The 529,948-nt window shown below is 37.5% G+C and overlaps 1 protein-coding gene across 1 annotated transcript; it reads right to left on the bottom strand.

Moving 5' to 3' along the window:
- Window positions 1-92,551: 92,551 nt before the first annotated feature.
- CTNND2 (catenin delta 2) lies at window positions 92,552-504,892 on the bottom strand. Its single transcript, XM_070942595.1, has 21 exons — window positions 504,764-504,892; window positions 444,944-445,056; window positions 367,315-367,349; window positions 365,538-365,654; window positions 355,809-355,981; window positions 342,290-342,878; window positions 311,473-311,667; window positions 286,081-286,333; window positions 237,406-237,538; window positions 206,127-206,340; window positions 196,389-196,572; window positions 184,127-184,244; window positions 179,678-179,863; window positions 166,407-166,580; window positions 159,230-159,380; window positions 140,613-140,823; window positions 139,184-139,268; window positions 117,800-117,926; window positions 107,434-107,565; window positions 95,283-95,356; window positions 92,552-93,423 (listed from the first exon to the last, which is right to left on the bottom strand). Exons 1-21 carry the CDS (start codon window positions 504,890-504,892, stop codon window positions 93,163-93,165), a joined length of 3,654 nt encoding a protein of 1,217 aa, XP_070798696.1. The 3' UTR covers window positions 92,552-93,162.
- Window positions 504,893-529,948: the final 25,056 nt, after the last annotated feature.

Genomic DNA, 529,948 nt, shown 5'->3' with positions numbered 1-529,948 from the left:
ACCCAGTTTTGGGTTTAAAAAAACCACCACCACCGGCAACTGCAAATATATATGAGGTTTGGGAGATTGCGCGTAAACTGGCTGAATTATGAGAGAGAGTAGGTAAAAAATAAGGAGTGGGCAATCTCGGGCAATTAAAATCAACAGCTGTTAGCAGTAGGTGTAAGAGCCTCCTATTTCGACGAAAGTATATCATGCTGAGAAGAAGGCTGCTGAGTTTATATCGGAGTACTGACCCCTTCCTTGAAGTATTTTCCGGAATAGAAAGGTGGACTGAATAGGCTATTTCTTTAAGGGAGTTTTTCTTCGTATTTTATGCATTTCCCACCCCCAAAAGCAGAAAATAACTTTCCAGCTTAGGTTGGAAGTTCCACCGATTTATGGAAAGCCTTCAATTCTGAAGAGCCTTGGGACATTTAAATTGTATTAAGACTTCCTGCACCTTGCTTTGAAAGTACAGGTAATCCTCAATTTACAAAAGTTTGTTTAGTGACTGTTCAAAGTTACAATGGCACTGAAAAAGGTGACTTAGCCCCATGGTCACATGATCAAAATTCAGATGCTTGGCTGATATTTATGACTGTTGCAGTGTCCTGGGGTCATGTGATCAGTGTTTGTCACCTTCTGACAAAGTCAGTAGGGAAGCCAGATTCACTTAACAGTCATGTTGCTAATAACTGCAATCAGTGGTGGGTTGCTTCCGGTTCTGTCTGGTTCTATAGAACCGGTAATAAAACCAGTGGGAGGCTTCGCCCACCTGCCACAACACAATGAATCATCTAAACATGCGCAGAAGCGCATGCACACGAGTGCTCTCACTGCGAATTGGTAGTAAAGGTAAGTAGAACCCACCCCTGACTGCAATGATTCACTCAACAACTGTGGCAAGAAAGATCATCAAATAGGGCAAAACTCACTTAAAAATGTCTCGTTTAACAACATAAATTTTGGCCTCAATTATGGTCATAGGTCAAGGACTATCTGTATATACCATTTTGATAATAAAACAGCTTGGTAGGGCTTGGTAGGGCTTATGAGCCACAATGAATTTCTCTCAATATCCCCAGCAAATATTAACAAGGCAGCATGGTGCAAAAGCCACCCTCAAAACATTTATTTTTACTGCCCAAACTCTGAATGGTACAGATACCTGGAAGGTAGTAGCTGGGATTTTTTAGACTTGCACAACAATTAAAACCTAAATTTCATAAAGACAATATGCCTACCTATCAGAAATGTAGAAGACTTTTTTCCTTATTAATAACATCCATCTTTACTGGTCAGCTGCTTTCTTTCTCCAATTTTCTTTCTATTGGCATAAAGAGGATCTCTAGGAAGAACAAACTGGACCTGTTTAATTGTTATAATTTCTAATGCCTTTCTTTATAATATCTGCTTTGATAAACTTGTTTGAAAAATAGGATTTATTGAAGAAAAACAATTTAAAGTTAGATTTTTAAAGTTTTTATAAAACGCACATAAGGACAAGAAGCTTCTTTCTAGTCTTATATACTAGTAAACTAAAATATTATGTTTTTTTATTAAGCTATTTAAAAAATGGAAGAAACCACAAAAAGAAAATTCAGAAACACTTTTAAATTTGTAAGTATAAGTCCATACATCTTTAAGAAAAGGAATTGGGCAAGAAAAGACGAATTGTTTTGTTTACCCAGCACTTTTAACAGTGATAAATGCAAGAATACTTAGTTGCTCCTGTTCTCATTTGTAGAATATATATAATAGATAAGAATAAAGGTACTGTGCTTAATCATTTCAGAAGCCTAAAATTGAAGGTCATGATCTTGATAAATACTTTGATATCTTTAAACACACATTAAAAGGCTGCTGAAGAATATGTACTTTAACAAGAATATGAATATTAGTTTTACTAGCCACCAACTTTTGGTAAAGTTGGACTGGCATATAAATTCTTTAAAATAAAAATTCTTTAAAATAAAAAATGAAATAAAAGATTGGAATTGAAATAAAAGATTGGGGAACTATTTGCTCATTTTTGCTTGTTTGTAGTCTGTAAATAATTACTGCAGAAGGCAGTATAGTTGGTAACTGTTTAACCTACTGTTGCATCTTAACTTGCTAATGTGATAGGAGCTATAAAATTGTATTGGGCTAAAAAAAATGAAGCCAAGATGTCATAGTAACCTGGACGTCTATATTAATTGTGCAAGGCTTTTACACTGAAGTTGTCCTCTTTACATTTCTAAATCAGATATGCCATGATGCTATATAGTTCTGTAATAAAGTATTCCACCCTTTGGGATTTTCTGAATTTCTATATATCTTAGCCACTGAATGAATCGTGCTTTATATCAAAGTATTGTGAAGAGGCCATTTGTCAATCAGCTAAAGCATGAGAGAGTAATAGAACAACATAAGGATTGCAGACATGTTAGCAAGTTTAGAAAAGGTTATGTAAACATATAAAGCATGGATTTCAAAACTTGGCTTGCCTAGGCCTCATTGAGTGAAGAGGAATTTTCTTGAGCTGTGTATAAAATATATAATATAGTTAATGTATATAAATAACCAACCTTTTAAAATATTTTTATTATGATCATGTGGAGCCTCATTACTAACTGTCCAGGGCTGCATGCAGCCTGTGGCACATGGATTGGACATGTCTGCTGCAAAGGTTTTAAAATGGCCAAGTCAAAATCTAGACCCAAACTCTGCCAAAATATTGTGGCAGGATCTGAAACAATCAGTTCATGCTTGAAAACTCTTGGAATGTTACCGAGTGGAAGCAATTTGCCACAAAGAAATCAGCTGAAATTCCTACATAATGATATGAAAGTCTGATAAACTACGGAAGCATTTAGTGATAGTTATTGCAGCTAATGATGGTGCTATGTTATTGACTTTAAGGGAACATTTTTTCATATTTGCATGCTGCATCTTGAATGACTTTGTTTATAAAATGAAACTACCATCTAATTTTGATCTTAAATGTTTATTCCAAGTCTCACATATAAGTTTCAGTAGCAAAGGTAATCAGAAATCCAGAAAGAAGAGATTAATCTTTTTGGACAGATATTATGCTGCTATACAATAAAGTATAGAAGTTACTTTCTAAAATCTTAGTTTGCAGAATTAAAGTATAGATGAAAGGAGAGTGCATCATCAGATGAAAGAGGATAGACTTGATTTGTGATCCCACATGGTTAATGATTATAGAAGTGGATTTTTTTTTTGTTTCCCCAGTGTGCTAGCAGTTCTATATTTGGTCTTCTATTTTTATTATATTTAATTCTGTATACTGCCTTGAATCTCTCTGATTTGGCATCCTTAACAACATTGATTTTAGTGGCTTTGAAAATATTTAAACGTACAAGGAATGAGATCGTTCCTAACAAATATTCTGTTAAAACCTCAAAAGATCTTCAAATGTGCATAAAATAGGTAAAAATCATTTCTAAAATACAGATTTGAGGTTAAAAAGCCCTAAATATCTTGAAGGAAGCTGAGTGTCATGGTTGGGTGGGATTAAGACCAAGTTCATGTACACATTCAACAGTGAAAGATCTCTGACATTTTGGAACAATCAGCCTAACCTATTTCTCAGATCAAAGGAGGGTTGTGCCAACTTGAGCTTCTAGAGGAAATGTGGTCTACAAATTATCAAATACATTTTCTTTGTAGATTTATAAAGGCAATAAAGATAATGTTATCCCAATTCTATTTTTGCCTTTATACACGGCTGAGGAGAACTTGGTAAGGCAGTGATTCACCTTGGTAATATTAGATACTGATCTTTTATCTCTTCCATATGACTATGTGTATTTCCTCAGTTTCATGAAAGTACAGTAAGATTGATTTAATCTATTATTTATATGTTTAAATATAGACTTTATTGCATAGAAATTTAAGATTACCTTTAAGATTATTCTGACTAACTTAATTAGTGAGTATATGTCATTTTAGAATATATAAAATATAAGAATAGAAGAGATAAGAAAATATAAGGCATAAGTTAATAGATACCAGCCTCTATTGATTAAAATACTGGAAGATCATTAGTCGGACATTATAGACTAACATAAATAAAGATAAGAAAAACAAGAATAAGACAAACAGGTAATAACAGTGGATGATAGTTTGGAAAAATATAGATAGGATTGTGGGAGATCAGAGAAGGATACTGAAAGAAAAGTCTTTCCACAACAATGTTAAAGACTGGAAAGAAAACTACATCAAACGCAACAATTACCACGGCGGCCCCCTCAACTCAACAGTCAACAGAAGAACAGATGAAGATGGAAAAATCTATTGTAATTCCAACGATGCAGGCCATGCAAACCACCTTAAAATTAATACAGGAGATGATGGTGAAGATTCAGGAGAAACTGTCCAGTAATCATAATGAACTGAAAACAGATATCCAGATTTTGGACAGCAAAGTGAATGACATCCAAGATTCAATCCACAAAAATGAACAAAAAATAAAGAATGTAGAAACCAAATTGGAACAAAATGAAAGGAAACTGGTAGACCAAAAACTGATGGCACAGAACAGAGAACTTGAAAATTCCATCATACAATTGGAAATGGACTGGGTGGCGTTTTACCTGAGATTTCAGAACGTAACCGAAGGGAAAGGGAAGATCTGGGATAGATAATGGCGGAAATAATTGCAGAGGCCCTACAGAGGGACAAGCAAGAAATAATAACAGAATTGGACGAGGTATACCGAGTCCAGACAAATTATGCCAGAAGGCATAAGTTACCAAGAGAGGTCCACATTAGATTTACCAGGAAAAAAAGTCCGTGATATCCTATACAATATCACCAGAGAAGGACCCGTGATGTACAAGGGGAAAGAGGTCATACTATTGAAACAAGTCCCCAGGAGAGTAAGGGAGCTACGAAGAGACTACCGCTTCCTTGCTATGCAACTAAATAAAAGAAATATCCTATTTAGATGGCACTGCCAGAAGGAATGCTAATCACGTGGCAAGGGAAAAAAATAAGATAGACAGTCTAGTGACAATGCAAGACTTCCTAGACCGGCTGATAGGAATGGAAAAAGAACAAAGTAGCAAGAAAGAAGCAGAGAGGATAACCCAGGAAGAAGATACCTCTTACCAACGAGACCCTAAAGAAGGACCTTTGGAGAAGAAAGACACAGAAGAAAGAAAGAATAGAGACACAAAAGGGAAAAAACCAAGAACACAAAGGGCCACAAGGACGAATAAATATTAACCCTTGTTAGGAAACCCCCCAAAAATGGAAGATTGGAAATTATTATCGATTAATGTAAACGGATTGAACGAGATTAAAAAGAGGAGACAGATATTCACAAAACTAGTCAAACAAAACATTGATATAATATGCCATATGGAAACAAGATGAAAGATACCTGGAATATGGTAAATTAGGGAAAGTTTACACAGCACTAGAGGGGGGAAAAAGGGGGGGGGGTTGCAATATACATTAAGGGAGAGATTGTCGCTGAACAAAAATACGTAGATCCCAAAGGAAAAACATTAATGATGGAAATAAAGAGAGGAAATTTACCAATATTATTAGTAGTCATTTATGCACCCAACAAAAATCAGGGAGAATATTATAAAAAATTACATGAACAGATAATTAAAATGGAATACAGAAATATTTGGATAGTGGGGGACTTTAATGGAATAATAGACACAGAAAAAGACTATAAATGTGGCAAAGACAATAGAAAAAAAAGGGACAGATTACCTAAAACTTTTTTCAATATGACAGAAGAACTAAATTTAACAGATATCTGGAGGACCTTACACCCAAATGAGAGAAATTACACTTTCTATTCTAACCCCCAAACATCATGGTCCAAAATAGATATGTTCATGGCAAACAAAGAATTGGGATTGGAAATGGAAACAGTAGAAATTAATCCTAACATATGGGCAGATCATAATCCCCTGGAAGTAAAATGGAGGGTCCCAAAAAGAAAGAAGACCAGGAGATGGAGACTAAATCTACAAGTTTTAAGAGAGAAGGAATATATAGAAAAGATAACGGGAGAACTGAGATTATTTTTTAAAGAAAACAAAAAACAACATACCTCCCTAACTAATCTATGGGATACGATTAAAGCTTACTTAAGGGGGATAACAATAACATACAATGCACATAAAAACAAAGAAAAATGGAAGGCACATAACACTCTCCAGGAAGAAATTGGAAACACGGAAAAGAAACTAAGCCCAGGAGACAAAATGGTTAAAGAGAAATTGACAGTACTGAAGCATAAAATGAATATATTAGACCAGGAGGAAACAGCAAATAAACTTAGACAATCTAAACAATATTATTTTGAGAACGCAAACAAGACGGGCAGACGGTTGGCCTATGAATTAAAGAAAGAACAAAAAATGTGGATCATTCAACAATTGGAAGACACAAAGGGAAACCTACAGAACAAAGAAGAGGATAAAATGAAAATAGCCCAAGAATATTACACAGAGCTCTATAATAAGGAGGATGTATTAATAGAAAAGATTGAAGAATATTTAAAGGAGGAAAAGATCCCAACAATAGGAGAGGAGGAGAGAGAAATGTTAAACAAAGAAATTACAATTGAAGAATTAAGAGAACACCAGGCCCGGATGGTCTCCCAGGAGAAATCTACAAAAAATTAGATGAAATTATAACACCAAAACTATTGGAGATATGTAATGAGGCCCTATTGGAAGCAAAAATACCAGAATCATGGAGGGAAGCATACATCACATTATTTCCAAAAGAAGATACAGACCAAAAACAAATTAAAAATTATAGACCGATTTCCCTCTTAAACACAGACTATAAAATTTTCATGAACATAATTGCAGAAAGACTGAAAAGGATACTAAATTCCATTATACACCCGGATCAGAATGGCTTCCTACCAGATAGACAAATAAGGAATAACATAAGAATAGTTGTGGATATCACTGAATATTATGAAGCCCATCCAGAAAAACAAATGGCCCTTGTATTCCTAGACGTGCAAAAAGCTTTTGACAATCTTAATTGGCAATTTATGATTGAGCAAATTAAAATAATGAAATTCAGAACTAATTTTAAGAAAATGATAGAAACAATTTACAAAATACAAAGGGCAAAAATAATAATAAATGGGGATATGACGAATACATTTCAAATTAAGAAAGGTGTAAGACAAGGGTGCCCACTGTCACCATTGTTATTCATTTTGACGTTAGAAACCTTATTAAATAGAATTAGAAAAAACAATGAAATAAAAGGCTTAAAGATTAGGAGAGAGGAATACAAGGCACAGGCTTTTGCGGATGATGTAGTACTCATTATAGAGGAACCCTTAGAAACAGGCCCGAGATTATTGGAGGAAATAGGAAGGTATGGGGAGGTAGCTGGATTTAAATTGAATAAAGGGAAAACCAAAATGCTGGTGGAAAATTTAACAGAAACTCAGAAGAATGAATTAGAAAAGGAATTAGACTTACAAATAGTAAAAAAAATTAAATATTTAGGGATATGGATATCAGCAAGATGCTCAGCTTTAAAATAAGACAACTATATACCTCTGGTTCAAAAAATAAAACACGACATGGAAAAATGGGGGAAACTGCAATTATCACTTTTGGGCAGGATAGCATCAATAAAGATGAATATCGTGCCCAAAATATTATATCTATTCCAAACGATACCCGTTATCTTGGACAAATTCTTTTTACAGAAATTAATAAAATTATTAGGAAATTTATTTGGGACGGAAAAAAAGCAAGAATTAAATTGTGATCATTGCAAGATAATAGAAGCAGGGGAGGCTTTGGACTCCCAGCATGGGAAATATATTACAAAGCGGCAATCCTAGTATGGATAAGGGAATGGGTTAATTTAAGAAATAAAAGAATCTTAATTCTGGAAGGACATGACCTACAAAAAGGGTGGCATGCCTTCCTGTGGAATAAAAAGAAAAAGACTAAAACATATTTCCGTAGACATAAGAGAAACACTAATACAAGTATGGGAGGAAATTAGAAGAAAACAATATATGAAAATCCCGAACTGGCTATTGACGATGGAAGCCATTATATACCCAGATACATTAGAGATCAATAAAATTATTAGATATAAAGAGCTTTTAGACAACCAAGGAAACCTCAAAAGTAACCAATCCCTAGGCAAGCAGGGAATACATATTGACTGGTGGCCATATTTGCAGATCCAATCTAGATACAAAAAAGATACAGAAGAATTTGGTATTGAGGTGGAAACAAATATATTAGACAAATTATTGATAGGCCCGGAAAAAAAATACTATCCAGACTATATAATTATTTATTAGAGTTTGACAAGGCGGAAGAGGTAGTAAAAGAGCCAATGATAGCATGGGCCAAAAATATTGGACATAATATAAATTTGGATGAATGGAAAACGATCTGGAATAGAAACTATAAATTAACAAAAGCGGCAACATACAAAGAAAACCAATATAAAATGTTATACAGATGGTACCTAGCGCCCGCGAGATTAGCAAAAATTTATCCAAATATAAGCCCCAAATGTTGGAAGTGTGGATATCACCAAGGTACCTTCTTTCATATGTGGTGGTCCTGTCCCAAAGCGAAGAGGTATTGGAGAAAAATACAAAATTGGCTACAAGAATCAACTAATGAAAAAATTGAATTGATACCTGAAACATTTCTCCTGGGAATACTAAAGACTAAATATGGAAAAAAAAGAAGATATTTAATTATATATATATTCACTGCAGCAAGAATAGCATATGCCCAATATTGGAAAGGAAAGGATACATCACCAGAGGAACTCATTATTCAGAAAGTTTTAGAATGTGCCGAAATGAACAAATTAACGTTAGAACTAAATGAAAAAGAGGATACAGAATACTATACGGTGTGGGATGATTGGTACAGGTGGATTGATAATCGAATAAAAAATAGATGAAAATTAATACAAATTTTAAGATACATATATGAATTTGGAACTATGAAACATAAAGGAAGAATTGATCTAATCTGTGTAGAAAAGTAACACTGTCTGACTGATTGTATTGTATTGTATTATAATAAATTTCAATAAAAAAAAAGAAAGTACAGTAAGATATCCCCACCACCTTTGGCCACTCATTTTTTGAAATGAAATCCAAGCTGAAAATTTTCTAAAGCAGGGCCAGACTTAACTGATGCTCTAAGCACACCCAACAATTGTGCCACTTGGCCCTTCCCTTGCTTAACTGACAAGACCTTAAGACTTTTAAACTTTAGTCACTCACCATGCCAAGAAAAAATTTAAATAATGCAGATTAAAGTTGAATGTAGCATATAAAGACAAGTACAAAAAGGTTGACTAAAGTAAAGTATGGCAATGAAAAAATTAAGAGCAAGATGAGTAGGGGAAAATCTGGTCTCCCTCCATTTTCCTCAATGCTATAAGCAGGTGCTTATTTTACTTAATGGTGAATCTAGGGCTGCCCTGATGATAAAAGCTGCATATTTATTTTTTCTTCTCTGTGTGTTTAATGGAATTAATTTGGAAAGGCTGATTTTGACCTCTAAATGCTTGAAAGGGAACAGTTTTTCTTGCCAGATCCAAAATATGATACTCTGTAATACTTTGACATAATGAACAAATGCATTAATCTTTTACAGCCAAAGGCCAGAGATAAAAGATATAACTGAAAACATTTAATAAAAGTAGAATAATATAGGCAACTCTAGTAGCTGAAATAAAAGTATGTTACAACTGTGGGAGACTCTTCACTGATGCCTGATTTTCATGGTTGCTATACAGAATTTTGTTATGATCTGAGGTATAAATGGTTTGGAGTCTGAGAAAAGGATAAATATGTAAGTATTGTCAGATGGCTCTGGGTACTGATAAAAAAAGGAAAGATATAAGCATTAAAAATATACTCAATCCTTGTTACATAGAGGGATTACGGTCTTGAAAACTCTGCTGAAAATGGAAACTGCAGTTATTTAAGCATTAATCCTATAGGAAAAATGGGGTTACGTTCTTAAAGATCCTTTTCAGTATATCCATTACTGTAAACCTATTGTGTTTCCAATAATAAGGAACATTCAATACAACATTTACAGTATTTTGTTTTAAATAATGAACTTTAATAGGCAATAAGACCATAACTTTTATTGAAAGAACAAACCCTTTTTGCCACAATGGGCTGAATGATGGAGATAGTGAAGGTAGCTTGGTATCTCCAACATCAGCTACTTCCTCCTCTGCTGGCCATCCCTCAGCTTGTTGAAGGTTGTGCTGCTGGAGATTACCTTTCAATGGGTTTAAAGAATTGCACTACCATTGGTGGTATAATTTCCATCACAGTTCTTTTGAAAGCTCCATGTATTGACAAAAAGAATCCTAAAATTGGCTTTTAAACTTGAGGCTGCATTTCACTAAGGGATCCAACACCTGAATTTCCTTAGAAAGGTGGTTAAGCAATGTAATCCACTTCTCAAGTTTTGCTATGTTGGTTAAGACTACTTTAGGAGCAGCAGCATTGCTAGTATCATCTTCGTTATCTTTTTGGCCATCCTTAGCCATACCATTCTAATCCTCAATGCTAAACTCAGTGTGTCTTCTGTTAAAATCTTAACATCCTCCTCCTGCTGCATGTCATCAAAGCTGTTGCCACAATCCTTCACAGCAAACTCATAATAGCTTGCACATTTTTAAAAAAGTGTTCTTTAACACCTTCAATGTCTTAAGTATTGGTCACACACTGTGGCCTTGCTTTTGTCCAGCAATTGTTTATTGTAATATGAGAAACTTTATCCTAGCCTACTTTATTTAGTCTTCAGTCCATTGTAGAGTCAGGGTTTGCATTTAGATGTTGGCACACATTGCTCCTGGGTATAATGGCTTTTGAAAGTGTTTACAATTTCCTGATCAAGTCTTGGAGGACAGAAGTAGTGTTTTATGGCACGAAAAGGACTTTTGGTGAGCATTTTCAAACTCCACAAAAATGTGATATCTAATAGTAGTAGAATCTTGAATGCAAAGGTCTTTTTTCTGAGGTAATGTTCTAGTGCAGGATTAAGTAGTTGAATTAGTCCCCAAAAATGTCAGAAGTCATCCAGGCTTTGATGTTCCATTTCCAAATGACTGGCAGGTGGTTCAGATTTTTTTCCCTTAAGGGTGCCTGGTTTTTGGGTCCTGTACCCATGAGAATTTTACATTTATTTTATCAAAATAAAATAACTGTCTACTTTAGTGTTTTGAGCTTGTCCCATAGACTCTAAAGAGCTTAGAATTAAAAAGCAGATTTGAAGTCCAGAAACATTGTAAATAAGATATTTTAAAATTGTGCACATATTTGTGAATACAAATTTTAGAACAATACTAAAATATAGTCTATAGTTGATCGGCCTTCTCTGAGTTCTGTTCATTCATCCCTTATTATTCCTTCCAATTTACTCATGTCTGAAGTTTGTTGTTTAGATGTTTTAGATAATTAAGGACTACAAAATAAAAATATCAACAAGAGGACCCACCAATCACTTTGGGTAAGACGTTTCTCAGGGCCTTCCCAGCCTTAAGTGACATTATTAGTTAGGGTGACCAGGGATCGGCTGTCCAAAGTGTTGATGTCAAATCATTATCAATATGTAGGGCCCTATAATGTGCCTCCCAAAATAAATGAGGATGTTTAGCAGACTTCTCGATTTGTCTGCTGAGCCTGTCCTGGCGATATGCCAAAAGAGGGAGGTGTGCTTTTGTCTAATAGGATAAGTTGGTGCATTCATCTTTTGTAGCTTTCTGTTTCTTCTTCCTTAGAGTTAATTTATACTGTAATTTAAGGCTAGACAAAGTTTTACAATGGGACTTAGAGAGGTAATATTTACAGACTAAGCAGTTCTAAAATTCTCTTTAAGCTGATTAACAACTTTAGTCAAACTATTGTTCATTTTTGTTATTAGGGTGAAAAGAAAAGTTCTTCTCTGTTGCAAAAATGGAGTTAAATTTGCTAATCAGAAGTTATACAATTCTGACATTCCTGGGAGTAGTTTGCAATTAAACCTAAGCAATTTTCCAAAGCCTTGTGAGATTTTAGCCATTGAATTACAGCATCCTTTTCTTTCCATGTAGGTTGTATACTAGTGCTAATACCTCCAATTCCAGGGTGATCTTTGACATAATAAAATATAGCACAGAAAAAATTGCAAAATGCAAAAATCAGTAAACTTCTATTTGACTTCATCAGCCAGATGAAGCTCATCCTCTTCTGAACCAAAATATAGATGAGATGAAAGCCCAAATGTTAAAGCTGGTGGTATATAAAGCTGTTCAGATTATTCCCTGTCTGCAGCTTCAGTCATCTGTTTGTTTTAAATGTAGTCCACCAGGTAGTTACTATTGTATTTCCGTTCAAGTATTTGATAGTTGATTTAAAATTTATGTTACCTTTGTTTCATGTTTTATCAAACAGAGATCCAGAACTTTGCTCCTTTCATTTTTGTCTCAAAGAACATGAACTGAAATAGTTGGTTATAAATTATGCCTTGTGGAGGCTTTGAGTTCTCTCTCATCTGAAGCTGTAATATCAACTCATTTTTCTTCATGTAGAAAACATGATGGACAATAGATGGCAAGGTTGTAGATTCTTAGCAACCAGGTTATTTTTGTTCTGAGCAGAGAGCAGAAAATGTATTTTCAGGCAAACTTTAAGTACCAGATAATGTCTTAATTATAATTACTCATAAGGAATAAAGAATCCGATGATTCAAACTGATAACCATTTTTCTTGGAAAGTACATGCATGCCTAAGAACAATTAATGCTACTGAACAGATAGTTCATCATAGTTAGGCACCTAGTAGATAGTGTGTTATTTTTCCAAATTAATGCTTTCAGGATTCTTTCCCCACAGAATTGAAATCCTCTGTGATTTCATGTAAGCTGGAAGGAAAACAAATTAAAATCAGTGTTGCATTTTCTAAGGAAAATAGAGTTATATATTGCTTGAGAAAGTTACTTCAGTAAAACCATACATAATCTGAAGTTCATGTAAAACAAGGTGAGAACTTTATAATAGTATTATTTATGTAATGCATATTTAGTTATGTGATTTAAAAGCAGACAGAATGTTTGAATTATAACTCCAAGATTGAAAAAAATACATTCTCAGCAGTTTATGGAATATGATTAATTAAAATAAAAGAAAGCAACATATTGTCAAAAATGGTATAGAGATGTCTAAAGTGAAATTCTTGAAGTAGTTGAATATTTTCATTCACAAAAGAACTGTTTGAAGCTACCATATGTAGGCCTTTATTGGCTTGGAATCATAATAGATGATGAGATAGAAAAGATTTGACTATGTGTAGAATAAAAATATTTCCCCAGATAATAGAAGTATGGGAAGATAAATACTGGAGGATAGTGGTTAGTTTTGTAAATAAAAGATTGCAGATCCTTTGATATGTTCATTTAATTATATTACTTTGTTCAGGTATAAAGCAACATTATTTTCATATGGGTGTAGTCCTTGATTTATCACTATTCATTTAATAATGGTTCAAAGATATGACAGTCTTGGGCAAAATAATTTATAACTGTACTTGCAGTTATAACCATCACACTGTTCATGTAGTCACATGAGCACAATTCAGGCACTTGGCAACTGGCTCAATTTATGAATGGTTGCAATATCCTGTGGTCACATGATAGTGTGGGATTTGTTGTCTAGTTTTGAAATAAACAAACACCAGCCAAAACTCCCAAGAGAAAACAATGATGATTTTGTTTACTACTTTGCAAAGAGGGTACACCACGCAAACACAGGTACAGTGGACACACCTTAAATCATCAATGTGTTTTCTTTATATTCCCTATTGCCTTTGTAAATTTACCTCCCACCTTTTCCTCATTAGCTTAGTACTCAGGCCGTCACAGCCTATCTGAAGCATCTAAAGCAGTGGTTCTCAACCTGTGGGTCACAACCCCTTTGGGGGGTCGAACGACCCTTTCACAGGGGTTGCCTAAGACCACCGGAAAACACATATTTTCAATGGTTTTAGGAATAATTTATGGTTTGGGGTCACCACAACATGAGGAACTGTATTAAAGGGTTGCGGCATTAGGAAGGTTGAGAACCACTGGTCTAAAGTAAATACATTATCTCCGCCCCAATTACATATCGCATTAATTCTATCACCCCCTGCCCTTATTTACAAATTACCTTTTATGGTACTGGTTCCTAGGGTTTGTCTCTAGAGTAACTATTATATCAGCAAATTTTGCTTAAGATCAGTTTTTAGCATTCTGATCCTAGCTTCTACAAACAGTTTCCAAGTTTCAGCCTAGCTCATGAGATTAGAAATATATACAATATAGTTTCTTCACAGACTAGCATGTCTTTTCTAGTTTCTGTAAAAACAATAGGTTCTGTTTCCCACCCCATAATGCTTTACAGCATACTCTGGGTAGTTTACAATGTCAGAATATTGCCTCCAATAATCTGGGTCATGATCATGATTTGTGATCTTTATTGCCAATTTCCAACAAAAAAACAAACAACCCCCCCCCATCACCAATTGGGAAGCTGGATTTACTGAATGATCATGTTTACTTAATAACTGCAGTAAAAATTGTAAAATTGGGTTTTACTTGATTTACAACAACGATTTATGTACATATTCTGGATGTAAATTAAGGATTATCTGTAATTTCTCCCAAAGGAATAGATGGGGTCAGGGTAGTCATTTTATAAATTAATAAATTGGAATGTTTTTAACATGGATGAAAATAATATATCATGTTTATAAAATATATAGTCTACAAATAATAAATTTGAAAAATAGTAATCAGATATTTTGAAAATAGCAATTGTATGTAATGAAAATACTTTTGCTAGTGTTTTTAACTGAGCATACAGATAGGAACCTATGAGGTATTTGTGCATGCAAAGTGACCATGGAGTAACATTTCCCTCACATTTTGTTTCTCCATCTATCTACCTGTCCTGCCTTTATGCAATAAGGGTAGAGATTTATGAATTGGTCAGCATCTAGTCTGCATTAGTGTAGTCTGTATTTACTTTCTACTCTAGGAATTTTTTTGCAAGCAGTTTTTTAAGGAAAAAAAAAATCAGCATTTGCTGTCCTATGTGATTTTTCCTGATACATTTAGTTTTGTTTTCAGCTGAACACTTTTAAAATGTGACATCTTCACTCACTAAATGCTATTTTTTAAGTTCATAACTTTTCCAAAGTCATAATTCTTCGGTTTGCATCCTTTATAGATAGCCACACGTTTTATGTGAATTTTGGTTGAAGTATGACAAACACTAGTGGATCTTATGTATCTCTGTTTTCTTTGTTGATAAGGAATTTGTGTGGCTCTTGAGGCATTTCACTGCAATCAAATTCCATGGATTTTCTTTCATCCCTAGATAAGGATGCTCAACCAGTAATTGATTTCATGTAGAACATAATATAATTTGTTGTGTTTAGCTTAGAATGTGTGAACCTAGTCATTATGATTTACTAATAAACTAGGCCACTTTGCTTTATGAAAAGCACAATTACAAAATTATAGGCAAAGCAGTCTTTGAGGGTTTATCATTACTACAATATGTCTTAGGGCATTAGACTTTGACCATACAGATTTTTACTAGCTATGGGAGATTAGAGTTGAGCCAAATGAGAGTTGGCGACTTAGTATTGGGCTAATCACACTTCATAGTAGCAGTTTGTATTTGCTTTTTAATGTGTTCCTAGCTGCTGTAGACCCTGGAGGAAAAGGGCACCTTCTGAATATAATCCACATCTTGTCAAATCAATCACCCCTTCTATATCTGATTTTCCTCCAATAGGGCTCATAGGATTTCTCTGGCAGGTGGTAAGGTATGAAAAAAATGGTATTTCTTATACTCATTGGAATATCCTATATCAAGAAATGAAATATTTTGACAGGACTGAGCTGGGCCAAGAGTCTCAAATGGGATAACATATGCTAACTGACTGAAAAGACCTATAAAATAACAGCCTTTGTTGTTTTGTTGCTATTTCTCCCCCCCAAGATAGCTGCCAAATGTAGCTTGTTGCAGGGTACCTACCCTTCTCTAAGAATTATTTTTCTCCCTTGGGCCAATTGAGATTAACACTAAATATGTTTTAGCACTGATGCAGTGGGATCTGCCTGGATGTGGCCTGTTTCCCAACACTCAAAATTGTTTACATGGCACTAAAAAGAGTGGCAGCCACAAAATGCAATCTGGTCTGTAAATTCTGAAGTGAGAGGCCAAAAGGATTAAAGGGATGTGAGAAAAGCTTTCAGCAAACAGGTTATGCCTATAATTTGTATCATTTTTTTTGGTAGTTGATTTAGTATTAGTATTTAGTATTTATTAAATTTTTATACCGCCCTTCTCCCGAAGGACTCAGGGCGGTGAACAGCCAGGATTAAAATACATACAATATGAAAATTAAAATAATTGGAAGAATAATCGGAATAATAGTTGAGAGCAATTTATAGGTGCTATATTCAGTTAGGGAAGGATATCTTTATCATTGATGTTTGCAGATCTGTTGCTTGATTGTCAGATCTCATTTATCAGATTAACAGAGTTGGAAGGGACCTTGTACGTCTTCTAGTCCAACCTCCCCCACCCAAGCAGGAGACCCTACACCATTTCTGACAAATGGCAGTCCAGTCTCGAAAGCTTCCAGTGATGAAATCCCACAATTTCTGAAAGCAAGCTGTTCCATTGGTTGATTGTTCTCACTGTCAGAAAATTTTTCCTTATTTCTAGGTTGAATCTCTCCTTGATCAGTTTCCATCCATTATTCCTTGTCTGGCCTTCAGGTGCTTTGGAAAATAGCTTGGACCCTCCTCCTCTCTGTGGCAGTCCATTTTTCAGGATCTTCCCAGGTATTGATATCAGGCTGATTGGTCCGTAGTCTATAGAGTCTTCGACTACAGACCAATCAGATTGATATCAATATCAATCTGCAAACATTTGGAAACAAGCAATGCTTGTTACAGGTAGTCCATACAGGTAGTCCTCGACTTACAACAGTTCATTTAGTGAGCATTCCCAGAGTCATTCCTTTTTGCGACCTTTTGACTAGGAAAGTCAATGGAGAAGCCAGATTCATTTAATAATCTTGTTAATAACAAGTGTTTGAAAGCCAAAATTTTCACTGCCCCTCTTTTAAGGATAAGCTCAAGATGGGGTTTTGAGTCTCTTAAACTTTTTATTTTCCCAGGACTGAACAATCATTTTGTTTCTCCCTCAACCCCCCTTTACACTTCCGTCTCAAGGCCACAATTACACAATCATGTATTCCTCCTACTTAAAGCATTAGGGAATATTCATGATATTTGATTTATTAATTAATCAAATTCACATCCCAACTTTTCTCCAAAGGTAATGAGGACACATTAAGATCTTCCCTTCATATTATTATAATCCGTAAATTCTACTATTTGCTTTAAAATTAGCACATTTGATGTATGGGTTAGATATATCACTAAGCTGATTACTTATTTACAGGCTTATAACCTGCTATAATTTATAACCTAAGTCTTCAGATATGTTGTTAGGGATGAAAAGCAAATAATTAAATAACTAAATGTAAACACAAACCCTACATTGCAATTGCATGTACACAAATGGAAATCAGACTCAGTACAGAAAAAAAGCCAATTCATTTCCCATTGGAGAGTCATATCGACCTCCGGGGTCGAAGGATATGCACCTCCTTGGCCATTGTCGTGAGAGGACAATGGGCTTGATGGCCTAACCATGGACTAGAATTTTCCCCTATGTTTGTAACATCAGCGGTACTCCCTTCCCTTGGACTCTGTCTCCCCTGATGATTATATGTATTCGGTGTCGGAACTCCTCGCCCTGCGAGATTCTCCCCACTCGCAGGTTTGGCCCTCCACATTATCGAGGGCCTATCTCGATGACGGACTTTGGAGTCCAGAGAGATGGCATGGAGCAAGGAAGAATTTGTGGGGTTTTTTAGGGAAATTTTTTAAGATTTTAAGGGGTTCTGGGAGGGGGGTTTGTAATGATCTTTCTAGAGAAATTGGGAAGAAGACTCTGGGGGATGGGGGGGGGAAATCCACCAGGGTCAGAGCCGAGCCCGGCACAGGGTAACGATTTGGGAGGTGTTGGTCGAGGGACTGGGAAAGGGATGGGGGACGATACCTATGAGGTCTGTACCATCAGCACGGTAGATGGGAGGGGCAGATATGGCGGGAGCAGGGGACCATATCATGTGTTGGGGGCTCGCACTCGCTGTTTGAGAGCAATTGCTTGCCCCGGTCCCCATGGCTCCTCTTGGAGACTAGGTGGCTTAGATACTCAGGATCTGGGCCTTCGGCTGATGTTATGCAATGCCAGGTCCGTGGTTAATAAGGCCCCCCTCATTCACGATCTTATACAAGAGGGAGGAGCGGACCTGGCGGGTATTACGGAGACCTGGTTGGGCCCAGAGGGTGGCGTCCCTCTGGTTGAAATGTGCCCACCAGGCTTCAGAGCATTCCATCAGCCGAGGGCCCAGGGGAGGGGCGGTTATTATTAACGAGGATCTGGATCCGAGGGAGACCACTGTGCCTCAGATAGCCGGATGTGAGTCCCTCCTTGTGAGGTGGGGCCGTGGGGTTCAGATGGGCTTGTTGCTTACGTACCTGGCTCCCTGCCGCGTGGCAACAGCCCTTCCTGAGCTACTCGACGTGATAGCCACGGTGGCAGTAGATACACCCAGGCTTTTAGTCATGGGTGATTTCAACTTGCCATCTGTCGGTGAAACGTCTGAGGTGGCTCGGGAGTTCATGGCTTCCATGACGGCCATGGACCTGACCCAGTTAGTTCATGGCCCTACTCACAGGGGAGGTCACACTCTGGATCTGATTTTTGTCTCTGGCCAGTGGTTGAGTGGTCTTGTTATAGGGGATATAGACATGGAACCCTTGTCATGGACTGACCACTCACTCCTTCGCCTAGATCTTCGAACCGCAACCCCTCGCCGCAGGGAGGCGGACCCAATTAGATGGATCCGCCCCAGGCGCCTGATGGATCCTGATAGGTTCCAGACGGAGCTTGGGCCATTTCCTGAGGATCTAGCACATGACTCGGCCGAGGACCTGGTAGCCGCCTGGGATCGGGCGGCTGGTGGGGCCTTGGACCGAGTTGTGCCTTTGCGGCCTCTGACCCGATGCCGATCCCGTGCGGCTCCTTGGTTTACTGAGGAGCTGAGGGAAATGAAGCGCCGGAAAAGACGCCTGGAGAGCGGTTGGAGGGCCAGTCTCGCTGAATCTGATCGAACACTGGTAAGGTCGCATATTAAGGCCTACCTAGTGGCGATAAAGACGGCAAAGTCTAACTACTTTTCCGCCTCTATTGCGTCATCAGGGAATCGTCCGGCCGCCCTGTTTAGGGTGACCCGCGCCCTGCTCCATCTGGGAGTGCGGGAGGATCCCTTAGAAGGCAGGGCGGAGGATTTCGGACAATACCTGTATGACAAAATCGCTCAGATCCGGGGGGATTTGGACTCTGACTGGGTAGATCAGGGCAGGGTGACGAGGAACAGTCTTGAGAATGTTATCTGGGAGGAGTTTGATGCTGTAACTCCCGATGATGTGGACAGGATTTTGGGGAGACTTAGTGCGGCCACATGTTTACTGGACCCGTGTCCCTCCTGGTTGGTACTGGCTTCCCGGGAGGTTACACGAGGCTGGCTCCAGGGCGTCATTAATGCTTCCTTGAGTGAGGGTCACTTCCCCACTGCCCTGAAAGAGGCGGTGGTGAGGCCTCTCCTCAAGAAGCCGTCCCTGGATCCAGCAATATTGGCTAACTATCGTCCTGTCTCCAACCTTCGCTTCATTGCGAAGGTTGTTGAGAGTGTGGTCGCGCAACAGTTTCCACAATTCCTGGAGGAAACATCCTATCTGGATCCGTTCCAGTCGGGTTTCAGGTCTGGGCACAGCACGGAAACGGCATTGGTCGCGTTGGTTGATGATCTCTGGAGGGTTCGGGACAGGGGTTATTCCTCTGTTCTGGTCCTATTAGATCTCTCAGCGGCTTTTGATACCATCGACCATGGTATCATGCTGCACCGGCTGGAAGAGTTGGGGGTGGGAGGCACCGTGTTACGGTGGTTCTCCTCCTTTCTCTCCGACCGGTCGCAGTTTGTGTTGGCAGGGGGGCAGAGGTCGACTTCGAGGCCTCTCATTTGTGGAGTGCCGCAGGGATCGGTCCTCTCGCCCCTTCTGTTCAACATTTATGTGAAGCCACTGGGCGAGATCATCCGTGGCTTTGGGGTGAGATACCACCAGTACGCTGATGATACTCAGCTGTACATCTCCACCCCAGGCCACCCCAATGATGCCCTTGAAGTGATGTCCCAGTGCCTGGAGGCTGTGCGGATCTGGATGGGGAGGAACAGGTTCAGGCTCAACCCTTCCAAGACTGAGTGGCTGTGGCTCCCGGCATCCCGATATAGTCAGTTGACTCCATCACTGACTATTGGGGGCGAGTCTTTGGCCCCCACTGAAAGGGCTCGCAATCTGGGAGTCCTCCTGGATAGGCAGCTGTCTTTGGAGGAACATCTGACGGCTGTTACCAGGGGGACCTTTTATCAGGTTCGCCTGATTCGCCAGTTGCGGCCCTTTCTTGATCGGGATTCCCTGTGCACAGTCACTCACGCCCTCGTCACCTCTCGCCTTGACTACTGTAACGCTCTCTACATGGGGCTCCCCTTGAAGAGCACCCGGAGGCTCCAGCTGGTCCAGAATGCAGCAGCGCGGGTAGTGATGGGCGCAACATGGCGCTCCCATGTAACACCACTCCTGCGCGAGCTGCACTGGCTCCCGGTGGTCTTCCGGGTGCGCTTCAAGGTGTTGGTTATCACCTTTAAAGCGCTCCATGGCATAGGGCCTAGCTATCTCCGAGACCGCCTGCTGCTACCGATGACCTCCCATCGACCCGTGCGCTCCCACAGAGAGGGCCTCCTCAGGGTGCCATCAGCCAAACAATGTAGGCTGGTGGCCCCCAGGGGGAGGGCTTTCTCTGTGGGGGCTCCCACCCTCTGGAATCAGTTGCCCCCGGAGATAAGAAGAATCCAGGACCTCAATGCCTTCCGTCGTTCCCTGAAAACCTATCTTTTTCAGCAAGCCGGGTTGGCTTAAGAAGAAATTTTTAAAATTTTTAAATTCTTTTAATTAGTCTGCGATTTTTAATTTTTTGGGCCAAATTTTATATATATTTTTAAATGTTTTAATATTTGTATTCTATGTTTTTTATCTTGGCTGTACACCGCCCTGAGTCCTCAGGGAGAAGGGCGGTATATAAATTCGAAATTAAATTAAATTAAATTAAATTAAATTAAAATAACAACCAACCCACATTACTTGGTGAAATAATCAGGTTTGGTGTTACTTCAATAGTGGGAGTGTCTCATTTTGTTCATTGGCTTATCTTTCCAATGAATGCCTGGGGATTGTGATGATCAAGGTGATGCTTCTGAGCATTCACAATATTGTACCATATTTTATCTGTTCTAAGATAAAATATATAGACTGTTCTAATTGCATTGTGAGGTGGACAGGCATAAGCAAACCTAGAAGGAAATGTTCTCAATGGAAAAATCATTTATGGTTTGTACCAGTCCATCTTCACCCATATGTTTATTGTTTAAAGTCAGATTTAAAATTTAGCAATACTTCCCACTCTGAAAAGTCATGTTTTCTTGGTGCCTTAGAATTAGAAATTTGGTGGTTTCATTAATATCCAGAATCCTGGATTTTATATTTGAGCCCAAGTCATTTCTCAGTAATGAGGCCAAATTAGATAGGAAATGAAGTTGCTCTTGCAGCCAGCATATTTCATATCTTCAAATGATCCTTGCCATCTTTTTCTTCCATCATTTTCTCTCAGAATTTGCAGCTGCTTTTAGAACAAATAACTTTAAAAAAATTATTCCCTAAGATGCTATTTACAAAGCAGGATTGTGTGTACAAAATTTTTCTATGCTTTTGGCAAAGAACCCTGACTTTTAAAATCTCAGCACTTGCAATGTGAGAAAGTTTGGTTAGAGATATTGCTAGCAAATGCCAACTCATGACTATAAAATACACACAAGTGACCAAACCATGACCTTGGAAAAATCTTCTCTGTTGTTAAGTGCTCCTTATAAATTTCTCAATCTCTTCCTCAGTTTAGCAATTGCTGTCATCAGGAGTCAAAATTGTTTATAACTTGTAATGAATGCCCAATACTAGACAGAGAGAAATCAGCTAGACAGATTTGTTCATTTATTTCTGATGCTTTTGTGCTGCTTTAATCATCCAGGGTCAAAAATGATTCACAACAAATATAATGCAGTATAAATATAAACAGTGATCAACAAATATGATGCTTCTGATAATGATGTTTTAAAACACAGTCGTCATATGCTAGATCCAATAATTACAGAATAGCCAATGTCCAGAGGCTTACACACATGATCCATTTCCCAAATGCTCTGTGAAATAGCCAGATTTTTACAGTGTTTCTAAATATCAAGTGGAAGGGCACACATCTTATTTCTGATAAAAAGATATTTCATAGGACAGGAGGTCCTGTAGAAAATGTGTGGCTCTGAGTCTCTTCCTTTTTTAAACTCTACTCTCTACAAACAAGCCTTGGATAGGCAGATTCTATATGGACTAAGCAGACTCCAAGATATTCAGGCCCCAAGACTTTAAAGGGACAACAAGTCCCTTAAATTGGGGCCCCAAGCAAGCTACGATCAATGCAGCTTCCACAGTAAATATTAAATGGGAATATCATGTTGTCCCAATTAGCCTTCAAATCAAAGCATTATGGACTTATTGCAGATGCCAAATGGTCTTCAAGTGCAGTCCCATGTAGAGCATATTATAGAAGTTGATGTGAGGCAAGGAGGGCATGAATCATTATTGGCAGGGTTTACTCTTTCAGGAACAGCTGCAAGCATTGAAGCTGGACAAGGACCCTCCAATCCACAATCCCAGATTGTGCACTAACTTTTTTGGGGGAACCAGAACCCCAGTGAGAGCTAAAGGTAATATTGTCCCCAAAATGGTTAGTATTTGAATCAACAGGCACACCATCCTGCTTGAGTAGAGTCTCAGCTTGTTTCTTCCCATTCAGACCTTCACAGCCTCCAGGCATCACATCAAGACTTCCACTGAGTGTTTTATTCAGTCTGAAGTAGAAATATATAGTTGAATATAATTTGCATATTCATTATATTACATTCCACAAATGATTCTTCCTGCCCAGCTTGCTTGTAAATACTATTTGCCTGCAGATAATCTCTTGACATTCATTTTCTCCCTATCCCATATAATTGGGAATTTTAGATATCTTGATTTAATTAATAAATGGGAAATGGGCATGCCATAAAGAAAAATACCAGCTTCTAGGTAACATCAACAATTACACCTGACTACAGAAAAAACAATAGTAAGTTAGGGGAAAAGATCAGTCAAGGATCAGAATGCAAATTAACCAGTTTGCCTTTTAGTAAATGGATGTTTTGTCAATGATTGTGCCAACTATTAAAGCCACTCTGTGAAACTACCAGGACCATGCTGTAACAATGCCAAATATGTATATTAACTCAGCAAATCATTCCCGGTATTTTTGAGGAGAACATGCTTTGAGAAATTATTGGAAATAGGAGATGCTATCTCAGTTTGGAATCAATTCTTAGGCATCTTTCTTTTTTGGAAACAACTAAATGTCCAAATTACTACAGCAGGAGAGACACCTTGTTTCCAGAGCCAACCATGACTGACAATGTAGTAGACTGACAGCCATTTTCTCCCCCAAGCCCCTAAAGCAGAGATCCCCAAATTGTGGGTTGTGGCCCACTACTGGGTCGTGGCTTATTGGCCATCAGGCTGCTTGAGTGGCTTGCCAGTGCATGTGTGTGCATGCACCCCCCTCACACTAGCATCACAGAGCGTCGTGCAGGCATTAGCGTTGCCTTATGGCCCTGTTGGCATCACGCACATGCTTGCAGCCCCATTCGCATGTGCCCATGTATGTGTAAAAACACCTGCCCCCTCCCCCCTCCGGGTTGCCAACCATGAAATGTTGGGGAACTCTGCTGTAAAGGATCTAGATCAAGTAGAATGATTGAGGAATTGAGAATATCTTCATTGACTAAGAATGAAATAGATGTTTATGAGAGATTTTAGAACCGTGTTCAGAAAGGAGGTTATGTGATCATGGATTTTTTCTAGAAAGGATAGATGCCTTCTCACATAGATGTAACAAGTAATAGGATTGCTATAGCCAAGAATTGTCAGCATGATTGCTGCAAATAAGTGGCCCACTGCTTGCGAAGGCAAATAGCAACATCTGTTGCGTGGACATTGGCTAAGGCTTCCTCCATGCCAACACCATCAGAGGCTATTACTGTATGCTTGTTCTGAGTATACAGCCCACTGTGATGTTTCCAATGCCTTCCTGTAAGCCAGCATTTTCAGAGTTTAGTTTTTCTGCATAGGATGTGCTTTTCTCAACAAGAAGTAATCCCTACTTAGTACTTCTAGGGACTACTTACCATATACCAGATCAAGGTTGTGTAAGGTTATGTCAAGGTTCCTGAGACCATCATATGCGACCTTTCCCTAAACACCACAATTCACTTCATACTTTGTTACAGAGCCCCTGTTCTGTCCCCGTCCCACACGCACACACACCAACAGACGTCCAAGAGTTAAAAACCAAACCAGCCGACAAAAACCTTTTCCTTATAATAACGGAACTTGGCAGCAATCTAGTGGCTGCCTGCCAAGAGTTTATTACTCACGAAGAGATAACGTCTCTTCGCTTCTGGTACATCAAAGTAAAATGTTCAATAATTACAGAGTAAATCAAGTCCAAATATAATCCAGCAAAGTCTATAGCAAAAGTCCGGCAATGCAGAATGGCGTGGAAGCTTTCAGCTTTGTTCGTCACAAGGCTTGACTGGCCACCACGCTCCCTTTTATACCCTGTGGGGTGTGGTCCAGTGACTCAGCCTAATCTCTGGCACACCTCCTCTTCTGTTGTGCGCACTTATCTCTGCAACGCTGGCGTGGATCCAGCCAAGACTCATTACTCTCATCACTGTCCACCTGTGGCTGTGTGGATGTGCTTGGCCCCGGCCCTATCTCTTGCCCTTCGGTGGACACTGAAGGCATTGCCAAAGAGGAGGGTCCTGGAGAGGAAGGCCTTGCCAACTCCTCTCCTTCACTCTCAGAGTCCTCTCCTGCCGATGACACAGGCTCAGGTAATGGAGCCACAACAGCCCCTGATTACGACCTTGTACATGCGAACAAACTAACATCACTACTAACATGGGCAGCCTTCTGCCCACACCCTCTTATCTTTCTTAGTGACCTAAATCTACCTCTTATTAATTGGACCCTAAACGAATGTACAACTGAACCCATACATGCAATCCTGTACAATGCTGTAACTAATCTGGGACTAGATCAACTAGTAACTAATAACACTAGACTCAACAACTGCCTTGATCTCATTTTCTGCAACAGTTTAAATTCAATTTATGGACTACAAATAAAAGAACTCTTTTCCAACAGTGACCATAGCATGATAGACTTTTATCTCAACCTACATCCTCACATAGACAATCATAATGATGGAATCCCAAAATATAACTTTAGAAAAGCCAACTTGATCTCATAAATTGATGACCTTTCATCTCTTGATTGGCAAACTCTATTCACTGGCTACATCACTGCCGAAGACCATTATAACAATTTTTTTTGCAAGAAATCAAAAGAATCATCAAACTATACGTATGACTAAGAACCCCCAAAACCAGGAAAAATAAATTACCCATAACAATAAAGAAACTTCAGACCAAAAAAACCCCCCTCTTTGGCACAAAAACAAAACTGGCTACGTAGCTAACTTCAAAAGTCACTACAAAACCGTATGTTGACAGATAAAGTCAGAATGCATCAGTTATCACAGCAAATGAGGAAAATATAATATGCACTAAATCCACCCGGGCCTTCTACACTTTTGTAAACAACAAACTTAAAGACTCAAGATCCATTCCACCACTAAAAGAACCAAATGGGAAAGACTGTAATGATGAAACCGTTAAGGCCAACCTCTTCAACACATTCTTCAGTTCAGTCTTTGTAAACAGCAATGGTTCATGCCCCTCATTTCCCAATCGTACTACAACTACTCACAATGATCTACTACATGTTGATTTCACAGAAGATGCCGTTGAAAAGGTACTATGCAACCTAAAACCATCTCTATCGATTGGCCCTGATGGATTATGTGCCTACTTCATAAAGAAGCTCTCAACCACCATAGCAGAACCACTTAGCATAATCTACGAAATATCTTTCAGAACCAGCTAGCCAAGGCCATCCCTATCTTCAAAAAGGGTGACCCCAGCCTAGTTGATAATTACAGACCAATCTCATTATGTTGTGTCACCTGCAAAGTCATGGAATAAATCATAAACCGATCCATTACCCTCTACTTAGACTAACAACCTACTCTCTAACAAGCAATTTGGCTTTAGAAAAAAATTGTCCTGCAATCTGGAACTATTACACTGCAAAAAAGTATGGACTTCAAAACTCGACCAGGGTAAATCAATAGATGCAATTTATATAGACTTCTGTAAAGCCTTCGATTCAGTGGTACACAACAAACTACTTCTAAAACTAAAATCTTATGGCATTTCTGGATTCTTGCATAAGTGGATAGCTGCGTTCCTATCAAACAGGCAGCAAGTAATCAAAATAGGGAACACCTTATCTAACCCTGCACCTGTTAACAATGGTGTTCCCCAAGGCAAAACAATACAAGAGCACACAATAGATACAAACTCATGATAAACTGATCCTAACTAGACCGCAGAAAATACGATTTCAGTAACAGAGTTGTCAACTCCTGGAATGCAGTACCTGACTTTGTGGTTTCTTCCCCAAATCCCCAAAACTTTAACCTTAGACTGTCTACTGTAGACCTTACCCAATTCCTAAGAGGTCTGTAAGGGGTGTGCATAAGCGCACCAGCGTGCCTACCGTCCCTGTCCTAATGTTTTCTTTTATTCGTATCCTTTTTATGTATTTATAATTATGTTTACACTTGTATCTGTCATAAAATACATCTTGGCAAAAAATAAATAAATAAATAAATAAATAAATAAATAAATAAATAAATAAATAAAGTAACCAAAGACACAATATTAAGCCATTCATGCTACTGACTGCACTTTACTGAGGGTGCAAAAGAAGCTAGAGGACAATACTGTGACAGTCATGTCTGGGAGACTTGCTAAGGGAAATAATCTCATTAACTCTGATAGAAATGTAGCTTCTCAGGCAGGAAGAGAAAAGCAGGTGCAGACAAAACAATTTACACTGAACAAAATGCAATCTGCTTTCAGAGAGAAACATTTACTAGTAGCAGGCTTAAAAGTCAATTAGATCAATCATTTGTTATGCTAATCACTAATAAAAGCTGCAAAAATGGTTGCAAGAGTCAACATAATTTTAGGCCAGGTGGATTTAGATATTGAGAAGTAATTATTACAAAGGATTGATGCTAATTATGAAAATATAATTATGTAATTATATCATGCATATGTACCAGTTAGAAAATCATTGTGGAATTCTCAGAAATTCTGAGAGAAGGGAAGGGCACTGATATATACTGTATGAATATGTTAGCATATGGATGAATGTGGTGCTTACTAAGTAAATACCCAGAAAAGCTGAGGGAGAAGGCAAGCGTTTGAAGATTAAAAATGAGTGATATTTAAGTGTCCCCGGGGAGGATGCCCCGGATGCGGCCCTGACGATGAGGGCTTGATCCCAGATCAATCTCCATTTATTGGGCTCTTTAACCCACAAATGTTCCAGTCCTTGCTGTTTAAGGCCATTGCCACCACCCGTCTGGGTGAGATTCCTCCTACTGCCTCCACTCCTGCACCACCGGATCCCGCTTCTGCTCTCTTCGCGGAAACTACTGTGGCGCCCGAAACTGTTCCTGCTCCGAAATGTTTCCTTGATGTACTCCACCGACAATGGTCCCTTCCTGGCGCGGGTCCCATCCCCAACAACTTAGACAAACATCTTTATAATTCGGCTCAGGCTTTGGCCGACCTTCTACAACCTCCCCCAGTGGACCCCTCCATCATCGCCTTGACTAACCCGGTCCATCCCACTGGCCCACCCGAGGACTCCCTCCGTCCGGAGGACAAGAGAGCAGAGAAGAAGCTCGTCAAGGGACACCTTGCGGCTGCTTGGTCCATCCGTGCCTCGTCATCGGCCTCCTTCTTCAACCGGGCGGCTCTTCTCTGGCTGAAGCAACTGCAAGGCCGCTTGCCCTGCTCAGAACTCAGGGCTCATCAAGATCTCAATAAGATAGCCGCCGCTCTGGAGTACTCAGCGGATGCCACGCTCAATGCTACGAGATTCGCAGCCAGGGCCCTTGGCTCTTCCATCACGTCCCGCTGCCTTCTCTGGCTCTGGAGCTGGCAGGCAGACATTCGCAGTAAGTGGCAGCTTGCTTCAGCCCCGTACTCTGTTGGCTCCCTCTTTGGACCCCCGCTGGAACCTCTACTGGTCGAAACCCGGGACAAGCGCAAGATCCTCCCCTCTCAACTTCGACAGTCGGCTTCATGCTACACTCCATATCCACGGCCCCAGTCCTTTCGTGCTCCTGACTCCAGCTCGTTCCAGCCACGCTTCCATCGTCCTGCCCCACCTCGAAGCCAACATCTTGACTCCCAGGTTAGATCGGGGGGTGGTATCCCACCACGCCGGTCCTTTCGGGGAGGGCGGGGAAGCTTCGCCAGGAGAGGCAGATAGGTCCCAGAATGATATTCCTATAGGGGGTCGTTTGTCCTATTTCTATCCTCAATGGGTTTCCTCTGTGTCTGACGCCTGGGTCCTCTCCACTATTCGTTCGGGCCTTCTTTTAGAATTCCTCAGCCCACCCCCTCCGGTTTTTATTTCCTGCCCTATCTCTCGGGACCCGCAGAGGCAGGCCCTGGTTTCCTCAGCCATTGACCATCTCTTGGCTATTCGAGCTATTCAGAGGGTGCCCCCCGCTCAACAGGGCAGAGGTTTCTACTCCTGGCTTTTTGTAGTCCCTAAGTCCTCGGGGGGATGGAGGGCCATCTTGGACCTGAAAGCTCTGAACTGGTACATAATTTATCGCCGGTTCAAGATGCACAACCTGTTCTCCATTTTGGAGTGCCTCCGCCCGGGAGATTTTCTTTCTTCAATCGATTTAACGGAGGCCTACCTCCATATCTCGATTCACCCTTTCCACCATCAGTTTCTCCGATTTCATTTCATGGGGTCCCATTTTCAGTATAGAGCCTTGCCCTTTGGTCTCTCTTCGGCCCTGAAGGTTTTCACCAAGGTCATGGCCGCCCTCATAGGTCATATCAGATCCCTTCCCATTAGGCTCCAATTTTATTTGGACGATATCCTCATTATGTCTACTTCCCTTCCCTCGGCCACCAAGGACCTTGACACCGTTCTTTCTCTTCTCCAATCCCATGGGTTCTCTGTCAATTGGGCCAAAAGCCACCTCTCACCTTCCACCAGTATCGTTCACCTTGGAACCACCATTGACACAGTCACTTCCAGGATGTTCCTTTCCCCAGACCGTCAGCTTGCTCTTCGTGACCTAATTAGCCAATGCAGGACTGCGGATGCTGTCTCCCTCCTGAAAGTCTCTTGCCTTCTGGGTAAAATGGTTTCCACTTTCGGAATTGTTCCCTGGTCTAGATTGCACTGCAGGGAGCTGCAGTGGCTCCTCCCATACCAGCGCTCTGGCAGGAGCACCTCTCTGGCCCGCATCCGTCTCCCTTCGTCGGTACTGTCCTCCCTCCAATGGTGGTCCTCGGAGGCAATTTCGAAGGAGAGCAATTACACAGAACCATCTCGACTGGTCCTCACGACGGACACCAGATTGACTGGCTGGGGGGCTCACCTGCTCCATCACATGGCCCAGGGCCAGTGGACTGCCCGGGATCGACAGCACATCATCAACTACCTGGAATTGCGGGCCGTGCGCTTAGCCCTTCTCACCTTTCGATCTCTGGTGGAGGGCCAGGACATTCTAGTCCTTACAGACAACATGGCAACCAAAGCGCACATAAACAAAATGGGGGGCGCTCATTCCAAGGCTCTGCTTACGGAGACCATTCTGCTGGGCCGCTGGGCCGAATCCCATCTGTCATCCATCCGGGCGGACCACATTTCCGGGACGGCAAATCTACAAGCGGACGCCCTCAGCCGCTCTCCCTTGGATCACGGGGAGTGGAGCCTCTCTCCATCCCTCTTCCGGGAGATTGTCCGTCGATACGGGACCCCGGTTGTCGACCTGTTCGCCTCGGCGATGAATCACCTCCTTCCTCACGGTTCCCGGACCCTCAGGCGGAGGATTCCAATGCCCTCCGCTGCCCGCGGCCTCCCGGTCTTCTATACGCATTCCCTCCCCTTCCCCTCATCCCTCGTGTACTCAGGAAGATGTTGGCGGAGAAGACGGATCTAATTCTCGTCGCCCTGCACTGGCCACGTTGCCCTTGGTACGCGGACCTGCTGTCCCTTTCTGTAGCACCTCACTAGCGCATACCGGACTCCTTAGTGACGCTGACCCAGGGCCGTCTCACTTATCCGGATCCCAATTGGCTTCACTTGACCGTTTGGAGGTTGAGCGGCGTCTCCTAACAGCTCACCACGTCCCTCCTCCGGTGGTTACCATGATGCAAGCCGCTCGCCGCCCATCTACAACCAGAATCTATGGAGCTACTTGGCGCTCCTTCGTTTCCTGGTGTAACTGTTCGGCGGTCGATCCTCTCTCGGCTTCTGTCCTCCAAGTCCTTTCCTTCCTCCAAGCTGGCTTCAAAGCAGGATTAGCTCCTAACACCCTCCGTTGTCAGGTGGCAGCTCTGGCTTCAGTCCTTTCCTGCGGTTCTCCGGACTCCTTGTCCCATCACCCCTTCATCCGCAATTTTCTCTGAGGAGCTACCAATCTCCGCCCTCCTACTGTGCATCGTTTCCCTACTTGGGATCTGAACAAAGTTCTCACAGCACTCGTCTCGTCTCCCTTCGAACCGCTTCATCAGGTTTCTCTCTGTTTCCTATCATTTAAAGTTTCGTTCCTCATTGCTATTACTTCGGCACGCAGGATCTCGGAGATTGCTGCCCTGTCCACCCGCAGTGACCTTTGTATCTTTCACAGGGACAGGGTGGTCCTGCGCCTCGACCCGGCCTTTTTGCCTAAAGTTAACACGTTATTCCATAGGGCACAAGAGATTGTGCTCCCGAATTTTTGCCCTCACCCTACGCATCGTTTGGAGTGCTCGTGGCATCGACTGGATGTCTGCAGGGCTCTGCGGATCTACCTGGCCCGGACTGCTCCACTTCGCAAAACAGAAGCGTTGTTCGTTTCCTTTCAACCAGATACTGTGGAGGCCCACATCTCTAGTACTACCTTAGGACGATGGATCAGGGCTACTATCGCCACTGCCTACCAGCAATTGAAGCAGCCCGTCCTGCGAAACATCATGGCTCATTCAACCAGGAGCGCAGCGACTTCCACCGTTTGGTCCACTCAAGCGCCTCTGGAAGAGGTCTGCAGGGCTGCCACGTGGACTTCTATTTCTCTGTTCATTCACCACTACCGCATGGATCCCTTCGCATCTGCGGATGCTGTCTTTGGTTGCCGGGTCCTGCAGTCCGTTCTTCCCTCCTGAAGTCTTCAGGCCGGTGGTTCCCGCCCTGGTGGACATGCAGCTTTGGTATGTCCCCAGTCTGACTGCCTTCCCTTCCTTCGGAGAATGGACGTTGGTCTTACCTGATACATCCGTTCTCATTCAGGAAGGGAAGTCAGTCAGCCCCACCCCTGGGTTCCGGCCCTCACAGTCGGTTGGGGAAGGGTGCTTTTAATTCTTTCTCGTTTCAGGAAGACACGTCAGTCTACGCCTACGCCCTCGCCGAAACACTGGGCCATGAGGGTGGAGTTTCTGATTGGCAAGACTCTATCAATGCTGCATAGAGGAAGTCCTTCCCCAGTCTGACTGACTTCCCTTCCTGAACGAGAACGGATGTATCAGGTAAGACCAACGTCCATTCACTATTGCTCTTGGTGCAATATCAATGCAGGGAAGACATCCAGGAGGGCAGGTGGCTCTGAGCTTTCTTCTTGGATACAACAAATTCTGCAGATTAGAGAAGGGAAGTGTCCAGAATCAGTCCAGCTGATTTGGATCATTTGAAGGTCAATCTCTCAGGGCAATCTACTATTATTGCTCAGACTTCCTGAAAGAAAGAAAGAAAGAAATACTATTTGCAATAATAATCCCAGCTAGGAAACTTTCCTTGCTTTACTGCCATTTGGTGCAGTAAAAGGTCAGCATATATAACTGCATTGTTCTGAATATTTCAGAATCCAAAATAAAAGAAAAACTGGGCCTCCCAAACTTCAACTTTTCTAATTTTTCCCATCAGATATTTGCATCCTAGAGCTTTCAGCAGATTAACCAATCAGATGCTGCCTGTTGAGACCCACAACCAATGAGGATCCTTTGAGACTCTTCCATATTGAAGCCTGGAATTCTAGCCTGTTGGAAAACACCATGTATTTCAATAGAGCAATGAGCCTGGTCACTTTTTATTAAACCCTTGCCATTCATGGCTAATACAAGGTAACCAAAGGAAATTGGTTGTGTCCTAGAGCTGAGTGCTGTCTTTCTCTAAAGAGATGAGTTCCTGCTGCCTTGAAAGAAACAATTATAATACTGCTGCTGCTGCATTTGTATTTATCCTTTTTCTGGGTACAATTGAACAAATAATCAGCATCCATATGATTCCAAGCATTCTAGATCAGGACTGGATTGTATCTCACAAAAGCTTTTCTCATTGTACTTTCTAAATCAGTGGTCCCCAACTTTTTGGGCACCAGGAACCGGTTCCGTGGAGAGAGGTTTTTCTAGGGACCGGAGGAGGCATGGTTTCTGGTGCTGCCTGTATCTTATATATGGGACTTTGCTTGTTTATGCAGACCAGTTTCTGGCATGTTGCAGATCAGTGCCTGGTGATCCCTGTTCTACATTATACTTCAAGATAGAGATTTACCCTTTAACATAAATAATATGTGAAAGGGTTACAGAACTACACAGGATAATTTTAGGCAAGTTACAGTACAGTTGCAAGAAAAAGTATGTGAACCCCTTGGGATTATGTGGAGTTTTGCATGAATTGGTCATAAAATATGCTCTGAACTTCATCTAAGTCACAACAATAGAAAAACACAGTCTGCTTAAAATAATACTACACAAAAATTAGATGTTGCCATGGTTTAATTGAACATAACATGTAAACATTCACAGTGCAGGGAGGAAAAAGTATGTGAGCCCCTAGCCTAATGACTTCTCCAAGAGCTAATTGGAGCCAGGAGTGAGCCAACCTTGACTCCAATCAGTGTGATGATATTGGATGTGTTGCTGACAGCAGTTCTGCCCTTTAAAAACACACACCTGTTTTGGGTTTACTGGTTTCAAGAAGCACTGTCTGATGTGAACCATGCCTTGCAGAAAAAAGCTCTCAGAAGACCTACGATCAAGAATTGTTGACTTGCATGAAGCTGGAAAGGGTTACAAAAGTATCTCCAAAAGCCTTGATGTTCATGTGTCCACGGTAAGACAGACTGTCTACAAATAGAGAAAGTTTAGCACTGTTGCTACTCTCCCTAGGCGTGGTCGTCCTGTAAAAATGACTGCAAGAGCACAGCGCAGAATGCTTCATGAGGTAAAGAAGAATCCTAGAGTATCAGCTAAAGACCTACAGAAATCTCAGGCACATGCTAACATTTTTGTTGACACATCTACAATAAGGAAAACATTAAACAAGAATGGAGTACATGGAAGGACACCACGGAGGAAGCCATTGCTGTCCAAAAAATATATTGCAGCACGTTTGAAGTTTGCAAAAGAGCACCTGGATGTTCCACAGCACTACTGGCAAAATATACTGTGGACACATGAAACCAAAATTGAGTTGTTTGGGAAGAACACACAACACTATGTGTGGAGAAAAAAAGGCACAGCACACCAACATCAAAACCTCATTCCCACTGTAAAACATGGCGGAGGGAACATCATGGTTTGGGGCTGCTTTGCTGCCTCAGGGCCTGGACGGATTGTTGTCATTGATGGGAAAATGAATTCCAGAGTTTATCAAGACATTTTGCAGGAAAACGTACGACCATCTGTCCGCCAACTGAAGCTCCGCAGAGGATGGGTGATGCAACAGGACAATGACCCAAAGCATACAAGTAATTCAACAAAAAAATGGCTTCAACAGCACAGAATACACCTTCTGGAGTGGCCCAGTCAGAGTCCTGACCTCAACCCGATTGAAATGCTGTGGCATGACCTTAAGAGAGCGATTCACACCAGACATCCCAAGAATATTGCTACACTGAAACAGTTTTGTGAAGAGGAGTGGTCCAAAATTATTCCAGATCGTTGTGCAGGTCTGATCTGCAACTACAGGAAACATTTGGTTGAGGTTATTGCTGCCAAAGGAGGGTCAACCAGTTATTAAGTCCAAAGGTTCACATACTTTTTCCTCCCTGCACTGTGAATGTTTACATGTTATGTTCAATTAAACCATGGCAACATCTAATGTTTGTGTAGTATTATTTTAAGCAGACTGTGTTTTTCTATTGTTGTGACTTAGATGAAGTTCAGAGCACATTTTATGACCAATTCATGCAAAACTCCACGTAATCCCAAGGGGTTCACATACTTTTTCTTGCAACTGTATGTACCATTAACATAACATAGCAACAGTATTGTGGCAGAGGAAGTAGGGCAGACTGCAAAACCAATTGGCACTGGGGAGAAAACAATTTTTCCAGCTTCGCTGCTCCGTCAATCCACATGGGTATTCACTTGTTCTTAACTTGATAGACTGGGTGTTCAAATCTATTTCCGTTGGTCTGGCCACGCCCCTTGCTTCAGTCTTTCACTCAGTCTTACTGAACAGACTGGTGTGAGATTTCTCTGATTTAATCAGATATTTTTTTGGAGTAATTTCTGTTGGTCTATAATTTTTTCTTTACTTTTAAACTGATTTGTGGACTGTTTTAAGGTTCCAGTAGGGCTGCGCAACGTTTTGTGGATTGGGGATTGTTAAAAAGCTTCTCCTCAGCTGCTGGCGGTGTTCTTAGCATGTCTGGGGCTCCAGACCACTTCCATCGCCATCAATTTCTCTTTGCAGCTTGCTGGAGATTGCTTCCTGAGGCACCTCCGTGTGTTTGTTTGCCGCTGGTGTGAGGCTGGTTACCGGCTTGCCGAATCAATCAGCTCCGCCCCGCAGCCCTATCATTCTGAGCGGCTTTGGAGTCACTGCCTGAATAATCAGGTCACACTCCACTTCAGGAACTGGCTTCGCGGCACTGAGAGGGCAATTGAAGCCTTCACGCCAAATTTCTAGCCTCCTTGTTGAGCCGCAGTGGCGCTGAGGAGCGGTTTCAGCTCGCACCCGCTATTTTTGAATCTGACAGCTCAACTGTCAGTCGCGGCAGCTGCATTGTAAAAGCACTAATTGACAAGCCTTATTTGCTGTCCACAGGCTCAGGTACTGAACTAAAGCCGAGTCTGGCGAAGCAAAGTGCTGTGAGGGCTCTGTCCCCACTGTGCTGGGTTCCTGTACCTGTCATTCCTCTTGCTATCAATTCTGACTGGTGTGGTTGAGTTCTTGAAAGAAACAACCCTTTAGTAAGGCCGATGACGTCCACCATCGGAGAGACCGACGGACTTGAGATGGTATCTGCACTTTTGAGAGGGAAGTGCTGGTTCCCCGTCTCTGGAATGGTAACAGGAACCATTGTAAGGGACGAGAATGGTGACGGGCCCATGGCACAATCGATAGAGTAGAGATCATATTCCCCAACAACTGGGAGAGGATCAGTAGCAGGAGTAATCTTTGTGATAAGATCGATGACACCATCTCCTTTATACTGTGTTGTTGCTCTGGCGAAAGAAATACTTGGCCCCTGACCGAATCTATCACCACTCCAAGGTGGACTATTCGAGTGGTTGGCTGCAGGTGGCTCTTCTTTAGATTGATTGTGAAACCATGTTGGAAGGTATGAATCACCATGTTGGCATCCTTCACTGCCTGCGATGGACTGGACGACAGAATCAAAATGTCATCCAGATAGCAAAGAATTCGGATTGGGACAAGGTGGACAGATGCTGCTACTGCTGCAATCAATTTCGTGAATGTCCTTGGTGCCGACGATAGACCGAACGGCATGGCCCTGTATTGGTAGTGGTGGTTTGCATACGCAAAGTGCAGAAACTTCCGATGTCCTGGGTGAATTGGGACATGTAAATACGCCTCCTTTAAATCCACCGACTGTAGCAGATCGCCCTGTCGAACTGATGCCAGAATTGATTTGAGTGATTGCATCCTGAATTGCCTGTACAATATAAATTGATTTAATGGTTTGAGATTTAATATCCCTCTCCAATCCCCCGAGCTTTTCGGAACCAGAAAGAGGATGGATAAAACCCCCTCCCCTCCTTGGTCCTTGGCACTGGCTCAATAGCTTTGATGTGTAAAAGATGCCGAATCTCGTCCTCCATGAGTTGTTTCTTTACTTGGAGACGAGGAACCGGGCATTGAATATATCTGTTTGGGGGCTTGGAGAGGAATTCCAGAGTTAGTCCGAACTGTACTGTTCGTCGAATCCAAGCATCCACTGATTCAGAGTCCCATTGGCGGTAGAAGTGTTGTAGACGGCCACTAATTGGGGGGGGTGGCTGGGGGTCATTTTCCACGACGGAATGCCCTTTGTCCAGTACCACGAAAGAATCTCTTGGACTGGGCCTGGCATCTGCCCCGATCCTTGAATGTTGCACGGTCAGAGTGCTGGTAAAATCCCTGGGGATAAGATCTTTGGTAATAGGACCCAGTGGGTCTAGAATCATAACACCGATAGCCTCCCACTGGCCAGTACGCTCCCACAGAGAGGGAGTCCTCAGGGTGCCGTCGGCCAGACAATGTCGGCTGGCAACCCCCAGGGGGAGGGCCTTCTCTGTGGCAGCACCTGTCCTCTGGAACGACCTGCCCCCGGAGATACGTAGGATCCCAGATCTCCGTGCTTTTCGCCATGTCCTTAAAACTTTTTTATTTCATCAAGTCGGGCTGGCTTAACCCCCTCCCCCCCTTAGATATTTTTAATTGTTAATTGATTTTAGTTGGGGTGTTTAAATTTATTGGGCCAAAATTTGTTTAATTCTTTTTTTAAAAAAAATTAAATTTTGTAAGTGATGTTTTTATTCTTGGCTGTTCACCACCCTGAGTCCAGTGGGAGAAGGGCGGTATAAAAATATAATATAATAAAATAAAATAAATAATAACAAAAGGGCTGACGGTAAGAGTAGGGTGCTGACCTGTGATCTGGTCTCCGCTGAGAGGAAGAAAGTACTTTTTGTTTATCACGTCCTTCCACTAAAGCTGGATCTAAAGCTTCTCCAAAAAGGTGTGACCCCTTATACGGAGCAGACGCAAGTTTCCATTTTGACTTGTTATCAGCTTTTCAGTGACAAAGCCACAAAAGTCTACGCATGGTTAGAGCTGAAGTTAATGCCCTGGAAGCAAACTTCACTGCATCCAATGATGCGTCTGCCGAATATTCAGTGGCAGCCACCACCTTATTAATATCTTGATGTAAACGTGCTGCCTCTGGTGGTATGCGGCTGTGCAATTGTCTGAGCCAAATAAGTGATGCTCTATTAAAAAACGAGGCAGAAGAGGCTGCCCGAATGACCCAAGCAGCCGCCTGGTGGGCTTTTCTGAGAGACAACTCTGACTTCTGATCCTCCATCCTAAGACCCTCCAATGATGTCGTTAGACAAAATAGCAGAGGAGGTAACTGTCATTGGCCAGTTGGTCTGCCTGGAGCTCCTTAAAAAGGCGAGCTCTGGCAGCCCAGCCGGCAGATCGCAGATGTCAGTCTCTGCTTTTGCTGCTTTGGCTGCCGGGAACCGGGAGGGGGGAGAGCTAGGGAGCTTGGGGGGGAAGCGTGCTGGAGGAAGGGCGTGGCTTCGGAAGAAACAAAACTGAATCCTTGGAGTGGCTTTCGGGTAACCGTCGTGGCATTCCTGATTGATGACGCTGCCAGATGTGCTTCCACCTGACCCTGGAAGACCTTTGGATTGGATGATTTACGATGGACAGTGGGAGGGGATGCTTTCTATATGCACTTTTCGCGCCTATTGCTTTAATTTCAGCTTAGCCATGGTTGCGTTCACTTCATTTCTAGTAAAAGTACCTGTCTCTATAAATGATGGAGTCTGGGTCATTCTTTCCTGGATTTTGAAGGAAGCACACCTGACATTAAGCTGAAATGCATCTCCAGCCATCCCGGATAACCACCGAGGGGGCTGACAACAAATTATGTCGGACCAGGAGAGTGAAGAAGACCAGATGAGAGCATCTGGTTCTATGATAACTACACTTCAAGCAGAGAAAGAGGCTGCAGAATGGATGGAAAAACTCCGACTGAGAGAGGAGCCTGAGGAAGCTAGATGGTCGAGAGGAGTAGGAAGATTGCCGGACCTGGGAAGGACCCCCCCAGGGAGTAACCAGCTCCAGACCCCGCAAGAGAGAGGCAGTGTGGCTGCAAGAGCAAAAGGAAAGCCTCATGATGACGCAGGCTTTACAACTCCTCCATGATGTTGAAGAAAGCCGAAAAAGCCGTGACTCTTATGGGTTCCCTGTGGAGAAGGGAGGAGACTGCCCTGGGGGGGATCCAGAAGAGTCAGCCTGTGGGGTAGAAGAAGAGGAAGCTGGGGAAGGAACATCTCAGGCTTTGGGAGCTCAAGTGGTCACATGTTGCTGGAAATAAAAAGGTGCTAAATTCACTAATGACTCTCGCCTGTTGCCTTGCACTGATCTAACACTGGCGATGAAGGACAAAAGGGACCTGAGAACCTCCTCGTGAACCATGCAGCTGTCTTGAAACAAGGACCTCTGACCACCTGCATGAATGGCATTGCAAGTATCGCCAGCCCCAGCGATCTTTGACCTGCAGACAGAAGACTGGCACACATACATGGGCCATTTCAGAATGTTCCTGGGGGCCAACGATAACCAGGACAAGCCAGACAACAGGAAGTGAGCGTTATTCCTGACCTACTGCAGCACCAAGATCTACAAAATGGCACAGACGCTGATCGCCCCAGCAGATGTGGTGACTGTCGCCTGGGCTACCCTGCAATGTGCCCTGGAAGACCACTATGCACCATCCGCTGCCCCCATGGTCAGCCAAAATGAGTTTTCCCACCGGCGCCAACAAGAGGGAGAAACCATCAATGATTTTGTGGCCAGCCTCCGGGAGATCACTACCAGATGCGAGTTCATAAATCCCAAAGAAATGATGAAGGACCGGATCATCCTGGGGATGAGGGACCTCATTCATGGACGTTGTTGAGGAGGCCTGGGCTGCAGAATCATCAGACAACTCAGCGGCAAACATAAGGAAGACCAGTGGGGTACACCACACATACCGGGAGCCCGACTGGTCAACCGAAGTCCCTAAATGGCTTAGGGCCCGGCTATTTGCGAGACCACCTTCTGCCACTGATAACCTCCCACCGGCCAATTCGGTCCCACAGAGAGGGCCTCCTTAGGGTGCCGTCGGTCAAGCAATGCCGACTGACGACCCCCAGGGGGAGGGCCTTCTCTGTGGGGGCACCCGCCCTCTGGAACAAGCTATCCCCAGGAATACGACTAATCCCGGACCTCCGTACCTTCCGTCGAGCTTTGAAGACCTTCCTATTCCAGCAAGCTGGGCTGGCTTAAAATTTTTAAAGGGTTTTTTAAGGGTAATGGGTTTTTAAATATTTCGGGAAGCCAATTGGATTTAATTCTGTTTTAAATTATTTTAAATTTTGTATTGTATGTATTTTAATTTGGCTGTGCACCGCCCTGAGTCCTTCGGGAGAAGGGCGGTATACAAATTTAAATAATAAATAATAATAATAAATAAATACGATGATGACTGGGATGACACAGACGACACCATCCATCGTGTGTATCCAGAAAAGTGGCAGAACCCCAGGGACGTGGAGAGCAGGCAGCCACGTTGCCTGGGCTGCATGAGTTTCCACACAAGGGCGGCTTGCTGTTTCCGGGATGCAATATGCCACCAAAGTCAAAGAAAGGGCCACATTGCCAAAGCCTGCAAAGCAACCCAACCCATTCTCTTTCAGCCAAAGCCTATAGCCCCATCAGGAAGACCAGAGAACCCTAGTGCCGGCCAACAACGGAACAGACGAAGAGAGGACCAATACCAAGCTCCCTGAGAAATCCATCACACAACCGTGGGACACACAGATGCATATGAGCAGGAGAAATACCACGCAGTCATGACCATTGAAGGGGAACCATGCAAAATGGAGCTGGACACAGGGTCGTATTTTACAATAGTATCCTGGCAAACAATCAAGAAGTTGAACCCAGCCGCAAGCAGGAAGTTCCTGAAGCTGCCAAATGTCCGTCTGAATGACTATCAAGGGAACTGGATGGAGGTACTAGGCAGAATGGAGGTCAAAGTAACGTTCCACGAGTTCCAGGGCCGGCTGCCGCTCACAGTCGTTGGCAGCCACTGGCCATCATTGCTCGGAGTAGAATGGTTTAAACCCCTGGGCCTGGACATCACCGGACTGCACAGCGTAACCACCCACGAACTGGACCAGCTGTTGGCAGAGTTCACGGACGTCTTCGACGAGGGCCTAGGTAAATATACGGGGAAACCCATTTCATTTAACCTAGACCCCCATGTAACCCCCATCAGGCTCAAACCCCGTTGGGTACCATTTGCTTTGCGGCCCAAGGTCGAGGAACAATTAGACAAGCTCATTGCCCAGGGAATCCTCGTGCCAACCGACCACACGGTGTGGGAGACTCCCATAGTCACCTCCGTGAAGCCAGATGGGCCCGTCCGCATCTGCACGGATTACAAGTGTACACTGAACAAGGCCCTCCAGCAGAGTGCATACCCAGTGCCCATGGGGCAAAATCTATTGCCTTCCCTAGGAAGCAGGAAGATATTCGCCAAGCTGGACCTTGCCCAGGCCTATCAGCAGCTGCCCGTAGACGAAGCCACCGCTAAAGCACAAACCATAGAGACTCACAGGGGGGCATTTAAATGTACCAGGTTGCAGTTTGGGGTCAGCGTAGCCCCAGGACTTTTCCAGTGCCTAATGGAGCGGCTACTGCACAGGATCCCAGGGGTGGTGCCATACTTTGATGACGTTTTTATATCGGGGGAGTCAATAGGCCAGTTGATGGAACACATGTGCGAAACCTTGGGGAGGTTCCAGAAAAAAGGACTCAAAGTGAACCCTAATAAATGCAAAATTGGCTTAAGACAGGTAGAGTTCCGTGGCTACCTAAAAGATGAATCGGGCATTCACCTGACCGACAGCAAGATGAAAGCCATTAAGAATGCCCCCACCCCGAAGAATAAGGCAGAACGGCAAGCCTTCTTGGGACTGTTAAACTTGTACAGCACATTTTTACAACAGAAGGCCACCATTGCTGAACCGCTCCACAAACTCCTGGGGACGATGACACCGTGGACCTGGGGACGGAGGGAAGACCAAGCTTTTGCAGCAGTGAAAGATCTCTTCTCATCCGACAGCGTCCTGTTCCAATATAACCACACGTTGCCGGTTCGAATCACCTGTGACGCCTCCCTTTTCGGAGTTGGGGCGGTCCTCAGCCATCGCCTACCAGACGGAACGGAAGTACCGATAGCATACTACCCCAAGATCCTGTCATCGGCTGAGCACAACTACAGTCAAATTGATAAGGAGAACTTGGCTGTGGTGGCAGGGATCAAGCGGTTCCACGAGTATGTATACAGTAGGCATTTCGAGATTGTAACCAACCATAAGCCCCTATTAGGACCCCTCACCGGTAACCAACAAACCCCGCCATACATGTCCCCGAGGATGACCAGATGGACTATTTTCCTCATGGCGTATGACTATGAACTGATCCACCGCCCCGGTAAAGACATCAGCTATGCCGACGCTCTCAGCCGCTGCCCGCTGCCAGAATTGGTGGAAGACCCCGCACCCACCGCCCAAGTGCTGTTGATCAACATCGACCCAGCCAGCCCAGTGACCGCCAGAGACATCACTGAACACACCCAAAAAGACAAAACGTTAAGAAAGGTTCTGAACTGGGTGTTGAGGGGGTGGCCACAAGAGAACCTGGGGGAGGAGTTCAAGAGTTACCACAGCAAGCAAACTGAACTGTCAACCATTAAGGGCTGTTTGCTGTGGGGAGAAAGGGTCGTCGTTCCCCAAAAGCTTCAGAGGGGTGCCATGGACGCCCTGCACATGGGCCACTCTGGGATTGTGAGGATGAAGGTGTTAGTCTGGAGCTACATCTGGTGGCCTCAGATGGACAAGGACATTACCGAGTGGGTGGCCACCTGCAAACCCTGCCAGGGGATGCGACCAGCGCCACCATGGGCACCTACTCATGAATGGGAAGCAGCCAAGTAGAAGGACAGATGTTCCTGATTGTTGTGGGCGCATACTTCAAGTGGCTATAAGTGATCATCATACAGACAACCACGACAGAAGCCACCATCCGAGCACTCCAACAGCTGTTCGCCACCCATGGTCTACCCAACGTCCTGGTTTCCAATAATGGCCCACAACTGACAGCCAAGACCATGGAGGCATTCCTCACAGAGCAAGGGATCCGGCATGTACTCATCTCTCCTTTCCACCCAGCAAGTAAAGGGCAGGTCGAGCGAATGGTGAGACTAACCAAGGAAACCCTCACCCGAATGGGCCCAGGGAATTGGCAGGAAAAAGTCGACCAGTTCCTCCTCACTCAACACATCACCCCCCATGTGACCACCAACAAGAGCCCAGTGGAGTTGCTGATGGGAAGAAGACTGAGGTTGCAACTTGACCGATACCACCCGGACTACCTTCCTGAGGCCCCCCCTGGACTCCGCATGGCCCACATGGGCATTCAACGTACAGGACCGGGTATTGGCACACAACTATGCGGGGTACCCGACCTGGCTGGCAGACCGAGTCGTGGCTGTCATTGGCCCCAAGTCATACCGCATTGAGCTGGAGGACGGGCGGATCTGGAGGAGGCATATCAACCAACTCAGACACTGCCTGGGGGACACCGAGCTGCGGAACCAGGGTGATTGGACCGCGACCGGAGGGCCAGAGCAACAATCGCAGAACCTCAGGTCTCCGCCCCGAGGAGCACGCTCAACCGCCGGCCGGGAAGCAGACGAGCAGGAACCAGGCCCAACAGGGGGACTACTTGCCAACCAGAGCCGCAACCATTCTTCGGGGATAGAGGGTGTCCAGCGGGAAGCGACGGTCTTGGAAGCCGAAGGAACCAGGCTGGAACTTGACTTGTGGGCTGAGGAACTCCAGAAGGTTCCTTCCCAGGCAGCCGGAAGAACACCTGACTCGACCGCTGCAGCCAGGATCCTGGGGACAAGTGAACTGCAGAGGTCCAGTAGGAAGCCGGCGCTCCCCGCCTACCTAGAGGACTACGTCACATACGTAGGCAGGGGATTGGACACTGTTCATTTTAGGAGGGAAGGGGTGTTATGTACTGATTGGCTAGAATCTACATAAGTTTTCATGCTCGCCACGGATTGGCTAGAATCTGCATAAGGTTTCATGCTCACTGCTGATTGGCTGTCTGGACTGTGGGAGATTTAACCTGCTGTCATTGGCCGGCTGGTCTGCATGGAGCTCCTTAAAAAGGCGAGCTCCGGCAGCCCAGCCAGCAGAATGCAGTCACATGTTGCTGGAAATAAAAAGGTGCTGAATTCACTAACGACTCTCGCCTGTTGCCTTGCACCGATCTAACAGTGTGCATGTTGATTGCCAGTGGAAGGGAAATGGCTTAAAGCCAGGAATCCCATGAGGTTTGGCTAAGCTATTCCACCCTGATTTAGCTGTTAGAAGACAGGGTTAATTCTGTAAGAACACAGAAGCTTTGCAAGTAAATTTCCAACAAATAATTACAATTCTATAATATATGATTAGCTTAGTCTGGTGTACAGCCAGGATCTTTTTGACAACATGCCCAAGAGCCTACTATGCATAGGAAGAAATCCAGGAAAAATATAAGCAGATTAACTCTTTCATCTCCATTTTCTCTTGTTGCTAGATGACAATGCCCGGGACAAAGCTAAGATATTTTTGCTGATTTTTTTTGTTCAGAATTGGCAGCATCAACATCTCTCTCACACACACAAACACCCCCCCCCCCAATGTATTGATTTAAGTTTGCTTGGTATGTGAGAAGTGGGAATAAGGAGTAGCATTGTTATGCCAAAGGACAGCCATTCTTTTGCATTTCTGAGAAGCTAAGAGTAATCATATTGTGCCCAAGGATCTTTTTTATAAGCTGTCTGCCCAAAACATTGGTGAAGCAGTTTGTGGGGAGAGTCTCAAGGAAAAAGTTGCAATGTGTTGGAGGCATTTATGTGTAGGGGGATAAAAGAGTCCAAAATGACAAAATGACATCCACACCCATGTAATCAAAGCCTCCCTTTTTATGGGTATGTAAAACATGCCCCTACTGATGGCATCCTTTTGACATTTTTGATCCACCCATCCTGCTATAGATATACTTATTTTGTGCTTTTGATTGAGTGTCGAATACGGCATGGCCTAATTTTTTCACTGCCATGACAAGTGGGACACTGCTATTACAGTTATGTCTGATAATTGCAACAATTCAGAGCAGTTAAATGTAAGTATCTCCTAAGGTGGCAATCAGGAATGGAATGGAAGGTAATCCCCCCTTGTCTATAAATCAAAGCCATTCAGTCTTGCCAGGATTCAGCTAAAATTTTGTGGCTCCCCATCCAGACTCTCAGCCTCCAGGCACTGGGATAAGATAGCCATGACATCTCTTAATTTGCCAGGGGTAGAGAAATACAATTGGGTATCATCAGCATACTAATAATACTTCATCCTATGATGACAGATGAGTTCACCCAATGGCCTCGTGTACAGTAGATGTTAAAAAGGAGAGGAGAAAACATGGAATTCTAGCATCCTATCATGGAAGCCATGAAGTTCTAAGCCACCTCAGGCCCCATTCCCAGGAAAAGTAGATTAAAGCCCCCCACCCCACCCCAAATCTGAGCACTGACAGTCTGGAGATGATGTCAAGGAGCTGAGAAAAGGCATTTGCAATGCAACAGAGAGGTTGGTACAACAGCAGCAATTCCAGTTGATCCATAGAAACAATTCTCTTAACCAGAGATCTGTGGAACAGGAGCCCTGATTAAGATATTCTCTTATAAGAATCTCCACCCCTGCCCTAGAGTTTTAGTTGACACTACACTTGAAACCCAGCTGGGTAGATTTCAGAAAGGGCAACTTCAGGACCCAGCTACAATAGGTCTTGGTGATACAAGCCAGATTACAGATGACAGGAGCCTTACTACAGGCTGACCTGGCATTTAATAACAGCAACTGGAAGCTGTAGTCACTGAAAGTCCATTGACGGGCATCGGGGCTGAGATCAAGAAACTGGAACATGGATCATTACAAGACAATAATTCCATGGTCCACGAGAGTACTCTGCTCTTTATCTCCTGCCATATTTCCCCATACCTGTCACCATTGTAATGCTTGCGGTATGTAGCACATTGGAAGTGTTACTTCTGACAACATACAAACACAAACCCAGGGATAAACAGTGTCAGATTAAAGCATCTTATTTCAATATTATCTGCATCCATGCAATATTAAATGCATCTCCCATCTTCATGATTTCCATCTTCCTAAATTAACTTTCAGCTTCAGATTTTGCTCTGGCTATACTGAGCCTTCTTCAATTACAAGAATTAGTCTCTGAATTATTTAGAGAAGACTTCCTTCCATTTGCAATATACAATTAAAACTAATGGTTAGGTTGCTGGCAGTCTTGGTGCTTTTGCTTATTTGCATGTAGAGATTTTGTGTTTTTTTATTAATTGGAGGCGAAACATTTCTCAAGTGGTGAAATATAAAATAAAAAACTTGGCAACAGTGTTAAGAGTTCTGAATGAAACAAAGTGGAAACTTAAACTGATCATCTTTTTATTTAAGACCTGAAAGAGCCAGGTTTTAACACCCACCTGGAAACAGAGATACCAATTGGGAGTTGGGTATTTGCCAAATATACAGCCGTTACCAAAATGGCTGTTTTTCTTACTCTCAAAGAGATGAAGCTTACAATGTTGTGAATTAGCAATATCATAGCTTAAATAACAATGTCATAGCTTTTTGAAGGTCTCAACCCAGTTCTTGTGAGGGCAGGTAGGGTTTGTTTTGCAGAAATAATAATAATAATAATAATAATAATAATAATAATAATAATAATAATAATAATAATAATAATAATTTTTATTAAAAAAAATCAAATTGTGGTTGATTTTGTAGCAGGGTGAAAGAAGTGAATGAGCAGAAAACAGCTTGCAGAAAACCTAGAGCCTGTTTCCTTAAAAAAGAACAGATGCTCAGAATCACAAGAATCTCCTTTTCTGAATTGTTTGTGAAAAACCCTGCTGTGTGTAGAAGCAAACCCATTAGCTCGTATCATACAACACAGCAGAACTTAGTATTCTTTTCGTTTATGCCTCCAGTGGCTTGTGCAAGTGAGTCATCTCCAATCACACTGCATTGTACCTTTGAGCTTTCAAGTGACTGGAGGCCAAAGACCTGAGGTGTTCCACTCATTTCATCAAACTTTTATGGGTGCATCATAACAGACCTGTTGTTCAGAAAAGCAAGTGCTGTATCAAAGGCAAATGCCACCAAGCTAGCCTCTCTGCCTTTTCTTTCTCTTCTCTTGTGTTTGAAATTCAAAGCAAAATCATATAAAATCGATGTTTTGAATACTTCTATGAGGCTCAGCCAATATGAGTTTGCTGCCTTGTCTCAAAGTATAATCAATTTCATTTTCTTTTTTGATTGTCCCATAGAACAACTTGTGTTTTTAAAAATACCGGTAAGCAATTAATTATTACAATAAAACATGCAAATACACACAAGACTGAAATGTAAAATTTAAAACAAAGGCAAGTATTTAGCTATTTATAGAACAGATCAGATCTGCCAAATATCATAGTAGTTCTATTTATTTATTAAGTGTTTTTTCTCTTGTTCTCCTCTTCCACAATCTCTTAGTCCACAATAACTTCCCAGAGAATTTCCTATTGAAGTAGTACAACGAGTTACTGTACATTTACTTATTAAATTTGTATGCTGCCTATCTCTGAATGATTCTGGCAGCTCACATGTAAATCATTTTAAAAATGCAATAAGAAACAAAAATAAAAGCAAAGATGACCGAGACTGGATCAAACCAGAAAAAGGAAACAGACACATACAACCCAAGAGGATTTAATTCATCCTAGTTAAAGGCTTAGAAGAAGAGTCAAGTCTTAACAACTCTTCTAAACAGCAGATTGAGGGTCATGTGAATCTCTGGGTGGGGGGGATTTCATTCCAAATGGGTGGGGGGGTATTGGTATAAAAAAAGGCACATTTCTAGAGTCTTGATAGTTTCCATTGTTCAGTCGAAGGAACCTGGGTTGCCACCCCTGCAAGATCAAATCAGTCAGGAAGATACTATTGGAAACAGGTGGTCCTTCAAGTGTGCCACACAGGGTTTTATATATAACAAACAGCACCTTGAATCACATCTGAAAGCAAATGAGCAACCAGTGGAGCTCACAAAGGCAAGATGTTACACGGGGATACTGAGGTACTGAGAGAAGTTCCCTGAGGATGGGCTCCAGCATGAGTCCAAAAACCTGGAAGACTGAACCTCCCAGTGACCAACTCAGATTGGATCTTGCATACTGAGGTATGCCCATCTCTAGCTGTGCATGGCATTCTAGAACAGTTGAAGCTTCTGAATGACTTTAAAGGGCAACTTTACCAGATGTCACTTCCACCTGGTAAAGGGTACCAGATGTGAGTGACTGTCTGAAGGTCCTCCCAAAGAAGGAAAGAGTGTGCCTGGTGAACCAGATGAAGCTGTGCAAGGCCTTCCTGGCCACAGTTGCTACCTGTTCCTTTGGCAGGAGCTGTGAGTTCAGAAAAAACCGCAGATTGCACACCACTCTTCTTAATAATATAACCTTATTAAATTTATTAAAGTATAAAATGAAAATAAAAATAGTAGGGTAAGGAGAAAGGGGAAAAGAGAGAAGTATAGGGTGAAGGGGAAAATGCATTAACTTCTGATTCTTCAGCACAGTAGAATGAATGTAACGTTACAGCCTCAATTTTTTACATTGCATACTCAGTATATTCTACTCATTTCTATAATTACTTGTCTAATCAGTAAATTCCAAAGTCAGTTTCATTTTCTTTTCCTATTCCAAGCACAAAACCCAGAAATGGTTTCCAGATAGAAACAAAGTTACATGTACTCTTCTCTTTGATTAAATCAGTTAATTTGGCCATCTCATGATGACGTAGTGACGACGCGAGTTTGACACCCCTGATGTACATTATTCTCTGGCGCGCTGCTTGGAAGAATCCAAGAGCGTGGGTAATATCCCTCAGGTAGCCTGAAAACACTGAGTGCATATCACTTTAAATTAACTGTTGACTCCTCCCCTAGGGACTGGCTGAGGCTCAGTTCCTTTCACTCAGTGCAGCCTGAACCAGTGCTTTTTGACATCTCTCCCTACATTGCAATCCTTATGTACATTTTATTATTTTAATTTATTGTTTTTTTCCTGTCTTCATTACTGTAAGTTTTTGAATTATTGCTTCAAGCCTCCTAGATCGAAGGGCAACGGCGTTCTGAAGGTGCGAACCTTCAGACGCCCCTCCTGGGCCTATATCTGCCGCAGGGCTCTGCATCCCACCTTGCCATCCCTGCGAGCCCACTGTGTGCCCTTTATTCTGCCCTCGCCGCTGAGCTCTGCCTCCATACGGCATCTTTGCGTGCTATAGTCACTGGGCGATCGGGAGGCCCTCTTTATCTTGCCGCGGCCCTTTTCTCCTGCCGCCCACGCACCCCAGCTTCGCCGAATTACAAGCGGCTTGGACGGCAACAAAGAGGCGTTGGGAGCGCTCGTTAGCGCTCGCATGCTGCTGGGGTCGGTTTCGCGGCCTGATCCATCGGCCGCCATCGCACGCCCACCATAAAGAGCCGTTGGGTGTGCTCGTCAGCGCAGGCTCACAGCAGACTGTCCTGCGGCCCGATCCTTCGGCCGCCATAGCGCTCCGGCTCTGCCTGCTCCCGAACACCTTGCAGGCCCATTTGGAGGCGTTTGGAGCGCTCCTTAGCGCTCGCGCGCAGCTGGCCATCTCCTTCGACTGCGGGGGCACTTCAGCAGCCCGGCGGCCCTTCATCATCATTTCGGAGAGGCCTCCTTGCTGCGAATCAGGAGGCGACGCCCGTAGGATGCTATTTCCCGCGCAGCCGCCATTTTGTGTTTGCCGCCATTTTGACAGCATCAGAGCCAGGCCTCAGGGACATTCCTGAACCTTTGGAACATTACTGCCCCGCCCGGGTGGTTCTCTGCCCTTAAAGGTTCTTCCCTGCTGGGGTGTGTGTGCTCCATCTAACCCCCCCCCCCAAAAAAAAAAAAAAGAGAGAGAGACGAGAGGCCAAATTTCAATTCCCATGGCGGATCCAGACCTTTCTTCCGACATGGAACAAGACCAATCTCCACCTCGTCCCAAGGAATCTAACCGCTCGTCGGGGAAGGCTTCAAAGAAGACTTCAAAGAAGTCATCACGCCCGTCCAAGTCTGCCTCCTCAAAAGGCCACAAATCATCCTCGGCTGAGGATAAGGCCGCTAAGCGTCGCCATGATGCTCTTGAGCGTCAATTTCAAATGGCTCAACGCAAGGCCCCCACTCCCGTACTACCTGCCAGCTGTCCGGGGGGAGAATCTACTTCCTCTTCTCTCGTTGGCCCCTTGCCTCATCCAGACCTTTCTCAGGGACTACCACCAGGGGCCGAACCTGCTACTCAAGGATTCGTCTATCCCCATCAGGTTGAACCGCCTGTGCTCCCTTCGACTTCCACGGCAGTTTACCAGCCTTCACATCCTGGACGGGCACCTGAGGCTACGTTCACCCCCACCCCGGCAGGCCTCCGCCCGCCAGAGGGTCCCTCTCCTTCTTATTACGACATTCAAGCGATGATTACAGCCACTGTGTCTCGAATGATGGTGGGTGGCCTACCTCAGGCCCCTTACCCTCAAGGGGTTTCACAATCATACCTTCTGGAACCTCCCAGACCAGCAGCTCATTGCCCTGATGTTCAACTAGGGGACTACTCACTACAGGAGTCCGACCACAGTGACGACTCTCAATTTGACGGTGATGAGGCGGGTACCATGGAACTTTTGGAAGATGAGGAGGAGCCACCTGAGAAGCCCTCGTCTACGGGTCTCTTTCGGCCCTCCCTCTTCAAGGCACTTCTCCGCAAGGCCATTGCTACTACGCAGCTGGCATCTTCCAAGTCCTTGCCTGACCCGGAGAAGACTTCTAATCCTCATGACGCTCTTTTCGCCATTCCTCAACCTGACCAGGAATTCATTCCCTGCCCACAACTGTTTTCTGAAACCGTCCAACGGCCCTGGGCCCAGCCGGGAGCGCTTGCAGCACCCAACGGCATTGACAAAAAGCTGTTCTGTTCAGCGCCCAGCTTGCAAGATTTACTTGAGCTACCATCCATAGACCCCCCCATCGCAGCCTTGACTTCCTCTGCAGTCTTATCCAACGACATCGCGGACGGCCTGCGTTCTGAGGACAGGAGAGCCAAACTGGTCTTCCGCAAGGCCCATCAAACTGCGGCTTGGGCCATACGCGCTGCCACCTCGGCCTCCTTCAATCGAGCCTCCCTGATCTGGCTCCGCCAGCTTCAGGAACGTCTCCCGCCTGATGATCGCTGCCTCCACCAGGACGTAAATAAGTTGGTGGCAGCCACAGAATATTCCGCGGATGCGGCTCTTGCAGCGACCAGGTTTGCCTCGCGATCTCTGGCATCGACTGTTACCTCCCGCCGCCTCCTGTGGCTCCGACATTGGCGTGCGGATGTAAAATCCAAATGGAAGCTTGCCTCAGCTCCATACAAGGGATCCCGGTTATTCGGGGAGGCACTCGATCCTATCCTCATAGAGGATAAGGACAAAAGGAAAATCATGCCCTCTTCCTATCGCAGAGCTGATCGACGCTACTTACCATACAATCAGCGTCCTTCCTTTCGGGCTGATCCTGGCCCCAGCACCGCTTCCACCTATCGTCCCTCCTCCTTCTCCTATGATCGTCCGTCTGACAGACAATCCTTTCGGGACCGCTCCGGACGGCAACAGCCTTCCAGACGTCCCTTTCGCGGAGGTGCCTCCCGACCTTTCCGGAGAGGAAAATGACTGCTCCGCTCCATACCCTATCGGCGGCCGCCTGCATCATTTCTTCCAACAATGGTCTCGAACTACAACGGACGAATGGGTCCTGCAAACCATTCGTCTAGGACTCACCCTGGAATTCTCCTCCTGCCCTCCTCATCGCTTTATTCGATGCCCGGTCTCCAGGAACCCCGAAAAGAGGCGTCTGATGTCCTTGGAAATACGTCACCTCTTGGACATTCACGCTATAGAGCCCGTTCCCATAGAACATCGTGGGACAGGTTTCTATTCAATATTTTTCCTGGTCCCAAAGAGCTCCGGGGGCTGGAGGGGGATCCTGGACTTAAAAGAATTGAACAAATTGATTACCTATCACAAATTCAAAATGCAGTCCCTTCATTCAATCTTAGCCGCCATCAGACAAGCTGACTACATGACTTCCATCGATCTCAAGGAGGCCTACCTCCACGTGCCGGTCAGGCCCTCACATCGCCGATTCCTGCGTTTCTCCTATGACAACCAGGACTTCCAATACAGGGCCATGCCGTTCGGTCTCTCGTCCGCCCCCAGGATATTCACGAAGATCCTTGCAGTAGTGGCAGCTTCGCTTCGTCTCATTCCCATCAGAGTTCTCTGCTACTTGGACGATATTCTCATCCTGTCCGAGTCTCACCACAGGGCCCTCAGAGACCTGGAGGCAGTTCGAGATTCTCTCCAACGGCATGGTTTTTCCCTGAATGTGGAGAAAAGCCACCTTCAGCCCACCGATCGTATTCAGCACCTGGGAGCCATCATAGATTCAGCATCCTGCCACGTTTTTCTGGCCCCGGATCGTTCTCACAGCATTGCCAAGGCAATTTCTCAGATCCAGTCTTCCCGGACAGTGTCCATTCTCCAATTGTCACAGCTCCTCGGGAAGTTTATTTCATGCATCAACATCGTGCCGTGGGCTCGCCTCCATTCTCGCCCCCTCCAATGGTTCCTTCTGCCCCTTCAAAAGTCCCAAGGCAGCAATTCCACTTCGAAGGTCAGGCTCCCTGTTCCCATTCTCTGATCCCTACGTTGGTGGATTTCCCCAGCAATCTCCAAGGGGTGTTTCTTTCAGGACCCAGAAAGAGTAACGGTGACAACAGATGCCAGTCTACTGGGGTGGGGAGCACATCTGCACGCCAAGGTAGCCCAAGGTCTTTGGTCAACCTCGGACATACAGCACGATATCAATTGGCTGGAGCTGAGAGCCATCCACTTAGCCCTCCGGCATTTCGAACTCGACATCCAAGGTCAGCACGTGCTGGTCTTGACCGACAACACCACGGCCAAGGCACACCTAAATCGAGAGGGCGGCACGCATTCCAAACCACTGCTGGATGAGGCGATCTCCCTTCTTTCCTGGGCGGAGGGGATCGTACTCTCCATCTCAGCTCAACACATTTCCGGGAGGGACAATACTCGGGCGGATTGGTTGAGCCGCACTCAGCTCGACCATTCAGAGTGGCGACTGGACCCAGCTCTCTTCCGGATGCTTTCGACCAGATTCGGCTGTCCCGTCCTAGACCTGTTTGCGAGCCCCCGCAACACACAGCTTCCTCGATATTTCTCCAGGTTCCCCAGCCCGGGGTCCGAAGGGACGGACGCCCTGAGATGCCCATGGCCCCGGGGCCTGTTGTACGCCTTCCCTCCTATCCCTCTCATTCCGAGGGTAGTGCGCAAAATCCTGTCGGAGGCCGCGGAAGTCCTCCTGGTCGCTCCGCACTGGCCACGACAACCATGGTATGCGGATCTACTAGAACTGTCCATATCCCGGCCATGGAGAATTCCCCAGGACAGGGTCTCTCTCAGCCAGGGGGCCATCCTACACCCGGAACCGGAGTGGCTCCAACTGGCCGTCTGGCATTTGAGAGGGCCCTCCTGAAAAAGGACAACCTGTCGGAGCGCGTCATTACCACCATGCAAGCCTCGCGCTGGGCTTCCACTGTACGGATCTATGAGGCTACCTGGCAAGCCTTTCGCCGCTGGTGTCGCAGGAACAACGTAGACCCGGCCAAAGCCTCGGTCCCTGCCCTCCTCGAATTCCTCCAGGACGGATTGGACGACGGTCTAGCCCCGAATACCCTGAGACGACAGGTAGCTGCCTTGAACTCGGTTTTGTCTAAGTCAGCGAATCGCCCACTGTCCTTGGATCGGAGAATCCGAACCTTCCTTCGAGGGGCCACCAACCCGCGTCCGCCAGTAGTTCATAGATATCCATCCTGGGACCTGTCGCTGGTGCTCCAGGTCCTCATGTCTCCACCGTTTGAGCCCTTGTCCTCTATTTCTCTGCGATTTCTGACACTTAAAGTTGTTTTTCTAGTGGCAATCACGTCAGCGAGGAGGGTCTCTGAACTCGCAGCTCTGTCTGTTCGATCAGACCTTTGCGTCTTCCATCCAGACAGGGTGATCCTCCGGCTCGACCCCGCCTTCGTCCCCAAAATTAATTCGCTCTTCCATCGAGCTCAAGAGTTAGTTCTGCCGGATTTTTGCCCGCAACCTCGGCATCACAAAGAAGTCCAATGGCATAACCTCGATGTCCGGCACGCTCTCCGGTACTACATTAAGCGGACTTCCCAGTTTCGGAAATCGGAAGCGCTATTCGTGTCCTTCCTGCCAGCTTCGATAGGGCACAAGGTCTCTTCGGCCACCATTGGACGCTGGCTCAAGGCTTGCATCTCTACGGCATACACCCTTCGCAGCAAGTCCCCGCCTGGACGAATCTTGCCGCACTCAACCAGAAGCGCCTCGACTTCGGCGGCATGGGCTACACAGGCATCCATCCTGGACATTTGTCCTGCAGCCACCTGGACATCTCTCACTCCCTTTGTGCGACATTATAAAGTTGACTCCTTTGCCTCGGCTGAGGCGTCCTTTGGACGGCGAGTTTTGCAATCAGTCATCTCTGCACCGGCCAACCGGGAGCACTCAGCCTTCCCTCCCATCTAGTACTTGCTTGGGTACATCCCACGCTCTTGGATTCTTCCAAGCAGCGCGCCAGAGAATGGATGTTGCTTACCTGAACATCCTTTCTGGGCGCGCTGCTGAAGAATCCAACCCGCCCGTTACGGCTTCTGCTTCCTGATCCCGGAGGGACGTGACTCTTGGTTAGGACATCCTTCGTGAAAGAAACTGAGCCTCAGCCAGTCCCTAGGGGAGGAGTCAACAGTTAATTTAAAGTGATATGCACTCAGTGTTTTCAGGCTACCTGAGGGATATTACCCACGCTCTTGGATTCTTCAGCAGCGCGCCCAGAAAGGATGTTCAGGTAAGCAACATCCATTTTATGCAGGTTTGAATTATGGGAGCCAGAAGGGAGCTTCATTAACCCATAACTTACTTTCAGACACACAAGGCTCATTGTAAACTACTAAAACAGCTGCTGATAGCCACCAGGAGAGGCCACAGTGGCTTATGTGGTTAGGACGCTGAGTTAGAAGAACATTGAGTGGTTGACAACTCAGCTGTTCGAAACCCATGAGCGCAAGCTGCATCACAGAATGAGCTCCCATCAATTTGTCCGTTTCTGCTAACCTAGCAGTTTGAAAACATGGAAATACAAGTAGATAAATATGTACCACTTCGGTGGAAAGGTAACAAGGACATGAAAGGAGACCTCTCGGGCATCTCCTGGGTAATGGTGATGTCACCAGCTAATCCTTTCAACTTGGAAATGCCTTGGTAGGTGCTTCCAACACAAATGCAGCAGCAGCATAGCCATCAGGAAAGATAATTCACATTTCTGGGCTTGAATACATGCTGTCAGTAGATACTTTAGTAATACTAAATAGTACTGCTAACTGCCATCCATGGAATGAGGATGATGCTTCATAGATAGAAGAGCACCTACCGGCAACTTGCCTTCATTCATCTTGAAATCCATGTTACATTTGCAAAGATGTTTTTGCAGATGGTGTAATCTGAAACAAGACACTTAAAGGGGAGGATTGAAACAAATTGACATATCTCTAGATCCTTGAGCCTTCAAAGCTCAATTGTCATTAGAGAGCCGTTAGCAATTTTACCTACTCTGCACGCTTTCACCCACAATTTTTTGCAGGCCCAGTATCAGTGCCCAGTGGCACTGTGGCACCATTCTCTCTTTCAAATTGCACTTCAAGTTCTTTCCTTTGTGTTTTGTAAATTTTGGGGTGGGCTAGTTTCCCATTAGCAGAAACACTCATGTCATTCCAATTCCTGGCTCTTGGCTCAAGGTGGCATCTTTCCCTCTGTCTAAAGGTTCAACCAACTTAATGTCTTTTGGGTTCTGTAAAATGCAGTGAAAAGATAATACCTGGATAGATTTGCATAGCTCACCACATCAATTTAGCTCCATTAGGCACCTGGGCTGGACTCTGCACAGGTTCTGTACACTGATGATAATGAGGTTGAACATGGAAGTACTTTACTGCAGCAAATGACAGCTGGCAATGTCTTTCATATTCAGAATGTTTGGTCCAGAGGAGTTCATATCTTCCAGTCTTATTTACATAGTCTCATTCTATTATCTATTTCCTGTTCGCATTTAGCAAATAAATGGCTGGGACTTTCCGTTGGACCAAAAAGTGTAAAATAGTTTTGTAAAATAAGTGATAAGTTGTCATGAAACACTGCATAGCCCTACTTCCTGTAAGTACGGTATTGGTCAGTTTTGTGTGGGGAGCCATATACAGTATGTACAATATATGTACACTGTGGCCATGCAAAAGGCATTCCTGAGCTAATCAAGATAATTGCTCAATGAAGGAACTGCCAGGTATACAATTTCTGACATTGTGGACATGGAGCTATTGTGCAGTGGCTGTGGAATTCTGGGAGTTGAAGTTCACACATCTTAAAGTTGCTAAGGCTGAGAAAAACTGATTTAGACTATATCAAAGATTGGCAGAGTGACATAATGTTTGGCTCTGCCCGAGAATTTGCATTCAGAATTTCTTCAACAACATAATTTTGCTTGATTGAGTAATAAATTTTCATGGTTGGAGTGCTATGTTCTTGTAGTTACTCAGTTATTAGGTGTCTAAGGCAAATGAGCCAATTATGACTTTGAAAATAAGAAAAATTTGCTTCAGAATGTGCATAGCACACTACCTTGCTGCTAATCATTAAAGCAGCTGTCTTTTTTCCTTATTTATTTATTATTTATTTATTTATGAAAGTTATTTATGAAATGTATTGGCCACCTATCTTACCAGAGAAATTCTGGGCAAATATGAGCTTAAAAAACATGTCTCCTTTAAGAGTCACATTATGTGCATTAAAGCCACCTTTAAAGGCTCAAACCAGTGACTTCCAAGGTGTAAAAAAAAATAAATGAAGATAATAGGTGTGGCATCATAATTAAAATCTTACCTTTTTGTATATGCTGTATTTGTGATGTTGACTTTTTCAAGTTCTCCAATGCACCCCCACCTGCCCCCTAGTTGGCTCATGTAGACCCATAAAAAATTGTAAGGCAGATTTCAGTGTAGTAATCTTCTTCTCTTCTTGCTTTCTCTTCACTCCCTGCTTTCCCCCACTTCTGACATTTCTGTTTTTATATGAGGTGAGAAACCCAATCATAATAAACAAAAAAGAAAACTTGCCTATAAATATCTTCCTAGCTTAAATCTTCAAATCCCACAAAGTGATTTCTATAAGTCTGACAGCTTTCTTTGGTTTTTGGCACAAAGTAATATTTTCAAATGTTGCATCAAAGTAAAGCAATTTTGTAGAATTCCAATGTGCAACCAATGCTCTGTGCAGTAGGGATCAACAGTTCAAAAAGAGAACATAATGATATCAAAATAAAATGACCATTTTGGCAGACCTTGTTCTTTCAAGCACTCTGCAGCAAAATAAGAAATACAGTAGATGGCAGTAGTTTGAGTTTCTTAATACATGCTGGTCTGTCAAAGAATTCTGAGCTTTTTGGCCAAAGATTTTTCCTTTTAGTTGCGGTATCTAAAGTCCAGAAATACAGAGCTTAGAAACTGTGTGAAAGCCATGAACTGTAAGAGCAGTAGCTGACAGTCAAGCAGTTATACACAGAAAGACATATTGAAAAATCTCTTTGCTTTGAATATATTTTAGTATTGGAATAAAAGAACCAATTTAAATCTATTTCTTTAATTGCTTTTTAATGCTCATTTTAATTTGTTAATCAGTTTGTTAATTTTTATGTTTTATTATTCACCAGTACGAGCAGTTCCTTTAGGGAGAGTATAGCTTTTAATAAATAAAATGACATCATACACATGCACTTTGAGGAAAAGGAAATAGATATGTGTGAATGAAAGCATTTTGTAGTTGACAAGATAGCATTTGTTTTTCTTAACGGGGTTGAAACTCAACATATCTGGAATGCAACAAGCTGAGAACTTCCATGAATAACAGTTCTGGTCATACTCAGATTGATTTGAACAATTCTTAATTTACCTCACGAACTGTGCTTGAGATAAAATTAGGGGAGATTCACCCCCACTTTAGGCTACCTTGACCTATTAGAGAAAGACAAACTAGAAAAAATTAACAAACAAATACCACATTTAACACAATTTATCATCTTTCCTTATCAGAATTTGTGTGTGTGTGTGGGCACACATGCGTGTGCCTGCGGATGGAGGAGGCAAAATTGTTTATTTAGTGTGAGTATGGTATTTCCTTTGTACCAAAGGTTCTTTTTCAAGAGGCAACTGGACTTTCTGGCATTTCCTTTGTAATGCTGTACATTCAGACATAAGATTTCTTTCCATCAGAAATCATGGAGAAAAGTCGGATAGTTGAGCTTTGCATTGCTTCTTCCATACTTCAGGAGGTGCCATCTCTTTAAAAAGATTAGCACAAGAATAGTAAAGCCTATAGGGAGATATGGGTAAAGCAAAGTGGCATAACTCAGCACAATTTGTTGGTCTGGGCCACAGTTTAGTGGTTGCAGAGAGGATGGTGGGATTGTAAAATCTTTCATTCATTTAATATGGCATTAGCTGAGTCAAACCTGACTTTATTGCATGTTATATGGAAGTAGTTGAAAACAAGCTTCAACAGATTGGCTACTTTATTTTTTAATGGTTGATTGGCCATTCTGCTTCCAATGTTTATAGAAAGCATGAACCACTATTTTTTATTAAACAAATATAAAAGCTATCAGTATGAAATGAATGCAGATGTTAGGTTGCTGTCATGTAGAGATAAGCTGGAAGGCGCTTCAAAGGTATTTTGTCATTGGACTGATCTTTGGTGAAGACAGGGGTGTCAAACTCACGCCATCACGGCAGTGTCACATGACATATCGGGACTTTCCCCACCTTCACTAAACTGGGTGTGGGCATGGGCAGCACATGACTCATCTGGCCCGCGGCCAGGAGTTTGATACTGTTATTTTCTTGCCATCATCTCTCTTTAGTGGACTGTTTCCTTGACTGTTTCCTTGTTATTTATATGTTGAAAGAAACGTTTTAAATTATCTTTGCCTTTTGTTGCAAGTCTTTGTTCATTTTAAGCCTTTGCTTTCCTGACTTCATCTTTGCAGATTTGGGCTATCTGCTGATATTCTGCCTTAGTTATGTGTCCCTCTTTCCATTTTTTGTACTTATCCTTTTTGTCTTTAAGTTCATCAGAGAAATCTTTGTGCAACCATGATGGTTCCATCTTGGATTTCTTTTTGTTTGTTTTTTCAGTGGTATTGTGTTGGACTGGACTTTTATTATATTTGTCAGTGTTTCCCATGCTTCTTAAGTTGTTTTCCCCTTTAGGATTTTTATCCATGGAATGTTTTTTAGGCTCTCTCTGAGTTTGTTACAATTAGCTCTTTTAAAGAGATTCTAAAAGTAGTGAAGATTGGTCCCCTCACCCCTAAATTTTAATTTAAAGCCCTTTTGATAAGATGAGCCAGTCATTTCCCGAATATATTCTTTCCAATTCTTGTGAAGTGCAGTCCATCCCTTGTCGGTAGCCCTTCATAAAGATGAAGAGCCAGTCATCTCTTCTTCCTATTTAAATCTTTTCCTTGAACTACAAAACTGCCAGTTCTATTAATCTCCGATGACCTTGTTGTATACATGGCTACAGAATGGCACTATAGATATCTGCTTTCTTAAATGCTTATTTTCTAGGCCATTTGTGCATTCTATTTCAATCCTTGTCAGAAATTATTGCTTATAGATTGACTGATGACATTCACATTTCTATTTATCTCACATATTTTTCACTGCTGAAAATTGGGTGATGTTAATTTAAATTAAGGAGGAAAACCTCCAATTTGAAGGTCTATCCAGTGAAGTTGGGAAAAATGCAAAGTTTCATTAGATAGACTGGATAGACCTTTAAAGTGGAGGTTTTCCACTTTGAATGTCGGTTCACTATTGTGTTGGTTAATGACTGATGTGGTTTGTATTGTTACTGGAGAGCTTTGGACCGTGTATATGCTGTTATTTTTGTAGATTTACTAGAATAGTTCTAAAACTACTAGTAAAGCAAGAGTAGTTAAAGTATCAGGCTAGAAATAGAATTCTAGACCCACCTTACATACAAAGTCAGTTGGGGACCTTGGGCTAGTTATTCTCTTTCAGCCCTAGGAAGGAGGCAATTGCAGACCACTTCCAAAATCTTGCCAAGAAAACTGCAGGGTCTTGTCCAGGTAATTACCAGGAGTCAAGACTGATATGAAGGTAGCAGGAAAGCAGCATACCTATAGGAAAACCTACAGTAGTCCTGCCTCTCTAGCATCTTTTATTTGATCAGGAAAAAACCCCACAATATTAGAGATGAAATGTGTCATTAAAAAAAAAAAAGCTTCTCAAACTTTAACCAATCTAGGAGTGGGAAGGTACTGTAGGAATACAAACAGAGGAAGTATAACACCAAACTAGTTGCAGTAGTAAAGAGAAAGAGAAAAAGAGCACAGCTGGATGGCTAATTTCATTGGGAAGATAAATGTGTTTAATATGCCATACGTGACAAGATATTATGCATAAAAAGATTTGAAGAATTTTATTTTTGGGAGGGGGGTGAAGGCAAATAGGTTTATTCTGGAAAAAAGGCATTTTACTGTTATAATAGGCAAAGCATACAGCTTATTAAGGCAAAGCATACAGTTTATTAAGACTACTCCTTATTAAGATTATTAAGCTACTTCTTCCAAAGATACAGTTCAGCTTTACAGAACTGGGGAACATAATGCAAGTATATTTGCCATCCAGACCATTATTGATTACACAGCATTTCATTTTGTAGGCACAAGCAAACAGGAAGAGTGTCCAGTGCAGCATACTGTATGTAACTTAAAAAGATATTAAAAGGCTATTTTATGGAAGTTTGAAAGAAGTACTGGTAATTCTTCACCTATGACCATAATGGACCCTGTCCGTTACTGTTACAAGTGGTGGCAGCTGTTAAGAGGGATGATCACGCTTAACCCCCCTTGCTTTCCCTGATGCAGCTGTTAAACGAATGTGAGTTGTTAAGCAGAGCAGGGGTGCCTCAAGGTTGGGGAGACCTTGGGATGCTTAACCGAGGCCCAGACCTACCTGTCTCAGGCCTTCTGAGGCCTCCTCTACCTCCTCAGGTATTCCATTCTCCTACTCGTCAGAAACGGCAGTCAGGAGTGGGAAGAGACTCATAGGCTCAGCATAGGACCGAGTCTGCATCTTATTATTTATTTATTATTTATTATTAAATTTATATACCGCCCTTCTCCCTGAGGACTCAGGGCGGTGTACAGCCAAAATTAAAAAACATGCAGTACAAATATTAAAAAAACAATTAAAAGATATATAAATTTGGCCCAATTAAAACTCACTACCAATTAAAACATTTAAAAATTTCTTCCTTAAGCCAGCCCGGCTTACTTGAAAAAATGGGTTTTAAGGGCACAACGGAAGGCACTGAGGTCTTGGATTCTCCTTATCTCTGGGGGCAGCTGATTCCAGAGGGTAGGTGACCCCACAGAGAAGGCCCTCCCCCTGGGGGTCACCAGCCTGCACTGTTTGGATAGCTGCATCAACTTGAATAGCTCCGCCCTCTGCCTTCATTACCCAGTGTTTCGACTCGGTCTCAAGCTGGACCGTCGTGTCTTCCTGCACTCCTGACTGCGGTTTGATATTTGGATTATTATCTGTTTTTTGGATACTTCTAACTTTAAATTGTTTTTTTCTTTATTTATTTCGTTAACTGTTGCCGGCGTGAAGGTCCTTACTCGATACCGCTGAAGGCCGCGTGGCGGCATTGGACTGCCGGCCGGCAGCTCCTGGAAGGGTTGAATTTCATCAAGCCCTGCTGTCTTCCAGGATGTTTTGGCTGCGTTTTAACGGCTAGCAGCCCGACACAGCGCTAATTGACGGCTAGTCGTCTCCCAGCTTCTGCGCTTATTAACCGCTTTTGTGGCCATTGCGGCTAGCGGTTCTTTGGCAATTTAGTGACGGACTCCTGCCGCACTTTGCAATCTGTCTCTGGTTTTTAGCGCCGATTGAGTTAATTAAGGCATCACTTAGCCGCCGGCGGGAGTTTCCTCATTTGGCTATTTCTCCGGCAGCCATTTTGTAATGGCAGACACCATGCGGCGATCGCGCCCAGCAGTGAAGTCAGCTGCCAAGCACTGCAGACATCCCTCTGATCCAGGGGAGAGTCCCTCGATGATTCCCCCCCCCCGTGAAGCATTCTAAATCTGTCAAAGTGCCACGCCAGTCTCGGGAGGAATTCCGTCGCCACAAGGCGCTGGAGAAAGTAATTACCAAGGCGCAAAGTCAGCAACGGGCAGCCATTTTATCACCTCAGGCTGAGGTTTCACCTCCCATCCAGCCTGGTAGAGATTTATCTCCAGATTGCCCGGCCTCATGCGGTCCTGTCATTCCACCTGGCAGTGAATCTTTATTTCAGACTTTACCTGAATCAGAGATGGCATCGTCCTCGACCTCAGGGCCTCAAGCCCAAGGGGAGCCGGCCCCTCTGCAAGTCCTTCCTCAGGCTGAACCTTCCGCTCTGGGCGCTTCTCCTCAGGTTTCCTTAGAAACCACTATAGCCAGGGCTATTCAGCAAGGGCTGGCTCAGGGTTTTCGGCAGTATCTCCTTCCACTGGCTGCTCAGTTGGCTCCGGCCCGGCATGCCTACTCTGGCCATACGGATCTTGTCTTGGAGGGTGAGAATTATGTCACTGACCAAGCAGAGGAAGGCTCTGGTTCTGATGAGGAGGAGTTAAGAGATGTAGACTTTTCAGATGATGAGGGCTTAGCCCCGGACCAGCCAGCCTTTATTGGCCTCTTTCGGCCTCAACTATTCTGCTCTCTCCTCTTTAAAGCTCTTTCTACCACCTGCTTGGGTGCTCTATCTTCTTCGGGGTCTCAGGCTGTTCCAGGTTCGGATCCTGTGTCGTCCTTGTTTGTGGAGCCAGCAGTACAACAGGAGGCAATTCCAGCCCCAAAACTCTTTACCGATGTTATTCTTCGACAGTGGTCTCTGCCTGGGGCTGGGCCAGCACCCAACAGTCTAGACAAATGCATCTACCCATCGTCTTCTGCGTTTTCCACTCTTCTCCAGGTTCCTACCGTGGATGCTCCGATCGCAGCCTTGGTTTCCTCTTCACGGGTTACAGGCCCTCCAGAGGACCTCCTTCGACCTGAGGATAAGCGGGCAGAGAAAACCTTGATTAAAGCCCATCAGGCTGCGGCCTAGGCTGTCCATACAGCCAGGTCTGCTTCTTTTTTCAATCGAGCGATTCTCCTGTGGATTAAACAGCTGCAAGATAGACTGCCTCCATCGGATTCACGTTCCCATCAGGATCTCAATAAAATTGCAGCATCCTTGGAATATTTGGTAGACGCCACTTTAATCTCCGCTCATTTTGTGGCTAAGACCATCGGATCCACTATAACATCTCGCCGCTTGCTGTGGCTCCGCCACTGGCAGGCGGATGCCCAGAGTAAATGGCAACTGACTTCGTCTGCCTACTCGCCGGACTCTTTGTTTGGTCCCCCACTAGAACCTCTTCTCATCGAGACCAGGGATCGGCGGAAGATCCTTCCTTCGGTCTCTCGCAGGAGTGAGGCCCGTTATGCCCCTTATCCAAGGCCTCAGCCCTTTCAGACCTCGGACACCACTTATCAATCCCGATTTCATTGATCATTCCAGCCCAGAACCCAGACGCAAGATTCTCAGGTCAGGCAGCCTAACCGTTTCTCCTCCAAGCGTCCCTTTCAGGGGGGGCAGGGGCAGGTCCTTCCGCAGGTCCAAATGAGTCAGCTGACTCCGCCCCCATTGGGCTGGCCCTGTATGCTACCCAGTGGGCTCTTACTACAACGGACCTATAGGTTAGGGACACCATCTGTCACAGGCTCTCTATTGAGTTTTGATCTCCCCCCCTCTGTTTTTCTCTCTTGTCCAGTTTCTCGGGATCCCATTCGTAGAACTCTTATGGCTGAAGCCATCAGTCACTTGGTCACTATTAATGCTATTCAGCTGGTTCCGGTTGAACAGCACGGCCAAGGATTTTATTCCCGGTTATTTCTTGTTTGTAAATCATCAGGGGGGTGGCGCCCCATTCTTGATTTGAAATTCTTGAACTGGTACGTAATTTACCGCCGGTTCAAGATGCACACCTTCTCGTTTATTCTTGATTCTGTTCACCCGGGGGATTTTCTCTCTTCCATTGATTTGCAGAAGCCTATTTGCATGTCCCTATCCATCCCTCCTTCCGTCAGTTCCTTCGTTTTCATTACCGCGGGGCACATTATCAGTATTTGGCCCTGCCCTTTGGCCTTTCCTCGCCCCCCCGGGTTTTCTCCAAGATTATGGCGGCTCTGGCCGCCCATGTCCGCTCCCTTCCTATTAGACTTCAGTTTTATTTAGATGACATTTTAATTCAGTCTACATCCCTGGGTTCTGCACACCAAGATGTATCTGCCACTATCCGTTTACTTTAGGATCATGGGTTTTCGGTTAACTGGGCTAAAAACCACCTTGCTCCCGCAACTTGTCTTCAGCACTTGGGGGCAGTCATTGACACGGTCGCTATGACAGTCTCCCTGTCCCCGGATCATCAATCTAGCCTCCATTCCCTCGTGCAATGGTGTATTACGGATCGAGCTTCTTCGGTCCTCTCTCTCTCATGCCTGCTAGGCAAGATGGTCTCGACCTTCGGCATTGTTCCCTGGTCTCATCTCCACAGCAAGGAGTTACAATGGTTCCTGCTGCCTTACCAGAAGATTGGTTCCAATACAGACCGGACTGTGGTGGCTCTTCCCCCTGTCTTGATTGACTCCCTCCATTGGTGGATATTGCTGGCCTTATCTCGGGCCTCTCCCTTCCGGGAGCCGAAGAGGATCCTCCAGTCTCTCCAGCTGGGGAGCTCACTTGGGTCCACTCCTAGCTCAAGGTCAGTGGTCCCCGTCCAAGAGGACTCTCAACATTAACCTTTGGGAGTTATGGGCCGTTCGTTTAGCCATACTTCACTTTCAAAGTTCCCTTGTTAATCACGATGTGCATGTTCTTCGGACAATGTGACGGCTAAAGCTCACATTAATAAGATGGGTGGCACCCATTCTTGCAGACTGATGGGGGAGGCTAAGTTATTGGGACAATGGGCTGAATCTCACCTCACCTCAATTCGTGCAGACCACATCTCAGGGGCGGCAAACTCAAAAGCGGACGCCCTCAGCTGCCATCAACTGGACAATGCGGAGTGGAGTCTCCCGCCCAGCATCTTCCGGGAGATTGTCGCACGTTTCAGCCAGCCATTGGTCGACCTCTTTGCTTCGGCCACGAATCATCTCGTACCAAGGTATTTTTCTAGGTACTTAGACCCAAATGCAGAGGCCACAGACGCGCTCCGCTCCCCCTGGCCGCCCAAACTTTTATACGCTTTCCCTCTTTTTCCTTTACTTCCTAGAGTTCTACGGAAACTACTAGAGGAATGGGCGGAATTGATTCTAGTGGCTCCCCGATGGCCTCGGAGGCATTGGTATGTGGACTTGATGTCCCTCTCTGTCGCCTCCTTCTGGTCTATTCCCAACGATCGGATCAGCCTCATGCAGGGTCATTTCCACTATTCAGGCTACCCGTCGCCAGTCTACTATTAGAATCTATAATGCTACCTGGGCTTCCTTTGTGGCTTGGTGTCGTCGATCTTCTGTTTCACCTCTTTCGGCTTTGGTTATTCACATATTAGGTTTTCTTCAAGAAGATTTCGAACTGGGTTTGGCTCCCAACACCCTACGCCGACAGGTGGCGGCCATTTCTTCGGTACTAGGGTACGGTTCTACTGTCTCAGTCTCCAAGCACCCTGTTGTACAACAATTTTTACGCGGAGCTTCCAATTTGCGTCCGCCTACCGTACATTGCTTTCCCTCCTGGGACTTGAACAAGGTGCTCACAGCTCTTACGGCATCTCCCTTTGAACCCCTTCATCTTGTTTCACTTCGTTTTCTTTCGTTTAAAGTTGCCTTTCTTGTGGCGATCACGTCGGCGTGTCGCATTTCGGAGCTCGCGGCCCTTTCCATCTGTGCGGACCTCTGTGTTTTCCACCAGGACCAGGTGGTCCTCCGGCTTGACCCTCCATTTGTCCTGAAGGTAAACTCCCTTTTTCATCGAGCACAGGAGCTCGTCCTCCCAAACTTTTCCCGGTCCCCGGGGCACCGTTTGGAATGATCCTGGCATACCTTGGACATCCGTCGCGCATTGAGGATTTATATAAAGCACATGGTGTCCCTACGAAAGACGGAGTCCCTTTTTATTTCGTTTCAACCTACATCAAAGCCACGGGTCCTATGTTGGGCCGATGGATTCGTGCTACAATTTCTATGGCCTACCAGTGTTAAGCCTTACTGGTTCCTCGGGGCATTACTGCCCATTTGACAAGGAGCACTGCAACCTCGGCAGCCTGGTCTACTCAGGCTTCATTGGAGGAAGTCTTCAGGGCGGCCACTTGGACCAGTATTACACCCTTCATCCGACACTACAGGGTGGATTCCTTCGCCTCGTCGGCTGCGGCCTTCGGTCGACGGGTCCTGCAGGCTGTTTTTCTGGTCTGATGGTTACGGCCTCTCTTCTTCCCACCTGAGGGACAAGCAGCTGTGGTATTTTCCACTCCTGACTGTTGTTTCTGAAGAGTAGGAGAATGGACGTTGGTCTTACCTGATAAGTCCGTTCTCTACAAGGAAGAAACGGCAGTCAGCCCCGCCCTGGAGAGGCCTGGTTGTTGGGGTGGGTCGTTTGCTAACTCTCTCTCGTTGCAGGAAGACACTTTGGTCTGCATCCTCGTCCTCACCGAAACACTGGGTAATGAAGGCAGAGGGCGGAGCTATTCAAATTGATGCAGACTCGGTCCTATGCTGAGCCTACAAGTCTCTTCCCACTCCTGACTGCCATTTCTTCCTTGTAGAGAACGGACGTATCAGGTAAGACCAACGTCCATTCTCCATTTCCTGCCTCTTGGGGTCTCCACAGCCCCAAGAGGCAGGAAATGAGCTTGCTCCCCCCCCATTGGGTCCCCATAGGTCTTTTCTTCTCGCCAGTTTTCCACAGGGCAGGACTTCAGCCTCCTCTCTGTTGCCCATCACCCATTGTGCATTTACCTTTTTAAGATCTCCAGAGTTCTGGAGCTTTCCTTAGCACTGCTCAGACTACATTAGAGAAGCAGAATGGAGTGGTTCGCCCCTGTACTGCATGGCAACCATTTCAGCACAACTACAAAGAATTGGGAGTGCACTGAAAATGGTAGCCACTTCTAGGGGGCAGCCACATAGGCCAGGGACTAGTGGTCTTCTGTCCTTCCCCAACATGAGGTGTGGAGATCTTCAAAAGGTAAGTGTGCAATCGGTGATGTTGGGAGTGGGGAGCACATTCAAGACTTGTAGGGACCTGGTGAGTGGATGGAGGGAGATAGGTGGTAGAGATTGCACTGGTTGTAACTTAAAAGAGGCTCATAGGTAGCTTTTGGGGCGGTGTCTGTCATAACTTTGATGACAGTTAAGTGACTGTTCATTAAGCGAGGACCACCTGTATTAAACAGGAATGTCATTAAAGGTAATTTTAACTTTTAAGACAAAATTTGAAGTTGCTTCCTCCATGGAAACTTGTTGTTAATTATACTCTAAACTGCAGCCAGGAGTTAAAGCAAATGAGAATAAGCTTGCAATAGTATTCAGAGAGTAACAGTTTAAAATGAATTACATTGTTATGACAAAGGTTCACACACTCCATCTGAATGTAGCTTAAAGATGAAACCTACAGAGAATGTAATAAAAAAGGACATATTTAAAGAGCCTAGGAAAAAGCAAACCATATATTAAGGATGTACCGGACCGTTACTTTAAAATTAGCCAGATCAAATTTTATTAATATCAAATATATTAATGTATATTAAACATATATATCAGCATTTTTTAAGCCTTTCCTGTAACATTGTTTATGAAATGGAATCAAATGCAGTCTTAAAGTTAAGACAGGTCGCAAAGAGAAGAGTTTCTAATTTGTGCAAATGCTTACATGTAGGGAGATGCCATACAAATATGTGATCTACACTGGTTCTATCCACTCAAGAAATTTCTGATTCACATATTTAGCAAACAATTTACTTACTACAGTCAATAACTGATGGGCATATAATTAGTGCTCCTTCTTGTATATTCAGATTATTATGGCAGACTCTATACTTTAATACAATTTACCATGCTGTTGATGAAGAATTTGATAACGAATATAAAACAGGGAGACTAATTTGGAAATCCATTATAATGCATACTTCGCAATGAAGTTCATTTGACATGCCTCACCAGATGGTATTGGTGTGATTATGTCACATGTCATGAAAGAGCACATTACACAGCTAGTTTTCATGCATGATATTCAGACAAAGCTACAGGGAAAGCACAAAAAGGGAAGCCCTAAATGTGATATGGAGAATTATACATTTCAACCAGTACAATATTAGCAATTGTCAGAGGCTAATGTCAACCTTCAATCCACAAAAAGGGGGCTCTACTTACAGAGGCTGCATTGGGAATAGTTCCTTGGAGGGCACAGATATAAAATAGAAGTTGAAAGGACATGCAATCATGCAAATTTCCCCTCTATAAATTATACAGTATAAACATCTCCATCGGATGGGAATTTTTTTTCATGTGTTTTCTTTTGTGGAGATTATTCTTGTCATGGTTCATGAAGCATAAAGCATAACTTTATCCCTCTCCAAATCACAGAAAACAAAGTTAACCCTCCAGAAACAGTGTCATTCAGCTACAGTATTTCACTTTCTGCTTTTTCATTTCTTTTTTTAGAGAAGTAAATACTGTAAGCTAAGCATCAATATTTTTCTGAAACTGAACAAGTTCTTCACTCATGATTAAATATCTGCCCATTCAGTCTTTTATAGTTTGAATATACTTAAATATTGTATATAGCTCAGGTAGATGCCCAGTCATCCAAAATAGGCCTTGCACCCAATAGAATTCAATTGCAAGAAAATAAGTTAGGGTGCCCTCAGGGATGACAGTGCCCAGCACATCCAGTGAAACAAGATACAGTTCTGGAACCTATGCCATGGATTCATTATGGGATGGAAGTTTTGCTGTTTCCACATCCAAGATCTCTTTAAGATAGATTGAGGGTACCCTAACTTATTTTCTTACAATTAAATTCTATTGGGTGCAAGGCCTATTTTGGACAACTGGGCATCTGTGATGCTGTAATTGACCTCATTTATTTGTTTTCTTACTTCCTTAGGCGGCTTAAAGGCTGCTACTGTTGCAAGGAAATGGCTAATAAAAGAGGCACAAAAACTATCCAAAACTGTTTCCACCAAATCTAGAGAGATATGGCAAAGGTAAGCAAAAGGAATAGAGATACGAGTGTTCTGCATTTGCTTTTGGAGAGTTAAGATCTCTTTTTGTTATGGATGGCCTTCTGTGCTGCAAGCGCAGGGACATAGCAGTAAAAAAACAGGAAGAAAAATAGCCAGGGACTGAGAAGAAGATAAGGAAATTACTCCATCTTGCAGGAAGGAAGGTCTTCCATTCTACAGGGCCTACTACAGCAAGCAGAGGCATTCAGTGGAGAAAGGCAGGGCTTCTGGACCAGGAATTTATTGACTTTAATTTATATCCTACTTTTCATTAGCCAAAATCAGTATCAAAGCACGTCACTGTTATATCCCCAGTAATCTGCTCTAAAATCCGTAGCAAGAAAAGCAACCATCAGTTTGTGAAATAACAAAATGCCATTCCATAGCAGAAAGGAAGTATGCGATTCAGTCCAAAGTGAGGGAAAATGAGGGTACATATTCTGCAATATATTTTAAATTTCTGTCCCAAAACATTGGAACTACTGACAAAGTTGGCTGGTTAAACATTTGAACATTTCTAATCATATAAATAACAAAATCCTTCAACTCCCTCCTCCTCCTATCCCTAGACCTGGTTTCAAAGGGCTTTCCCTCCTGAAGCTATACTGATCTACTAAAAGCTAAGTTCCATTAAGTTCTGGGGACTTACTCCCAAGATACTGATCCAGGGCTGCAGATGTATCCCTTCTGTTGGAGATACAGGGGACAAAATACAAGAAAATGCAGCTCCAACTCTTCCCTATTAACAGTTTCCCAGAAGAATCTTAACATGTCTCTCAAATAGGGAAGCCCTGTTCTGTTCACTTTCTTGCTTTCTTCTATGAAAGCAAAACACATTCTACCTTTATTCAAAGGGGAAGCTGTATACAGGGGGTCTCCACTCACACAACTGGGATATTATAAAAAATAATGTTTATTGACTTGGCAGTGCATTTGCAGGGGTTGCTAAAAAGGGATGCCTTCAGTAAATTGCAAAACGTCTACAAAATTGTATCTCTAAATGTGTCGCTTTTTCTGAAAAACGTTGTGAAAATTATATATATTTGAAAAGAAAACAGTTGGAGGCACACACATTAACATTCTTGTTCTCCCACCTTCTCCTTTGGATCAAATGGACAGTTGATTGTTTCCTGAAATACTTCCATAAAAACATGCATTGAAGGTCAGCCAGCATTGAGAATCTCAAAATTTGGTCAAGAAAGCTAATGTAGCAAATGTGTAGAAATGCATAGCAACCTGACATGGTGGTTTTTTTTTTTTTTTGGTTTTTTTTTTTACAATGAGAGCCTCCTCTTGGGCTTTGAAGTTGCTGTGTTACTTCACACTTGAATATGGAACATCCAATATGTGGACTTTATATAGCTATTTATGACTACTTTTCCTATCATTTCTGGAGAGATTGGCTTCTTAGCCTGTCCATTTGAACAACTTAGGTCAGTGTTTTTCAAACATGACAACTTTAAAATATATGACTTTTAAATTCCAGAATTATGGGAGTTTAAATCCACATATCCTAAAGTTTCCAAGTTTGAAAAACAGTGACTTACATCATTGTCAAAGGTGTGCTTTGAAACTATCATCTTTCTCTAAGCCAGAGACATTCAACTTTTTAAATTTATTCAATCTTTGAATGGGGATTTCAGAATCTACACTTCAAAGAGGATAGGAAGGTCTCAGGACAAAAACTAAATTTAGCTTCATTTACATGTAAATAATAATAAACATAATTAAGAATGGTTACTCTTAAATTCTCCCCTTAAAAATTTCAATTTGTTAAGAACCGTTGAATTTTTTTTTTCATGGATTCTGTATAGTTCTGGGTCCCTGATTATATATCTCAGTATATTACCCAATCATCATTCATTAGCATTGAAACCCCAAGAGTCCAGATTCTTAACTACATAAAGCATCAAGCTTTTTATATTCACGAAGCTTCAAATATGAAAAAAATACCCACCATAGCTTGAACTGGAGAGAACACAGGTTGATAGGATAGGTTCCTTATCCTTCACCAAGAGGAGAGAAAGGAGCTCAGTCAACTATAAAACATGAAATTAATTCTGCAGAAATGAAAGAGCATTTTCTGTTGCAAGCTTCTATGCTGGATTAAAGATTGCCAGAGAAATGCAAATTTGAAAATGAAAATTTAACTTGGATAAGATATAACTTTGTGCATGGAAAAAAAAAGACATTAATCCTCAAGATAGATTTAATATTGAAAAAGCAAGGAAGGCTAGAAAGAATTGTTTGCTTGCATGATCCGGAGGGGAAAAAAGTGTCCACATACACCACAATGTCGACCTATGCGGAAATATGCATATTGGCCTTTCAAATCAGAAGTATGCTAGGGTAGTAAAAGCATCCTAGGAAGTACCAGAGGAATGAGAAATAAATAGCCATAGCAGCCATTTTGTGAAAGCACCCACAACTAATTTCAAAACTGGCAATGTGCTGTCACCTGCAAAATGTTAATGCTAGCATGAACTATTTAAAACCCCAGAACTCCATGCAAGTTTTGACACATATTTTCTTTAATGAAGAATTATAATATTGCACTACAAATTAAAGTTTTCTTTTCTCAGCAGCTTTCCTTCATCAAAAGTGTATTGCTGCCAAGAGTTGAGCTGCCGATGATAACAGTTGCCCTTCCCTGGATTGTTAACTTCAGCATGTAAAGCAGCTCAGAGGCAGGTTGAGCTTGACTGTAGTCAGAGTGAAGCAATTTAATTAAGGCTGATTTAGAGATGCCCACATCTGCCGATAGCCCTCACTGCAATCCTATGCTGCAAAAGGATTGATGGCCAATCGTAGGTTGCAGATCGCTGCAGATGGACCAATACAAACTCCTCCCAAATCCTAACTATGGTAAGGTATGTGTCCTGCATGCTGATTGGTTTATCCGACTTCCTGTTCTGTCCTTTGCTGTTTGAGTGCCCCCTAGCCAGAATGTTATATTTGCAGAAATATAAATGGAATACCTATGCAAACATTCCCAATTGGCAGACGCATACATTTCCTGACATGTAGAGCCAGAGAAGTCTGCTTGACCCTTTAGGCTCTGTCTGCTACACTGTTACTCACCTTTAAGCCAGGCCAAGATCAATCAGAATGTCTATCAAATCCTGTGATCCTTTAGCTCTAGGACAAACTGGGGAATTAGTGACTGGGGAATTCTAGCTGGCTAGGGAATTTTGGGAATTGAAGTTAAAGGCATCCTGCTTCATTTTTTCTTGATAGAATTTCACCCCCTTCCATAACAGATTTGATAGAGGCACTGGCAAGGTGGAGAATCAGACTATGAACGGGTGATAATAGTTCGCAAAGCCCAGAAGCTGTTGCACGTCCTTCACCATGTCGGCAGCACCTCCAGCTTTGTGAGGTCCATTGCTAAACCCTTGAAGGAGATATGGTGGCCAAGGAATTGGAGCTGCACATGTGTGCTTGCTGGCCACTCATGCGGAATATCTCCTCTTCCTCCCCCACCAGTCCACAAAGCCGGAAAGGTTGGGGAACTCTATTCTATAGTGAGTTGCTTAAGGTGTTTTAGGGACTTTATCTTGGAATTCTTTCTGCATTGTTTCTTACACATGCTACGTTATTATTTTTCTTTTATTGTTTCTTGATTAGTTGGATATCCTTTTTCTTCCTGTTAGTCTTTTCTGGCATCAGCAGATGGGTTGTCAGTACAGTAGACTAGGAATTTTATTGTTGTTTAGCCACTTGGTCATACCAAAATACAGAATATAAAACATGTAAAAATGTAGGTAAAAATAAAATAAAAGAAGCAAATTAAATAAAAAAAAATGTGAGTCATATTTCTGTGTCACTTCTACAGTGTACCGTGATCAGACACAGATCTCAAGTAAACTGTTATATTAAAATAAAGGGCAATGTTAAATGTAACTTTTGAATTCTGACTACTTATGAAACATGTTGTTTTAATATAAGGGTCCCAATAGGTCACTTATCTAATGTCTGTGATCCAAGATACTGATTTCTCTCTTTCGTATACAATTGACATTCAAATTATATATATCTGCAAATACAAATGTGTTCATTATGAGGGACTTGGCTAAGGAACTGGATAACTGGATTTAAAGCAGGGTGAAATCTAAAAAAATTTGCTACTGGTTCTGTGGGCGTGGCTTAATTAATGGGCGGGGCTTGGTGGTAAGGTGACTGGGTGGGCGTGGCCAAGTCAATTGGTCACTTCTTTGCCCTTTTTTAACCTACAAAACACAACACAACACAACTGGCTCACCCACAATGTAAAAGCAGTTGTGCTAGACTCAAAATGGCCCCACAACAAGCAGGAACCTCACACAGCCCCAAAAAGCCCCAAAAAACAACTTTCACACTTTACACACATACAACACAACACAACACAACTGGCTCACCCACAATGTAAAAGCAGCTGTGCTAGACCCAAAATGGCCCCTGCAACAAGCAGGAACCTCACACAGCCACAAAAAGCCACAAAAACCAACTTTCACACTTTACACGCACAAAATTCCACGTACAGCTTTGTGAGATTTTGTGTGTTTGTGTAGTTAGAGTGAAACACTCAACTCAATCTCAGAAAGCTGCACAAATATTATTTTATTTTATTTTATTTTTATTTTTATATAAAAGCAGATAAATTTAAAACTTCCTAAACTTTAAATGGCTAGGTCTAAAAAAAGAACAACTAAAAAAACCCCAATTAACTTTTTTTTTTAAAGCTCCCAAAGGGAAAAAAACTTATCCAATAGAACAGGGATCTCCAACCTTGGCAACTTCAAGACTTGCGGACTTCAACTCCCAGAATTCCTCAGCCAGCTTTGCTGGGAGTTGAAGTCCACAAGTCAAGGCAGGCAGGCAGAAAGAGCTGCTCACCGATGAGCTTGATTGCAGGCAGGGAGATTCAGTTGCTTGCTGATGCATGGATTGCGATGTCATTTGATCAGCAGCTAAGTAAGCAAGCTGGAGGCTGGGGGGGGGAAGAAAAAAAGAACCTTTTTTTCTTTTACATGGCTCTGGTGATTCAAGCTGAGTTGCCTGATTAGCAGGCAACTCAGCTGGGATGTCAGAGTTTGGCTGCTCAGAGCCATTTACAAGGAAAAACAGGCTCTGATGATCGTGGGGCTCAGCTGGGCATGGGGTGTGGGGGCAGGGATTTTTGCTAGCAGTTCTCCCAACTGCCCGCCGCCATCGCTACCTACTCGCCCGAGCCGGTCCAAACCGGGAGCATTTCACCCCTGATTTAAGGAGTAGATTCACTTGTGCCCTTGCTCTGAGTGAGATCCTTTGATGATGTGGGAGTCAAGATCCAGTCTCAAATAGATAGAGACAGAAGCCATTCTTCTACTTGCTTTGCATAGTGGTTAAAATATTCACAATGAAATGAAAAATGAGATTTATGTAACCTATCCAGCTGTCTTAAATTGGAGGGATTGAAAAATGAAGTAATATACTTTGAAAGTATAAACTAAAACAAAACAAAGATAGTAAAATGAAGTAAAAATTTAAAAACTAGAAGCACTTGGGAAGCCCATGTATATCTGACTATTTACTCCCCTCCCGCTTTTAGGTCTATCTGTTAGAACTCTGTAAACAGCCCAGGAGTCATTGAATCTATGACTGTTTTGCAGCCATCTGATTCAATTTGCTGCTTTGAAATTGGCTCCTGCTTAGATTTGCAAATTTGCTTTGATGGGGTGATTTGATTGAAGTTTTGTCAAATTGAAGTACCCCTTTGAAACTTTGCAGAGTCGTACCCTCTGATCCCCAGTCTTAATAAATTTTGGAGAAGTTGCAAAAATTACAGAGACATGTTCAAAAAAGCAGGCTATAACTGCAAGTATTATGAGATAGGAACTGTCCTTGGCTTGATCTCTTTGTACTTTCTTGATTGTCCATCTTGTCTGGTTCAGCAGGGACACTGCCAGGCTCATCAAGAAAATAATTTCGATCAATTCTCCATGCAGAGGTGAAAGCAGTAGGAAGACAAGGATCAAAGAGCACTTTACTGCTTTGCAAATTAGTTGCCTCCAGGTCTTGCTTCCTGCTCAGTATTCAGTGTGTAATTCTTCTAGGATGCAGAGGTGCACCACAGTTCTGCTGGTATTAGTTACATATACTGTCTGGCAAGCTAGGATTAAAAATGTTCCTATTTTTTTCTCCTTCAAAATAATAAGCAAATGGCTATAGGGCATTTGAAATTATTGTGGTTTTTTCTTGTGATTCTGTGGATATAGGACTAGTCACCAAATACATCAGTGGCTATTGTGTGCTATCAAATCAATCAAAATGTTGCAAATAGTATTTAAATGACATAAGAACATAAGATGACATAAAAATGACATAAGAACATAAACAGTCCAGTAGTTAATTTCATAGTGAACAAACAACTGCAAAAGTAAGCTCACTGGGCCTTCAGAAGCAGTTACATTACCATCAAGGCTATTTATCCCCATGAGTGTCATGAATTGATCCAAACCCCCCCCCTTTTTTTTTTTTTAGCCAGCCAAGCTGATAGCAGAACCTCATTCTGTGGTATCAAATTCCACAGCTGAATTAGATGCTATACAGAAAAATATTTTTTTTTTGGCATGATTCTTCCAGGATTTAATTTAATCAGGCAATCTGTGGTTCTATTATTTTGGAAAAGAAAAATAGCTTCTGCTTGTCCACTTCACCCACACCATGCATAATTTTGTACACCTCAATCATATCTCCTCTCATTTATCTTCTTTCTAGATTGAAACTCTCTAAATTTTGCAATCTTTCTTCACAGGGAAGCTGCTTTAGCCTCTTAGCTGCCTTCCTCTGAACCTTCTCCAGTTCCACTATATCCGTTTTTGAGATGTGGCAACAGAACTATACACAATACTCTAGATTAGGGGTGTCAAACTCAAGGCCCAGGGGCCGGATCCGGCCTGCAGAGTGCTTAGATCTGGCCCACAGAGTCACCCTGGAAACAGTGAAGGACTGGCCTGCAGTGCCTCTGCCAGTGAAAAGGGAACTCAGGCGGGCCGCACACAGCCCTCCCAAACTCCATTTTTGCTGGCAGAAGGTTGCAGGAGGCCGTCGCAGCTGAAAACAGAGCTCGGAAGCCCAGTTCTATGAAAAATAAGTCTATGATAATAAAAATGAAACCCCCAAATTCCCCTGAAAACAGACTTCAGTTACATGTATGACAAAGCCCAAAGTTAACAGTTCTTACATTCTCATACTTTGTTATGAGTTTCAGTTAAAACTGACTTTTGGCTAGCTTCGGTATTGACAAGTGAAGAAGTTTAACATCAGCATTTGCTCTAAAACATAAGGTATAAGATATCTTTTGAGATTATTTCTGATTCAGGAAGACATAGTTCAGAATACATCATACTCTAAATACTCAGTAAGCCTGAATATATCATCACATCTCCATGATTGTAAACAGTAACAATTTTCTTCCCCTCCCAATCAATTTAAATTGTACAATGCATTTTGCTGTTTTTCTGGATTCTGCTGGAGGGCTGTCACTTTCTCCAAGCAGTGAGGAGTGTCACATTTCAAATATTGGAGAGACATCTGCAGGTATCTGAAGACTCACCTGTCACCTCTCTCAGTGATGAAACACTGCATCAGCTTTCTTAGGCTACTAGCTAGCAGTCAGCCAGTGGCAAAACAATAACATAAACAATATATCTTTCAAACTAAGCATTTAGGTTAATACCAGGCTGCTTGCAGACAACTTCTGTCCTGCTGCTCCAATGTTTGAATAGCAAAATAATGGGACTACTAGTGAGGGATGCCTTTGTTATTTATTTAAAGTACTTGAAACACACTCTTCAACTTTGAGAGAATAGTTTGAGTGTAATTCTTATTTTGTAAATACAAAGATTTTTGACAAATCATTTGTTTCATTTCAATTTATCTCTTCAAGATTATTAATAATGTACAGCCAGCAGGGCGCTTACTCTGATGATCTTCTTGCAAATCTATAAGCATATTAAACTTTAAAGGGCACAATAATGAACTTCAATATAGTATGGGAGAATCACAAGTTGATATTCATAAAGTTAGACTGAACATGCTATCAGTAAATACGTTTATGGAAGGTGCTCAAGCAATCTCATTTTCAAGGTGAAAGTAATGGAATCTGATTTGAAAGAAAGTCTGAATCAGATTCTGGACCTGCAGACTTCATCAAGTAGCTTTCTGGAAGACTACTCTCCTGAGGTGTTTGATTTCTTAGGCTAGCAACTGTAAATCCCTGGGATTAATTTTTTTGCTCGATCATCATGCCTTTGTTTGATGATTTTGCAGACAAATGTCTATTAAATGTTCACATAGTCTCTGCAAACTATGGTCCCCATTCTTATTTGTAGAAAAACCTTTCATCATTTTAGACATTGTCTATCCACTGCAGGATGAAGGATTCTTCTGCATGTTTTCCACCAATATGGTCCTGAGCTTTCTTTTGCCAATTTGCAATACTCGGTCCATCTTGTTTTAAGTTTCTTTTGTGGATGCTTTTTATTTAACCAGATTTCCTTCATGGATACCAGCTACCAGTTTTGCTGGAGTTGTAAACTGACTTTATTTCATTTCAGGGACAATCAGAGAAGATATAATAGTGCCAATACAGGACTGTCTTGTTTCAGCAAGCAAGTCTCAGTCTCTCTCTTTCCCTCCCTCCCTCCCTCCCTCTCTCTTTCTTTCTCTTTCTTTGTGTTCTCACAGGCCAAAGTGCTGCTAGATGCAACTGGAATAACAAAAAGTTATTCTAGTGCTCTCCACATGCATTGAGGCTAGAATTCTTGAATTTCTCATTCAATATGAACAGTAGTAATTGAGAACCCTGAAAATTCAGCTTCACTATATCAGGAGCTACTACAATTCAAGACTTCGCCTAACTAAGAATTGTGTTGGCCAAAAAGTAACCACCTATTTTTATTTATGTATTTATTTATTTATTTTTAAATTTGTATACCGCCCTTCTCCCTGAGGACTCAGGGCGGTGAACAGCCAAGTAAAAGCATAAACTACAAACATTAAAATACAATTAAAAAGATATATATAAATTTGGCCCCATGATTAAAAACAAACCTATGATGTGTCACCCTAATAAGAGTTTGTCATACAATTTGTACCTCAGGAATACTGTTGCTACTTTAAGCTCAACGATGATATAAAAATAACAATCTAATTTCTTATCGTTTAAATCTCTGAGAACTTGAATATAATTGTTGATTTACAGAAAATTTACTGGATTAATTTCTACTGAATAATTCTTCCATCAGATCAAAACCTTTCACCTTTCAGGTAGGATTGACATTTGAGAATCAAGGACTAATGTCCTGATAATAAAAGAATATAAAGGGAAATTGGTGAGATTCTAAAATGTGACCGTTGAAATCTTAAAAGGAAAAGTAACAATAGATAACAGAACCATAGTAAAATAATCATAACTAAATTATTGGAAGAAGGCCCATTTTTCCTAATATGGATCCTTCAGTTCAAAGATTTTCCCAAATTTTTGGTGAAAATTGATTGCAGCAGAAATATATTTTCAATGTCTATACAATATTAGGGGTTGTCTCAGCAAAGAATTACTTGGTTGGCCTGGACCTTCAGGAACTCCTAGAGAATTGATTATGACCCATCTTTCAATTAAAGTTAAGGTGGCTTTTAAGAAACCTCTGGCTGTGAAAACAAAGGACATTGTTTCCTTCAATTGGATTTTATGAGTATTGTCAACCCTGTGACAATTTATGGCTTTTTCAGTGCTCACACAAAGCAGGACTTAAAATGTGAAGTGTTTTATAGCAACATTGAGAGCCTAAAGGATATTATAAGATGAAATAAATATATGAATGGAGGCAAAAGTGGAAACAAGTATATGTATTAAGCCTGCATCAATCATTCAAAGGGGAGTACACCAAAGCATTTGAAACCTCTGCTCCAAATAAAACAATACTACCTTCCTGAAAGTGTAAGGATGTGGTCAAGATGTGCCAAGAAGACACTTTTGTTGTTTGGACATCTTCAGATTTCTTCATGAAGCACTGCAGACAGTGTTGATGGAAATAATGTTGGTTCCAGGATAATGGAAGAAAGAACATTGCACCATCATGTTAACTTTTTTATTCAGGCAGAGCTATGGTGCAATGTGTCACTTTGTGAAATGAGTTTGAGAAAAGCTATTGCTATTTTGTAAAATGCTATCATGTATTATTGTTGAAGGCAATTACTAGGATCAGCTGCAGTGAACTTGCCAGATTTCTGCTCTCTAAACACTGGGCACCTTGGATGGCTAATGTCCAGGGATATGACCTGCAGAAATAGGAGGATGATTTGGGGCAATTTTCTTTTTACTATTTCAATGAAAAGACATTCTAATCCTTAGAAGCAGTGCAGATCTTCCTAGGACTATTTTGGTCTAGATTGGCAAATGAATACTAACACTTCTGTTAGTATCACTAATACTGATCATCACTTTTTGGCAATTTTAATCAGAACCACAAGCATATTTTCCAAAGTTGTCTGGCTCTCTTTCTCCACAAAGATATGGCCTTCATCTCCTTTTTAACTTTTTCAGGCATTATAAGGAGAACTTCTGAGTAGTTGTCCTTGAGTCTACCCTCTCCCAAGCATGACTTGATGACAGAATGATTGACTGCAGAGAGGTGTCTTAGTACATATCACAAGATGTAAGCTAGAATAGGGAGGTGTTCTGGCCTGTGTCAAAGACATTGCTCAGACCACTAAACTCTCAAAGTCTCTTTCATCATGTATTGGATGGGCTGGTCCATGGGGAGAAAGCAGCCTCATGGCAGAGACAGCAAGATTACAAGTTTCTGTACAAGAGACAGCAAGATTACAGGATTACATTAAGGTTTCTTGCCTGGGCATATATTTTATAATATATGAAGAGGTTTTATGATTCAGGTTTGTGTTTTCTATGCTACCTGAGATAGTCATGTGCCAATGATGCAGCTTTGCTAAGGCATAGCCAGTGAGATACAAATTAGGAAGGAAATCACTGGATTTACTGATGCAGGATGTAATGGTGTTACTGAATTTAAGTGGAGAAAATTGAAATAAAGTTTCCTGTAGCAAACTGGATGTCATGAATGATTAACTTGGCACAAACAATTTCAAGATCCTGCAGAAGAGAATCTTTAATTGGAACTTAAATTTGAAAATAATAATTAAAAAAAAAATGGTTGCCCTATTAGAAAGACCTATTAAAATTGATTGGCAGATATTTCAGGATGGAAAGTTTTTGGAAAATGTGCATAATATTGGCTCTACTTAAAATCCCGGAACTATGATCTCTACTATGCAGAGAATACATTACAGTAGATATAGAAAGTCTACACACCCCTGTTAAAATGCCAGGTTTTTAAGATGTAAAAAAAATCAGATCAAGATAAATCACTTCAGAATTCTTTCCACCTGTAATATAACGTACTATATAACCGTGATGGTGAACCTACGGCATGCGTGCCGGAAATGGCATACAGAGCCATCTCTCCGGGCACACGAGCGGTCACCCGTTGCTCTTCCGGGTTCTAGAGCCCTGGCCAGCTGGTCTTCACGCGTGCAGGAGTGCTGGAAACCGGAAGAGCAGCCGCCCGGTGCACATGCGTGCACCGGGCGGCTGCTCTTCCGGTTTCCAGCATGGGCATGTGCACTGGCCACCTGGTCTTCTAGTTTCTGGTGTGCATGCATGTGCAAAGACCAGCTGATTGGTGTGCATGCCCACACCAGAAACTGGAAGATCGTCTTCCTGGCAGGCATATGTGCATCGGGTTGCTGCTCTTCCAGTTTCTGGCACATGGGCTCTCGGTGCCGAAACTCGGTGCCGGCACTTGGTGCTGGAAAGGTTTGCCAACACTGCTATATAAGCTGTACCATTCAACTTGAACAACTGAAATTTTTGAGGAGGTAAGACAATAAAAAACTTTTGAGGGGGGAAAAACAATAAAAACTAATATAGTTGCATAAAGATGCAATCCAAGTTAACAGTTAACATCATTTTTATTCTTGTTTCTTCATCAATTTTGCAGGGACATCCAATTCATAATAATGTCACTTTTGTGTCATATTTTCTCCACTTGATTGTTTTCACTGTGTTCCATGGTATAACCAATGACTTGAAAATTGTTTTGTACCCTTCTCCTGACTGATACCTTCCAACAACGAGATCCCTTTAATGCTTTGTAAGCTCTTTGCAGACCCTGGCTTTTTCTGTAACAGGGAACTGAGTGTCAAACTCAGTGTAAAGTGTAAACTGCAAACTGAGTGTAAGAGGGAACTGAGTGTCAAACTCCCAAAACTTTAACCTTAGACTGTCTACTGTAGACCTCACCCCATTCCTAAGAGGTCTTTAAGGGGGGGTGCCTAAGCGCACCAGCATGCCTACTGTCCCTGTCTTAATGTTCCCTTTTATTCATATCCATTTCATGTATTCATAATCATGTTTATACTTGTATCTGTTATCTAATACATGTTTGATGAAATAAATAAATTAAATAAATAAATTAAAAAATTAAAAAATCCTGTTAGAACAGCTGAACTTTATATGGCTTGATCAGAGGCACTTTAATTGATGGGAAGTGTGTACTATTTGCCATCAGTTTGAATGTGATTGGTTAATTTTGAACACAGCCAAATCCTGAGTTATAAGAGGGTGTGCACACTTATGCACACACATTATTGTACATTTTTACTATTATGTTTCCCCTTAAAAGATTTCAGTTTACTTTTCAAGTGAATTGTACAGCTTAAATGTTATATTAAAGGTGAAAAGAATTCTGAAGTGATTTATCCTGGACTGATTTTGTACATCTCAGAACCTGGCATTTTAACAGGTGTCTAGACTTTTTATATCAACTGTATATACAAAGTTCGAGGATGTATGGGTAGTCCTTGAGAAACAAATGGTCATGACTGGAAAAGGGACATTTTAAGATTCTGCAGCTGAGAGCTTTAGCATCCTTGTTTTCCAGGGCCAGGTTAGGTGACCTCAAGAAAGAAAATGATGCTCAGTTGGCATGGGGCAGGGCAAGGCAGGGCATGGTGGCTGGGCTGAAGGCAGGCTTGAAGCTTCCCAGGCATTTGGGGCTTTGTTGTGTTGGGAGGGGGATGGATGCTTTGTACTTTGCTTGGAGTTTCTGGGGTATTTGGAGTTTCCCTTTGGAACTTCCCATGAGGCAGCTGCTTTGTGCTCTGTTGTGAAGTCTTCCTAGATGTTCGGCCGGAGGACAGCTGGCTGATTTATGCCCCACTTCATGCTTCCCAGGCATTTTGTGCTTCCTGATTGGAGTGCCTTTTCACTGCGCTGCTGGGCCAAGCTAAGGCTGGTCGAGCTTCTATCCTTGGCTTCCCAGTGCTCGCATAATGCTGCAACACTCCCATAACTTGCTCATGGTTTACACCGGGCCTCCTAAGGATTCCCTAATCCCATAAGACACCTAGTATTCTGTTTAATGACCTACACATTTGTTTAACAGCTACATCAGAGAGAGGAGTTGTTAAGTGAACCATTTTGCTTAACAACAGTTGCAAGATGTGATCTTAAAGGCTCTTTTATGGTCGTATCTCAAGGACTACCTGTATATGTACATTTTCCAGACTTGCTGCTCCGACAATCCATGCATGGGTATTCACTTCTTGTTTTGCTAGAGACTGAATGTAAACAATTTTTTCCGTTGGTGTAACCATGCCCCCTGCTCCTGCTCTTCAGTCTTTTCACTCAGTCTAGCTCAAAGACTACCTGTATATGTACATTTTCAGCTTTCCACTTACAAAATAGAAAGTTTCTTTTATTGGCCATCTTGTGAAGATAAAGATGTCCACATAGTTTTTTTAGTAAGAACATGAAAGCATTGCAATATATAGCCAGATGTCAAGTGATCTGCACACTTGCTTCTTGCTTCTCTACATGTAAAATGTAGCATTTCCACATATTGCCATGAGACGGTCTCTTTTTGGACTATAAAGACAGAACAACTATTCTGTCTTTCCCCCTTAACAGATTTTATTTTATAAAGAAAAAAAGAAATGTAATTACTAAAGGGAAAATCATAGGTTAAACAAGGATTTATCTAAAATTTGATTGAGGGGTCAGGACAAATACATAGTAAAAGCCTTATGTGTAAGCACTCCAAATTTAAATAGAAGAAATTATTCTTCTATCACAGTTCAAGAAGACTGAGTGGGAGGATTTCCCTATCCAAGGATCAGAAATGGTTCTTTCAGTAACTGTTGCTGGTTCTTCAGATGGTTTATATTTTCTCAAGATACGAAGGTGGGGAGGAAATATATTTTGATAATAGGCTGTTTGGTAATTCTCAGAAGAACATAAGAAGGATTTCTCCTCATGCTAATTCCCACTTACACAAAATGTAACCCTTACTTAGTTGTTTTATTTATTCCTCTCCCTCCTTCCCCTCACCCCAACTTTCTTTTATGCCTTTGAATGAAACACCCTTTTACTGCAAGTCATGACTTTTTGCAGCACAGAAAAGCTTCCTTTTAATATGCAGATTGAGAAGGCAGAGTTGGATCTTTCTTAGCATTTCCTTATAAATCAAAGGCATTCATAAAAAAATTCAAGATCACAGCTTTATTTTCAAATAAGATTATTAAAACTCTGGCTACTCTTAAGTGAGAGATAGCAGGGAGTATTGTTTCTCTATGTAGAACAACTTTATTTCCATATCATCTAGGAAACTCTGCCAAAACTAATTCTGCTATATGAATGCTGCAGCAGTTTGCAGAATGTTTCATGACATTGTAGTAGTTTCCTCCAAGCCTACAAAAAAGCAATTGATGGAACAAGAGATCCCTTGTATCATTGACTAGCCAACAGTATCTTGCATTCTTAATATAGGAAAAGCTATTCATAGCTGTTTATTTGACAGAAACTTTGAATCAACTGCAGCTGTTTGAGCAATTACTCTGGGCTTGCTATAGTAATTTGCTATTCATATGAATCAACTACTCCCAGTGGGACAGGAAAAAAAGGTTGATTCTGAAAGAGTGGAGTCCTGCTTATTTTCTAGGTTGCAGGATGAACATTAATGATTCCACAACTCAGAATATGCTCTTCAGCAATGTATATTATATCTGAGCTGGAGAAAGATTTTTAATTTTTTGTATCTAAAATTTGCCCTTTTCTCACCCATGTCACCTTTTGTTTTCAATGATTGAAAATACACTATCCTTGATGAGGTTATAAATATACCATCAGCCAAGGTACAAAAATATTTGGGACCAAAGGAGGAAGAAAGAACTTACCTTTGGCTTCTACAGTAAGGCATATATAGAAGTGGTGAATTACTGTTGATTATGCTGATGTTAAGGAACTTGGAGGCAGACTCTGCAAAGGCTTTGGGTGACAATATCATCACACAAATGCAAGAGATCTGTAGCTGGAAAATAATCAAGGTCTTTGTGGATTTTTAGAGAACTCAGGTTTCTATAACTTGGCGACTAACTAAAATAGGTATGAATTGAGGGAGGCTACTTCACATTTGTGTATCCAAATAGTTTGGGTGGACTTAGTTCTATGATTCAATTTTTTTACAAGGCTCTTTCTCAGACAGTGAGATTTTTTTTTGGGTGAAAGACCTTATAACACAGAAAGCAGTAAAGTGCTATGTAGAATTCATGATATCCAGGAGCTCCCTCACTGTATTGTCATTCATAGAGAATAACTTACATCATCCGTAGCAAGGATATATACATAGCAATGGTATAGTGGTCACAATAGATGCACCTTCCATCATTTTAGCATATGACGAGACAATCCATGAGAGTTTGGTCTAGTGATTAAGGTCTAGCCTGTTGCTAGAAAGCTGGAGACTGTGAGTTCTAATCATGACTTTAGCCACAAAAGCTACCTGGGTAACCTTGGGCTGGGCTAGTCTCTCTCATTCTCTCTCTCTCTCTCCCTCCCTCCCTCCCTCTCACAGGGTTGTTATTGTGGGGAAAATAGAAGGAAAGTGTGTTTGACATGTTTGCCATCTTGAATTATTTGTAAAAGTAATAAAACTGGGATAAAAATATAATAATAAAATAATAAAATATTTTGTTTCCTAAGCAGAGAAACAGAACCATTAAGGTGGGCAAAAAAACAGTGAGAGCAGGAGCTATTTTCAACTTCCTGCCAGCTTTCTCAATGAGTTTCCTTGTGCGAATCCGACAGGGAGTATCAGAAATCTCTTTTCTTTCCTTTGCTTCCCTTCTTAGCAGGTGGCTAGGTGTCCGTTGCCAGGTGGAGGAGAGAGCAAGGGATTACAAAACTGGCTGGGAAACTGCCACAGAGTGTTGAAAGTAAAGAACTCATGACTGCAACAGCCACTAGCAGCACTGAAGCAGCCACAACCTTCTCAAATTTAAATTCCTCAGAAGTCATGGGTCCTGGATTTTGAATATATTCTGTAAATTAGCCCATTTGAAGTAATTTGGTTCAAAAATTGTCCTAGGATGCACTATTTTGCCCAGTTAAAGGTCATGGCAATGAGAATTTTAGTAGTATTATAAATAACAGTAGATGTGCAAAAAGTATTTTCATTCCCATTAAGAGCATTCCCATTAAGAGCATGGTCTTTCCATGCTTTTTTTCCAGACTGAAAAGTAGCCTAGAACATGCTTCTTAGCATCATCATAGAAATAGCATCTATACCCAAATTATAACTGAGATTGATAAATTCTCAGAATTTCTAAAGAATTTGAGTGGAAATCAAGATACCTGTGTTAGTAGTTAGAAACAATGGGAGTTTTTTTGCACTCTACAAAGTTAAAATGTATATTCATGGCACTATTACAATCCCTGATATGTTTCAGATCCCATAAAAATAGTTAGCTATTCTAAATTACCAGAATTCACAGTCCTTAAAACCTTTGCTAATTATAATGCTCTTAATCTAAGAATTTAGGTAGTTTGTAACTGTATCAGCCCATTGTATTTTTATTGGGAGAGGGAAGGCCAAATTCTGGTGACATGGGAGGGAAGGATGTTCCAGATGAAAATAAGTGTCTGTCCCTCTTAAGGTGAATGCGATTAGTTACAATTGGTGTTGATATTCCATTTCTTATACACAGAGATGTCATTCCATTTCTTATACATGCACTCACTTTGAAAACATTATTACCAAAATATTATTTTGTACGGCTTTCTGTGCCAATATTTTCTTGGTACCTATGAATATAGTATCTTTCATTTGATAGATACCGTGACATAAAATTCTTCTTTCAGCCAATTTTTGGAGTATGGGAAGGTAACAAGAGTTATAACAAAATCTACAAGTTAAACCCCTTATTATGACCTCAAAACTTATTTTCTGAGTTTTTTTAATGGTGGTTCTTTGAGAGAGATAAAAGGGAAAGAAACTGGGCCTGCTGGCTCTCATCCTTGGTTGCAACAATACTCTGACACACACACACACACACACACACACACACACACACACACACACAGAGTACCTTTTCAAGTTTTCATCCAACATATTGTGAAAAAAAATAGCATCTTCGAAAGCCTTAGTCCCTTCATTTTTTTTCTGACAGTTGGATCTTACCCATTTTGCTTGCTTACTTGTCCAATTTTTCCAAAAAACTCATTCTGGTCCTCCACAAGACTTTTGCTCACCATTGCCTTTAGGCAAGTTATGTCTGCTGATGAATAATATTTCCTGTTGCAGGAACACCTACTGGTAATTCAACTCTAAATAATGGTGGGGCTTATACTGGATTAGGTGAAAAGTCCAGTCAGGTGTGCATTTAATACCATATTCTGCAAAGTTTTGCAAGGCCCAGCTCATTACTTTAGGTAGATTACAAGCAGTAGGTCTTGACCAATATCAGCCTTCAACAGATTTACCTCCAGGAGCATACAGGTCTTTGTGAGGAAGAAGCTGCAGAGTCTTCTGTGTGATATGAGTAAAAAAAAATATCCCTCAAACACTGTCTTCAGATAAGATTTAGTCAATAAACTAAGAAAGAGTGAGTTGTCCCAAGAGGCAAAAAGCTAGGTACTATTTTAAAAAAAGAGAAAAAAAAGAAAGATATTTTTCTAAGGTAGCTACTTGGGATATGCATGACATAAGATAAAAGAGAAGCTTTCTATTACTCATAAATATTCAGGTTTTGTCACATTCTTTTAACGATGGCAGCAAGAGAGGAATTCATGCTTGATTACTAAGTAAGGCCTTTGGGTAAAGGATCAAATGAAGCGCTTGTAAGAGTTTTTGTGTGTTTTTTAATTGAGCTACCTTGAGTTTACAAGACTGGGTTGAAAAGATGAGGTAGAAGAATAATGTTTTCTGTGCTTTTAGAGAAACTTTGTTATGTGCTTTGAACTAAACGAAATTACCAAAATATTGAATATTATTGAAGGGAGAGTCTAATGTACTTAATCCCACATAAACTCTTTTGTTCAATTAGGCCATAAATTGTGTTTTAAGCAACTACCATGCTTTCCTTTTTCCATGGAAAATAAACCTCATATGAATCACGCTTTCCATGGATTGTTCTGGGTGGTCTTGGGCAGATGTTGCAAGTCAGTTGGCACATCAGTCACCCCTGACCTAAATTAATCATTTAAATACCCTAGGCTGCCCATTAGGATGGAATAGTTTGGATGGAAGGTGATAGAAAAGTACCGAAAAATTGTGTTTTGTCTCTGATGAAATTGATAATTACTAATCTTTTAAGATATCACAGGTATCATGGATGAAGTCTTTCCTTCATCCTAGGGCATTGTTGCATATCCATGCCCTTGATTTTATCTTTTTTACACCCTGCACTACAGCGCCCCAGTGGGGCAATGGTTAGCCTACAGTAATGAAGGATAACTCTGCCCATAGCCTGGAGTTTGAACCTGACAGGGCCAAAGGTTGACTCAGCCTTCCATCCTTTTGAGGTTGATAAAATGAGGACCCAGATTGTTGAGGACAATATGCTAACATTATAAACTGCCCAGAGAGTGTTGCAAAGCACTATGGGACGGTATATAAGTCTAAGTGCTATTACTATTGCTATGAAGGGTTGTTCTCCGCAGTACAGCAGGATTTATTAATAGAAAATCTCAGTACATGCTAGAAACACATACATTGAAACAGTGTTTTTTGTTGATTCTTATTGTATTATTTTTAATCCTTTTGCCATTTTACCTGGCAACATTTATTTAACTTTTGGGAATTTGTACATCACCAAAACATAGTTTCAATGTTAATATGGTTTAAGTAATATTTTATTCTTGAAATGTCCACTTTTTAAACTTAATATTGCTTCTGATAGTGCAGTTTTGATAGTATTATAATAGTGAAGCCATTTCTTTTCGATCATAAATAGCATCTTAGTAAAACAATGAATTTTTATATTGAGATCTACACAAGTGATCAAGAGTCTAATATGGTTTGCTTTAAAAACCGAACATTTTTACAGTACAGCAAATACATTTTATACATTTTTAAATCCCTCTTTTTTAGGAGCTACTACTTGACTGAAGAATGAAGGTGTTTAGTAACATTTCTTCCTTTTGGAAAAAAAAAAAAGCACAAAGCAAAACCAAAATTGGCTAGGTGACGGGTAGGAGGGAAGGACTGGCTTTGCCCACCTAGAACATGGTTTTGGCAATTCATTGGAATCCTAAAATTCCCTGCTGAAAGTCCTTCTGTACATATGTTTGCTACTGCAGGACAAAAATAAGGTGGCATGGGAAATGAAATGCAATAAAGTTTTAAAAATGTTTAGACAGAAAAATCAGAAAATACAAATCTATCTCAAATGTTAGTGGTTCAAGTGCCAGTCTAATTTGTGCCTTTTGAAAAACTTACCTTTTATATACATTTACAATTTTCTCTTGAGTAATCCTGACTCATACATGTATGAGGATTTGCCCGTAACAATAAGCTTAGCTAGAATTTGTTTTGCTTATTTTTAAATTATTTGAACATTTGAACTCACCCCCAGCAACAACCCATGGCTTATATGGCAACTAAGCACAATGTGAAATACCATGGTTCATTTTAATCAAGGCTTATTGTGATATTTAAACCCAGAATTCTGGCTTATTTGTAAATTGCTGCTTTTACTTTATCTGTCCAATGAATAAAAGGGCAAGGCAAGAACACCTATCTGACTCCTAAAACCCTTTCAAATACATATCCATAAATGCTCACACATACCACACAGACAAAATCACACCACAAAAATCCCCCAAACATACACCCTACACCAAAATACCTCACAAAAATGAAACAAACTAATAAAAATGCACAAGACTTCTAAACTATTAAAGAATCTCTCACACATAAAACCCAACAAAAATGACCCATACATAGGAAATCCCCCCACAACCTCACACAAAAACATGGTGAGCCCTGTAGCATTAAAAACAATTCAACAAACCATGTTAAGAGACCTGCTGGTTTAGTGTTATTCATGATTTAGCCATTACTTTTTATTAACAATTTGCTTAATGATCCACTGTATATGGTTTGTTATACACCCTTATGAGATGTTTTATCCAGTCTGCACTTGGGGCTAGCTCACTTTGTATTTAGGTCTTAATATTTTTTGGTTTTTCACTAAGCTTGATGATTATTATTCCTATCTTTGAATCTCTGTCCCTACACCAAGCCTTTAGTTATAGGGAAAAGCCTTATCAAGCCTTCTCCTTCAATTATTATATCCTTTCAAATAGAGACACAATGTAGTGGAGTAGCTACATTGTGGGATTAAGACTGTGAGGATTGAGCTTGGATCTGCTTCTAACATCTTATCCATTCTTAATGATGGCAACTCACTGGGATGACCTATGACCAGTTATTTTCTCTCTTATCCCAATCTACCTCACACACCTGTTGTTCTAGCAATAAGACTGGAGAAGACAGAGAAATACATAAATAAAATACTACCTTCTCAACTGTTCACAGATTTCACTGCAAAGATTTTTGAGCATCAACAATTGGACAAAATCCCAGGATACCACAGGTGGTTTCTACAATGACCTGCACTTATTCATGAGAGGTGATGGATGAACTATTTTGGTCTAGTTCTGACCCTTTGCAAATTGAGGGCAGAGTCTTGGTTACTCGTCCCTAGCCCAAACAAGTATTCAGAAAAACATTTCATCTTTCAAATTGTTTGTGGGACAATATTCTCACAGGAGGGAAAAAAATCAGTCAAGTTTCCAAAACCATTCCTGTCACATTGGTGACTTTTGATTATACAGTATATTAGTAATGGGACAGACACAATAGACTGGAAAAGGATCAATAGTCAAGGGTTCAACTAACACAGTTGCTTGTGCTACATTTGCGATAATTTCTGAAGTTCTAGAGGACTTCAGGGTGAGAAGTTGCTTAGCAGAAATGGAGGGTGCTGTGGATTTAGGGAGCTCATATCACTTGCTGTGAGTGTAATATTTGCTACCCAGTTCTTGCAAGATTTTAAACGAGCAAAAATACAGTGTCTGGGCTCCAACCACCCCTTCATTTAAAACAAATATCTGCATGACTGTTACACAAAATACTACCAAATGTAGGGATGTACTATATGCTAAGACTCAAATTCTCAGTAACTTGTTACTTTTTTTAAAAAGACCAGTAAATCCTGTTTATTGATATGCCTTTGTTTCTGTTGTATCTGCTCTGAGTTAACAACTCAGAAATATTTAGTCACTTGAAGGTAAAAAATTGCAAAAGCTGAAACTATGACCATAGATTTAAAAATGCCTTTGTTTCTTAAAACAAAATTTAGCCTGAAGCCTAGATAAATGACATCCTCAAGAGTTTTGTCCTGCAGGTCTTCTCAACTGATCATCAATTACCAGATATATTAAAATAATTCATATTAATTTTGCAGTATGTGTTAATTGAATTCTACTCTAACTGAACAACAGTTGGATAGCCGAACATCTGATTCTCCTACCAATTTCTGGTCTGCCTCAAATGATTTGGCTAACCAGAGATTATTGTTCTTTCTCATGGGCAATACTGCATCTAAGTTATTGCCGTTGTCAGATGGCCTTCACACATGAAGGTGATGTGTTGTACCACTACAGGTTGGAAGAGAATGACTACAAAACCCTCTGAAGTGCTACAGGGGATTGCTTATACTTACCAATCTTTCTCACATGTAGACCAGGCTTCTCCCATCTGTTAAATTTGTTTAGATATGTGTTGGAAACTGATAGAGTGTTTGGTATTTTCTATACTATTTGGGAATGAGTAGATTAGGATATAAATTAGAACCCACCATGTTTTGAGCTTTCAATGAAATTTGTGTACTCTTCTGCTGGACTGGTTTATTTTGGAGCCAGCAGAGCATCTCAAGCAATGCCCCAGATGCCATTTTCCATTTAGGGGGCTGCTGTAATAATGAAAGTTACATAGCTTCTCCTGCCTTTCTTCCCACTATCCTTTCCTTTCCTATACTTTGCTTTCCTTACCTTACTAGAAGTGTCAGCAGAACATAGATCTCTTCCCTATCAGATTGGGGAAACAACAACCTCTCCCATTGAACATTTTGGCTTGAAATATTAGAAAGGTCTACAATACTGTCTTCCACCCAAAGCAGAAACACAACAAAAACAACACCCAAATGTATTGCTACACAAGCCTCTACACCTGTTTCTTCTTGTGTATGAGCGTGAAAAATGAATTTCATCTGAAGGCCACCAGATTCTTATACACAAAACATAATTCTATTATGTCTGGCAACACCATGATGGAACACAAGTTTATGCTGCACAAAAGTACACACAAAATAGTATGCACATATTTTGAGGACAGACACACACGTACATACATGAGCAAGAATGTATATTTTGATTAAGGATCTTGGAAATAGACATTCTTAGCAAATATGGATGACAGATCAATTGTAATTTATTTTCTTTTAACACTGTATCATCATAAAGAAAACTGGTATAAATGAAAAAAATCTATTTCAAATATCTACATCTAAAATTTTAGGCAGTGAAAAAGCACTTTGTTGACAAGGAGTGTGGAATGATGAATGTTAATTGTCAGAAACTGCTGAATGCCTTTTTTTTTTTAGTTGCCACAAACAAATTCACATATCAGAACGAACAATACTGCTAAATATCAGTTTTTGTTTTCTCCTGTTAAAACATACTGGGGAAAAGAAAAAAGGAAAAGAAAAAGAAAAAAGAAAAAAACCCACCCTTACCCTTGGAAATTCATACATATTTCAAAGTTGTGTAATTGAAGCAATATTTAGAACCATAGATGAAGAAACACTGTGGCATTGATGTAATATACACAATGCACTTTGCTCTCTCTTTCTCTCTGGTTTTTAAATCTGTAATGTACATCAAATACTTTACAACAATGCATTAACAAAAGGCAAGAAACATCTTGCTGTACAGAGGAAATCCCAAATGCAACTTGAAGCCTAAATTCACAATGGATGAAGAGAGGAAACAAAGGGTGAGAAGCTGTCCCCCATAAGGTTTGTAAACTGTTCATTTTCTTGTGCTTAACTCTGGACTCACTTCAGTGGTTGTAACTTCCCTAACTTCCTTCAGCCACATTCAGTGTACAGTACTATTTGTTTTAAACTCTACATTACAAGGTCAACTGCAAAGCTGCCCTCCCCCCAGTATATTTCTATATCTATATTTAAGAGATAGGATTCTATAGATACAGAAATAGATACACATCCCACTCTTTCTAATAACACTCCCACGCTTAGTTTCCCATTCTTTTAGCCATCTAAAGATACCTTAATTGTTCCAGACTGAATATTAGGGCCTTCCTACGGAACAGGCTTTAACAAACTAAATTTGCAGGAAAAGAATGTCTTGTGATATGCATGCACATGCACAGTTCCTGGCCCTCTTCTTTTTTTCTTGCCCAAATCTCAAACCCAGGAATCTGGAGAGGCTGGATAGTGGCTTGTTTCATAATTGAGTTCACTATAGGGCCGAGCAGCAGAATAGAAATCAACGTAGTTGCCAGTGGACTTGAGTCCCAGGTGCATATTGTACTCGCTGGCAGGTGGGCGATGATGCACTTGGTCTTCAAAGAAGGACTCATCATAGTTTCTTGATGAATTTTGAAATGGCTGATATGGTTCGTATTCCTTTCTTGTGGGCTCCTGTGGGACCGGCTGTGTTGAAACCTGTCAACAGAATAAGAAGTCTTGGCTTATTAGGGAAGACTATAATGATGGGAAACAAACTGCCATGTCACTTATAGTGCAGAACAAGGTTCCACTTCAGTGGGACTTATTAGACAGACAATGAACATTACCGACATTTCAGCTGCTACGGAAAACATCTTAGTCTTCCTGGATGAATGTCACTGTTTTGCTTGATCTTTCTCCAAAGATTGCTCTATATTTGCATTTGCAACCACTTTTAACAGAGATTTGCATCAGAAAAGGGGTAAAATAGACTACACATTGAACTTTTACACATATGATTTGTGGGTGGAGGATCTCAGATTGCAGAATGTGAACAATATTAGGAATGCTTGTCCATTGGTAAATTCATATATTTAGAGACATATTTATTTAAATTATTTAAATCTTTAAATTCATATTTAAAGAGACATCTAGACTCTTTCAGGATAAGTCTCCTCACTTTAGACCATCTGTACACTTCCCAACCTCACATCCCTTTGTAGGCCCTGATCTATATTATTGCTACTACTTATTTCATCCTCGTATGTCACATAACTCTAAAGCTGATAATAAGAGAAGTTCATAAGGTATCGTATAAAAATGCAAATATGGTAACTTAACCCATTCATTTTTGTTCCTGTTTCTTGTTTCCTGCTTATCAGTTTGCTTGCTTGTTTTATAATTTGTGATTTTAGGAAATAATTATTCTTTTAGAAGAAAAATCTATTTTTTTCTAATTAAAAAAATTACAATCATATGGAATTTGAAATTTAAGAAAGTGGAAACTGAGGTTTTTGAAACATTAAAAAAAATATCCTGGCTGCATGCTAGCAATAATGGTTTCAGACCAGAAAGCTACTTACAGAAATGTTTAGTCCACAGTCACATGGAATACTCATCCCAAAGGTCATACCCTGGACAAGGTAACATGACTGTCTTTTAAGTAGGAGGTGAGAGCTAGTTTGGTATAGTGGTTAAAGGCTCTTGAGCTAGAAACCAGGAGACCATGAGTTCTAGTCTTGATCTAGGCATGAAGCCATCTGGATGTCTTTCTGTTAGCCCTAGAAACAGGCAGTGGCAAGCCACTTCTGAAAATGTTCCCAAGAAAACTGCAGGGACAGGTTTTAGCAGCTACCTAGAATCAAGACTGACTTAGAAAAGTAGGAGATTAAATACATAATCCACTATGTGTCTTCATTTACATAATTATAGCCATTTTTTTTAATTGTGAAGGAATTTACTCATTGAAAGCTAGTAAACTGAGTCTTTAAACTACCACAAAACAATCTGTCACTGAAAGCTGTTTTCACAAATATGTCATTACTGTTTACCATTTTCATAAAAATATATTTCTAATACTGATTTCTATCTTTCACTTACTCACATTCTTTTCAACAGAATCCCATCAGCAACTTTCTGAGTAATGGAGCTCCCCTAGCCTCATTTTTCTTTTATATACATATATGCCACAGAAAATGTAAAAAACATATATTAGAGATGTTTAATTATATTGCCAGGAGACTACTTCATATGATTTCAAAACTACTTTTTGAAAATGCCCAGCTTTCACTCTCTTTTATTTGCAAATAAAGACATATTTTCATTATTATGTTTGTAAGCATGTTTCTGCCATGTACTGATACATCTGAATAATAAAGCTGCTTGGTAAATAGTTGAATATAAGTTGCATTTCCATAATTTACTGATAAATATAACATTTACCAGGATAGACTGGCAGAAGTTCGTATCTGTGAAACGTTGAATAGTTTTTCAACTATGAGTCTTTAAAATTATTGCAGCTATATTAATTGATTTTTTTTTTAGTTCAAAAGGGAATAAGTTGATTTACCACTTACTTGGTTGTGTTTGATATCTTCAGCAGGTGCACCGTAAGAATTTCTATACAAAGTAGAGATTCCAGAGTTCTGACCTAGAATTGGGAGAAATAGGGATTATATTACTAGACAAAATGGCAAATACGTGTGTGAACTAGTAGCAGTGGTAGGGCAAATTCAATAAGCCTTTATTAGCAATGATTTACTGATTCCCACATGAATCATCTATAAGAAAGAACATGTGAGGCTTCCGGGTGGCTCTGCAGGACTTCGCTGATGTCCCTCCTTGGGCGTCTGATCCCCGGTCTCGTAAAAGCCCCAGAACAACCGAAAAACAGCTGTCTGGGGCTTGAAAACCCTCTCCCTGGGTAAAGGGGAGGGAGAAGAGCCGGCAGGCGGAGGTAGAGCCCCCCAAGTGCCTTAGGAGAAATCCTGGGGTGCGAAGAGCAAGGGCTCCCTAGAAGCCTGCCAATCTGCTCTGGACCTGGGAAGACTCCGCTAATTAGCGGGCTAGAAGCCGCAACCATTTCTGCTGACAACAGATGAGGGATTTTTAACATCTTTAATTGCTGCAGGCAGAACAAGCCAGGAGAAGTCAGACTGCAAGTATTTACACTTAACTCCAAAGCTTATTGCTTCCTTCGGAAGTAACAAGTTAGCAATTTGCATCAAAATGGCGATTGAAACCTGAAAGGGAGGGGCGGAGAAAGGGAAAGTTACAGAAAGTTTCATTTCCCTGGCAGCCTCTTGCCTGGAAAGAATTGCTGTGCTGAGAGAAGGAGGATTTTAAACGTTAATTTACGATTGGGAAAATTCTTAGACTTTGATGATCTTTTCTTTTTGGCTTCTGAATAAAATATAACAATTAATTTAAACTGAAAATGGCCTCAAAATCTGTAAAGACTGTTCCTATTAAAGGAACGGGAAGTGCTGGCAGCTCCCCAGCTCACATTCCTAGATTGCAAGCTTCTGCCCCTCCAGCAGATCCACAGACTTTAACGTTGGAGATGTTACAACAAGCCCTCCCAAGTTACACAAGAGAAACTTACTATTATGATTAATGAAAAAATTAAGGAAATCAATGAAAAAATACAGGTTGTGTCAGATGAGATTGCAACTCAGAATCAGCAAATTAGGGATGATATTATAAAGACATTTAAATGTTTGGCAGGCAATATTGAAATGGTGGATGATAAAGTTGAAGAAGTTAAACAATCTACGGTAATTTTGGATAATAAATTAGCAGAAGCTCAGAATAGAATTCAGAGGGCTGAAGATGATGTAGCTATGATACAATACAGAGATATGGAATTTGCTTTAAGATTTAGAGGGGTGAAGGAGAACAAACAAGAGAACTTGAGAGAAATGATGTCTGAGGTATTGTTACCATTGGTGGGGGAGTCAAAAAATGATCTGGGCTGGCAGATTGACAAGCTGTATCGCGTTAATTCTTGGGTTGCTAGACAGAAACATTTACCAAGAGACATTGTGATATATTTTACTACAAGGAGAGTACGTAATGAAATTCTACAGGCCACTTTTCAAAACAAACTTCGGGTTGAAGGCCAGGAAGTGATGACAATGAAAGAAATCCCCCCTAAGATCTTGAGGGCCAGAAGGGAGTATGCTTTTCTGGTGGATGAACTGAAAAAACGCCAGATACAGTATAGATGGGAGGTGCCAGCTGGATTAATAGTGACTTACTCAGGAGAGAGGTATTGGCTTAATACAATATGGAAAGCAAGAGATTTTTATATTAATGTATTAAAGGCTGGCACACCCAAATCACCCAAATCACCAGAAGGCAAAAGAAAGAAGGATGTGATGGAAGGTGAAAAAGAAGAGCTCCTGACAGTAGTTCAGGGGGGAGTTTTGATAGGCCAAGGAGAAGAACCATTACAAATTCAGATGGCTATTCAAGAGTTGGAGTTAATTGATTTAGAGCAACCCAAGGATCAAAGATAGACCAGATCAGTGACAGCTAGGCTTAAAGAAGTATCAAGACAGCAACAATTCCAGATGGCAACTCAAGGAACAATTCAAGAATCTACCAAAATAGAAGCAGTGGGAGGAGCAAGACCTAAAGGTCAATTGAGACAAGACCACCAGAATCTGCTCCAGTTGCTTCAAGGGCCCAGAGATGGGAACTAGATTTTTGACGTGGAATGTTAATGGTTTGAATTCTCCACAGAAAAGAAGAAAAATATTTCATTATCTCAAACAATTTAAAAATGATGTGATTTGTCTACAAGAGACTCATATAAGAGTACAAGATCAAAAATACCTGATAAATGCAAGACTTGGTACACACTATGTAGCAGCAGCACCAGAAAAGAAAAATGGTATAGTTATATATCTGAAAAGAGACTTAGTTGCTAAATTAATTGAAGCAGATGACCAAGGAAGATTCTTAGCGATAGAACTTTTAATTAAAGGAGAAAAAATACTTGTAATTGGAATCTATGCCCCGAATCAACAAGAAAATTTCTACAATTTACTACACTCGAAGTTGACACAATGGGCATATAAAACTTGTATCCTGTTGGGGGATTGGAATGGGGTCTTGGATATTAAAAAAGATAAGAAGGGACCTAAACAAAATGTTTTAACAAGAGCAAAACTGCCCAAAGCGTTTTGGGAGATGATGGATGATTGGGAGCTGAGGGATATTTGGCGTGAAAGAAATCCGGAAGAAAAAGATTTTACTTTTTTCTCAGACAGACATCAATCCTTTTCAAGGATTGATTTTATACTAATTACTAATGATCTTTTATCTAGGGTGAAGAACATGAAGATTTGCTCAAGAATATTGACAGACCATAGTCCAGTTTGGTTGGAATTGGAGCATGGGAAAGGGTCTAGGAGGTCCTGGAGGTTAAATGATAACTTGTTTAGGTATGAAGAAAATGTCAAAGAGTGTAAAAAATTTATGAAAGAATTTTTTGTTATGAATATACAAAAAGGTACATCTATGGAAATGGTATGGGATGCAAGTAAAGCATATATGCGAGGAATTTTGATATATTTCAATAATAAGCATAGAAAGAAACGGGGCAAAAAGAAAAGAATTAGAAGATGAGATTAGTAAACAGGAACAGGCTTTAATAGTCAATCCAACAGATAAGAAAATTAAAGAGGCAATCAATTTATTGAAAGGTCAATTTAACATGTTGATAGCAGATCAAGTGGCAACTAATTTACGATATGCAAAACATAATACTTTTTATAATGCCAATAAACCAGGCAGGTGGTTAGCATACCTGTTAAGGAAAAAGTAAAAATCAAGGACAATAGAGAAAATAAGATATAAAGGTAAGGAGGTTTATGAGCAACAATTGATTAAAAAATCTTTCTTAGAGTTTTATTCGAGGCTGTATACTGGTGATAAAATTAAAGATATAGATATAGATAGATATTTGCAGAAAGAGAATATTTATACAATCTCAAATGAGCAGAGGGATAGCTTAAACCAAATGATAACTTCCGAGGAAATTGTGTTAGCAATTAAGCAGTTGAAAGTGGGTAAAGCCCCTGAAATGGACGGTCTGACAGCTATTTATTATAAAACTTTACAGGAGGAAATGGTGGAACTTTACAGGAGGAAATTCTTCCATTGAAAGAATTATTTAACAATATACAACAGGGAGGAGAGGTGCCTCCAACTTGGAAGACAGCATTTATCTCGTTGATCCCAAAAGAAGGGCATGACGATACAGATCCTAAAAATTATAGGCCGATTTCATTACTGAACACAGAAATTTTAGCAAATAGATTAATGACAGTTATGCAGCAAATGATTCACCATGATCAAACTGGTTTTATAAATGATAGACAAATGAAGAGTAATGTAAGGCAAATTGTTAACTTATTAGAGTATCTGGGAAGGAACAACCAGGTCCCCGCAGTGCAAGTGTTTTTGGATGCTGAAAAAGCCTTTGACAACTGAATTGGCAATTTTTATTAAAATTAATAGAAAGGATGCAATTTGGAGAACAATTTGTACAATCTATTAAGGCAATATATCAAAAACAAACAGCGCAAATAATAGTTAATGGTGGCTTAACAGATCCTTTTAATATAGAAAAAGGAACAAGGCAAGGTTGTCCCTTGTCTCCGTTATTGTTTGTGTTGACGCTGGAAGTTTTACTAAGTAAAATACGTGAGATGGACACAATAAAGGGAATTAAAATTAGACAGCATGAGTATAAGTTACGAGCATTTGCGGATGACCTGGTTGTTACCTTAACCCAACCGGTACAATCGATTACAGCCTTGATGGATATAACCTGCTTATATGGACAAGTATCTGGTTTTAAAATAAATGCAGCCAAAACGAAAATAATAGCTAAAAATATGGTCAGAAGCCAGAAAGAAGAGATAGAAAGGTTAACAGGATTTGAAGTAGTTAAGAAGGTTAAATACTTAGGGGTTTATATTATGACTGCAAATATGAAATTATATCAGCACAATTATGAACCACTATGGCACAAAATACAAAAGGAGATGGAAAATTGGAAAAAAACTACAATTGTCTTTGCTGGGAAGGATAGCCGCTGTAAAAATGAATATTTTACCAAAATTTTTATTTCTTTTTCAAATGATACCTATACTTAAAAAAGATGAAAATTTGAAGGAATGGCAGAAGGGCATAAACAAGTTTGTGTGGGCAGGGAAGAAACCTCGAGTTAAACAAAAGATAATGCAAGATATCCGAGAAAGAGGTGGTCTTAAAATGCCCAATTTAAGATTGTACTATGAAGCCGCTGCCCTCTCAGCAATTACAGACTGGATAAATTTAACGGAGGAAAAGATATTGAATATTGAAGGATATGGTTTGGTCTACGGCTGGCATGCTTATTTAGTCTATGACAAGAAAGTAGATAAGGCTTTTAAAAGTCATATATTAAGAAATTCTCTATTGCGGGTCTGGAAAAAGTATAAATATAAACTAAGTGATAAGTTACCAATATGGACAGTACCCAGAACGCGATAGAGAATATAAACTTAGAGCAAAAGCAAGATAAGATTACATATAAGGAACTTCTTTATAAGGAAGGAGTCAGATTACAATTAAAACCAATGGAGCAATTAAGAGAAGAAGGAATTATTAGAACATGGTTTCAGTATGGACAGCTGCAGGCCAGATGGAAAGAAGATCAAAAAATTGGTATTTTGCAGCAGGATGAGAATTTGATAAAGCAAACAAGAGATAAAGGTCAAATGCATATAAAAAGGTTGTATAATGCACTAGTGGAAATAGATTCAGAAACTAGAGTTAGTCAAGGACTGTATGATAAAATGGGCACAAAACGTAGGTGAACCAATAACGATGGAAACATGGGAAAAGATATGGGTCAGAAATGTAAGATTTACACAAGCACAAAATCTAAGGGAGAATTTTTATAAAATGTTTTATAGATGACATTTAGACCCCAAAAAATTAGCCTGTATGTATCCAAATTTACAACCTAAGTGTTGGCGATGTGAGTGGAAAGATGCTACATATTTTCATATATGGTGGACATGTAAAAAAATTAAGGCTTTTTGGATAAAAATATGGATTATTCAAAACATTTTAAAGAAAAAAATTAAATTTACACCACAGTTCTTTTTGTTGGGAATAGTCATGGATTGTACTGTAATAGAGACTAAATTGGTTTTGAACTTAATAACGGCTGCCAGGTTACTGGTGGCACAGTACTGGAAGAAGGAAGATCCACCCACCATTGAGGAATGGACATTAAAAGTTGTGCATTTGGCAGAAATGGCGAAAATTTCATCATAACTTAAAGACCATTCAAATGAAAGATATATATTGGAATGGAGAAGATGGATCGATTACATACAGAAGAAGTATCCGAATAAGAAGATTCATATAGCATATGAATGAAGTAACTTTAAGTAGTTTATGTTTGTTTTTTGAATTATAAGGAGTTAAGGATCTAGGGAGAATATGAAATGTAACAATTTGTTAGCATATTCTGGCTTTTGATTTGTGAATGCTATACCCTGTGCTTGTTCTGGGAAGTCTAGGGGGGGGTGAGGGGGAAGGAAGGGTGGGGGGGTGAAAATGTTTGTATTTTCTACAAAACTTTTTAATTAAAAAAAAGAAAGAAAGAAAGAACATGTGACTGACATGTTTGTACTTCATCCCTTCCATATACAGTATTAGGAAACTAGAAATCTTTATGCTGCACCGAAGTCAGTCATAAATACTTACTACATACAGATTTCCTGAAAACATTTTAACAGTGAGAAGTAGCTGTGAAATCAATCTCACATCAATGAACAATTGACTGTCTGTCCAAGATGTATTGGCAAACAAGAGATTAAGGGATGACAGCACACCAGAAAGAGAGCAGTTGTGTGTAGGAATGCTTTGCTAAATCATTCTGTGCTTACAGAGCCATAAATAAATGTATGAATGTTCGGTTTAAAGCTGTATCTAAAAGATTGCACTGTCACAAAAAATTACTTTTTCAGAAGCCAATGCAGTATACAAACTCCTGGATCACTAAGAATAGTTCAAGAGAGATTTGATTCCTCTTGAACTTTTCTGGGAAAATGTGCTTTGTTAATTTAAGGTAGTATATACTCCGATGCTCAGCCAAAAAATCTGACTTTCTTTGCTATTTAGTGGGGGGAAACCACAGAAAGGGGAGATATAATAGAACTATAGACATACACAATATATCTGATGATAGTTTTTATAAATGAGTGGTGCCAGATGTTATAGTTGATATAAATGGAACATTACATAATTACCCTAAATGTATATATTTTATATACATAGTAATCTTGTGGTCTTAGAATGTCTGGCTACATATTACTTTTGAAAGCTAGTTATTCTAGCGGGTTTCATCAGGGAATCTATTTTCTTAGTATTCAACCAATGGTTATTAGAACGAAAATTGAATGACTTCCTTTCCAAATGATGAGAGAATAATCTCCAGTTTTCTGTGAGGTAATCTATTTTATAACTTGTATGGGTTGTTTCTGAAGCCTACAAGCCAAATATAGCACTCTATTATGTGAGTGTTCAGTTACTATTAAGAATCTAACATGTGGGCTGCCAGCAATCAACTGTACTCCTTTATGTTCCCCAGATTTTATTGTTCACCAGCGACAAATGTCTATCAAGATGCAAACTGTAGGCATATATATATGTATTACAGAAATATATTTATGTATAACAAATCATGAGACAGCATGTATATGAGAAACTGTTTACTCACATAGACTTTATACCTGGAAATCAGCTAAGAATATGTGATGGGATCATTGTAAATGTATGTTGGGCAAATATAAAAATTCAATAGTAAATAACTATTTTAATTAAAATATTTATTTAATCAGTCATCATTTTAAAATACAAAATTAAATTAAAAATTTACCTGCTTCTTGGAGGGAAAAAAAAATCAGTCCTCAAAGAATGAATATATATTTAGCTAATAACATAAAAATTAGCTCTCCTTTTCCAGTGCTAAGATTCTAAAACTATCAGCATTAAACAGATAACAAGCAGAACAAGCATCCTTAATATCTTTAAGTATTAACAACCTGAACCTCCACATATAGTAGGTGTATCCAGAATTATGAAAACATATTTTTTTTATGTTTATGTTTAAGTTATGTTTTATGTTCTTCTCAATGAATAAAAAGAAATTCAGGAGGCCTGAATATTAGTGGATTTCAAAATGCTCCTGAAAATGCAAGTGTTACCAGTAAACTGATCATAATTAAAATATGTCTCGACACATCTCCTGTATTCTTTTATTGGGAAGGTCTTATAAAAAGATTACAAGAGGTTGAATCAGAAGCCTGTGAGTTGCATGATCTGGAGAGATTGTGCAACCCACATCACTCACTGACCACATCAGGTATTTTTACAATTGGACTGCAATTTCAGATTCAAGGGACTTAACTCAGAGAACTGCAACCATCAGACTGGACAAGAATGGATGGACCTGGAAGTTCTTGCCACAGCTCTACTATTTCCCTCCATTGTCTCACCAAAGCTGGTTCAAAGGTAGGAGTGGCTCCATATTCCTAATAGTCTCCTATGCTGAGTACAGTGCAGCTGTGATCAAGACTTTTACAGTTGCATACTATCTCTGATTCTGCAACTTCAATTCAGTCTAAAAAAATCTGACTACAAATCATCTGTCAGAGTTTAAAAAGAAAGGCTCACAATGTTGAGATTTCATATCATGCTTTATTGAACTGTTTAATGTTTGGTTGATTCTGGTTTTCTTTCATGTCAGAGCTTTCCTCTTTTTAAAGGTGGTAATTCAGTTCATACATAATCAAACAGAATAATTGTTCATTTAGTCTTCGTCTACTCTTCAGATTTGATGTGGTAACCATGTGTCACAAGCTCTGCTCTGGTAGCCTGTAAAAGCAAAATAAAATTTGTAATCTGTTTGTAACCAGACAACACAAGCTATTATAGATGACATTTGTTTTGGCTTGAAAGTCTAAGTCTCATAAGACACTTGACTATCTGGCAGGGCAAAAATGAGACTCCTATCTTTGCATATGCATTAGTACTATAGCTAGCTAAAATGCAAGATAGAGGGAGCAAGGGGAAAGAGAGAAACATCACAAGAACTGGAATAACAAAATCCTGTAAAAAGTCACTGGTTAGAAAGTGAGAAAATAAAATGATAGACTAGCTAACTTTGCATGGAACAGGTTAATAAACATGCTCCCACTGTAGCATATATCAGTCTGGCCTTTTATACTGCTCAATTAGATTCAAACAAGCAAGGTTGTACTTATACAGTAGCTATGTAAGGAGTAGTCAATCATATACATGCCCCACACAACTCAGACATGGCATTGAGGGATAGTGAGTAATGTTATAAAAGCAGCAGATCCTACTGTAGATTTGCTTCAATAAGGCCTTAAATCTACCCCCATAACATCAAAAATATGCACAACACAACAAATTACACTAGGGAAGAAGCTAAAATGGGCTCTTAAACATAAAATCCAATTCTAAACAGTACCTTATCTGTTGCTGTTTTGCCGTTCTTCAAAAGTTCTTGATGAATCAATTATCTAATGAAGGATTCATGGGCTTCAGATGATCAGAATGATTGTTCTTGTAGAGTTCATTTAATCTTTTGGCTCCACTGGATGACATTTGGACTATGCTATAGAACATGGTGTCATGGTATGATGGAACAGCATTGCTGTTTAACAAGAAGCTTAGAATGATAGCTCTTGAGAGACTGGTCTCCTATTATCAAACAAAATTGCTGAAAAGAACAGCTGTCAAATATCATAATCTACAGCAGTGAATCCATTTGATTTTACTACAGTTAACACTCAATAATGTAATGTTTTAAAATAGTTTTCCTCCAGCTTGTCCTTTTACTCCCTCAACATACATATTTAGGTAAGGTATTTCAACTGTGTTCCAAGAATTTGAGGGGGTTCTGTGAGAAAATAAGGACCAAAAACCCCCACCTCTTTATATTCAAAGATAATCAAGAGTATATACAACATTTTTAAAGGTATGTAGAAAAGGCAAGGTTTGTCAGCTTATCTTGGAACCTCGGTTTTTCCAGAAGGATGTTTCTGCTCATTATGGCTTTGCCTCTGATTAATTAATTTTTTTTAATTAACAGGTTTTGTATGCCAGTGGAGTTTGAAAATCCCTGGTTTAGATGGTACCACCTACAGATGTTCTTATTATTAGGAAATGTCCTGTTATTCCTATTATAATAACTTTAAAACATTGAGAAATTATTAGTTTCAGATTAAATTTAGTTCTGTGCCATGCTGGTCTATGGCTTGTCAATAAAATTGATAAATGTTACGCTTTTCCCTAAGTGAATTGCTTTAATCTCCTTAAAATATTCCCTGTAGAGACAGATGAGTGGAAAACTAAACTCCCTTTGCTCTGTATATGGTGACCATGCTCTCATTTTCATTCCAGAAAGCCATCAGTGTAACTTTATTCTGCTGAAAAAAAGAGGCTAATAGAGGATGTGTAATAAAGATAAAATTGTCCCTGTGGTGAGGAAGAGGTGATAAGTTGGTACAGAACTTCACAACTGGGATATCATTGGTGATGGGATATCATTTAGCTCAGGAGTCCCCAACTCCGGGTCCGTGGACTGACACCAGTCCGCTGCCCACCAGGAATCAGGCTGCACAAGCGAGCAAATCCCCATCCACACACGTGGGATCCAGGCAGAGCATGAAACCATGCCTCCCTCGTCTGTGGAAAAAACACCCTTTAGAGAACTGGTCCTTGGCGCTGAACAGATTGGGAGCCACTGATTTAGCTGACTACCCATGACTAAAAATATCCTAAAAACTAGTAACATTAGTTACTAAGTTAGCATTTTTTATTATTAGCATAATAGCCAGACAAACCTAAAACTGATAAATGGTGGAATTTTAGAGAAATGAATGGACATAGAACAATGCAGATGTCCTTTTTTCCCCTTAAGATCCTTTGAATCATTAAAGAAAAGGGCTCTCTTCCCACCAGGGCAATGGTGAGCTTTTTCTCTGTCTTCATGGTAACATAAGGAGAAAAAATGATGTGCATATGCAAAATCCACCTGTTTGAACAATAGAGACATTTGCATTGATATACATAATAGTATGAGAGTTCTTCTAGATGATGTCAAAGATATAACATCGGGAAAGGCAAAGAAGCTCATACTGTATAATGAATTTAAACACTTGAGTGAGGTTATAATCACCAATCAAGGTATGGCATTAAACCAGCTTTTCCCAACTTGATGTGTTCCGCTCTTGGCTCCTCAAATGTCCAACTCCCATCAACCACAGCCAATGACAGTGGATTATGGAATTTGTAGACTGAAATATCTGGATAGTAATAGAATGCTTACATGCAGCTGAAATTAAATGTAGCTTTATGCTATTTTTGTAACAAAATGTTTCTAAATAGATGATATTCATGCCATCTTTCCAAATGTATTGGTTACTTTATCTGAGATTGGATGGCATTCAGTATGCTCTTCTGCCCTACCATGTTAAAGACTTCTATTTTGAAATGAAAGAACTACCTCAAAGAACTCTTTTATACCCCTTTTCAGAAAACAGCATAAACATTACAATTTTAAATAGCAATAAATATAACTGTAAAATTAAGCCAAAAATTTTGTGGAAAGAAGCTAATTAGCATTTGTTAGAGAAAATTATATTCCCTACATAATGCAGAGCTGTAAAACAAAAAAAAAAAGGAATTTGGGCTGTCACAAGCGGTGATTTACTCCATATGGGATGAATTACAGTATTATAATCACTGCCAAAGCACAACAATAGCTAAAGATGATTGTGTGTACTCTCCAATATTGTTATTAAGCCACAATAAGTGGTTCATACATACATCCTTCAGTTTAAAATAGTGTTTTACATCATTCAGTTTAAAGCAGGAGTGAAATGCTCCCTGTTTGGACCAGATCGCCTGGTCCGATAGCGATGGCTGTGGGTGGTTCGGAGAACCGGTAGCAGAAATCCCTGCCCCCCACATGCCAGTTGAGCCGCATGATCATCAGCCTAGATCGTCAGAGCCTTTTAAAAGCATTTTTTCTACAACCTCTTCAGCTGAAGAGGTTGTAGAAAAAATGTTTTTAAAAGTAAAAAAAAAAAAAAAAAAGTTGGCCACGCCCACCCAGTCATATTACCCCCCCTACCAAGCCATGCCCACAGAACTGGTAGTAACAAATTTTACATTTCACCACTGGTTTAAAGCATGCTGGGGAAAAAATTCTGTGAGTTGAAGTTCACATATCTTAAAAGCTGCTAAAGTGGAGAAATAGTTGCTTTAAAGGAAGGAGGAGGAGGAGAAAGAGGAAATGAAATCAGATAAATCACTTTTCCTTTTATAGGGGAAATACTATTAAGATGCCAGATTCCTATAGTAAACATTATGATGCAGAGATTGAAGGCTTGGAGTTTTGAAATAAAAGTTTAAATCTGACATTCAATAAATATACAAACTGAATTCAGTCAAGGTGTTAGCTCAAAATGATTAGCAATATTTGAGTTGAAGACTTTAATGTAGTTTACAAAGTAAAGCTTAAAACATGCTTACTAAGTATGTCTGTATTACCATCAGAATCAATTCCAGCCCAGAAGGTTTTCTTCCACAATGTTTATATATCACATACAATTCCTGGCTCACCTGTCATGGTGTCTTTTCTAGAAGTATGCTCTCCTTTATTCCCATGGTAAGTAGCATTTGTTCCAGTTGACTCATAATCTGTTTTTCTTTCTTTTAAACTGATCATTTCCCGAGGGGAGGCTGGGGCACTTGCTACAAACAAAAACAAATGCAGATCTTAGAACTCTTGACTGAATGAGTTGCATAGTAAAGTATATGAACACATGTTCTAAGCAATGCAGCAATGCAGTTAGTTTGAAAATAATCTCTTAAATGGAAATAATCTTGATCATATATCTTAGAAATTAAATTTAACGCACTGCCTTTGAACATCAGCTGTTTAAAATCTTTGTCTTATAGAAGAGGGAAAGGTAAAGCTATTGAGATAAACCATGACAGCTCTGCATCTGCTGAACTCCATTGATACAGATCAGATCAAACAAAGTATCACACAAAAAAGGAATAGAATAATAATAGCAATAGCACATTAACTTATTTACTGCTTCACAGTGCTTTACAGCCCAATCTAAGCAGTTTACAGAGTCAGCATATTGCCCCCAACAATCTGGCTCCTCATTTTACTGACCTCGGAAAGATGGAAGGCACTCAGAGCCAACCTTGAGCCGGTGAGAATCGAACTGCCAAACTGCTGTCAGCCAGCAGTCAGCAGAAGTAGCCTGCAGTACTGCATTCTAACCACTGCACCACCACAGCTCTTATAATAATGATGATTATGTCACCACAGGCCAAAAGTGGCACTCCTGAACCTTTCTAGAATTATTCAAAGGTACCCTCCATGAATTCCATAAAATTTGTCATAATAGGAGGATGTGCATATAGCCATTTCATTTGATTTCACTTATCTTTTATGATTAACCACTATGTGGCCTAGAATCACACTGGTATTCTATTCACATCAGTTCCACAAAGGCCCAGATCTAAAATAGCAGATTATGAAATTTAATATACCCAGGACTGATTTAAAATTCTCATATACTTTCAGCGTTGGCTTTTTGTTAAGATGCACAGCAGCAAGGGCACGTTTTTGCTCAAAGCAAGGGATAAATGGAACATCATTTGACTAATAATTAAAGACAGCATTCTGCTCCCTTTTCACCAATTATTAAAGACTTTACTTGTTCCCTTTCTTTTAGGCAAAAAAGGGAGGTTTGGAAACTTAAACTTTCTGCTGTAATTTCCTGAGTCTTTTCATCCTTTATGTAGCCCAATATCTTTTTTTTTTTTAATTGAGAAGTAGTGCTCATTCTGCTCCTTCAGGATCAAAGAACCCAATCTAGTCATACATGATTGATTCCTAAACTAAATTTAGCTACCAGCTAACAAGTATGACATACATGCTTTTCAATGCCATGGGATCATCAAATCAGGTGGTGGTATGGAAGGTGTGCACAATACACGTTGAGATATATCCTTTCAAGAGGCATGCTCATAATCTACCAGATTTGTATTTCAGATACCAGTATACCTTGTACATAAACTCCAAAAATAAATGTTTTTCTTTCAAGTGAAACTATTATCAACATTACTATTAATCAAACATAGTAATCAAATTCTCTAGGCCCAGATAAAATTATCATCCAGCTTGCCATCCTTGCCTTTTTATATTGCAAATTAGCTGGATTTGTAATGTTTGGTGAAGTTTTTGATCCATCTTTTACAAAAGGGGTAATCTGCTAGCTATCTGGAGCACTTTGATCGCAGCAAGAACCTCTTCCAATTCAAAATAAATGCATGCTCCTTCTTTGCTTGTTCACAGTGAAGATGCAATCGGTTTCTTCAGAGAAAGCATACAGGGAGTCTGATGAATGCTTTCCCCTTACCTGATATTTGAAAATCTTACTTGCTTATTCTACTAGGCCTAAAAAAAAAACTACCTACATTTTCTTTTTCCAGCCTTCTCTATTCCTTCTCAGCAAAAATTAGCAGATCTTGCCATTAGTTTTGTAGGTTTCTGAGTAGGGCTCCAATTTTTTTCTTGATGAAGAATCTTCGGCTGCTTGGAATTATTCAAGAATCAAAGAAACATGACAATGGCTGTGCTTGGATAAAGGATTTTTTGCAGCCACACATCCTTGAAATCTTCACAGTCACCAGCTCTTTTGAACAAACAGTGTAGAAAACTTGAATGTTACTGTTTTTCATGCTTTTTGCCACCTCATTGTTCTCTTATAAAGTTGAATTTGATTTTCTTCAATTCCATTTTGCACGGATTTTGGTATTTTGGCCCCATCCCATTTGCTATCTATTCAGTCACGCTGAGGCCATACATTATCAGTTTGCTCCCAGTTATTTTAAAAAATATTTTAAAATTATGCCAAAACCCAGTGAAAATGGATAGTAATGATAGTTTACCCAAAGGCTTTAGAAACATTAAGGAAAAAAATGTGTGGCGAAATCCATTATACAATCTCTTCATAACTTGAGAGAGAACATTTTCAAAATAAAAATGAACACAACAATATGCAATCTTACATGAATTAGGCAGTGACAATTATTTATTGGCATAGGTAATATATCCAGAATGTATTCAAATCAACAAGGAAGGGGAGAAACCAGAAAAATAAGTAACCAAAATTTACATACCCCTGTAAATTCTACAACTACCCACCAATCTGTGTAATGTCACTCATGGTAAAATTGGGTAAGGATGCAGTTTCCTATGTGAGTAACCCCAATAGTATAAAGCAGAACCTTGCTGTAATGGGAGGTTGGCATCCATGGGTGGCTGTTTATAAAAGTACTGTAGAGGAAAAAACTATCTCTGTAACTCTCTGCTCGTAAAGCCTCCTTGATACAAGATTCAAGGCTCATCCAAGCAAGAAATGGGAACCTGAATCCCAAGAGAAGAAAATGCTTACACTTTCCATTTCAACAGCTTTAAAACAAAAATGCTCAGCTATAATGACAGAAATCAGAAACTACAGGTAAAAGCTGCTGAATAACTCAGATGTTATATACCTGAATTGCTTGGTTGAATGTAAAGCACTGCTTCAGGCCCTGTTGGTCTATTGGCCTCCTGTAAGATCTTAGTTTTTCCTCTAGGCAGTGGGTCAGAATGCTGGATAAATCCATCTAGAAATGAAATGATTTGAATGGGAATATGTTGTTTTTAATCTCAGTTGTTCTATACTGAGTATCTTGAGTTCTGTTGCTGTTGTGAATTTAACAGCCATATGCAATATGTACATAAAACAATAAGGTTAATGTGAGGCAAATAACACTTAGAAACACTAAAACCAATACTGCTGCAAAATCATGTGGCCACTCCCCCCCCCCATCTGCCTAAAAGCAGTGCTTCCAGCTCCTTTGTAAAACCCCATAATCCAGGGAACAAGAATGAGTAATAAAGGGGAAGAAGCCACTGATTCTGGGTTTGTATTTTGCCCCATTCAACTCCATGGATATAGTATGGTGCCAATTAAAAAATGAGCAAGAGTAGGGGAAAGAGATGTCCAGTTTTGGACTGTTAGTAACAAATCTATCCATCCAACCAACCAGCCAGCCAGCCAGCCAAACAAAAACTCACACAAGCAACAATGGTAAATACTTTATTGACCAGCATTTGAGAGGAAGTGGAACCCGAAAGATTAAGAAAAATGAGAAGTTGTTCATCAGCAGCTGGGGAGCAAGCATAGGATCTGGTACATTTATTGCATAACTGCTAGTCATAGTATGTAGGCTGTCATGCAGATTCTCAATTCTATGCATCCTTCTCGGCATTTGTAAGGAAATCTTTCTCCTCTCCTGTTTTTAACAGGTTGTGAGATAGTTCTTGTATCTGAAGGACAGTCTGTAGGAAATAATTGGAAATGGAAAGAATGAACCTCAGGCAGTGAGTGGAAGACATCATTTTAAAAATCTGAATACATAGATATTTGTTGGTAGAAGGAGAGAAGAGTGAGTGATACCATCTGATTCTTTGTCAGTGTTCGTACCTTAGTCTCCAACCCCCACTGGGGAAAGAGACTTTGGTATCTGTGAATATAGCCATGTTTAAGGCCAAAGCAGCTATCCCTTTGAGGCCAAAGGAATGCATATAGCATTTTTGGGAAGCCCAATGGGTGCGATGAGTGGGGCAATGATTGAAAGTGGTGAACTAAATTATTTTTCTTGCTTGAGTGAGGAAGTCTGTGCAATACCACTAGTTTTCCACAATAGTAGTAAAAGAAGAATCTGAGGTTTAAAAAAAAAAAAGAAAAACTTCATGTGAGTGCTGTAATGGTTTATTCTGTTGTGTTGCTCTCTCAGGCAGAATTGTGTGTGAGTGAAATGGCTGGCTGGTGTTAACAGCTGCAGTGTTTCATCTGAGCAGGGATAAGTGCTTTCTCTCTGAGTGCGAAAACATTTCCTTTTCTCATTACAGTGTAGGCAAGTCACTTTATTTACAAAGGGAAGGGGGAGGTAGTCATAGCAATGAACACTTTGTTGTGATTGTTCTTTTAACTTGCTTACCTGTGTGAGTTGCTCTATTCAGGTGTACTCCACTTCTTGGAATGCAATTTGATGTGGGATATTTACATTCAGATTCCTTAGCACACTCTCTGTGACTACTAAGCACAGAGGTTAGCAACATATTCAAGTTTCTGTAAGGGTTTCAGGTATGGTTTTTCCCACTGGTAAAATTTCTTCTTGTGAAATTTAAGCAATAGAGTAATAATATTAAACAAGAAATTTAAAAAGATGAGGAAGAGAATGTTTAATAAAGGTAACTTGGGTCTACTATTTAAATATTTAATATGGTTAAGAAGCAAACTATATCATGAAGCAGATTAATTAAAATAAACATTAAACACATTTGTTCTCTGTGAGATACTGGTAATGAAATGAAAATGCAATGTAATTTTCCTGGACAAGCATTGTTATGTTTTCCCTCTTGCTAAATCTGGTCAACTGTTGTAGGTCACACGATGGGAACACTTAAATCGATACAAGTAGTACTTTTGTATATTATGATTCAAAGCCTCATCTAACAACAAAATTATTTCATATTTTGTATATCCCCAATGAAAATAATCAGAACTTGTTCATTTTTGCTTTTCCTGAAAGAAATTCCTTAAACACCAATTCTGTGTATTTGTCAATGAAAGACTGGAGATTACATATATGGAATTATTGAATTCATTAATAAAAAAACACTTTTAATATTCTTTTATGATCCTATAGAGAATATAAGGAAATATTCATGAATCTAAAATGTGCTTGGGCATACCTGGTAACACCATTCAAAGTTATATATGATACAAAATACCAGTCATAATACACTACTCATTTCTATGGAAGTTCAACTAATTGCCTATTGATCCAATTCATAGTCAACATAAAAAAAAAAAAGGAAGCTTTGTTATTACATTTTCCAATTTGTCTTATTTTATTATTGTTTGCTGCCCAGAATCATTTGTTAAGATGGGTGGCCATACAAATCAAGTGAACAAACAAATAAATTGCATATTTAAAGGCAGAAAGACTTCGAGTAAAAATATAGGAAACTTAATTTGTTGCCTTATTATGCAAACTACAATTGAAAGAAGTCATACAAGATTGGAAAAGGTGGAGTTAGCTGGTCTGTAGTCTCCCTGAATTAATCACAATTGTATTGATAGCATCATTATCATTGTAATGCAAACTAATAGGCTAAATTTGTAAAAGTATGTGCTATAATGTATAAAAGTAAAGGTTTCCCCTGTCCATCCATGCAGTGGTAGGATTCAGCTGGTTTGGACTGGTTCGGGCTAATCCCACCATTGGCTGGCCCCGCCCCCACCCATTTTTTGGCCCGTTTTGAAGTCCACAAGTTTTAAGGTAAAAATATGGTTGTGTAATAATCCAAATTCAGAAGGGTTAGGGTTAGGGTTATATGCTTTGCGGTGAAGACTCATTTTGTGTTTGCCAACAAATGTGCAGCGAGGCAGGAAAAAGAACAATGGATGTGAGGTATTGAGAGGTCTGAAGTGTGTGTGCGCCCACACAAGCTATGAATTCCTCCTCCCCTTTCAAATCTAGATTGTTGTGCAGCTTCAAGAGAGGTAATTGAAGATTTGAAATCTTCATTTTTTGGACTGTTTTTCAGCTATTTTCAGGCTATTTTGGATGTTCGGTAGTAGTAAATAAATAGAGAGGAAAATTGTACCTTGTTGAAGCCTTTCACTCAATTTCCCTCTCTATTTACTTACTACTACTGAACATCCAAAACGGCCCAGAAAATGGCTGAAAAATGGCCAAAAATTGCCTGAAAACAGCTGGGCCGGCCAGTGGTGGGATTAGCTGGTTCACCAAACTGGGCAGAATTTTAACAACCGGTTCGCCCGAACCAGTCCGAACTGACTGAATCTCACCTCTGCATCCATGTCCACCTCTAGGGAGTGGTGCTTATCTTTGGTTTTTTAGTTGAGGGAGCCAGCATTGTCCAGAGACATTTCCATGGTCATATGATCAGCATGCCGAGTTACCTAAAATATTGTTACCTTCCCACTGAAATGGTACCTATTTATCTATTTGCTTGCTTTAGAACTGCTAGGTGGGCAGGAGCTGGGGCAAGTAACGCAAGTTCACCCCATCTTGTGGCGCTTGGGTCTTGAACCCAGACTGTCATCTTTCTAGCTGGCAACATCAGCATCTTTAATACTGCATCAGCATCATGTCCTTCTGCTATAATGTGTAGTTAAGTAATGAATAACATTAAGGTGAATTTCAACTAAAGAGGATTACAGAATGGAATAGCATGAACTAACCTTTCAAGTTAAGTCCTAGGGATATACTGTTTGTTTGTTTTATTAGATTTATATACCGCCCTACTCCTGAAGGACTTAGGGCGGTGAACAGGCACAAAATAAAATACATAGAAACAAAAGTTAAGAACATAATTAAAACCAGATTAAATAATTTAGCCCGAGACAATTAAAAATCCCAATAATTTAAAACAGATTAAAATTTCGATTTAAAAGAATTTTAAAACGGGGTGAAAATTAGGCCAGGCCGGCTTGCTGGAATAGGTGAGCCTTAAGAGCACGGCGGAAAGTGCGCAGATCCGGGATCCTCCGTATCTCTGAGGGGAGCTCGTTCCAGATAGTGGGTGCCCCCACAGAGAAGGCCCTCCCCCTGGGGGCCGCCAGTCTGTGGTTCAAAACCATAGGATCATAAAATATAACGCCTGGAAGGAACCTTGGAAATGATCCAATTGAATGTTGTATCCTAAGAAAGTCAAGGTAAAGCAGCTGATTGCTCTCCTTATGTGTCTTCATCCCAAAGATAGTAACAATACTCCAAAGTGCTTAAGAGTTCCAGCAATAAATAAATATATTATTTTACTGATTTTTTTTATATATATAAATATATGCCTGTTCAATCTTCTTTTTTATTTCAACTAGGAAATAACAACAGCATCCCAAGGAAATGAGCTGTAGTTGGTTTTATGAATGTTATCCTTCCTTTCTAAACAGATCCACAGAAAAAAAAATATAGCTGATCTGTCCACTTTTCTGACTATGCTTCTCTTGTTTTCCTTCTTTATAACTTTCATACATAGTTTTGCAGTTATATTCATACTTTCCTTTCTTTACTTCAATTGAAAATTTATTTCAAATAAATATTAGTAACAATTACATATGGAGGAAACATTGTTTTAGGTCTTTGGAATCATTTCACGCTTTAGCAGTGGGTATGTTTAAATCTGTCTACAAGATAATCCAGGGTGATATCAAGATATCCAAACTAGCATATCCAACAGCTCTAGCAACGCTGAACAATAATCAGGAACAGCTATTACATGTACATATATTGAAATACAGTAATTATTATAATGCATATAATGCAAATTTTTAATACAAATTATTTCACAATTATCTTCCTTTAGCAGGCCCATGATTATCAATAATTTAAAAATAACCAATGTTATGGCTAAGTACAGATTTGAACCTAGATTACTAAAATAATAATAAATGCAATAATCTCTCAATTTGACAAAACCCACACAATATCAGAAATAACTTCTTTTCTCCTTTTTATTTTTTATTTTATTTAAAAGTTAAAATACAACTCCAATAAAAAATTGAAACAAAATCCAACAAGACAAAAAGAAAGAAAGAAAAATTAATTTGCAGAAAGCCTTATTCACTTCAGTCATTGTCCCTGGTCCATCCAGAATCAAATACCTTTGAATGATTTTTAGTAATAAAACTTTTCCTTAAAATTAATTCTGGGGTCTTTCCACATAATTGCATTTCCAAAGTCATAAATCTCTGTTGTAAATACCTTCATATAATTATTTTTCAAACATTCTGTCATCTCTGGATTTTTTAGATTCATAGCCCTTTCTACCTTATCCACCAAATCTAATTTTCCAATGAAGTTTCTTCTCCTCCAACTCTGTTACAACAGATTAATTTCCAATCCATCTGACTGCAAATCTAATTCTGTTGTTGCCTGTATCTGAATAGCCTCTTTAGGGTGATTTATAATTGTTGTTGCTTCACTGAACTTATCTAAATTTTCAAAAAGAGCTTTTAAGGTAAGAAGCATTCTTCTTTCAAATGCTTCCCAGAAAGCTTTTGTTGTTACCATTTTTAGCGTAATCCAAAAACATACACAATTCACCTCAAGGGCAGTCTGTTCCACATCAGCTAACTGCAGGAGGAATTGAGATAATTTTTCCCAGCATAGAGAGTAAATAGAAGAGATAAAATGGAAAGTTACTGCCTCTTTAAGAAGAAAAAAAGAACAGAGAAATTTTCAGAAATAAAATATAAAAAGTGGTAAAACAAAGTCCTTACTATAAGAGTCCAATGTAAATCAGTTCACTTACACTATATAAGAAAAAATCTTTGAGCCATTGACTTCCATGTGGCAAAAATGAATTTTTTCATTATTCCAGAAAAAAGCGGTAGTAAAGAATAAAAACTAGGTTTATAATCCAGCAAGGGATAAAAATAGTTCAGCATTCAATCAGATGTTTAACATCTGATTGAGCCGAGGTGGCACAGTGGTTAGGGTGCAGTACTGCAGCTAGTTGTTTGTTTGTTTTGTTTTGTTTGTTTTATTAGATTTATATACCGCCCTACTCCCGAAGGACTCAGGGCGGTGAACAGGCACAAAATAAAATACATAGATACAAAAGTTAAAAACATTATTAAAACCAGATTAAATAATTTAGCCCGAGACAATTAAAAATCCCAATAATTTAAAACAGATTAAAATTTCGATTTAAAAGAATTTTAAAACAGGAGAGAAAATTAGGCCAGGCCGGCTTGCTGGAATAGGAGAATCTTAAGAGCATGGTGGAAAGTGCACAGATCCGGGATCCTCCATATCTCTGAGGGGAGCTCGTTCCAGATAGTGGGTGCCCCCACAGAGAAGGCCCTCCCCCTGGGGGCCGCCAGTCGACATTGTTTGGCTGACGGCACCCGGAGGAGCCCCTCTCTATGAGAGCGTACCGGCCGGTGGGAGGCTGCTTGTGGTAGTAGGCGGTCCCGTAAATAACCAGGTCCTAAGCCATGGAGCGCTCTAAAGGTGGTGACCAAAACCTTGAAGCGCACCCGGAAGACCACCGGGAGCCAGTGCAGCTCGTGCAGGAGAGGCGCCATGTTGCTCCCATAACCACCTGCGCGGCTGCACTCTGCGCCAGTTGGAGCCTCCGGGTGCTCCTCAAAGGGAACCCCATGCTAATTCAGCAGATCAGCGGATCAAATCTCACAGGCTCAAGGTTGACTCAGCCTTCCATCCTTCCGAGGTGGGTAAAATGAGGACCCAGATTGTTGGAGGTAATATGCTATTTAGTATACTGTCTTTGGTGTAAGCTGCCCAGAGTCCTCGGAGAGTGGGCAGCATAGAAATATGAATAATAAATAATAAAATAATAAATTTAAAATGTAAAGCAAAAACAAAAGAAAACAAATTAAAAAAAAAGTTAAAATGAAGACACACTTAAATATCTGAACAGCTGATAGGAAAGGATGGAGACCTGACTCTCCAGCTGTTCTTACTGTGAATTGCAATCATCAAGATTCCTCTTCATTGGTAAGTGAGGGGTCCTCTGAGAGTCATCTGGGGGTCATTCCTAGTTGTTCCTGTTCAATCTAGGGAGCATTTTGTCACCAAAGAGCCAGCTTTGACAGTGAAATCAGCTGTTAGTCAGCGGGGGGGGGGGGAATCCTCCCAGCCACTCAGAGCACCATTTTTGGATGATCTCCCTTTTCTGCTTTATCCAGAATGTTTCATGATCGTATCAAACATATAAGCCAGAAAATAGATAAACAATAAAAGTACCTTTTCTATGCTTCAATACAGTTAATAATTCCCTTGAAAACATTTCAATTCTTGATTTGACCTTGATGATTGTTTCCCTAATTATTCAATTATATATATCTGATCTTACCTGAACGATTGTTTGGAGACATGCGCACCGGAGAGATGGAAGGTGTGCGTGAGGAAGAATACGGTCTTTGCCTATCCCTCTCTATCGTTGATGATGAAGCTACAAAATGATACTGTGACCATCCATCCTGCATAAGAACAGTATACAATAATAATAAAAAGGCTGAACAGGATACACGTATGAAAAAAATACAAGTATGAAATATTTATTTGTTTAACAATCTATCTTCCTTGTTAGAGGCCAGTCTTATTCTTTATTAACAGGCAGGTCTTCCACATTATCTGTTTCTATATATTTTTTACTTAAAAAAACATTTTCTCAAAATAATATTTCTTTTGAAATATGCATTCAGTGCAGGCTGATTGACTTTTCCTTCACCAATAGGTAGATCCATATATAATGTGAATGTATGGGGATGACTTTATTCTTACACCAAGAATCTTGTAAAACATTAGATATTATATATACTATTTATTTATAGGTGAATGTCATTTAAGATCATCATGGTACAAGAGAACTAAGAAACAGAGAAAGCGTCTATCTGATTTGGGGAAACTTTCTCCACTTTGCCAAGGCTGGGAAGGCTGCTAGGTCAGGAAGCAAAGAAAGTGTTGATGTCTAAATTGATTTCTAAATATCTAGTGGAACTATTGCTTAAATGAGCTAGAGCTATACTTGTTGTAGTTCGGGATTGTAGAAAACAATTGTAGAAAACAACGTTATAAGCAGCGGTGGGATTCAGCCAGTTCACACCACTTCGGGAGAACTGGTTGTTAACTTTCTGAGCAGTTTGGCAAATTGGTTGTTGGAAGAAATCATTAGGGCAGAGAACCAGTTGTTAAATTACTTGAATCCCACTACTGATTATAAGGAATAATGTAATTATTGAGTGTACACTGATCATATCCCAAACTGGGCAGCTGAAAATTAGATAAACTATAAGAAAGAAAACCGATTACTACTAAACACCAATAAAAATAAACAGTAAAGGCTAGTGATAAAATATCATCATTGCTGAAATCTACCACATTCCTGCTTGGTAAACATATGTTTTAGAAAAGTATATGAGATCTGGGACAAACATATTATATATTATTTATACTACATCTATATTATTTTCAGATGCTAGTGTTTATTTAAATATTAATGTTACATATTCAGCCTTTTAGAACAAAAAGATTCATTTTTGAAATGCAAGCATTGATTTTATATACTGATATTTATATTGAAAGGAAACGATTTTACATAGTTTTTCAAATTTAGGAGAGGTCAATCTGAGATCATGAAAGGATAACCATTTATTTTTTTAAAATTCGAATGAGAAAACTATGAGTCCAGTTTTAAAAATATTTTGATAATAGTATTGCAATAAACAAATAGAGAAGACATGCCTTAATGAATTACATGATATCAATCACCCAATTCTTCCTAGATCTAGTTAACTCACAGTTTCTGAGCTTTCTAAAAAAGGTGAAGGAAGTTTTAAGACTGCTTTATAAATGGCCTTAACTGACCATAGGAACACAAGATACAACATAGTTCTAGTAACCAACCTATTTTGAAAGTGCTGTTATGTATTTCAGCAATCCATGGGCCTAAGGCTTTTAAAAAAAGCCTTAGGCCTATGGATTCTTTTTTAAATTTAGCTGAATTTCCCCAAGATTGGGACATCAAATTTGACAGCAGATTTTGTAGTTTACAGCAATGTGATTTCCTGTTCATTCTTGGGAAATGAAAATACAAGCCTTTTCTGTAGTAGCATTCACACTTGGCACATGCTTCCCTTGGAAATACAATCAGCACCCTTTCTCCTTATATTTTGCAAATAATACAAAACTATTCCAATGTGCATTTGAGCTAATTTTATAGTGGATATGCACAGGAATTGTATTTTTAATAATTGGAATGTTTTCTATCTTATTCCTACTCTATTATTCATTGCCCAATCTTGAGTAGGTGTTCTATACATTTTGTAAAAAAAAAAAAATGCACAAGCATCAAGCTGTTCCCGTGATGAAAAACAGTTATTTTTAACACAAGGAAAAGTGTATATTTTAATGACATATTGTATACTAAGACATACTAAGAAACTGATATAGTAACATGCCTCAAATTATGTAGTAGTACAACTACTCAGTGAGATCGTCCTCAAGTTAATGGATTGTGAAGTGAAAGCTTAAATAGCAGTTGCAATTTTAATCTACAAACCCATTATCTCTGAAGTCAATTTAAATCAATACATTTTTCTTTACTATAAATCTAGGTTTGTCCAAAGGTCTCTTAAAATAATTGCTTGAAATCAACCTAATATCTGCCCCACTTAGTAAAGCCAAACTGAGTACCATTGGAAAGGGACAAGACCATGTCTTCTACCAAATTTGAGAGGTATCGGCTGGCTTGAGAGAGTGTGAGATAAAACAGCAGACCATACTTCCAACTTTGCTGTTGCTCTGCATTCACCAACTCCTTTAAAACAGTTTAACTTTGGGAATAGCCAACTGCTGCCGTGAAACTCACAAGGGGTTGATGACCCATGCTTTTCTCTAGAGTTGAGCAACTTTTCAGTAGTTGGGAGAGTACTGAGCATGCTGAGATGAAGGTATGATGTGATGCAGGTATGTTCTTTCCTTTGTTATTTTTTACCTAACTTGAGATTCTGGCCACTGATTGCAAGTCTTATAAAGTCTTATAAATTGTAGAAGATGGGCGGCCTATAGATTTTATAAATAAAGCAAGCAAGAAAAGGCAATTTGACGCTTATTTATAGATATTCAAGTTTAGAAATTGATGCGAATACCAGAAATAAGCATTGGCAGTGTTTATATTAACACAATATCAAGATTATTGACTTATATCTATTATGAACGAGCAGCATGCTGTTGTACGTTATTCTCCTGTTCTTTTCTATATGAGAATAGCAAAACAAGTCAGGATTTGTTTCAAAATCATATAAAAACTTTGCAAGCAATTCAATTTATTACAATTTGTAAGTCTTCATAGTTTTCGTCCAGGCGTTCCTACTAAAGCAGGCAAGATACACAGGCAATTTCTGTTTAGTTGTGTGCAAAATTGCCATTACCTGTGACTGCGAAGAGTTTCAGACAGAGAGGTGGATTTTAATTTCTGAAAGTTTATATTCAATAATTTTGTTAATCTTTAAACTTCTATATAAACTTTGGTTTGACTTTGTTCAGAATAACTTCTTGAAGTTTCAAATCTCTAAAAATACACAACGATTTCAATTACAACAGATAAAACATTACAAAATAGTTTATTTCTATTCTCTAAACGCTGCTATCTGGTGAATGACAGCATTTTTGTGTGAAAACTCCATTACTATCAGGTAGTAGTTTCTGCACTTATTTATTTAGCCTGAGAGTATCAAAAGTTTTAATATGAAAAGATGCTCCTAAGAGAGTGGACGGGGGCTCTGCAATAACCCATTCTGATACTTCTCTGAAAAGACCTGTGGCTTCAAAGATACGATAGCAACATGTTTGTGCGGTGATCCCTACTGTTTCACCACAAAAGTCAACAATCAAATTCTGTTGGGTATGTATGGATTTTCAATCTGGGCTAGATAATGCCACAGTCAACATCAGTAGTTCTTAAGATTATAGGAATATAGGAAGTTGAATTTATGTTTTGCTTTGACATTCCTTTGTTCATTTTTCTGCTGATTGCCTTATTAAATTGAGGTTTAAATGTAATTTGATTTGCCCTCCTACTGTCATGTTGCTCATGAAGCAAAATGATAGCAAGAAACATAAAAATGTTGTTTAGTTTTCTTTTGGCAGGGGCAGTCTACTCTTTAGTTTAATAATATATGAAAATGCAACTTAAATGAAATAATGTCTTTTTCAGATCAAAACAAATGCTGTTGCCAATATACATTTCAAATTACAAATTTGATTTGGGGGGACTATGTCTCCAATGTTTTTTCTAATACAGTTATTTCAAATATAACATTAGCCTTCTTTTACTCTAAGTCCATTTTCATTTCCATTTCATAAGTAAGTATTTAATAATAAATTCATTAGATATACTTCAGTTTTAAAAGTGATTACTAGTAAAGATTTAAACCAATTTTTAGAAGTCAAAAGGGAATATTATCAATTGAATGCAAAAATAAATACTAGATGACGTGCTGGTTGCCTTCATAAGTTAGTTTTCGATTTAGTGCTTCTAATCGAATTTAATTAAATTGATCTGGATATTGTAAAAGCACAATAGATTTAGGACTCCTGAAGTCAGTATGTAACCACTACAAAAGTAAAATGTTGGGTATTTCTGAACCCATTTGTATCCATTTTACTTAATCCTAATTAAGCCAAGTTAAGCAAAAAACATGACATACTTATAAGGAATTCTTGTTATGGGAATGTATTAACGTATATATAATTTCTTTAAACTTGACAATAAGATCTAGATTTTAATATAACTACAAAGTCTAAGAAAGATCATAAGAAAAAAGTCTTAGAAAGATTCTAAGAAACCTCTGAATCATAAGCCTGTTCAAGATTTCCCCCCTATTTTTTAAATAGATAAATCCACTCGTAAGGAGAATTTGAAGGAGAGTACTTGCTAATTTGATCCTTTTCTTTAGAATTGGATCTACTGAATGGTACCTCAGGAACATTGCAGAACTATTACTTATTAATACTGAAGTTACAGTTGTACATTTTAATGTTAACTAAAACTGAATTTACCACAAAGGATCCACTGAAAGACAATAAATCCCTTATTTCAATATATTGAATGAGACAGATTTTGAAGAAATAAATAATTATTCAAAAAAAGGTCAAACAAAGAGATGGGTGCACAAGAATAACTGTGCTGCTACTCTTTAGGTGCATAACATATTAATATATTATGTCGTAATATATTAATATATTATACCTCCATTAATATTTTATAGCATATTCACAATGTTTAAATGAATAAGATTTCTGAAGTACAAGGTATCCATTGGGATTATACCTAATATTTTGGTCTTTATATATCTCTGTATTTATTACCTATTCTATTATTTAGCTTGGTCTTTTCTGGACAATTGAGCTGTGAAATTTTAAGTTGTAACAGATATAGGTCATAGATCAGTGCCACTTAACTTAAATTTTCCACCCTGGTTGTCAAGCACCAAGTAACTGATAAAACAAACAGTAGATGAAACTAAATATGGTGGGTTTTTACTTAGCATTTAAGCTATTTTGATCATAAATAAAAAGCAAATACTGAGGAATATTGCCAATAGTGCAGGTGAAAAAACAATAACTCACTTATAGTGAGTTATGTAGTGCCCTCATATAAGTAAAGTTAGAGATGGGAATGGATACGGTTCCTTTTCAGGGGTGGGCTCCTGGGGGTTTGGCAGGGTTCGGGTGATCTTCTAGCCAAGGATCATCGGGGTTCAGCAAACCTCCAAATGCCACCCCTGGCTAATCAATGTTATATTTTCTTTAAAACAAAGTTAGAGTTTATATACCATTTAAAAAAAGACTAGTATCTTTCATTTTACATGAAATGGATAAGAACTGAACATACCCTATGGGCTGTTAAATGGTTTTTGCAATTTATGTTTGTATGTGTATATAAATGCTTGTGTGTATGTATATATGCATATGTGTGTGTATCACTAATATAACAAAGTACAAGTGATTTATGGCTTGTATCAAAAGCAAAATGTTTCTATTTTTAGTGTGATAGAGAACCCTGGTATCAAAATGAAGATTAAAATACACTGTAAAACTATTTTTGGATAAAGTGTTATCATCAAAATCTGTAATTTGGTTCTTTCATTCACTGGATCTGTGCATTTCCAACTTATATTGAATGCTAAAATCCCATTACTCAATCAGTATGACAAAGAATTATTGAACCATTTTCTTCCATCCTGTATTTTTAAAAGCTGCTGCAGTTATGAACAAAAAGAGAAGACATGTTTTTTTCTCTATGAATCTTATCTCTAATTTTAGTTTTAAAGATGGTCAAGTTCAGATCCAATTCAAATACTTCTAAGATTCATGTATAGCTTACAGCTTTATCTTGCTACAGCTTACAATTCAGTTTCATGTGTTGTTTGTTAAAAGAACAGAAAGAACAACTCATTTTATATTCATTTCAATGAATTTTAAGAAGCACACAAATATTCTAGCAACTATCTAAGAAAATGCCATGTACTGGATGAAACAGGGAGTTAAATATGCAATTATGGATTATGTGAGATGATTATTGGCTGGTAGGAGAAATGAATTCTTTAGAATTGCAATGATTTAGAGTCCTCCAGAAAACGGTGCCCCAAACAGCAGGATATTTTTTTTATTTAAATTTTTTTATTCATTTTATATTTTAAATTACTAACATTACAAACAACATATACAATATTTCACCCTGTGCTATACATAAGAAAGGAAGATTTGGTTCTTCGGATATATCCTCATGATCGCCAAAATCCACGTTCTCGGGGTACAGGTACCGAAGCATCCAATTTTCCCCTGCTGACAAACATCTGATTTTTCTGCCAAAGATGGCTCTCTTTGGCAGCACGCTCCCCAGAATTGAATGGGAGCAACTAGGAATGAGCCAAGATGATCTTTGGATGACTGTATAGTTGCATGGGAAGACAATTGCAATTCTTGGTAACAGTAATCTCTTACCAAGTTGGTTCTTCATCTTTTCCTGTCAGCATTTTTTTCTAGACGTACCTTGATTTTAAGCGGCACGTTTTGCTTTTGACCTACATCTTTAATTAAGCATCTGGTTGAATGGTGATTTATTTTATATCCTCTTGCTGGACTGTGAACTTTTTAGCCTTTTTTTTTTTTTTTGCTTTGCTTTGGTGTTAGGAAACATGTTTGTTTATACCACATGGAAGCTAATGCTGTGAAGACATTCTCCTTGGTAGTGAAAGTGCTCTGATCTGATTTACAATTATGCTGGACTACTGTACAAATGATTTTGTATTTTACTAGTTTTTAAAAGAACTTTGCTGTTTTATTTTGCTTTTGTATATATATTTGGTTTCTTTTCCTTTGTTCTCTGCAGAAATGGAAATTTTCTCTTACATTTCTATTTCTTCTCTATCATGGGAAATATTATCTTAATTTCTCCTGCAGACATCTTATTAGAACATTACTTTGTCTTTGAGAGTAATTGCCCTTGTTTTGTTGTGAAAGTCAAACTAAAATTTGGACTATATTAAAAATGGAAACAACAATAAAAGCAGATCAACTTAATCTTAAAGCCTTCTTGGAAGTCTTCAGGAAAAATGCTTTTCAATTTACAAGCTCTGAGTGAAAATTTAGATACAAGGTTTGTTGTTTTAACAACAGTTATAAATCAATCTAAGGATGATAATCAGATGCAGATAATAGTAACTAAATCAAACTTACAATTAAGTGGATTGGAAGTCAATTTGTTGCTGACAGAACTGAAGGAGAAGAAACTTTGCTTGACAATTGCAGGTTTGTTGGAGAAGGTTGAAAGGGGCCTGGATTTAAAAAGCTTAAATGGATCACTGATGAACTGCACTTCCTTAAGAAAACTGATGGAGATGGTGGAATAGACTTATTATATTCAATCAGAAGACAGCTGTTAAGTTGTGGTTCAACTGGCATGAAACATTTCTGAACAACAAGCACTGCAGAGATATTCACAACAGAGAACTATGACTTTGAGGAATGAGATGCAATTGTTGGGAAAGATCCCTGTTATAATTTTAAGGTAAAGCTTTATTAAGAATCAATTGAAGATATCTGATGCTAGACAGATAGAGATAAAGATTGCAGTGGTTTATTAGAAGCCATAGTGGACTTTCTCTGTGTGAAATACAATAATAGATTGTTAACAGAGGGATCTGAAGTTTAGTTTTGTTGTTGCCTCTACCTGTTAACTGATTTTTTTTTACAGTAAATAGATGGTTGATCAGATTAGTTGGGCAAATAGAGCTGTAAAAGTTTATAAATTGTAGACCTGTTTTGCAAGGGGGGAAATGATTATTGTTGAAATATATGTATCAGTATTCAACTAGGGCAGTGATGGCTAACCTTTTCTGGACCGAGTGCCCAAAGTGCATGCACCCCAAAATGCATTGGATGCAAGGCCCCGTGCCCGCCCTCCACCCCCTGCGCATGCGTGCACCCCCCACATGCCCCCTGCTTATGCATGTGTGGGCTCCCGCACTTATCCTGCCCCCTGCGCATGCATGGCAGAAACCCGAAGACCAGTTGCCCAGTGGGAGGCACATACACATGCGCAGTGGAACTGAACTGGGGCAATGGTTCGCTTGCCATCAGAGAGGGCGCTGTGTGCCACCTCTGGCATGTGTGCCATAGGTTCGCTATCACGGAACTAGGGGGAACAATATATGGTTTTTTTAATGCACATTTTTTTGGGTCTTATTAATTTTTGCTTTGTTATTTTCTTTTTGCTGAAGTTTGTATTTTAATTTTGGAAATAATAAAAAAAAAAGAATTGCAATGATCTAATACAACAGAAATGGAATAAAAAGATTTCCCTGTGATTTAAGTTCATATATTTCCTTTAGGAAAAGGGATGTAAGGTTGTTGTGGTTCTGGACATATCTGTTTTAACCAAGGCAGTAAATCTGTGGAATTGCTTCTTTATTCTGATAGTTTGACAGCTGCAATGGGAAAAAGAGCATACACAATAGAGGATTAACCTTTAATCATTATCTGTTTTTCAGAGTTCTGGAATCTGTTAGATGGGTAGTATTCTAGTAATAATCCTACTTCTTATGTTCTATGGCTAGTGATGAGCTTCCATAATGCAATTAAATATCATTTTTTGGAATGATATTTCTGATAATTTTCCTGGTAACATTTATCTACAGAACTTTCAAAAGGAATGGCTTTGTCTATCTATAATTAATTATTGATTTTCCTATTGTGAATGCAAGGATGACAAGACTTAATCTAATCAATAACATACTGATGTATACAAAAAGACTAGTGTGTCAGATAAAACCCAAAGGATAGAATGTCAGACATACAAGAATCATAAGTTATATAAAAGCTCTATAAAAGCACAGCTAACACTTCTTGCAGTAATTTTTCAAAATTGTTTATATCATGCAGGGTACATACAAAATTATCTGTAGCTCAATGGCATTCTGCAATCTGTCTAAATCTCTTTGGAAAATGGTGTAAAGTGTAGATATGTAACAGCTGGGAGATCACGGAGTTTATTGAAATTGTGAAATTAACTGACTCGTTCGAAAGATAACACTATATACATTCTTCAGCAAATCAGAAATCTAACTATAGACCTTAGAGCAAATACAATAATTACCCCCCAATAATAACAAAATGAAGTTAATAGGATGTATTATGAATAAGAAGGCCAACACTGTTTCTGAACCATTTTCATTTCCAAACCAGGCACTCCCTCTTATACCTTTTCCTCATAAAAAATTAAACTCTCTAACAAAAGAAATGAATTGAAACAAAGAATAACTGGCATCTAGAATAGCACAAAAACAACTGAATAAGGTTGCTTGCATTAAAGCCTGTGACAGAAAAACAAACAAAATGAAAAAAAGGGGCATGAATCATCCTTGCTAAAGGGCCGCAATTAACTGGTAAACCAAGAATAAAATGATATCTTTTGGAGAATTTAAAAGAACACTTTCCTTAAGTGAGATATAGCTTTTTAAAAAGTATGTGCTATTGTTTTAGAAGGAAGACCACTATTTAAATTAACTTGGTACAGAGAGAGCAGTTGGGCAGCCTGCTTAATTGTGTGTAAAATAACCTCCCTCCTCTTTAATTTAAGAGTGCAATCCTGGGATGGAGATTAAATTAACTAAAACTTGCATCACAGAAATAGGTTCCCCCAAATGAATATATCTGCATTCATGTAATAATGAGATAATTCTCTATCCCTCAATATTGTGAGCAAGAAACCTAATAAACCATTATTCCCTCTGCTGATTTTTGAACAATATAGCTTGCTTACACTGAATATGAAAGAGCTGAAATTATTAGTTTCATGGACTCATAAAGTTCTAGAAGAATTTGTTTTCTAGCTGCATGCACTGGTCATTTTAATTTCCCTTAAGAGTTTGATTTTATTTTAGCACAACGAGGAGGAATATAGCCCAAAGAAGTTGGAAATGGTTTCATAGCAGCAGTATAGTTTCATCTCTCCATGTAAAATATGACTGGAATAACAATACAACATAACCCCCCCCCCATTTCTTTAACAGATATAAAATGATATAAATAGATATATTTGCATCTCTAACTGTCTGGTTTGGCACAGCAACCAAACAAGACAGACACAAACTTCAATGGATAGTTAGGTCTGCAGAAAAAACAACTGCAATCAGCCTGCCTTCCATTGAGGACCTATATACTGCACGAGCTAGAAAGAGGGCTGTGAAAATATCTACAGACACTCCCATCCTGGACATAAACTGTAGATGACCCTACAGGGCATTGCACGCCCAAACAACTAGGTACAAGGACAATTCTCCCCCTCCCCCACCATTAGTCTGCTAAACAACTAATTCCCACAGCAACTGTCTTACGTCCTGGGATATCAAACCACCTAGAAGGGCTACTATCCTTCTCATCTTTCCTATTAACTATTTCCTTAGCTTCTTATGACTATAACTTGGCTGTTTATATCTTATGATTTATGTTGACTGATTTTATTTAGTATCCTATTATGATTTATGTGGATTGCTTTTATATAGTATCCTATGACTATCGTTGGGTGCTATATCTTATGATATACAGAGCTGGAGTATCTATCATATGTCTATTTTTAACACATACCTTAAGCACATAGGTAAGTTTGCTTATGCAATTCAACATTTTCTATGATAAAAAGATGGACAGAATCCAGGCTACAAAGCAAGCAGACTTTTGTTTTACCTGGTTGTGGACACAGCTCTGTGGATGCAACCTCTGCTTGAGACATACAGCTTAATAATAGCAAGTTACAAAACATATGCATATAAGCACGGAAACCAGATAATGCTGCAGCTGGAAAAGTTATTTTTGTTGTTTTTGTACTGTACCAGAGGTAGCATGGCAGTTAGCAGAAGAAACTGTAATTGGTAAAATTTTCTTTCTTCAGTGGAGAGATAAACTGGATTTTAGTTCTTCTAGTTCAGAGGTGGGGAACCATATGACTTTTATGACAGGAATTCTGGGTGTTCAAGTCCGCAAGTCATAAAAGGGCCATGGTTCCCCACCCCTGCTCTAGTCAATGGAAGGACACTACCATGTTTGAAAAGATCATTTTGGTATAAGCCATAGAAATTTTAACCAAGAAATATTAGACTTTTTTGAAAGCCACATTCGTCTACTTTTGAACACAACAGAAAGTAACTGCAGCCTTGACCTACATAAGCCCTTCAGACATCTTGTCTCAATTCTCTTGCCTAAAGCAAGTCTGAGATTTTATTGAATAACTAACTTCAAAAGGAAGGTTGTCAGTCAATTATTCAGAGTGATGTACCATAAAGAGCATTTCTATCTGTCTTAGAGAAAGATCAAAAGAACACATCCTACTCTCTGCAGTGATACAATCTTTTAATAACCAAAGCTACAAAGCATCCTAAAATTTGTTGCAATTCTAAATCTACATTTTAGCAGTCAAGTAAATGCCTTGGCTTTATGGAATGCACCACATTCAACAGCCTTGGCATAAACAACTAAGAGCATATTCAACATTTTAGCAAATGCTAATTATTGTTTCTACCCAAATTTTTAAACTATCATACAATAATTTTTTAATATACAGTACAATTGTCTTAGAAGTGTATCTGAGAATGTTAATATTCCATATATTCGACTAAAAGAATAAAAACACAGCATTCTTGTGTTGTGCTTTTTTCATGAAATACCCTTTAGTCAACTTCCACTGCCTGAATAATAAGCCTAATTATAAGGCATATGCAATCCACATTCCCTATAGACTATGACCCTACACTGCCTGTATAATTTGGGTATCCATGTTATTATATTTTTATAAGTCACCTATGGCAAATAAAGGAATAGAAAATTACACCAAGGGGAAACCAACAATCTGAACTAATCTAGTGTTTGCTTTATGCCATAATGATATATTCAAGAAAGGATGACATGATATCAATCTTTATTCTTTTGCAATCCCAAATAATGAGAATTGACAAAAATATTAGATAGGAAAACATAAGGATTATTGCTTATTCTATATTGCAACATTCAAAAATGAAGTTTGATCAGATTAACTGTTTAAACCAACCTACTTAAATTCAAATGCTGGGATTTAAATTGGATATAGCCTCAGTACAATTTGAGGCAAAGACATGTGTGAGTGTATTCTTCTCTCTCTGTTTTTCTTCCTCTCTATTTTTTTTTACAATCCCGTAATCCCTTAATTTGGGGTAGAGTTGGGGCGACTGAATTGAGCTGAGTGTTTACTGACCAGATGCTCTTCCTGACACCTATGGGGAGTTCACAGCAGACATTTTCTCTTGAGAAACATCCGCTGCTACGTAGAATTGAACTCTCAACCCTCCAAATGAGAGGCAAGAATCTTCATTTCTAGGCCAATGTGCCCCCCCACTTTTGCACACAATTCTTATTTTATATGCTGTTGGGCTTTTTTTTTTTTTTTTGGGCTAGTGCTTAAAACATCTGATGTAGGTTCACCGATTGTCAACATTTGTACATTCTTATACTTGCAATTTGGAATATATCTGCTTTAATCAATTATCTCTATTGTTTTATAAGAAATTTTGATTTTTTTAATATAGCTTCTTTAATAGTGTTTCAACATATATTTAATAACTGCAAAATCTGTCTGATTTTAATAACATTTGAATAAAATCCCTATTATTTAATAACCAAAACATAATCTGGCTTGCATTAAATGATGAACATTTTATTTATTGTACTTTGCCCTGCAAAGAACATGGAAAAACTGTTGTGGATGTGTTTCCTCAAAAGAAGAATTCCTTAAGTGAATGAACCCAGGATGGGGTGGGGAGATCTTTTGGTGGTAGGTAAAACATTACAAGATTTTGGCAATATACAGCAGGACAGATGGCTGGTGCTAACAGTTTTGACATCACAAATCACTTGTCTGGAGACATGGGAATGCTGCTTCCAAGCTTCCTCTCTTACAACCAGATAAGAAGGAAAGAAAAAATCTCAAGCAAACTCCTAATCCAGTACTCTTTTACTTAAAAATCAGTACCCTATCTTCACTCAAATACACAAACATGAATTAAAATAATAAAGTCTATCAATATACATTATTAGCAAAATCACATAAAACATATCATATCATAAAACAATATCAACTATCAATTACAAAGGGAAGATACATTTTCAACTGGTTCTTTTTCTCAAAAAAGCCAATTTATTTTCTTTAATAAGATATTTAGCTAGATGCCTGAGACGCATTTGAGTCTGAGGCCGCACATATGCCATTCTGATTGGATTCTAGCAATCTGTGGCAAATGAACAAATTAAATATAGTTGCTACCCTTTCCGAGTGCCAAGGAGGCAAATCTCAGGATAAAGAAGTTATCAGTTTGGAATTTTGTTGCTATGCAGTACCACTCCAAAACAGCCCAAATGTAATAGTGAATGTCAGGTGATTTTTATGCTTCACTTTCTGTGAAGCAGTCTTGGTCTTCCCATATCATTTCTCCCTCTCTTTTACACCCTTGGCTGAGTCCTCTTCAGTCTGATTTCACTAGTAGAAACAGTCCAAGTAACAAGTACATAGTGTCACGACAAAGTTGAGGTTTCTGAGAAGGCTTTGAGATAGGGATTAGATACAGGGCTTATTCCAGGTCTGAATGGCATTTGGATAAATCTTTAAATAGGTGCACACAATACTGAACTGGTCTGATCTGCAGCTCAGCGCTACTCTGTCTGTAACAGACTTTTCCATGCATCAGGCTCTTTATTTAACCTACTGGTTTTCTAGCTCCCAGTGATTTCCATGGACCAAATAGATGGGCTTTCATCTCATAGGCAAGTCAACTGCCAGGAGCAATGGTTCTAATGCTCCCCCACAATGACTGCTTGGGATTCAGCTTTCTCCGGGATCTTCATCCTGGTCCTCCTCATTTGGGGAAGATTCTTTAGGGGCATGATAATTGCTGTCTTTTGGAACCTGATAATCTATTTTATATTACCAGTATATTTGAATTAGGGTTTAGAATCAGAAATCATCACTTTTATTTCTTGTAAAGGGATAGGGGAATAATGCAAAGCATATAGGGTTAGATATATGCACTGGCATGTCAATAACATGAACAGGGCTTATATTTTCATTTTTTTCCTGTTTAGCGAAGGGGTTATTAAATATATTTCAATATAATATTTAAGCATCCTATTATAATTTTAAAATACATATTAATCTTATTTTATATTTTATATTATTCTTCTCCTTTACAGCATTGGACATGATGATTCCTGATTTTTCAGCAATCGTTTTAAGAACTTTGGGGCCATCAAAACAAAAATGCAAAAACAACTAAAATTACCACCACCACCACTTTTAATTTTCAAGAAATTCAACCACAAATTCAACTGGAAAAAAGGTGACATTTTAAGCCAAGCCAAACCCACCAGTATTAGGAAATATCTGGAAGCCTGGCATTCTGACCAACCAGCCATCAACCAACAAACAGGCATAGAGAAATAAGCTCCATTTATATACCATTTCAAAGATACAACCAAAAGTGAAAGAAGGAAACAAGCATTTCATAGCACATTAAACTCCAAAGTTGAGGGCTATCACTATAAAAACTCCAAAGTTGATTATGGTTAATTTTGCTGATGGCAGTGTCTCCCCCAGAGTGAGGAACTGGTTTTCCTGAAAACTCAGAAAAATTGCATGTAGCTGATGTCTTGGAATCTGTATAAGCTGTTTGTGATAGTAGTTGAAAAGGCTGTCCCAGGCACATATTGTACTTTTACGTATAAATTGTATTATCTTGGTGCAATAATCTCCATATTTTAAAACATCTTAAATGATGTAAACTGATCTACTTGATTTAAAGTTTAGCTTTTATTCATTAAGAATAACTATGCATACAGCATATCTATTCCCTTCTTCTTCCATCTATAATTAATCCTAATTAGGGTATTTCTTTTTTAACCTGCCAATGGATAGGAATTTAATATTTATATCTTACTGTATCTCTATGAAACTGCATAGAAAGAACATTTTGCTGGTGCTAGAAAAAGGAGCAGCTGCCATCTATTTAAAGAAGGCTCCTGAATAGTTTAAAAATGCTGGAAGGCAACTGCCAGGAAGAGATTTAGTACCAAATTCTTTCTTAAAGGCACAAGAGATCGAAGACAATCCATTTGAGGTAACCTGTGAATAGGCAGCAAGTTGCATAGCTTTCACAAACCTGGAATGGGTCTACTAGTAACTGTGCCATGCCAATTGTAAACTAATACCATATTTTTCAGAGTATAAGATCCACCTAAGTTTTTGGGGAGGAAAATAAAAAAAAAGCTGATTGACAGGTGGATCGGCCTCCTGGAATACCCCCAATCAGCTGTTCCCAGAGGTAAATTTTAGCAACAAGTTCCTTGGTTGTGAGCTCTGTGCCTTGCTTTTTTTTTTTTTTTTGCTTTTTTTTCTGCCTCTGAAACATCTGAAACTCTCAGAAAAAAACCTTTTTTCCTGCCTCCGAAAGCCTCCGAAACAGCTTCAGAAAAAAAGCCTCTGAAGCTCTGTTTGGGGGCTTCTTTTCTGAAGCTTCTTTTCTGATGCTTTTTTCAGCCTCTGAAACCTCAATTTGAGAAGCTGGGTGGGGCTACATTCGGAGTATAAGACGCACCCAGATTTTCACCCTCTTTTTTTGGGGAAAAAGGTACATTTTATACTCTGAAAAATACGGTATGTTTGATTAAATCAATCTATCAATGTGTCTGCCTGCCTGTCTGCCTACCTGCCATCTGATTTCTGTGGGCAGTGTGACATCTAGGACAGTTATTAAAGATGGCAGCAAACATTAAACATGAACATAGAGGAAACTTTGGGGAATGATTGGATTAAATAAAGGAAGTCTTCGTCTTACAAAAGTTCAAAGTTACAACAGCACTGAAAAAAGTGATCTATGACCGTTTTTCACACTTATGAACGTTGCAGCAGCTCCATGGTCACATGATCAAAATTCGGATCCTTAGCAACCGAACCGGTTCAGATTTATGACAGCTGCAGTGTCCTGGGGTCATGATCACTTTTTGCGATCTTCTGACGAGCAAAGTCAATGGTGAAACCAGATTCATTTAACAACCGTGTTACTAACTTAACAACTGCAATGTTTCACTTAACAACTGTGACAAGTAAGGTCATAAAATGGGCCAAAACTCACTTAATAACATAAATTTTGGACTCAATTGTGATCGTAAATCGAGGACTACCAGTATTGTAATAAAATTAATAATATTTCTGTAATGCATTTCAGACAATTTAAAGTGCCATGTTTATATTATTTTCATAATATAATTCTGTGTAAAAAATATCAGAATAGCATATAGCCAGGAGGTAAAACAGAAAGGCGGTAACCAATACAACATTCAAACCAAGATGCTAAGTGCAACAGTAATATTTCTTAGCAGGATTGTAATTCTGTTTTATTTTTCATATGACCTTGAATGCTTCAAAAGAGAAAAGTCAAATAAATTTTGTATTCATACCCTTTATCAAATAAAAAAATAAAGAAAAATAAAGAATATTGCTATGTTTTGATTTTTCCCCCCTGCTAAAAAACAATCTAGTATTGAGCAAATGGCTGATTACAGAAATATATCAGTTCTATCATATAATGGAAAAGGATTACATAGAAAAAAGGGACTGAACAAACTAAGCATACTAGTCTTTTGCATTGCTTTATATTATCATGTTAACTTCATTTCCACAGTCACTAAGGAAAATAATTCACTGCTCATACAAGTGACATGAAGATTTAATTGACGCTGCAAGTGATATTAACATGTATTCTACGCATTGCTTTCTGTAATTGTATTTTGATTTATATCAATGTTTAAGTAACTCTTTATTGCTGTTGCAGTGCTAATCTAGGAATGCATTCAATTCTATTTATTGTTTTAAATGTGCCAATATTTAATGTGACACATTTAAATAAGGCATGTTGGTGGCATATAAATTTTAGAATAAATAAGAATTAAAGAAAAAAAAATCACAAATCAAAACTCATCAGCTGACAGCCAGAATACCTGGGTCTGGGAATAGATTCTGGTTTCTTGGTTCTGGGAGAGGGAATGCTGAGCGTGCCATGACTCAGAATGATGGGTAGGTGAAAATCCTCTGTCCTCAGCCACTCTGAAGTCTGGGGCCACCCGCTGCCATAAATCAATCAGTCAGTCAATCAATCATGTATTCCAGTGAGATTTCTTTTTTCAAACAGAAATATAGAAATATGGGAACTAGGCTACATTTTTTACAACTGTAACCATTTAAATTATAATTAGAAATAGATTACATTGATAACTACTGATTCAGACTGGTTCCAAAGCAGAGAAAATGCAGTGCAAACTGTTCCCAACAAAGACTATATTCAAAGCAAAACAAAAACTTTAAAAATTAATAATTGCACATTATTCTCTTTATACAAGTGCACAGTGATGATTTAGTGGCTGTCCTTATGCCACAGAATTATATTCAGCTTTTCCCCCTCCATGCATTTCTTCAGTAGGCATGATTCTTGCACTAGGCAATTGCTTCTTTCTTTTTTTCAGGAGAAGCAGGTGAAATAATGATAGCTGTGAATGTTTGGAGTCAGTGATGGACTAAATCAGGGAAGGTAACTTTGAGGGAGACTTGTGGTCTTCACATCTTGGCAGCAAATTACATTACTCTGAGAAGGAAATTATCTGATAATAATTATTAAATTTATATGCTGCCAATTCCCAGTGACTGGGTGGTTGATAATTGGGGCTAGGAACCTTGTCTTTTCATGTTAGGGTGACACAAAGAAAACTATTAAATTTGATCCTTGCTCTCTCCAGTTGCCAGGGTACTGTCTGTCACCCCGACTTACTTTTTTATCCTGAGCAGATGGGCTTAGTTCCAGACATACCATGAATTTCTGTTTTCAATTTCTGAGGTCTCTGTAGGGCCCAAAGGTTTTCTAAATTATATCAGAGGCTGACACTTCACTTCGCATTACAAATATTCTTCATTTAATAGATTTTAGTAAAAGGACTAAAATTGAGATGAAGTACTCATTGTTGCTTACCCTGTCACAGATGGCGAGCAAACTTATGTTTAGTCAAAATACAAGGAAGATGACATTTTTGAGCAATCAGACTGACCTTCATATTTATAGCTACACTAAACTGTTTGTTCTAAACAGCATTTGTTCTAAACGATCACTTTCACAGTCTGAAGTTGATTCTACACCCGTTTCTTCATCTTGGTTTCAAGAGGATATCCCAGCTAGTGCTTCTAGAGAATGTGGACTTAATTATTGTTATATAAGGCTTTGATAACATTCAGGCTGGCTTATTACAAAGCATACTCTATATTCAAATTTGTTCAAAAACTACATTGAAGCTGCACATAATTCAAAATGAGACTGCACACTTTTTAAGGGGGAGGAGCATTTTATGGCTAAGTTGAAATATGTATAGTGAACAGAAGGGAATGGGAAGGTAAGGAAAATGAAAGGACAATGGTGCACAGAATTAGCAGTCAGGAGAACCAAAGATCCCTGAACGCCATTAAAATAATATGAATGTTCCTGTTCAACTATATCAAATGTGAAGTGAATGTTGAAATGAGAAATGTTCAATGCAAACGCTTTAAAAACTTTTTACTACTAAAATATTGCTAACTTAGTCAAAGATGACAATAATTAATGACATGTCAGTCATGAATAAATGATATCCAGTCAACCCTACAATTGAAATTATTTCTACTGTTCTCAGCACAGAAGCTGAGGAACCAGACTGCCTCAACCAACTTGGTATTTGTCTTCTTCACAACTGAACATGCCAGTAACAACTTTTGCACATTTTTCTTTTTCAGTCTCACTTATGGGAAAATCATTGGAGAACAGAGTAACTTCTTTATTTATTGAACTTTAAGGATCAAGAGACAAAAGGATCATATAATGAAAATAAATCTCACTGAGTTGCTTGCTCACATAGATGATGCAGTGTGTATGTGTGTGAGATAGAGAAGTTTTGAGAAGCCAATTCAAGATATAAAAACATAAAAAGCTCTTTATTTAAATTTAGATAACAAGTCAACAACAATATTCTGGTATTCTGCTTTAAACAGCAGCCAATCAGATGACCATGGATGGAGCATAGACAGCCTTCTGCATTTTTATTCCCAGCATTTTATAATTAGAACTGTGTTATTTCTAAACTTGAAACTTCAGTGTAACTATCAAAACTATCAATCAAGTTAAATCCATTTAGTAGCCATCCACTTTTGCAGCATTGAATTCAAAACATTATATATTGCTAAATTTTACATTTTGCCTAAATATATTTACCTGTTTTTGTTTTCTATTCTTGCTATATAAAGGAAAACCAATTTACTCATTTCTTCACCATATAGGCGACAATCTTATAATTCTTCATCAAAAAGGCAAACCTTTGGGTTCTTTCTTTTTGTACACTATCAACTAATCTTTTTTTATAAAGGAAGGGCCAATATTTTACAGGGTGTATTGTATCGATTTCTAAAGCAGATGTATACTGTTGTGATATATGCTATCTTACTTAAAATCTAAAAGCACCTAATATTGAATCTTCCTTTATGGCATAAAGATGTCTTTCTATTGTCAGCAAAGGGGCAGCACTTGATCCATCCCAGTGAGTTATGTCCTGTAAGATTTTACACTTAGGTATTACAGCTAATTGATATCTTATGAATGAACATATGAGGTTAGCAGTTTGCACTTATTTTCACTGAATCTCAAGTGCCATTTTGCTACTCAAACAATTTAGAGATTCTTTTTGCACATAAAATTTCATTGGCTGATGTACTTGCTTAAAAGGGGAAATGGAAACTTTATTTGCTATTTCTCTCTCCACTCTCCAATGTGGCTCTCCCATCTATAATATTTAGGATCTACATCTTTTTTTCTTGCATAGTTTGAAGTTTTCTTGTGAAAACATGCCCCAATATAGTTAAAATGAAACAAGCTTATTCTTCAATGCTGATGTGTATATGAGACAAATGTGGCACTGATTAATTAAATTAATTAATTAATTAATATAAATCTTTTTGTTAAAAGATTTTAGGAAATCCCCAGTTTGTGCATTTGAAACAGTGTATATTTGCAGAATAATGTAATTATTCTGGTTATAATTGAACATTTAAAAATACCATAATGGAATACAAGAATGAAATCATTGTTGCCTTCAAGAACAAGATCAATCTTTCAGTAAAGATTTTCTTTTTATTTATTGGCAACAACATTACACAAATGCTATTAAAGAAGAAAAATGATTTTGAATCTTATCATACACTACTGTAGAATTTTTAGAGATGGGCAAACTTGTCTTCACTCACATTGGAGATACTCTAGAATAACTTACATTAATAAAAACTATGAAAACTAACTTATTTCTCTTTTAGCCAACCCGAAGCTCTAAAAAGCAATCTATTAGCAAAGCAATGGACATAGTTCTTCATTGCTTTCCTTACAGTGTCCCATAGTAAAATAGATGGGAAGAAAAAAAAATACCAATGGTTCAGATTTTTAAAACAGAGCCCAAACTTAGATCAAACGATAGAGAGTAGATTCTAAAATTGCTGTGGGTCATTCAATTCCATGAAGTAGCTAACAAGGATGACTTTGGTTCTATCAGCACTGTGTAAAAAAATTATTGCCATCCATATAAGTTATATTTTAGAAGTTATATTAAAAAGCATAGATCCCAATTAGAATGCCATTTAGGATATGTTTAAGATTATTTCTGAAAGATCCTTAATAGCAGCCATGTCTCTGGTCAGTTTATTGGTTATACCAAATTTTTGTAAGATATGCTTATGCTCTACTACGCACAATGAAAATTCATTGTTCTTTTTTTTTTAAATAAGATAATGATCCTAACCATATCATATATTTAAACTTAACTTGCCTTTTTTTATAATTTATCTTTTAATTTCATAAGGACAAGGCTTCAGGTTTTACAAAAAAAATCCATTTTAAAATCAAATTAGGACATTTGCCTATAAAATCTGGTACCATTACTGTATCCACATATGGCAGACTGAAATTAGGGGTAAAGACTGGAAGAGGTAGTAACATTTTCAGGGCTTTTTAAATGTTAGATTCATTACTAATTTTCATTATAAAGTTCCTAGCCAAGAAATCTTCATGTAATAGATAACATGAAAAATAAGTCTTACCTTTTTGTATAGACTTCTCAGATCTCTGTATTGCCACATGCTATTTAAGACCTGAGATGCTGCCTTCACTACTTTTGGTGAGTGCCTATTAGGGAATTTAAAAAAATGACACATATGAGAAACTGAAAAGCACTCATTGGTTCAATCAATATTATATGACAGTGTTTCTCAACTTCAGCAACTTTTAAGTTCTGTGGACTTCATCTCCCAGAATTCCCCAGCAAGCTGCAGCAGTGTGATTGGTTGGGGAATTCTGGGAATTGAAGTCCATACATCTTAAAGTTGCTGAGGTGAAGGTAGTCGTTATATGCTTTGGAAAATAGAACAGAACCTTTTTTTTGAAAATCAAATTTATTACAGATTAAGAGAGAAAGGATGAAACCATTAGCTCTAATCCTAATCCTAATGTGGTTATTAGCCCTAACCCTAATCATAATGTGGTTTGTTTTTCAATTAGTGTGATACTTGAACCTGAGAAATACCATATTGTCATTTTATGAATACTCATTTGTTTTAACTGTGCCTTATACTTATGTCAGAATCCAACATCTTAATATAGTCTTGTTTATTCCTGGTTTGCATTTATGATCTGCCCAAAATTTGTACTTGGATAAGAAAGAGGCAAAACAAGCCAAGAATGAACTAGCAACTTCATTCATTTGCAACAGAGTCTGACTTGTTCAACAAACTATGGTTGAAATAAATCTTGATTTAGAATTTTATACGCATGCAGCTTTTCAATAAGTTTACCATAAGTTTTTACTTGAATACACAAAAGGATTTGGGAAGGCAGAATGTAAAAGAAAGGTTCTGGAAGATGAGACTTAACAAAAGACAGATTACAGCTATGAAATTAACAACAGTGCTTTGCTTTTCCTCTGGGTAGGATGTGAGCCCAAAGTTCTTGGGATTTATTTTTATTTTTCGAGCATCCTACCTGGCTTATTTTTATTTTTTGAGCATTCTACCTGGCAGTATTAATAAGTTTAGTTATCACTGCAACCTCTCAGCATTATGTAAATATTATTTACTCTGGATATTTGCTTCTACACTTGATGTATTCCACTCTTTTTTGACCATCACAGACAGTAGCCTAAATATATTGGGAATGGAGTACTTTTTAAACATTTTCTTGAACAAATCTGTTATTTTGAATAGCAGCTGCAATTATCAGATTGCTGGATTGCTGACCAGAATAGCTAAAAATTAAACGGCAAGTTTCTTTTGATAAATCAATATAATGCCACAGATCCAAATTAAGACTACAAGTGCCACACAGTTTGATGTGAGATTGCTTATTAACTTCCACCCATCTGCCATTATCTGTGAAGTTTTGTAACACGCAATAGAAACGATAAGACTCCAGGAAAATCATTAGTGTTGACTATAAATTACAGCCAAAAGGCAGACGATGATTGGCAAAACGTACTTGTCTCCTTTACTTTTGGAAATGCCAACAAGTTTCTCAATTCCTCCTGCATCTCGTAAGGCCTTGGCATTTTCCATATTTTTTGTGATGACTTCATGCAAGGTGCAGCAAATGGCAGTTACGGTATCATCAGACATGGTTTTGCTTGCTGAACTGTTACTGTTGTTACCTCCTGGAAGCCGGTGAACCAGGTCCCGCATGGCATACTTGCCTTTTGGAAAGGGGGGAAAAATGATGGAAGCAGTCATGTATTGTAAGTCAAAAACAAAAGAATAGAAAAGCACAGAAAAGAAATATCACATTATCCAATGATTTCTGAGTGTTTTATTTTGCAGGTTAGCATGTGGTTCTTTGTTTATTTAGCAAACTCTTCCATATAATTAGTAATATAATAAGTAAAGGAGAACCATTATATTTTAATTTTTGTTCACTAATTCTACATGTCCTTATTTCTTCACTGGGCATATTGTATATCCCTGATGTAGAACAGGGAAGAGAACCATATATATTGAAAACAATGTCATGTGAACACTTCAGTGTCCGAGTTATGCAGCAAAATAATATTGCTTAAAAAGGAAGTAAAATGTTGCTTCTGATTGGTATTAAAGTGTGGATAAGTTTTTGATCCAGAAAGAATTAGTCAAACTAAACACTGTCCCTTATAGTATGTATCATTTCCAATTCTGCTTTTAAAGTTCTCCCACTTATCTTAAATGAACTGGGTTCCACAGAGGGCATGCAGACAAGAATAACTGAAAAACACTTTCCTTCTTTAATTACAAAAGTTGAGCTAAGAACCCTTTACATCAAACCAATTGGAGTATCCTACAAGGGAGATTCACTTATCTGATTGCGCTCATTGTATTATCACAGAAATATTTTCTATATATTTTATCCTGGAACCAGATTATGTGCTTTATTGATAAGGTCACAAGACTAATCAATCAATAAACTATTCTAATTCTAATTGTATTCCTCCTTATTCTATTAATAGAATTTTCTATAGGATCAAAGAGCTTTTTATTATTAGAGAAGCATCAGTTGAACAGAACTTATAAAAATAAATAGTACAAAATTTCAGAGAGGCAGGATTGCTGTGTACATCACATATTTGTATGAATAACAGTCTCTCCATGGCCATGTATAGCAAAACAATTGCAAAAAATAAAATAAAAAATAATCTATTTCTCAAAATAACTGTATTTCTCCACCTCTGTAAATACAGATTCTTTAGTGAAAACATTTCCACCCTGGTTTTCTTTCCCGATAGGCGCACAAATCTAACCCTGCAATAAAATTATAATCTGACATGAATGTTACTAAACACAGATGATCTATGGAGACCTAATTAATGATAAACTGTTTCACAGATTTGTTGGGTGAAATTACTTGTAAATAACATTACATGAGACAATAAATATATGCTGGTGGCTATCAAACATCTGCATATATTCTGTGTCTCAAATAAATGATCCAGAAACTATTATATTGTGAAGCTTTCTGCTTGGAATTTGGCTGGTTAATCCATACTAACTAACTGTAGTTGATTTATTAGCTATGTATTAGCATCTAAACACCAGTAACGATATGCTCTGTCATAATAGTGTAATAAGTATAGTGCAATAAGTATATAATAGTGCAATAAATATATATAAGTATAATAAGTAAATATATAATTTAGCAATCTATATATAGATATAATAGATACAGATATATGTATAGCCAGTGGTATTAAGTTTCTTAATTCAAGATTTAAAAGGTCAAAAGTCAGTAAATATTTAATGGGTAAACTTATGTATGGAAAAGCTCCACCCACTAATTGGTACACATACACATTGCTTCTTACATCTCCCCCCCCCAAAAAAACCCCCTAGCTCAAATCATTGCGTTTGTGTTTTCATTTTGGAAGGTGTGAAAAAATAGATGAAAATAAATCATGAGACATGTCATCTCTTCCCAATAGAGAATAGCAACAGTGATCCACAAATTCTGGGTGATTTTATTGAGGAAAACATTCTTTAATAGATAAGCCTCCTTCCTGTGAAATGCATGTGCATATTTGTATACACTTTACTCAATATTAATAAACTCAAATATCAAGCAATATAGCCATATCTTACTGCAAATCTGCTAATACCAAAAAGATTCGCCACAGAAATAAAATGAACTTTATTTTTGTCTAACATTATTTTTGATATAGTGGAAGAATTACCAGTTTTTCAAGAAATCACAATATTTAGCAGGCAAGTCTTTTTCATGGCATAATTACAGTCATAAATCTTATATTTAACATACTGGTACTTTGAAAACATTGGTTCCTTCTACAACATAACTAATAGAGTAATTGGCTAGCATTATCCCTATAACTTAGACTGTATAGATGAACATTTAGTTATCAATAAAAGGACTTTTACTTGTAGCTTCAGACCAAAAAGGGTCCTCTGCAGAAACTTTGAAAGGTCAATAGATTTCCTGCCTTGTTTTGGCATGAAGACAAGATTTCTTTTAAAAAATGGAGAGAAACGGTTCTTAGCTTTGAGGCTTTTACAATCAAAAGTTGGAATTGGCTTTTCAATGATGTATGTGTCCATGTGTGTATACACATAAACATATATTCACACATACATGGGGAAATATATGATATGTGTGAACACTACTATCAGAGTATTGTAGGTAAGAAGAGAAAAATTACTGGAAGATATAATAAGGCAATGTCCACAGAGCAGACTTTACATATTTAAAAAGGCAAAGAATCCCTATGAACGTAGAAGTCTCTCTACTTATATTAGCTTAGTAATGATATTGCAGGTAAACTTGCCATTATATTAGTGGCATAATTCTGTCCTGTACACCATTACAGTACTGTCTTACAGGCTTATATTACCTTGCATTTCTTGAATGCTTTCTTTCTTGATAATTAGTTCAGATGTATTTCAAATAGACCTACCCTTTTATTTTTTAGTAATCAGCAAAAAAACCCCAATTAATCTGAAGTTAATTAATTTAATCTGAAATATCAATGTAACAGCCGATTATTTTAATGCACTATAATTTTCCACCAGTTTCTTTCCCATTCTGTTTTGGTTGATAAAGAGTCCACAGAAAACACAAAGCTCAGAAGGGTATTATTATCTCCCCTGACATTTAACTTTTTTCTTTAAAGATATTATCTATATTATGGTAACAAATTGAGGCGATGATTAAAGATCATAGCTCCACAGTGGCTCTTTGCAGAAATCTATGAAAATATATTTCAGACCTCTGTACTCTGGAAGGAAATGGATGAGAAGAAAAGGTAATAGAAAATGATTATCCTCCGTTTCATAATCAGGGATCTTGAGTCACTAAATACATAGTTGTCACTGAAAGCTAGGTATGAATCAGGACAGAGGATATTCCTGCTTTGCATCTGAAGCAAAATGCAGTAGCACAGTAGAACTGTGTAAGGAGCTCTTAAGCTACCCATGGAAGCCCAAGGTGGCCAAAGTATAAGATGCTGAATGCTAATTGGATGTTGCTGAGCCTGATTCCAAAAGTACCAGAAGAGAAGAAGTCTAGGGCACAAGCAGGAAAATCTTTAAGCATTTCCCCTGTGGCAACAGTAGAAAAATAAAATAAAAAATAAAAACGCAAGAGAGTGTTAGGGAAGGGAACTTTACATAATAATAAAGTATAAGTAGGGACAGAAAAAAAATGCATCAACATTAGAAGAATTATATTTATAAAAAAAGTTCTCTGCTGAAAAGAAAATATTTCCTTAGCAATTTACTAGGATAGGAAAGCCTGACTTATCAACCTTCCTTTTGGGAGGACCTGGAAACTATGACAGCCTTGAGAGTATCAGTCTAATCAATATGATACCTGCTACAGAGAGGCAAGAAAATAACTCCTGTGCAAGAGAAAGAGACCAAGGAGCAGTCTTCTGCCAAGCTGTCAATACATCAGTTGCCTTAATGGCCAATAGGTTTATAAGGTTCAAAATAGCTGCTAGTGCTCAGATATTGACTCTTTCAAGAAGCATGTGCAAAGAAAAACTTTGAAATGTCAGCAGTCTAGACTTTGGTAAACAGCCTTCCAACTAAAGGTAGCAGGGAGTTGTATAAATCCTGGGACTTGACTCCCTCCCCCCCACAGTTTAGTCATAACGCAGAATGTAATGCAGTCCATTTCAGTCAGACCATAACACACAACTTGTGTAATATAAGAGAAACTTATCTTTCTGTTACAGTCCTTATGCACAGTGCACTAATGAAGTTCCTCCTTAATAAGATGTGAAAATTTACTAAACTTTCCAATTTCACATTGGTTCTACAATGGACTATGATCAGTGGCAATCAGTCATGTAGGCAAGTTTTAGCAGACAAGTCCTTCAAGAAAGGTTTAATTGAAACAGCCTAAGGAACAGCTATGGTACTTCACTTAACAAAAACAGTACCGTTTTCTTCCTGAAGCAAGTAAGGCCACTTCAATCAGGTACCTTATTCACATTACTAGTTTTCAGAGAAGTGGTACTGCAGTGGATTGGGCAGTCATTTCATGGTGGAAGCTGGGCTGAAATGGTCATGATGTTTTTCTCCTAGCCTCCTTACTCAGTTTCTGACTGTACACAGCCTATCTGAAAAAGCACTCTCTCTCCTTCTCTCTCATTTTTTGTCTTCCACCTCATTTCAAAATTTTGCACAAAGATGAATTATGGGGGGGAGGTACTGGAAAAGGTAAAAAAAAACATTTGAATCTAAAATTTGGAAGCATTTGGAGTTTGAAAAAAATATATTTAAGATTTTACATGCGGCTCATGGCTCTCAGATTACTTACTTCTGTAGTGAAGGTTGGAATGGAGAACATATATTTTTGAAATGGATAAAATTTTAAATCTTTGCTTAAGGATGCCAAATCTGAGCTGCAAAACTCCAGATGATCACTAGATGGAGATAAAGATGGAGGATGGACTCCAACACAAGTCTGAAAGCTTGGAAGGCTAACCGTCTGGTCCTGGTGACTGACCCAGATTAGATCCTGCAACATTATCCTGGACACATATATTCACCTTCATTAAAGTTATCTGTATCTTTTGTGATCATCTAATGACTATATGGATTTCTAAAATTGATATTTCCTAGCTTAATTAAATGGCTTCCACATCAGTCCCATATGGCCCCTTCCCATGCTTTAGCTGCTTATTCTCAAGGTCCAACAGAAAAATTAATATTGATATCTGAACTAGCTGCCTTTGATTTATTCCTTTTCATTCAATTAGAAAATCCCAACTCTTGAATGCAGGTGTCCTGGGTCCATCAAGCTAGAGTAAATGAAATTTAAAACATGAAAATCTAGCAGGTGTAGTCCTAAAGAAAGTCCAAGCTGAAAGATAACATAATTAAATAGAAGAGAGGTCTTATTGGTGAAGTTCATGAGGCAAGGCAAGATTTGTCAAAAAAAATAAAATAAAAATTAAAAATACAAGTTCCAGGAATTCTTTTAATTATTTATTAATGTAATTATTTAATAGTTGTTAAAAAAGTAACCACTTACTCAACAAATTGCAGAACAAGCCCTACAAATAATGTTCAAAAGTCTGTGAAGATTCCCAGTCATCCAGGTCATAGTTGTCTCAATGGTGCTTTTTTAAATGACTGGACTATTTTTTTCCCCTTGAGGATGAAGAAGAAAATGTTTCACTTCTCATCCAAGAAGCTTCAGCAGTTTGATTGGGGAGGGGGGGATTGGAAGGATAAGGTACCTATCCTTCCAGGTAATGACAGTTGAGACAGTTGAGAAGTGAAACATTTTGTTGTTCTTCCTCAAGGAAAAAAACAGTCCGGCTGTCTTTTGAAAAACACTTTTGAGACAATGTTCAAAAGTGCTTGCATTTTGTTTTTCTTTCTTCCTTTACATCACAGATGCTTGGCATTTACTTCTGGAAGGATTGGGTGGTCTACACCTGCCTTGTTTTCAAATGGCCACCTTTGCTATCATATTCATTTTCCATGGCTAGGTGAGAACTGAGCCAGTTTGGTATAGTGATTAAGACATCACGCTAGAAACTGGGGGACCATCAATTCTAGTTCCGCTAGAAAAACCAGTTGAGTAATCTCGGGGCCAGAGTCCTTCTGTCATTTTAGGAAAGAGACAATGGTATACCTCCTCAAGAAAACTATGGGCACTTCTCCAAGCAGTCTTCAAGAATTAGACATGATTGAATGGAAGAAAAAAAAGGTGAGAACTTTCACACTACAGTTAGTATTGATCCCTTTTGATTTCCAGCTACATTCCCCGCCCCCCCCCCGCCCCCACAAACTAGTCTTGTGTAGACTGAATGCTTCTCTATACATCAAGGCATTCCTATGTTTTCTACTCTGACTCTTCAGGTGGACATCATAATATTTCCAAAGGCTAGATGAACAGGACTCTTCAAGGTCTGAGTCAGAAGTGTCAGAAGATGCCTGATGATACCTCCAAACTGGCTAGGAACAAGATTCAATGACTCTTTGACTCCTTGATTATCTTATCCTAGTGCTCTTTGGCCAGCATCATGACAGTAGTTCTAATGATGTGGAGAAGATAACCAGCTTTTCTCCATTGAGAGTGGAGACAGCAGCCAGTGTGGGTAGTGCTAGTCCAATCAGCATGAAGGACTGAGTCTGTCAATCATTATTAGTTCCGCCCTTGTTGCCGGGCAGGCCAGCTTTTGACTCAGTTCTTCAGTGGACAGGCGTGTGGGTCTTAGTTCCTCCTGATTTCTGGCTATTTTGGCTTTAATCTGACTTTATTCTGGCTTTTTGACCTCGGATTTCCTGACTACGATTACTAGCTTTATTCCCTTATCTGTTGACTGACTCTCAGACTGTTTTTCTACATTGCATATGGTATTGTGGACTTTGTTACTTTGAAAGGCTGGGGATATTCAGCTTCGTTTACCTCCCCTGGGGGTGGTTGATCGCCCTGCGCGTTGTTGGGGTCGTTTGACTCTCTAACTCCTTGGCTTCAATTTCGCTGCCTTTTGGGCTCATTTAACTGTTTTTGTTCAGCTCTAGTGCAGCTTTTTTGCTGCGGTGGCCATTTTGCCTTGAATTTGCCTCATCGACGTCTTCATACCTGCGTCGGCCATTTTGCTTGCCAGTACTGCCTCAGCTTCGTCGTGAGGGCGGTGGCCATTTTGGATGCCCTTTTTTTTTTTTTGGCCATTTTGTTTGCCAGTACTTCTTGGCTTCGTAGTAAGGGTGGTGGCCATTTTGGATACCCTTTTTTTCGCCGCGACGCCTCTCAGCCTTACTTTTAAGCCGTGTTTAATTGACACCTAAGGCGGTGGCCATTTTGTCTCTGCCAGTACTGCCTTGGCCTCATAGTAAGGGCAGTGGCCATTTTGGATGCCCTTTTTCACTTCTTTCTGGCCATTTGAATTGCCTTTTATTACCAAGAGCCTTTCTGCTGGAATTTATTGCAAAGGAGAGCAACTGCCTGGCTTACTTGGGGCAGCTCACTTGCCTTCTGGCCCTTGAAGCACTCTACTGTTCAGTTGATATTGCTGGGCCATTGACTTTGGACACTGTTGGCTTGTGGAGTTATCATGCTTCCTAATCTTTCTACAAGGCTGTAATTACTCAAGGGCTGTCTAGTGGAGTGTTTGTGCTCCCATTGTAATTTTACCACCGCTTTCTCTATGCTGCTTCCCGTGGAGTTTCCTACGCTCCCCCCAGTGCAGCTGTGATCTCTTTTACCGGTGACATGCCCAAAGCCCTGTCTAAATCTAAACATGGCCGGAGGGCCAGTAATACTACTAATGGGCAACCTATTTCTGAACCTGTTTTGCAGCCTTCAACCCGGGAGGCCTCTCAGGAGCCATCCCCGGTTACAATTTCAGCTCGGCCCCACCACAAGTCACATTCTCATGGCTTGACTTCAAAGGCGGAGAAAAGGCGGGACAAAGTCTTGACCAAGCTCTGCAATAAGGCTTCTGCAAATATTGCCTCTGTGGTGACTGTTCCTTCCTCGGTGGTGGCAGTTCCGGTACCTGCAACAGTTCCTAGGCCTGTTACTCCGGATCAACTGTCGCTCCAGGATTGCCCTGTGACTGTCTCCACGGCTGACTTGTGGGGCTCGGAGGCCGCTCCTCCACTGGCCCCTTCAGATCCGGACCCCTTCCCGGGACCTATTTTATTTCCACCTTCAGCTCCAGCCCCTGTGCAGGTTCCAGCCCAGTTGTCATCTGAACAACTTCAACTTATGATTGAGGCCGCAGTGCAGAAATCATTGGCCGCCCGTTCTGGCCTTTCCAGCCGGGCAGGATCTGTGAGGTCCCTTTCTTCCATTTCCCCGGAAAGGGCAGCTCCTGAGATCATTCAGGCCAGGGAACCAGGCTCTCCTACATGTTCCCATGCCAGCCAGACCTCTACTGTCATGGAGGCTGAATGCAGTGATTCAGGCCTTTCTAAGGATGAAAATCTTCCTCCAGAACAACCGTCCTTCTCTGGGCTGTTCCCACAGTCGCTGTTTAAATCTCTTTTATTCAAAGCAGTCAATACGGCTCGCTTGTCATCTCCTGTCGTGGATCCGCTTCCGGCCTCCGCAGCGGGATCTTTGGACCCCACGTTTGCCGAACCTGTCAAGCCTATCACCTCCATTCCAACTCCACCGCTCTTCTTGGATGTAGTTAAGTGGCAGTGGTCTTCCCCGGCGACGGCCATCCTCCCTTGGGCTAACGACCGGAAAAATTTTCAGGTTGCCGTGGAATTGGACACTCCCCTACAAATTCCCTCAGTGGACGCTCCTATTGTTGTCTTACTTCCGAATGCTAATCTACTGGGCGATCCTGACGAAGCTCTCCGCCCTGACGAGCATCAATCCGACTTAGTGTTGCAGAGGGCACATCAGGGTGCCGCCTGGGCCATCCGTGCAGTGACCACTGCTTCCTTCTTCAATCGGACCACGCTCCTCTGGTTACGTCAGCTGCAGGACAAACTACCACCTGACGATATACGGGTCAAGCAAGACCTTAACAAAATTATTGCGGCCCTGCAATTTTCAGCGGACGCTACGCTTAATGCTTCTCGCTTTGCTTCCAAGACTCTGGCCTCCTCCATCACGGCTCGCCGTTTGGTCTGGCTCCGTCACTGGCAGGCAGATGCCCATCTTAAATGGCGTCTTGCATCCGTTCCCTTCAGGGGGTCCCGTCTCTTTGGGGATGCATTAGAACCCTTCCTCACCGAGAATAAGGATAAGAAAAAAGTGCTGGCTGCTGTCTATCGTAGAGAAGAATCCCGTTACAGTCCATACCCACCTCGTGCGCAATTTCGAGGTCCTGACACCGGGGGGGCCCTCCTCCTCTTCTTCCCCTACGTCGTTTACTCCCTCTAACAGGCAACGGGGTTATCCGGATAGGTCCTTTCGGGGCAAGCCCTTTGTTTCTCGACGGCCCTTTCGAGGGGGAGGGGGTCGTTCCTACCGGCGCCGTCGTTAATTGCATTTCTGATCCTCCCATAGGCAGCAGATTGGCCCTCTTTTCCGCCATTTGGGAGCGCTCCACCTCAGACAAGTGGGTCCAGGCCACCCTAAGATCAGGCCTGGCCATTGAATTTGTTTCTACTCCCCCCAACACCTTTGTGTGCTGTCCGATTTCTCGTAATCCCGAACGGAAGTCCCTTATGGACTCAGCGGTTCAGCACCTCCTGTCTATAAAGGCTATTCAGCCGGTTCCACCTGGTCAGGAGGATTTGGGGTTCTATTACCGGGTGTTCCTAGTTCCAAAATCATCGGGGGGGTGGAGACCTATTCTGGATCTGAAGCGGTTGAACAGGTACGTGGTGTACCGTAAATTTAAAATGCAATCCTTAAAGTCTATACTTGACGGTGTTCGGAGGGGCGATGTCCTCTCTTCCATTGACCTTACTGAGGCCTACTTGCATGTCCCTATCCTCCCTTCCCATAGGCAGTTTTTGCAGTTTTGTTATGGCGGGGTGCATTACCATTATAGGGCCCTGCCCTTTGGCCTTTCCTCTGCTCCCCATACCTTTACGAAGATTCTGGCCGCTCTGGTGACTTTTCTTTTGACTCCGTTCTGTTAGGCTTTTTGCAGTTTTGTTATGACGGGGTGCATTACCAGTATAGGGCCCTGCCCTTTGGCCTTTTCTCTGCTCCCCGTACATTTACGAAGATTCTGGCCGCTCTGGCGACTTTTCTTCGACTCCGTTCTGTTTAGACTTTTAACCCGGCAGGCTATCCTCGATGTTCGTCTGACTGTTGAGACCCTAGCAGCTCACAGTTTTTCAATTAACTTGGAGAAGAGTCATCTCTCGTCCTCTACTAGCTTAGTTCATTTAGGCGCCCTTATTGACACTCTCCAGGGCAAGGTTTTTCTATCTCCCGATAGGCAGGACAGTCTGCGAAGGTTAGCCTCCCAGGTAGAAAGGTGTAGGGTCGCGTTGCCATATGTCTTATCGCAACTATTGGGGAAGATGATATCTCTTGCCGTTACAGAAGGTGGGCAGAGGCACTTCTTCATGGCCGGTTCCGGTCCCTCCTGCGGTTCACCGGTCCCTCCGGTGGTGGTGTTCCCCTGCTCTCGCTGCGGGTTGCTTCTTCCTCGAAACCCCAAGAGTAGTGATGATGACAGATGCCAGTCTCCTGGGCTGGGAGGCCCATTGCCTGGGCCAACTGACTCAAGGGACTTGGATGCCCTCGGAAGCTCGTCGTCCCATCAATTGGCTAGAGCTACAGGCGGTATTCCTTGCCCTGAAGGCGTTCCATCATCTGGTCTCCAGAACTCATGTCCTGGTCCTGACGGACAACGTCACTGCCAAGGCACATCTGAACAGGTTGGGGGGCACCAGATCAAAGTCTCTTCTGGCGGTGACAATGACATTGGGACTTTGGTCAGAGCGCCACCTTTGTTCACTACGAGCGGAACACATCTCCGGGGTGCGGAACGTTCAAGCGGATTGTTGAGTACCAAGGTACCACTGTAAAAGCAAATCTCTGTCCAGTAATGTTTTTAAGGAAGTAATATCTTTTGGAGAAGAAAAGGGTATCTATACACTGTAGATAAAGATATGGTACATTGATCACACATTTCTTAATTAGCTTCAATGGAAATTCTATGTGCATAATTAATCTTCTTGATGGAAAGGCAATTGTGCACAGAAATGATGTCACAGTTTTATTTTTCTTCACTGCTTTGCATAGCTTAAAAGTAAAATCATTTAGGGTTTGATTTAGTCCATTATGGCTTTTGCAGGGAAATATCTTCACAGGATTTAATTAAACTGTATTTTCTTTATCTCAGTAATGTCTGAGGGCATCCTGAAGGCTATCATCATCATCATCAATAATAATAATAATAATAATAATAATAATAATAATAATAATAATAATAATGATGATGATGATGATGATAATATCATCAACCATTTGCACCAGTCAGTGGTATTTGTGACACATTTTTAAATGTTCAACTGACTGAGTTTCATGTTTAATGAATAAAACAGATAATAATAATAACAATTTATTGGCTGCCTATCTTACCACTACAACTTTTTGGTAAAAGATGATGTGAGCTATCTACACATCTCAATAAACATTAGTTTCCAGGAAGTTACAGATTACAAATTACAGTTTACAAATTGAAAATTACCTTTAAATAAAAAATGATTTAAAAACTATTAAAGCTAGATTTTAAGTGGAACAGCAAGGAAATGGTAAAGACAATTATTCATAATAAGCACAGTATTTGTTTCCTAATTTCAGGCTGCTTCTGATTCTTGATACAGCCAGTTCACACAATTTTAGAAGGTTTTCATCAGAAATCTTTTGCAAATTTAAGCATACATAGCTTGCAGCATGTTGTAATTTATGCATAGTGAATGCATCTTTGAATGATGGTTTGGGCCTGCTTCCAGTTCTAGTGTTCACTATTTCATGAGAGAGTCCTAATAGATGGGTTAGAGATATTATAATAACTAGTTGTTAGAAAATGGAACAAATGAGAAAGTTTTCAAAGCAGCACAGTATGGGAGAAGCACTGAGATACTCTACAATTCAGAAGAAGGGCAAAAGAACAAGCCTATAAGATGAAGGCATCTCTAGAACATTGCGTATTGCCTTCTCCCAAAATTAATCAGTAATAATCCATTCTTGAATAGAAAACAAAAAGAAATGATTTAAGGATTTGGAGTTTTTTTCTGTATATGTAGGACTAAAGATTCTAAGCTTTTACATTTGTAAAAATGGAAGACTGAAAGGGAGAGAACCAGTGGTGGGATTCAGCCAGTTCGCACCGCTTTGGGAGAACCGGTTAGCTTTCTGAGCAGTTTGGCAAACTGATTGTTGGAAGAAATCATTAGGGCAGAGAACCGGTTGTTAAATTACTTGAATCCCACCACTGGAGAGAACAGAAAATGATAACAATTAATGGCACACAAAGTTAGAAATATCACCATCTCCAGCTAATTCTGAGCAAGGAAAAGAAAATCATGCCTGAGTAATTAACATATGAAATTCAGTATCAGAAGGTATAATACCCATTAAGCAAATTGATGCTGTAGGGTTTGTTTAACCATCTCTGCTAACTATATAATCGATCCTTATGACCTGAGATTAATCCAGATTTCATAATAATATAGACAACATGACGAAATGCCTAATTATAATGTGTAACAGCTCCAAACTGAACTAGATTCCCATTCTTAATCTATTTTCCCTTTCCATTTGAGAGGGAAAATTCATGGTGCTGTTCTTTCTTCTTCTAATGATTCCTTCCCCTTGATTTTGTAAGAGGAGGACAGCTTATTGGACAAATCCATGGGAATGAAAGATTCTTAAATAAGGGAATAACTGAATAAAGAGAATTCCAAATCACCTAAGAAAAGGTGGTGGAGTGTCAGGCAGCTTAGGTACCCTTCTGCCCCTGGCAGTAGCCAACCCCGCCCTGTCTGCACTTGTGCTGGCCTGAAGCAGCTACTTATCCACCCACTGACCTGTTTGCAAGCTGCCCTGGATTCACAACTTCCTTCTAGTTCCTCATTCACTTTTGTTTGTTGGAAGTCAGCAAGAAGCTGTGAGGAGGTGCTTGTTTTATGACTGGTGATACTCACTTAACAAAAGCAACACGAAACTGCTGGGATTGCTGTTGCTAAGTAATGAAACAGGATTTTGCAAATGCATCACTTAGAAACAGAAATTCTGGTCTACTACAACTACAGCTATTACTATTGGTAAGCAAGAAATTTAATATGGACCACCTCTATCCCAAACACTAGAGCGCTAACTTGAGTTTGTAAAGATTCAATTAAATTCTAAAGTATCACTTTTCTGAACCACATTATCACTTTGTATCAAAACACTGAATCAAACTGTTGTCTTTGAATTCATCTAATGATTCAATACCTCTTACATGTATGGATTCTAACCTTGCAAACTAAATCAACTTCCCAATCAGATAAACACCACTCAATTGTCTGAAAACACGAACTGAAATGGATTGAACAAACTGAATAATCATTTCAATTTCATTAGAACTGATCCTTACACTCCCAATGAACAATATCCAGTGAACATCATATAAGGATTTCAATTGCATTGTAAGAAATAGCTCACAGTGCTTGGAACACTTTTTGAGACCCCTTTCTTTAGGTACAAGTAACTATATCATACTTATGAACTAAATATAGGTATAGGCGACAGTCATGATTGGCTCCTCTGCTACTGCTGCTAATGTCACAAATGAAATCTAATGGATGAGTTTTAGGTGTTGAAATTTATTAAACCATTACTACCATTTCACTCCTAAATCTTTTGACATTGGACAAGTTAAAACCAGGAATGCATGTGGGAAGCCTCTAGCTTTTAAGTAACCCCAAACCCTAAAGTCCTGAAATTGCACTCTTGAAATGTAGCTATTCCCTTGCCAATGTTTTTTAGCACAATTCGGGGATGCTAGGGGCACATGCTCAAGAGCTGCTGCATGTCCATCTTTATCTAAGTCTAAAACTTTAAAAATGCATTTAATGAACTCAGACTTGAATAGTGAGAACCATTGTACTTCAATGCATTTCATAAGCCGTCAACATCTTGCAGAGAATGAGATCTTCTCATTCATTTACTTTTATCAAAAGAAAGGATGTAGAACTAATGTACACAAGCAGCATTTTCAGTTGAAAGAAAGAACAATTCAGCCACTGCAGCAAATTATATTTTAAGAATTTGATTGTTCCGTTTCAGTGGTTTTTTTGGGGGAGCAGGATTTAGATTCTAATGTGTGTTTTAAACAGTGTTCTGGCTACTCCATGTATTTACTGTTAAAACAACTTGAGCTCAAAGAAAAGGAAGCTATAATATTTTCATTAAAATAAACAATAAGAAATTAATAGAGAAAGGATAGCCTACTATCTTTCATGAAAATCAAACAACTTTTTCAAAGGGTTACGAATAATAAAAGCATTAGGAAAAATTGAGATATGAACGGAAGAAAATCTTGTCTTTCAAGTCATATTGAAAGTTACTTGACTAATTTGGGTTTTATGGGAATGGAGATTTTTTTAAATAGAAAGCTGTAGTTTTTATTGTACTTTATATTCCTCCCCTATCGTACAGATTTATGTCATGAATAAGTATCACATATTTTTCCTTTTTCTAGTACATTGTTTTCATTTAGGTGCAAAGAGAAGAAAAAATGCAGTCATACGAATGACACCATATCCTCTATTGTGAACTCTAATTAAAATAGAAGCTTGGAAAAAAAAAACAATTGTTATTTCTATATTCTTTATACAAATTCATTGTACTTATGTTTATTTGGGGCCTTCAAGTCACTGTTGACTACTGGTGACTGTCTAGAATAGTCCCTGTAATTTTCTTGGCAGGGTTTTTCAGAAGTGGGTTGCCATTGCTTTTTTCCTAAGATTGATAGAGGCTGACTGATGCGTGTCCACCCAGCTGGTTTCATGTAAAGGCAGGACTAGAACTTACAGTCCCCTGGTTTCTAGCCTACTACACTGGACTGCCTCTTAATTTACCTTTACACATATTTTGAGATAACAAAAATATATAGCTTAAGAAAATTCTGAATAAAGCTCAATAGATAAAGTAATAATCAGTTAGTTGGGGAATAAATTTCCTTATAATATCAAATGTTTGAATGTGCTGGGTTTGCAGATAATATTTTCATAGAATAAATTACTTGGGTATGTCTAAGAGACTATAAAACTTGTTAATCTTAATTTCTGAAGTAGGTCTGATATTGATCTCTATATACAGTACAATTACTGAAAGATGAAATGAAAGGTAATAATATTTGTGAGACCTTCTGGGGGTTAAAAATGCTTGTGATCGGAAAATATAGTTTTGTAACAGAAAATACCTGTTTTTAGTTAGATTACTGGGAGTATCACCCTGAAATCTACACTGCATGTAACTTTTTAAGACAAAACTAGTAAGTCAAGTTCCCTGTTAATAGTAGAAACAAGCAGAGCACACACTTAAGCTAGAATTTTCTTTTGTTTTTGCATTGCCCAATGAAATTAATGTAGCTAAGAAAACTGAATACACATTTGGAATCATAAAGTTTCTAACTTAATTTTGGATTCTATCTCTTTTTTGGAGGGTGGGATAAGATAAGTAATGATCTGATATAGATGGAGATTTTATTGATCCCAGTTTACATCTTATTTTATAATTGGGCAAATTCTTTGCATTGAGCCATATTAGGACAAACCCGACAAACAATAGATTAAGAGATTTAGATCTCTAGACTCTACCATGAAATATCATATAAATAGCCACTATTTCAATATTAATATTACTGTACATCCATGTAACTTTGTATCAGTGTTCCATACTTTGACATTTATTGCATCTTAGTAAAAATATTCCTACTGTCTAAAAATTTATGTAGCTTGCATGAAAAGTAGCATGAATTGATTATTGAAAACAAGCAGCTCCTGACATAATACAAGCTTTGACTTTCAGGCTTATAAACCTTTCATTGATGAAGGCACTCTAGTGCTCGGAGTTTGTAGAAGACAACTATCCTCTACATATTCCTAAAATAAGTTCAGTTGGTTCGAAATCTAACCCAAATAAGTGCAGCTTTCTAAAACTGCACTACATAGCAGATTTATACCTATATTTTTTCTTTAAAAAAGGAGAATTGTTTTCCAATAATTATAACTCTAAATAATACCAAGAGAGTGTCCTTGTTAGGAGGTGGCAATTAATATTCTTCAAATCAAAACCCGTCGCTACCGGTTCTCTCATGGGCGTGCTCGTGCGCGACACTTCTGTGCATGCGCAGAAGCATCCGGGAGGGTGGGCAGAGCCTCCTGCCGCCGCCACCAGTTCGCCCGATTCGGTGTGAACCGGTAGCAACCCACCAGTGCTTCAAATGTCTTGAACTATAATGCCCCAAATCCTCACCACTGGCCATACTGGTTGTGGCTGCAGGATCTGAAATCAAATACAGAAGGACTGCTTTTTATCCTCTATACCAGGGGTGTCAAACTCATGTTGTCATGGCAGCGTCACATAATTTATTGGGACGTTTTCCCCCTTCGTTAAACTGGGCACGGGCATGGCCAATGCATGACGCATCTGGCCCACGGGCCAGGAGTTTGACAGCCCTACTCTACACCCTGCTCAAAAACAGAGATCTGGGCCATGATTTCAATTTTTTAAAAAACAAAGCTTCAGTTGCTATGTTGCTTTGTCCTAGCTCCATTTTAGCAGAGCCTTTAGATCATACCTCTTAGATTTTGGGGCACACAGTGGTTTTCAGTTGCATAGTTGTGAAGATTCCCCACCCCCCCAAAATCTGGAGAAAACTTAAATCTCTCTGCACAAGGAGGCTGTCTACTTCTATTGTACTGTAGAACAAGGTTCAATACATGAACACATCAGTTAGAAAATATTAGACTGGAGATGAATTCACAGTAGTTGATGTATACAGGGCCTTTGCTTGAGGGAGTCTTTATTGTTATGATACTTGATGTTCCAGAAATCTAATAAAAATATGATTTATAAGTGTATTTCAAAGTTCCCATCTTTAACTTGCAAACAGTGAAAACATCATCTTTACAATCGCCTAAATATCCTCCTTAGAAATAAAAAACCTTCTGTGAGTTCCCTTAGTCATTCTTTAATTATTTTCTTTTCTAAATTGTTGTAAATAGTGACTGAAGATGATAAATTGACAACTTTGGGACAGGATGATTAGGCAGTTGGACATTAATCCAAGATGTGATATAACAGGAATGTTTTTTTAAAAGAAGGAGAGTACATGTAGTTCTTGACTTATGACCATAACTGAGCCCAAAATTTCTGTTGTAAGCAAGATGGTGGCTAAGTGAATTTTGCAAACTTTCTTGCCACAATTGTTAAGCCAATCATTGCAGTTGTTAAATTAGTAACATGGATATTAAGTGAATCCAGCTTCCCCATTAACTTTGTTTGTCAGCAGGTCGCAAAAGGTGATCACGTGACCCCAGGACACTGCAACTGTTATAAATATGAATCAGTTGCCAAGTGTTTGAATATTAATCACATGACCAGAGAGATGCTGCCCTGGTTGTAAGTGTGAAAAATAGTCATAAGTTCACTTTTTCAGTGCCATTGTAACTTTGAATGGTGAATAAATGAACTGTTGGGAGTTGGGGATTACACCCCAAAAGCATTCTTTTTATTGTTACAGCAAAGCTGACCCTTTGTATGATATGGTGAAAATATACAGTATATTACATTATCTCAGAATACTATTGGTCAGATATATTTTCACATGAATTGAAAAACGTCTTAGACAGAAATGTACATGTCAACAGCCTTCTACACAGCAGCTTTAAAAGCAAATAAATCAGCCTTCAGTCCTGGCGACTGGTTGGACAATCCCTGCAGGATTTTCAGAAGTAATATTCTACTGCCTTCTTCCAAGGTTTGAGATACTGTCCCAAAGCCACCCAGCTAACTCTGTGCCCAGGTTCAGGACTGGAATTCATGATCTCTCAGCTTTAGCCTGGGATCTTATGGTAAACTGCCACCATCTTGGATTTGCAATTCTTGTGGATAAAATGAAAAAGTTGGTATTACCCAGAAGAAAGCAGAATACAATACAGCATTACAATAAAGCAGCACACTGAGTTTGCTTCCAGTTGAGCAGAATGGCATTCCTATTAGCAGAAGAGAGGCAAATGTCTTTCATCTGTGTAGACTGCCTGAAAACTGCTTCAGATGAATGGAAAACTCTTTGTTATGAGAGCATGCAAGAGACATTAATTAAACAAGTATTCCTGCTGGTGGGATCCTTCCAATTCTACTTAAACTTTTCATCTGTTTGTCTCTTTTCTATCCTTTGTCAGCTTTAACCTATAGCACTTGAACAAAACTCAAAAGCACATGCAGTTTTGCACATAATGAGTAGTGTCAGATAGGATTCTGTCTCCCCAAAAGATAAAAACACAAAATACATACAGACTTTTCAAGATTAACCAAGAATAGAGAATCCCATTCTGGAAGTATCTTAACACATTAAAGTGCTCAATATGTTTAATTTCTCATCAAAGCTTAAGCAGGAATGACAGATTTATATTACATTTTAGCGAAGTTGGGGTGAAGCTAATAAATATCACGTTGTCACCTACCTATTAGTTCTTTATTTCGGACATCTAAGGCCATATTCCGTAAAGCTGTTGCAACCGCACATACCACCCGATCATTGTCTATTCGAAGAAGTTCTACTAGTATAGGCAGGCCTTTTTCTTTCCGTACTGCAGCACGGATATATACTGACCACTGCAGGAAAAAAAAAATGAACATGACAAATCAAATAATTTTCATCATCTGAAGAAGGAGGCTATAGCAAAAGTTATTTAGCTATGGAAAACAATGATAAAAAATCATCATTTTATATAAACTCATAACTGCCAATCTCATTTTGAATTACTGACAGATACCGTCGTTACTATCCTCATATTGTAGAAGACCAAATAGCTTTGTCTGACAGTATAGTTTGGGATTGAACCAGATATGTGGTTAGCCAGTTCACTTCACAGGTTTGCATCAAGCTATAAGGTGGGAAATATTGTATGGGAAAGTAGGTAATTGCAGAAAGTATGTATGAACTGTGCCGTTTCCCCCCCAGATAACATTGATGATTGGATGAATCAGAAACAAATAAATATATATTTTGCTTTCTTGAACTCCATCTACTCAAAACCTTTCCCAGATGTTCCAATCCACTTTATCATGAGCACATTCTGAAAAGCAGTTAGATGTTATTAGGTGAACATTTATTGTATATGTGTCTGTACATAAACACCTACAACACTCACACAAACTTTGCAACAATACAGCATATAGTCCAAGCTCCCCAAACTCCAACAACTAATACTAATTCTGTCACTGTGTGTGCTCCTATATGCATTTTGAGTTTATGCTCTTTCCAATGTTCTGTATAATAAATCACTTTTGAAAGACTGCTGCACAATTAAGGTGGAATGTAAGGCAGGAGCCTAAACTACTGTATCTTAGGCATATATATAAATTGTATCAAATAATAATCCTGTTTATAATGTTTTCTTTGTGAAAACTCCATATAGAAAATCCCATAATTGTCACTGTGAATCAAACTATAATCCTATCTATGCTTTCAAATTATGAATCTTCTCAGATATTTTATTAATCATGCAAGAATTCTTGGGGTACTGTCAATAAGGATATGTTTGCAAGCAATTATCCTCCCCATATTTCTTTCAAAAGAATTCAGTATGAGATGCTGCTACTTCATTCTTTTTCTAAAATTGAGAAATAAATTCATTCTTGAATATGTTCACTATTGTTATTAAGCAAAGTCCTGCACATATACTCTAAAAGTCAATAAACCTCAATAAGCCTACTAGATAATTTTTTTAAAAAATGACAAAGAAAAATAATTTTTGAGGGGTGGCAGTGTGTTTTGAAATTGGAGTATACTTAATCATCCAGTTAGTCCATAAATCAGACTGACATCAGCATTCAAATAATTGCTCAGCATGAAAGGAGAAAACGTACCTCTGAGAACAGCCCATTCTAATTCAGAACACAGAATAACAGAGTTAGAAGGGACCTTGGAGGTCTTCTAATCCAACCTCCTGCTTAGGCAGAAAACCCTACACCACTTCAGAGAAATGGCTGATTCAAACTGAGGTTCTACAGTAAACAACATTTTCTTTGCCATAGCATTTATTTGCTATACCAATTAAAGGAGAACATTTCTGTAATATACTATTACGCTTTAGTTTGTCATTGTTATTATGAAAAATAATTTCCTTGACTTTATTCTTCCATTAGATTAAACAAAATCAATTTAAGAGGCCAACATGGAAAATTAAGATATAAGTTTGGTGCTTTTGTTTAACAGAGTTTTAGATATAAGTAATTCTGAGTGGAGGAAATCATGAATCTCCATTGATTGTCCAACACCCCCCCTTCATTCTGAGAAGAAATGGCAGTAATTTCCCTCCCCCCAGCTTTGACCAGACTTGAGTAGCCTGGATGGTATGTAGGACAGGCAGAAAAACTTGTAACCAAACAGCCAATGCACATATCCCATCTGCCTGAGCAGACAGGTAGGAGGGTTCATATTAACAGTAAACCAAGCCTTTAAGTAGGGGAGGAAGAAATTTGCCCAGATTAGCCTGAGCAGCTTTCCTCAATTCTATTGTTGCTAGCAAAAGCCCTTTGTATTAAGACTGAAGAAAAGAAGAAAGTTGGGATATGTGAAAAAGGCAGATTACCTGGGAGAGGAGCAGAGAGAGAAAAAAAATCTGGAGTAGGAGAAAAGATTTCTGGATGAAGAGGACAAAATGGGGACTAGAAGTAGCCACATGATTTTGGTGAACTAGTTTCTGGGAGAAGCAGAAAGCTAAGCAACACTTGTGCAAGAGGGAAGTGTTGTAAGAGTGAAACTAATCTCTGTGACTGGAGTTGAGGAAGAACACTGAATCAGATCAGGAAAATCTACAGGCAGAGAGAATAATGCCTGCTTCAGCATGGATAAGGCAAAGTATTTAATGGCTAGAGTATTAAGTGCCGATAGTAAAAGCAGTATTTCTGGGCATTAGGTGAGAGAAGCATTGAACTGCAACTCACAAATCTCTAGGGAGTCAACAGCTAAGAAGAAAAGCTCCTAAAATTTGGACTGAAAGCTGACATCTATGGGAACAGTTTTCAAATTCCTGACAGGTATTAAGCTTTGGGATTTAAAATGAGAAATTTGAATTCCATTCTGTATTTTTTTATAACTTGCAAACTGAAGAAGCTGCAGACTCTCAAACCCATCCAGTTAGTGCCAGTGTGCATCATTAAATGTTCGCTCATCCATAAAATTGATCTGGAGGCTCTCTGTACTATCTCCATGGCCAAACCTCCAAGGAAGAAGAAAAGGGGAATCAAGATGGGAGCTGAGAATCTGTTCAATTAGCACCGGTTGCTCCCTGCTATGGTGCATCTGACAACAGGACCTTTTGAATGAGGTTGGGTATTGGCTGTCCCAAGCATGAAGTGCTCCTTGGAGTGCTGGGAGCTACAAGCAGCATCTTACATGTGACATCTTCCAAACATTGCAAGCGGAATGGCAGAGAGCACCCTCTGACCCTACCTCAATTAATGTTTTTTTTGCCTGATTTTTCTTGGGATTTGGAAGAACAAATCTGTTTTCCTGACAAACATATCAGTTTCCATTAGTGTGAAAACACTAGGAGGGATCAGGACAAGCTAGGAGCAGCTCAGGAAAAAATTTCTTTCTGGGCAATTAAATATTATAGATGAGGTACTGATTCCTTGCATTAAACTAATTAGCCTGCTTCATGAATTTTGATATTTTGAATGTGTCTGCTAATGGTTTCCAGGAATTTTTGAATCAGAGGTTTATTGCCCTTCTGTGACTCCATTCTTACATGTTTTGTTATATCTGAGAACCTCAGTTCCAACCTGTTTGGTCCATGCCCACTCACTCCAAGAAGAGTCTAGTGCAGTGATGGCGAACCTTTTAGGGACCAAGTACAACCCAAAACCCACTTATTTATCACAAAGTGTCAACATGGCAATTTAACCTGAATAATGAGGTTTTGTGAGGAATTTCAATCACTCTTTCACAACTTGACTTCTCCCTGGTGGCACTGGATTTATTTAACAGCACAACTCAGGAATGATGGGAGTGTAGTAGCCTCTGGAGGACCATCACATCCTTATTCCTTCCCTTCCCCCCCTCCTCTGATTTCACCTTCCTTCCTTTAATCCTGTATATTATGGTTCGTTATTGTTAGTATTTATTAAAGAATGTTGTGTAGCTTAGAAGCTCTCAGCAAAAATAACAGCAGCTATTGTTTGTGGCTGAAGCTATCCCGGGCTGTTATTTATACATACACACACACACAAACACACACACCTATTTTTATTCCACTTTCCCTGGGTCCTTGGGAAAGGAATGGCATCTTTTCCCCATCCCCATCTTTAATAAACCTAACCCCCCTCGCAGCCTTTTAGTTACTATTGTCCTACCTTGCTTCCCCTCCCCTTAGAACAAGGCTAGGGAAGAAAGCCAGGAGGGGGGAATCTAAGGGGGAGGGAAGAAGATACTCAGGCAGATCCCTCTCTGAATAGTCTCCCACCCAGATTTCAACTGATTTCCTCTCCAATCCTCCGACAAACAGACCCCACCCCCTTTTTGGACTCTGGACTGCCGGGCCTTTATTTTCCCCATTTATTGGGGGAAATTGGATTGTTATTGGGTTTTCCCCCACCCCACACCAAAAGGAAAGCCAGCCAGTCTTCTTCTTCTCCTCCTAGAAGCCCCCATACCCTTCCCCCTGCCCCCTTCCCCCTATCCCCAACTCAATCTCACTTCAAGATAGAGGAGTGTGGGCTGGAAACACGAGTTGGGACGATGTGGGAGAGCACCTTCTGACCCTCCAGCGCTCGGCCCGCAACTCTCTGTGCTCCTCCTGGCCTTTTTTCCCTCCTTGCTGAGGAGGGAGGGAGCAGCCCTGATGCCTCTGCTGCCACCACCACCCCCAACAGCCCCAGCCATCGCTACCTGGCTTCCTCAAAGGCAGTGGTGGGATTCAGCCAGTTCGCATCACTTCGGGAGAACTGGTTGTTAACTTTCTGAGCAGTTTGGTGAACTGGTTGTTGGAAGGAATCATTAGGGCAGAGAACCGGTTGTTAAATTATTTGAATCCCGCCACTGCTCAAAGGCATGGTGCATTTCAAAGGTGGCAGCTTGCGTCTGGAGGTGCCCAACAGTGTCCTGCTGTGAGAGCTGGGCCAGGCCTCTCCATCGTCCAACTTGCTAATGGGGGCGCTTCTGTTGGGCCGGCCACCCCCCCCAACTGGGCTTTTGTGCTCAGCACTCGTCCCAGGGAGGGGAGCACTTCCCCATGCCACTCCCTTCTTTCTCTTGGTCCCACAGACAAAGAAGGAGGAAGGCCAGGCTTGGGGGATGGCCCCCTCCCCACAAGATCCACCCCGCTATTCTCTCCCAGCCCTCTTTGCTGGCAGCAACAGCAAATGTACCGCAATGAAGGCAGAATGCTGTTGCCATGCAAAGGCAAGTGCAGGGGTGCTTTGCTCCCGCACTAAGGATCCACCCGTTGACCATGACAGCTCTTTCATCCATCTGCCATGACAGAATGACAGGGAGCTGCAGCAGAGGGATGAAAGAGCTGCATGGGTTGCATTGTGGCTCCACGTCATAATGGGCTTCAGGAGGAGGACAGGACCCCACCTCCCCCATTGTGAAGTGTGTGAGTGAAAAAGTTCACTCAATCAATTCCAACTTCGCGAGATCTTTTTCTTTCTGAGAAGTTGCAATTGATTGAGTGAAACACGATGGAGAAACGCTATTGGAGCTGGGCTGAGGCGACAGTGTGCGTGCCCACAGAGAGGGCTCTGCATGTCATATCTGGCACGCGTGCCATAGGTTTGCCATCATGAGTCTAATGCCTTATGCTACCCAATTGTTACTTCAGAATAAAAGAAAATATTTAACTTTAATATTTAACTTAAAATTAATGTTTCAATCATAAAAGCTCTATTTGGATCACCTCAATAGGAGAAATGGCTACTAGTCTCTGGCCACATGGCTTATACTACTGTAGCCAGAAGCTGAGATATTGTTTTCCTTTTTATAAATATTATACACACGGGTTACAGGGAAGTAAGTGCTCAAGCTGTGAGAGTCCCATCTCTCACACAATTGGTATGAAGGAGAAGAAGCCTGGTCCAGGCATTTGCTTCTTTCAGAAAGTGGGAAGTGGGAAGTGGCACAAGGAAAATACTACATAAGCTATCACCAATATATACCAAGAATGGCAAAGTGACAAGGGCAATGACCCCTTTCACCACCATTTCACCCTTTCCAGAGATTGAACTACATCATCTAGTCAACAAAGCTGAAATGAGGGAAACTGGAGGGGGTTTCTTACCTTTCCCCCCCCAAAAGGAACATGTGAGTACCCATGCATTCTCCAATTAATACATTGTTAAGAGTATCTGGCCTTTCCAGACTATTTATTTGCCAGGAAACTAACCAGCTTAACTAAGTAGAGAATAAAGTGTTTTACACAAAGATCATATAAGCATGTAATTTCTTGAGGGAGGGAAATGAACACATGCATTTTGCATTTCCTCACAGAGCCTAAATATTTTCAGATGCACATTCATATCTGAAAGACCTTGCACTTTTTGCTAATGATACTGTTACTTGTATATCATAAACTTTTGCTGGCTGTCCCTGGCAGGTATTTAATCTCAAGGAAATGTTCTGGTTAACATGAAGGAAGCTTTATTTGCAATTGGACTGCTGTAAATAAATATTTTTTACATCATAAAAAAGCCCCCCTATCGGCAAGTGGCAGATTAAAATTTCATTGCTTTAGCAAAGTCCACATAAGTCTATATATAATTAGGCATTTTTTCTCCTTTCAGGACAGAGCATCCTCCAGGGTCAAACACATTTTAGGCAAATTGACAAGACAGAATGAAAAAGCTTAAGGTAACACTGCTTATTCTATATGAATTTTCTGGGAAAACAGATCATTTTATTCACTGCTCAGTTGTACCAATTTTGCTCGTCAAGCTCCCATTTCAAGGAAAGATTGTTTGGTCAGACATGCTTACCTTGGACATGACAAGCTATGAATCTTATTGATATATAGGCTATTTTTAGCAAGCTGTAGCAGGATAAATCATGTTTTCTATTGCCTGGTCCATATAGATTAGTATATTGAACTAACAGCATAGCATAAATAAAACACGCTGGCATAATATGGAAACAAATATATTAAATCACATCACAGTTCTACTACCTGAGCTCATACATCTTGGAGTGAAACTAATTAAGTTTTAAGGAAAGATTTCCTGCTTCACATTTAGTCAACAGAGCACCTTAAGGTTGTTTCTCAACCTCAGATAAGGAACCTAACTCAATTTTCTCATTTGTTCTTGATAATTTCCTAAAGCTGTCAGCAAGGATGTTAATTGGTGCTAAATATAACTGTGTATCTTCACAATGAAATGGTTTTATTTAACTCAAGCAAACAATCAGGGTTAAAGGAGGGAATATGGCTTCTGTATTTTTAATATGAACCAATAACAATATAAATAGAGTTTAGAACCAATATGCTTGCAGTCTTATGAATAGCAAGAATTCCTTATTGATCTTACAGTAGGGAAAGCAATTGTTATCTGGTACTCCAATTAGTTTTTAATTATCCAATTTAAGACATCTAGGCTGTTTTAAGAGTCTGGCCAAGTGCAAAGTGAAGGCAGATTTCATACCTTCCAACTACCTGCAGCCAAATTCTGTAGTGCACCAGCTGCCCCTTCCAGTGTATCTGGATTTGAGCACTCAGAGAGAAGTGTGAGGTAGGGTTTGACTATGGATGGGTGCCATAGCATCTGGATTCCTTTTGGTGGTTCTGCACAGTCAGGGAGAGGACCAACTCCATCCCACTGAAAAGAAAAAAAGATGAACGTTATCAGGGCAGAGCAAAAGAGAAAAGCTTGCATTAAAAATAAAGATGTACTTCTATTCTTATAAATTTAATACACACTCAAGGACACCTAATGCAAATAAATATTTATTTTGACCATTAAATAACTTACCTGTTATCTTATTTACGATGGCTGAAAGTCTTCAATTTTAGGGGCAATGTAATTCAACTGTTTGGAAATTGATGCCAAATGAGATTTATGCCATCACAAACTTATATCTAAATTAAACCAAAAACTAAAACTGATTTAAAATAACATAAGGAACAGAACTAAATCCAGTCTAAAGACCACACTAACTGCAAATAATTAGAATGAATCCAGTGATGATGAGGAAGCTCATTTTTAGAATAAGGGCAAAGGAAGCTTCTGTGCTCATCAAAACCTCATCTGTTGCTGCTGTGCAGGCTTAGCAAAAGCTTTTCTGAATCTTTTCAGAAAGGTTAGGCATGAATGTTCTCAGAACAGGGAGGAAAGTCTTGAATCTGCAGCAGAATAGAGCTAAATCTCTCTCCCTCCCTCCCTCCCTCCCTCTCCATCTCTCTCTCTCTCTCTCTCCATCCATCCATCCATCCATCCATCCATCCATCCATCCATCCATCCATAGTATCTGCTAGTTTTCTATTAGTAGTCCCCAAAGCAATGTACAATTATAAAAAATAAGCAGATTATATGCCAATAATGGGGTATGTCTAATGTTTCATTCAAGTAAGAGACCTTCCCTTTTCTGTGAAATGAGAGTGAAGGATCTACATGAACAGGTATTCATCTCTCCCCATATCTATTTTAGAGGATTGGCTGATTATTCAGTCACCAGAAATATACAGCTATACACAACAATAAAAGTTAAAACATTATAAAACAATTTAAAAGGTATGTTCCAAATACATACAAGTAGGAGCAAAAGAATATTATATAGCAACCAGTAAAATCATCAACTTAAAGCTATTTGTGATTTCATTTATATATTTGTTTATAAATATGTATTTCTCAAGTGCCTTTTGGGGTAAAGTTCTCCCAGAGATGTATTTAAGTGACTCTTTTTTAAAAAATGCTGCCATGTTCGGTTTGGCCACTTGGGTATCTGTCAACTTCTCCCATGTTCCCACAGATTTTTTGTTCACTATTAAGATCTGCCACATCTTCTCCTTTTCAATATATTTTTTCTGCGGCTGTCCCCACAGACTTCAGTTAAGTCGGGCTTTTGCTTTTCTGTTCTTTACTGCTACTTTGGGAAATTTCCTATCTAAGTAGGCTACTCTTGACCACCTCTTCTTTTCTTCCTCATCTCATGACGACCCAAATATTCCTCACTACCTCATGTTGTTTTCTCCAGGTTTGTTTTTTTTCCACCAAATTTCAAATTCTTACAGCAATAATCACTTCACCACCAGTGTGTCACCCTGCCTCTGTTGGTACTTCTTTTATCCCTTAGCTGGTGAGATGCAACAAAACAACATTTCTTGCAGCTTGAAGAAAGCTTCTTAGTTACAGAAGGGCAAAGAAGGGCAGAAGGATGTGTTCATTCCAGAACCTCAGGGTTAACTTCCAAAAAGAAAAGGGAAACAAAAAGATGGTTTCATTGCCTTCTTTCCTATAAAAAATATTGTCCATGGAAAGGAAGAGTCCTTTCTTCCACACAGATCATGTAAGGAAGTCAACTTCAGTTATAGTCAGAGATTAACCACTCATCTCATATGACAAAAAATCAAGGCTATAAAGAAAAGGAAACAGAACTAACACTCAAGCGAGTGTTAAACTGGATGCCTCCAGACTGTGCAGAATACACACCCACGTATACATCACACACACAACATATTCAGTAAAGAATATATCATATGTTTTCAAGCAACAATTGTGATAGAAGAAAATTTAACAACTCATCTGGAGGTATCTAGTCATAAACCAGCAAGTACAGAATAAGTATTCAATTCATCAGATGTATAAAACTTGGATGACAAATAGGATTGGGCTCCAGACTGCATAGAATAGGCATCTCAATAAAACATGTGTGACTAATTTAATTTCTTCCTTTAAGATGTGAGGCAGTTATGCATTGGAAGATTGTAATATCTCCTTTCTGGGAGTGTGGAAGACTGGGGAATGAATTTGGCCAAATAGTCTTTCCCATGCAACATGCTCAAGAGGTTGAATTAGCTGGTGTGAACAGCCTCCCAGGTAAACCACCATTATTAAAAAGGAAATTCCAATGTTTCTGGAAATCAGTATCGAAATGCCCCATTTTAGCTTCATCTTAATACTCTTCAGGTAGAGTGAAGCCAAATATTAAGCTGATAAGCCATCTTGTCTACTTTCATTCCTGTTCTATGATGATGAAAAGCTTTCTTGTAGAATCAGGGAAGCTAAAGATCCATAATTAAAAAAATCAGTTTGAGCCAAAATATGAGACAGAAACCTTCTAATGAGGATAATTCTGATTCTTAATACAAAAGGGAGTTAGAAATATCTCAATAAAAGAAATAATACAACTAGACATTTTGGAGATTTAAGCCCCTACTGGGAACTCACAATGGCAAGGTCCTTCAGATTTTGCATTCTGCATCTTTTATCATTAACTATCTTGATTAGGAATTGTAATCCAATTCCTAGAGCTACATACTCTTCACTGCTGCTACATAAGGTTGACTTTCGGAATGCTACCATTGGAGCTCCCATAAGCAAGGAATGATGAACATTCTAAATAATTATTAAATAATTATGATAAGAAAATAAACCTGCTAATAAATTTCAGTTTTCAGACTAAATAGAGGGATAATAACGGAATGAATCTTTTCTAAAACAAATGAAAAACAGTAACAGGACAAATGTTAAATACACAATCATACATTACAATAATTCCTTATGGATTTGTGTTGCATGCTTTGATGCTAATAATCTGGAATCTAATCAAACTTTTTGTGCTATGCATAACTTTGTCTATGTAATCTCTATCAATGAGTACAATGAAAAAAGGGAAAAGCACAATTTAGGTAAATTAGGTATATTTCATATATGAAAAGTAAGAGAACAATCCATTCTAGTATGCAGAAATCTATAAATACTGCTTTCTATGTGTGGGAGGTGGACCAATAATGGAACATGTTTGCAGTATGGAATCATACTGTTGGCCAAGACATTGCATTCCTCTGTGTTTTTCACATACAGAAATTTTAAGTTTTTTCTGTAGTCATATGGGAAAAGGAGATTTCCATGTATTTAATTTAATTTAGACATTGTTCAACTCCATGTGACCCTGGGCAGTTCCCAAGTAATAACTTAAAAACCAATACAAATTATCTAGTAGATGAACTATCTCTTCAATAGAGTTGCATACCAAATGTTTTGTAAAATTTGGAAGAAGATTCTCATTCTAAATTAAATTTAAACAATTTCAAATTTCAAATTAAATCAAGTATTATAATAACTTGTCTTCAAATCACCTTAACAGCACCTTAGCTGTTGCATAATTTAAGATGTCAATGGAAAGGCTTACCAGGATAGCTAGTCAAAAGTGGTCATCAGTTAAAAGTGACCAGTGAAGCCTAACTACTTAATGCATTGTAAGCCGCCCTGAGTCTCTGGAGAAGGGTGGCATATAAATTAAAGAAAAAAAAAATTGAACCAATAAAAGCATCATGGAGAAAAGGTTATTTTGCTTATTTGTTTATTTTAAAAGGTTTTGCTAAAGAGATAAATGTTTGCTTAAATTTTCTCTGCTTTAGTTTCAATTTAATGGGGTGGTAGTTTCTATTTGCTCAGCACAGCCCATTTCAAGGAATCTGGCTTTTTTTCAACAGCACAGAACTATACATCCTTCTTAAGTATGATATATTGTGTCTAATTGATTGTTCACATGGAGAACTTTCAACCCCTCACAGAAAATTGAGGTACAGGGAAAGCTAAGTCAATGATCTGCCAGATACTGCTGAATTACAATTCTGAGCAAAGAAGCCAGAATGGCTAAAAATAAGAGTGCTGTGAGCTACAAAATCTAGAGAGCATGATGTTTCCAAAGCTTGCTGCATACTGTTCATAAAGAGGGAGACTAAAGTCTATGTGGGGTGTTGAAGAAAATATTGATTTAAAATAACTAATTGAATTTTTGGCAAAGGTTTACAAAGTAGAAAAACATTACCTCAAAAAGATCTTGTTAATACATTATTCTTGTGATCATTATTATCTCAACCTAGCAATAAATTAAACTTTCACTTTATTACTTCAGTCAAACATCAAAACTATAGAATTAATAAAATTGCTAAAAATATTAATACTAAGCAGTAATTGCACTATGGATTCTACAGGCCCTGTAACAATATTTAGACACATTTAAAAAGATTCATTTTTATCTGACAGTAGATACTGAAGATAGAACGAATTCTAAGTACTTTGATAATATAATTAGTAACCAGAATAGATTGTGAGATGACCTTATAGAAAATAATATAAGAAAAGATGAACAACTCTCCACAAATAATCTCACACAAAGATGATTTGATATGCAATGTTTCTATATCTGCCTTCTAGTACTACTGTTGGTAATACATTCAAACATGCTAATGTCGTTATTATCTCATACTTTAATATTTAAATATCAACTTAAATATATAACTGCAGGAACTAATAAACTGATTGCTAAGTTAAAACCTTTTTGGCAGTTGGAGTCTTTCATTCAATCATTCATGCATTCAATTTTTTACCCATTACAATTGATAATTTCTTAAGGCTTATGAAAATCCATAATAGAATTATATAGTCCAAGTAAACAATTGCAAGATTAAATCAATAAAAAGAAATAAACTACTAATGGTAAGCAATAAAAATGGTGAGATTAAGAATCAAAGGCTCTTACTTTTTTCCAATTTTAATAATTTCTTAACTGGATTATAATAGCCAAGGTATGCCAGCTTTTGTATAACACAACCATTCCTCTTAGTAAGAAAAATGTCTGTTAAAATTAAGGAAACCAAACCAATATGGAAAAAGAATAATTTTAACCTATAATTTAAAAAAATTGCCCATGTTGCAGTTTTTATGTTGATTACCCAAATTATTTTATGCAAAAACATATCTGGGATGTATTTGAAGTATTTGGAATATTTTCCTAAGAAACTGGGACTGCAGAAACTTGAAAGCTGTATGATTATTATGGAGTGTATGTGAGCTCCATAAAGCAGCTGCAGCTTTGGCTACGAATAATATAAGCACTGCTGGTGCATATAGAGCATCTCTAAAGCAATAGAAGGCTTGTATGGCCAGATATGACTATGAAATCTTGCCCTCTGGTACCAGAGGCATGAAAGACTATTCCCAAGCATTTGAACCCTCCAAGTTCAACTTCTAGATATGGGATGCTTCACAAAAATGATTATTCAGGTTTTATAATTTATTTCTAAATCTTCCACTTTGTAGAACAATAAACCCACTGGAGTCTATGACAATATAGTCACTCATCATTGTAAGTGTTGTGATGTATTTATATGCCAGCTGTGGAGGATGATATAGCAACCTTTCCAAAAACAAGACCAGGTTGTTTATATAATAATTAAACAAACATGGTGCCAAAAGAAAAGTCATGATTTTCCTTAGGGTAGTGACTTATACACTATATAGCAGTGAACATTTTGTGTGAGTGCTCATAAACAAATTCTGTATTTTTTAGAGGAACAGCTTCATTCCTCCTCCTTACATCAAAGGTTGGGATAATTCCTGCAAATAAAATATCACTATTTCTTATCGAATGTTAAGTCTACATATAATGTGTGTCTTTGCTCAAACAAGAAATTCTTAACAATATTTCTAGAACCGTTATTTCCTGTTTTGGGACTACGCATTATGAGAAGTAGAATTACATCCCATCTTCCTGATGTGTTCAATCTCTAGTCATGCTATTTTTCTTCTTCAAAAGACTGATGTAGGAATCTAGTGTGTCAACATTTCAAAAATTAAAGATATTGTGATGCATTTCTGTTCAAGTTTTATTTTGGAAATATTTCTGAATAAGGAATAGCTACAACTATCTATGGTAATTTCCCTGTCTTCATGCTCCCGAACAATTGATTCTGGAAAACCAGACTGAAATTTGAGCTTGTAATATTTTCAGTGTTCTTGTATTATAAATATTTAATTTTATACTTTAAGATATTAAGAGCTTTAAACTCTTGCTGAGCACATTGTAAGCCGCCCTGAGTCTTCGGAGAAGGGCGGCATATAAATCAAATTAAAAAAAAAACAAAAAACAAAACAAAACAAAACTCTAGGAGCTAATAGAGTCAAAAAGAAAGCAACATAACCAAAATTCATTAATTTTATGCATGTGATTCTCCAATATGCATTAAAAAGCTACACAATAGATATGTTTTGGAAAATTCTATCTACCCAAGAGTTTGGAAAACTCTGACTCTCTATCTGTTTTGTTTATCTAGAGTACCATATTTATGCATAGTTTTCTATAGAAAACTATGCATAAATATGCATCATTCTATTTTTTAACTATGTATGTTTTAAAAAAAATAGTCTGATCAGAAAGCTTTTAGATTTAGATTGTAGAATTACAGAACAATCATATCCGGCATACAAATGGCCTCTAACTAATGTTAGAATAGCAAAATGCTCCCTATAATAACCCAGGACCCATTTTGGCTATAGTATTCTAAATCAGTTAAAAGTCTGTGAAATGAAACTGTTTCAAAGAGACCCCCATACAAAGTGCAACATAGTAGATCAAAGAGCATGTAATTAAGAAGCATATCATGACTTCATAACCTTCAGAAACAGGCAGAATTGGTGCAATAGATTTAGGAATATAGAAGGATTCCTCATCACTGATAAACTGATTCCAGATTCAAGGCCAAATTTACAAGGGATGTGGTAGGCTCCCACATAGATTGAAATCACTGCACCCCTGCAGGCTCTTTCTGCTTTGTTTACCCCTCAATTCCTCCAATTCAGATATCAGGCCCTTATCACATCCATTACGGATTGTCCCCTCTCTCAGCCAGTTTTATTAAATAGACTAAATCTTCCTTGTATTTCAAGCTGTTCTTGAGAAAGAATTCATCTAAACTGCACATAGTAATACAAGCACAGACAATAAGCAACACATTTTTTCTTGCAGTGATTTTTAAGACTGCTTTAGTACTTTGGTCCTTTAATAGCAAAACATTCAAGTCAATTTATTCATTAGAACTAGAAAAGGAAGTTATTTTCTAGTTCTTTCTGTTGTATATAATATCTATGGTATCCATCTTAAAAAGTAGAAAGAATACAAAATAAACTTATGGTATCTAATACTTCTTTCCAAATAGATGTTATTTATTTATTTGTTTGTTAAATTTATTTGATGCCCACCTTGCCATAGGACTGCTCTAGGTGGCTTACAACAATAAAACCAGAGAAATGAAAAGAAGTATAAACATAAAAGTAACAAAATAATGGAACAATAAAATAAACAATGAAAAACAAAACAATGAGAATATAGAGATATGAGAATAAAAGACGGGTGAGTAAGGAAACAAGCTGCGAGGAGAGAGCTGGGTTTTTGCTATTAATCTAGTAGCTACTTCAGTTATATTGTGATAAAGGTCTAAACAACACAATGACATCACTGACACAGGGAAAACATCCCAGAAATTATATACTTAGAGGTGTTGAAATTGACCAAATACTATAAAACTGATAACAACACAGTACTTTGTTGAAAGTTCGGAAAAACCAGCTTTTAAAAACTATCTAGAAGCAGAGGCTGCTAAGATCACCTGTTTGTTTTGGAATGATACAAAATTCATTATTCCGTACACATGCAGAGATCAGAGCTTATTTGCACATCAATCGATTGATCTATCTACGAAGCAATATTTAACCTGCTTTCTCATGTGAGAACCTCAGTCAGTGAGGGAATGCTAATATTAATAATTTGGATTTTTATCCTCTTTTGCATTATGATTTATAGCCTATCTATCTTGCACACTCAAGTTGATTTCCTCTTACTTCAGAAATGTTGTTACAACTTATGACTCATTACAAGAGATATAACTGAAGGTCACAGTGATTTCTGGAGGGTCATCTAGAATAAAAATATTATTTTGAGTTGGCTTACATGTATAATAAAAATTAAAGATGGCAATAAATCTAAAGAAAAATCAGAAGAGTATCAGAAACACTGGTAAAGACACATATGATTATAAAGGCCATTCATATTACAATGATTTTGCACAAACTACATTAAGTCCACTGAATTATTCATTAGATTTTAGAATATGAATATTACATATATTCAAGACCATAATGCACAATACTGAGAAAAAGTGATTGCTTCCTTTTAGATATTCTTAATTTTTGCATATATTTTCCAGAGAATATCAGAGTTTCCCATGGGTCTTGCCAAGATACAAAGGGACTGCGTAAAAATATAAGACTAGTTGTTACTTTCATTTATTTCATAAAAAACAAAAAATTAAATATGCGGCATGCCATTGTAGGAAAGCAATTGCCCTCTTAGATTCAGTGCCTTTTTGGGTCATTTTTAAGTGTGATAATTGTAGCACTTCTAGTAATAGGTAAAGTACATTTCAAATACTACATGAAAGAATTCTGGGCTAGCCTGCCATGGCAAAATGGCTCAACTTTGTCATTTCTGAGCCTTTACAAGCATGAATTCTATTCCATGAACAATATTCCCATTGTGGTTCTCTTCTAATAGGTCTGCCCTTTGATGTGGCCAAAATGCTGAATATTTTCCTCTTCATTCATTCTGTTGTAGGCTCCCTTGTGCATTTGGGAACACTGTGGTGGTGCATGACCCACTTGGGTTTCAGCTCATTATTCAGATGGATAAATGGCCTGGTAGTCTGTCCTAAAATTATCTGATAGAAAAAAGAATACCTGCTTTTTTCAGTGATAGAAAACACCAGGCAGAAAAGAGTGACTGGACCATTTGAAGTCCCACAAATGAATGAGAATGATGCCTTTTTAGTGAGTTTCTGCCTAGAATAAAGCCTAATATTTTGAATCCAGGTTTAAAGCATAAAGTTTGAATGAGTGGGTCAGAAAAGACTATTATTTTGTAGTATCAAGAGAGACTTTTGAACATGGAAAATGTATTTTTATTACGTTCTTTTATTAATCAATGTTAACATGAGCTTGATTGATAATGTATTCACTAATAATTTATTATTCATTCTGTTCATTATTCATTTCATTTATTCTCTCCTTTTCATTTTCATTTAATAATTTAAATTAAAATGAAAGAAACAGAAACTAATATTTTTAAGATTTATATTGTTTGTTAAATGAAGTAACTTGCTCTAATTATCTCTTTAATTGAACTGATTGGATGAGTGGCGTGATTACATTTTCACATTGGCAGATTCTGTGTTGACATAACCATAAAATGAATAAAACAAACGCTAAACATTGCAGTTATTTTTTTCTGGCTTCTTTTAAACAACAGCAGGATAAAACTTTGGTCACATTCTATGTGTAAAGATATGCAAAAGTCCAGAAATCTAAAAGAGGGCAAATTCTTTTTTCATAAAAACATATTTTGGGGAGATTAATGGTATCTTCAGAATTTTATTATTCTAATTTTTTCCCCTTAAAACTGAACTAGTTTGAGATTTGTCTCAAGAGAGAAACCATAGAAAAAAGTTTCTTGCAGCAAAAACAGTTTGACAGGTCAACCATCTAGGGAGACAATGATCTACCCTTTATTAGATGTATTCAGATAGGTGGATACTTTACATCACCTTTGTGCACTGTACAGAGAATTGGACTTAATGCTTGAACAGCCTCTTCCGTCTCTATGATTCTACAATGGGGAGTTCCCTGAATTTTCTCTGCTTTGCCAACAATAATCTGGAAAAAAAAGTCTAAATCCTAAAATATCATGTGAGTTTATTTCTCAAATGCAAGAGATTATTAAATAAATCAATCTATAAATAGACTGGAGCGGTCTAGTATAAAACAAGGATCTTATGAACAACATACTATACTGAAAAAGCCTTTCTTAGAATGACTGTGGGATTCTAAGGATCCGAGATCCTCATGCACATAGTTATATACATACATACATACATACATACATACATACATACATGCATGCATGCATAAGGATCATCTGTGGGAGGTGGGGGGGGAGCAATCTCCTTTGGTAATTATTACTTTGTTAACTTATTACTGTCAACCTTCATCTGGTTAAATGCCCCATCAGGCTTAGATTTAATGTGATTGGTTCCAATGTGTTCCCTTCCCAAAATTAGATTAGATGATTTATCACCTTTGACAGAGTTTATTAGGAATTTCCTGGCACACTGCCATTTTGACCTGTTAACATAACACTGCAAAAGCAATGAAGTTCTTTCCAAAGGCAAAAAGTCATTCCATAAGCATAAAGAAGTTTCATGAAGTCATCATTTCTCTCATGCTGCTGCAATATTATATACCTAATCTCATACAAAGCAGACCTAGAATTTACGGTCTCCTGCTTTCTAGCCTGGAGTTGTAACCACTACACCAAACTGGCTCCCTAATACATTGCAACTCAGGGTAGCAATATATCCTATTTTTAAAAAGCTATTTTTAAGTAGGAAGAGGTACTTACAGTGTCCAATGAGCATCAGGATAGCGGACTATCCCAAGTGGGCACATAACTCAATTAATCATTCTCCACAGATGGTGATATATTTTTTTATTTATGTCATAGTAATTTATTTCAAATGTACAATCATGCATACAGATTAATTTATATACATTTTATGCAAAATTGCAATTTTCCTCCTCAAAATTATTTTTCATCTGTCAGACAGTTGCAGTTCTCTGAGAATATTAAAGCGACACACTAACAGGCCATTAGAGTTACAATATGAAGTGGACTTTGAATAAATATAAGAATGGTCCTGTAACATTTGTCACAGTCTAATTAATCAAGTAATTCAGATGCTAGCAGGAATCAAGAGATTATGGGAGTCACAGTGACAAGTCTCTGCACACTGATTAAATACTACCTTCTGGATTAAAGTCATACATGAAGTTTGGAGTATAAATTGAAAAATATTACCATGGTTAAAATAACTTAGAAAACTAAATTATATTATTAGAAGTATCAACCATCAATCTAAAAGCTCTTTGAGTTTCTATCACTATACTAATCTAAAGTCTGAAGCTGGAATAATTTATCTTCATGCTATATACAGTCCAATGAACAAAAATGTGAAATTACATGCACAGTTCTCTGCACAACTTATTTTAAGAAAACGATATTAAACCCATCACTTTGATGGACAAGGGAAGCTAAGGCAAGGTCTTCATTCTATTCTGATGAAGAATAATTCTAGAATGTGGAAAAGTTTTATCTGAATATAATCATCCAACCTTACAGAAATGTTAAGGTATACAATAAGAGGATCAGAATATTGTACCTTCAGAGAAACAATCACAGGTTGCAATCTTAAGGTGGTTTATCTAGATTTAGACCAAATGAATTCAAGGCGGTTTAATGAGTAGAATCATACAGCTAGAAAATCAATTTCAGAGGGCAATTTGAAATTGCCAATTTCCAAGTTACATAAAATACTAAAAAGACAAATCATATAATCAAAATGTATCTTGTAGCACCTTCAAGACTGTCTTATTACAATAAAAGTGTTAATGGGCTAGATAACCTACAACAGAATTTTTACCATTAATGTAGAATATTTTTTATAGATATCATAAATCTACATATAATTTTCCTGCTCATAATATTCTTAAATAAATCTAAAGGGAATCCATCATCTCTTTACAGTACTCATTACAGTAAAATTACCTAGATTGTAATGTTTGTAAATTTAAATTCCTAAATTGTGATTAATAAAATACTACAGAAACAAAAACTTTGGATCAGTTGATTATGCAAATATATTTTCTAGATTCTGTATTACCTATCAATCTCAATTTTTCCAAGATACCCAGGAAAGAAAAAGTATACCATCTGTATGACATCAGAAACACAACACATTTTCAGATTTGATAGACAACTAATAATGGAACCTTGTGCTGTAATCTGCCAAATTTTTTAGCAAGAAAATTCTCATTTCAGAAATGATAGCCTTGCTTTGGTAGCGGGGTAGGAATAAATATCACCTCAATTTTTTCTCCAGGTTTGCTATAAATAGCATAATAGAAAACTATTGGTCTCAAACTTTATCATTACAAACATTTGATATAAAATGTCAATACAGAACTTAGATAATATCTAAATTTGATGTAATAATTATTTTTCTAACCTTATATTGATTTAAAAGACTATATATAATAAATCAAACACATTAGTCCTAAATATTTTTCCATGTCACATGTTATAATATTTCTTTAGCAGGTGCTACAAATGATCTCAATTTATGGATCAAGTAACGTTCTCCTTCCCTTCACAACATAATGTCAAAATACTGAACTGAGTTGACAGCTTTTAGAGGAAGGGTCCAATTGGCAACTGGACAACTAGATCACCTATCTACCCCAATCACTGCAGTGTGTTATGAATTATTTTCCACAGGACAGGAAATCTCTAAATGCAATAACATATTTCATGGTAGTAGAAATTTTAAAAGTGTCTTTAAAGATAATCAAGAAGTGTTCCAAATAATGTAATTTTACATGAAATTTTCTGCAATTATTATTTATACAAATGCTAAATAGCAATATCTAACAAAACAATTCTTCACAATACCATTACATTATTTACTTCATATTAGAGTCCATATAATAATACTGTAGTAATTGAAGAGTTAATAAGTAAAAAGAACCCCTAACGGTCCCTATTAGGTCAGTCAATTGAAGTTACATTCTCTAGCTTTCATTTATTTTAACAGTTAAAATTTATGCAGGACTAACTTTGTTTTAATATATTTAACAGAAGTTTTGTTTCATTGGAGAAAGAAAAATTATTTTCGACTCTATTATACTGCACTATTTGGCTGTAGAAGATGGCCTTATTGCCATTACTACTATTATTGTCAGCTATCCAAAAGCATTCTGGCATTGGGCCGCACAAAATCAGATCAATTAAAGCTAAGTGCATGTACCTGATCTTGAGATTTCTTTTTCTTCTTTTTCTTGCCCCAGCATCCAGAACTTTCAGTATCTTTCCCATTGGCATCACCACAAAGTAAACCATCAAGTTCATCAGTCCCCATTTGCTGTCCCTGAGATGTTTCTGCAGCGAGTCTATATGAGAGGTTCCTTAAAATGCACACACAGTTTTCAACGGTCTGAAAGAACAAGAAAAAAACAAACAAATTATAATACATTTAGAATGCTCATATTCATCAACAAATTTATCAGTTTTCTTAATATATTTAGAATGCTAGCTGAAATACCCCATCATGGCACAAGATAGTTTTCCTATGAAAGAAGACATTTTATTCCATCAAAGGTTTCTTCTCTCTATGTATGTGCATATTTTCAAATATGCAGCTTGCTGTATGAAAATTATTGTCACCTCCATGAAAAATGTAAATAAAGCAAGTTATATTTCTTTGAGCTAATAAAGTCTTTGTCTAGATGTAGCAGGAATGTGAATATTGAAAGAGAACAAAACCAAAGGTAAAATGTGTTAAGGTTTCACATATGGAATTCGAAAAAAAAAGAATACCACCATGTGTATTGTGAAGGATCATCCATCATCAACGATGATTATTATCCCTTTAGTGAAAATAATAGATCTGCAATTTAAATTATCTCCAAGATTGATGGAAATATCACATAGGAGTCTTAGGGAATCTATGCTGAAATGTAGTAAACTCGGTGGCAAACCTAACCTTAAAAACATTTTATTTTATTTTGTTTTAATTTAAAACAATTTGTGATTCAACCTAAAATGGTTAGGTGTTAGAATAATCTTATGAAGGATTATAGGTCATTTATTCCTTTGCTTGCAAATTCACTCCCCTTTAAATTTTAAGAATTGAAAAAAGAACAAATAAAATACAAATCTTACCTTGCATAAGATAAAATAGAATAAAAACATTTGATTCTCTCCTTTGCAACTCATTAAAAAACTGCCTTTAGAAAACCACAGATGATTTCCTGAGGTCTCTATTAGGATTTCTTCAAATAATCCACATTACACTTAAATTTGGCAGAATTAGCACTGCAGGGTCTGATTGCTACCTCCTATAATACTCTTACTACCTTGATCAGTTATCCAGGTAAGAATCTATGATTCCTATATAGGTAATTCTGCAGAAATAATACATAAATAAATCTCACCTCCCTAGTTGTAAGAATAAACAGGACGTTTACAGCATAATCGAACCAATAATAATAATAATGTCTATGAACATTCTCAGTCATCCAGGTAAAGTTGTCTGAAGGTTGAGTCATGACAACTGGACTTATTTTTCTTATTAGTTTGAGATGTTTTGCGGTTTATCCAAGCAGCTTCATCAGTTAGATCAAGTTAGTTAGGCAGAAAACTGTTGGAATGTACCAACTTCTCATGCACCAAACTCGGGGTTTCCTTCCCAAGTGCACTGTAATATGTCAATGAACTTCCGCTTACACTTGGGGAGGAAACCCTTCATTGAGGAGTTCGTACATTTCAACGGCTCTCTGCCTAACTAACTTGCTTTGACTGATGAAGCTGCTTGGATGAGCGGTGAAACATCTCAAACTAACAAGAAAAATTTAGAGCATAATGTTATGTCTTTTTAAGATTATCTTAATAAGTACATTGTTAATTGGTTGTCAATTGCATTCATTCCATTTTGTATTAGATATGTCAAATATTTAAATAAATGGTGACACAATTTTCTCTTTCCCCATCATCACATCAGACAAAATATTCCAAATTGGAAATCAATCTTCAATTAAGACTGAAAAAGTATCCCTACCCATATCACCATATATCAGTCATATCTGATATATTGACTCAGTTTCAGTATGTATATGTTACTTCATTTGTTAATTCAAACGTATCAGCTACATGCTTGCAGAGTCCATTTGACATCCTCTTGCAATGGTACAATTATTTGATGGGAGAAAGGCTGTGCACAAATAGGTACAATTTCTATCCAATTCCTTCAGTTCCTGACGCCACAGAGAGATGTTAAAAAGAACACTGGGGTCACCTAATACCAAACATGAATAGTAAAGGGGAATTGTGTGATCATTCAAGCAACTTCAAAAAAAATATATGTATGGATGCTAAGCCATGTAATTATCTGGAAGAATGTTTAGTATATATAAGTGAACTGAATTAAAAATTGCTCCATCAAATGGGCATCTCCCTCTGAGCAGAGGGCTGGGTATTGCTATTGGAAGCCAACAGGTCTCATCAGATGGGGATTCTATGTAGAAAGACCTCAGGTGTATCTCTAGTTTATGAAGAGATCATAGATTCAGAGAGGATGCAGTTACTTTTTAACCAAGTTTGATAACTAAGGTTATTTTCTAAGAAAAAACTTGAAAGACAAACAGATACTGGCTGCTTTGTACAGTAAGTAGAAATGTAGTTAGTGTCAAGTAGAAATCAAGTATTCCTTTGAACCCTGAAAAACCTGAGTGACCTCTTGATTGATGTCAAGAGACTGGGAAACTTGCAATTGTTGCATCACTAGAGGCCCCATTCTCGTTTTGCCTCAATTGGAACTAAGTGTTTTAGAAGATTTTAGCTGTTTGTCAAATCATTTTCTGATGTCAAGAAATTGCATAGTCCTGGGGATTGCTAGAAATAATAGAGAATCTCAGATGTTCAAGAAGGGGTCACAGAAGCCAGTGGCCAATGATAGGAACTCTGGTTGAAGATGAAGAAAATGTTTATAACCACAAAGTTTGTTGTTCTAAGAACTTGCTCGCAAAGTTGGGTTTGCAGGTGAGAGAAGCAATTTTGAATTTATTTTGTTAACAACACTGCTTACAAGAATCTACTGCATGAATTTCCCCAAGGCACAAGGGGTGGAATTTGCTTATGCATTTCAGGTTGGTAAATACAGAAGAGAGTATTTGAGGTCAGATAGCCATCTTCTACAACCATTCATGCATATAATAAAAATAAATAAATGGAATTATAATTTAGCTCTGCCAATTAAGAATGAAAGTAATGGAAATACCAGTTTTGTCTAGCATTCCTTTGCATTATATTTAAATGCTACTACTCAGCACCTGTTGAGCTTTTTAGACATTGGAAAAAGCAGAGTTGTTTTGTGTATCTTTGATGGAGAAGAGTAGCTCACACTAAGAAGACTATTTATTGTATGAAATTTAATCTGTCAGGATAATTGATGTGCTTGAAAATTGCATTCTGTTATATAATTCTCCATCAATTAGTAAGCAGTAAAAATGATCTGCCAGTGTATCATGCTTTAGATGCTTCTAATTTTATTAGCTTATTATTTATTAGCTTTAAAAAAATTAAATCACTAGCTGTGGATCAAAGTTTCTTGAATTACTTTGCCAGATAGAAAAAGACATCAATGTGCTTTAAATAGCACTGTCTGAAGTTGTTTTATTCAACAAAATCCATTTCATTACTTTCTATGGCACTAAGAATGGAAATTTTTAGGAATTCCTAAATTTCCACAGAAGTGTATAGTTGCTCCATGAGGTGTGCTCTTATTGGAATGTAAGGTGCATATTTATTGCACTTTTTAATCACTCAATAACAATATCTGCAGTAAAGAAAAATGCTTTGCTTTTCATCTCATTAAATCTAGAGTAAGGATGCTTTACAATGTGTTCTCAAATCTTATCAGAATATATTTGTATAGTCAGAGATATGTTTGTTCACTGTGATCTCCTTGATTTGCACTCATACATTCAATAATATAGAAACTTGTTTCTTAAGCCCTTTAAATACAGAAATAAAATCAAGGGCAAAGATTATTTGAATATAACAAATTAAAGAAAGTTTAAATTGATTAGTCTTAAAAATAGACTAAACTATGCTTCCATTTATTGCTGAACAAATTGTAGGAGAAAGAATGGTGATCTGACTTAATCTATGTTTCTAGGTGCACTGAATACAACTACTATCATTTCCACCTTCCATCTTTATAAAGTGAATTTGAGAAAATGTTTTATTTATTTATTACATTTATATGCTGCTGATCTCACTGTTGAAGTGACTCTGGCAGATGAATTAATGAATACATATGAAGCAGTGCAAGGCATTATTAAGTATCTCAAAATCTAGCTATTACCACTACACAGGGAAATTCATTTTGCATGCCTTCCAATTCTATAAGTATAAAGTATGGGAAATAAGCCCTGAGTAGTCGGGAATCTTTTTTTTTTTTTTTTGTACAATTTCTGCAATAGTTGGAGCTATTTAGCAAAGAGGACAGGAGCCAGGATTTGTTTCATTTTGGGAAGAGTTTGGGAGTTATTATTTGATTTTTGAAACTAAGCATATTTCACGGCTGATAATACAGTGCCCATGATAGAAACCTACCTTTTAGTAATTGTGAGATTGAGAGTGCAAAAACAAATAAACAAATCAATCAATCAATCTAGGGTAGAGAAACTGAACAAACCTTGCTATCAATTTCACTGCTTCCTAGAGCAGACTGAATCACATAAAGCAATGCATCAGTAAGTCCGTCACATTCTCTCATTCTTCTTCGAGCTTCTTCTCCAGCAGAGCTGACATTCCTGGAAGCAAATAACAATGTTGATTCTTTGCTCAATTTTATTTTTATTTTGTATAAAACTCATTAACATTGATCCCTTTGAAGCAACTTCATTCACAATACAGATAGCTTGAGACTGTAACTTTCAGACTTCTAGATACTACAGTCCCAAAACATTTGTGGTCTAACTTCTGAACTAGTTCAACATGATCTTTTCCAAAACTCTTTGAAATTCTAATAGTATTAGAACATTGTGAATCTGAGAAAACTTAAAAATTCACAAAGTAGCTTTATGGAGGTAAGATGTCATTTTTGATTAAAAATCTTCATAATTCTTACATCTAAATTCTTTTCTATAAAAAAGAAAGTTTACAATGGTTTTGCATTAAGAATTTCAAAACCTTTCAATTTTGTGTTATTTTCAGTTACCAAAAAATGTATTATTTTATATTAACATACTATGAATAAAACCTAATCTGCAAGAAATTTTGATTTCTGGTTATGATGGTGCTATTGTCAGTTGGGTATTCTCTGGCATGTCTTACCATTTTCATCCTGATAACCATTTATTTGCTCTGCCAATTGCATATTGGAACCAGAAGCAAATAATTACATTCTGTTCTCATTGTTAGGGAGGGTTTGTATGTTATCTGCCTGGATGGCAGCATGGAAGATGGACCACATCTTTTCTTCTTAAGCCATGTCAATTGCCATAGAGAAAGTCGTAATGCAGTACTGGATGGTCATTGGTTGAAAGACTTTGATTCTATGATTCCAGAGAGGCAGAAACAACAGAATGTTGCTCCCTTTATAGAGACATCCATAAGATTTATACTTTCTCTGATTAGTAGATATCCTGGTTGCCTAGATTTGGCTTATGCCCAGATGCTGCTTATAAATGAAGTACCGTTTATTACAGTGCATGTAGCTAGGTTTGTACAACAGCACAGAATTTTGATGGATCAATATCCTGAAAGGCATTCCTGTAGCTGTAATTTATTTAAATTTTAGATATTATTTCTTCACTGATATTAATAATTGTACTTTGTTATAATTTTAGGCATTGTATTTAGTGTTTACATTATAATTTAATATAGGTTACATCATGGATTTTACATATTAGATGCTACTTAGGTTATTTTACAAATGTATTTTAACTGTCTTATATTTTATTTGTTTATTATCTGTACTGGTCTTTGATTGCAATAAATTGAAATGAATTGAATTGCGATACCTTCCCATATTTATTCCAATACTATATTTTAAATGATTTTACAGGCGCTGATTTTTTTTGTTTGTTTGTTTGTTAAGGGCATTCAGTGAGACTTTCAATGAACTAGTTACAATTATTCAGAAAGATGGATTTAGCTCTCCTAGAAGACTTATTTACTGGACATGCATTTTAGCTTCACCACTTCAGAATTCAACTGTATTTCAGTAACTCAAGAGTTGTTATCTGATCCCACTGAAATCATGGCAAGTATCAGGATGTCAATTGGTGTAGGGAACCATTTCTATTAATGCTATAATATCTACATAGAAAATACTATCACAGGTATTATTTGGAGAAATTTACCCATGAAAAACTTAAAGCCGTTTTAAAAATAGCATCCAAATCTGGGATGCTGGGGATTCTTGAGTAAACTGGGCACATTACTTCAAATCAATTTACTTTTGAGGAAATCATTTTGTATTATTTTTTTGCAAAATTAAAAAACAAATGTCTCTTAGTGATTCTTGGCAGTATATTTAATTTACACATTTAGATTATTTGGTTGAAAATGCCATTGCTGCTTTTGAAGTTTCATATTGATTGGAGATTTCGGAGCAATGAAATGAATGTGGGCTTTTAAGCCATTCATCCTTCCTAAAGGAAGTTGATGAAATTGGCATTAGTAATTACAACCTCAGGAATATTAACTTTCAGTGTTCTTTCCTAGTAAATTAATGGAGGGTTGCTTTAAACAAATTGAAATCTTGAATCTTAGATCTTGAACGAGGTTAATAGCAACAAAAATGTTTCAGCTACATAATATTTATGCTAAATTACATTGGCTGCAACTTGCTATTCAATATGCTACCAAGGAGTTGGAATCTTATTTTATATCCTTTGATCTACTATTATTGCTGCTATTTGAGCAAATAATGATAGGATGGATAATATGATTCAGGATCAATTACTCTGTTAAAGAAGCATATGTTATTCTTAGTTACTGTATCTCCCAAATGTATTTTCAGGCATAAGCAGTGGTGGGTTGCTCCCGGTTCACAAGAACCATTAGTAAAAATTTGTAGTAGTTTGGAGAACTGGTAATAACATTGGCTGGCCACGCCCCCAGCCTGGTCTGCCGCTCGCTTACCCCGCCCACTCATCAGAGGCTTTTTACAACCTCTTCGGCCGAAAAAATGCTTTTAAAAGTTAAAAAAAAAGCCTCTGATGATCGCACGGCTCAGCTGGGATCGTCAGAGGCTTCTGAAAGCATTTTTTTCTGCAACCTCTTCGGCCGAAGAGGTTATACAAAAAAAATGCCTTTAAAAGCCTCTGGCGATCCCAGCTGAATTTCCTGATCGTCAGAGGCTCCTAAAAGCATTTTTTTCTGCAACCTCTTAATGTTGTAGAAAAAATGCTTTTAAAAGTAAAAACAAAAACAAAAACAAAAAAACTTGGCCACACCCACCCAGTCACATTACCCCACCAAGCCATGCCCACAAAACAAGCCACGCCCACAGAACCAGTAGTAAAAATTTTTAGAACCCACCCCTGGGCATAAGGATAGCCAAAAATTATCATACACATATAATATTGAAAGAAGAAATCTACACTTGATTTTTAGCAACCAATTGTTATTGTGTTGTTTGTCAAAATTTGAATTCTTTTTTTCCCCCTAATAAAAGTGCAAGAAAACAGTCTTTCAAGAATCTAGTCAGAGCCTTTGTAATATTCATAACATAATTTTCTATAATTTTCTCGTTTTCCTCTTTATGGTATTAATTTTAGAATTTTATTTTGTTAATGCTATTATATGCATTTCTACTTTTTGTTAATTAGCTGAACATTATACAATTATTTTAAAGTTCAAGTTAGTATTTTAAAATTTATAAATCAATCAGAACTATAATATATTTAAATACAAATGGCAACACATCTCAAATCTACTGAAATTAAAATAACAGTGCTAAATTGTTTGTTGGGATTTTCAACATCAGAATATAATACTGGCTTATCGATTTTTTATTGAGGTTCTTGCACAAATTCTGCATTGTCTATGTAACATTACTTTTTCTGACTATACCAGCAAAATATAACACATTTTTAAACTGTTAGTTATTGATTCTCTTGAATATACATAATGTAACTACCTAACTCAATGTAAATTTGAATATGGGTCTGCATTCTTGATTTTACAGTCAAATGATTCATAAAATTAGTTAATTTTCATTTATTCAGCCACACTTTTCATTCTGAAATTATCAAGGATCCAGTCACTATAGTTTCATCACATCTGTAGTGTACCAGGTAGAACAGGGATCTGCAACCTTAAATACTCAAAGAGCCATTTGGACCCGTTTCCCACAGAAAAGAAAACACCACGAGCCACAAAACCTGGATGGGCGTGGCCAACTCGATGTCACTCACTTCCATCGATCACATGACCCCCTAGTCATGCCTACCCAGCCAGTCATTAGGGCAGAGAACCAGTTGTTAAAAAACACCGGGAACCACAAAATCCTTTTGACATCTCTCTCTCTCTCCCCTCCCTCCCTCTCCCCCCTCTCTCCTTCTCTCTCTGTATCTCTTTATGTCTCTCTCTCTCCCACTCTTTCTGTATCTCTCTGTCTCTGCCCTGGCCGCTTCTCCATCCCCCACCGTCGCCCTTAACTTCTCAGGCCAGACGAGGAGTGACTGGGAGGGGAGGGTGAGGGGCGGGGTCAGCCAGTGATGGGATCACCTGACAGAGAGCCACAGCAGAGGGCCCAAAAAGCCACATGTGGCTCCGGAGCCACAGGTTGCTGACTCCTGACGTAGAGGAATACTTATCAACCCATTTTTAAAAAATATTTACCCCACCTTTATACTCTGATGAGTAAATAAATAAGTACATTTTAAAATAATAAAATTTAAAAATACATTAAATAGAATACTAAAGTCAAGAAACAATTAAAAACTTGGTGAAATAAATCTCTAGAATTTCTAAACATGCTGAATTTTAATTCCTGAAATGCATTTCCTATCTCTTAACTATCCTTCTTATCAAGTTGTCCTTCTGCATATCATGGAAAAGATAGGGAAGAGAATGAGAGCTACCTCCTAAAGCAAAGTGAAACAACAAAAATATTTTACAAATGAGACTTTTCGAAAAATTGAGAAGCAGAAAAACCCAAGAAATGAAAAAGAATAGGGCACAGAAGAACACATATAGAAATGGCTGAAAAGACTCAATCAAGCAAATTACACACAGCATGTAATTTAAAATAATGTGCCATAAAACTGGAAAATAAGTATTAACTATTAGAAAATATTTTCCTTAATGCATGTGGGATTGTATGGAGCACAAGAGATCCTAGACAATACAAAATTGGAAGCACAGTAAGAGACTGTGGTGATTATTAAAAGAACTTACTTACCTAGTTTTAGTGTTTAAACAACCTCTTGAAATCTTGAACAGATTTCATTTCTTCAGAAAATCTTCCTTACATTTCCATTAAATTAATGCCTAATGTAGAACCTAAGCTACTCAACAACTTTCATTTTGGATCAAAATTAAAACAGTACAATTGACTGAAGACTGGTATTTTTCTACCTAGGATAGTCATCCTATTCTACTTAATGTGAGGCTAGGCTATGAAGTCATGCTTGGGCAGTCAAGTGGTCCAAATCAATCTTAATGATCAATGAGATGACAGTTGTCTCAAATAAACTGTTCTTGTAAGTAGTATCATTTATCATCAACACTGACATTTACTGTTACAGATGGCTCTATAATTCTTGGTTTTAAGTTGCCCAACCAGCAGTTTTGTGCTTTGCCTATCACTATGAGAACCTTTCCACTTTTCAAGACCCTGATCCTTAACAGCTCTTGATCTATGTTGCAGTGACCATGTTGTGTATTGGAATTAGGACTGGCTAGTGCATTCCCAAACCTACATGCGGTGCCTTCAAATAATATGAACAAATTGTCAAGCTTTGTCAAATGAAATCGATTTCAGTTCCATGTCTGAGCTTATTTGTAGCTTCCTGAGTAAGGACAAATGAACTTTACTTCCAGAGCAGATTTATTTTTCAACAGTTCTCAGATATTCACAAGGAAATAACATGATCAGGTTTTTTTTCATCAGGTTCGCCTGATTCGCCAGTTGCATCCCTTTCTGGATCAGGACTCTCTACACACAGTCACTCATGCCCTCGTCACTTCCCGCCTGGACTACTGTAACGCTCTCTACATGGAGCTCCCCTTGAGGACCACCCGGAGGCTCCAACTGGCGCAGAGTGCGGCCGCGCGAGTGGTTATGGGAGCAACATGGTGCTCCCGTGTGACACCTCTCCTGCGCGAGCTGCACTGGCTCCCGGTGGTCTTCCGGGTGTGCTTCAAGGTTTTGGTCACCACCTTTAGAGCGCTCCATGGCTTAGGACCTGGTTATTTATGGGACCGCCTACTACCACAAACAGCCTCCCACCTTCTGGTATGCTCTCATAGAGAGGGGCTCCTCCGGGTGCCGTCAGCCAAACAATGTCGACTGGTGGCCCCCAGGGGGAGGGCCTTCTCTGTGGGGGCACCCACTATCTGGAACGAGCTCCCCCCAGAGATACGGAGGATCCTGGATCTGCACACTTTCTGCCGTGCTCTTAAGACCCTCCTATTCCAGCAAGCTGGCCTGGCCTAATTTTCTCCCCTGTTTTAAAATTCTTTTAAATCAAAATTTTAATCTGTTTTAAATTATTGGGGTTTTTAATTGTCTCGGACTAAATTATTTAATCTGCTTTTAATTATGTTTCTAACTTTTGTATCTATGTATTTTATTTTGTGCCTGTTCACCGCCCTGAGTCCTTCGGGAGTAGGGCGGTATATAAATTTAATAAAAACAAAAACAAAACAAACAAAACATGATACCATATCAGTTTACTATCAAAGTAAGAAAGAGGTAGAAATTGTTATTTCTGCCCCCTTGAGTCTTACTATTTTTTCAACATATCCCATATTCTAAGATCTATTGTTTTATTTCACAAACAAAAAGAAATAGATTTCCCCCTCATTCATAAGATCTATCAATGTATGGAATCAATTATCAGTAAGAATTCATCCCTTTAACAAATATAAAAGTACAACAGTATATGATTGATACACAATGATATACAGTGTATTTCATTTAAAATCAAAGTCTAGTAATTTAAGTATCATACATAAATATGCTTTATAAAATGGTGAATATTAGTTATTTCCTCCAAGTTAATGTTTATCTTATCTCTGTGGGATCAGAAGCCATCAGCAAACTAATTCATTAAAATAGACCACTAAGTCATATTTCCTGGTATATGTTTCTAAATATATTTCCAAAATTCTTTTTAAAACAAATTTGCTTCCCATTTTTCTGATACTGGTTAATGAATTGTTTAAATTTTAAAATAATTATGTACATAGTATTGGATAAGACTTTCTTTCAAAATATATATTAATAATTCAAAGTTTGCATTATTTCTTAAAAGAGCAATGTCTAAAACATTGTTTAATAATATTCTTCACTCATAGGATGAAAAAGCAACCCTTATTTGACTTAAATCTTGCTTTATTTAAGATGTTTTATCATTCATTATTTTATATTTTTCTTCACTTTAAACTATTTTAGTATAATTATTTCTCTATATTTAATAATTGTAACACTAAGTATTCCAACAATGAACAGAAATTAAATAGTTCAACACTTATTTTTACAATATGTATTTTTAAAAAACCCATAGATTTCACCTAACAAAATATCTTTAGCACTCATGAAGTTATCCATTATCTGTATGCTTTCTGATTCTATGTATCTTATTTAAAAAGTTTATTTAAATTTCTTGATAAATTTTAATCCTTACTTAATCCTTATTGCTATCTATTATATCATTGCTATTTATTGTATCTTTGGAAGAGCCTTTAACCAGTTTGGGAATACCTAATATATTAATGTTATTATTTAAAAAAAATTGTTTACAATGGAAACATATTTCATGTTACTTCCATCTTAAAATTGGTTTAATGTTTTATATCTGTTTAGTGGACTCATTCAATGACAATATTGAAATAGATCTTAAAAGATATATTTTCTGACAGGTAAACTGTAGGTAAGACTACAAATGATTCAACTATTTGATTATCCTCTTTCAAATAATATTGGGTAACATAATCTTAATACCTATGTCTATCATTTGCATGTCCTCAAAATTGCTCAAATAAACAATTTCTCTCCTATTCAAATGGCAGCTGTTCATTAATGCAGTTCAGGATTGAAGTGAGAGCAAAAGAGCAACCAACTCTTATATACAGTATAACTGTTCCAAGTCCTGCAAATCCTAAAGTAAATAATTAAAAGAGTTAAATGTATACTAAAACAAAATTATTCAGTTATGGCCCTTAGGCAGATTTCTAACACAGATCAGGGAAATTTTGTAGAAAAGGCTGATGTCACCTCTTGACTGCTAGGAATATTCAGCATGCCATTGAAATTTAAAATGAAAAAAATATATTTACATTTTAAGCCCAGGTTTTATAGTAATGGCATATAATTCTTACAGATATGCCACAATTTTAATAAAATCACATTTTTCTACATACTACTGCAAAAGAACCAAATTATCATCTAAAATGACAACTAAGCTAAAAATATCTAGCACGGTATTATTCAGAGCATTGTTTATTGCAAAAGAAAAGCAATCATGTAAGATTGTTACAGGGCAGAATTTTTACATGGTCTATAATTGTTTCTATGGTCTACATATAGAGCCCATCCAGACCTTTGCAGCAGAAATAAGATACAGTAGTCATGCCCTCACCCTACTATATTTTTCAATCATCTCAGAATATTGCCTCCATAGCTAACAGTGGGGCATTAAAGGATGCCCAGAATTGCACCTCTTAGTTATTATGCAAAACAGACATTCAAAACTGTATGTTTTGGCATTCACTATACAGTATGTATACATGCAAAGTTGCAGGGATTCATTTGCAGATATTTCACTACCTCCCTTGAAAACACTGTCAGTGCTATAAACTTGAAGAACCAAGGTTTAGTGATTAATTGTGGATTGGAATACATATAGTGCCTTCCTACTAGCCCTGTATGTAATTGGGCAGGTTGTGGTGTTGTGTGTTATGTAATATATGATTGCCATGTCATTATCTGGTTATGCTGATCCAATACTATTTTATCTAGATGTTGGTTACCAGGTATGTGATATAGAGCAGGGATCCCAGGGAAACCAGGCTGCACAAGTGGCAGGCGAGAGCACATCTGCAGCTCCACCTGAGCAAGCAGCTGGCAAGCGCACATGCAAGCAAAGCTCCATTTGTGCAAGTGGCATGTGTGTGCACCTGCTGCTTGCACAGAACCATCCCCTCTCCACCCTTGCCATTGCCACCAGTCTGCAAAGCCAGAACAGTTGGGACCACTGATATAGAGGGAATGTTGTTGTGATCAGTACTGTTTTCCTCTTTATTATACAACTATTAACCAAAAGTCAGATAAACGAAATAAGGCATTATATCTGTATAATGGAAGCCAAGTAACAACATCTTAATCTGAAATATTAAGATATTAAGAAAATATCAATATCCAATACTATAGGCCATCTAACCACATACTGGGTAGGCGGTATTCCATAATTTACCAACAGACCTTACTTCTTCATGAACAACCCAAAACTCCAATCCTGAATGACATATATTCTCACCATAGCAGCACTTATATGTTGCAACAAAGTTTACATTTATAGAGAAAAACTCCCTATAGTCTTTTAGAGTAGCCCCCTATATTTTAAAATATATAGACTTACACAATATACATACTTAAATTTGGTTCGCCAATCAAATAATATTCTTTTCAGTCAAGGCTACTCGGTTTTATTTTTACTCCTACTCATTTTTATATCCAGGCTAGTTTTTTTTTCAACACCAGTGTTCTTTCATTAAAACATATATTAAGTCCATTCAATCATTAATTATAACAGTGCTAAGGGGTTGGATTGGCTCACATCAATCACTCATATATTTTTTTTTAAAAAGGAAGACAGAGATAATGGCATATTTTGCGATGATTACTTACTTATATATTATAAGTAATATATATACTTATATACATTATATATAAATATAAATAATATTTATATTATTTATAAAATTATATAAATAATTTTATAATTATTCTACAGTTCATATTTCATTATAACTTAATATATTCTAATTAAATTACTTCTAGATATTGATTGAAGCAATTATTTGTACAAACCTGCTACTATTTTAACTAAGAGATGGGAATTATGCTATAACCACTACTTTAAAATACAATAGCTTTAAAGGAAAAAAGTTCTCAAATGGGAAAGTAGGTAAAGAGTCTTGACTTCTGAAAACACCCAGGAAAACCTTTAAAAATACTGATAAGGAACTTTGAAGAGAATCTGTTTCCTTTTTATTGTTTCCAACCCAATGAAATATCAAAAGAAAAAAGATAAGGCGATTCAAGATTTTGCCTGTCTGTCAGTTAGTTGAATAAGTCTCCAAAACCTGAACAGAATGAGACCAAATTTTATATGATGGGGGGAAAAAAATGAAAAACAGAGATTGGGTCTAAAAATGAGGTGGATCCAATTTGGGTCTGCAGAGTTTAAAATTTTCCCACTGCATCCTTATGAGAAAGGCAGATCGGCACTGAATCAGTGTCCCTTAATCTAAACCCACCCCAGTCATGAGATCTTAAGCAAATCTATTTTTAAGGGGTTGCAAAAAGTTCTAGAAATCTTGCTAAGTATGCTTTCCTCTTCCTTTTGTTTTAAGTATCCTAGAAAGCTTCTGCATCAGGTGTTCCAGTTCTCAGAAATTGCACATCATTAAGACCACTTTCTCCAGAAATAGAGCAAAACAAAAAATATGCTAATGGAGATGTCAGTGAGTTGCTCAAGCTCAAAGATAAATGATTCATTATGGATCTCTATGATCTTTTTTGAAGATCATTTTAAAGAAGCCACCAAATAACTCTTACCTCCCTCACAATTTCACTTCTACAAAGCAAAATAGGAAAAGTTCTAGATGATTTATTATTGCTACATAAATTTGCATTATTTCCAGCAACAATTCCTGAATTGCAGTGTAAACCTGAAGAGCCAAAATCATGCAGCGAGCATGAATACACATACATAGAGTGGAGATATGGTATAATTTAGCAAAAGGTTTGCTTATCAAAAGTCACTGTTAGCCAAACTAAAGGCAGCTGGCTTTTGATAAACTATATAGAAGCTACAACTCAAATCAGTTTAAATTTTATGCCACCAAGTCTTACTGAGCAACGTCTGTGGAATATCTGTAAGAATATTACAGGTACAGTCTTTTAAGGACAACAGCCTAAAGCCATAATGTAAAGTGCTCCATTAAATGGTTCAGCGGTGTTTTCGCTAGCAAGGTTTTTTGAAAAATGGCATCCTTGCACATCACAAATTGCTAACCAGTTCTCTACAGACATTACACAAATGTTTCAGAATTTCAGAAATTGTTTGTCATGCAGAGTAAGATTGTTATGCTGTGAACAATAAATAAACAAACAAACCAAGTTGTACATTGCTATTCCACAGGCTTTTTGGATTGCACCCTAAATCTCCAAAGCAATATATTTTGTTTTTCACTTTGTTGTATGCTACCTAGAGTCAGTTGATTGTAAGATGGGCAGCTGTATAAATGTGATGAATAAATAAATATGTTTAGAAAGTACATGCTTCTAAATTTATAAAATTTATTACAGTGTTAATATTTTTACAGCAGTAACCAAAAACGTGATCCTACATTCACTACTTTGCTACAGTCAAATGGTAAAAACAAACATAACCATCTCATCAGCTTACTTTAATATTGTCATTTCTCCTCTAACCTTTTTACCAAAAAAATATTGAAATTCTGAATAGTAATACATACATACATAACATGATACATTCCCTTTCAGGATAAGCAATGTTATGCAGAGTGCAGAAAGGGAGGAAAGCTGATATAGGAAAGGAAAAGGAAATATATCTAAATCTACTTTATAGCAACACCAATTACCATACCTCTTGATACCTCACAGGATTGATACTGTGATGGAGAGAATATGATACAGTATATGTTCATTTGATCTTCTGTAGGAGAAGGTGGGATACAGATAACAAATAAATGCTATAAACTATTCTGAAAAAAAAAAACTTTGAAGGCCATTTCACTTGTTTATGACACATACAAAGAAATAAATAATTTGACCAACACGATACAGATAACCCTGCAATTTAGATCAGTAAAGGCTTTTGATAAATTTGATACTTCATATATCTTTAGAACCCCAGGCAGACAGCAGAAAATAAGGATTATGAAATCCCTGATGGCTGATCAGTAGAGTTTTTATATCTTACAAGTTATATATGCCCAATGCAGAAGACTGTTCAGAATACAAGTGGTCCTTGCTTAATAATGCTGATTCAATGACTGTTCAAATTTACAATGGTACTCAACATGTTGTACTTATGACTATTCCTTGTACTTAACAGTCACAGTATTCTACAGTCATGTGATTGTGATCCGGGCACACTTGGCTTCCTTCTTTGCTAGCTGTTTGCAGAGAAAGTCAATGGGGAAGCCAGAAGGAAGTAGCACATGGCAGCCAGAAGTGCAAGAATTTCCATCACTAAGCAGTGTGGTCATGTGATATTGCACTTTACAATTGTGCTGTTTAACAATGGAAATTCTATTCCCAATTATCATAATTAAGAAGGACTACCTATATATATTAACTCTCTCCATTTCTATAAATAATGGGATAAATTTTTTAAATAAAAATATCATACTATAAAAACATATCATTGTGTTTCTTATGCTGCCTAAAGAATTATTTTAAATTCTGTGGCATTAAGAAAGTAGAAGAGAAGAAAATGTCAAGCAGTTTAGCTATCAGAGCTCACCTTAGGCACCCAGTGGCATTGCGCAGCACCTGTGATGAATGAAGTTGAATTTTGTGGTCATCCTGAAGGGGGGAATTTTCCCATCCAGAATGAGGAATGATCACTGCATTGGTCAACACTGCTAGAGCATCCTGGATAATTGGCATTTTCAGTGCATCACAAGAAGATAAATTCCAGAGAACTCCTAAAAGGAAAGAAGCAAAGAATTGACGTTTATTCTAAAATCAGAATGAAGTGATATTGCACAAAACCAACACTACCTGAACATTCATATTTGAGTCTTCAAATGTTCACTGTTTTCTACAGAAACTAGGGCATCACATAATGGCATGTAAATATATACATACCACAGTCATCATCAAGATTCAGTTATTTAACTCATTCCATTATTTCATTTAATGTAATCATATCCTGTATTCCCATCTGATCTCCTAACTAGGCTGGATCAGACTGAGACTTCACAAGGTCTTGTAGGTCTCCACAAGAATGTTACAACATGTCCTCAAACTTCACTCTGGGATCATTGCTCAATGCAAGTGTCAAAACTGTCTGAGGTGGTATAACTTTCTGGCTTCCCAATCTCAGATGACAAAACTGAGGAGGCATAATGGTTCACAGCCTTCTTGAGTTTTCTAGATCTCGTCTTGTTCATAACACTACAGAAACGTATTTACAACAGTAGACTCTTAGAATAGTGCCACTTGGCTACATTGAGATCAATTTTGAAAAACCTGCTAACTCTGCATTTGCCATCCTCATTTGTAGCAAAAACTATGATTTTTATTTTAACGTATTTGTTGTAGTCTATAAGCTCGATGACTATGAGAGATGGCTTACAATTTTAAAAAATTACAATTTCTCATCATACATGAAAAACAGAATTGGTAAAAAGAAAAATTATATTGTATACTGCCCAGAGTCCCTCTGAGGGAGATGGGTGGTTTAAAAATATGAAATATAAATAAATAAAGGCAAATTAATTAAGCAAATATTTAATGAATATATACCATTCTTAAAACATGAATACATAAATCAGGAAAGAATTTAATATACATCCTTTAAATAAAACTATTTATCTTCTAATTTAAATAAAACTGTTTAGCTGTTACTATTGGGAAATATTACAGATTCACGATTCATTTCAATAAGAATATGCAGTGCATTGATTGAGACGATTAGTGTATATAACTTTGCACTGTGGACAGGGGCTAGAAATGACTAGCCATTGTTTCAGTAGGAGAACTCTCCCAGTGGAATGTCAGAGACTGAATTTGAAACCTTGCCAAAGAATTGCTTTTTCATACCTTGTAATGATATGTATAAAATATGTTATTTTGGGATCAACAGGGCATCTTCTATATTAGGACCTTCATTTTTACACCTTGTATACCAATAGGTAGATTTAGTCAATCCCCTATGTTATTTTTGAATATATCTCAATATTGTTCCTGAACTAGTTAAATGATTTCTACGTCCATAGTAAAAAACAATTTTTCTTATGTTTGGATTGATAGACTGGATGGGGTAAAAATCCTCACCCATCACTTTTCTTTTGTTGTATTGGCTCCAAACAATGGAAATCTGACACAAAATTACCTAATCATGTTGATGTTTGTATGTAATATTATATGGATAATTAATACCAAACACTCATATGAGCTCATTTGCTGGAATGAATACATCTCATAAAGATGAGATGGAAGTTGTGGTCCTCTGGATCTTGTTGAGGGAAAAAAAGTCCAGCACACTTGGACAGCATAAGAGAGAGGAATTTCCCATCCCATTCACACTTACAAAAAAGTATTTTCAGTCTGTGTCTAGGCACTTATGCTACATGAATAACTGATATAAAATGCTATAATAAATGTTGCAATAAAAATTACATATCCATGACTACACACTTCAATAACTGAAGCTAATGTCAAAAATACTTTTGCAGAAATTTAGTACATTGATTAAACATATATATGAGACATATTCTACCCATTCACAATTTTTCAAGCAAGCCTGAATACTATCTTATTCTACATGTCAAAATACTTTACACAAAACTACTTAGTAAAAGGAATTGATGAAAGTATTACATTATCTTTATACAAATTTCCTCTGAAAATGTCATACTTTCTATATTTATTTTCTCTTGTGAACATTCTGGCATCCAGAAGTCTCAACTGTACAGTTTCCTAAGAAAAGGCATACCTTTTCAAGCATTTGTAGCTGAAATGGGAGAAAAACCAGCAGGGAAGAACTAACTGCCTGGCTGGCACTAGGATTTGTTTTCTAGCCAGCCCTTTCTGCCAATTTTTCCACACTGTCTGAACAAATTGCTTGGAGAAAATTGGCCAGGGGATTGGTTCAGGGTTGGAAGTGAGAGAAACACTGCAGATCACTGGTTAAGTACAAATAATGCTCTCATCAGTTTTAATCAGTCAAGAACGGACCGTAATTCACATCACTGCCAGTCTGTATGAGACAATGAAAGGGAACTATTCTTGAACGTATTCACAGATGCCTATTTACTAGCAGGTTGTGAATTAATCTGATAAAGAAGGTAATATTTTCTTAGGAATGGATAGAAAATTGGCCAAGATGAAGGAGAACTAGTTTCACATCCCCCCCCAGTTGTCTTTTACAGCCGAGAATGTTCCACTGAGAAAATGCTGAAAAATAATGCTGTGCCGATATGTTTATTTATAGTAAAGAGAAGAGGCTCCTTCCTCATCTCTCTCTTACGTGCACACGCAGGTGGCATTAACTGCCATGTTCTCTCTTTAATTCATTAATAAATCATAGATAAAAGGCATACTGAGAAGCAGAATTCCCCTTTGTTATTTATGTTCCTTAGTGTCTACTTCTCCCTTGCAGCAAAGTAGTGCGACTGAATGCTTTCTGTAACATTAAAATTCCATATCTATAGAATTGAGAGAGAGAGAGAGAGAGAGAGAGAGAGAGAGAGAGAGAGAGAGAGAGAGAGAGAGAGAAAGTTTGCATTGAATGTTAAAGAGTAGTGGAGAATTTTCTTGAGTTGCTGCTTTCATTGTCTTCCCTTGGCTTGGTGAGCATGGCAGGGGACGGATACTGTAAAATCTCCATTCCCTCCTCCATCCAGGGGAATGTTACTGCAAAATCCCCATTTTCTCCTGATCAGCTGGGACGTGGGAGGCAGAGAATAGATGGGGGTGGGGCCAGTGAGAATTTTTACTACAGGTTCTCCGAACTACTCAAAATTTCCGCTACCGGTTCTCCAGAACTGGTAAAACCTGCTGAAACCCACCTCTGCCCAAGGTACTGGAAGTGGTGCTTCCCCTGTTATCCTGCCTGAAAGCACTGTATGCAGCCAATATATGGTACATTTATGTACACCAAAATGATTTATGCAGTCTGAAATGATATGCTCCATGCAGACCATCTTGTGGCTCCAACTGGTCCTTTTTGTGGGATCCCCTTTCTGTTGGATTTCTTATCTCTTGGCCAATTGCTCAGCCCACTTGTGGCTACAAGAAAATAGAAACTCCAGTTTTTTTGCAATCACATTTTTTCTCTTTTTAAAATAAGTTGGTCAACTATAACAAGCCTTGAAACTAACCAATCAATGGCTTACTTAAAATAATTGCAAGAATTTAACTCTTGTAATTGATAACTTGCCTATCAGGGAATTCCCTTCATAGATAGACAGGGAAAAGATCCTGACAGGGAAGTAGATCCTCACCTTCTGTTTTCATAGGATAGCTTATTGCCTCCGCCTCTCCTCCCTTATTCCTCACAGTTGAACCTCTTTCTTAATCTCCTACACTTACATCCAAGTTATTCAGTAGTCACATCTCAGTTATGGAAATTTTGACAACTACTAGATAATAGATATAAAAAAGTTTTTGTTGCTGTTGCTGACCAAAGGTCAAACAGTCAAACAAGCCACCTCTAAAATACAAAACCTTTACTAGTCCATCCCTCTTTATTTCAAACATTTGACAGTATAATTGATAGGACTTTTGTAGCATGTGGTTGGGAATTCCCTTCCCAATGGCTGATCCTTGCTTTCTCTCCTCACATTACATTTTAAAGCTCCCATGCAGATCCTCACAGCTAAAAACATTAAATTTCAGGTCACCATCAGAATTTACTCACTGGATTGTATCTTTGCTGGCCAAATACAACAACTACTAGATAGCAGCGAAAACTTTTTTTTTTTGGCTGCCATCTAGAAGTTGATAGGGAATCCATAGTTTCCACCCATAGTTTCAGGAATAATTAGATCAATCAATTGATGGCAAAATGGGAAAGGAGAAAACAAAAAAGAATCCTGGCAGCACATCGAGCATTATGCATGCCAGGTGGGTAGATCTGCACAAAACAATTTTGGTAAGGCTGGAATTTCCACTGAAGAAACTATCAGTCATGGCCCTTAAATGCTCTGTGCAATGCAATACAGCCATTTCCGAGTGTGTAAGGGCACACCCTGTGGGGTAGTAAGAATTAGGATCACAGGTGGTATTCACCCAATTCGTACCGGTTCAGGTGAGCCAATAGCGGAGATTACGGGTGGACCCACCCACCGACCCACCCAGGCTCTATAGTGTCCTATTTAGGCATGGTTTTGAGGCTGGGCGCATGTGTGGAAGGCACATGCGTGAGCAAATTGCATGCGCGGAAGGCTGGACGCATGCACATATAGTGCGCATGAAGCAAGTGTGTGGCGAACCAGCAGCAACAAAATGTGAAACCCACCGCTGATTAGGATGGCATGATTGACTACCAGCTCTGGGCAGAGATATGGGCTCGACAAAGCAGTTGTGTGGATGTGACTTTTCTCTGAACTTTTGAACAGGGAGATGTAATGCATTCTTTGGCGTGAGGAAATGTAATGTATTCTTTGGCGTGAGGAAATGTAATGTATTCTTTGGCGTGAGGACTTCAAGCAAAAAAAATGAGCTTAATTGATTCTCTAGCACTTACATACAATTCCCTAGTTGTATATATGGAGTAAAGTATGAAGAATTAGACGAGTAATTTACTACTTAGCATGTAAGCATTTTAGTATTATATTCATAAAATAGTTCTACAATCTCATTAATAAAAAAAATTATTAATGAGATTGTAGAACTATTTTATGAATATAATACTACATTCATAAGTATAAGTATATAGATCTTTAGCATTGCACTATTTATTTTTATAGTGTTTAGTAGTCTAAAACATTTTATTTACTTTTATTGAACTTTTACAAAATGTTTATATATTTTGTCTGAGCATTGTAACTTCTTACAAAATTTGCATAAAACACTAGTCAATGACCATAATAAAGATGCTACTACTAAATACCACTGAGGCACAGAGACAAGTACTTTATTTTTAATTATATTAACAACCAATAGCTAATTAATTTGTTTGGTACACTATTTTTAATTCTCGGGAAAATGGACAATTAAATTAGAGTAGAATTAATTACTAAAATGTATAGTGTAAATATTTTAAAAAGTCTCAACTTAAATAATAAATGAAGTTTGAACAGCAGAGTTCGTAATATATATATATTTCTTTATAATTAGCATAATCTGGAGAAATATTTATTAGCAAATGTGATTTTAAGATTTGTAGAGTTTCTTTACTAAATTCTCAACCATGTACTGAAACAGATTTAAAGGCAATCTTATACCAAAAACAATTGCAGAGGACTCATTAAAATCCTCAATCTTCTTCCAGTACATTTTTAGATCACTTTCAAGGGACCTATTGATTCTGAACCAATATTTTGATAATATTGAAGAGGTTCCTTTGATTTTAAATGCATATACATCATTCTTTAAATATTGTTAATATTGTTGACTGATAAGATTTAAAAATACAATAAATGATTTTAGTTTTCTAATTTGTATCTAACTGTGGCCATTTTTGTCTGATTTACAACAAATAATACCTCAAACTCATACCATAGAAGATGGCATAATGGAATTATTTCACATTTATTGTTCTTGTTTTTCTGGGATTTGCCAGTACAGACTTTGGGATTTATATGCCAACATTAAGAGGGAATGTATCTGTGAAGCAGATAGGTGCTAGTATAGTAAGTATGGCAAACTATTGTGCCAAGACAGGAAGGTAAACCAGGATGTATAAAATCAAGGTAATTTTTGTGAAAGATTATCTCACTGTTTTATTTCTTTGGTGTTACCAAACTCACAGAGGATGTGGGCTAGAGGAGCTGGTAACTGGCAAACTGGATTGCAACTTGATTTCTATAATCTTGTAATCAAGATGAGTGACAAATTTAGGACTTTCATTTCTGTTTCTACCCTTTTATCCTGTGGTACTGGGATTATTCAAACTTTAATTACTTTCTCCAAGCAGAAGAAAAAGAAGGCAGAAACCAGCTGGCTACAAGTTGGTCAAAAAGTTTTAATTCCAAAGTCTCAGGTGTGCATTCAGTCAGTTCTAATTATTTTACACTTAATAGTCTTCATGCCCATTTATGTTAACTTGAAGAAATTATGATGACATAATTGCTGAAAGGCACTTAGATTGACAAAAAGAGAGAACTTTAGAATTTGGCCAAGAAATTGATCATTTGAAATCTAAATTTTATATTTTGTGTGACATGCATAAAATAGGAAATATGTTGTAGTAAACTGTAATAACAATAGCAGTCATCACTCCCAACCTCTAACCCCTAATAGGGAAAATTATATTATAATTGGGGCTCTTGGAGGTTGACATCCAAATCTCTGAATTAAAAGATTCAGATGTTTTCTAAATCTTTTTCAGACTAAATGGTTTATTTTGAATATAACACTTCTGGGGGAACCAGTGGTCTGAATTAATGTAAATTATTATGCAAAATATAATTTTACAATGGAAAAGAAAATAAATATCTAAAATGGAAGAAAATGTGGAATAAGGACATTTATATTGAATTTTACTAAAACCAATAGGAAATCTTGTTTTTCAACATTTTAAACAATTATGCAACACACAGAAAAAATATGTAAATCTTTATTGCATCATTTCTGTAAACTTCTTTTCCATTCTTCTTTAATCTGAATACTGAAATCACAAGAAAAGCACTTTTCTCCATCTAAACCTCTATTCGGATATTTTAACTTACTACATTTTTGCTTTATGATGAATGTCATTCCACTGCCTCAAGTTCATTATCAGAGATCCCATATGTCAGCTTCCCTATACTTCCTCCAGTCATAAACTTTCAATCAAAGTAACTTTAAAAGTTCTCCCTTGACCCTTACTAATGTTTTACTAGTGCTATTTATGAAATAATACTTGCATAACCAGGCATTCTGTCAGGAAAATGTACATGTGCATAAAATTTAGTGTTCCCAATTTGAAAAAGTTGAGTAAGAGACAGTTTTAAGTGCGTATCAGGTTCTTCACATCCAGAACAGCTTCTTTTACTTCAAACTGTGATTATAATTCAGTGATCCTCACATTTGGAAATATTTGCACATATTTATTTATTCATTAATTTATATTAAGTGTAGCATGAAGAGCAGGGTTATTCTGCTGGTAGAGGACCTGAGATTGAGGAAGACATACCATTCATAGGAGCGAGAAGAGATTTTTATAGCTTGTATTTGGTTTCAAGGCTAGCTATAATTACTTATGCCCCTGCATTCTGCACTAATTGTCTTTAAGGGTAGTAGCCCCATGTAGAGCCCATGTAACAGTCCAATCAAGAGATGGTTACAGCTTGAGTGATAACAAGCAATCTCCTCCCAATCTAGGAACAGGTACAATTGGTACAAAAGATGAACTTCCGCAAAAGCCCCCTTGCCCGCCTGCCTGCCTATCTAGCTAGTCATTCATCTCAGTGGGAAACAATCATAAACTCCATTAAAACCAAATACAGCTATAAAAATCTCTTCTCATCCTTATGGGTGGTATGTGTCTTCCTTAATCTCCCAAACCTGGGAGTTTAAGGCATAGTATTTTAGCACTGCACTTTTCTGGACAGAGAGCTCTTATATTGTTCCTAGGAGCTATTGGAGCCATTCTCCCAGTTTAGGAGTCACAGCCCTGAGTGAGCACCCTGGGACGACTTTGGCTTTTACTTTCTATATCCTCTCTAGTTCCTCCTTCAGGTCTTGGTACTTTTGTAGCATCTCATGCTCCTTCTTCCTCGGGGTCTATGATGACTCAATGCCACTAGTTCGACATGGCCAGCAGGGGGCACCCTTCTCACCACTGCAGAGTTCTCACTGCCAACTTGCTGCTGCCATCTCTTTGCAGGACTTCTCAACACCATAAATTTGCAGGTGAGCAAGCGGGCTGTCAGAGGGAGATGGCGATGGGCGGAGCTGCCCAGATGGAAAGCGAGTGGAGGTGGAGTGTCAAAACGGAAGCCCCTGCTGCCCTCCAAGGTTTTTTTTAAAGCTACGTTGCTTAATGTGTGAGGATGTCTTGCTCTGAAAATAAGGGCAGTTTTGGGAAGCAATGGGGTGGGATGTCAGCTTTTTTAAAAACTAAAAGGGCTTGTTTCAAGTTGCATTCAAATCCTTGCTGATCAAGCAGATTGCAAAGTTTGCAGTCGCATTTAGCTTTAGGTTTGATGAACTATGGAAATGGGGCTGCATGGACAAGAAAGTTTGAAGTCCAAACTGAAAAAAACCCTCTTCTCTTTTCACAACATTGGTGTCGGCTTTGGGGGGAACATTGCTGTGACTCTCCATTCAAATGCACTCTGACCATGATGCAAAACACCATGAAATCATCCACCCAGCTTTGGGGAAAAGCACTCTGCATATGACCAGAAACACCATAAAGTCATCCACCTGGCTTTGGACGGAAAGCACTCAGCATATGACCAGAAATACTATGCTTTCATGGTGTTTCTGGTCACATGCAGAATGCTTTTTCCCAAAGCCAGGTCCTGCCAGCTCAAATGAACAAGCTCTGTGTCAGATGTTTGGGATCCAGGACAATCTGTTGGTTAAGTGAGCTAAGTGAGCATTAAATAGATGGATTAAAATTAAGATGATTAACAGTTTGTGCTTTGTTTCAACAAGTCAGGTTGTAAACCACTTCAGGGAGACCAAGGACAGGTAGTAGAACCAAGGACCAAGGAAGCAGAAGGTTGAAACAAAGGTAACATTTTTTGTTTTATTATTATCTGCCAGTAATTCTGTCACTTGGACATGATGCATCATATCATCATCACAACAAGGAGCATCTAATGAATTCTGCCTTTGACAGGTAAGAGTTGAAAGATGAAACGATTAAAATATTTGGAATCTGTAATCAGAGCTGAATCATACACTCTGCAGTCAGGATAATATATGCTAACTTATTTTTTTTCCAAGAGAAGGCAGAAGAAGATCTTAAAAGGGGATAGTCCAAATAACATAGTCAGGATTTACAGAATATCAGAATACCATTAATAGTATTTTAAAGAATCATCAACCACATTATACACTGTAGGAAATTTCATTCTCCTTCTTTCCTTAATCAAAGAATTTGTAGCAGCATCACCAGAGCTTAACCACAGTAGCAATCACAATTGTTATGAAAACTGCTGTCTGCACACTACTCAAGATGGAATATGGATATGTATTTGTCTTGCTGAATGTGCATATTCTACATGTTGGCAAAACCAAGATTTGTTTTAATATGTTCAAATATACAAGTACAATATTGAACCCGTGTTTTGTTTTCCTCAAGCAATGTATTAAAGTGTCTCAGGTACTGAGTTAATTCTCAAAAAAACATGCAAAAAAGGAAAGATATTCAAACCTGTGACCAGTTCTCTGATTTCCAAATCTGTAGTCTTTCGTAGTAATCGTACTAGTGCTGGAATACCCCCACAGTTTTTCAAAGCAATTTTGTTGTCATCATTTGCTTTCCCATATACCAAGTTCCTCAGAGCCCCACAGGCACTACGGTGGACTTCTGTCATTCGATGGTCCAATAGATCCACCAGTAATTGTATCCCTCCTTGTCTTCTTATCTGCATCAGCAAGATAAAACCAAAGAAATCAGAAACTAATCCTCAGTGTGGTTATTCCTCAGTTTTTAGACAGCAATTAGAGGAGAAAATGAAGCAGCCAGCAAGGAAAGATGCTGGACTGATTTTCTATAATACCTTTGAAAGCAAAATCTTTTCCAAAAACTCAAGCACTGATCAAGCACTGATCAAAACAGCTGGACAGATTATGAAAAAAATATTTGGAAAGTACCCGTCCCCCATGCCATAGATAAAATACTAATGATTGAAGATATTATTGTCAGTGTGTGAAGAAATCTGTCAGTCAGAATTTTTTTTATCAAGGACAACTGAATGGCATTCCAGTTTCTAACTGCTTACAGTAGTTATATACCAATAAATTAGCATCTGCAAGGCAATTATTTGCTATGAAAAAGTAAAAAGTCTGTAACATTTGCTTTATAAAAAAAGACTGGTATAGCTTGGACACAACATTAAATTATATTGTATTCTTTGTTTTGTTTTTGGCTTAGCATTTTTGCAAACCTAAATTATTCAACAAAACATTCCTAAAATATTGTGACTTAACATTAATATAAATGCACCCAATATAAACATTAAAATGTTTTTTAAAGCAAGCTACAGTGCATATTCAGGATGTGTAGAAATTACTGGGAGAACTGTAACAGTAAATGAGATATTAGTTAAAACCAGAATTAATTATACTGAACTCCTACATTTATTTATTTGTTTGTATCAGGGGTGGGTTCTAATTTTTTTTACTACCAGTTCTGTGGGTGTGGCTTATTTTGTGGGCGTGGCTTGATGGTCATGTGACTGGGTAGGAATGGCCAACTCAATGTCACTCACGTCAAGGGGTGCCTCGCCTAGCCCCTCCCCTCCCAGTCATTCCTTGTCACACCCAGCCTCAACGTATCTATCGTTCTGTAAAAATGTTGTTCACCTTTTTTCAACTTTATTATCTACATACTAGATGCACTTTCATGGACCACTGAAAGGAGAAAATGGCTCACATACTTTGCCCAAGAGTGTGATAGGCAACAGGCTTTTAAGGGGCTGCCAAAAAGAAGGGGGAGCAATGTATTTTCCAAAGCACCAAAAGGCAAAACAAGAAGCAATGGATAGAAACTGAACAAAGAGAAAAGCAACCGAAAACTAAGGAGAAACTTCCTGACAGTGTGAACCAATATAGGTGCAGAAATATTTCAGTCATAATTTCACATATAAAATAGCCATTTGTGTAATACAACCTGCCTATTGTTCAAAACAGTCATTAGTATTATGGCTGATGTTTGACAGCAAGTCTAAAAGTCAAAGATTACAAGAATGCTTCTTTCTCTCTATGAATACAAAATATCACATACCAGGAACAGCATATTAAAATGGACTTAATCCAGTGGTGGGTTTCAAATTTTTTTACTACCGGTGGCTTGGTGGGCATGGCGTGGCAGGCATGACAGGGGAAGGATACGGCAAAATCCCCATTCCCTCCCCACTCCAGGGGAAGGTTACTGCAAAATCCCTATTCCCTCCCCACTCCACGGGAAGGTTACTTCAAAATCCCCATTCCCTCCCAACCCCACTAACCTGCTCTGGGAAGGAATCAAACTCCCCCCTCTTCATTTCCCCAAATAAAATATTACTCATAAGAAAAGGCTCCCAAAAAAGCAAGGAAAAATCAAGTAACTAACAAGGAACCTGCCTGATACTTATTCCACATTCCTGCCAACTGCATAAAGGAAACTTTGTAAGAAGAAAACAGCTACCGGTGCTTAGAGATAATAGAAAGTGGAAGCCAGAAGTTTGGCTCCATTTTCAAGCAGGCAGAAAACTCATTCAAGACAGGATATTTCACAATGGAAATCGCCCCCTATTAACCCCCTATGTTCCTTTTGTTGCAGGACACGATCATCGGTTGAGGGGGGCAGCCTGTCAGCCCTGGAGGCCATATTTTTCTTGGGATCTTCAGGGCTGCCACACTTAGTGCTGTGGGAAATAGGGAGGGGGGATTGCATGGAGTTGCAGAGATATCTAGCCATAATAACATTCTTTTCTTTGAGAGTCAAGGACATGCAGCCTGGAGTGGCGTGACTGGGAGGCATCTCCAGTTGGGATGGTGCATTGATTGGGCCACGTGGTGGACATGTGAGTGCAGGGGGAAGGGACTTGGGCTTTCTTTTGGGTGGGGAAAACCTGGAAGCTTTCAGATTCGGGTTTTCCCGGATGTGCCAATATGACATCTCTACTAAAATGGAACTTTGAGGAACTTCTAGCCTCGAAGTCTTCTTTTTTTTTTTTTAATTTGATTTATATCAAATCAAATTTGTTGGGGGTGTTACTTGGAACCCTGATAGATCTATTGGGTCATCCTTTTAGAGATATTTCCTTACTTAAATGGATAAACAGAATCACCATAGGCAAGCAAAAATGCATTGGGAGCAAGAGTAACTTACTACTTCCTGCCAGCTTCTTGTGGGAAGCTGGAAGGGAATGTTGGAAATCACCATATGACTGTGGCTGACTGTGACACTGCAGCAACCAAAACTTTGAGAATAAAATTATTGTGAAAACCCTTGGAATTTCAATTAAACAGGAGTAATGGGTCCCAGAATTTGTATGCATTTTTTAAGTTAGTGGAGAATAGTAAATGAGAGAAATTTGTTTCTTATAATATTTAAGTTCTTAAAGAATCTTTCTTTAAGATTAGGGAAGGAGAGGAAGAGAGGGAGAGCTCTAAAGGGTAAGAAGGAATTTATGGTATTCAGAAAACAAATATCCCACTGCTTTTCAAGAATCTTTCTCCAAGTATCAGAAACTGGTGGTGGAATAATTTTACATTGCCAAGAAGTAAACAAATTACATTCACCTTCTTCTGTCTCCCAACTTCCATCTTTTATTGCTTGTGATAAGTACCAGCCAGGTACTTAACTCATCTTAACTGCCTGAGAATGAATTATAGCTGGATATGTAAGTGGCTGAGCATACTACAACCAATTGCTTCCATTAATGTTCTCTAACTTGCCTTTGAGTGAGCATCAAGGTCACTCAATCCAATTTAAAAAGGGAAATGGATCCTTTTTAATCTTTATATTTAGGAAGGAAAAGGGGTTGAAAATCATAATATATCTACTGTATATTAAGATAGTCACAGCTGGCTGGGTACCACTAGATGGCAACAAAGAGGCAAAGAAAATGTTAAAAGCTTCTATCATCTACTGAGGGTCCAGATGCGTGCAATCCAAATATGTTGAATTGAGCAACATATGGATTTCTGTAAATAAAATCAAACAAGCAAATGTGGCAATCTACTGCAAGGAGAAGAGAACATATATCATGTTCTTCATAGGATACAATATTTCAGTCGTGTTCTGTGGATGAAATTATGAAAAAATGAAGAAACAAAAGGAACTTTCAAGTAAAGAACTAATTCCACTGTTTCTTAAATTTTTAAGCACCAACTGAATAAAGTTTTTGAAAGTACAACTACGTTAGTTGCAGTTACTGAATCAACAGAGTTGAATAGGTTTCTCATGATTCACTCTTTCATTTGATTATGTTCCATCAAGCTGTTTTCACTTCTAGCAACCACATAGATCAGGGTGGTCGAACTCGTGGCCCGCGGGCTGGATGTATCACACGCTGGCCACGCCCGGCTTAGCAAAGGGGGAAAAAGTCATGATACGTCATGTGACGCTGCCGTGACGACACGAGTTTGCCACCCCTGACATAAAATAGATTTTCTCCAAAACAATCTATCCCTATTCTGTTCTTTCACAAGGATTCTAATTTCCCAAGGATTCACAAGGGTGCACTCACTGTAATTGAATGCATCCAATTTACTGTTTCATCCCTCCCTCGTTCTTCTCCACCCTGCAATATTATTAACAAAATTTAATTCAAACTGTATTTGAAGCCAAAATTCCAATGACACATAATTTATTTACTCCTACTTTACTTTTTCCACTGGTGTAAATACCTAAACTAACCAGAAATGCAAAATGACAATGTATGATAAATTACAATCATGTCCCTTCAACGTAATGGGCATTCAGAAACCACCTTTTTCATCAAGAGTTGTGTCCAGAGCTTCTTAAGTTTTTTTTTGCCACTTCCTCTTATCTCAAAGATAATAAAATCTTCCTTAGAGTGAGATACAAAGTGGTTTAGAAAACAGAGCTCAGACTTCTAATGTCTTTAGCATTATATAACATATAACATTTTACAGTGTTAATTTCCCCCAGAATTGTAGGAAAGTGACACCATTATGTTACATTTAAAAGAAATTGGTAGGGCTGTGCAAAGCCTGCAAACCAGATGTTTCATGGCGCACAGGAAAATGGATGAAGCATTACAAAGTATTTCTTTAGAACACATTTCTCTGTTTGGTATCACTGCAAGTTTCAAACAGCTAAGCTGAGGGCTTTATGCAAAGGGAAATGGTAATTATTCCCAAATAATTAAGCATTCTGTTTTTATTTTACAGATTTTAAATCTACTTTTAACCCAATTACATGGCCCTTGCTTAGAATGATTTAGTAGCTTTCTCCCTTGTTAGATATTTCTTTTTATTTATCTCTCTAATAGGGAAGAGAGCTTGAACAATCTCTAAGTCCCAAAAAAGCCCTGAAACATTTAGATTGATATACTACAGAGGAGTACAGAGATAACTTGGAAGAAAATATATGAAAGCCATTACAAAAGCATCAGCTGGAAAGACAGGAAGGAGTGAGATAGAAACTCAAACTTGGTCTGCCTTGTCTCTCTTGGTTATAAAAGAAAGGAAAAAGAAATGGTCACACTTTCCAGATTCTGTTATTATAGTGTGTATCTTTCTTACATTAATTTTACTGAAGATTGTAATTTTCAACAATACAAACTAAAGAAAAAAGAAAAATAGGTGTAGAAAAAATAATATAATAAAGAATAAAAGAAATAAGTGTTTTCCCCTTTACCACTATAAACAAATTTTAGTAACTTATCATTTTCTCTTAAAATACAACAAATCTCATATACCATCTCTTATCTATAATAAATCCATAAAATATGTCATTTCAGTCCTGATTTCAGCAAATATCCATTAAGAGATAATATATCTATTAACCTTAAATAAACCAACTTTGTATTCCTTTTACTACCAACTTGATGGTAAAGTTTAGTTCCTTCAAATAATATCTTAGCCTTGATTTATCTTCATTTTTTTCTTTGTCCCTTCTCACAATATTATTCAAAGCTTTAATAAGCCTCTTTTGTAGAACCAGTATAAGAAACTTATCTATGTCATTGTCTTAGTTTCTTTTGTAAGCCCAATGATACAACTTTTTCAATGCAATTTTTAAATCCGCTTTGAAATCAATCTTAATCATGTTGGGTAGTATTTGTTCTTCTTTGATAGCATCTATCTATAGAAGCAGTGAAGGAACTTGGTTTGGAAACCACAAATTTGGTAGAGGAGGCCCTAACAAAGGATTGGAGAATGGACTTATTATATCTAACTGGAAAACAATTTGGACTGGACTTTTTTGGAAAGATAGTTCGACAACAGAGGTTTATGATTCTGAGAAATAACATACCATTGTTGGGAAAGTTCTCAACCAAAATTTTAAAGAAAAGTTTTGCTATTAAGAATCAAATGAGGATGTTTGCTCCTGGACTGATCAGAGATAATGTTTGTGGTGATTTATGGTAGATAAGAATCTACCTACAAGAAGAACTTTCTGCGAGTTAAATTCAATAACAGATTGTTAACAGAGGGCTTTGAAGTTTAACTTTCTTTTGGTTCACCTGTTAACTACTTTGTTTTTATATACAGTAGATAGATGACAGGTCAAATTGGTTGTGAATAGATGTAGCAGTTTATAAATTTTGGGCCTGTTACAAAACAGGGGGACCGGAAGTTTCCGGCCTCCGGAGGGCCTCTGGGGAAGGCCGTTTTCACCCTCCCCAGGCTCCTAGAAATCCTCTGGAGCCGGGGGAAAGCGAAAAATGAGCCGTCCCCACCCCTCAAGACCTTCCAGAGGCTGGAAACAGCCTGTTTCCCAACTTCCGGTGGGCCCGAAGGACCGAAAATCAGCTGGCCGGCACATGCATGTGCGCTGGAGCTGAGCTAGGGCAATACTCGCGTGCTCAACAATATGTCTACGCGTGACACCTGTGGCACGTGTGCCATAGGTTCGCCATCATGGCAATATATTTATCAGTATTCAATTAGGGAGGATAATAGTATATGTATGTTTGTTTCTGTCTTTTGTCCTTTTAATGTACATTTTTCTTTTGTTTTTAAAAAATTGTCTATTTTTGTTTTTGTAATGTTTCTTTTTTTCCTTTCTTTTGGAATTTGTATTTCATCTTAACTCTCTGAATTAAAAGAAAAATTATTTAAAAAGTATTTCCAAAAAAGGTATCTCAATAGATAGAGGAATGTCCTGGAGCCACTCTTTAATATCATTCCCTATTTTATAGGTGGTTGAAATCATGCTTGCTATTCAAAATATTGGTGTAAATATTCACTGATAGGATTCTACATAAAAGCCACTCATTCCTTGAATTTGTGACTACATATTTCAAGGGAATGTAGTGGCCATGGGGGGAACTTCCAAGTTCAAAGGATTTGTAAGACTTTACTTAATTCTTCTACAATTTCACTTATATGAATTAGAATGACAAATCATTTGGCATCCTTTCAGTTCTATGCTAATCGGATCTTCAGAGATCTGACAATTAAGCCTTTAGGGCCTTTCCCTGAATCTGGGCACTCTGCCAATAGTAGAACTGAAAACAAAACAAAATGGACCTATTAAATAGTATGTCAACAATCTTTGATAAGTTGACCTTGAGAAGCACTGCAAAAATTCTTGCTTACTGTATATGTCTTAACCTCTTCCCTTTCTCCCACCTCTGACAGAAGAAACTAAAGTCAGGAACTCTTTTCCTCTGCTATCCAGAAATTAACAATCAACAAGCCAGAAAACAAGGTTTTAAAAAAAATAATTGTGGGTCTAAGGACCTCTCTAGTCTGATCACAAACAGCCATACAACTTTTTTGTCTGAAGCGTCCAATCTGCCTGTTAGACACTGAAAAGCCATCTGATTTACATTGCTACTTTGATGGCAACTTAGCCCTTCCTTCTTGCAACTTATTAAACGCTGATACAATTATTTCATAGTTGACATGTACTGTGTTTCCCCGAAAATAAGACCCTGTCTTATATTGTTTTGTACCCTGAAATAAGCGCTTGGCCTTATTTTCGGGGAGGTCTTATTATTATTATTATTTTGGGGTGCGTGGAGCAAGATGGGGCTCCTCTTGCCGTCTTACCTGATTTCCAGCTCTGCGTTTAAATATTTTCGGGGAGGGCTTATTTTCAGGGGGAGGCTTATTTTAGTGCATGCGCTCAAAAGCCCGATTGGGTTTATTATCAGGGATGTCTTATTTTGGGGGAAACAGGATACATTCTACTGCTTGCCCTTGTTTCAATGAAGATTTTATTATATTAACCAGTCCAACTCACTGATATCTCTGTGAGGAATATGGATCCACACTTGCAACAGGAACATTCTCATCAGGAGAAGGTCATCCTAAATTGGCTCAGCAATTTAGGAATATGCCTTTGACCAAGCTCCTGCCTCTCCCCCATACAGATCTGACCTGATAACCAAGATCTAATGTTACTGAATGTTTCTCTCTCTCCTAGGAATGGAAGGATGGATTCTGACTGGATTTTTTTTTTGGTGGGGGATGAAAAGATTATATTTCCAGTCATTTGGTCATTAGCATTCTCCCTGAGAACTCTTAAAGCCACTTGGGGGTTTATCTTTGCCCTCAGGGGTCACCTGAATCACAATCAATTGCACTCTGATTCAGGTGAACCTGACTGCAAAGAAATACAATCCTACCATCCCCCCCATCTGATCAGAACCTATCCTATCCTTTCATCCCCCTACCATCCAGTCTCAATTATCAGTACTATCCTTTCATCTATCCCACCATCACAACTGATGAAGTTTCTTGGATGAGAAACAAAACATTCTTCTTCCTCAAAGAAAAAACAGTCCAGTTGCTTTTTCAAAAAGCAACTTTGAGAAAAGAACAATAATTTCTCAGTTGAAAAATTCTAAAGCACCAGGTAAAGATATCATTTTGCCACAATTACTGAAAATATGGGCTTCTGTGCTACTCCCCATATTTACTGATGTTAACAATTCTTTGCCACTTCTTAAACAGTAATTTAATTCCATCATATTTTCAAACTATAAGAAAAGTGATGAGTAAAATCCTTCTTACTGCCTTCTAATTATTTATTGGCAGTAAATTAGTAGGTTTTATACTAGATTGCTCTATCAACATTTTTAGATAGGATGTATCTAGAGACTATATGGGCCCGTAAAGTGATAGGATTTAGATCAGGATATTCAATTATGAATCAATGTTCAGCCCTAAACTAGTTAGTTAAGGAATATTCCAGCCTTTTAAATCACTTTTATTGATTTAAAAATATTTGTCAACTCTATTCCTCATGAAAGACTTTGGAAGAAATTTGCCACAACATCTATTTGTTATGCCAAAATACTATTATGCAAATCAGAGGTAATTGTACTGGCAATCTAACTGCCCCATTCTTATCATAAAAGGAATTAAATAGGGTTGTATTCTTCTTCTTTTACTTCTGTATTAATGATATTGTTATGGTTTTTGCTAAGCCAGAGTTTTATCTTCCAACTCTTTCTTGCCCATTAATCAATTTCATTCTTCTGTATGCAGATAATGTGGCTATCCTATCTGTCAAGTGAATTACTTCATTTTATATCATTTTATTTTTTCCAAGAAAATTTCATTTCTTAATTATGCATTTTGAAATAATATAAAAATAGTTAAAATAAGAAAATGAGGTACACCGAACCATAGGCAGATAAGCAACAAATGTGAAATAACAAGTCAAGTCTTTCTCATATCTACGAGTAGTTTTCACCAACACATGGTAATAAAAAGCCATCTTAAAAAATCTTAAAAGGGCATTAGCCAACTCTACAACACTTCTATAGATACTTAATTATAACTATCCAGATCTCCTAATCCCTATATTAAAGGTCTTCAAAGCTAAAGGAACACCTATATAATGACTTATGTGTGGACTATAACAGTCATGATTATTTGAACAAGCTTGCTTCCAAAGATCCATTCTGGGAATAGCCTCTGCAGATGGACTTAAAACAGGCATTCATTCCATCCATAGCTCTACCATAATTTGAGTTTTCAACTATGGGGGGAAGGTACTTTCAATGGACCATGACAGATTACCTAAAATGTATCTTGTTGAACAGTCTGGCATGTCTCACTCTATCTCATAGCTAAATCAGTTTACCCAGGCCATCTCACTCCATTACAGAAAATTCAGATTTTCACTTCCAGGTTTCATTTCAGTTAGTCACCAAACCAAGGACATGTTCACACAGGGAATTCTCAAGTTGCCATACAGACACTTGTAACATCAAATCCTGAAAATGGCTAGCTCAGAACAAAAAAACCTTTCAGTTAGAAAACTATTTAACAAGGCTAACCAGAGCCCTAACCAAAATAAATTTTGAACACCTGGCAAAACATGGGTGATTTCACCAAGTACCTTATCAAGGGAGGATATGTACATGTGGTACATCATTAATACAGGCCATCACTTATATCCTCTTTGATTGTCAATTATATACTTCAGCTAGAGCACAACATAGTCACTAATTGACAGAATATACCACTGGGATCTCATCAATAATTTATCTTATTTTCTTCAAGGTACAAATACAAGGATAGTTAGACAGACTGTTTGTAGTTGAAATTATTCAACTGAGAGTTTGGAGATCATGCTATTGAATTATTTTGTTTAATATTTTTATATCCCAATATGCTGTGTTATTTTTATCTTGTTTGACATGATCATTTGACTTTCATAAACAATAAACAAATGCATTCTAATACATCACTACTTTATTTAAATCTTAAAAAAATTATAGGTAGTAAATAATGCATTGCACCAATACTATATATTTTATTTTATATATTAAAATATGGACTTTGAAACCCAATGTTGAATGTGGCACAATTTTCTATATAAAATTGTGGTCCAGGAATTGTTTCAAATTAGAATTAATTTTGTAAAGTAAACCAAAGAATCCATAACTCAGGTCAGCTCTCGTGGATGCCTACTTGCACTAGCATCTTATTTTCTAGGGAATTTCTTAAAATAAATTATCCAAGGACCAAGATTTTAATTTTCTCTAGAAAGTGTTTCAATTCCTTTATTAAATGGGAAATTAATAAAGACAACTTTTGATCAGGTTAAGACCTTCCAGGTATGTAGGCATCCATTTCAACTGAGCAAGTTTTTTGTTGATGTCCCTAAAGCCTACAATGCACTCTTGAGTATAAGTCAATAACACTTGTATTGCTAAACTGTCCATTGCATCACTCATGGCATATGGTATTTATAAACCCTATTGTCAGAACTGTTTGTCGTTTTTCTGACTACGAATTTACCAAACTTATTCTACAAGTTCAAAAATGTTGGCAGGTTCTTAACAATAGCAATTGCTTGCCAGAGTCAATTGCTAACTCTTTTTCATTACTGTTTCAGATTTGGCTTTGCTGTGCTTTGAAGTATTACATTTGTGTTTTATTGGCCTGGGACCGTAAATAAATAAACATTCTTGAATGAGATGGAACTGATATCCAGCACTGAAGCAGAAGTATTGGAGATTAATTCAATGAAGTGTAAGAAATTAATTCACTGCTCTTCTCCATAAAATAAAGCAACTATTAAGACTAACAGGTCATTAAACACTGCAAACCAAGGAATCATGATGAGAGAGCAGCAAGAATGGGGGGTGGGTGGAGGGGGAGAATGGTAAAATATATGATTTATCCATAAGATAATTTAATTTTTCTGAAATTCCTTGATTCAGGTGACTAATGGGATTAGTGACTTGCAAGAATCACTCTGGTTTAAGCATCATGACTGAATTTAATATTTTACATAATTGACACCCCCCTTTTTTTGGAGAGGGTGTGCAGCTGTGCCATGCCAGACACCCAGAGAAACATATTGGGACTGCAACTTCATAGACAGCTCTGAATTGGAATAATTCAGTTGGAACAATTGAATTGGAACAAGGTTGGTTAAACCTGTCTACTTTGCCTTCCATGAAACAAAATTTGTTCTGAAATACTCCAATTCTCCTCAGGTTAAATATGTACTGGGGTTTAATTTCAACATAGAAAACACCACCTGCATGATTTAATTGGATGAGATTACTACTGAATCAAGTGTAGAAAATTGTCAAGACAAAGCATTTGGTCACACAGGTCAATGACATACAGAAAAATACTCTTGGGGAAAAGACTGACAAGCTAATTTTATAGGAAGTGTCCTACGTTCCTTACCTTAACTCTGTCCCTAATATTTGCAGACTTTACCAGTGGAACTCAGAGTTCAGAAACATGTTAAAAGTAGAGTATTAAAGTTGTAAAATCCTAGTAGAATCTTAGTTTAAGTCAATAGACTTGAAATGGACAAGGTCAAGGATTCCAGGAATGCTGTTTAGACAGGTAAAGTAGAATTAAATAATAGAATCTTGAAAACCTGTTCACATTTCTCTCTCTCAAAAAAAATAAAAAAATCATGGGTCCGTTGCAGTTTCTTTTTCATGCTTTCCTCTTTCTCAAGTCTGGGTAGCCCTTTTTCAAAAATTTCCTCTGAATGTCTTGCTCATTCTTTCACTATTCCCAAGGTCAGATCTATCTATTAACTGTATTTTAATATTTGTACTTGATGTTTTTACTTGGCTGTTCACCGCCCTGAGTCCTCAGGGAGAAGGGCGGTATACAAATTCAAAATAAAATAAAATAAAATAAATAAAAATCTATATTCCTTGACAGAGAGCCAACCTCTAGAAAATGATTCTAAAGTTGTGAAAAGTATCTTCATGTTATCCAGTCAGAAATAGCAAACATAGGCCATAACAGTAAAAATTAGTTGAGAAAGAGTAAAAGCAAAAAGTAGAACATATGTTGAAGCCAACCTTGAAACGTAAAACATAGGGGCTTTTGTTCACTGTTTGGCTGAGATATATCTGTTAGACAAATATTTTACAAACTCTGGTGTAAAAAGATGTTGGGAATTTGACTGCCACATATTTTGATACTACAATTTGCCTGTTATAATAGTCAAAGTTGTGTCTAGTAAAAAAAGATAGACTTTTTGCTTCAGAGAATGATTTAAAGGCCAATATAGTCCAGCCAGAACTTCAGAAAAATTCAGATTCCTGGGGAATTTGATAATGGAAAAGGATTTTTTAAAGCACGCTTATTGCTGAACTTAGCTAATAACTTAGCTAAGAGAGAGATACACAAAAGGGATTTTTGAACACAAAGTTCATATAAAGGAGTGCAATCTTGCAGTGTTTACTTTATCAACACATTGCTTCAGAAGTATCTCTTCAATAATGAACAATGAGGAAAGTGCAAATACTCTCTGTTTGAAAAATTATCACAAATTTTACACTGTGGTTTGATGTTAATTTCTACAATGTTGGTAGATCAAAGGCACTACCTTTATTTACAAGGTACCCTGGGAAAGAAGCACAGAAAGAAAAACATTGCTTCCCCATGCAGAATTATATCAAGAAAAACATATCTTGGAAATTCTCCCCACTCCATCAAAGCAATATGGTTATATAGAAAAAAGAAGGGTTTATTGAATCTCCCTTTTCCCACTAGCCAGGAAGAAACCAAATCAAATCAGTTTTATCCATTATTGCATGTACTCTCTAGAACCTTCAACCCAGGACGAAAGCTATCAGAATGAGAGGCATGAAAAAAATACAATGAAACAAAGACAATAATCGCTTAAAAGAACTATTTAGAGAGGAGAGGAGAGAAGGTGGCTGAATGCTTTAAAAGTAGTCCTCAAGTTATGAGTATAATGGAGCCTGCCCATTAGGGTTGCATATTGTAAATGAAGTGTCTCAATTAATGACTCCCCAATCCCTGCTCTCTCCAATGCAATTGTTAAATGAATGTGCAGGTTGTTAAGTGGAGGAGGGGTGCCTCAGAGGTGGGGAACCCAAGGCCTCCTTTACCCCCAAAGGCACTTGGTGCTCTGCCCTCCGTCCCCGTCCCCCCAAGGCCTTGACTTGCTCTCAGGCTGGTTACTCAGCCATGCAAGGGAGCCTAAAGCTGGTCAGCAGAAGTGACCAACACACCAAGACAATCACAGTCTGTAGGTTGAGACTACTTCCTATCTTCCCAAGGCCTCCTCCTGCCCCTGGGATTCCCTTTCCTATGGCTGTGGGAAGCCAGAGACTTACCTAAAGACAAACTATTGCTTTGTGTGTGTGTGTGTGTGTGTGTGTAAAGGAAGCCAGAATTCTACATTCTCACATCTTGTTGAATTGGGCTGACCAAGTATAGCTAGCTGGATAAATTATACCTGTTTGCCAACAAAGCCAGCTGTTATGCGGTATATGAATGCATTTACTACAAATCCAGTTTTACAACTATGTATGACAGATGAACACAATAGCTGGTTTAATAACGTTAAAACCATGACATAATATTCTGTTGAATTCAACATAGTGGCTTACCATGCACAGTATGGCTTAATAGGTGTAATAAACCATAATGATTGGATTCATAGATCTTGCTATGTTCAAAACAAAAGAAAAGAAACAAACAAAAACATGTAGGGATTTCATGTGTGATTCAGGTCTGTTTTTCAGAGGCAAATAATTGGTGGTATATGGATCACCATATGGGCCTTGGGCAATTTTAAATGTTTCATTCATATTCTCATTATACTGTTATTTGAACTGTTAATTTTTGCACTGCCACCATGATTATTACAAGAAAACAAGGTCTCGAGGATGCCAGTGTTGACTGATTTATTCATTCCTATTAACATATGAACACATTTCCCTATTGAGTAAATTTGTGCCATTGTTATTCCATTCTATAAAAACAAAGGTATCATCTTACTAAAAATAATTAGCAAGCTATATGTCAAATATCTCTATTTAATCTCTATTTAAAGCTATTGGGTTGAAGGGGAAAATAATCTTGCTGAAGGACAGGCGGGTTTCAGAAGGGATTGATCAATTCTTGAGCAATCTTTAGTTTTTCACCATTTAACAAATACTTTTCCCAAACCAGAGGTTCTCTTTTCTCAGCTTTCACTGATTTTAAATTTGCTTTTGATTTAATTCCAGGGATAGGCTGTGGGGGGGGGGGGGCAATCAAGAGGATCCTTAGAAGATAAAAAGATTATTCTATTCACTCAATCCTTCTAAACCAACATCACTTTGAGAATCAGATTCTCCAGAGAAGTATGAGACATTGACAAGGATATATTGTATTCCAATCCCTCTTCTATTTAATTTGTATACCAATCCTTTTTTGTCCCCATTTTTCCTCCTCCATGGCATCTTCTCTACCTCTCAGGAAAAAAAGAGAAAAGATAACCAAGGTCTTCGGCCTCTTTCTACTTAGAATAAAAAGGAATTATCAGAAAATCAAAGTCCTAGGTTTTTTTTTAAATCACCATAAAATTTATAACTGGTAAATCAATGGAAATATTGTACTGTCCACATGCAAATAAATACTTTGCAGTGCCATTCCAAGTCCTGAAGAGAACATTTTTATACCTGGCAACTATCACTCAGCATTGCTCCTCAGGTATCTTTAGATTTTTCCACTTGAAAAGAGCCCATTTTATCCCAGCAGTTTGTAAGGTTTTCGTAGCCAAGGTAATCTCCCAGCCAAGCTATAGAGTCTATTTCTGCAAGCCTACAAACTTGAAACATAGAATAGGCTATTACACTGAATTCTATAATTCCTTAGAATTACTCCTGAAGTCCCAGGATACGTAAGGAGCTACGCTTGTTTAGGGATGGGTTTTATCTTCTCAAAGGCCACAACCTGGTATCATCTTTATAATTTTTGGTTAATCTCCTTTCCCTACAGATGTGGTTACTCTGATCCTCAGAGTCTACTTCAAATCAATCTGGTTTAAAACAATACTGGCAAATTCTTCTGAATTCTTGATGGATATCTTTTGCTCATTAGGCTCTGATAAGAGGAATTCTTAAACAGATTTTGTGGGACATTTATTTTTAAATCAGCTGGCACCCAGCCTTATGGCACATACTTTCTTTTTTCTTAATGGGAACGTGTCAGCCACTTTTAGCCCTTCAAAGTAGTCCAGACAAGTAGCACAACCAGAAGTCTTGTTCTATTTTTTATTGTAACACAAATAGAATCTTGAAAGGCTGAAAGTATTTTTCCTCTCCTTTTCCTCTTGACATTTTGTTTTTTTATTACTTCATCAAAATATAAAATAGAGGAGGACAAGGAAAAATGAAAATAAGGGGAAACTAAGGGAGGGCCTTCCATGATCGTTCCAGGATCTTCTAGAGACAAAAGAGCTTCATTCCAAGCTCTTTCTAGCCGCCTTTCTTGCAATTGTTCAGAATGTTCTTTCTAGCCTCCCAAACACTGAATGTTGCTGAATGAATGGTTTTAGGTTGACAATCACCTGTATTTCTTTAAACATAAAATCAGCTTCTTAAACCAATTTTTAAAAAGCATATACTGTTTTAGGCAGTATAGATAGAATGAAGATATAGATACCATCTAGTATCTTTGAGCAGGGGTATTTATAGTATATGCTTATAGCCAACCCTGATATTCTAATATTAATTTTTCATGGCCGCTTTACCCCTCTGATTTACATATGCTTATCTTTTCTTAGGATGTTATATTTGAAGTGAATGTCACTGCATTATTTCACAATAGTGCTTCATTACTTAAACAACTCATTATACTAAGCAATAATTTTCATTCAAAAGGATCTATGTGGAATTGTTATTACTTGCATTCTAATGACTTTATGAATTTTTAATTTACAAAATGATAACTGACCCAGGACAAAGAATAAAATATCCTTTCCCTTTTGAGATATTTAACTTTAGCCTAAGTACTACATTGCACATGATGACATTTATTAGTTCCTTAAGTTGAAAAATGTAAAGGTCGCACATGAAATGAAGTATGCACTTTATCATCATCTAAAGATCCAAATGTCACATAATTGCTGCATGAACTCACTAAGATGAATAAGAAATTATAGTTTGGTCTTTTGGAAGCATTGCTAAAAGATATGCTTTAAGGTGTTGTGTTTAATGCGGAATTTCACAACTAGATTTTAGATTTATCTTGGGATAACTGGCAAAAGATAAAGATGAATGCTATAAATATACCTGATAATTTGGGTGAAACTGCATGTATAGTGTAAATTTGAGAAAACATTGGAAAATGAGGGTTGAGTTTGGACAAATCAGACTGGTGAGTACTATACAGTTACTAAGAGCACTATGGATTACAAGAAAAATTAATCACTCCTGAACAACAACAACAAAAAGCTAACTACTGCCTTCAGGCAATGTAAGAAGAAACTCATATGTGTAAGAGGTTAGTGGAGGATATATTAGCAAAAAAGATTGTATTTAGCAAGATTGAAGGAAACAGAAAACAATGAGTAAAGTAGATGAATAGAATCAAAGAGAGTACCCCTGGAAATGCTAGAGACTACTATCAGAAAGAAGTTTCTGTTTGTGCATACAATTGCCAGGAGTGAAATCTGTTTTGATTGCACCTAGCAAAATTTAACTTTTCAAGCTCAAGTTGTAACCTAAAATATATTTAGAATATTGTTATCACACATAGCTTACATCACAGAAATAAACTGACAAACTCTAACTGAATTTAGACCATATGGGATTTGACATTTGACCTGCAGACATCAGCAGAACCAAAAGTTCCAGTGATGTTTAATCAGAAAGTGGAAGTATCTTAATATAAAAGAACTGAGAAAGAGATATAGCACAAAGCTTTGATCTCCCTATTCTCGTGTTTCCCCAACTCATTGTCCTAATCCTAAAACTAGTTATTTACAAAATGCAAAATTTAACTTGCTTGACCCCAGAACTCTGTTTTTAAAGAATGGAGTAAATTCAGTGTTCAGTATATACCTAATGTAAAAACATGCAAATATTAAAATTTTCTGGTCTGAGTGTGTATATATATATATATTATTTTAAAATTATACTCTGCTTTTCCCCTTCCCACAAAAAAAGCAGTTCTTCAAAATGTCCAGCATATGATAAAAAATGGTTAAAAAAATAACTTTATGTTGTAATATTGTGACAAGTGAAAAACATCAGGAAAAATGACAATTAATACCCAAATCAAAAAGCAATAAATTAACCATCCTCTACTACTCTATTTCTAATCAAGCTGACTGGAAACCTTCAAAAAATTTCCCATATGAAATATCAGCGTATTACTACTTCTAGGTACATAACATATTCAATAACAGAGATATACATAAATCTCCTCCCTTTGGATTTAACCCAATGAAGTGTTTTTAAAAAACACATTTATTAATCATTTTTAAAATAAAAGAGAAAAAATAAAAAAATTATATAGAAATATATAATGGACTAATTATCAAGAATGTGCAGCTAGTGATGTAGATTTTTGATTACAAATCAGACATAGAAAACATTAAACTACAGTAAATACATTACATTATTTTAGCTATCTAAGTAAGAATTGAAATCTCTGAACTAAGTGAAAATCTCTATGTGTTATGTAAAAATACAAAAAAGAGAAGGAAAATGAAGGAAAAAATCCTAGAAATATTATAAGTATTAGATTCTAACTTTCCCTTTTTTATATTTTTAATGTAATGTACAGTAATTATACACATTTAAATTGTTGGGGTTATATCTGATTTCATTTCTATCATCAGTTCTTTTTCCCTTTAAAAAGCATATTCTAGATCAGGGGTATCAAACTCACGTTGTCACAGCGATGTCATGTGACGTATCGGGACTTTTTCCCCCTTTGCTAAACCGGGCATGGGCGTGGCCAGCACGTGACACATCTGGCCCGCAGGCTGGGAGTTTGACAGCCCTGCTCTAGATATTTATATATGCCTGGCTGTGTCATATGTAATTCTCAAGTGTGCATTGAAACATCCTATATTATCATACAGGTTAACCCCTTTAGCAAAGTGAGATATTAGAATGAAAGTTAATAGCTTGCCTGCATATAGTTTGCCTCCCCCTATAATACACCAGACTTCAATCTAAGTATGTTTTAAGAATGTCTTTCCCTGATGTCTTTCCCCAGCCATTAATTCTTGGCCATTTAATTGGACAGTTTCATTTTATGGCTCTGCTTTATTAAACTGTTGTAAACCACTTCAGAATCTGTATAAATGAAGCATGGCATAAAATATTTAGGTAAGCAAATACGTAGAATGACAGAATATAAATCTAATTTAAACTGCCTCTGAGAACTGTAGAACATTTTACCTTCAAGTTACTCAGTTAAAATGATGTTAGTGTGAACATCTCAACTGGTTTTAAAATCTCAAAATATGAAATTAAAAATAATATAAAAGGAAAGCCACAATACTTTAAACGAAATAATCATGAATGCTGAAAATGTTTTATAAAGTGTGATGAAGATTGCCACAGGAGCTAACTTGGCAACTTCCAGATGTGTTGCTAAGAGAGATAGTTAGAGGAAAGCTGAATGAATTACAGTGAATCAATACAGGGTTGTTGTCTGCTTCACTGAAGCAATGGCACTTTCCTGCTCATCTCATCAAAAGGAATGGTTAGGGATAAAGATGCAAGGAAACATTATGCCCTTATAGCTGATTTATTATTTTTTCATTATTGTTCACTATTGTTAAGCATTTTATCCAGTTGACCTTTGGTTGTAAATAACACAATTTCTTGATGTTGGAATGCAGAGAGAACATCAACATCACTTCCACATATGCTCAAGAGGTTTCCTCCTCTTTCAATCCCATGTACTCTCCTACCTGATGCCACTCAGGATATACTTAATAGAGGCAGAGGTGCCTCTTGAATTGTGTGACATCAGCATGCTTAGCTGAATTAGGCCAGTTGAGCTGGTTTTGCCATCACAGATAAATTATGATCTAGCGCTGATGTAACAAATCCTGAGACTTCTCACTTCAACATTCATCATCATTATCTTCATTAATTACTGTACATAACACTATGTATCTGACATGGTGTACAAAAATCGAAAGGGCCTGCAACCTAAATCTGAAAGAAAAAACAAAATGCAGGGAATAAATAGGGAAAAGGTAAACTATTATTACGTGTATTTAGTTTGATTATTATGTATCATATTGTGCAACATATAATCATGATACAATGAATATATTAAGTATAGTTTTAAAATCCTCAATTCTCAAAATAGTAAAAGAGGAAGAGAAGATAGGATTTTTTTTTTAAAAAAAAATCAAACTCGGGGTTTATTGCCTCATTCAGCATTAAAATTGACAAAAATTTAACCCCATTTTATCCCAGTCATCACCTTAATCTTCACCTCTCAAAAAGGAAGAAAGTAAGCAACAAAGCAAAGAAGGAAATAAATAGGTCGATAGAAATGCTCATGACTCTATAGCATTACATCTCAAATGAGACTGTGTAAAGATGGTTTCAGAGATTAAAACAAACATGATATCCAAATGTTTATTAAAAAATAGAATACTTTTTAAAAAAAAATTAGAGGAAAGAAGAAAGAACATGCTAATTTCAATAAACTTGACTGATGGCAAAGTGGCAGAAATTTAGGCATGTCTTTTCAATGAAAAGGCAATAAAAATCTCAGTTGGTGTAACAAAGATTATAATTAAAATAATGACTGTGCTGTAATTAAAACTATTTAGGACATTTATTCTGGATAAATACATGGAGAAGGCAAGTTCTTGTAATGGATTGTTGCAGTTTATTTAGAAGCATATATAGCCTGATTCAATAAATAAAGAACAAAAATAAATAAAAGTTCCTTTATGAATGTATATAGATTGTCAAAGGGTCAAGAACATAGAAATACATATCAATACAGATCAAGAGTAGAAGCAATCAACTGAGAAACAAGGCTAACTAGTGATTAAATGCGATGGTAACTGTGATTTTGGATAAATTATCCCTCCCCCCCAAAAAACCCAACCACATAAATCCTGGTTTTACTTACAATTTACAGAAGGCTTGAACAGCCAGTTTGTAATTGTCCAAGCTGATCATCACCCATCTGTGGCTCTCATCTTTTGCTAACTGCCTCCAAATGAAATAAATGGGAGGTTGACAGACCATGTACTGTTGGTGAAAATTAGCCTGTAGACAAAAGTTGGGTTGGACCGCTATATAGTAGAAAAGCAATGGAACAAAATATTCCTAGTTTCTGTCCTGCGCTCATTTTAATTACTTTTGTTATAATAAAATGATGGGCAAAGATGCATGAAGTGAATGAAAGCAATATTCTTACTTACAAAAGTGTTTGTTAAGGATGGAAGGCAGGCAGAGAAATAGAATGGATAGTTCAGTAGTCACTGCCCCCTTATTTCGCCTCTCTAACCAGTCTGTGGCTACTGTGGCTTTCATGGGTGAAATTAATTTCCTAGCATACAGAAAAAAGTCACTGATGCCAGAAACCTTTGTGACCTGCTATATCATTGCCACTGATGGCCTGCTGCCATTTTCTATCAGGACAAAATGATGCTGGCATGTGAAACTGTGCAATACAATCCTTTTGTGAAGTGATCTCATACAGAAGAGTTAGATTACTTTAAAACTGTGAGAAATTACTTCAGAAGAATGACCTTTCTGTTTAACAAGGGTCCCCTTTTTTAAAAAGTTTGCAACTAAACCTGTACTGCTATTCTCCTTGTTTTCTTCCTTAGTAAGATAGCGTTAAGATCTATCCCTCAATTTTATCGATTTAAAAGACTTCTAAGCTGCAGATTTTCCTATTGTAGCCTACCACCAGTTCACATGGCATATAATTTCTACCACACCAGTCAAGCTGGTTTTCAGACAGCACAAAATGCAATTTGATTGTATTCTGACAACTATATGACAAAGTCCATCTGAAACATGATGACATGTACATTTTATAAATGAGTAGGAAATTTTACTCGGCTTTTCTTTTCTTCCAATTTTTTTCAGATTCAGGACCTTAGAGTTTATGGACTTTCAATCATGAGTGAAAGTTTAATCAAAGAAAGGTCAAAGAATTAAGGCAAGAACTAATGCTAAATTTGATTTGATTTGAATTAGATTAACAACCCCCCCCCCCAATATGATTACCGCTCTTGCATTAAAATTAACAATTCAGGATAAACATTTGGAATTAATTGAGAATCCTCACCCTAAACCTAAGTCTGCCCAGTATTTTATGTACTGGTATAAATAAAAAAGCAACATCACCAGTTAGATAAAATAGGTGCTGGAGTGGCTTTTGTAATTAAGCTAAGAGATGAGTTCAAATCAAATTAAAGCTACAAATGCTATCTAAGAATTAAAATTTCTCAAAAAATCAAAATCATAAGCACATATTGTTCTTCTTTAATGTACGGGCGTTAAAGGGGAGGAATATACCTCTTCAGAAAATTGAATTCCATTGAATTCTTTTTAAGATATGAGTGAAAAATAAGAAGCACAAGGGCTAGTGCATGTTTTTTTCATGCCTTCTTGTCTGGCCACTGTTTTGCAAAGAACTTGCCATTAATTCTTCATGTTTACAGAATTACCAAACTCAAAGAAAGCATAGGCTTAATTTAAATTTCTATTGTCACAAGAACTTCAATCTGATCATATGTGGACCAACAAATCATTAAATGTTGAGACTTTGTAAAATCGAATCCCAACTGTTGATGACATGCTCTGAAATGAATTGCTAAATAATACTGACTAATGCCACTAGTAAACATTTTATAAATGAACTATTCAAAATGTTGCTGAGGTTTTAAGATCAAGTGCAGTGCAATAATGAGTGAAATTAGGCGGTGAAAATCAGGGCTTGACTTCAAAAGTATCCTTTTAACCTAATATATTTGTTACAATTTGTATGGGTTAAACGAAAGAAACCAAAACATAGAATTGTCTTGAATTTTTGCAGAAGGGATAGCAGCATAAAATATTTTGTTTTATTGCATATTAAATGAAAATTATTTATTTCTTAATCTAAAATTGGATATATGATTGTACCATATTATGTTTCTTTCATACTAGCAAAGGTAACCTTGTCTTATATACCAGCTGCTGGTTGGTAAGCATGCAAAAAAGAATGCTAGTCTAGAATAATCTCTGATCTGATCCCAAACTAGATTTACTTTTTTCCTCCCTAGCTCTTGCACTCCTTCTCTTAGTGGTGGCCTCAAAAAGAGCGGCCGCAAATGGAGAAGGCCTTTGATAGAGTGGATTGGAACTTTCTATTAAAGACTTTAAGAAAAATGGACTTTGGGGATCAGTTTATACAGGCGGTTTCAGCAATTTATCAACAACAAACGGCACAAATTATTATTAATGGAAGTCTGACTACAAATTTTAGTATTGAAAAAGGAACAAGACAAGGTTGTCCGCTATCGCCATTGTTATTTATCTTAACATTATTTATTTATTTATTTATTTATTTATTAGATTTCTATACCGCCCTACTCCCGAAGGACTCAGGGCGGTGCACAGCCAGACAATAAAAACACATACAACACAAAATTTAAAAAATAGAATAAAATCAAATTAAATAATTTTGGCCCCGACAAATTTAAAACCCCAAACTTTTAAAACCAATTTAAAATTGAATATATAAATACTAAAAGATATTTAAAATTTTAAAAATCTTTTATAAAAGAGGGGGAAAATTAGGCCAGGCCGGCCTGGTGAAATAGTAAGGTCTTTAAGGCGCGGCGGAAGGTGCGCAGATCCGGGATCCTCCGTATCTCTGGGGGGAGCTCGTTCCAGATAGTAGGTGCCCCCACAGAGAAGGCTCTCCCCCTGGGGGCCGCCATTAGAAGTCTTGTTGAATACAATACGGGACTCAAATTCTTTACATGGCATAGCTATTAGGCAAGAAGATTATAAGACTAGGGCATTTGCAGATGATCTGGTTGTTACCCTAACACAGCCGATGGAATCAATAATTCAGATGAAAGACATTATAAAAGAATATGGTATGGTATCAGGATTTAGACTGAATCAGAATAAAACTAAGATGATAGTCAAAAATATGACACAAGATCGAAAGCAGGAACTTGAAAGCAAGGCAGGCTTTGAAATAGTATCAAGGTTAAATATTTAGGAGTTCAAGTTGCAGATTCAAATATAAAATTATTTCAAAATAATTATGAGGTGTTGTGGCGAGAGGTACAAAAGGATATGGAGACTTGGAAAAAACTGCAGCTGTCGTTACTTGGAAGAATAGCAGCAGTTAAGATGAACGCTTTGCCTAGATTTCTCTTTTTGTTTCAAATGATTCCGGTGCTTAAAAGTGATGAACAATTGAGAGAATGGCAAAGAGGAGTGAATAAGTTTGTCTGGAATGAGAAAAAGCCGAGAGTTAAACTGAAAATTATGCAAGATGTCCCAGAAAGGGGAGGCCTTAAATTTCCAAACCTACAATTGTATTATGAAGCAGCAGCTTTGACGCAAGCGACTGGTTTGGAAGGATAAAGACTGGAATATTGAATATAGAAAGTCATGATCTTGAATTTGGTTGGCATGCATATTTATTCTATGAGAACAAAGTGGATAAAGTATTCAAAAGCCACATACTTAGGAACTCTTTGATGAGAGTTTGGAAGAAGCACCGATTCAAATGGGATTACAAAATACCGCTATGGCTGGATCTTGGTCATATTATGTGGAATACAAATATAATGTCACTCGGGGGGGTTTTTATACAAAGAAGTTCTTTTTATGGATGGGGGCAGATGGCAACTAAAGACATTAGAAATACTGTTGGAAGGAGGGATTAATTTAACTTGGCTACAGTATAATCAACTTCAACTGAGATGGAAAGAAGATCAAAAAATTGGTATAATGATGCCTGAAGAAGAATCGGTTAGACATATAAAAGAGAAAGGTCCAATGCATATTAAGAGGGTTTATAATGTTTTGCTAGAAAGAGACTCGGAAAATGAACTGGTCAAAGATTGTATGATAAAGTGGGCACAAAATTTTGCAGAACCAGTGATGTTGGAAACATGGGAAAAAATATGGGTCCCAGAATGTTAAATTTACACAGTTGCAGAATTTGAGGGAAAATTTTTATAAAATGTTTTATAGGTGGCATTTAGATCCTAAGAAATTATCGTGTATGTATCCTAATGTTCAACCAAAATGTTGGAGATGTGATTGTTTAGATGCCACATATTATCATATATGGTGGACCTGCAAGAAAGCGAAGGCTTTTTGGATAAAAATTTGGTGGGTTATGCAAAATGTTCTGAAGAAAAAACTTCAGTTTTCTCCACAATTGTTTTTATTGGGTATAGTTAAGGGTTTTACATTGGGTGAAACAAAGCTGATATTGTATATGGTGACAGCAGCGAGATTATTGATAGGTCAATATTGGAAAAATGATGCTATGCCCACTATTGAAGAATGGACTTTGAAGATGACCAGTTTTGCAGAGATGGCGAAGATTTCAGCATATTTAAAAGATCGAACTCAAGAGACTTATGCATGGGAGTGGAAAAAGTGGATAGATTATGTGCAGAATAAATATCAAACTAGGAAATATCAGATAGCTTTTAGCTGAATGTATTATGCAGGGATAGATTAACTGAGTTCTATGAAGATATAAACAGTACACAGGGGGTGGAGGGGTTTAAGTTTCATAAAATGTAATTATGATTTGGATTTCATTCTGAGGAAGTCTTGGGGGGAGGGGAGGGTTAGGGAGGGCTTGGGGGGGGAAACTGGGGAGAAAATGTATTTGTAAAACTTTTTAAATAAAAAAAAAAAGAGCGGCCGCAAAAAAAACTCTTCCCAGCCCTAGCCCTGTCGACCTGGGACTGGGGGTAGGGGGACTGGCACCGGAGCTCCGAGCAGTGGCTGGTGTGGGCTGTCTGCACAGCCATGAAGCAGGATTGGTGTGGCTGGCAGAGAAGCAAGATGTATGTCTTACCTGACTTCCAGCTCCTGCCATGCCCAGCGAGGGGGGGGGAGAAGAGATGGCAAGGGGAGCCCCGTCTCGCTCCATGCATCTCACTTCTCCACTGCCCCACCCGTCCCCACCTGCCACTCTTTCACACTGGAAGAGATCGGCAAGCCAGATTCAGAGAGCTGAACGCACTGACGCTGCCCGGGAGGAGAACAACATCAGAAATGTGCTCTCTTGCAGTGCCTCCTCTCTCTCTCTTCTTCTCCCGAGTGGCAGCGGTGCATCCGGCTCACTGAATCTGGCCTGCTGATCTTGGGCAGCACCGGCTCTGACTCGATCCTCATTGGTAATGCTGCAGGCAAGAACTGGCCATGCCGATCCCACTTCATGGCTGCGCAGCTTACACCGGCCACTGCTTGGAACTCCGGTGCCTGTCTCCCTCCCCCCAGTCCCAGGTCAACAGGGCTAGGGCTGGCAAGAGTTTTTTTGTGGCCGCTCTTTTTGCAGCTGCCACTGAAAGAAGGGCCATGTGAGCTATGGTTTGTGGGAGCGGCTTCTGCAAGGCCATTCCACATGGATGGCAGGTGCATGTGAGGCATGTTCCCCCCTTTGTCCCCCCCTCCGCCTTGCCTCCTCACCTTGTGCTGTTTGCATGGGAAGCAACAAAAAAGCTGCCACAATTGCTGGAGACAGCGGCCTGAGCGGCACCGGCGAAGCAGCTGGCCGGCACTTCGGGGCCGAGGTTTAGGGATAAGGCCCCCCAATAATAAGGCCAAGGCCATATTTCGGGGGTCAAAAGAAAATAAGACCCTGTCTTATTTTCAGGGAAACATGGTAATCCAGTTCAGAAAGATTTTTTTTCAGAAAAGAGACATGGCAAAATTGAATAATACCAGAATAATCATCTGGATCTTTTTAATACAGACATTCGTAGTCAGAATCATTTAATCCATTTATATTAGTCATGCACAGTGGTTACAATGCAGTACTGCAGGCTAATTCTGCTGATTTCCGATTGCCAGCAGTTCCATTCTCACTGACTCAAGATTGAGTTAGCCTTCCACCCCACTGAGGTCGGTAAAATGAGGACCCAGATTGTTGGGGTCAATATGCTGAATCTATAAAATGCTTAGAGAGGACTCTAAAGCACTGTGAAATGGTATATAATTGCTATTTCATCCATATAAATTTGGAAAAGAAAAATTAAATGCCTTCCTAATGAAATCAATAAAAGCAAACAGATTTTTGTGAATAGGTTAGGCACAGAATGACAAGTACATACAGGATGCTGTGAAATTAGTAAATGGCATAAATTGGCCATAAAGTTAGTTTTTCAGCACCACTGTAACTTTGAACGGTTGCATAATGAGCAATCAGTAAACAAGGCCTACTTGTATCTCTAATTGTGATTGTGGAGCAGGCACTTTCTGCAAATTATACAAAGGAGCTCAGTAGAGTTAAGTGTTTAATAAGTGAGGAAATACTGTTAAAACAAAAAAGGTATAAGCTGAAGTGAGGCTAAAGCAGGCTGCCTCAAATATTTTGTTCCCACAATTAATGACAACCCTTCTTCCTTTCATTTCATATTCAGAACTGAACTGAACTGGTATTAGAATTTTATTTTAGAATTCGTAATGAAACCGCATATTTTTATCATATATGACTGCAGCAACATAGATGGCAGGGCAACAAATTTTATTTTTCAGCAAAATCTTGCTGTCATTCACTGTCTTTTAAGGTTTATGCCTGGAGCAGCTGCAGTTAGCTAGTGTGAGAGCTAGATCTGGAGTAAAGGATTCCTAAATCAATCTGATTTTCTCTTTTGTTAGAGTGACTGGTTTAGTTGATCACAGGAATGTGGTAGACAAAGTAAATCTTGACCAGCAAAGTTGAGATCCTAGTTGAGAAGATGGTAATATATGAATGGGTCTGTGCTACTATTATATGCATACTATGCTAGCTAAACAATTGTACCCAACAAGCATATGTAAATGGCCCCACATCCAGATGGTAGGAGTAATTAAATAACGTACCACAATACTCTGTTCTAGATCCTGTACTATTCAAATATTTATAAGTGACTTGGATAAAGGGTTACAAAATAAGTTTATAAGATCTGTGGATAACAAAAAGATAAATTGTAGCAAACATGTTATAGGACAATATCAAGGTTCAGGAAGATCTTGGCAAGCTGGAGTAATGAACAGAAACCAAACAGATGAATCTTCACAGAAAGAAAAGGAAAGTTCTTCAAATAGGAAAAAGAAAAAAGAAAAGATGTGACAGAGGACACCATGTACTGGGTAAAAATGTGCATGAAAACTTTCAGGATATTTTGATGGTTCACATGCTGAACATTAGCCAACATCGTGAACCACTTGAAAAGGAAAAAAAAAAAAAAAAGCAAATGCAATTCTAAACTGCATTAACAGAGGTGTGGTGTAAAGATCAAGAGAAGTAATCTTTCCTCTCTATTCTGTACTGGTTAGACACCGGTAATATTTCATCCAGTTCTGGACACTATGCTTAAGAAATACACTGGAAAACTAGACTATGTCCAGAGGAGAGCAGCTATCATTATAACAGAAATACAAAGAACATTAGAAATTGTTGGCTATGTTTAGCCCAGGGGTTGGCAACCTTAAACACTCGAAGAGCCACTTGGACCTGTATCCTACAGAAAAAAAACACACCGGGAGCCACAAAACCTGGGTGGGCATGGCCAACTCGATGTCACTCACACCCACTCAGTCACTCCCACCCAGTCACCCAGTCCCACCCAGCCACAAAAACATTCTCTATGTCTTTCTCCCCTTCTCCCTATCTCCCCGCTCTTTCTGTATCTTTGTGTCTGTCCCTCTCCCTATCTTCCTCTCTGTCACCCCTGTGTCTCTCTCCCTCTGTATCTCTCTCTCCCCCTCTCTTCCCTTCTCTCACCTGCTCTCTATGTATCACTCTGTATGTGTCTATGTCTCTCTCTCACCCCCACTCTGTGTGTGTCTCTATGTCTCTCTCTCTCTCTCTCTCTCTGTATGTACGTGTGTGTGTGTGTGTGTGTGTGTGTGTGTCTCCCCTCCCTTCGGGTGACTGTCCTCCTCCTTCCCCCCTCTGCTCGTAACTCCCTGGTTGGGAGCAAAGTGCAGCAGAGGCGCACATGGGGTGGGTGGCCGCTCGCTTAAGGAAGATCTTAACAGGACGCGGCTTCTCTCCTGTACTAATGCTCCAGTCATCACCTTGCCGTGTCATCGCTCACCCCTGGCAGCTCTTTGGCCAAGCACAGAGGGAGAGAGAGAGAACACGCATGTGTCTTTCCTGAGGGAGTAACTTTAACTGTGTTCAGGCAATTGAAAAGTTCATGTGGATGTGTAATAGTTGCATATTAGGAAGTCATGTTAATTGGCAAAGCAATATGTTACTCTCTCTCTTATACAAAATAAATAGTAATTACCTAGGGGATTTCTATTGCCATTTCAAAGTGAGGAGTTTCCATTCCTGTCCCATCATTGGTTGGCCCCGAACCTCTTATTTCTTTTTTGGACTCCAGCCTGAAGCGGCAGGAAACAAAGGCTGCCTTACGTGCAAATGTGGCGTGAAGGCAGGTACAGGGCCACTTCGCTCCTGCACACTCCGGCGACCCTCCTTCCCCTCTTCTCATAAACCCCTGGCCAGCTGTGGCTGAGCTGGGAGCATGCACATGCACGGGGAGATTCTCCTTAAATGAGCTGCTGCCCGTCCCACGCGTGCCGTTCCTGAGCTTTGGTGCTCACTTGAGGAGGGTCTTCCTGCGCATGCGCACGCTCCTAGCTCAGCCACAGCTGGCCAGGGGGTCACAAAAGGAGGAGGAGGGGAGAAGAGTGCTGGAACTAAGCTGCCCTGTACCTGCCTTCAAGCCACATTTGCGCGTAAGGCAGCCTTCGCTTCCTGCCGCTTGGGGCTAGAGTCCAAAAAGAAATGAGGGGCGGGGCCAACCAGTGACAGGACAGGGAGCTGCGGCAGAGGGCCCAAAGAGTCGCTTATGGCTCCGGAGCCGCGGGTTGCTGACCCCTGGTTTAGCCTGACAACAGAAGATTGCTGGGAAACATGACAGCTGTCTTAAAGTAGCTTAAAGAGCTGTCATGTAAGAGATAGTAAGCATTTCTGTTTAGTGTTGTTCCAGGAAACATTGAGTTTAAATTATAAGAAAGCAGTTTGGACATTAGGAAGAATTTCATACTGATGAGGGCTGTTTAACAATATAATAGATTGCCTCAGGAAGAGGTGGATTGCTTTGCTGGAGGGTGTGTAAAGAGAGGTTAGATGGCCATCTGTCAGAGATGCTATAATAGGGCCCTGGACAGGCAATTGGATTAGATGATCTCTAAGATTCTTTTTATTCTATGATTCAAATTAAGTACTCCAGGATTCCTTGAGGTCTGAAATGGAAGTATGCCACTTGAAACAAGCTCTCATTTCATAGCTTAAATCTTGTTTGCTCAGAATATGGAAAAATAAGCATCATACTGCCGACTTACTGTGCAGCTCTAGCAAGAAGAGCAATTTATAAGACCTAATCAGAAAAGGTAATGTGCAGAATAGACTGATCAGCTGTTCAATCAATAAGGCTCCCAAAGGACTTCCTGAAGTTAATGACAAAGGAACAACTTACAGAAACTGCCTAAGATTGAACAGTTTGATGTCAATGGAAAAGACCTGCCAATGTACATTTAAAAGAAACTATTACCTATTAGCTTCTTTTACAAGAAAAATCAAGACATGAATAATCATCTTAATGAAGGATTAAGTAGAAACTGATTGCGAGAATGAAAACATATTGGGAAACTATACATGAGAGAATAATAAATGCAAAATCTTTTCAAAACAAAATTACAAATACAGGTGTCCCTATTTACTGACCGGATAAACTCATTTACCAGCTGCAATAGGGACTCACAACTCCATCACTAAGCAGCACAGTCATTAAGCACGAAATTACAATGGCAGTTTCTGTTAGTTCTGGATACAGTTAAGCAAATTACCACAGGTTGATAATCATATCATGACTGTGGCTTGTGATTTCCTGCTGGTTTTCTCATTGATTTTGCTTGTCGGAAGCTGCCTATGAAGTTGCATATGGAGTTCACATACATGACTGCAGGATACTTCGACTGTCATAAATGTGAGCCACTTGCCTAGTGCCAAATACATGACCATATGAACACAGGAATGCTGCGATGACTGCAACTTTGAGGACCATTTTGGACCATTTTTAAGTCTTGTTTTTCAGAGTCAATGTAAATTTGAATGGTCACTGACTGAATGGTCAATAAGCAAGGACTACCTGTACAATATTTGGTGAAATTGTCATAAGCAAATCCATCAATATGATTTATCCTTAGCTCCCAATACCTTATGTGAACTAAATAAGTCAACTATTCTTGGAACAATCCCTTGTAGAAAGAGATATAATGCTATGTACCCTCACGTATTTCTGAAAAGAAGAAATGATAGAAGTCCTTGACTTGTTTTTAAGACCAACTCAAGTCAAAAGCCTCTGGATCAGGTAACTATCATATTCCATAAAAACCAGAGGACCTTGCTTTTTTTTTTTTTTGTTAAGACAGAATGCTTAAGACAGGCTAATATAAAGTAATGATACTTTGATTTTGTACTGAGAAGGATTTGAAAAGTGATATTTTAGAGAACCTGTTTAACCCGACTAAACAAGATGAAATTGTATTTCACCTCCCAGCAAGACATAGCTGTAAGGAAAAAATAAGCAAAAAGTGGTATCAAAATCGATGAACACATTTTTCATAACACAGACAGCACTGAAAGTTCCACATACCTTTACAATAAAAGGGGCAATTAGCTTTATTCTTCCCAATCCATGAAGCCAGCCCCCAAATCGTCAGGTCTTCAGCTAAGTTCAAACGAAGTTACTATTCAGAAGTACTTTATACTGGTCTGATGAAGCCATTTCAGAATTGCAACATCAAGATGCGGACACACACACAAACACTCACAGAGATATACTCTCTCCTATTAAATGATTTTCTTACCTCAGCTTTTATCTTATTGTCGCCAAAGCATAAATGCTGTAAATAAGCAGCAGCATTAGATTGTACAGAGGGAAACTGATGCTGTAACATCTGAATAACTTCTGGAAGTTCCGGATCTCGCCATCCAAACTCTCTGTATACAAAGAAGAAACAAGAAAAGATCCATCGGTGTTCATGTGATTGAAATGCTTGTTTAATGTATCAACAGGAAACTGTTTGTGGGTAAGGGGGAATATTATCTCTGGAATGTATATGAAAAGGTAATTACTGCCATTACCACCCCAATTAAAAAAATAATTATAGAAAATAGTTTTCATTTTATTAGGATCTTCGAGTTCTATTATTCTAAAATAATAGAAATAGAATGCACTATAGGAAGCCCTGATAAGGATTACGAAAATAAAATACACAAAAAGCACAGCCAATATGCACAGGCATGCCATCTCATTGATGTGGAGCAATACCAATCCAAGGATAAGATTTGTGGGGGGGACGGACGGGGGGACAGTTTTCTCACAAGAGAAGACATTGGAAGTTAAGGCCCTGAATGGTTATTTACTGCAGCAAGAAAAGGCATTATAGATACAAATACAAGCAGATTCCTATCCTCTCTTGAAGCAATTACTATGCCCTCAAGTACACAAAATCTTTTAGCCTATTCTCTTCAACAGACAGGACAAATGCACTACTTTTATGGAGACATGAGATTCCTTTCTTTACTTTGGTTTGTTTTATACTACCTCTGCTATTTCCAAATTTTAGAGAGAAAGCCTCCCTACACAGCTTCTCTTAGCACTCCAGCAAAATTATCAACAACATATATAGGAGTATCTGTATCAGTATCTCTCTCTCTCTCCCTCTGCATATATAGAGATATATGTATGTATAGAATGTATAAATATAACTACAATATTTGCTTTTGTAAATAATTTCTTCTTTTTTCTGCATTCAGATCAATCTAGACTGCTGTCAACTAAACAATACTTCTGAAAAATGAAGAATTTAATTCTCTTTTTTTTTTTTTGATGGGTGCATACTATACTCCTGGGAGATAAAATTCATTGCTAGGTTCATGACAATATTTTGACTCTATTGTAATTATTGCCTGCATTTATATCTCATGATAAGCTAAAGACTGATCCTTGGTCTCTGATCCAGGATATGCCCCATGAACAAATACTACACCTATGTAATCAGTTTTATGATATTCATTTTTATTTCAAAGGAATATATTTTACTTTATTATTGTTACATACTATTGTTTATGACATTTTAGCTTTGGAACAATTCTTGGAGATGAAGAAATAAAGATTTCTTACTGAAAAAGAATGCTTTGGAAGAAACACGTTTTTTTCCCTTCTGTAACATGGTGCGTTCTTTCATATTGTGTCTGTGGTTGGGTATATATATATGCATTTGCTTCAGATCATGTGTCTAGGAGAATGAAAGGAGCCAATATTTTGAGTCACTTACTCAACTGTCTTTTCTGTAAAGATGCAGTAAGGACTTTTTTTTCTATATTTGTAATCCTGAAAAAAAAATGGCATATTGCCATTTTATACACAAAAGTAGCAACTGCCCATAGTTCAGTGTTTGTTTAAAACTGTGTCCATCTGCTTAGAAGAAAAAGGAAAAAGTAGTCTGGATGTTGGCACCATCATGAAACACAGCAATCGAACTATCAGGCTTTGGATAAATGCACATTTCATGGCTAATAATGTCCACCATGCTAATCATTTTATGAACAACCAACCCATGACAATCATTCTGTGGGACTGATATAACAGGCTCTCAAAATTCTAAATGGGCTAAAAAATTAAATTAAATTGACACCAAATTAATGTGACCACCTGCAAAAATAGTTTTGTTATATTTTAAGATTATACTCCAGAATATTTCATCATATACAGAAGCAAGGTATTTGGAACAAATTAATAATTGTTATAGAATACAATGTGTGCAATTCACAATTATCACCGATTATAGATATTATTTTTAAAATTTTTATCTTATGACCTAGAATTAAAATTTGATGTAGAGCATCAATAAAGATATTTTATTTTATATTCCATCCTCTTCCACTGATGTTCTTAATTAATAAAAATCAAGATGCCCTGTAATCTGTGGCTAATGTAATGTTAATATTTATAAAAGTTACTTTTTAAACAGTGGAAGCAAATCTTTTCCTTCACTAGCCATTTATAGATCAATTGAGGGACAAAATAATTCTGATAACAGGAACAACTTTGCAAAGATTAATAAATTGATAAATGAATTTTTTATATGAATCAAAAAATGCAGGTGATTTTTTTCAGAATGAATAGATTACTATTTGTTAATTTTTAAAATGGAATTCTATTCTATTCTATTCTATTCTATTCTATTCTATTCTATTCTATTCTATTCTATTCTATTCTATTCTCAGTAGCACATATTTCTAGTTGAAGTAATACATGTTTTTCTACTTATTCTTATTTTAAACCAAAATGTGGCAACACAGTCAGGATTGGGACTCTCAAATGCAGGATGAGAAAAGGCTAATCTCTGTTACCTTTGTTTCATCCATGCAAGTCCATAGAGCTTGAGAAACAGAAATGCTGAGTTCTGTTAGGCAGTCACTTCCTGACTTTATATTATTTTCTGCACCTTTCATCAGGCTTGGAAAAAACGCTGGCATGTGTGAAAACTTACAATAAGCTACGATTACACACTCAAGATGTTTTACAACTTTTAACCATAATCTGAGCTATGTACAGTTTAGCATTGTACTACTGTACATGATTTCAGTCATTGTATGGAGGTATGTATGTATCACTGTTGGACCAATGATTTCTATTGTATTAAATTCGAAAAACAAGGCTTTATTGAATTAGTTCAGTGAAAACTTATTTTTGTATTTTTCTTTGCTTTACTTAAAGTCTCTACAATTGCATCATATTAATAATGCACTCCAGCATAATCTACATTTACAACTGTTTTCACGACAATCTGCAACATTGCAAGGTCTTAAAACCTAACGTACATTTATAAAAGATATGGTTGACTTTACAGAATGTTTTTGGTCCCCCCTTACATTACTATTTTTTTCCTCAAAACGAGAATCTTTAAATAAGTCCCCCAACTTGATTTCAAACTTTAAAACATATACTCTTCTAGAAGAGCATTAATTACAGAAATATTCAGATAGTATTTTCCCACTAATATACAAGAGATTGCCAATTTTCCCAATATACTGTTTAGAACACTGATTGTCTGCACATGGAAATAGATGCACAACAAATGGATATAAACCAGCTTAATAAGGATATATCTGCTTTGCAAGATTGGTTGACAATAGTGATCAGACTGTGCATTAATTTAAATCAGTACAATGAGGATGATCGGGCAACTAGACACTAAAACTTATCATGGCATAGAAGGGGAATTGGACATGTTTAGTGAGCATTTGTTTTAAAAAAAACTCAAAAAAGATACTCTGGAATATGTGGCAGCAATAATGCTACACGTCTTTAAAACAGTCATGTCTTTTTTTCAGGTTTCTACAAGAACCCTTTTCCCTGTTGGAATGTCAGAGAAAATCCTAATGTTTGCCTTAATTTTGAGTCAGAAGAACCCTTAAACGGGCAAAGTGTTAACATATATCCTGTGAAACTTTATAATTTATTTCTGTACCAAGACACAGGTTGGGTTATCACATTATGCATCTGATATGAACCAATTTTTATGATTTCTGCACCATGGTCACATGCGAACCCAAACAACTTCACTATATTCAGCAAACCATGGTTTGGCTAGCCCCATCTTGTGGCTACTTTGTGTCAGCTTCTCAATGCTAATTGAATTTTAATCTACATGGCATGCCTACCAAAAGAAAGTTGATTGATATCTGAATACCAGCAGAGACTGAGAATGTCATTCTAAAGTACTGAAATGATTAATGTGAAAATTTGCAACTAAATCTTAAGTCTAGTAAAAAATCCACCTGCCTATTTAGATTTTGGCAAGATAGCGTAAGTTATTCAAAAGAAAGATTAAACATCAGTAAAGCACAATAAGAGTTTTCGCCCCTCCATCAGAAAAATTAGCCATTATTTATTGCTTGTGCTAGAGAAGATCATTTGTCTTCATTTGCAGATTTGTGTCACTTTCTGTTTGGAAAAAAAGGTGTTGCAAACAAATACATGAGTGCTGAGTGGAGAATACAGACACTGTTATATATCTCACCATTGGCACTGTTTTACCATGAGATTCTGGGCAGTGTGACAAATATCCCTTAGTTATAACAACTTTCCAAGGTTTAGTATATTAATTTCTAGCCATAGTTTGTTATTCAATAGGATGCTCACATATTAATCAAGCAGTTAAAGTATAGAAGCTCTGCAATTTTATTCATTTTTGTTCAGAAACTTTTCTTGCAGCATTGTACAACAAAATTTCTATAGGAACCATTTAATAAAAATGGCATAAGTCATTTAAAAGAAAAAACAAAATTTTGAGACTGATATTGTAATTATAGTTCATCATGCCTTTGGTGTTCTTTTTTCATTGTTTTTCATCAGTTTGTTTCATTGCCGAATGAGGCAATAAAATCCATTTAATTCAGCAGTGTTTCCAATCATGGCCAACCAGATGTTTTTGAAAAGCCAAAAATAAAAAATGAAGATAGGAACTATTCCATTTTACCCTCTAGCATGAACAAAGATATATTCTCTCTAAGCATGAAGTATTTAACAAAGCTGTGATGAGTCATTCCCAGGGAGAGGATACTGTATATATGAGTAGCTAAGACAGCGAACTGAACAATAATAGACTCTTTTGCTTGCTGTGGATTCCTGAAATATTTATCCTTATTTATTTACAAACAATTTGCATCAAGAGTTTTTCAAAGCTTAAATAGACAAAGCTGGCTTTTTAAATGTCATAATGCAAACCACAAATCAAGAAAAGGCAATTAATCAAATCAGATGGAAAACAATTGGCACAGAATAAGGTACAATAGTATATGGATTAACAGTTTAAATCAGCATTTGTTTTCACAGCATTTTTAAAAATCTAATTTCAGTTGAAAAGCCTGCAAAGTGTGAGCCTTTTAATCCCCAGTGGAAAATGAAACTAGGCTCAATATATGACAGAGTTAGATTAATGTTTGGATTCTATAGTTCAGTTCTTTTAATTTGCTTTACTAGAAGACAGTCATAATATTGCTTAATGCATTGTAAGCAGCCCTGAGTCTCCGGAGAAGGGCGGCATATAAATCAAATTAAAAAAAATTAAAAAAAATATATTTAAGGCCACAAAATCTTAATAAAATGTAAGCAATCTTATTAAGCTACTACCTTTTTTCATGGATGCATTTTGCACCAGATCATGCAATACCAACTACAAACTAAAAATGATCTATTATCAATACACAAAGTAAAATTTAATTTCAGTTCTGTTAAGTAGATGACAAATCATATTGTAACTCTGAAGTTTTAAAATATAAAACTCTTAAAAATAATTTTAGTAATTATTACAAGTGCAGCTGTTTAGCAACGTATCCATTCTATGGATACGTTGCTAAAGAGCCAGATGATACAACCACTACAACCCCAACAAACAAATGAAGAAACAAACAAACAAAGAACCACTAAGCTAAAATGCCCACTATTTGCCAGGTTTATGCATGTTTTGAACATGATTCTGCAGAAACATTTTAGGTCTTGGACAAGGATACCTCTCTGCTTTCAATACAAGAAGTCTGTGCTTTTTCAGGCTTCCAGAAGAGCTTTAAAAGTGCAACTATTTAGGAACTGATTCATTAAAATAATTCTTAAGTCAGTTGTAACCTTTTCCAAGTTCACATAGAAGCCACAAAAAATTGGGTTGTATAAATACCAGGTTTAAAGCATTACTGAATCATTTTTGACGGATCTCTGTTCAAGCTATATTGCCGGGCGGTCCCCAGATGTGTTATATTTTATATCCCATCACTTAAGCTTGGTAGCACAGTGGACTAAAGCACTGTTATTAACATCTGCTGCTTGCAATTACTGAGAGTTCAAATCCCACCAGGCTCAAGGTTGACTCAGCCTTCCATCCTTTCAAAGGTAGGTAAAATGAGGACCCAGATTGTGGGGGCAATAAGCTGACTTTGTATAAATATACAAAAGTATGAAGGCTATTGCTTAACACATTGTAAGCTGCCCTGAGTCTCCAGAGAAGGGCGGCATATAAATAAAAAAACAAACAAAAAAAACACAAAAAAAACAAACAAACCTGACTGCCAGTGAAAGAAATTGCCATCTAGCATACCTGAAGGTTACACTGAGAGAAGAAATTTTGCTCTATCCCTTTTCTATTGAAACCCCTTTACCGTGTCAACATTGGGAAAGTGATAATTTAGGGTGGGGTTCAAAAATATAACACAGGAAAAAAGAACCACATATCTTGTAATAGCATAATGCACTTCATCCCTTATCTTTGCAGGATTTCAGCTTTATCCTCACAAAATAGGTCAAGGAGGAAGAAAGATGAGGGGGATGAACACGATTAAACTTTGGAGCACTGAATGCATTTTCCACAGTGAGGTGATTGTATAACTAGAGACCTCCTAGGTCATCTCTACCAATAGAGGCTTTTGGTTTTCCTTTAATGATTTGGTTCTGCTCTTTTTTTTTTTTTTTATAAAAGCTTTTTATTTTGTACACAAACATACAATACATAACCAATCAGGGTGTCATCTGAGTACATCTTTTGTATCTTCTTCCTACTCCTCCGCTATTTATCGTATCTTAATATTATCATTTCATTTATTATAACATTTCTTCCACATTTCTTGCTTTTCTATTAATATATTTGTCTATCTTCTTTCTCTTCTTTCTTCTTCACTGATTGGTTCTGCTATCTTGAATATATCCATTTACTATTGCATAATGAAAATTCATTATCCTCCTGTTTTGCTATTAGCAGCTCCTACTGAATTAATGTAAGATTCTTTGTTTTCCATTGTGTAAAATATGCATTAAGAATTGTGGAAAATCTGAGACCCAGATAGATGTGTTGGTCTAAAATAGTTCAATAGTTCAATACAATACTATATATTGTTGCCTGGGTTCTCTGAGATGAATTGCTTGTAACATATATCTTTCTGGTATAAAGCAAAAGAAAGACATAAAAAACCTGAACTCACAGTTAAAAAAACTGTTGGCAAGAAATTTAAAATGCTTAGATAGAATGGCAAAAGTCCCATAAGCACTATTATTCAGAATGAATTCCTCCAGAATTGCTTTACTACTAACAGCAACCACCAATGACAGAAATTATTACTGTTTGTCAGGACTCTTCAACTGCTTTATTTTTTTAATTGTTATACTGTATCTGTATTATACACACAGATACACACATATATACACTGGCTTGAGCTGAATTTAATTAATAGTAACTACATGGCACATTGATACTGCAAGCATTTTGCACATTTTCTTCCATTTTTGTTTTTTTTAGTTTACTTTGCAATCCTGAGAAATCTGGTGGAGTCCCATGTAAGTACTAATCAATAAATATTTTGCTTCACTGCTTTGAGATCATCTCTCATGATACTATATACAAGAGACTTTTTAAAAAAATCACTCAAAATCAGTTCCAATTCCATTCCAACTTCCTGGTTTCAAAGAGGAGACATATCTGATAGAATATGTCCTCCAGAGATTACTTGGAGGTGGAGGAGGAAAAAAAAAAAGAAAAGATGGATAAATATACAAAAGAATGAAGGCTATTGCTTAACGCATTGTAAGCCACCCTGAGTCTCCGGAGAAGGGCGGCATATAAATCAAATTAAAAAAAAAAAAAATTGGGCTCTCTTTACAGAACTAGCAAGCTTCTTTCTAAACAGGAATATGAAAGCAAATATGGTCAATTGAAGCAGTCAGTGTATCAATATTCAAAAATCCTCATTAAACAATTCCCTAAAGAGGGAGTAAATCAACCGCTAACAAAATAAGACAATGTCATCCCTAATTTAGATCTGTGATGTAATCTTGATCTATAAAATGATATGTCTGTTTTCAACCTAGCACTGTAGTGACTATATTGCTGTTAGAAGGAATAATTCTAGGGGTTGAACGGGACTATACCATATTATCATGGAACACAACATAGAACAGGGTAGATCTGATTATGATGACACAGAAATTACTAAAGTATGTCTTATTTGACAACGGAAAAATTTAAAAATCATGACTAATTAAAAATTTATTCAAAAATTAACTCTGAAAGATGCTTATGTCTGATTTGTCAGAAATATAGGGTTTGTGTGTTTATTCCCTCCTTTCCTGCTTTGTTACACTCCACTCATTCCAGATGTAGGTGTAATTGTTGAGGGCAATTCAGCTGTCATGTATTTGCTAATGTGCTCTCCTAATCATTTGTCTTCACAAATGTACATTAAATTGCTGTGAAATATGGCCATTCAGTAATTGTTATACCATTAGTCTGAATTTAGTGTAGAATAATGGACATTTCTGACTTTCTTATTTACTGTTAGAGCTTTATGAGAAAAGGTGCAAGAATAAAATGTAAAAGACAAATGTTTAGTGAATATCAGCTTGAAATTTGGAAGAGCAGTAAAGTTGTACATGATCTTAATATGAAAGACCACCTGAATATAGATTAGAATAATTGCTCTTCCCTACTGTTTTCATTTAGTTTCCAAGGTGCTTATATTCCCTTAAACATTATTGCACTGCTAACTATATAGTGGATTCACTGGGAGTAAAATTCTGTGATTCAATCACCCAAATGCTAAAACATAAGCGACAGTAAAGATGTAAACAGAAATTCAATAAGTTTTTAAGAGTGATTGCTTTGTTTTATTCTTCTATAAGAAATTACACAGCAGAATTTGAAATTAGCTTTAATTCAAACTCTTGCCTGTAATAAAATTCTGTGAGAAAGTATCTGCTTCATGTGCATATGCTTTGGCCACTCAAAGGCACCAAGATGCCTTCTTAAAACTCCATGACAGAATCAAAACCTACAACACATCTCTATCAAAAAGTCAAAAATATTTTTAAGTGGCCATTTTTGAAATATTTTAAACCTACATTAAAAAACTGGTCCCATCAATGGATTCATGCTCTTAAAAACGGTATCAACAAATCTCAGATTGCTTAAGAAAAAAACTTTCTTTAGGGTGTACAGGTAGTCCTTGACTCATGACTTTAATGGACCTACCTAAAATCCGTTTTCTAGGAGTCGTTAAGTGAATGCGATGATTGTTAAACAAACCAATTGTTTGCTATGGGTCACTTTTGATGAAAATGGGAAGTATGTGTATATATATATATATATATATATATATATATATATATATATATATATACACATACATACATACATACATATACACACACACACACATATATATATACACACACACACACACATACATACATATACATATATACATATATACATATATACATATATATATATATATATATATATATATATATATATATATATATATTTCTTTTGATTATATATATATATATATAGCATATTAATGAGTATATAAGCAGATTTATGGCAAAATCTTTGTTACATTGGTTAAATGCTGTCAGTTGAGTATTTCTTCCAGTTTGGATTTTCTAAATTTTTGTATCCTTGAACTGAACATTTAGATTTTACTGACATATACAGGGAATCTGAATGAACACAGAATGCTGAAGTTTGTTATTTATTTCATAAAGTTATCAAACACATGATGTCCATACAGATAAACCATCATTTCTGTAGGTAACAATTTCTTTAGAAAAATAATCTAATACTTGTTTATGTAAGAATTTTATTTTCTCTTCCTGTAGTGGTTCTATTTTCACTCCAGTTTGCTTCACATCTTTCCTTTTCTTCCCTACCCATTTTTCCCAAGACCAAACTTGATAGTATCCCCAAAATGGGCTATATGCAGAATTTCTCATCACCCTTGGGCTAGTTGAAAATTGTGTGTGTGTATGATAAGTGTACACATGTGTACTTATAACATATATATCTAATACTGTATTTTATTTTATACACATATGTATATATAATACATTATATAATAAAATATAGTATTACATATTTTATAAGTGTGTGTGTGTATTTTATATTGTTTGTTTCTTTATTTTGTTCTCTGGGTTAATTTGTTCCAACAGTTGCAAATTTCCCCCTCCCCTCTAAAAATCATGTCTGGCTCATTGAAAATCACCAATCTATAGAGTCCTACTTTCATACATACCCCCAGCAACCTGGAAGACACTGTCCTTATTGATGAACATACATTATTGCATTGATAATGCAACTTCACTACAACTACAAACCTACAACTTCACTTCCCTGCATATACTCACTGACTCCATTTCATAAGAGTAAAACAACATTCATTCAGCTTTATTAAACCATTCGCATTCACTAGTTTATTTCATTTGTTTTATTTCATATTCATTACAATTTATGTCTTCCATTTCAAGTCACACTCCTCCATATGCTATAGTTGACACCAGTTTCACCACAGATACAGATTCAACATGGGTTCATCAGTCAAGGCATTCATATTTTGTCAGTAATATAGAGAATACGGAGACTAGATATCTAACTTTATTTACACCCACACCACCTACATATTTTCCTTTTAACAATGAAAACACTACATATGTATAATCTTTCTGTATAATCTACATACTGTATAATCTTTCGCTCATTTTGATTTGTTTCCACAACCACCTCCAAAGGCCAGTTTTATCCAAAGTGTGCTCACTGTATTCTATTCAAGCTAGGATTTCTCATCTAGAATATTTGATAAAGTACAATCTTCTTGTCTGCATCCTATCCACCCAGAGATACATGTGGTGTACTGACAACATGCGAGATGCCTTCTTTCCTTCCCTTTCCTTGAAAAAGAATAAAATTCAAAATTCTGATATAATGGCATGAATGAGGTATGAAGTGCAAAATAAATAAAAGATCAGTTATACTCTATCAATATTTGTAACTCCCTTTTTTCCTCAGTAGAAGATAAGAGAAATATATACCTACTGACAATGCCGTACATTTCAATCCTTTTACCTGAAACAATACTTTTATTTACCTGAAAGTAGAAATATGATTGCAAATATGTTCTGTATATAGAACAGATTTAGCTCTGTTGTACAAGAAATGTCATAAATGGAAATAAAGTTAAATGGGTTAATTAGTCACTACTGACCATTTTAATTACAAGAAAAAAAAATGGAGACAGATGTCAGGAAAATGCTCATTATTGGAATCCCAATAGATATGCGTTCAGTTGAGTGAGCAAGCTTTGTGTAACTGATTACATCTCTTTTTACCCTCCCTCAGTAAATAGAAAAACTAATTATCTGCACACGATTAAGTTAATGCACATTTATCTACAACAATTCAATTCTGACTGTGAAATAATCTTTCTAGTCTATAATTACACTCCAGCTTAATTAGCATAATTTCCACAGCACATCCTTAATAAAGAAGTAGATATTAGGTCTGATTTTAAATGCCAAGGCTATTTCAGGCAAAAATCATGAAGGGGGAGGGGAGAGGAGAGACGAATCTATCAAACTTGGCTTTTTCTGCACACATACATCCTGCATTCAAATATGAAAAATAAATACCTTCTGCATATCTTGGATGAAATTCACATTGAAAGAAAAAAAGAAAGAAAGAAAGACATTTAAAATTTTCTTAATCTTGTCAACACATTTAAATTGTATCATCAAGAAGGCTGCCAAATTCTTCTTTTCAACTAAGATTACATAGGATCAGTTTGAAATCAATCCATAATTATTTAAAACAAAGGTTTTCTTTTTTAAAAAGTACAATATTATTTAGATACACTATGGATAACTATAGTTTTTTGGCATATTAAGGATCAGGAGGAATTTCTGTTGTTCCTATATGGCATGACATTCAAACGGATTTAGTATTATCTGCTGAAATGTAACTCAAATAAGCAATTTTAAATGTTTCATTGGAACATTTTAAGTGAAGCTGATTTGTCTCAAGCTTGAAATTTGAACCCGCTTACTGAGAATATATTCCTAGAGTTACCAACATCCTCTAACCTAATTTCTTTTCAAAATTCTGCAGACAATGTAAAAATTGTAAAGGAGATACAACCAGCAGAAAATGATGTGAAGATACATATTAGCATTTATATTTCTCCAACAGATAAAGGATTCAGACCTATTTTCAGATGATAAACTCTTAGTAATAGATATAATGTACTGGTATGATGAAATTTTAGCATCCCTAGAGTGTGTGTGACTACTCATAAACAGATGGTTTTAAAAAGCATGCTGGTTATCATTCAGAAGTCATCTCTTTTCATTATGTGACTGATGAATTACTGAAAGCAAGTCACTACTCTGAATTCCTATTATGGACTATACTTGCTCAGAATAATCTGAACCCATTATATATAGTTACACAAAATCTATTACTGACAGCTTATGTCAGCTGTAGAGCTTTAATTCATTAATTTTACTATTGTGCTTATCGAAATAGATGACCCAATGAGGGATATTATATTTTAACACATTTATTAGTGCCTGCTCAGCAAAATTGACCTATGATAGTTTATATTGTATAGCTATTATTTCTTGCACCATGTTCCTTATATATTTTTAAATATTTATGTGTACAAGAACAATGTGAAGGTAAAAGAGGAAAATAGGAGGAACACTGAAAGTTCTTAACTGAGCAAGAGAGGCAGTCTATTTTCTGGTTAATTTTAAGATTACCAATAGTATTTGTTCTAATTTTTCCCTTTCTTGTCATGTTCTTTCAGGGTTTTAATTACAAAAATCATTTCAACCCTAAAGAATGAATTAGCTTACATATAACCAGGATCAAGTATAGTAGCATTCTTCACTAATTTAGTACCTTTTGTCACCAGACAAAAACTGTATTAGCAACAATGATACTCAATTTCTAGAAACTAGAATCTGGGAAAATGCAATTTAGCAACTGCTGCAGATTTAAGGATAAGAGTATAAGTAATCTAAAATTAGCTGTTATCAAATCTAAACTACTACCAATATCAAAACAAAGCAGTGGCTGACAGTTTGTATCAGTGATTGTAGGGAAAAAAACTGTGTGGTGCAGTTTTTTAGGGTATTTTGTAAAAGCTCCCATTGAAAGATTTAAAATGCAAAAATAATATAGGATTCTTCTAACTTATCACATTACTCAGGTAATCTAAAACAGCAACCCCTTTTGGGCACCAGGGATTGGTTGCTTGGAGAGAGGTTTTTCTGAGGACCAAAGGAGGTGTGGTTTCGCATGCTGCCGGCATCCCATGGATGGGGCTTCACTTCTTTGTGTGGCCCGGTTTCAGAAATGCCGTGGCCTGATGCCAGTCCACGGACTGGGGACCCCTGATCTAAAGGATAAATTTCCTATAAGTATGAAAGTCAACCCTAAATATAATCAATCCTAAACATACCCAATTTCTAGGTAATAACTAAATACATAAGACAGAATTTTATTAATGACAATTAATGTTTGCTTGTGTCCAGTTCTCAACCTAATATAAATATTTGCTATTAATTTTGCAGTCCTTCTGGTTAGATGAACCATGCATTTCATATTCTATCTGAGCTTCTTAAAAAACATTCTAATGCATTTTGTTATTTATTTACTACTTGCACTGTTGTCACATTGATTTGTAATCAGTGACAATTAATTACAAAGATTTGCTGGGCTAAACATAAAATATGTACAGTGTGTATATGTAATGATAACAGACTGCACTATTGATCCATTTTATCTTTATTAGTTTAAAAAAAAAAACTTTTGGTTAAGAAAACATAATATCTTCCACAAAGCAGCTCAGATGTAATCTCTACAGATAATAAAGTACATGGGTCTGATTTCCAGTAATGGATTTTAGTGCTCAAAGTATGAAAATTTGTATTTATCTCTAATTTAGAGCATAACATGACTAACTGTTCATACTTACCATCAGTTTTTTGAGCTTTTCAGTGCAACAAGCTGAATATTGGGTTTAAATCCAGTACAGCAAAGATATATGCAGCAATTTAGAGCATAATGCAAACTTTCAAATGGGATAGAATTATACATTTATTTATCAAATACGAATTATAATATTCAAAGGTGGGAATGAAAACTAGGCAGCTAGTCCAGAGTATGGATGCTAAAAATATACCTTTGGAAACAGATGAAACTAAGGAGCAGTCATTTTTTGTGATAGAGGACAAAATAACCTGCACAATTTAATTTGGATGAGAACTACTGATGAATTAGACATAGAAAATCTCCACAGAAAGTATTATGTCACAGATCACTGAAATGAAAATAATTCTTTAAAAACTGTTAGTTAGCTAGACATTAAGTTTTGGAGAAAGCATCCTATCTTCCTTAACCTATCTCTGACCTTGGAATCAGACAAATTTAGAGCCAGGAAGGATAACAAAATGAGGAGTTTTAATAAAAACACACAGTAAATTAGATCCAGACAGTGGTAGAAAAGTAGCTAAAGATAGAACCACATAGATAGTCTAGTGGTGAAATGTAAAATTTGTTACTACCGGTTCTGTGGGCGTGGCTTGGGGGGGGTAATGTGCTGAGTGGGCATGGCCAACTTTTTTTTTTTAACTTTTAAAAGCATTTTTTCTACAACCTCTTCGGCTGAAGAAGTTGTAAAAAAAAATGCTTTTAAAAGCCTCTTACAATCAGGCAACTCAGCTGAGATCATCAGAGACTTTTAAAAGCATATTTTAAAATGCTTTTAAAAAATTTTTGGCCGAAGAGATAGAAAAAATGCTTTTAAAAATAATTTTAAAAGCCTCTGATGATCCCGTGGCTCAGCTGGGCGGGGGGGGAGAAGGGATTTTTGCTACTGGTTCTCCGAATCACCCACCGCCATCACTACTGTATCGGGCAATCCGGTCTGAACCGGGAGCATTTCACCCGAGCTAGTCCAATTACTGGTGGTGGTGCACCTATATACATCTATTTCAGAAAAGATATGTTAAAGGCTCTAATTATTTGGGAGAGAACGGTTGTTTTGAGAAATATTATATTCTCATCAATATCTCTCAAACATGAAATATGAGTAATTTAAATATATATTAAATCAGGAAGAGTGTAAAAAGGGAACTCTTGGAGAAGTCACCTATTCAAAACAGACACCCTCCTATATATGGTTCAGATAAATTATCAAGCTTTGACATAGAATTGTACTAATTATTTGATTATGTGAATGCTGGGTTGTCTGAACTAATTTGATGCAGGTGTTGCCGTTTTTAACTTCTAGCAGAATTATGTTCTGCTAGAACATAAGTATGTTCTACGATGAGAGGGGATGGATGGAAAGATCCGGGGTTGGAGAGTCCGGTGGATGGCTCTGGAATGGGGCCTCCATGGGTGGCCTCCCCCCCCACTCCCCCCTCTTTCTGACCCTGTTATCGGCCTGGGGGTCAGCCTCCCCCCCCTTTCCCTTTTGTGTACATCTATCCTCCTACGGAACTATGGAACTACTGGGCAGCTTTATTTGTACCCTGCTTAAATCATATTAAATCAAACTGAATTATTTCCATCGAAACTCCCGGCAGATGGGGACTTGGACAGTATTTTGTGGACCCTGAGGGAAGTTGGCTGTTTGAACCATCTTTTACCAGAAGGGATGATATCATCAAATTCCTTGCCTTGGACATCTGGCCGGCCACTGTGAGAGAGTGGCCGGGAAAAACCTTTTTTTCCCTGCTGACTGTATAAACCAACTCCTTCCACTGCTGTGAGAGAGCAGGGGATCCCGGGTTGCTACTTATATAAAGACCTCTGTCCTAGGACTTTGTTGGACCCTACCAAACTGCCTTCCCATTCTGGTCCTATTCGATGTACTCGGCGGCGGAGCTATGTGCACTGCGAGACTCCCCCCTCCCGCAGGTTTGGCCCTCCACTCTATCGAGGGCCTACCTTGATGACGGGCTTTGGAACCCCGAGAGGTGGCATGATGCGAGAAGGGGGTTGAGGGGGTTTTTAGCTACACTTTTAATGAAAATTTTAAGGGGACTAGGGAGGAAGGGAGGGGGTTGTAAAAGGGGACCCGGAGGGGTTCAGATAGCGACTGAGCGGGGTGATGGGTCGATTGGCTGCAACAGAGGGGTCATGAAAGGAAATTTAACCGGGGAGCAGGGGGGATGATAGGAAGGGCAGGGTAATTGAAACAATGAGTGGGAGGGGCAGGTATGATGGGCACAGGGGGCCATATCATGTGTTGGGGGTGCGCACACGCTGCTTACGAGCAATTACGCACTCCGGCCCACAATGCGCGACTCATGACCTGGGTTGTGCAGAGTCTCAGGCCCAGGGTCTGCGGCTGATGTTGTGTAATACCAGGTCGGTTGTTAATAAAGCCCCCCTCATTTGTGATCTTATTTTGGAGGGGGTGCAGACCTGGCAGGTATTACAGAGACCTGGTTGGGCCAAGAGGGGGGGGTCCCCCTCATTGAAATGTGCCCACCAGGTTTCCGTGCATTTCATCAGCCAAGGGCCCAGGGAAGGGGTGGGGGAGTGGCGGTTATTATTAGGGGAAGTCTTAGTCTGAGGGAGACCACTGTTCCTCAGATAGCCGGATGTGAGTCCCTCTTTGTGAAGTGGGGCCATGGGGTGCAGATGGGTTTGCTGACTACGTACCTGGCTTCCTGCCACGTGGCAGCGACCCTGCCCAAGCTACTCGACGTCATTGCCGGGGTGGCAGTTGATACCCCCAGACTTATTGTCAGGGGGGATTTCAACCTTCCGTCTGCGGGTGAGGCGTCAGAGATGGCTCAGGAGTTCATGGCTTCCATGACGGCCATGGACCTGACCCAGTTAGTTCAAGGCCCAACTCACATAGGGGGACACACTCTGGACCTGATTTTTGTCTCTGGTCAGTGGTTGAATGATCTTGGTAGAGGGGACCTAGACATCAAACCCTTGTCATGGACAGATCATTCGCTCCTTCACTTGGACTTTCCTACCGCTTTCCCCCACCGCAGGGAGACGGAACCGACCAAATGGTTCCGTCCCAGGTGCCTGATGGACCCCGAAAGGTTCCTGACGGAGCTTGGGCCGTTTCCTGAGACTCTGGCACACGACTTGACTGAAGAGCTGGTGGCTGCCTGGGAGAGTGCGGCCGCCGGAGCTTTGGACCGCGTCGTGCCTTTGATCCGATGCCGATCTCAATTGGCTCCTTGGTTCTCTGAGGAGCTGAGAGAGATGAAGCATCGGAAAAGATGCCTAGAGAGCATTTGGAGGACTAGTCAATCCGATTCCGACCAGACACAGGTGGTCTTATATCAAGACTTACCTAGTGGCGATAAAAGCGGCAAAATCTAACCATTTTTCCGCTCTTATCGCATCTGCAGAGAACCGCCCAGCCGCCCTGTTTAGGGTGACCCACTCTCTTCTTTGGGGGGAGTGCGGAAAGATCCCTTGCAGGGTCGTGCTGAGGATTTTGTGCAATTCCTGCATGATAAAGTCGCTCGGATTCGGGATGGCTTGGACTCCGACTGGATGTGTCCAGGGGAAGAGACGAGAGTAGGTCTTGAGAATATTATCTGGGAAGAGTTTGATCCTGTGGCTCCCGAGGATGTGGACAGGGTCCTGGGTAAGATTAGTGCTGCCACATGTTTATTGGACCCGTGTCCCTCCTGGTTGGTACTGGCCTCCCGGGAGGTTACACGAGGCTGGCTCTGGGGAATTATAAGTGCTTCTCTGAGTGAAGGTGCCTTTCCTGCCGCCTTGAAAGAGGTGGTAGTGAGGCCCTCCTCAAGAAGCCTTCCCTGGACCCGGCTGAATTAGCCAACTACCGTCCAGTCTCCAACCTTCGTTTTGTGGCGAAGGTTGTTGAGAGCGTGGTGGCACGACAGCTTCCCCGGCACCTGGATGAAGCTATCTATCTGGACCCGTACCAGTCGGGCTTCAGGCAGGGGTACAGCAATGAAACGGCATTGGTCGCGTTGGTGGATGATCTCTGGAGGGCTCGGGACAGGGGTTGCTCCTCTGTCCTAGTCCTATTATATCTCTCAGAGGCTTTTGATACCATCGACCATGGTATCATGCTGCAGTGGTTGAAAGGGTTAGGAATAGGGGGCACTGTTCTGCGGTGGTTCTCCTCCTTCCTCTCTGGCCGCTTGCAGTTTGTGTTGGCAGGGGGGCAGAGGTCGACCTCGAGGCACCTCGCATGGGGAGTGCCGCAAGGGTCGGTCCTCTCGCCCCTTCTGTTCAACATTTATGTGAAGCCGCTGGGTGAGATCATCCGTGGTTTTGGGGTGAAGTGTCATCTGTACGCTGATGATACTCAGCTGTACATCTCCACCCCAGACCACCCCAATGATGCCCTTGATGTGATGTCTCACTGCCTGGAGGTCGTGCGGGTCTGGATGGGGAGGAACAGGCTCAGACTCAACCCTTCCAAGACCGAGTGGCTGTGGCTTCTGGCGTCCCGATATAGTCAGCAGGTGCCATCGCTGACTATTGGGGGTGAATCCTCGCCCCCCACAGAGAGGGCTCGCAATCTGGGTGTCCTCCTGGACACACGGCTGACTTTAGAAGAGCATATGACGGCCGTGGCCAGGGGGGCCTTTTATCAGGTTCTCCTGATTCGCCAGTTGCAGCCCTTTCTGGACCGGGACGCCTTGCGCATGGTCACTCATGCCCTTGTCACCTCCTGGCTGGACTATTGTAATGCTCTCTACATGGGGCTCCCCTTGAAGAGCACTCGGAGGCTCCAGCTGGTCCAGAATGAGGCCGCGCGGGTGGTTATGGGCGCAACCTGTTGTGCCCACGTGACACCCCTCCTGCGCGAGCTGCACTGGCTCCCAGTGGTCTTCCGGGTGCGATTCAAGGTGTTGGTCACCACCTTTAAAGTGCTCCATGGCATGGGACCTGGGTACCTTCGAGACCGACTTCTGCCACCAATAGTCTCCCACTGGCCAGTTCGCTCCCACAGAGAGGGTCTCCTCAGGGTGCCATCGGCCAAGTTATGTCGGCTGGTGACACCCAGGGGGAGGGCCTTCTCTGTGGGAGCTCCAGCCCTGTGGAATGAACTGCCCCCGGAAATATGTAAGATCTCCGACCTCCGGGTATTTCGTTGTTCCTCCAGGCTGGGCTATCAACATAACAATTTTAAATTGGGTTTTAAATTCCTGGGGTTTTAAACTGAGCCAAATTCATTTAATAATTTTAAATTATTTTAATTGATGTTGTCTTGTGTTTTTAATAGGCTGTACACCGCCCTGAGTCCTTCGGGAGAAGGGCGGTATAGAAATAAAATTATTTTATTTATTTATTTATTTATATTAGTAAAAAAGAGAATATGACTCTTTTTGCCTTAGGTACGATTTAAAGTTTAATAATGTCCGATTAAGTATGACACTAATGGCATAGTTAAAACATGCAAGCAGAAAGTCGGACCTGGAACAATATTAACTTAATCAGGCATTTCAACTTTCCAAATAGTTATTCTGCTCAAAAACTTACAGTAGCTACTTCAACATCTGCTTTTAATGCTATATTACATTTGTCCTCATGTCATGTGGAATCAGAATTCTAAACAATTTTGACTTAATGTGAAGAAGCTTAATTACTTCTATTAGCCATTGAGACTGGTGAAACAGACCACTAAAGCTCCCTCCATGGCTGCTTATCAGAATATGAAGACTGGGATTCCTGGCTTGTTTTGGTTTTAAGATTGTACAGCTGGAAACCAAAAAACCCCAGAGTTCCAACTCTGCATTATTAATAGAAGAACAATTATGATGTCAGAAGGGCAAATGAGAATAACAATGAAAAGACAAGACAAAAGATGAAATTGCAACAGTAAGACAGGAGAGAGCAAGGCACTATGCAATCTATGTTCAATCATTTGATCTGCTTTTATTTTATACTTTTGTCTTTTTTAAACTTAACATATTATGGCCATTAAGAATGCTCAATTCTTATTTGGGTTCTCTCCCTGTGTACTTTTCTTCTCCCTGGAATGTCTAAAAAAATCATCTGCAAGGATGGCATTTTGGCAGCCTAAATGACAATAAAAATCTATCAGCACATTATGTTTCTAATATTTTTAAATTACTGAGAACCCTTTTGGCAGATATATTTACCTTTAATCTTCATATAAAAAAGCAATGATACATTATTCCTAGTCCTACTCCAACTACTATACCACAGATTGGGAAGAGGCAACTGGACCTTGTTTTTCCTTGAAGACATTTTGCTTCTCATCCAAGAAGCTTCTTCAATTCTGACTGAATGGCGGGGAACAGAAGGATTTATATTCCTTGCAGTCATCTGATTGTTAGCACTCTTTCTTAGAGTTGTTGAGGCCACTTGGAGGTTTATCTGTGCCCACCTGGTCACCTGAATAGTGAAAAAGGGTCTGGAACTTTTTTGGAACTTTCTTTTTTGGATCTATTGAAAGGATTGTGTTATAAACAGGAGATAGTGGTTTTGTATCTCTCCCCCTCTATTGAGAGAGGGCTGATCAATTTTAATGACCCCTCTTTCAAACCAGTGGTCCTCTCTGTCCAGAATGTGGACTTTGCAGTCTTCAAAAGAGTGCCCTTTGTCTTTCAAAACCCTTCCATTTGTTTCACACCATTCAGTCAGAACTGATGAAGCTTCTTGGATGAGAAGCGAAACATCCAAGAAAAAACAAAGGAAGTCCAGTTGCTTCTTGAAAGCTTTGGGACAACCATGACCTGGATGACTGAGAATCTCCATAGACACAGATCTGGAAAATATAAAATTGGAGATGGCTGCACTGGGAGTTCTGTAGCTTTTTAGCAGAGCTGTTACTGGTATACAATTGGGAGATTTATCAGTATATTTATTAACAAATTTTCAAAAATACAAATAATGTATTCCATGCCTTTAAGATTGAAAATTATTTCAATTATATTTCCATAAATTATAAAGTACTGATCTGTATCATGGGCAAAGAAAGATAAAAATATTCTTAAGATGTACTATTGCATCAAGTAACTGATATTTTAAGATACTCTGAATATTTTCTACTGAAAGAGGGGGTGAATTTTTTAATTCTTCATGCATAGTCTATATAATTCTTTTTAAAGGCAATTCATAGCATTCTTGCATCTGTCTGAAATGAAAAATTGATGTTATTTCCTTTTTGGGTCTTCTTATGTGAGAAGATCAGATACTTTAATGCAATTTATCCTCCTTTAATAACATATAACTAACACTTTCTTTTCTTCATTCTTAGTTGCTGATTGTAACTAAGCCCTAAACATGACATTTTCAATTGATTTTAGAAGACTAGAACAATGCTGTTCAGTCTTTACAACATGCAGTTTATAAAACAAGTCTTTCTCAAGTAATATTCACTATAGAAATACAATTCAAAGTATGTTTTCTTTAATGAGATCAAACCACTGGTGTATTACAGTATGTGAATTAAACAGATATAAATTACATGACTCTCCATAGTCCCATAAAACAATAATGAAGCTGAAGGCAAAGAATCTAATTGAATTTACATTCAGCTGATACTTTCTAAGAAAACTATTATAGTATGAACTACTGTTATGTGTTACACAAAATCTGATTAGTAATCATATTTAGAAGATTTAATTCATGGAAAATCTGTAGAAAATCCAGTGACTTTAGAACTATGTTTTGGGATTTAAATTTTGTGTCAGAGAATAAAACTTTAGAAAATCAAAAGCTACTTGACATCTGATTAACATTAGGAGGAATTGCGCAGATAATTTACCAAGTCAAAGAAAAGGGAATTGCCTATTATTTACTTTTTGTACTGAATACATGTAGATAAAATCACCTCCTAAAGCAATGATGCCAACAAATGGATCCTACTTGCCTATCACACACAAGACATAGGGAGCAGAGGCTATACTATACCCACAATAATTTTGCATAAACTTCTACAATTGAGGTCCAGATACATTAATTGAAGATTTAATTAATTGAAGGAACCCACAAGAAGAATCTTACTCTGCTGCTCCTGGTAATATGAAGGGAAGTTTTTCTGAATTGGTTTAAAAATAAATCTTCCTAATTGCCTAAGAGTTATTTAGGATTCATCATATGACTCCTTAAATCAAACTATGTACTGCAGCTTTACATTTTCAGAAGCTGAGGAACAATACATTCTTCATTAAGATTATGCATTCTACTAAATATAAAGAGGGCTTGGGTTGGCTGTTGCTAAGTAGGAGAGGGTAGCCAGGGAGGTGTGACCACAATCACAGGGAGGCTCAGGGAGGGTGCACAGATGGGGAGAGGGGGGAAACAAGGACTCACCCAAGCAATTTGTGATCTTCCTTGCTGGCTTCCCTATTGAGTATACTTATGGGAAGCTGACAGACAGTCACAAATCACAATCATGTAACCAAGGGACACTGCAACAATCCTAAATGCCCACATTGCAGTCACATAACCACAGAGGTGCTGCTATAGCTGGTCATATCCACCACTTATTCAGGACCATTGTAAACTGCAAACAGTTTCTGAATGAGTTAACTGAGAACTACCTGTATTATATATTCTAATATTAAGTCTTCTGGCAAAGGCCAGCACCTAATCAAAAACATTATTTTGCACAGAAACAATTGTCCATAAAATACCACCTTCATAAAAATTACTATTTGAATGTCATAAGCAGATTATTAAGATGTCTACTTTAAAGCAGATTTAACTTGGCTGTTTTTTGTTGCTGAACTAAGGCAATTCATAAAGCAGTCCTGGTTGACTTCGCTGAATTTATATCTGTTTAAAGGAAAGTTCAAAGCTATAACTTGCCTCATATTGAGTAATTTTTGTGGATATGATACTAAGAAACTGAGTTAGTTTTCCTGAGGATTAATTATCTTCTAGAATAGGTAGAAATGTGTTGATAGGAAGATTATTCATATACCTTCTATTTTATGAATGAAAGATAGCTATAACAGAAAGAGACTAGAAGATCTCCAAGGTCCCTTCCAAACTCTGTTATTCTGTCTTCTGTAAAGAATTTTTTGTGTATATTTCTACTGAAGTTACCCAATTATAAAGATAGTGCTCTCCATACAGGAGTTTTATTCTTATTAAAATGAAAAGTAGTCCTGAAATTTCTACAAAATGTAGAGAACCATATGATATACAGGAATATAAAAGTGAAGTAGTATTGTGCAGTTGCAGATAAGCCTCCTAGCCAGCTGAAATGGCCAAGTTGCACCTGAAATGACACTACACAGGGTGGTGGAATTAGTAAACAACCATAGTCTCTCTCTGAACAGAATAGGGGAGGATGGGGGGGGATGTTTTACTTTTCATTTTGGAAATCCCATTGAAATCAGTATGTTTGATTCCTATAGTGACTGCTCTCTGCCTGGTTTATCTTTCTGTTGACAGTAAGTTCACGTCTCCATTTTGGATGGAATTTGGAGATGCCATGCTTTGCTCCTCCTTTGCCCCCCTTCTGACCCCTTCTTGTTCCTATATGTTTAGATCAGCAGATAGAGCTTTTCAGAGAGGAAAAGCTCTCACTCTAATCCCATCTAGCAGTCATAGTTTCAACTACAATTGCAACCTTAATCCTGAAGCATTTAATTATACGACAGACACCACAGCTTGTTGTTAAAGATCCGTAGTTGTAATGGCATGTGGGAATGACCTTGGGAGACAGGAGGAAGAGCCATAGCCTATACAACCATCATGCAAAAGGTTTCTCAGCCCACAGAAGGAAAAGGCATATATCTCAGAAGAGATCCTCCCTAGTTTTCTAGAATGTAAAAGCCAAAGAGGGAAGAAGTAACAACTACCACAATTCTATAACTCTGTTACATGTATTTTACACATACACAAGTGGCTTACATTTGTGGCAATGATCAAAATCATTGTTTACTAATCAAAACTGATTTTGATTACTATGAATTAATGTAATTCACCAACGTCCGATAATGGATATGGCACAAGAAGAAGAAGAATGAATTAATGTAATATAAGAATTATACTTTTTTTGCAACTTAAATTATGATCCAGGTTTAGGATTGTCAGAATAGGGTATCAATAATAGTTCACATTTATTTCCTGTTCTGCAACATTTCTCTCTGTATAAGGAGTTATTTGTTCCAAAGCCATATTCTTCTCTCTCAGCTGCATTTCTTTAATTCTCCAGATATAGGCACATGTATGATGGAATGCTCTCCTTGAAGAGTTCTCTCATATCTGGGAGATGAAATGTAATTCTTCTCATTGACACTGAATTTTCTAGGTAAAAGGTTTGCTAATTAATTTATCTATGAGAAACAGCATAAAGTCTTAGTATATTTGAAATTACATGTCACTATCACCAACTCTTAATTAAATAGGATAGAGAGGGGAAAGTGCATGTAATTTTGCCACCACCGGGGAGGGATAATCCGAAGCTCCAGGACTGCATCTGAATCCCAAAATAATCTGACTAGATGCCTATCAAAGTTGTTACCCAACTGGAATGTTTTTAATGTGACAGAAAGGAAAAATATTAATGCATCTACTGCTTTTATTACTTGTCTCTCTGAAGTAGTGTATTTGTTTATTACTCTGACCTGACTAAGGAATCTTCAGATTTGTATTTTTAACATGAAAATACAGAACAAGCAAAAATTTCTCAATAATAACAATTCAGCATATCTTAATATACACTAAATGACAGATTAAAAGTATGGGATAATTTAGAATGGCAAAACACCACAGCTTTCCTTAAAACACAAAGAACATCATCTTAACTCAAAAATTAGTGTGAAAAGAAAATGTTTTAGTCTCTAAAAGGTATTAAGTATCTTAGCAAAATAGATCCAACTGGCCTTCAGACTTCTGCATCAAAATTGCAGCTAGTCCTCATTTAGTCATTGTTTCATACAATTGAGCATTTGCAGTCACAGTGATGAAAAATAACTTGTTGACTAATCCTCACATTTATGACCTTTATGATCTGTAAAGCAAAGGAAAGCTGAAGAAAGATCATAAGCATACTTGCAGTTTCATTTAGTGACTATTTTGATTAACGACTGAATTCCCAGTCCCAACTGTGATCACTAAACAAGGACTCTCTGGAGTAAAAGATTATTTCTCTCACTTCAAAATGATCCTGAACAAGGGGCCTAGCATTTTTGTTGCAAACCTGGTGTGTATGGAATACACCAATTCACCCATAAAATTTCTTATGAAGATATACTCAGTTTGTGGCTTATAAAAATGTTTATTATTGTATTTTGTGCTACCTCCCTATTTTCATGTGAACTGAACAACTGAGACCAATCACATTTACATTCAGGTTTGGCACTCATCTTCAGCATGATCACTTTTGGTGAAGTCAGTTATCAGTGTTGCCAAACCAGGAATTGTAAACACAACCTACTGAATATGTGTCTACATGGCATTCTATCTAAATATATCTTACCTCCTTGATTCTCTTAGCACTTACATAATAAAAAGCAGTGCTAGCATTTATAATATTGAACTTTGATTTGGTGGCCATCAAGAATTTGGCAGGTTGGTCTTCAATCAATCCTTTTACAAAATAGCTATTTTTTTTTTGTTGGCTAAAGTCCATAAATATATTGCTTTCTAAGTTTCTTGGTAGTATAAATTGAATGAAAAATTAAGATCACACTTTTTAAAACAACTGTAAATAAGAAGAAAGATGGTGAGAGGGAGGATTTTTGACCTTTTTTCTTGCAATTATTGAGGAAGAACTGCAGAGGAACATGTCTTGTAGAGCTATTTTCCCTGGAAAAAAACGGCCATTGACATCCACTACTCTACCCTGGGCAGTTTGTTAAAGTATGCATATCTATGTGATCCCATTTGGATAGAGGTTTTTATTTTTAGGAAATCATACAAAACTAATCACCAACTAAGTCTATGTCTAACTAAGTCTATCCTAACACTTTCACTTCAAAACAATTTCCCTTATTATTTTATGCTGAGATATTTGTTTTAGGTAATCTTAGGTTATTTGGACAACTCTATTCTTATGACTGGATTGATGTAGTGCTCCCTGGAGATTTCTGGAAGTTTCACTATTAGCACATCTGGATAATAACAGATTGGAGAAGATGGTCATAGGTTTCCTCTGCTTGAAAGTCTTCCACTGTAGTTGGAGTGGATTTAGAAATAAAAATAATCTAACACTGAAATCTAGAAAATGCATGCATTAAAGATATATACATTAACTTTATGTAGCTACATTTTTTTTCTTCAACTACATATCTCTGCTCTTATTCAACTTTATGCTAGATACTGAAATATAAGGTGACAAATGACTCTGATACCAGGCACACAACATACTTAGCTGATAAACAGAAATGTAATAATTAGCAAGCATACACAATTTTTTGTTTAAAAAAATCAGTGCTCCATATAGTGCCATATATGATTTTATACTCAGTTTTAAATATCTACGGCAGTATAATATTAAGGAGGCTGCTCTATGGTTTACAATGTACACCATATGTCTCATTAAAAATTTAGCAGTCCAACACAAAATAAAAAATCTGCTACTAATTAGCAGAAATATGAACCCAGTACTATTTAAATGAGTAGTTTGCAAAGCATAAGCAAACCTCACTGAGTTGGTATAGTAAATTTATTCATTTCCCCCCCTCTGGTTTCATAAATATAGAGAGAGATATTGGAGGATGGAGGGAGGGGCAGATAATGAAAATCCCGAAAAACTTTTCTTCAGGAGCAAATCAGGATTGTTGGGAAAAAGAAACAAGAACACAAGAGCTTTAACTAGAAATTTGAAAAGCCTCAATAGCATAATATGCATTCTATAACTATTTGGAAAATATTAGTGTAGGAATGGGATATGTGTTAAGAAAATATGATAACATGCACATATCAGCATTGATTCAATGCATTATATGGCTGGGATACTGTGGCAATCTGCCCGTTTAAAATTTGCTAGAAATGAATCAATCATTCAAGTACATACACATTTGAATGCGTATTTGAAATCTTATTGGAGGCAACCTTCATCCAGGAAAAAGTGTTCATGAAAGATCTGGAGAGGAACAGAATTGTGGAAGTTAGCAGAAAAAAGTAAATACACATGTTTCAATCAGTCAATAAGAAAGGTAAGGACATACAATTCAAGCATATGTGTTGCATTAAAATTACATGCAATGAGTAAAGATTATGACTAAACAAACAGTGTTGTTCAGCCTTGTTTGAAACATAATATGTTGTTGAACATTATATACACTACACTCTTAAAACCAGAAACAAGAAAGAAAGGGCTCCAGAAATTTTTCATTAGCAAGTACACTTTTTCCAAAATAAATATACTGGAATTTGTAGTTCCTTTAAGTTATCAGCACAGGTTTGCTTCATCTAATAATTACTAGAACAATTCCTTTTTCTCTCCAAGATGATACATTATCTTTAGAATTCTATGACAATGGAAAAGAAAGCTAGAAAAAAAATTCACAAACATATTTGCCTCTTTTCTCTTATAATAAAGATAAATTAAATACTTGTTTGCAAACTCACCATCAGGCACAAATCTATTAGATTTCTAACATTCACACCCAGATTCTAAGCAAAGCTAAAATTGGCTATTTGCTATTTTTCTGTGACTACCAGAACCATAGAAATAATGGGGCCAATCACTTTGCTAGCTGTTAGATTTTCTCAATCTGTACCTACCTAAGACTTGTAGAGGAGGTCAGGCCTAGGCTCTGACACAGAGAAAACAAATGAACAATATAAAGAAAAACGTATGTAGTGAAAAGGACAGCAGTAAAGAATATTGGGAAAAGCTCCAAATTATACTACCGGTACATCAATTTTTCTCAATCTCAGCAACATTAAGATGTGTGGATTTCAACTCTGGGAGTTGAAGTCTACCTACCTTAAAGTTGCTGAAAAAAATTGGGCTAAGTTATTGAATTTATCTTCTCATTAAAGAAAAATAGATAATTGCAATGTTTCAAATCCCATATTGATGATACTATTATATGAGTAGATCTTGACTTATGACTGTTTAACAGTTACAATGGCTTAAGAAAAAAAGGATTTATGATCTGTCCAACCCGCTAGTCACATGATCATTATTTGGGTATTTATGACCAGTTGCAGTATCCTGCAGTCTCATGATTTTCTGATTTGCGAGTTTCCCAACTGTTTCCCACAAAACTATCAATCTGGTGAGCTGGATTCACTAATGATCATGTGATTTGCTTAACAACTACATGATTCACTTAACAATTGTGGTGATTTGCTTTACAATCATGGTAAAAATGTGTCTCATCACACAATGACTCAACTTACAAATGCACTAAATAACTAGGGGAATTCTGGTCTCAATTGTCTTTGTAAGCTGAGGACTACCTGTAGTAGTTCTATACTGTAGTCAAACCCACATCTTTTGAGGAATTGTACAGACCATTAAGGAATCCCTAGCTACCATTTCAGTCTCAAAGCTGAGGAGAGAGACACATTTTGGGGGGAAATATATTCTCCAACTTTGAGGATAATCATAAGGATGATCCTCTGGCTATGAGGCACTGAATATGATTAGTCTGTTTCTGAAGCTCTCTACTTCATCTGCAAATCTAAGAATTTACCATCATGACATAATTAGAACACAAATACTTTTCTGATGGTAAATGCTTAGGGGAAGAGCTGTGGAAAAGTTGCAAATGGGGACCTCTGGGGGAAGGGAAATCCATTTTATTGTGAAACGTAGCCCAGTATCTTCTTAAGCAGTTGGCTGCTGCAGGTAATTTCATATTTTCAACCAAGAAAAAGCAGAGGTTTGTAATAAAAGAAAAAAAAATCAAGTTTTGATTACAATAGTAACAAAAAATATATATTTGTGAGATATTTTATATTGACCCAATCACTGAAAGATGGTGAAAGTGAAGTCTAACTAATATCATTTGTTCTGTAGTTTCTTTCAAAAATATTTCAAATATCTGGAATTTGTTTGTTTTAGAAGCAGCTTTCCCCAGCTTGGTGCCTCCTGCAAATTTTTTAACTGCAATCCAGCATCACCAACTAAAATCCACTTCAACTGGAGGGATCAATTTATTGTAGGTTATCTCACATTATGTCGATAACATAATCAACATTGCACTGACATTTAAGGGACACATATATTTGTTTCAATTAGGTAAGATATAAAGTCTATAATATGAATAGTGTCTCTGAGCTGAAGTGCGTACCTTCATTTCATGATAAAACTAGTATAACAGGGAAGACTTCTATTTTGAGACAATTCTCCAATCTAGCAACAATTTCTTTAATGTGAGATGAAAGCATTTTTTTCTTTTTATGACACTCTACTCCCTTTTTATCAGGATGGAGTTGGGGTGTTTGAAAGGAGCTGAACATTTACTGGCTGGATACCCTTCCTGATGTCTACGCGGAGTTCACAGCAGATATGTTCTCTTTGTGCCCTGATAGAGAAACATCTGTCACTGTCTGGGATTGAACTTTCAACCTCTCAATTGTGAGGCAAGTGTCTTCACCTTTAGGCTACCATGCCGCTCTAATGTGAGATGGCAGCAATAATACCTGTATATAAGGAAACTCATGTAGAGGCTGAGGTCCATCTATTTTCCTTGGATTCATATAATTAATGATGTCTAACCCTAAATTTGATACCTATAAGCTGTTGGGACTACATGTTTTCTCCTACAGTCCCCTTATTCTCTGTGTGAAAAAACTGAAAATACTCAGCTATTCTTGGCATTAACTAATTAGCCAATATATAAAACTATAAAAGTGGTAATTAAGAGTTAACTGACAAGGTTAGGAACCTAACCTTTCTATTTTAACTGATTCCCATAATTCTTTGATCTTGGGAGTTGTAATGCAGACTCAGAAATGACAAATACAATAGGCTAATTCTTTCTAAGCAGCATATCTGTTCAGGCAAATTCATGGAAAACTTAATTTCTCCCCAATGGAAAATACCTCCATATGAAAAGACTGCCTTAAGATGATAATATTCTTTTTCTGAAGGATCACCTCTCAGATATATTCCCACACATATACACCCCCCCTAAAAACAAACAGAAATAAGAACAGCGTTAATCCAATGCATTATTTTTACATTAAGAACCTTGTCAAACTGATCAAATTAGTCACTGTAAGCTTTATGTCTTAAGTAAACACCTCTCCATTAACTAACTGTTGCTATTTCATAGATATTGACATATATCAATCCAACCACACAGCCTGTAGTCCTAGGAGCAAAGTCGGTTCCCCCATTTTTTGTGTGGTTCCTAAAGACCCTTTAAGGATTACTGCCTGGTGGCTCAGCAGACTGATAGCATTGTGATTAACACCAGCTGTCTGCAATTACTGTAAGTTCGAATCTCACCAGGCTCAAGGTTGACTCAGCCTTCCATCCTTTCTAAGGTAGGTAAACTGAGGACCCAGTTTGTGGGGGCAATAAGCTGACTTTGTATAAATATACAAAAGTATGAAGGCTATTGCTTAACGCATTGTAAGCCGCCCTGAGTCTCTGGAGAAGGGCGGCATATAAATCAAAATTTAAAAAAAAATTATAAAATTTAATGTGAGAGAAAACTGATGAAACATGTAAGGAGTTTACCTTAATTTAGTTTACCTTAATTTACAGTAGATGTAATTAAATTGAGCATACATTAAATTGAGCATACATTACATTTCATTTTTGTCCTCAACTTTCTTACTTTTTTGAGTATGGTTTATGGCAGAGCTTTGGAAGTTAAAAATGTAACTGTAGGCCAAAAAGGCTGCACCTTTCCATTATACTTAGTCGATTGGAAAGGAGCCAAACTATAACACCATTTTTTTAAAAAAGAAATTGAACAGCTACAAATAGTAGTTGCAGCCAATTAACGGAAAATGAGACATTTTAGCAAAATAGAAAACAAAATATCTATCAATTAAGATTCAAACATTCTTTCATTGTAATGTTATTACACAAATATTGTTGTCAACATTTAGCATTAAGTTATTTGCCGTTTTGGAACTACTCAAGTTATTCACAGAAGAATTAACTACAAGGGTTAATAAGTACATCGATGTTCAAACATTTAAAACTAATACTCAGCAAAAGAAAGTATGCCACTTGCCTCTTTGGTTATTAGCCAGGCTTTTTGACAAGCAACAATAAATATTAACAGATCTTTTTAAAAAAGAAAATGAATAGTAACATAAAACTACATAGTTACTTATACATAAATTATTACTGTAGTAATAATACTGTAGTTTCTAAATAGTTAAGCAGAGCCAAATCACAATCCTTAATCCATTGTGATCTAGAAAATATTGCTTTTACAAGGAGTAGATGTTAACAGTTCAATTTTCTTCCTCTCAATAGTTTAGTTAGTTAGTGCTTCTCCTCCATATCAGAGGGCTAAATCATAGCATATATGGTAGGTTCCAATCTGAATAACCTTATTTTCCTCTATTTGAAATATGAATTTTGGCTGAATTTTAGTACTCTGGTTAGATATCTTTGCTTTATTCTACCTACTAAATATATGGGAAATAATATTAAACGTATTCAATTAATATTAAAACATATTTCATTTTTGAGTTGCTTTCCCCACTTCATTCTCCTTGGGCACTTATGCAGCTGCCATTCACAGAGCAGCTTTAAACACCAACACCATCCTGCTACAAAGACTTTTTTTTTTAAAAAAAATTTTTTTAAAAGAAAGAGTATTCTAAAGCTTTATGTAAGAAAGCATTAGAATGCTTTTTTTAAAAAAAATAAAGTACATAAACAGTTGTAAATTTAGTTTCTGTGCTTGCATGTACAATTAAATCTTTCTATTCCAAAATGAAAGATAAAGGCTTGCAATTTCCTTTTTAATATAGTTGGTGGAGGGAAATATTGCATTATGTTTTATTTATCAAAGGAACATTATATTGGTTATGGTCCTACTAATAAAGCTCTACAGCTGTTACATGGATTTTTTCACAGGATTACTAAAGAAAATTTCATTACTGTATCCAAATAAATTGGAGTAGGGGTCTCTAATCAACTCTTAATATAAATCTAGGAGCCTGATAGCAAACCAGCTGCTAAAAGATACTATTTGAAATAATGTTAATAGTTGCAAATTCTTGGTATGACTAAATGATAAGAGAGATGGTACCCATGTTGCTATTATCTTAAATGGGTTGCTCAAGGTCTTGATGTGCTTCTGCTTGGTCAAATTTCAAATGTAAACTGTTGCCTGGGAATTCATGAAGAAGAAGAAAGGACTCTGGTCAAACTCCAGTTGTAATGTCTGGATTTTATTTAAAACTTGGACCATTGTAGGCCTCTCATCACTATTTCACACATATCTCTTTTTCTCAATTGCCGGCTTTGGACTGCAAGCTCCTTGGGGCAGAAATTTTCCTTTTTGTTTACAGTACAAAATAAATTTCATATTATCAATTCAACTTATGGTACTGATGGCACTGGTGCTTATGGCATTGTTCTCAACTTAGAGGCAAGGACAAAGAAGCCAAATATATAACAGTTACTGTTATACTTCAAGAGGTAGCAGGTGTAAAAGTAAAGGAAAAAAACACGAATGGAGTCAAAACAAAGTATTTTACCTCAAAGGTGCCTTTTCAAAAGGCAACGGGACTGTTTTTTTCTTGAGAAAGAAGAAGAAAAGTCTAACTTCTCATCCAAGAAGTGCCATTGGTTATGATGGCAGGCAATGGAAGGATAGGTACTGACAATTGACACTGGATGGGGTGGGGGAGGGGGAATGGAATCCAGTCTCAACTGCAGCATCCAATATCCAGTCTCAACTGTCATTACCTACCTTTCCATTGCCTGCCATCACAATCAATGAAGCTTCTTGGATGAGAAATGAAATGTTTTCTTCTTCTTCCTTAAGGAAAAAACAGTCTTTGGAAAAAGCACCTTTGAGACAACTATGACCTGAATGACTGATAATCTCCACAGACGAATATATTTTGCCATAAAAAGACTAGGAGTAGGGGTCAGAATTAAACTGAACAGATTATGTCAGAGCTGGACAACATATGCATAAATCAAAAGGTATATATTGAAGAACCAAGAAAGGTTAAATTCTTTTAGGCAAAAAAGCATATTAGAAGCCCAGCCCCATAGAAAAAATGGTCATCTAAGATAAATAATAAATAAATTGAGTTAAGGATTTCATTTGTGTATGTTGAAGGCTATTTTCATCAGGAGTTGCATTATCCAATAGGTCAGTTGGGAATCAAAGATGAATCACTAAATATTTTTTTGCTTCTCTCTTTTATTTCATTCATTGGCCTACTTCACAAGGCTCTTGAGTAATAGCAGGCCTATGAAAAACATGTACTGTATGTAAACAGATTTTTTTTCCAAACACTAATTGTTACAAGTATGAAGAGAAGCAAGTTTCATCATAATTTTCATTATATTTCTCTTTAAATTGTGAGTATGGAAGGTTGTAGATACAAACAGATGAATACATATTCGCAATGAATAAAAACCATTCTATGCTTGACATATTTAGCACAGAAACCTAAGACATGGATATGGAAAAATACTAGTCTGAAGCCATGCATAGGTATGATTTTATCAAATATTTACGTTTTATGGGGTACATATTTAATCAAATCATCTGTGCTGGAGCTATAGTAATAAATACATTTTTAAATAAGCAGTACTATCTTGCTCAGAAAGTTGCATAATATTTTGTATAGCATGCCACCAAGAAAAACTTTTAAGAAACAATTTTTATCTTTAATATCACCTATAGTCTTCTCAGTTTTTTCAATGCAAAAAGAGAGAGCATCCATTAATGCTCTATGTCAATGTTTTTCAAAGCTTGTAAACTTTAAATTGTATGCACTTCAACTTCCAGATTTCCTCAGCCAGCATGCTGATGAGATTGGGGGAAAAAGTTCAGACATCTTTGGGTTGTCAAGGTTGAGACACACTGCTCTAGGCTATCAGAACATTTCAGAAGCATGTTTGTGCTCTTTTTGTTCTATGACATCCAGAGAGAGAAAATGAGTGAACCAAAAGGATGTGCTTTTATAATTTGAATTATTTCTGCTAACAGTTGCAGTAATATATTTGGAAGGACATTTTGTTAAGGTGGCAGGGTTTTATGCTAATATTTCACTTTTGTCATATTTCCAGGGGAGATTCACATGTATAATTTAAGGGACAGCAGCATGGGCTTACTTTCTCCTTCCAAGAGAATATTCATAAAGTAAATCTCACAAAGCAAGAGAGTGAGGGGTTCAATGGCAAAATGAGCTAAGAGTAAGTTTCTATTACAGGTAGTCCTTGACTTACAACAGTTTGCTTAGTGATTGTTCGAAGTTACAACGGAACTGAAAAAAAGTGACTTATGATCATTTTTCACACTTATGACCCTTGCAGTATCCCCATGGTCATGTGATTTACATTCGGATGCTTGATAACTGGCTCACATTTATGACGGTTGCCGTGTCCCAGAGTCATGTGATCACCTTTTGCATCCTTCTGACAAGCAAAGACAATGGGGAAACCAGTTTCATTTAACAACTGTGTTACTAATTTAATAACTGCAATGATTCACTTAACAAATGTGGCTAGAAAAGTCATAAAATGAGGCAAAACTCACCTAACAAATTTCCCACTTAGCAACATAAATTTTGGACACAATTATGGCTGAAAGATAAGGATTACCTATACTTAAAAGTGGAACATTTATGATCCACAGTGGCACAGTGGTTAGAATGCAGTATTTCCAGCTAACTCTGCCAACTGCCAGGAGTTTGATCCTGACAGGCTCAAGATTGACTCAGCCTTCCATCCTTCCGAGGTTGGTAAAATGAGGGCCCAGATTGTTGAGGTAGTATGCTGACTCTATAAACCGCTTGAGAGGGCTGTAAAGCACTATGAAGTGGTATATAAGTCTAAGTGCTATTGCTATTTATGCTAAGCCATAACAAACGAATGAGGAATCCTTGTTGCTCTCCGAGCTTGGTGGTTTTCTTGCAGACATTTCATTACTCAAACTAGGTAACATCAGCACCAAGATGGTAACATCTGAAGGAAACCATCAAGCTCAGAGAGCAACAAGGACCCCTCATTTCAACTCTGAGCTACAAAAATTCTTTATTTTTGTATTTAAGATTTGCAACAAGTCTTAAATTTATGATGAAAAAGATCTATATCTATGGTATAATCTTATGACTTCAGAAATTCTATACCCCAAAATGGAGAAAATGATCTAAAACATTTTTATGCAGCAACTAAAAAACAGTAAACAGAAAGTTCACAATAAACCTAGGCTTGAGAAATATTACTTTCCAAAATAGTAAAGCTTGATATGTTACTGTTCTCTATGTCCAGATTTGCTTGCTTCTCATCCAGAACTCCATTGTCCTGCACAGGAAAGGGTTTTTTTTTTTTTTTTTTTTTGCACCATGCATGTACAGACACACACACACAAAAACATATTTTTAAACTCTTTCACATGGGAACACAGACACTCATTCTGATGCACTGAGGTGAATGTAGCTCACCAGCATTGCATGAAGATTTGTCCTTTTTGTTGGGGTGGCCATTTTCAAATAATGTGTATGAATATATGAAGCACTGAATGAATCAGAATAACTTGCTGGTCAGCTACTTATAGCTAATTAGGTCATAGATTATGAGAAATGTCTTTCTAAGCAAGCCCATGTCTTACATCAGGGGTGTCAAACTCGTGGCCCGTGGCCCACGTGCTGGCCTTGCTCCCGCCTGGTTTAGCAAAGGGGAAAAAAGTCCCAATACGTCATGTGATGCCGCCATGACGTCACGAGTTTGACACCCCTGTCTTACATTATGCTTATTCTAATAATGTGTGAGAGAGAAAAGGATCACTTGCTTGCTGACTGAAGTATAGAATGGAAACTGCATGCATCCTTCTCACTGATGAGTTCTGGTAAGGCATGGATCAGAGGTGTCAAACTCACACTATCACAGCAGCGTCATGTGATATATTGGGACTTTTCCCCCCTTCACTAAACTGGGCGGGAGCAAGGCCAGCACGTGACGCATCTGGCCCGTGGGCCACAAATTTGACACCCTTGGAATGGATGGTGGTAGCATCCCGCAGCAGCATTTGGTACCACTGACTACAGAATTGTTCTGGGCCATCTACAAGAACTGTTCAGTGGGTAGAAACTGTTTTGCTGAGTGGCCAAATCCAGTCAGTGAGAGTGCAAGGAAGAGATTGAATCTGCGGCCATTCTAATATGGGATGCCCCAGGACTTGATGGTTTCCTGTAATTTGTTTAATATCAATATGAAGTTGCTGGCAGAGATATTAAAGTGTTGATGATATATCTCTGACCCAGGCTGCATGAGAGAAGGTATTTATTTATTAAGCTTATTTGCTGCCTATCTTGCCATGGGGCTATGAGGAGACTCAAAACCAAATCATGTACTAACTGAATGCATTATAAATGAATATAAGGACATGTCTTTTCACTGCAGTTATCCATAAAAATAGGAAGACCTGGAAGTCAATTGTATGGGGAAAAATGGAGCAATTAAAAAATGCTCCCAAAATGTAATTTGCTCCATGAATATTAAAACTTAGATTGGGATATACAAAGTAGGTAGTATACCAAGGTAGAATTAAAGTGCCAAACAGTAACAAATTGTGCTGTTATGCTTCAGGCATTTTATACATATGATTCCTCAGTTATGGTTTTTGTAAAAATCTAGTTAAGACAACCATCTATTCCCTATCTGCAACCAATCACACAAGTTGAGGTTCTTAAGGTTAAAAACCAACTTCCAACAAGCTTTCACTCACAGTCTTTTAACCTTTACAATTTCCTTTCGCTACCTAATAACAACATAAACCTAGTGCCATATAAGAAGTAATTAAGCTCTGACATGTATCATATCATATGCATTTTATATTATATAATAAGAAATAAGTAAAAATAGATAAATACTTATAAGAGGTAGTTAAACTTGACATGATGTATCAAATCTTATGGATAAGGGTTTTACACATACACAAACATAAGACAAATATAAATTTTTCAATATGAAAGTAATCCAAATTTATTTGTCAGTCTTGCTTCAAACTTAAGCATGGTTTTTAAAATGTTGTAGTAATGAAGATGTCAGAGCATCTACACATAAGGACACCAAGTAAAATCTACGGAATGCATTTATCAAAAAAAAAATTTTTTTGTTTAAAGAAATCTCTAGAGTGGAAAGCAAGTAGACTAATGAAGATGCAGATGTCAAACTGGTGGAAAGAAAATAATTCTGTTTAGGAAAATTCTAACAGTCTCAGTTCCAGAGATCTTTAATCAAAATACATCTTCATTGTTATAATAAAAAGTGACAATCAGAAGTACCAGTAACTTACACAAAACTGCTTTTCACAATTCTTCAAATGAATGGAAAACTACAGCTTTTGCCCAGAGGAAACTGCATGAATTTCGAATGATGATGTAAGGTTAAACATAGGTATGCTGGAGGAAGCAAATGAAAGTCTCTGTTCACACATAAATCTATAACCACAAGTAGTTCTATGAATGATTTGCATGCCTGCTGTTCAGGCTCCCTGTGAGCACTGCTAAAAATGAAAAAGAATACAATATTTTCTGCCTGCCAAATCTTGTCAAGGGATTGTCCTACATGGGAAGCGAATAACCTGGACTACATGGAGGCTTCAATCCATATTGATAATAATTTCATCTGAAAATTGCAAAAGTGAATATTCAAGACATGATCAGGATTCCTTTTTTGTAAGGAGTACTAATCCCAATCCCATGCGGAGAAGTTTGACATGCTTTAGAGCTCTGTTCCTATTGCTCAGTAAAAGCATATCACCATTTTTCATAGTTAATTTTGTTTTCCTTTACTTTGGAATTTTATAGACCACTTATGAGTTTTATTATAAAATCCATTTACATAAAAAAATATGGGAAGCACTGTCACCACAAATATATGAATGTAAATTCACTTAATGAACTGAACAGGGCTTTGGTAATTCTCATTGGATTTAGGAGCATTTATTCTAAACAAATGCTTAATGCAAAACTTCTATAATTTTACAGAATTCAGTGCTTTAATCTGAATATGTTCACCTCTTTGTATGTCACATTAAGAAATCTATAGATTCTGTTGCTTAAATACTTGAACTTCTGAAATATTTGCTGAAATGTAAGCATTAAGATTTTTTTCCTCCAGCTTTCAAACATAACAATTCATAAACCAATTTTAGCTGAGTTTTAAGTCACTTTCTAGGTTGTCATTGAAAGATAACAAACAAACAAACAAACAAACAAACAAACAAAGGGTATCTTGGCTATCTTTCATACTCTTAATGCAGCGGTGAAATCTGGCTGGTTCTATCTGGCTCGCGCAAACCGTTAGCGCCGGGGGCAGGAGGCGCCGCCCACCCACTGGAACGTCATTACATCCTGTTTTTTACCCTCTGCGTATGTGAAGAAGGCTCTGTGCATGTGTAGAAGAGGCATGCGCAAGTGTAGCGAGTGCACACACACTCACATTCCCAAACTGGTAGCAAAGGTAAGTGCATTTCACAGCTGTCTTAATGGTGAGAATTCTTGCTTTGCTTCATAAAACCTATAGTGCAATATAAGAATCATATTTTCCAAGCTATTCAATTTTAACTGTTCTGTGATATTTCATATGAAATTTCAAGTTTCAAGGCCTTTCACCATCTCATTCATCTATTCATCTTGTAACAAGTCAATTGTTGAATCTTCTTTTCTGGCCACCTCTACAGAGAATCACTTCCTTTTTTAACTATATTTTATCACCAATACTAATTCCTTCTTGCCTCCCCTGTCCCCATCTTCTTCAACTGCTAAGAACTGTCAAAGATTTTATACTTAGGTTCAACTTAAGGAATTACACATGTGAAGTGGGGAAGAGGTGAGAATAGTTTTTGAGAACAATATAGCAGTGAAAACATGAATGCACTAACATTTTGATCTTAGTTTAAAACATGTCTGCAGAGGGTTCGCTACTAGTGCCACTATAATACTAACGTACTACTGAGTTGGGTTCATGATATGTAATGCTGTGACAATAAATATAAATTCAATTTAATTTATGCATGCTGTCAGATTGAGTTTAATCCATTTTATATGGTATATTAGCATACCGTCAGAAAAAAAAAGTTGCTTTGTTTCACTTGGCAACACCAGAAGAGGGATTTGTAATGGTATATTGTATTTCATTACTCAGACACCTCTGGTTGAGTGTAGGTATGTGCATCTATTTATGTACACAAAGGGACTTTCTCCTCCCCTGCAGCTAATGATATTCAAGCCCATCCTATCTACTTTACATCATAGAGAATAGATTCTTTTCACTTTTATACAAGGCTTTTAAGATGAAATAGAGAGCAATAGGAGGAAATCCCCACTGTGTGAACAGATATCCATTTATAGATCTAACCCCCATATTATTTTTCTGAATATTTCCTGAACATCAATTGTTTTTAAATTCATGTAAACAGTGAGGCACAAGGATGACCGTTAATCTATTATCTAAAGTCAGTCAGTGAGCCTGTCTATTTGTCTGTCTGTCTGTCTGTCTGTCTGTCTATCTAATCTCCAAAACATCGTGATGTGGATGATAATGTACTCCAAGAATATGATCTGACAAAATATAGAGGAGGCCATTTATGCTACAGTCGTGCTAGGTAATGATGAGTAAGACTTCTCTGAACTGTAATGTAACATAGCACAAAAACACATTTTACATGCCCATGAATAATTTTGGTAGAACAACAACAAAAAGGCTTCAAAGAATAGCATAAACTCATGGATGAGGTACAGAACCTTTAGCACATGAAAAAGTTCCAGCATGCATCAATCTATATTGACAGTAAATTCACATTCTTCAACGGTTCTCAGTAAACCTTCATCTTTGTTAGCAGCACATCTCTGCCATAAATTATAATATATTGAAGTTCTTTCTTGCAAAACACTTCAGTCTGTTGGCAATCAGATCCAAGTAGTGGTAAAGTTCTTCCTTATTGTGAATTCCAATGATTCTAGAGATGTGACTGCTTAGAACAGAGCAAATACAATTGCCAATATTGAACTTCACGTAACATACCTAATATTTGTTTTTCCACATGTCAATCAAATCATGAGGTATTCATAAAGAAATTATACTTTGATTTCAATAGTAAATACTGGAGTTCTAGAAAATTAAACTGGAGAAGTCTAACCCTATAATAGAGAGCACAAATTTGTTTCTTGTTTACTTTTATAGATAGTAACTTGCTATTACAATTGCAAGGTTACACATATTTTGACAAAAGATTTTTAATCAGTAATTTTTGATCAATTCAATATATTTTGAAGACATGACTTTCCTAGGTGTTTTATCATATCATGTGATAAATAGAACAAATACATTTGTTCTTATGATTGAGATTTAGAAAAAGCAAACACAATTTTTATGAGAAGTTCTGTTGAAATATTTGTGATTCAACATTATGTATTATTTTTGTTTTGTTCACCAAGCCTCGGCTTGTCTGATGAGACGAGAAGAAAAGCAAAGTTAAAGCAGGTTAGGTTTGGTGTAGGTTGGCTTGCTTGGTCAGATGTGGGTTAACTGTAGAAGAAACGTGAGATGCGGGGTGGGGCCAAGGGATAGAGTCACAGGTGGAGTGCGGGAGCCTTTAAAAATGTTTTTTTTGGGTTCTGCCAGATTTTTTCCTTATCTTCAGCAAAATATCTTTTATTCTGTAATTCTTCCCTTCTCAACACAACTTTCTTAATTAACAATTAATGAACAAAATATTGTTATAATTATTTCCATATTTTTTTGTAAGCAGCTAGTAAAGCAAGCATTTAATGAAATTAGGTTTATAGATGTATTTTGGGAACTTTATATCAGGTTCAAAGCTGAGAATATATATCTGTAATGGTGAACCTATGGCATGTGTGCTGGAAGGGGCACGCAGAGCCATCTCTCTGGCATGCGAGCCGTTGCCTGTTGCTCCTCCAGGCTCCAGCCAGCTGTCTTCACGCATGCGAGAGTGCCGGAAACTGGAAGAGCAGCTGCCCGGTGTGCATGCACGTGCCGGGAAGATGATCTTCCAGTTTCTGGTGTGTGCATGCACACCAGCCAGCTGGTCTTCGTGCACGCATGCGCGCCAGAAACCAGAAGACCAGGGGGAGCCCACTGACTATGTTGGTGAAAAGGTTAGCCAACACTGGTATATATTATTGCCTGATTAGTACACATTTGTTGAATAAAGAGCATTATAAAGTCATTTGTTGAGTTGCTATTTAAGAGTCCCAGGAAAGTAGTTGTAAGGAGGAATAATTCAGGGAGCCCTATGCTACAAGCCAGCAGCAAAACATTTGGACTAATTTAGTATAAAGTTGATTTTTAATCCAGATTTGTCAATCTACAACATAAAACCATTACAAGTTACTTTTCTTTAATGCAAATTTTTAGAATCTGTATTGGAATAAATGGTATTTTAAAAACTGTAATGAGTGAGAAACAATATGGGAATAGATATGAGATGTATATTACCTAAGGGTAATTTGGGCAAAGGGTAAGGGTAATTTGAGCAAAGTCAAGCACTTAAAAAAAACCAAAATGGTGTATGACGCAAATATAATACACGAACCTTAATAGGACAGTTTTGTGCATTAAACAAAGTTTTCTATGCTTATTTATGCAGATCTTCTCTTTAACCTTTTAAAATAAAAAGATGCAGGGCAAATGAAGGGCCAAAGTTTTATGGCTGTTAAGTGCTGGAAGATTTTGGTCCACCATTCCTTCTCAGCAAAAAACAGTAACAAACTCTGCAACAATCTGGCTGAAAAACAAAATCCCTTGTCGCATAATGCATTGATAAATTTAATTTTAAGAACTATGTGAGAAAGAACAAAAGGACTCTCCTATTAAGTGAGACAAATGTAAAGAAGAAGGAGAAAATAAAAGCTGTCTTTACATTTTATACCTTCTTCTATTTAAGGCTGACTGTTAACCTCTATCCTTTTTTAATCCTGGTGATATTCAACTATTTGTTAAATTACTTTCAGAAAAGAAGCATAAATGGGGATTCATTATTTTCAAATAATGGATCTACAAATAGGATTATTATGAAGATAAAATCTCTAGTGAACTTTTAGTTTTTTTTTTATAAAATAAAATAAAAATGCAAAAAACCAATGAGTAATAAAGCTAGTCCTCGATTTACATCAATTCATTTAGTGACTGTTCAAAGTTACAACAGCACTGAAAAAAAGTGACTGATGATCATTCTTCACACTTAAAACCATTGCAGCATCCCCATGGCCATGTGATTAAAATTCAGATGCTTGGCAACTGGTTCAAATTTATGATCATTGCTGTGTCCCAAGGTCATGGGATCCACTTTTTGTGAACTTCTGACAAGCAAAGTCAACGGGGAAGCCAGATTCACTTAACAACTGTGCTACTAATTTAACAACTACAATGATTTACTTAACAGCTGTGTCAAGAAAGGTCACAAAATGGGACAAAATTCTCTTAATAAATGTTTCACTTAACAACATAAATTTTGGGCTCAGATGTAGTGGTAAGTTGAGGACTACCTGTATTCATACAGAAGATCCCCCTATTTTACATATGCTGCCTCAAATGAATATTACTAGTTTAACAAATAAGGGAACAAATAATCAGGAAATGATTCTTGAATCATCATTTTATTTTCTTGACATTTTAGCTTGTAAACAACTTTGAATACAATCCTGAATCAGTGATTAAAATTATGATAGTATAATAACATCAAATTCATTCATCATATACAACAAGCCCACTTTCCCCCCAGCTTTTAAAATTAGAGAAATCATTGTTAAATTCCTAACGATTTACTGTCTTTTGTCTTTCTTGCCCAAAATACTTAGTGGGCTTCCCTGGTTGAGGATGGACTAACCAGTCCAGTCCATCACCTTAATTGCTACATCACACTGGCTTTTTCAGTTGACAAGGTGTTTAGGTGTTTCCTAGTGATGGCTCATATGTGGCTTCCTTTCAAGCAGGCGAGGAGGGAGGGAAAGCACACTGAATATAATCTCAATATAATTCCTGTCTGGACTAGATTCAGGGTGTCAAGAGGGATTCAGTTAAATATATTAAAAATAAGACCACACAGATTAGATTCACTCATTATCTTAAGAAATCATTTGTGTAAATGTGGTTTTCTGAATATGCCACAATTGTCTGTGTATCTACTACACAGAAAAACAAAACTTAAATATCAGGCTAAACACAGTAGTGCTTAGCACTACAAAATTCCAGAGTCTCTTTTGCCATGAAAATGGAAAGCTAATACGAAAATATTGTGGAAAAAATAATTTGGCTACAGTAACGACAGCCAAGTACATAATAACAGTATGAGTCCAATACAGTTAACATTTGCATGCTGTCAACTTTCAGCTTGAAGGTCTTGTTCAAATCTCAAAGACTTGTATTGTTTTCCCTTCCAGCTTCTTTCATGGTGATAAATTTGCTGTGCTACCTACTCAGTGCCTTTGGTTAGCATAAACAACTTCCTATGCCAGCAGAATATTGTATATTTATAGAGGTGGCTACAAATAGTAGGATCATGATATATTTTTTTAAACAATTAAATTGATGAATAAGTATTATATATGTGGAAACACTGTAAAATTTATATAATGAAGAACATAAGATGTATCTGGTATAAGAAAGAGGTGGCAAACAGCTGTTAATTGAAGACTTCTCTCCACTTGTGTTATTTTGCCTCATTCTGTCAGATCTGTCAGTCCTTGAAGAATGTGTTTGTGTGCGTGTATGTGTGTAATCAACATCAATCAATTAACTGAAAGCCCCTTTATTAATGATTAAGGACTGTAATCCACCATACTGTCCCTGTACAATTTGATATAGAAAAGTATTTTTAACTTCCCAGTCTAGAGCTGAGAGTGAGTGATTGGCCCAATTCAATTAGCTGGAATTCATGCCAGACCAGAACCTGAATCTCCCCACCTCTATTCCAGCACCTTATCCATCACAGCACATGTGTGCACATACACACCTATCTATCTGCATGTATATGGCACAAAGACACAAAGGTGAACAAGGTAACAGAATCTTTCAGTGAATTTTGGCTTGGCTTTATGTGAATCTGTACTACTTGAATGCAGACAAAAGATATGCTTGTAAAGTTGCAGAATACTGGAATTTATACTGTGGTTGATCTTTTATTCTATGCTGCATGAAAACAAATCCTAACAAATAAGTCAGATTTACTATAAGAACTCTCCCAGGGGGAAAAAAATCAATTTATCTTAAATCTGTACTCCATATTTTACTCTCACAATATTTTCATAATAAGATTTGTAAGAAGATTCTAATTACTACTTTTTATTGGTTTTCCAATAAACTGAATGAATAAACTGCTTTTGAAAAGAACATAGTGTTCTTCCTAGACAGTGAGGCAAATATGAATGCCAATGGTCCACAAAGAATATGGGATATTAAGCTCTGTTCCCCTTGAAAAGAGAACAAAGCAAGGGATACAAGAAGGCCTATTGATATAAAGTCTTTGAAGACACTAAACCAGTAACTTTCCTTCTCTGCATGATAGGAAATTAAACTCAGCAGAGGGAATGAAATGGAACTTTCAAAGCAAGAGCCAGAGGAGGAAAGCCTCTGAATATTAACAGGAATATTCCCATTAGTCAGAAACAAGGCCTGTGGTGCATTTCCATAACAACTATAATATAAAACTCTATATAGGAAATACCCAAAACTACAGCAGAGTTTACTGCCATATAATAGTTGAATATCATATATATATATATATATATATATATATATATATATATATATATATATATATATATATATATATGTTTTTTTCTTCTAGCCAGGTTTTCCCTACGTAGCCAAGGTTTTTTTTGTAGCTCCAGCTCAGTAGAATCTCATCTACTCGGTTCTGGGCTTTTTTCTTTTCTAACACCTAGCAAGCTCTCACTGCTAGGTGGGAGACCTAAATAGATCCATTTCTAGCTCGTTAGCTGTCATCAGTAGGCCACACCCATATCCTCCCTGTAAAGGCACAGTATCAATTTTCTTACTTCTTCGTAGGGTTTATGTGTGTTTTTTTCTTCTAGCCAGGTTTTCCCTACGTAGCCAAGGTTTTTTTGTAGCTCCAGCTCAGTAGAATCTCATCTACTCGGTTCTGGGCTTTTTTCTTTTCTAACACCTAGCAAGCTCTCACTGCTAGGTGGGAGACCTAAATAGATCCATTTCTAGCTCGTTAGCTGTCATCAGTAGGCCACACCCATATCCTCCCTGTAAAGGCACAGTATCAATTTTCTTATATATGTATATACATATGTATATATATGTATATATGTATATATATATGTATATATATAAATTTAATTTAATTTTTCACTGTCTAGCATTCCTGTAAAGTGAAGCAATTATAATAAACTGATGTCAAGTTGGAGCCCATTGACTATGTTGTGTTATTAAGCATCAATATAGTACAGCTAGTATATCTGCAAAATCACTATGTCTGCATATGTTTGAAAGATGGACACAAAGAATGCAGTAAACTGTGACTCCTTTTTGCCTTTAATTGCTATTCAAATATTTGCAGTCCAAATATTGGTAGTCCTTTTATTATATCATCCAAACACAGTCCATAGCTTCAAGTGGGCATACTGTATCTGAGCTGAAAAATCCATTAAATATAAGTAACTGGTTGTTAACTAGTTGTTTTAAGATAACATAATTAACTACAGATCAGCATGTTGTGCAAATCCAGAATGATGATCAAGGCCAACATATTGGAACTGCAAAAATCTGGAACATTGCTATATGGTGGTAAAGAGATACAAAACATGGTAATTCTCTCCTGCCATCTAGTGGTTGTCTTCATTTTGGCAATCCTGATAGCTGCAATAAGCAAAACAGAGTAGGGTGGTTTTGCCATAATCCCCTTCTCAATAAAGTGAGTCTTTCAAACACAAACTCTACAAGTTATATTTTTGGTAAATTCCTAAACTGTATATGTTTATGTGACAAGCTTATGCAGTGTTTCAATTCTGATCCAGAAAGGCACCTAAACATAGGTCCTTCTTGTACTTCTTAAAGCAACCATGCCTGCTTTTGGGATTAAATGCAATCCTGGGGAAAGACATAGCTATTTTAAAGGTTTGTAGACAAGTGCTACACTTCTGCTCCCATGTGCTCTGAATCATCTTTTTGTAATCAAAGCTAAATTACTGCCCAACTCTAATACATGTACACATATTCCAAATATTCCACATATTCCATGGCTTTAAGCATTTGAAGCACATGCTTAAATAATTTGCAAGAACTAGAAAGTCTAACTTGTACTTTAATAGGAAACTGTCAGTGTAGTGATAGGCATTATAAGTCACTGGTGCAGAAAAGGAATTCCGTGGTTAGTGGTTTCATTAAAAAATAATATAAAGTTGCACACTATAACTTATCTACAGCTGAGTTTCCCTTCCTAATTTTTCAACTTTTTCTAACAAAGATTCCTAAGAACTTATTAAAATTCCCATTGCAATGCAGATACATAGCAGGTTGAGAAATCATTATTGCAAAAGAATTAGAAAACAAAACCATACAGACCCCTCATGCGTAATTTCGGAAATAACTGGGAAATATGAGAAAGAAAAAAAGTGGCTAATAATTGAGCAATTATAGAAACACAAACTTTTAAACATAGTTAACGGTTTTCCAGAGCAGTGCATTTTTCAGAACTGTTTTAACATTTACTCTGTAGTTCTTGTTCTGAATGCTGCTTAAGTGGCAGCCATTCAGAACAGTTTAGGCCAGAGTCAGAATACACATCCTGAGGTAAACATATTTTTTTATCACATACTCAGAAAGTCACATACTTCCTCCCACTGGAGAGAAAAAGAAACCAAAATGACACTGGGGTAAAAGTATGATTTAAATTTATTTTCCACTGCCTTTGATTAAAACTTTTATCCCCCACCCCCAAAAGCTAGAATCTTCAAGTAAATGAAGCAGAGGGACCTTTGCTTTAAAAACTGCTATAGGTAATGTGTCTAGCCAGGAACTGCATTGGGCTTATATTTTTTGTGCTGTGCTAGGTCAAGTTTGATCGCCTAATGCGGTTATTTCTCAATATAAGCTAGTGAAGTGTGCCTAATTTCAGTCTGTATTCATACCAGTCAGAGCAGGAAGAAATTATTTAGATTTTTTAAAATCTGAAATCATTTGATTCCTACTTCAATCTTTTTATGATTGGTAGAAAACCAGCATTGTTTTATGGTCTTTGTTTTCTTTTAATCTGGTGGCAGACAACCATAAAGCCACTACTGCAAAGCAGGAGGCAGTTCTGATGTGAAAATCCCTAGAATTTCTGCAAGACATTCCATCCTAGTAGCCCTAGCTATCTGCTACATTTGTGCACATGGATTGCCCTTTGATCCAAATTTGAAATTATAATGCAACAAGGGACCATCCAGCAAATGATGCTATCAGGCATTCTGTAATTCTAAAAAAAAGCTTCCACATAGAAACATGCTAAAAAGTGATATGTTAAGTAAGCCGTGACAGCCATATATTTTTTAGAAGAAACATTTAAAATCTAACCACATTTGTGACACAATGTCTTCTAAATTTTATGACATAGATGTTTTAGAACAAAAATGTCCTAGCAAAGAGGACATGTAAAGCTTTTATTATATAGACTGAGCAACTTTCAAATACTGTCCCCCCTCTAACCACATGTGTAAAAACAAACAAGAGTTCTTTATTATACATAGTTTTTAAATATTTTTAATCTTTTGTTAAAAAATTAAGGTATTCTACTTATCTGAGCAAATGTTTCTACACGTTTTATAGGTGTTATCTTTTTAATACTTACATAATAATTGGCTAAAATATTTTTATTGTTAGGAAAAGTGAAATAGAAGGCAGTTAAAGAAAATATAACAGAAGCAAGGACCCCCCCCCCCCCAAGAATTCATCAAGTATAATTTTTAAAAACAGGCAAAAGCCTAACAGGTTTAAAACTCCTAGGCTAACATTGATATCTGGATACACTTTGCATTTTTGTCTATCCTGCTTAAATGCCATAAAGGTAACAGTACTTGACAATGGAAGTCTTGTAAAAATTAGTTGCATATTTTAATTAAGTTTGTTTGTTTAGTAGCTCCTGCTTGATTCCAACCTTTTATATTTAAATCAAAATTCATATGAAAATACCCTTAGAAACATTTAATACCAGCTTTCTATCTTAGGAAATTGAGTGGCATTTTAAAAATACTTAACCAAAAGTAACCTTTACTATCAGGAAAGTAATTAAAAACACTAATATATATATCAATTACATGCAAGTCATTTGTAAAGGAAGTTCCATGGAAAACAGAACAGAAGGACACTATGTGTGCCATTTTTTTAATTCTGTTGTTAAAAATGCAAATAGATTAAAATGTTAATAAATGTTCATTTTTTGTAACAGTATTCCTGGCAAATTGGTTTGGCTTATGAAATAGAACTTCATTAAAAAAATATGGAACTGGATTATTTGTTTATGCAATAATCTACAACCTTGACACCCATGCTTGCAGCTGGACGTCTCTTTATGAATTAATAATAGAAAAAAAAAATAAAGTTTTACCCACCTGGGATCTTTCTGAATGCTATCAATAGAAGGTGACCTAGCCAAGGTTCCCTCAGGTGGGATGGCTGGTCCAGATTTGCTGTATGGTGATTCAACAGAAGGACAATACTGCAGCTGTCGGTAGGGATCTGCATAATTGGAGGCAGGGCCGGCAGCATAGCTGGCCCTCTGGAAGGTCGCTGATGCATTCTGTGTGGCGAGTTGACTGCCTGTGCGCTGTAAGGGTACGGAGTCGACACCAGGGGAAGATGGGGCTACGACAGGAAAGTAGGGACAAAGTAAAAAATTGAGGACCTGTTCACAGAAATGGTTAACCAGGTCTAGGCAGAGGAAAAAAAATACACACATATAAACAGGGGTTTGAAAAAGATGAGAAAAAAAGAACATTACAATCCCTGGAAACATAATGAGATATAAGTCATTTCCATATGAAAAAACACTAGCCACCAATAAGCATAAAAATGAGAACTCAACACTGATATTGAACTTCCCTTTGTATTCAATTTTGAATTTAAAACAACAACATTAAAGAATGTTGCCTATTAAATGTGGGCCTGCTATAGAGATGCTACAAAATAAACGATTAATATCCAATCATCTCTAGTCTGCATAATAATATTATTACCCAAGAGTAATAATGACAGTGGATATGAATTTCATTTGTAAACTTCAATAAAAAAATCCTGCATGAAGAAGAAACGAAGTATGATCCATTTTGGATATTAACAGCATCAATGTAAGTAATTTTAAAAGTTATTCAAATAATGCCTGTTTGTTTTTTCATGATACTGACTTCTAAATAAAGATTCTCTGGGTAAATAGTAGGTTATTAGAACTGAAAAACAATTCAGAGCTACTTGGTGGGTTTTTCAATTACGATCTTGTTCTACTTTGTCACTATAAATTAACTCTGAATCAACATGGATCTATCTACTAATGCAGATGTCATTATTGATTTTCCTCAAAATATATATTTATATATGAAATCAGAAGCATTTTATCATAAGTATAAATTAATCTAAGGTTATAAAATAATGGACACTGAATGAAAGAAAAGCATTCCAGTTGTTGGTTTTTGTTGGTATAATTAAATTGGCTTATATTCATTTTCTACAGTTCTCTTTAGACTTAGTTTTAGACAAAAGCAATACTAACCAGGTCACAAACTTGTGCATGTTTACTTGGAAATTAATTGTGTTAAAGGCTACAAATGGTATTTTCAGTTTATATTGTATTTTGTGCTAAAATACAATTTTCTCAACTTTCTATATTATTTATGTATTATCCTGTAGCTTTGTTCTCTTTGAAGGCCAATTTACACCCAATCACAAATAAAATGAAGTTTTATTTGTGATTGAAAAATGTCTTAGTTCTCAAACTGTCTGACTAAATTCTGTAGATGTTTTCCAATTTTCCTCTTCTTAATATCAATTTCTGATGCAACTAGGAACTCTGATAAAGCATCCAGATCTGGAAATTCAAATTTAGGATAGGTAAGGAAAATAATGAAATAATTTCTATATTATAGTTTTAATTATTTAGCAGGTTTCAGATCCAGCCAAACTTCTATGTTTATCTTTAATTCATTCCAGGTTATGTGTCCAAGGTAACATTAATGGATTTTTTCCTTGAAAAATTACAGTGAGAATTCTTGTATTACTTGATGACTCTGACATGTATAAAAATTTAGTAAGAAAATTTCATTACATTAATGAGAAATATTTGATCACTAGAAATAAATTAGGACCAGTGACAAAAAATATGCAAAATTACTTTTCTATCTATGTTCACAGTTTGGGAATATAATTAATCCCTATTTAATTATTGTCATACTAAACTTTTACAACCTGAAAATAAACACTTATAAGATATTCTAGCATTTGCTTTACTTGTTCCTCTGACCACATGAATTTACACATTCATTATACACTTGTAATAGATTGATGTGGGTTTCACCAAGTGCTGTAATGCTATATTCTAGAATAAGCTTATTTCTGGATCTTAAATGTTCCGTTATAACTTCCAAAAATTTCATAGACAAATTAGGAATATGTTTTATTTTAAAAGAAAGGCAAATGTAATTTGAGTTGGGAAGTCAGCATTTCTTTTTATGTGTGCGTGCTTGTGTGTATATAGTTTTCATTGATGTATACGGAACAGCAAGTTGGTCTACAAAATGTAATTGTCAATTATGGCAATGGTAATGATGATGCAATATTGAAAATTCTTTAGTTAGTAGACATTTAAAAATAATGGGATGATCAAGTTATATTAGCCCACATGCATGAAAACAGATGTATCAGCCTTAACATATATCAAGATAAAATTTGGGTACTTGTTGCTTCACAAACATTTTAACAACGTATTTCTTTTCTAGGTTGGTAGAGTAACAAAGAAATATTACTCATATATAAGCAGCAAATATACGGTAATGCTATTCTATATGCATATTTAAAAAAACATTAGTTCATAAATTAAGCATAAATACATAGAGGAAAAAAATCTTATGAATAATAAAATGTTCTCTGCCCCAAAACATGTAAAAATACTTGAAGAAGTTCAAGAAGAATGAAAAGAGGCAAAATTATGCCTTAAGTAAGACTTGACTAAAATAACACAAGAGTTTATAGCAGATTTGCCCTATATGATGTAACCGATTCTTCAGAACTGACAGAGAAAGAGTTGCCAGCACAAATATTCTAACACAAATGCAGTATATTTGTTTAAAATTAAAACCTGGCTTTCCTTTTCATTACAGAATCACCCTATGTGTCATAGTGACTAACACTATTTTTAAGAAAAAAAACTTATAAAAGATCAGGTAACATACATTTTAAAAGTCCTATAATTTTAAAAAGAAGAAAATATATTCAAGGATTGGTTATTCCAAAAACATGCTTAAATACCAGATTCTAAAAAACAATAAGACACAGTGATCTAAACTGACTTCCTATTATGCACATGAAAGGAAGAGGGGGAGAAAAAAAATGAGGGAGGGAGAATCCTTCAAATGAGAATTCTGAATAAGAAAGGCTCCAGGGGTGGTTTCATGATGGAAGAAAGGGAAGGTATAAATGAACAAAACAAAATACATACATACCACACACTGAGTCTAGAATAGGATTAAAATTACAGCCCTCAGCTACACAAAGTGCAATTAAAAATAACTTCTTAATGGTGAAATACTTTTTTGGCACAGTTTCCTTTTGTGGTTATATTCTTTGATTCCATTCACCACTGAGTTCTTTAGAAGCAAAGAGTGTATCTAGAAAGTTACAAATTACTAATGGAGCATATGTTGCAAAGTGAACAGGGACAAGGGTGTGCTTGTAACTACACTACCAATGGAACTATTCTTTATATTTCTGTGTCACTATGTAGAATCAATGTGTATGCTTTCATCTACACTATTCCACCCTCATTGTTATAGTTATATAAATTTCCTTTGAATTAAACTCAATTTCAATTTTTTAAATTTTTATCCCATTTTTTTCATATTCAACGTAAGATAGTAAAAATACTAGTACTCTTTCCTCCTCCTATTTTCCCCATAACAACAACCCTCTGGGGGTGAGCTGGGCTGAGAGAGAGTGACTGGGCCAAAGTCACCGAGCTGGCTTTCACCTCTATGGCAGGACTAGAACTGATATCCTGGTTGTATGTAATATTCTTGGCAATGATATGGATATAATTTATTATAGACTTTTTCAGAATATTTTTTCAACTATCCAATCTGAGTTTCCCAGTCTAACCTAAAGGATTTTCTGGTGTTCTTCATTCCGAGTCTAAATTATGTCTAAATATACAGTTAGTAATATATTGTATTTTATGTTTTGTGAACTCTTTCAGAGATAATTGCATAGGAAGCAGTAATAAACATGCTAAATGAATAAGAATAAATAAACTAGTTAAAAAATAAATACTAGATTTGGGTTCCTCTGATCAGATTTAGAGAATGTATTTAAAGTTTCTTCCTAGTCTAATTCTTTCTTTGCTTTCTCAGATCCTTTATCCTCCCACATATATAACTTAGATTTACAGTATTTATTTTCCAAATAAATTTACAGTATTTATTTTCCATTTACCCGAAAATGGATGAATCCCTCTCAGATCCTCATATAGAGGTTTTATCTCTGCCACTGAGAACTTCTTCTACCCATCAAGGCTTTCTTGAATATCAGTTTCTACAGTTGGTGGAACACTCCCACATAGAGATTTTCCATAGCGGACATTCTGCTTCTAAACATGAATCACAAAGGGCCGTACACTGACTTAACAGGACTTGAAGTTCTAAACATATTCATCTGAACTCAGCGGTACTTAAGACAGAATATGTCTGCATTTCCTTGTATTTATTTATTTATTTATTTGTTTGTTTGTTTGTTTGTTTGTTTGTTTGTTATATTTCTATACCGCCTTTCTCCCGTAGGACTCGAGGCGGTGTACAGTCAAGAAAAATATAGACACACAAACATCATAAAATTGCTAATTAAAATTATTACTTAGTTTGGTCAATTAAATAAAACCCAGAATTAGATAACATTTAAAAAAACATTCACATGTTTGTATGTTTAGCCCCGCCTGTTGGAACATCAGGGCCTTGAGGGCATGGCGGAAAGCACGGAGATCAGGGATATTCCGTATCTCCGGGGGCAGTTCATTCCAAAGGGTTGGAGCCCCCACAGAGAAGGCCCTCCCCCTGGGAGTCGCCAGTCAACATAATTTGACTGACGGTACCCTGAGTAGTCCCTCCCTGTGAGAACAAACTAGTCAGTGGGAGGCTATTGGTGGCAAAAGACGGTCTCGTAGGTACCCAGGTCCTAAGCGATGGAGTGCTTTAAAGGTGATAACTAACACCTTGAATCGCACCCGGAAGACCACTGGGAGCCAGTGCAGCTCGCGTAGGAGAGGTGTTACATGGGCATAACGAGCTGCGCCCATAATCACCCGCGCGGCTACGTTCTGGACCAGTTGGAGCCTCCGGGTGCTTTTCAAGGGGAGCCCCATGTAGAGAGCATTACAGTAGTCCATACGGGAGGTAACTAGGGCATGAGTGACCGTGCGCAAGGCGTCCCGATCCAGAAAGGGACGCAACTGGTGGATCAGGCGAACTGATAAAAGGCACCCCTGGCCACGGCCGTCAAATGATCTTCTAAAGATAACCGTGAATCCAGGAGGACACCCAAGTTGCGGGCCCTCTCTGTGGGGAGCAAGATCTCATCCCCTATTGTCAGTGATGGTACTAGCTGACTATACCGGGACGCCGGAAGCCACAGCCACTCGGTCTTGGAGGGGTTGAGTCTGAGCTTGTTTCTCCCCATCCAGATCCGCACTCTAGGCAACGGGACATCACAGCAAGGGCATCATTGGGGTGGTCTGGGGTGGAGATGTATAGCTGTGTGTCATCAGCATACTGATGAACACTCACCCCAAAACCACGGATGATCTCGCCTAGCGGTTTTACATAAATGTTGAACAGAAGGGGTGAGAGGACTGACCCTTGTGGCACCCCACAAATAAGGTGCCTCGAGGTCGACCTCTGCCCCCCTGCCAACACAAACTGTGAACGGTCAGAGAGGAAGGAGGAGAACCACCGAAGCACGGTGCCCCCTATTCCTAACCCCTCCAGCCGGTGCAGTAAGATACCATGGTCGATGGTATCAAAAGCCGCTGAGAGATCTAATAGGACCAGGATAGAGGAGCAACCTCTGTCCCGAGCCCTCCAGAGATCATCCACCAATGCGACCAATGCCGTTTCCATGCTGTATCGTGACCTGAAGCCCGACTGGAACGGATCCAGATAGACAACTTCATCCAGGTATCGGGGTAGTTGTCGCGCCACCACACTCTCAACAACCTTCACAACAAAGCGAAGACTGGACAATAATTTGATAATATAGCCAGGTCCAGGGAAGGCTTCTTGAGGAGAGGCTTCACAACCGCCTCTTTCAAGGCGGCGGGAAAGACACCCTCACTCAGAGAAGCATTTATAATCCCCTGGAGCCAGCCTCGTGTAATCTCCCGGGAGGCCAGTACCAACCAGGAGGGACATGGGTCCAATAAACATGTGGCAGCGTTAAGCTTGCTCAGAATCCTGTCCACGTCCTCAGGAGCCACAGAGTCAAACTCTTCCCAGATAACGCTCTCAAGACCTTCCCCCGTCTCCTCCCCTGGATCTACCCAATCAGAGTCCAGGCCTTCCCGAATCTGAGCGACTTTATCATTCAGGAATTGTACAAAATCCTCAGCTCGACCCTTTAAGGGATCTTCCCGTACCCCCACCTGAAGTAGGGAGCGGGTCACCCTAAACAGCGCAGCTGGGCGGTTTTCTGCAGATGCAATAAGAGCGGAGAAGTAGCTAGACTTTGCCACTCTTATCGCCACTAGGTAGGTCTTAATATAAGATCTCACCTGTGTTCGGTCAGATTCAGATCGGCTTGTCCTCCAATCGCTCTCCAGGCATCTTTTCCAACGCTTCATCTCTCTCAGTTCCTCGGAAAACCAAAGAGCTAGACGAGATCGGCATCGGGTCAGAGGCCGCAAAGGCACAACACGGTCCAAGGCCCCAGTAGCCGCCCTGTCCCAGGCGACCACCAGGTCCTCAGTCGAGTTGTGAGCCAGAGTCTCAGGAAATGGCCCAAGCTCCATCAGGAACCTTTTGGGGTCCATCAGGCGCCTGGGACGGAACCATTTGGTTGGTTCCGTCTCCCTGCGGTGGGTGGAAGTGACTTGAAAGTCCATGTGAAGGAGAGAATGATCAGACCATGACAAGGGTTTGATGTCTATATCCCCTATTCTTAGATCATTCAGCCACTGATCAGAGACAAAAATCAAGTCCAGAGTGTGATTCCCCAAGTGGGTGGGGCCTTGAACTACCTGGGTCAGGTCCATGGCTGTCATGGAAGCCATGAACTCCCAAGCCATCTCCGACATCTCACCAGCGGATGGCAGGTTAAAATCCCCCATAACAATAAGTCTGGGGGTTTCCACCACCACCCCGGCTATAATGTCGAGCAGCTCAGGCAGGACCGCTGTTACGTGGCAGGGAGCCAGGTACGCAATCAGTAAGCCCATCTGAATCCCCCAACCCCACTTCACAAGGAGGGACTCACATCCGGCTATCTGAGGAACAGTGGGTATTGAAAGCTCAGCTCAATGAATTCACTTTTATCACATCCAAACTAAATGGGAAAAAAACAAGCTAAACATATGCATTCTCCCCTATAATTATCTATGCATATTTACCTTAAGTAAGAACTACTGACTATAGGACTATAGGCATACCTCATTTTATTATTCTTTGCTTTATTGTGCTTTGCAGTTATTACTTTTTTTAAAAAACAAATTGAATATTTTTGACAACCCTGCGTTGCAGTTGAAGTGGCTAGTACATGACTGTTGTCAATTTTATTTTGTGTCAACTAATATTTAAAACCTGCAACACCATCAAAAGTTAAGGAAAAATATTTGTTTTTCCCTTTTTTCCAGGGTATTTTTTTTCTTTATTTGCACTTAACAAAACTAATATATTACATAATTAAACCTTTTTTTTTTAACTTTAAATTGTCAATATAACTCCATCCAACAGTACTGAAATTACATGGCTGTACAAGTATTGTTGAATTGTAATCACCATTAATTTATTAATCAACTTTTTCAAATATAAAAATTCTATGTTTTTGCTCCCCAAGAAGAAATCAAGAAACACAACAAAGCAAAAGCTCTAGGAACTGTCTGTTATAATGAAGTGTAAACATTCCGGTTTCTTTAATGAAAATTGCTATGCAGAAACCTTGGATCTCAAAAGTATTTCATGCTTAATTTATTTACTGTCAAGAATATTTATGCCTCATTTGTTCCTTTTAATCGCTTATGATATTAAATATATAATACCCTTTGGCTTTAATCAACATGGTTTAGCAGATTTGCAGAGGATGTGTTTGTCATCAAGGATAGGTGATTTAGAATAATAAAGTCAGGTATAGCCTTCTCAGGTCAGATTTGGGTGGCATAAATGGCAGCTATGATATGTTTTTTTGTTATTTTGTGGTGAGAAAGATATAGAAATATAGTATAAACCAGAAATATGGAAGACCTATATCTGATCAATCCTTAATTACTTCTGTTGTTGAATTTTAGATTTGTATGTATATACAAAGAATTAAAAGGAAACATTTGCATCAATGGTTATTTTTGTTTTTTTTTATGATGCATCTAGTTTCACTTATATATCAAAGTGAGCAAAAGCCTGCTATACAAACATATATGCATTTCTGTTAATAAGCATCATTTCCTTGCGGCAGATCATATGCTACCCACTATCTTTCCTGTCAGTATTTGCATATCTTAAATCATCTTATTTCCCCCATCTTCAACTACGATATACAAATACTTGCTCTAGTTTTTCTCCATACATATATAGTATTCAATTGTTCACTCCCTTTTCTCTGTCAAACACGACTATTTTGGTTTTAGATATATTAGGCTCCAGATCCATGTTCTTTGTTGCACCATACAATCTATCTAACATTGTTCTCATTCTGATTCTCAACCCAACATATGGCCTTATCTTTACCCACCCACCAACATATTTCTAACATCAAAGCATTTCTTACACAATTATCCATAAATTCATTAAATAATCAAAGACCCATCACACATATTTGTCGTACTTTTAAACAGTGAAAAAAAATACAACATTCATGTATTCTCTTTCATGCTTTACTTACATTGTACACTTTTTAAATCACATTCAGTAAATAACTTTCAGTTCCGTATCCATGCAAAACATTGCACAATTCAAATCTATTCACTTTATCATATAATTTAGTTAAAACGACAAATATAAACTAACTTTATCACATTCATGTATTTCTCAAAGGCCCTCACAAGCAAAATACTGGTCCAGGATACCAGTTTTCATTGCAATATGCTACTTGAAGCATTCCCTAACAGCAAGAACAGTACCAGCCATTCAACCTAATTCTATTCAGTATGTCACAAATGGAAATAAAGTTGTTTTACTCTAAGCTCATTTCAGTCATACTAAGTAAGCAAGGATCCTTAATATAGAGACTACCATTGCCTGCATCCATTAATTAGAAAGTAGATGCAGTATTTAAGTAGCCTTTGACTTAAAACCATTCATTTAGTGACCATTCAAACTTAGAAGAGTGTAGAAACAAGCGACTTATGACCAGTTTTCACACTTATGACAGTTGCAGCAACCTTATGGTCACATAATCAAAATTTGGATGCTTGAGAATCAGCATATATTTATGATAGTTGTGCTGTCTTGGGATCATGTGGTCACCATTTGTAATTCTTCCTGGCTGGCTTCAAGTAAAATCAATGGGGAAAGCCAGATTTGCTTAATGACTGCATGATTCACAATTGCAATAATTCTCTTAACAACTGTGGCAAAAAAGGTCATAAAATGGGGAAAAGCTTAACAACTGCCTTGCTTAGCAACAGAAATTTTGGGCTCAGTTGGGGTTGTATGCCAAGGACTACCTGTACTTACACACTTATCAGTTACAGAGGGTTTGCTTAATAAACATCCTCAATTATGTCAGACTTCTTGCCATAATGACAAGTGATGTTTCACTTGTCATCACTTAGACAGTGATGTCTCCTCCCCACTTTTGTTTCTATATCACTGGAACTATCTGTTGAAGCCATATTAATAGAATTAGAATAACTGTGTTTTAAACATTTGAATCCAAAGTGTCATAAGATGATAGAAGGCTATTGCCATGCCAAATTAATTGTACTGTCACAAATCAAACCAAATAAAATACATAAATTAACAATAATTCCAGCATAATTAGCTTCCATACACTTAAATATTCACAGAGGAAAGCAAGAAAATACATTTTATTTTACAAAATGTATTTATACAAAATAAACTACTTTATAAAATTAAGAAGTTAATGAAAAGTTGGTCTTGTTTTCTTCACAAAACAGATTTAAAATTGAAATTAAGTGTGATTTTTGGGGGTGAGGTTGGGGAAATCTTTAAATAAAATATTATTAAATGATTTTTAAACTAAATAACTTTTCCTCTTACCTATTTAAAATAGTAGAAAATGATTAAAGTATTTGTATAGAAGGATAAAAACAGGCAACCCTTGCTTCTTGAACACTTGCCTGTATTCTGCTGTTCCTGATGTTCCTGTACCACAGTGCTTCCCAAAGTTGCAAAAGTTGAGATGTGTGGACTTCAGGGAATTCTAGGGATTGAAATCCACATATCTTAAAGTTGCCAAGTTTAAGAAATTCTGGTCTAAAGCCTAATTCCTTTCCCCATTGCAAATCTTCCCTGTTCTTCAGCTGGAGAAGTCTTTCTCTGCTGCTAATGCAGGTGGAAACTAGAAAAGGTTGGAGAGACAGGTACTATCAAGTTTCATTTATCTTGTGTGGCCTTTCAGCTGAGACAGCTAATAGCAATTCTTTCAAGAATGACCATGATATGTGACAAGAAGCAGTGCCCATTTTCAAGTGGGAGAGCTGTGCTGTTTTACCAAGCAAATTATGAACACTAATGAGACTAAAAATCCCTTTTTACAAGATGGCTTTCCAAAAGTAGCCTCTTGGTTTTTTTCCCTCCTTTTGATATATTTCCTAGATTGCTTAATTTAGAATTCTGATAAACATCTTCAGTGTGGGGCAACTAAATAGCTTTGTAAGTGTCAGAGCTATGTGCATAAGAAAATAAGTCACTTTCAAGATCTCAATATAAAGAAAAACAGCAGGAGGGCTTCACATAGTTAATTATAAATTAATCAAGTATTGCATTTTGCTTCTGCTGTTTTATTGCAGTCTTATTGCAAGCTTTGAAATTTTTTAAAAATCTTCCAATGTTTATGCAACTTGATAGCAGGGATCTATAGCACCCTATTAGTAAATATATTAGACAACTGGCTGAAAACTGGTATAGGTGAAAGATTTAGAGATAGGTGTATTAAGAGCGGTTGATCAGGGTGTCCTCCTCAAAAAAATCACTATATTCCTTTTTGCTATAGTTAGAGATGTGAAGGCTAATGTCGAAAAAAGAGAAATTATGAAGAAAAAAAGAACTTTTCTGTAGACTTTTCTGTTTCAGTTTTCACATAAAAAAGATGAAACATTTCCTTGTTCTTTAATATTAAATAGCAAATAAACCACTGAATATTAAAGAAATTGATTTAAGTTTGGAAACAGAAACATTGAAACAAGAAATAAACTAATATGTAAAAGGAGAGAAGATTCTGTATTGTAGCTTGGCCAAGAGACTGAGAATCAGTCTTTAAAAATATCTTTTGGTTTGATATGAGCTTTTCCATTTTTCTTTTTAAGTTAAAAAGATAAATTAATTTATAAATAATACTAAATGGTATGAGGATTACATTACATATGCAAAACTAATTATCTTCAATGGAGAAAATGGTGCAAAATCACATGGCAGTAATTACAATAGTGCCTAATTAATGAAAATTAGTGATTCTTTTTAAATTATATAAAATCTGATTATTTTAACTATAGGAGATTAGCAGGAAATTACATCAGACTTGAAGTTATCAATGTTTTATTTACTTTGACATCAATAACCAAGGAAGGTTGTCACTTGTGGAAAATATAAGCATGACATTTGAAATATATTTAAACCAGATTTTTTTTATTCTATTAGTATTCTTTTAGTACTTTCAAACAAAATAAGAACACACATCTACATAGTGTTCTGTTCTTACCAGCTCTGCCAAGGGAGTTAAAGTCTATTCAAGTTAGCAGGGGAACTGTCCATCACAGAGCACAGCTGACAGATACTGCTACAGCAGTTGGTACGCTCCAACTGGGCAACTTCATAGAATACATTATTATTCCAGCTTTCCCTGACTTGCATTAAGACCGTGGGCTAGAACATTTTAACTCTTCATGAATAGGATGCTGAATGTGCTGCCAGATGCTAAAAATTCAGCTTTTTGTGTGTGTGTGAAAACCTGTTACTTTGTTTCTGAAAGAGATTCTGGTAGCTTTAGGGATTCCGTTCAAACAATATAGCACTAATATATGAGAATCCTTACTGCACACCAGAATGAACTCAAGAAAGCAGCTGACTGCCTTTCTCTACAATGAAAATTCTAGAACTGACTGGAAAATACACTTGCAGAGAAGTAAGCTGGTTTTATGGTAGGCTGATTCACGATTGATCAATGCTTAGTACTCTATCCCACTGAAAAGTTCTCTTTCCATAACCCAAACTTCCTCTATGCTGTTTTCATAGACTTCAAAGCAGCACTGATTTAATATCCTGAATTAAATTTGGGGAAAGCTGGAGGCCTCCTCAACTGTACAGTCATTTCAATCATGTAAAACTGATTTTACATATCAACTGTACAAGTAAAATGTAACCCCTAAAGCCATCTCACCAGTGCCACTGAAACCGAGAAAGGTATCAAGCAAGGTGGCATATTGGCCCCATTCTTATTTAATTTCTATATCAACTCCATGGTAGGCCATCTCCACAACCCAGACTTTTACTGCCAACCACTTTGCTGGAAGACACCTTTGTTCTAATCTACACGGATGATGCAGTAAAATTTTCGAAAACACTTATTGGCCTTAAAAGAGAAGTGAGAGTATTAGTAGAGCACTGCAAGGAAGACCAGCTAGAATTCAATTATCAGAAAACCAAAACCATGGGATTTATCCAAAAACCCAAGAGTCATTCTTGGAACATAGATGGTCCACAAAGTCCAGCAGATCTTTTGTTTCAAATACCTGTTCTGCCCCAGCTCCGGATTCCCAAGGATTGTGACCAGGGTGGATTTGATTTAAATTGAGTTGATTTAAATCACAATTTAAATCATGATTTAAATCACTAGTAAAAAGGCTTGATTTAAATCAACTCGATTTAAATCATAATTTTTAAAGAGCAACTGTCATCTCTGCTACTCCTTTGACCCACTGTTGACTCACCGATAGTCCCAGTGTTGCAGAATATACAGCCTCATGCTACATAACTAAGCTCCATTTCATGCTGAATAAACTAAATTATTTATGTATCTTAAATAGAAAACTATCTTACGATAGATTTTTACGCTAAAAGTTTTTTATTAAAATAAATTCAATAAAAATAAAAAAAAATCCGATTTAAATAAAAAAAATCCGATTTATATAAAAAAAAATCTGATTTTTTTGATTTTTTTAAAAAAATCATTGTTTTTTATCCACCCTGATTGTGACACACACCAACGGTCCTTATCAAATTTATAACGTACCAAGAATAAACAAAATCCAGCAAAGTTTGGCAACCAGCCCAGAAAACAAGATATGATAAGACACTCACTCTTCAAAAATGCTCTGTAATAATTACATGTTGTTTCCAGCAAGAAATTACTAACTGCGTGCAACTTAAATAAGCTAAGGGAGTGGCCAATTATCTTCAAACCTTACTCTCGAGGAGACCTCCACCTCCTGAGTAGCCACTCCTGCCTTTTGGCAGCCCTGTGTGCTCAAACATTGAGGAGAGGCTCCTCCACTTCGCTCTCTCCACTTGAAGGAGCCTCTGGAGGTTCTGAAGGCCCTGGCTGAGTCTCTGCCTCTGGCACCACATCCTCTTCAGCCTCCTCGCTGTCCGACGTGAGCGCCTGCTGTGCAGGCTGTTGGCGCAACCCCACACCAGCCTCCTCGTCGGGATCAGCCACGATCCACACAGGCTGCTGGTGGGCCACAACAATACCTGAGATAGTCTTTCATTTTGTTGGCAGTAGGAAACTCATGAGGACTATGTCACCCTTAAATTCCTTAAGACAAGAAGTGAGCACTACACACCCACAATTCTCAATTTATTTGAAGCCGAGCCAATTTATTTATTTATTTATTATTTTATTTTATATCTATACAGCCCTTCTTCTGCGGGACTCAGGGCGGTGTATTTATTTATTTATTTATTTATTTAATTTGTATACCGCCCTTCTCCCAGAAGGGGCTCAGGGCGGTGAACAGCCAAAATTAAAAAACATACAAATACAAAAGTTAAGATAATTAAAAAAGAATTAAATCATTAGCTTCCCAATTTAAAACCCCCAAATCCATAAAATTTAAAATCCCAATTAAAAACCATTTAGGCTAGGCCGGCTTGGTGGAATAAAAACGTCTTCAGGGCTTTACAGAAGGTCCGGAGGTCCGGGATCAATCGTATTCCAGGAGGCAGCTCATTCTACAGGGCGGGTGCCCCCACAGAGAAGGCTCTCCCCCTGGGGGCCGCCAGCCGACATTGCTTGACCAACGGCAGGTGTACAGCTGAGATAAAACATTGCATATAAAATTTAAAAACAGTTTAAAAAACAATTAAATAATTTCGACCCAAGATTTAAAACAACCCAATTAAAACCGAATTCAATTAAAACTGAGAGGATGGGATCAAGCCAGCCCGGCTAGATGGAATAAGTGTGTTTTCAGGGCCCGACGAAAAGTCCGGAGGTCTGATATCATGCGTATCTCAGGGGTTAGGTCATTCCAGAGGGCAGGTGCTGCCACAGAGAAGGCTCTCCCCCTGAGGGTCACCAGCCAGCACTGTCTGGCTGACGGCACCCTGAGGAGGCCCTCTCTGTGCGAGTGGTCGGTGGGAGGCTATTGGCGGCAGAAGGCGGTCTCGCAGATACCCCGGCCCTAAGCCATGGAGCGCTTTAAAGGTGGTCACCAACATCTTGAAGCGCACCTGGAAGATTACAGGAAGCCAGTGGAGCTCGCACAGGAGGTGTCATATGTGAGCACCCCGTCGCTCCCATAATCCCCCGCGCGGCTGCATTCTGGACTAACTGCAGCCTCCGAGTGCACCCCAAGGGGAGCCCCATGTAGAGAGCATTGCAGTAGTCCAGGTGGGAAGTGACGAGTGCTTGAGTGACCGTGCGTAGGGAGTCCCGATCCAGAAAGGGGCGCAACTGGCGTATCAGGCAAACCTGATAAAAAGCCCCCCTGGCCACGGCCGTCATGTGCTCTTCTAAAGACAGCCATGAGCTGCGAGCCCTCTCCGTGGGGGCCAGTGATTCGCCCCCAATAGCCAGCGATGGCACCAGCTGGCTATATTGGGATGCCGGAAGCCACAGCCACTCGGTCTTGGAAGGGTTGAGTCAGAGCCTGTTTCTCCCCATCCAGGCCTGCACGGCCTCCAGGCACTGGGACATCACTTCAAGGGCATCGTTGGGGTGGCCTGGGGTGGAGATGTACAGCTGAGTGTCGTCAGCGTACTGATGGCACTCCACCCCAAAGCCACGGATGATCTCACCCAACGGCTTTACATAAATGTTGAACAGAAGGGGCGAGAGGACTGACCCTTGTGGCACCCCACAAGCAAGGCACCTCGGGGTTGACCGCTGCCCCCGTCAACACAGATTGCGACCAGTCAGAGAGGTAGGAGTAGAACCACCGCAGAATGGTGCCCCACACCCTTCAATCGGTGCAACATGATACCATGGTCGATGGTATCAAAAGCCGCTGAGAGATCTAACAGGACCAGGATAGAGGAACAACCCCTATCCCGAGCCCTCCAGAGATCATCCACCAATGTGACCAATGCCGTTTCCGTGCTGTGTCCAGGCCGGAAGCCAGACTGGAGCGGGTCTAGATAGACAGCTTCATCCAAGTACTGGGGAAGCTGCCGCGCCACCACACTCTCAACAACCTTCACAACGAAGCGAAGGTTGGAGACTGGACGATAGTTAGCCAAAACAGCCGGATCCAAAGAGGGCTTCTTGAGGAGGGGCCTCACGACCGCTTCTTTCAAAGCAGCCGGCAGGACCCCCTCACTCAGAGAAGCGTTAACAATCCTCTGGAGCCAGCCTCGTGTGACCTCCCGGGAAGCCAGTACCAACCAGGAGGGACACAGGTCCAATAAACATGTGGTCACGTTCAGCCGTCGCGTTCAGCCGTCCCAGGATCCTGTCCACGTCCTCGGGAGCCACAGGATCAAACTACTCCCAGATAACACTCTCAAGACCTGCCTCAGTCATCCCGTCCGGACTTACCCAGTCAGAGGCCAGGCCTTCCCGAATCTGAGCGATCTTGTCATACAGATACTGCACAAAATCCTCAGCTCGACCCTGCAAAGGATCATCCCGCGCTTCCAGATGGAGGAGGGAGCGGGTCACCCTAAACAGGGCGGCTGGGCGATTATCTGATGACGCGATAAGAGTGGCAAAATAGCTGGATTTCACTGCTTTTATCGCCACTACGTAGGTCTTAATATGTGATATTATAACATAACGTCTCTATAATCCCGACCTGACCCCCTTCTCCAGTTTTGTACCATTAAGATTTGTACAATCCAATTTTTAAATAACATAACGTCTCTATAATCCCCACCTGACCCCCTTCTCCAGTTTTGTACCACTAAGATTTGTACAATCCAATTTTTAAATATCAGCTTTTCAAATCCCTAACTGTGTCTCTATTGCCACTCTGATAGTAAATGGGTTTCATGAAACTGGAGGCTAGAGTGTGGATGACCGTACTTAACTTTGCTCAGACTCCTCCCCCTCCCCCATTCTTGCCCCATTGAATATGAATGATGATTTTTCACTCCAGATGGAAAGAGGCAATGAGAACTAAAATATCATCCCTGAGCTTCTCTCCAGGATTTCAACTCAGCATGGAATATAACAGGCCAAAGCAATTATTAAAGAGCATGTAACATATACAGGGTACTAAATGGATCTAGCCATGATCTCAAGCTTTATTACCAGTGAATACAACAGGTACTCTGCCCCCTCTATAGAATTCCTAATTAAACTCAAAGTATCATCTAAAGCAGGGGTCACCAACCTTTTGGACCTCAGGGACCACTAAATTCATAATTTTAAATCCTGCGGACCACTAATATGATCTGACTAATGACCAGCTGGGTGGGCGTGGCCAACTTGATGTCACTCTTATCAGGGGCACCTTGCCAGCCTCTATTCACCCCTCCCATCCCAGCCACTCCTTGCTTGCCCACCCGGGCTCCTTAGGGTCCCAACAGGAAGCAGTTGTTGGAGCTAAGCAGCCACCACAAGAAAGAGTTGGCAAAACAGCTCAGTTCAAATTGGATCTGACCGAGAAGGAGGCTCAGCAGAAGCACCTCACTGAGGACTACGAGCATAGGCTTTCCAAGCAGAGGAAAGACCTGTGGGAGTGCAAGGCCAGGTACAGGCGCCTGGAGGCTCAGCGGGCTGAGATGATCAGCCAGTTCCAGGGCATGATGCAGTCCCACTGCAACAAGGCCTTCCAGCTCTTTGCCACCAGCAGCACTTCCCTCCAGCCTTTGCCCAAAGCCCTGCACCAGGAGGCTGAAGCAGACCCCAAGTTAGAATTTCTGCTTACCTCCAACCCACACAAAAAGACCCCAAAGGGGGAGACTCTTTGCAGCAATACATACGTTCATTGCATGTATCTGTCCCAGGGGCCGTAGTTTGAGGACCCCTGATTTAGAGCAATATAAAAAATGCAAATAATTTTTCTGTGGACCACCAAAATTTTCTCGCGGACCACCAATTGGTGACCGCTGATGTAAACAATGAGGGGTACAATGTCATACCTTCCCCTTAGCTGTCCTTGAAAGCTGATGCAGGAAGATTCCTTACAGAGAGAGACAAAGTCCCTGTGACCCTAGGCACACAAAAACAACAACACTTCTGCAGTGGGAATCACATAAAAGTACTAATCATTAAAAATAGTATCTAAAATTATGAAAATTTCTAGTGATCAAAAGGAAAGAACGAGTTTACCAATAACAGCTGAGGAGATTATTGCTGCTATTAAACAACTGAAAACAGCTAAAGCTCCAGGAACGGATGGTTTAACTGCGGTGTATTATAAAACTTTACAAGTAGAAATGATTGAACATCTTAAAGATTTATTTTGTAGCATACAACAAGGGGGTAAAATACCCCCTTCATGGAAAGCAGCTTTTGTTTCTTTGATACCGAAAGAGGAAGCAGGTTCCACAAAACCGGAAAATTTTAGACCAATATCTCTCCTGAATACGGATTATAAAATTTTTGCAAAAGTATTAGCCAACAGATTAATGCCAGTTATTCAAGAGGTGATTCATCATGATCAAGCAGGATTTATAGAAGGCAGATACATGAAGGACAATGTGAGGCAAATTATAGATTTATTGGAATATCTTGAGAAGAATAAACAGACATCTGCAGTGCTGGTGTTTTTGGATGCGGAGAAGGCCTTTGATTGAGTGAACTGGAACTTTCTATTAAAGACTTTAAGAAAGATGGACTTTGGGGAACAGTTTGTGCAGGCGGTTTCAGCAATTTATCAAGAGCAAACGGCACAAATTATTATTAATGGAAGCTTAACCACAAACTTCAGTATAGAAAAAGGCACAAGACAAGGTTGTCCGTTATCCCTGTTGTTGTTTATTCTAACTCTTGATTGTATTCTTGTTGAATACAATAAGGGACTCGAGTACTTTGAATGGAATAGTTATTAGGCAAGAGGACTACAGAACAAGGGCATTTGCAGATGATCTGGTTGTTACCCTAACACAGCCGATGGAATCAATAATTCAGATGAAAGACATTATAGAAGAATATGGTATGGTATCAGGATTTAGACTGAATCAGAAAAAAACCAAGATGATAGTTAAAAATATGACAGTTGATCAAAAGAAAGAACTTGAAAGGAAGGCAGGCTTTGAAATAGTATCAAAGGTGAGATATCTAGGAGTTCAAGTTGCAGATTCAAATATAAAACTGTTCCAAAACAATTATGAGGTGTTGTGGCGAAAGGTACAAAAGGATATGGAAACTTGGAAAAAACTGCAGCTGTCTCTACTTGGGAGAATAGCAGCAGTTAAAATTAATGTTCTATCTAGATTTTTATTTTTGTTTCAAATGATTCCGATGCTTAAAAGTGATAAACAGTTGATGGAATGGCAAAAAGGAGTGAATAAGTTTGTTTGGAATGAGAAAAAGCCAAGAGTGAAACTGAAAATTATGCAAGATGTTCGTGAAAGGGGTGGTTTTAAACTTCCAAACCTGCGACTGTACTATGAAGCAGCAGCGTTGACACAAGCAAGTGATTGGTTTGGAAGGACAAAGACTGGAATATTGAATATAGAGAGTTATGATCTTGAATTTGGTTGGCATGCATATTTATTCTATGAAAATAAAGTGGATAAAGTATTCAACAGCCATATGCTTAGAAACTCCTTGATGAGAGTATGGAAGAAGCACCGGTTCAAATGGGATTATAAAATACCATTGTGGTTGGATCTTGGTCATATTATACGGAATATAAATATAAAGTCACTCGGGGGGTTTTTATACAAAGAAGTACTTTTTAATGATGGGGCAGATGGCAACTAAAGACATTGAACACACTGTTGGAAGAAGGGATTAATTTAACTTGGTTACAGTATAATCAACTTCAACTGAGATGGAGAGAAGATCAAAAAACTGGTTTAATGTTGCATGAAGAAGAATTGGTTAGACAGATAAAAGATAAAGGCCCAATGCATATCAAGAGGGTTTATAATGTTTTGTTAGAAAGAGACTCAGAAAATGAATTGGTTAAAGATTGTATGATAAAATGGGCACAAAATTTTGCAGAACCAGTTATGATGGAAACGTGGGAAAAAATATGGGTTCAGAATGTTAAATTTACGCAGTCACAGAACTTGAGGGAAAATTTTTATAAAATGTTTTATATGTGGCATTTAGATCCTAAGAAATTGTCATGCATGTATCCTAATGTTCAACCAAAATGTTGGAGATGTGATTGTTTGGATGCTACATATTATCATATATGATGGACTTGCAAGAAAGTGAAGGCTTTCTGGATAAAAATTTGGTGGGTTATGCAAAATGTTCTGAAGAAAAACCCCCAATTTTCTCCTCAATTGTTTTTATTGGGTATAGTTAAGGGTTTTTCAATGGGTGAAACAAAATTGATATTGTACATGGTGACAGCAGCTAGGTTACTGATTGGTCAATATTGGAAAAGGGATGTTTTGCCTACCATTGAAGAATGGACTTTGAAGGTGGCCAGTTTTGCAGAAATGGCGAAGATAACAGCTTACTTAAAAGACCGGACTCAAGAGACTTATGTATGGGAGTGGAAGAAATGGATAGATTATGTGCAGAATAAATACCAAACTAGGAAGTATCAGATAGCTTTTAGTTGAATGTTGGGTAGAAATGTATATGTATAGCACACAGGGGGGAGATTAGAAGGGCGGTAAAGTATGATATAATATGATGTGGATTTGGATTTCACCTTGGGGAAGTCATGGGAGGAGGGGAGGGCTAGGGAGGGTTAGGGAGGGAAAGTGGGGGGAATGGGAAAATTTGTATTTGTAAAACTTTTTCAATTAAAAAAAAAATAGTATCTAAACTCTTGAAAATAGACAGATCAATTATACTAGGGAAACTGGACTTTACTCAAATCTGATTAAAGTGGTTCTTTTTTTTTAGGTTCATAATTATCATGGTTTGTAAATTGAATGTAAAACTTTAGTAACATTATGAAAAACATCACTTAAAAAAGAAGAGTGAATCGACTATGTAGGAGGAATAACCTCTGCCCCTCATTTGGTGACTGGATGATAGATGTCTCACTGATATGGTTTAACCACACAAGTTTTAATTTTCTTATATCACTTGTAAACCTATTATGGTCCAGATTATAAAACTAATTTCTGGAACCATCAGAGCAGGCATCTCAGGGGAAAATAATTCCACTTTCAACAGTGATTTTTTTAAAAATCTTCCATTATATTAAGAATGAAAACAGAGCATATATACTTATTGTGGTTCATTGCTTTAATGATTAGGAAAAAAAAAAACCCCACTGTTACTGTTAAAACCAAAAGTAGTCTCGATCATCTACAGTACAGTGAGTTAGTAGAAAAATGCAACAGATATTTAAATTACCTCTTTGAATAATCCTTAGATCTATAATACACTCAGTATTCAGTTCACTTTAGCAGCTACTTCATGAATACTTTTTTCTACTTTAATTGCTAGATTAAGAGGTGCCTGAAAACAGCTGCCCTGATTGAGAAGTCCAGAACAGTTCTGTTGTTATATTCACATATTATAGTTAAGAATTCCTTGCCCTGCCCTTGTTTTGGGGAAGGAGAGTTAACCATGACTACTTGTATTGTCTTGGCAAATTCTTGGGTTACAGAGTTGATCCAACATGCTTAAGTGAGTGGCCTGTCATTTTCAATATCCTCTGTCTATGTCCCCTGAGGTCTTCAGTGTGAGATGGGGGATTCAGGAAAAAGGAAGTACGGATTGCTGTCTTTTGCTCGAGGCCCCTAGTAGAACAAAGAAACTTAAGGAAACAAATTTCATACAATTGGGCTTAGGGAGTTCAAAGCCAACATCCCAAAAGCTATAGGGCAATTAAAACCAGTACTAGGGTGAAATTGGCAGGAAACGTTCAGATTACTGTCATGAAGGATCCTTTATTTCTTTGCAGGGTGCTGACAAGGTATGAGTCTGATAGTCCATTTTCAACACACATATTTTATTAAAAAGCAAAAGCTTTTGTAAGCTGTGGTTAACTTTATCAATAAAAGGCAAAAGATTTTCATGATCTGAAGAGAAACAGGAGATGCATGGAGTGGTTAAACTGATAAAATTTATTTTAATTTAAAGCTTATTAAAATTCATGCTTTTTAATTAACATTTAATTTAATTAACTAATTAATTAATTTAATTAACATTAGTCAAAAGGATACTAACAGACACCTTCTGATTTTTCTGCAGTAGACTAACACTGCTATCCAAAGTTATGTCTCTGCTTCCATTCTGTAATAATATTTTAAAATATATACATATATTATACATGTTGTGTGTATAGTATATAATATAAATGCATATAAAACATTTTAAAACAAGGAAATAATCAACCAACAATAAAGGAATAAAGATGGCAGAAAGGCCAAAACCTTTCGGGGAACAAAGAAAGAAGGGCTTCAATCACCAAATGTTTGGGCAGAGAGAAAGACCTTCAAGGCCCTTTGAAAGTGTAGGACTTAGAAAGAAACCTGATTCCAGAGGGCAGAAGCTGCTACTTTATCTCCGTTTGCTTAGACTACAGATTATTGATTGCTGGCTCAGATTCATAGATATCAGCCTAATGTAACAAACACTTCTCACAAATCCTTACTTAATTATCTTAATCCATTTTTTTAAAAAACTTCAATATGGGGTTCTGATCTTAGCAACATACATCCTAAATTACTTCAGCTTAGTAAGCTTAAAAGGAGAAAACTGGAGAACAATTGGTGACAGCCATTACTTGCATTGGTATAACTTTCACCTGGGAATATAGCCATGTAGACAACCCAGGACTTAGGTAGAGAGAGTGTGAGCGTGGAGGTCCCAGCACTGGGTGTGAGCATCAGTGAGACACTTTTTTCTCCTGCCTGCTACAAGTCATGAAAAGACAAATTTGCAATATACGTTTTTAATTTATGACTAAAAACTATTGTAAAAGCTTTTTTTAATGTAATACATTTGATACGGATTTTAGTTTGATAAATTTCACTTTTGTGCTTAATGGCTCTATTATCTTCCCTGCCATTAATCCCTTTCCAAATATACAGAAGAGGGGAAAGGCTCTAATAATAACCTTGCATTTAGGAACTGGTATAGGATTGGGAAAGCTTAGCAAATTGAGTTTATCTTTCTGACTAAAAAGCCACCTCCAAATCACCAGTTCTCAAAAAGTGAGAACTCAGAGCCCCAAACTAAATTTAGTTCATTCACAATATAACATCATACTAGATATGCTTTAAAAAAGACAGTAAGAGTCTCCCAGCTTTATTTTGAAGGTCCACACATTTTATAATTAGCATACTGGAAAAGTTTTGTCAGCATTTATTTCTGAATACTTCAAGCAGTGATAAACCAAATTATTACTTTTTGAATACCACACTGGAATATACTAAGAAAAATTCAGGAATTTTTACATGTAATATAGGGGCAGTTTCAATAATTACTGAAACAGAGATGCAGTTTATTCATCTTATAGAACAGAGCTTCCCAACCTTTCAGGCTATTTATCTTGCTAACAGTAATAAATGGATAACAGAAATATAGAAAAGTTTAGCTAATATAGTAGATTTCCTTTTCATTATTATCACTGTCCGCTTAAACTGAAAAGTCAGCTTGGATAATGTTTAATAGTCTTTTCATATAGCACATCATTGATTATATATTATAAAGCAGTGCAAAAATCATCCCAGTTTGAAATTATGTACTACATATATTTTTCTATTTTTCACATCAAATGATTTGCTGAGGCAGAAATACTCTTTAATAGATTCTAAATCATTATATTGGGTCCAAGTAAGTTTAATTTTCTTAAAATATTAAAATCAGCTATTAATCTTTATTTACTGACACAAATCAGACATGTGAACTAAGCCATCAACCTCTCAATAGAAGAATCGATAATACTGAAGTTAAATAGATATTTCTGTTGCACCATTGAAATGTTGCACCATTTCAAATTATGTTTTTGGAATAATAAAGATTGTATTACATGATACATTTTGGGCCTGAAACCAGACATTAAACTATTTCAGGCATAACAAATAAATTGCTCAATAACACTTTATCATTAGTGAAGATAATTGCTGGTTTAAGTATAAAGACAACATTAGCGAGATTAAGTTATTATTCTTTTAATTTCTCCCATAACAATCTCTATGTACATTAGAGAACAAAAGAATAATAAAATCCAAAAGAAAACAGAGAAAAGAACATCCAACATCAAATGTAATATTCTCTTAGAAAAGTTGGGATTTAAAATCTTTTGCTTTGCATTAGAAATATAACTGGAGGCCTGTGTTTTATCTCCATACTTCTCCAACTTCATTAAGAATGGCTTAAGATTTTGATTTACAGACATGTATATTCAGAAGAAGAGACTTATTTAGATATCTGGCCCCTGATCCCAAGCCATTCCATCTTAAAAGGCTGCTCCAACCATCAGGAACAGTCCTGGATATGTCCTGGGACCACTGACTGGAGAATGTCTTAATTGCTACATCTGCCTAAATTAAAAAAATAAATAAATAAATGTTTTTAAAAAAACCCCAAACTTGTGAATTTCTTAGCGCTCATAACAAGTTTATTGACTTTCCAACAGGATGTTGTAATTTGCTTTCTCTATCCTAGTACTCTGCTTTTTACTTTTGAGATACGTGTTTAGGATATTAAGACATAATGTAAGAAGGAGATTTTAATGGTTACTCTAACATTAGGAATCAAGAACAACAAAGAGGCTATTTCCCTGCATGCTGATAAGAAACTCTAAAAATATGGATGCCAAATATTGTACATATTAATACTCAGTATGATACTGAGAGTACAACTCTGGGAAGATAGCTAAAGTATTTGTGAAAAATCATGAGACTGAAAAACATGGAAGAACTATAAACTTTACTTACTTAAACTAACAACCTACAGGGAGAAGTTTCCAAGCTATCCAAGTCTGCCTAAAATAGGATTAATTGTATCCACCTACTGAACTGCCATAAGTAGGAAGCATGAAGACCAAGACTAGAAAAATGAAAGCATAGAGATATGTCTCCAACAGAGAAGACTAGAATTTAGTAGAATCAAATCAATCTTCTGGTTTTACAAATGCTCTTCTTTGAACTGAGAGCAAATTTCAACATTATAAAGAAAACAAAATAAAAATGAATAACAGGACAATAACGTCTAACTTTAATTCCCTTTATATTAATATAAAAATAATTTTGGTTTTGACTGGTGTGTCAGATTCTTTCACATATTAATTGCCATTACTGTTTTGGTTAGGGTTTTTACATACAGAGCTGTAAAATTTTATAGGGTTTTTACATATAGAGTTATTTTGCATGGGTAAAGTAAACATTTCCCATTTAAGAACTGTATACCAACATGTTTGATATATGATCATGTATTTCTGCATTACAAATGAAGCAATGGTTCTGTAAGTTTGACTGTAATACATTATTACTTTACATGGAGTGGACAGAAAAAAATTAATAAATGGATGAACACATGCATATATGTGTATATATATATATATGAAGTGGGAAAGAAATTTATTGCTCAATGCTCAATGCCTCATTAATTTGCCCATTCTCCAAATTATTAAACAATCCCATTGTAAATGATATATTAATGACATGCCAAAGTCATGTTCTATGCACCTTTAGCAAATTAACAATCAAGGAACGAATGCTAGACAGCAAAGATAAATAGGCCACTTTGTTGGAATTATTGATGCACTTACAATTTCAATTTTTTCCACATGTGAATTCAGTCACTTTATTTGTAACAGCTAATTATCATTTAAAGCAATGTACCTACCCCAGGCAAGAAGCAAAACCACCTGCATTTCCACCTACCTGTGCTAGTGCGATATGTGCCTGTATGTGCTGGTTGAAGAGGGTCTCCCTGACTCTGGCTGAGACTCCTCATAGGCGGCTTCTGATATACTCTGTCCTCATAAATAGGATCTATGTGATGCTCTGGAGATTGTAGTGCCCTTAGTTCTGAGCCCAGGTGGCTATGTTGACTTGTGTATGAAGCCCGGGATCCAGCTGCAAAATAAAGTGATATCAGAAACTTTATGAGGAAAAAAAAGAGCATCTACAAAGAGAGCTAGTCTTAAAATATTAATATTAAGAATTCATTATTAAAAACTTCTGGTAAGTAAAAGCAAAATTTTTTAAAAACCCAAATCAATTAAAACAATAAACAAATTGGTATTTTCCATATAAGAAGAAAACATAACACAAAAATGCAGCAATAGTTCAGGTTTATTAGCTTACAGTTAAATAGACCTAAACTTTCAAGGAAACAAAGCAGTTCAAGAGTGACTACACATCAGTTTTTCCTACATTGTACAGCAGCAGCTTCTCTATTTTTCATCAACTGCACGTGCACTTAAGAACTTTTTGTTTGTTGCACAAATCTGGCTTTTTACATTTGCAATTAGGCCTATTTTACCTCCCTCTCCAAAACAGAATAGCTTTCCACCAATGAAACCTTCTAGAAGATGAAGGAGCAAACATTCAAATGAATATCAAAATTAATGCCCACACTTTAAGTTAAACTCTGAAATCAAGCTCCCTTTTCCTCTAAGAAATCTCCAGTTCTATTTGCATAAAGAATAAAAGAAAGGGGACAAAGGCAATTCTCATTTATTCCTCATTCCATTACGTACAGTTGCATTTAATATGGTTCCCCAGCCTTCTATAGAAGCTTCTCATTTAACACAGATAGTTGCAAGAACCAGAACAGAGCAAAACAAACACTACGTTCTCTATCCCCCAGGGGAAGTGCTTTGTGAATGAAATTCCACTTGTAGAAAGTCTGGATCCAAGTCATTAAACAATGATGAAATGAAGCTACTGCAGGGACATGGGCCTAGCAGAACAAGTTTAAGAATATCTTCCACAATAGATAAAGAACAGGGAAAAAAGATTTCTGCAGGGAATGCCTTGGTGTAAATGAAATCAGTGGACTTTGACTCAACTAATTATATGATCATCTGTTAGCATAATCTAGGAAAAACAATCTTTCGTCCATAAAGGAATCACTTTAGGGAAAGGAATTCCACACCACATAATAGAAGGTTAAGACTACCTTTCAATTTAAGACTTAAGACTTTTGCAGTAAACAGAACTCCTGGCTGTAATCTCTCATCAACAAAGTTTTCTCAAAACTCAAAAAATCAGATTTTTTTGATTTAAATCGGATTTTTTTGATTTTTATCGAATTTATTTTAATAAAAAACTTTTGGGGTAAAAATCTATTGTAAGATAGTTTTCTATTTAAGATACATAAATAATTTAGTTTATTCAGCATGAAATGGAGCTTAGTTATGTAGCATGAGGCTGCATATTCTGCAACACTGGGACTATCGGTGAGTCAACAGTGGGTCAAAGGAGTAGCAGAGATGACAGTTGCTCTTTAAAAATTATGATTTAAAACAAGTTGATTTAAATCAAGCCTTTTTACTAGTGATTTAAATCATGATTTAAATTGTGATTTAAATCAACTCGATTTAAATCAAATCCACCCTGATTTTTGGAGAGAGGATCTGTATCATGTAGTTATAATAAACTTACACAAGAGGTATAAACATATATCCTAAGATATAATACAGGGGCAAAAGCCCTTCTTAACAGCCTATAGATAAGGATAGGGCACACTGCAATTTCTTAAGGAAAAGAAAAATACTGTGTTCATGCACTTTTGTTGGCTAATTGAAAGAAACAATACTTAGCCATTAAAGAGGAATTAGTCATTTTCCCTCAAATTATTTAACATTCAAATGAAAGTACTGGGGAAGATCATTTGCTATTTCAGGATGAGTTTTCATCAATATGCTCACAACATCCAGTCATTCATCCCAATCCTGAACTGAACCAAAGATGCCACTGAAGTTCTGAATAAAATGAGTATCTAAAACCTATTGGAATTTGAATGGTGGTAAAACAAGCTCAGAGTAAATCATACAGAGACAGAGTTGCAGCAGTCTTATAATATCTACTTTGAATGGAGTCACAATTCTCCTGAAAGAGTTGGTTTGTGACTTGTGAATCCTAAACACTTAACACTTGCTTAATGCATTGTAAGCCGCCCTGAGTCTTCGGAGAAGGGCGGCATATAAATCAAATTAAAAAAAAAAAACACCACATGGAAACCATATTCAGGTTAGTCTTTGCTCAGCTTGGCTAACATAGCAGTTACCACCCTATCTGGATCAAGATAATAACTCATGTCCTGATCATTGCCCGACCAGACTACTACTACAATGTGTTCTATGTGAATCTGCCTTTGGAGATGACCTACTATTTGACCTAGAAACTGCAATTGATACAAAACTTCTGATTGATCAACTGCATCGAGTGAGGAAATGCTTCCAAGTTTCAAGAGTTTTGGAAAAGAGGCTGTTCCCTTTTTACTGTTGCTCCTTTCTGTTTTCATCCCTACATTAACCAGCGGGAACTGGTGATTCATATATGCAAAACAAAAAAGGCAATATAGTCTTCTCTCTTTCTGCCTATACAGTTTTGCATGCTTCCAAAGCAGTCCCTGGCAAGCAAATGAAACTTCTGTAAATTTATAAAAAAAAAAAAAAATTAAAGCCAGGGTATCTGTCACCCATTAAACTTATTGAAGTTTATTTAATTTTGGACCAGGATCCAACAATGTAAACCATGTACCCCACCAGGTGCTATAAAACATGCTATGAGGCTCAGTAATGGATATGGTTGAAAGCAGCTGACTGGCAGAAAGATACTTCACTAAGGTGATTTCAAATTGTATTCTGCAATCTTTATGTACAGGTTTTTAAGCATAAATTCCTTGAAATTTATGCTGGACTATCTCCTTAAATGTCATGGAGGGCAGCGGACTTATTTTTACAAGTAGGTCAGATATTGTGTATAGCTTGTAACACTTTGTCTGCCTTTTCTGATAAAATAAATATATAAAAGTTTTTAAATTTATTTACTGTTTTTGTAACCTAAGTCAACCTGAAAATTCTGGGAACTATACAATAGAATAAGCCCGTAAAAACAGCATATAATAAAAAAATAATAATCAATCCAACATAAGATTGAAGTCATTAAGCATATTACACAGCATCAAGAATGAAGGAGCTCTATGAATCTCCATGGCAGAGTTGGGAATTGTGACAGAGAAAACTTTCCAAATAGTCCATTTTCCCTAAGTTCATATGAAAAAGAACTCTTTGTCTGTCAAACATAGCAAAGAACATCAAATCCTGTGGCATAAGACACTGGAGCAGCTATGGCTTCAAGTGCTATGGTCTTTTATGATTAAAGACTGGAGCCTTTAATTCCCCTTCTTCTCAGGTAGAAATAAAATCACAAAAGCTACAGTGTCTCCAACTCCCAACTTTTTTAGATGGTTCCCCAAGATACCACGGCTGATTGTACTGAAAGCTACCAAGACACCTATAATGACCAAAAAGATACGCTCCTTCTCTTAACCTCTGACAAAAGTAATCAGAGCAACCCATAATATTTTTAATCCATGACTAGGCCTGAATCCTGACAGGAAAGGATCCGGACCATCCATTTCTACCAGATAAGACATATCTTCTTTCTAGCCAAGCCACTTTGACATTCAGAACCTAAGAAAGATGATTAATATATTTCATGGAACAAAAGAAAAAAATGTATTATTTTTTTTCACTTTATTGCTACACATTTTAGTCACAGCAAGGCAAACAAAGAATGTATGTCTAACAATTACATTATGCATGTTAGAAAATGAGCTAAAATATTGAAATAATTATATTTTCCCAGTTATAATGGAACCTTGTACTGAATCAGTTATTCTGTGCAAATAAACTTAACAAGGGTCTAACGCTATCTACTGTACTTATATCAACAGAGCCATTTCATTTTAAGATGAAGAATTAATCTCTAGTACACAGCTATATTTTCTTGATGTCATTATTTAACTGGATGACAGAATAATGTCTGCAATATGTTAACACCCTAGGGTGCTAACATCTGAATACACACAGCACTAAACTCAAATACACAAAAATGTAGTTGTATTGTAAAAATGTTAATGTGGCAGATGGCTAACTGAAGCTCTAAAATGTGTCAGGCCATATGGTAAAAACTGATACACACCTTGAATTTTATCACCTCTAGCCTCAATCCATCCCAAGCTTGTGGTAATAAAATATTAATCATATGTTGTATAATGCCTTGTTAAAAATACTGTATTATTAATGCCAAAAAGACAACAAAGAAGAAGCTGTTCTGTACATATCACAAATGTTTTCCTACTACTAAATTAAGGATATATATTTTTGATTTTGGAAATGAATTACTGCTGGATCATCCCTATATTGGCAACATAATTTTCCCCAAAGTAGTTAAATCTGGCACCTGCTACAGAACAGTTTTGCTCGCTCTCTTTCTAGACTCCTCAATATCCACACAGGGCTATAAAAAGATTGAACAGTCCTGTCCTACTTGTCATGAAATGAGGAGAGCATCTTCTGTTAAGCTTCTGGAGTGCTGAGGCAATACATCTAGGTGAAACTTGCTGACTTCCACAACTGTTACGTATATGTACACATATGTTGTGTGTGTGTGTGTGTGTGTGTATATGTGTGTGTGTATATATATGTGTGTGTGTGTGTGTGTGTGTGTGTGTGTCTGCTCAGATAATAACATCTCACAATATTTTTGTTTTCAGCATTTTATAACGTTTTTGGTATCCAGAACATCACACAAAACCTTAGAATGTCATGGAGTTAATGTAACAATTGTCTATAATATTCCTTGCCTCCCCTTTCCCATGAGCATCTTTTATTTATGCAAAATATAACTAAAAGCTGTAAAAGGACCGCTAGCTCTTGGTTGCAAAAATATGGATGGTCATCACATTGCATCGAAGAGCTTTCTATATGTCTTTCCTTGCCATATATTGGTCCTCTGTTGTTTTTGGCCCCTATATTGGCAATACTAACTTTTAATATAGAAATGAGGCTTACAAGCATGTTTCTCAAATATGTCATCTTTTGATGAAAAAAACAGAAGAGCAACCACTGTTGTAGCAAAAAATAAAAATCCAAATTGCTATTTTAGATTATGCTCCATTGTCTGATTTGCTTCAGATATACAAGCTGGGGCTAATGTATTTCACTTGCCATTGTACCCCATTTGCTAGCATTCTTTGAAATAAGATGCTATCCCCCACCCCCCTTAATTCTGTTTTAAAGCCTTATAAAATTTACACATGAAACTTCTTTGATGAACAGGATGGCTCCAAATAATCAAATAATTATTCTGACTTTTTTTACTGTTTCATCTCAGTGCCACAGCTGCAGCTATGAAGGAAGGCCACGATCCCCACCAGGTGGCTATGTAATAATATCACTTTTATTTTGGTTGTCACTCTAAATTATCAACACTCTATCTGGTTGTAATTGCTACAGGATTCATAAATTATTCACTGTAACCAAAATGAATATGTTAGTAGTTAAGAAAACCTTTCCTATTATTGTTATTAATAAGAAACATTAGGGGTCCCGAAATTTTTCTGGGGCTTGAGGTTTTCTGGAATTTGAAGTGCTCTGTTGATGTGAGAGACAAACAACAGCTGGCATTTATTTCCTCCAGGAAATGCTCTTCTTTTGGGATCCCAAAGGGAGACCCAATGATCAGCAGTGGGAGGAAGGAACTGCTCAATTGTTTAACTCTCCATGCAGTGCTTAGAACAAACAGGTAAACAAGCCATCTTGAAAGACAGCGGAAATGAGAGGAAGTGGTTAGCACCTCTGCTAAAATAGCTTCTAACAAGATTTAACAATAGTCCTTAGAGATGTGTTTTCATAGCAGCAAAATGTGAACACTTTCACCTATTTATCTGTAGGAAAGATTAAAAACAAGCTTTGGAACCAAGAGAAGACAGATCCCAGCAATTTGAAAAAGACAGGAACAAAGGTGTTATTGCAGAAATAAACCACAAACAAAACAAATCATAAATTTCCAAAGTGCAAAATATTTTAAATTTTCAGTATTAAATCTTACTATTTTTTCAAATCTGGTTTTCTCCACAAATGATAATTCTGTCACCTGATGCTTAAGCAACCAAAAACCCTTTAAAGAATAACTACAATGTGCCCTACTCCCAGATTGAAAAGGTTTCTTCTGTACTTAAGAATTCACATAACACATAAGAATTCCAAACAACTTTTAATGCTTTTATGTTTTGCTATGGAACAAATCAAGGAAAACTATCACAAAACCAATAACACATTTTATGTGGTTTCTCCCCCCACTTTTGGACACTGCCTTCCTTAGTTTTGCAACTGTTATCATTATATTTGGAGGCATGTTTCTGAAACCTCATTACCAAAAAATAAATTAAGGAACAGGTGGTGTGTATGGTGGAATGTGAACGGATTAAAAATATGATAAGATTCAAAGATATCAATGTAAAAATTATTCCTCCATTTAAAAAAAAAAATACAGAGCTATATTTAAGTGATAAAAAGAGTCAGCAATTTTCAGCCAGCAAGCAGATCAGTAATTGTTATAAAACAATAAAGATTAAATAAAAATGAACTCTACATTACCAAGAAGCAATTTAATGTTTTCATTAAGTTTTTGAAATAATTTCTAGGGAAAAAAAGGTTTTAAAAAGTAACTATACCAGCCAATGGACACAGATAAGAGCCTGTACAATGTAAATCACCATGTTAGATACTAATCTGAAACTAAATCCAACAGTGATGGCACAAAGTTTCCAGGCAACAATGTCAGGTGACAACAACAGATGTGGTCTGGGTGGTACACTATGACAATTTCCTACTTTAAAAAAATGGTTTGGAACAGAAGTATTTTTCAAAGCTTACCAGAAATAATAATTCAAGCTTTGAATTCCCAGTATTTCTTTTTCAAAAAATCCGAAAGACAAGCAGAAAGAAAAGAATGTTCTAAATGTCAGTAAAGAAAAATGAAAAGCAGAAACAGAAACAAATGTGTTTTTGTAATATTTTTTGCATGTTTGCTTTGATTTGGAGCAGTGTCAAGAGCAAAAAAGTCCCAATATTTCCATAAGCACACTTTTGGCATTCTAGCAGCCAAAAGAAGTCATCTTCAAATGATCACAAAAGACATTTGCTCTGCAAAGCTGAGCCAGTCTATAGTCTCTATAGTCTGTAGTTTTCTTCACAGGTTGTTTATATCTTGCTTGAGTTCAATGAAATTAAAGCAGCTTGATTTCATAATTGCAGTTTTATTCCTTATCAACTTCAATGGCCTTTTTTTCATAAATAGTGGACTATTATAAGACCTGTGATTGAGTCTGTCTCCTAGTTACATCGGTAGCTGTGTTTCATGCTTGGCTGCTATGTGTTGGAATTTTTTTGTTTTGTATGCATTTTATCTATTTTTATTGGAAGCCATCTAAAGTCAGTATGTAAAATGACCAGCTATATAAATATGTAAATAAATAAAATTATGTTGTTATTCTGGTCTCTCTTTAATAAAGAACAAACTTTTTTTTATCTTAGTACAGTAAGATTTCTAAGAAAGGATGATTTCTTTTAATTCTTTAACGGCCAAAAAGAATAGTACAATATGCTATTAAATAGTATATTTCTGAATTGGAGGATACTGCTTTCTATTCTTATGTTATTGTACTACAACAGGGGTGTCAAACCCAATTGCATCATGGGCCAGATTGTGATGTATCAGGATGATTTTTGCCTTTGCAGAGCCGGAGTGGGTGTGGCCTGCACAGGCTATATCCGGTCCATGGGCCACCAGTTTGACAGGCCTGTATTACAACATCAACTTTTCTGACAGGAAAACCTCGCAGATTTGTAAGGACAGTCAGTTTACAAACTGACAAAGCTGCCTGCAGTAATGCTGATGGGAATATGTTGGTATTGATCATGTACGGACAAATAATCTTGCAGTTTGAAAATATTTTGGAAGCCAGGAAATTTAAATGAGCCTAGCAGAGAAAGGATGATTTGGAGAGAGCTACTACACTATAGTAGCCCAGAGCTACTATACTATATTATAGTAGCCTAGAGCTACTATACCAGGAGTGTCAAACACAAGGCCCATAGGCTGGATCCAGTCCACGGGGTGCTTAGATCTGGCCCATGGTGCCACCCTGGAAACAACAAAGAACTGGCCCGCAGTGCTTCTGCCAGCGAAAATGGAGCTCGGGAGAGCTACGCACAGCCCTCCCAAGCTCCGTTTTCGGCTGCAATGGCCTCCTGCAGCCCTCTGCCAGAGAAAAGAGAGCTCGGGAGGGCCGCATGCAGGCTGCAGGATGTTGAGCTGGCCACACCCATCCTGGCCATGCCCACTTAGCCCGCCCGAGTTCAAATACAACCCTGATGCGGCTCTCAGTGAAATTGAGTTTGACACCCATGTACTATACCATTCTAACTATCAAGAAATCTACTAGGAGAGACAGAACAGTATTATACAAACTTACACAAATTTCAGACTTCTAAAATGAAGGACAACATGGTACCCACCAAACCAAGTCCTAGTAAATGAAGATGAAGAAGTAGATGAAGAAAACAAAGATATTGAGGGGGAGAAGGAATAACTAGGGTGAAATGTGGGTCTGGATGCATTGCCAGTTGATCTGAATCATGCACTTGTACACTCCTCCTACTAAGGTTCTGGAGTCCAGAAAAGGGCTTACAGAAGATTTAGCTATTTGAAGAGTGTGAACTACAGATTACATCTCACAAAAGTTTCTTTGTAAACGATTAAACAATGATTTTTTTTAAAAAAAAATTGATTTAAAGCCTCTGTAAACAATGCCTTGAAGACGGCAAAAACAGCTGCACTTTCTCTAGCCAGATCTTAGTAAAAGTCATCTTCTACAGCAGGCCTGCACAACTTATAGAAACCATCACATTGATCAATTATAAATAATTGAAAGCCAATCAAATATTCAGCAGCCAGTGGAACAGAGACAGCGTTGGAGTTGATGGTGGCAGTGAGGCCTAGAGGCATTGAAAACACTTGCCAGGGCATCTTTGGGGGCAGCAGTACCAGCAAATCTGGTACTCTGCTGGTGGCTCAGCAGACTGTTAGCATGGTGATTAACACCAGCTGTCTGCAATTACCGTATTTTCCGGCATATAAGATGACTTTTTAACACAGGAAAATCACCTCAAAAGTCGGGGGTCGTCTTATACGCCAGGTACCCGAATCTGAATTGTCGGGAGCGCCGACAACATTGAGGGGAAGTTGTGCCGATCTCGTCAAGGCTGCATGCCGCTGAATACTGGACCCAGATGATTGCTACACGGAGCTTCTCCCACCGTCCCAGGCATCCAGGGGGATATTACTGATGCTCCGACTTCCCCAGCTGACCCACAGTGATGGCGAGCCCCACCTGTCTGGGGAAGTCGGAGCGTCGGTAATATCCCGCTGGATGCCTGGGGGAAGCTCCGCTCAGAAACCAGCTGGGTCCAGCATTGAGTGGCATGCAGGCTTGACGAGATCGGCACAGCTTCCCCTCAATGTTGTCGGCGCCAGCAACTCAGATTCGGGAAGCTGTGCGGATCTCGTCAAACCTGCATGCCACTCAATGCTGGAACCAGCTGGTTGCTATGCGGAGCTTCCCCCAGGCATCCAGGGGGATATTACCGACGCTCCGACTTCCCCAGACAGGTGGGGCTCGCCATCACTGGGGGTCAGCTGGGGAAGTCAGAGCGTCGGTAATATCCCCCTGGATGCCTGGGACGGCAGGGGAAGCTCCGCGTAGCAACCAACTGGTTCCAGCATTGAGTGGCATGCAGGCTTGACGAGATCTGCACAACTTCCCGAATCTGAGTTGCTGGTGCCGACAACATTGAGGGGAAGCTGTGCTGATCTCATCAAGCCTGCATGCCACTCAATGCTGGACCCAGCTGGTTTCTGAGCGGAGTTTCACAGCAGAGAGAAGAAGCTGGATTTTGCTTTCCATTGCAGACACCAGATCGGCCCCCTGCAAGCTCTCGTCTCTGGAGGAGCCCGACCAAAGTTTCCAGCCCCGCTTCAGGGAGCGTTCCTCGAAAGATGAGATCTTGCAGGGGGCTGATCTGGCGTCCGCAATGGAGAGCAAAATCCAGCTGCTCCCCGGACCAGTCACCATTTACCGCTCCGAGTCCCAAGCATCAGGAAACGAAGGCTGCCTTGTGCCGCAAATACACCAAGGCAGAATCCTGATACTGCACTTTCAGTAGAGAGATGAGGGCTGCCTTGGCCATCGGCTGGCGCAAATATACCAAGGCGAATGCTCATGCCGCACAAGTTCAAGTAGTGCTTCGCTCCCACACTTCTTCCAGCCCTCAGTCTCTCAGGGAGATGCTTGACTTCCTCTCAGCCCCAAGACACTGGCTGGCCATTGAGATGAGAGAGAGAGAGAATGAGAGAGAAAGAGAGAGAATCAGAATGAGACACAGAGAGAAAGAGACAAAGAATGAAAGAGAGAATGAGAGAGAGAGAATCAGAATGAGACAGAGAGAGAAAGAGACAAAGAATGAAAGAGAGAGAATCAAAGAATCAGAGAATGAGAGAGAGAGAGACAAAATGAAAAAGAATCAGAATGAGAGAGAGAAAGTGGGGGGGAGAGAGAAAGGGGGACAGAGAGAAAGAGAATGAGAGAGTGGGGGAGAGAAGGGGAGAGAGAAAGAGAGAAAGAGTGGGAGAAAGAGAGAGAAAGAGGGTGGAGAAAGAATGAGAGAAAGAGAGAATGAGAGAGTGGGGGAGAGAGGGGGGGGGAAAGAGAAAGAGAGAATGAGAAAGAGTGGGAGAGAAAGAAAGAGGGAGAGAGAGAGAGAAAGCGAAAATGAGAGAGAAAGAGTGGGAGACAGAGAGAGAGAGAGACAGAGAGGAGGGAGAGTGCCTGAAGGACCCCATCCTGTACTGGGAGTCCAGATGATTACATTAACAGTAACAATATTTAATCTTCCTGTATTTTTAAAGCTTTTATATGTTTCCATCCCCTATTGCAGTGCAGGCTCCAACATGTTGTACTTACTATAGCCTTCAGCACCCATACAAAAAAAATTCATATCCCTGGTTTATGGTTAAGATGCCCAATTTATGGTATTTCAGCCAGAAGTAATCTGCATTATACCGGATAATGCACTTAAGTTCAATTTAAACCTTAAGCAGAATGGCTTGCCTCAAGTCTTTATGACTAAGCATGTTTGCTTTAACCAGGCTTTATGCCAATACTATGTAATTGGAAACTGTTTTTAGTAAAACCTTAAAAGTGTTTTTCCCCCCTCTTTTTTAAGAAAATGGATGAGGAAGGATATAAGTGCTTTGTTGGCTGGGTAAAATCATTATTGTCTGAACCGCGAAATTTAAAATTATGAAATTGGTGGTCCCTGAGGTCCAAAAGGTTGGGGACCCCTGGCCTAAGACCATCAGAAAACACATATTTTGATGGTTTTAGGAATAACTTTATCGTTGGGGGTCACCACAACATGAGGAACTGTATTAAAGGGTCGCGGCATTAGGAAGGTTGAGAACCACTGCCTTAGCTGCTTGCCTTGCTTCGCTTGCCTGAATCCATTCTATCAGCAAGCAACTCCCTGCCTGCAATCAAGCAGGCAGGGAGTTGTGGACTTCAACTCCAAGAATTCCTCAGCCAGCAAAACAAAGCTGGCTGAGGAATTCTGGGAGTTGAAGTCTACAAGTCTTAAAGTTTGCCAAGGTTGGAGACCCCTGTTCTATTGGGTAAGTTTTTTTCCCCTTTGGGATCTTTAAAAAAAATAGTTATTTGGGGGTTTTTTTAGTTGTTCTTTTTTAGACCTAGCCATTTAAAGTTTAGGAAGTTTTAAATTTAGCTTTCATATAAAAATAAAAATAAAATAAAATAATATTTGTGCAGCTTTCTGAGATTTAGTGTGTTTTTGTAGTGTTTCACTCTAACTACACAAACACACAAAATCTCACAAAGCTGTATGTGGAATTTTGTGTGTGTAAAGTGTGAAAGTTGGGTTTTTGGGCTTTTTGTGGCTGTGTGAGGTTCCTGCTTGTTTCAGGGGCCATTTTGGGTCTAGCACAGCTGCTTTTACATTGTGGGTGAGCCAGTTGTGTTGTGTTGTGTTTGTGTAAAGTGTAAAAGTTGTTTTTTGTGGCTTTTTGTGGCTGTGTGAGGTTCCTGCTTGTTGCAGGGGCCATTTTGGGTCTAGCACAGCTGCTTTTACATTGTGGGTGAGCCAGTTGATGTTTTTTTAATTTTTATTTGGTGTGCGTTGGAAGAGGGGTAGTCTTATACGGTGAGTATAGCCCAAACCCTATATTTTAACAGGAAAATTTGGGGGTCGTCTTATACGCCCAGTCACCTTATACACCGGAAAATACGGTACTGTAAGTTCGAATCTCACCAGGCTCAAGGTTGATTCAGCCTTCCATCCTTTCTAAGGTAGGTAAATTGAGGACCCAGTTTGTGGGGGCAATAAGCTGACTTTGTATAAATATACAAAAGTATGAAGGCTATTGCTTAACGCATTGTAAGCCGCCCTGAGTCTCCAGAGAAGGGCGGCATATAAATCATTTTTTTTTAAAAAAAAATCCTTGGTGGCAGCAAGTATTTTTTTAAAAAAATACCGGTGGGTTGCATATTGTACAGATTTGTTCTAGACTGACCAGTGATTTTATACGCAAACCAACTTTAAAGATGGCATTATTCATAAAAGATCAGAATATCTGCAAGGTTATAAAAATTAGGAAAAATTTACATTTAACATTTTCTCAACATTGCATTTTTTTCTTCTAGAATATAGGTCCTACCCCACCTTGTTTCAAGGCACTTGGAAATGTTACATTTCCATTAGAAATTCAACTGCAGTTACAAATAATTCATCAGTCAATTGGATTTTTCCATATTTACATTATTTACATGATAAAAAGTGTTTATGATTTGAAACTGGTTATGAGCCAATTATCCTTGAATTTAAAAAAAACAGTTTTATGACTATTAGAATCAGAAAACTTAATCAAAAACCGGTCTTTGTATATTTCTCTCAATATCTACATATTGTCACTTAGAAACACTGCACATGAAAAGAACCAAATTTAGCTAAAGGATTAATATAAACAAGAGGGGATTGAAATAGAAGATCGAATCAATTTGTAGTGGTTAATTAGATTTTTGTTCTCCCAAAAGTTATATTTTCTGCCTGTAGCAGCAACTAAACAATATCCAGTTCAAAATGTTCACAGTATTACTTTATATCCCTAGTTTATAACTCAGAGAATGCTGCATTCTCTGCAACAAGTCTTTCTGGATATGTACACAGAAAACTGTCATATTTTCTTACCGCAAGAAAAGATTAAACACATTTTATTAGTAGACAGAATTAAAATTACAAATATTCTCTTGCAGCCTTGGTATGAATGGCTATCTATAAACAGGTAATACAACGTATGGTCAAAATGACTAATTTAGATACCATAAAAAAGATAATCTGCTACATTTATTTAACTTTTAACCATGAGCTCAAGAACTTTTCTTTCTGTGACTATACATTAGATCCCCATTTTTAGATCTTTATTTCCCTATACAAATGAAAAAAGCATATCCAGGGTATGATCACTCTTTTTTGTGAAAAAATTCCATGGCATCTATGAAATTCTGAGCCACACTAGACTACATGGCCTCAAGCATGTATACCAGGTCTTTGTGAATGCTAAGATCTTCTCTAGTAAAAGTTCAGCATCAAATTTGAAAGCACTCTAGTAAAAAACACCACAAACAGGACAAGCTTTGACCTGTTCCAAAGGTGATACAAACATTCAAAACTTGCACTTTTGATGGACAAGAAGTCTGGAAAGGGAGATGGATCACAATACTTACTGTTCTTCAAGCCAAGTCTGGGAACAAAATACCCTGGAGCAACAAGTACCCAAGCAGACATTGCTCACTGAGATTTATTTCCCCAATGCTTGTTCATTCTCCTATGGTTTTTTTTTTTTTGGAGGGGGAGAGGGGGCTTACATTTGCCAAATGGCCTCCTGTCCACAATTAGAATATGAATGAGATTTCCCAGAATAAACCCTGACTGAAAAGGGTTCAGTCTTCTGCTTCATCCAGGACCCTCAGAAACGGATCACTTAGTAGTCCCGCAACAATTTTCCCTAGAAAGGATAGGTTGGAAATGGAGTTAAAAGTTGTTCAAGACTGTCTATTAATGGCCTCTTGGGAAGCAGGAACACTACTGCTTCCTTCAAGGCAGCTGGAACTACCCCCATCCACAAGGCGGCATTAGCCATTGTTTAGATACAACTGCATGCAACCTTCTGGGAGGCCTTAACCAATCAGAAGAGCCATGGATCTAAAACATGACTGGAGTCCAACTATGGGCCAGTCCAGTGCCTAGAAAATCTTCATAGTCGCCCTACAAAGCTTCACCAGGCTCTTCTTGGACCCCTAAAACAGGGCCAAAAATCAGCTATCCATGAACACACTAAAGCTAACTCCTAACTTATATGAGAAAAAGCCCCCCAATTTGGCAATTTAGTTGTTTTAAAGGGCACCTTATGCCTCTTCAAAACTCAAGGCACTTCTTTGGGCTCTTCAAATCCCTTAATATCCCACAACATAAAAACAGCAATTTCATGAGGCATAAATAGGAGTACAATAAATTGTATTACGGTAGAGCAAATCAACTGTATTCCATATGTTTATTTATTTATTTATTTATTAAATTTCTATACCGCCCTTCTCCAAATAGGACTCAGGGCGGTGCACAGCCAAGATAAAAACAAAGCATACAAAATTTAAGAACAGTATTAAAATAATTAAATATTTTGGCCGAAATTAAGATAACCCAATTTAAAATCAATTTAAAATTTAACTCAGGCCAGCCCAGCTTGTTGAAATAAATAGGTTTTCAGGGCCCGACGAAAAATCCGGAGGTCTGTTATTATACGTAACTCTGGGGGAAGGTTGTTCCAGAGGGTGGGCGCCGTCACAGAGAAGGCTCTCCCCCTGGGGGTCGCCAGCCGACATTGTCTGGCGGACGGCACCCTGAGGAGGCCCACTCTGTGCGAGCGTACTGGCCGGTGGGAGGCTATTGGTGGCAGAAGGTGGTCTCGTAAATACCCCGGCCCTAAGCCATGGAGCGCTTTAAAGGTGGTCACCAACACCTTGAAGCGCACCCGGAAGACCACTGGGAGCCAGTGCAGCTCGCGCAGGAGAGGTGTCACATGGGAGCGCCTCGTCGCCCCCATAATCCCCCGCGCGGCCGCGTTCTGGACCAGCTGGAGCCTCCGGGTGCACCCCAGGGGGAGCCCCATGTAGAGAGCGTTGCAGTAGTCCAGGCGGGAAATGACTAGTGCCTGAGTGACTGTGCGTAGTGTTAAGTAGAATGCTTAGTTTTACAAGGCATAGTACACATACAAGGAAACTAATGAAATGGAAAAGTAAGGTAGGGTGAAGAAAAACCTTTATACAAAAGAAAAATAAACTAATGGCAGATTCTACACTCCCCACCCAAAGCAAAACAAAAGAAAACCCCATCAATTCCATATAAGCTACTGTTCCATGATAGGATAAGGAATAAAATCAGAAAGACATCTATAGATAAAATTGTTGTAGTAAAGCCTGATTTTAATTACTCTTACATAAATTGGAAAAAATATTGTTCTAGGTTTAGCAAAATGTGTGGATTGTTAGTAACTGCAAACATGATTACAAGGCATGGTAAAGCTCTAATACTCCCTTTGAAAATATGTGGGAATGACAGAATTACTTTCTGGGGGCAGTGTTTTATAAATATATATGTGTGTGTGTTGGCATATTATCACCCTATCCATATGATCTCACTAGTCATATGTCATTTCAATTGTACACATTTATTTAAAAAATGGTGGTTATATTAAAGCAAATTATACGATGTACAGAAAAAAGATAAAACAATATTAGTAAATGTAACCAGAAAAAGATCTGTGATTGAGTGTTTATTCATAACATGTCACGGAACAAGCTTAGGATTTCTTTAAATGCTGAGAATTTAGTAGCAGATCTTTGGTAAATTGTTAAACTGATATGTATTACATTTTGTATTTTTCATAGTACTTCCAACAAGATTAAGGCCTTTGATTGCAAATTATAAAATAATAATCAGACAGCAGGGACAGCAAGAGTTTCAGTATGCTCTCAACTTCAACAGTACCAAAGTTTCTCAGTGCACATATTAACTTTCAAAAATCACTCACTGCTTCCACAAAACTACAAGCAGAGAGACGTTAGCCAATGGTAGTTCAAATGAATTCAGTAACACATAGGACGTAGCAGATGAGCCTTTTCTGCTGTGGCATCCACCCTTTGGAGATAAAATTAACCCCAAGCCTTCTGGCCTTTAGAAAGCTCTCAAAATGTGTTCTTTCTCCCTGCAAGCCTGGGGGCTCCCTGATAACAGAGAGCCTGTATGCTGATTATACCATATGTAAACATCTTCCCTCTCGTGGTCTTAATTCATCCATGCTTATTGTTTTAATGGGCTTTGAAAATGTTTTAATTCTTGATTTTATTGTATCTCACACAGAATCACTGGGTTAGATGGGCAGCCAAATAAATAAAGTAGGGGAAGAATCCCAGAACTGCTTACCCCCATACTATCCAGCCTTCAGAAAAGCTATATGATAACATAGCACAGATAACTCTATGCAGGAAGACAATGTGATTTCCTTTCATGTTTACCAACAAGAGTTAAATTTTACTGAACTTAATAAAACAGATATATATAATTTACGGTCAAACTTTATTCTGCTTAATATAGAGGGCAGCTTGGTGTTAAAGAGTTTCTAAAAGTAGGGAATATGTTCATTTCAGAGTATCCTGAAAGGAAGAATATAAACTGCTATCCTTTTTTGCAGCAAGATAATAGCTCTAGTGATGCAGGAATAAGATGTGTAATCCTCCAGCTGACATGTTATTTTATGGGCAGATGTTAAATGGGGTTCTTAACAGGGGTAAAAAATAACAATAATTCCATACCCACGTAATGAAATTAAGATTTATCTAGAACCAACATTAATTAAATAAACTAATATTTTAAGCAGGGAAAATGTCTCCCGATTCATAAATGTATTAGTTTGATCCAAAAGTTAATACTATATATGCAAATTAAACTGCAGGTTGTCTTGCATGGTTGCTACTCTAATCTGAAACCAACTTTATATTTTGTTTTTTAAAAAAGCAATCATACATCATATACTTTTCTCATAAAATGGAGAGAAGCTAGTAAATAACACAAGGGAATATCAAAGCATTAAATCTGAAAATATTTATTTATTTATTATATTTCTATACCGCCTTTCTCCCGTAGGACTCAAGGCGGTGTACAGTCAAGAAAAATATAGACACACAAACATCATAAAATTGCTAATTAAAATTGTTACTTAGTTTGGTCAATTAAATAAAACCCAGAATTAGATAACATTTAAAAAATCATTTGCATGTTTGTATGTTTAGCCCTGCCTGTTGGAACATCAGGGTCTTGAGGGCACGGCGGAAAGCACGGAGATCAGGGATATTCCGTATCTCCGGGGGCAGTTCATTCCAAAGGGTTGGAGCCCCCACAGAGAAGGCCCTCCCCCTGGGAGTCGCCAGTCGACATAATTTGACTGACGGTACCCTGAGTAGTCCCTCCCTGTGAGAACGAACTGGTCGGTGGGAGGCTATTGGTGGCAAAAGACGGTCTCGTAGGTACCCAGGTCCTAAGCCATGGAGGGCTTTAAAGGTGATAACTAACACCTTGAATCGCACCCGGAAGACCACCGGGAGCCAGTGCAGCTCGCGTAGGAGAGGTGTTACATGGGCGTAATGAGCTGCGCCCATAATCACCCGCGCGGCTACGTTCTGGACCAGTTGGAGCCTCCGGGTGCTTTTCAAGGGGAGCCCCATGTAGAGAGCATTACAGTAGTCCATACGGGAGGTAACTAGGGCATGAGTGACCGTGCGCAAGGCGTCCCGATCCAGAAAGGGACGCAACTGGCGGATCAGGTGAACCTGATAAAAGGCACCCCTGGCCACGGCTGTCAAATGATCTTCTAAAGATAACCGTGAATCCAGGAGGACACCCAAGTTGCGGGCCCTCTCTGTGGGGAGCAAGATCTCATCCCCTATTGTCAGTGATGGTACCAGCTGACTATACCGGGACGCCGGAAGCCACAGCCACTCGGTCTTGGAGGGGTTGAGTCTGAGCTTGTTTCTCCCCATCCAGATCCGCACGGCCTCCAGGCAACGGGACATCACAGCAAGGGCATCATTGGGGTGGTCTGGGGTGGAGATGTATAGCTGTGTGTCATCAGCATACTGATGAACACTCACCCCAAAACCACGGATGATCTCACCTAGCGGTTTTACATAAATGTTGAACAGAAGGGGTGAGAGGACTGACCCTTGCGGCACCCCACAAATAAGGTGCCTCGAGGTCGACCTCTGCCCCCCTGCCAACACAAACTGCGAACGGTCAGAGAGGAAGGAGGAGAACCACCGAAGAACAGTGCCCCCTATTCCTAACCCCTCCAGCTGGTGCAGTAAGATACCATGGTCGATGGTATCAAAAGCCGCTGAGAGATCTAATAGGACCAGGATAGAGGAGCAACCTCTGTCCCGAGCCCTCCAGAGATCATCCACCAATGCGACCAATGCCGTTTCTGTGCTGTATCGTGACCTGAAGCCCGACTGGAACGGATCCAGATAGACAACTTCATCCAGGTATCGGGGTAGTTGTCGCGCCACCACACTCTCAACAACCTTCGCAACAAAGCGAAGATTGGAGACTGGACGATAATTTGATAATATAGCCGGGTCCAGGGAAGGCTTCTTGAGGAGGGGCTTCACAACCGCCTCTTTCAAGGCGGCGGGAAAGACACCCTCACTCAGAGAAGCATTTATAATCCCCTGGAGCCAGCCTCGTGTAACCTCCCGGGAGGCCAGTACCAACCAGGAGGGACACGGGTCCAATAAACATGTGGCAGCGTTAAGCTTGCCCAGAATCCTGTCCACGTCCTCAGGAGCCACAGAGTCAAACTCTTCCCAGATAACGCTCTCAAGACCTGCCCCCGTCTCCTCCCCTGGATCTACCCAATCGGAGTCCAGGCCTTCCCGAATCTGAGCGACTTTATCATGCAGGAATTGTACAAAATCCTCAGCTCGACCCTTTAAGGGATCTTCCCGTACCCCCACCTGAAGTAGGGAGCGGGTCACCCCAAACAGCGCAGCTGGGCGGTTCTCTGCAGATGCAATAAGAGCGGAGAAGTAGCTAGACTTCGCCGCTCTTATCGCCACTAGGTAGATCTTAATATAAGATCTCACCTGTGTTCGGTCAGATTCAGATCGGCTTGTCCTCCAATCACTCTCCAGGCGTCTTTTCCGACGCTTCATCTCTCTCAGCTCCTCGGAAAACCAAGGAGCTAGACGAGATCGGCATCGGGTCAGAGGCCGCAAAGGCACGACGCAGTCCAAGGCCCCAGTAGCCGCCCTGTCCCAGGCGACCACCAGGTCCTCAGTCGAGTCGTGAGCCAGAGTCTCAGGAAATGGCCCAAGCTCCATCAGGAACCTTTCGGGGTCCATCAGGCGCCTGGGACGGAACCATTTGGTTGGTTCTGTCTCCCTGCGGTGGGTGGAAGTGACTTGAAAGTCCATGTGAAGGAGAGAATGATCAGACCATGACAAGGGCTTGATGTCTATATCCCCTATTCTTAGATCATTCAGCCACTGATCAGAGATAAAAATCAAGTCCAGAGTGTGATTCCCCAAGTGGGTGGGGCCTTGAACTACCTGGGTCAGGCCCATGGCCGTCATGGAAGCCATGAACTCCCGAGCCGTCTCCGACATCTCACCAGCAGATGGCAGGTTAAAATCCCCCATAACAATAAGTCTGGGGGTTTCCACCGCCACCCCGGCTATAATGTCGAGCAGCTCAGGCAGGACCGCTGTTACGTGGCAGGGAGCCAGGTACGCAATCAGTAGGCCCATCTGAATCCCCTGACCCCACTTCACAAGGAGGGACTCACATCCGGCTATCTGAGGAACAGTGGCCTCCCTCGGGCAAAGACTTTCTCTAAAGATTGCTGCCACTCCCCCACCCCTTCCCTGAGCCCTTGGCTGATGGAATGCACGGAAACCTGGCGGGCACATTTCCACAAGGGGAACTCCTCCCTCCTGGCCTAACCAGGTCTCCGTAATCCCTGCCAGGTCAGCACCCCCCTCTGAAATAAGATCATGAATGAGGGGGGCTTTATTTACCACTGACCTGGCATTACATAACATCAGCCGTAGACCCAGGGTCTGAGACTCTGAACAACCCGGGAAACGAGCAGTGCTTTGGGGGTCGGAGTGGGCAATCGCTCGTAAACATCGAGTGCGCACTCCCGAAACATAATATGGCCCCCTGCAGCCGTCATATCTGCCCCTCCCACTTACTATACTAATGCCCATTGCTTCATCCCCCTGCATCCTTGTCAGATTTCTGTCCCCATCCTCCCCACCATGATTATCAGACCCATTACCCCTTTCAGTGGATTTATGGATCCCCCCAGATCCATTCCCACAATCCCTCCCAGAACCCCTTAAAATAGAACTTAAAGATTTATCTAAAAACCCCCAAAGCCGTCGGTTTTTTGCAAACCACCTCTCAGGGTTCCAAAACCCGTCCTCAAGGGCGGCCCTTGATAACTGAGAGGGCCAGACATGCGAGAGGGGGGAATCTCGCAGTGCAAGGAGCTCCGCAGTTGAATACATCAAAGATAGGAGCGAGTTGAAGGAGATGAAGGATCATTTTCTTCTAAGAGTGTTAGAGATGGTTAAGACAGGTAATTTAAAATAAGGGAGGAAATAGATGTAAAAGGGAGATCAGTAAGTTACAAATGTCAATACATCGGAACATCATCGCCCTCTCACGACGATGGGAAGTCTTGTGGTTGTAGTAAGTCCATCCAAAGGAGGTGGGGGTAGAGGTCTCAAAAGGTCGTCCTCTCACAGCGACCAAACCAAAATAGCAACAGCATTTAGACATATACTGTCCTATAACAACTGTCTCTGGGAGATTTACAAGGTAGAATAATTATTTGCATATTGCCCACAACAATCTGGCTCCTCATTTTACCTTGGAAGTATGGAAGGCTGAGTCAACCTTGAATCCCATCAGGATCAAACTCCAGGCTGTGGGCAGAGTTTGCCTGCAATACTGCATTTTAACCACAGCACCACCAGGACTCCTCAGAGAAATGTAATATTTCATGCAAGAAGATTCCATTAATAAATGTGTGTTTATGTATGAACTCTGTTAGCACCCAATAAAATAGTTTCAGTCAACAGAGTGCCTATATATTCTACATGAGGGGGAAAATAGTACAGATAATGTTAGAACAGAGTTGGTATCAGTCCTTCTTGGGGGACCAGAATCCAGCACCAAAGTCATGAATATTAAAACTGCTTTTATTATAGGGTTATAGTTAAAGAATCTTGCAATTCTGAGCGTGCTTCCCCTTTCCTGTCTTCATACTAAAGAGAACAAGGGACAGTCCAATCTGAGATGCTTTCTCAAATTGTATTCCTGCTCTTATCCAAACATTCCCTTGGCTGTGACTCTGCCTTCTCTTCTGCAAGGTTATTCTCACAGCCCATTATAGCTGGTACGGCAAGTATCACTTGTTTCTAGGTCTATTATATAGAATCGTACAGAACATATCATATAGAACAGAGTTCCCCAACCTTTCCGGCTTGGCAGACTGGCGGAAACAGCAGTGGTGGCGGGGTGGGAGGGAGAGGGGATCGCTATCATAAATGCAGCTGCATGTGTGCTTGCCCACCACTTCTGTGGCCCAGTTCCAAATGGGTGTGGCCCAACAGAGGGCCGCAGCCTGGGAGTTGTACATCCTTGATATAGAAACACTGAACAACTGCCAGTCCCAATCTCAGGCTCATAAAAAGAATGATCAGATTTCCATTGACTTGAAAAAGTAAGAGGAAAAGACTTAAGAATTTAAACTCTGGGACAAATACTTATCCATATACTTTGATATCCATATAACATATAGGCAGAATATTGATACATATCTAACTTCATTCTGATCTGCAATAAAGAAACTAATATGCCCTAGATGTATCTGTGAGAGTTTACAAAATGAGTTGTCTTGAGCGTTAATTATATATACCATGTTTCCCTGAAAATATGACCTACTCAGAAAGTAAGTCCTAGCTTGATTTTTACACATGTGCCCAATATAAGCCCTAATTAAGACACCACCCACTCCAGGGTGCATGGGTAAAAATTAAGCTAGTGTGGGGATGGGGAGTCGTGGAGCTGCCCTACTACTTCCCTTCGGATAGTTGCAGCCAGGCCTCACAGACCTCGATCCATTTCTTCTGCTGCAGCTGGCAAGACTTTCCTGAAGGCTTCTGTAGCAATAACAGAGCTCTGGATCGATGAGAATCCCAACAATTAGATTTGCCTATGTCTTACTCCTCATTATGAAAGGACGGTCTTCATCTAGTAACCAAGCATTAACTATAGCAACAAATCTTGTAATCCTGATAATTGTTGAACAAGTTGTCAGTGTCTTGCTCCAGGTAACCAGATAGTCTACAACTGGACTCTTCCTCCACTAAGTATCTGCCTCTTTGCTTGACAGATACTGTATGATGGAAATTCAAGGAAATTTATAGCCTGCCTCACTCAATGTGAATACACTTTAGCATTCTTTCCCAGTTTGCAATATAAAGTATTAGAATATTCATTTACTTTACAGAAGACATGTGCAATTGTTCCTTAATATTAACCACATTTTCAATTAAACTCTTATGTGACAGACTATCCAACCAAGTCATCTTTTCTCTGACAAATATGTCTTCAATAATTGAGACAAACTACTTAACTATTTCTTGAAATCTAAATTTCATTCAAATTTAAGGCAGTTTTTTTTATTAGATGTGTTTGTGTATAGTGGGAGTGCAATTACATTTCCAAATAGCTCTCCAAAAGATTTAACAAATACACTTGTTAAAATAAATAAGGTACAAGCCATGACATTATCAACATGCATATATTAACTTTTTGAGTCCCTTCAAAGCAGACTGGTTGTATTTGAAAACTTTCTAGAAAAGTTCATATTCAGCCAAGTATAATTAATCCATTGGTACAAATCCACTGAACAAAATTCAGAATATATTTTCCTTGTGACAGATAATCTTAAATTATGCAATATTGAATCTACCTGAGGTTTAGAGACAAAAGAAAAAACATGTGAAAATGGGCAGTACCACAATTAACAATTTTATGAAACCAGCTCTTGTACCAGACATGACCAAGATTTCTTTGAACTTGTGTGGGCATGAAAGAAAACATCCAAGTCCTACATTGCAAAGAAAGAAGAAAACAAAAACTTTCCTCTGTGTAAACAAAATCCAAATAAATCTTGACCAAGAAACCAGGCAAGTAATGTTATAAAGTATGAGGCATTAAATCTAGTTCATCTTCAAAACAAACAGCATTCACAAACTTGTAGAAATGAGTCCCAAAATGATAATAGGAAAGACAACAAAGAGCTTATTTACAGGACAGTAAAACTGAGATAATGCATATTTTAAAGCCAAACCATATACCATATTTTATTCAGCTGACAGCAGTTTCAGCACTAAAAATATAACCCAGGAATATCAAACAAATATCTTAAAAGCTAGCCCTTACTCAGATCACATGAAATATTTATTTCAAGAAATATAATGATTTCCAGTTTCCTGGTTTCATATTTACAGTTTTGTTTTGCTTTTTAAAACTACATATATATTTCAAATCTATTCTTGATAACTGTTTTAGGTCAGCATCAAACATTGCAACCAACAGAAGAAGAGACGTATGGGGGGGGATTAGTCTTCGAGTTATGACCATAATTGAGCTCAAAATTTATGTTGCTAAGTGAAACATTTCTTAAGTGAGTTTTGCCCTATTTTACAACTTTTCTTGCCACAGTTGTTAAGTGAAACTGGATTCCCCATTGACTTTGCTCATCAGAAGTTTGCAAAAGCTGATCACACAACCCTAGGACACTCCAACCATCCTAGATATGAGTCAGTTGCCAAGCATCTGAATTTTGATCACATGACCACTGGGATGTTGCAACGGTTGCAAATGTGAAAAATGGTCATCAGTCACTTTTTTCAGTGTCGTTGAACTTTGGACGGTCACTAAATGAACTGTTGTAAGTCAAGGACTACCTGTATTAGTTTGAGATCATAAAAATGCCATCCTCTGCTATGAACCAATTTTCCATTTTGCTACAGAGAAAGGACTGAAGTTTAATGTTAGCTTACCAAGCAAAATTAGAAACCAATCAGTAAACATGACATTAAACCCACTTGTTGTAGATAAAATAGAAAACTGGTTTATGAAACTAAGATATCAAAACTCGCATCTGAGGAAAGGGGATGGATCATAGACCTAACATTCCTTATTCAATGTATCATGATTTTAGATCCCATGAACAGTATATTTATTTTTGTGTGTGCAATTATTAAATTGCATTTATATAGCCATCCATCTTATGGACATAACAGGCCACTCACAAACAACTATAAATCTCTCTATATATAAAATTAAAAACAGGAAAGCATCCCCAAACTGCCCTGCACCCCTACACTTTCATAAGAAAACCTTATTGGGTTCCAGCCTCACACTACCCTAATGCCTATGGGTAAAGCCAGGTTTTTGTGGCTTGCCTACCAGGGGGGAAGAGTGTTTAATGCTACCTAGGTCCCATTAAATGGCAATATTTGAAAGAAGGAATATTCAAAGTGCCCCCACCTTATCAGAACTAGTACAATGGGTAGATATCCTTGGGGAGAGATAGGACTGCAAATAAACTCATCATCACAGAAATAAATACGAATACAATATTTGCAACTAAATACCATACCTTTTTTTTTAATACTGATGAGGGTCTCATCATGAAATCCAACATCCACTGTGAGTTCCCAACATCCACAGAACATATATACACATTATGTTGTTATAGAAATGGGTAGTATATATACTATTGTGTATAAAAAGTTGAGACTTTTTGTTATTATTTTCTACTATGCTAAAAAGAGTTGGAATGTCTTTTTTTTTTCCTTTTCCCCACATCCCCACATCCCCATATCTCTTCTTCTCTTTTTCCTCCTCCTGGTTTCTCATCGTTTTCATTTTCCTTTATATTTTATGTTCTGATAAATGAACAAAATTATTATTATTTTTTTTAAAAAAGACAGTATACACAGATTACAAATGCAAAACCTAAACATGTTTTAAACAGCTATGGGAAAAGTGTGACAAAAGGCTAATTCTTCCACATCAGAGTGGCCTAAAGAGATCTACACACAACAGCATACATTTCTTATCAGGTAGCATTTTCAAAGAGGCATACCTGTGAAAATATACTCATAGCCATTACTTACACAAGCATTAAATGGAACTAAACGGGAACGCCAGAAAGATAAGATGCTCAGAGTTAAGGGGCAGCTATGATTACTCAGTGTTTAAAAAGTTAGCAGTTACTGAATGCTAAATTGTATCACTGCCTTCAGGGCAGGGAACAGAGGATCTAATTTTTCACATGAAGAGCAACATTATTGTATCACTTTTTAAAGGTGAATGGTGAAAACTCCTGTTTCTATTTGTAAGAAGGCAAAATAATATTTCTTACAATACTTCTTTTAAATATATCCCCGATCCTGCCAGTTCTAGTACCATGATTCCAAAGAGTTTAATTGAAGAGATCTGGCAGTGTTTTATATGTAACAAAGACATCCTTTGATTCAAGAGTTCATTAGTCAGTGGAATTTTTAAAAAGTACTAAGAAACAAAAAACAAAAGACTTGTTCAGTTTTCCTCTCCTGAGATGTCATAATCTATCATGAACAAGACTTGAACTTCTAGAATGTACAATATATAAAGCAAAAAACCCCACTTTCAACAACAGAAATCAAACGAACAAAGTCTATTTTTTTCTATTTTGAAAAAAGTTATGTTTATGGTTACTATTATTTTCTCTTCCAATTTACCCACACTATAGAATCACGTACTGTGTTAATTATTATATAGGAAATAAGTAATAAAATGTAGGAAATAACATAATGTTTAATGTAATGATAAGACTACCAGATTTGAATGGCAAAGAAGCCAAAAGGCTAAATGAGGGCAAGAAAAAGATACAGAAATCTTTATCTTCCATCTACTTGTTTTCTAGATTTTTGCATCTTAGTTCTGATAGCATGAATGGATTACATCTTTTTTTTTTTTTAGCACTCAAACACTGAACGAAGAATTAGGTAATGTTGGAATTATGAATCAAATTAACTGGATGTGTGGCAAAAACTCAGATCAATATTATAAGCAAATGGTATCATCAAACCATATTGAATTCAAAATTAAAAAGAGCAACAAGAGTGCTTCACCTTTTCAAAGAGCAATAAACTCCAGTTTGTCATTCACTATTCAAGAAAGCTTCAGTTAATCTTGATTGATTTATACATTCAGAACATCTATTGTCACCTTTAGGCTCTTTCACTCAACATATAATGTGTCAAAATGTCCTAGTTACCAATCTGAAAAGATTCATAATTATACAAAGACTGTGGGTATTTATTGGCGCCAGTCTGTAGAAGGAGGCCTTCTCAATTATTTTTCCAAGAAATAAGCCAGCCAAGAAACCATTCATGTGAAAAAGCTGATGAGAAGTAATAGAATGCTATTTCTCAAACACTGTGAAAAGGACTCTTTACTCCTAAAGGCTTTCAAGGTTTTTTTTTAAATAAACACAAAAAGATACGCGACTACAGCTAATTTATTCAATGCTTAAAATTTTGTTTTTCATTAGTAACTTCAACAAAATATGTCCACAAAAACTGGCCCTTTAGATGCACTCTATAACATTTACTCCCACTAAACAAACTTTCAACCCTTTCCAATAAAAAGCAAAATACAATGCAGTGGATAGAAACAGCAGAAGAGACAGTTAAACAGCCTACTTAAGCATAAGTAGTACTCAGATCTTCTGATTCCAAGCACACTCTAACTTTTCAGCAGGGATAAGAGCCAAAACTGAATTGTAATTTCTCTTGCTTATCAAAGACAAACAGGGTTGTTTTAAAAACTATTGATTTGCATTTTCCCCATATGTCTCTGCTGAGTTAGAAGACTCCTCTATCCCTCCCACCCCCAAACCACACCAACACATGTTCTTGCTATGCAGGTGATGATTCAATTATATAATCATCTACTCTGGAATTAATTTTTCTTTTTTATAAGATGAGCATCTTTAGGAAATTATTTTCATGATCCATGGACCATTTTTATATTATCCACTTTGTGTATTAATGTAATCTTTGCCACTTATTTACTTCTTTAGTAACATTTATAATTTTTTAAATACACTGCTCAAAAAAATAAAGGGAACACAAGCAGAAGACATCCAAGATCTGAATGAATGAAATAGCCTTATTAAATACTTTGTTCGTGTTTCCTTTACGAGTTGTTTCAGCAGTGTATAAACTACTGTATGTAATGAACAAAGTATTTAATAAGGCTACTTCATTCATTCAGATCTTGGATGTCTTCTGCTTGTGTTCCCTTTATTTTTTTGAGCAGTATATATCTAGCCCATATCTTCTGCTATGGCATCCAGAATGTACAATACAGGCCAAATGAATAGTTAAAATGGTCATATTTTTCTAACATGCTTTTTCTAATTTGAAAATATAGAAAGGATGTTGCTGTTTTTCATACAGATAGTCCTTGGCTTACAACCACAATTGAGCCCAAAATTTCTGTTGCTAAGTGAGATAGTTGAGTTCCCCCCCCCTTTACAACCTTTCGTGCCACAGTTGCTAAATGAATCACTGTAATTGTTAAGTTACTAATATGGTTGTTAAGTGAATCTGGCCTCCTCATTGATTTTGCTTAGCAGGTCGTCACAAAAAATGATCGCATGATTCCAGGACACTACAACCATCATAAACAGGCATCAGTTGCCAGGCATCTGAATTTTAATTACATGACTATGAGGATGCTGCAATGGTTGCAAGTATGAAAAACAGTCATAAACCACTTTTTTCAGTGCTGTTGTAACTTCAAACAGTCACTAAACGAACCGTTTTAAGTCCAGGACTACCTGTATTGTCTAAATTGCCAGTTGCTTTGATCTCTCTTCAGCCTTGCAATCCCAGAAGGAACTGCCTGGCAAGAAAGAGACATACCAGGTCCCCTCCATTGGCCAAAAAAGGAACATCAGAAGAAGAAGAGATACAAAGAAGAAGGGAGGCCAAGTGCAGAATAGGAACCAAAAAAAGGTGATGAGCCAAATAGAAGAGTCTGGATAGCTCTGCAGACTAAAACACTGTAATTTAACACCAGCTGTCTGCAATTAAAGTAAGTTCGAATCTTGCCAGGCTCAAGGTTGACTCAGCCTTCCATCCTTTCTAAGGTAGGTAAATTGAGGACCCAGTTTGTGGGGGCAATAAGCTGACTTTGTATAAAATATACAAAAGTATGAAGGCTATTGCTTAATGCACTGTAAGGTGCCCTGAGTCTCTGGAGAAGGGCGGCATATAAATCAAATTAAAAAAAAAAATCTGCCATTACAGCTTCAGGGTTGTTGTTTTTGTTTAATTACCACAAAAAGGACCACAAAAAGACTTTTTATGGTCTAATATGGGCTAATGGATTGTAAACTGGCTGGGGAATTCTGGGAGTTGAAACCCGCCAGGCTTAAAATTGCCAAGCTTGGAGACCCCTGCTCTAGAAGACACTTACAGGTCAATACAGGCCATTTTTTCCTGCCCCCTCAGAGTAGTCTGTTGCGTGAGATGGAAACAAGCAGTGTCTGGGTCCAGAGCCAAAATTAGATATAGATGCTCTTTTTCTCAGATACCTCTTTTTTCTCTTTCTGAAACTATGTTCTCTCCATTCCAAGCTGCAGGCTGCAGAAAAGGTCACCGCTCTTAACAAAGGCCTGAACCAATTTTCTGTATTTGGCTTTGAGATTAGTTCAAAGGCTGCATGAAAATTAGTCTTATGGCCTCAGGTTAGCTAACAGTAATTTATTAAGTGGATCAGTTGCTAGACTTAGCAAACAATACCTTTGTTTGCTAAACAGGGACAAAATGAGTATTCAACAGTTTGATACAAAAGATAAATCACACTATTTTTAGACATCCAGCAGGAAGTGCCTGCAGGGACCCTCAGAGAAAAAACACCACCAAGGAACAGTCCTATATCTATAAGCTGTAGAGGACATAAACTGAACATATATTCACATTTTTTCCAACTTTCTTCACTTCTCTGGAAAAGGAAAGTATTAGTATTATTGAAACAACATGCCATTTGCTCAACTTAATATTTGCCACTCTCTGGTAATAACCATGGCCACAACTACCCCACAGATCATTCTATATCTTTCATAATCTTAGGTATCTTTTATTATGCGGGCCTTTCAAGAACTGGACACATGACTGGAACCATCAAATGCAGATTATTAGCAATGCAAACAAGTAAATAATTAAAAATGGACTTCTCCTTAAGTCAAGACTGATTCCTAGTGATAGAATACATAAGGCTTTTTGTTTTTTTTACAGGATTATGGAAGTGTTTGCCAATTATTTCTTCCGGATTTCCCCCTCATCTCTCAGTCTAGCCTACAGTCCCTTTCTTTGAAGGGTGGGATATTATAAAAATACAATTAGAGAACAAATCTGTTTCTTAATTTTACCTCATTTTTCAATAATGCAGCACAATGCTAAAATAGACCTATTTTTTTTTAAGGAGAGATACTTGAATATCTTCCAGGTATTAGAAAAAACACTTCCCAACTAATTCTTTTAAATGTCACATTTAGCCACATAAATCAGATGAGAGAACACATGAGCATGACAGCTGGTGTTACAGCAGTATCTTTCAAGTGGTTTTTACAACAGCAAAAATTCCCCACTGAAAAGAACGCAGTTTAGTTATCTGATTACCAAGATCAATAACTGCTCTTCAATTGCAAGGGTTTCTTTTTAAATAACAGCCAGGTGTTTCCTAAGGAATGGGAACCAGAGCACTTATCAAACAAGATTAATATTACTGGAAACAAGAAATAATTCTAAAAATCTGTTTGATAGCATCGCTATGCATCAGAGAATGTAACCCCAGCTAAATAAGAAACCATGCATTCATTCAAGGAATATATTGTTCTGATTTAAAAGAAAAACTTTCTTCCATGGGGCTTTTCTACCTGGCAACAAGAGTATGGTGGAAAGGAAAAGAACGGTAAGGGTCAACAGCAAAGACTTCAAACCTAAATATACTTCTTGCTTTATAACAAATCCCAATGAAATCAGCAGTGCCTCACTTCTACCTCAACAGGGCTAGGAGAATACAATTTGTTATTCGGCACTTATTTTCTGTTGGGATCCTCACTTATTTGACCGCAGGTTGAAACCGTTTAGTTTACAAGCAGGAATCGCTTAAGGCACGATTTGGGATTAGGAAGGAGAACGTGAGCATCACCCTTCCGCCCCTCCCTCCTTTCCGAACCAGAGCGATCAAAATTACAAACGTTCTCACTTCTCAGGATTATAGATCTGTTTCAACGGACCATGGAGGATGCGCCTTCAAGAGAGTGAAAAAGGAAAAAGAGCAGTCTTTCTCACCTGCTAGGCTTCCGGGTCTCTGCAAAGTGGCCGTAGCATATAGTTCCTGGGAATGTTTGCTGTACTGCTCGGAAGGGTGGACCAACCTCTTGGTGGGCGAGAGGGTCGCGTAGGTGCCAATGGTGGAGCTCAGCTGATGAATGGGAGAGGAGATATTGGACTGAATGGTGGGAGGGGAGGTGACCCGGATCGGGGAAGGCGAGAGCCCCGCCGAGGAGACGACGATGTTGATGGGCGAGCTGGTGCTGTAGGACTTGGCGAGGCGGCTGGGCGACTGCTTGGGAGAGGAAACCCGCTGCGTGGTGCCGTAGCCGCCGCCGCTCTCGGAGGCGGAGCCCGCCCGCTGGAGCTTGGTAGGCGAGCCCACCTGCTGCATGGACAAGGGCGAGCTCACTCTCTGCGCCGGCAGCGTGGAGCTGGAGTAGTAGAGGGCCGGCGAGTGTGGCTGCTGCGAGGAGGAGGAGCAGGAGGAGTCCGGCAAGTGGAAAGCGCTCCCATGGCTGGGCGCGAAGGTCTCCCTGGGCAGCGACTGCGACGGGAGTGGCGGCGGCTCCGAAGTGGCGAGGTGGGCAGTTCGGCCAGTGGTGCCCTGCGAAGGAGGGGGATGGGCGGGGAGAGCGAGTAAGTAAACAGGCAGATGAGAGGCGGTTTTAGCCAGCCCACTCCCAGCCCTCCCTCCCTCCCTCCCTTCCTACCCCGCCCCCACCCCGTCCGGAGAACCGGGAAAGGAATTAAACGCGCCCCCGCGGCACATTTTTGAATCTTTTACCGCGGTTGGACCCACATGCTTTGAAAATAAGCACTTAATTACTGCGCAAACGCCCTCGTTATGTAGGTTGAGGCTCGGCTCATTGCTCACTCCTTAAACAGGTCTCGAGCATCTGGCATATATTCTGGTTTGATGTTAAATAAAGTTCATCTCCGTCCTCTTTACTCGAAGGCTGTTCTACTATATTCACTCAAATGTGTCGCTTATGGTAACTACGGTTACACCTTTAGCGTGCCGTAGTCGAAATAAGGTCATCTAGCGCTTAAAAGGTTCAGCGTTCAAGTTTTTTTTTCCCTCTACCCCGAAGCACGCTTGGGGAAATGGGCAAGAAAACGACTTTCGCCGCGAAGTTTTATACTCTGAATAATAATCATATTTGTGTAAAACATAAGTGGCACAAAATGTAGTGTGCAGCTAAAGTAGTTTCCTCCCTCAAGAGGGTCTTGAAAATAGTCTACTGGGAAGGCCTTAACTGATACACTAACATTAAAATGTTATTCTAAGGCTACTGCATGTTGTGCATCAGCTACCTTAAAATATATTGCCTACAGAAAGAATTACCAGTAATCCTTCAGTTCTGTTGTATGCATATAATGTCACATTTACAGTTTTTCATGCATGTGTTAAGAAACAGAATGTCTGAAATGATCTAGCCTGGAGTTTGTCACTAACTGCAATAAAAATATTTATTATCCTCATTATAGGATTATAATAAACTCAGTTTTTTAAAATGATAACATAAAGCAGTAGAAGAAATACATTTATTTTTACTCTCAAACAACTGAAGCTTTTTTCTTTGACTTACCAATTTAAAAAAAGCAAAGCAAATACTGATTTAAATGTCCCTTCTGAAAGCAGTCAATAATTATTTCTTTAATAGCATGTTCTCCAATATGAAAGACAAGCAACATGATGCTTGGCACCTTCTTCTACGTAGAATTCTTTGGATTTTGTTTCAATTTGAAATAAATGTTACAGTGAAAACTGAAGTGAATGAAGAAAATGTTAAAAAAAAACAACACCCAAAACACTGGCTTTGCATACAACCATCTAATTCTTCATCTCTTGTATTCTGTTTCAAAATGTATACCAATATAGATTTGTGTTTGTGTGATTCTTGTGTACAAGAATCTTATGCAACTATTCCTTCCAAACTGAAAAACAGTTATTATTTATTTACCAGGAGTATAAGATAGTGAGGGTTGAGATGGAGCTGTGGAAAATTGTGAAATCAATATTGGATCCAATTCAAATAGAAATTTCATCTTGAATAAAAACCATACTTTGTGGGACATATCTGCACAAGACTATGGGATCTCGCCAGTTATATATGGAATTTGCCTTAAATCTTGTAAAAGAGATGACGAGGAGGAAAAGAAAGTTCTCAGCAGTTGCCTCTTGTTATAAATTTCAATTATGTGCCTAAACCCATTCTGGAACACTAAAGAATAAAATCTCATCTCTCAATGTAGACGGCATTTTAGTTTCTATCAGACATCTTAGGCTGAAGAGATCAACCAGAGCTGTTAATCTTGTAACATTAAAATCCTCTATTAACTGCAATTGGACTGAGAAATAGCTGAACACTCCATTAAAAAGCACACACTGTTTTTAAAAATAATTTTTGTGGCAACACCCTTTCTGTTTGTTTTTCTTCAACATACAGACATTTTATTTGAAACAATGAAGAATGCCTCCAAATATTGGAAATTGACATGACTTTTCCTTCATTTTCATTTTTTCTGTTCAAGAAGTATGATAAAAGAGAACAGCTACATGCTTGCAAAAATTAGGGTTTTTTTTTAGTGAAAATTAATAAACTCTAAAATATATTTAATATATCTTTTCATCCCAGATAAATTTTGCTTTATTTTGTTCAAAACATAACCATTATAATGGTAAGTTTGCAATTGCTTTTAGCTTTGTACAATATGCAAAGCTTTTGTGAATCAGTCAAACCAGATTATGGCTCAGCATATATGATCCTGCAAAAGATTCAGCAATCTTAAGGATATGTATTTGGAAGTAAATTATAAATAAGTTATTATGTCTGTTCTTCTTAAATGTTTTTTATTAAATGAGCCTGCAAATATTTCAAAATAATGGTTTTTTTTTTAAAAGGTGGATTTATTTTATATTAAAGTAACAATTAAGATTGTTCTAACTAAGGATTTAGTATATCTCTTCAGGTATTTCAAATACAGTATGTTAGGCATGTATTTCTGGTTATTTTATTTTGATATGAATGATTGCTTTATTTCATTTCAGGATAAACCTCCTGAAATATTCAGTAGGAAGCTTTCTGAATTTTGCACTGGTTCCCCTCTCTTGGGCTCTGGGGAAAGCTGATAGGCTTTTAGTTGCAATAGTTCCTTACCAGTGAATAACAGCTGAAATCTAGAAATGAAGGGAACTGGGACTCTGCATTTCATGGCCTTTTGCACTGTTTGGAACAATATATTCATAGAGATATCACAGATACTGGGGAGATCATAGAACATGCTGAAGTTGTTTTTATCTGACCTTTTCTACTGCTCATCTGAATATATGGAGAAGTTCGAACTGGTATACATACAATAGGGAGTACATGTTGACCCCATTCAGTTCTTCCACAACTGAAGATATGAAGAAGAGCTTTAGTATCTGAGGGATAACTCTCCCACTGTGAACCTGCATAACCACTTAGATCAGCAGGAGAGACCCCTTTGAAGATGCCATTGATATACCATATGTTCAGCCATTTGGAAGATGGAAACAGGTCTTCCCTATATGACTCTCAGAATGCTTTCTCCAGGGATGCACTACTCTCCTATTAGAAAAATGGCAATGATGCATCTCCTTTGCCAATTTTTTTAAAGCTTTAAACTGATTATAATTGGGGGCATTTGATTTTAATTTTAATTATATTGATTTTATTGTTGAATTTTGCATTTTTAACTTGATGGTTGTAATCTTCCTTGACTGCTTCTATAAAGAAAAGTGTGGGGTATATATAGTTAAATAGTAATATTTGTATGAATGTATTTTGGGGGTGGACTGTTTTCCTGAATCAGGCAAATGCTAGGTCAATTGTTCTTCAGACTAAAGAGTGAAATTCAATGAAAGTAAAGAGGAAGTGCCAAGTGTTCAACCTGTTCTCTACCCACTTTAAAGATGAACTTAGCAAAATACCTGAAGACAGCTTTTGTCCTGATTTCAGAGTGAAGGGGTTTTAATTCACTCTGTGTGGCTCACAGCAGGTTTTAATTCCACCTTTAAAACAAGTGGGATTATTTACTGATTTCTTTCCTAAATCTGTTAGAACCAGAATAAATGTCCTGGCAATCCAGAACAGCATGAATTCTCAACAAAATGTATAGAAGAAACAATTTCAAGTGAAATTGAGAAAAAGGGTCAATTTAGCCATCTGAGCAAGTTCCATCATCTTCACCAACCATTCCTTCATTGCAGATAGTGCTGAATCTTTCTATATTTGTGTATATAATAATCTTGCTGCTAAAAGGCATGACATTTTTCAACTCCATCAATCACCCCTTCCCCCCAAAATACCTTTAGTCTCAGTTGTAATTAATCTTTAAAATCCTGTAATTCTCTTTAATCAGAGAAAAAACAGTATCTATGTTTACTGTTGATTGGAAACTTTTGCATTAATAGAAAAAATTGAATTTATGATCTCTAGTTTTTGATTAGATAGATTACAGAAAGAAGAGAGTTATAATGGTAGAGTAAAAGGTAAGTTTATAATTGTACTGCCACTGCTGTAAAAAAGATTGGAAGCATCTTTATTCTTACTTTTCTATTTTTCCTTTACTTTTTTTTGTACTTTTAGGTTTCTCATTGTTTTTTTTCTTATTGTATATTAATTTTGATTATTTTTGATCTTTTTAAAATCGTAGGAATAAATACCTTTAAAAGAAAGGTATTTATCCATAGATTACATTTTTATGTTCATGCTTAACTAAAATTTTGCCTGCTATAATGGAAAGTAATCAGAAATCTAAACTGGAGATTCTATTCTACAAGAATGTAATAAAATTTCCAGGCAATACAATGTGAGCCTTAGAGTAGATAGCTGAATCAGTTTATCAGTGATAAAATGTGTCTCAGTCATTTAATTCTTCTTCTCAGTCATATATGATTTCAGATATCATTCTGGAGATTTACTACTCCTATTGTTAGTCTTTCTACAGTCAACTGCATTATGCCTTGTGAATTAATATGGTGCTGAACAGTATCTGAATAGTGTTGAACAGATAAGCTAATAGTTTAGTTATGTAAGTTGTACATACCTTTTGTATTTTTTCAAGTCATTTTTACAGTAAAACTGCTTTATGATAATTAAAAAAAAGAACTACATACAGACACATGGAAAAGTTACATTATGCGAGGTGCATTTTAAGTAACAACTAAAATTCCTACGATTGTTATCACAAACAGAAAAAGAACTCCAAAAACTGTTATAGTCCTTGGGACACAGGACAGACTGGTGATGAGAAGATATGTTTTGTGCCCAGAGATATTGTAATCACTACACATTATTTTCAAGGTTGCAAGCAATTTATAGATTGAAGAAACTGGCAGTTAATATGATAAAAAAATAAATCCCACTCCTATGATACAGTTCGTATGTTGGCTGAGGCTATTGTTGAAAATTAATGTTTTCATTCCTCAATCCTAAAGAATAGAATAGAATACAAATGAAGTAAGGACAGAATCAAGGGCTTTTATATTTTTTAAGAAAGAGAAATTATTCCCTAAAAGTATATTTTCTGAGAAAGAATGTGAAATGAGATTGGAAGATAAATCAAAGTAACACTAACTGGTTGAGAAATGATTTCTTCTATCATTTGATAAAATTAAATCTGTGCCTTGTATCTTGATCAATGTTCAGACTGAAATACAAACCATAAACTAAATTTGCAAAATACAACTTGCTGTATTCATGACTAGCAAGAAACTGGCAAAAAACTTGCAAATCAGTCATGTGACTATTGGATGTTGCAACTAGTCATAAAGGCAAGCTGGCTGCAAAGCACCTGAATTACGGTCATGTAACCCTGGTGTAATTATGGCGGCATGCTTTATAGGGTGTAAAGTACTCATTCTAGTCCCATTGTAATTTTGAACAATTATCAAGTGATAGGTTGTAAGTAGAGGACTATCTGTATTTAGAATCAGCTGATTTTGTTATGAAACAGTAAGATTGCTATTATTTACATTAGTTTAATTCTTATTGTTAGGGTGAAGAGGCATTTGCAGGTGAAGAGAACTTGACTGATAAATATTTACAGACAAAGCCCATATCTTTTAGAGATGTAAAAAATAAGAGATTTTGAGATTTGCATTAAATAATAAAAAGGCACTCATTCTAATCATGAGTATTCAAAAAAGTGGATTATAATAAAGCATCTGGGGAAAACTAGATATTTCTGTATGCTTGCATGCATATATATTGTCCAATCTCTTATTAAAAACCTCCAATGATGGAGCAGCCACAACTTCTAAAGGCAAGCCATTCAACTGATTAACTGATCTGGGATTTCAGAAATAGGCTGAATTTGGATCCTCCATCAAATTCAAAACAATTGAAACCTTTTCTGAGGAGGGACTCTCAGCCTAAAAGCAGATGAGACCACTACATATATGGGGAATAAAGTGGATTTTAGGCTAAAGGTTTGCCATTTGCCTTTGGTGATATGCCTATTTTGGTGGCATAAGGGCTCTGCTTGTCAACCTTCATATTCAAAGGTGCAGTCCCTGTAGGGCATATGAAGGTGCACCCCTAGCATTTATCCACAGTTAGATAAAAGATTATGAAGTAATACAAAATGTCATTAATTGTTAATTAATTGTTTAATTAATTAATTAATTGTTATGACTTTGGACTGTAATATATAGAAAACCCATTTAATCTTCCCTGGTACAAGCTGACAAAGCGAGGAGAACCTGTGGATATATATCTATATCTATATCTATATCTATATCTATATCTATATCTATATCTATATCTATATCTATATCTATATCTATATCTATCTATCTATCTATCTATCTATCTATCTATCTATCTATCTATCTATCTATCTTCAACAGGGCTATTTCTGAGTGTTGCCCACCTATTTAAGTGAAGGCAACACATTAGGATCCTCATCCTTGTGCTGAGGTGTTGAGGATCCAGGTAAGGACACACCTCTGAAATGATGACCAGTTGGTCACAGGTCATCTACTAAATATTTCAAATTAAGTTTAACAACAGAAGAGATCTAAGTCCATCCTTACTTGGTCAGAATGTCTGACCAACTAGGAATAATATAATTAGTACATAACCTAATTAGGAAAATAATACGATAAATAAAAATGTGAACATAATGTATAACTACTATGAAAAAGTTAAATAATATTTATTTATTATTTGTTAAATTTGTTTGCCACCTATCTTGCCATAGGAGAATGTGGAGATTCATGTTCTTGAAACATAATTATTCAGTGAAATCTAATGTTGAAAGATTCTGCATAAGCATAAGCCAATTGTAGTATCATTAAAATACCCTGTATGAGCAGAAGAGAATCCGCACTGGCTGGACAGATGCCTAACAGACTGCTACCCTGCACATTCAGAGACCCATAGCTTTACTTGGTGTCAGAGGCCTGCCATCAGAGAGAGAGAGCTGCTCACCTCCATTCATACCTTCATGATCTGTTTTTAGGCTTCTTGGAGACATCTGGGATTAAACAGGATGCCAGGTTTCTGCTGTGACTGACTACTAGAGCTTGATCTTTTGTATGCTGTTACAGCTTTTTAGACATTGATTCATTTTCAGTATTTTCCTGGGACAATATCTGCTTTTAAAAATGTTCCATAAGCAATGTAGCATTGATATAGCCATGGTTAAATTTGTTTGGTTGAAAACCCTCACACAATATAATATCATGCTTTGTGCTTTATTTTTGTGTTTTGCTTATGAGTTTAAGCTTTTTATCCTGTTTATATTGATGCAGAAATTAAATGTTGCATGTTCCTTTATCCATTTCTGTATATTCCTATTTAGATTAATTATGCATTATATAAACAGTTGCCTTTATTTTTAAAATATCTTTTAAAGTATCTTCAACAGAAACAAACTAAAACATGTTTTAATAAACTTTACAAAAAAGGATTGATAAAAAAATAACGTTCTATACAAATACTGACAGCATTCCAGATATTTTTTTCTGACAAAGTACATGATAAACTCATGCCACAATAAATTTGTATATAATTAGGTTTTCAAAAAGTGGTGTTATTTTCAGAATGGTAAAGTTACCATTGTGAAATACTTTTTGAGCCTTTCCTTTTTTGGAGGAGATTTTGTGCTTCTATGATATGTTAGTGTGAACTGTGGGATTTTTTTCAGTGTTAGACAGCAAGGCTCAAGTCTTTACAAAGCCATACTCAAGGGTAGGAAATTTTCTCCCTCCCTCCTTCTCTCTTTGTGTACACACAGTAACGTGCGCACACACACACCGATTTGTATGGCTGAACCACAGTAACATTTTTTCTTTGAAATCAGCTTTCTTAATTAGATATGTAATTAGCTGCCAGAAACCCTAACATTTTTGTCTGAATCCATAAATATGCACATCATATCTGAAGGATTGCTACTTAAGTAAGTGAAAAAAAGTTATGTTAAGAACTCTAGTGAATTAACACTTTTTCACTTAACATTTTGTGTTCAGCATACTGGTGGAGGAAAAAACTTAAGTGTTTCTAAAAAAAAAAAGACATACCTTATAGGAATGTGGAGAAAGAGAACAAAGAATCAAAGGTCACAGTCAAATGTGACCTGGAGCTCTGTGCAATCATTTTACTTCTTGGGAAAATCTACTACAACTTATTCTGATTATTATACAGATATAATACATTGTTTATATGGTTTGGGGCAGCAAATAATTCTGCAAGCTCAAACTCCACAAAGTACCAAGAAGAGTTATTGATACTTCATAGAATGTCTAGAAAAGTCTAGAAATATTTCACTGTAACAGTAAAAAATACAATTACTTGACTAAGACTTTTGTTCCCTTTCACTGCATACCAAATCAGCTAGCTGAGGTGATCAGGTATTAGATCCTTCCTCACATCAGCATTTTTGCAAAATAAGAAATATGAAGTGCTTTGAATTCCACCTTGGAGACTGTAGTAAAACTATCAGGAACAATTTTTAAAAAATATTACAGGATGTGTGTATTTCCAGCGATCATTTGACTTGAAATGATAAAAGCTTTTGCAATATATCTATGTGGCCTGTTATAACTGCAATGCATATAGGTAAATTAATTAAGAACTTCATCAACTTAATGAAGATACTTATTTACGAAGCAAATAAGTTAGCAATATTAAAAGCATAAAAGGTATCACCACAATTTAGCAATAGCAATAGCACTTAAACTTATATACTGCTTTATAGTGCTTTACAGCCAGGGCCGGATTTAGATGAAAAGAGGCCCTAGGCTATTCCACTTATGAGGCCCTTTCACCAGTGGTGGGATTCAATTTTTTTAACAACAGGTTCTGTGGGCGTGGCTTAGTTGGGGTGTGTGGCTTGGCAATCATGTGACTGGGTGGGCGTGGCTAGCTGGTCACATGACTGTAGGCGTGGGTAGCTTGTCATGTGACCGGGTGGGCGTGGCTATGTGCATAGACTTTTTTCAGAGGGCTGAAAAAAGTCATTTCTGACTGGGCCTCGCACTTTTGACCGGTCCTCACACTTATGACCATCCTCACATTTATGCCCATGCAGCTTTCTTAACAACCATGTCACTCATTTCACAACTGCTTCTCTTCACCATGGTGACAAGATAGGGCAAAAACGTAAAATGTTAGGACAGTCATAAGTTCGAGGACTGGTCAAAAGTGCGAGGACCAGTCAAAAATAACTTTTTCAGCCCTCTGAGTAGTCCATATGCATAAAAGGATACAGCAATAGAGAGGGATGAAGGAAGGGAAGGGAAATTAGAGTAGGAGGGAGGGTAAGAGAGGGAGGAAGAGAGGAGGAGAAGGAAAAAGGAAGAGGAAGTAGGGAGGAGAAGAAGAGGGGGAGGAAGAGAAAGTAAAAAGGAAAGAAAAGAGAGAGGTGGTAGGTTTGAGGAGAAAGATTGCTGTACAATAAAAAAGATGAAAGGGAAGAAAGCCAACCCCAAACAAATATAAAGATATTAAGATAAAGAATGAATTGTTAAACTTTAAAGAATAAAAGAGAACAAATATGAATAAATAACAATAATTAGAAACACACATACAAACATACAATGTATTTTCTTTGAACAGAGTATTTGGCCGGTTCACAAATTTAAACAGTGTTTAGTCATTTCAATTAAATTTACAATTTCTATATTTCCTTTTTGCCATATTTATTCCTCATCTATTTTTGTAAAAAACCAATATTACCCTTCATCCTCATCTCTAATCTTAATCAAATTCAATTTTTCCCTTCTATTCTATATTATACCCCTTCCTATTGTCATCTATTTTTATATCCATCCTCACATTGGTTAATTATGTAATTATGTAATACAGTTGTTTAATACAAATTCAACATTTTAATATAAATCAATTAGTTATATAACTATCTTTTTTGTATATTAATCAATATGAACATGAATATTCCAATTATTTCCATGCAATCCAATTTCTTACAAATCAATTAATTATATTTACCAATAATAATAAACCAAATAATTTCCCCCGTATATTCCTCCAAACCACAACTTAACCAGTTCTGCTTTCAACACAATATACAATTAATAGTATCTCAATTATTACAATTCCCTAGTTAAATAGAGCTTTTTTTCTTTTGTGTTTTAAAATCTCCTCTTTTTCCCTAAATTTCCCGTTGTTTGCACCTACCTTTTTTGGTGAGGAAAAAGAAAAGAAATCTGCCTGCCTAATTTTCCAACGTGCAAAGCCAACAGCCTGCTTTACTTTCTCTTTCGTTTTTCAGTATAGCTAGGGGGAAAAAAATCTGCACTCTTTCCAAGCAAGCAGAAGAGCCCTGAGCAAAACAGCTGAGAGCAAATCAGCTGGGGGTTGGGAGCCGATCTAAGCAAGGGCTAATTAGCCTATGCTGAAGCTCCGGGGGCCAATAAAATTACAAAAAAACACCGAACCCTTTGTTAAATTGCTGGCTCCCCTGCCCCTCGCCCACCACTATTGATTGGCAATAAATAGTGGTGCGGAGGGGCAGGGCAAGCCAGCAATTTAACAAAGGGTTCGGCTGCACCACTGGCTCTAGGGTGGCCCTTTGAAGCCCCGTGGCAAGAATTTGAAGTTTTTTTTTCCTCTAGCCATCGGAGGCAGCAATAGATGGGGAGTGGGCGGGGTAAGCGAACGGCCGGCGATCCAACAGAGCAGAGAGTGAGGGTGAGTGAAGGCGTGGAAGCTGCTTTCTCCATCCTGCTCTCTTGCGTCCGGAGCCCATGTGGATCCCAGGCAGCGGAACTCAGGCTAGGGAAGGGGTGGGCAATTGTGGCTCTTTTACAATCTGTGCCTTCAAGCTGTCTCAGGAATTCTGGAAGTTGAAGTCCACAGGTTGTAAAAGAGCCACAATTGCCCACCCCTGGCTACGGTAGGCTGGCGCCGCCCGGGTGGAAGGCGAGGGGCGGGCGAGCCAGCAATTTAACAAAGGGTTTGGCCAAACCCCCTAGAACCCCCAGAATCCCACCACTGTGTAGGCCCCTCTTGATCTTGAGGCCCTAGGCTGAAGCCTAGTTAGCCTATAGGAAAATCCGGCCCTGTTTACAGCCCTCTCTAAGCGGTTTTACAGAGTCAGCATATTGCCCCCAACAATCTGGGTCCTTATTTTACCCACCTCAGAAGGATGGAAGGCTGAGCCAAACTTGAGACTGGTGGGATTTGAACTGCCAAATTGCAGGCAGTCAGTAGTCAGCAGAACTGGCCTGCAGTACTACACTCTTAACCACTGCGCCACCAAGGCTAATAATAAAGATAGGAGTAGGTGTATTTACTATATCTATGTATTTTAAGAAACACAATTTCCATGTTTATCTTCCAGCAAAAATCATTGTTCAAAGTGGCTTACAAAAGATGTGATTTATATAAAAACAATATACATTGACGATCAATAGCAAAGGTAAAAAAAAAACTGAATCAGATGGGACAATAAAATTAAAGAACTGCCAGGTAAGATCTTCATTTGAAATTTGAAAATAACTTTGCTTACCTATAGAACACAAATGAATATAATCTGACTTTGGGGTGTCCCATGTTCTTTCAGAGAAATCAAATTTTCTTTCTGTGAAATAACTATCCTAAACAACAAATGTATATTTTGGTGATTCAGTCCCTACTGCTTTGTAATTAGGCTCTTGAGAAGTTATTCCTCTCGTATCATTATCACTTTGTTTTCTGTGAAATGTATATGTATATTGTGATTGGCTATCGCATTAAAACACAACCATTCTGTGAATTGGCATGTTCTTTGTTGCAGTAGTTTTATGATAATGTCCATAGCTGTTTCTCAAAATGCAGAATGTGCCACTATGTCCAGAATCGTTAGGAAATGCTTGGGCCATGTTCTACATATTTTTCAAATGGGGATCTTTATTTTGCCAAAATATTCTCAAGCTTTCTATATAATCTTAGAAGGCAACATTGTTTTTCAAATAAGCAGACAAATAAAATATGACTATAAAAATGTGCTACAGTTTTGCTGTTCCATATTAGTGTCCCTAAGAATGGGTTTGAAAATGCTGTTCTAAAATGGATAAAAGAGGAAAAGGAAAAAAAAAAAGATCCTGATGCAATAACAGCTTAATGGTTGCATAATTAATCCACAATTAAAACAACTAAATATGTAGAATAATAATTCAGACTTACAATATACTTCTTTAATGCTTTAATGGGGAACATGATATGGCACAGCAAATATAAACCCAATAGTTTTCATTCTGAAATTTGTGTATTGGGCACTTCTAAATGTTGGGATGATGTAAATCTCACATGTCAATGTGCAAACCAATCATAAAAATGAAACAACTTTTATACAGCTCTAATTTTCAGAATTTTGTATAACTAGATTTTAAAAACGCCACAGAGTTTCAGAGTTATATACACTTAAAAGGTAAATTATAAAATCGCAAGTTTCTAAACAAATGTTTGTTTAGTTTAGGACCTCTCTTTGCTACCTCACTTCCAAAGGACCCAAGGTTGTGACCAATAAAAACAACATCAATCCAATTAAACAAATAAACAAACGAACAATATAACAATATTTATATTGAAAAAACAAAAGCATCATTCAGCATTTGTCCAAAAGCACAATGAGATAAAGGTGCACTTTTGAAAGGCCAGAAGGGTGTGAGTTACATTTACTATGTTTCCCCAAAAATAAGACCCTGTCTTATATTTTTTTGAACCCTGAAATAAGCTTGGCCTTATTGCCATGCGCCCAAAAGCCCAATTGGGCTTATTATCAGGGGATGTCTTACTTTGGGGGGAAAAGGGTACTTCTGGAAGGAGAGATTTCCATAAAGTAGAGGCTACTTCAGAGAAAGCCTCCACCTTCTCCAGAGCCCCTGCACCTCAGCAAATTGTTTCTTTATTTGTTAGCTTGATTTTATTAATTATGCTGTGCTAAATTAGAAGCACACTGGTGAACTTTGTTTATGCATGTAAAATATTTTCAGTCAAAATAATGTTCAATAATCTTAACATTAATTAATATAAATGAGTTTGATTTTTTTCTCCAAACATACCTGACCATAGTTCTGTAGAGAAGCTCTAGCTTGACTGCTGCGGGCTGGGAGCTGGGATGCTGTTCCTTCTCCAAGGGCTAGGGTCTGGTTGCTATGATAGCTTGATGGATATTGGAAAGATCCTTCCGATTTGGAATTGAGCTGAAGTGCACTCTGGGATAGAAGGCTGGGCCCTGTATTGAAAATAATTTCAAGTATCAGTGAAAGGAAAAGCAAGTATTTTCACAAAAATAATTGGAATGATCAATTATCTTTTTTTGGATTTCTGTATCATATAATGTCATAAATAACATTATACTACAGCATGTTTAATTTAAACGTTTTCATTTTATTATTTTCCAAAAGATAAGAGAATACGTGGGTGCTTAAAAATGTTGTTCTATTAAGTCTAATTGGCAAAAATAAATGACCAGTGGGGAAATGAAATAGTTGTAGGGCAAAATCAAATAGGAAAAGAAATATATTAAAATAGTGTTGAATTACTCCTTCCACCTCTATTTCCAAGGAAAGTAAGTTTTGGAGGAAGAAATGTTAAATCCTACTTTCTGTCATACTAGAATACCAATCTGATCCCACACAAATATTATTGTTTTGTGGTGAAACTCCATCTGTGGGATGCAGGCAGCACATGAAACCTCTAGTCCACAGAAAAAACACTCTCCATGAAACCAGTCCCTGGTGACCAAAAGATTGGGGGCCACTGACCTAAGCAGCATTTTGATAAGAGGCAACTCAGTCTGTAGGCAAAGAAAAAGCTTGCAAAGGGACCCTCCCTAGTCTTCCAGAAACTCCAAAAAAAGAGGATGGGTTTTGCATTCTATTTCGGGCAACCTTATAATAAAAGACAGTACTAATATTCTTGGTTGTGTTTCTTATCTGGACTACCTTGAACAGCTAACAAATATGGAGAGGGAAAATTCAGAATTTAAAACTTTAGTATCACATTCAGCTTTAGTTTGATTTGGGTAAATATCTGATAAGCTTGTAATTTATTGTTTTGTTTATAGAAATGAGTACATGTCAGAAGGGGAAATCTGAGAAAATGTTATAGATAAGTAGAAAAACACATGCAGCTACATGCATGGGGCCATACTGTCATTTTTTTAATTGCAATTAATTAAATTTACTATAGCAAGTGGAAATACCTAGTAATCTTAGTTTAATCTGATAAAAAGCTATGAACTTTTGGACCTTATTAACAGTGGAATGGGAGATCCTCCAGGAAATCCTATAGCAGCAAAACTAGATTAGAAAATTAAAACAAACAAGAACAAACAAACACCTCAGAAGATACCAATGGCAAACCATAAATATACCATCGATCAAGACTTGTAATTACATAGACTTCTAATTTTTATAGTCCGCTGGAGCCATGCTCTACCAGAGGCGTTTTTATTAAATCTATAGCTGAATAAAAATATTATTGATAAAAACATTTATATATATTTGTGCCATAATAGCATGCCTTAGGAGCTCTTTTCTAATGAGAGATCTCATTTTTTATACTAAAATCAAATTCGATTAACATGTTCTGCCCAATTAACAGGTGCATCTTTTAGCCAATTTGAATGTTTATATATTAATCAAACAGGATAATAGGTTAACAGCAGCATTAGGATCATGCCAGATTGAGGTCCTTTTGGACCTTCTCCTTCCTCCAATTACATTTATGGCAATTTCATGTTATTTTTAATTAAATGCATGGCTTTTGCTTTCAAGTTTTTTCAAAGATGAAATCAATGTTAAACCATTGTAGAAATAACCCTGTAAGTGTGATAATGATGGAAATTTTGAAGAGAGAAGACTGGATGTAATAACCCCAATAATGACCTAGAGCTCTCTGATGTAGATTTCTGCCCTAACTATTCAAAATATTTTACCAATGGGATTTTCAAATTGAAACGTAGTTATATTATTACTATTATGCCCCAAATCCCAAAACCTGATAAGCCTCTTTGGAAAGTTTGTTGCCCAACCAAGGGCCATAATCCAAAAGATTCTCTCTCTAACAAATATCCATCCAATTTGATGGAGAAAGACCTCTAAGAATATCTATAGATGTAGATGGTTACAATTTGGAGAGTGCTGCTTTATAAGACAATCTGTTTTGGTTCAAAAGTTTGAAAGACATCAGTCATTTAAATTGGGCCAGAAATAAAGCAGCAGCAACCAGTGTAGTCTAGTTGTTAAAATGTTAGATTATGACTGGGAAAATCAAGGTTCCAGGCCACCTTTAAAGACACTGGATGAATTTGGGTCTCTCTCCCTCCCTCCCTCCCTCCCTCCCCCGTCTCCCTACTCTCTTCCTCTCTGTCTCTCCCCCCTCCTTCTTCCTCCCCCTCCCCTTCTTCCTTCCTCCCTCTCCTCAATCTACTTCATAGAACTGCTGTTACAAGAATAAAATGAACCTGTCTTGAGCACCTGAAGGGAAGGTAGGATATACAGTTAGCAATCAATAAATAATAAAGATATAATGAGTCCAAAACACATTACACATTCTGTTAGGGGTACAAAATAGTGCAATACTCTTAGGAAAATATACATTATTTTTATTTATGATATTTTAAGAATTTAAAGTCTCTTCCATATGTTTGTCAGAAGCAACTATTTTATCTCTTACTGTATATAGAAATAAAAATATGGTTAATTTACATAAATGCTAACCTATATTATTATTATTTTATTACCTTCCTCTTGTTATTTTGTTTGAAAATGTTATTACAATTATTGATCATATTTTAGGTACTGTATAAGATCATGTTTACTAAACTATAACGAATGTACAGATTTATTGAATCACAGCTTGAATATAATTATCCCTTGAATGCATTTCTCAATTATATATTTCTTAAGCAAATATAGAAATGGTAATGGGAGAAATAGCAGATAAAAAGCAGCAAACAAAATGGCAAGCTATAGAATGAGAAACTCTTACATTTTTCACATTCATACACTTCAATTAACTGACACGCACAGGGCCAATGCTCCTCTTCATCTTCTATTTTATAATCCTGAAATGTTGATTCTGATCAGTTGGTTCTCATCAATGTTGTCATGTAATATTGTTACAATTTTAGAAAAAAATTGAGAGGGGTCAAAAATTGGACAGTTCTTGGTTATGGAATTTCAGTGTCCTGAATCTTGATGTTTTTATTCATTTGTAATACTTTGATGATCTTCTGGTCTTTGGCATATCATTGCTTTAATCCACTGTAGTATGCTGGTGTATTTCCATGCACCTGTGTGTTCAGATGGACTGTATATACGTCATTAGACTAAGTATTCATCATATAGTTCATTAAGCTCAGTACCATCATGATCACTAGAAAAGGTCATTTGCTGGGCAAGCTTGCCAAGAAGTTACATTTTGTGTTTCTTTGGTTCAGATTGCCTTTGATTTTTGTACCCTTCCAAAAGGTTGACTGGAAAAAATGTGCTTTGAAGGGAATGTACAGATTTCAAAGAAATAAATACATATTCTCTCTTCCTTGAGCTAACAAATTTATCATTTTTTCTTCCTTTCTTTTAAGTTAGCTTTTTTCAGATGGTAATTATAATGTAATGTCAGGTTATTTACAAGATACTATATAATTACCAGATAAATACATGATTAATTCAGTTCCCTAAATTGCACTGTCTCTCATGCAGTAATTATTTTAGATCTAGTAAGCATAATTACACAATACTTTGCTAATGCTTGTATATATCTGAGCACTCTATGTTATTTACTTGACTTACATGATACCTCTTTATAGTTTCTCTCTCTTTACATGTTGCATATGCTTCTCTTTATAGTTTTTTTTCTATAGATTCTCATAAATGGTAAAAAATGGCAAAGGGATGGGATGGAACAGGAAAAATGGAAACAGATGAAATAGACACATAAGTAAGCACTGCTCATAAATCTGTCTTTGAACAGAGCTATTTCTGAAAGTATCCTAAAGATTTGGATATACTGAAGTGCTATATAGATGACAATAATGGTGATTTCATTTCTACGCCTTTCAATTCTCATAGGTCCTGAGCAGCCTATGCAACCAATATAAGATTAAACCCTAACAAAACAATATATCCATTAGTCCCCTATCCCATGTCCCAACTTTCAGAAGCTGAACAATTTCCAATTGTCCACAAACCCTCTAAGAACTATGTTTTTACTATGTTTCAGAAGTTGTTCCACGGGAAGGGGTCATCACCTAAGCCTTGATAGTGGGCTTGCTGTAAATAACCTGCAAAGGCATCCTTTTTTTGCAAGCACTCTCTCCTGATCATATCAGACAGCCATATTCGATCCTGGATTGGAGATATCCAGGCCATGAAACATACACTTTAAAGTTGAAAAATAAAAACCTAAATAATGGTCAATGCAGCTGTTGTAGTAGTGGTGTAGTAGGAATATACTGTATATCCTTATAATTAATCTGGGCTGCCACATGCTGAACTAGGCAGGAATATATGGTAAACTTGCACAGCTCTCCAAGAGATTTTTGTATGGAAGGTCTTCAAGGGTAGTGCCATGTACAGAGTGTCCAAATAACCAGGTCTGACACCATGTGGAAGATAACTAGAATGTAAGTGACTGAGCAAGTCTTACCCACCCCAAAGTAGGTGGAATTGGTGTATAAGATGAATCTGTGTGAAGGTGACTCCCCCAACTGCATACCAGCTCTGTCCAGGGGAGGGCTATCCCAGCAAGAATCAGAAAGGACACCTTATCAGATCTGTGAAGACCAAAAACTCAGAGTCACTCCTTGCTAGGATTCAGTCCCATCTAACCTTTACAGCCTTCAGATACTAGTCCAAATAGTGTGATGACATTACATCTCTGACTGCACCTGAAAATGTGTCACTGGATGACCTCCCTTAATGATGTCAGTTAGAATTTGAAGAAGTGCAATGCTGAAGCACCCCACACTGTAGAGGTCCAGGGGTCAACATGTGGAATTGAAAAACTATTTTCAAATTCTCTTGGGGAAAATCTTACAGGGAAAATCAGAAGTAGATCAATGCTTTCATATTAATGCAATCAATCCAGAAATAAAATAATTTAATTATTATATGGCTATTGTTATCTTTCTTGTGTTGTTTTTCATGAGCATTTTCATTTTTCTTAAGGCAAAATGGTAAATATAAAATACAAACATAGTATCTGACATATAAATGTCAATATTAAGATAGTAGCATTAACATTGTTAATTGTATTACACCAGGTTTAACATATTGTAACATATTTTTAAACCTAATTAATTTCTTTTTATATTTCTATCCAATCAACCTTCAGGGTTCCTTTTCTTGAAATCAGACAGATTATTTTCAGTGGGATTAAAATATTCCTCACTTGGTTTCAAGATGCTGTCAAGATCAGCAGAATAAGGTTACCTTGCTAGATTATAAGAAACTAACTCTCATTGATTAACAAACTGCCAGTTTAGGATGCCAGATTTATTCTTATTTTACTTGTTCAACCATCTGATAGGTAGATATTTTTAAAAATGGAGATTTTGATTGAATTGGTTTTTATGCACCTAATAAAGTAACTTTAAGTCCTTTGTCATGTACCTTTAATCATGCTTTAAGAGGAAGTGACAGGTAGAAGAAACATCTGAAAAATCAAGAACCAAATATTTTCATAAGCAAATGCCTACTTATGTTGCTGATTCTACAAAAAAGGTGTTATTTTTCATTGGGGAATTGCAGAAAGCAGACTGTTAACAAAGTGAAAATAGTTTAATGATGTTTCATGCTGCATAAATGGAGATTCTCATATTATTATAAACACCTGGCATATTTGATGTTTATAACTATAACTGCAGAGAAATGCATATCTCCAGTATTTATTTTAAAGTCACAGTTTGAAAGAGACCGAAATTGTTTCTTGTTTCCTACAATTTAATGGAACAGTTCTCCATATTTATGCAGTTGTCACATAAAGCTGTATTTATCTATAGGTTTTCTCAGTTTCAATAAATTACTTAAGTAAATGCAATCATACACACATATAGTACATTATATGTACACACACAAAACACATGAAAATTGACTCTGTTAGATTACATATTTTAATAGTATGTCCTCCTCAACTGAAATTAGGAGACACACTGGTTCCAGTACTGCTGATGCAAAGTCATCATAACTAATAACCATTTATAGCCTTATTCATCATGAATATATCAACTTTCAAAAATGAAATACCAACCATCATTAAAAATGAATGTATCTAAACTAGATATAGTCAAATTAGATATGAAGCTATTCTGAACAACAAACCATACTCCTGTCATTTGGTTACTATTTTATTTTATTTATTTCATTTTGTTTTATTATTTTGTTAATTGAAAATCATGCTTATCCCAAACATGTTTAAAGTCAGTTACTGATGATTGACCCACTACCTCCACTGGGAAGTTGATTCCAAGCTTCCCTGAAACAATATTTTTAAACTGTATGTACCTCTGTAGCACCATGTTAACCAACATTGGATAGCAAGTGCAAATGGGGAAATAATAAAAGTCCATATTGTACAAATGTCATCTCACCCGCTGTATACTTCTAATATAAGCAAATTAATAGCCAGCCTACTAATTTATATAGCCAACCATCAGAATTACTGAAATTTTATTGGATCTTCACTGAATTAAGTTAATATTCAAATATTTTGTTGAATTAGCCTCATTTTAAGACCAAAAGAAACATACTTCATGTTCTTTGAGACCTTCTTTCCATATTCAATCATTTTTAATCAGCAAATCCAAAAATTACCATGTCATTTTTTATCCAATTTCAATAAAAAATCCACAAACAGTTTCCAGTCTTTTTGTTTAAAACAAGTACTTCTTGTTGTATCCCTAGTCATCCCAACAGACAGTAGTTATAATCACTCTTTCCAATTTGTCTCATTGGAATGGTGTCTTTTTCTGTTGTTTTTCTGCTTTTTCAGTGAAGTGTGTTGTTTTCTCTCATGGTTGTTGTAAAACCTGGCCTCTTATCTTCTTCTTGACAAAGTGTACAGTATTTATCCACTTTTGAATCCATGTCGTCTTCATCTTATTCCCAAAAAATTGTTAAGACTTTAACAACTCCAGGTAGTTCTTTTTTCATCTCTTGGTTTATTGTTTCTGTCTCAGTTCCCGAAATTTCTATTTTTCCCAAAACTTCTTAAAAGTTTTTCAAATTTATTTAATTCAAAAGAACTTTAAAATAAAGAATTTTCCAAATTTGATTGAATCCCTTTGTTTTAAATTTTCATAGTTGAAAATCTTGGTAAGCTTTTTGCTTTTAATTATTTTAAAATCCTTATAGCTGTTTCTTTGCATTTCACTTTAGTCGCACCCCAGACAAAGTTCTCTGTAGGTTATTGATTGTAATGAAAATGTGTTTTAGAAAGAAGAGTTTGGGTGAACCAGTGTCCTTTAGCAAGCTCCACTTGAAGCTGTGAGCTTGATATTTCTTCCAAGTCTCCTGGTGCTCTTACCTATGGGTCACCAGCAGGTTCCCTCTGGATCCTGCGGGTTTACTCACAAGAATCCTATGTTAGTGATCTCTTGGCCTCTCTTTATCCAGAGAAACTCTGCTGAAGTAAGTCACCGCTTGGTCAGCAGTCTTCACTTCAACATCATCTCTGCTGTTTGGATAGTTCACCATTTTTCTGCACCTGGAAATTCAGTGGAGTAGCATTTCAACTGAATAAAGATTCAAGCACCTGATAAAAATTCCAATCATAATTAACTAATTCATGTAAGTAAAACATCTATATAATATATATATATAAAATCTAGCAGGACCATGGTAATACATAAATGAAGCATACTTATTAAAACACAGTCACCAGTATTAAAAAACATTTTTCTGGACAACTTGTTTCTTGTTCAGCTACATTTTTGAGCATTGTTAAATGAAAATTCCTATATTCTGTAGCAATTCTTAAATTCTCCTTCTCTTGTGAAAAGGAATGCCCTGCTAAACAACCCTTCAGATTGTAAGATGTTCAACCTGATATTATATGCCTCCTTTGAAACCTTTTATTTTCTATGAAACTAATAAAGCTGGGCTGCTAAAACTTAGAAAGATGTATATAAGCACACGTACACATGTACATATCTAGAGGTCAAAGAAAAAACAAAAGTCTGAGCATTGTGGTTGATAACTCATTCACCCTGTGGAAACTTGCTTAGAAAGCATTTATGCTCACATAACATATATGCCTTGCTCTGCTTTCTAGCTCTGCAGAACTAGCAATGTTGATTACTGTACTGGTTCCCATAATCTCTGATAATTGGACAGGCTTGCTTAGCTTTAAATAAATATAGTCCAACATGTAAAACACAAAATATCCCAGGATATGCAGAACTGAAGAAAGTCTTTTAAAGTTAGGTAGTTAGCACTTAAACTGCAGCATTACTTCATTGCATGAGGGAGCACAAGGAAATGTTACATTGCTGCTTGGCCTCCAACTTTTATTAGGGACTTGTACATGTATTGGAGAAGGATTAGAGAATAGAGTAGATTGTCATATAGTCACTTTTCTGCTCCTATCTGATTCAGAGACCAGGTTATTAACAGCAGCAGCAGCAGCAGCACCATCCTACTTTTTATACAAAACTATCTTAAACAGTTTTGAATGTAAAGAATACCAATATATTCTAAACAATACATACTTGATAAAATTTTAAAAAAGAAGATAGAGTAGAGAAAAGCAAAAGCTCAACAAACACCTCTTATTTTCTATTTATACTTGGATGCCAAGTCTGATGAATAGCCTCTGTCCTTTTCCTATGTAGCTCCATTTGCAAGCCACACTTAGCAGGATTACTTTGACCATCATTTATTAAGTTAATTTTCTGAATTTCATGACACATTGAACAACAGACAAATCACATTGATCCTACTATGATAAAATATGGTTGGCCAATCTTTCTATAAATTCTGCTAATCAGATAGCAGGAAAGAGGAATGTCAATACCAGCATAGATAATAATTAAAACAGAAAAATAGGGGGAAAATGGTCCTTACAAAAAAAAAAAATGTTGTATTGGAGTTATATATTTAGGCTCTATTTTCCAATCAGTAAGAAGTATTTGAAGCACAAGGAAGGAAGGAAGGAAGGAAGGAAGAAAGGATGGATCTGATAATATGTTCAGATTCTCCCTACTGCAGTTGTAAACTCATGGCAATTGCAATAAAGTACCAGATATAACTGGAATCAGTGAAGTTCAAAAGCAGTATGGTAAACAATGGTTATTTATGAATTCTTATTATAAATTAATGTTTTAATAAGAAGCCAACTCCTCAGTGATCACATATTACCCACATGGAATAAAATCTTCTGAAAACTTAATTCAATGTTTTGATAGAGGAGAAAAGCTAATCATCTTGACTTACCAAAATAAATAATGTTTCTAAACCCTTGGTGCTTTTTCCTTTTCTACACATTCCTCCTGTAAACTATCTGTACATAAAGAAATCCCATGCTGCTTTTGGTGTGCTTTATAAAAAGGCTCTAAAACAAGAGTGATGATTATTGTACATATATACATAAGCAATTGCTCAGCGAATACCACAAGCTTTTAAATATTCAAGATTATATAAAAAAGATCTTTAATAGCCCTGAGGCCTTTTATCTTAAAAGCATCATGTTTTTCTGAACAGACTGAACAATTTTAATTGGGGGTAGGCTACAACAACAACAACAACAACAACAACAACAACAACAACAATTCTTGGGAAACTTACTTTCACTAGTTGAATAGTCCTGTGGATCAAGTATTCCTGATTCTTGTAGAGATCTAATACAAGAGTCCACAAGTTCAAGACCAGTTGTAAGCTCATCTTCTATATCCTTTTGACCATCTGTAAAAAATGCTATTTTAAATATTTCAAATATTTGGAAAAATATAAAGAAAAATTTGGAAAACTGAAGATAAGAACCTTAAAAAAAATTGATTAAACTATCAGATATCTTCAGTACCATTTCCATAACTGCTTGAACTGCTACTAGCAATTTAAGAATACTAAAGATAATAATTTCAGTGGACTGGAATTAAAATTTTCTTTTCCTCACCAGGAAATAGAATAGAATAGAATTATTTATTGGCCGAGTGTGATTGGACACACAAGGAATTTGTCTTGGTGTATACACTCTCAGTGTACATAAAAGAAAAGATACATTCATCAAGAATCATAAGGCACAACACTTAATGATAGTCATAGGGAACCGATAAGCAATCAAATCATATTAGGAAACAGTCAATATAAATCGTAAGGATACCAGCAACAAGGTTACAGTCATACAGTCATAAGTGAGAGGAGATGGGTGATAGGGACGATGAGACGATTAATAGTAGTGCAGACTTAGTTTGACAATGTTGAGGGAAAAATGGTGATAACCCAGTAATGTCACTGGAGGGCTTAAAAAGCATAATTTTCATTCCACTTTCCCTGTATGTTTTAATTAAGTATTTGAATTTGAAAAACATCTGCATTAACCCTATCAGCAAGTTATAGCAAATCTATACTATTACTATTTTTTTCAAGCAACTGAAACTGCTGCTGTAAATCAAAAGTTCATCACATTTCAATAGTGTGATCATTGCTGCAAAAATGGAACTAGGAGTTTACCAATTGTCCACTCTAACATGTAGGGATGTTGTGCAAATAAATAGTTTCTGCTCTTCAATTTATTTCAGTTACAACTGATTTGCATTCTGTTCACATACAGGAAGAGGTAAGTAGTTCACTATAAAAACTAGAACCTAGAGGTCATTCTCAACATACAATGGTGCTTAAAAGCTTGGGGACCCTTTCGAATTTTCAATATGCCTGAATAAATAAAGATCTAAAATGTTACCAGTTCTCTATATAAATCCTAAAACTGGACAAAGAAAAGTCAATTAAGCAAATGAGTCAAATACATATGTGGGTTATCTTTATATAGTTTTAGGACTTGTGTGGAAATCAGATCATGTTTTAAGTCATATCAATGCATACATATAAGGGATGCAGTGGCTCAGTCACTAAGACACTGAGCTTGTTGATCAGAAGGTCGGCAGTTCAGCAGTTCGAATCCCTAGTGCCATGTAACGGTGTGAGCTCCCATTATTTGTCCCAGCTTCTGGCAACCTAGCAGTTCGAAAGCATGTAAAAAATGCAAGTAGAAAAATAGGGACCACTTTGGTGGGAAGGTAACAGCGCTCCATGCACCTTTGGCGTTTAGTCATGCTGGGCACATGACCATGTTCAGACAGTGCTGGCTCTTCGGCTTTGAAATGGAGATGAGCACTGCCACTAGAGCCAGAAATGACTAGCACGCACCTTTACCTTTACCTAATGCATACATATTAAAAATTCAAAAGGGTTCACAAACATTTAAGCACTACTGAAAATACTTTTTGAACTTTTTCTGTTGAAGATTTTGTAGATCCATGAAAAAACACAATCTGAGAATAAGTCATGGAAAAAGAGCCTCTGAGCAAGTAGATTCAGCAAAGAATTCTAAAAAATTGAACTTTACCTTGTGTTTGCCAGTGAAATTGTTCTTCAGCTGAACTGGAAAAAAAGGGAAAAAAAGAAACACCATAAAATATACATTAAAATTGACAAAAATCTTGGAGGGATAATTATAAACCATTGAATCTGAAACTTAATTGTTTATCATAAATCTTCAGTATTGTAATAAACAGATAAACACTATCAAGGTGTCCCAGAAGATATCTAGCAGTCTAAATTGACCACTTTTAAAGCGCTCCATGGCTTAGGGCCGGGATATTTGCGAGACCGCCTTCTGCCGCCAATAGCCTCCCACCGACCGGTTTGCTCGCACAGAGAGGGCCTCCTCAGGGTGCCGTTGGCCAGGCAGTGCCGGCAGGCGACCCCCAGGGGGAGAGCCTTCTCTGTGGCAGCACCTGCCCTCTGGAATGACCTGCCCCCTGAGATACACATGATATCAGACCTCCGGACTTTTCGTCGGGCCCTAAAGACACACTTGTTCCATCTAGCTGGGCTGGCTTGATCCCATCCTCTCAGGTTTTTTTTAATCGAATTCAATTTTAATTGGGTTGTTTTAAATTTGGGCCAAAATTATTTAATTGTTTTTTAAAATGTTTTTAAATTTTATATGCTATGTTTTATCCTGGCTGTATACCGCCCTGAGTCCCGCAGGAGAAGGGCGGTATAGAAATATAATAAAATAAATAAATAAATAAATAAATAAATAAATAAATAAATAAATAAATTTGGCAGTAAATCAGAAAAAAAATGTTCGTACAAGAGATGACACTTAATAATGGTTACAATGATATCTGAGCATTTTATAACAGTGAAATTGTTAAAATAGTTGACAAAGCTATTTGACTTTAACATTTGATTTACCAAAATTAGTTTTGCTTGGAACCAAGTATAAATTATAGTAGTATTTGGACTATAGGTAGCCCTCGATTTAAAACTGTTTGTTTAGTGACTGTTCAAAGTTACAACAGCACTGAAAAAAGTGACTTATGACAGTTTTTCACAATTATGACTGTTGCAGTATCCCTATGGTCATGTGATCAAAATTCAGACACTTGGCAACTTACTCATATTTATGACAGTTACATGTCCTGGGGTCATGTGTTCATCTTTTGCGACCTTCTGACAAGCAAAATCAATGGGGAAGCCAGATTCACTTAACAACCATGTTACTAGCTTAACAACTGCAGTGATTCACTTAACAACTGTGGCAAAAAAGGTTGTAACATGGGGCAAAACTCATTTAATAAATGTCTCACTTAACAACAGAAAATATGGGCTCAATTGTGGTTGTAAATCGAGGACTACCTGTATTCTTAGACTTTGAGTTAAAGCTTGAATTGATACTAAATTACTAGCATTTGTTGAAGTCTTCAGAGACTATATAACATAGTTGATTGTAATAGTTTATATTTATTTCAATGATTACTGTACTCTTTTATTTCTGGGACGTTGTATATTGGTTTGGAGTCTACATCAATCCTATATTTCTCTGAGGAAATGGTGGTATCTGATAACTTCTGCTCTATCTGCAGATCACCTTATCATTTTCAAATATCCTCTATTCAAATGTCCAGGAACAGATCCTGAGGAAGAAGTGGGGGCTCTCAAATAGTGGTACCAGATCCAAGTTGCAGATCTGAATGAACACTTGATGGCAACAAACAGATACCTGTTTATTCTCTGCTGCCATCAAATGGTCAGCTGTTTTTCTTCTAAGTTCAGATTTGGTAACCCTACTGTAAAGGAAATGTTGAAGTAATAAAGCTCTGCTCTCTGAATGTGACTTAAATGAGGTTCAAAGACCAGTTATACTCCAAAAGAAAATATAAAAAAGTGCAGGTGAGACCTCAAAAAATTTGCACTGAAATCATCTGGCAGCCTATTGTTAAATGATTTCTAACTATAAAAGTGAGAGCTAGTTTGGTGTTTTGGTTAAGGCATCAGGCTAGAAACCAGGAGACATGAGAGAAAGTGACTGGCCCAAGGTCAGCTAGCTGGCTTTGTGCCTAAAATGAGGTTAAACCTCCCAGTTTCTAGCCTAATGCCTTAAGCAAAACACCAAACCAGCTCCCGTTATTGTATAATTATATACACATATAATCATAATAATGCATATATTCATTTAATTCCCACAAAATACAAAAATAATATGTAATGTGAGGCATCTCACCTACACTGAGCTCAATAGACATCCTGGCTCCAGATCTGGGGGAAGCACCAGGCCTTCCCAGTCTTCTGGAAAGTGGGTTGGGGCTTCCCTTATCTCAGGGGTGAAGCTGGTCCATATGGCTAGGGATTATCTCTTTCATCACATAACATTTAACTGTTTTTAAGGTCAGTGCCATAAGAGCTTTATCCATAATCTCTTCCTCAAAGCACCAAAGATACTGGAAAAGCACTGCATTTCAACTGAAGAACATTTGATTTGAGCTCAGTGTTTGTTTCCATATGTGTGTGGGTCTGAATAAAACATTTATAATGAATATTATGAATAAATTCTTGAAATGTATTTTCATTATTGTAAACTACAGCTGGCTCTGAAATATTTAATGGTAGTTTCTGTTATGCTACTGTAATGATACACTAATACACTTCTTTCACAATATCTGAAATAAATGATGTACCCTTAAATAATCAAGTCCTTAAGTTAACCAATCTAGTTTAAATTCCATGACTGCGTGCTTTTCCAAAGCTGCCAGTTCAGTTGTCTTAACTATACTGGCTGTCCAGCCTACCCATCTGATGATTCTATGAGTTAGAACTCAATGGTCCCATATTTTTAATTAAACTGTTCTTATACTAATTTATACACAACATTCTAATCAGCACCAGGACCTCAGTGGTTGCCACCATGGAGAGCAACTGATCAGTAGTCAAATAATTACTGAAACAGAGAGCCTGATTATCAATGGGCCCTGCCCATTGGGATCAATATGCATGCATTCATAAATTATGAAATTGCAGAGACAATCACAGATTTGTGAGAACTGCTTCATTTGAGCAGAAAGTTGAACTATCACAGCTAAACCTCACCTGCACTGCACTTTTATTCTCTTTATTGCATTCTCTCCCATGATTCCCATTTTAACTGAGTTATTTTTATCAGGACTCTTTTCCTCCTAATTAGTCCTCACTATTACATATTTGAAATCTGAACCTGTAAAAAGTAGGCATTTGGGGAGAAGATTTTCTCTTGGGACTATAGGGAGGGATCAAGCTAGCTATGTGTACACATGGTGAGAAGCAAAATTATTTTGGAAAACATAAGTATAAAATGTTGCATAAAGTGGCAGAGCTTCGGGAGGCAAAGATCCCTTTCATTAAGGATTCTCATGAAGATATAGTAGAGTGTTATACTGTCTTACCCTTCTGTTCAACTTCTGTTTTAAAAAAAAAAAAAAAAAGTTGTTGGTTTTTTGCTGTACTTCTGTTCATATTTTAAAAATCCAGAAGCAGTTTCCAAGTAGAAACAAAGTTGAATGTGTTATTTTCTTTGATTAAGGCTATCGATTTAGCCATCTCTGCTAGTTGCATCAGTTTTTTCCCAAACAATTATCCATTGTATTTTTCCAATTCTGTGCATAAATAATTATAATATAACAACAAATTTCCATTTTTTCAACCTCTTTGTCCATTAACTCTGTATGAAAATGCTCTTTTATTTTTATATTAACTTTAAGAATCTTTTGTATTAAATATGAATCATATCCCAGTATTTTTTATTTTTTTGCTTTATCTCAGGTCTACCAAAGATGATAAAAAGTTCCTTTTTTACAGTTTATTTGGTGTTAAATACCCACAGTATATCATTTTATAAAAAAAATATTTTAAGATATAATTTAATGTAAATTTTAAATTGTTTGTCCACATATTTTCCTATTGTTCAAGCATTAGACCCAAAATTATTTGCCCACCATATCATGCAATGCTTCACACATTCATTCTCTAAATTCAATCTTAATAGCAGTTAATAAACCTTGCCAATGATATGTTGATTATTTCCACACAGTACAATTTCCAATTCATTTTTTTCAAGGTCAAATCCATAACTTTTTAAATCTTATTTAAACCTTTCTTTCAATTTAAATATGTAAACCTGTGACAGAATCAGAATCCTTCTGATTCCAACTCTTCTTAGATTTGAGAATAGGTTCTCCTTGATTAAAAAGTATTATTTGACCAGTACATGTAGTAATTTTTACAGATGTTCCAGTGAACCATCTTGGTGACTGTTATGTTTTTGTTTATAAACAATTTATGTGATCTTCTTGCAGAGCTGAATATATGATCTACTTACAATTATTATGCTTCATCGCACAGTCAGCCAGATGTTTAGACTGGATTTGGCATTTTTATTCACCTACTGAATCCTTCCCAAGAACCTGATATAGGGAGATATTGTTGATTGATGGTATTAAAGATATCATCACAGGATGTAAGCTGTTCCAAGAAATTTAGCAATTGACTAATAGGGATTTTGTTAATGCTGGTGCTGTTATGGGATTGCTTAATATGTGCTTATTGATATTATCTTTACTTAGTTTACTAGTTACTAGTATACTTTACTATAAAACTTTTTTTCCCCTCATAGTCATTCTATTTCTATTTCCAGGTCTTTGTATTTTGTGATTTTCTCCTGTTCCTTTTCTTCTATTGTGCTGTCACCAGGTACTGCCATATTCATCATCTATATTTTTTTGTGAGGTGACAGGTGCTTGTTTGTTTGAGTTCTAAAGTCCCAGAGCACTTTAGCCTTTTCATTTTCTATTACTTTGTCTATTTTGTGGCCTCCACCAGTTCTTGCTTGCAGGCAAATGGTATTTGTTGCAGATATTCCAATGTACTATTGTTGCTGTTTTGTCAAGCCATTGTTTGTAGTCAGTCTGTGTGATCTTACAGCAGCAAACCAGGTGGTCTGCTGTTTCTTCAGCTTCTTTGTGGAGGCATCATTTGCTGTCTGTTGCTATCTTAATTCTGACTTTGAATGCATTTAAGGCTTGGTCTTGTGCAGCCAGAATTAGCCTCTCTATCTCTTTCTTCAATTTTTCTGCTTTTAGCCATTGCCAGATTTCGATATTTAAAATGTCCAGTTAATAAGCATGTATGTCTTGTGTGACAGAATGGAGAAGATAAACAACATCAATCATTCTACTACATGACCTCCCAGACATACAAACTGTACTTGTGGTTGATTACTTGAGTTTCCAAAATTGCTGAAAGAAATATAAATAAAGGATTTTACAAACATCATCTCTCTCAGGGGAAACTGAAATAGACTAAGAAGCTCACTGAAAGTTAGTAGTACTGGAATATGACAGAGCAAGAGAAGAAAAACAGCTAGCAAGCTAAGACTGAACTAGTCAGAGTGAGATTGTTGAAGAGAAGCAGGTTCCAGGACAATTCAACATCAATGAGTAGTTAGCTACTCTAGGAGAAGAATGACAAACCAGGGAATGTATTTTACCTTATACAGTTTTCTAGAGACAGAAGATTATCCAAAGACCACAGAAAGATTAAAGCTGTGCCAGCTTTAAAGAGATTATCAGCTAAATTTCAATTAAAGCACCTTATTAACTCTTTGGGGAAACATTTTAGGATAGGCTCTTGTCATTTTAACAGAAGTAGGGTTATTGCTGGTGAAGAAATTAATCTGAAAGGGAGGAAAAACCATAAAGTAGTTAGCTACTTTAGGTAGCATGTAGCTACTTTTTACGTTACACTGAAGAAGGAAGATAACAAGAGCTGAAGTAATATGGGCTGAATCCCACTTGCATAATTATTGGGCTGAAAGAGTCAATATTGCATAGAAACTAATATCATTCTATCCTAGCTATGCCATAATGAAAACTGACCTGGTTCACCGGAACACTCTTTGTCTAATCATCATAAAGAATTCACAACATTCACCTCTTATCATGCAAAGATTTTTCTTTTTACCCAACACTGCTTTCTGGCAGCAATTGCCAGAAATTTCATTCTATTTGGCACCTGATAGCTGCCCAGCCAATTGACAGGCTCCTATCATTTCTATACCTTTTACCTGCATCTGTGTGGGAGAACCATTTTAGAGTGTTTTAAATTTGACTTAGATCTCAAAACAAACTTGCTCCCCAACTGGGTTCCAGTCACAAGTGCTGAAATAAAAAGATTTATAAAAGAGTTAAAGCCTGGCAAAACTTCAGGCAATGACATTATTACACACAAAATATTATTAAATAATATGGATTGGTAGATTCCCATTTTTGTTTCCCTGTTTACCTATATTGACTGCACTGTGCAAATCCCAGAGGACTGGGGCTTAGTTATTATCATGCCCATTTATAAAAAGGACACCGGAGATCTGCCTTCTAATTATAAGCCTCTTAGCTTGTTAAACATAATACACAAGTTCTATGCCAGAGACACCTATATAATAAATTAGTTGACTGGACTAAATCAAAGCACATATTGACTGATGAGCAAGCGGGTTTTAGGTCCAGACATTCTATCTATGGGGATGCCCTTCTACTTCAACATCTGGCCAAAAAACATACATCTAAAATAGGCAGTACTTTATATACCACATTTATCGACTTTAGATTCACATTTGATCTAGTTTCTAGAGCAAGGCTTTGTACACCATTGATAAGACAATTACTACTGCTCATGCACAACCTTTATAAGAACTCTTGATCCAAAGTTTGCTGCAGTTATACAAGGCAACCATACCAACAAAATTCCAATTTACAGAGGAGCGAGGTAGAGATGTATTTTAACTGTTGCTTAATTTATATATAAACCCTCTTGTGGCCAAAATAAATAGATTAGAACAGGCATATTGCCACTTTGCTGTGTACAGATGACACAGTATTTCAATTTCAAATGTTAATCTGACTCAAATGAGCCCTGAATGCCCTGGCCAGCTACTGCTTGGAGGAAGTGCTTGAAATCAACCATAGCAAAACTAAAATCTTGATTTTTACAAAGAGACCTTAAATATCATGCCTGGAGGATAAACAGCCAGTATATTGAACAAATAAAAAAAAATCTTTAAATATTTAATGATTTTCCACAGTTCCACTAAACAGTGCACATCAAAACTACACCATACAAATCACTTTTTTAAAAAATCAAAAACCAGTGGCCGCAACCAATCCTTCTATTTTACCAGAGAAGCACACTATACCAGCAACACTGAAGCTATTTTTAGTTAAGGCTCATGAAGAATTACTTTTGGTGCCCAGCTAGAAACGTATTCTTACATCACTTCTCTCAAAAGAGTTTAATCCAAATTTCTAATGGCTATATTTTAGGTAGCCCCTGCATTCCAAATACTATGCTATGCTATGCTATGCTATGCTATGCTATGCTATGCTATGCTATGCTATGCTATGCTATGCTATGCTATGCTATGCTATGCTATGCTATACTACTATACTATACTATACTATACTATACTATACTATACTATACTATACTATACTATACTATACTATACTAGGAGGGAGATAAGACTATTTAAGGTTGAAACATGGTACATGGATTTGCATCATGGTACACTGACTGAAATTACTATTCTTTCCTATTAGTTTCACCTCTTTCCTTATGGATGATAATTATAAATCAACATGGGTTATAACTATTTCACAAAAGATCCAACATCATGCCCTCTCCAAGGATGCGTTTCTACCAATGGGCTATGAGTGTGCACTCAAGGCATTTAAACAACATATTGAAAACCAGGAAGTCCAGACTGATCTACCCAGACTGATCTATGACTTTTCTTCAGCAGTCATAAACCAGTGAGATACCTATATTATATAATGGTCTCTAAATTTTGGAGGCAGTTCTGGAGAGCCAGTTCACAAAAGCCTTATATGAGCTGAAATTGTGCCTCTATGGAGAAGGGGCCATTGAGAATACAGCTCATGCCTGCTTGTACTGCATCTTCTATAAGGATTCATAAAACTCCTTACCTGGTAAAATATCCAGAAAATTTTGATAACTTTATGTACAGCTATTACCATTAGATCAGTATGATACAGTTTCTTTGAAAATAGCTAAATTCTGCTATATATAAATTTGGCAGACTTTGATTGCCCACTGATGATCTCACCACTAACAGTAACATACAGTACTGTTATATCTTGTTCTGTTTTATTTTAATGTATTAATTTTTAATTCGGGCATGTGACCATAATAAAACATTGATTGATTGATAACCAAATACTAAAGCTTCCATCATCATCCAACCTGGAGCAGACACAGTTTTGGATATATGAAAAGCAAGCTTTTAATTTAAATCCCTGTTTCTGTAATCTTCAAATGACAGCTCAAGGTTAGAACTTGCCTTAGTCTTTGTTTAAAGAACTATGCACATTCTGGAGAGGAGGGTAGTTGGTTTGTAATAGTTTGTCAATTAATCACTGTACTGCTGTTGTGTCAAGACAGACACTGACTCACTTCACACATATGCTGAGTCAAAAGCTAAACAAATTATTAACTGGTTCAATTGAATGTTTAAAGTTGCCCATTATCCCACTATTTTTTCCTAGTTCCTTGTTAGGTTAGGCTGTTCATTTTTCTCTTTTGCCTGCTTTGAAGCAAGACAGGCACATCACTTCATTGCAAAAATATCCGAGTAAGTGATAGTAATATGTCTATAATTAAAAGTACATCATTTTGAGAAGAAATCTGATCCTCAGTTTTATCTGAATTGTTCGGATGTTCAAGCCTTATGTCAAACTTTTTTACAATGTTCAGATCATTAGTATAATATGTCTTCCTAAACAGTGGTTAAAAAAAAGAAGAAAAAAGGGAAAAGATAGAGGAGATAGCAGAAAATCTGGAAATTGCACTTTTTTGCACAATTTATGTGCTTTAGTATATGGACCTTAATCAGCTGTCCCAATTGTTTGTACACCCAGGATTTTTCTATAGAAAGCAACTAAATTGGAAAAAATGTTATGGTTTAAATTTGTGTAGTATATTCTGTTGTGACAAACTTGAAATTTTTTGTATGTGAGTTTTATTTCTTAATATCTTGCTCCATAATAGGACAAAATGCAGCAAGCTTAAAGATATTCTGGATATATTTGGCAACAACTTTTTCAAAACTTCTTAATTGATAGCACTGATCCATATTGTCCAAATTGTAGGTAATGAATTGTTACAGCTCTTCAGATTTTCACAGCTAAGTTCTTTTCATTCTTATATTGATAGTTCAAGGTTTAAACTCATGATCTTTTACATAACAAACAGAAACTCACCAAACTACAAATCTTTATCTTGGAAATAATAATGAGCATTCTGTAAAAAAAGAGGCATGAAACATTTAGGATATGTCTTCTGTAGTGGAGATGGGAAGAATTAGATCTATTTTGGCAGAATTTGGAGAATGTTGACATCTGACATTTGGAAATCAGTTGATGGAAGTGTCCAGATTAAAATTGAAAGGTTGAATTTATCAATTAAACAGATCTCCCTCTCCATGAAGTTGATACATTATTAAATGGTTATGTCATACAGAAGAAATTTTAAGTGACACTTTAAAAATTCTATTGATACATCCCTCCTGAAGCATATATACTTTGAATTTAATATTTAATTGTATATACAACAATCAGGTCTAATACCATGCCCCATCTTTCTTAATTTATCATCTGAACTAATTTCAGTGTAAGACAAATATCATGGACTATACAAATATTTCTAATTATTACATTTTATGGTAGATAGTGATGTCAGACATATTAAATTGATTATATGGTTGGAGGCAGTGGTGGGATTCAGCCGGTTTGGGCTGGTTTGGGTGAACCGGTAGTTAAATTGCTGGCTGGCCCCTCCCCGCCCCTTCCAGGAGTCTCCATATGTACCATTTTGGCTCCCAGGTAAGTGCAGGCCCAAAACGGGGCATGGGGAGGCGCCCCCCCCACCCCATGTCCCATTTTTGCTCCCAGGAGGCTAGTGTTGTGGCCCCTACGCAGCCTGTGCAGCTAGTAGCTGATTCAGACAACAAGGAGGCTGGTGTGGTACTGCACCAGCAGCCTGTGCAGCTGGCACTCGAGTCAGACAATGAGGAGGCTGGAGAAGATGTGGTGCCAGAGGCGGGGATTCAGCCAGGACCTCCAGAACCTCCAGAATCTCCCTTAAGTGAAGAGGACGAAGAGGAGGAGCCTCTTCACGATGCACGGGTGTGCAAAGCTGCCAAAAGGCAGGAGGAGGTCTCCTCGAGAGTAAGGCTTGGGGCTAATTGGCTACTCCCTTAGCCTATTTAAGGAGGAACACCGACTGAAGCAATTTGCAGGGAATAACTTAGTTCACATACCTTCGTGTCTTGTCTTGCTTATCTTATCAGCTTTCTGCAAATTGCTTCTGGGCATACTGCCAACCATAGTAAGTTTTCAGTTATTATTCTTTGAATTCTTGGCGGCTGTTAATGCAATTGATTAACAGCCGTTGTTGTAAAAGACTGGTTTATTCAGTAAACTAAGGTTTGAATGGACTTTGTGTGTGCTGCGTTCTTTGGGGTCCATAGCTGGGGCAGAACAGCTGCAGGGAGGCCTACTAGGCCCAAAATGGGGTGCAGGGTGTGTATGGTGCATCCCCCCCACATGGCCCATTTTCACTCCCAGGGAGGTGCAGGAGGCTGAGTGCTGCCTGTCACACCCCCTGGCCATCCAACCATTGCCATGCCCACCCAGCCAGTCATTAGGGCAGAGAACCGGTTGTTAAATTATTTGAATCCTACCACTATGGTTGGAGGTCAAAAGAGTGTTCATAGCAGTGGTGGGTTGCCCCCGGTTCAGACCGGTTCTATAGAAACGGTAGTAAAACTGGCGGGAGGCTCCGCCCACTGACCCTGATGTCATGAGAAGCGATCTGCGCATGCCCAGAAGCTTCTGCACATGCCCAGAAGCTTCTGCGCATGCCCAGAAGCAAGGCACATGCACAAGCGAAGTGTGTGCACGTGCACATGATCCCGTTGCGAACTGGTAGTAAAGGTAAGTAGAACCCACCCCTGGTTCATAGCCATGCCCAAAGGATTCCCAATGCACATGTAATTCTTGTCTTTAAGTTATGGACTCCCATATTAAATCAGGACTTATTTATTTACTTATTTCCATTTCAGAAGATTTTTCTCTTGCAGTTCAGGATAGCGATGAAATCAGAAGAAAAGATAATCTCAAGTGCTCCTGACTATATAAAAATTAAATATCTTGTTTTTTTATTATTGTACACGATTCATAGCAACATTCAGTGGTACTGCTAGTGGAAAGAAAAGTCAATATCAATTTTGGCATAGAGTCCTCATTATTATGTAGTGCTATTAATCAAAATAAAAAATGTAAGCTCATTCAGAAATTGCCTCATGGGGTTTTTGTTCATCATTCCATCTTGGCATGTAAATTTGTTACAGCTAGTATGGAAGATTGATAAAGATACTAGTTCAAACTCAAGCTTGTAAAAACTCAGAATGAAATGCATCTAGCACAGGTTTGTTTCATAACAAAATACAAAAGCATCAGCTCAATTAGCCACATGAAAACAATGTTTATCCATGCCAAAGTATGGCACAAGGGAAATACTATTGTTAATGCTATGATAGTGTGTTTTATATTTTATATTGACTGAAATACAAAAGCTATTTTAATATGCCCACAAGGAAGATGATCCCTTTTTAAATTGCAGTTCCAGGTGTTTAAGCAGTATGAATTTTCTGAAATCCTAGTCAATTTTGAAAGCTATTTTGAATTAACGGTTTTATTGTAAGAAACATGCAGAACTTTCCCCCCAGAAGCAAGAGGAGAAATTGCATGTCGCTGGTCTCTTTATAAAGTCAATTACACAGCTCAGCTTCTTTTATATAGCTCATTCTAGCAAAATAGGACTTTCCTGATGTACAATAAAACTATGCCGTAGCCATATATGCAGCAGTATGTATTTTGGGAGCAGCATACCTTAAACAAGCATGTTATTATTCTAATGCTCAATTGGCAAAGTACAGATTGTCCTCAACTTAAAACCCCAGTTGAACCAAGAGCAGTGATAGATTTCTACCGGTTTGCACTGGTTCAGGCGAACTGGTGGCGGTACTTTGGCCTGGGTCGCCAAACTGGTAGTGACCGCTGGCTGGCCACGCCCCTGAACCGGTAGCCTGGTCGCTGCTCGCTTGCCCCGCCCACCCGCATGACTGCCGGGAACTGGCTGGCAAAGAGGCTGTGGCTGGGAGGCTTCTTGCAGTTGCATCAAAAAAGAAAAAGCCTCTTTGAAAGCTGCGGTCATCAAAAAAGATGCTGCCATTGCATCCCATTGCCTGCTGTGTCACACTCATACTGACGCATTCCATTGCCTGCTGATAGATTAGGCCAAGCCTGGGCAGAAAATAAATAGATAGGTAGAAATTCAAAATTTTTCCTATCGTTTTCTATGGGCGTGGCTAGGTGGGGTGGTCATGTGACTGAGTGGCCGTGAGTGACGTCAAGTTTCAGAGTGGAGAGGCAACAGTAATGTAAGAAATGTAAGCTGCCTCAGGTAAGTGATGGAGGCCTAGCGTGGGTTATGCACAAATGCACATCAGCTATGGTGCTGAAAATCCTCCCTGCAGAAATCCAAGTGGAAAACATTGACTCTCTGGGGAAGCTGGCAGGGAAGATTGCAAATAGTAATCACATCAATGAAGGGAATTTGGCAACTAGTCAGAAGTGTCATAGGTTGCCATGTGCCCAGATCACAATCACATGACAGTTGGGTGGGATGTGTGCAATGTTTTACAACTGTCAGAAGTACTTTAAGGCTGTAAAGCATCAATTCTGAGGCTGTCCTAACTCTGATCACTTATTATGCAACCATTGTAAGTCTATTACTATCTGTACTTTTGCAGATTTATCAGGGACAAATTACCTACAGTTTATTCGGGCTTCCCTTTTAAAAGACAGATATATAATTCTGCTGAAAGCAGTAATTTCTATTTCAGTTTTGATGTTAAAACTAACACCTGAAGAAGTCTTTAATATAAAGCTTTATTTATTTATTTATTTATTAAATTTTTATACCGCCCCCTCTCCCGAAGGACTCGGGGCGGTGAACAGCCAAAATTAAAAACACACAATACAAATATTAAAATACATTAAAACAAAATTAAATTATCTTAGGCTTCTCCAATTTAAAACCCCGTTACCCATAAAATTCACCAATTAAAAATTTTTTTTAACCCAGCCCGGCTTGCTGAAATAAAAAAGTCTTCAGGGCCCGGCGGAAGGTCCGGAGGTCCGGGATTAGTCGTATCCCTGGGGGCAGCTCATTCCAGAGGGCGGGTGCCCCCACAGAGAAGGCTCTTCCCCGGGGGGTCGCCAGCCGACATTGCCTGACAGACGGCACCCTGAGGAGACCCTCTCTGTGGGAGCGTGTTGGCCGGTGGGAGGTTATCGGAGGCAGAAGGTGGTCTCGTAAATAACTGGGTCCTAAGCCATGGAGCGCTTTGAAGATGAGAACCAACACCTTGAAGCGCACTCGGAAGACCACTGGAAGCCAATGCAGCTCGCGCAGGAGAGGTGTCACGTGGGAGCGCCATGCCGCCCCCATAAGTACCCGCGCGGCCGCATTCTGCACCAGTTGGAGCCTCCGAGTGCTCCTCAAGGGGAGCCCCATGTAGAGAGCATTACAGTAGTCAAGCTTGGGTATAATGCTTAAGGTGCATTAGAAATTGGGAGTCTGTAAAAATATATGCTGCTTTAATTTGTAAAAATTAAAGACAGATATAACTCAAATAAATAAAAATCAATTTCCATTAGCCTTCTTCCGTGATATCATTAAATCCTATTTGCAGGTGTTATTGGACCTCTGTATTTATCATTCAACATTAAGGACCTGAAAGATCTGAAGAAAGCAAATAATGACTATGGGATATGGCTATTCTCAAGTTTTAAAGAAAGAATTTACTGATAACCATATAAATGGACAGATATTTCAAAAATATAGCAATTTGTGCTTATGTGTTTCTACTTAAGACACTCAGGATTATGACTTTTTTAAAATTCCAAATGTGGTCATGCTTATATATTGGAGAGCTCACCCATACTAAATGTTGCACATTACTGCCATCACTAAAAAATCTACTTCAATTGTTCACTATAGTAATAAAATTCAGGAAACCAGTATTTTGATCTAACAATATTATTTTCACATGATATTTTAATAAACCCTAATAAAAGGGATCTGAGTCAGCTAATAACCAAGGGATATAAATAATTATTATAAACAAAGTTTGTTAATTAATCAATAAGCCAAATATTTTTGATATCCATTCCTACTCTCAAGTTCATCTTGTATAAAAGCAAAATTGCTTCATCTGCTAATTTGTCTATTGGTTTTAAACTGTCAAGTCTCTTTTTGAAAGGAAGTAAATCCTCTTATTTTTAAATGGCTCTTCACACTATGGTTCTGGCATGGGTTTAACCTGATAATCTTAAATAAAATGCCTCACTAACACATCTGAAATACCAGTTAAGCTTCTAAACTTTTTTTCTCCTTTCCATTTTTTTCTCCCTTCTTCCCATCTAACCCAGCTGAAGTAATTGATAATACAATAGAATACTTTGCTACTTTTGTTACAACAAAATAATACTAATTGGCAGTTATAACTGACTGAACATATAGATTATAGGATTGTAATGTAAGTACAATGTGAAGCAAACACTAAATCAGCAATCTGGTACAAATAGATTTTATTCCTACTCTATTTAGGGTTGCACAAATCCCATCTATTTATTAGATGGCAGCAAAGATTTCCCTCTCTCTCCCCGAAATCAGGATATTAAGGATATTAATTCTTGTCTGAACAAAATCAGGATATTAAGATAGGCTTCCAGAGCAATATAGGTGTGATGAAATGTGTGGATGACCTTGGGGAAAGAATGGAAGAGATATTACTTAGGAACCCCGAGGGGCTTAATCGTCAGAGTAAGAAATTTAGGAAGAACCCACCCTAATGGATGAAGCATTTAAAAGTAGCATCAGGAAGCTTAGCTTGTACCTTCAAATTTGCAAGGTTGATCTCAGCCATCCCAGGCAAACCAGACAGGAAACGTGACTAGATGAACTAATGCTACTTTATTGTAAAGCTACATTAATAGAATCTTGCAAATGCTGCTACTAACTGCTTCATCCATTAGGGTGGATCCTTTCTAATTTCTTTCTTTGACCATTAAATCACTAGAAAGACTCTTTCTTCTCTTGTCTAATTATTTACTAGACAGCTTCTCTTCCTCTCATTCCCCAAGGTCATCCTCACATTCCATTACCATAAGTATAGCAAGGTTAATGGACATAAGGACAGGATGAAGTAACATGCCTCTATATGAATTGCAATGGAAAGGGAATGGAAAGTGTAAAGCAATTCTATATGTTTAATTCATCTTTTTTTATTTGACCTCCAGGATTCCTGTATGTTTTTCCTTCCCATATAATTTCTACAGCCTTTAACAACAAAATTTTATAACGGTGAAGAGAACAAAACAGATGATGAAGAGAAACAGAAGAGAAAGAAATGAAGATTGGGAATTAAAAAATAAACTTCATTTTAAAGGTCTTCTGAGCTCCAAAAGACAGAATTGTATATGTTCCCAGAAGATAGAGCCTCAATTCTTCATTTCGTATACATATATTTGACATATTTCAAGATTTATAGCACTGCTTTGGGCTTCCTAGTCTACATCTCACCATCTAACCAACAATCTACTTTTCAGTTCATGTTTCATTCTTTATCAGAGTTATGTGAACTGTTTTCTTCTTTATAAATCTGGATGGATGGACCCACATTTCTCATGGTAATTACAATCTAATCCCTTTTAAATTTACAGAATTACAGCTTAACAAAGTTGGATGGGATCTTTGAGGTCTTCTAGTCCAACCCTATTTAATCAGGAGATTCTGTATGGTTCCAAACAAATGGCTATCCAATCCATTCTTAAAAACTTCCAGTGATGGAGCACCCACAACTTCTGGAATGATAGAATCAGCCATTGCACTGATTAGTTTTTCTCACTGACAGGAAATTTCTCCTTAATTCTACATTGGATCTCTCCCTGATAAGCTTCCAAACCTTACTTTTTGCCTTGCACTCAGTTGTTTTGGAAAATAGGTTGGTCCCCTCCTCTCTGTGACAGGCCCTCAAATATTGGAAGACTGCTATCATGTCACCACTAGTCCCTATCTTAATTAGATTAGACATACCCAGTTCTCACAACTGTTTATGAGACGTTTTAGCCTCCAGTTCTTTGATCTATGCTTTGGATACATTGCTTAACTGCAATTAATAATTATCAATAAGAAGCTTGAATTCTGATAGTCACATTAAGTATGAATTTTGCATGCATCTGTACCTTTAGACATATAAACATCTAGGAAATTATATGCTGCAGGTACAAATAATTCATAATAAACATATATAACAGATGGCTAGTCATTCTTCATTCTGAAAATGTTCTTTTTGAAGATATAAATGATTTATTGTTCAGATAGTAACTCTTTTGTAAGCTTCTAACGGAGTTCTGCAGAACTGAAAGTTAATCATTTTTCAGATACATGGAAAAGTCAATTTCAATTAAAAAAAAATCCAGTGTATGCAAAAATGTTGAAAGGAACAATTGCTTTGGAAGTTACCACTCCAAACTGATACTGTTCTTGGAATGCCTAACATTTCTGACATCTTCTTGTCTCCAATGGGGACAAGAAGACTACAATGGGACTTCCTCAGAAATGGGGTGAAGGAATGGAGAGCTGGCAAGCAGGCATGAAAGAGGTTGGGTGTGTTGCAGGATGAGTGGAATGCTGTTGATGGGGGCATGAGCTAAAGGAAGGGAGTTTATTCCTCTATTCTTTTCTTTGCTTTTCTCTTTTATCTGCCAACGGTTGAACCTTCGTCATCTCCCACTTGATATTCCTTGTTCTTGCCCCCATGCTTGCTGGAAAGCAATGTTGCCATTTCTGATGACCACAGCAATAACACTGCTATTGGGATGACAGCATTCTCTTCATCAAGTGTGGAAGCAAGAGCAGGGATCATTTTAGAGGAAGGCAGTGCCAGCTATCAGATACATGGTACACCAATATGATTCCAGGAAGAAAAAGAACACATTGGCTGTCAGGCAAGGCTTTGTTCTCTCCAGCAGCTAATGCAGGGGTAATTAGGGTGAAATACAGCCCCGTGGCCAGATGGGAAGGAACAGTGCTGCACTATCCCAACTGAAGCAGTATAGATCACTGATCTCCCTCCTCCCTGTTCCTCCTCCATAGCTTTCAGAATATTTATTTAAAGGAGAGCAGGTACCTACTAAAAAGCACTAGCTTCCTGCCAGATCTGGGTGATCCAGCTTCAGCACCTCAGTAATAGGCTGCCCCAAGATGGAGGATTTGAGATGAAGACCAATAAGAAGTCCTGGAACAAGGGCAAGGAAGTTATCTCTTTTTAGACATAAAAGCCAAGAACAGACCATGAACTTGACCAGAGCAAGAGTTCATATTTTTTGGCATGCTTCCTTTTGTGTCTAGCTTGTATTACTTCAAATTGTCTTCCTGAACTCATTCAATTATAAAGCTGTCTTGGTGATCCTGCACTGATATATGTAGTCCTCGACCTACGATTGTTATGGAGCCTGCCATTGGTCAGTCCTAAGAGTGACTGACTGTGGGGTGCTATAGCCATTGTAAGTTTGAAACAGGGTCATATGTAACTTTTGGAATCTGTCGTAACTTTGAATGGCCTTTGTATCTTGAGGCCTATCTGTAATTCTATAAAAAAAAATAGCCTAAGTTTTTTTAAAAAAAACTACATCTACATACCATGTTTTTACTTATGGCACTAATTCTATAGTTCTGGAAGTAATCTGGGTAACACTTTTGTTTGTTTCTATCATGTTCAAATGATTATATAATGTATCATGAATCACTGTATTAAAGACAGAAAAAGATTCCAATTCACCCATCTGCTATGCTGCATGCAAAAATCACCATGGTATACTCCAGATTTGTTACCTCAGGAGTAAGATACAGATATCTAGCCAGGGTGAGGTTAAGTAATTAATTATCAATTCCGAAACTCAAAGAAGTTTTCAAGGCCATTATGATTTATAAAAGAAGGACTGGATAATTGTAGAAATACTTAATACACCAAAAGGGCAATTTAGCCTTATTTTTAAGCTGTACATTCTGAATATAGGTAGCCCTTGATTCGTTGAACTATTTGTCATTGCAGCAGCAACACAGACTGATATATTTCAGTGCCCCTCCCAATTCTTGTTGAAAACAAGATCAAAATTCCAGCCTTCCACATTAAACAAATTTAGCAATATTTGTTAAATATTTATATTAGAGGTGTATAATTACATGAAATCCCAGGACCACAAAACAAAGAAAAAACAAATGTTGCTCTAGCGACCTATTAAGTTATTGCCCCAACAAGTATATATTGTATCTTTCTCAATAAGTGTCTAGTAGTTAGTTAGAAGCTGCCTTTTCCTTTGAAGCTAGGTACAGCTTAAGTATAGGAACAAAAATTAGAGATGTGGTGGTGCAGTGGTTAGAATGCAGTACTGCAGGCTACTTCTGCTGACTGCCAGCTGCCGGCAGTTTGAGTCTCAGCAGCTCAAGATTGACTCAGCCTTCCATCCTTCCGAAGTTGGAAAAATGAAGACCCAGATTGTTGGGGGCAATATGCTGATTCTGTAAACCAGTTAGAGAGGGCTGTAAAGCACTGTGAAGTAGTATATAAGTCTAAGTGCTATTATACTAAGTGCTAAGTACATCCTTGCCCTTTCTAGTTAATTTAATGAGAAATTGTGCCAGCAACAGAAACAGCACTTCCTTGCATTCCAGTATAGCTTGTGACTCAAAACAGTTTATCATTTTCAATTATGATTAAGGAAAGATTCAGAATTAAACATTGCCATATATGGAACAGTGCAAATAATTGCCAGAGGTGATTTGATTTCCTACAAATATGAACAATAATCTAGCAGGTGCTGACAGTTTCAAAGGAAATGTAGATCAAGTAGGTAATTTTTCTTCCTGTACTTCAGCTGTACCTAGCTGCAAAGGAAAAGGGGAAAACGATTAGCTTCCTGTATCTCCAGGACTATTAAATAGCTAACAAATTAGTTTCTTGCTGTGACCAAAGGAATAAGCAATTGGTATCTCGGAGTATTACTTCCATGCTTGGTCCTCAGCTTAATTTTACAACTAGAACTATTCTCACTTTCAAATATTTTTTTTCTTCTCCTCACCTATGCAACACTTGGCTTATGTTTCAGTTCAAGAAGAGAAGTAAAGAAAAGTATTTGAGAACCTTTTCTTAATAGTAACTTAATAATAACAAAGAAACATAAGTAAATCAGTAATGGAGCTACCTATTTCTCAGTTCCTGTGGCTGTGAGTCAGTGATTGTGCTCATGTAACTTTGTAAGCCTTGGTTTATGTAATTACTATTTTTATTTATTTACAGTCCTAGACTGATATTTAAAATAGTGCATTAAGCATATCAAATATAACATAACTAGCATAACAACACAACACAACACATAACGTGTGAATGTATATATGCACAAATTAAAGGGAGGAGTCATAAATGATTTCTGCAAACCATGACTATTGTTTAAAAATTCAACAATATCATTGGAAATAGTTGAAGTTTGATTACCTAGGACCATGATGGTGAACCTATGGCACGCGTGCCAAAGGTGGCATGTGTAGCCATATCAGTGGGTACGCCAGCTCAGCTCCAGCTGATTTTCGGTCCTTCTGGGCCCATCAGAAGTAGGGAAGCAGGCTGTTTCCTGCCTCCAGAGGGCTGGGGGGGGGGGAGGGAGGCACGTTTTTCTTTCTTACCTGGCTTCAGATCCTCTCTATTTATCTGGGAAGGGCGAAAACAGCCTTTCCCACTCCCTCAGAGGCTCTCCAAAGGCCTGAAACGGCCCATTTCCCAACTCCCGGTGGGACAGGAAGTGATGTTTTTTGCTGTCCCCAGCCTCCAGAGACTCCTAGAGAGGCTCCTAGAGACTCCTAGAGAGGCTCTGGAGACTGGGGACAGCAAAAACGTCACTTCCTGTCCCACCAGGAGTTGGGAAATGGGCCATTTCAGGCCTTTGGAGAGCCTCCGAGGGAGTGGGAAAGGCTGTTTTCACCCTTCCCAGATAAATAGAGAGGATCAGGAGCCAGGTAAGAAAGAAAAACAGGCCTACCAGGCCATCGCGTGCCAGGAGCCAGGGGGAATGGGGGTTGCACGTGCATGTGCAGGGCAGGGCACATAGAATTATGGGTGTAGGCATGCGCATGCACGACCCTCTCCCTCCCGCCCCCTCTCCTGGCATGCGATGGCAAAAAGGTTAGCCATCACTGACCTAGGAGAAAAAAAGTATAGCCTCCTGCTTAAAGGACCAATTAACAATGAGTTGAATGTACTGAATTGGCTAAATTGCATAAACACCCCCCAAATTAGATGAATTCATCTAAAATTACAAATTACAACAGCAGTATACACACAAAATGCTAAATCACAAACAATATTTATTTGGCCTTAGTGTATTATGTGACGCTAACAAGTATCATGGGCATTTGTTCAGTTCAAATAAAATTGCAGTCAATATCCTTATTGCTGCAAAGAAAAGAGCAAGCATGCATGTGACTAATCCTCAGAAGTGAAATTTTAGTACTTTGTTTGTTGCTAACCAAGATGAGCAAATATCCAATCTCCACTAATCAACAGGAAAATTTCTGGAGTTTTACCAATCAATCATTCCTTATATGGATGTTAAAATAATTATTACTATTAAGACATAGAAAATGAGGTAGCTAAAGTGCTCTGGTACTCTGGTACTTTAGAATCCAGTCACCTGTCACATAACAACCCAGACTTAACAACTGTCAATAAGAAAGACAAAGAAGTCTGGATAGGGGATAATACCTGGAGACAGCAGAAGAGAAGAGAAGGAACTGGAGGAAATAACAAAATATAAAGACCTGAAAACAGAAATAGAATTACAGTGGCAAAGGTAATAATCATATGACCTTGGGTGCAATTCCAAAACAACTAGAGAATCACTTGAACATCATTGGCATTGACTAAAATAGCATTGGTCAATTGCAAAAGGCAACTTTTCATGGTACAGCTTACATCCTGCAACAATATCTGTAACACCATCAGATATCCACATTTACCCATCCCCGGTCCTTGGGAAGATTGCGCCCCACTTTGGCTTCCAGGTTGGTGTAGGAGGCTTTCCAGGCCCAAAACGGGGTGCGGGATGCATGTGTGTGTGTGGGCTGGGCTGCATGTGAGGGGATACACGTGCATGCGTGGGGGGCAGGGCACCTGCATGGGGGTGCTCGCATTGCATTTTGGGGGTTTGAGCACGCATATGTGCATTCGTGTGTGCATGTGCGCACTTTGGGCACTCAGCATCAAAAAGGTTAACCATCACTGTCCTAGGTTAACCCCCAAAATGCAATGCGAGCACCCCAGCGCATGAACCCTAGCCCCCCCGCGCATGCGTCCTGCCCCTGCATCCCATTTTGAGCCTGGAAAGCCTCCTGCACCAACCTGGAAGTCAAAACGGGACCCAGAGCGCATGTGTAGGGGGGCTGGGGTGCATGCACGGGGATGCACGTGCATATATGGGGGTGGGGCACATGCATGGGGCACTCGCATTTTGAGGGTTTGGACACACATACGTGTATTTGCGCATGTGCGCGCACTTTGGGCACTCAGCACCAAAAATGTTAACCATCACTGTCCTTAGGTTACAATAAAATAAAAAATCAGAATATGGGTTATTTTTAGGGTGTGTTTGGTTTGAATCACCTGTGAGAATTTTAAATAACACATTACTTCATGCAAACATCATATTTCTTGATAGTGATATTTCTACATAATAGATTGGTTTCACAATTTATTTTGATTATATTTTGCCACAAATTGTCATAAAAACATAGTTTACAACTCACAAAAGTTCCATTCTCATAATACTAAACAAATCATATCATTTATTGTAATGATCAGGCAACCTGAAATATAAAAGGGTCTTTTTTGAATATAAAGCTGGATAGTTCTTTTCAACATGTTATTTTCTACTAACCAAAGGATGCAGCAATATCTGTTACTACTGTAAAGATTCTATGATATCTTGCAATAATAGCTTGCATTGTTCATATTATAGTGGTGAATTACTTGATAAATGAGTAACCATTGGTAAGTATAAAATATAAGACTTTTTTTTCTTTTTCTTCTTAGTTTGTACTTTTAGTTTGTACTTTAAATTTTTTAAAAGTTGTTTTTAAAGATTAAAGACTGTTGTTACAAAAATAAAGATATAAAATAAAATCAATAATCTGTAGATTCTTCTTTTCAGCCTGTTATTTTCTGTGTCAGTCTCTTAACACCAGTAAGAATCACTTATCCTTCAGCATGATGTCTTTTTCATCATATGTTCAAGAGCACAATTGGGTTAGTATATGTGATTAAGTTTCTTGGCATATTTACTACATTGCTAATTGGAAAATAAAGATTTGTAAAGTGATTGTCAATAGGATACTTCACTAAAACAAAATAAAAAGTAAGAAAGAACCAACCCACCACCTTTACAACACCCATTTCATGATTTGTTACTGTATCCTACCTGCAATGTATATTGTACATAATATCTGTAACTGACATTATTTTAATATCTTATGATGGATACTTCCATGTATGAGGGATATTTTGACCCCTTGCCGCCCTGCCACTGCAGCTGGCATCACAGCATAAATGGGGAGAAAGGTGGAAGGGGACAAATTGAAGCCCCCCGCAGTCATAAGTGCAGGCAAGCTGCTAAATGTTGACCACATGACCACGGGGCACTGCAACAGCTGTAACTTTGGGCATGAGTTGAAGTGCTATATGATATGAGTGCTATCATAACTTTGAACAGTTGCTGAACAAATGGTTGTAATTCAAGGACTACCACTAGCCAGACTCCTATCCCCAGCCAGAATATTCTTTCACTTGAAGTACAGTGGGGAAAGTAAAGCTTTGAACATTTGAATTTGAATCTATAGTTCACAGAATTACTTAAACACTATTTGAATACAAAAAAAATAATAATCCACAATCCTGCATACTAAATGATAGTAAATTATATCATTTTTGTACATTTTGCTTCTGCTACAAAACAATTAAGGCCATTACTATGAGTTTCTGCTAGACATTTTCCAGGTTTCTCAGGGGGGCATACAGTGTCTACAAAAAAGATATTAAACCAAATAAAACTTTTAAAGACAAAATTTTTGTCCTTAAAGTATCCACCAAAAACAGTTAACAATGCCACCAGCTTAGTGAATGAATGCTGGTTGCGCAGGCACACATATAGACCTCAACAAAATATATACCCATTCTTAAGTATAAATAGTAACAGTTTTAGGGTAAATTTGTCTGCTCCTATTAAAATGAAAAATTGTGACCAGGTGAAGCTCACTTGATGAGTTCATTTTTTAATAAACTTTGTCAGCATTCTTATTTTCAAGGAACAAATGACAAACTGACTTTTGTAATCGTAACAGTTTAAATAAGGGAACAAAGAAGTGACACCTCTAACAGGCCAGAATCTAGCTTTTCAAGAAAAATAGCAATAAATTAAAGAACCTTTAAGAAACATTTAAAAAATAGCAACCTACTGTATAAACCTATGAAGAGGCCATGGTGCTCTCTGAGCTTGGTTATTTTCTTGCAGATGCTTCATTATCCGAACTAGGTAACATCATCAGCTACAAATATTCTCCTTTATTGGCTATAAACCTATCTTTTGGTTTTGGTTTTTTTAATTGCCACCTGAACTTTTCATGGTATTTGCACGAATTAACCATCTTTCATGCTTCTCTGCACTGAGTATTAAAAAGTAATGTTATTAATCTTAGTTTCACATTTAAAACTCATTAAATTCCTTTGCCATTCTTTTTAAGATTAATAACATGAGCCCAACGTAATAGTTTTACTGATTTAAATGTTTCCATTTTAACAGTCAAGTTCAAGAACACACTAATTACATTAACTTGCTTCTGGCCCACCTTTAAAAAAAAAACCTGATAACTATCCTGTGTGTTGCACATTGTGTGGTGCTGGGCGATCCCTTGCTATAATTATCTCCAGCAAATTAGAAGTCTCTACTTTAAAAAATTTACCAAGTTTTAATTATAATTTAAAATTGTAAAATTACAGATATAACACTTCATTTTGACATTTTACTTTTGTATGGAAAGTACAACACTTCGGTGTTTCAGCAAGACTAGAGTTCCCTTTGCTACAGTACTACTACTAAGAAAAACGAATGAGGAAAAAAAATAGACCTATTGTACACTGGGCTTGCAAGAGTGAAGCTTTAAAGTGCCCAATTTTTAGCTAAAATATATGCCATGTGTACTATCTCCTTTTGCAAAAATGTTAACTTGTACCTGATTTCTGGTTATGAGAAAGTCCTGAGAAAAAACATTTCTTAAAATTTTCATAATATTATTCAATATAAAGACCTACCTAATTGCAAACTTATAGTAAATAGTAGTAATATTGTTCATAAAACTCTTGAATTGTTCCTGCAATAGTTACAATAAACATATGCAGAAACTTCTCATTTACAATATAGCTAATTTTGAAATTTTCTAAGCGCTATATGTAAACATTATTCAAACAGTATGCCAGATTACTTCAGTTGACTAAAACATTTGGCAAAATAGTTTATACAATAATTTATTTCAAATAATTAAGTCATTTTCATTCATGCAGCACTTTTAAGAATTCCAAGTGCTTTGTGTATATTAATACCTTCTAATCCTTACAAGAAACCGCTAAGAATTTCACTGTTATTATTATTGCTCTGTGCAAACTATGATTCAAAATCTCTTGAAGAAGAGCTGTATACGTTTACCTTATATTTCTGCCTTCAAATACATGGGGATGGGAAGAGGAAGAGATGGGCAATCTGAATTCCCAGGAATACATGTAGTCACTAACATTCTTTGATCACAAATGATGAAATATGGTAGAGTAAGACCTAAATCTGTGATGGTGAAACAATAGCACACGTGCCCAAAGTGGCATGTGGAGCCATGTCGCCTGGCATGTGTGGTGTCTCCCGTTCCTCTTTCAAGTTTCTGGCGTGCATGCGCATGTGATGATCATCTGGCCTTTGTGCGAGGCAGTGCTGGAAACTGGAAGAGCTGGTCTTCTGTTTTCCGGCGTCAGCATGTGCACCGGCCAGCTGATCGACACGTGCGCATGCATGCCAGAAACCTGGAAGACTTGCTGGATGGCGCACATATGCACGCCAGAAACCGGAAGTACCTTATCTGGTATGTGGGATGCCCCCTCAGCTGCTCCTCTTCCTGGTCGTGGCCCTGACGAGCATGCACGTGCGCCCAAAGCATGTGTACATGAAGTGCTCCCTTTTCAGCACTCGGTGCTGAAAAGATTCGCCATCACTGACCTAAATGAAGCTACTCTGCCCTTTCTTTCTAAAAAAAGAAAAAAGGAGGAAATATTCTCATTTCTAGGAAAATATAGAAAATGTTATCACCCCCACATATCATTCGCCTACCTATTGCAGGAATGTTTCCTCCTGCAAAAAATTAAGTATCACTTCTGGTTTTCAAAAAACCCACCAGGGGAGTCAGCTGAGAGGGCGAAGGGAGAGAATAAGACAAGACGGTGAATATGAATGGACAATTTGTATAAAAAAGGGGCTGCATTTGTGGCTGGCATGTTGACCTTTTTGACCACTCCATGAATTTCTCCTTAGCTTAATTATTTTCCTATATAATTCAAATGGTATTAAACCTTGGACATCTGAAGACTTCTAAATTAACCATGGCACAAAACAATAATGTAGTTTATTTTATTTTGACTTATTTACTCTCATCCCGTATGTTCTGACTTCTGTAATTTATCATACATTACACAATTTCAGCCTGTTCAATAAATCACAGTGTGTGAATCCAGTCACGGATGTATTCAAAAATGTACTCAAATATGACAATTATGACATATTCACAGCAAATGTAACAAAAATAAATCTGAAATGTGTTATTTCATTATAGCATAAATTTTAGTGATAGCAGTTTCTTCATGTAGGTTATTCTGTAGTATTTATTTAAAAATATAGCTACAGGTAGTTCTCAACTTATGACCATTTGGTTAATGATTGTTCAATAGTGCTGAAAAAACTGATTATGACCGGACTACTGGTCCTTCCACTTATTTATTTATTTATTTATTTATTTATTCAATTTATATACCGCCCTTCTCCTAGTGGACTCAGGGCGGACATCGCAGTGTCCCTGAAGTCACATGATCAAAATGTTGATCATGTAACTTCAGGGGGTGTAGCAACCGGCATAGATTTATGAAACATGTAGTATCCTGAGTTCATGTGATCGCCATTTACAAAATTCCCAGGAGACTTCCAACAAGCAAAGTCAATGGGAGTAGCTGGATTTACTTAATGGCTGCATGAATTGTTTAACAACTATAATTATTTACTTAACAACTAAGGCATTAAAAAAATCATAAAATTGAGTATGACTCACTTAACAACTTAGCATCCCTTAGCAGCCCTTAGTCACAGACGTTCTGGTCTTAATTGTGGTCATAAATTGAGGACTATCTATATCCTAATAAAATAAAACAGATGAAAGTACTTTACTGGATAAGGAGAGGAAAATTTCAATTCTCAAAGAAAATGTATCCTAAGGGATCACATTATAGTTATTCCTTACATGACATATTATATTCAGATTCCAGTATGATAATATAAAACAGAAATATTTTTGTATCTTATATTAGTGGCTTAATGCATAGACATTTATATTTAAGTGCCAAGGAAGAAAAAGTTGATGGACTAATTTTTAGACATTTTGAACAAAAGGACCATTTTACATCTGAAAATTATTGGTTTGGTACAAAGTCTTATATGATGGAGATGAAAATCACTGATTTTAATGCAGGCTTACTGCATTATACTCAAAAGTAATAACTGAATTCAAAATGTTTTTTTGCTCATGTAATTATGCGCTAGTAATTCACTGATACCTCATGCTCATAAACTCCAGCACTCTTTGCATTTCATTCACACTGTTAAGGAAATTTAATCATGTATTGCTATACGGTAAGGCTAAATTGCACTCTTATGTAAATAAATTCTGTATCACCAGTGTTTACTTAATGTGTACTAGTTGGTTTCTTGAAGGAATTCATGGTACTAGTTATCATTTTTCATGGTTCAGTACCTGATTATTTGTAAGACAATTTCCCAGTTATCTGCTTATCCTATTGATCAGACAGGGCTTGCTGGCCCCAGGACCTGTTGATTAAACAGTGTCATATTGTGGGACCCAAAGACATCGTTTCCCTGTTGCCATTTCTGCCCACTGGAATATCGCTCCTTCTACAATCTGCTTACTATGAGCCATCTATCCTTTAGAAAACATAACTTAACAATGAACCAGAGACCAAAGATATTTGTGGTTCCACTTCCTTGATGATGGATGGTTGCAATGTTTTTGACTGAGTGTTTCCTCAATGCATTGGTATTTCTGTATTTGGCTATATGTTCTTGTGATGTTTTTAATTCTATATGTTACCTTGAGGATTTTTGATTTTGTTGCCTTATAAATCTAATACATTTAAAGTATAAGAAGTTTCTCAATTATGCTAAATTTATATTAGGATGATCGCAAGGAATACAGGTGAAACTCAAAAAATTAGAATATGGTGCAAAAGTTCATTTATTTCAGTAATGCAACTTAAAAGGTGAAACTAATATATGAGATAGACTCATTACATGCAAAGCGAGATAGTTCAAGCCTTGATTTGTCATAAGTTTGATAATTATGGCTTACAGCTCATGAAAACCCCAAATTCACAATCTCAGAAAATTAGAATATTACATGAAATCAATAAAACAAGGATTGTACATAGAACAATATCGGACCTCTGATATGTACTCAGTACTTGGCTTGGGCCCTTTTTGCATCAATTACTGCCTCAATGCAGCGTGGCATGGATGCTATCAGCCTGTGGCACTGCTGTGGTGTTATGGAAGACCAGGATGCTTCAATAGCGGCCTTCAGCTCTTCTGCATTGTTCGGTCTCATGTCTCTCATCTTTCCCTTGGCAATGCCCCATAGATTCTCTATGGGGTTCAGGTCAGGCGAGTTTGCTGGCCAATCAAGCACGGTAATCCCATGGTCATTGAACCAGGTTTTGGTACTTTTGGCAGTGTGGGCAGGTGCCAAGTCCTTCTCAAAAATGAAGTCAGCATCCCCATAAAGCTCATCTGCGGAAGGAAGCATGAAGTGCTCCAAAATCTCCTGGTAGACAGCTGCGTTGACCCTGGACTTAATGAAGCACAGTGGACCAACACCAGCAGATGACATGGCTCCCCAAATCAACATAGACTGTGGAAACTTCACACTGGACTTCAAGCATCTTGCAGTGTGTGCCTCTCCATTCTTCCTCCAGACTCTGGGTCCTTGGTTTCCAAAAGAGATGCAAAAGTTGCTCTCATAAAAAAAGAGGACTTTGGACCACTGAGCAACAGACCAGTTCTTTTTGTCTTTAGCCCAGGTAAGATGCTTCTGACATTGTTTGTTGTTCAGGAGCGGCTTGACAAGAGGAATATGACATTTGAAGCCCATGTCCAGGATCCGTCTGTGTGTGGTGGCCCTTGATGCACTGACTCCAGCCTCAGTCCACTCCTTGTGAAAGTCCCCAACACTTTTGAATGGCCTTTTCCTGACAATCCTCTCCAGGCTGCGGTCATCCCTGCTGCTTGTGCACCTTTTTCTTCCACACTTTTCCCTTCCACATAACTTTCTATTAATGTGCTTTGATACAGTACTTTGGGAACATCCAACTTCTTTTGCAATTACCTTTTGAGGCTTTCCCTCCTTATGGAGGGTGTCAATGATGGTTTTCTGCACAACTGTCAGGTCAGCATTCTTTCCCATAATTGGGATTCCTACTGAACCAGACTGAGAGACCATTTAAAGGCTCAGGAACCCTTTGCAGGTGTTATGGCTTAATTAGCTGATTAGAGCGGGACACTTTGAGCCTAGAATATGGAACCTTTTCACAATATTCTAATATTCTGAGATTGTGAGCTTGGGGTTTTCATGAGCTGTAAGCCATAATCATCAATATTATGATAAATCAAGGCTTGAACTATCTCACTTTGCATGTAATGAGTCTATCTCATATATTAGTTTCACCTTTTAAGTTGCAATACTGAAATAAATGAACTTTTGCACAATATTCTAATTTTTCGAGTTTCACCTGTAGAAATCCTTCCATTCTCCACCATTCAGTCAGAAATTGGATGAGAAGTGAAAAGTTCTCATGAAAAAGAAAACCACAAGAAGTCCAGTTGCCTTTTGAAAACCCTATGTGGCTGATGACTGAGAATCTCCATAGACTTTTACTTGCTCTATTGCATTGGGCTTGGCTTAGCCTGGTTGCTCCTCACTTAGGTGAATTTTTTATTCTGCCTCTGTCTGAGTTGATTTGTTGTGTAAACTTGATAAAAGCCCCAGATTAGGTGAGTACTTAGGAATTAGTTAAATAATTAGGAATTAACCAGAAAACATTTGATTTATAACTGAGATAGGTCAACTATAAGGAAACAGAGAAATCAGATTTAAAACTACCATTTATTTATAATAATCCAGAATCTGGGTACTAGAGAATGGCATGAGCTAGTCTAAATATCAAGCGGAAGTTTGACATGCAGCATAAGGAGCAAGAGCAGTAGGGTTGCAGGTTTCCAGCCAGAGAGTTGTTTCTAACAGAGGCAGGAGGTTGCTCTTCTGTAGCTGGTATGTAGTGGCTGGCATGACTTGAGTAGAAGCAGCTGGCCAGACTTGAGTAGAGGTATCACCAACCTCTCCTCCCCTGAAAATGGATTGATAGCTTTTGTTCAATTCTTTGCAGCCACCAGAGAAGGCCTAGGCAAGATATCCAGGCAGAACAGAATCAAATTTCAGTGAGGAGACTTACTGTCTCCTACACATGTCTGATTGCTTGCTACCTCTTCAGGTTGCAAGTCTTCAGCCTCTGGTTCAGAGGATTCAGATAAGACTTTCAACACATTAGAACTCTGGACTATTACAGGTATCACTCCTCCCTTTGCCTTTTTCCTCTGAGTAGATTGCCGATGACTCAAGTTTCAAGCAAGTTTTAAGTCCTCACTGGCTAATTTACTTAAAAAGATTTGTATTGCCACACATATTAAACAGCTCTTGGTGGCTCACAATAGCCAATAAATAAGTCAAATAACTACGAAATATAACCATAAAAACATAATCATACAAAAACAAAGGCTTGGCCCCTTAATCATCCCTTTAAAAAGCCTGGCAGCAGCCTCCGATTACCCACATTCCATTTGATTTTATCTTATCCCACTGTGATATTCAGGAAATGCCTGTCACCCAGAAAATAATCGACAGAGAGTTGAGAGATAAGACAAGAATACAATTTATTAATTATTTCCTTGCAAAGGACCCCCTCAAAGTGAGGGAGCAATTTACCATTCGTTCTCGCCGTATTTATACAATTTCAGGTTACACCTTACAGGATACAAGCATGTCCCTTGAGTACAATTTCAGACTTTATATAACAGATAAACACATAAACACATGATATCCCCATTATGGAAAGTCCCCATAACTCCAATATATAAAAATACCCTACTTAAAAATATTGCTTATACATGTAATATCAGCATATGCGTACTTCCCCTTCTTAACGAGGTCAAGTTGACCTGAAGCATACTTCCTGCTAGATAAACACTTTCTCAAGAACACAGGAACCACACAATTCCTTTCTCATGTTCCTTAAACTGTCAGCTAAATTATATAATCAGGTTATACAGAGTAAAATAAAGCCTTGACATGATTTTAAAATGGCGTTACTTAGGTTATACATTTTTGCAGGAATAATCCTAATTTCTTTATTTCTCACACCCACTGTCTGGGTAAAAAGCCAGGTCTTGATGGCCGTCCGAAGGTCTAAAAAAATGAGGGCTTGCCAAATCACCAGTGGGAGGGTATTCCATATGGTAGGGGCATATGAAAAAGCATACTTCCCATTAGGTCCCCCTAGGTGGAAGGATTTCAGGAAAGGGATCTGGAATGTGTCTATACTTTCTGACCTGGTGGGACAAGCACATATTCTTCGGAAGAGGTGGTCCTGCAAATAACCAGGTACCATGCCATCAGGGCTTTAGGGTTGTGAGAGTTAGATTACCTCTTGAAACAGGTTTAGGACATTTAGGCACAGACACCTCCATTTGCCTGCTGTGCCCCGCCCCTCCAGCCTCCCTGCAATCACAGAAGCTGTGCCAGCCTTGCCATTCACCTGTGCCCCCATACCCCATGCAATTGCAGAAGCTGCACTGGCCTTGCCTTTTGCCTGCAGCCCCCCCATGCCCCATGCAATCACAGAAGCCATGCCGGCCTTGCCGTTCGCCTGCTGTGCTCCCCCACACTCCCTGCAATTGCAAAAACTGCTCTGGCCTTGCCATTCACCTGCACCCCCCATGCCATTGCAGAAACTATGCTGGCCTTGCCATTCACCTGCTGTTCCCCCCAACCTCCCGCAATTCCAGAAGCTGCACCGGCCTTGCTCCTTCTCCCCTCTTTTGTTGGAACTGACTGAGTTGTGAGCCAAGCTGTCTTTGTGAAGCCCCCCGAGGTGCCCCTCCCTTCCTAGTCCTCCCCCAACACGCTCTCACCTGTTTGTGCCCCCAGTGGCCCTGGCAGCTGCTACGCCCACTCCCTTCAGTCTTGGTGACAGATCTGCAAGGCCCCAAAACATGCGGAACAGCTACAGGACTTAAAAAAAAATCTTGCATCACACACTGCCACTGCAGCACCATTGCTTCTGCCTGCCACCTGATTGGCTGAGCACTATTTGTCCCTTGCAGCCAAAGGCCCAAATCAATCAGTGTCTGCATGAATGGGTAGGGATGAAGGGTGAGGGGCAGAGGGCCAGGGCCCCATTGGCCATGGAGAATGGCCAGGAGGGGGCCAGCTGGGAACAAAAGAGGCACAGCCAAGGATCCATGCCTAAACGTCCCATTCCGCTTGAAACACTACCTCGAACTACCAATTCAGACAAACAATCAAACAGTAAAGGAATCACCAAAAACTCTCCCATCAATATTGACAGGGCAAGCTAGAAGGGAGTGGGGAGCAAACCCCACTCCCTTCTAGCACCGATGGTGCTACCTATTTGGGTAATGAAAAATCTGCAAGAAAACAATCAAACTCAGAGAGCACTAAGGACCCTACACTCTGTAAACATTTGTTATCTCAAAGCAATAAAAATGTATATTCTAATTACAGGAAGAAAGCTCAACATACAAACATGATTGGATTATTTCAGTGTTCAAAATAAAAGACATGAATCCGATAAACAAGCAAATAAATAAAATAAAATATAAAAGCAAGAATCAAAGTATATTCTGATAACGGCATCATTATATTGGAGATCCAGGCCAATTGACATTGGCTCTTCAGCAGCGCATGACTTACTGATCATAAGAGGAAAGCACAGAGTAAATAGAGATTTAGATAAAAAGAATTCTAATTTGGGTTGAAGTTATTCTGCTGCTTTCAAGGGGATACATTTCTGACTATGTTTAACACTTGACTTCTAGAACTCAAATACAATTAAAATAGCATATTTTTGTAACATCATTTAAAAAATTATAATATAGTTTAAAATTTTCCTTAATAGTCCTCCTTTTTCTTACAACAATAACCTATCTTAAAGATTTAATTATTTTTACAATACATTTCTTTGGACATCTTTGTTTTTGCTGATTATTTTTCTGCAAGTAAACAGAAAACTATTTTACTATAATACTTAAACAGCCTTGCTTTTGTCTACTTTATATCTAATTTCTGGTCATTTGCTGATTTAGCTTCTTTAAGAACTCCTCACATTACTTTTTCTACTTTGTTAGCAATCCAGGGTGGCCTTTCTTAAGAATTTTTGATGCATTATGAAACATTGACTGCCATTTTAACTGGAATTATTGGTTTCCTAGTGTAATTCAATTTTAGGATTTATTTCCTTAAAAAGACAGTGTCTAATATTTTTAGAGAAACCAGTATATAGGATGATTTATGATAGTGAGCATACTGAGATCTTTCCAGTTTTAAATCCAATAATATTTACTACCACAAGGTTCCTAGTATTTTAAAATCTAATTATTTTTTTAAAGCAGCAATATATGAAATTAACCTTTGGGGCTGCAGTTTTGATATTAGATAAACCAGTCAATAATCCAGCAGGTAAATCTTCCAATAACCAGTCATTTATGAACTTATGAAATCATCAGAGGCTTTCTAGAAGTTGCACTTTTTATGAAATTCATTCCTTTTGAATGTCTTCTTTCAAAATGGTATTCCCACCTTGACCCATAAGTACAGTTTTAAGCAATTTTGTTCCAAAGAACACATTATATATTATATTTTTATCTTGTACAACATAAAACAATTTCTGAGTTCCTTAAAATGCAACCTCATCCACATATGTGAATGCAATTAATACATCTTTATTGTATAATATGAATATACAAGCAAGAAAACTCCCATACAATTACAGATTAGGTGTTAAACAATATACAGATATAAAGCATGCTTCATATCGCAACAGCCTTATTTAAATAAATCTGAGTAAAGGTTTTTTTCCTTCACTCCTTCCTTCACTCTTTCTCTCCATCTTGAAAGGTTTGCATTTGGTTTCTGAGTCCCCCCCAAAAAAGTTACAATTTCCAACATGGAATACAAGGAAAATATTAAGGAAATGAAAAATAACAGTTTTTTTTGTCTTTCTACTTTTTACTTCTTTGACCTGGCCCTATCTATTTTTTGAAGTCCTACCCCCAAAATAGTAAAGGTGGCCTCTAGCATAAAAAAAATGCAGCAGACAACTGATTTTGGGGTAATGATATGCAAGTCAAATTATATTTCATCAATGTAAATAAATTTTGGCATTAATCTAGACATAAATGCAAAAATAATGCTTCATAACAGATTTTCTATGAAAAATGCAACAAGGAGTATTTGTAGGCTAAGGCAGAGCAAAGGGGATTATTCAAGACCCTTTCCTGTTTGCCCAGACAATGTATTTTTCATATTTAAACTTCAATGTTATTTTCCCTATTTTGTTGAAATAGTTCTTATTTGGATCAAGGAAAACATCTTTTAGACATTTCTCTTACACCATCTATTGTGATATGGACAAAGAGCATAATCTTGTATTGGATACAGCAATACATTGTGGTAACAGATTTAAAACTGTGTGGTGAAAAAAGATGTGAGACTGGGAACAGCTTCTAGTTCTTAGGGCTTTCTTTCATTGAGAAGAGATCTTCTGCATTGGAAATTTGTAAGTGCTGTAATTTTTGTTTCTTAAGTCAAATATTTGAAATGGTTTGTTATATCATATGACAATTCTCCAAATGCCTGCATTTGAATCTAAATTAGAAATCTTCAGTTTAATGGAGATGTAATGCTTTCTTAGGTCTTTCCTGAATATTCCTTTTTCACATAAGCTTCTGATTTTTAAAAGGTTTTTATCCCAGCTTTTTTGTGCATATACAACTCAAGAGGGCAAATATAACAAAACTCCTTCCTCCTATTTGCCTAATCCCGTAAAGGGACTTGGGTTGAGAGTGACCGGTGTTAAGCTGGCGTTTCTTGACACTTTGGGAGGTTTTTGCCTGTGTTTTGACTGGCCAAAGTCACCCAGCCAGTTTTTCATGCCTGAGCTGAGACTAGCATTCACAGACTCCTAGTTTCCAGACCAATACATCAATCAACACACCAACTGGCTGTTTTTGATTTTCCAATGTCTGATAATATCTATACTTGTATGTGTCTGCAAAGTATTTTGGGATATGTTGCATGCAATTGACATTTTAAAAACTCATCATCTTTCTAATAGAACTGAGTTATATGTGACAACAAATTTGCATAACAAATCATACACTTAATAGAATTGAAGAAGCAGAACTGAAGAAGCTTCTTGGATGAGAGGCAAACATTTTCAAGAAATCCCCCCCCCCCAAAAATAAGTTGTCTTTTGAACAGCACCTTTGGGACAACCATAACCTGGATGACTGAGAATCTCCATAGACATCCACTTAATATTTCTATAAAAAGAGCTAAAACAATAAAATATCTAAAATGTATCTGATGTTCTAATATGTCTTTAACACACTTAACCATTATATTCACCATTTTACTCATGATTCAAATGATCAAATAATGAAATAAATTGTTTGGTCATTTGATACACAGATCTTCAGATTGGAGATTTTGAAATATCCTTCCCCCAGGAGTGGAGAGGGAATGGGGATTTTACAGTATCCTTCTCCTGGAGTGGGGTGGGAATGGAGATATTGCAGTATCCTTCCCCTGCCACGCCCACCAAGTCACGCCCACCAAGCCACACCTGCCCACAAGCCATGCCCACAGTACCAGTAGTAAAAATTTGAATTTCACCACTGGATACATATAATGCAGATAAAAGAGCATAAGGAAAACCTTCTAAAATATTATAATTCTCACCCCACACTGGGGCCAGCCAGAGGTGGTATTTGCCAGTTCTCCAAACTGCTCAAAATTTCTGCTACCGGTTCTCCAGAACCTGTCAGAACCTGCTGGATTTCACCCCTGTATGTATCCTAGTCCTATATTAATGATTTTTACCATTGCCACATTGGCTTCACTGAAAAAAAATATCATTCAATTCATTAAGTTCTTCCTTGCATTTCTGATGTTATAAACCAGGGTGACTTATTTTTTAGGAAAGATAGGAGTAATTAGGAAAACATAGTAGGTGCTTACTTAACATCAGGCTGAAAACTTGCTCAGCTTTCATGCAGAAATCAATTAGCAAACTAGAGCTATCTCCCCACAGGCCGACTGTGATTTATTTACTTGTTTGTTCAATTTCCAAGGCCACCCATATCAGTCAATGCCTCTGGATGGCTTACAAATAATGGGCTCCAGGTATTTGTAGCTCTTAGGGCATGGCTGTCAAACTCCCAGCCCGCAAGCCGGATATGTCATGCACTGGTCATGTCCATGCCCGGTTTAGCGAAGGTGGAAAAAGTCCCAATATGTTACGTGATGCCACCATGATGATGTAAGTTTGACAGAGAAAGTACTCTTGGGGCTCCCTCTTTGGACATACAGGGTATCTGATTATTTTCACTGGTTCAACCATACAAAAATGATTCATACTTTGTACAGTTACATTCTACCATTGTGATTTATTAAAGATATCTGAGTCTTATCCCACAAATATAGATATTTTATCCACCTGATTATAATTTTCACAGTTAAAGGATTAATACATAGCTATTGTGCAATGCCTATTACTCATAGAGACAAAGGGAGTAGTTATTTCTGAATGTCTCTTGAATTATTGCTAGTGTTTAACCAACATTGTCTCTTTTGTCAACATTTGTTCACTGAATATGTATTTTAACTCTGATAAAAACCCAGTTTTATTACCTCCAATATTTGTTCTCCAACCTTATCACATTCTAGAAGCACCCACTGAAATATATTGCTTAAGAAATAAGTCCCTGAGAAATCAGTGTAATTTACTTTCCTGTAATGTACATTAGGTTTCCAATTTGCCCAGTTAATTTAAGCAAAGATGAAGCCTTGTAAGAGTAGTCTCAAGGTTAGAAAAAAAACCAGACATAGAAACAAGACACAGGACATGGGCCTTCCCCGCTATAGCCCCCTTTTCAGCAAAGCTAGTTTTGCTTTCATCAACTGTTTAATGAACTCCTCAAATTTAAGCCATCTCGATTTGTGCCATTGCCACCTTGTATTGGATATTCCATCTTCTGGATATCTCATCTTTTTAGTGGGTATCCCACCACTGGCACAACTTTGTCATGGGTTCTTTTAAATATACCCAAGTCAGAGGGCTCCAAAACATAAGGGAGCCAACACATTACAGGTCCTAGGCAATGATCACACAAGCATTCACAGCTAGTATTCACTGCTCACCACTACTCCACTCTCCCCAATACTACTCCTTGCAAGTCCTATTACTAGAAAAAAGTAGCTCTTTCCACCAACTGTAGGCTGCTTCACACTACTTTATTTCCACACAGGAAGACAAACCTCATTCCCACACATCAACACCAGCACACCCAATTGTCTCTCAGCACAGCTTCTTTAGCCAATGTTGCTGTGTTGTGGAAAAGGCTTAAAGAGAGAGGGCAACAGCCAGGTACTTGCCATTTTCTATGCAACCTGCATTCTCACACCCCTGCTTTGTGGAATATTCTCCCTTTGGAGATTAGGATGGCCCCAGTCCTGTTGGTTTTTCATGAGATTTAAGAACTTGGTAACTGGGCTTGAGACTATGAAAGTGTTAAGAATCCCACTTCTTGGCTTTACTATTAGTTGGTTAACTATCTTGGCTGCTGCATATATAAACATATATTCTTTTGGATGTTTTAATTGTTTTTATTGTTTTTAGTTGTTTTAGAATTATAAGAGTCACTTGGTTACAATGGATGGTTATAGAAATTGAACGAACGAACGAACGAATGAATGAATAAACAATGTAATGATCCTTTAAACAGGCTGCAGTGTAACTTTCATATCTTCAGCAAAAATTCTTGTTTCTTTCCACTAAGAGATGTGAGGCATATCAGCAAAATATATGGCAATATTAGAATTAAAGCCTCCTTAGTTCTACATTATCAAATCAGTAAATACTCTTAGGAAGCCTATAGGTAGAATTCCTCCAGGATGATCTATTCCCAAACTGGCTTTTCAGGATTCCAATAATGCACCTATTGCTGTTGTAGCTGAATCCATTGTTCTTGTCACTAGTCGTCCTCTTTCCTTTCACCATTCCCAACATTTTAGATTTGACAGTGGGGCTGGGTTTTCAGGGTTTGATTGAATGTATTCAGAGTATGATCATTTGATGTTGGTCACTTGTACCTCAAGTGAGAACTCTGGATTGATTGTTCAACGATCCATTCTCAGTATGTAGTATTCATAGTATTCTCAATGATCTTTTTCCACACCAACATTTAAAAGTATCAATATTCTGTCTAAGCTGTAATTTCAAAGTCCAATTTTTGCTTCCGAAGAGTGTTCCATGGAAAGCAATTGTCTGCATGACTCTGATCTTTGCTGGTATAAACACTTCACAATATTTGAATATCTACTTTGAATGTCCACCATATCCATATTCTAAATACTAGTCGGCAGCATATTATTTGACTGCTTGTTCCTTTATTGATCTTAAAAGACAAACATTATCCATCACTTTAATATCTTCATTGTCAATTCTAAGGCTGGTTAATCTACTTGTTGATATTAATTTGGTGTTCTTTACATTTAATCTTCTCATTTTTTCAGATGCGCCTTGATTTTCATTACTAGTGCTGGCAGATTATTTGCATTTTCAATTATCAGAGTAGAGTTATCTGGTCTACTTACACTATACTATTTTATTCAGCTTCACTATACTATATTCCTTAAGTACCTCAAATTGAATTATTATGCAATGTGTTAAAAAGGTATAAAGATTAGAAGGACTTGACTGTCAGTGACTCTTCTTTTTGGCAGCAGTATTTGACGTTGTTTGTCATGGGTATTTATCTGAAGGTGTTTTTGGCAGACAAGCAGACAAATCATGTTATTTCCTGGGGGTCTACCATCCTAGTGCTAACCAGGTTCAGCTCCTGTTTGTATTTTGACAACAACCCAAGACATGTAGTTGTTAATGCCTGATTAGAATGCACTATGAAAAATATTATAATTACAATAGCAACTGTATAGTTTTATAAAATTAAAACATTTGTAGACTTTATCTAAACTATCTAGATTTTACCTCTTGTTTGTAAGGCAAACAACACATGATTTCAGACTGATTGCTAAAGTTACTATTAGAAAGGTTAGAATTAAAACAGAGTTCCCCAACCTTTTCAACTTTGTGACCTTGCCGGAGAGGGGTGGAGAGGGGATGGTTCCACATGAGTGTCAGGCATGCACATGAGCACAGCTCCATTTGCATAAGGGGTGCACAGACACATGCTTCGGTCTCTGCTTGCACAAGTGGGGATGCACACATGCATGCTCAGCTGCCACTTCCGCAGCCTGATTCTAAATGGCTCAAGACCAGTGATGGGTTGCCCCCGGTTCGGACTGGTTTGCAAGAACAGGTAGTAAAACCGGTGGGAAGCCCCGCCCACCTCCCTAGATGTCATCATTGATGATCTGCGCATGCGCAGAAGCAAAGGGTGCACACTTGCTTCACTCACACACGATCCCGTTGCAAACCAGTAGTAAAGATAAGTACCCCTGCTCAAGACCCAGTAGTGGGCCGCAGCCTGGGGGTTGGGGAACCCTGAATTAAAAGATTTTCTGGACTTCTCCACCAAGCTATAGAATATACATTACTATATTGATAGTCCTCGCTTAATGACCACAATTGGGATTGGCAATATGTTCGCTAAGTGGAAAATTAAATGACTGCAAGAGGCCCTTCCATTATTAAATGAAGAATCCCAGTCACTATGCAAAACATCACTTGACTGTGACTTATTATTTTACTTCTACCTTCTTTATAACCCCTACTTGTTGCAAGCTAGTTGTGAAGCGCACAAATATTCCATGTGATGCTGCAACAGGCATAAATGCCTGTTGATGAAGTGCCCAAATGGCAATCAGATGACTGTGGGATGCTGCAATGGTAAATGAATGTGAGGAATGGTTGCAAAGCTACTTGTTTTATACTCTTGTAACTTTGAACGTTCCTTAAATGAGGCAGTAAATGAGGACTATCTTTATAATAAAACATTTTCATGTTTTCTTTTCATTAAAAAAAAAGCCTTTATTCTAAATATTTCAGGTATTCAGAATGCTCCCAATGGTTACTATATTTCTACAAACTCAGAAAGGGATAATTCTGGGTGAAATAGGTATTGGGCAGGGGTGAAATGCTACCAGTTCGCACCGGTTCAGGCGAACCAGTAGTAAAAAAAAGCTACTGGATTGTCCGAACTGGTATTTCCAACAATCAGCTGTGCTGGGCGATTTATATTTGCTAGAAAGCAGGATATCCTGCTTTCTAGCAAATCTAAATAGCACGGCACAGCTGTTCCCTCCCTTGCTGTTCTACTTACCTTCAAATGGCTCCTTTTTCCACATGAAGCGCGCATTTGGTGCACACTGTGCATGCATGCGTGCACAGCATTCATTTGCCGTGCAATGTGCATGCACGCACAGCGTGCGTTTGGTATGCACTGCGTGTGCAGTGCATTTGGCACACGCGCATACATGAGGGCAGCGCACGTTTGGCATGTAGCGTGTTTGGCATGCAGTGCATTTGGTGCCAGCATGTATGTGCTTGCAGTGAACCAGTGGCAACCCACGGAGGATTTCACCACTGGCATTGGGTTAACTATTTCAGAAAGCCAGTAAGATTCACAGTATAAAATGAAGAAGTAGAAGTGGGAACATTTGGAGCAATTATATGTTATGCTTTTGTTTTTAAAAGGCAAAGGAATTATGGAACAATAGAATCATGGAACATTTGTGACAGAAAATGAACTTTTAATGGGATACTATATCCAACTGTTTAGGCAGGTTTTATTTAAAATGTGTTATGTTTATCTAAATAAAGTTATGAGGTATAAATATAGTTCAATATTTGGATTTCTTTATTTATATAGGATTATTTTGCCACAATAAAAAGGCCATATTTAATGTTTTAAGGGATATTAACCTCTTTTTTAATTGTAGTCAAACTTGGACTTTTAAATATGTTTTATTGTGCAGCCCAAACTTTGTTGTAGCTTTCATTGATGTGTCTATTTGTGTGTAGATAATTGTTTATAGGAAGAAGGTCAGAGAAGGGAACCCTGCTCTGAATGAAGAACAGAGGACAGTTCATATCTGGAAGACTAAAGGCTGAATTTAGTTGAAGCATACACTCTACTCCAAAGATGTGTATCTTTTTCTCTTACTGTATCTAAAGAAATGCTGTCTTGTATATTCAGCATTACCCATTGATGGGTTCTTGTATATTGCTACTTACATAGAGCACTGTGAATGCCGATGATACCACCATGAATATTTTTTTAAAGAACAAATTAGTATGGAGATGTTGTATTAAAGAGATTTAAAATGGTGAAAGATTATCTCTATTATTAATGGCAAGAATTTAATGTTCCCTGATTATAAATAGAAGTTTTTTTTTCTCTAAAACACAATATGATCTGGAATTATTACCCTGTTGCTGACATAAGATTACTACTGAATTAAAGGCTGAAGCAGTGCTGCCATCTTTTGACTAACCAAAACAGGATTACATGTGTTGATGTACATACAGACACAGCTCAGCGTTTTAGAAAGCATTTACTACAAGGGCAGCTCAAGCTGTTGGATGAAAAGCACAGATGTTGTTCATATTCAAATCTCTGCATTCAAAGAAATAACCTCAAAGCAAATTTAATCAGTAGACTCTATGAAAAAGCGCAGATAATGTAGAAAAAAATGTTTCCTGGTTTTATACCATTAAGAATAGAGATATTTGTCTGAATTTTTCCTACAACAAAAAGTAATATCTGGACCCAAAATATAGAGATGCAATATATCCAGCAATGCATTCTTAGCATTACGTTCACTATTGACATAAATTCAGAAAAACAAAATAAACTAAAGTGCAGGCCCATCCCTCCTAATCAATATAGAATAACTTAATTGCTATCCTGTGGAATATTTACAGAATTAATATTCTTTAAATATACCACAGTTTAACAATAGTTTTTTTGCTCTGAAATTTTCTCAATGGCATGAGAATTCCATACAAAGAGCCACAGTAGGTTTCTTTCAGAAAACTATCAAGTTAGGCAGGAACTAAATTTTTTTCACCAGCATTTTCTGCCAACATTTAGCTATTATGTAAAGCTATTATATCATAGATGCAAGAAAGAAAAAAAATAGATGAATTCAAAAATAAAACAATAACAAAAACTCTATTTCAATATTATTTTTGACTGCTATAAAATCAGGGAAGGAAATTTTGAGTCAAGAAAACAAACTTTTCCAGAGCTTCTTTCTGAAATAAATAAATCTGATTTTAGATCTAGTAAAGAAATCAAATAAAGAAATGGCATAGTAATAGAAAATAGTAAATAGTAAAAAAGAAAAAGTGATATTACAACCAGAAATATTCTGCCAATCAGTTGCATGACCTGAGATTGCTTCTTCTTTACATGGGTCAGGAAAACTTTAGCCACAATTTTAGAATAGCAAAACAAAGAGATAATCCAAGTATTCCTGAATACAATTTGATCTGAAAGGTATTTTTCACATTTCCCAGAAGAAGAACAGCTGTTGTTGCATCAGAAATGTGTGCATTCACTCTCTGGCAGATGTGAAAATTTATTTCAGATGGCATTGTGATGTGGAGGAAAAGCAAAAAGTGATATATCACGGGTGTCAAACTTGGGGTATCACGTTGCCGTCATGTGATTTTTTCCCCTTTGTGGAGCTGGGGTGGGCGTGGCCTATGCATGATGTATCCATCCATGGGCTGCCAGTTTGATACCCCTGCAATATATCAACATCTGAAGTCATAGAAATGATTGTGGTAATCCAACTACAATTGTTTTATTGATTTGCTACACTTTAATAAATGAGACACAGTTAGCAGAACTTCAGCCAATGTGTCTAATTGGGTAATCACATGGGAAGTTGTGGCTACCATTTGTACCATCTATGTATATGAATGCACTGTATAATCTAAGGTGGTAATTGATAAATACAGGTAAATATTTACTTCCAGTATTAACTGTAAGAGAGAAACTCTTTCAGCTTTTAGGGTAGACATATATATACACTGGTCCAGTGGTGGGTTTCTACTGGTTCACCCTGGTTTGTGCGAACCAGTAGTGGCGGCAACAGGAGGCTCCGCCCACCCACCTGGACATCATCATGGACGCTCTGCACATGTGCGTGCTCCCGGTTCCGAACCGATAGCGAAGGTAAGAGGAACCCACTATTGCACTGGTCGTCTGTCCTTCTATTCACATAAGACATGAGACCAAATCTAGAGTAGGTATATTATTAGCACCATTGCAATAGTGACCACTGAGCTAAATTCCCAATTTTTGTTATTTGTGGAGATAACCTGAACATATGAATGTGCCTCTTCTTTAGTAAAGTATGACAGTACAGGAGATAAATAGGAAGCAAGCAGGAAATATACTAGAATTTTGTAAGAAATGATAAGCTTTATAAAGATATTAATGCACTGATAGGAAATGAGGCCTTACTCTAAGTCGTAAGTAGGAAATCTTCTTGTGTTTAGGAATATAACATTTTGATGTCTCCATCTATCATGGCATCTGTGCGGGAGGCTGGTTATCTAGCACAACCTAGTTTTAAAACATTCACTGGAAAATCAACATTCTTAAAACTCATTTTGATTCTATTTGAGATCCATGGATTAATTTTACACTGCCACAAAAGTTTTATTTGTTTATTGCAAGCGGTACTTTAAACAAACTTTGCTGTTTTGAGGATGCAAAACATCAGTCCCAAAATGAAAGAAGAGAAGACATAATACTCAGAGGTAATTGCAGTGGTGAATTATATTATTCTTTTCCTTTTGTTAAATTTAACAACTGAGTGATTAAATACTCAGGAGGTAAACATTAAAAAAAAGTTTCATGAGGCAATATGCATATATCTGTTGACCCCTTCAATGAGTATGATTTTTTTAATGTTAGAGAATAAAGCTAGACATCACTGCTAGGGACCACATACCTTGTAAAATAGTTTAAAATGCTTTACAGAGGATTGCCATTTTCTAGAAAAATTATGCTTATCATCATCAGGAAAGTATCAGAAAAAAGTACTATGTCACCTTAGAATGTACAAATGTACACATAATTATGATATATACTTTATTGCCAAAGGGTATCATTCAAAGTGTGAATGTTGTTTTCAGGATGTATATTCTTTTTGTTTCTTTTGGAAGCTGCTATGGCTTTCTGTGCCACTGGCTGTTTAAATTGTTTATAAACTAAAAATTTGTTGTTCTTATGTGTTTGGGGTATTGTCTTTGCAATATTTCCATCATTCCTCTTCCACCCAAAAAGCCTATGCTTGGCAAATAAAATTGCTTGCTATAATTTAAAGGCTACGTTTTCTTAGCATTCATGCACTCAGATGGAAATGGTATAGAATTAGATACAGGAATCAAACTTTCATCAGAAATTATATCAATGAATGCTTGCTTTAAAATGCTTTAAGCAATTCTGCACCTTTGAGGATTGCTTTATTGCTTGCATCTGCCCTAGATGCAGCTAGTAATACATGCAACATATTTTCATGTTGACACATTCTACAGATTTATGTCTACTGAAGAAGTGAACCTGCCTTATCATAACTTATCCACTACCGTTTGGACAAGATAAGAACATATCTGCATTTTTAATAAAAGGATGAGTCCCTTGACTTCTTTTGCAGATATTGCAATGACAAATATACTGGTAAAGTGAATATTACAACTTGTTACTTTTTCAAGTCTGACAACTTGGAGAAGATAGTTCTAGGGTAAATATCAAATATTTATGTGACTTAACTGATATGGGTTACTAATTACAGATTACTGTTTAAACAGTTACATTACCCTATGGTAGGAACATGCTCACACCTTCTGCAGATTCCTGTGCCTTCAAAATCATAGGCTTCACAAGTTTGCAAAAACACTATTTTTCTTAGTGGCAGCTTAACACTCAGCAGAAACACAGATTAATGCTCTCCATGTCGTTCTGCCTTCCTTTTACCAATAAAGCTATTTCTAATCCTGTTAGAAAGGTGAAGGGGGAAAAGGGAGGGAAATGTTAAAGAGACTGTTACAGGCTGATCCAAAATTCTAGACAATAAATACATAAAAACACCATCTATAAATTGTCTCAACTTGGATTTGGGATGCTGATACTTTTTTCACTGTTGCTACCTTTACTGAGGTAGTTTAGATACTGGCTGGAAATTATGAGACCTGAAGTTCAAAACTTCAAAACAGCATCAGGTTAGGGAAAGCTTATATTGTTTATTTACTTGTGGATTCTGAAGCTCCAAGAAGCATAGTCAAAAACACTGCAATATAGGGATTGCAGGTATTAAAAATAGTTGAGCTAGTGACTTAGTATTTGCATGTTATCTGAATGTTTTTCTTTAGAATTGATTTGTCATCCCACATTCTCTAGTATTCACTTCAAGATATTTATTGGTATCTTGTCTTCCAAAATATTTTGCTTATATAATAGACAACGACAAGCTTTGCTATAAGGCTTAGGCAAGCACAGTACAGAACAAGCAGAACTTGCAATTAAAAGATGCAAAAACTAAAAGTGTTCTTCCAATATTCCATGGCTTCTGCCCTCTGGAACATTATGCCCTTTAAGATGAGATCTTCCCCCACTCTCTTGGCCTTCTGAAAGGATCTGAAAACCTGACTCTGCCAACTGGCTTGGGGCCCTTATGGGGTATCCCATTCTGGAGGTGGTGGGTAAATTAGGAGGAGATCCCACCTCCACTCTGTTAATGTATTAGTCCTTTTCATCCAGTTGTTAATTTAATGTTTTAACTTTTAATGCTTCATGTTTTAATGCTTTTAATATCCTAATTGTTTTATATTTTTATTTTATGATATTGTAAGTCACCCAGAGTTGTTTGATAGTGAGTCTTATTTGAGAAGCACATTAAAGGTAAAGGTTCCCCTCGCATATACGTGCTAGTTGTTCCCAACTCAAGCAGGCGGTGCTCATCTCTGTTTCAAAGCCAAAGAGCCAGAGCTATCCGAAGACGTCTCAACCATGGTCATGTGGCCGGCATGACTAAATGCCAAAGGCACATGGAATGCTGTTACCGTCCCACCAAAGGTGGTCCCTATTTTTCTACTTGCAGTTTTTACGTGCTTTTGAACTGCTAGGTTGGCAGAAGCTGGGACAAGTAACGGGAGCTCACCCCGTTATGCGGCACTAGGGATTTGAACCGCTGAACTGCTGACCTTTTGATTGACAAAAAGTCAATCAGCGTCTTAACCCCTGAGCCACTGCATCCCAGCTGAGAGGCACATTATATGGCCCTATATACTGAGGGCAGCCATAATAGTGAATAATTATGTTTTAACCTCAAGATGCTGGACAGCTGGCCCCCAGTCACCCCCACAAAAGTGACCAAAATAATGATACTGTTTAAAACTGGCAAGACCCTGAGTAATGACTTTATCTTACCTGAAGTGTTTGATGTAATAGAAATTTGTGGAATTCTTTGTTGATATCCTTATTTACATGTATTGTCCAGATAAGGCAAATTTCCAAGGATTGGAAGATTGCAGTAATTGTCTCTATTTATAAGAAGGATAATAAGGAGGACTTGGCAAATTATAGACCTATTAAGTGTTGTAAGTAAATTATACACGAAGCATCTAAACAACAAATTTCAGACAAGGTTGGAATTGGAAGCAAAGATGAACAAGTAGGATTCAGAGAAGACTACTCAACTATAGAACATATTTTAGTATTATACCTTATTCACAAATATATGCACAATTTAAAATCATCTTCATAAATGCTGTTTCTTGACTTCAGATCTGTTTTTGATTCTAGAGCTAGAGATATTCTGTAAAGAAAGCTCAAGAATACTATTAGGACAGATGGCTTCTTTATTTGATATAGAAGTTATAAGTTAAGTCCTCTCTAAAGGTAACGTGCAATAATAATGGATGCTCTCCAGATTGGTAAGTACACAGGAAAGTGTGTGATAGGGATGCATTCTAACCTGTCCCTGTTCAATTTGATCATTAATTCCATAACTGAATCAGTGAACATTCTGTCAGTCCTGTGACATGCCCCTAAATCAACAGGCTGAAAAATCTCAGTATTGAGATTTTTATACAATACATAGAAGATGGACTCCTTTCTCTTTGCTCCATAAAACTCAAAAAGGCAATGAATTCTACCGTCAAACATTGAAAGGAAAATAGCATGATGCTAAATTACAAACAAATCTAAGGTTTTGGTCTTCTCCAAAAGAACATAGAACATGGAACATAGAGGGGAACCAAATTGAATGAGTTCCTATCTTCAAATACATGGAAATAGCTTTCCACTCCAAAGGAACATGGAAGGCCATCATGATTACAGAGAGCATTAAGATCTGCAAATGCCATCACATGCTTCTATTCCCCCACCCCCCCAGCACCAAAGATGAATTAATGTCAACTGGGTTTAAAACTATTTCAAGCTAAAACTTTAGCCTGGAGCCCGGGGGAGGGAGGACTTTATCCTAGGAATAATGCCCTCAAGGATACTCCAAACTAAATTTCTAAAATCTATATTTGCAGCACTGATAGGGGTTGCCAATGCCCTTCTCAGGCTAGAAACAGGGATGTCTAAATTTGAGGTCAGGGCACAGAGGTTGATGTTAAACTATAAGATGAAAGTACAATTCTTTCCCTCAGGATTACTTCCATTAATCACCACAGCCCTTTAAACTGGAACAATATCATAAAACAAAAACTAATGACTTGTGAGTTACCATCAGAATTTCTACAAACCTTGAGCTATTATAATGAGAAGCATATTGCACTGCTGGAATGGACTGGGGCAGCTTCCTGGCACATTGTGGATCTGGGGCTTCTTGCTTGCTTGCTTTCTTCCTACCTTGCCTGCTTCTGTTTCCTGCAGCATCCCAGGCTGGGGTTAGGCTTCCTGGTGCACTGCCAAAAACATTCATTTTACCACTCTCCTGGGTCATATGGTGATGGCTTTGTGCTGCAGAAAAGGGGGAGAAAAACCCAAAACAGGTTTTTCCCTTATTTTGCAGCACAAATCCAACCCCAATCCCACCTAGGAGCTCTTTGGAAAAAGAAAAAAGAACAACCCCAGGCACTCCTTGTCAGCAGCGGGAGCAAAAAGAGGGCAGCAGAGGTTACCTGGGAGGGTAGAGCGCAGGGCAGTGGGGGCCTAAGAATGCAAAGTTTGAGGGCAATTAGAACTGAATTGGGGCAGCTGGGTTGTCTGGTATATGGCAAACACATCCAAAGCGGGCTCCTTCTAGGGCTGCTTGCTTCCCATAAGGCAAAGTACAGCAGGCTAAACGGGGAGAGATGGAGGGGGAGAAAAGGCAAGAGGAGGGAGTTACCTTATTTTTCTGAGTCTCAAGACTTTACTGGCTAGTGACTAGTAAGATTCATTTAATGAGGACAACAGGGATTAGTCTGATTGTGGTGACAAAGTGATGCAGTCATGTGATGTATTTTATGACCACATGCCTTAGCAACTAAAGTTCTGGTCCTAATTGCAATTGTAAATCGAGGACTACTTGTATAGGGATTCATTATATACTTAATGTACTATGGCTACAGTTTATCATAGATGGCTATGCATTTTGCTTTGCAGAGGACAACATTGTATTTGAAAGACTGCTCATTCAAAAATAAAAAATCCCTTGGAATGTGTACTATGGTAGGAGCAAGGAGCAAGTATAAATTACACCAAATTACACCAAGCAAGTATAAACTCTGGACAATGCTTGTCAAAAAGCAGGGAAGAGCAATTACTTTTAATCAGTTTACAAAGACATGACAGGTTAAAAATGTAAGAATAATTGTATAATAATTCCTCAAGCAGATAATACTGCAGACTTCATTTGCTGCAAGATAAGTTCACAAGTCAAGCATTCTGCAGTTTTATAAGTTGAGCATCAACTTTGAATCAAATCAAATCACACAACATAATAGATGTTTATCAAGCCTATCTGAGCAGAAAAATATCAAGAATCATAAAGCCAAATCTATAAAAATATTACCATCTTTTTTGGACATGGTGAACTAACTTGGAAAAGTAAAAATGAAGTCACTCTTTTTTTTAAGGGTATGGAGACCTCTTAGCATATATGTAGAAGTGGTCATTTATTAAATGCTTAAGTTCAGTCCAAAAAGCCAAAACACTCTCATGCAAACACATTTATCACAAATAGCCTGAAAATGTGGAAATCTCTAACTAGTAATAATAGCTCTCCTGAAAATTCTCCAGTGGTTTCAAGTGCCTATGGCAGTGTTGCAAAGATCTAGAGAATAGGAGAGCAGGTGCTCAAATGGGCTTCAGAGAGTCCCCAAGCAATTTCTAGGGCAGGGTTGGAGCTTCAGAAGAAGACAAAGTCTGTCACTCTAAAAGCTTGCTCACAACAAACAGCTCACAAATAGGACCAACAAGACATATTTAACCGAGTCCAATGTGACCCAAGGAGAAAAAACAAAAGAGGGAAAATAGATTCTACAACATTGGCAATGATGCCTGGCCAATTTTTTTTTTCAGGCAGGGGAAAGAGCAAATAAAAAAAGATTAAACAAAATAGAATAGATTAAAACAGCAGCTTACTAATAGGACTGCACGCTCAGAGAACAAATGTGGTATTGGTATGGCAGCTCAGTGAGTACTGCATAAACCATGCTTTGCCATGGGTCAGTTGCATGGAGAGCAAGATTTCAAATAACCTCCAATTTACATCACTCATGCATGAGAATCATGGAGACCTCAGTGAAGAAATTATATTTTTGATTCAGCAGTTTCTGCAAAGTGATTATAGCCTTAAAATAAGAGTGAACACCTATGCATCCATGCATTTAAAAAGAGAATAAAAGACATTTCTATTCCTAAATAGACTCCTGAAATGTTATACTAACCTCCAACTTTTTGATCCTGGAATAATTTGGAACACTGTCCATTATTTCAGAAAATAAAAATTTAAATAGACATAAAAGAAGGAGCAAAATACACAAATGTTCAGATTTCTCTAGCCTTCATGGAGCTGATAACGTGTAAAAAGGACACATAACAAAATGAGAATCTTGAACAGCTAACCAACCTTATCAAGTCCAGGTGAGGCTTGGTTGTTTACTTTAAAAAAATCCCAGAAAGAGGATTACTGTCATAACCCTCTTATGTCATAAAGAATAAAGCTCTTTGCTCACTTATGTCATAAAGAGTAAAGCTTAGGGCAAAGGAAAATTTACCTTGACTTTTTAAAGGTTCAAACATATTTCTAAAAGTGTCTTGATAACTTCTAAAATATACTGTGATGTTGTGAAACTGCAGTAGCTTTGTGAAAAATGGGAATCAAAGTGAACGCAACAGGGATTTTAAGCGAAAAATGGTACTTCTCCTTTATACATTAAACAAAGAAAGCTTCACTGTACAGTCATAACTGGTGTTCAGTATTGTGTTTAGTCAATCCTTATTTCCAACACATGGTCAGCAATATAAATTAAAATCTGGAATTCCAATTAATGAAAATACAGGCGTGAATCAAAAGTATAAAAGGAAGAGAGAACTAGCAAGCATTTTAGAAACAACCAAAATGGATGTTTTAGCAATGTTTAATAAATAAATTATGCTAATTTTAAAATGGAGATGCCTAGAAAGTGAAAAGGTCTTCCTCATGGCCATTTTGAAATTGCACAGAAAGAGTGTTTATCAATAAATAAGCCAATAAATAAATACCAAAAATGACTGTAGGCAATAGATTGTTATTTTAAGGCATGTTACACACAGAAATACATGTACAAGCATCAATCACTTTTAAAAATATGTTTTGATCTAAGAGACAATTAAGTCCTTGTACGTTGATGCTCCCCTGAATCCAAATGCAGCTAGGTGGGCTCTGGCCCCCAACTGGTCTGCAGCTTCCTCCCCATGGCAGAAAGGGCTCTTTAGGCAGGAAACATTTTTGCTGTATCAAGGAAAGCCTTTGCACAGAATAAATAGTAGAACCATAGAACAAATGGTTTAGAGTCTCCTGCTTAAGCAGGAGGGTTGGACTAGAAGATCCCCAAGGTCCCTTTCAACCCTATGATTCTATATTCTATGTTCTAAGATATATTTATGGCAAGCCATTCATACACATACATACACACAAGACCACAAGATCAACCAGCCAAAGCCCTTTATGGTGAAGCTCATAAATTTTAATCTACCATGTTCTGAAGCAGAACTATAGAATTTTCAAAATGGCTGGCTAAATCCCATACACATTTGTAAATATTCATTTTTATACACCAGTACATTTACAGGTACTGAAAATATCTAAATATTTCACTTTTGGTAATGGAATATTAAAGTGATGATCATCAATGATAATTATTAATATTATCTGAAACCTTATTTCTGTAATTGAAATTGCAATGACATTCATTTACTCAAGGGGTAAAACCAATCAGTTTCAATCAGAAATTGTTTATGAAATTATATAACTCAAAATATTTTATTGATCCTTAAATCCATTTACCGAATTATAAAATCAGTCTATTCTTATAAGCAAATTGAAATGGATTAATAATCATTATCAGCTGCATAATAACAATATCAGATTGTGATAGTAGTTAAATTGCTATAATGAAAATACAATCAGTGCGATAAAAACAGTGTTAGATCAAATTTCTGGCTTAGAAAATTCATTTATTGACTTGCTTCAATCTACAGTACATATTAATATCCAATGGAAATTAACAATGTGACATTTAGGTAGCAGTAGAAAACTACTTTGATAAGGTAAGTGGAGTGCTTTACTGAGTAATCATAAAGATTTCTAAAATATATTTGAAAATAGCAGCAAAGCTATTTTTTTTTGTTCTTTTTATTTTAAGATTTGTGTGGCAACAAAAGACAATTCCAGAATCAGAATTTATAGCACAGTAACAGACAGTATCAGTATTCTAACTATATTAAAATCAAAAGTAATGAAGCATTTTCGCATATAAAATACTTTGTAAGTTGTTATTTCACCATTTGTACATGTAACATTACTATAGATTATAAATCAAAATACATCTATCTTTAAAACAATTGTTAACAAAGCATAATAATATCACTTGCCAAAGCCTGGCATGATGGCTTGATGATCAACACTGTAATAAAACAGTATCCTCCATTCTACCTGAAAAAGGAAGCTAATTTAAACAGGATAGAACAGGTTAAATCACTTACAATTCTTCCATATTTTTTGCTATTCTTCTTCCCCTTATATCTGCTATCTACGTCATATGCTTCTCTCATATATAGTAGCTTTAAATGTATTTGTCGTGAATATATGTTAGCATTTTCTACTGTAAACACATATTTTTTAAAATATAATTATATTTTAACATTTATGTAAGTAAAATTAAGCAAGAGTAAGTAAACTAAGATGCTCATTAGTAACCAACCAATATAATGGAGTTCATCATGCTGATTTCTAAATCATGTTTTGGTGAGACCTTGACAATTTTCAGATGGATTATTTTTCACTGAATATTAGCTGCAGACACCCCTAATGATTGCAAAGTCTCAGAAAGCCGACAATTGACATATGTCATGCATATCCTATTTGGCCAGATGGAATGGGCAGATATCCTCTGGTAGAGGGACTCCATCAAATAACTTGGGCTTCTATTATTTAAGAGTATTGCATTGCATCTGCAAAGAAACTCGAAACCAGTGCAGCTTGTGCAGCAGTAATGTACAGCAGTAGTGGGTTTCAAAATTTTTTACTACCGGTTCTGTGGGTGTGGCTTGGTGGGCATGTGTTGATGGGCATGGCTTGGTGGGTGTGGCAGGGGAAGAATACTGTAAAATCTCCATTCCCACTCCACTCCAGGGGAAGGATACTGTAAAATCTCCATTCCCTCCCTAATCCAGGGAGAGGTTACTGCAAAATCCCCATTTCCTCCGAATCAGCTGGGATTTGGGAAGCACAGAATAGATGGGGGTGGGGTCAGTCAAAATTTTTACTACTGGTTCTCTGAACTACTCAAAATTTCCGCTACCGGTTCTCCAGAACTGGTCAGAACCTGCTGAAACCCACCTCTGATATACAGGCAATATAAAACACCCATAACCATCTGTGCAGCTGCATTTTGGACCAGTTGTAACTTCTAGATGTTCTACGAAGGCAGTCCCATATAGATTTGTAACACTTATTACAACTTTATGTAAGTTGAACAGCATGCTTCTGAATATCAGTGGCTGGAAAACAATGAGAATAAGCTAGTCTCCAAAGTTCCTGCTTTGTGTGCTTCTTGTAGACAGGTTGAAGGCTGCAGAAAAAAAGGAATGCTAAACTGGATAGAATTCTTCTTATATTTCTAAGTCAGGGGTGTCAAACTCAAGGTTTAGATCTGGCCCATGGAGCCGCCCTGGAAACAGCAAAGGACCAGCCCACAGTTTCTCTGCCAGTGAAAAGGCAGTTTGGGAGCAGGGGTGTGTTCTACTTACCTTTACTGTCAGTTCGCAACAGGATTGCGCACATGCGCTCGCTTTGCTTGCACACGTGCCTTGCTTCTGTGCATGTGCAGATTGCTTCTCATGATGTCAGGGTCAGTGGGCGGAGTCTCCCACCGGTTTTACTACTGGTTCTATAGAACCGGTCCAAACCGGGGGTAACCCACCACTGTTTGGGAGGGTGGCATGCAGCCCTCCCAAGCTCCGTTTTCACTGGCAAAGATTTGCAGGAGGCTGTTGCAGCCGAAAACAGAGCTTGTGAGGCTGCAGGTGGCCCTCCCAAGCTCTGTTTTCACTGGCAGACTATTGCAGGAGGCCATCGTGGCCAAAAATGGAACTCAGGAGCTGGTTTTTGCTGGCAGAGTGCTCGGGCTGCCACAGGCACCCCTGACATAAGTGACATTGAGCTGGCCATGCTCATCCTGGCCACGCCCATCCTGGCCCCCCAAACTCAAACACTACCCTGACGTAGCTCTCAATGAAATTGAGTTTGACACCCCTGTTCTAAGTAAATCCAGTCTCATCATTGGCCTGAGGACAAATCTACTGCTTCCTTGACAAAACACTTCTTAGTTTATGATTAAATCTTATTGAATATAAAACAACATGATTAGAAAGAAATGATGTTTGAATATTATTTATCAAAGTAACAACAAAGCTGAAATAACAATACAGAAAACTCTTAAGACAATGAAGCTATGTTGAACTCTGGATTCAGACTGTCAGAGGATAAATTATTTAGAACTGTTAAGCAGAATGTTAAAAAAAATATAAAATGCAGTGGTTTAGCAAGCCAACCCCACCCTTACAGTAGGGAAATTTAATGCAATCTAGTTATCCTGTTGGAAAACAATTCTGCAAAACCTTATTGTCCTTTGGGCTGACTGGAAAAGAGCTGAGAAACAGCATTGTAATACCTTTATTTAAGAGAACCTAATATAAGTTACACATCCACAGAGACTAAATGTTAGAAATCAGAAGGTGTGAGAAGGCAATAGAACAAAAATCCAAAGAAGAAAGCTCAAAACATTGAAAATAGTATCTGGCTACCCAACCCCCCAAAAACTCATTTCTGTAGTTTTCTCACATAAATGGACTGCTTCTTTCTCCTCCATATATGTTAAATTATTATACTGGTTTTCTGAACAGATCTCTGATGAGAGCAATTAAGGTTAAACATTACATTATTCACATGGCTGATTTTGGGCTTTTTAAAAACAATCTCTAGATCAGATCTACTGTGCATAAGTCCTCTTAGACCTTCTTCTCCAGCTGTGATTCTCAAATTGTCTCTCCTGCTTTTTCTAATTTCCTTGGGGAAACTGAAGGCTTAACCCTCCCAGAATTGTGTACACTTGTTTTGAAGCAAACCAGGACCTTCCACATTTACTCGCCAGTTAAAGAAAAGCATAGGGACAGCTAAGTGTTACATCTAAAAAACAATTGTGAGTAGTAGCCAGTTGCAATATCTGTAGTGCACTCTTTACAAACATACATTTGTATAATTCACACACTACAGTTATAAATACATGCACATGTAAAGTTGGAGCTTGCAGTAAATCTTGCTAACCATTCTCAATTCCATTGCCCCCTTCCTACTTATTTTTTATTTTATTTATTTATTTAATTTGTTGAACATGTACTAGATAACAGGTATAAGTATAAACATGGACTTGAACAAAGAATGAGTACAAATAAATGGGGACAGTAGGACAGGGACAGTAGGCACGATGGTGTGCTTATGCATACACCCTTACAGACCTCTTTGGAATGGGGTGAGGTCCACAGTAGACAGTTTAAGGTTGAAGCTATGGGGATTAGAGGATGTAACAACGGAGTCAAGTAGAGCATTCCAGATATTGATCACTCTGTTGCTGAAGTTGTATTTTCTGCAATCGAGTTTGGAGCAGTTTACCTTGAGTTTGTATCTATTGTTTGTATTATTGCGGTTGAATCTGAAGTAGTCATTGACAGGTAAGACGTTGTAGCAGACAATTTTGTGTACTACACTTAGGTCAGACCATAGGCAGCGTAGTTCTAGGTTGTCCAAGCCCAACCTTGGACAACCTTGGACCTATTGCAAGTGATTTGGTCAACACTATGTGCATATGTTTGTATGAACATAATTGGGTATACATGCATGCAAAACATTTACACCAGTCTCCAAAAACCAAGACAGACATGTAGACTTTGCTCTAAACAATTTCCTTTATTGTTCCTCACCTATAGACAGAAATATTGCCAAACTAAAGCAACTACTTGCATTGTTAAAGATATACCCTGAGAACTTCTAGGGAGCAGCTATCCTTCTCCCAACCTAAATACAGTGATACTTTGGTATTCTATTGCTTTGAAACTCATCTAATTTGGTACTCAGTGCATTTTGACACAAAAAGTTTGTCCTGGTATTCAGCATTTGTTTGCACTCAATGCACAACCTAGAACTTGTTGGTATTGGCTGCCTTGTGACTCACCATATTATTCCTTATGGGAAAAATCTGCCTGGTACTCATCATTTTTAGCACTCATTATACCTCCTGGAACCAATTCACAATGAATATTGAGGTACCATTGTTTCTAAGCTTCTAGTAGAGTTCTAGTCCTGCCTTAGGCATAAAGTGTGCTGGGTGACCATGGGCCAGTCATTTTGTCTTAGCCTTAGGAAGGAAGCAATCACAAACCACAACAGAAGAAGAAGAAGAAGAAGGAGGAGGAGGAGGAGGAGGAGGAGGAGGAGGAGGAGGAGGAGGAGGAGGAGGAGAAGAAGAAGAAGAAGAAGAAGAAGAAGAAGAAGAAGAAGAAGAAGAAGAAGAAGAAGAAGAAGAAGAAGAAGAAGAGGAGGAGGAAGAAATATATGTTTGTAACCCTTAATGGACTTTGCTGATTATGACCGAAATGATAAGGTTTTTAAAGATTTGGATATATGGGAAGAAGAGATCATTTGCTATATTTTAAGAGAGGGTGAGAAATTACTAAATTGTTTACACTTGTGATCAAGCTGAAGTAATTTATATATTTTTCTTTGCTATAGTCTTATTTTCTCTCTCTCTTTTTATTTTCTATTCCTTCTACAAATTTTTTTAGTTTGTATTAGTTTTTATCACTGTAATTGCAATTCTAAATAAAATTATTATTTAAAAAATTAATCAGTGATGTAAACCAACAGCAGGCAATCTGGCATCCAAATATTTTGGACTGCAACCCATATCAGCTCATTCAGCATAGCTGATCATAAAGTTTGTGGTTGTTGCCAGCTACTAACCAGCTGCTTAGTTCTGGCTCTTTCAATATAGCATTTTGATTTATCAATTATAATCAGTGGCTATAATATTAACACTAAATGTTGAAAAGAAAACAGGTACGATTTCAGCTATTCACTAGTTTTTTGCATCATCCATGTTATTCTTTAAAAAGTACTAAAAAACTAGTAGCTTTTATAAGTTCTTATTTTTGAAGTCTTATGCCATCTCTCCTAAATGCTATTATGAGAACTATTATGAAAGAAAATTGAAATCTCATGAAATGATGATAGGTATTTAATTTTTAAATTAACACTCAATTAAAATGGTAAAAGATATACTTTATTTAGATGTTTATATGTGAATATAACAACGAAAGTGATCATAATTATCTTTTTCTAGAAAATTTAGACTTATTTGTATGGTTTTTTTAAAAGAAATTAACAAAACACTCTTGGCATGATAATGGAAATATTCTCTGCATTGTAGTTTTTCAGTGTCAAATTATTAATCTATGGGCCATTGGTAAAAAGCTGACAATGGAATGTATTCATAATGCTTCATTTATAACCAAAATACTAAATTGCAAATAAGAAATATAAATGCCACTTTAGTTCCTTTCCTTTAAAGGTTGAATGGCATGGGAGTACTCACTGGTCATTGAAAAAATGCCATTAGTGGTGATCTAAACTGCTATCAAAGATGTAATGAAACAAAAATGCCATTAAAAGCTATCAGCACAATCTAGTATAATATTAATACACTTAGTTTGAACACAGTCTTGCGGTATCAGCCATGCATTTATGAAATAAGAGGATCACAAGTTTCCAATTATGGTCATTTTTGCAATAATGATTTATGCACATAACCTTTCTATAGAGCAATTTCAAAGAATGAATGTACTGTTTGTTTAGAGCATTTCCCAATATATTACACTATTATTCATCCAAAAAGCAAGGCATCATTTCTTCAAGAAAATTCTTGAATTAGGTTAGTACCTCATCCAAATATCAGTTTGGAATCAGCTCCTTTCTTCTTAACCTTTTTGAAGGAAGTCTCACAAAAAGCTAATAAACATTGTGAACTTTATGAGGTTTAATATTCTTGTTATCCTTGAATAAACATATAACTTTCTTAAAAATAAAATTAAAGTCAAATCCTGGCTCAAATGAATGACTTTTTTTAAAAAAAAAATCTTTTAATATTAGTCTCCCAAAGCTATACAACTTAGATCTGATAATCAATATTAACCAGTAGCATCTAATTTTTGTACTTAAAAGTATTACTATCATTTGCAATCATATTATTCTTAATGTCATGGAAAATTATTCTGTTGAATTAAAGCTGCTGAAGTAGCAAGTTTCTCTTATATTTGCCTTCAAAACAGAGTGAATGTTGCTGTATTTATTAGAAAAGAAAAAAACAGTAATATTTTAATGGAGAAATATCAAAATAATAATTGTAGTAATAATAGATTAGATCAGCCAGTTATTTTGAAATTGAAATTTGAAAATGACATAGGCACAGATTCAGGTCACTATCTAAGGGTCAATTCAGACTACTTTTAGCCTTTCCTATGGTACCAATTATTGGAAGAATAAAAGCTGCTATGACACATACAACCCTATCTAACCAGGTCATGCAACCACTCCAACTAGCATTGATCTATCTGCAACTTCAAATAAAGATACAAAGAAACCACTTAAAATCTTTCCCACCTGCACTGATTGATTAAGCAGATCTCTCCAGAAAGTCAGCCAGCGCCAGCAAACAAACATGGAACGGAATCCCATCACAATGAGGGAAATGTTTTATCAGAATACTGCATCCTGATACTAGTCACCTCATAAAAACTCAGCACCTAGGGAGAGATCTATCAACACATCCCTAGGGCAGGAACAGCACAGTTTACAAATTTGATACATTTCACTTCACAATTGAAATGTATTACTTCACAATTGTTACAATAACTTCTACCACTCTCAGAGGTCTAACTTTATAGCCTAAGTTTTGTTTGAATTGTGTGTTTATGTTTTTGCCGTTGAAATAAGCAAGCAGGCAACCTGTACTCATTTACCTGGCTATGGATGGAATGGACCAGAATTTTCTTCTAACACATGGTATGTACTACTGTATTACTCACGTAACTGTGAGCCTGTCCTGAGTGTTTTCAGAAAGAGGAAATTCAATTGACTAATATTCTGGAAATAAAACAATGGAATTACTTTTATTTACAACTACAAGTACATGGTGCATTTGTGTTTCTCCTGTGGCTTTCTTTTTTTTAGAAAGTTTTATAAAAGTTTATGGTATGATAAAATCAGTGGTGGAATTCAGCCAGTTCGCACCTATTCGGGAGAACCGGTTATTACCTTTCTAAGCAGTTTGGAGGACCGGTTGTGGGAAGAAATTTTGTTTTGTTTTTTTCACTTTACAGGGCTAATCCTGTAAGGAAGGCAGGAAGGAAACATTCTGCTGTTGTTTCTAGCCTAGCCTTTATTGCCTTGCTTACAGAAACTGCCTCTCTGGTTAACCCTTATTACATTGTAACAGCTAAAGCGAAGTGCCCATCAATGTGAGTGACGTTGAGTTGGCCATGCCCACACAACCACTGAGCCACGCCTACCCAGCTGGTCATCAGAGCAGAGAACCGGTTGTTAAATTATTTGAATCCCACCACTGGATAAAATACAAATACAGACAAAAGAAAGTTGAAAAGGAGAGAAAAAGAGGTACAAAAGGAGATAAAATGAAAAAGGTGTGACTTTCAACTTTTTTCAGTGCAGTAGAATACCAAAATAATTCAATCTTTTGCTTTACATTTCTAAGTATTTGAAATCATTTCTACTAACGACAAAATCATTTTAATCTTCAACACCTAAAATTAGAATTTCATTTTTTTCAGTACAAAATCCAGAAATGGTTTCCAAATAGAAATAAAACTAGATAAATTCTTTTCTTTAATTAAAACAATTATTTTTGCCATCTCTATTCACTCCATCACATTTACCATCCATTCTTCATTGTATAGCTTTTCATGTTAATATATTTAGCAATGAAATTCCAAATTTTCTTTCCAACTCTTTGTCCATCAAACCTAAGAGAAAATATTCTGATTTCATTTTTATTTCAGGGGTCTTCTGAAATTGGAATAAAAATCTGATCCCAATATTTCTTTACTTTATCAGAAGTCCATAGAAATGATGCCTAATGCTTTTTAAGAAGTTGATATGATATATATATGACTGAAAGATAAAGCAGACTAGCTGGGCACTGAAAACTGTATCATTCAAATGGGAGAATTACATTTACAAACATATGCATCACACAGATGATTCAAGCACTGGTATATTCCTCCTACCCAGTTCAATTTATAGGTAGCAAATGTGGGTTTGCTTCTACATAATATATGGAGTGATTTGAAAGAAAAGCATCTGTTGTGATGAGAGAAGGTCTAGAGTTGGGGTTAGGTTAGGTAAGGATATAAAAATGAGAAAAAAAAATAAAGGAATACTCCCCCCCCCAATTTATGTTATTAGTTATTATATTCTGAGTACCAGACCAAAAGATTACAGGAAAAAGTGAAAAAAAGTGAAAAAAATGAGGACCCAGTTTGTGGGGGCAATAAGCTGACTTTGTATAAATATACAAAAGTATGAAGGCTATTGCTTAACGCACTGTAAGCCGCCCTGAGTCTCCGGAGAAGGGCGGCATATAAATCAAATTAAAATAAAATAAAAAAATAAAAAAAATAAACAATAACATAAATATAGCCTGAATGTAAAATAATGTAATAAATTATGTTAAATTATGTCATGTGATAACTTTGACATAAACCCTTAATGTGAAGAGAGTCTTGCACTATTAGAAAAGAAGTAAGAGTTTAATACTATCACATAGTGCTTCTCATGGGGGAGACAAGGAATTAATAAAACTAAAAAGACAAAATGAGATGGCTAACAAACTATGGTGGATTAGACAGTTCTAGAATTCTGAAAATTGATTTGTGCACTCAAGATCTTTGAAGTGTTTCCAAGGCAGAATGTAAGATGACCACTTATACGAGTGGTTTGAAGACCACAAACAGGTAAAGAAACGAGAGCATTATCAGTTCTTTCCAAAGGGAATAGATAATTCCCCATGGTTCCAGAGGAAGATCAAAGAGAACTTGTTGCTGGTGTGAGAAACTGCCTGCCATATATAATTAAAATCTTTGTTTTACTGTAAACCAAGGAGGTGATTATAGACAAAGCTACACACACAGGTATCCAAAAAGCTTAAGGTAAATACTTTCTAAACTAAACTTTGTTACAAAATTCAAAACAAGAAAATTCACAAAAGGTGAAAATACCATCCCTCAAGTAGATGATGCTATAATAGGTTTGAACTATTAGTAATTTGATACTTCAAGTAGGAAGGTTTGAAGGACAAACTAACATTCAGCATCTACTAAAATCCAAGAGAAAGGAAACTTTCTGGTACTTAGTTCAGAAACTAAGTTCTGGTACCTATTTAACACAATAATAGGAAATATTTCCTCTGAAATTCCATGATGATGAAAATACTTTGGAAAGGAGACACTGCAGTGTTATTTTACACTGCAACTCCAAGACACTTCTGCTATTCATCATAGCAGCCGATGCATTATATAATAAATTCAAACCAAAATGTAACTTGGTTAGGGACTGCATGGATTCTACATATTATTTCACCAGTTGAATTTAATTTTACTAATGCTAAATGGATACTTAATATTAACCCACTCATGGGTTAGCCTTTAGTAATGCAAAATGTGAACAGCACCCATAAAACACCTACTTTGTTCTGAGGAAACTTCAGAATAAATTGAAATATAAAACCATACATTTGTCAAATGTGTGTATTTATATGTGTGTACATGCATGTGCTTTTAAATTGGAGGAACCTACTTTGGTGGCCTGTTCCGATGGAATTTTTAAAACTTTCCCATGTCTCTGTACAAATGACAATCTATTTGCCACCTATTATTTGTTTTGTGACATGAACAATTGATTAATGTATACATACATACTTCCACGTGGATGGTATGTATTTGGATCTATCTCAGTTCGTTTACTAAAGGCCAGAGAATTTGAAGGTTTTGTGCAATATCTTAGCTGCTCCTAGCACTGCACTCTTTTGCGCAGAGAGCACTAATATACTTCCTGGGATCTATCAGAGCCTAGCTTAGGAGTCACTATCCTGACTGCTATTACCACTGATATCACTTTGGCCTTTTTACTTTCACTTCCTCTCTAGTTCCTTCTTCAGGCTCTTGTATTTCTCCAGCTTCTCATACTCCTTCTTCCAGATGTTGCTGTCATTTGGCACCACTATATGTATCATGACTGCTACTGTATCTTCTGGTCCTTGTCTACTACCACAAAGTTTGGTTAATTAGCCAATATGTGCCTGTCCATGTGGATCTGGAAGTCTCACAGAATCTTAGCCCTCTTATTCTCCACAATCTTCTGTGGAATCTCCCACTGGACGTGGGAAGGTGTAGCCATATACTGAACACGTGTTTGTGTACACAATGTACACAAACTACTTGGTTTAGTATATGCTATTCCTATCTGCATCTTATACCCTGCCACTATGTGTTGGACTGTCTCTGGGCCTCTCTGCACAGCCCACCACTCAGATCATCTTTAGTGTGGGCAACACTTTATATGGATGTGATGCTTAGTCTCTGTCTCTATGCATGTAGATATAGATATTACATGGCTGGATTCCTGCCATTTCACTTGAGGTTCTGGAGTAGAGATGCACAACTAGACATCCTAGATCAGTGATGGCTAACCTTTTTGCCATCACGTGCCAAAAGTGGGTGGAGGGGGGGGTTGCGCGCGCATGTGCCAACACCCATAATTCAATGCACCCCACCCCCCATGCTCTCCCTTTTGGCATGCAATGGCACATGGGCCTGGTAGGCCCATTTTTCACCCTCTGCAGGCTCCAGAGGCTTTCTAGGAACCTGGGGAGGGTGAAAACGGCTTTCCCCACTCCCCGGAGGCCCTCTGGAGGCTGGAAACGGCCCATTTCCTGACTTCCGGTGGGCCCAGAAGGCCTGAAAATCAGCTGGTCGGCACACACATGTGTGCTGGAACTGAGCAAGGGCAACGCTCATGTGCCCACAGATATGGCTCTGCATGCCACCTGTGGCATGCGTGCCATAGGTTCACCATCACGGTCCTAGATTGACCCTTATTCCTTGAAAAACTTAGGCAATTCCAGAACCCTTTATCAAAGTTGGTATTGAATTAAAATATTTAATCTTGAAGGATCAGACTGAAGATGGATTGTTATGGGCTTCACTTTTGCAGACTTGAAAAACTATTAGGGATCAGCTTGAATCTTCAGATTTGAATCTGAAGAGTGTGGCTAGATTGAGTTTCAGTCTGCATCCCAGCAATAAGGGGAAGAGAGCGCACCTGAATCAGCTAACTCACAGCATGAGCTGACCCACAGCATAACAAAGATCCAAAGCCAACAGCACACTGCAAATTAAGAAGAGGAAGGCAAGCTGAGAAAGAAGTGAGATTCTCTCAATCAAGGCTATACAGAAGAGAGTTTTTCTGGCTGATTCTTTGTAGGGAACAATGTTATAATTTACTACCTCTCTCATCTTGTATGCTGTGTTTGATTGTCTTGAACAGCAAATTGGCTATTCTTGGATCTTCCTGAATTTAGAATTGTCTTTCTTGACTCTTTTGCAAAAATGAAATACTATGTCTGTCCAATACAGACAGCTTTGAGTTTCCAGAGAGTTTGTTACTTTAGAACAAATTTATGACCATAATAAACACTTTGAATTTATAGCACAAGCTGGCTGTGTTTTGTAATTGGTAGTTCTGAGCAAAAGCTGAGAACTAGGAACAAAGTTGTTGCTTTACCTTCTTAAAGTCCCACATCCTCACTCCATGCAAAAGGGGAAGAAACCATAGAGCAACAATAAAAAATCAGTAGCACAATAATTTATAAGCTTGCTGGTCCCCTATTGAAGATAAATAGATGAATATTTTTATTAATTTTTTTATTTTATTCACGTTAAATTACAAACTCCAAAAATACAAAAACTAAACAAGACATTAAAGAGTATATAAAACACATACACATAGACTGACTGCCCTAGTTGAATACTGATAAATATAATTCAAGAATAATAGTTCCCCCTTTGCAAAACAGGCCCATAAATTATGAACTTCTATAATTCTATTTACCCATCCAATATGACCTGACATCTATCTAGTTTATGAAAAAAATAGTTAACAAGTAAAACCAACAACAAAATTAAACTTCAAAGTCTTCTGCTAACAATTTTCTATATTTAACTCATAGAAAGTCCACAAGAGCTTCTGATTAACATAAACCACCACAATCATTATTTCTGGTCTGTCCAACATCAAATATCCTCAATTGATTCTTAATGATAAATTTTTCTTTACAATTTTTACTGGGATTTTCCCCAACAACTAACTGCATCTCATTCCACAAGATCATAAATCTCTATTGTGAATATCTCTGCAGCATTTGTGTTCAAAGAATCCTCTTACAAGTTGGAATGACTTCTCTTGATAATTGTTTTGTGATTAGGTATAATAAGTCCATTCCCCAATCTCCATAAATTATCTTAAGAAAGTTTAGTCCATCACTCATTGATTCTGTTATTTCTCAGTCTTTAGAATTCTTGTTCCTTTCAACAAGCTTTCAGTTTTCAAACCATTTCCTTCACCTTCAAATCTGCCAGCAAAGACTTAGTCTCCAATCCATCTGGTTGCAAGTCTGATTTAATTGCTGTTGCTTGAATCTGAGTGTCATTTTTGGGTTGATTAAAACCAATTTTATTTTATCAAACTTTTTATTTTTCAATTTACGATTGTAGGTTAGAAATCATTTTTTCAAAGGCTTCCCAAAGGGCTTTATCATTAAATTGATGTATTTAATATAGTCCAAAACTCTCATGTAGCTGGGCTGTTGTATTCAGACATAAACAGTTCCTCTTAAAGACAGGGGAAGAAGATATACCATAACAAAATAACTGCAGAAAGAATTGAGATATTATTTCCAACAATAAAAAAATGAATAGAAAAAAAGAGAGAATCCCATTAGAAGTTAAAAAAAATAAGAAGTTAAAAGAAATAAAAGCTTTTAAAAATTAAGAGCTTACAAAATCCTTATAGCAAAAATCACATTAAAATCCAGCAAGGGGTTAAAATAAATCAACATTTAATCAGTCGATTAACTTGTTAAAGATAAGAATCAAAGTGAAAAAAGAAACTTCAAAAAGTGCAATTAAAAACTAAGGTACTCTTAAAAAAACAAACAGCTGAAAGGAAAAGATGGAGATTTGATCCTGTGGCTACTCCTATCACAAATTGCAACCATCGGATTCCTCTTCCCAGGTAGGTCCATGGTCATCCAAGGGTTGTTTTGGGGCATTCCTAGTTGTTCCCATTCGAATCTGGGGAGGGCACCACCAAAGAACCAGTTTTCATGACAAAATCTGTTTGTGGGCAGGAGGGGGAAAAAAAATCAGCCAGCTGCTCAGGATGCCCTTTTGGAAGAACTCCAAGATAAATAGAGGAAACTGACAAATATTTGTTAGTATCAACCCTGCTCTGGTCTACCAAGAGAGAGATAAAGCCCTAGCATTTTTTCCTATGGACTTGAAGCTCAGGAATGGAAGCATGAATGAAACATGATTGGAAACTATGTCTGAAAAACTCGAAGCAAACAACACCCCTCCCAACTATAGCACCACTGCTACATTCTAGCTGAGCTGTAAATTTAAAAAAAAACCATAGCTGTCCAATGTCATGGGAAAAGATGGCTTTCAAACTAACACATAATTTTTATACAGAAATGTATTTAATTGATTTAACTTAGTCTGAGTTTCACCTCTGTGTTTCTTGCTTCTGATTTCAGAGGATGGCTTATGATATGCCACTCTTAAAAGTAGTGCACCCCTTTTAATATTAAAAGAATATTGTGCACTTTAAGAAGCCAGTTTCAAAACTCCATCTGTAGTCTTATATATTTTAATAGCTATTAATTGGAACCTCTCTGTCAAAATAGTCACTGGGCAGGAAAAACATACTGTAGTAAATAACATATTTAATAGAATTTTGCATGATACATTCAAAATAGTTATAAAATATTATTGTACTAGAGCAACATATTCAATATTTCTCAATGTTTGACATCATAACTATTTTTCAGATGCACTGGCCATTAATAACATTATCTCTTATCTCTGCACTGCAACCTTTCCAGCAAGAAAGATGCAGGTATTGCTATGTTCTTGTCCATAAACCATTTTCTGTATTAAATCTCTTGTTTCCCAAAGGGCCCAGATTTCTATATAATCATTTCAGGCAAATTGCCACCTCCTCATTATTTGTCACACTATTCATCTTCATCTGCAACATTATCAACAATGATTGCTTTTATATCTTTTTGCATATCACCGTGTTGCTCCTTAACCTTACTTGGCACAAATACAGCATTAAATGAGCTATGAGTGAATGTAGAATAGTATGATACATCTTCCAACCTTCATATGAGAGCATACTGTTAGTAACAAGCTGCCATCCTTCATCTGAAATCATCAAATGCCACAACAGGATTAGCAGATGCTAGATATCCCAAGATTTTTTCCCTCCAAAAGAATTACTGTATGAACTAAAACCAAGCAACATTTATAACTGACCAATCTATATACTTCACTTCATTAAACAGTATCAATTGTAATGCCACAGCTAAAGTTAAGACCTTAGAAATTAAGTTAATAAATGGCAGAGACTTTTTTCTTTAAACAAAAAAAAACAAAAACAAAAAAAAAACCCCAAAAAACCAAAGGATAAAAAAAAGATCACATCAATGCTATTACTGATTAAACAGAATGTTAATTGGTCAGAAAGACAGAAGTGAGATTATGTTCTTCATTATAAAAGAAACTATAGAGCAGTGATGGCAAACCTTTTAGAGACCGATAATTTTTCTAACCTTGGCTCATACTTTGTAAGTTTGAGAGCAACATATGCAACACTCAGGTCATCTGTTAGTCCAGGGGTGTCAAACTCAATTTCAATGAGGGCCGCATCAGGATTGGGGTTGACTTCGAGGGCCGTGGGCGTGGTGGGTGTGGCCAGCTCCCACTGCTGCTGTGCTTGCTCTCCTTGGCCAGTTGCTTGTGTGTGTGTGGGAGGGCAAAGTATATGGGGTCAGAAGAAGGCCTACTCCCTCTCCTTATGAGGAGACCTGGCTTTGTAACCAAAACATCCTCAGTGATAGTATGGGAGACCATCAGGAGAGGTCAGGAGGTGGGCCAAGGCAATGGCGAAAGGCAGCAGGGCTGCTGGTGATCAAGTGCTAAGGCAGGATTTACCTCAGACCTTCACTCTCTCTCATTATAATCTCCTTCCTTCCTTCCTTCCGTCCCTCCCACCCTCCTTCTTCATTCTTTCTTCTTCCTTCCCATCTTCCTTTCTTTTTGCTTCCTTGCTTTCTTCCCCTCTTCCCTTCTTTTTCTTTTTCTTTGTCTTTCCTGTCCTTTCTTGGGTGCTCAAATGCAAAAGGGGAAACATTTCTCAATGCCTCCTTACCTTGTGATCAAATGCCACTTTTGCTGGTAGTTTGTGCCTACTTAAAAGACTGAAAACAAACTAGGCTCAGTTGATCCCATGCTTGCATTTCATGGGGCATCCACAGACTATAGTACTCAAATCTATCAAAATGATGGCTCTGATAGTTGATCAGAGCTCTTCTGTTTTTTATGTGCAACAGCTTTAGCATTTAAGAACAGAGGTAAGTTAGTTGCTTTTCTATAATCCTTAAAAGGGCTCTCCTGTAGGAACCCTGCCATGGTCTAATTCAGACTGGAAATATAGCAAAGGAAACTATTTTTCCCCACTTGTTTTGTCCTGTTTTTCCTACTGGAAATAGTTGTTTGCAATACACAAGGAGGGGATACTTTCCTAAGAACTCACAATCCAATGTGCACATGAGGTATCTCAGGTTGGGGAAGGCCAGGAGGGGCCTTGTAATAGAACAGGCCCTCAAGGCCTCCCCAACCCACTAAGATACCTCATGCTTCTCCATCCCTTCTTGCCACAAAGAAATGTTGCAAACATTTGTTTCCTCTCTTGTTTCCCTGTTTCTTTGCCTTTGAGGAAGGGAGAGGAGAGTTGGCTGGGAAATGTTTTTTGTTCCGAGAATGGATGCTTCTGGATCAGGAGTCGGTTCTACTTACCTTTACTACGGTTCGCAACGGGGCTGCGTGCGCGCACTCCCTTTGCTCGCACGCACGCACGCTCTTCTGCACAAGCGCAGAAGCTTCTGCACATGTGCAGAAGCGCAGTGTTTTCATGACATCAGGTTCAGTGGGTGGAGCCTCCCGCCAGTTTTACTACTGGTTCTATAGAACCGGTGCGAACCGGGGGCAATCCACCACTGTTTTGGATGCTATAATACCACACAGATTCAGGCACCAGTCCTCTTTTGCAGAGAGCCAGGGTCCCAGAAACTTTTATTCTCGGCATGAAAAGTGTTTGTATTGTCTTGATATTGTATGGAACTTTCAATGCACAAATACTGAAGTAAACCACAATGAGTACATACAATGCTTCACTGCCATTTACAAGTATTCCATGAGGAAGCAATGGACCAAAAGAGAATTTCAAATGCAAGTATCTTCCTGCTGTAGTTCAATAATGATGTGTAGGAAATTGCACTATAAACATCAACAGCAAAGTGGCTACCTATCTTTTTATATTAACTAACCAATCTTTTTTGGTGAATATTCAGCAACTCATCTTGCTTAGTAAAGATTTTAAAAGAGTAGAAATTAAAGAAAACCTAGCATATTTCTTGCAAGATATGTGATAAGGTTATTCAAATATACATTTTAGAATACAGCTTTTTGTAATAATGATAAATTAAAAATTCATTTTTAAGGAAAAAAAAAACCCCAAATAGAAGCAGTCCTTGACTTACAACCAGTTACTTAGCAACCAGTTGAAATTACAACAGAAGTGACTGCGATGTACGTTACAGATACCACAGCATCTACGCAGTCATTTCCGTTAGACAAACGACAGCAGCAGACCTGGAAGAGGTGAGCTCTGTTGGACAAACATCAGTGGTAAAGAAGGCAAAAGTGAGCTGTTTTGGGAGTAGTGGAGCTGGAAAAAATAGATCTTATTAAGGTTATTCTGACCAGATGAAAAAGGAGATGGATAATTTTGTGGATTTTTTTGAAAAACTACTATAAACCTATTTATGAACAGTTTATCAAAAGGAAATACATAAATCTTCACAATACACGTTAACATGTGATCCAAAACAGATTTGTTACCATCTAATCCTATTTAATTGAATGGGTTCAGAACAATAGAACTCAAATCTCGAGTCAGGAACACCATAGTAAGTGTTGCACTATTTAATCTTATGAACAATACTATTTATAGATAAGATATACTAGATATAAATATTTCTGTAAAACTAGACTATGGGAACTCTTTTCCCAAAGTAGCAGAACAAAGATTAGCATTACATATAATCATATGGAGAATAACATCATCCTATTTAAAAACATTTTAGTAATATTATAGATATAAGAAATGCTTCAACACAAAACAACTATTAATTATCAATCGTGTATTGTTATGAGTAGATATCCTATGACTTCTTCCAATATTTCAATTGTTTTCACCAGTAGTATACAATAAGTATTTTCCTGAAGGATTTCATGAATTAATTTGCACACTGATACTTGTTGTCAAATCCTGTAGCAATTAATTCCAAGGTACTGTTTCATATTTTACTTCCTATTAATCAAGTTGAGCCAAAACCTGATGAATAGTTAAATAGATACGAATAGACCGAATACAATTTTTTTTAAAGAATGCAGATTATCTGTGACTGTATATTTAACTACTTCATCCATAAAAAGCCAATTTAAAAGAGTTGATTTAATTATTTTAGCACTACTTGAGTGAAGTAAATTAAAACACCTAATTTCAATATTACCAATCTTCCCAAAGTTTGTGAAGCACTAATCTCTGAATATTAACCAGAGCAAGAAAGCTACTACCAGGAAAGAGATCATTTAAATTAGTGTTTACATTTACCTCATGTCTGGTACTGTATTTAGACAACACATTTGTCATGATAAAAATGGAACAATTAGATACCTAAAATAATCAACATCTTCAAAGGAATAAAATTCACAAGGAAAGAAGAAAACAACAACATACCACCAGTGGTGGGATTCAAGTAATTTAACAGCCAGTTCTCTGCCCTAATGATTTCTTTCAACAACCAGTTTGCCAAACTGCTCAGAAAGTTAACAACCGGTTCTCCCGAAGTGGTACAAACTGGCTGAATCCCACCACTGCATACTACCCCTCCTGGATATCCTTATCAGCAGAGGAAATGGCAGAAAATCATAAACACAAGTCCATTGAAAAACCACCCACACTAACCAAGTGTTCCACTAACATACTAACAACCCAATCTTCCACCATGGCACAACCCAACAACATAAGCTATGAAAAGAATATACCATACATCAAAAACATCTCAGAAATAATCAACATTTTAAGTAGTCCAACCACATAGCATCCCCAAAGCAAAAAATCAACTAAAGTCCCCCCCCCCGCAAACATCTTAAGTTAGCTAAAGACCCAGTAGCTTCCAGAAGAAAAATCTACAATAGGGGTCCCCAACCTGTGGGCTGTGGCCCTCTAGTGGCCATGAGAATGGCCAGCAAGCATGCATGCTCAATTTAAGTGAGTGGCAGGCACGCATGCAGACCGCTCCTGTAAATGGAGCTGCACGCACATGCTTGCCAGCCACTAGCGCAGAACCATCCCCTCTCCCCCCTCACCAGTCCGCAAAGCCGGAAATGTTGGGGAATTCTGACCTACAACATACAGGATAATTGAATACAAAGAAGGATACCATATATACTCATGAAAAAGTCAAGAGTAAGATGCCAAAATCCATCCACAATTGGATTAGCTATATATGGATGGGTATATTTTCAATAAAAAAGTATTTTTAAAAGTATCTGTATATCACATATGTATTTGGAGATAAGTCCATCCACAGATAAGCTGACTCACACATTTTTAACCAAAATAGTATGAAAGATGGATAATCTGTGGATTAACCTATTCAAACCAATTGTGAAAATTGAAGCCTGAGCGTCATCTTATCTGCTGGTGACACATTTTCCCCAGTACTTTGGTTAAAAAATTGGCTCATCCACAGATGGTCTTATATGGAAGCATAGATGGTAAATCTTTTTTTCTCTAGCAAATTCAGAGATATCATTATGTCATTAAATCTTGACTGTTATAATTACCCATTATTGATTTTACAATACAAAATATTGCCAGAAGTTCTGCACAAAAAGGATTACAGCAATGTAATTTTCGCCCCCTCCCTCTATCCCTATCCTTTCTAGGGATTTGTGTCTTCAAGTTGTGAAACGTATGTGTTCGCTCCATGACAAAATCATATTTTATGACATGACATGATACTCATCATACATTATGTTTAACATTCAAAGATAAATTATTGCCAAAGGAAATAAAGATTATTATAAAATAATGGTGACTTGATAACACAGCAATTCCTTTATTTTGTTCATTGAATTACGTTCAGTTCCATTCATTACAAATGACCTGCATTTTTGGACTATTGAGAATATGAATAAAGACCAGGCCACTTGCCAGTGCTCTGCTTAATGATCCACACGATCACTTAACAACTGCAACTCAGAGAGCTGCAATTGTGAAGCAAATTGGACACATGACATCCTACTTAATGACTCTTTTGCTTAACACCAAGATTCCGGCCCAATTTTGGTCATAAGCGGAGGATGACCTATATTGCTTTTTACAACGGTCATCATCCAAATGATTTTTCATAATCTGAAAATTAAAGTTTTCATCTTCAATAGCATTTTAATTTCCAAGAATTTAAATAGGATTTTGTACAAGCTAAAAGGCAGTCACAGACTCTCTGCTTGCACAGTATCAGTAGTATTGCAGAGTACAGTTGATTTTGTTTTAGCTACCACAGGATTCTTAAAGAACACAGCTGGTTTGTTTCCACATTGGAACAAATGCTTGCTTCATTTGTCCTCTTGGTCATCTAAAGGGAATGATAATTTGATAACTTTTGGGAAGAAAAACTAAGAGCATGAAAGTGTTAGCTATGTGCACAGAAACTCTCTCAAAAACACAGGCACAAACCAAATCTTTGTCTTAACATGCATTTGTCAAACTGGGTGGGAAGAAGGAAAAGTAAATGGCTTAATCTGCTGTCTGAAGTAGATGAACAAATGTCCTCAATTTTTCATGTGATGGCCTTGCAGGCCCTCATTATTTCTCATTCTAATCAACTTAATAAGGTTGCTATGAGGGTTAAAATTGGAAACTTTCAGTTTCTGAAAAAGGATAGAATATTATTTGTAAAACAAAACAAAATATTTGAAAAAACATAATTTCCTTATATTAGCAGCTGAAAGTAATCCTCCTTACTTTATTAAATGTATTATTACATTTATTAATGTACAGCTGCTTACTTTATTAAATGTACAGCTATAAAGACAAAAGACACCCTCTTTGGTAATTTATGTTTCAGAAATTATAGGGACAGAATTAATGTCTAAAACTGACTTTGATCATTCATAATATAAAATCAAAGTTCAGTGCAGTGTAATTTTACTTTTCATTAGCCTCCTCAATGTTTTCCTACTATCTGAAGGAAATTATATAGAAATTCTGTAGCAACTGTACAGCACAGTCCTATAGGTTTTCTAAGGAACAGATCCTCTTTGTATTAAAAACAAAAACACTTGGATAAATGTGACTAGAATTTCAAGTCAACATCCACACTTCTATCTGGCAAAAAGACTTCCTTTTGATTTTATCCCTGCTCTGTCCCTCACATGTGCTTCAAATTTTTACAGATCATTCTTCATAGTTACTCCTGATCTATTTATATGAAGTATTAATGTTTTGGGAAACTAAATGTCATTCTGCTATATATCTTTGCCTCCAGGTATAAAATGGTTTGTTTTTTAATTGATCATAATTAACATGTTTTATGCATTAATATTCAAATTCTTGTTTAGGGTTTACAGTAAAATTTCTTTTATACAGGTTTCTAGTCATTTGACATTAAAGTGAGTAAATTATGACTTTCTGTTCTTTCTCTTTTGTAACAAAGTAATATACTTCATGATTTCCATGCCTTCCTCAACTGGAAAATCACTACCAAGTCTCTTGAAACCATTCAGTAGAGCTCTTTGTAATTGCTTTATAGCGTCTTTGTTCTGATTCAGAGTCTCCAATACCAAATCCCATGGTAACTGATTTTCTTTATGCGTAGGGTTGTAGCAGCATACAAATGAGTAAGACATGACACTGAGTCCATCTTCTCCCAAGTGCCTGATACAATCTCACTGTGAATTTCACATGCTTCCAAATTCAAGAATGCAAGAACATTAACTGAAACTAAAAAAAAATGATAAAGAGCTACTCAGCGGTCAAATAAGTCTAGCAATCAAAGGAGATACTTAACCCAATACTCTTGTGATCCATTCTAAGTCTGCAATAAAACAAAGCAGTTTGAATCAGCCTGATACTATGTAATTAATCTGAGTCTGAATAGTTAACTGCTGTGAAAGATGCTATAAAATTATTATATGAGATTAAGGATGTGTTCATTTACACCAGTATAATATGTGCTGCAGTGGAATATATGAAACATTTATCAAAGTATCCTAAATTCTAAGGGTGGGTCCATCTCCTCTCATGGCTTTCGCACGGCTGAAAACACCATTCTTTTCTGTGATAAATAACTTCAAATCCCATTCAATCAAATAATTAAAGGCAACTTTTAAAAACAAGTATTAGGAATACTGTAGAATTTAGAGTGGATGTTTCCTGTATTAAGCTTGCTTAGTATTGCACATTCTTTTGTAGCATTGTACATTTTCATAGTAGCACATAAAAGGAGATCAAATGGTGCTTTTATACATGTTGAATGGAAATATATATATATATATTCTTAATTATTTACTACCCATTGTAAAATATAAAGTAGAAGGCATTAAAAGAGGGAAAAATCAGTTACCTTGTAAATAATGCATTTTAAAATATCCATGAATGTTAGAGGCAATATTCTGTCCAAAGCTAATACTCATGTTGAAAACTATAATCTTTTAAAAATATGCTATATGCTATGAAATACCTTAGTCACATGTTGCCTTATTGCATATCTATTAAATACTCACAAATGCATAAAAAGGAACATAAATAACAATATAATTGGTATCTCCTCAATACTATAATATAATAATATAATTCTCAGTTCATATAAGCCATATTTGTAAGTATTTCAAAATTCAGATTATATCTTCAAATAATGAGAATTTTCCTCTTTCAAACGTACCACATTATTGCTTAATATGATATCTGAAACTAGCTAATATTGAGGTTTTGATGTGGTGTGTGGTTTTTAAAACTTGGTTTATTTATCCAACAAAGGTTTATCTGATATAAGTACAGCATATGATTTAACAAAATGGGTGAACACAGTTATTGTCTTATTAGTCAAAGTTTACTGTTTGGGGAACAAATCTTTAGCTGATCAGTTCTCCTTCCTCCTACAGCTGTGAGACTGAAAGGTTTTACTTCTTTTTAAGTGGTTGGGCCAGTAGACATGGATGGGCTGGTGGAGATTATGGGAGCTGATGGAGGCTTTGGGCAGATTAATTCACACTATGGCAGAGTGCTTCAGAAGGATGCACACAATGGAATGTGGGTGATGCTATGTCGTATGAAATCCGTAGGATCTTGAATTCAGGAACAGATTCCTCAGGAGAAAAAGCAGCAGGAGAAACTCACCCAGCCTTCCCTGCAGCCTTTGCCATTGACTCTGCTTGTGGGAAGCTGGCAGAGAAGATTGAAAATGGCAATCACATCACAACTCACTGTGATGTCACAATCGCAAGCCAAGTATCTGAGTGCCCAAATCATGATCACATTATCAAAGGGATGCTGTAATCGGCCAGAATTTTGAGGACCAATTGCAACAGCTGCAACTTCAATGACCAGTTTTAAGTCCATTTTTCAGTACCACCATAACTGAATAAATGGAATAAGATGGGGACTATTGTAAATTAAATCAAAGAACCCAGTGTGCCCTATCATTCATCATAAGCCCTATGAAATAATTCAGTTTTCAAAAATCTCCAGAAAATGAAATCTGTGAGGCTAGTCAGGCTTCTTTGGGAGGGCTACAACATAACATAGGCACTGCCACTGAAACCAGCACTTAGGAACGTCTGCATGTAAGGAAAAAAAGATAGTATTTCAAAACATTGCAAACTAAGAGCTGACAAACATGACTGGGAAATGGTTTCAGACAATCCATTTGGATCTGAAAGTCTACTAGCACAGGCAAGCCCAATGTAACACCCTCTGTATTTAGATCATTGAATTAAAAAGTGACCATACCAGAGAAGGATGGAAAGGGTGTGGGAGGGTGGGACCAAATATGTATTAAATTCAACACAGCAGTACAGTATTACATTTGAGTCGGATCACATGCATTGCTTAAACATGATCTTTTAAAATCCCATCTTTTGTTTGTTGAACATAAATATAAGAGAAATCCATGAAATATTGGATCCTGAGCTTTACATGTGAATTAAATCCTTTACAATGAAATCTGTTCAGGTGATATTTTGTTCAGTCATATTTTCAAGTGAACATACATACAGCATCATATATATACACTAAGTTACAGATTTATATCTTGGGTACAATGAAAACTGACCCTTTTTTATTGTTTCAATGAACTCAAGGACTCCAAATCTCAAGATGGAATAATCAGTATTCTAATTTGGAATGTGTAGGAGGTGGGTTCTACCAGAAAGAGATGGTCCTGCAGATGCCAAGCACCAAGATATATAGGTATTCTGCATTGTACTTGAAAGCTCACTAGTAACCCACATAGAACAAACTGCTGTTCTTGCAATGGAGGGGCTACTGCATTTTGTATCAAATGCAGCTTCCAGATAGTCTTTAAAGAAAGCCCCAAGAAGAGTGCTTTGCCAAATCTATTTTAGAGATAATGAGGATATGAATACATCTTGAGATAAGATGCACAGATTTGGAAAAAATATAAATCTCTCCATGTTTTAATGTAATCAAAAACACTTAACACATATATTTGACGATTTATTAAAAGCAAGTGGTTTTATCTTGGAATCTCTTTCTTAGTAGCAATTATTTCACTTTATTTTTCAGGTCTTTCAAATTTCTATAAGTTTATTTCAACAACTAGGAATTTAAACCCCTTTCTAAATTATTTTCAACTTTGATTTACCACAACCCAGTAAAGGACTACTTCTCTGAAAGCTGCTTACTAATATTATATTATATTTATTTATTTATTTGTATCGCACCTTTATTATTTTTACATATAACTCAAAAGTGGAACATATCCAATACAGCTTTCCGTCTTCTATTTTCCCCATAACAACAACCTGCGAGGTGGATTGGGCTAAGATACAGGACTGGCCCAAAGTCACCCAGCTGGCTTTTCTTGGCTAAGGCAGGATTTCAACTGATGATCTCCCGCTTTCTAAGCTGATGCCTTAACCACTAGGCCAAACTATTTTTTAATATTTTATTTTATTTTTTTAATTTCAATGTGTAATTTTTTTTTACAAAACTACTTCATATAATCATTCTATTTTTCTATCTTGGGCTAGACAAGGATAGACTTGCATAGCATGACTTCTAGGGTTTACATGCATGTAGTTTTCTTGAAGTCACTCCAGATGTAATTTGTCATTACCTATTTTGAGATGTATATTGTATATTGAATGCCAGTGATGGGCATTCTTGAGAGACTCCCAGGCCCATTTCTGCTTAGCTTTTATGGGGTTACCTAAGCTAAACTAAGAACTTCCAACTGTGCATGCACTAAAAAAGCAGTCTAAGAAACCAACACAAATTCATTAGTTTATGCATATAGGTAGTCCTTGACTTACGACCACAATTGAGCCCAAATTTTTTGTTGCTAAGTGAGACATTTGTAAAGCAAGTTTTGCCCCATTTTATGACCTTGCCACAGTTGTAAAGTGAATCACTGAGGTTGTTAAGTTAATAACATGGTTGTTTAAGTGAAACTGGCTTCTCCATTGACTTTGCTTGTCAGAAGGTTGCACAAAGGGATCACGTGACCCTGGGACACTGCGGCTGACACAAATATGAATCAGTTGCCAAGTGTCTGAATATGGATCATGTGACCATGGGGATGCTGCAACGGTTGTAAGTGTGAAAAACAGTCATAAATCATTTTTTTCAGTGCTGTTGTAACTTCGAATGGTCACTAAATGAACTGTTGTAAGTTGAGGACTACCTGTATTTCTCTAGATAAGTTACATCTTTAAAAATCAAATAAGTAGAATTACAATCACAATACTCATTTTAAGGTTGACAATTCTCTAGCAAAAATATCAGGAAAAAAATCAAAACAAAGGTGCAGGTATTTTAAGGCAAATATTTCCTTGATTAAAATGATCAAACTGAAAAATGAACAAAATGTTATTATATTTGTATGGCAGCAAATGACCTGCAGCACTCTGCATTTTTAAATTCTACAGAACTGAATTTATTTCTCACATTGATTTTTGCCCATTCTTTTTTTTTAAGGAACTAAATTTAACTGATTTATATGTCATGCTATTTCATCACCTCCCCAGTTTTCACAGTGCGTGCTTTTGCTATCAGTTTTTGCTCAAATTCATTATTAGGTAACACACATAATGTAACTTAATAATTTTGCTCTAACTGCTATATTAGACACCTTCTAATACACAAGGGGATGATCAATACAATCAATTATCAATTTGAATTTATTATGCAAAAATAATAAAACTATTCTAATTAAGTACCTAATGCTGTTCATGCTTCCAGTCTCAGATCCAAGTTTACATCTCTCCAGCTGGCTGGCGACAATCTGACGTTCAGCCTCAAGTTCTCGTGTAAGCCTTTCAAACTGTAACTCCTGAAAGATAAAAATACAAAGGTTTATGATCAGTTGAAATGTTAGTTAATAGCGACCAACCTTATTAAAAAGCTTTCTGAAGCTTTTATCTATCAACCCCAATGTATATATTTATTATTAAAATGTGATATTATTCATTACATAAATAATAAAATATTATTGTATTGTATTATATCATTATATCTGTTATATTCCAAATGGCTATGGTTTTTGTTCAGAGAAGAGCTGGATAAGTTTTGATAAAAAAGAAAGATTTATGTTTCATTCCTATTAGAATTACAATACATTTTATTATCCTTTTTCTCATTCCAGAATTGCTAATTTATGTTCGCTGAGTTCATTTCACACCAGCTAGTCAAACACATTTCAGCCTAGCATGTTTTTGTAGGCCCAGTAGACTATTAGTTTCTGGTTAATACAAACCCAGAAATTTGGATTAATTCAGTATATCACACTTCCAATACACACATTCAATACTTTCACTTATTTTACAGCTCACGCTCTCTTACACGTACACATAAATGTCTGTTTCTGTTGCTCCCCTCTGGAAGGAGGATTCGAGGTATTTTTAGCAGGACTACCTGATTCTGTAACAGCTCTGTTCCCTGTGCATCCGTCTGGTAAACTCACAAGATTCGTTTGTCTCGCCATGTACATGCATACATCTGAACTAAACTGTGTTGTTTTCCTGTGTCGTAAATGTGGATATATGCATAATATTTATTTATTTATTTATTTGTCATGTTCATGTAATGTATATTGGAGGTGGTGACCCTTTGAGAGCTGCATGCAACAAAATTTCATTTTAATGTATGCCAATTAATGTACATTTAAAGTGACAAAGTTATTCTAAGTCTAAATATCTATATGAATATATCTTTAGTCTAAGTCTAAATATCTATATGAATATATCTGAATACAAGAGTGATATATAATAATACACACATATACATATGCATGCAATATAAAGATAGAAAAATACACCAGTTGTATTTTTATAACTAGCTATCCAAAACAGTTAATAATTTATGTTAACATAATTAATTCAGAAATATTTAAAATTCTGACCAGTATGCGATCGTATCTCTTAGTATATCCTACAACAACTGTTGCAGCAATAAAAAGTACAGAAACTAAAAATAATATTTTGTTTTGGGTGGATGAAAAAATATCCAGGAACTACTTCTTTGCTTTGTCGCAATTATTAGAAAGTTTCGTTATTTTTTTAATGTATTCTCTCTTGTTCATCATTAAGAAACTCATGAAATTTAATTCAGTTGCAGCAAGCCATGCTTCATTGACTTTGTTCCTAAAATTCTTTTGATAATGAAAGTTTTATGCAAATTATATCTTGTTTTTAGCATAATAATGTTGCATCTAGGCAAATTTGTAGGAACCAAACAACAATGCAATGAAGAAAAAAACTATTACAATAAAGAAGTATCAAAATGATGTCACAACAATTGTAAGGAAAAAAAAAAGCCTAGAAACATAACTACAACGGAATAGTAGCCCCTCTTGCCTGCTGGGAATAATTAGGAATAGGAAAACAAGGAACATCACAATACGTAAAGCAAGTCACATATATTTTAAAAAACTATATGTTACATTAAAGGAAATTTCTTTAAAAATAAGGTTTTAGGATCTACTAAAGGGTTAAAACCACAGTTTAACAGAAGTAGCTCTTAGGCCTTTAGTATTTATAAATGTTTTAACGTATAATCTAATTTTATGTCATTCGATAGTGAGATGGGAGGCATATAAACTTAATAAATAAATTATGAATCAAGAAAAATCAAGGAAACAATATTACAACATACTAAATATTTTAATAGTGATGAACTCTACTCATTTTTCAACTATATTTTGAAAATAAAAATGCTCAGCTCATTGATGTATACATTGGCTTTTTATTGATGATTTTGTTTTAAAATTCTACTTATTAAGCTTATTTTATCATCCTCTTTGGAATCATTTATATTGGAGATCATCCATATGAATTTCCAGATGAATCAAGTTAATCAGGTGAAGAAATGGCAGCACCTTTTCTGTTAAAATACTTCCGTTAATTTCAGTCTAAAACTGAAAACTTCAGCTGGTTTCCCCTTCTTATCTATCCCGCAGGACTTTTATATACAATAAACAAAAGGTTTAAGGGTTCATTCTCTCTTGTCTTAACAGAATAGCAGAGTTGAAAGGAACCCAATATCATTTCAGAGAAATGGCTTGTGAACAAATCTTGTTCATAAACAAAGTGAAATAAAATATATTGCATATGTCTGTAAAATGAAAAAAATCTTATATTAGCAGTACTGCAGATATTATTCTATGAACTATATTCATATTACTCTATTAATTGTAGTTATGTTCTCAAAATAATTTCTGTAAAACCATGTAGGAACTGACAAATGGCACAAGAGGTCAATGTCATGGTCTATAGCTAGAAGTAATAGAAGAATTGTTCAGAAAGAACAGCATTTTTTGATGTAGAAAGGCAAGTCAATGAGCAATGGTAATCATTATCATCATCACCCCCAAAACAATCTGATAAAATTTCCAAAAAAACAACTATGTAAATAGACTTCCTTCCTTCTTCCATCACTGTGTGCTGATCAGCTAAAATGAGTTATCACTGAATCAAAATTCTAACAAAATGATAAATTTCTGCGTTGAATGATTGTAGTTCATTTTATTTTAATAGGCCAGATCTTTCACACAGTACAAATCCTCTCTAAGAATCCATTCTCTTATTTTTATCACTTCATTTTAATTCTACATCTATCTCATTTCTTAAAATGTAGCAAAACGTTTTAAACGTTTCTTGTTATTTATGGAATGTACTGTATATGTTGAGTTAGGTAAAGACTCAAGGCAGGTTACAACTATGAGGTCAGCCTTTTGAGGTAGGCAAGGTTAGAAAACAAGCCCAGCAATGATTCCAGGAATATTGCTGTATTACTGAGGGTATAACAACATAATCTTGAAAATCTGGCAGAGCTTCTCATAACCTCATCATATACAGAAAAGAATCAAGGTGGGGTTACTTTTATTTTTTTAAAATTTTATTTTATTCAATCCAATTAATTTTTATACCCACTCACATCATGCTAATGACCCTGGCCCTATTGACAGTGGGTGTTGTTATTTATTTTTATTTTTATTTATTTTAGTTTGTCAAACATGTATAAGATAACAGACATAAGTATAAACATGATTATAAATACAGGAAAGGAATACAAATAAATGGGGACAGTAGGACAGGGATGGTAGGCACGTTGGTGCACTTATGCATGCCCCTTTCAGACCTCTTAGGAATGGGGTGAGGTCAACAGTAGACAGTTAAAGTTATGGGGGTTTGGGGATGTAACCACAGAGTCAGGTAATGCATTCCAGGCATTGACCACTCTGTTGCTGAAGTCGTATTTTCTGCAATCGAGTTAGGAGCGGTTTACCTTAAGTTTGTATCTATTGTGTGCTCATATATTATTGCGGTTCAAGTAGTCATTGACAGGTAGGACGTTGTAGCAGATAATTTTATGTACTATGCTTAGGTAAGACCGAAGGCGGCATAGTTCTAAGTTGTTTAAGTCCAAAATTTCAAGCCTGGTGGTATAAGGTATTCTGTTGTGAGCAGAGAAGTGGAATAATCTTCTCGTGAAATACCTTGGGACCTGCTCAATTGTATTAATGTCTGATATACAACCAATCTCATTGTATGTATGTTGTGCACTGACACTGTGGATTCCAGGCAGATGAGCTGTATTCAAGAATTGGTCTAGCAAAGGTTTTGTATGCCCTAGTTTGTTATGTTGAGAAACTTTTGCAAATTAGTATTTGCCATGTATCTTTGAGTTGATTTTCACTTTCCTCCTCCATCTTTTCCTATCTCCTCCTGTACCTTTCTTTATGATTCTGAAGACTTGCAGCCTTTCATCCTCCATTTGGGATGTTTTGGAGGGCTTTAATTGGTTTGTGTGCTATAGTGATGCCATGTGGCTAGAACATTCAGTTGGTTGGAATGTTTGGAATGTTTTAATTTATTCCCTAATCCAAAACCGCCATCAACAACCTTTATTTGTTTAATTAATGAAAATGTGGGTGAATGTTTATTTGTTGACATTCTTGTATGATTTGATCCCATAGTTTATTGTAAAAGAGGAAAAAAAATCTAAGTTAGCTTTCCTTTCTAACAAGTGAACTGTTTTTTTATTAAATTACAAGGTTCTCTCACATAGATCGTAATATGACACATCTATATTCATATTCCATAAATGCATTTAAATCTAGCTAATTCAAATTAAGAAACTGCTTCACAATCCTAGTTCTATTACCAAATTATTTTCATAAAGTTTTTGCTGTACATAGAGGAAGTATGGAGAGGCAGAATAAATCAAAAGACTTCTGTTAAAGAACACACACTGTCACATTATCACTTTGTGAACTGATATATCATAAACTAGCATTCTATCATTTTAATTAATCCTTCATTAAAAAAATAGAGCAGAAGTACTGAATCTGGGCAAAAACCATTCAAAATAAGGACAAACATATTTTTTGCAAGAGTTTTTAATTTATTTAATGTATGGTGATGTTACATTAGCCAGGAGACTACAACGCTAATTCAAAGTAGCAGTTTGTTTCCCTAAGATTGCTAGCCCTGTTTGGTTCATGTTCGCATGTTTCCCAAGGTGCACCACAGGTGGGCAACCTAGCTGTGCACCAGAAAGAAAGATGAGCCATTTTCCTGCAGCAGCATCTAGGGCCCTCTCCCTCTACTGAAGCCACCTTGCAAACAGGTGTAACAACCAAAAAGGTTGAGAACCAGCAGGATATTAACTGACTGCACAAAGTGCAGGCTTGTCTCCCCACTGAAGTGGTAGCTATTTATCTACTTACATATCACATGCTATTAAACTGCTTGGTGGGCAAAAGCTGAGTTGAGTGACATCAATGCTAGGACTCAAACCGCAGAGCAAAGACCATCTCCAGCATCATTAAGTCACTGAGCCACCGTGCCTTTTTTTGTAAGAGTAACAAATATCTTTATAAATTTGCTTTGACCATATTTAAATAACAGCAGGACATATAACAGTTAAAAGGAAGTCAGTCCATTATGTCTCTTGGGTATGATCATTCCCTTGAGTATGATAAATCCCAAATATAACACTCACTAATTTAAAATGAAATCAATAAGATGTTGTCTTGTTTTGCGGTATTAGTTCTAATAATTATTTCCCATGAGGGTAACAGATCAATAAAGAACAGTAAACATTCAACAGGCTGTACTTGGCAAAACTGATGATATCTGAAAGGCTAGAAGTTGCATTTGACAGACTCTTAACTATCAAAAAGATTAGGAAGCTGTATTGCTATAGAGAAAAGAGAATTTACACTAGGTATATGAAATATGAAAAAAACACAGTAGTGGAGATAAAAGGGGAAAGAACAAGGGACCAATGGTGTGTGTGAATAAGACCAAAGAAGAAGCAATGGAAGAGAATCACAGAAAAAAGCTACTTATATTAGGATGAGAAATCTAGATCTGAAGCAGAAAGCAACAGTGTGAGATCAGAACATTTAGTGGAGGGAGAAAGAATCAATAAGTAGTTGTTCCCTTATACTACAAGAAAATAGCTGATCTGATTGCTACCATCAGAGAGCATGGTTCTGGCAATTACATCCAGATATGGTTTCAAGAACAAATTCATTCTATAACATTCAAAGAGGTCTAAAAATATATTTGACAGATATTTTCTTGAATGTATGGAACCTAAGTTACATTGTCATAATTATGACTATAAAAATTGTGTGAGTTAAAAGAAGTATTTTAACAGTAGTATAAGAAAATGTTAGTGTTGGTACCAGTACTTACCAATATCAGCATTCGCTAAAAGAAATAAGTGGTTTACAGGTTTTGATTGCTTTTATTCCTGTTATTTTGAGTTACTAAATAGGAATTTAAAAACACAAAATAAAAATGCCCTCTGAAAAAGTGATGGCTGAAAATATTCATGGGAATTTGTATAAATAGAAATGATACATCCTCTGAGGCAATCTTATGCTTAAAATGCAGTCATAACTTGGATAATTTTTATGAAAAATCTAATATTTATAATAAATTTTGAAGAAAACAGATTATTGGACAACATTATTCAAACTGAGGTAGTCAAAATAAGAATTAACAACTTCAATCATTAGTGTTTATTAGTGTTTATATTCATAGCAATAATATTTCCAATCTAATAAATGTTCACATATCCTAATTCTAGAATAGTAGTAAATTACAGGTCAGTTTTACAAATTCAATCTTCCTATGCCCAGACTTTCAAAATATAACAGGCAATGCTATTTATAACATTTTATAATGTTTCAGTTTCTGAAATAGCAACTAATCTCCAACTACTCATATTCTTCTTAAAATGCACCGGTGCTTTTTTGGATATTATCAAATGGTGCCCTCTCTAACTCCATCAGATTTTTTTCTTGGTTGATAATTACATGTGAACTCAAAATGCCACATTTATTTCTAAATGGCAAAGTCATGCAAAAGCCAGAAGGAATGTACAGTCCTCACCTTATGACCACAACTGAACCCAAAATTTCTGTTGATAAGCAAGGCATTTAAGTGAACTTTCCTCCATTTCTTGCCACAGTTGTTAAATGAAATTTATTTTATTTAGCATATGATCTTGTTACATTAGCCAGGAGACAACAATGCTAATGCTGAATAGTAGTTTGCCTGCCAATTTAGTAGCTCTGTTGTGGTACATGCTTATGCGCTTCCCAAGGTGTACCAGAGAAGAGCGAGCTAGCTTTGCACCCGAAAGAAAAATGAATGGATCTTCCTGCAGCAGCATCCAAGGTCCTTTCTCTCCACTGGAGCTGCCTTAGGCATCACAACCAAGAAGGTTCAGAGCCAGCGAGAATCTGATTGCCTGAAAAGAGCACCAGATTGTCTCCCCACCAAAAAGGTATCTATTTATCTACTCGCATAGAATATGCTTTCACACTGTTAGGTGGGCAGAAGCTGCAGCAAGTGATGGGACAGTGCCGCACAGGGCTAGGACACAAACTGCTGAAGCAAAGACCATCTCCAGTGTCATTCAGCCACTAAGCTACTGCATTTCCTGTTAACAGAATCACTGCAGTTGTTAAATTAGTAACATGTTGTTAAGTGAATCTGGTTTCCCCGTTGACTTTTCTTGTCAGAAGGTCACAGAAGATGATCACATGACCCTGGGACACTGCAACTGTCACAAATATGAACCAGTTGCCAAGCATCTGAATTTTGATCATGTGACCATGGGGATGCTGCAACAGTCATAAGTGTGAAAAATGGTCATGTCACTTTTTTCAGTGCTGTTGTAATTTCGAATGATCATTAAATGAATGGTTGTAAATTGAGGACTACCTGTATTTCTCTAGATAAGGAAGGAAGGATTTATACTCTTTTCAGTTAGCCCCAGTACTTAGTTAGAACTGAAAAGGTTTCTTGGAAGAGAAGCAAAATGTCTTCAAGAAAAATCAAGAAAGTCCACTTGCTGTTTGAAAATGCACCTTTGGAACAACCATGATTTGGATGATTGCCAATCTCCATAGACATGGAGTAATATAGTACTGTGCAAAACAACAGTGAAACATATTACTAATGCAAAACCTTCAGTTTCTTACAATACGTGCTGCTAAATAATAATGAATTGATAGTGAATAAAAGAAGCCTTTTATTTCAGACATTTGCATGTGAAAATAGAAAAGGAGTACAAATATCTGAACTGCATGGATCATTACTAAAAGAATACTAAAAGAAGATATTTATTTCATATATGATCTATATATCAATTACAGGTGTTCCACATAGTGGCTTACCCCATTGGAGCGTTATGGATGTGCTGATTTACAGCTCCCATAAGCACTTTTTTTACTTTCAAAGGCTAAAGTAAAAATTAGAACACTGTTAAAATAGGGAGGAACATAATTTACAGCTCAAAGCATCATAGACTTTCCTTAATCTTAGGTAGAGCTTCCAAAGTCCCCCACAAATTGCCACTAGATTATAATATTTAGTTTCTACAACAGAGGAAAACTGCATGGGCAAAAATCATATTATTTTTCATTAATTAAATGTAATCATAAATCAAATTTAATTTTTGATATGCTTTAATCTTTTTATTCTGGTCCCACACATTACCTGCAATATAGCCTATGAAAAGATTGGGCATAGCCTTTGTCCCTAAAGTTATGTACCTCTGAACTAAAATATCATAACTGTATTTTTGCAGTTCCATGTGACCAGTACAAAACCCACACATTTGTTTAGGCAGTATTTATTTTCATTTCCATTTATAAAATGCTTCAGATTAATTTGGCTGTCATCCAGAATGGAATAATTCCCATACCAAAATTATTGTATAAATTAGATTATGAATTTACATTAGAACTATAAAAATTTACTACCATTCCATTACAAATTATAATTAAAATAACTAAACATTGAATTATTATCATGGAGTATAAACTACTAAACCACTGAAATCTCTGTGTTTAAATTATTAATGTTAATACTATAGCTATGTGTAATATAATGTAGCAAAACAATGTGGCACCACTGTTAACATATAAAATGAAATGCAATTAAATACTAAACAAAAATGCATAAAAACTAGAAATAGGCCTGAGGAAATGGCCAGGGTTTCTGTGATGTCAGCTTGCCACCTGTTTACTGGGTTTAAAAGGTAAAGGTAAAGATTCCCCTCGCACATTGCGAGGGGAATCTTTACCTTTACCTTTTACCTGCTAGTTGTTCCCAACTCAGGCAGGCGGTGTTCATCTCCGTTTCAAAGCCGAAGAACCAACGCTGTCTGAAGACGTCTCGGTGATCATGTGGGGAGCATGACTAAATGCCAAAGGCGCACGGAACACTGTTACCTTCCCACCAAAGGTGGTCCCTATTTTTTCTACTTGCATTTTTTACGTGCTTTTGAACTGCTAGGTTGGCAGAAACTGGAAGAAGTAACGGGAGCTCACCTCATTACGCCGCACTAGGGATTCAAACCGCTGAATTGCCGACCTTTTGATCGACAAGGTCCGCATCTTAGCCACTGAACCACATCCCTCCTATTTAGTAAAAGCAGTCAGGGAGGTGACCCATGGTTGGGTCCAGGCCATTGTGGCAGCCTTTCTGAAGATTGTGCCTCCTGCCTTGAAATAACAGTGTCAGGACCCTTCTCTGTAACAATGCCTGCCCTCTTGAATGCCCTCCCCCACTGTTGTTTAGAAGAACCATGAAGACTTGCTCTTTGGCAAGGGAGAATGAGACCCCTTGCTTCATTCCATCGGATTTGTGGTGCTTGCCAACTTTTATTTTTATATTTTGTTGATTTTATTATAATTAATTTGACTGTGGTTGTGAGCCACCCATTGTTGTTGAAAGTCTGACAGAATGCATATTTAATAATTTATTATTATGGTTGGTTTGCAAGTCAGCCAGATGTTTTATACCAACTGGTATAAAATAAACAGCATAGTTTTCCTCTGATGTTGCAACATTTGCTGTCTATCAGTTCCTGGTAAATTTTACACACTGCAGTCCAAAACATGGCAACCTTATATGTTATGTTATGTTGGGATTACAGCTCAAAAGTAATAAGAGAACATAAGATTAAGTTGTGCAACCTGACACTGCTGAAAGTAATGCAGAGATAAGAGTGTGCTTTCCAAACCTCTGTAGAATGAGCAATGAACAAGTATGCTTTTAGTAGACTGAAAACATCCAGTGTCAAAGTCGTAGACATTCCAGCTATGGGATCTTCTTCCTCTTGAGATCTTGATGGTGGCATTGCCCAAAGTTCTATGCTGATTTTTCAGCTGTTTAGTTCTTAAATCCATTTTTTCAATTGTGATTTTTAAATGGAGAATGCTATTTGGGACACTGTGAAATTACACTGCTAGTTTTTAATCTAAAAGATTTGCCAATCTTTAATCTAAAATGCATGTCCTGCTATTTGTATATACTATAGCACCTCCCCCCCCACACAAAATCCCAAGCCTCTCCTTTTTCAGCTGCAATATTGTTATTACACAACAATATCATATTTTACAAATAACATGGACATTGCAACTTCTACTCTTTATTAGATTTTTATCCCACCTGCCACCTTTATTATTTTTACAAATAACTCAAGGTGGTGAACATACATAATGCTCCTTTCTCCTATTTTCCCCACACGAACAACTTTCTGAAGTGAGAAGGGCTGAGAGAACGTTACTAGCTCAAGGTCACCCAATTGACTTTTATGATTAAGGCATGACCAGAATCACTGTCTCCTGGTTTCTAGGCCAGCAGCTGAACCATTATACCAAACTGGCTCTTTTAACTAGCATTTTCTTACATACGTTTTAATAAAAAAAATCTAAGTAGTTATTCTCCCCAAGTAATAGAATATGAACATCATTTTTTTTCAAGAAAGCAGATAGTCATCTGTAATTAAAAATCACAACAGTACAAAACTGGAATTAGGACAATGAAGAAAAGGAAAGATGAGTCACAAAAAGAAATAATAATAATAAATAAATAATAATAATAATAATAATAATAATAATTTTTTTTTTTTTTGTAGAGTCAAAATGTTCAAGTCCGGCAAATTTAGAATTTCTAAATAGCGGGGTAGCCCTTTGGGTATTGCTCCGATTGTAATTGGAGCCCTCGGAGCAATACCCAAAGGGCTACCCCGCTATTTAGAAATTCTAAATTTGCCGGACTTGAACATTTTGACTCTACAAAAAACCACCTTACTCGAAACAGCTTACATCCTCCGACGATACCTTAACAGTTCCTAGGTCCTTGGTTAGGACTTGAGCTGCTGAGCTATTAACCAGCCTCAAAGGCTGTGAATCTCACTAAAGATTAACCAATAAATAATAATAATAATAATAATAATAATAATAATAATAATAATAATAATAATAATAATAATTTGCAGCTTCCTGCAATAATACCAGCGGAACTGCAAAAAACTGCGCTACTTGGAACATCGTACATCTTAAGAAGGTACTTGGTTGATACCTAGGACGCTGGCAACAACCTGTATCAACCATTAGCACCAGTCAATGGTATTTGTGATGCATTTCTGAATGTTCAATTGACTGAGTTTCATGTTTAATGAATAAAGTATATAACAACAACAACAACAACAACAACAACAACAACAACAACAACACTTTTTAGATCAAACACTTTTGCAGTAATTTCACAGTTGCAAAGTTCGGAATGATGCTTCAGAAATCAACAAGTTCTTATTCAAAGAGTATACCATTCAGAAAACATAGAACCACAGTATCTTAGTTGCCAAAATCTGTATAATCATTAGATGGCAGCACTATGATACAGAAAAATGTTATTGACATCTCCTGGTCATCTGGATTTTTGCAATCAGATAAAGTAAGCTGGTCTACTATGTTCCACCACAGCATTTCCAAAATTGGCAAATTTAAGATATGTGGACTTCAAGTTCCACCAATGTTGGTTGAAGAATTCTGGAAGTTGAAATCCAGGAATCCAGCTTCCCTCAATGTATATTTATAGAGATTTTCAGACATCCAGGTCATGGATGCCCCAAAGGTGCTTTTCTTTCAAAAGACAACTGGACTTTCTTGTTTTGCTTAAGTACATTTCATTTCTTACCCAAGAAGCTTCTTCAGTTCTAACTGAATTATGAAGAAAGATTTATATTCCTTGCAGCCATCTAGTCATTAGCACTCTTTCTAACAGTCATTGAGGCCACGTGGAGATTTGTCTATATGCCCTCAAGATCACTTGAACCTGAACTCATCATCAGTGACCCTGAAGGCATAGACAAACCTCCACGTGGCCTCAACGATGCTCAGAAAGAGTGCTAATGACTAGATGACTGCAAGGAATATAAATCCTTCAACTTTCCACTATTTAATCAGAACTAAAGAAGCTTCTTAGATGAGAAGGGAAATGTCTTCAAGCAAAACAAGAAAGCACAGTTGCCTTTTGACCTTTGGGTCCCCCAATGTATGTTGAGGATACAGATTAAATGCATACAGGGAAAGTATACAGCTTCGTCTTATTCCTTTGTTGACCTGGAGAATTTCTGCTTCAGGTCAGTATGAACACCTCTCCCTTACAGGCCACTATCCTGAACACAAGGAGGCTGAACACTTCTTTTAATTATAGCAGATTATTTTTTAATAAGCAGGTTTAAACAACAGCCCTTTTGCAGAAAACTGTGGTATTTCTTTATTGAACGGTGAAATTTGATACAAACTGGCAATAGGTTCCTTTCAAAAAATAGAAGCTTAAGAACATTCATGGAAATTTTTGCAAACTTAAAAAAAAGCTCTTTTCTAAGTTTTTTTTTTCTTTTTGGATTTCATCTGTACAGCCATTCACAGCAGCACTTTTATTTCTCCTCCCCCCTTGCTCTATTTTTATCTCTGTGCTGCAGAAAGCAAGCTATTGGATTGGCTATAAGGCTGGTTACTGGAGCAGAGAACAAAGCTACTTCCTCACCTCTCCCACTTCACAGCTCATTGCCACTGAAAAAGTATATGAACAATAATTTCCAAGTAGTCGGAAGAGGAGGTGTCACAATTCCCCAAAATATTACTTGATTTTTAAAAATAAAATATTGAAATAAATTAGCTTTTCACACACCCATTCACACACCCAAAAATGCTAACAATTAAAAAAAAATTATAAAACCAAAAATGGGAAGATCAGGAAAGTAATTTGTAATATATTTCTTTTATATCTTTCTATTCCTTCTTTCCTTGCCTGATTCATTCATTTAACATTTAGATTTCCATATTTGGTCACCTGTATGCAACTTACCACCTATATTTTCTGATCAACTGATAGCACACATTGTAACTACCTAGAGCAGTGGGAGAGAAAGCAAATTTGCTCCACTAGCTATACTAAGAAATTAGCTGACCTCCTTTCCCTGAACTGGTACTTCCATTTTATTTGATAATTATTAAAATTACCATGCCCCATTTCCCTTTTCAATTGTTTGGAGCCATGGCATTAGCTAATGGGCAGGGAAACTTGTATGTGAGCAGAGGTTAAGTCAGCCTGAGTCATCTTGGCTTATGAGAAAAGCAATATGCTTTAAACTATTAGCATCTGGTTTGTTCTCATTTGGGAAGAAAATTTCCAGGCAATTTAAAATTATAAGGGCTGTGTTGAAGAGAATTAAGGGAAGGTCAAGAAATCACATGTGGATAAAAACAAATACAAAATGCCAAGTCATTTAAAACTGAATTTATTAGTTGACCAATTTGCATTAAATAAAATGAAGACAATTGTATATAGCAAAATAGTATCAGCAAGAACAGCTTAGATATGTAGTGGTTTTTCAAAAACCAGAAGAAAATTAAAATGCAGAATGAAGTGAACAAATAATCTTTTTACAAAAAATAAATACTCAACAACATAAGAAGTTGTTTAGAAATGAATTGCTTAGAGTAAGGGTGGATGAAGGCAGCCAAGGGAAGAAAGCTAGAATAAACAAAATAAACCTCCAGCCTACTTTCTTGGAAAAAACAAACAAACAGAAGAGGATCAAAGATTGTGGGAAACAGTTGTTAGGATATGTTTTAAACAAACTATTGTTCCTATAATCAGGACTGTTATCTAAATTAGACAAAAAATGATTGCACCTCCCCTTCTTCCTCCCCCACCCTTTGGAATTACAATACTTTCTTTAAACATACAAGTACACTCTTTAAATAAAGAAGGGTCCTGAATTCCCAAGCACAGAAGAGCAGTCAGATTAATTATTCTCTCTCCTCCCATCCATTAATAATTATAAAAGAGTTGAAAGTGCTTTTGAAATCTAATAAAAATACAATTATTCCAAACTGCACAGTGTGCTGGCCTCCTTTTGCAAGGGGTCCTCCGGCATAAAATAGAAAGACCAGATGCTACAGCATTCAAGCTATTCAAAATGGGTGTGCGAGCTTAGAATTAGGACCCAGGAAAACACTCCTCAGAAAAAGAAAAAGAAAATGGAACAACCAGAACTCAAATCAAACAGGCTAAAAGGTCCCCAGCCCAGGTTCCCTCTAATACAGAGGTGGTATTCAGCAGGTACCTGACCAGTTCTGGAGAACCGGTAGTGGAAATTTTGAGTAGTTCGGAGAACCAGTAAATACCACATCTGACTGGCCCCGCCCCCATCTATTCTCTGCCTCCCAAGTCCCAGCTGATCAGGAGGAAATGGGGATTTTGCAATAATCTTCCCCTGGAGTGGGGTGGGAATGGAGATTTTACAATATCCTTCCCCTGCCACGCCCACCAAGCCACGCCCATCAAGCCACACCCACAGAACCAGTAGTAAACATTTTTGAATCCCACCACTGCTCCAATATTAACAAAAAGCTTCTTTTCAGAATATTCAGGTATTAAAATCCAGTCCATATAATGATAATCAGCCTCCATACTCTTCCAAAAGTAGTTTCTTTTTACATAGGAAAGTTTTAATATTGAATTCCCCTTTCCCTCATTTAAAAAGAAAGTTCTTTTGCCATCTATAATATTCTTTCAAATTAAAAAAAATAGAAATGAACAAAAGCAACTATAGTTATATCAATCCTACCCTGGTTCCCCACTCCTCAGCCACCTGAAAAGAACTGGGAACAGAACAATTCTGAAACTATTCTCCCATCCTTACTTTACCATTTTTGTCCTAATCAACAAGAAAAAAAAAAGTCGAAATAGTAAAAAAAAAAATGCTATCACCATATTTCAAGGCTTTTATAATATGCTGTAATTTTCATGATTTTTTTTTTAGTTTAAGTAAATGAAGTGTGAATATGTTCACTGACTCTCTGCAGCTCTACCTCAGAAATTCTAAGAACTGAACCTCAGGTTGATTACACTTCAATGAATGTACTTTACCATTTACTATATTCAAGCATTTCCCGGGAAATGTAAGGGCTTGAAATAATAGGGCATGCATATAGCTCACCTCTACTCTTCCTGACTTTTATGTGTTCAGCTGGGCAATCTGAAGGAGAGTTGTGTTTGCATTTGCTGGAATGTGAATATACTTCCTGCATGATCCAGGACCCTAATAAAGCAGTACAGAGCATTTGTTTAAGAAATGCCTAAGTAGGGCTTATGTACTACTGTACTCCTATTCTCCTTTTATATTCAACTAGTCATAGAATTAATCAGAATATTAGGTTGCAAGAGAAAAATCCATGTAGATATTATTAAAATGTTATCGAAACAAAGATTTCACTTTTAAAAGTAGCATTTCCAATGGGAAAAATATTTATTGTACATTTAAAAAAAAATAACACAATGATATTTGATAATGGTTTATTTATTACTATTACTAATTATAATATAAAATCATGGATTTCTATCTTCTAGCTAATTTGCATTCCTTCTACTCTGTAGTTGACTTGATACTTCCCTTTTTAAATAATACCTTTATAAAATTTCAAAGTCAAATATTAAAATAACAAACCAACATAAAATGGAAAAGGGAAAGGGAGCAGCAAAACAAATAAATTTATAAGAAAGATTACCTCCAACTTTTTTTAGTCCAGAGTTATTAACACTTCAACAACCTCTCTAAAATTAGCAAATAATACCAATATCCTAAAATACTAATAATCAGTTTTCTAAAATACCATCTTCACATATTCCTCTCTTAATTTTTAATTGAACAGATAACAAATTGTCAAATGTGAATAACCTTATATTTAAAAAGCTTACAATATTTCTCTAATCCAATCCAATCCAATCTAATTCTCAAATCACAAAGGCAAAGGTTGATTTTTCTTCTTGCCTTGTAAGAAATCTCACACAATAAAGTCTTGATAAAGGGCTGTCCCTTTTCTTTAACTTCAACAGTACTAAAAATTGTAAGTTGCTTCACTGCATCTGTACTTCTAAATACACAACCTCTGATTAACTTTCTTTAAAATCCTTTCAGAAGCTGTTTGCTATTACTTGACTGGAAGCTCCTGCTTTTTGCTACATAGGTTTGAGCCAGGGGTGAAATGCTACTGGTTTGGTCCGGTTTGCCCAAACTGGTAGTAAAAAAGGCTACTGGTTTGCCGAACCAGTAATAAAAAATGTAAAAAAAAGTTCTGACGATCAGCTAAGCGACACACGATCGTCGGAACTTTTTTTTTTTTTACTTTTTTAGCATTTTTTTACTACTAGTTCTCCAGAACCAGGAGTTAAAAATGCTTTAAATTTTTTTAAAAAAAGTTCTGACGATCCCGCATCGCTCAGCTGATCATCAGAACTTTTTCTTTTTTACTTTTTAGGCATTTTCTTACTACCGGTTCGGGTGAATAGGTAGTAAAAATGCTTTTAAAAAGTAAAAAAAAAAAGGCTCCAACAATCACAGCTGTGGCACGCGAACATCACAGCCTCTTTTTTTTACCTTTTAAATGCATTTTGTTACTACCGGCTTTAAAAAAGTAAAAAAAAGGCTCTGACGATCGCGCGCCACAGCTGATCACCCCCCGCGCTGTTCTACTTACCTTCCCAAGACTCTTTTTGGTGTGCACTGCACACACGCGCACCCGCACCTCACATTTGGTATGTGATGTGCACTGTGCAGGCGCGCGCACAGGGCGCATGTGCGCATGCGCAGCCAGTGAACCAGTAGTAAATCAGTTCAGATTTCACTACTGGTTTAAGCTATAATTGTATCAACACATACTTGAAATACAACTACTCATTGACTCTTTAATTTCTTTTACTTCACCTGGCAAGTTTTAAAACTGTTAGGTTCTTCATGGTTATCTTCTTAGGGAGATGAAGAAAGAGAAGATAGTGTTGCCACAAATTAGAGGAAGATACCAAGATATTTGTTCAATAGAAAATTGTCTAGATTGCAGGATTTTATTGTCAACAAGAGAAAGAAAATCACTTGAGATTCTTAACTCAAAATGGCTTAGTCTACCTAACTGGTTGTAGCACATTCAAATAAGTTGCACAGTATCAAACAGGGGAAATTTTTGAAAGACTTGATTGAATTTATAAATCTTATTATGGACATTTCTGGACTTAATTTATAAACTGTGAAGTATGATTCAAAACCTGAATAGGTCAAAGATTGTATGATTAAATAGATGTAGAATTGGGAATAATACTAAATTTATTAAAGTGAGAAAGAATTGATATATTTTATCATAGGTACATTATTCCTCATATACCTATGATTGCTAAAATGGACAAATAATTTCTAAAACAAATTGGATGAATAATTTTTTATATGTGGTGGCAATGCTGAAACATAGTAATTTTGGGAAATATATATTAGAGTTCATATTAGAATGGAATACATTTTGAAAGTTGAACTCCTACTTTGAGATATAGTTAGCAATTTTTACTGAGCCTCATATTCCTTCAAAGTATAATAAATCAGTTTTAGATATAATACCTGCAAGGATTATATGCCCTTTAGCGAAAAAAAAGTTTGATTCTTTCCATGGAAGAATGACTATTATCTAACCAAATAACAAATAAATGATTAGACGAGGAGACCCAAACTCATTAGTAGCCTTACATTCAGTGGTGGGATTCAGCCAGTTCACACTGATTCACGTGAACCAGTTGTTAAATTACTCCCCACCCGCTATCAAAGTGGATCCTGGGCGCTGCACTGCAATGGAGAAATGGGCAACAGAGCGGCCAGTGCGAGGGAAGGAGAAGGCCGCTTTTCCTCTTTCTTCTCCCTTCTCCTACTCCTTTCCTCTTGCCGGCCGCTCCATTGCTCATTTCTCCATTGCAGCACAGCGCCCAGAACCCACTTTGTGGCCGGCCTGAGGATCCAAAGTAAAAGATGGCTGCCCTTTCCTGACACTTTGATAGTGTGTGTGTGTGTGGGGGGGATAATTTAACAACCAGTCCACCCAGGGTCAGGTTGGCCATTGCGGGAGGCTCATCCCACATGTGCAACAGAGCTGGAGGATGGGGAAGGGCCATGTCTCCCATGACAGTCAACCTGACCCTGGGCGAATTGGTTGTTAAATTATTTGAATCCCACCACTGCTTACATTGCAATGAACAAGGATACACATTCAATTTCACAGCTACTAGATTGTGGGACAAAAATAGCTAAGGAAATGATTGAAGCCTGGGAGACAGATCTCTTGTCAATCATCAGGAGAGCTGATTTACCACCAGCTTATCAGGCACTTAGGAACTGAGGATGCAGCAGAAAAGGAAACAACAACCAACGACTTAATAGCCAGACATCAAAGCTCCAATTAACAACTAAAAGCCACACATAACCAGGCACCACAAAAATACTACACATAGAATAGCTCAGTGCACACATTCTGGAAAGAGAGAAGGTCCTTGAGAATGCGCTCCAGCATGAATCCTAAAACTTGGAAGACTAAAATTCTAGTCCTAGTGATGGACTCAGATTGGATCCTACAATATTATCCTGGGACACATATATTTGCCTTCACTCATGATTAACCAAGCTGTACACTTTAATATCCAGAATAATCTTGCATCTAAAAATGAAATCTGATATAAAATTCAATTCTAATTCAAAGCCATTATTGAACTATTTATAACACAAATTTAAACTACATCTCCAATTTTAATTTTTCTATGTATAGGGTATATATCTCAAGTTCATGGAAAACTATACCTCTAGTACTGATTTGGCACTGGGTTAGAAATCAGGATACTGTGAGTTCTATTCCCACATTAGGTATAAAGTCAGCTGGGTGACCTTAGGCTACTCACTCTTTCTCCGGGCCCTAGGAAGGAGGTAATGGCAAACCACTACTGAAAAACCTTGGCAAGAACACTGCAGGGATTTGTCCAGTAGTCTCTGAGAATTAGACATGACTGAATGGAAGAAAAAAATAACTAGGTATTATTATCTTAAAACTAAATAACAGTTAATTTTTTCATTCAAAAAGTAAGTAATAATATATTGAAAAATTGTAAATTTTATGATATTTTAAATATCTTGTATATTTATTTAGGTATTCCACCCTTTTATTCATTTTACTTGGCTTTTATTTCCTCTTGTTCATATTACTTTTTTTTAAAAAAGTATTTAACTCAGAAATAACTGGCAACCATTTAAATTGGTCTAATATTAATCTGCCACTTGGAAGTATTTTGTATTAATAAAGTATTAATAAATAATTTTGTATTCACCAAAGTTTCTTGACTATCATAAAAGGCAGTTTTTTCAAAATACAGTGCAGAAATCTAAAAAAAGTCATTATAGCATGGATTATGATTATCTGTATGATATAAAAATACAGGTTTATATTACCTTAAATAGAAGACCTTATCTCTGAGGACGTGTTATTTTAGTTATACAAATGGGGCCATAAGCACCCCAAGTAATCCTTTGTCCTGTATATATTTTTAAGGCCAGACAAACATATAAATAGGGCTGAATTTTTACCATTACCATTACCAATATCATTAATCATTAAAAAAAAAGCAGCTCTGAAAGATTCCAGATGCATTTTAGCTTCTTATTTTTATCTGCTGATAAAAGGTTCGTGCATGGGTGCCTCTACAATTGAGGTAAAAAGTCATTCCACTTTATTTCACAGTCACATTATGGAGGAGAAAATAAATAATGAGAGAGTTATTAATATGCAGGATATGAAAGCAATTTAAAATAAAATAAGGTTATCAATGATTAGCTTAATAGAGAACAACCGTAAAGCAGTGGTAACTGCAGTATATATTGTTAGCAGCATGACTGTAATTCTTTTAAAGGGTTATTTCAGGTTGCCATTTCGAAATCTTTCCCATTCAATTCTCCTAATGTCAAAGCTGATTCTAATAGAACAAGATTAACAATATAACTGTTATGTTGTAAATTAAGCAATGTTTGCCTTGCAGCAAACAGTCTTTGAAGTTTTCATTCAATAGATGAAGAACATGAAATTAGTTATGTTGATTAATACCAGTCAAATATAGTCTTAGCAGTGCAAAATTAATCTACAGATCCTAAACAGATTTTAACAAAGCTTGGCCTGAGTAGGAAAACTCATCTAAAATATGAAATGCTTAATAATTCCAATTATATTTTCCACAGATAAAGAGATTTTCCAATTACATTATGATTAATGCCATTTTATTGTATTTTAAGAACAGAAAAATTTAACTTGATTTTTTTATGTATAATGTTAAAAATGCAAATAATACAATTAGCATAAGATTAAATAGCTATTCTGATACCAGAGCAAAACAGAGGAGGAGGAGGAGGAGATACATACTTATCAGTCATGAGGATATTACTAGTATTTTTTTTTCTTACATTTCATTATTATGAAGAGCCAAATATATTTTGGTTTCTTTAGCCTGCATTTATGTAAATGCAATGAATGGAAAATAATAGGTTCAGGATAATTTCTGAAACTATTTTTCTCACAAGCAACATTAGAAATGTATAAAAACTACAAACTAATTCAAGAATTCAATATATATTTAATATATTTAATTTTGTGAAAGGCACTAGCATAGTTTAATAAGTTTTGCTTTATAATAAAAAAAATTCAGCTGTATTATACAGCTTTGTTAACTGTTTTGCACAGAAAAACAGGTAGAAGCCACAAAACTAAATCTCTCTTTTTCTCTCTAAAATATGTGTCTCAGAGAGCTGGTACATTCAACTTGAAAAGAAAGGCAGCAATGAGTATTTTAGGCATATCCTCCTATTAGGATTAGTTCATTTACAGAATTTGTTGACCAGTCACTCACAGTCTTTCTTGGCTTTTACAATTCACAGCTTTCATCCGAAACATTAAAATCATATCTGTGATTTTTAAGATTCCTATTGTATTGCATAATGGTTACATTTTCCAAATGCTAACCTCTTACGAAACTATGTTTAGAGTTTTTGATAGCAGAACATGTATATTTTACTTCTACATAACAGCCAACAGAAAAATTAGGATGACAGTACACGGAACAACATTCATATTTCTATAGCACAGGAACAAGGTTATGCCTGCAAATATACATAAGAGCATATGTTATAACAGAAAGGTAATAATATATTTTATGAGCCACAGATTTTTATACATATTGATTAAAATGCATTTCTTTTAGAATTATTTACTTCCTTAGCATGTTTAAAACAGAAAGACACCAGTAAATAAATGCTGCCAGAATAGCAAAAGAATTATGATTTAAGAATTAGTTAAAATGTAACTTTTATATATTTTATATACCCTTTGAAGATTAACTCTCACAATATCAGGGTGTATTACTGAATAGAGGAAAAAATAACATGCACCGATTTAGAGACGGTTCAAACTCTAGATATGTTTAAAAAGAACAGCAATGAATTAAGTAATTTTTCCCTTGGATATTAGGATTTTAATTTTATAAAAATTCAGAATCTGAAGTCATTTGAAATATCTGATCTGTTTTAAATAAATTAGAGCACAAAAACCAAACAAACGTAAAACTTATAAATAAGCTCTGCCTGTAGCTGCAATATCTTTTTTCTTTACCTTTTTTGCTCCCTTTGCAAATTGTTATTTCTTGATCAGTTCCAGAAAATCAAATTAAATTCCCAGCAGTTTATGCAAACAAATATAGCCAACAATGCTGAAGGGTGAGTTCTTCCCAAGCTGTACTTCAAGCAGGTCGAGTCATTTCTTTTTTTTTATCACATATAAAAGTAAAAATATATGTTTTTAAATCACGAACCCCATCAACCATTTTGACTATCCAAATAATACAGGTCAGCAATTCTCCTCTTCAGCTTCTGAGCATGCAAGCATGGGCAGAAAAATATAGGCCAAAAAGAATATAAAATATACTCCACGACAAAGTGGCTGCAGTCTTCAAGACGAAAATAATAGAATTCAGTCAAGCACAAAGGTCTCCATGGCAACAGTGAACAGAGCCCTCCCCAATTTATTTATGCAACACTTAATCACAGAAAGACCCCTATTAGCTTAAACTGGAAAACCTCAATCTCTTTCCCCCTGTAATAAGTTGTTCTAAATTTATTTAGATCTCCCAAACAGAAAAATCCACAGCCCTTTGGTTCATGGAGTAATATATATTTGCTACATACAGCTTTGTCTGCCAAATAGAAAAGTACAGTGTGGATCTTGCATATAGTTTGTCTTTAATGCTGTTCCTGTTTTAAAATTCAAAATGCCTACTCCACAAAAAGACCTTATGTTTTAAGTGGTTTAAGCAGCGTGGTAAACAGGTGTAAAATATGTTCAGGGATCATTCTATAGAAACAGAAGAAAAAAGCAGAAAGAAAGGAAGGAAGGAAGGAAGAAAGAAAGAAAGAGAGAGAGGGAGGGAGGGATGGAGGGAAGGAGAGAGAGAGAGAAAGAGAGAGAGAGAGAGACTTTGTCATATTTACTGCTACTAACCTATTTCTATCCTAGCTTTTCAGTCATTCATTTTGCATATTTTTATTAAAGTGATTGTAGGGGCTCACCTTTGACTACCTGAAGACTGTAAGAAATATGCCCTTGATCTCAATTCTAAATGAAAAGTATCTTAACAATCAAATAATTCATTCAATACTTGTTTGCTATAACTTGAAGCATCGGAAATGCCTGTCTGATCTGCATTTTGATTAGCACAATCTACTTTATTAAGAGAAAGTGATAGACATGTATGTCAATCTGCATATTGTCAGAAGGTGCTAATAACTGGAGAAGCAACTCAGTTCTATAGATTGCTAAACCTTGGTACTTAGCCAGTGGTGGGATTCAAGTAATTTAACAACTGGTTCTCTGCCCTAATGATTTCTTCCAACAACCAGTTTGCCAAACTGTTCAGAAAGTTAACAACCAGTTCTCCTGAAGTTGTGCAAACTGGCTGAATTCCACCACTGTACTTAACTATTGATCAAGGGACAATTCTACTTATTATCTAGTATGCTACATCATTCCTTTCACTTCCACCAATGCTGGGAAACTTGCAGTGAGGTAAAAATTCTCAAACTGTTGGCTGTGACCTCTGGATGATCATGAATAAATATGAACAAGATCATAACCTTTTTTGGCTTACCACTCAAAACCGAGTCACTTTGAGAAGTCACTCCTATTTTTCCTGGACAAACCAAAAGACAGCTAGTCCATACAGTGGGTCCAAGTTCTTGTCTTTCTGCAGGTCTGATAGCTGCGGAACTTTCTGTTTTCCAGTTTTAGTACTTGGTAGTTGTGAAGCTGCACTACTCTTGCACAGAATGGCTGGTTAACTGATAGCAAGCTGACCAGGAAGTAGGATAAGTAAGACAACTTCACCATTTTCTCTTGGCTTGGTGAGATGTTGCACAAAATGGTACTGCTACAGAAGTGTAACATGTGCAAGGTGGTCTATATTGGCATTGACAAGATGCTACCTCTGTGCTGGAAGGTGATGGAAACTTTTTTAAAAAGGCACACATGCCAGCCTAGGTTGCCAAATTTGGAGTGGAAGGGAAAGTGTGTAATATGAGGGAAAGGGCAATGGATCCAATAATAAGCAATATTCTGTTGGGGAAGTAATGCACTCTGTAAATAGAGGCAGTGGGGTGAGTTGATATGCAGATAATCCCTGGAAATTTCTTTCTTTTTCTTCCTTCTCCTTTTGTGGAATAGATTCTCTGTATTATCTGTAAACAGAATGGCTTCTTCAAAAGAACCCAACATGATTCATTAAAACAAAGTTGTAAATGCTCACCCAACCTTCCCCTCAAGTCATGGGTACTGCTGTGCTACTGTGAAAATCATCTGCATTTTTTTTTTCTCAAAAAATTAATGTCTGCCATGGGTTGGGGCTACAATAGGTCCCACACCTACTAGCATTCAGAGTGATCACTTCACAGGGCCACTTTAAGTAACTGAATATATTAAAAAAAAAGCTGGCAATGGAATTTGTTTAAAATATAATTACAAAATATAGAAATGTTCTTCAGCCTGGCACATCGGTTTCCTAATTTACCAGTGCTACCATGAGTAATTAGTCAGTTAACATTTGGGTCATGACTCATGACCAAAAAACCAATTGCCATGATTAATAACACATTTTTTTTAAAAAAAAGTTAAAACAAAAGTATCAAGTTGAAAAGTTTCCATAGTAGTACTTGTAGTTGTTTCCATGGTAGTTGATAGCAATGTGGGAGAGAGATAGTACAGTTGAGCAGCCTCTGATGTAATCCTGACCTACTTTATTTCCTCCTTCTAGAATCCTTACCACATCACAATAGGTAATATTGAGAAGAGAATACTAAAGAGATGTCACTTCTTTAAAAAAAAAAATAGATGTGGCAAGGTACAATCTTAGGGCTGGGAGAACATACCTTGAACCCCAGTGGAAGAAAGACATAGTATCAACTGGGAACATAAGATTTGGAGAATATGCAGCAATTGTGAAACTAACAGTACAGACTATGTACATAACAGAAGACTAAGTAAATTTAAGCAAGAATTGCTTCCATGTACAGTATATTATGCCACAAGGTAAATACAAGCACTTTTTCTAAAGTCTATGTCATAGGTGTTGCAAATAGGTTGAAATATAAAGGGGGGGGGGGAGTCAGAAATTAAATATCCATATTATTTATATGGATGTGTTTTTTAGTTTGTTTTCTATGTTTATAAATAATAATATAGTGGAAATTTTGGTATTTCGTTTTAGTGCTTTAGAAGGAAGAAATTAATTATGTACGAATACTATGACCTGCCACATGTTGTTACAAATATATTTGTAAGGGCCTATATGGGATTTTGTCCGGAGCTTGATATCAAGAATGAGTGATTGAAGCTCAGATTCCTCCAGGGCATAGAAAATATGTCTGAAACCCATTTTAATCTCAGTCCTGGCTTCATCAAAGTGGCATTGCTTTGAGAAGCTGAGCCACACTGTGACAGTTTCATAAAAGAAAAAAAAAAGTTCATAATTCATTCATGTAAAATGTCAAGGTGGAGTAGGGAACAGGAGTATTCAGATTTATTACTCAGGCCCCTTTTCTTGTCCTTTAAAATTAAATATTTTACAGTTCTATCATCTGAAAAGAGTAGAGAATGCACTCCTTCATATCCCATGTGCCCAAGCAATGCCTTTCACAGGAATCCCAGAGTACTTCAGGAGACTCTGTTGTTTTCTCCTTATTCAGAGTTCAGTTAAAAGAAAAAAAATACTGTATTTAAAGAAAGCTTTCACTGTCTGAATCCTTTCTTCTGTGGTAGGACAAGTCAATCTAACAGCTGTGAAAATGTGTTTGAGGTACAACAAATAAAAGCCAGAAAAAGGATATTATTATAACTTGGGGAAAAAAAATCTAGCGCTAGTTTATTGTCTACTAGCATTTGTAACAGCAACTTACTACAACTCTTTTCTTCAAGTGCAGCCATGTGTCAGCCATGTATATTTTCCTTCTGAATGTCATTTTGTAGGGCCATTTCTCTTTCCTCCTGATACCAAGTGCTTCAACCCCAAGTCTCAGCACCATATTATTCAGACTCTTACTACCTGTAATTCTATTTTAGAATATTTAGCAAAGAAGCAGATTTAATTAGATGTATGTATCTCCAACAAATGGAAGAGAAAGGATGCCAATTTTCACAAGTGAATTCACAGATTGCAATCAATATACTTTAAACTTGGATTTTCAATCAGATATGGATGTAATCTAATGCCGATGATTATAGAACTTCCTTAGATGATAGGAAACCTTTTTCACATCAGAAGTTGTATTCAATTTCTGAAATGAGTTGGGAATTCTCAAAAATAAAGCAGGGCCAAAATAAATTGTGGGTATGACCAAAGTTATAGATGCCAATAATTAAAGCAATTTCATGGTGTATTTCAACATTATGATTATATATTTGCATAATTAAGTAAAAGTACTATAATAATTAATTCCCATAAATAAGAATTAAGAGCATGTCATTAGCACTTGTATTATCATATTGTCCCTCTGTCACTTTTTTTCTAAATTAATTTAAATGAGGTCTTTGTGTTTCCTCTGAAAGAAAAGTGTGCTACTGAATTACCACTTAAAGAAAGTATGGAAATTGAATATAATGAAATGATTGAAGGCAATGATTGATATATTAACAGAAAATTGGAGGCAACCTGAACATAGATTCCAGGGGCCTATCTGCAACATTCAAGGATATAATATATAATCTACCTTTCTTATTTATGTCATGTGCCTTAAGAAATGTTTCACAGACAACAATTGTTAAGTGTACACTAAAATATTTTTAAGTAAACAATTGAAATTGACACAATATTAATGTGAATCATAATACTAATAGAATAGATCCTTAAGGTTCAAGCAAGCCGAACCTTGGTTTTCATTATGTTAACTATGACACATGAGCCTGATCAATACTGTTTCACCAGCTTACAGTTTCTATTCTCTCCCATGAAATATTTGTGGGTTTTGAGACATTTTAAGACAGATGAACTTAATTCTTATCTTGGGTCTTCAGTGGTGGGCTGCAAATTTTTTAACAACCAGTTCCCTGTCCTAATGACTGGGTGGGTGTGGCCACCTCAATGTCACTTATGTTGAGGGGCATTTCGCCTTGCCCGCCCTCTCATGACCATTGGGATGCTGCAACGGTCGTAAGTGTGAAAAATAAGTCACTTTTTTCACTGTCCTTGAAACTTTGAATGGTCACTAAATGAATTGTTGTAAATCAAGAATTACCTGTACAAAAATACAAAAAGGTTCTTTGCTTGCAAAAAGCTGCCTTAAATACCAGTCATTAGATTAGAAATGGGGGAATACACACTAAAGATCAATGAGTCACAGCCATCATGGAAACCTAAACCATTCTGTCTGAATACCTTCCTTTTCCTCAGCAATATCTGCAACCCAGAGTTACAAATCAGACAGGTTGCCAGAGCACATTGAGGAATTAAAATAGTTAAAATACAAGGATAACTATCAGCAGCCAAGTTACTCTTGCTCATAAAGTGAAACCCTTTAGCAGAGAGGTCATTTAAGCCCTCCAGAAAGTGGGTCAGTTTATTTGGGCTACAAAATGCTAAAGAGACAAATTAACAAATTAACATATTGAGTGAGGGCTAATCCCATTCTGCCTTTGTTCAGACCTTGCTGCAGGGAATTTTTGCCTATGAATATAGCTATCTATCCCTTTATCTCTTAAGTGCTGACATCTTCTGTGGGCTATTAAGGAAGGGGGGGCTGCTTACTCCCTCTAAGAAAACATGTTTCTCCATTTCTCATTCAGGGAAATTTATTCTTTTTAATGTTTCTCAAAATATTTCATTCTTCTAGGAGAGGGGTGGGTGCTAACTTTTTATAATTGGTGCTATGTTACTATGCCATATAATTATTGGAAGAAATCTCCTTCTAGATTCTGCCCCAAGTGGGGGAAAAGACATTGGAAACATGGAGACTGCTTGGAAAGATGATTTAATGGTGGACAGGATCACATGGCTTGAGTTCCTGAACAGAAAAGGGCCGAATACAGTGAGTCCATGGGTTTTTATGCTCTTTCTGGCTTTGCATTTCTTGGGGCCCCGAAAGAGTATCCTGATTGGTTGTCAGACTCCCAGGGGGTGGGGGTCTTAGCTAGCCTTGCTGGCTGATGGTCACATGTGCTTCCCAGGTCACATGTGGTGAGTTTCTGCTGCTATTGTGTAGAGGGCTAATCCTATCTTTGTTGGATCTTTGGCAATTCCTACTATGGCTCTGCCTGAAGGAGGTAGATCTTTGTTATGTAGAATAGACTGGCCCAAGCCTTAATGGCCCATTGACAAAGGATGGGGGCAGGAAGATGGGAGCTGCTTCAAAACATGCTTATCCATTTCTCATCCAGGGAAATATAATATTCTGCCTTTTTCATATTTTCTAAAATATTTCACTCTTCCAGGAAAGGGGTGGGTGCTAACTTCCTACATTATCATGAGAGAAAACTAAAACAAATTGGAAGGAGGGTCCACTTATTATCAGTGAGCAATCATGTGCCTTGCCCACTTCGAAGCAATGCAAGAGACTCTTGCCCCAAAGGTACTTTTTCAACAGGCAATTGGACTTTCTGGAAACTAAGAAAGTCCAGTTGCTGCTTGAAAAAAGAACCTTTGGGACAACCATGACCTGGATGACTGAAGAATCCCCATAGGCAAGATACTCCTGTTCTCAGTGAACTGACAAAGCACAGTTTCCCACCCAGGAGAAGCAATCATTAGATCCATTTGCACCACTTAAAGATACCAGCTGGTCTCACTCACCTCACAAGATATCCTTAGGTAATCATCCAGATTTAAGGAAAGATCACATGCTCCCAGAAAGGCAGTAAAAAAATCAGACAGAATGCCAAGCTTGCATCAAGCCTCTCAGCCATTTCTTCTATGGCTATGCCAACCCTTCTGTAAATAGCTGTTCCAGCCATGTTGGAAATATACTCCAAAAACCTTACAACAACCCTTTAACAATCTTTAAGAAAGTCAAGCCCCAGGAATAAAAGTACCACAAAAAACTTGGGCGGGAGGGAATGAGACTCCAGAGAAGCTCAGTCTACAGACAGAAAGTATGGGCGTAAGTCTTACAATGTAACAAGCTTAATCCAGAGGCAGTTTCTGAAAACACTTAAAGCAGCAGGACAATTAAGGCTACATTAGGCTAGAAATACAGGCATACCAAAATGTTTCCTTCCTGCCTCCCTTGCAGGATTAGCCCTGTAAAGTGGGAAAAGATTTCTTCCAACAACTGGTTCTCTGAACTGCTCAGAAAATTAACATCTGGTTCAGGAGAACCGGTGCGAACCAATAGCAGCCCATCTCTGGGTGTCTTGCAAGCTGAACATGCTTCTGCTCCAATATTGTTAACAAAAATTGTGGCTGTGTATTTCTTTTAGCACAGCATATGTTAAAATTCATCCTCATCATCTATCAATTGGTCCAAACTCAGTATCTCTGCTTACAGCCAATTTTTCCATATCATCATTTTGTCTTAATTTTTAATGTTGGATTTGCCCATAAAGTCAATTTAGAATGGCAAAAGTGATCAAATGTTTTAATCATATTTTCTAACTGATAATTATATAATTTATCAGTTAAATCATATCAGCTGTATATGTATATTCCAAAGTTGCTGAAATTGGAGAATTAACATCAATTGTTGGCTACTGGTATTTAATACCTGATAATAGCTAAGCATAATGGTATAGCTCCAGATTCTTGGATTTGAACCCTCAAAAACTTTCTAAACTTTCTGAAAATATTCTGCAAATACTCTGAAAATATAATATTATAATAGAGCATTCACCTTTTTCTAAAAGGTGAGGTTTAACTTTTCCCATCTATCCATATCTGAAGAAATCTCTTCATTAATTTTATTTATATTACATTTTACTTATTGAGTTATATCTTTTGGTATGCACATACCTAAATATTTAATGGATTCAGTACAAATATAGAATTGATATTCCTTAAATGGTTAGGTAACCAAATTTTACCTACTGGCATCAATTCCAATTTGGGCAAGTTAAAAGAATATCTTTTATTTATTTATTTAGGTAATTTATATTGCCACCTATTCACACATGGCAACTCAAGGCGGTTTACAGAATATAAAACCCCATATAAAAACAATAAAACTAGTAAAAGAAGGGTCATATAATAAATTAATATACTAAAATCATCCCCCACCCTGGCAACAGCACCTCACATAAGCCATTTGATAATTTTCATTAACACTGGAATAATAGTGTAAGGTTTAGAAATAAACCAAAGAGTACCATCATCAAATATAACCAGTTTATGTTTAAGTAAATTATGTTCGTAAATCTCCCAATGTTGTCTTAAAGCACAAGCTAAGGGCTTTACACAAATAAATGTGTAAGTAAATGGTGAAAGTAGACATACTTGCCTGGTTCTTTTAAATGTTTACTTTAAATGTGAGCAATTCATATAATATCTTGATACATTTTATGAATGTCAAAGGAAATCCAAATCTATTTAATACAACAAACACGTTCTGCCTATTTATTTTGTCAAAAGCTTTGCCAGTGTCTAACGATAAGATTACAAATTAGTTTTCATTTTCATTCAAACCTATTAAAACTACAACTAACCTAATATTGTCTGCTGCTTGCCTAGTTTCTATAAACCCTGCTTGATCATCTTTAATAATGAATGATAACACTTGCTGTAATATATTTGCTAGACCTGCTGTTAAGATCTTTGTATCAACATTAATCAGTGATACTTGAAAATAAGTAGCACATTATAAGCCTTGGTGGCACAGCAGACTAAAGCACTGTTAAGTAACACCAGCTGCCTGCAATTACTGCAAGTTCAAATCTCACCAGGCTCAAGGTTGACTCAGCCTTCCATCCTTTCGAGGTAGGTAAAATGAGGACCCGGATTGTGGGGGCAATAAGCTGACTTTGTATAAAAAAGAACACCGCTTAGGGGCCCCCCGAAAGCCCTACTAAGCAGGTATATCCAAAAGTATGAAGGCTATTGCTTAACACATTGTAAGCCGCCCTGAGTCTCTGGAAAAGGGCAGCATATAAATTGAACCAATAAATAAATAAATAAATAAATAAATAAATAAATAAATAAATAAATAAATAAATAGGGTATGATCCAGGGGTGAAATGCTCCGGGTTCGGACCGGATCACCAGATCCAGTAGCGATGGAGGCGGGTGGTTCGGAGAACTGGTAGCAAAAATCCCTGTCCCCTGCCATGCCCAGCTGAGCCGCACAATCATCAGAGGCTTTTTTTTTTTAATTTTTAAAAGCATTTTTTCTACAACCTCTTCGCTGAAGAGGTTGTAGAAAAAATGGTTTTAAAAGCTTCTGATGATCCCAGCTGAGTTGCCTGATTGGCAGAGGCTTTTTTTCTTTTAAAAGCCTCTGACGATCCAAGCTGAGTTGCCTGATCAGCAGAGGCTTTTAAAAGAAAAAAAGCCTCTGCCGATCAGGCAACTCAGCTGGGATCGTCAGAGCCTTTTGAAAGCATTTTTTACAACCTCTTCGCCGAAGTGGTTGTAGAAAAAATGGTTTTAAAAGTAAAAAAAAAAATTGCCACACCCACCCTGTCACATTACCCCCCACCAAGCCATGCCCACAGAACCGGTAGTAACAAATTTTAGATTTCACCACTGGTATGATCTTTATCTGATTTTGGTATAACTGTAATATATGCCTGAAATGGGGAAAATATGGCTCCAACATTTTGAGCAACAGGGACCAGTTCTATGAAGAGAGATTTTTCTGAAAACCGGAGGGCAGGGGGCGGGTGTAGTTTCACACACTGCCTGCATCCCTCATTTACACAGATGGATTTTTGCTTGTTTGTGCAACCCAGTTTCTGACACACCATGGACCACTGCCAGTCTGCAACCGAGGGATTGGAGATCCCTGTCTAAAGAACTCACAATCCAATTTCTATCCCTAAACCCCTTTGAAAAGCCAAAACAATAGAAAAGGGGGGGGGGAGATCATCCCCCATCTCTAGAAGGCTTCTTTCACCTGTAGTTGTTCCAGGAAAGAAGCTTCATCCCTCAGTTTAGGGGAGGCTGACCTTTTTTGGTTTATTGAATGAAGCAGTAAGACTGTGTTTAAGCTTTGATGTTGTTTTATTTAAATGCATTTCAACTGCACTGATCTATCAAAGCAGAACCACCAAAATTAATGGTGCTTTTATATATCAGCTCAGAGCATCTCTGTTGCCTCTGCAACTGCTCAGTAATCTTCTGTAAATGCAGAGACCATTTGCAGAAGCTACTAGACTTGAAACTGCTGGATGAGGAGGATTGGCTGATTATCTTCAAGGCAGACCATATTCTCTCTAAGGTTTTGTTTCAACCTCCAAAGTAAATTGTGGTGCCTTCAACTATGAAAACAAAGTGCACCAGTGCTTTGCACAGTCGTGTTAACTACAATTGAAAACAAAAAAACCCTAAAACTGTGCATTTTTGTCCTTGTGTGAACCCAATTGCTATTTGTCATATGCTCATAATGGAATCTAGAGCTAATCTAATACATGATTCACTTAAAAAGATATATTAATACATCAAAATGATTTATAATTATTATCGAACATGCTATTTTTTAGTATACCATTCCTTTAGAAAATACAAAGAAAAAACAAAATTACAATTAACACATATTGTGACACTGAATATACCCAGAGTAGATATATGTATGGCTGTAAAGGGTACCAACAACTATTAACTAGATTGCTCAATGTGGAATAGGAGATAATTATCCACCTAAGACTGCAGTTTAAGCTGTTCTCAAATGCTATTAAGTATATCACAGAAGTGAGTACACCCCCTCACATTTTAAGTATATCTTTTCATGTGACAAGACTGAAGAAATGACATTTGGCTACAATGTAAAGTAGTGAGTATACAGCTTGTACTCACTTTTGTTGCCATCTTTGTTGTTTAGACATTAATGGCTGTGTGTTGTGTTATTTTGATGGGACAGCACATTTACATTGTTATAGAAGCTGTACACTCAATACTTTACATTGTAGCCAACTGTCATTTCTTCAGTGTTGTCACATTGGGGGTGTACTCACCACTGTGATATACTGTAATTGTTTATTAAAGTAACTTATTTCAAGTTGCATCAAGGCAGAAGCTTGAAGCTTTCATACATTTATATCTCTGAGTTAGCAACTTAGAAGAGTTCTCTTCTTTGGGCTTTCCATATGCTAAGCAGCAAATAAAGAGAAAGGGTTTTTTTCTAACTTCATTAGAGAACTGGCAATACAACAAAAATGGCTAAATATATGTAAGTATATCATTTTAGCCATTGTCTGGATTAAGCCATTAGTGGATACACTGCAGGATGAAGGCCTCTTCTGCATGCATGTATGTATGTAATGTATGTGTGTGTGTGTGTCATAAAAGTAAGTGGCAGACAAAAGGATTCCATTGTAATGCAATAGCCTACATAATGACTGATTCTCACTTTCATTTTTTTCTGAAACTTCTGAAAAGAATAATACTTTTAAAATACTATTAAAGCAGATTTTAGAAATTAAATATTTAAAAATATCTGGGCCAAATATTTCTTCTGAATATTTGAAGAATCATCCTTGTTTTTCTTTTCAAAGATGAAGAAAAATGTGGTGAAGTCCTCAAAAGGTTAGAGTTAATGCACCAATATTAAATTATAATGATGGCCAAAGTGAGTGCAAGTAATCTCTTTTTAATGGTAGAACAATCTCTACAATCTACAAGCACCACAAAAAGACATTATAAAAAAAAAAACCCTACTAGTTGAAGGCTTTTCAGATCATGATGAGGAGCAAAATAAGAAAGGTTGCAGAATGGTGGGGAGATGTGAAACTCATACATACTCTTGCTCCTCAGTCTACTATCCTTGACTATCTCACAATAATAAAGAATGGTCAAAAATACATTTTTTTCTAAGGAGGAAGAACATGTAGAAACTGAAAAACTGATGGGGGCTATAACACATTGTCACTGTGCACCATTTTCCCATCACTGTAGCTTGTTGTGGAACCTACTGATAGATGGACAACTGTGGTATTCAGTATTGGTAATGATATATATTAAAGTCTTCCCTAGATTGAGGGAAGATTGAGGATGATCTATCAGTGTTCTTTATAGGATAATTTGGCAAAGAAGAACTTCATGGAACAAAGAGGTAGAGAATCTTTTTAGAGCTGAGAGTGATTAATTAGGTCATATTCTAAAAAGTGAACAGCTAGAACAAACAAGTAGGTGGGACACAATAAACCAGTTGTCATTTACTTTAGGGTTAAATCAATTTAATAAAATAAAAATATCCAATATATTTAGTAATTTATTCTGTCACATTAAAATATTTTAATATTTTAGTGGCTCTGAGTGTCATACCCAAGACTTTCAGGGGGTGGATGCAGTGGCACCTCAGATAGAGCATCACTACAGTAGAGAAAGAAGTCTTCCAAACAACTGTTTTACTGTAGTACCAGAATGCCCCATTTACTGTTGATGATAATGTCAATCAGTACATAGTCCAATATTTCTGGTCTGCCTTCTGAAATACAGAAACAGTTTGTTTTTTTCTTCAGAAATCTCTCCCATCATTCAAACACCTGACTTACATTTGTGAACATGATCTTCTTCGAAACCCTCTAAAGAAGTTTTTCTGTGTCATCCCCATTTTTTTTTACTCTTTCACAAGTCCTTGTCATATCAAGAGCTCTTTAAGAGTATTGTTCTCCCCATCCTTAAAATGGAATCAGTAGTGCAGAAGTTCATGATTGAAGATTTAATATTTTCCTGGAGTAAGACCAACCACACAATAATTTTATTATTGATGTTGAATAACATTTTGTTGTACCATTTAGCTATCAAGTCTTCTTTTGAATATATACAATGCTTAATTTTTTCCTCATTTTAAAACATTCAGTCCATATTTTTTCTTAAGCTCAACATAGAGAAATAAATAATAAATTAAACAACAAAAACTATTTAAAACCTATTGAACACTGAAATATAAAAATCAGAGCATTAGTGAAAAATACTTGAAAGTCAGAGGCAGATAACATTTTTTTAAAAAAACCTATAAATTCCTTTCTAAAATGAAAATCTCATAAAAATCATTAATAAGGAAATGAAACAAACGTCTCTTGGAAAGAGTTTCAGAATCCAGGCATAGCAAATGTGAAAAAAAGTTACATAGTTGCAACTAGGTATATTTCTGTGGTACCTGGGGCTTTTTGTAAAAAAAATTCAGCAGATTTTAAACAGAGAAGATGGACCATCTCCTAACTGTAAATTATTTGTGCTTTAAATATTATAAGTATCACTTTGAACTATAAATCAGAAATAGATTAGAATCGATGGACCAGTTGGCGTCACAGTGGGACAGAAGTAGGCTAGTGGGGCTCTGTGAAGCCCAGCCAATATCTGCTTGCCAGGAGACCGTATGGGGCCAAAGCCGCCCTGGAGGGGTGGAGAAGATAGGAGGGATCCTTTTGTCTGAAAAAATCCTCTCGAATGGCCAGCAGAAATGACAGCCATTATGGCCAGACCAAAGCTGTGACAATTGGGACAGGAAGATTATGAGCTGGAGCAGTTCGTGAACAGAATATTGGAGCTGGGTGAGATGATTTTCAATTTCTAAACTAGAGATTTAAACCCAAATAAAAGAATTTTTAAAAACAACAAAGATTCTCCAAGGCATTGAGAAAGTGACGAATTAGTACACTGAGATAGATTACAGAGTAATCTAGAGTAATACCGTGTTTCTCCAAAAACACGACCTACCCCAATAATAAGCCCAACCCTAATTTTTTGGGGGTGGGCCTAATATTACCCCTACCCCGCAAAGAAGCCCAGCACGAGTGGTGGAGAAGGTATGGGCAACTGTCCGGCGGCACCTGCAGGCTGCTGGCCCCTTGGGAAATTGTTGTGGCCCATACTGCTTTTGTCCTCTTTCTGGGTGGAGCGCTTCTGTTTGTTGGGCTGCTTTCCCAAAACTGGCAGCTCTGTGGCCAGCTGCTTTGCTTTTTCCCTCTTTTTGGGAGGCTTTCAGGAAGCTTTTTGGCAAATGGGAGGAAAATGGGAAGGGGGATTTTCCTGCCTGCTATCCTTCCCTCAGTCTGTGCTGAGCTTGAGGAATGGATGACAGGCAGGAAAATTCCCCTCCCCATTTTCCTCTCGTTCACCAAAAAGCCTCCATTCTGAACACTGAAGGTTCAGAATGGAGGTGACGGTGCATCCACGGCATGTCCAGCTCACCGAGTCTGGCCTGCTGCACCTCAAAAAAAAGTAAGACCACCTTGAAAATAAGCCAAGTGCTTATTTTCAAATCTAAAAGAAAATAAGACTCGGTAAAACTTTAATGGGAGAATATAAAGCCTTAAACTTTAAAATATAGAAAGACTGGTCTGGAACTTGTAGTATTGAAAAAAGTGACTTTAATTTGCTGATAATATCATCTGATTACTGGAAGAAATAGCATAAAGAAAAAGATAATTTTTTCCCTATCATTTGAAAGCCCGCTGTCACGCGTTCCACTTTGTTTTAATGCTGGAATTTAGAGCTAGGATGCCACCTACTGGTCAAAAAGATACTAATTTACTACATGGTGGGAAGAGACCTTGACAGAAAAAAGATGATTGATAAGAGAAGGGAAACAAAGGAGTAGAAAAAGAGAAACAAAGTGAAAGGCAAATAACACCTGGAAGGTCATCTCTTTGGTTTTTTTTGGTTCTGTATCTATTTGTTTTTTGGCTGTTTGGGAGCAACTGGTGAGCCTTTTGAAGATATTTAAAAGAGTGTGGACTACAAATAATAAGAATTGTCTTGAAACTGAATACTTGACTCTGTGGATTAATGTGACATGGGGAAATCTGGTGGGCAATCTTGGATTATAAATATTATTTGATAAAACAATTTATGAGGCAAAAGAAGAAAAACTAAACAAAACTTATGAATTCAGACAATTTAGAGGGAGCAAATTAGAAGATTTTGAAGATTATATTGTGGATTTTGAGGATTATATTGTGGATTCTAAGGACCAGCTCTGAGCAAAATTCTTTTAATATTGGCTTTTGTGGCACCTTTGGACAACTGGCACATTGGGATTTTGGTGGATTAGTGGTGGATTATTGAGTAACCTTTGGCCCATTAAATTAAATTAAAGTAAAATGTCACAACAGGGAAAATATATATTTCAAAAAGAAACACTATTGATGCTTCAATGTATTCAGGAAACTATGATAAGGAACCATAGGGAGATGATGGACCTGATGCAGAATACAGATGTGAGAGTAGAAAACCCTAAGCAAATGACAATGGAAAATGAACAAAAAAAACCCCTCAGAAAATAGAGGAGAAACTAAAAGGAGCAGAGGAAAGAATAGAGGAGATAAATCAACAAATGACACAAGCAGATAAAGTTACAGAAGAGATAGTAAAGATTCTTGAAATGGAGCAGGTAGATTACTCATTAAGAGGTCAAAATATAGAAAAGGATAGAGAGAAAGATCTCCAGAAGCAATGAAAGAGTTATTGATGGGTGCTCTAGAGATTCGACAGCAAAAGATAGATGTGAAGGCAAGTGGAATATGTAGACTAAATATGAGTGATGTAAGGAAATACAAAATCCCAAGGGAGGAGCATGAGGGATTTGTCAAAAAGTTAATAAAAGTTGAAATACTAAAAAGGGCAAGAGATGATGGATAGATACATAATACCTCTCAATATGGGAATTGTCTTATTAGGGGTTAGAAAAAAGAGGGAGAAAATATTATTATGTATACTGCTATATAAAATAACACATTATAATTACAATGTATATGTAAATGTTAGAAGTTGAAAAACTATTATTAGGTATATCTAAACAGTATTATCATTGGTATTAGTACTGTGTATAAAGTAAATTGATCCAGACAATACACTGTTTGCTAAGCACTCATGTATGTTAAAGAAAAAACTATAGTTTTATAGTTATACATGAGCCATGTATTCGTTCGTTCGTTCATTCATTTGTTTGTTTGTTCATTCATTCAATTTGTAAACTGCAGTTTACAAGGATTTCCTCCATTTAACTGTGTAATAATACACAACTTAAAACATGGAAAGTAATAATTAAAACAATGATAGAAATAATAATTAAACAAAATTAAAATATAGACAATGCAATCATACAAATCAACAATCAAATTTTACAATAATAGCAACAACCCATTCAGTCATTAAATATCCTCAAGAACAGTTCTGTGTTCTGTGCAAATCTATATTTTAAGGGAAATGTGTTTGTAAAGCCAGAGCCATTAACAAAAAAAATGTGTTGCCTTCAGACACATGCACTGCACAAAAGTGGAGGACCACAACAAGCAAATTTTTAGATCCTAGACCAGTGGTTCTCAACCTTCCTAATGCCGCGACCCTTTAATACAGTTCCTCATGTTGTGGTGACCCCCAACCAGGGGTGGGTTCTAAATTTTTTTACTACCGGTTCTGTGGGCGTGGCTTATTTTGTGGGTGTGGCTTGGAGGTCATGTGACTGGGTGGGCGTGGCTAGCTGGTCATGTGACCGGGTGGCCATGGCTATATGTATAGGGACTACTCAGAGGGCTGAAAAAAGTCATTTCTGACAGGTCCTCACACTTTTGACTGGTCCTCATACTTATGACCATCCTCACATTTATGCCTGTGCAGCATTCTTAACAACCATGTCACTCATTTCACAACTGCTTCTCTTCAACATGGTATAAGATAGGGCAAAAAACATAAAATGTGAGGACAGTCGTAAATTCGAGGACTGGTCAAAAGTGCGAGGACCAGTCAGAAATAACTTTTTCAGCCCTTTGAGTAGTCCATATGCATAAAAGGATACAGCAATAGAGAGGGATGAAGGAAGGGAAGGGAAATTAGAGTAGGAGTGAGGGTAAGAGAGGGAGGAAGAGAGGAGGAGAAGGAGAAAGGAAGAGGAAGTAGGGAGGAGAAGAAGAAGGGGAGGAAGAGAAAGTAAGAAGAAAAGAAAAGAAAAGAAAAGAGAGAGGTGGTAGGTTTGAGGAGAAAGATTGCTGTACAATAAAAAAGATGAAAGGGAAGAAAGCCAACCCCAAACAAATATTAAGATATTAAGATAAAGAATGAATTGTTAAACTTTAAAGAATAAAAGAGAACAAATAGCAATAAATAGCAATAATTAGAAACACACATACAAACATACAACATATTTTCTTTGAACAGAGTATTTGGCCAGTTCACAAATTTAAACAGTTGTAGGAGGTTAGCATCCACCCCTTTCCTAGAAGAATGAAATATTTTGGGAAATATTAAAAAGGCAGAATATTATATTTCCCTACCTGGATGAGAAATGGAGAAGCATATTTTACAGACAAAGCAACTCCCACCTTCCTGCCCCCCACCCTTTGTTAATGGGCCAGAGGCAGAAACTCAATCCTTTGTCAAAGGACATTTGCAACACAATAGCAACAGAAACTAACACAATGGGCCCCATCAAGCCATGTGATCCTGTCCACCATTAAACCATCTTTCCAAGCAGTCTCCATGTTTCCAGTGTCTTTTTCCCCACTTGGAGCAGAACCCAGAAGGATATTTCTTCCAACACAGTATTTAGTCATTTCAATTAAATTTACAATTTTTATATTTCCTTTTTACCATATTTATTCCTCATCTATTTTTTAAAAAACCAGTATTACCCTTCATCCTCATCTCTAATCTTAATCAAATTCAATTTTTCCCTTCTATTCTATATTATACTCCTTCCCATTGTCATCTATTTTTATATCCATCCTCACATTGGTTAATTATGTAATACAGTTGTTTAATACAAATTCAACATTTTAATATAAATCAATTAGTTATATAGCTACCTTTTTTGTATATTAATCAATATGAACATGAATATTCCAATTATTTCCATGCAATCCAATTTCTTACAAATCAATTAATTATATTTACCAATAATAATAAACCAAATTATTTCCCCCATATATTCCTCCAAACCACAACTTAACCATTTCTGCTTTTAACACAATATACAATTAATAGTATCTCAATTATTACAATTCCCTAGTTAAATAGAGCTTTTTTTCTTCTGTGTTTTAAAATCTTGAACCTCCTCTTGCCCTAAATTTCCCATGTGTTTGCAGTTTGCACCTACCTTTTTTGGTGAGGAAAAAGAAATCTCTCTGCCTCATTTTATCGTTGCAGCCAAGACCCTGCTTACTTTCAATTTCCCTTTCTCAGCATAGCTAGGGGGGAAAAAATCTGCTCCAGGAATTTACCTCTTTGCAGCTAGCTAGCAACAGAGCTAAAACAGTTGAGAGTAGGGCGGCTCTTTGAAGCCCCGCGGCAAGAATTTAAAGTTTTTTTCCCCTCTAGCCATCAGCTGGGACTCCGGAGGCAGCAATAGATTGGGAGTGGGCGGGGTAAACGAACGGCGACCGGGCGATCTGGCAGAGGGTGAGGGTGAGTGAAGGCGTGGGGGGGGGCGAGAGAGGGCTTTGGCGACCCCTGGGAAATGGCCGTTCGACCCCCAAAGGGGTCGCGACCCCCAGGTTGAGAACCGCTGTCCTAGACAATTCAATTGCTGAATAAGCTTCAGTGACAAACCTATATAGTATTTATTGCAATAATTCATATATATGGTTCTTGCATAGCAGGTACCTAAGCAAATAGCCTAACTAGTATCTTATCTTATCTAGTATCTACTAGTATCTTATTCATGAAAAATCAAGGAAAACATTTCTTCATCGGACATCAGTTGCATCCCAATTTCTGGATCATTACTAGTAATCACAAATATTTCTACCTATCCCAAATTCAGTCTAAGTTGTATAGAGATTGGTTTTTAATAAACTCTTCTAAGATTAGTTTTTTTCTGTAACTTAATGAAGTTATAATGTAGAGAATATCTTCTGCTTAATTTTGGATGTTCTACTCCAAAACAGGATGATTTCATTAATAGCTGAATCAATAGTTACATCAATAATAATAAAAAGAAAACAACTCTGCTAATTGGATTGAAAAGGCTGATAGGACTGTGTCAAGTTAAGAGGAACTGGATATGAATATTAAGTACCACTTTACAGGAAAGGGGCCCTTTTCACATTTAGTTTCTTCATTCATTGTCTAAAAATTCATCATATGAACTGTAGCAACAGAATTTTGCTCACTCTGGTTAACTGTTCTGAACAAAACAGAAACTATCCATGATATCAGCAGTAATTAATGGAAGTTTGATCAGAAAAATAATTGAAAACTACAGCTCACTTGGAGGGGGTGACTAAACCAATTCCTTCAGGCATATAATTAAAAAAGTTAATTCAAGTTATACCTATTAGTTATCTGCAAATTAAATTCCAAGATTAAAAATAAGGTGTCCTAAAAATAATTGAATAAAATGAAATATAATTAACAAATGAGTTAATCTAAGCTGTCAGAGTACAAGATGTTTATTTATCTGTGTTGTTCTCAGATGATACAAAATGATTTTGATTTACATGCATAAGAATGTGTCTTGCTATGCCCACAGACTAAATTAGTAATTTACATATGATTCGTATATATTTTACATTTTGTAGAGTAAGAGAAAGATTCACTGAAATTCATTTGAACACACCACAAATAATTAGAATTACAATTACTGGAAGTTTGCAATGAGTGTGATGTATATTTCAAAGCACCTCTAGAAACAGGCTTCTTAATTTGTTTTAAAATTTATTTTCAGTTCAAAAATTGTAACTGCTGCTAGGCAACACAGCTGTATAATTCCTTTTCCTGTTTTCATTTTCAGTTTTCCCCAACAAGTCCAAGATATTAAAAATCTACCTTATCATTTTGTTTTTGTCCCATAATCTACATTATATGAAGAGGCAGTACCAAATGACTTTTTATCCCTTACTGATGCACAAACACTTTCGGAATTGCTCTGACTTTTCTCTTCCCCTTTCTTCTCCTAAACCACTGTATTTCAGTTCTCCAATATTCTTGCCCAGTGTGAGGAAGGGTAATACAGAAAGGGAGTTTCATTTCAGATAATTGCCCAGCCGCCCTGTTTAGGATGACCCGCTCCCTGCTCCACCAGGAAGCGCGGGAGGACCCCTTGGAGGGAAGAGCCGAGGATTTTGTTCAGTATCTGCATGACAAAATCACTCAGATTCGGGAAGGTCTGGACTCTGACTGGGTAGATCCAGCGAGAGTGATGGAGGCAGGTCTTGAGACTGTTATCTGGGATGAGTTTGATCCTGTGACCCCAGATGACGTGGACAGGATTCTGGGTAGATTGAACGCGACCACATGTTTGTTGGACCCGTGTCCCTCCTGGTTAGTGCTGGCTTCCCGGGAGGTGACACGAGGCTGGCTTCAGGGGATTATAAATGCTTCATTGGGTGAGGGTGTCTTCCCCGCCGCCCTTAAGGAGGCAGTGGTGAGGCCCCTCCTCAAGAAGCCTTCCCTGGACCCGGCAATATTGGCTAATTATCGTCCAGTCTCCGACCTTCGTTTTGTGGCGAAGGTTGTTGAGAGTGTGGTTGCGGGACAGCTTCCCCAGTACCTGGATGAAGCGTCGTATCTGGATCCATTCCAGTCGAGTTTCAGGCCTGGGTACAGCATGGAAACGGCATTGGTCGCGTTGGTTGATGATCTCTGGAGGGCTCGGGACAGGGGTTGCTCCTCTGTCCTGGTCCTGTTAGATCTCTCAGTGGCTTTTGATACCATCGACCATGGTATCATGCTGCACCGGTTGGAAGAGTTGGGGGTGGGAGGCACCATACTAAGCTGGTTCTCCTCCTTTCTCTCTGACCGGTCGCAGTCTGTGTTGACAGGGGGGCAGAGGTCGACCCTGAGGCCCCTCATATGTGGGGTGCCGCAGGGATCAGTCCTCTCGCCCCTTTTGTTCAACATTTATGTAAAGCCGCTGGGCGAGTTCATCCGTGGTTTTGGGGTGAAGTACCACCAGTATGCGGATGACACCCAGCTGTACATCTCCACCCCAGACCACCCCAACGATGCCCTTGAAGTGATGTCCCAGTGCCTGGAAGCCGTACGGATCTGGATGGGGAGGAACAGGCTCAGGCTCAACCCATCCAAGACCAAGTGGCTGTGGTTTCCGACGTCCCGATATAGTCAGCTGGTGCCATCGCTGACTATTGGGGGCGAATCATTGGCCCCCACAGATAGGGCTTGCAACTTGGGTGTCCTCCTGGATTCACAGCTGTCTTTAGAAGAGCATGTGACGGCCGTGACCGGGAGGATTTTTCATCAGGTTCATCTGATCCGCCAGTCGCGTCCCTATCTAGATCGGGACTCCCTACACACACTCACTCATGCCCTCGTTACCTCTCGTCTGGACTATTGCAACGCTCTCTACATGGGGCTCCCCTTGAGGTGCACTCGGAGGCTCCAACTGGCGCAGAGTGTGGCCACGCGGGTGGTGATGGGAGTGACATGGAGTTCCCATGTAACACCTCTCCTGCGCGAGCTGCACTGGCTCCCGGTGGTCTTCCGAGTGTGCTTCAAGGTTTTGGTCATCACCTTTAAAGTGCTCCATGGCTTAGGACCTGGTTATTTACGGGACCGCCTGCTACCACCAATAGCCTCCCACCGGCCAGTACGCTCCCATACAGAGGGGCTCCTCCGGGTGCCGTCGGCCAAACAATGTCGGCTGTCGGCCCCTAGGGGGAGAGCCTTCTCTGTGGGGGCACCTACGATCTGGAATGAGCTCCCCCCGGAGATACGTAGGATCCCGGATCTGCGCACCTTCCGCCACGCGCTTAAGACTTTTCTATTTCATCAAGCTGGCCTGGCCTAAATCTTCCCCCTTTTTAAATGTGGAAATTTTAAATGTGGAATTTCAAATTTCAAATTTGTCTTATTTATAGGATCATGGGTAAGGCGTTTTAAATTGGGTAGCCATTTTGGATTTAATTCTGTTTTAAACGTATTTTAATGTTTATATTGTATGTTTTTAATTTTGGCTGTTCACCGCCCCGAGTCCTTCGGGAGAGGGGGCGGTATAAAAATCTAATAAATAAATAAATAAATAAATAAACTTCTTGAACTCGCATCCAAATTGCAAATTTCATCCCTAAAGGGGGTAGGTGACTAAGCAAGGGGCAGGAGCCCTGTCATGCCTGGCAAGCGAGGGGGAGAAAATACGGCAAGGGGAGCAATGTCTTGCTCCACGCGTCTCGCTTCTCCCCCGCCCCAGCTGCCACCTCTCTTGATAAAAGGCAGGGAAGGGAAGCAGCTGTTGCCATTGGGGTGGGTTGGGAACTGTTGGGCTGCTCGGCCGGCGCAAAGAACAGGGAGGGGAGGCAACGGCAGCGACCGGACATCCAGTCCCATGCTCGCTGCCTCCTGCACCCCCAAAATAATAAGACCCCCCCAATAATAAGACCAAGCCGTTATTTGGGGGGGAGGTCAAAAGAAAATAAGACCCTGTCTTATTTTCAGGGAAACACGGTATAGTATTGCTGAAAGAAGGATTGGAAGGGGACATACATTATTGGGAGCTATGCCATATAACTTCTGAAATGACAGTTATGAAAATTTTGTCGATAACATATGTACAAAGTTGGAACATGTTTGGTTCATTTATGCCAATTTTGTGAAGACACTACTGTAAAGGCATGGGGAAAACATTTCAATGACCTTGTGATGTTAAACTTGTTTTACCTTGTGGTAAATACTATAGAAAACCCCATCTGTGTATGTTGGAGGGTTATACAGGGTTTGAGAGAGATCTCTCAGTGTACTGTTTTCTGTGGGATAATTTCTTTAACAGTCTCCATCTTGGTGTGTTAGTTTGGACAAAGAGGCACACTGTGCAATGGACCCTAGTCGAGTTGAGAGAACTGATTGAGCTTTTAGCAGTGCCTCTTTGAGAAGGACATTTTGTTGTTAAAACCTTGCAGATCACCCTGTTATCTGAAAACCTGTTTCCACATGATATAATTCTACTTTTAAAGATTTCTAGTACAGTACTGGTGATCTTCCATTGTACATCTCATATTTCTATCTAATTTACTTCATATATTTATTTTGCCTCCTGCCAAGGTGTTTTTTTTTTTTTTTTTTTTTGTAAAGTGTCAGTAATTTTGTAACGTTATTAGAAAACAAAGAGAATTTTTGTTTGGTGATTCTGTTCATTAAATTCTAAATGTTTCATTTTTTTCTGCTCTGTTTTTCATAGATGATTTCTTTTTATGCATCAGATCCTAAATAGCCTTTGACCTTGCTGTCTGTTCATTATTCTACTTGGTATGTTTGTTTTTCCTTCTAGGCTGCATAATTTCTTTAAAATTGCAAAAATTATTTGTTTTGCACTCCTATCTCTTCTATAGTGAGAAATTCAGTCTCTTCTCCATTCCCATGGGCAAATTCAACAATGAGAATATTTATTATTGTGTTTGATATGACTAACAGTATCCTAGTACACTTGACAAATTCTTTCCCTCCAGTGGAGTGACACAACTGCACCTTCAAATGGAATGGGACCGTTTATGGTGGGCAAACATGGAGTGAAATTCTAGTTAGAAAAGCAGTTTGAATACATTAGAACAAGATTTGCATTCTTCAGCAGTACCAAAATAATGCAATTATCATCACAGCATGCAATTCCCATCACAGCAACTTTACAGGGACTGAACTCTTTAAAGAATATTAAGCTTTGGTTTGGCCTTGGTTAAATGAACCTTATTATTTTAATTTGTACACCCTTGCTTTACGATATCCTGTTTTGTGCAAATCTAGTCAAATTTGGTTTATTCAAAAATCCACATTTTAAAAATCATTGTTTAACTTGATTTTTTTTTTTTAAAAAAAAATGCCATACTGGCTAGTTTGTATACAAAAATCAGATTCTATTTGACTGCATCTAGTTTTCCATGTTCATGTTTTCTTTACTTTGTTTTAAAACTTTTGCACAGTTACAAACAATATATATATATATATATATATATATATATATATATATATATATATATATATATATATATATATATATTCTCCAATATATCACCCAGTGCCAGTCCCTGGACTTAGTATACATTTCACAGGGTATTTATCTGTAAAAACTATAGGTCTAGAATCTAACCTCATGACTCCATAACCTTGGGACTCCTTATGCGCGGTCACTCATGCCCTCGTTACTTCCCACCTGGGCTACTGTAATGCTCTCTACATGCTCCCCTTGAGGAGCACCCGGAGGCTCCAACTGGTCCAGAATGCAGCTGCGCGGGTGATTATGGGGGCGACATGGTGCTCCCATGTAACACCTCTCCTGTGCGAGCTGTACTGGCTTCTGGTGGTCTTCCAGGTGCGCTTCAAAGTTTTAATTCTCACCTTTAAAGTGCTCCATGGCTTAGGGCCTGGATATCTATGAGACCACCTTCTGCCACCGATAACCTCCCACCGGGCAATACGCTCCCACAGAGAGGGTCTCCTCAGGGTGCCGTCAGTCAAGCAATGTTGACTGGTGACCCGCAGGGGGAGAGCCTTCTCTGTGGGGGCACCCACCCTCTGGAACAAACTACCCCCAGGGATACGACTGATCCCAGAGCTCCGTACTTTCCGCCGGGCTCTGAAGACTTTCTTGTTTCAGCGAGCTGGGCTGGTTTAAGATTTTAATTGATTAATTTTATGGGTAAGGGGTTTTAAAATTAGGAAGCCAAATTGATTTAATTATTTTTTAAATTATTTTAATTTTCATATTGTATGTATTTTAACCCTGGCTGTTCATCGCCCTGAGTCCTTCGGGAGAAGGGCGGTATAAAAATTAAATAAATAAATAAATAAATAAATAAATAAATAAATAAATAAATAAATAAATAAATAAATAAATGCAATTACTCTTGTCTATAGCAGATGAGTCAGCTTACATCACGATAATAATGTCCACAGAATCATGTAGGAAGCAGGCTGAAGCTATAGTGAAGAACAGTAAATTTTCTGCATTATCTACTGAGCTCTGTAACAACAGGATTTTTGAAGCATAATTTCCCTTCTGATTCTTTTTTAATACAGGTAATCCTTGACTTACAATCACAATTGTGTCCAAAATTTCTGTTGTTAAGTGATACATTTGTTAAGTAAGTTTTGCCCCATTTTATAACCTTTCTTGCCATGGTTGTTAAGTGAATAACTACAATTGATAAGTTACTAACCAGGTTGTTAAGTGAATCTGACTTCCCCATTCACTTTGCTTCTTCAAAAGTCACAAAAAGTGATGACTTGACCCTGGGACACTCCAATGGTCTTAAATATGAATCAGTTGCCAGACCCTCTGAATTTTGATCACATGATCACATGATCACATGATCACGTGAAAAACGGTCAAAAGTCACTTTTTTCAGTGATTCTGTAATTTTGAATTGTCACTATATGAACTGTTGTAAGTCAAGGACTACCTGCATACAAATAAGGATAGGATACTTTTTAAAAGAAGGAAAAATTTCCCTCTGAAGTTATTACAAGTATCTTGTATCTTGGTATTTGTAATGAAGCTGATGCAAACAGGTTCCTGACAAATCTAGCAGACAACTTTATCACCCAAAAAGTAGAGGAGGGAACTAGAGGATCAGCTATGTTGGATTTAATTCTTACTAATAGAGATGAAATGATATAGGATTGAAGTTGTGGGAACTTGGGGGAGAGTGACCATGTCATATTGGAATTCAACATGCAGTCTATACACCCATGTTAAAATGCCAGGATTTTGAGATGTAAAAGAAAATCAGAACAAGATAAATCACTTCAGAATTTTTTCCACCTTTCATATAACATATAAACTTGGAATTTTAATGGATGTGTGTAGTCTTTATATATCCACTATAAAGCAGACACATGCAATAGAACAAAGTCAAACTAGTGTATTAGAGTTTAAGAGAACTGATTTCAATAAACATAGAGTTTGAGAAGGATTCCACAGAAGACGATCTTATGTGAATGAATGAAATGAAATGGTCTTTTAGGGTTCCCTTGAGATGGGTTTGGCAACAGCTCTGGCCAATATGAATTCTAAAGGAGCTGAGAGAGATGAAATACTCTTGTGGGGCAATTAGCTCTCAAACACAGGGCTGGCTTCTAAGTTACAGCATGTGCTTTAAGTAGTTACAAAATATAGGAAGACTTTAAGATGATTTGTCCTATTATTCTTTGGTAAATTGTAATTAAGTCTGAAAGCACCAGGATTATGATTGGAATGGTGGAATCTAATCTAAATTGAAGACTGAAATGTAAATGTGAAGTATCCAAGAGTATCCAAGAGCCTTTACCATATATAATAACTATATTACCCAAATATAAATATCTGCAGAAGGTGAAAAAGATGTAGTATTACCCACTGGCAGAGCAGTGCACAAAGAAGAAAGTGAAGAAACAGCTTCATATTTCATTGGCTAATTTGGGACCGGAAGCTCAATGGGCAGCTGAGGGTGACACTTAGAGGTATGAAACAGAAGCTAAAAAAAAAAAAAATCACAATAAAATGCATAGAATCCAAGGAAAGTATTGGCAATAGCTCTGGAGAACTAGAGGTAAGGGAAATAGGCTGTAGTGGATGGAAATGAAGGGGGAATCTGCTTTGCAGCAACAAAACTATAAGTAATAATTGAGGTTGCAGTTACTACTCTAAGACAACAAATCTGATTGGTAAATACATTGGGGCCAGAATTGTGGTTGTAAGTCAAGGCACCACATTACCAAACCCAATTTTTGACCATTTTTGCCATGGTTTTAAAGTGAATCATGTAGTCTTATGTCGAACATCCAGTTAGATTTACCATAGTAAGTAAATCAAGTGGTTATAAGTCCAGATCTATTGTCACAAATGGGTGGGGTTTTTTTGTCAGAAACTAGCAAAAAAACATATCAAATCATGGTCACATGACTGTGGGATGATGCAATCAGTTGCAAATGTGAGCTGGCTGAAAACACCCAAAATGTAGTCATATGATTTTGGACGGGTGCAATGTTTTATGACAGCCAGAAGTCTTTTATAGCAATAGCAAAAGAACTTAGACACAGTGCTTTACAGCCCTCTCTAAGCAATTTTGAGCCAGCATATTGCCCCCAACAATCTGTGTCCTCATTTTACTGACCTTGGAAGGATGTAAGGCTTGAGTCAACCCTTGAGCCAGTGAGACTCAAACTGCCAAACTGCTGGCAGCCGGCAGCTGGCAGAATTAGCCTGCAATACTGCAATCTAACCACTGCACTACCACGGCTTTATGGATTGTAAAGCATCCTTCTTTGAGGCCTTTATAGCACTAAACAACCACTCACCCACTTCTAAGTCCAGGACTACCTGCAGTGAGATGTTTACTTCTACATTTCACACTTTTCCAAAAGAAAAACCAAAGCCATAAGAAAAAAAAAAAAACTAGATGAAGACATCCCATTAAAAAAAGGAATACGGTATGTATGTACAGATAGCAGAAAAGAAAAAAATAATAAAGAATGTGACTTTTAGCATGCCTTTTAAAAAACAGAATACTCCTTGTAGGTATTAGGAAGTGTTGTCCTACTGAAAAATCAGTTTTAGAACATTTAAGAATTATAGTCTGTGCAAGGGGACATTGCATTGCTATTTCTATTTCAAATGTGGGTCTAGTTCTAAGAAAAAACACTGAACTGCCAAATTTGGCTTCTTGGCCTTGTGAGTGATAAATTATGCAAGGTGCTATGTTGGATATTACAAATGACCTGAAAATAACCTTTACGCTAGAAAGCATCATGCTGTAAAAAAATAAAAAATAAATAAAGAGGCTTCCAAGTGAGCTTGATTTGACTGTTGGTAATTTCAATGCACACATCCATGCAATCTTCTTGGAAACAGTGCATGACCTTCTATCACGATGTTTTAAAGCACATTTTCTATTTTATGGTTCATAATTCATTATGCAGCAAAGCTTAAAAAATTGCTGTTTCACAATAATTTTTATGGAGAGAAATCACTTCTCTGTATTAGAAACTTAATCTTACAAAAGGGAATATCGGAATCATTCTATTTCCATATTTCATCCCTATAAACTTTTAATGATTTTTCATAATAGCTGTTGCATGTAGATATATAACATTCACATGTTTTTCTCTCCCAACTGTTTTTCTCTGCAGAAGGAGAACATTTCTAAATTAAGAGAATGTTTAATTGTGTGGGGAAAGAATGTAAAAAACATTTACAGATGAATTATTTGTTCCAGGAGCTGGAATTCTTGCCCCATAAAGAGAAAAAAGTGTATTAAGCTTAGACTTTATAAGAGGACCGAAAGTAATATCTCCACTGCCCACATTTTAACGAAACACAGCAATAAGAAGCTGAAAATTCTAGCAGCTGCATTTTCTTGATATCTGCCACTAATTAACCTGAAGTCAAAGGAAGAACAGACTTTATTGTCAGATGAAAAAGACTTTAAACAAAAAAGCCAAGGTTATTGGCTTCTTGCTCAGGAGTGCCACAAGAGTCATCTGGGTTGGCAGCCTTTCTCCACAAACTCCATTATGACCAGCCTGCTCTCAGAAAATGACATTTCTTCCATTGTTCCTCTCCCATCAGTACAGCACCATAATGCTCTTGGACCAATTTCCCAGGTACTAAAAGTGCTGACAGCTTTTATTCTGTGAAGACTAGCATGCTCTTGTAGCTACATGTACCTGTACCTTTTTGGACCTCAGCTGCAACAACATTTTTGGTAATTTATTCATCAGACTTGTAGTTTTTTAGGAATCCACAAACCATTCTTAATTACTTTTTACAAATATATCTGAATGATTTTTACCTTATGCATTAGACATTGCTTGTAGTACCTCAAGTAGGATATTCTAGCAGAATGTTAGAAAAAATAAGGTGGATATTTATATTTTTATTATTTTATTTATTTTATTATTCATATTTCTATGCTGCCCACTCTCCGAGGACTCTGGGCAGCTTACACCAAAGACAGTATACTAAATAGCATATTGCCCCCAACAATCTGGGTCCTCATTTTATCCACCTCGGAAGGATGGAAGGCTGAGTCAACCTTGAGCCGGTGAGATTTGATCCGCTGATCTGCTGAACTAGCAGTCAGCTGAAGTAGCTGCAGTACTACACCCTAACCACTGCGCCACCTCGGCTCTTATGTACTGTGATCTGTGGTGGTATTCAGCTGGTTCTGTTCGGATCATGCAAACTGGTAGCAGCGACTGCAGGAGGCTCCGCCCATATGCCCAGATGTAATGTGCGACTACTGCACATGCGCAGAAGGCTGTGCGCATGCGTAGAGGTGGCACATGCAAGCGAAGTGAGCGCACATGCGCGCTCACATTTGCGAACCAGTAGGGAAGGTAAGTGAATCCCACCTCTGACTGTGATGCTTGATATTTTATTTTGAAACCTTATAAATGGCGGCAGGGCTGAACAATTACTGAAAATGAAGCATCCAGTCACATTCTCTGAGCATGCAGCTATAAGATTCCGAAAAGAAAAAAAAATGTGAAGGCAAGAATTGCAAACAATTATTGGTAGTTGTAACCACATAACACAGAGAATTTAAATGAAAGTCTGAGGATCGTTCAAAGTTTTAATGGGTTACTTTGATGAAAGCAAAGAATCACCATTACCATACCTACTTCTAAAAGAGAAGAAGTTGTTTTATGTGACAGCCTTGACCCAGCTACTAGAACTGCCATCTAAGTTTGGTAAAGGAATATGAAGTGCCACCTCAAGGCAAATCACATTGTCTCTTCACTTTAATGAAGAACATTGCATTGACCTTGTTTCAGAAAGCACTTCACTGGAACAAATCCAAACCACTTTGTTCAGGGCTGAAAGGAATCAGTATAATTGAAAAAACTTATTTAGCATGATGTGATAAATTTGGAAGGGGTAGCATCATTTGTTAATATTCAGATATTACTGTTTGAATTCCAGGCTGGATCAGCATGTTCACTTGTAAATTTTACTGGAATGTATGTATTTATGAAGACATTTTTAATTGAAACAATGATGTCTTACCTCATGTCAAATATAACTTACTTCATTTCATATATATCAAAAATATAACTGACAATCCTTTCTTCCCAATCCAATTGAACTAAAAAAAGTACCAGAAAATCCAAAGATTCCTTCATACTATAGTCTTCCTCAAATTTTCCAAAATGTTAGAGAGAAGGGTTATTAGGATTTGTGAAACATTAGACTAGATACAAATATAAGAGGGTCATTTGGCTTACAATATCTTTTTCAGTCTACCATTATTAATCAGAAAGTAAAGTCCTTTATGTTTCCTTTACTTTAATATAAATCTTCCTTAATCATTATTGTTTAAATAGCCCCCACAATTTCTTGTCAGACATTTCCTTTCCTTTCCTTTCCTTTCCTTTCCTTCTTTCCTTTCCTTTCCTTTCCTTTCCTTTCCTTTCCTTTCCTTTCCTTTCCTTTCCTTTCCTTTCCTTTCCTATCCTATCCTATCCTATCCTATCCTATCCTATCCTATCCTATCTTGAAACTTGCATATCAGCACATACGGTACTCGAGAGTTGGCGTATTAACCAAAGCATATTGTGTTAAAAGTAAATGTTAAAAATAGGTCTTTTAATTTTACCCCATTTTATGAGAGCAATTTCCTATTTTTTTGAAACGCACATTTTTTTCTCACTTTTAACACAAACACGCATGTATATTTGTAGCAATAATTTGCTACATTTCAGTGAACTATTTTTGAAAATAGTTTTTCACAGCAAGATCCCATGCATGTTTCCTCGGAATTACCACTGAGAAAAGGAGTTCCTGTAAGGAAAGCAAAATAATGCCTGCACTTTTATTCACTTTGCAGATCACAGGTGCATTACAGCCGACAAGGTAGTTGGGTATGAGATAAAGACTGTCAAAATTCTTTCTGGAACAAAGAGAAATCTGGAGATGGCCTGTATGCATTGCAAATAACTTTTTTTTGTAAATGAACAGCAGAAATGGATGATTCTGCAGCCATTTGCAATCACATGGTGTTGTCCATGGTGCCTGAGCTGTAAATGCAGGCTTTTGTGGATGCAAGATATGACCAAATCTCATCTTTTTAATTATTTTGAAGCTTTATTAATTATATCTTTGAAAAACCTTCAAAACTACAAGCCTACTGTTCATTGCTAGATACGTTTCTGGATGAGTTTCACTTCAACCCGTTTAAAAAGAAAGAAAACAGAGACAATGATAATGTTGAACATACTTCCTAAGGATGAAGGAGGAACTTTGTTTTTCTTCTTATCATTTTTTGGGAGACTAGAATTCATAGTCTCCTGGCTCTATGCCAGCACATTAACCACTAGACCAAACTGGCCCTCTCTACACACACACACACACACACACACACACACACACCCCTTCATTTATAACATACAATCAATATATGTGAGCAACAATTCAATAATTACAAGATTTACTTGCAATTGCAAATTTATTTTTCAGGGGGAAAAATCCAAATGTTTTATGAATATATATTGCATTAAATCAGTTTTAATGATCTCCATCCTTTTTAAAAAAAATATAAATCCTTTACATTGCAGTATGAAAATTTTGTAAAGACATAACTATTCCAAATTCTTTAAGATAATCTTAAAACTAGAGAATATATTATATTGTCCCTTCAAGATATGTATCTGATATATTTATCACTGTTTTTGCATTAATTAGTAAACCCAAACAGATTCACTATTGAAAAAAAAGGCCCGCCCCTCCCCTCGCACCCGACTATATGGAAAGCTTACAGTATATGTAAATAAATCAGCCAGAGCGCCTAGTTTCAACATAATGTTTACCAAACCAAAGAGAAATCAAACAATGTTTCTTTGATTTATCTATTGAAATCAAACAGAAGTATGAAGGGGACAGCACAGTATTTATTTTTGTGTCAGTCCTGGAAACCATCTCATATATACATATACATATACATATACATATACATATACATATACATATACATATACATATACATATACATATATCTATATCTATCTATCTATCTATCTATCTATCTATCTATCTATCTATCTATCTAACAGAACAGAACAAAACAAAACAAAACAAAACAAAACAAAACAAAACAAAACAAAACACCACATTGCTACTAATGGAACTTTATTATATTTGCCATTGAATATTATTTAAGAAAACTATCTTGACCTACGTAGAGATAATAATAGGTTTAATTTTTATGAAACTTTTAAAAATTATTCTGTTTGTTTTCTCAAATTTTATCTTTGCACATACTTTCAGTTTGATGGATAAATATATCAACAAATCAAAGGAACACCCACAGGATCACCACTTTCAAGATTCATAACAGAGAACATAATTCAATGCTTAGAATCTACAGCTGTGATGGCGAACCTATGGCACGCGTGCCAAAAGGGGCATGCAGAGTGATCTCTCTGGGCACGCGAGCCTTCGCCTGTTGCTCTTCTGGGTTCCAGTGTGCACCTAGTCTTTTGGTTTCTGGCATGCATGTGCGTGCAAAGACCAGCTGGCTGGTGTGCATGCCCATGCTAGAAACTGGAAGATCATCTTTCTGGCACACGCATGCATACTGGGTGGCTGCTCTTCCAGTTTCAGGCGTGTGCATGTGCACGTGTGCTCCCATTTCAGTACTCAATGCTGAAAAGGTTCGCCAACACTGATCTATAGCATTCTCACACATACAATTCAAATATCACATGCAATTCAAATATGGATCTAGTACATAAAGTAAATACCTTTGTCATAATAAAAAAGAAGCAACTAGAGAAAACACATTTAACTATCAACATCTTCAAAGGAAGAAAATTTACAAAGGAAGAAAAAACAACATACTACCTTCCTGGGTATCCTCACAGCAGAGACAATGATGGCAAATTAGAAACATAAGTCTATCATAAAAACCACCCACACCAACCAAGTGCTCCACTACAAAAGTAACAACTCAACCTCCCAAAGAGAAGCTGTGTAAGAACACTACTTAGATGAGCATAAACACACAAAAGCAACTCTGAACAGCAGAAAAAGGAAATAGATCATCCATACAACATCATCCAATAAAATGTTTACCTACACAACTTTATCAAAAGTGCCTGAAGACTCAACCCAACACAAGCTATGAAAAGGATAACACAGTCATATATCAAAAACATCTCAGAAGCCACAAATTACTACAACCATATGGCATCACTATTGCACACAAACCAACTAAAATTAAGTAAGTAAATCAAAAGACATAGCAGTCACCAAAAAAAACAACAACCAGGAAGCATCTATAACATACACTGTAATGACTGGAACAGCTGCTATACTCTTAATTTCACAACATAGGGACAGACTTAACCATAGCTTCAATTGGGAAATTGTGAGCCTCCTAGACCAAGCCAAGTCCAAAAATGCTAAAGAATTGCTGGAAGCCTGTCATTCAGAGAAATCAGACATCAACAGGCACATAGAGATAAACAACATGTATATATACCATTTAAAAGAGACAAGCCAAAAAGGAAACAGAAAGACCAAAACACTTTCTCACCAGCAGGCAACACCCAGATAAGCAGATTAACACCAAGATTAAAATTACACAAACAATCAAGAAGTAAATAATAACTTAATCAACATCAATTCAGACAACTGAACTAACAGTAAACGACAGTTTAATCAAGGAACCATCAAGAACACTCTTACCAACATGACAGGGAAGACATTAGTATATAAAAAGAGAGTAAAACTCACTCCCTTCTAGCACTCCTCATGTTACCTAATTGGGTAATGAAACCTCTGCAAGAAAACCCAGACAGCATCAAGGACTCTACAGTTCAACCTGAGTTACAAATTTCTATTGGTATATATTTAAAATCGAGATAATTACTGCAAATATTCTGAAATACAAACCTTTATTGATTTTACAGCCTGCAAATGAGTTGACCTTTCTGGGCAGATTAATTTTACAGATTACATGTTTTTCTACATGTTCTCCTCACTGAACTTCAAAAAGCATTAAGTGTCTAACGTGCAAAAATTGGTAATACTGTATATATGCAGTTAAATAAAGAAATGTATTTGTACCAATATCAATTATTTCAAATTTGTAATAGTAATTGCTATAAATCTCTGAGTAATCCATTCATACTGGTATCACTGGGCTTTGATGTTATTAGACAGAGATTCCTACAATGATATAATCAGTGCAGGCAGAATGATACATTTATAAACCAAATCACTATCTAAACTAATTAAATTGCAACTACTACAAATGGGAAAAAAGTTGGCCTTCAGAATTCTGTTCAATGCTCACATGGGTAAATATAAGAGGAACATAAGATAACCACAGTGACATAAGATCTGAAATCCAGTATAAAATATTACTTATTGTAAAGCACCCTTTTAACTATTAACTGCAAAATTACAAAAGGTGAGCACAGAATCTACAGCAGATTGAAGATATGTTTGCCCCAGGGGGCAAATTCACTTATCTTCCCTACCGGTTCACAAATGTGCAGAGGCTGAAAATCATTGCAAAAAAGGGACGTCATGACATCCTTGCGGATGGGTGGGACTTTGCGCAGTCGGCCCTATTGTATTGTGCGATCCGGTAGGAACCGGTTGAATTTCACCCCTGGTTTGCCCCCCACCCCCCAAACAATCTGTTAAATGTGATGTTCTGGTAGCAGAAGTAAAGAACCAACCACAGATACACAGGAGTAAATTCTAATGAGTTCAGTATTTATTTCCAAGGCAGGACCTTATATACCTATAAGGTCCTGCCTTTCACCAGTGAAAATACTAGCTGCAGATCTCTTTTGCAAATTACATTTTAGCAATGTATAGATCGAACTAGCATTTGAGGCCTTATTTCTAAGAATATAGGTATATATTCATCTATCTGCTTTTCTCAGTTGAAAAGAACTCATTTTTGTCCTCATAATCATCACAATAAAGTAAACACAGCTACAAATGATGGAAACACAAATACCGACCTGAGAAAGAGGCATTTACACAGAAAAATACTTTTTATCATTTTATTGCTAGGAAAGGGGACTTGACTGTTCATTACACTGGTTTATTTAGGAAAAAAAACATGCAGCACAAATGTTTATGAAACAGCAAAAGAGGACACCTGCCCCCATTCCAAATATTTCTGCCTCTCAGCTCTCATGCATGCTGTTTGTCCTATTAATAATAACAAACAAAACACATGCTTCTAGTATTGGAATGAATAAATGGTTCAAAATAAACTTTCTTGCATAGATCACAATTTCTCCATCTGCTAAGAATGACAGAATGAAGCCTATTACCTCTAAGCATACACTTAATTACTTAATATTTATACTATTAAAAAAATAAGCACTACATATCTGCCTACTATAAAAGATTATAGACAAAAAGATCATTGTTAATTGCCCAAAAGTTAAGTACATTATATTGTACAAACATGCTTTTTATCTTTTCAAAGTGTTTAACCTTGCAGCATATTTATCTAGTCAATTAACAGTTCCAGGTATAAGAAGAATAAAATCCAGAACTCATGTTAACATGGTTACATGCAATTAGTAAACAACACACAAACATATTTTGCTATATAGGTTGAGTTACAACCATTCATTTAGGAACCACCCAAAATTACAATGCCATTGAAAAAAATGATTTTTAAGCAATCCTCACATTTATGATTGCTACAGCATCTCCACAGTGATCAAAAGTTGAAAGCTTGGCAACTAGCATATAGTTATGATAGTTGCAGTGTACCCGAGTCATGTGATTATAGTTTGCAATCTTCCCAGCCAGCTTCCAATAAGCAAGTCAATGGGAAAGACCAGATTCACTTAACAACCATAGAAAAAAGGTTGTAAAATCAGGTGTGATTACCTTGCTTACCAACAGAAATTCTGGTTGCAATTGTGGATGTAAATCAAGGACTACATGTATTGCCTCTTAATGGTGGTGATGTGTTCCTGGGTCACTGACAGTTGGGTCACTCAAAGTATGACTGTCATCCCAGTCAAATATATATGAATAATATATGAACAATTCAATATGGTGAAATTAACATTTTTTAAATCTTAGTCATCAGGAAATTAAAGTGCACAGGAATCAGGAATTTTGCATAAGAAGATTGTATTGCTTAGTACTCAGAACATAAAAAACAAAAAGGAATGTCACTGCTATTACAGTTAGAAAAGACAAAAGGAAATATTTGGGATCAGTGTAATCAATGACAGAATAATATCAAATGAACTTTGCAGATGATACTTTAATATGATGTTTAAACAAATTTATACTCCAATCACTGGGGCAGAAAAAATGAGGTCAAGTTTATGGTCAAGTTGAATAGGAAATCAACAGAACATGTAAGCAACATATGCTACATGTGATTGGAGACTTGAATGTTAAAGTTGGAAACATTAAGGAGAAAAATGTAGTTGAACTGTTTGACATAGGAACAAAAATCAAGGAGAATAGTCTATAAATTATTAGTAATCCAAGGATTTCTTCATGGACTTTCTTGCAACAATCAAAATAAAGCCTATATACATAGACATCATCACATGGAATACACAAAAATAAAATTCAGTACATTATAGATACAAGGAGGTGGAAGACCTTAATTATAGCAGCAAAAATGTGGTGGGAGATGACTGCAGGAGAGACCATCAACTGCACATATGCAAGTTCCAAATCAAGCTACAACAGAAAAAAATCCACTCAGTTTCTCAGATATGATCCTGAGCATATCTACCATTTTCAAGAATAACATTAAGAACCACTCTGAAGCCCATACCTTAATAATAGCAAATCAGAGAAACTGTAGAATGAAATCAAAGAGGTTGTTAAGAATGAATGTGAAAAGAGACTGCCAAAGACCAAGAAACAGAAGAAAGTAAACCAGATATCAGAACAAATGGTGGAAACTGCTAAGAAAAAAAGAGAAGCCAAAGGCAAGAAAAATAAGAAGGTGCAACATGATTAAACAACAAAGGAGTAAGACAACACTGCATACTCTCTTTATTTCAAAGGCAATCTAAATAATATATATTGAATATATATTATGGGAAGCAGTATTGGAAGGACATTAGTACAATTTTAAAACTGTAGAAAGAAACATCAATAACCTGCACTATGATAGTGATAATGCTATTCTGAAATCTGAAAATGCAAATGATGTACGAGGTGTAATAATGAAAGTTAAGGAACACAATGAAAAAAATGGGATTAAAATTCAATAGAAGGAAGATCACCACCATAACAGATAAAGCAACTGGTCTTAGAATTGACAATTAATATATTGAAATGATTAATAACCTTCTGCTTTTACAGTCAATCATCAATAGTAAAGGAACCAGCAATGGACTGCAGAATAGTGCATAGTAGACAGCAATGAAGATCTTAGATATTCAGATGTTGGGATGCCCGTCTATTACAAAGATCAAAATCACACAAGCAGTGATTTTCCCTGTCAAACACCAGAAAGCAAAAGTCAGACTTTGATAAAACAGAATAGAAATAGTTTTGATGCTTCTGAACTTTGGTGTTGGAGAAGTCTCTTGAAAATGCCATGGATAACCAAGAAAAGAAACAGATGAAGGATGAATGATAAAACTGTGGTTCATAGCTCTATGTAGAAAACAATAAACAATGTTTATTAATTTTGACTAATTTCTCCAAATTAAGTACAAAACCATTTCTCATGACTAGATTTTAATCGGAAATCTGCAAAATATTTGGGGAATTGATTGTATATAAATTATGAAAATAAAAAGAGAAAAAATATATTAAGATTATAAGGTGGAAGCACTGTGATAACAGACAATGCAAGTATGCAAAAATATTTCATCATTAGTATCCTAAACTACATAAAGAAAAAAAAATTCCCTACATTAATAAATATTCAAAGAAACAAAATCTATTGAAGATTATGGAAAACAGAAACAAATAATGACTGGACCTAGAACAGTGAGGGAAGATAATTGTCTCCTATTTGACATATAAGGGATCTGACACCTGCATTCCAGTTCTTAATACTGTGAAAGAAAGACAACAGCAGTAACTCTAGTTTGACTAGTAGTAGTTTTAAACTTCTTTGAAAAAAGAAAAACTGTACCTCATCACAAATCAAATATAGCACCCAAGAAAGTTCATTATTTTAGTATATGTATTTATACCTGAAAATCTCTCAAGGAAGTTAACAGAGGGAGCTCATGTGCACAATATATCATGTACTTGACTCACACTTTAGGATTTGGAATTTGCAATTTCTTGCAGTTGCTTACTTGTTCTTTGACTGATGCCAGAATGGCAGACGTGGTTTCTGTTTCAGATCCATCTCCATTCGATGTATTCAACACGGGGCTAAGGGAACTTGTCTTGTCCGATGACGATGGCTGGTCAGGAACAGGCATAGCTCCTACAATAAGAAACAACAGATAATTACATCCAGTGTTTTTATCAAGAATTCAAACTATTTTTTTCTTTTCTATGGTAGCTACAAAATATTTCCTAAGATGTCTCCATTTTCATTTCTGCCATGTAGTATTATGGAGACACTATCTACTACAAATTTCTCCTCAAATGTTTGAAATATCAATCAGTGGGGTCACCAAGTGGGACCTAAAAAATTTAGTTGTGCCCAACTTGTGTATGGCCATAGACTAGAGCAAGATATCTATGATATTTATTTTTTATTTACTTTCAGCTGCATTTTGGCCCAGAAACACAATGTAGGGGAGAATTGTAGTATTACATCTCTACAGCTTTATTAAGTAGCTAGGCTGAGGTAACAACTAAGGTATCTTGTAGAATTTCCCACAGACACCTGTTTTGTCATAATGAAAATAGAATTTTGGATTCAGCTTGGTTTTTGTCTCAACCACCACTTTTCTTCTTATGTTCAACTGTGAGACAGCAAGCATGCCAAGATCTTCTAGATTTCTGATTGTAAAGGAATTGAATTTAAATGCCTTTGATCCAATTATTACTAATTTTGCCAATAACAATGATATATTTAAACCTCTGAATTTACGAGGTTTAAAAGATCTACCTTTCTGATTAAAATTGTAGATGATACTTAATAACTAAGGGCTAGTTTTATTAAATGTTCTAACAAGCTAATATAAAGTAACATAATCTCTTTATATGCTAAGGGAATTAATTATCCACAACTTCCTTCATCCACAATATCATGTATTATATTTTAACTGCTTGTTAAGAGAAATGGGACCAACTCTGCAGTATTTGAAGACATTTATGTAAAAAAAGTAGCTAAAATAACAGAGAATATAATGATTCTGTACAATTTTGTGTACTTCACTAGAATCTAGAATATTTAAAGGCAGACAATCTGTTTTGAGACTTGAATAACACACACACACAATTTATATATTTATATATATTTATTTTCAGGTGTGAAGGACCATAGAAAGCATAATAGTGAGGGATGACATCACTGGAGAAAGCAAGAGAGAGGGGGGAAAGAAAAAGAGAAGTCCCTATTAACATGCTTATTTTTTTTTCTCACATTTTACAAAATTCATGACCTTCTGTTTTCATATTATATGCTATGTTCTTTTCCTTATTGTTAATTTTAGGGGAAAAGAAATAATAAAATTTAATATTTATTCATGAAGAATTTTATACCTCTTTAGCAATTTATTCTCTTCTTTAAGTAAAAAATTAAGGTGATATTGTTAGCAGTCAAAGAAACATTTTAAAAAAGAAAGTTTTATAAGTCATCCCCCTAAGCTATTGAAATTTGCTAATGAATTTGTACGATGACTGTGAAATCAATAGGTATCTAATTCTTACAATACTTTTCAAAATAATACACAATTGTTCCTTTAATTTAAAGAAAGAAATTATAAATCCACAAATTGCTTAGCGCATTGTAAGCCGCCCTGAGTCTCCGGAGAAGGGCGGCATATAAATCAAATTAAAAAAAAAATAGTTATAAAATGTATTTAAAAATGTAAGTGTCCCAAATTAATATTTAATATATTTCCAATTTAAGCCATTCTGGCTTTCTTTTCTGTTTAGGAATGTGCCTCATTATGCTGCCTGCAAAATGAGCTTCTATACTAGAGAGCACCAGATTAAACTATTGGAACAGGACAATGTGGAATTGCATTTAAAGTGTTTTCAAATATTAGTGCCAGAATAATATCCTCTTCTCTTCAGCCACTGAAAACAAACAATGCAATTTGATTTTCATTTTTACAGTTGTTTATTTATTCTTATTCTATCAAACCTAAGTGACTAAGGAAAAATTCTGATGGAAATATAGAATATCTTGTGCATTAAATAAGTATAAATCATTAGTCCTAGTAGTTTCTACAAACTGGTAAAGTGACATTAGTATTTTTTTAAAAAAAGGTATTAGTTAAAACGTTACCCTCTTCACCCAATCCACTTTTCTAGAGACATAAATGACTGCACAGCCAAAAAAATTAAAACACAGGAATGATGGTTAGGACACTAGGAGATAAGAATAGTACAAATAATCTGTGAGATGTGACAGGTCACTTAATGGTTGTTTGAATTTAAAATATATCTTCTAAAAGCTATATATGACCCTGTTTCAAACTTAGGCAGCTACAGCCTCCCAGCAGTCATTCGCCCTTACTACCGACCATAGGGAAGTTGCAGAATTCCCCTCCCCACTTCTCCCATCCATCCTGCCCTGACAGGACCTCAGAGCACTTAGAAAAAGTTCACCTCTAAGGCAAAAAACAACTACCTACCATGTTTCCCCGAAAATAAGACCTTGTCTTGTATTTTTTTGAACCCTGAAATAAGCCTTTGGCCTTATTGCCATGCGCTCAAAAGCCCGATTGGGCTTATTATCAGGGGATGTCTTATTTTGGGGGAAACCGTGTAGTCACAAAGGGATTCTCTCTGACAGCAAAAAAATTGGAAACCTTTAGGCTGCATGCCTATCTGCCATGGTCGTTTGATGCATATTTGTGCTGTAGCCACTTTTGCTTTTGGGCTGAACATTTTCTTCATCTCCTCAAGGCAAACAAGCTGCTGGACTTTTGTTTTTGCTTGCTTCCTTCCTTTCCCCTGCTGTACTCTTCAGCCTGGAATAATTCATCAAGTAACTTACAGATTTTACCACCCTCTGTCCAGGGGCAGAAGGAGGGGATTAAGCAAGGGAAAAGTTTTGGGAAGCTGGTCCTGACGTTGCTGCCTTTGCTTCCCCAAAAGCTAGTAAGAGCCAGGAGAATTTTGCAGGTTCCTGACAGCCAGCTGACTGGGACAGAGGCCCAACCCACAAGCTCAGCTTCATTGGTCAAGCGTGGAGGCTTATTTGGAAGCCTCTCTGGCATTGGAATGTGGCATTGGGCCTAATCCAGCTGGGCTCTTCTCCCCTGGTGGTCTGTCTTTGGCTCTGTCTTTGCTGGTCTGCCTTCTTTATGGACCCAGCTGATGGTGGGCCTTCCAGGGCTTCCTTCATCCTTGAGATATCCCATGCTTGTTTAATGACCTACATGTTAATTTAACAGTGGCATCAGGGAGAGCAACAGTGGGATCATTACATGGGGGGGGGTGGATCTCACTTAATGGTTGTCATGACTTCTGACTGTAATGGACAGACCTCATTACGGTCATAGTAAAGACTGCCTATATTGCAAGGTAACACCTAGAGGAAATATTACATCAATAGCAATTTTCTTCAAAGAACACAGCCTCAAAGGATGTTTGTAGTACAACCCCATTACCTCATCACTGCATCAACAATATAACAATGGTGAAATCCATTTTTTTTTTACTACCGGTTCTGTGGGCATAGTGGGTATAGATTGGTGGGCGTGGCAGGGGAAAGATACTGCAAAATCTCCATTCCCACCCACTACTGGGGGAAGGATATTGCAAAATCTCCATTCCCACCCCACTCTGGGGCCAGCCAGAGATGGTGTTTGCCGGTTGTCTGAACTACTCAAAATTTCCACTACCGGTTCTCTGAACTACTCAAAATTTCCACTACTGGTTCTCCAGAACTTGTCAGAACCTGTTGGATTTCACCCCTGCAATATAACCAATCAATAATCCTGCTATATAGAATTCTATTTACTGTATATTCTAATTTGCATAACTCTTTATAGAGGAATTTTATCCCTACCTCTTTCAGGCTTTTGTTTAGGCCACCTTCAGTATCATACTGAAACTATTTGTCCTTCAGTGAAATTATGTCAAGCCAAAAGACAATGGATAACAATTATTACAATAAGCACAAAAAGCATTGCATACATATGATGCATTCAGCAATTCTTTTTGTCTTTGCTAATCCTAGGTGCTCAATATGGCATTTCATTATTGTTCCTATTAATTAGTTAGTTATCATTCTATAAATAACTGTTACTATTAATGTCAGTCTGACATTTTCCATGTTTTTAATAAGACTAATACTTCTGAAAGTATTGCCCTAAATTTGAAAAAAATCCAGTTTTGTGGAAAATATTAACATTTGCTTGTGGCGTTCTTTTATAGAATTTTATCAGTAAATTTCTGATTAATACTAATTATGTGGGCCTTTGCATTGCTTATAATTTGTTGAACCTTTCAGCTTTTCAAACTAATTTTCAGATGCTTAATTAAAACAATTTTAAGTTATATTCTCAGGTGATTATATTAATATTTCATGGTTACATAAGAATGTCCCTCCCCCCACACACATCGTAGTAAGGAATTGAAGAAAAGATGGATAAAATTTCAACTATGATTATCATTCGGTTGTGAGAATACCTCATGGCTAGGCAAATTTGACTAACCAAATACCAGGTTTTTATTATGATTTGCTCTGTGTGGCTTTGCTTAAACAGTCAACAGCCTCTTGCAAGTTATTTTTTCATCTTCAACAGTTCTTGTTTATTTTGTTGGCATGCCAAAGAAAATCACTTCTATTGTTTCTAAATACCCTCAACTCCTTTATTCACTAAATAATAAATCTATGTGTATAGCCCATGACTTACCAGGCACAATTTACATATGGATTTACTAACAATTCTTAGGAAGAGCCATATTCTAGCAAGACACCTGCTGATTCATCATACTTTCTTCTACAATAAAAATCCAGCATTTGAATTCTATATTTGAACTCTGCTTACTAATTGCTCCTAAGAAATAATTTTAATCTTCTGATTCTCATGTATATTTCCAATTCTATGCATATTCATCCCCAAATCCCTCAAATTAAAAAGGTACAGTAATCTTGGAAATCTTGAAAGATTTCCTATTAGAAATCTCAGAGGCATTCAAGCTATCAACACTTGTATCTTCCTGGGAGCTTCAGTACAATTGTATCTCTTGAATATATCATTTTTGATCTTATGAAGACTGTTTCCAATATTTATATGTTTTATAGACTCTTTATGTTGTTCCATGCCCTTCTGCTGGCTTTTTGAAGAAATTTCAAATTTTGATTATTGTTTTTCTAACCATATGGAAAATGCTTTCAGAGAAAACATTATCATGCAGAATGAGTAACAAATACGGTATTTCACAAAATGTAAAATGGCTAGTAATTGTGGTTGTGCAACAGCAGGTGGATTTAGCGTTTTTGATAGCTAATGCGAATATTAATGAGTTCTTCCTTTCTCAAGTTTTTTGTAAATAAATCTGCATTAATCTGCATTTGAGCCAATCACTCTTTCAACCAAACTCATTTTACAGGGCTGTTCTGGGGAAAATAGGTGGAGGAAGGTATTAGGTATGTACATTGACTTGAATTATTTATAAAAGTAATAAAGGTGGGATAAAAATAAACAAACAAACTCAGTACATGGATTATTTTGTCTTGTTGATGGTAATATAACAAGAAGTAATATCTACCAATAGCTCAGATTGTGTCTACACTAAGACCGCACACAACTGTTGCCTCTACTGTTGAGTCACTGAATTGGAATTTCTCCTTCAAGAATACCAAGGTATTTCTAAAATTCTTTGTTTCAGTGTATATTGTGGTAATGTCAGATGATCAGGTCTAATTTTCCTTATCATCTGCAAAGCAAGGAAACTTATACACAAATCTGTATCTATCTTTTGAAAGTCTTCCTTGGTGATATAAAGAGATGCAACAGAATTTTTGGACCATACCAGAATCATTGGGCCACAAAGCTTTATCATAGGAAGACGATCATCTATGGATCATAAATTACTCATCTTGACACAATATATTAAAGTTTTCAAACTGACATATACATGCAGATACATAACATACAGTTTATAAAAAGGGTTCCTGAATATATCTGCTATTCTGTCTTTGTGGCTTCCAATTATTCATGTTTTCTTGTTTTATGTTTTGATAGAATAGATTCATTATCAATATAGTGAGTTATGAAATAGCTTAAGGCCATCTGAAATATTTGGGATCCTTTCAAGTGTGTGAGAGACATGTTTAATATCAAGTTGTAGCATATTTAATAACATTTCTGATGGTTTTGTTACAAAATTAAATATTTTCTATGTAAAGTTATTTTTTTTGCATTCTTTCAAAAACAGTTGAAAAACTCATTTACATCAAAGAAAGGGTGCTTGCTGATATTTTTCTGTGTTAAAGAATAAGCAAGCCCAACGTTATAATTTTCTTCACCATTTTGTTTTGTTTTTTTCTGTAAAAATCATTTCATTCTTTTGTGTTTGCCCATCATTAGAGAGGCAGTATCTGAATAAAAGGCAGAAAATTCCATGAACTTTGTCCTAAATCAGAGAAGCCTTTACAAAGATCTCTGCAATATTTTCAGCACCTGTATGATTTGCTGTGAACATACCCAGAAACTGAGCTTAACTGAACCTTGAGAATCATCAAAGCATTGAGAATAACTTCCATCCTTGCCAAAATTGACATCTGTACTCATTGAAATGTTCATGACTAGCTTTTGTACATCCATGAGTACATACATACACACAGAGAGAGATTATATATATACACACACACTTTTAGAATATTACTTTACTTTTAATACACTCATAAGATTATCCATACATATTCATTCCAGCAAATCTTGACAACAGCAGCTCCTACAATTTATAAAACTAACTGCAATTGATAAAGCACAATGGCACAACTGTTTGATTTCCGAAAGAGGGGTTTGAACCATATAAGAACTAAGACCAAATAGCATAGCAACATGAACACTGTGAGCCCCAGTATGAACAAACCTGGTTATACACTCAGTAAAATCATTATTATGATCATAGATGGTCACAGACCAGCACAATGGGATACAAACAATATTTTTTTAAAAGCTAAACAATATTTTTAAAAAATTGCACAAAATAAAAAACAAACAAACACATACACAAGCCTAAACAAAATCTCTAGGATGGGATAAAAATATTGAATAAATAGAGGCTAACTAAATCTATAGCAATGCAAAACACTTTTAAGTACTCTCCCAAAAGGATGTCTACAGCTATCCAACTCCACACTATTCTTCATCTTCTGGGGTCTAATACCTTTATCACATGTACAGCTTCAAACTTTATAAATGGTAAAATGCTGGTCAAAAAAGATAATCCTTCTGCCTTTGTAAAAAAACATCAGCGGAAGAAAGTTTCAAAAATAGGTGAGGAATAACCATGTCTGTCACAGATTATAGCAACAACTTGTTTTAGGGTAATGGAAAGTTTTAGATTAACGCCCCCCCCCCCAACCTTTTGGGCACCAGGGACCAGTTCTGTGGAGAGAGGTTTTTCCGTGGACTGGAGGGGCCATGGTTTCACATGCTGCCTGCATCCTGTAGATTGGGCTTTGCTTGTTTGCACGGCCATTTCTGGCATGCCATGGCCTGGTGCCGGTTCACAGACCTGGGGACCCGTGTATTAGATAACCTTTACAGTTATTTCCTATTAGTAGCATTAGCCCACTAAATGAAGTGAACTTTGAAATTTAAATAGTTAAAAGTACTAGGTGTCAGCACTGTGTAGAAGTCGGAGTATGATGTAGCTAGGAATCTGTCAGCTCATGTTAACCCACTTTTATTAATCAAATATCTTCTTTTTTTTTTTAAAGTATTCTTTATGCATTAATTTTACATTCAGACAATTCGGAAGAATGTGAAGGTCATATTAAGCTTTTGGGGAAATATAAGGAATATTTAAAAGTGAATCTACATATAGGATTATCCCACAAGGGACCACCTAAAGAGGACATAATTCTAGATCAGGATGTTAAATATAGTTTAAATGTCTTTATTTCATTTCTCTCGTGGTGAAGTTCAGTTGGTAATAGATACAAGTCTTAGCTAGTCCAAATATTGTCCTGTGACTGGAAACAAATTTATTATATTTACAAAATAGTCTTGTGATTATATACTGCTTTACAAGCACATCATTATACAGTGATTGTTTTAAATATTAGGAGAGAATGGGAGGTAAGACATAATTCTTGATCCTAGTTCCAGATATGAATGAAAGGGTTAAATAAATTAGGATGTAAAAATGTGGAAGTTCAATAGATGGCAGCAAAAGATACAAAAATGGTAACTGGATTTTTGTAGTTTGCCTCTATAGTTTGAGTTATTTCTGGCAAGGCTTTGATTTCTTTGCCCTGGTAATTCTTCAAATTCTGCTTCTGTGAATACTTTATTTCCTATTATAAATCAGTGTTGATCTGCTAGCCTGTTATTTCTTGGTTTTTTTAAAGTTTTTTATTTTTCAATTACAAACAAAACATTCCATTTGTCCATCTGCAGTGTGTCATCTGTTACAAACATCTCTGTGCAATATCTGTTAGGATATGGTGTAAGCCTAACAGGTTGTCCAGGCAATATATGGACAATATATGTGTTCTATGACTTTAACATGAATATGTATTCTATGACTTTAAGAAGTACTGCTGAGTCATTGTAATGCTGAGTCATTGTAATGCTGAGTCATTGTATCCTGATTGGATAAGCTGTAACTGTATTTAAGAAGGGAGCTGAAATGTAGTCATTGATGATATGCTACCATCGTGTGTGGAGATGCTATCATTGTGGGTGGATATGCTACCATCGTGATCTGTTACCAGCGTGTATGTGGTGCTATTTATTACCTACTGCTGTTCTGTATGGTAAGAAGATTCTTGTATCACTGGACTGATTTGACTGGCAAAGACTTGGATTTGCCAGTTTAAAGACTATGAGATTGTTTTTCACTACAAAGTAAAAACTTTGATAAACCAGTTTGTATGTATTTTATTCATCGCTCTCAGCACCGTTTCCCTGTGCTATACGCTCTGCTGGTTAGTTAACACAACAATATCTTTAACAATATCATTCACCATTTTCCATCTCATTCACATAACATTATTTTGCTAAGATTAATATTATAGTATATTAAACATTTAAACATTATAATATTCTCCATTTTTTTCTTATCTTATAATAATGATAATACATTTTAACATTAAACATCCTTATTCTCTCTCTCTATATATATATATGTGTGTGTGTGTGTGTGTGTGTGTGTGTGTGTGTGTATTTTTCTTTTAGCCAGGTTTTTCCTACGTAACCAAGATTTTTCTGCAGCCCTAGCTCAGTGAAGTCACATCCACTCGATTCTGGGCTTTTTTCTTCTGGCAGCCAGCAGGCCCTATGCTGCCTGGTGAGACACACACACACACACAGACACACACACACACACACACTAACAATTTCCTTTGTATTTACATCTTTATCTTAATGTATTTTTACTTTCTCTTTAACCTTCATTTCCAAACTCCTTTTTTTCTCCAGCCATTAATAAAATACCTCACATATCACATAATATTCAGTTTGTTCTTTCTCCTTAATTGGCAATGTTAATCTGTTCATTTCTGCACATTCTAATATTTTCCTTATCACCTTCTCATCAATGGGAATCTCTCCACTTTTCCAATATTGTACAAGTACAATTCTAGCTAATTAATACATGAATAATCAAATATATATTCTCTTTATTATAAATTTCAGGTAAAATTCCTAGCAGAAATATTTCTGGTTTCAATTCAATATGTTGCTTTATCATCTCTCCCAACCATGGCTTGATTTTTGTGCAATACTTTTTTGCTTCTCCACATGTCTACCACATATGATAGTATGATCCAGGTATTTGGTGGCATTTCCAACATTTAGTTGATTTGTCCTTAAACATTTTTGCCAATCTCGCCGGGGGTAAATGCCATCTATAAAACATCTTCTCTTTGTACAAATTCTCTTTATACACAGTTGACATCGCTAATTTGTAATTCCTATCCCATAATTCCTGCCATTTATCTAATTCTATTGTGTGGCCAAAGTTTTTTGCCCATGCTATCATTGTCTTTTTTACTTGTTCCTCTTCCAATTTTATATCCAATAAGTAGCTATACAATTTATTAGTTTCTCTTCTGTTCCTGTTAAAATTTTATCTAACGCCTTTAATTCTTTGTAAAAGCCCTGTATTTTAACATCTTTTTCATATCTAGATTCTATCTGCACATAGGAATACCATGTTATATCAATCCCTTGCTCTCTCATTTCTTCTTTCGTTTCGTTCTGTTATTTCTGATTCTGGATGTTATTTTTTTCCAGAACTGGTGCATTTATTTCAAATATCCTCTTCTTGTTGAGCTTGATCTATAACAACAGATTATTATTTCTTTGTTTTTATCTCTGTATATTTGTAACAGGTAAATACCCTTTCTTCCAGTACTTCTGCAGCTACTGGCTGCTTCAGAAGCACTGCATATCTTGCTCAAATATGCAGTAGCATATCTTGCTCAGTCTTGGGTCCTATAGCCCGTTTTTCACCAGATGATCTAAAACTTCCACACCTAGCATGATCCTTGTTGATGCAGGTGATGGCCAAGCTGGTATGGTTTTCGCTAATTTATGTCTCACCATATTTGTTATGAGAGAAAACCCTTTGTCTGACTTCTCTGATGAGACCTATCCAGTATGGCATAGCTCTCCTCTTCCTCAGAGCACACAAAGCCCACAATACGTCACAGTAGTGCCTCACAGGATTATTAATAATTATTATTATTGCACTTATTTGTTACTCATCTCATGGTTCAAGGTGACTCTGAGTGACTTACAGTGTAATAATATATATATATAGATAGATTAAAATTACAAAAAACAAAACAAAAAAATACCCCACCCATCAAACTTTTTAAAAAAAAACATGGTTTTGGTGTGGAGAAGTAGGGATGTCTTCTCTATTAATGCACCAACCATGTCCAGCCAATAGCTTCTCCTTCAGGTTCCCATGCCAGTTGGCATAGTCAAGTTTTAAGGCTTTTCCTGAACACTAAAAGAGAGGGAAGTGGATCTTAATTCCTGCAGCAAGATAGTCCAGAAGTTGAGATTCTATGGCAAAAATGCTCATCTTCTGGATTCCACCAGCCAAAATTCTTTGGTTGATGGATCCATAGTAGGCTCCTTTTGCCAGTATGAGTTGGGTGAGCCAATCCCATTAGGGAAAGTCTATTCCTCAGATATCCTGGACCCATGCCATAAAGGGCTTTAAAGGTCGTAACAGAAACCTTGAAATATATCTGGAATCAGATCAGCAACCACTGCAGCTCATGGAATAGTGGTGTTACATGTGCCACCCAAAGAGCCTCCAAAACTGTATGCTGGTAAGTTCTGGACCAATCGTAGCTTCTGAATATTCTTCAATGTAGAGTGCATTGCAATAATCCAAGAGTGAGATGACCAGGGCACGAGTGACTGAGGTCAGGAGCTTCATAATCCAGAAAACAGAGCAACTGGTGCATCACACAAAGTTGTGTGAAGGCTCTCCTAGCCACCACTTCCACCTGCTCTTTGAGGTTTAGATGGTTTAAATGGATCATAATTAATCCAACATAACAATTTCAAAAAATGTAAAGCAGGAGATTTCTTTATATATATATAAAGCCACACACACACACACACACACACACACATAGATGAAAGATGCAATAGCTGCAGGAATATAAAAATACAATCTAAGGCACATGTACCCTTTCCTTGAAACTCTTCACTGCAGCCCTTAAAACTTCAAGAATTTATCATAACTTTGATAATATAGAAAAATACATACATTACATACATTTTTTCAATGTAAATGCAATTAAAACAAACTGTATAGTTTTTCTCATGAATCTATCATCTGATTTTCACAGTGCAGCTCCCAATCATCCCAACATGTAACTTAAAGGCCAAATGTTATACAACACTGTTTTACTGCTGTACAAATGAACTAGATAAAGCATTGGCCTTCCTCTACATGCATAATTCCAGTCGGGTTTCAGGTCTGGGCACAGCACGGAAACGGCATTGGTCGCGTTGGTTGATGATCTCTGGAGGGCTCGGGACAGGGGTTGCTCCTCTGTTCTGGTCCTGTTAGATCTCTCAGCGGCTTTTGATACCATCGACCATGGTATCATGCTGCACCGGCTGGAAGAGTTGGAGGTGGGAAGCACCGTGTCGCGGTGGCTCTCCTCCTTTTCTCCGATCGGTCACAGTTTGTGTTGGCAGGGGGGCAGAGGTCGACCTCGAGGCCTGTCATTTGTGGAGTGCCGCAGGGATCGGTCCTCTCGCCCCTTCTGTTCAACATTTATGTGAAGCCGCTGGGCGAGATCATCCGTAGCTTTGGGGTGAGATACCACCAGTATGCTGATGACACCCAGCTGTACATCTCCACCCCAGGCCACCCCAACGATGCCCTTGAAGTGATGTCCCAGTGCCTGGATGGCTGTGCAGATCTGGATGGGGAGGAACAGGCTCAAGCTCAACCCTTCCAAGACTGAGTGGCTGTGGCTCCCGGCATCCCGAAATAGGCAGTTGACTCCATCACTGACTATTGGGGGTGAGTCTTTGGCCCCCACAGAAAGGGCTCGCAATCTGGGAATCCTCCTCGATATGGAGCTGTCCTTGGAGGAACATCTGACGGCTGTAACCAGGGGGACCTTTTGTCAGGTTTGCCTGATTCGCCAGTTAAGGCCCTTTCTTGATCGGGATTCCCTGTGCACAGTCACTCATGGCCTCGTCACCTCTCGCCTTGACTACTGCAACACTCTCTACATGGGGCTCCCCTTGAAGAGCACCCGGAGGCTCCAACTGGTCCAGAATGCAGCAGCGCGGGTAGTGACGGGAGCAACATGGCGCTCCCATGTAACACCGTTCCTGCGTGAGCTGCACTGGCTCCCGGTGGTCTTCCGGGTGCGCTTCAAGGTGTTGGTCATCACCTTTAAAGCGCTCCATGGCATAGGGCCTAGCTATCTTCGAGACTGACTGCTGCTACCGACGACCTCCCATCCACCCATGCGCTCCCACAGAGAGGGCCTCCTCAGGGTGCCATCAGCCAAACAATGTAGGCTGGTGACCCCCAGGGGGAGGGCCTTCTCTGTGGGGGCACCTACCCTCTGGAATCAGTTGCCCCCAGAGATAAGGAGAATCCAAGACCTCAGCGCCTTCTGCCGTGCCCTTAAAACCCATTTTTTCCAGCAAGCTGGGCTGGCTTAAGAAAAAAATTTAAATGTTTTAATTGGTTTGTGATTTTTAATTTTTGGGCCAAATTTATATATATTTTAATTGTTTTTTAATATTTGTATGTTATGTTCTTAATTCTGGCTGTACACCGCCCTGAGTCCTCAGGGAGAAGGGCGGTATATAAATTGGAAATTAAAAATAATAATAATAATAATTCAACTAAAGCCTCTCCAAGGAGGAGGTAGTATAAAAATACGAGTATTATTTTCCCTCAGTTCATCTATGGTTCATCTATAAGGGCTGCCTCACTTCATTTACAGTATATGGACAACTTTTGCTGCCTAGCTGTGTTGGATTACAACTTCCAGAATTCCCAGTTTTTGAACCTGTTGATTTGCAATTATGTGTGTGTGTGAGCTCTAAGCAAAAGAGAAATATTCAACATTTGGTTGTCAAATGTTGTCAACATTCATAAGTATGTCAAGATTTAAACTTATTATGTGATCTAAATACAAAATCATACAACTTTCTTTCAAAATAAGTGATTTGAGAATGCTATTGAAAAAAATAGCAAATTTAGAAATTATATTACCGAAGAATCTTATAAGGAATACACTTTGACAAAATAAATAAAGCCTCATAACCATAGACTTCAATTTTTTTCATTTATATGAGTTCTTGACATGAACTGAAAACATCTTCCTATAACAAGAACATCAGATTTTATATGCAAATAAATGAAATTCCCCCAAATATTAGTCACAGGTGGATAATCCTAAATTGTTTTATGTTTACAACATCACACTTTTGATAAAGTAAAACTCTAATCTAAACTCAATAATATTCTTTCTTGTTGGATTATCCTATGCATAAATCAGAGGCAGTATAGCTTTGCATTCCATTTGCTGGAGAGCAAGGAGGACTATTGCTTTTGATCTGACAGATTCTACTCAGGTATTAAAATTAATAGCAATCAGAATGCTTCTCCTTTGGAATGTATTTAAACCAATTTTAAAGACACCTAAAGTATTGAATACTAAGTTAATGAATTGCCACAAATTCCATAAATCAGGTGTGATGTATTTGTGGCCCCCAGAGGTTGGTTGATTCCAATATTGATCACTAAAATATTAAAGCAAATGGTTTTGGGATGAAGTCCAACATTATTTCATGGATCATAATAAAAGATGTATTATGTGAGGAAGTATTTTTTTAATGTCTAAATTTACTGCCAATGTCATGATACAACTAATGATATTATAATAATATAAATGTACTTCAAGCTGAATTTGGTTCCTAATTACTTCAAGTCTTAATAATTTTCTTGGCAAAATACTGAAATAGTTTGTCATTTTCTTCTTCTGGATTTTTTGCTATTTCCCAATCTATCCAACACCTTTTCTATTTTGAGATGGTCTCATACAAGTACAAAAGTAATCCTATTTTTCTTAGTTTGTTATGGTTTCAGCCAAGGTTAAATAGGGTTCTCATATTATAAGAAAGGAGAAAATCACTTCCTTTTCATCATGCATAGTTGAACAAACCTCCATCACAATTCACATTATATTAAAATCTTCTGTTGTAACAATAGAAGGAATTCACAGAATTCTACAAAACTTTCATGAATGCACTTTTTCTGATGCTGTATATTGTTCACTTAATAATAAAATACATATATAAGAAAATAAGCAGCAAGTAAGTCAACCTTACTTCTCGCAGGTTAAGAGTGAACACATTTAATCAATTTTAAACTAATTTAAAAGTAGCAGTTACAGAGCTGCCATTAAAGTAAAACAATTTTACTTACAGTGCAAAGGTAATGAATCTAATGTTCTTTATACATAAATACTAAATTACAAATTTTTGGTATATTGTTCAATGTTACTTTAACATCTCCTTCCATTACATATTATGAAGTCAAAATAAGACAATCTTGGGACACTCTAATAATGTTTAATGTTTTTGTTAATGTTCACACCATCATTTTAGACTACGTTTATAAATAAACGTTTATTTATTTGATTTGTATTGTTGCTCATCTTGCATAATTGCATCATCAAAAAACTCCCTCCAAAACAAGTGGTTTGTCAGTTCAACAAAGGAAAACACTATCTGCCCATTTTAGTTATAAGCAGTACATTGTAAGTATGCATTGTCCATAAGTCAGACATTTTTAACCAGCGATTGCCCAAAACAACATGGGCAATCCCTGGTTATAAATGTCTGACTTATGGACAATGCACACTTATAATGTACTGCCTATAAATAAAATGAGCAGATGGTGTTCTCCTTCCTTGAGCCAACAAATCACTGAAGTTGTCCAATGTTTTCATGAATGTCACAAAGTTTTTTATTTATTTATTTATTTATTTATTTATTTATTTATTTATTTATTTATTTATTTATTTATTTATTTAATTTATTTATCAAGAACATATTAGGTAATATATATAAGCATGAATTGAATACATAAAATAGATACAAATAAGAGGAAACATTAGGACAGGGACAGTAGGCACGCTGGTGCTCTTATGCACGCCCCTTACAGACCTCTTAGGAATGGGGTGAGGTCATCAGTAGACAGTCTTAGGTTAAAATTTTGAGGGGGTTGGGATGAAACCATAGAGTCAGGTAGTGTATTCTAGGCATTGACCACTCTGTTGCTGAAGTCATATTTTCTGCAATCAAGTTTGGAGCAGTTCCCTTTAAGTTTGTATCTATTGTGTGCTCGTGTATTGTTGTGGTTGAAGCTGAAGTAGTCACTGACAGGTAGGACATTGTAGCAGATAATTTTATGAGCTAAGGTCATACCGAAGGCGGCATAGTTCTAGGTTTTCTAGGCCCAGAATTTCAAGTCTGGTGGCATAAGGTATTTTGTTGCGAGCAAAGGAATGGAGGACTCTTCTTGTGAAATATTTCTGGACACGTTCAGTTGTATTAGTGTACAATATGCAGTGCGGGTTCCAGACATATGAGCTGTATTTGAGAATTGGTCTAGCAAATGTTTTGTATGCTCTGGTTAGTAGTGTGATATTACCGGAGAAGAAGCTACGCAAGATTAGGTTTACAACTCTTAATATATAAAGTAGTATGTACAAAGTAGTATGTACATTTTTATTGTTATGGCTGAATGGGAGAGACACTCTTTGACTGGCTGCTCTGATGAGACCTTGTCCAATATACTTGAACCCCTGGTATAGCTCATAAGCCTTCATGATATACTAGCTTCAGTACATCTTTTTCACTGTCCTTCAGATATTCTTCCAATGCCCTTTTTTCTTCAACTGTCTGATATACTTGCAACATTCCATGCTGACCTATTTTCCTTGATAAGTAGAGTCCTTCAACATCACTGCCTGGATGAGATAATCCTTCCCATAAATAATATGTTGAGATATAATTTATAGAAATCCATACTGAATCAACATCACACTGGCCAATAAAGATTGCACTAGGTTTTGGAGTTCCAGGACATCTAGTAACAAATGGATTACAGGATTCAGGACTGTTGGCTCAGCAACCAGGACCAGCAACAGCAGAATTATGTGAAGTAGTGTTTATCCATCCCAAATATACAAAGGTAGAAATGAAAAGAAAAGAAAAAGAAAGAATGATGTTACTACAAATCAAGTCCAGCGAGAAGAAAATGAAAAGAATCTGAAAAGAATGCACCAGTTCTGGAAAGAACAACATCCAGAATCAGAAGTAACAGAAGACAGGCTAGCAGATCAACATCAAATTCTACTACAAATAAAGTATTCACAGAAGCAGAAGTGAAAGAACCACAAAGGTCTACACATGGCAAAAAAAAAAAAATCAAACACTTGCCCAGAAGTAGGTCAGACTATAGAGGCAAACCAGGGGGAGTCAGTAGTGCAGAAAGCCATCATAGCTATTGAATCATATTGATTTCCAAACCAGGCACTCTACCTTTTCCTCAAAAAGAACAAAGCCCTCTGTCAAGATCAGATGCAAGAAAGCTAGAACAGAATGAAAGAATTGAAGTTGAAGAACTAGTCCAATCATGAAATATCACCTAGAGCCGTGATGGCGAACCTATGGCACAGGTGCCACAGGTGGCACATGAAGCCATATCAGTGGGCATGGCAGCTCAGCTCTGGCATGCATGCGTGCACCAGACAGCTGATTTTTGAGTCTTCTAGGCCCACCAGAAGTAGGGAAACAGGCTGTTTCCTGCCTCCGGAGGGCCTGGGGGGTGGGGTGGGGAAGGCCGATTTTTCTTTCTCACCTGGCCCCAGATCCTCTCTATGCATCTGGGGAGGGCAAAAACAGCCTTCCCCACCCCATCGGAGGCCCTCCAGAGGCCCAAAATGGCCCATTTTCCAACTCCCGGTTGGACAGGAAGTGACTTTTTTGCTGTCCCCAGCCTCCAGAGACTCCTAGAGAGGCTCTGGAGGCTGGGTACAGCAAAAAACATCACTTCCTGTCCAACTGGAAGTTGGGAAACAGACCATTTCGGGCCTCCGGAGAGCCTCCAAGGGGATGGGGAAAGCTGTTTTCACCCTCCCCAGATGCATAGAGAGGATCTGGAGCCAGGTGAGAAAGAAAAACGGGCCTACTGGGCCATCGCGTGCCAGGAGCATGGGAGGAGGAGGGATCATGTGCGCATGCACGGGGGCACATAGAATTATGGATGTGGGTGCACGTGTGCACCTCCCCCATCCCCCCTCCTGGCAAAAAGGTTAGCCATCACTGACCTAGAGAGAAGAAAGGTTAAGGAAGCACTGAAACTAACAAAGCAGCAAATTACAGCTATAGCCAAGAAGATCAGCAAATAGGAAACTTGAATTGTACATTATAGGCAGAATCGCTGATTTCAGTCAAATCAGAAATGTTTCTACAGATCCATCCATGGAGATGGATTGGTAGAACCATTGCAGTGAACCATTCAGAAGTCAAAATCAAGCCTTCAGTTTCTTTTTTCAGTGTTCCAGTTCTAAACCACTACCAGGTTTTATCTTCATCTACTTTCCCCTTGATCTTTTGCAGAAATTGACCATGTAATGCTTTCCCCCACTCAATATTATATTTGTGTTTTTATTACATTGTTCCAATATTCATGTTTTGTTTCTTGTACATTGTATTAAGATGTATTCTCGGCTATCTTTTACATAAACAGCCAATGCATGCTTTCCTTCTTCAACAGTTGAAGTAAACCTCTGCCTTCATTTCTGCAGGGCTATCACTATTTCTGAGGAGCATATGTTATCAAGCAATTAATATTATATTTATTATATGTCATATTATTATATACACAAAAATATGAAATCACAGCTGCAAATTTTTAGCTGGTGTTGGCCTTCGTAAACATGAAGTTCTTCCCAAGAATCTAGCATACTATAATATATCACATAATATAACACAAACATTTGACTAATTGATGGTAAATAATTTGTGGCTTACATACATATTTGACTTAAAGACACAGTTAGGAATGGATCTCATTCTTAACAAAGGGACTGCTTGTACTGCAATTTTTTTTAAAGAAAACCCATACTAATGATAATATTTTGCTAAATGAAATGGATGTTAAGATTTAAAAATACATATTTAAGATTTTGTTTTAATCCCACACATTAATTTGTTAAAATAGGGTATTCTGATCATTGACCATGGTATCCTGATGGACTGGCTATGAGGAATGGGATTAGATGATTCCATGTCATGATGATTCTCCTCTTACTTGAGTAGATGGTATGAATCATTAGGCATGTGGGAAGAGCAGTTGAGCTTTTGACATCTTTGGTCTGGTGTGGCACAGGGTTCAATTCTCTCCCACTCATTTTTAATATCATCATGAAACCATATCCCAAAACTGGAATTGACTCTGAGTGAAGCTCCACTCTTCTTAAACGAACAGTTCTACAGGTTGGTGATTCTCCTGGACTAATGCCCCAAATTATTCATGCATCATTATGTTTAGTCACCAGTTGATCAGTTCATAAATTATTTCTGTACTATTGGCAGCCATTAATTAATGGCTTGGCAAAGAACCATTAATGCAACTTAACTTGGCAGAGAGCAGTGCCTGGGTAATTAGAATACTGTACTTTCCTATTCAAAAAGGATATGTAGTTTAGCAATAGCAATACCATTTACACTTATATATTGTCCCATAGTGCTTTACTGCACTCTCTGGGAAGTTTACAATGTCAGCATATTGCCCCAAACAATCTGGGTCCTAATATTAACAATCTTGGAAAGATGGAAAGCTGAATCAACCTTGAGTCCTGTCAGGATCGAACTCCAGACTGTGGGCAGAGTTGATCTGCAATACTGCATTCCATCCACTGTATCACCAGGATTCACCAAAGTCTTCACCCATTGAAGTATAAAAGTTTTAAGCTTGTGTCAAATATCAGGATTCCTGCACATTCCTTTCTCAGCATTGGCTCAAAGTTTTTATATTAATCAAGAGTATTGAAGAAATGAAAGCCCCAAAATGTGTGCTGAAAGCTATGTGAATTGGGCTGAAATAATTTCCTTTTCCTGCATATATTCAGAAACTCCATGTTTAATTAGTACCATAGCCATAGTGTAACAAACTTGCTTTAGTCCCAACTAAAGATCATAGTCCAAAAGTATGAGAAAATAGAAAGAACAACATGTTGCTTTGATTTTGATTTTTCGAGAAGGAAATTAGAATGGATTAGTAACTCTGCCATTTCTATGGAGATGGATGGTACCTACAGTATTCCTAATTAAATATGACTATAGAAAGTGCAAAATCATATCAGAGGATGAATAGATTTAAAACCTGATTAGCTTCACCCCATGATACTAGCACTATAGATATTCGTAAAACAATTCATTCACAACAAGTCTTATAGGAAAAATTTCAAAAGGACTGTGCAAATTAGCTCTGCATGTCCAAACAGGTCTTTGGATGTGCATCTGTATGTGCAAATACAGTTAGGCCATATTTCAAGCTAACTTTGGAACACAGTGGAATACCAAAACAAAACAAAACAAAAAACCAACCCCACAACAGATTTTATGTAATACTGTACCCTGCAGTTGAAACATTTAAAAATGTTAATATTTCTTCTAGGCATGCCTAAGGTAGCTGTTTAGAATCTAGTGCTATAAACAATAATATTGGTGTTTGATTTTGTTATGCTAATGTATAAACTTTAGGCAAATAGTAATGGCTCATAACCTGAGAAAAACCATTTTTGTAACAATTTCCAAATAATTATACATACATTTTTTTTATCAGTGTGTTGACAGCAACAAAGAGGGTATACTTCTTTTCCTTCATACATCTGAGAGATAGGTTAATTTGAAACAGATAAAGGTACAAGTGTCTCTGTCGATTTTACTGCACTAGTCGTAGTTGGCTTTAATTTGAGCTACATTAAATAAACTAAAGTCATCTAGTAACCAATGTTGGTAAGTAATTCCCACAAATGAAATTGGGCTGAATCTAGACTTGGTTAAAAGCAAACTTATTTAATTTAGTCATGGCTAACTTATCCCATTGATTTCAGCTGTTTATTACAAGTCTGCCTAATTCCTAATTCAATCCAGGGATCTAAAACCAACCTCTAAGATTAGCAACTGTATCACACTATGCAAACATGGAAAAGTAATGCCAATTTTTAAAAAGAGAACTGTGGGATGAAGGCTGAGAAAATTGCAAGCTAGCCAGTTCAACATCCGTTCAATGGAGAAAGCATTATTAAAGATAAAGTTGTCAAGCACACAGAAGGATAAATCTTGCTGAAGAATTAACAGATGCTTCTGAAAATATAAGCCTGAGATAAACAGGCACCCTGGCAGAGATGATCCACTAGACATTGTTTACTTGGGCTTCTAAAAGATGGGCTTTGACAAAGTGTCTCATCCAAGATTCCTGAGCCAAACTTAGCAATTGCTACTGTGAGGAGACTGCTGCTGAACATGAATGGAGCTGAGGCCAAGAGATAGCTGCCATTAAATCAAACTTGATGGAGACAGAAGCTATTAAACCAGAGGTAATGAACAGGCAGTTATAGCAGGTGATAAATTGGAATATGGCTAGCAGTAGATATAAAGGACATTCTCAGACTGAGAAGCAATTTGAGATACTCTGGATGGGACTGATAGCTAGGAAGGTCCTATAATTGGTGTTTTGGTGTTTTGGGAGAGGAAGTGGAGGAAATTGTCCTGCAAAGATGCATACTAACATTTATACTTTTCAGTTTCTTCATAAGCAAAAATTAAGAATAAAATATTGTTTTGATTTATTGAACATAATTTGAGCTATGATGACTGTTCTGTCTGTGTGCCTGCCAATCTGTGTTCTGCTCAAAGGTAACTGAATTTAGCATCTTCTGTGTATTCTGTTTCCCTTTCCTCTTTTGTCTCTTGCAAGTCCAAATTTTTTAAATCCTGATGTACATAATGAAGACATCCATTTTTAATAAATGAGTGATTCCCTCTGGGAAAAAAAATCTGACCTATAGCTAAGAACAAATCTCTCATCTGATTAATCTACTGGTAGAGGTCCAAAGGATATATTTTCTTACGCCAAAAGCCTTCAACATGCCTAGTGAAGTGTGTGATTCTTTCTTTGAAAGGCATATCCCATACTGTACTACAAACTATCTATTAAATTTCCCTCCTTTTAAAAACAAGTATGCTATTCTCCATGGAAAATATTATTCAAACAATGTAAATCCAAATCCACTGCTGGCATGCAAATTGGTAATTCAATTATTTGGACTTGGATCTATTTTAAAACTCCAATTTAAGAATAAGTGCTCATCGTGCAATTTAATGTTTCATTGCATGACTTCTCTCTCTCCTCCTCCCACTGCAAATTGTACCCCCAATTTGGCTCAGGGTTTGCTCAAAAGTAATTTTCATGGTCAAGCCTACAGATCAATAATATCAACTGAGGCGGAATTCCCCCCCCCAATCAAAACAGATACTATTATGCACTAGAAAGAATCTCACAGGATGTCTAGCTGGAAAAAGGACCTTAGGTTAAAGATTGGTAGGTTGTTTTTGATATTTCCTTCCATGTCCTTCTGTCTACAGCAATTCCAGTAGCAATAGGGGAATAAAAATATTCAAAAGGAATCAAGAATGACATTTTCAAAACTAAGATTGCACAGACTTCCTCAACTGTACTCATTTGCATCACTGATTCTAGCAAAAGGATATCTGTATACATAAATGTTGTGAAAGCCATATAGGTAGTCCTTGACTTATATCCTTTTGTTTAACAAGGGTTCAAAACTATGACAGCCTTGGGAAAAGTGATTTATGACCTGTACTTACACTTACAACCATTGTGCCACACCGTAGTCATGTGATTGTAATTCAGGAATTTTGAATTGGCCTGCATTTACAACCAGTTGCAGACTCTTGCAGTCATGGGATTGCCATTTGCAACCTTTTTTTGCTAATTTCTGGCAAAATCCAGCAAAAAGCATCCATAGTGGAAACTAGGTGCATTTAACATTTAGCATGATTCACAAAACAATTATTGTGATCTGTTTGACAATCGCCAGAAAAATTATCATAATATCAGGTCTGATTCAATTTACAATCTTAACAATTTAACAGCTGAAATTTCAGTACCAATTGTGATCATAAATTGAGAACTACCTGTAAACTCTTTCTAAGCAATTTTGTTAATCAGAGCAATAGGCATTATGCTTTTCAATGGTTCATCTGTTTTTCTTTAAAACCTCTTCTGGTAATCAAGAGATCTGCAAAAAAACAAAACAAAACCCTTTTAGGACTATAAATCTTTTTGCAACCCCTTTGTTTAGTCTGGGAGGAAAGTCACTAATGCAATCCAATCATTTGACTCAATCTTCTCTTCCCCTCCACTACAATATTTGGATCTCTTTTGGAGTCTCTTTTAATAGGCAGGACCCCTGTCCCTTCCCCCCCACACATCATTTTCCCCCGTAGATCTAGATTAGTAATTCTTCATTTTAGGTAGAAATTTCATATCAAATGAAAAGTTTGTAGGAAAAAGCCACTAAAATGAGAACCAGTGATGTAAATTTGATTTTCTTTATTAAGATCGCTATCTAGCGACCACTGAACCCAGCCAAAATGAACTGGAAATCCTGAGTTTAGCTCACTGAGGATTATACAGAAAAAATAGAAAAAGTGCTAAACTATTGTGTGTAATTAATTATATATTATAGCACCCAATCTTACATCACTAAATGAGACAAATATTTGGACCCAAATCTATCTATCTATCCATCTCTCTCTCTCTCATTATTGAAACTTTTTTAAAAAAACAATAAAACTATTACAAACAAATATAAAGTAAGGAAATAAAGAAAAAAAGAAAGAAATCAAGAGAAATAAAAAAGTGCAACAAAAAAGAAATTAAAGAAAAAATAGAAAAGAAAAAAGTTATTAAGTGGCTTCCAATATTTTTCACAAAAGTTATAAGTAGAATTATATTTTAATATCTTTCCCTAAAGTTTCATCATAATATAGTAATTTTCTTTCTATAATCTGTCCTAATCATCAAAGCCATAAACCACTTTTTTTTTCATTTTTATCCAAAAAGTCCATAAAGCTTTTTCATCACCAATAAATGTAGATAGTGTTAGTTAATTTATCCATCTCAGCAAGATCTGTCAATTTCATCAACCATTCCTCCATAGTGGGTAGTGTTGAATCTTTCCATCTCTGTGCATGTAATAATCTTGCCACAGTAATCATATATTGAAATAATCTTTCTTAACTTTTTTCTAACTATTTATCCATTAATCTAAAAGGAAAAATTTTGGCTTCAATTGTATATTAATCTTTAAAATCCTCTGTATCAAGGTAATCTTGAGGCTGAATGTTTTGTGTTTCCAGTAATCTACATCACTGAGCAGAGAAGCTGGGTGTTTTATTTGTTCCATTTATTGAACCTTAGTAGCCTTGTTTCAACTTCTCTTTGTTTGGCTGATTTAATCTCATCTCTTTTTATTCACTTCTTTGCCTCGGGATCATTGTGGTTAGTTGTAGCATCAAAAAGCATTATGCATTCCTTGCTTAATGGTGCTCCATGGGTGAATGTGCTATATTAATATTAAAACAGAAGGTTTTAATTGTTTTCTTTGATGTGCTAGCAGAGAATAAAATTCAAACTTGTATATCTCACACAAGGAAAATTTCACCTCTCTTTCACTTTTATTGGATTTATTCTCCTTTCTAAAAAATCCATAACTGTAGCCATTCACAAAACAGCCAGCCCAGCCCTCACTTGCCAGCTTTTTATTTTTCCAAGAGGGGAACCTCTTTGAGTCAACAGGGGCCAGAGTGCCCACCTTCTAGATTGGACCTGAGCCCAATCAGCATAGCCATCAAAATAAGGCCTGTCGAGATCCGCTACTAAATTGGAATTGCAGCACATCATCAGGGAGGTTGATGGCCCTTACAAAAGTTGAATGAAGCTTCTCCTTTGTTCTCTTCTTAGTTTTTAGAAGCATGAAGTCCTCCTGCTGAGTTTCATAGCCTTGAAAAGGCAGGCAGTTTCACCAGAATACCTGGTGTAAAATTAGACAAAGGCTATGTATACCAATACTCATCCTTTCAACTTGCCTGAGTTCCCAGTTGTAGGAGAATCTAGGCATCCAGAAGCCATGAAACACACTGAACAAATCCAGTCAAAGAGCATTAGCACAACAGTTATTGATAGATTCCCTTTCTTCTTTCTTTTCCAACTGTTGGAAAATTCATCTAAAACAGAACTGCAAAGACTCTTGTGTGTGGGCTATACAGGAAAAATCATTTCCTTTCAACTTTTCTAATTTTTCTTAGTTCTATGATATTATTCTTATTGAATCAGTTGTATTCTCTCTATATGTCAAGCCATTCATTGAATTAAATGTGTTACTGTGAACCATTTTCTCACTGAAATAAATGTGCAATTGTGTAAACTCCTTACCTTTTTTCCTCATTTAATTAGCAAATTCTCATTTAATGAATAGCAAATTCTCAGAAATCATTACTGCTTCCTATTGGATTGCTTTGTACATTTGTTTTAAATATTTTTTCTGCTACATT

The sequence above is a fragment of the Pituophis catenifer genome, unplaced genomic scaffold (assembly GCF_029215685.1).
Source record: "Pituophis catenifer annectens isolate HBS135680 unplaced genomic scaffold, rPitCat1.0.hap2 SCAF_3, whole genome shotgun sequence".
Classification (NCBI taxonomy): domain Eukaryota; kingdom Metazoa; phylum Chordata; class Lepidosauria; order Squamata; family Colubridae; genus Pituophis; species Pituophis catenifer.
This window is presented reverse-complemented; position numbering and strand designations above follow the sequence as displayed.

What these genes read in the sequence shown, in the direction of transcription:
- CTNND2 (XM_070942595.1), bottom strand. Translation starts at nt 504,892, where the DNA reads ATGCCTGTTCCTGACCAGCCATCGTCATCGGACAAGACAAGTTCCCTT. An exon ending in AATGCCACTGGGTGCCTAAG is followed by an intron (nt 184,245 to 196,388) that starts GTGAGCTCTGAT and finishes ATTTGCTTCCAG; the next exon opens with GAATGTCAGCTCTGCTGGAG. An exon ending in AAAAGAAATCTCAAGATCAG is followed by an intron (nt 166,581 to 179,677) that starts GTACATGCACTT and finishes TTTTCTTTTCAG; the next exon opens with TGGGATGGAGTTGGTCCTCT.